Here is a 523,842-nt window from a genome sequence, read left to right on the forward strand (position 1 = left end):
CGAGCTTAGGATCTCCACATCACCGCAACAGTCACCGCAGCAGAATCAAACTAATCAGACCAATCACAATAACAATAATGAGACCCCCACATCGCCAGCCGGTGGAAAGACCACTCTTAAGCGCGCCTTTGATGTGGCCTTCCTCATGATGCCCGATGAGCGGATCAAGCAGAAGCAGGCCGAGAAGCAGGCTCGCCTCCAGGAGGCACTGCACCATCATCACCACCAACAGCAGCAGCAGCAGCAGCAGCACCAACAGCAGCAGCAGATGAGCCACTATCCCACAGATTTGTCTCCTCGAGGAGCCACCTCGCAACCACCATCGCCGGCGGCATTGGAGTACATCAGTCTGTTGGAGGCACGCCAGCGGTATCCACAGATCAGCATCCGTTCGCCGAGGGTTTATGATGATCCCAGTGTGGTTATACCCCTGGTGGATTCCCCAGAGGCACCGTCAACTTCTTCACCACCACCGCCCATGCGCAGCGCTTTTACCAAGGTGAACTCCTCGTCGCTGTCCACTTCATCCTCCTCACCATCGACCACTTCACGTTTGGAGTCACCCGTGGATGTGGGTGCACCGCCCTTGAGTCCCGATCAGCTCAGCTGTCACTCCATTAGTCCGCCATTGGTGACACCTCCACCAAGAACCAATAGCGGTGGCCAGAACCCAAATCCCCTGCCAGCAAATCCCATTGTGTACCACAACTTCCGACCGGAGTATCAGTTCAACGGAGCCTTCCAGGCGGTGAATCCGATGCAGGCTCTGCAAGCACAGCAGCGTCTCAAGCAGCAGTTGTTGTACACCCGTCCACCAGGACCGGCCAATCCCAATGGCGGAGGAGCTTCTATGCAGGGAAACTCAGCGCCAGGACCACCGTCGGAGTTTCTGCATGCTTATCCCGGATTTGCTCCGCCACCACATCCATTTGCGGTGTCCCAACCTCTCCAGAATCCCGCTGCAGCAGCCATTCTCTCCACGCTGATTCCACCCACTTTGGCATCCACTTTTACACTGACCGCTCAGAATGTGTGCGCCAAGTGCAACATCAGTTTCCGGATGACCAGTGATCTGGTGTATCACATGCGATCCCATCACAAAAGCGAGGTCGCCTGCGATCCAAATCGACGGAAGCGGGAGGAGAAACTCCGATGTCCCGTCTGCCAGGAGACATTCAGGGAGCGACACCATCTAACGCGACACATGACCGCCCACCAGGACAAGGCCAGTGATCACCAGCCGCAGCTGGAGGACTCGTCCTCCTCTGCCGGTGACAACGAGATCATCAACGTGGTCGGTGGCACACCGCCAAGTCGTCGAATGGGTGGCATGCCCAAATGATCGAAGCATTTCTTCGGATATTTTTAAGTCATCAGCTCCCCAAAAAACAAAGCCCGTTGGTTTAGCCCATAATGCCCATTTTCGATTGTGATATTAACTTTAGTTTCCCTCACGCTCCGATTTAATTTCCCCTTAGCTTTAAATGTAGTGCAATTTGTATCTCAAACGTGTAACTGGATCTCCCTGTATCTCAATTAATTATCATTCTTATCGCAGGACCCGAAAGGATCCTGAGTTTCATCATTGTAAGATATTATGGTTAGGTTGCAAATCTGCTTATATTAGCATTCAATGTGTGGCTGAATGTTTCAATAAAAATCTAATTGTTATGCCAATCCAATAATCATGACGTATTATTTATCAAATGTTGAATGAGAATGTTTTAATAGGTTTATTTTGGAAAGAAAAACATAAATAATAAAATTCAAGAAGTTATTTATACTCTCTTGAATCCTCTTTCTTTCTTTCGTTACACAGTTGCCATTTAATTCCAACCTACGTTTAAATTCACAAAATGTCCTGCTTAAGCAAAGACTGCCGGAAATAAAAGTGTATATGTTAAAAACCCAAAATTCTAGACAGCGGAGATATCATGATTTGGCAGCATATGGAGTTATATAGTATCCTGGCCAGACAACCAATTATTTCGATTGTGAGGTAGAGGGAAAACATAGGGTCCCAGGCCTAGAAAAACCACCAGAAATCCGCGGGCACCAGAGTAACATACGCCATGTTAGTGGAGCGAAGAATATGTTCAACTTGTTAGCGCAGTGAGGCAGTGAATCCTGTAGTTGCGATTCAGCCGGATTCATTTTGGCCGCATGCAGCAATTAGATGCGGCCACAAAAACTGCGACGCCGACGCTAATGAGCTGGGAACCGAAATGGTAACAAGATGAAAGGATACTTCGGGGTTGTCCTGGGCCCAAAGAGGCAGTCATTCGCCCAGACGGCGCGACGAATACAACGAGCTTCCAGGATAACCCATCACCATGGAGTGCTAGTGCAGTTTTTGGCAAAAATGTAATTCGAATTTCAATATTTCCACACTTGCCAACCCTCGGCGGAAATTCAGTTCCCATGAGCCTCGAATTTGTAGCATGCCAAATTCCTACAAAGCGCAACGAATTCCTCGGGTGGTGGTGGCTGCTCCCCCTGCGATTTTCTTGGCTCGTTGCTGCACTCAAATGAGCCACATCGAATTGCGCTGATTTAGCGTGGCCAAATCCTGTTAGCCCCGTGCCACAGAAGCCAAGCAGCCAAGCAGCCATCCAGGATTCTCACAGGACGTCTTGCTGCCTTATCGACTGATGTATCAATTGATGGCATCGCTAAACGGCAAACGCTCTGCTCCGATCCGCTCTGCTCATTGTTCCCATGATGGGATTAGCATTTTATGGCTTTGTGTTCGCTGCTTGCCACTTGATAAAGACGTTTCCCTAGCTTCTTTCACATGGCTGTGGGTTGGAGTGTGGGGTGAAAAACAATTGCTGGGAAAGTTAATGTAGGCAAATTGGTGTGGAGCATAAAGGTGAAGAGATAAGAAGAATTGGGGTACAAGGTGGAAAGCCCAGACAGCATTATAGAAAACACCAGGATGTCGCGTGTATTACTTTGAATTTTACAATAATCTATAGAACGCGAGGCTAGCAAAGTTATTGTTTCGAAGCGCTGGCAGTAGAAAAAAGTTTAAGACAAGTCAAGTTTTATTTTACTGCCCATTCCTAGACATTCCGTTTATAGTCGCTCGTCCTGATTTATTTCGTGCATTTCCCCAATGAGCAATTCAAGCTTCCTTTAAAAAACAATTACAACTTCCGACGCCCTCGAAAACAAACAAGCGGCGCCCATATGAACTTCCATTGCCGTAAAGCGAACACATCGTCAAAATCACATTTCCTCATTTCATTTACAAGAGGCCACCACCTCCAGGATGGCAACCAGGCAAGAAGGCAAGACAGACAGTCCCATGGCAGCCACTCACTCAAAACGACGCCCAGGGCGACCGCAGATTCACCAAGGCGAAGGCAACTCCATAATAAGCCTCATCATCATCCTGACTGGGTGCTACATAATAGCAGCCATAATCACATTTCATGTTTATCACATTTTTACGCCCACAATGGAGCAGCAGTCCGCAATCGGGGGGATCCCATTGCGCAGCGACCTGCGCCGCTTTGTTTGCCTTGCCTAACCTCGCAATTTGACCGTAAATAAATTGCCTGCTCATTTCGGTCTACCCCACCTAAGCCATCAGTGGTTTCAGCCCCATTCGCTTGCCAGTCCCCTCGACTGAAAATCGTGTTCAAATACGTTTAAACACAATGCAAATACCGTCGTAATAGCAGGAGCAAGAAAATCCGACAGCTGGATTGAGCCTGAGCCGTGGGCCGTGGGCCTTGAGCCTTGGCTCCGCCCCATCGTCAACCCCCCTTAATGGCCCACTGTGCGTATGAGTGATTTCTGCTCATCTGCGCTTAAAAGTATGCAAATGCCGTGCTGCCGTGGAGCAGCCAGGATTGGGAACATTGCCGGCGGGGCGCAGGAGTGGGCGTGTCGGGAGATGACTTTTATTACAGTGCTGGTACTGCGACTGGTGGCTGGGCAAAGTGTTTTTTAACTGCAGGCAATTTAATTTCCACTTGCTGCCGGTCGTTTTTAATTTCCACAGCACCCACTGCAATCGATGGGGTTTGAGTGTTTGCCTTCTGATTAGCCCTGTGGTTTGGGCCACTTAATTCCCTGCCACACGCAGAAAAATAATCAGCCCTTTGCATGTACACGTACTTCTACTGGAAAACAACTTCAAGCTTGAGAGTTGTGATGGAACAAAATTGCAAGTTGTAATCGTTTGAAGCACCAACATGCCTTAATTAATGTACGTACTTAACAAATGTATGGGCTTAACATAATTTGTCAAACATTGATAGAAAACTTAAATTTAAGCGAAGGAATCATAGAATGCATTTGGATATGTTCGCTGTGCACTGAACGCGGCACTATAAGAACCCCTGAAAAACTGACAGCCAAGCCGCTTAAACTTTGAACTTTGTCATTTCAATTTTCGCCAAACGGATGCGCTTTGTTTCAGGCCACAGCCACAGCCACAACCACAGCCAGGGAACAGAGACTGAGACTCAGACGCAGTGGATGCTGGAATGGCAGAAGAGCTGGAGAATCGAGAACAAGAATGAGGACGAGGATGAGGCTGAAGCTCGGTGCGAGGACATCCATGAGCCGGCCGGAAACATTGAGCCTGACAATGCGACTTTCATTTGCCGAAACTGCGGAGGAGCTCAGCCATTGTTTTGGCCACGGTCAGGACAGGCTGAAGGGCCTTTGGCCAAGCCACTCCCGTTGCAGGAAGTTTTTCATGCGCCATGACACTTTTTGTGCGCTCTGCGGTGGCCATTTTGTGCCGTGGCAGGATACCTTTGTGCCAGGAGGATCCAGCTGCAGCTCATGCTCCACCTCCGGGTCCATTGAAATTTTCGAATATTTTTGGATGCATGGAAGCTGTTTGCCATGGCCAAAAGACAGGCGGCGGCTTACCGCACGTACATATATATCCAGGAGCTGGAGCTGGAGCAGGCACATCCTTGCAATCCATGGCCGTGTCCTGGCCGTAATTTATGATGTGCGCTTCCCTTTGCTCGCTGGCAGTTGGCAGTTTTTAGTTTCGCTACTCGAGTTCTGCGGCTGTTTTCTGCTGTCATAACTTTGGGCCGCATAATTAATAGTTGTAAGCCGCAGCGCCTGACTTTTTAGTTGGACCGATGCACAACTTTTATGGCAGCGGATCCTGCGAGTCCTGCGAGCGTTGTTTGCTCAATTAACTTAGCAGGTAGTTAATTTTCCGAAAAGCCGCAGGGCAACAGGAGATCCCCACTTGGGTTCGCTGGTTGGTGGTTTTTGGCTGCTTGTTGTGGGTGCTAATTGATTTACGAGTGAATGTTTCTGCGGTCGCCATTTAAGCTGACTTTAAGTGTTGTTCTCCATCACTTGGCGTTGCTCCTCATTCGCATTCATTTTTGTGTAATTTTTTCATTGGTTTACTGAAGCATGAAAGGCACTCGAGATGCAGGGAACTTTTAGTGACTGGAAATACGCCAAAGGTTTGCTACGCATTTGTTATTTCGACACTTGTTAGTTTCAGTGAAATACACATTTGTTGCTCAGGGATGAAAGTGATACGAATACCAACCCTAGGAATAGATAACCCAAGCTCAGGGCTTTGAAAAAGATTGGTATAATAAAACATTATCTCAATGAACACTTACTAAATTTATCTTAAATAGCAATATAAACATTTTCTTAGGAACATTTTCTTGTAAGTCTGCTGAATACGTAGTATAAAAATGTGTTTTTAAGGAGTGGTATAAATATATAAAGCTATCTTCAAAGCGCTTCCCATAACTTTCTGCGACACATTGAAATTCTGGCACCATAAATATTCAGCGAACGCCAAAAACCATTTAATTAAGTTAACTTTTATGGCTCGTAAATCAGAGAAACAACGTGGAAAAACACATATTCAACATTCGCGAGCTCTCCACTCGCCTGCTCCATATTCATGCGAGTTGGAGTCCCGAAAAGCAGCAGGGGAACCCCTAAACCACTTATTTTCGTGGCAAGGTGGCGTTGGACTAGCAAAAACAAGAATTCTCGCCAAATAAAATAAATGGCATGGCCAACGCACGACGCTGACCATGTTGTTTGGTCCTCTGCTCTTAATGCACGATTTTAATTTGGAATATTTCCCGGGAATGGGAATGGGAATGGGCGGGGCTGCATATGGGTGTACACATTATGAAATTATGAGCATTAACATGAAGAATGGCCACTTATCTAAATTACACCATGTGTGGAATGGGCGATGGCTCCGTGGGGTTGCTTGTCATCGAGTCAAGTGACACACTGCCCGGGGATAAACGTTCTCGGCGATCTATGGCCGGGTTAAGCACTCTGGCAGCCATATATCATGGCAAATATGCTGAGTATATGGAAATCCTGCCGCCAAGTGATAAATGAAGCACAAAACGGCAAAAATGACTGCGATACAGGCGACCGAGGCACACATATGCCAGGTAAACACCCGGCCATGAGCGCAAAAACCGGTGGGAGAAGCCAAGTAAGACACTTACATTCTTGGCCAAATCGCGGTCTTCCTTCCCCCGAAAAAACCTGTGGCAACCAGTAAATATGTCATTTGACATGCTAAATATTTTGCCTGCGACTTTACCGACACAGGGTATGTTGCAAAAAACCCAACAGCAAAACAAGCTCATGCAAATCGAGTTTACGCCACGTAAGCCAAAAGTTCGTTACCTAATAGAGTGAAAGTTATGAAGAATGGAACATTTAATTTTTAATTTTGGCCAATATTTGCAGAATTTAACAAAGGAAATATGGCACGGTTTTTGTTTTCAAGCTAAGCATGCTGCTTAATAGAAATATCTCTTAAGAAAATAGATTTTCCTAATGACATCCTAAGGACCGTCCTCCATTTCATCCTATAGACGAAGTTTTCGCTATAAATAGTAAAAATAAAAGTGGCAATTTTAAACAGCTCATAGTTGGCGGAGATAAGAAACAGGTTCGCAAATAAGTATTGACACCATTTTGTGTTTATAGAACTGGAATCGCAAGCGCTGTAGACGGAGGTGGAGTTGGCCAGATAACGTTGGCTATAATGTCCTTCCCCAGACAAAACACAAATTGAAACTGAAAAGTTGTGTTTTTCTTTCTTGTCATAGGAGGCCGAAGGGGGAGAGCGGCAGTAAAAGAGTGTGGCATGCGTATCGTAAAAAATAAAATTATGCAAATTTTTATTATTTGATTATGCAAATGTTCGCGCTTGACGACCCTTGGCATAAGGACGACAATATAGCCCCGTCTCCAGTTTTTAGCCCTTCACCACATCGCGGGCTTGCAACTTCCGCTGAAAGCATGGAAAAGCGAAAAAAGCGCGACAGTTAGTTGGCCACTCCTGGCCCTTCTGACCCACAACTTGGAGTAAATTTGAATTTTTTGCCGGCGATGCCACGAGAGGAGCCCGAAATGAATGGGAATGGGAATGGGGGGCATGGACATATAGGAGCACGGAGGGGCGATGCTCTGTGGAGCATTGTCATATGTGGTTGGAAATTTTGAATCTGTTTGCGAGCTCTTCGAGCGTATCCGTTTCCTTCTGTCGCGTGCGTTTCCCATCCCAGCACGCTTTTCCATTTCCCCCCTTTTCCTTTTACTGGGCGCACTTGTCGTATGCGTATTTATATTTTCCCTTGTTATGCTTTATACGCAGTGCTGTCTCTTTCCCGCTTCGCGCGCGATTTGAATCTTTTAAGTGAAATATTGTTGAAATCATTTATGCTTGACTGGGCCACTTCTTTTTTGGGGTACGGCTGCTTGGGGTGCAGTCTTGGTTCTGGGTTTTGTACGGAGTGGAAGTACGTGGTCCCACCTCGAACTCCCTAATTGATACCGACGACTTTCGCGCGGAGAAGTCACGGAAAATGAGTTTAAATCTCGGCACAGATAAAAAACGCACGGGAAAGCCAACGAGTAGATAAGACTCGTGCATAAAGTTTTACGAGCTCTGCCTTGTAATCAGTTTGAATAATTACCAAAACGTGCTCATTGTTCCAAGAAAAATTAAAGGAACAATCCAAGAAATCGGTTAGCAGAAAGCAAGCATTTTAATATATGCATACCATTTTTTAGAAACCAAGTTCTGAAACTTGCAGCTAATATTTAATTGTTTCCCTCAAATACATACATTTTTTTAGGTATCATATTATTTTTACAATCGCTTTAGTTTAAGAAAACTCCGTCTTCTCCCAAACTCACTTTTTGAAACCTATTCCAGAAAATATATCCATACTAGTGTTAAATTTGTAAGCTGTCAAGCAAACAAATTTCACAAGTAAATCTCACTTTTGGACAGAAAAAGTGAGAGCCAAGCTAAGAGGAAACGCATCAATCATCTGGACAACACAACATAAATCAAGCCGAGGGCCAAAGGAAGAGGTTTAGTTGGCCCGCCAGCCAACTATTGATAGGCAGGTCCATCAGCTTGATGGGCCATTCACCGATATGAGGCTTAAACGGCACTTCCGGCATGGGCCATAACCGAAATCCACAAACCAGGCCACAAAACCAGCAAGCTCAATAATAATAAAACAAAATGCTTAGAGCGAAGGAAGAAGGACCAAGGAAGTCGCTTTTGTGGTGGCAGCCTGTTTATTTACGCCGCATTGTACTCGTATGTAGAAACTTACATATGGGTGTGCCTGGAGGGCAGCGAGGAGTCCGTGGCGCTGGAGGAGCGTGAGGATCCGCAGAGAAAGGGGCTTCCATACGGCGGGGCACACATCACACATGTTGTTGCGAGTACACACGTATGTTGCCTGCAAGCGATAGCGTCGGGACGTCGCCATTTTTTTTGTTTTTTTTTCTCCCCCTTTTATTTGGCAGCCGCTCCCTTTTCCACTCGCAATCTTAGCCAGCAATCGCAGCCGGCACATATGTGCAATCATGTGCAGGGCGCCCGTTCTCCATTCTCCGTTCTCTTCTGCCCCCCAATCAATTTCCTGTCTCGCTTCAACAACTCTGTGGCGACTCCATTTTGCCACTTGCCATTGGCGCTTCGCCGAAACCCGCCCCCTGGCTACCCAGGCGCATGCTCCGCTTTTCCCAGGCAACTCTTTGCAGAGCTCGAATTTCGAAAGAGAGCATCAGAGTCCAGAGTTCGGAGTCCGGAGTAGAGTCTGGAGCCCGGAGTGGCCACATGGAGCATTCTCGACCGCATCTGCTTAGTGTCAAATGGGAGCGCCAGCGGATGGCGGATGCTTTTCCCATCAACAAAACAAAAAGGCCAGATAAGATAGAGCTGGCAGTGCAAGCTGCACTTGTCAAACTCACATGTCCAGGAAATCCCAGCAAGAAATCATGAGAGCGTTAAATTGAAACTTGGGATTTTACGCAGCTTAAGTTTTTTAGCAATTACAATAGAGATCCGCACGGCGGCACGACGGCATTCGGGGGTAAAATAATAAACAAAACAGGCGTTAACACTTGTCATTCGGCCGACAGGAATATGTCACCTGCGCCAGTCGCAACCCAGGCCAAAAATCCCATCCAAAATTCAATCAGCGCACTGGACACACACTCGTATACCACCCTCATCTATAAATCTCGGCGGTCCATTCCAAAATGAAAAAAACAATCTCGCATAAATTCCTATTTATGGCCCGACCATTTGAACCTTTTTGTGCGAGCCTCCTCATCCTTCCGGCAAAGCACACAATCAAAAGTCGATTAGCATTCAGGGCAGGACGGACGCCGCTTTCCCACTCCGCTTTTGGTGGAGCGAACAACAAGCTGCAAATAGGCAAGCGCAGGTAATCGCATTGCGAGTTCCAGCTACCCACTTTTCCAACCCCCTTCTCGTGGCGGAAAATCTGCTGAAACACAATGAAAATATTTTGCCATGTTCACCAGGGGGAGGGAGCGAGGGAATTTGGTTACTGTGTGTGACAAGTACAAGCCACTTGTGCGTTGATGATAATATTCGAACCATTTTCGGGGCACTGGGAAGTGGGTAGTGGGTAGTGGGAACTGGAGCCGGGCAGAGATATCCCTGAAATCGGCTTATGTCGCCTGTGCCATTGTGCTGACACGGCTGCAGAATTGGGGCTTTTGTCTTACTGTCCAATGGCCACTGAGTCCTGTCGAGAGCCGAGAGCCGAGAGTCCTGCCCACTCAGGTGATTTATGCTGAGTTTTAATTAAAACGCAATCAATTTGAAATATGTAACTGAAAACTGTCCAAGAAAACCCAAAAAAATAGGGTTTAGATAGTGATGTTAAAATTGAAAGCTTAAGTTTTAATATTAAAGAACATAAATTCTATAGAAGATGTAGAAAAAAATCACAAGCAAACAAGAGAAAATTACCAAATAAGGTTCGATAGAAAATAGGAACAATAAGAGTCCAAAAAAAAAAACCGCGAAGTAATTCCAGAGGAAAATTCGAAATAAAAACCCTGACAGAATATATGAACATTTTAATAAACAATTTGATGAGTTGTGTAATAAAACGCTTTGCGTACTTTTTTACGAGCGTAATGTTTTTCACTGATTAATATAATAAGTACGGAGTTTAGGAACTTGCAATGACCAATTTTTAATGATCCTGCCAGGTGAGTGGCATTAGTTTGAGGAAAACATTATTAGAATCATTAGCAGGAGAGCTTAAGAAGCCAAATTCAATTATGTCAAACATCACGGCGTTATCTAGATGCATTATGCTTGGCTAATGAGCCGCGCTTAGCCGCGGATCCTTATCCAAGTGGCCAAGTGGCCCGGACAAAAGCCGCAGAGAAGCAAATGAAATCAATTAAAATTTATCACATGCCAGTTGCTTCATTAAGACACAAAGGGAGCAACCAGCAGCGGTGTCCCCAAGGTGCAATTCGTTATCCATTCCAAGGACAATGGCGGTCAGGATGCGGCTGCCTTGTAATTTGTCCTGCCATCAAATGCCACCGGCAAACAGGCAAACCAGCAGACAGTTGTTGTTATCGGCTTAAGGAAGACAATAAAACGGCGTCGCCGTTTGTCGCTTTAAATAATAAAAGCATTTGATTTGCCAACTCTGGCACGTGGCAGGACCTCCGAAGTCAGTGGAGTTATCCCCGGACTGGCTGAGAATGCGCAAGCAAATCGCAGATAAAGCCAACGCGTAAATTAATGGTCGCCACGTGTCACTTGCTGCCCCGCTACCGAATGGACATGGATCGGATCGCTTGGGATTGGTGCGGATTGAATTGAACGACCGGACACGCTGGGTGGTCTTCTACCAAGGTCTACTACTACACCATGTGTGGGAGCAGCTTATGGCCAGCAAATTATCGCCTCTATGCGGTGGCAAGTGGTGACCCCCAGTGCTTGTGCTTGCTCTGCGGCTGATAATTGAGGCGTAAATGTCGGCACACGTCCGGACTCTAGACCGCCGACCGCCGACAGTCCGGGGCTTAAGCTGATACATTGTTGTCATACTCACAGTGGAGTTTATGGAGCGGATTTATTCGCAATTCGAGCTCCGTTTACTCATTCTACCCAAGTGCACTTCGCCCAGTATTTTAGGACTGCACACAATGTTGATGATAACCCTATCAAGTTTTGAATGCCGACAGCAGCTATAAGGATGCAGCTCATTGTTGAGTTCGTAAAAAGTTAATAAACCCTCCAAGTATCAGTGGTCGCATAACAATAGAATGGCTCCATAAACAAAGGCGAGCTTTTGATTTTCCAGTTGACGTTGTGGTTTCAAAGCGCCGAGCAAAACCTTTGACCATATGCGCTAAAAATATTGCCATATTCATGCCCTCGAAGGGTTTTTAAAATGGTATTATAAATATATGCATGTAACGTACGAAATAATAAATCGAAATGCTCTATAATATTAAGCTATAGGTTCCCCCCGATTTTCTAGCTTTGTAACTAACATCAAATACTAGTTGGGCCCTTTGAATTCCTGCTATCAATATAAACATAGTTTTATAGCTACAGAAATTGTAAATCCCCTTAATTTTGAGTAGTATTAGTTTACTGATATTTTATTAATTTAACTAACTAGAAGTTTTGTTGTAAGTACGACTGGTTGTAGTAGTACTCCATTGGGAAAATTGCATATATATTTCCATACTCAATCGAAAGGGTATCCGCGAGAACGATTAAAGCCACCCCAGTTATGGATATTTATCCAAATCGAAATCACACCACCAAGTCGAGGATTACGGGATGGATTTTCAGGGGACGCTTGGCATATGGCCACTTGGCAACACCAAGGAATCAGTCGAACAAAGCCAAGAGATGGGTTAACAATTGTCAAATAACCACAGGACATGCACATGAGCGCATTGCCGTTTGATTGCCAAGCATGTGTGTGCGAAAGGATAAAGGATAACCTGAGGTGGGATATGATGGGCAGTTGCTTTGATCCTTGATTGGACTCGGCCCACTTGGGGACGCAGCTGGTCGCGTGATTGATGGCCAAGACACAGATTCCAGAATTCCGCATCAGTGATTGCTTTAATCGAGTCCCAAAAGTCTGAAGGAAGATATCAGACTGAGCTCCAAATTAAATGGTGTCAACTTTGCGGGGAGAACACCATAAAAACCGATGACCATAACAGATAAAATGTTTTTTCTTTTATGTTATTGCGGCCAAGTTGCAGAGCAACCGCAAAACAATATTTAAATTTCAAAAGTTTCCAATGTACCAGTTAAATGAAGCAGAAGCAAGATTGTTGTCGCACAGAAAACATTTTGAATCTGCCTGGAGAGACACCATGAATACAGAGCAATATAAATGCTTAACACTCGAAAGGGATGGCCCAGATGAAATATATAGTTAGCAGCCAAGGCTGACCACGCCCACCAAATCGAATTGACACCCATGGTGGACACATTTTGGAAATTGATCCCAGGGACGTGCGGCATACAACTAGCCAAGTTGCACTCATAAATCATAAATCAATAGGAGAGCAAAACGCTTCGAGCCGTTCGAAAAAAAAAACCTACCCACTTCCACATCTGACCCGGCTAATGATGTCTTAAAAAACGATTCGGCAACTGGTCATGTGACAGCAAATGGGGGCCATCGATGTCCTCAGGTCAAACGCATTATCAAAATTGCCGTTTCAGCTGCCGAGGAGTTGCGCGCCAGCCTGGGAAATTGAATTTCCACGACCCAAAGTGGCCGGCATCGGACAGAGTAACAATATTTTTCCAAATCGGCTTTAAGTCATGAAAAGTAATAGACAACCCCCGGTCGCCGTAAAAAGCAGATTGCGAGGCGCGTCAGCCGCACAGCCAGGAGACGATTGCGGAACACATGCTGTGCGCATATGATGACTGACGACGGTGATGATGAGGCTGGGCCGCTTATCACGAGGGAACAGCCACACGCACTGGGTGCCGAAAAATTGGCGAGCTGGCGCGCCAAGCAACATGTGAAGTCGGAGGAAGCTACCGAAACAAGCTTACATTCAAATCGTTAAATGGCTGGGATTTTTCCCAAATATTCGGTAGGCTTGAAATCGTATAAAGTTTTGTTCGTAATATGAATGGTATTGCCCAAGTTGCCCGACATCAAAAGAGTAATCAAGATATCCAATTAAATAATTATTCAAACTTACGTTAAGGTTAACTATATCATATCTACTCCAAATCGTCCGGTATCTCCGAGTCCTCAATCGTTCGCGTCGCTGGTATATACACTTTGAAGGCGAACTTGGACTTGACAAAGGAGCCGGTATTGAGAACAGTGCACCCATGTTGACTGCTGCTAAAGCTCTGACACGAATCACCCATGACAATAAGATCCGGCAGTGGATACAACCACAGAGCAGGATCGTAGTCCCAGTGCACTGGCATGGCAATCGGATGTATGGGCACCAAATGACCCTGGCACACAATCGTTCTGGCAAAATGCTGCTCGATCTGTGACGTGTCTTCGGGAAAATGCAAGGTGTTTCGGCAAAACTTGGCCATTAAATCCAGACGGCAGACAACGATCTGCTGAGTGCAGTACTGCAGACGACAGGGATTCGTGGCCAGCTGGGTGCGTGGCCAGGCCTTCAGCAGACCGGCTGCCAGGCATTCGGGAATGGGAGCACGGGGCAGAATATTTGGCGCCGTGGGATCTTCCGAAGAGGGAACGAGAATCAGATCCGTTTGTTTCCTCAGTTGCTCGCAGCCAGCTGCCAAGCCACCCAAAGCATCCAGGTGATGCCTTAGCTCATGATGATTCCTTGTGCTGGTCGTGAAGGGACCCATGAGCACTATAGCCTGCGGCGGGCAGGAATCGTAGCCCACGAACAACTGACGCAGCTTGTCCATGACAACTGGCAGATCCAGCCGAACATCGGAAAGGAAAACAATGGTTGTTTCTGTATTGGTACGCTCCAGTTCCTGTAGTCCGGCTGAGTACTTCAGCAGCTTAGCAGACTCACCGCCCCAGGTGTTGGCGGTGCCGAAAAACGCTCGACTGCTGTTTGCCGGTTCCGCGGGTGGGAAGCCCAGGCCGTCGACTGCGTAAAACATAAAACATTCGTGAGATGTAGGTATTAACTACTTTAGGGTACTTACCCTTGAGCACACCGTTGTTATAGTTGCCCTCCGCTAGAACAAAGCAGCCCTCGCAGAAGAAGCCGGCATGGAAACGGGCTCCAGTAAGATCTAACTGGACGCATCCCGTGGGATCCTCGACATAGAATTTGCCCTCCTTCAGTTGGGTTAGCAGTCCCAAAACAACGGCCTCCTTCATCGCCGAGGTGGCCAGCAGATTCTCGGCGAACTGCAGCTTAAATTTCTTAGCCTGGGCCTCGGCTCCAACGCCATCCTGGATGACGGCGGGTGCAAAGAGGTCGTGTCGCAGAGTTTTCTGTAGTAACATGGCATATCGTTGCTGCATGTAGTCCGATTTCATGCGAGGAGCGGTCAGCAACTGGCGCGGCTGTGTGTCCAGTTCGAATTTCTTGACCCGCTGGTTATACCGGAAACGGGGCACCGTAAAGGCATCGATCAGGGCAAAGACCGTCTCCCCTTCATCCAATCCCACACGGTTTAGTTCATTGATGGCCTTCTCCAGGGCGGCCCGCTCCACATGAGGCGTCAAAAGCTTTTGGCTCTGGAGATTCTCGGTGATCACCGTCAGCCACTTGTCCCGTTCCGCCGCGTCGAAGGGCAGCAGCTGCTCCGCCAGGTAGGAACTGTTCTCCGAGCGGATCAGGAATCCACATAGCTTGAACGTGTTTGTTATTCGCTTTCTCAGAGGCAGTAAATCCACATCCATTGTTATTAAAAGTGTTTCGCGCGCAAACTAGAGATGTAACTAGTCAATTATCGATATCGGCGCATATTTGTGGGACCAGCATGCATGACAGATTAAATACCGAACTGAAACGAAGCCTGGAAAGTAATCGATAGCTGGCGGGAAAGGCGTGGATTTCAAAAAGGATCCTGGAGCTTAGAATGGTTTCTTCAAAATAAAACATATACAAGATCTTAAGGCTACAAGTAGGACATTCAAAGAAGTTGGCTTTTGTTTTGTACACAATTATTAAGTTAAATGTGGAAATGCCCCCCAGAGATTGTGAAAAGTATGATAACTTCCTGCTGCTCATTGGAGACTTCGGACCCTTTCAGAAGGGACTGCTATTTTGGATGATGCCCGCCGCCTTTCTGTTCGCTTTCACCTACTTTGGTCAGATATTCATGATACTGCTGCCAAGGAATCACTGGTGCAGAGTAAGAGAACTGGACGGATTGCCGGAAAATGAGCAAAAGAATCGGGGCATCCCCAAAAAGCATGATGGCAGTTTCGAGAATTGTTTCATGTACAATATGCCCTACAACTCTAATAAGACCAGCGATGCGAACCAGACAAGGAGCAAGGTACCCTGCAGCAATGGCTGGATCTATGATCGCAAGGAGGTGCCCTACGAGTCCATCGCCACTGAGTACAATTGGGTGTGCGATAAAAGGGATTTCGGGACATACAGTGTCGTCGTCTTCTTTGTCGGCTGCATTGTGGGTTGTCTCCTCTTTGGATACATCACCGATCACTCCGGTCGCCTGGTGGCCCTCTTCCTGGCCAACTCCTGCTCCCTGATCGGCGGCTGCGTCAGTGCGGTCTGCAAGGACTTTCCCTGCTTTGCTGCCAGTCGATTTGTGGCTGGACTGGCAATGAACTACTGCTTCCTTCCCATTTATATTCTTAGTGAGTGCGGCATAGTGCATAGATCATCAGATCATTATATCATCATATCATCACTTCCTTTTTAATAGCTTTGGAGAACGTTGGCATGAAGTATCGCACCCTGGTGGGGAACTTATCCCTCGCAGTCTCCTTCACCTTGGGCGCCTGCCTGCTTCCCTGGCTGGCCTATGCCTTCAGTAATTGGAGGCACTATGCCATGGTCGTTGCCCTGCCAGTGGTATTAATGATATTGACGAGCTTGCTGGCTCCAGAGTCACCAAGGTAAGCTATGACTCGTTTTTCTGAAGCTATCCGCACTTCATTTCACATTGCAGTTGGCTCTTGTCGGTGGGTAAGGTGGACAGGGGTATAAAAGTCCTAAGAGATGCGGCCAAGGCCAATGGAAAAACCGTTTCCGAAGAGGTTTGGTCGGAGATGCAGGAATGCTTTGAACTCAAATTTGCCAACGAGCAGGCGGGAAAGCAGTACACCAGTCTGGATCTTTTTAAGACATTTCGCAGGTTCGTCGTCCTAACGATTTTGATCGTTAGTTGGATGATTGTGGCCTTGGCGTACGATGCCCATGTGCGGGTCGTCCAAATCCTGGACACCGATGTTTTCATAACCTTTTCCCTTTGCTCGCTCGTTGAAATTCCTGCCGGAATTGTCCCAATGTTTCTGCTAGATCGAATTGGTCGCAAGCCCATGATGTCCGTCGTTATGCTGCTGTGCGCAACATCCAGTCTTTGCGTTGGCCTACTAAGAGGACAATGGGCTGTAACAACAGCAGCCATTTTAGCCAGATTTTTCGCCACCATGGCCTACAACGTGGGTCAACAGTGGGCCTCTGAGATACTGCCGACCGTGCTGCGCGGCCAGGGACTGGCTATCATAAACATTATGGGCCAGATGGGTGCCCTGATATCGCCACTTGTGCTCAGCACCCACCGCTATTATCGTCCCTTACCCATGTTCATAGTCACACTGGTTTCGTGCATAGGCGCCTCAATAATCTTAGTTCTGCCAGAGACCAAGGGAGCTACGATGCCACAAACATTGGATGAGGCGGAGAAGCGCTGGACGTTACGTTGCAAGGATCGTAAAATAAATGCGGAACTATAAAAAAGGTTTTTATTATACGAACAGAAATATTAAATAGTATTTGAATTAGCGCCGATAGACCGATAAGTGTATAGCCAAGTTTTCCGCCATGGTTCGAGTCTTCGCCGCTAGTTTCGTATTTGGTATTTAATTGATATTTTTAGGCATTTTCGATAATGTGGGGTATGGTCACAGTGGCCAGCACGTGGAATTGAATTTTGCTGTTTATACGCTCGTTCCCACAAAATGGATGTTGTTAAGGAAGTTTTGGCCAAACACCAAAAAGAATTGGACAAATACAAGCCGATCACAGTAGAAAAGCATTTAGAATGTCGACTCGACGTTGGCAGCCTGCTGATCACAGATCCCAACGATTTCGATGACCGGGAATTGAGGTAAGCGGCTGATTTTAGCGAGAACCATTTCCCTTTTATATATATGAATATGTTTATAGAGCCAACAAAGAGGAGTACCTGACCGCACTGACGCGGGAGAACACGCAACTTCTTGTGAATGCCATTTGGGAGCTGCCCACCGAGCGGGTGGACGAGAGCATTGTGGCCAAGCTGCCGGAACCCACGACGGTACTGCCCCGCCTCCGGAAACCGCCCGGTCCTCGTCCGCTCACCAAATGGGAGAAGTTCGCCAAGGAGAAGGGCATCACCAAGAAGAAGAAGGACAAGAAGACCTACGATGAGACCATGGATGCAAGTTTTAGCTCTTTAATACTCACAAGTCACAATCTAAACGCATAAATCTCTCTAGAAATGGGTGCCCACATACGGTTTCAAGCGTGCCGAGGCCGAGAAGGCCAAGGATTGGGTGCTGGAGGTGCCACAGAACGCCGATCCCAATACGGACATGTTCCAGAAGAAGATCGACCTGCGTAACGAGAAGGTGGCCAAAAATGAGATCCAGCGGATGAAGAATATTGTGCGGGCCAAGAAGATCGATATGCCGCGCAGTGGTTACTTGGGACCCGAGGCTGCCTCCTCCAGCCAGCTGTTAACAGCCGTCACTGTGGCCAAATCCTCCACAGCCTCAGTCGGCAAATTCCAAAACAAACTGCCCAAGGAGAAGGAGGCACGTGGTCTGGGCATCAAAGAGCTGATTCCTGGCGGCAAGCGCAAGCAGTCGCATATCACACAAACGCCCGAGAAGGAGGCCAACCTGGATCTCATCAAGAGCGTGCTGAACAAGAAGCCCAAACTGGACGTGAGCAAGGCGGTATCGATGGAGAAGCGCGACAATCGTTTGGCGTAAGTTCAGACCCAGCCGTTTGCTGAACAGTATAAAACTTAAACCTTTATTTTCCCCAACAGACGTGAAGCTGAGGCGGAAAATGAACCAGGCAAGAAGGGCGGCAAGAAGCCCAAGGGCAAGGGCAGTCGCAAGGCGGTGGGCAAGAAGTCAAAGGGCAATCGTGGTCAAAGGGCTCCTGGCAAGAAGACGCAAGCCGGACGCAAACGTCGCTAGGAGGAATTACACATGCCTTAGGACACTTTAATTAACGGAAAACACTTTACACTTATGCTTAATAAATCTTAGCCATAAGACAAAACATAAACTATGTTCGGTAAAAACGCAAATCCACTGGTGACGTGTGCCGCTTAAGGTATTGATAGACGAAATTACGGAAAACACGGTTGAAATTGCGTATGGAAGGCCAGTGCAGATTGGCGGCATTGTCCCGCGGTGTGTGCCAGACGTCTGGGAAAGGAGTGGCCACCAAATGTAGCACAGGAACATCTGGAAGTATAACGACTTTATTAATGGCTTCTTTCTAAGGATATCCAACTTACTCTCATTTAAGAACGGTCGGTGATCATCATCCACTAGACCACCGCTGACACGACTTAAAAACATATTGTTATTGCCCTCCAGCTGGCCGGCAGTGCGCAGAGATTTCTCAATCTGCACAAGACTGGAGTGCAGTCCGTCGGTGTTCTCGTAAAAACTGGAGAACGTGGGATTTCGCGCCCCAATGAGGTCCAGCAGCACCAGCACTTCCTGTTATTGATTTCGCAATTTTAGCAAGCTGATAATTCACGCAAAGGTCATTAACTTACAATGCGATCTATATTGCGTGGAGCTAGTTGAGCTGGACTGCTAGTCTGAGAACCACTGCGTTTGCTGGCCAACCTCGCAGCCAGATGCTTTGCGCCATACACGGAGTCCGCATCGGTCCACTCCTTAAAAGCCTCCTCGCCATCGAAGAATATGAGCTGGCGGACGAGAAGGTTTGAATTTTAATAACTAAATGAGACATCTTAGCCTTGGCGTGATATTGGTAGAACGGTGTAACGCCTTTTTCAATGTAGTACTAATGCATGGCTAGTTTCAGATGGAGATTTGAATAGCAAATATACAACCTGTTTTCGCTCAGTTTTTTTTTATAGCTGGAGTTGGTGGAAAATTTGTTTAGCCATCAAGGTCTGTGATAATGGCCGCTAAGTAACTTACCATAAGTCCCACATCGCTGCGATTGCGAAACTCTTTCTGCAGATACGTGCTCAAGGTCTTGGCGGTGTTCAGCAGAATGGCACAGGGCACGGCGGAGTCAGTGGCGCCCACGAATCCCGGATCGTTGGGGAAGTACTTGCTGTCGTAGTGGCAGGCCAGAGCGAGGAAGTTCTGAGCATGGGGATTAATCGTGCCCACAACGTTGGCGAACGTGAGCTCTCCGAAAACTGGAACTCTCTGCTTGAACTCATCCACTTCCGTTTGGAAGCCAAGGCCGCTCAGCGATTGTACCAGGTACTCGCGCACCTGTGCGCAATGTTGATTTTAAAACGCCAATAAATACACTTTCAGCTTTATCACCCACCTGTTGATGTCCCCGACTGCCAACGACGCGTGGCACCAAGATGGAGTCCAGGGTGCGGTTGAAATGGACCTCATCGTCGCGCCACTGGGCTGCAATCTGGAAGTCGGTCAGACAAATAGATGACTCTTTCTGGATATCTGAACTGTCGCCGAATTCCCAAGTGTGTCACAATGCTGCTGAGTGTTTTGGTGATTGGGGACTTACGTTTCCCGTTGCCGCTTGTTGCTGCGAGGGCGGGAGGAGGAGCAGCAGCAGGCCAGCGGCGGCAAAAACTACGGTACCGATCGCCATCTACACGCTTTGGAGCTCGGCGAAGCACTAAGCGCGATCGGCGCCAGAAAAATCGATCTTTACCGTAGATTGTGTTTGGGTTTCGATGCTGATGGCTTTTGTTTTCGTTTTCCGCTGCCTCTTTGGCGTGCAAACTCATTCGAAAGCTTTGAACCTGCGTTGAAGAGAGTTTCCTAAGAGTCGATCATGTTGATGTTGCGCTTCAGAAAGCTTTAAAGCCGCGGTCGTTGGGGAAAAGTGTGCCGACTAATTGATGCTCACGCATTTAATGTGTCATACCAAACCAAAATTCGTATTTGAAAGTTATTTTATATGCTTAAACATTTAGATGTTCTTGTTCTATTATATGTATTTTATGAAACAGCGAAACGTATTTAATTTAGTCATCGTAAAAATCATAATCGATTTCAGAAATCTCTCTCAACTTTATGAAGGAATGCCACATTTGAAAGAAATTATGCACAAAACTGCGTATAATTTTGATCATATTGCGAATGGTAGGATACTGTAAATTTTCGACATTGTCCGCAGCCGTATAAAGAACATGTGGAAATTCCTTTGGACCCACATGGAGGACTGGCACATCTGTGGACGTACAAATACTCTTTATAAAGTTGTGCAAAATAAGTTATGATGTTACCGAGTTCGTCGAACAAAATATGATCGTCAAGCAGATCGTTGTCGTAGTGCTTTTTCTTTTCGAATAGCACATGACAGTCGTCGAGTTGTCCGGATTTCCGGAGATTCAGTTCGATGTCAGCGATCATGTTGTGCAAATCGTTGGTAACTTCATAGTAGCTCAGAAAGCTTTGATTTGGCGCTCCAATATAGCTAAGAGTTACTGCAAGAGCCTAGTAAAAGATTAATGTATACCACACGTATAGTTTATAGCACTTTATATGCCTACCATGCTTTCCAAGGGTATAAATTCATCATCTATAAAGTGTCTTGCGCCCATTAGCTGATTTTCGTCATAGGGATCTGCGCTTAGGGGATTGTGCCCGTCGAAGAAGATAAACTTCAAAAACCTATTCTATAATTACAAAGTTTCAACGAGCTTATGACTACTCACAGCCAGTCCAAAGGAATTTTTTTCAGACCACTTGTCGATTAAAAATTGCTTTAATGTTTTTGCCACGTTTAGAATAATGGCACAGGAAACAGCGTTTTCTGTGGCCGAAAGGAACTCGTCGGTGGTACCATTCTCTGGCCTTTTGCTGTCGTAGTGACAGGTTAGCATCAGAAAAAATCGTGCACCCATATTCCAAAAGCCCACCAAATTGGTCAAATTGACTCCCTCTTGGAAGTCATTCTGTAAAGTGGTGAATTCCAAACGCTTCAGCTCCTTCTCGATGAAATCGCGAACCTCGGCATGTCCTTGGCTGCCCACATATCGAGGCTTTAGTAGTTTCGCCAACGTTGCATTGAAGTGCTGCTCATCGTCATCGAATTTAAACGGTTGCCTTTCAGCGGCCCAGCGCAAAAACATTGCATTAAACGCCACATATGTTATAGTAAGGAACAACACAATCCTTCCGAGCATTTCGAGAAAATCTTCCGGTTGCGACTGGCAATAGCGAATGAGTTAGATTCTGGCATAAGAAAACGTCACAGAATTTCCCCATAACTAAAGCATTCGTCATGAAAGTTAGCAAGCGGTTAACTAATTAGCAGAGTTTGGCAAAACAACCGTTCCCAGAACGAGGAAAAGTTTTGTTTTCCCAGAATGGGGAAAATCTGTTAAATTATTTAAGCAAGAAGTGTATACATTATTGAAACTTTGGCAATGAACTTTATTGCTGGTGCTGGGTTGATTGGATTCTTGATTTCATTTAATCTTAAAATTATTAAAATGAAAAGTATAATTACAAAAAATTAACTTAGAGATAACCTCAGCTCTTAGCTTCTGGCCACTTAGACTCGTTTCCATATCTATAGGTACGGATTTCCCTTTCATCGGTGCTCCTGTAATCACTAGATGATGGACTCGGGTTGGAGTCTTGGTGATATTTCGTCTTGCGATACATTTTCGTGGAGCGGAACTCGTCCTTCGATAAGGTCCTTAGGCTGGAGCCCTGGTGCCAGTTGTGCCTCGGATGGGATTTCCTTGATCCTGGGCCACAGCAGGGCATATGCCATATCCTTTGATTCTTACCGAATGCAGCGCCATCACTGAGAGTTTCCGGGAGTTCGTGGTTCAGGGTTTCTGGTAGAAACAGGGCCAGCAGTCCACCAAAGATACCCAGGACTCCCAATATGATCAGCGTGCTGGACAGGGACTTTTTGGAAAGATAGACCACTGGTGGCGACATCAACATCGCCACGAAGCCCATCGTGTGGATAAAAGCCACTCCTTGGGCCCTCACCACAGTGGGCAGTATCTCAGCGGCCCACTGCAGTCCTATATTATAGCAGGTGTTGGCAAAGAATCTCCCAGTTAGCGCTGATATCCTCATATATTCCCTCTTCTGAAGACTGGCCCCTACCAGGCTAAAAACACCACTTAACGATGTGTAGAAAAAGGAGCACCATCGACGTCCGCAGCGATCCAGAGTAAGGATCACCAGGATATTACCCGGCAACTCCGTGGCACAAGCGATGGTAAAGAACACAAAGATATTATCACTATCCAGGACACTGGCCGCACGCACATGTCCATCGTATATTAGGGAAATGGACATCCAGATGAGAATCATCAGGATCATATAACGGGCCATTCGCTTTCCCTTAAATATGGAAAACACTGTAAAATCGCGACCATCGAGCTCCTCCTTGTAGAACAACGTGCAGCTCGCCTCGAAAAGATCGAGTACTTCCTTGGAAACATTCTTCTTGTTCACCTCAATCACTTTTTTCAATATCTCCATGGCCTTGTCGATCGCACCCACCGATACCAGCCAGCTGTGATCGAGAAAATGCCTGGATAGATGGAGATCTCGGCTTATAGTTGTCACAATTTGGATACCCACCGCGCAGATTCGGGCAGCAGACAAAAGGAAAACATGGCAATCACAATGGGTAGCGATGTAAATGAGGAAAATCTCCTCCAATTTCCGGCCGATAGCGCTATCCACGGCATCATCATCGTGAAGGGGGAGTAGAACAGGGCCAACGATAGATTGGCCACCAGGGTGCGGTACTTGGGGCCCACATACTCGAGCACTTAAAACGACAGAGTTATTATAAGATTGATTATAAGTATGTGCCTTTTTTTACCCAAAATGTATACCATCGTGAAGCAGGTATCGTAGGAGGCACCAACTAAAAATCTCGAAACTGCAAAGCTGAAGAAGTTCGAGGACATCGAGGTGGCCAGGCTGCCAACCAGAGCGAGGAAGCAGCTACTGACCAACGCCGCCACCCGTCCACAGTGATCCGCAAAGTGGCCATAACCAAGTCCACCCAAAATCGAGCCCAAGAAGAAGATGACCTGGGTGTAGGTGGCGTATATGTCGTCTTCGCACACCCAGCCAAACTCCATGGTGGCCGATTCGAAGGATCTGCCATCCTGCTCGAAAACATATCCTTTTCGACAGGGAATCGTGGACAGCGAAGTGTTGATATAAGCACTCTGATTCTCGGCAAAGTGGATTTTCGTGTAATTGGTGTCGTACATCCGGCAGCGACTGTAGGATCCATCCTTCTCCTTTGGGATGGACAACTGCTTGCGCAGCTCCGTCGGCGTTTGTGAAAGTTCCGGCACAAAACAGTAGTACTTCTGTGGGGTCAGGCACATGAATATCTGGCCCAGATACACAAAGGCGGTGATGAAGCAGAAGGGTATCATGAACAGGAACAGCATAACCTGGAATCGACCAAACTGGCCAATCAAGGGCAGCAGATCATCGAAATCAATATAGTCATCCGTCTCCCACGATCGTCGTGGTAATGACGTTTCCGATCTCTTCTTTCCGCAAAAGAAACCATGGGAAGACTCCTCGTCATCTGGCTCTATGTATGTCACCTTGACCTTCTCCACCGAATCCGCCTGAACTCCAATGTCCACTTTATCCGGCTCAATGTTATACGTTCTGCTTAGATTATACACTAATTTAGCTTATACCTAGTTATAGAATCGCTACCTACATCTTCTTGAGCTCTGACTGTTGCCCCTGATCCCTTCGTTCCCTCTTTTTGGGCATGTCATCATCTTCAATCGATGCATTTTTATTTTCATCATTTGCCATATTGAAGCACAGGGAAAATGGAAAAATGACTTATAAATCTGGGCTTCATGTTTAAAATAAATTGCTCATTAAAATAAATATTTAAAACAACACAAAATGTTATAGTCGAGTTCCCCGACTATCAGATACCCGAAATCCTAACATTTTCTGGAATATCGGTAGAAAACGGGGTAGAAGTACTTAAATGAAAAAAACTTAAAAATGATTTAAAAGTGTGGGAGTGAGAACATTTAGAGGTATGCCACTTAAAATTCCGATTAAGATAAGTTGAGTTATGGACTTTAGAACTTCAGCTTTGGGACATTTTTAATTTTTTTGAGTTTCTACTACATCAAAACATCAAAAAATGACAAAAAAGTTAAAAAAAATGAATTTCTAAATTTTAATGCAGGTTTTTAGAGAATTGCTCCACAAACATTTAGAGGTATGCCACTTCAAATTCCGATTAAGAAAAGTTGAGTTATGGACTTTAGAACTTCAGCTTTGGGACATTTTTAATTTTTTGGAGTTTCTACATCATAACATCAAAAAAATCACAAAAAATATAAAAAAAATTTAATTTCTAAATTTGAATGCAGATCTTTAGAGAATTGCTCCAGAAACATTTAGAGGTATGCCACTTCAAAATCCGATTAAGATAAGTTGAGTTATGGACTTTAGAACTTCAGTCTTTGGACATTTTTGAATTTGTACAACATCATAACATCAGAAAAATGACAAAAAATATAAAAAAAATTTAATATCTAAATTTAAATGCAGATCTTTAGAGAATTGCTCCAGAAACATTTAGAGGTATGCCACTTCAAAATCCGATTAAGATAAGTTGAGTTATGGACTTTAGAACTTCAGTCTTTGGACATTTTTGAATTTCTACAACATCATAACATCAGAAAAATGACAAAAAATATAAAAAAAATTTAATTTCTAAATTTGAATGCAGATCTTTAGAGAATTGCTCCAGAAACATTTAGAGGTATGCCACTTCAAATTCCGATTAAGAAAAGTTGAGTTATGGACTTTAGAACTTCAGCTTTGGGACATTTTTAATTTTTTGGAGTTTCTACATCATAACATCAAAAAAATCACAAAAAAGTTTAAAAAAATGAATTTCTAAATTTTAATGCAGGTTTTTAGAGAATTGCTCCACAAACATTTAGAGGTATGCCACTTCAAATTCCGATTAAGATTAGTTGAGTTATGGAATGTAGAACTTCAACCTTGGGACATTTCTTCATTTTTTTGAATTTCTATAACATCAAAACATACAAAAAATTACAAAAAAATGAATTTCTAAATTTAAATGCAGAATTCCAGAAACATTTAGAGGTATTCCACTTCACAATGTCATCCACGGATGACTTATAAATCTGGGCTTCATGTTTAAAATAATTCGCTCATAAAAATAAATATTTTAAAAAAATATATTTATATATACAAATTGAGTGCATTGTATATATGGCTAAATCACAGCATTTTCTGTATCATCGCGGGAACATTAATTCCTGCTAAAACTACATAATCAGCTGTGACTTCTTGAATTCTTGCCATTCTTTTCCACGGATGACTTGATGCTTTTCCATTTCAGTGCCTAAGCTACTTTTCCTTTCATTTCCGTTTTGGTGGCAGCAACTGGAGCACGAAATGGGCATAGTCATTGAACTCAACCGGACTCCTCGACGCCATCACTTCCTCTCAGTCAGTTTGCTCATCAAAAAGACCGCCAGCAGAGCGTTTTCCACGTTAATTAAAGGCTCCGCAAATCCAATAGAGAACTAATCCAAGGCATTTATTTGCGGTATTGGCTAAGCCAGCACAGTTTGTGGTTAATTGCATGAAAATTTGGTCGGCAGCCAGGACCAGAGTGCAAGGATTGCTAATACCACCTGTTGCTGTTGCTTGCCTACAGATGGCGCATGCGTTGCACGTACAATCCCATGCCCCACGCCCACTTTCGAACTTTCATTCATAAAACGCGTGTGCGAAGTGGGTTCGAAATTGAAAGCAATGTGGTTCCATCGCATAAGGACTACCAAGCCAGTCCCGATGCGACATTCAATGGCGGCGGTTCCACTCGGATGTTCGCGTCCTTTCATCCTGGCATCCCACACTGCGGTCCGCTTAACTATGTTATGTTCGGTCATGCCACATAAATCAGTGTCATAAATCTGCGCGTCTTGTGTATGAAATTATGTGCCAGTGCCGCTGTCCCGCAAGCAGCCACAAGAAGTTCTAGATATTTATCTGCCGAGTGCCAAATAAAAACTTGTCTAAAGACAAACAACTGAAGCAAGCAAATTAGCCGTTTGGCGGGAAACGAAATAAAGTGGCATCCCAATCCCAGCGGGTGAAAGTGAAGAAAGTCAAGTGAAAGTGGCGGCTGCCGTTCCTTAAAAGAAAAAAAACAAAAAATCTTTCTTGTGCCAGCGTGCTTGGAATGCTCATCCGCGAGGCGTGAGCTACTGAAAGATGGCCATCCTGGAGTCTTGTTGCTTTTGGAAGGATGTGCGGAGTGGCAGCTTTGCCTGCGCCATCTACACATTGGTGAGTTGCTCCTCATATATGAATAATTTCTGGAGATAAGATGTTGTGGCCTGGAGCATGAATAAATATATGAAAAATTCCCTTGAACTTTTGCAGCCAAGTTGTGCTCCAAGAGTGCTCCAAACATTTTAAGCAAAAGCAACCAAAACTTACCTTTAATATCTAGTTGTCCACATAGGTGGACAGTATATGTGGTATTGAAAGGAACTTTTACAAGTGATTCCAACAAGTGGCAATAACCCCTGCACTTGGGCGCCCCAAGCTATATCCAATGTACCGCAGAAGAATATTTATTTCTGTAAGGACAATAGTTAAGTGTAAAAAGCCCAGCAACAAGTTGAGTTTTTCATAGGCATTAAACTTCAGTACATGCCACCCATAAATTTCATTTCTCATTACAAACATATCTGTGCTCGTTAGATTACTTTTCCTAATTGATTTCCGTGCTCGTTAGATTACTTTTTCTATATTGATTGCTGTCAAATTAGAATGATTAACAGCTTAACTGTGTGAAATACATATCCAAGCATATATGTATATTATCGCGTTGAGCTGCGCGTACTTCTTCAGCAATTACTGGCTTCACTTTGTACTTGGAGGAATTTTCTTGGGGACCGGAGAAGGAGACACTTTTGGGTCTTTTTCCGTGTAAACAAGAAGCGTGTGCCGCAATTTACTTTTACGCCCGGATGTTCCTAGTATTTTTCACATTTTTTCCGTACAGGTTTACTTTGGCTTCTCGACGCTGATGTTTTTGTTCTACCTAATCGAGGAGCAGGACTTTCTGCTGGGAAACCGTGCTCAGCCGCTGGGTGAAAGTTTGCTGGAGAAGGGTGATGTGACTGTAGGTGAGCATACCGAGCATACCGAAGGATACCCTTGCACGGAAGGATACTCCATCCGACACAGCCACTTGTTCCATGCGAGCGACTCAATTACGTGTGATTTATCCCTCTTGCAGTGACTGTGATATTCAACGTTTTGTTGCTCTTCTGCTCCATACTGATGGTGCTATCGTCGGTTGTGCTCATATGGGGCCTCCAGCAGGTGAGTGTGCTACTTTTCATCCACTTCAAGACTTCAATTGCCGGCACAACCTCAATTCCGGATGAAATTACAGAACAAGAGACATTTGCTGATACCCTGGATTAGTTTCATGCTGGGCGATCTGCTCATCGAGGTCTGCCACCTGGTCCACTTGGCCCTCTCCCGCCGCGTCAAGTTCGATCCGATTGTGGGTTTCATCTTCACCATGGACTTCTTCCTACTGTGCCTCAATGTGAGTTCAAAGCGCAAGTGTAACCACATGATGGCTTACCAGCCCGTAATATCCCTTTCCCACCGCCAGCTCTACTGTCTGCTGTGCGTCATCTCGCAGTACCAGACGTTCCGCTCCCAGCGGGCGGAGATGCGACTGGCGGACTCGGCGGCTTCGGTAGGTATTCGGTGAATGTGTTGTGCCACTCCCAAGTATGCTTACTTGCCCTCCCTCCTCTCCCCTCCCACCTGAACACCGTATCCGCCTCATTCGTCAAACCCAAGCCTATTGTGGTCTTCACAGCAGCGGAGAAGCTAACCAAAGCGCAGCAGCAACTGCAGCAAGCGCAGCAGCAACAGCAACAGCAGCATGATAATGCGATGCAGCAGCTGGAGACCGGAAGAGGCAATGGGAAGCGGCGCCGTGTGCTCGGAGCTGCCAGTCCGTTAATAACTTCGCAGCGACTAACCAATTTCTCCACCATCACCGAGGAGGAGGAGCAGCAGTCCCGAACAGGTACGAACATGGGCATCCTGGCCATGTAGTTTTTAATTAACACGACGTGGCTCATATCCATCTAGACCACCTTGCGGAGCAGCCAACTGAAGAGGAACTCGGCCGCATACCCATTTTTACTCTGGCTTCCAGCCCAGCTCATTGCAGTGATGCAGCTCATCACTAAGCCAATGCTACGCGTTTGTTCTCGAATACACATTCCTGCAGAGATATAAGATGTTTTTACATATTAATTGATCCGAAAGGGGTGAATAAAGGAAAATGAGATTTTCAACTGGCATATTGCAGAATTTGACAAGAAGGAATGCTTTCGTAGACACGCCTGCTCCATGGAAACGAAGCTACTGCATCTAATTGGTGGGTTGCAAACAGGATTCAAGGATGTAGCAAATGGCCTTCACGATTTGGTGAATCTCACGCCCTTTCCTTCCTTTCGTTTTTGAACTTAAATAAGTTGAAGTATGGTCGATATTCGGAATACTCTCTAGCACAAAGGCTTGCTGATTATATCTACAAATGGGTATTTCCTCTATTACGCGTAAAATGCCAATAAGTAGGCAACTTTTTCTGCAAACAGATTGCATGATGCTCAAAGCTTATTTCTATTTTTATATTTTTTATATTTTTCCCAGAATAGTATAAGTTAGTTAGGCTTGTCTGTACCCCTTGAGTAAATTCAATTCGCCTGACAATGGCAACAGGATGTTTGCTCCGTTCGAGCTCAAGTGCTTTGCCAAGTCAAACTGCTCAGCCACTGGAGGAAGTGACCCAGACGCCTTAAAATAATTATTCAAATGCTTCAGCTTCGCCCGGTCAGACAGCCGCAGGTCAAAATGGCCCTAAAACAACAAGGGCACAAGGGTAAAATGGACTTTTAAAACGTAATTAGCTTTTCAAAAATGCTGACCCACCCATGGAGGTTACGAGATTGCGGGCGGGTTAACTGCTTTTAATTGCCGCCTGATGCGAGTATTATTTAAATTAAGCTGTTAGGCTCTTATTAAACTCACTTGACTGGCAAATAAAAGACTGTTTCCACTGCACTCCATTACAATGGCTAGCACGAGTCCAATGAAGGACTACCGACGTCATCAGAGCACAGCAGAAGCGTCATTAAATGGCACTAAATCACCGGGCTAAATTGGCCCTGTTAATTAAACCCCCAGGTGGAGATGCATGGCCACATGACCCCGGTGTGCTGCCTTGAAGCGGATGAATGGTTTAGGGTCTGAGCTGGGCTTGCCCTCCACCAGCTGCCGATGACAAAGAGTCCCTGTTGGAGCAGCCACGCAATCCGCAAACTGTTGTCCAACTTCCGGGATGTAATGTGCCAGTGCCACCATAGCACTGACAGAAACTGAGGCACTTCAATTCGTAACAATTCGTAGTCCTTAAAAGCACACCTTACTAAATGGCGAACATTTTGTATGATTTCAAAGATTTTTAAGACAGACTGTATGTTTTTTTTTCAGTTTCTTTTGAGTATCATCCAGCGCTTTTATTCTGTATACACATTGTCCTGGACGCTGTGGAATCTCCCACTCTGAGAGTCAGCCCAACTGTTATTAGTTTTGTGAAAAGTCGCCCAATATTGACAATGCCACGGGCAGCGGGATTCCACACATTTCGTGGCATGCTTCCTGAAAACCCACAAGTCGAAAATGTCCATTGGACACTGGTCAAAAGCTACAGAGTCGGGAAAAACAAGAGCCTAATGGATTCCTAAGTGCCGGAATGCAGTGCAAAGTCTGTTAGATAAATATCGAATTTCCGAGGAAATTCCTCTGCAAACATAATTGATTAAGAGTTTAAATGCTTTTCCATTGCTTTCCATTTAGTGTTGTAGTTGCGTTAAGTTCTTAGACAAATACAAAGCAGAAAGATAGGTAAATCCGGCAGCCATAAAGCAAATATTTGTAATTGCAATTCTTCAGCTTGACAGCCTCTTTTCGCCTTGGATGAAATGAATTCCGAAACCATGGAGCGCAGTTGTAATTACTCTTTTTTGGGGTTTTCTACGTGGCATGAAATATTCGAAGGATGAAGGGATGTGAATGTGGGCACGTTCATTTTTATGCACACAAAGTGAAATAAGTCATGTGGATTATTCCGTTCTTAAAATCACTGGCATTTTTAATGGGATACAAATGCAGCACTCGCGTTGCAGATCCCCGGAATTACTCTCAACATAATCAGCAATGCGCAGTTGGTCCTTTAAAGTTGCCATTGTGTGGCACTCAAGGGATAAATACTTGTACTATACACACCACAATGCCAGATCTCGGGATTATGGCTAGAAGCACACACACAATTGCCAATAAGCTTGCTTCCACCAGGCTGAAACGCACCCGCTTTCTATCTAATTGCTAAGATGACTGCTTTCCCTGACTCGCGATGCCAGGATAATGAGTTTTCCATTAGCGCTTGAGTGCGGCGGGCAGTGGCTATATTTGCCAAGAGTCCTGACTGCTTAAGTGAAAATTCAATAAAAGCATCAGCATCAGTAAAATCAAATGAATTTCCTGTCTCGCCCAGCGCCCACAACTTGGGACACTTGGAGTGACTGGCGTGCACTGGTGGAACTTGGCCATTGAACTTGTTGGGAAATTCGCGTATGCGAATTACATGCATGTTTGATGCGACTGGAAACGCTGAGAACTTGCGCAGGAAACAGGAAGTGCAACAATGGGTGTCCAACTTTTCTGAGCACGCAGCGACCCAACTTGCCCCACACAATGCCCCGCTGAAACTTGTGTGTGTCGAACTCAGGAGATTGAGCTTCTTGGATTAAATTAAATGTTAAATTTTAAGACAGTTAAGTCTTAAGCTCCCCCTCACTTTCAGAATATTGACAGATTTCAGGCAACTTGAGACCGAGGGACTTTGCTGCCTTCCGCAGACTTTCTGGACTTCACTTGATTTATAGCATATGACAACTGGGTAAGGCTCCTATATATGTATGTGCTGTTGAATTTTAAAAGGCAGAAAGTAAACAAGAATTTTTGGGGCAACTTGACGCTTGACGAGAATGGCAGACAGTTTGTCACTCGCTTTATTGCGTATACGCAGCGTGGCCGGGGAAAGGGTCGATATGAACGTCAGTTGCCAGGAAATTTATGTAGATTTATGTACGTGTGCGCTCTTTAAGCTTTTCATATCCAGTCATGGATACACGGCTACATGTATTCAATTAGAAAATTAGCATTCCAATGAAGTTAGTTCACGCTCCAAGGAGATGACATAAAAGATGTAAGCATCTTAATGAATATTAAATGATGAAAACATTTCAAAACGAATTTCCTTACGCCTACTCTACAGGAACTTTCATTGAAACATACAACTTATTGTGCCCAGGAAGTCATATTTGTCCTCGAACCTAATTCCCTCGAGAAAAGCCATAAGTACAAGCGCTTAGTGGTCATTTGGGGCCCACAAATGAGATCTAATTAGGAGTGTGAGGAAATTCCGCCAAGTGTAAACTATACACAGCTTTCGGAACGTCGACTACTGAAAGCCTCTTGGCAGTTGTCGCAAACAGTCGTCTTCGCCTTTGAGGGGATTTCAACATATTGAAGCCAAAATAATTAGGCTATAAGCCGGCAAGGCGATTCGCATTAGCGGGAAGCCGTTTGTCACCAATAAATCGTGCCAGTAAATTATGTGGAACAAGAGCCACACATCAATCTCGTGACTCCAAGAAAAATATGTGGGCTTATAGTAGGTGACACCTCCGTGTTAAAGTACATGCTGGATATTCGGTGGAAATTAGGCAGCTGTAGCATATGTACAAGGAAAAGCTCCGCTTGCCAAGCGCATTAGGCCATTTTTAATTGCGCTCCTTATTTTGGTGTACTTCGAAGCAAAACCGAGTACTTCAAAGCACAAAACAAAACCTGACCTTTTCGGAAGGCACAATATTAGCACACAAAAGACTTGAGGACTTATTCAGAAGAACACAAAAAGAATGCTTTTGTAAACGATTCGCTTTTCCTGAACGCAGCACTTAAACTTAAGTTGTGCTCTTTAAGAACGTACAAAATTCAATTTATTTACCGGTCCTTTAACCACTTCGTTATCCTGTTACATTTTACGAGAATTTTTAATTGAAAATACATGCGCGTTCTGCACAATATAAACAAAGGCCGTAAAAAAGCGTTCAACAGCTTGGATACCCTTTCCACACTTCTTGGAGTGTGTAACTATATAATTTAAGACAATACATTTGTAAATTTCAATTTTATTTTGTAAATTGCAATTTCTTAACCTAAAGTACCAATGTGCCCAGCATTTGTAGGTGAGATAGACCGCAGCCAAATAGTTTCCATGACAACGATTCGCGGGTAAATAAATCCCCAAAGGGAAGTCGGGTATAAAGAGATTAATATTTCAGCAATAAATGTGAAAATCTACGCAAAATGGCAACACTTTCGCGATAGTAAAACGCGAGCTTTAGAATTCAGCTCAATTATCAAGGCATTCTCCGCATTTAATTCAATTAGTACTAATAGAGTAAGAACCAAAAAATCCGAATAACGCAGCATTTCGAGAAAAGCCCACAAAAACAATTATGCTAATGGATGGGCTCTTAAAGTTTTTGCAACCGAGCAGAAGGCTATTAATATTAAACTATTTCCAAATAAGCTAATTGCACAGTTAATAATATTAATATCTTGCTTGCCAAAAGTAAACTTTAACTGGGCCAACCACTGCGGCTTGTTGTTCTTTCATTAGAATAGCGTCAATACTGAATTTCAGCTATTCCGCATGTTTACTTTGTCGACTCTGGTATTTGCCCATGAATTTGGCTGTCAAAACTTTTGACTGACAACGCGAGTGCCACTTGACATTCTTGGCCCACTGAAGTTGACCCCCTCTAAAGTGGAAAACGGAGAAATGTCTTTGCTTGAAGGAATGGAATATTTCTATAAATGATAAATCGACACAAAGTGCTTGAGCTTAAGCAGGGTTGACAATTGATATGCACTCAAATGGAATTTCCACGGCGCGTGAGCATCGGAAATAAGCTTATTTAGTTTAGGCTTTGCAATACGCTTTAAGGTCTTTAAACTGGTTATGAACCCTTATGCATATTATCTGCTTCCCAGCGAATTTGAGCTATTTCTCCTATTTGAATGGCTTTTACGTGTCCTTTGGGTGGCGTTTGCCGATATCATTCGGCATCGGCCTCCATTAGTTTCAATCAAATTTCATAGGCAAACAAGCAGGACCAATAAACGGCTCTATATATATACATATATCGGCATTAGCATGCATGATAAATAATAAACAAATTATAAATAGCTTTTTCCTCTGCAAGCAACTTGGCCATCAATCAATGGTGTCCAACGAATGGGCCTCTTCCGCATCGTATTACTCAGCACATCCCACTCAGATGGTTCAGAATGGCATTGGCAAACAAGATTTATTCGCCTCCTCTTGGGGTTATCCATACATTGGCTGACATTAGGTTGGGCAACCTAAATTGAAGGCCACGCACTTTTTGCCAAAATGAAGGTTCGCGGTCGGCAGGCCGTCAAAATGCCTTTTATGCCTAATTAAAGCCCGTGCGGTATTCGATTAGCATATTAATTGGCAATTCCCGACAACTTTCTATCAGTCGCTGCCACAAGCTTTAAATTAATTAATTAACTTTCAATGTAAACATTTGTTCAATCAGTGTCCCTCCTGAAAGAAGCGCTGTTTCCGGACCTCGGAGTTACACTGAAGAATGGATGGTGAAATATTGTTCACTTTCTACCAACTGTGTTTTTTAATCCACAGTCAAATAACGTATACGCCGCGTGGAACCGCTTGAGTGGCACATTGCCGCAGGTGTTGTTCTAAGGATTCCGATAAGTCAACACGCGTCGACAATCAAAGAATTCTATTTCAGTTCATCATTAGAAATATATTTTCTGCAACGAGCCAGTTACACGTGCGTCTAATTGGCAGCAACCCTTCAATCATAAGCAACACTTAAATTGGTATTTTGCAATCGATACATTCAGATAAGTTTTCATTTGAACTGGCTTAATAATTACGCACGTGCCGCACAACCAGCTAAGCCCTCTCCATTTCTCTATCCTTGGCCATTTGCATATTCCGATGGCATTGCTTTTCAGCCATTGCCACTCCAATCTCTGGCGGAATGTTTATACATTTATCAGCCCCCAAGCGCAGATGTTTTAGCTTGACAAACATTAACGAACACCGATGCACAAGGCAATTGCACAGGCTAAACATGGCGTATACGCAATAAGTAAGCCAGAGTTAGCCAAACAAAACAATTGCAATCAGGGACTTCAACAACATGGGCAAATGCAAGGCCACGCCGAAAATGTCAACACAATAACACGCATACGCACTGTGGACTATCCGTATGATTGAACATCGCCATTGTTGTGCGCAAAGCGTGTGCTGGCCATCAGTTGTCGGGAGTTGCCTAAGTTGGCCTGGCCCACTTGTCCCGACCCCCTGTCAAATCAAAGAAAATCTGCTTTGACAGCAGTAAAGGAACCGAACCAAAAAATAAGCAACAAAGTAGCAGTTGGGCTGGGATAAAAGGTGTCACCACAACGTCGATATGTGTAAGTAAACACTGATGTTTCTCGCTCAAGTGAAAAGTGGAAAGTGGAAAGGCTTTAAGTGAAAGCAAAAGCCTCAACCTTTTTTATTATTTCCCAAAACGTAAGCGCTTTTTGGAATTTCATCCGCCTAAGAGCTGCAGCCACAAGGTACAAGTTGAATACATCAACAACATTATCAATGGGTTTATCTCGAATGGCAAATGAAATTTCGCTAAATATGGGCTCACGCCCACACGAAGGCCCTTAAGCATTTTCGGGCTAATAAAAACACTCCCGAAAAAGGGTATCCTTATCGCAGGACTTCAAAAACAAGCACTCTCCCATAAGAGATTCCCATCAATGTGACAGTCCAGGAAGAAAATGCCTATCTGCGAGTCATAAACGGTGCCTAATGGCCGATGCCTTGGCACCGGAGTTGCCCGGCAACAGAACCACATCAAAATTTTGCCCCAAAGGGATACAAGTTTCAAAAATGCTTAAATGGTTGGCAGTGCAATTTAAATTGAACTTCGCGTTGCCCACATAAGCAACTGGGATGTTCAACATAATCCGCTTTCATATGGAACACAACACAGCTGCTGAAGTAAAAATAAGGCTTTGTACAGTTGCTTGACAGCTATTTGCCTTCACTTGTCAACCAAATTTTGCGGAAACGAAAGTTAACATTTGTTAAAATATTAAATCAATTAAATACTTAAACCACTGCCAGGAATATTTACAAGGGAAAAAGTTCCAAGAACTACCAAAACTTTCTGACTTCAAGAAACACAGAAAGTTGCCGAAACTATTTGTTCAACTTTCTTTTGGCAAAACTTGGTAAGTTTTCGTTTGCTTATTAAATTGAGCCCATATTGAATTAAAGAATCATTTATTATTCCCATTTATTTCAGACAGGCAGCAAAAAAGTGGTTTATGACGGCAGATGAACGCATGAATTTCTTTTCGAAAAAGCTTTGCTCTTAAGCAATTATTTTTGATGTTAGCCACAACTATGAATTGTCAACATGAATGACCTTTGATAAGAACGTAATCAGCAGGACGCAAATACCCATCAAAGTTTTATTCCATAATTACAGAGAAAGGAAGCGGAGAAACATAAAGAAAATCAATCAATCAATCAATCAATCAATACACAGCAGCTGTGAACGAAACCTTTTCAACTCCCCACGGAATTTCACGGTGAAATACATTAAATTTGTGTGTCAACAGCAGCCACCACTGAATTTTCCTGTAAATGTATTATGCAAAATACAGAATTTCTTTTAATCATATAAAATTTCCTGGAAAACAAGTAGGCCCAAAAGAAGTAAAAATAAAACGACAGTTTCTCTCTCATCGGTGGTCATCCATTTTTCCTGCTCGAAATACATCAGCAAAACCTAACACAGTGCCTCGCATGCATTGTAATGTCAGCAATAATTCCGCATGACAGCATTTTCGTAAATTTGCTATGACTACCACAACAATCCATCGACATCACATAACATAACATGTATTTTTAGGCACCCGAAAGGGCGCACCCAAAAAGAAGCAAAGTTTACCCAACGTTTATTGTTCAACTGTCACGAAAATTGAACTACTGCTCGTCATCAATCGCCATCGACACACCAACCAAATGTGGTATACAAATGACCACTAGAAATTCTGTTGCTCCAACTTTCATGCTCACAGATGTGAAAACCAATGGAATTGAAACCAGGACCATTTATTCAGTGTCCGCAAATGCAGCTGAAGTGCTTTATTGGCATAAACTTAAAATTTGTGCACACAGAGAGAGAGCTGTTGATTGGGTAACCCAACTACGAGCAGAGGTCCTCGATGGACTCCCCTTGAAGGAGCAGTCGCTGCTCCTGTTTGTTCTTCTTGGTTGCGGATTTGCCGCCTGCGGCTTTTCCACGCCTTCGGTTCAACACGCCATCGGTTTCGTCCATCATGCGCAAAATCGTGGTCTGAAATCGAAGAGAAGGATATCGTGAAGGTTAAGTTCAGTGCTACACTCAGCATAGTGTGCTGTTTACATTTCAATTGCATTTGGTATGATTTGATAGCCTTAGTAAGCTTTGAGCTAAGCGCTTTGCCTTATTGTCCAATCAAAAGCCCATTGAAATAAGCCCAAAAGGTATAAGATCCTATGTTGCGTGGCAACAAGACTCACCTGGTCGGAGCAATCCATTGGAGCCACCGATATATCCCGCACAGCCCTAAACTTGCCCACGTTGTTCAGATGCTCGTTCTCCAACCGAAAGTAATTCCAAATGAAGCGACGGAAAACCTCCAGGGGACTGAGAATGGTCATCATGACATCGCCCTCAATGTAGCCAGCCTCAATTAGACTCATGGAGAGGGTCCAGCTGAAGCGCAGTATTAAATCCTCAATTATGCCAAAGTAATAGAACCACTGGCCACCGAAAAGAACACAGATAATGAACGCTTTGAAAGATTGTTTTACGTGCCGTTTGCCCAAATATTTATCGTGGCCATTACTTGTGGGGTCTGCCCCTGCTCCGACCCCAAGTAGGAGCAAAAATAAAAAGAAGCCAAAGAAATCCAGCCGTCCGGACTCACCGTCGATGAATAAACGATTTCCTCACGCAAGAATCTATTGTCGCCCGCCTTCGAGTCGAACAGTCCCCAGTCCATCTTAATGTCCCATGTGTAGGCGTAGCAGGAGGAGAAGATGGCCGCCGTAATCCAGCAGTAGAACCAGGGATTCTCCTTGGACAGCGGATAGGTGTCTGGGGATGAGAGGGCAATGGGGTGAGTGGTGGTGGGATGCACGTGCCCCACCGTCAAAATACAATCTACATGAATTTTCGGCACTAATTGGGCACTGGACCCTAAATAGCACGTATAATGTATACACGTATACTCGTACTCATATATTTGCAATTGCGTTGACGTAGGTGTGCCCTAATGAACTCACGCACCGTATAATGAATCCACTTACCCGTGGTCGTGTGATATTTGTGGGCAAATATAACCACAAAGAAGGCCGTGGCATACTTCGCGGCGTTGACCAGATGCGGAGATGACTCCTTTGTGTCCCGGTATCTGCGGATGCACTGGGCGAACCGGAAGTAGGCGGGCAGAATGGCAACAATGGGATGCAGCAGAGACACGTACTCCACGCAGTGGCTGCCAGCTGTTGCATGAGCAAAACAATGATGGCCAATTAATCGGCATGTAGTCAATAATTAAGCGATTCAGCATGCAATTTGCAATGTTTGAAACCGAAAAGTTGTTAAGTACAATTGGGAAAGGAACTTTTATTGAATGCACATGGAATGGAAGGAAACCCAGTTCTCGTACTTACCCTTGCCAGCCTTGTGCCAGGTGGGACTTCGACCAAAGAAGCAAATCAGAAAGGGTATATCCAGAAAAGCTGGCACCATGCTGTTCAGCTGATCGGCCAGCCAGAAGTCCGCAAAGTTGACAAAGCAAAACGGAGCCATGATGACCCGAATGAGGATCCTCAAGGCCCAAAACCGGGCCTCATGATGGAACGTCTTCGTGGGATTCAGCAAGAAGGCAGCCATCAATGTGTAAAGGCAGAGTGGAGCGGCATACTGTGGGATGCCCAGTGGATCGCAAAAGATATAGCTCAGCACGCAGCAGGCCCAGATAACTCCAAACACGGATGCCACCTCCATGATGTTCTGCTCGGACAGGTGGTTTCGTGGATCCAACTCGAAGATGAGCACGTGGTTCACGCCGGACGACCGCCAGCCGTAGACGTTGACGCCCCAAAGAAAGAGGCATTCGATGATGAGGAACGGAGCACGGAACATCCTCATGCCGGCCCGCCAGTTCTCTCCGAATCCGTAGAACATGGCAGCGATCACAACCGTAATGAAGAGCACCACAAAGGCGCCGGAAAAGAGACCCACCTTGAAGGTGGTCCAAGGACTCTGCTGCTCGCCCAGTGGTGGTACCCTCAACCGTTTCATTGCCCGCTGACGATCTCCTCCCTCGATGTCCTGGGTAACAGCCTGCTCCGTCTCCTGGATCAGACGATCAATGTCCTTGTTGGTGTAGAAGTGGGCTGCCTCCACGTGATCCGTGCGCCAACGTGCACCGTAGTCCACGCTCAGCAGCTTGTCGTGCTTCTTAAGTATCTTACGGAATCCCGTGAAGTTCAGGTTCTGATAGTTCTGGAGCAGTATTAGCCCCAAATAAAATTCACTAAATGCCAACTTGAGATCCTGTATCTTGCGCGCCGGCACATTCTTCTTGCCCAGCGGCGTGCGCCTCTTCCAGGCGGGCAGCTTCTTTGGGTGACCCATCTCCAGGGCCTCGGTCAACTCGCTGCGCAGACTGCCATATTTGCGGGTCGCCTCGGCCATCTTCTCCGAGTAGAATGTGTTGATCTTGGCCAGCTCCTTGTCGCAGTAGTGGAAGAACTCCTCATCGAATTTGGCAAAGTATCGGGTCACCATCTCGCGCTCCACGAGTTCCGCGGAGGGCGATTGTTCGATGGCTGCATACAGCATGGCTTTCATCTCCTAAAAAGTATGACACATAAATGTATGACCAATAGGATTATCAATAATATTGCATTGAAATGTTATTTCAGATGCGTTTTTTTTAATTTTACATATAGTTCGAATATATATATAACCTCTAAGCAAAGGACCTATACGTTTGGCCCCCACTGTATCTATGTATCTATGCATCTCCTGCTCCTCCAACCTGCCAGCCCTTCGTATTTGTTTACGTCCGAGGAGAGCAAAACACAGAATGCCGATAAACAGGGCGCATGCGCGTTGAAAGCTCCAACGTTTGACAGTTGGATGCCACAGCTGATGGGGCACGTGACGTCACAGCTGGCAGAGTGACAGCGGGAAAAGCACATTCGTCCGTGTATCTCACGGATACATATTTTTCCGCACCTTCGAACGGCGATTTTAGGCACTCACCTCATAGTTAATGTACTGCTTTCGCCACTCGGGCGTTATGTGGGCCGTCAGGTGCTCGGCGAACTTCATCTCGGGAATTGGGGGGATCTCACAACTGGCTGCACTGCATCCGCATCCGGATAAATCGCGAGGATGTGGTCGCACTCCAAACGCACGTTTTCACGTAAACATCACAACTGGGCCAGCAGAGAACAGGCAGCGAAAGTTCTTGGATGTCGATTTTGGTTGGGATGGCGGTCCAAATGGCGGGGGCTTCGGATACGAGGAATCGAGCTTTCGATATGTAAATGGCTTCGGTTTTGTTATTGTTAGCTCTTGCCTCTCATCCGTTTTCAATGTCAACAACAACAAAGGCGCAACACATATTCAGATTCAGAATGATTAGATTTTATTAAATAGTCAATTCATAATTTATGAGAATTTATTAAACAGCATTGATTGATTTTTAGCGCACACTGTATATAATATATCATTTTTAAAATCCGTTTTATGTATAATTGGTAACGCCCATTAAGAAAAAGTCAGTAAATAAGCCACTGTTGTGGGCATTCAGTAAAATATACAAATTGTATAATATATTTTGTATATTTATATTTGACTAAAACAAATGCTTATTTTTACTTAGGCTTGCTAACTTTAATTACGTTATATCTGAAAAAAATATATAAATGTTTAATGGGCTAATGTTAATTATGGGCTGTAATAACCGGCATCGTTGACGGGATTGGTTTTCTGATGTGTAAATATCGATAAGAATGTATTTCGAACAATGGCTGTTATTAATTATAAAAAAATCAGTGTCTCAATACCAGTGGTTTGAATACCTAAAACTAGTTATTTTTGCCATATCTTTTCTTAAAATATGCAAATGCAAAAATGATTCAGACAGCAAAATATCAACGCGTAACGATGAGAAAACAATGCAAGTTTTGCGATCTTCGAATAGCACACCTTTAATCCCTCTATCTGGGTAATGAAATACAGGTAGATAAGATTAAAATGTGGTTTAATTTAGCTTAGAAATACATATGTGCCATTATAAATCGATCTAATTAAAAAAAGAAATTACTGTTATTAAGCCATGACCGTTGCTATTTGATATCAATTACAGCCACCGCAATCAGCGGCTGACAATTGAACTGAAATAATCGAGCCCAGTAGACTTCGCTTGCTACATCGAATCCAGGCAAGCCACAAGGAATTTCCACAGCTAAATGCGATAGATACATGGCTATAGGAAGCCAGTGGATACGTCATATATCGCAAAGAAAACCACAGCTAGAGTCATAAAAACCAAGTTCCTGAAGAGTCGACTGCACGAACCCCATAAACATTGCCAGTTCCCCGATTCTGCCGCTTATCGCAATTGACGGGGGCCCCTACTTTTTGCCCCCCCGCACTTTCTGCGGGCTCCAATATTGATTAAAGAACGGGAGGCATGCGGTTACCCCTCCCAGTGCCCCCACCCGCATTGAGGCATTTAAAGTGATCGTCTGAAAAGCAGAGCACAGTTGGAGAACAAATGGAAACGCTCTCGGCGAGCGGAACGACGAGCGTTTTGGGGCAGAGTTTGCTGTCAGTCGATGATTAGACTGCTCGCAGGCCAGTCATCCCGCTCCCAGATTAGGAAATCTTTCCCCAGAACTCGGAAATTTGGAATAAGCTGAAATAGTCAAAAGGGGAGATAAGAAATTGATATAAATTTGAAGCTCACTGCGGGGGATATTTCAATTGGTTCCCGCAAGCCCAGCCAGCAACATGCCTTCCGATCAGGATCCGACTCCAGAGCAGATCAGTCAAGTCAAGACTAGCATTCTGCAGAAAGTGGAGAAAGAGCCACCAGCAGGTAAGCTAACTCAGGCAAAGAATCACTTCTAATCTAGTATATACTTATGTATATACAATCCCAAAATAGAACCATTCCATCCCAACGATCTGAAGAGAATTACGGACAGTGACCTTTGGATCACCAAGCTTCTGCAGGTCTATGACTGTGATGTGGAGAAGTGCATCACGAGGTTGTGGGACAATCTCGCCTGGCGGAAAAGTTTCGGAGTCTATGACATCACCGAGCAGAACCTTAACCAGGAGTTTTTGAACGACGGCTCCATCTTTGTGCACAACAAGGACAAGGACGGAAAGCCCCTGCTGATCCTCACCATCAACAAACACTCGAAGAGCCGAAATCAGGAGGACCTACTGCGAATCCTTGTCTTCTGGATTGAGCGATTGCAGCGGGACAGTAGCCTGGATAAGATTACCATTTTCATGGATATGACTGGCACCGGTCTGAGCAACTTGGACCTGGACTTCATCAAGAGTATTATCGGAGTGTTCGAGACCAAATATCCCTATGTGCCTAACTATATTCTGGTGCATGATTTGCCTTTTCTGCTGAATGGTATGTAAGCAATTGTTATACCTTAAGGATCAGTATGTTGATAGGGTGGTTTTCTGTGTTTCTGTTAGCTGCCTTTAAAATTGTGAAGACCTTCCTGCCCGCCGAAGCTCTGAAGATCCTGAAGGTGACCACCAAAAAGGACATCGATCAGTATGTGGACAAGGATAACTGCCTGAAAATCTGGGGCGGTAATGACGACTACGTTTACAAATTCGCCTGAACAATGGAATTGTCCAACAACTTTGTTAAATAGTGTAAATAATAATACGATATTTATTGACCATATTTCGCGGCTGTTTTTACTACACCAGCGAAAAGCTTTGCAAAGCTTTCCGCACTACAAACACTCGAGCGTTTGGGCCTAATTGTAATGCAACTGGCATGCCCCCACACGATCACGTTCCATTGCGGCAGTTCGCTGGTGGGAGGTGGGTGGGCTGCCCTTTTGGGAGGCCCATTATAGTGCCGCGCAGAACCTGGTGCTCCACATTCGAGCTACACGCCGGATGACTGCCAACGATCGAAGCGATATACGTATCTATATCTACCGATCGTGGATAGCCGCTGGCGACTCCGTTAGTCGTCTGTTCAGTTAGCCGCACACGCTCGTGGAACGCACTTGGATCGCTCAGTGGCTCCCGTTGAAGTACCTCCACCTGTTGTACCTTCACCTGTGCTCCCCGTTTAGCCAATCTAATCGCAGTGAAAGTGGATTTCCGATTAGGCGCCAAGCGATAGGAGCACCGCATTGCCCCTTGCGATTGGAATTGGAATTCAACTTGATTGCTCAGTCTTGCCACAAGTTTGGTTGAGAACGAGTGCGTTAACTAGCTGGCAGCATGGGCATCAAGGTGAAGGACGTATCCCCCCAGCAAATCGAGGAGCTGCGCGAAAGGTTCAATAGCAAATATGCCTCATCACCCCCAGCAGGTGAGATAATCCCAAGCACTTGACGGATACAAAGTGCAAGGTTCGTTAACTAGCTTGTCTAATATATTGTGTGCGCTTTGGTTTATGACAGATGGCAGGTTTTATTCCGTAATTACCAGATATATAGCAGTGTTGGGTTAATAGTTTGCTCTTATGATTCATTTACCCTGTCTTATTTGTACTGCAAATTCTCCAATTAGTAGCTGAATAATTCACACAGCCCTGCCTTTTCCAAGTGCACTCAAACGAAAGCTTTGAACTTGGGACCACAGCTATAGCTTCCTAAATTACCATATATAGAATTGGGTATGGATTTCCGAACTGCTGACAGTCAGCGGCACAAGGCTAAGTACCTGGTCAAAGGTTAAACAAAACCGAATTGAAATGGAATAGAAGTGGGAACAGATTATATGTTTCAATTGTTTGTTTCATCTACAACCACTACTTCCACTTAATCCTAGTAATCATATTCCTATCGTGTCCAATTTACCTTTTATGTATTCAACGATTAAAACCGATTTGCACAGGCTAAACATTGCAAGTGCAGAGATAAGAGCATTGTTACAAACGGTAAAAACTTCATTATCTACATTAACTATAAATAAGCGCAGATAAGATTCCAATTCCACTTCCAGTAATCTATTTATTATTTTACATGATTCGCTGCCAGCACCTTTCCACCCAACCGATATTGATCGCATTCGCAACGATCATCTGTGGCTCCAAAGGTTTCTGGAAATGCATGATCTCGACATGGAGGCCTCCTTTACCAAGCTGTGGGAAACCTGTGCCTGGCGTCAATCATATGGGGCCAACGATCTGGATGAGAGCCAGTTGAACCAGGAGTATCTAAAGGAGGGATCGGTGTTCGTGCACAACTATGATGTGGATGCCATGCCGCTATTGATATTCCGCGTTAAGCTGCACAGTAAGTCCAAGAACTTGGACGAGCTCATCCGCATCGTGGTGTACTGGGTGGAGAGAACCCAGAGGGAGCGGCATCTGACCCAGTTGACCATATTCTTCGACATGGCCGGCACTGGCTTGGCCACCATGGATCTGGACTTTGTTAAACGCATTGTGGAGACATTTAAGCAGTACTATCCCAATACCTTGAACTACATTTTGGTATTCGAACTGGCCTGGGTGCTAAATGGTGAGTAGTATTTAGCCTCTTTTTCCATTGAACATTGACCATGAGCATGACCTTTTGCGGCTTATTTTCTAGCTGCTTTTAAGGTCATCAAGGCACTGCTGCCACCCAAAGCAGTTGAGATTTTAAAAATGATATCGAAAAAGGACATCAGCCAGTACATTACCAAGAGCAACTGCTTGGCCAGCTGGGGTGGAGAGGATAACTACGAGTTTAGCTTTGTGCCGGAGGCTAAAAAGGTTATTTCCAAACCGGTGGCTGCCAATGCCGGCGATGATGAGCAATTCGCGGACAAAAAGGTAAGTTAGTGGGTGAGTGGCTACCACTGCCACCCACAAGAGACCAAATCTCGAGCGCAATTCGCCTGTGGGGAGTGTCCTTGTGACACGGCTGCACCCGGAAGCAGTCGGTCCCTCGGTCGCCTAATTGCTTTTTCCAAAGCGGCACGCGAACCGCCTTACAGCGCTTTCCACCATAATTGATTCACATTCTTGGGACGTATTGATTTAGGGTGCGCTGTTTGCGTGTCCTGCGTGAGTTGCCTGTCCCCAACTGACCACTGGACTTGCCCCAGCGAAGGTTTGTCCTGGTGCACTGGGGGAAATATTTAAGCTAGGCAAAAATAGTTTATCGTTCACCATTTCACTTTGCTTCAAGTTTCAGAGTTTCAAATATAATATATTGTCCAATCTTCAGTATAAATCGTGCAAAAGTACAGCACGCTTTTAGGCGCAGCTGCAGAAATCTTTAAAATATCATGATAGGTACAATGATTTAAATAAATGTGGGACATATATTAAGCTAGTTTTATATACAGTTTGCGTAACTTTGAAAAACATTTTTAGACTTTTTCCCCTGAACTAATTTTTTCGCAGTGCACCCACGCTTTTATGGGCAGAACATTGTACTAGCTATTTATAGTCTTTTATTTGACATATTGCTAAACTTTCGGTTTCTGGCTGGGGTCACTGGCTAATGGTCAGTTCTCGAGGCCCCGAAGCGTTGACCCGAAAAAAGTAGAACACACATTGCCAAAGGGATTATGGGAGGTTCTATGTGTGTGTCTTGTCTATGTGTCTTGTGTCGTATGTGTACCGTATAGTGTATGTGTAAATGACTCCCAGAGCGAATATTATCCGGCATTTCTTTCACACCCACACGACGTCATCGATTCTAATGCACTCTCATCTCATTCTCGCTCTCCCCCTCTCATTTCACTTTCATTTTGACACTTTCATTTCATTTATAGTTGCAGTTCATTTTACGCCAGACGGAAGCGGCAGCAACAGCAGCTGGAAGAAGCTGATCGAGTGTGAGCGAGACAGCAGGGACGGAGCGAGCTTTTTGATGTGCTTTCAATTCAGTTGTATTTTCACTTTTGCGCGAACTAGTCACAAGAAATCCGGAAAGCAGCCGCATTTTACATTCGTTTCTGTCTCATACTTGTGCTAATCGTCATGGACATTTGCAATCTGTAATTGTTATTAACAAAGGAGCAAGCATAAGTGGAAACTGCATTGTTATCGTACCAATTGATATTCACTACTCAAAGTGTGAGCAATAACAGCGAAATGCCAAGGGTATGTGTGTTTGTATGTGTGTATGAAGAATGTGTTTTGTGTTTCATGCTCATTAAATTGCGCTTAAGAAATCCGTGTCATTTATAAGAATCAATAAATCATATATAAACCATTGAAAAGCCCACAGTATTTGACTTAATCCGGCGAATCATAATGATCATGTGTGCGCTACGTGGAGTTCCAAGCAAAAGCACAACAAATCTGAGTCGGATCCCATTTCACTTGCCATCCAAGACGATGAAGTCATCATGCATAATTTCTTTTGTTTGGTGCTGAAAATGACAACTGTTGTTTGTTCAGTTGAAGTTAAGCAGAATGAATTGTTTAAAGTGCCAATTGGAGTTTGTATCTGTACCGCGATGCGATCGAAATGAACTAGTTGTTCATTTTACTAGTTCATTTCGATCAAATGTAAAGTCCGGCTTAAAGGGCAAATTAAAATTCGGAAATTCGTAGTGTTAGCTATACAAATTTTACTAGTGGCAATACAGTTGTCCGCGGAGTTGATTACTTTTACGCATGTGTTTAAGTCTTCCTTTTAAAAAATATAATTAATAGCTCAAATATCTCATCGAAAAATAACATTCAAAACAGCGTTAGACACAGTTGAATATAAACAAATTTACTAACGCGTTTTCAAGTATCCCTAATGCCACGCCAGGAAATCCACAGTTTCAGGGTTGCCAGCTGTATAAAAGTGTTCATGTTTTGGTGGATGCAAATTAGTTGCAGACCTAATCTCCGAGGACCCAAAAGAACTGCTTTGCCTTTATGTTTTAGATCTTGAATCAGATTACGGATATAAACTGTGTGTGGAAACTGGCAAATGTGACCAATGTCTGAGGCAGGGCGTTTCAATTACGTGAGTTTCCGATTGCATCCGGAGGGCAGATAAAGCATCCAGATAAAACCCATGTTCCCAAATGCATATGTGATGTGTCAGTCTCGCACAGAATAGCCCACATCCGGCTGCAGAGCCAATGAAACCAATTCACCCAGCGCCCTCCAGTTCGAGTGGAACCTTCGCCAATAATGCCAGCTCAAGGGTGCCCAGAATACTGGGGAGGCCCTTCTGAAAATGACACAGAAAAGCACGTTCGAGGCGGCTGATGAGAAGGGCGCCACCAAACCATCCTATCTGCCATCCAAAAGACGGTCATTTGAACGAGTTCTCTTTTATCGGCAGGTCACCTTTGTCGATTCCGCTCCCGTGGTGATCAAGGAAACTAACATCAACGAGATGCACACTCCATCCGAAGGTAAGAAATCACCCCTCACCCCCCAACGCCTCTAAAAAGTGTGGAAGACATAAAGGGGTCTATAAACAATCGACTTTCCATTAATCTGCACTGCTCATTATGTCACAAATGTACACACACACATCGTAGCACCAAGTCGCCTCATTTTAGTTCGTAATCCCCATATAAACAAAATTTTTTGGTTCCACCCAAAATTGAAATTTGAAAAAAAAATCTGCGAATTAATACCAAGAGGGCTTTCCTTGATCAGGCATGTTGCATATTAATTCCAAGGAATTCGTCAACTTTAATTCCAAGAATGCGGAGGCCACTATGACCATCAAGGCAATTGCCACATCGGCAGTGACGTACAAAGTGGGTAAAATCAACACACACAATCTGGTATATAGATTAATCCATCGTTCGGAACCCTTGCAGATCCAAACAACATCGCCGGAGAAGTTCCGTGTGCGACCACGTTGCGGCATTATCCAGCCCAACCAGGAGACCTTCATCAACATTTGGCTGAAGTCGGAGCACACGCTGAGTGAAGGCAAGGACAAGTTCCTGGTGATGGCCATGATCGCGCCAGGCGGTGAATGCGGTGGCGCCGATGTGACCGAGCTGTGGCGGAGCAAATCCCCCACATCTGAAGATGTGGAGCAGCATCGGTTGGTCTGTCGCTTCGAGGAGAGCAAGTCCAAAGCGCCGCTAGATTGCGCAAACAAGTCCAGTAAGGGCAGCATGGACTGTAGCAAGAAGTCTGGTGCTGTAAGTATCCAAACCCCGTAAATCGAGAATACATTTATATACTAATAATTTTGCATAACAGAACGTTGATCCAGCTACGGCAATGGAGCGCCAGTTGGCATTCACCCAGAACCTGCAATATGTTACGCTGGCGCTGTTGTTCCTGTTGTTTGCCGGCTTCGGGTTTCTAATGTACCAGCAAATGGGCCAGCACGCCTCTACCTGTCCCAAGGCAACTGCGTATTCGTGCGCCAAGCGCAAATAATATTTACTTTCACCGTGTAATCTGACCAGGCAGGAGCTACACATTGCCGCTCGCGATACCCACAACAATAACGAACACGACTGCGACTGTCCAGAGCTGGAGAACTGTGCCTGTGCTGTTGATTTAATGAATCTGGGCCTGGACTGTGCCGATGACATGGACCAATTCGATGGCGAGTGCCTGGAGGCCCTGATCCAAGCGCATCTGCAGCTGTGTCTCAACTGTCAGGGCACTGGTGATCGACAGCTGGGCGGCGTTGCTGCCGGCGGCCATCTGCTAGGACTCATCGCATTCGCAAGGAAACTGGTGCGCGTCGTTCTTTCGCTATCGCTGCTGTGCGGCATCTTGTTCGTAAGCTTCTACCTGGGCAGCAACTACGGCGGAAACTCCACCACCACCACTACCATAGCCACCTCCCTAGCCACAGTCGACTCAGGCAGAGGGAATCGTCAGCCGTGTTACTACTCGTAGTGAAGCCAAAACCCACAGCAATGCGAGCCAGGGTGGTTCGATTTGTCAAGCAGAAAATGCAGTTTGTACAATTCTGTACTTTAATAATCCATTTTGACCCTTGCCAGGTATGAACGACAAATATTAAAGCCTTACATACTTCAATGGACTTCAATGCATAAAATTAGCCTGGTCTTCCTTTGCTAAGAGAGAAGTTCCATATATTATTCCTGGATTCTCCGAATATTTGTACACCTTTGCTTTCAAAGGTAGTTTTAAGACGTTTCCCTTCCATGCAAATCGAACCACCCAGCAAATACATATTTTTGTATAAGAATAACAATTTCGTGTTTCCTGGTATTACTCGAGTAAATGGTGTCCCGTGCTTACTCCCTATGTTTTGTCGCTTTTTGCCGGTAATCCCCGTTCCTCCACCTGAGCCAAGAATTTATAATACACTGTGAGTAGGATGTATGTCTTTGTAAATCCTGATGCATTGTGTCGTATTCAAGTTAATTAGTTTGTAAATAAATCTCATTTAGTTTCATTTTGCGTTCAAATACAAATTTACTAAGGTTTCGTATTCCGAACGAATATTTATAATAAACATTTAGTTGAGTTGATAAAGAAGTTTTCGTCGTTAGGCAGACATGTAAGATATAAGCGGGCATCTATTGATCAAAATAATAAGAACTTAACATCATTCAGTTCGTGTATCTCAACGTACAATAAGCAAAACTTCCGATCTATCTTACGAATCTGGGCCATGAGTAAACATTCCTTAAGCGTAGGGTAAGCGTACGGGTTTGTAACTTAGTGTCACCAAAAACAAATTGGAAAAGTCAGCGTATTTATACTCAATCTTATTTTTTTTTACCGCCTCGCTTGGCAGCCGGCTTCTTGGCCTTCTTGGGAGTCGGTTCCTGAGCAGACTCCTCTTTGACCTCTTCGGCGGCATCATCCTGGGGCGGCGTTTTGTTCTTTTTGCTGCTGCTGCTGGTGGACGCCTTCGCCGGCAAATTTTCCTTCTGCTCCTGCTTATCTGCATTATCGGCTTCCTTGTCGGCACTATCCTGCGGCGGGGTCTTGTCCTTTTTACTGGTGCTGCTACCAGACACTGGACTCTTCACGGGAACATTCTCCTTCTGGTCCTGTTTATCGGCCTTGATCAAAAAGATTGCGTGCTGACCACCGCCAGATGCGAGCAGCATGTGCTTGCCCTGCGTGTTCTTGCTGACAACCACGATCGGTTCGAGCTCATCATCGCCATCGCCAACGCCCAGTTGGTTGTTGACGCCTGAGCCCCAGGAATACAGTTTGCCATCCTCTGTAACGGCATAGGAACAGACTTCGCCACAGCCCACGGACACAATCTTTTCGGTCAGCTTCTTCACAAGCGTTGGCTTTTCCACAACATCCTTGACATCGCCCAGTCCCAGGCGACCGTACTCCGGGCGACCCACCACGGAACATTTAAGGTCTGTTGTCAGAATGACAGTATGGTGCTGACCGCCGGCAATATGTCGGATATCTTTGAGTTCCGTCCTGATGGGCGTCAGTGCGAACTCCTTGCCTTTAGTCTCGTGGGCCAGCTGCTTGAAGTTGTTCAGCCCTGTGGCCCAGATGACCTCTGTCTGTGACTCGCGCATGAATGTGCAGTAGTTGGTGGCCCAGATGGCCTCGAAGGGTTTGGCACGCGTGATGATGAGCTGGGTGGGGCGCAGCAAGTCGCGTTTGCCTCGGCGACCTGTGGGTTGCATTTTTTGTTTAAATACAGATTTTTTAAGCTATGTGAATGGCGAGACTTACCCTCTCCGGAGATGGAACGCTCCGACAGCCGGCCGAGTTGTCCCTGCTCAGCGCAGCCCACGGTGAAGACTTTTCCGGCAGTGGTCAAAATGACCAGATGATCGGAGCCCGAGGCGATGCTGCAGCAGACAGTGCCCTCCATCAAATCGATGGGCGTACGCTTGTTGCCATCGATGGTGAGGCCCATGTTGCCATGAGAGTCCCGGAACGAACCCCAAGCAAAGACGCGGCCATCCTCCAGCAGACAAGCGGAATGCGAGTCTCCCGCCGAAATGCACAAGGCCTTGCCGGGCAAATCGATCAGTTCCGGCTTGGCCTCGCTGCCTTCCTCGCTGGTGTCGCGACCCAGAGCGCCCTCATCATTGCAACCGAATGAGTAAATGTCCCCTGACTTGGTCAGCACCAGGTTGTGCATGCCTCCGGCGGATATGTCCACGGCATCCGGGATTCCCGCCACCGGGCTGAGACGCTTGCGCTCCAGGATGTCCTCGCCGAGACCCAGTTGGCCCACATCCCCGTTGCCGCAGACCAGCACGTTGCCCAGTACTGTCTTCCGCTTGGGCAGCTCCAGATGAAAAGCGATCCTGGCGCGCTTCGCCTTTGGAGGCTGTTGCTCCGACTCGCCGGCATTGTTGTTATTAGTCAGGGCCTTTCTGCGCGGCATTTTAGCTTGTATTTACACAATTTTTGGTCTCCGAAACTGGAAATGGTGTGTGTGTGTGTTTATAATATATAAGGTTAGGGACGCCGGGGATGCAGCTAATGCTTGCCCACACTCACAATGGAAATAATACCGGTCTCTGGTTCAGCGGGAGTTCCACGTTGTCTGGAGGTGTTGCTACGGAGGTTTGCAGGCGAGTGAAAACACCAAATGCAAGCGTATCGCAATGCGACCTACCTGGATTGAAGGAAATGCGCGGGAAGCGGCTGCAGCTGGCCTTCAGTTTGGTGCTGTGGGACTTGGCGATTTCCACGCCGAATCTAGCTATTAGCGAGTACACTTTTGGGTTTCTTCTGCGGCTATCGATCGATTAGAATGCTGTTCAGCCTTCAATTAGGTGTGTTGCCTGTTTTCATTTTTTGATGTGGCGCTTGGAAATTTTAAAACATAATTTCCCGGCTGCTTTAAGCCGAAATTTGTTTATTTCGGTATATCGATAACATTGCCAACGTAGCGAACGTAGCGCGAGCTCAAACTAAGAACGTCGGTTCAAAGTTCTTTAGCGAGTGTGCGAACCGATTGGCGGCAGGGCTTATCGGATAGCTATCGATAAAATGCGGGAAATTTAAACTTACTTAAGCAAACTTGCTCGGGTCAAAAGCAAAAAATCTCTCTTAAAATATGTACTAGATTTTTCCCTTCCTTACATAAAGTGTTTATTTATTATGCTATTTGTCTACGAAAAAAAATCTTTTTAGAAAGGTTTTCCATTCACTTTATTACAAAATACATATAGTTACAGTGTAATTGGTTATTTATTTAGTTCCTGTATAAGTCTATCTAGCTAGTACACCGCAATGTGAGTGCATCAAATACAAAAAGAGTCCACTTTACCCATTCCGCAACAGCACTCCAAATCCCGGCAGCCGACCCTCGATTTCCCTGCCCAAACATTAACATTTAATCCGACTGCCCCATTCAGATATGTCTGTCTGATGCATCTGCCACTCAGCACAAGCCATACAAAACGAACAGAATTGATAAAAACGCGAAAAATAATAATCACTTGATGTCTGTTTGCGTATACATATTGCATGTTTTTGCCATTTTTTAATCAGTTTCGCAAAAATGATTTGAGCGCATTCCCTATATTTGTGTATGCACACGCCCCTGCGAAACCACAGCCATCGCCGCCGCCCACGTAGCTGATTTTATTATCAATTTTAATAAAAAAAAATTTGTGGCCTTTTTGCAGCACCTGTCGGCCAGGTGGGCCTTTGCCGGCCAGAGTACACATGGACATGGAACCTATTTATTGGTAGCCACGTCAACCGTCGTCAGCACAGCCAATTACGCAAATTAAACAGATTGTTATCCTGTCGCGACACAGGACACAGGACACAGGACAATGTGACAAGCCGGGCGGGCAGCTTAATTCAATCAACGTGACATAATTACTTAATTAATTAAGAGCGCCCAGCGGTCACACATTCAAATCGGACATCATTTTGCGGAAGTCGTTCAGCGAGCCGTACATCTCGAAGTCCGCTCCCCCGTTTCCGGTTCCGCCGCCATAGGCGCCCTGCGAGCGCTGCGATCGGCTGCTGGGTGGGCGTGGCAGGGTCAGCGGTACGGGCAGCAGTTCCGGCATCACCGAGTGGTGCGTGATCAGCGCCTTCAGCGAGCTGAACTCCTTGGTGAAACCCTGGAATGGTATGTATTAGGATATATACATCAATCCTGACTATTTCTTAGACAGGTCTCACCTTAATCTTGTAGCCCCTTTGCGTCCGCAGGATCAGATAGTGGGCCACTCGCGGCGAAGGAGGTGGTACTCGCAGCGAGAGGGCGAAACAGCCGGGCTTTGTGCTGCTCTGGCGCACTAGAAACGCACCTGGACTCTGTCGGGACAGGACCTCCAGTGAGATTTCCCGGGGAATGCCCGCCTGAAACCAGGCGGCTCCCTTAAGCTCCTGCTGCTCTGACAGGCTGAGGTTATCCAGGCGCAGCGAGCCATGGGTGGGAAACAATTTCGGACTGGAGTTGGCTGATAAGTACACGGAGGTATGGTTAACTTAAGAAATGTATCTGCATTATGTGACCATAATGTGTGTCCACCTACCGCTGCACGTCTCCCTCAGATACTTCTTGTTGCTGGCGGGCAGCTCCACCTGCAACCGCTGGGTGGCACTCTCCAGAGCGGAAAGTGACTGGCGGCAGGAGTCGCCGAACTTGCTGGCCACGTACTTGTCCGGCTCGCAGATGGCCTCGTTCACATAGCCGTCGGAGATGGTCTGGGTGGAGCCACAGCCGGATCCGGAGGTCAGGGAGGAGCCGCAGGTGCTGTGCATCAGGGGGCGGCTATCCTCGGTGCCCCGCAGCAGTCCAATGCCCATGGTCAGGCGTTTCACCTGCGAGGAGATGGCAATGCACAGAGAGGAAAATCTCTAATTAATCATAAATACTACAAGCGGTATATAAGTGATTAGATCTGGTACAGTGACTAGTGAGTAACTCAAGTAAAGTAGCACAAAACACTGCTGCTTGTTTCCAGTGCATCAGAGCTTTGCATGTTGCATGTTGTCTGCCAATTTGGCAAAGTTTTTGCACTGCTACAATGGCGAATTCGGGACTACTCTTGCCTGACCGTCAGAATCGGTGCAGGTGTGTATACATTCAGGGATTTGTGGCGCCACCGCCCACAGCTTACCCACTGCTCCAACCCCCACCGCCCGGCAAATCCAACAAACATCAAACACACTTTAGCTCTCACAGCCAGAACCACAACAACGACCTACCCCACCGCTTTTAACCCACCCCCCAGGAAGGAACCGAGATTGATGTGTAAAATTGTTGGTTACCAATAAAATGTTAAACAGCGCTTGCCACGCCCCCCCGGCCGCAGTACGCCCACTATGGCAACCACTGGCTTTTGCGGCAAATTACTTTGAAATGAGTTGGAGCCCGAATGGAAAGTTTGTGATACTGCCTTTGGGTTTTCATTTGGCTGCTTTTAAATTGTTTCCCATCGCGTTGCGTAATTAGCAGCCTAAACGTAAATTGGACTTGCTTATTTCCTCTTAATTTGCGATAATTATGTTGATTTTATGGAGATGAAAGGCGATTTACTTGGCCAGAATGCGAGTCAAATTGAGGATACGCGCTCGATTCAGGCTCGTTTCTTCAATTGCAGCTAATTAAATTGGCGCATCGACGGCACTTGGCTGTCGTTAAGTATGCAATCAGAGCATCGTGCCAACCTAATGCCCCCATTATGCTAATGGCAATCGGAATGAAAGCCCTGGCGCATTATGCAATGCAAAACGCGAAGGACTAGAACTCCAGAGCTGCCAGACAAATCCCGACCGTAAGGAATGCGGATTGGGAGGAAGGGGGTGGGCTGGACTTTTCCAAGGTATTTTCACAGACAAAGGCACAATAGACGTGTCTAAGCAGCATTCACAGCAGCGTTGCTCCATCTGGCATTTGATTTTCTTGCATTTTCCTCGCCTTGTTATCTGTGCGAAACTTTTCCACGTTGCCTACTTTCAGGCGGCGCCCGAGAAAAGTTCCTCCATTGTCCTTTTGGCAAGGACTCCTATGCCGTGCCATTCCCTAGGCCTAAAAACACGTGACAACGGCAACTGGCTGTCGGATGCATTTGGCGCTGTTGCTGCGATTTATGTGTCATAAAGTCAGTAAGTTAACGCCATTTGCCTGCCATTTGCCATGGCATCCTGCATTGTTACCCAGAACTCCTGTACTCCAACTTCAAACTGCACTACGGCGAAATGGGAAGCATTTAACGCCTTGCCATGAAATGGTTTAGGTGGAAAGTTATGAATGGTAACGAGGGGTATTTAATCTAAGTTGTTGCCGACAAAAGAAAGCAGTTAGTTTGCTAACTATGCTCGCTTTAGGATTATGGACGGCAATGAGTTATTGCTCATTTAATTAGCATTTAAGAGTGGAAAGTACGTCTGTGGCTCAACTAAGATAAACTTGAACTGCTAGTTTAATTGCAGGTGATTTAAACTTGAATTAAACACATCTAGGAGTGTTTTCTTTATAAATTAGCAATGAATCAATGCATCAAATTTGTAGTGACACTTTTTTGTGCAATTCAATATCTGAAAATGCAATTTATCTGCAGTAAAATAATAAATCGCACAACACAGTTGATTGAATCTATGAAAATGCAAGAAATTTTTCACATTCAAATATTCCAGCTGTTTTATTCGTAATTTCTCTCAGTGTCCTCCCATTTGCTCTGCATTTTAGTTGTGTGCAGTTGGTGCACCTTAGTTAGTGGCGCGTGCCAAAGTGGCGTTACTCGAAAATTTGCATTTGTGCAAATTAATTTAATGAACTCTTTTTCGGCAGCCGGTTTAGTGGCAAAAACACTTTCCACCTGGAGTACGCACTCCTGTGCCAATTGCTTTTGAGTTCGATTCAAGCAGCGCAATTTAAACCAAGTAAGGCTTACGTAATTAAACCTAATAGATACAGAATTTAAGGTGGAAGACCCACCTTAAGTTGGGCAACTTGAATTGAACGTAGTGCCCAGTCAACGAGTTTTCACTCATTTTCCCTCAATTCCCCCGCTTCGATTTGAAGTTTTCCTTTTGCGCCGCTACTTGGCATTTCTTTCACTAAGTGCATCCCAAGCCGATGCTCCTCCAATAGGTAATTCCTTTCATATTCCCCCACCAGCTCTTGTTTCCTGGCAAATCATCAGCGTAAGCAGATTTATGTTCTGTGCCAAGTAATTTGCAAGCAATGAGAAATGGGCAACAAAGGAACCTGGCAACAAAGCAAAAAATGATTGCTCCCTCGACTGGCTTCGCAAAATCCGCCTCTGTTTTTAATACCCTGGCTAATGGTTAATATCAAGTAGCGGAAAGCTGAAAGCTGAATATCGCAAGAAATCGGTGGATTAGAGGAAAATAGGCTGAATATTGGAGAAAGTCTGTGGGCGTACCTTATGATAATGCATACTTAGATAATTACTAAGAATTATGGGTTTCTTTTGCATAAAATGTGTAGAAAATTGTTGCCCTATAACTAAGGGGTTTTCTTTTATTGTTCTGACATCTTGTCGAAATATAGGCAGAAATGACTTAGCAATTTCTTACAGTGAGCCCTCGCAGAACTTACCAGCGGCGGCTTATCCACCAAACGACGGCAATTATTCATTTCAGTGGGCGAATTGTCCTCCTCGGAGCTGGGCGAGCGCAGATGGTGCGGATGCGGATGCGAGCCGGGTTGCGGATGCGGATGTGGATGTGAATGCTCCTGTCCGGACAGCTCCTGGACATCGTGGTGGCTGTGCAGCAGCTGCAGCTGCTCCACCGGGCGACGCTGGAGTTGCGGATGCGGATGCGAGTGGCTATGCGGATGTGGCTGCTGGCGGGGCTGCGGATGCGGATGCGGATGCGCCGGCGGATGATGATGATGGAAATAGTGCTGCGGCGATGTCGTTGTCACAGCTCCAGCAGCTGCTTCACTGCGGTTAACAAATGAGCGGGAGGATTAAGGAGGAGGTGCACTTTGCGACGAAGATTAGGGGCGTTCCCTCACCTGGCTGGCGACTTCTCAGCTGGCTCAATCAGCGTGGTCTCAGCTGTTTGGGATGAGGACGACGAGGCCGAGGAGGAGGATATAAACGTGGCTGTACTGTGCTGTGGTTCCAGGCGTAGGCGTATATCCTGCATGATCATTGGTACTTCAGCTATGTTTTCTTTGCCTCAAACATTCAGTGCATCTAAAATAGTGTAAATAGTAATAGTAAGTGCATATTACAGTCAAACTTCGCTTCAAGACACCCAATTATTTAGTTATTTTCAAAGTATGTACGAGTATGATATGTACTCCTTTTTTCCTGCAAGTAGGAAGAAGATGTAAGCAGCTTGTTAAAACTCTTAGCGACCCCTTTCGAAAACCCCACAAAACTTTTTGCCACTCCACCAAGGGCCAGAAGTTCGGTCACTTCTGGACCCCATGCTAATGGCATCGTTGATGATTTCTTGACTTATTCTTGCAGTGCAAAATGCTTCGCCTTGAGCCCGAAGTTTTGCCGCTTTAAGTTGCTGCCACTTTGAAAAAGGCTTTAAGCCTTTCTGACTGCAAACTTTGTGCCCACAACTGGCTGCTTATTGAATCTCTTGGCATATAAAACTACATATATATGCGTGTTTGAGTGCCTCTGGCCTGTGCCGATAGTTCTTGGGGGAAACTTTTAATGCGATTTTAAGCCTTTTGCTATTAGTTTGCAAATTGTTTCAAGATTTTCAGCATATTAATTTTTAAAGCCTTTTCGGCAGTGGTTTTTCTGGTTTCCACTGGAGTGTTGGATAATTGAAACCGAATGTGGGTTAAGGTTGAAATGGAGCAAATGAATAAGAATAGACCAAAGGAGGCCTTAACTTTGCCCCAAAGGTCTCGTCCTGCATCAGTTTATGTTATCCACCAGCCTGTGCTGCACCACTTTACCCACTTTTAAACAATGAACAATGGAGGCTTGTGCCACAAAAGAACTTGCAACATTGAAGGGTATGCGAAAAGGGTTGGAATATCGCAGGGATGGTGTAAGAAAAGCTGCAGCTGCAGGCGAAAATGTCGACAGTTGTTGAGATGTTCTTGGATGCTCTGTGATGCTGCTCTGCATTTAACAAGTATACGCCATGCTGGCCGGGCATTAATTTGGCCAAGGATGAGGAGTCACAAATGTGCTGACATTTGTCGTCACCCCGAGCTGAGTTTTGCATAGTGTCGAATGACAACAGGGACTGCAACTCTGATTCCATTTGCGAGAAAAGTGAGCGGGGTGTGGATTGTGTTGCATACAGCAACGCATCCACATGTTGTAGCTACAAGGATAATAAGCTGCACATATCTGCAAGCTGCGGAGTGACTACATTTTGCATGCAACCGGCAAGTTACTTACTCCGTGAAGAAAAGACAAGAATAGAGACTTAGTTCTGTGTTTGCTTCTTTGTCTCGAATCAAGTTAAAGTTTTGCCCAATAAATTTCACAAAAAGTTGGAATTTTATTGCCGCTTGTTGGTGGTAAGCAAAGGACTTTTTATCTATTCAAGGAAACTGGAACTGCATGGAACAGTTGTGCATCAAAACAACTGCAGGGGAAGTTTATTCTGGTCCATTTTTTAGTAGAAAAAGCTACAAAAGTTAGAGTCTAATTCTTTGTTAGTTGTATGTACAAATAGATACGGGAATTGTATGTGTGTATTCTTTAAAACATTTAAAAGAAATGGCTACGTTCTAATGAACAGATTGCCATTTTAGTAGAATGAATATTAGATTAGTTTCCTTTTCCAAATGAATTTAAATATATTTGTATCTACTTGGCAGTCGTTTGGCATATGTTTTCATATTCGCAATCTTTTCAATACGCTTGGCAGACTGAAGTCTGTTATTCTTTCGCTCGCTGGGATGGGAAATTTACTTTTATGGCACCTGTCCGTGTGTCCTCTGCCATATGACAACCTTCATATCCACATCCTCTGTGCGCTCCATAAGTTCCTATATACCACGGACTGTGTTAGTCCGCTTCCGCTCACATCTCGCACATTTGCTTGTTAGTTTATTGAAATTGATATTATGGTTATATGCTACTTCCCACCATTATCTCTTCCTCCCGGCGTCTGACTGCGTTTATATCTATTTTCATGGAGATTTTGTTGCAGAATTCATTGTTAAATCGTTCGGAATAGTTTTTTTTCCCCTTGTTGGCTTCCTGCAGACAAAGTTTGATTGTCATATGAAGTGCTGGTGTCTCATGTCTGCCGCTTGGGCTTGTTCTCTGTCCTCAGTTTCCCATTTGGCTTGTTCATATTTTTCGGTGCAGAACCCAATCCCTTTGGCAAATTGCACTCCAGAGTGAACGGCGAAGTAGGTTCTTTATGGACCCCGTTTGACAAAGTCTTTAAAGCGCTTACGTCAATCAATGGCCTGCAACATGCAACTAAAACGGATGTGGTTGCCGCAACAATCGCAATAACAATAACCCACGAATGTCAACAGTCTTTGAACCCGGCGAAAACACAGTCGCAGATACAGATACAGATACAGTCGCGGAAACAATAACCTGGGTGGTCCTTTGGGCCGACATGTGAATTGTGGTAATGGAATACTCTGTTACCAACTCCAAAGAGCGAGAAATAACGGGACTGCCGCTTATACAACCTCCAATGTTGTAGGTGCGCCCAGTGCACAGGAGGCTAACATATTTAAAAGACCTAACAATGGCTAAGAGCGAAAAGTAAGGGAAAATTGGCCACAAGATTGGAAGTTTTAAATACTCTTTTCAGTATTTTCCGTTCTGAGATCAAAAGGCTTATTAGATTGTTTGGACTTAAGTTCATTTTATCAGTTATCTAGAGTCTATAACACCATCTCCTGTTATCTGAAAACTTCCGCTTGCGAATGCATAATAATGCCTCCTTCTGATAGTGTATTAAATCGGCAGTTTAAAGATCTTCAAGCCAAGGTAGATTGCATACCAGGCACGACCGACTCTAGCCACGGCCCCACGTTGGGCGCCACAACCTATCACAAAATTTATGTAGCCATCAAAGCCAAGCGGAGTTCGGCCTCCAAAGACACTAAGGAAGCGGCTGAGGATGTGAGCTCGTGTGGCAGCCACGAATGCAGTTCAATTATGAATTATGCCAACAATTTCGCCGGACATGTTTGCCATCCTCGTCGGGTTTCGTCGTCGTTGTCCCAGTGGCTGAGCCACTAATTAAATGCAGCTCTGTGGGGTCGATTTGTTGTGCTAATGCGACTCGCGTAATTACACAAGCCGCTGTGATGGCGACAACGGCGGCAACATTCCAAGACGAGCGTTGCGTGTGTCAATAGAACAGTGAGAAATGCTTTGTAGCCGCTCAAGGGAAAGGATGGCCATGCAGATGCACTGAAACCCACATCGCATGACTCACATTTTTGCATGCTTGGCGTCGTGTCTGTGTCCGCATTTGGCATGTGCAACACCAGCAACAAAAGTAGCAGCAACAAAAAGCACAACAACAACAATGGGCTCTTTGTTGTGCCAGCTCCTTGTTGCCAATGCCATTGTTGTTGTTGCTGCAATTGTACATTGACACCTCCTGACTGCCGTTCTTTTTTTTGACTTGGTGATGCAGCCTTTGGCTCTCCTTTGAATACCCTTACAAAAGTCATGCACACTTCTTTAACACGTTTTTAATTGATATTTTAGAGTTATATTACTTATTGTATTATTACTTATTAAATAGTAAATCATCCAAGATACTTATAGTCCATTTGTGGAAAGGGTATCTGTGCGTTCGCACCTCCAAAAGCGATCGCCTTTTGTCGTATTTTTTGCTCGCTCTGTCATGGCGACGTACATGAAATTTATGTCGCCTAAAGTGCAACTCTGACAATGTGAGCTTGTAATTTGTTGTTTTTGTTTTCGCCGTACTTGTGGTTGTCAGCACTTGGCCATGGCTACTTAATGATTGTGTCGTGCAAATACCAAAAAGCCACGGGAGAAAACCATCCGCCGCTCAAAGTCCGACTTCGATGCCCATTTCGACTCCAGAGACCCAAAGGAAACTGAATCCCAGCAAAGCCAGAGTCAGCTGTTCAACAAGTGGAGAGGTGGAGGGCGGGCTAAAGGCGAAGGGGAAAGGGGAAAGGGGGCGTGGCAGCGTCATGCAAATGTCATATGCAATCAGAAATGCATATCGAGAAGTGCTTTGAACGCCGCCGTGGGCAACTGTAATAATTTATACAAATGTCTGCGGCATTTGACTCGGCACTTGTCACCTTTGGGCTTGCCGACCTTTGACATCCCTACACCTCCTGCACCATATATGCATGTATATATATTTGGGGAGAGACCAAAAGATAGTTGTAACTCCGCCCCAGGCGACAGTTCAATAAAAGTTATGCTTGTCTGATGACACAGTTTGCCACAGACGAGGTAACCCGAGGTGGGCGGAGGAAAGGTGATGCATTTTCCTGGGAGATTGAAAAACTTTTGCCTCGTTGACTGTGAAAATGAAATATGTTTGGCTGCATTTCATGAATCTTTATTCTCTCCACAGACTGGCTGTGAAAAAACAATAAGAACTGATCTCTAGTCGGCCAAGGGGATATGCATCCACAGATGACTTTTTAAATTGTTTTGGGTATTTGCCGAATAATTCTAGAGCTTCACCTGAAGGCTTTAAAAAGGGGAATGTTGAAATTGTGGGTCCAGAAGGAAAGTATCAAAATATAAGCCACGAATACCTTAATAATATCACATACTTTGTATGAAATGAATTAGCAGTATAAGTAGTTTAATGCTGTATCAGCATATCCTGTTTTTCTTAATCACCAATAATTCCATTTCCGTTGGCCTTAAGCCACTTTAACATATTCTTCAGGCATATAGCAGGGAATTATGTTATCTGAAGCGCAAACATGACTTGCAGCCACGAAAAAGTGTGGCAATAATTTCCAGGCAAGTCGAGTAACCAAAATGCCAGGGGCAGGCTCCAGGCACGCCTGCATTCCATTAATTAACAATTAGTGCCGTCAAGAGGGGCCTTCCCTGGATTCCGACCCCTTTCCGTAATTTTTCAGAATTTTTTGTGGATTGCCGCGTCGCTTTCCGGTGAGTTGAATTGGGTCCCGCGACATACAGGATACGGTAGCCGGTGCTCAGTGCTCACAATCGGTTGATAATGATGCGGCAACGCCTTCTGCAATTTGGACCGTTAAGACGGGTAGAGAAGGGAGTTAAGAGCTGGTAGCTAAGAGGGATATGGCCAGAACTCAGATCCCCGATCCCAGATCTCAGACTCCAGATCCCGGCTAATGTCAAAGATGACAGCCCAGATGATGATGGGTGCCGGGATGGGATCGGTTGGCAAGGAAAATGACGACTACGACTGATGACTTGTGTAATAAGTGGAAAGAATCTTGTCAAGAAACAATAACTCGTTGCTGGCTGGCTGTGAACTTGAACTTCAGTGTTGGCTGCTAGCTGGTTGCTGCTTGCTAGTTGCATGTTGCATGTTGCCGCAAACACAGCTTAATGATGGTTTTCATTCCGGTCTACCATATTTTTTTCTACTTTCAGCTTGGCTAGATCGCTCGACCGACCGACTGCTCTGTGACTCTGTGCGCCTGTTAACTTGGCCATGAAACATTCGCAGCCCGGCCAGAAATTTCGCAACCGGCATTGGGAAATTGCCGGCAGACGAAACAAGGGGGTAAGAAGTGAGTTCACCTCGCCGCTCTACGTGTTTTTCTTGTTTTCTTTTATTTTCTTCATTTTTTCTTCATTTCTTTGTTGTTTTTGGTTGCATCTACGCGATCTCCTTGGCTGGATTCTCAAAGCGCCCCTCTGAAACACCTCCTCATTCTGCAAAGAAAACTCGTTTTCCACGCCATACTCGTATTCGTGCGTTGCGGCGTCTTAACCGCAAATCCTTTTAGATATGAATTGAATTCATATATTATTTATGATCTGTTTATTTTTATTGTGCATGCCAGATGAACATCATCATGATGATTGGCTGCCAGGATTGCCGGGGGCTTAAAGGGAAAATGGGGGAGCTGCGTATTCCATGCCTGTCGCTCCGCCTGTCAGAAATGAGAAAACTTCTAATTGGAATTGCTAATCAAGTCGGGCAATTTTCGGTCCATTGCCTCTGTACCAGACTATGTACTTATATGCTATATCTTTTCATTCTGCCCTTGCGGATTGATCGCATTAAGTGGGTTAAGTGGAAGCAAATTGTAAGATCACTGATTCGTTAGCGAAAGGAAATTAGCATAAGATTGAAGGATACTCAAGGCAAGGGAGCTCAGGATTAAGATGTTGATGATCTCATTTCGAAAATATGTAATATTATATTACGTACTATTCAGTAACTACCATTTTACATGGATTGTTTTCCATACTGCATCACGACTAGCTGAAAAGGTATTTAGTAGAAGGAGTTTTTGTTTGTATTTTATTATTTAAACAATTAGCATTTTTTATAATTTTTTGCACCATAAAATTAAACGTACACTTTAATGTTCCTGCAGTCTGGCAACCAAGCTCGAATTTTATGACCCTGCAGTTCGTACATATAACACCCCCATACGTTCCTCCCACTTTTGGGCTCCATTCTTGGCGGACAATATCCAGTTTAAAGCGAGACGATTCCACGGCCAACGGCGCCCCACACGACGATTCGCAAAGTAAATCGTTTGCAGCAAAGTTTTGTGCCTTGATTGCCTCACCTGCCTCGCCTGCCCCGCCTGCCTCACCTGCCCCACATGCCCCACGAGGCAAAACTGGCGAACCCTCTGCTAACTTGGCCTGTCAGCCTGTTGCCAACAGAACATGGCCTTAATAGTCGGCCATGTATATATGGCTCATACTCGTCGCCGAGTTGGTTATTACAATTATTATTGTTGTTGACATGCCGCTCGACGCTGACAGCGGGCAATTTAGCGGCGCTTTGAAGGGGTGGGGCAGCCAGTGGATGGAGAAGAATTGGTGGAAAATGGGAAATGCTATTCCCCAAAGTGGCGTCCGAAAATTGTTCAAAGCAATTCGACCGCCAAGTGATGCGCAAATGGTTCCCCAAGTGTTCCATCGATTGCATCTCTTCGAAGCGGCGGCAAGTGCTTCAGATGCACTAGAAAGTTAAGGGCTTTTCCGGCTCAATTTTCCACGCTGCGTGAAATGCTACTTTTCAGTGACAGCGTGCGGTGTTTAACCCACTCGGAAAAAAGTGGGTTCGCATTCAGAGCGAGAGGAAAAATAAAGCAACGCGTGGAATGCAATTAAAATGCAACTTATGAAGCGGATTATGGCAAGCAAACATACATATATGCACATATATGCAGATCCTGCTGAGTACTTAGCCCAGAAAAGGGATAAAAAGCAAAAGCGGAAGCTACGAAAAAAAATCGGTTAAAAAGGGGAAAACGTTAAACAGTTTAGCAGAGCTTTCCTGTGCTCCGCTTTAATGATAATGAAGATTATGCCACACGAGATGCGAAAGGGGGAATGTTATGGATGCAGATGATGTGTTGCGACTGGAGTTGCACGATGATAATGTTGCTGCTGGCGCTATAATGAAATCGCAGCTGAAGCGTCGGTTTGGAAAACTGCAAAGCTTCCGCAGCAGAGGAGCTCAAGTGAAAAAGCAGAAGCTTCTGCTCCACAGTGTAAAAGGTGTGTGTGTATGAGTGTGCTGACTTGTGTTCGCTAGTGTGTGTTAGCCGCTCTCCAAGTGCCTCTTAACGGAAACACTTTGCATGCCAAGCTGGGGATTATGTGAATACCCTTAAATAGAGTCGCGAGATATGTGCTTAATATTCCTCTAAAAATTAATAAATAAATCCCTATGATTTATTTCATACATTTTTATGAGTTGAACACCAACATAAGTAAATCCAGGGGATGTTTCTGCACCATTACATTAATTTATAATGACTCAAGAAAATAGAGTATCCAACGCCGTGCAGTGGGACACATGTGATTTTCTTGATTTCTGAGCAGTCTTCTTTCTGCCCACTCGCGCAAGGAACTGCTGAAATGATGTAAGCAAATTTCAAGGGAAACAATTTGGATAATTGCATTATTTCGACGAGGAGTTACAGTTATTACAGCGGTGGCCAAGAGGCTCCCAATTGAGGATCCCAACTTGGGAGCATGCCGCTGATGAGCTGCCGAGATCCGCTGTGTGGTCTTGTGACTCTGGCGATGGGATAATTGCAGGATTGCTCGATTGCTCGTTTGCCGGATGGCCGGATTGCCGGATTGCATGGCTTGCAAATGAGCCCGGATACTTAACCCTGATTCGACGGGGCCAATCATAAAACACATTTGCTTCAATTATATACGACAACGGATCACGTCGACTGCGGTGTGCAGCTGAAAGCCGAATTGCATTTTGGGTCGGCTTACATTTATAGCCAGGCCATAACCGCAGGCTGTTGCCAGCAACAAAGTGGCATTTTCATTACGGACACCGAAACCGAGGCGCTTCCATTTGGCCGACTTACACCTGCTCAGATTGCCCATCCTGGCCTCGATTCAATTGCAGCCTCAATTTATTCAATTATTATTATAAGACATAGCCATGGTCATGGCCACGCCCACCACTGCTACGACGGAAAACGCCTACGGACAGAGGCCAGGCAATTGAAATTGATTTGCCGAAAATGCTGGGTGAAAATTGCCGGTCTGAGGCCCAAAACAATTTCCCAGCATTTACATAATTCTCCTTTGTTGCAACAGCCAGGGAGCGGTGAAAAACTGAAATTTTCACTGGCATCTGCGGTTTTCCTCCCGGGCTCGTTACGCTTGTGATTTTTCCAATGAATATCGTTAGCATTTCATTAGGAGGCGGCAATATTGCGGCTGCCCCGCTGCCAGTCGCTCCTAATCGTAAATATTTTGTGTAAATACTTATACATTTGTCGGACTTCTCGTTCGGGGGCAAACGGACCGCATAAACATGTCGATAAAGAATGCTGGAGCAGGTTCTGACTTCCCCTCAAAGTTCGTATTTTCCCCCAGCCTGCGGAGCTGGGAATCTGGGAATCTGGAAATCTGGGATCACGATGCTTGCAGTTGGTATCTTGCCGGTTTGGTTGCTGCTCCTGATTTTGATGAACTCTTGGCATCCGCTGGATATTCGTTTCCATTTCGCCTTTGTTCAGAGCGATCCAGATACACAGCTACACAGCTACCCAGCTGCGGCCCGACTTTGATTGTCTTTTAATTAAACGACAGGCGAACAATAAAAAATGCTCGAAACTGGTTTCATTAATTTTCATAGGCCCCTCACGCCAGCGATTGCAGTGTAATTTAAGTTCAAACTGGGCTATATCTTCTACCTGGCCGTCGGTCGGCTGTTATTTGCTTTATGGCTGTCAAATTTGTGGCTTATCGGGCGCTTTATCTACATCTCTCTACCTGTCGCAGTTGCTCTGTCAATAGCCGGGTGTTTATGGGTAGTGAAGTTGCATTTCCAGCGCTTATCTTATTGGAGCAAACGAAAATGCAATCCACTAAATACTCGGAAAAACCTTTAATTGGATGCAGGCCGCCCGATAAAGTTACTTTCGAGTGGGCAAGCAGCGGCCGATAAACTTGGAGTTTACTTAGTTCGGAGTTTCCCTAGTTAAAGTTTCCACTTTTCGAGGGCTGCAGTCAGTTCACTCGAATTTTTAAATGCACTATTTCGGGGGAATTTAGACATTATCTAGACTGCTTCATAGGATATTGCATACCCAGTCTTAAAACTCACTTTTACTGCTGTTTATATATTTTATCTCCCCTTTACCTAACTGCCTATGCCAAATTGTTCTTATGTTTGAGTTACTTGATTGCCTGCTGCTGGCCTGGCATTCCAGCCCACCTCTGTTTAATTTGTTAAAAATTAAAGTCACGCCGTTGATATAATTCCACTCCATTATGCGACAAGACAACCTGGTGAGGCGAGTTCCCTTCTTGCAACTCCTTCGTTGCACTGGCGAGATTTGTTGTAGCTGCAGTCGTTTACCTTAATTCGCCTGTCCAAATTGCTATTTATATGCATCGCCCTCGCTTTTAATTTGCAGCGCAAATCACGAGCACTATATAGGTATATATATCTATGTATATGTGGATGTGTATGTATGCAGAGGAGGGTTCACCTACTCCTCCGGCAATCGAAAAACAAAATCAACAGGTGGCGCGCATATTTCAACATGCGGCTGCCAAGCGAACCGAGCGAAATATCAATAAAAATGCCATTTGTTGCGATTGTGCACGGAACTTTGGAGTCTCGAAGACTGGGGACCTGGATCTGGGCACCCAAGAGTCTTCGGACTGAGAATCCCTGGCAGCCGCACATAGATAATTTCGCCAGCAACCTGGGCTTTGATGATATTTCTGTTCGGCGTGTCTCTTTTTTCGGCTTCGCTTAATTTATTGGCCACACTTTGCTGCTGCTGCTGTTGCTGCATTTAAACGACAAGTGTTGCAAATAAAAACGAAAAATTAAAGCGGCGCAAATTAGTGGCGAGAAGGAGAAAGGGGGGTAAACGATGGGGCACCAAAGGCGACGTCAACACCAGAGGGTCCAAGCAAAAACGTGTTTGCAGCGAAAAACTATTAAAAAAGCCCCCAGATTGCAGTTGTTTTTGCTGGTGGTGCGGTGGTGCGGTGCAAGTGACTTGGTCGCGGTGGCTTAATAAAGGCAGCCAGGTTTAGGGTTAACATCCCAGCGCCAAAGGCCAAAAGTGCTGGCCAATGCAAACAAACAAACAAAAAGCGTTGCCGTTGCTGTTGCCGTTGCCGTTGCTGCTGCTGCTGCTGCTGCTGCTCGAGCACGCCAGCAACATGTGTACTTGCTACAAAAAGTCCAAAATGAAGACATGAGCCAGAGCCAGAGCCAAAGAGCCGGAACCCACCAGCAGAACAGCAGTGTCGACCTTCTTTTGTGAGGCCCAGCTGCATAATTGCTATGGCAACAGCCAGCTAACGAGTTGGGGTTGCAAGTTGCTAGTTGCAAGCTGCTAGTTGCTAGTTGCCGGGGGACAAGTGGAAACCTCTCTCAGCTGACAGTTGAGAAATTAGAACGGTTTTTGTCTTCCAAATCACATGCACGTGTTGCTCCAGTCAGGCCGAGAGTTGCTGTCGTCGCTGCATCCGCATCCTCATCCCCATCCCCATCCCCATGCCATCCGCATCCTCGAATGATTGGCGGTTGTTGCAGGTTGCAGGTGCGTGCTGCAGTTGCTGCTGCAATGTTGCTGTTGTGCTAGGTCAGGCTTCAGCCAAAGCCCATTTGGGGCGAACTTAATCAACGTTGTAATTTTGGCTTATTTTGTACCCTAACTCCGGGCAAAGATCTTTCAAAAGAGTGGCAGGGGAAAATAGATTCAAACCAGATTTGTAGGCTTAATAATCGGAGTGTCTTAGAGATTAATAGTGTTCCTATATCTCCGTTTCTCATCTCCTAACTTCCCTTTTATAGTGGTACGCTTATTCGCAGCCATAGTTACCTTGAGAGCAAACATCCTGCTTTGCTGACTAAATGATTTCAATGTCTGTCTGTTTGCGCAAATATTGGTTGGTGTTGCCTGTGCTGTTGCTGTTGCCGTTGTCATGTTTTGTCTTAAAGTTTAAGTTTCCCCCATGAGTTGCATATTCGATTACCGACCGACACAATTCCGACACGGGCCTCCTCATTGAGGGTTTGTTCAAGCAATCTGCGTGGGTGGACACTGGCGCATGTTGTTGGTGTTGCAAGTGTTGCCAGTGTTGCCAGTGTTGCTGTTGCTGTTGCGACGCTGCTCGTGGGTTCGTTTGTTTGTTGCCGTACGTGATTGCGGGTTGTTGCCGTTGATTATTGCCTCGCGCGGCACGCATATAAATCTCGGTGTTTAAATCTCGAGTTAAACTTGTAAATTAAAACCCTAATGAGTCTGTGGAGTGGGTCTGTGCCTGGCCAGGATGCAGCCTCAAAGGAGCAGGCGTGTGATTTATGCCTGTTTCTATGGCTCTCCAGATACGACTACATGTACCATTTGAATGCCACTCCCCCACAACCTCGAGCAATAGCGTGCTTGATTCCTTTGCGATCGCCACCAATTAGCTGGCCACAATCACAGGCAAGACACACTCGCTGAGAAGTCCCACAGCCGATGGCCTCGTGTTGATTTCTCCAGCTAATTAATGCCCAGTGAATATTCTCACGCTTGGCCAAAGGCAGAAACAATCGCCACGGGAAAAATGAAGTCAACCGCAGAACATGTTCTCCTGCTCGTCTGACCAACACAGTGTGGCCATCTCCGGCTTCCTCAATTTAATTTGCATTTTTATGCCTGCCCACGACGAGTTGATTAAGTTGATGCATTTGGCTTAGACGGAGAGGATTGCATAATTATTTAATTACCTTATATAAGCGGCGTATCCAGCTCCTTTTGTACGGGAGCAACAGGTGTGCTGTGCAAAGGTCACAGGCATAAATCAATTTACGTGTTTTTCGGCGCACAAATGTCGTTGGTTGGTTTGATATTTGTTTACCACTTTGGTGGGCACTTGTTTCGCAATGGCTTAAACTATGCACACACACTTTTTAGCTGTTACGAAATGGGCTGCCACATTAAACCGCCAGGCAACCTGTCTCTTTGCACTCACAGTTTTCAACCGAAACGGGCGGCACACACGACGAATGTTGCTGCTGCTGCGATGTTGCTGCGATGTGCTGCGATGTTGCTGCGGTGTTGCTGCTGCCACTGCGACGACGACGTTCGCTTCCGCTGACTCAACGCAAACGACTAAAAAGGCCACATAAATTGTGATGCACATTCAATAGGCAGGCCAGGCATTCAGCTGGCAGCAGCAGCAGCGGCAACATACACACTGGCAACACCGCAACACCAGCAACACAGGAACACAGCAACACAGCAACACAGCAACACAGCAACGCCAGCGAGTGAAGCAACAGCGACGCCGGCAGCAGCAACCAGTTTCCTTCCATTCACACGGACATTGTTTGTGGATGGCAAGTGGGCACACTGCACTACGTTCCACTTTCCAGCATCCACAGTACGAGTAGTGGGCCCGTTAACGACTCGCCAGCGTTTTGTTATCTTTTATGATAAGAGCGGGAACTAAGAACCGTTTTTTACGGCCCCGAGCTTCATAATTTTTAATGCCCACTTCTGGGAGTCGCCTGAAATTGATAATTTTCACTATTCCCGCAAATACACAAGTATACCTCTAATACCGCCTAATTAATTGATGGCTCAATTAGGGTTAGTGCTGCTTGACCATTTTGAAGCAGTTTCAGATGGTCTCTTGATTTTTACGATTCCTGGCCAACTACTCATGACCACGCCATTTAGTGTTCGCCGTAAAGTTGGGCTTGAGAAGCGGGCTAAGATGAGTCTCAATCGCAGATGGCTAATAAATGGGTAATCAACTGAAGAGGTAGCAGAGATATCCTCGATTCCTAGGAGATTTTAATGAAGTCAGTTATAATTAGCATTAAGTACCTCTTCTTTGACAGTGCCTTCGAACATGGCAAAAAATATAAAAAGTTCATTTAGTTTGCTGCCTTTTAAAGGCTCTTAAAGGGAATCACTGTTCCGCCTTTTAACTGGGCACTAAAGTGGCAACTTCGTCTTTCGCCAGCAACCACGCCCCCCATCCGCCCACTTAGCCCATTGACGCGGCAAAAAATTAATTAAAAATGCATTAAAAAATGTTTGCCTCCCGCATTTCCGACTCGGATACTCCCCATTTTCAGCCGTATCTGAAACGCAGTCGTTGAAATGCCAATCGCAGCTAGCAAAAGATACAGCAAATACCCGCGAAGAACGTCGGCGCGAGCAACGACGGTGAACAGTGAATACCGCGAATACAAACCGAGAAGGCAGCAAATCTTTTCTCCACTTTTGCACAACTCCAAAGTATTTACAGGCTTCAGTTGGCATCCGCATCTAAAAATGTTTGGCATTTGCCAACACGCACCAATGAATAAGTGAGTTGAAGGCAGTTTTCCGGGCAGGGGCAGCGGAAAGTGCGGGAAAAGCGGCGGGAAAAGCGGTGAGGTGAGTGAAAATGTTTGGATTTCAAACGAGCTCATTTCCAGCGTGCGTTGCATTTCGAAAATTATTTGCAAGGCGGTGGGTGGAGAAAGGCGGCTTCTAGGGATGCGAACTTGGCCACAGGGATGGGCAGGAAGTGCTGGGCGGCTTTGGAACGGCTCCTCCCGCCGCTAGATGAACTCCAGAAGACCAGGCGAGCGGAACGATCCGATCCGGAGACCGCGACAGACGGCGTGACTTGGATGAGTTATCGTCGCGGCCACGCGTGAGTCTTCCGTATGGGCACTAAATATTCCAGCACTGAGAGAAAGTTAGGCTAGATGGTTTTACTGCATTGTTTTCTTTTTATAGTTCCTATGCAGAGCAGCTTTCAATTACACTTAAATTCACTACAGTCGAATTTGGTTCTCACAAGAATGTGATGCCTGAGAAGCAATCAAAAAATATATTTAAATTGCAAAACAGTGTAATCGTTGCACTTCCTGGTATGGCAATAAAATTTGCCGTTACGAAAATGAACTATTCATTTTCAGTGTGCACATGTGTGAGTGCGAATGAGTGCAACTGCGAGTGTGTGCGTGTGGGTGTTTGCCAGTGCTGCCTGCTGTGCAAACAAAAGGCGGCCATAAAACTGCAACAGTTCTCATAATTTATGACAAGCGGAAAAAGTGAGTTGACTGATAAGCAGCTGGACATGTTGGCACTTTAACGAGTGCGAACGGCCTTTTCATTTCTATTCCAAAAGGGGACTGCGAATTGGGGCTCCCAAGTCTCTGTGGCAGCAACATCTTCAGAGGCTCCTCCGAGGCACGAGCAGCAGCCGAACTCGGACACGAAGCTAGGTTCTAGGTGCTGATGTTGCTGCTATTGTTGCTGCTGCTGCTGCTGCTTTTGCTGCCACGCGGTTTAGTGCGCCACAAGTCGCCCAGTTGCTGCTGTGCTGCTGCTGCTGTGCGCCGCATCACTTGGCAGCGTGTTTTTTGTCGCCGCGTCGACGTCAGCAGCAACTGCTGCTGCTGGGCGACACTGGCAACATGTGGCTGGTCTAGCTGCACATCCAGGTGGAGTTCTAGGTGTGTGTTGCCAAGATGTGGTTTCCGGTGGTGAGCAGGAGGGAGCAGCCAGGTGCGGGGGAGGCGAACCAGTTGTTGGGGGAGCTGGTTGAAGGTGGCATGGAAACAAAGGAGGCCTCTTGGTGTTCAGAACTAGTTCAGTCGCAGGAAGAGCCGATGTAGCTTGAAGTTATAAATAGGAAATTCGAGCACTTCAGAGTTTAATAGCAATATATTGCAGTAACAATATTTTTTGTAATAATTTAAATAAAATATTAAGCAGTTTCATTCTTTTACATGAAACTAATTGTTTCCAAACCCAAGCCCCTTCATAACCAATTAGTTTCAGACCCGTTTGTTGCCATCACAACTGATTTAGAATGCTGGCTTCAAGCTCAGCTGCTAATTATACAAAAATGTTAATGATAGGTTTTTTATTTTGGTTTTCCATCTTCATTCTTTCGCTAATGAAGTACCCCCGCTGTTACCATTTCCCCCCAACACGAGTGCAACTTGACGTGTGCTTAGACAAACCGAAATGTGGGAATGACAACTGATTTATGGTGTTCACTTCGCGGCAAGACTCCAGTTTTGAGTTTTCAGCTTTCAGTTTTGAGGCTTGTGGCCGGCAATTTGCATGTGTAATTGCCTCACTTCGCTTACATCTTGCGCAGCTTCAATCCCACAATGCCCCAATCCAATCCCATGGCTCGTTTCCCGTTGGCCGTCCAAAGAGCCATTTCAATTCCTATTCCCCTTGCCATTCCCAGTCCAATTCCAGCTCCAATCGCGCTGTCATTAGTTGGCGTAGTTTTTGACAGCAGAGAGTGGTCCTGGTGGTGCAGTTGGTTCATTTATGACATTCGCTGGCTAATTGCCGGCACTGAATAACTGCAACGTTTCTCATCCGCCCCGTGGGCGCGGCTCGTGCACTTTAAAAACGCATTAAATGGCGACAACAAATGTGGCAAGTAAAGGGTAACGTACTACGCGCTGCAGCGGGAAATGCGAACAGCCCAAAAGTGGCACTTGCAACATGTTTGGGGCGTGGCCAAATTACGCATCTGAAGTGGTCTGGAGAACGGAAAACGATAAATGAACACGGCAAAGATCTTGAAAAATGCGAAATTTCAATTAAGCAACAGCAAGCGGGGAAAGAAGGGAATGGAAGGAAACTTTTTTAAAATATTAAATTGAAAACTAATGAAGATAATTTTTAATAATTTAGTAAATGTTGTTGCCTCTAGACTTTTTCTTAGTGCACTTATCTGCAGTATAACACTTTTACCTGCGCTCGTTGGCCAAGATAAGATCAAAGATCACTGAGCAAGTTCACCTCTTGGAAGGTTTCGTGTTGGCATTGTGTTGTTGCTGCTGCTGCGACTGTTGCTGCTGCTGTTTGTGGCACGCGCGTTGCTGCTGTGCAGCAGGTCAAAAGCGTGCAGAGCTGAAAACGGTAGCCATGATAAATGCGGCCCATAGAATCAGCGATTTCTTGTGCCTCACATTGTTGCAGCGGTGTCAGAAGTAGTTGCTGTGTCAAGTGTTGCTGCTGCAGTTGTTGCTTCGCGGCAGTTGTTGCATCTGCGGTTGCTGCTTGCCACTGCTAATGTTGACAATTTAGCACAAAATTTGTATGCCATGTTATTATGAATTCGCAACGCTTTCATGCAACATTTGCCGGGGCAATTAGTTGTGTTTATAATTGGGGACGTGATCGCTGCGGTGTCTTCAGTCTTCCGTGTATTCCCCCTTCGGTGGTTGCAACTTTTTTCTTTTTGGGCGAAACGTGTTTGAACGCTATAAATCAATTTGGCGCAGGGTCGTCGAAGGATGCATGCATAAATTCCAGTGAAATTGTGTCCCAACGAATGGAAAATGCTCTGAGTTCCTCATGAGTTATGGCTCGGGCAAAAACATTTTGAAAGCACCCGAATTTATGGCAAAATTATTAACACTACTTACGTTTTAATGAAATAAGAAGTGCCTATCTTAGTGTCTTAATGGTCACTTCATTTCTGGTACATTCGGTTACTCATTTTGGTATAGCCATGTTTTTACAACCCAAATTTTTGTCTGCTCTGCTTCACTAAAGCTCAAATTGAAATCGCATAAAGGGAGCGAACAAAAAAATGTAAGCCAAAGCGAATTAAAATTTTATCGACAACAAAGTTGCGGTCCGACCAGCAATAAAAATTGTTACGCTGATGAACGACATGACACCAGCAGCAGCAGCAGCAGCAGCAGCTACACCAAAAACATGCTGCAACAGCAACTGATCGACCGCAGGAACAAGCAGCAGCAGCAGCAGCAGCAACATCAAGAGCAACAGCAACAACATCAGCAGTCAGTGGACCGCATCGCGAAATTCTTTCTTTTTTCCCGATTTTTTTCATTGGAGTACTTTAGTTTTTGTTGCTCTTTGGCAGAGCAGCCTGCTAAACTCAAAATGAGAAATTGCTGCCGCCGGTGCAATTTTCATGGTTGACCTCATTTTGTGTTGCCGCTGTTGACTTTGCGGAATATTTTGTGGCAGGGCGCATCATGTCTGGCTGTTTGTCTGTCTCACAAACTTGCCTGGCTGACTGGCTGACTGACTGCCTGCCTTTTGGCCAAAAAGTGAGTTTCCAACTGGGTCCGAACGCTTGTCAGCGCCTGTGACAATTTGTCGCTAAACAATTTTTGGGTCCCGGGCAAAAGTTGATGTTGTTTATGTGTGGCTGCTGCAGTTTTCGGGGCGAAAATTCAATAAATAACAATGTAATTATATGTTGAGTCGGGCGAGTTGCTAACTCGATTTTGTTGGCCAGGATACCGGGCAGGAAATACTTTAATGCCCCGGCTGGGCAACAAAAGGAGCAGAATCTACATATCTGGCCAGAGGCAAATTGGCGTTAATGTGCCGAGTCAATATTTACCAACACCACTCCGACATCAAAGCAAAACGGGCAGAGGCTACAGAGGCTACAGATACAGGATGTGCATGTGTACAGCGTGTGTGTGTGTGGATATCCTTCCATTTGCCACCTGGCCTGGGTCAACAACATCCTTGCCAAGTGCGTGCCTCAAAGCGTCCCCATTTTAACACCTTTTTGTAACATCTCGCTCTGCTTTTAGCCCCACATTCCGTATCCTAGCCACTCCTGGTTCGTCATAAAAATCAGGTGCGGCATATTAGGGACAGCTCTGTGGACATGAGCACAAAGTAGCCCTGGCCCACGTCAATGGGAAATTGGGAATGGCAACATGCAGGCAGGGGAAAAGGAGTGGAGACAATGGGAAATGCTGTCAGCAGTGTCCTGTAAACGCTTTGTTTACAACGATAGCCATGATTTCTCTCTACACGGCAAGGATTTCCACCAGCTAAATCATTTATATTGTAGGGCTTAGTAATGATCTTAGCAAAATAATAATTGTTTTTTGGCTAACCAGATATTTCTGAAGGTTTTTCAAGTATAACAGAGAATTGCTAGGGAGTCTTATATATTGTATATAAATATATAAAGGGACTAATAGATACTGGTAGTTACATCTCAAAATTTGTTTGAAATCGATCCAGTTTTTTGAGTGCACTGGGAAAGCCCCGTCATTCATCCACGACTGTCCCTGGCTGGCCCCTGAATCGGTAAGATAGATTTGACGACGTGTTTTCCTCTGTTCGGCAGGGAACATTTCGCAGCATGCTTACTGATGCGATCTTTGTTTGTGCCTCGTGCTTTGCTTTCCATACACCAGCAATTGGAATAGCAACAGCAGAGCCATAGAAAAAGCAAAGGCAAAAGCAAAAGCAAAGCAAAAGCGGCAGCAACAGCAACGCGTCGATGACAACGGCGGCAACATGACCATTTTCCTCCATTGCCATCATCTCATCTCAATTTTCCTGCTCTGTCTCCTCTCTTCCTCGCTCGCTGGCAAAATGCTTGGAAAATGTGCACAATTTTCACATCCGGTGTCACATTCGATTCAATTGAGATTTACCTGAACGTGACTAAAATACGCAAATTAAAAACGCTTCATGTTCCTCTATCCTCTCAGTAAGTGTGTGTGTATCTATGTTTTTGTATCCTGTTCCCGAGAGTGTGTGCGTGTGCTGGATATCCCAGTTACCATGTTAACAGCATTTACCGAGCTTTATGGTCGAGATTTTTTCCGGCCGCCCCCCTTTTTTGGGGTTAGTGGAAATCTTGTGTGAAATTTTTTTTGTCGGCTGGCTGGTTGGGTTATCGTAGTTATCATTTGAATAAATTACCGCTAGACGAAGCAGATGATTGGATAATTTGGATTCGTTTAGGCATTGTATTAATCAACTACTGGCTTAATTCATATCCCAGTGGATGTAAGCTCCCTGTTTTCCTCGCCCTCCTGTATTGTGCAACTTAATTAAGTAACTAATTTAAATTTTTGGCATGCCAAATGCAATTAACTATGGCAATAATTGGCTGGCCACCGAAAATACACGCTAAATAATGCGAATAATTGAAACAATTTCAACAAGGCTCAATGAACCGTGTGTGTGTTTGTGTGTGTGAGGAGGAAATGCGAAAAGTCAGCGCCAGAGGGCGCCATAAATCGATTAATGCCAAAGTGTTATGTAAATAAAAGAACCAAATAGATACATTCGCCCCTCCCCTCACCTCCCACCCGCCCACTCAATTATTTATTATTTCGCCATATTTGCAGCCGCTTTAAAGTCAGAATTTAAGTTCAGTTTGGTTTTTGGCGAATCACGCGTGAGTGGCTTTCAGGTTTGGTTTCGTTGGGGAATTAGTGACGCGTCGCCAGTTGAACAAATCGCATTTACAAAAAAAAAGAAAGAAAAACAGAACAAAAATCACGAAATAAACGTCATAATATTTCAGCTGTAAAATTGCGGTTTTCAATTGCAGCCGAACCCTTTAAGCGCCGATCTTTAATGGCGCCAACTTCAAAGTGACAATAATTTGGCCATTAAGCCGCGAACTGAGACCAGACCATCGTCTTGGCCGGGAATCTCCCCCGTCTGCTCATTAAATTGGCTTGTCATTTAATTGTTCTTCTGGCCTCATGGCCACGCATCAAAGGAGTTGGCTCTGGCTCTCTGCCCTTTTTTTGGTGCATTGCCAATTGTCATAATGGCCGAGACGGCGCTGGCCAAGCTGGCAATTATGAGTTAAGAGCCAAGAGGAATTACTCCGCCAGTCCAGACCAGGCTGGGCCCATTAAATGAAAGAAATGAGCAGCCCGGAGACGCACACAAAGTTTCTGCCGAGAATGGGGGCCATAAAATTAGTCGTGGCCAGGAAAGTGCATTTGCTTGTGGCCAAATAGAGTGGGAATGGCCCAAGAGGGTAGCAGAAGCACTGCAGCACGACCGTGGGTTGAAGTCCAAAAAATCTGAGATCTAAATCGAAATCTCTGTAAGCATGCAATTATAAGCGAACACTTAACTATACAAGCGCTCAAGAAACTGCAACAAATATTTGTAAGTTAAGTGTGGTTTTTTTTTTTGAGTGGACCCCAGGACTGAATCGAAACCACTGTGTGTCTGGCATCAAACCCGAGATATTGCAGCACATCGTCCACTTCTCGTAAACGTTCTGATGGCATGGAATGGACAATTTAAATGCGGCATTGGGCTATTGACACGCCCCCTCAATGGGCTGCCAACGGAGACCACTCAAGGGGTAGAATCGCCCCAGAGTTGTGAAAAGTGCGTGATTTGAAATGGTTTTTAAGAGCGGGTCTTAAAAGGCTTCACCGGAGATATATGCGCTAAATGATGACGGTCATATGTCAAGCGGTTAACTGGACCGAAAAGTGATTGCAGGAGTGCAGAAGTGCAGGAGTTTTAAGGGTGAGCCAAAACATAACGCACAGCAGAGAGGGAAACTAAACCCAGTCGGGAAAATACTGAAAATCCAGCGTGTGTTTAAAATTATGCATGGTTTCACCTCAGCAGGGTGGCAATAATGTTCCCAGCACATACAACTTTAGCAATCTGTCAGATCCTAAGCTAAAACTTCAATCAACCCAGGCAAGTTAATTGAATTTTGCCGCAGCCAAAAGCTCAAAAACTTTACACGCACTTACAGAGAAAATTAAGTTTTAAAAAAATTAAAAAAAATATTTCTAGAATATTATAATGAAGAAAAGATAAAATAAGTCATAGTAGATTATAAAGCATATTTGATGAAGGCCACTTATTATGAACCTAGACTTAGAAAAATGTTTTTTATTTTTATTTTGCCATTCAATTAGGTGTCACCAATTTCTCCAAGTGCCTTCACAATTCCCCGCCGACCTCACAAGCCATTTACCACAAACTGCTCATGTTCATTTTATTTAGAATTTGTTTTCAAGTGTTTTCGAAAAATGTTTCACACGGAGTTGGAATGAGGATTTGACTTGACTTGAGCGCTTTGCATATCCCTGATATTTTGCATATTGGTCGAAAGCCAGAAACTTTTTGACTTTCTGCTCTGGAAGCAGCCACAGCAGCACTATTTTTTGAGGGCAGGAGAGATTCAGTGACAGTTTTCGGACAGTTTTGCATGTCGAGCATATGAATAAAATTTGGACATGGAACTGGGAACTGAGGGAAGTGAGGCGAGGACGTGTCATGAATTCATTTTGCATACATTGCCAGCCAGAGATCAAATTTGCTTTGGCATCACTGGCATTTTGATGGCCCAAACCACTTGCAGATTGGCTGGCAGGACACAAAATTGCAAATCATATTTCAATTAAAGCCCGAAAACAGCATCCAAGCACCCGTAATAAACGAAATGATTACATGGCAATCCATTCCCTCTGTGGATCTGTTTTCGGTGGCTAATGTGAGCAAATTCGGCTGGCAAACAAACAATTTGCAAATGATTGGCATGCAAAATGCTTCGGCCCATATTGGCCACAATCTGCAGGCCCCGCTTTAAAGACACCCAAAAATAGTTGGTTCTGTCGCATTCAACATCACATTTCCAATCTATTAACTGCTGAGCCGAACCGCACTGACAGACTGACGGGTGGAAAAGGAAAAACCTGGCGCAGCTTGATTAAAAACACCTCCCACTCCCGAAACGTCGAATAATGTGTGAAAAATCGGCAGCGGGTGTCCTGTCACAGGTTAATTTCGCATGCAAATAATGTCACGTGTTGTGTTGTGTCGTCATTCGCTGAATGAACTTGATTAAAATTCAATGCGACGTTAATTAAATTTCCCCGATGCAATTTGCAGTCGCTTCCTTTCGATGGCTTCGCGCGCGATATTTTAAAGCTGCAATAAGGTAGTTCTCGTGTCTGATAGCAAACTTAAAAATAGACAAATTTAAATGATAGCCAGAAGTTGGGTAAATATTATGCCACCCATTTCATTTATGCACTCCAGAGTAACATTTTTTGAGGACCAAGTTAGTTGAAACTTTAAAGCCAGCACTCACATTCACCTTTGCCGTTGCACGTGGCGTATGAGCAATAGGCACATAAATTACCCGGCTAACATTGCAAGGACTCCCTGAGACCGGAATTCCGGTGCATTGTGTGGCTTCCACCGACGCCGCCAAGTCTAGACAAAGCAATCATAAATAATTTCAGCATAAAGACGTAATAATTTGACTCAACTCTTTGCTACCTCAGCATTCTAGCGCCTCTCTTGTTCGCGCTGTCCAAATATTTTGTTATTAAATGAAATTGCAATGCTTGCTGCTGACCACATTGGCGGTGGTTGCTCCTGTGGCATGATGGGGCCTTTGGTCCTGGCGGTTGGGGGATTCGAATTGCTGCTCATTATGATTGCAATCCGGGACACCGGGGCTAACCCTGCCCCAAAGTCCCGCCATCGCCATGTTGTTGTTCTCCTGCTTGTCTGGGAATTTCATTTCTGGGTTCGGTCAGTTGTTGGCCATGGGGCGAATTTCACTTTTGCGTTTTGTTAAACGTTTCTATGAATTGTTTTGTCCGTCTGCTGGTCCTCTTGTTGTTTTAGCTATTGTTATGATGCGGTTTGGGGCGAAAACTAGCTGTGGGGCAAAGGTCAAGTGTGATGGGGCTCGCACTGCGTAGTTCGGTGGATATGCCCTACCTTATAGACTATTAGTTGTATTCAACTTTACTTTGGCCTAAATATAAAACACTTTACCATAGCCCACATTGAAATAATGTATTTATGACAGCAAATATTTTTATTCATATTTTTGAATAATTATACATGTAAGAGAAAGGGTATTTCCAGTTCCTATATGCCTGCAACACCTTTCTGCCCTTCGTTTGCTGGCCACCCTGTGGGACCAAGTTGGCCATGTTTGTATGGAGCCGGACAACGCAGCCATTTAATGAAATTTTAAACATTTTTGTGTTCTAATAATGAAATGCTTATGGTTGGCTTGCTTGTGGCCAAGGACGTGGCCGTGGTCAGAGTCCCTTTCCCCCACTCCATCCCCACCTGCTCGGTCTTAAAGTCACTGAGTGGCAAGAAGAGCCAGCCAAGCAACTTTTGTAGCACATCCAGTGTACGGGAAAGTGGGCAAATTGCAGGTGAGTTATGGAAAAGTATCCGAACCGAACTGAAGAGAAGAGAACTCGTTAAAAGTTATACTCCGTGCCATCAGCGATGCTGGAATAAAAGTGTTTTGGTGGAAAGTTGGCCATAAATAATGCGCTGCTCGATATTAACAAGCCACGACGGAGGTGATGGCGACTAAAAAGTTTATCGCACTTCAATAAACAAAGTGCCAGTCAGCTCTCGTCGCATTTCACCCCCTTAAGACAGTTCTTACGCGGTTATTTTCAAGTTGTCAACAGTTTATTGATGTTGGCTTTTTAGCCAGGCAGCGACAGCCACAAAGCGCGACATAAATAATCAAAGGCGAAAAGCTCCTCCAGCAGGCAAATGGAAAATGGTAAAATAATTTCAACTAAAAGGTCGTGATGTTGTTATAGAGCACTCCGCCCCGCAATTTTCCGCGATTGTCGCCCGCGGGCATTCGTCTTTCATATCCGGATTCCCGCTTCCGTTTCTGGCGAAACGGGAAATTGATTTTGGCCATTCTCGCAGTGGGGGTATCGTTCAAAATGTTAATTAAGTGTCTAGTTTAGAGCCGGGCCCAAAGTCAACCATGAAATATTAAGCAGGCTGTGTGCGGTCCTTACAAATTTCTCCCTCGGCTCAAGGACAGGCTCTAGTAACCTGAATACCAAGCGTACTCGTATGTATTCGTGTACCATATAGCCATATAGCCATCTAGCCATCTAGCCACATATGTGCGCGGGCTCTTAATTAACTGGTGTGCTAACTAGGCTCACAAACACTCGCACTCACACTCACACACAGATACAACCACCCCGATAACGGTTCAAAAATGTGACTTAATGAAGTGCGAAATATGCGAAGATTTCTATGGCATAATGAGGCGGCATATAGAATATCTGATGACTGGGCATGTGGTCTGTGTGGATATGCTTGATGGCATACTCGTAATATCCTTGTATCGCATTTCTATGGGGAATATCTTGTGGCTGCTTTAAGGACACTCGAGTGCTTTAAGTGGGTTCTAGTGGTGCTCAAACTGTCAAATTCTTCAGACTAGAGATGCCCACTGCTACTTACTTGTTATAAAGTCAATTAGATCTTATGAGTTAAAAACAAATGCAAACTGTAATAATTATGCACTTTTAAAGCGTAAGTTTGATGCTGAACATATGTGTTAAGCGTCATCATATGGGTTTCAAATTTGAATGCTGTGGCAAACATAATAAATTGAAACCAAGTATCACTTCACTATTTGTTTGCTAGAGGGTATCCCTGACTTCCACATCGCTGTGCCACCACATTTGTCCTTTTGGGTTGTCATGTCTCTGTTGTTGTTTTTCCTGTTGGCGCTGCTGCCACTGCTCCACTCGCTCCAAATCGAAGCTATAAAAGTAATTAAGATAACGACTTTTGTGCTGCTCACATTTTTGGGCTCCCCAGTCCACCCACCGCTCACTGGATGATATGTATCGTGTATTTGCTTTATGCCCAGAGTTTTACAATATTTCCTTTTGGCTCAATGCCCTCGAAGTCCTCGATCTAGCTCCACCCCCGCACTTTTGCCGGCTTCCTGTTGTTTGTGCAATTTTCTTGAAATTTCATTTCTTAACTTTGCCGCTGGGCTTTGAGACTGTAAATCATGTGAGCAACCCATAGGTTGGCATTGGGGGCAGGGAGTGGGCGAGGAGTAATCAGGAGTCGTTGGCATGTGTTATTGTTGCTGCAAGGGACACAGACTGTTGCCAGCTGTATGTTCCTTTTCCTCTAATTGTTTGCCTGGCCACGGGGGGCAAAGGCTGTGAGCTGGAAGGGGCAACGTATCGATTAATTAACCGAATTAAAAGATAAAAGTTTAGAGGGAAGCAGCCATATGGGGAATTTTTGATTTATTCCTCTTGCTTTCAGCGGCAAACAGGCCTAAAAGCCTCATTATCGGGATAAGATAACAATTTTATCAGCTTACAGGGCTTGGCATAATTAATTAATTCAGAGAAACCCTTCCATTCTAATATAACTAAATGCTCAAAAAAGAATACATTGAAATCGTAGCATAATTAGTAAGAGATATACTATTTCATAATAGCTTAAATAAATAAGTTTGCGAATGATTTGAAAATTGTAATTGCTCGTTTAAGGGCAGATTATAGCTATAGGGCAAATAAAACAAAGGCATTTATTCCACTGTACACGATTTAATTAAGTCAGCTTATATTGACATCCCCAGCACATGCATACCATTTGGAAAAGTCTAAAACATTAATCTAAAGTAGTTGATTACGTGCCTAACCGAAAGTAAGTTATAGCTTAAAGCTAAAAGGGCTGTAACAAAAGCAATCTTAAACAATTTGGGTCAATTAACTCTTCAATTTATTTTGTTTGCTTTGTAAAATGGGAATGGAGAGGGCAATTATTGCGACAGATAAACACATCAACTGTTAGGTCAATATTTACTTAGCATAAAGAGTGCAATTACATGGCATGCAATTTAACTTCACTTCACTTTTCTTTAAAATCGTACTTTACTGCACTCTTTAAAATGATTTTCCCAGCCTCCGAGTGCTGACCGCATATTTAAATATGCACTTGGCCGAGTGCCAACTGATTTTCTGTTTTATACAGATTGTGCGCCGCAAAGAAGCTTGCCACTCCCCTCTAAAAAAGCCCTTCTTACCACCGAGGGGCAGCTACACAATTGAGTGCACTTTGCACTGCTTGTTGCATACTTTCTGGCGCTGCTGTCGTCGCAGGATCACGTAGCTAAGGATAAGGGATAAGTCGGGCAGTCAGTCAGCCACCGGAGCGGTTTCGTTATCCTTGTGCGTGCCCCTGCTGACACATTTTTTCCACATCTTTCTCAGACTTACATCATACTCGGGTCACGGCTCGTTGGACACTCGAGTGGCACATAATTTCCGCCGTACTGCTGCTAGCTACTAGGCTGTGCACTTAGAGAAAAGCCCATGTACCCGAAGCTTCAGCACAACATATTGTAATGCATATATACAACCAAAGCCTATTGCTTGCGCTTACCTACAAATTAACTTGAACTAAGCGAATATATGTTGTGTTTTTTGTTACAAGTGATAGCCACAAACCCTTTTCCAGTGCACTCCTGTTTTCTTCGTTGGCGACTTGCCTTCTGCAGATTGCATTACACAACGGGCAGTGCGAAGCGGTGGCTGATTGAATTTTCTTCTCAGCTGGCCAGTATTTTCCATCATTATCAGCGAGCCAGGCTGAATCGGCTTTAAGCGCATTAAAAGGAAAGCATTGGAGGCCGGTGCAGAAATGTCGAATGTGAAATGCGTGCTAATTAAAAGGCAAAACATTTATGCAATGCCAGACTGGCAGCATCCGCAGCAACAAAAGGCGCACAAAGGCAACGGCGGCCGTCATGGCAACACATGCTCCAGCTCCTGGTCCAGGTCCTGGTCCTGCATCCTTCCTCCCCTCTCTTCTCCCGCTGGCAAATAAATCCCATATAAACAGAAGATAATCCTGGCAACATCATGGCAAATGCCATTCATCGCTGGGGGTTCTGCTCCCACTGATTTTCCTGTTGCTCCTGTTTCAACTCCTTTGGTAATGCGGATGAACGATTGAATGGGTGGCCAGAATCTCTGCTGAATGATTGACCATTCATGGGTGCATTCGTCGTCAGTTATTGATTTTCCCAGGATACGGGCTCCTGGGGCTGGGGCTGAGGTATTCAAATAGAAGAGCTGTTTTTGTAATTACCTGCGGTGGGGCCAGTTTATATAAAGGTAAGGGGCAAGCAGATGGATAGTGAAAATGAATGGCGGCTTAATGAGAACCCCACGAGCTTTAATTTAATTTGCTGGATCAAAGAAATAATTATTGAGCTCAACACGTCTAATTGGTACTAAGACAAATATTTGTTCTTTGGAATTAAAATCCAAAATGAGCGTATTGAAAATAAACTTAGGGCTGAATAACTTTTAATACTAATTATTTGATGTACGTTTCAATAAATAAACATACACTTAGTTGCTCAATTATATATTCTATTCACGTAATCCGTCTAATTAATTAAATATGCATTAAATTATATAATAAATATGCATATTTATTTTGGTGCGTCAGAAAACATTAACGTTATGTAAACACTATTTTTAAGGAAACTATTTTGTATGCAAACACTTCTCATTTTAAATTCATAAATCGACCACTTTCTAATTTCCATTTAATTTATTTACCAGTCGCATGAGCCCTTGTTTGTGTGTACTTTTTCCCAAGGGAGCATTTTGGATGTTTTCTCTGGAATTATTGCAACCGTTTCGTAATTAGTGAGGCATATACAAATGAAAATGAAATTTACAGGCGACACTCTCCATTTTGTTGCCTTTTCAGCTGTCAGCATTGAAAAGCTAAACAAACTCGTGCAAAAATTATGCAAACAGTTGCAGTGAAAGGGGCAAAAAGTCAGCATACATTGCAGATGAAAGCACTTCATTAGCGAGAAGGCTGAATGTTTATTTCCCCATATGCCTGGACACACACTTCCGGTTTGAAATTCCCTTTTGAAATTCAATTTGAATTCCATTACGTCCAAGTGCGCAGAACCAAAAGGAAAAGCTGGCCAAAAAGGCTGAGGATGCTAGAAATTTTGGATAGATTCCTCTGCAAAGCTTACATTAAATGCCATCGTGTGCCGTTTCTCAGAAAGTATAATCTGATGGGAACTCGGATTGTTTTGTTTATACACTAAAGTGTATAATGTGTATCTGCCTGCCTGCCAAGTAATTGTGATGTCAATGGCATTTCCATTTCAGTTTGCTCTGGTATTTTTGAAGACAATTTTATTGAAATTTTCCCATGTTGTGGTCGGTGAGATTGGCAGGCAATTAATGATTGGGTGGCTTCGATTTAAATCGGAAATCAGTGGCGCCAGTTAAATAAATAAATAACTAAAAGAAACCAAGCGCCACGTTCACTTAATTTATTGTCATAATTATTACATTTTCCGCTTTCAGTTATTGTATTCATTTCGATTCGCTTATTAATGATGTAACGTTATTAATGCTGTCAGCGTTTCCATTTATTTGTAATTTGTTTGCCAATGTTTTTCGCAGCGCTCGTTATTGTTAATGGCCCTTTGTTTTTACGGCCTCTGGGGTTAAAGTCCGTCCGGCTTTTGTCGTTCAGCTGCTGTCAATGCGAATATTTGTAGTTTATATTTTAATATTTTATGCACTTGCCTGCCAATAGTGTGCATCGTTTGAATTATAGCCTTTATTTGACCAAAGCAAATAATATCCAATATCAATCATGGGCCATAAAAATGTTGTTTTTCACACTGGTTAAACAGAATATGATTTAGCGAAGTGCCGACATTGGGAATTGATGTCAATGTTGTCAAATAGTTTTATCGAATTTCTTTATTTATTTCTCTGCTATTTTATCCTTTTTCCGTTGAGCTGTCTGCTTTTCGGATTAATCATAATTTGGAGATGTAATGAAACTATAGCATACTTTTATGAGCATACAGTTTATTAGAGGGCGCGCAAGTGTAGTACGTGTGTAGATATTCCATCTACATCATATGTCAAAAGAATGTAAAATATTTGAAATATGTATCAATTAACAGAAAAAGTGCCAATAAGTAATTGTCTGAATTTGGAATGCCATACCTCGTTGAATTCGTATTTAAATTTCCAATCGAACTGTGTCCAAAAATGGAAATTAAATTTTTTTGCCATTTTTTGCAAATTTTGATGATGTTACCCCTTACAAAAAACGCTAAAAACCACAAAAATAATGATTTTCCCAAATCCGTCAAAAAGTGATAGGGATGGTTAGCATTGGTAATTAGCTGCACAGAACTGATATTCGTTCATCTTTTTGAACATTTTTATGAAAGTTATGATGAAAATTCCCATCGAAAATATCGAATAATTGCGAAAGTCGTTTTTCCGATTTTCCGACATAAAATAATCCGTTTTTTAGCCACTACTTTCAAAATAATTGTCTGAATATGAAATGCCATACCTCGTTGAACTCGTATTTAAATTTCCAATCGAACTGTGTCCAAAAATGGGAATTCCATTTTTTTGCCATTTTTTGCAAATTTTGATGATGTTACCCCTTACAAAAAACGCAAAAAACCACAAAAATAATGATTTTCCCAAATCCGTCAAAAAGTGATAGGGATGGTTAGCATTGGTAATTAGCTGCACAGAACTGATATTCGTTCATCTTTTTGAACATTTTTATGAAAGTTATGATGAAAATTCCCATCGAAAATATCGAATAATTGCGAAAGTCGTTTTTCCGATTTTCCGACATAAAATAATCCGTTTTTTAGCCACTACTTTCAAAATAATTGTCTGAATATGGAATGCCATACCTCGTTGAACTCGTATTTAAATTTCCAATCGAACTGCGTCCAAAAATGGGAATTCAATTTTTTTGCCATTTTTTGCAAATTTTGGTGATGTTACCCCTTACAAAAAACGCAAAAAACCACAAAAATAATGATTTTCCCAAATCCGTCAAAAAGTGATAGGGATGGTTAGCATTGGTAATTAGCTGCACAGAACTGATATTCGTTCATCTTTTTGAACATTTTTATGAAAGTTATGACGAAAATTCCCATCGAAAATATCGAATAATTGCGAAAGTCGTTTTTTCCGATTTTCCGACATAAAAAAATCCGTTTTTTAGCCACTACTTTAAAAATAATTGTCTGAATATGAAATGCCATACCTCGTTGAATTCGTATTTAAATTTCCAATCGAACTGTGTCCAAAAATGGGAATTCAATTTTTTTGCCATTTTTTGCAAATTTTGATGATGTTACCCCTTACAAAAAACGCAAAAAACCACAAAAATAATGATCTTCCCAAATCCGTCAAAAAGTGATAGGGATGGTTAGCATTGGTAATTAGCTGCACAGAACTGATATTCGTTCATCTTTTTGATAATTTTTATGAAAGTTATGATGAAAATTCCCATCGAAAATATCGAATATTTGCCAAAGTCGTTTTTCGGATTTTCCGACATAAAATAATCCGTTTTTTAGCCACTTCTTTAAAAATAATTGTCTGAATATGGAATGCCATACCTCGTTGAACTCGTATTTAAATTTCCAATCGAACTGTGTCCAAAAATGGGAATTCCATTTTTTTGCCATTTTTTGCAAATTTTGATGATGTTACCCCTTACAAAAAACGCTAAAAACCACAAAAATAATGATTTTCCCAAATCCGTCAAAAAGTGATAGGGATGGTTAGCATTGGTAATTAGCTGCACAGAACTGATATTCGTTCATCTTTTTGAACATTTTTATGAAAGTTATGATGAAAATTCCCATCGAAAATATCGAATAATTGCGAAAGTCGTTTTTCCGATTTTCCGACATAAAATAATCCGTTTTTTAGCCACTACTTTCAAAATAATTGTCTGAATATGAAATGCCATACCTCGTTGAACTCGTATTTAAATTTCCAATCGAACTGTGTCCAAAAATGGGAATTCCATTTTTTTGCCATTTTTTGCAAATTTTGATGATGTTACCCCTTACAAAAAACGCAAAAAACCACAAAAATAATGATTTTCCCAAATCCGTCAAAAAGTGATAGGGATGGTTAGCATTGGTAATTAGCTGCACAGAACTGATATTCGTTCATCTTTTTGAACATTTTTATGAAAGTTATGATGAAAATTCCCATCGAAAATATCGAATAATTGCGAAAGTCGTTTTTCCGATTTTCCGACATAAAATAATCCGTTTTTTAGCCACTACTTTCAAAATAATTGTCTGAATATGGAATGCCATACCTCGTTGAACTCGTATTTAAATTTCCAATCGAACTGCGTCCAAAAATGGGAATTCAATTTTTTTGCCATTTTTTGCAAATTTTGGTGATGTTACCCCTTACAAAAAACGCAAAAAACCACAAAAATAATGATTTTCCCAAATCCGTCAAAAAGTGATAGGGATGGTTAGCATTGGTAATTAGCTGCACAGAACTGATATTCGTTCATCTTTTTGAACATTTTTATGAAAGTTATGACGAAAATTCCCATCGAAAATATCGAATAATTGCGAAAGTCGTTTTTCCGATTTTCCGACATAAAAAAATCCGTTTTTTAGCCACTACTTTAAAAATAATTGTCTGAATATGAAATGCCATACCTCGTTGAATTCGTATTTAAATTTCCAATCGAACTGTGTCCAAAAATGGGAATTCAATTTTTTTGCCATTTTTTGCAAATTTTGATGATGTTACCCCTTACAAAAAACGCAAAAAACCACAAAAATAATGATCTTCCCAAATCCGTCAAAAAGTGATAGGGATGGTTAGCATTGGTAATTAGCTGCACAGAACTGATATTCGTTCATCTTTTTGATAATTTTTATGAAAGTTATGATGAAAATTCCCATCGAAAATATCGAATATTTGCCAAAGTCGTTTTTCGGATTTTCCGACATAAAATAATCCGTTTTTTAGCCACTTCTTTAAAAATAATTGTCTGAATATGGAATGCCATACCTCGTTGAACTCGTATTTAAATTTCCAATCGAACTGTGTCCAAAAATGGGAATTCCATTTTTTTGCCATTTTTTGCAAATTTTGATGATGTTACCCCTTACAAAAAACGCAAAAAACCACAAAAATAATGATTTTCCCAAATCCGTCAAAAAGTGATAGGGATGGTTAGCATTGGTAATTAGCTGCACAGAACTGATATTCGTTCATCTTTTTGAACATTTTTATGAAAGTTATGATGAAAATTCCCATCGAAAATGTCGAATAATTGCGAAAGTCGTTTTTAAGAGTGTGAAGAAATATTATTCAATCCATTGCAACAATCAAACATTTTTTCGTGCTGATGGTTAGTGTCAGGTAAAAATCAGGATAATGCCCCTGAAAGTGCACATAAGTTATTCAGTTGCGTGCGACGTCGACACCTTGCAGTGCACAAGGGAATCCCCATGAATGTTGTAGCTAATATAGTGGCTCTAATTATTCATGCCACCAAAATGTTGCCAGCAACATGTTGCCGGTTGAATTGCGTCGAGAGCTCCATGAGCCGCACTTGAAAAATTAATGAGAGCCACTCGAATCGCTAATCACATGTAAGTGAAGCGTTCTCTGGCCAACCCTCATCCATGGAGGAGGGTTCCTGGTGGACGGGGAAGAACAGGAAGCCCATCGATTGCCGGGGCGTGGATACATTAAACTCGAGGGTTGCGTTTTTGCTGAATGCCATTGTTTGATTTTTATTCATATTACACTTTCACAATAGAAAACTTATCCCTATGTCGGATACAAAATATTTCAATTAGTTGGTAGTCCTAACTAAGTTCGAGGGTTGCTCAGCCCGCAATTCCGTAAACTATATCACATGTACTTATGCAAAGAACAAAACAAATTCCTAATTACTTTCACCTATCGTTCCCTTTGCAGTTCGATATTATTTGGCCCGCCCCATGAAACCCCGTTTAATAATTATTTTCTATATCTCGATGCTCTTGGCCTGCAGACTCCTCAGGATGCCCAGTAGCTGCAGGGACTCCAGCGGCTCGAAGTCATCTGCATAGCGCACTGATGAGGGCTTCACCACATGACGCTCCCTGGGCATATCCAGCACTAATGGCAGTTGTTCGGCCATCACGGAATGGTGCGTGATCAGGGCTTTCAGGCTGGTGAACTGCTTCTTGGCTCCCTTCAGGCGGTACATCTGGTTCCGGGTGGACTGCACGGGATAGGTCTTCACCTTGTTGCTCCTCTCGAGACGCAGGACCAGTTCGAAATGCCGCGGAGTACTGCGTCGCAGGAGAAAGCTGCCAGGTGTGGCCTGCTGCAGGTGCTCCAAAGCTGCCTTTGCCGTGATCCTGGGCTGGTACCAGGGACACGCCAGCAGCTCCGGCTCCTCGTCCTCATCATCGTCGGAGTTCTGGTTGGCGCTGATGTATTTGGTGAAGAGTGGAGCGGCTCGGCGGCGTTTGCTCATGGTGTTGGGCGAATTCTCAGCTAAAAGTTGACAGCAATCGGAGATGCCTGCGTCGGAGTCCTCTTCTGCGTCCTCCTCCTCTTCGGGATTGGAGTCACTGCTCGGCTGACTGCTCTGCCAGCAGTTGAGGGACAGCAGGGACTTTTGGGGCGAGCGTTTGGGCGTGGTGGGGCTGCTGCTGGTGGTGCTACTGCCGGTGGAGCTGCAGCTGCAGTCAGCATCGCGTTCCTCCTCCTCTTCTTCCGCGTCGGCGTGGTACGAGGAGTCGAGAAGGTCCTGCTAAGAAAGAGGAGAAAAAACCAATTAAATTACCATTCAAAAGAAAGGGTTCCTAAAGTCATGCTATCACTTATGCAAACCTTTTTGGGTTAACCACAATATTAGCCCAAAATGGTTCCACATGTCAAAATGCTAATTTACATAGGTCCCACATCAAAAAAGGGATTCCTACTTTCTTAATTGCAGACTAGTTCTTAATAGATCATAAGTTTATACTATACACACCTCATCATAGTCGCTCGTGGGTTCTTCGTTCAAGATCTGCTCCTTTTGCGAGGGTTGCGCGAAGAGTTTTCGCTGCAGAAAACTCTTCATGCTGTCGTAGACCTTGTGCGTGCGACTCTGGATCGGTTCTTGTTTATCCATTTCTCCGGCGGCTGGAAATTGCAGCTTGTTGCTCCATTCTTCGCACTTCTGGAAGGACGAGTTCTTATTGTACTGACCATAGATGTCCGAATAGCCAGGACATTTGATGGCATTGCGTAGCTGTCGGGCGAGAACAAACAAGACGGATTTTTTTGTTAGTTTTGGTCAGGAAATTTGTAGAAAAAGCGTTTGGACTGTCGCTATAAATCTTATCTACATCGGGGTTTCCTATTTCACTCGAAGTACGCTCTTGTGCAACAACCACGCAGATAACACACACTGCCATCCCATTATCCTGGCTTTGTTCTGCTTTTGCCTTTGTTGGGCCAATCCCATTCTCAGTCCTATTTTCGTTCCCATTCCCTTCTCAAAACCCCATGACTGCTTTGCTAATGCTTTTGGGTCACTGCTGCTGTGATATCCTTGTAATGCGCTTGCTCTACTTGTTCATTGTTGTACAATTTGCCAGTCCGTTGTTTTCCCTGCTCGTATTTGCCTTTCATTCCGTTTATAAAATATTCATATGCAGCTCTTGCGGAGGGTTGCTAGTGGGTCCTTTTTTTCGACACCTACTTTCGCTTTAAAAATGTTAAAATAATTCTCACCTTTACGTGGGACCATTCAACACTTCAGTCGGTGTTTGTTTGTGGCAAATGGGAAACGCTTTGATTTCTAAGCAGTTAAGAGGTGGGTATTTAGACCAAATATGTATATCTCAACTCCTGGTAAATAAGCTTAATGAAAATCTGAGTTTGAAGATGGCTTAGAATGTCGATTGAATCGGAACAATGATTATGGATTTGGATGCCACCACCTCGTCTTTACTTTTCCCGTAATTCTAAGTGCAATAGCACTCTACTCCCTTCAGATTCACCCCTCGTTTTGTGCATTGTGAACCGAAAATTCATTGCACCCTTCAGCACGCACACACACTCGAAGGAAAAATGGCAAAATAATGAGCAATCGATTGAAAAGGAGAGCAGGACACAATGGAAATCCGACGACCAGGTAGAGTTCGAAGTGGGATTACGAAATTGAATTCGATTGGGAGTAGCTGGGGGCTTTATAATTCAACACATTCAATAAATTAGTGGTTTGGGAACGCAAACAAAGGAAGTGCAGACATAGAACTTCCGTTGCAGGCCATCCCCATTGATTTGCATTTCCAATATCTTGTTTGTATGTGAACAAACATGAAGAGGCCCCCCAAAAACTGTTGCTACGTCTTGGCCAGTTGACCATTAATTCCTGGCCAACGAGCCATGGCCAAAAGAGTTTTCTTTGATGTGGCCACGCAGCGCATAAATCTGTTGAAAGTTGTTTTTTTCGACTGTGGGGTAAAAGCGGCGTGAAATGCCTCAAAAGTGTACCTTTTATCGGCTTAAATCAAACACAATGGGCCAACAAGCGTTTAATGGCTACGATTCTTGCCAGCTACATGAGTTTTAATTTATGCAAGGCCAGTCCGAGTCAAGCCAAAGAAAAGGGAACAGTGCGGTAATTTCAATGATAATAGAGCCCAAAGAAAATTGGGATCGAAATAAAATCCAGCACACAGTAGTGGCTCAAAGGTGTTGGCGTGCTGGCCCTGTTCATCTTTGATGGTGTTCGTGCTAATGCAATAATCATAGGTCTATCCCCCCGACCCAATTGGTTTTATATTCCGATCCTGCCCTGCGGAAAGGTTGAGCTCTAATTGATGATGAAACAGCGCCCCGGGCCGGCTTTCCATTCCATTCTTGGCCAAAGAGCTCTTTTGTTTGGCCAGCGAGGTGTTAGCATATTTTCGTAATCAAAATGTGTTACAATAAAACTCAGGTAACCGAATCGAGGCACCTTCGACAGCTGACGGACAAGAAGGTAGGTAGAGGACCCTTGGTCTTCTCCCTTAAGGTCTTATAAAAACAGTTGTTAAATTTTCATTTATTGTGCATTTAGATAGAGGGGGTACAGAAATTAGTTGAAGTGCCCGGAGTGAGTCGATGAATTTATTGAAATGTTTCCTTTGTGCGCCACTTGAGGTCCCACCGACATATGCCTGAATTTTTGAGCTCGCTCTGGAAAATCAAGCAGCTGCTGAAGGGTCTTGAAAAACAAAAACCACCCTACCACTCGAGCAGCCCACAATTTTCCACCTTCGGAAGTGGTTTCCACTGGCAAACTGGTGGCTTTTAAATTGCAACCGCAATAACCGACTAACCGGCTACTTATCCGCTCACAAATTGGGCAATTGCCAAAGCAGCTGTGCCGCCAAAACAAAACTCCTCCCATTCAGTTGCCACCCCCTAAATACACCACCCACTCAAAAAATGTGGCACCAACTGTATCAATGAATTTTTTTAAAATTCCTTAAGACATTTTGCTATCGAAATTAGTAATATTTCATTTGACTGCGGGCCATTAGTCGTGCGTTTCGGAATATTTTGTAGTCATCTCGCTCTTAGTTCCAGCTAATTTGACAGTTTTATGCCACACCAAAAGAAACTCAAAGTGATCCCAGCACGGACACACGTGTCGGGGCTTTCAAAATGTCAGAGATACATGGACTTACGAGTAGTTTATGACATTTTTTAAAACACGTCCCGCACACATTTCTCCCCCAACTGCCACTATGAACGAAAAAATTCGGTTTTTGAGTGAGTTGGCTTTTCTTTTAGTTGGTTAAACGAGTTCGTTTTTGGGGCTCGTAAAATGATTTTCTCACTAATTTAGTTTTATATGCCAGGAAAAATGTTTATAGTTTCAGCTTTTTGGTATGTTTTGTAAATTTTTTATTACAATTAGCTTGCCTTTGGCTGGAAAATCCTTTGTTTAGACACATGTGGCGTGTGGCATTGGCTTTTTTATGGGCCTCCCTTTGTTTCATTTTCCTGTGGCATTTTTAGAGGTGTAAAAAATTGGGTCACATAAAAATTTATTGAAATGTGAATCGAATTAAGTTGTTTCTTTTCAACCGTTTGTTTTATGCGTGTTTAAAAACCGTTTTGATGGGTTTATTAAATGCAAATGAAAATTGTTGAAATTTTAATTGCGTTTTATGGGCACATCGCTTTGGGGTTTCTTCTCTGGTGCGTGGGTTGTTCAAGAGATGAATCTCAAGTTTTTTACATTTTTTGAGGAGCAGGCAATGAACCCTTGGACTTTATCACTTTGAGAGATGGTGAACAATTTAATTAGAGACTCTGACAACTTTTTCTACCACTCCAATACGTCGGCTCTTGTGTGTGGAAAGTCTAGTAACTGGGCTTGCAAATAGTTTTCCCGAGTCTAGTCGTCTAATGCACACAAATCCTTGGTGGGAAGCCATATGAAACTCAAATACGGACAACGGGCTGGTGATAACGATGATGTTGGCTAGCTTCTCGGTGCTCGGTACTCAGTACTCAGTACTGAGTACTCCGTTCTCTGTTGCGGGCTGATGGCCAGACTAAGCCAAAACCAAAAACTATTTGTAGCCAGAGGAGTTTGGGCGGGGGAACAGGGCTAGGAGCTGAAAAAGAAGAGATATTGAGGGTTGGGCAGCTCGGATACCGTTGAAAGCTTTTTTGCATATTTGCATTACATTTTCATGGCGTGGCATGTGGCGAACAAAACGAAGAGGGGCGAAAATTTATATTGAGTCGAGCGTAAAAATAACAATGCAGACAGTTGATGGTCGAGGCGGCAGACGGCATGAAAATAAGTGAAATTGTTGTTTACTCAAAGCGACGGGGCCATTCGGTAGTTGGGCAAAATATGGAGCATAAATTACATTGCATGCAAGTCGAATGCAGTCGCCGGCTATTTAATTATGCTCATCAATTTGTGCAGCCTGCAGATTGCAGTTTCCCCCAATAAATCTTGGGGCATTGTGAACAAGGCGTCTGCTTGGAAATTCCTAATTAAATGCACTTAAAAGCGGTGCAATTAATTTTCTATCCTTAGCGTACTCTCTCCAGGGTCCCCCGAAAAATCAAAGAGTCTCCATGTAAATACATGTGTAGAACACGAGCATCCCAATAAACATTAATCACTGCCCTTGAAAGGGCGGCCAGAGCCGAGTTGTTCGGGAAAAGTGCATTAAAATGCCTTAGAATTTGAATGCCTCAGCTCATTGCTGCTAATCGTCGCCAGCAGTTGATTTAATTTTAGCTGCATCTCATCGAGAATTATGAGGCCCATCACGGCATCTCTACACTCGAGGAAATCCACTTAGGCAGGGCGTTGAAGGCACCAGAGCATGGCATCATAAGCCACACGAGGAGGAAAATGCTTTCGGCCTGGTTTCCCCAGCACGAATCGCTTGAATCCATTGTCTGTTCAGGAAGGTTTATGCGGAAACTGATTTTTGAATTTTCCAAACACAAACTGTGGTATTTGCATGCCCGTATTAGTTAGGAAAGTATAACTAATGATGAATATTTTACAACAAATTATTAAACATCATTAGGCTAAAATTATAATTTGAATTTATCAAATGTCTTTCCGTATATTATTAATTGTGTGATAGATGGTGCTTTTCTGCTATTTAAATATTTTTCACATTCCCTGAGCTTTTTTAATCATATCAGATGCAGATGGGTCATGTTACTGCTCTGATAAATGTTTGTTACGCTTGAAGCAGAATATGAAATGAGTTTGAAAAAGTTTCCCTTTCATTAATTAATTAAAAAGTGCCTGCCTAATGAAATGTAATCAAATACTTATCCGTGGAATAATCTCCTCTTCATAAACCCTTGGGCAGAGTAAGCCCCTCGAGCGCAGTTCACTTTAATAAAACTGCTACAAAGTCGATTTTATCATCTCCGACTTAATTGTCTCCGATTTTAATCTAGCAATATGGTTGTAGTTCCCTCCAACCAGACAGCATATGGTCAATGGATTCCGACAGAACCGACAGTTGTGTGACAATTTTATTAGTTCTGGTCCCTCGCGATATATGAATTTGTCGGTTCTGCAGCTCGTGACCATTCCGTTTTGTATCTTTGACCCGCGATAGGCGAGATGTCTTTTATCTGTTGCGAACCGGCTAATTGAAATCGTTTGTCAGCACAGCCAGTTGGCTCTGTAAACAGAGTGTGTCTGGTAATAGATTTTGATAACGGATGCGGTGGGGCTTTCGGGGAGGTGTCGAGCGATTTATACTCGGAGATCTAAGGGATGTAAGAGGACGCATTCTTGCACTTTCAGCTTGAAGTAGTCTTTTGTGGGCCTCGAGTCTTCTTGGTAAAACAACTCCCGTTGCGGCCACACCCAGACTTCCCGTTTCAAAAGACAATCCTTTTGGGAGCCAAAACAACCAACACCTACACCTAAAATTGAATGCGAGACCGAAGAAGATGGATTTTCATAGATCAAAACAAAGAGAATCCAAAGAGACGAGATACAGAAGGCGATGGGTGTCAATTCCAGTGAAAAATGACTGGATGAAAAATGCAAAGGTCGGCATAAAAGCAGGCAGAGGCGGAGGCAAAACGCAAACTGTCATTCAGTTTAAAATTACAAACTTTTCTCTCGGCTCGCTCGTCGTGGTTCTTTTAAACAAATATTTTGATAAATGCTGCTCAGATGTCGGAGCATTGTTATAAATGCCATTGTATCTGTGTATCTGTTTATCTGTGAGTGTGTGCAGCATCTACGGATGCCAAGTCAAATAAGGAGATTAGTGAAGCAAAGTAGCTGCGGTCTGGAAGAAAAGTTGACTTTGCATTCAGGTAGCTGGAAAGGCAGTTTGTCTTAATTAAGCTATCGCTATAAGGCCTATCGCCTTTGGGACATCGCGGCTAGACGGTAAAGCCTAGTTAGCGCTTATCTCGAATCAAAAACAAATAACATATGCGCTATGTTTGCATATAGAAATGCATTTTGTCAAATCGAATCAATCACTATCTTTATGGGGCCAACATATGTTTTGATTTCAATTCCCGAATCGGGCTTCGTTGTTGTTTGCTCTACTTATCGCCAGAAATCAGGCTGCATTTACAATTTGATTTATTTGAATTCAGATTTACGCTCGGCTTAGGTCGCTTACTATCGCCGCCCCCTTCGAACGCCCTCTGTTTGCATATATACTTTGATTTAGTTTTTATGCAAATCATATTTATTTGGCCCTATGTGATTTAGTGTTCCACTGATTTACGTCGACAGTCGAGTTTATTATGCTGCGCTTTCATTGTTCTTGTTGTATTTGGTTTGGTGTGGCCGTGTTGTTGTTCGTGGTATCTGTGGCACTAAATCATTTTAATTGTTGTCGTTCGTGTTTTGAATACGGCCATGCCCCGTTTTCGCCCCTCCACTGGTCGACGTGTTGGGGAGTTCACTGTAGATAGTGCTAAGTGTGCGTGGGTTGCCCAAAGTGGTAATTTCGATGGTGTGTGGGGTGTGTGAAATGTGCATAGATTCTTATATTCTACAGAGACCAGATCAGCTTGAGTCATCAAGGGCATGGATATTTATGGAGATGTATTGGGGATACGGAAGAACTTTCTCATGAAACTTGAAGGATTTAAAAATATTTTTAATGTGGCTGCTTGTCTATGCTAAAAAGTCTATGACTCAGTTATAATTGGATGGTTTATGTAAACTGACTTAGCGTAGTTGTGTATTGGTCTGCCTTAAGCACCCAAAAAGTCTTAAAAGGAAAATGAATTCGAATTAAGCGAGTCTTTGGAACCGATGAATTAAACATCTTCAAACTAATAAAATAAAAGAATGATTTCAAAAATCCAAACTAAAACGCATAACAGTTATTCAAAGTGAGGGATCCTAAGTCTCTTACCATCTTGTTCTTCTGCTGAGTATCCTTTTTGCTAATGTTTTTGTTGATGCCATCCGTGGCGCCGAAGCGATTGTATTGGAACAGGCGACCCATTTTCCTCAGATGTTATGATTATTCCACGGTTCGTTTACACTTCGCTCTTTAAACACAAGCACAATATGCTAAAGTCGTAATTTCAAGAACTTTATGCGCCCTTCAAGAGAATTCAATAACTTAGCGCGTAAATGCAATTTGAATCGCAGTCGAAGTCCGGCGAGTGTTGAGTTTCGGTTATAGGTTCGTTTCGAAGTCGAATTCGTATTCGGAGTTCGAGTCCCGGGAGCGATACGAGCGATCGGTTCGAAGTGCGCAGAGGGAATGAAATCCACGGGGCGACTGCATCGAAAAAGTACAACGGAAAATGAGCACGAGACGCAGAGCAGAGCGTGGAAGCAGAAGAAGAAGAGGAAGAAGCGGTGTGTTGCGGTGGTCGGGCGGGGGTGAGTGTAACAGGGAGAGAGAGTGAAAGGAGAAAGAGCGGCAGAATGGGAGGGAACGAGGGCAGCAACAGCCGCTGAGATACAAATACAAATTTCATGACAGGCAAGCCGGCGTTGTTCATGCATTTACCGCTAGTTCACTCTATGCCTCTCTCATTCGGTGTGCTTGTGTGAGTTGGTTTTCTTCATTTGCCGTCCTCAAAGCACTCACACACACACACACACGAGAGCAGTGGAACACTCAAAACAGCAACAGCGCAAATAGACGTAGAAACCGGAAAGTGAGACAAGTCGACTTTGAGATACCTGGTAAAATGTAGCCTACATTGAGGCGCTTAAACAATACATCTCTTTTGCTTTTTATTGTTAATATATAAGCACATGAAGTGGCATACCAAAATGTATAGCTTGCCTTTTCGAATCCTGAAAAGTCATCTTAAAGTTTTTCAAAATAAGTTCATATTATAATTTGATATAGTTGGAAAACCTTTAGGCTCGAAAATGTCTTTCCTCTTATGCGTAATTCTTCGTATGCAGCATACCCGTCTGCGCTATCAATACTGGGTATGAAAACCACTCCAACAAAAAGCGAAATGAGAAAAATTTACTACAACCAACGGAAACTACACTGAAACAAAAAGAAGCAGCGAAAGGAAAGACGAGACAAGGCTGTTTTGGGCAGCGGGCAAAGTGAATGAAATGGAAATGGAATGAAATGCGAGTTTGAGTGACTGACGGACTGACGATGAACCTTGAGGGTAGGAAAGTCAGTCAGTCAGTCAGTCTTCCATTCATTCGGTGTGCGAGTGAGTGATTTGGTGAGCGGACGAGCGGGCCAGTGAGTGGGTCTGTCACTCCTCAACAAGTTGAGTCCCCAGTGGGTGGTTTGGGTGGTTGTTCGGTTGCTGGGGGTGGCGCCACTGCTCCATGGGGCGGAAAGTGAAGACGGAGCGGGGAACTTGGCCCGCTGGCGAGTCATTCATTTTGGCCACCAAAGAAGCAGCTGCAGAATCAGGAGCAGATTCGGATTCTGAATCAGCATCAGCATCAGGAGCGGCTGTGGCAGCAAAAAGCGACAGGAGCCCAGCAGACGTTTGACTCTTCATTTCTTTATTGACAGGAGGAGTTCTTATAGCTGTGGTCAACTTTATATCACCCGTAAGAAAAATCGTAAAATATGATATGCTGTCCTGGCATTGAAAAAGCAGATCACTTATTCAAAATGTTCATAAATCACTCCAATTGATTTCGTTTGTTTCCTATCGCATTTAAGGGATAGGATGTGGCGAGCACTACTATAATTTTGATCCCAGGCGTGTGTCCTGAATGAGTCCTTGTCTGTGGAGGTGTGCAACTGTGTGTGTCAATGAAGCGCGCTCCACATTTGGCTTCTACATTTGCCTCTGTGTCCTCTGTGCTGTTTTTACACATTGCCCTTTGCTTATTTGTTTAACGTCCTCGTAATCGTATGTAGCTGCTCTATAGCCGTATAGCCACCCATTTGGGATGCATTTTCCGCCAGCCTGGTATGGATTTTTTTACCTCTATCAGCCGCACTACATTGAAACTTTCATCGTCCTTTTCTGGTTCTTTTTGTGCACGAGCATAAAATAAACACAAAAAGTTGGCAGTCTCATTCAGCAGTCGGAACCAAAGTTCCGCCAGCCCCGCCCCCGGTTTTCCCAGCCCCTCGCCATGACTGGCCGTAATTATCATTATCCTTTTGGCTCTCTCTCGTTTTGCGCTTTTCATTTTTCCGTGTGCTGTTTATACAGGCAACTATGGCACTTTAATTGAAGTCAATTTTTTATACTTTGTGGCTGCCCTGGCAACTTTTATGCCCGCCCTCCCATTTTCCCGCAGCCATTTTCATTGAAAATAATTTTGCAACTTATTAGCACCTCCGGAAATTATGAGTTCAAGTTTTTTTGTGGCTTGTTTACTAGCTGCGCTTGGCTTGCTCCCATTTTCGCATTTTATTATTAATTGAGCTGCTCCGGTTTGGCTTCAGAGGTTTTCCCCTTTTGTTTACTTAATTAGCGCTTCGGAAGGATGAAGGATGAAACTTGCATCGGTGGCTGGAGAAGTCCTGTCGTCAAGAGTTTTGTGGCTCCTACCCAAATCAGGATGGGCTTCCAATTAATTGGAACAGTTTTCTTTTTTTTGAAGTTTGCAGAGTTTTCGGACAGCTGCATTTAATACCTGTGAGGCTACCTTAATAAATCATGCAAGTGGTAAAACTAAAATCCCTTTTTTGTGACTCGCATGGCAGCTTACTATTAATCCTATATTTGGATATTTTTACCCCTGATCACGGGAAATATTACCCGCATTGTCGACCCTCCTGAACAAATAATTTTTTATGGATATCAAAGCCGGGGCCAAAGGGAATCACAATTAGATTATAACATTAATAAGTCGCTTTAACAAATGTTCAAATTTTCCGCTCTGCACAAATCACCACCCCCTCAGCCCGGCGACCTTCCACTTAGCTAAGCTGATATTTTGGCAACAGTTGCGAAAATTGAATTCGGTTGCAGCATTTAATGAAATATCCCATTGTATGGTATCGATGAGAAAGCACTTTCGGGACTCCCAAGGAAAGAGTACGTACATAAATCAAGTGCAACCCCCTGACATTGGCAGCTGGGAAAACCGCCTTCTAACTCCTGTGTGAATTGCAGTTTCATTAGATAGAAAGCTTTTCCATCTCTGAGGTTGATTTGTCATCACAATAACATCAATTTCAAGTCGGGAATTCACACAAGAACATTTGATTTTTCCAAGTGAATGTTGTGTAAATTTTGCCAGCTGTTGCCTTTCCACAACTCGACTTTCCACCGCCACTTCACTCGGCACTTAATGTTTGTCAATTATTTGCAGTAATTTGCAATATTTCTAAATGCTTTTGCCGAGAATGGTGATCCGCCCCTTAAATTGTTTTTAATGGCCATTTGCACTTAAGCATTGACTACAATAACACCCCCTCAACGGAATGTAATGGCTTCATTATTGAGAGCAATAAATGGCCTACAAGAAAACTCTCGGTTCCCTGTTTGTTATTGTTGTTCAGGTCGTTGCGTTTTCCTGATTTAATTTATAGTCGCAGCGCGTAAAGAAAATAAAAGGAAATAAAATGATATTTATTGACAAAAGACAAGCCCAAGCTGGTTTCCCACTGAGCTGCTGGAGGTCGATGGCAAGTGTTAAAAACGTAGTTATAGATATGCGGCGAAAAACAATTTGTTTGGTGGAAAAGCCACTCAAATCGTTATTTTCAAAAAAAAAAGTATTCCGTGGGGCTTTCCCATTGAAAAAAGAACATTTGGCCTGCGGCGCCTTTGTTTCCTTTAAGATTTTCCACATTTATCTTTTATCTTTAACCCGATTCTCAAGTGACTCCAGCAATTATGTTTATAAATGATTTGTTAGGGGTGGTCTGGAATTCTGGAACTCCAAATGCGAGTGAAGTGTTTCTGGGTTCTCTGGTAATCCTTTATTTTATACAAGCCCCAGAATTATGTGTGAAAACCATTAAATCGTAGTTTAATTGTTTTCTGCTCTTGTCAAAGCCTCTGGGGCACTGGATTTTTGGATCTTGCGTTTTCCCATTTTCAGTATTCTTCAGTTTTGGTTTACGATTGCCGGCAAGTTCAACGGATTTTTAATTGCTGCGCTTTGCGTTTTGGTTGATTTTCAATGTTCTCGTTTTATTTGTTTCGGTTTTCGTTTCGTTTTTCCCCCTTTTTTCGCCCGCCCCCTTGTCATAAATCATTTTGGGTTTTCATTTTTGGGGGGTTGGGGCGAGACAGCATAGCATTTTGAATAATTTTTGTTGTTAATTTCTGTTTTGATTTAGCCTCCAAGAGGCGGTAAGCTTGCGTTATTCATTTTTTAGAGGACATTAACTTGTCTCGCCGATAATTTTGTTTGACATGGTTTTAGTGTCTGCCCCCGGGAAAACCGAGATTCCCTTAGTTAGCGCTTCCCGATCAATCAGTCATTTATCAAAGTTTCTTTCACTTTACTTTTCCCACCGGCACCGCCCAATCATATTTCTTGCGATAAAAAAGCCCGCTGGATTTTGGGAATTTCTCACACGTTTCGTTACATATCAAATATGTGGAGTTTTCCCCCAATCCACAGTGTTTGTTTTCTTTTTCCTTCTACGTAATGATTCCGATAACGCCCACATTAACGAGAACTTTTCGTTTTTCCCCGCACACGAACAATGAAAACGATTTTCCAGCAGCACAAACAATTATAGCGATGCATAAATTAAGCACAACACAATGTGAATAACTAATTTCCTGCACGGCAATTACTAAAAAGAGAATTCCACTTCAATTCCGATTCGATTCCAAGAGCAAGTCCACTACGAAGACCACGACCAAGTGCGCATTAAATGAGCATATTTGGATGCATGATACACTTAATCGCTGGAAAAATGCTGGAGGAAACCGAAACGCACCATAAAAAACGTGACAAAATGCCAGTTTGTGATAGCGAAGTGTGACCCGGTTTTTCCGAGCCGCAACGAACAAATTTATGCACAGAAATCAACCACAACCACAACGAAAGTGCTCGATAAGGTGGAACGCGACCACAGATCGTTGCGTTTTTAATGCACAGCATTTTTGATAGAGGTAGGATCGGGGTTAGGCCCTTTATTTACCTCCATACTTCAGAGCGGACAAATAAATCGTAATTGGCGTACGAGGGTTCCTTGTTTTCTATGTTTTTTATTATGTGTATGCTTGATAGGAAAGGACCGCATCGTATGGTATGGTATATGGTATCGTATCGTATCGAGTGGTTCGGCTTTTTCATGCCCATTAAAATGGTGAGCTGGAAAACTCGCAGCGTAGCGTGAAAAACTGAAAAGCAGCCCAGAGAAAATTCCGATATGGCGTTCTGCGGTTACAGACCTTTTTTCACAGCCCCTTTCCCATATTCCACTCTCCCATCTCCCGGAAGTAGTGAAGTGTTATCGCGATCAGAAAATCTCTGATAGATGCAGTGCTGCTGAAGGTGCCGTTTTCCTTTGTTTTGGGTCGTCAAGAGATATGGTAGGAGATAGGATCCCAAGAGTGCGAACAGCTGCCGAAGTTTGCTTAGGGGTTTGCCGAATTTTTGCGATTATTCCGGAACGATAGCGAAGCAAACCCGATTCGAAATGGGATGATAACGCTCAGAGGTTACAAATCATTATTCGGATGTCAAAGTAACAGAGGCGGGATGCATAGGTTTCGTATAATTAATGAAGCTTCAAACGCAGTGCACTTTGATGTGAAGATCTTGAGAACATGCCGAAGTGCCCATACGTGACTTTATATTATGCTTTATATGTAGTTATGTAGTTCTGAGGGTTTCATCATTACCTAAAATTAGTTCCAGTCCCCTAAGGGAAGCAAACTTCTCATATGTAAGCGCTTAATGACCTGCAATACCAACTAACGACTGCCTTAGTGACCCAATTTTGCTGCCCGATATGCTACCAGCTTGGAAATGTGTGGAGTGTAGTGGAGAAAACCCGCCCAAGATTAATGAACTACAAAAGATGGGAGCACAAATCATATGAAATTGGAGAGAGCCCAGTAAACCCAGAGTTATATTTCTCGAAAGGAACAAATGTGTGACAATTTCTCAAAAGGAAAAGGATGCGACTGCTCCACGCAGTAGGTGTCATGGCCAAGTGAGAATGTCACACTTGCAGCTTAGTCGTACAAAAAATATGCCCCGAGACCCGGACAACGATTTTGAATCAGACTACGGACACCTTCCCCGCCTCCTGACGGAGGCGACATTCCGGCGCGACCCTTAAAGGTGCATTTACCAGAGGAGCAATAGAGAGGTTCGGAGGTTGAGAGGTGGAGAGGTGCGCTGGTACGTGTGCGTTTGCCGCCAGGATGTGGCATAATCAAGATGAAGACATGTGCAGTCGTTAGGCTTGTTATCCTTTACTTAGCCGTCGCCTTTCCTGTGGAAATTAATGGCCCAGCCCTCGCAGCAGCTGCCAGGCCCAGACTTTTCCTTCTTCGAACATTTGAATATGAACAAGGACGTGTAATTTGATATTTTTCCCAGACCGAAAATCCCGTTCCGTTCGCAGGAAGTGCGACTTGTAATTTTCGATATGGGCGCCTCCTGTTTGTTTGGAATTAATGAAATTTAGACATAAAAATGTATTTCCACCCAGACAGGCAAACAAACTGAAGATGGTGGAAGAGATAGCACTCACTCGTTTGAAGTGACTCATGAGGGTAATCAGTGGAAATTGAGTTATCCTCGAGGACATATGGATCAAGTGGACGAGCGGACCTTTCAGGGAAATTGAATAAACTTTGACTCAGTTTTGCTAAACGATTCGGATTTGTTTGTCCAGCAGAAGGAAAAGTTTGCCCTGATTTGCAAAAGGTTCTTCGTATTCAGCACCACTAAGGGAAGAAAGTTCTTTGGTGCCTTTGTTGCAGATTTCAGTAGCGCATCCCACACACGCCTCTTGTTATCTCATCAGACTCACCTATGACCTAATCCCCGGCCAAATGTCACTTATATCCCATATCCTCTAAGCCTCCTTTGCCGAAAAAAGGGAAAATCTGATGAGTGGAAGATGCAGCCAGACAAAAGCGCGAAACGGAATCCGCTTAATGCGATTTTCAAGTGGAAAGCAATGAGAATGTCCTTGCAGCCGCCGACTACTTTTTCTCCAATTTTTCAAGGCTGCACAGCGAGTGAACAAAATCAGAGACAATGCCAAAAACTGGAACAAAGCGTTTGCAAAAAATAAAGGACCAAACAAAAAGAAGTGCCTGACTGTCTGGACTGCTTGTGAGCGCCGCTGTCAGGATGATGGGTGAGTCCTGGCCCATTGTCGTTGCGTTTTCAAGGACCAAGGACCAAGGACCTAGGCATAGACCTAGACATAGACCTAAATGAAATTTTTGGCACCGCTCTAGGGGAATTTATAGCATCGAATCAGCAGGAGCAAGGAACAAGGAAAAACGAACACCGAATACCGAACACCGAGCAGTTAATGACGTTGCAATGGAAAACAAAACGAGAAATAATGAGTTTTCCCTTTGTGCCTGTGTCGCCGTCTATCAACCGCAACATGCAACACACACAATCAGAGTCAGCAAAGTCAATTCCCGCACTACTCGGGGGCAGCTGCTCGATTGTTCTCGGTCCCGAACTACCTGTACTTCGATTACTATACGTATGTATCTACCATGTCCTTTGGCACAATGGCCAATTTAAATGCGGCTGTCAGCAGGCAGTCCTTTTTTGGCCAAAAACGACGAGTCAACAATGGGGCAAGTAAATTAAAAGAAAATACGAAAATTCGTGTTTAATTAACTGCGCTCCAATCATAATTTCCAGGCCCAGCAGTCGAGAACACCAGAGTGTCAGATACACGGGAAAACTTTTAGACAGCTGTCATAAGCAGAGTGAGACCTTCGACGAGGGACTTGTCAGTCAGTCACTCGGTTCGCATCTATATCTTCTGGATGTGCGATCCGGCAAGCGGTCCAATTAACCCCTTTAGTCGAACGCCTCGCCCCTCAGCGGGCTCAAAAGTATTTTCGTATTTTTGTATTTTTGTACTTTCGTATATCGTGTTTACTTTGGTAATTCAAATGCATCGTTTTAACCCTTTCGTGTTGATGTCTTTTAAATGCGAGCTGGTCCGGACTTCGGGCTGTGTAAATATTGTGTTTACCTCGCTGTCATTCAGTCAGCCAACGGCACCGCAGCCAAAATGAGCTAGAGATGGCAAAGTGGGGAGTCCATATCCAATACAATAGCTAAAAAATGATGTAGAATGTGTAGTGGGATTTATTACCCACTAAATAAAAACTAAATAGGGAATAGGGATCAGAATATATTCTAAGTTCTGTACATTGGCTTGCTATATAATTGAGCTAAATATCAATAGTAGTGAACATTAAGAAAACGAAGGTCCTTTCATTATTATGCAACAAATATCACGATGCCATCTCCAGAGCGATCCCCTACTTAAAATAGAGCGGGTAACAGTGTCTGGTCGACTCCTGCCCTATATCATTTGCATAAATGCAGAGCCAGAGCCGCAGCCCGCATCCATTTGCAACCCCTTGCGGCCACTCCGGCTTCTCCGGCGTCTCCTGGTTTGTTTGTTTATCCTTGCTGCCCTCCGCCTCCGCGGCGCCAGTCTCAATTACTTTATTGACCCGGTCGGAGCATCCGCATGCACATCCGCGTGCATCGGCAGAGTTTCAATTGCGAAAACTATTTCAATTGCACTGGGCCCTGATTTATGCACTCATTGTTTCTGGGCCAAGTCGAGAATAGTTGGGATTGATTGGCTTGCCATTCAACTGTCAACGGAGCGTAATCAAATTGGCTTATGTAAACAATGCAGCTGGAGGAGATACTCTCAATTGAAACCGAGATGTTGAGATGTCAAGAGAAATATGATTTACGACCCCTGTCACACACATTTTATGGATGCCAAACGGGAAAAGAATCAAGAAAAATGCATTCTAAGCTGGCAATGCAACTGCAATTGAAAAAATGTCATCGAATCAATCACTCAATACCCAGTACTCTGCTCAAGGGTTCAAATCAAAGTCCATCAATTGAGGAAGTTTTCTATAGATTCGGACCGCATTAAAATCGCATCAGATGAACAGCAAGCTGGCGTACGCATAAATCAAGTCGCACAAATACAAGGCGTAAGCAAAAATCGATATAAATTATGATTAGGTCTCTGGACTGTTCCCTCCATTATCGAGTCCGTATACCAGCAAATCATATGAAAAATTGTCATTAGGCCGACAGAGCCAGAAAAAGTTGGGAAAGCGAAAAAAAGCCGGCAGTAAGCCAAGTTAGCTGCGGCTTTTCTGTGGTTTTTCCTAACAAAAAATTACCCAGCAGCAAACTACACATACTCGTACATATGTGGGTGCCTAGAAATGGAGGGCATAAATCATATCCTGTTGCCTGCCGGCTACGCACTCGGCACAAGGACAAATGTTGATGATGACAAAGCGCCATTAAGGACACATTTACACAGCCACACGAGTCCTGGCACCTACTCTCAAAAAGCGCCAAACAAATCACATAAATCAAGCGCGACACTTCGCTATTATTTGCTGATTTTCCTCTTTATTTCCAGTTTTTCGGTTTTCGATAAAAGTTTTCCTTTTTTTATTGGGGTTCTGGGGCAAGCGTGGGATTTTATCAAGATTTAGGTGTTTAAAAAATTGACAGCTGCAATTTGAGTGGGTAGGCAAATATATATTGGCTGGCGACTTATCTAGGAAATTTGAATGGGGTTCAATGAATATTTGATTCGATAAGTTTTATTTTGATTTATAGAAAATTTAAATTGGCTACATATACAATAAAAACCTCTTTAGAAGTTTGACAAAAATACTTACGCCCTAAATCTAATATACTTTTGATTACGGTGACCATTTATCGGGAACTCTGATCGTGTGTGTCCCGCATGAAGGATCATCAAAAGGGAACCGCATTGCTGTACTGGGAAAAGCGACTGCCTGCCCACCAATTAGAAATGCTATTAGCAGCCAACGCCTTCATAAAGATATCCTGTTTGCCGATCAGGTAAATCGATACAAAGTAGAGGATGAAAAGGACTGAAGGAGTCTTTTATTCACCCACATAGAAGAAGCATATTTTTCCCGCTTCAATTAGGATTTTCATAATTTCCCAGCCTTGTGAAATTTATTGGTTTCAATTTCCGCTCCATTGCTTCAACTGCTGGCTGACCACACCCCCAGCCAGGATAATGGAGTCCTGCCGCCTCTGATGTCCTGCGGCTTAGTCTGTGGTCTGCTGTCAGCGCCGTTAATTGAAAAAGTCTTTAGCTTAAATTATTAAATTGATTTTATTCATTTTTAATGGTGGGTGTGTATACGACAGCAATGCCTTAATGGCAGCTTATGTGGCATTAGAGTTTCAACTTTTTTTAAGTTTAAAGCTTACTGCCCCAGGGGACCTGGCTGGCTTTTAGCAGCTGCTCTCGGGCTTAACTTGGCTCTAAACACTGACAGGACATATGCCACCCGGCTGAGTCATCAATCAGGTCTATTAGAAACCCACAAGCTTGACAGCACCCTGTCTGGTTCAACCCTATATGGTGGCTTTAGTTGGCAATTTCATGGCCGACAGACGACTAAGCCAAACTGACACCAGAAGCCACAGTCCCAGGATCGTAGTTATTGTTGCACTTGGAGCACTTGGAAAATCTCAAACAAGTTCTTAAAGTTGAATTGAACTTGGCAATGCGCAGTTTGTCGAATTTGCAGCCGAACTAGCTACAAAATTCTTTGCGTTCATTGAATTTTGGAATTTTTTCAAAGTGCATTCCGAGTTGTGTAATATTTTTTGCATGACAGGGTCACATTTAGGCTTCACCCTCGTCTCAGCTGAAAACTGCAAATTAAACTAAACATAAACACAATTTCCCAGCACTTAGAGGCGGAATGAAATTATGATTATGAAAGCGCCGCTGGCGAGTTTCACACCGTGGCAACTTTTCCAACCCTCTGGCCAGGCAAATGTATGAATAAAAGGAACTTTTTGCTTTCGGGTGAGACGCGTGCCGAAATGAAAACGTCATGTTTTCGAATGAAGTTTTTGAATTATGATGTTGACGCGACATGGTCTTTGGGCCATCATCTGGCAGCAGGCACAGGGCATTAAATTAATTCAAAACGTTCTCGGGACACGCGCTTTGTCTGATTGGTAAAAACGTAAAAAAAATATGAAAAAAAACATACCGTAAATTGATGAAAGCCCGATAAAAGGTGAGCTATTTGGGGGTAGGGGGATGCGCAGGATTGAATGTCCCGTGGATGGGGAGTGCCACTGAACAGTAACCAAAGTCCTTGGGGATGCCCGCGGCTTAGAGGCCACCCTTGAAGGGTTTCACTCACAGAAAAGTCGTGTTCCTACCTAATACTCAACATTAGTTTGAATAAATTGCAATATACAATAAGGCTTTATAGCCATCTGGAAAATTAGTACATAACATTTAGAGCTGAGAGATAGATATTCAATTCAAGGGATACTTCCTCCTCAATTTGTTCGCAGTGAGCCTCAAGGCGAGGGTTACTTATTCCCCCGTCCATTTGTCTCCTTCGAAAGTTCGCTGTTTGCACTTTCAATTCGAGTTTATTATTATTGGCGTTATTTTGAATGCATTTGTGTGTTTGCATGCCACATTAGTGGCCTTCCCGCGACTTCCCCTCGCCGCCGCCCGTCTGCATTTGTCGGTTACAAATTGGTTTTCGTGTTCGGCTCACATCCATTTTGCCCGGCTGCATAATCAGGGGTTTGGTTCGCGAGGGGGTACGTGATCTCTCCGCCGGGGCAGCTCTATTTTTACAAGTCCTATGTCCGCTGCTTGTTATATTCCCAGATGATAAGGCACGTGGCCCATTTATCAGCGGCGGCAACTGCAACAAGCGAGACATGCAACTAGCTTCTATATGGACTCCGATTTCTATTCCTAGTTCGAGTACGAATCCTTTCTGGGGGTTGTTCGTTACACTCTCAAATAAGTTTTTCCTATGATGAGAGAGATTTCGGAAAGTGAGTTGCAAGTATAATGATTTCAGCCACTGAATTGCAGAATAAGCTGGTTGGGTTTCTTCCAGTGTATTGCGGTCGCACCGCCACTTCCTGTTGCTCCAGTGTGATGGGGTGTTGTCCTGCACTTGAGCTATAAATTCGATTGTTGGAAACACGTAAGTTTTCCCTCAGCAGAGTGCCCCCCTTTTCTTTCAGTTCGAGGACCCCGTTGGTCTGTTGGCTTGCTGGTAATTACTGTTATTATAATTTCTGTTGACTGCTTGCTGGATGGGAGTGGGAATGGGATGGGATAGTTAGAGTGCGTTTCTCCCCCAATTGGCGTGTGTCCTGTCCACGTGTGCCCTGCTTGTTTTTCACTTGGCTGACTTTGCAACCCTCGAATTAAGTATATTTCCCCGGCGCCTCCGCGGTTGTCATGACTACAAATCTCCTGTTGGACCCTGTAATGATACCTTTGCGATGTCTATCTCACGGCCACTGTATCGCGATGAGATTATGTCATCGCGGATGTCAAAGGTAACCATGTGCAGCTCTCGAAAATGTGCCAAGCTTATTCCGCTCCAGTTAACGGGCTTTGCAACTCGATATGATGGCTCCTATGAGTTGCTATGATATGAACGACTTCGTAGGGTGACCTCTGCGTTGGCCTCTTTTTATGGAACGCAATTAATCTTCATCTAGTCGCCTGAATCAAACGCCTACGCGACAGTTTCCAAGCAACATCCCCAAGAAGTAATGCCCCCTCCCCAGGCTGCTAATAAAACATTTTCCATAACAAAACGAATTTGTGCTAAGCGCACTTCAAGTAGATGCTCCTCAAACGGATTCACAATTTGTCTCAAGTGAGTTTTTGTCGAATTTTCATGCCACATACAGACAACAATTGAGCAGCAACCAGAGTCGGACAGAAATGAAATGCAGCATTTATCAACAATAAGATAAGTCAGCAATGATTGAGGCGGGGGTGGTGGGGGACATGAGGAGATACAGATGGGGTGCACAGAAAAAAAACTCTCACAATTGGTATCAAGGATAATACAACAGATCAAAGCCTGCTCCTGCTACCGAATACCCATTTGATGTCTGTGGAGTTCCCGTTCGAAAGCTGCTCGTTGTACACATTGCAGTTTCTTTCAGTGTAGCTACTGGGCTCTCGTTACTTCCTCGCTTAATGCAACTTCAAGTGTGGTCGCAATTGTCGTCGCTGCGAGAATTCTGGAGTCAGAGGCTGGAACTCGGTGGTGGGAGGTCGTTTGGTCAGCACGCATGATTTATTCCGCAGGCCACTTGAACCACATTGCGCCCCCAACCCAGATGGTCTCCCTCCCAGGGGCGGGATTGGGCTCCTCATTCCGCCACTCCCACTGGAATGACCCCCACATTATGCACTTTTCGTCATTCTCAACAAGGGGCGCTGATTGACAAGCGCAATGCAGTCGCGGGAGTTCGAAATGGAGACAGTGAATGACGAACCTTCCAGCTACAGTCGGAAAAATATAAAACAAATCGTAAATCACTGGACATAAATCACTAAAAATATAACCTTTTGTTCTACGTTCTCATCTCTCCGTAGGACATTAGTACAAACAGGATCATTTATCACGCTGCAGTCAAAATGCCTAGTTCATTATTTCATTATCATTATTCAGAAAACACTGCTGATGATAGATAAATTTATATCTTTAGCACAAGAATTACACTTGAACTATTTGGAATTGCTGAATATAGCTGAATTGTTTTTAAGGTAGGTTTGTAGGTATTCTGGTATAATAAAGTAAGCATTGGGGGAAGAGAATGCCTTTTTTTCATGCAGGTGACATATCATTCAACGTCTGGAGCTATCCATCACACACTTTATAAGCCCCGTCGACCCACTGAACCGCGTCATATGGTAATTTCTCGGAGTGTACACATTAGAGCATTGCGCATTTTGCATAACTCCGCACCCTCAGTCCACTAAAAGCATTCGCACGGAGGGTTAAAACGGTTCCGAATGGGTAACCCGCTAATCCTCTGCGCCTGTCATAAACATTGACATTGATGTGGATGATGGTGATGCGTTGGCGATGACGATGATGATGACGATGTTGCCGGCATCTCAGTTCCACTTCCCTGTTCCCGGGTCCGTTTGTGCCACTGACAACTGACAACTGACAAGTGGGCGTGGTGGGGTCGAGGAACTGCCCAACTATGCGAAGAGCCCGGGAAACCGAGTACCCGACTAACTCCCCGCCGCGATTCGTTCCGCTCCACAAACTGTGGAATCGCCGGACTCATTCCGGCGTATGCCCTTTAACGAGTGTATTCGTCATTTGGGCGGACGGACAGACAGTTGACATTCATTTGAAACGTTTGTAAGGGTGGGAGGATACGAAAAACGAGGAAGGAAAAAAGGATACCCCGAACGGGGTGCTCACTGTACAGTGGCAACCACAGCGGCAGCAACGGCGCATGTCAATCATTAAACTGTCATTTTCAGTCGATTTAACTAGCATTAAAAATCGCACACAATTGCCAGGATTTATGCATTGTGCGTAAGCTGTCATAAATTTCTCTGAGTGCCAGCTTTTGCTCACCCCCTCTGTTTTCCTCTTGGGGATTTTTCCCTTAAGCTGGCCTAATTTTTTATGGTCTGCAAACTAATTTTTATTCATTTGCTCAGCCACCAAAACTAAGCGCGCAAATTTATTTTAATACCCTCACGAACCAAAACCACTAACCCAAATAAAAAAAAAAAGAAATGCTGATGAAAATGCGCCACATTTAAAAGAGAAAATCTTTAATTTTCATCTGGCACAATCTCGGCTGCCATTAAGCAAAAAAAAAGCGATGGTAGCGGCCCAAATTGCTGACAGACAGGACATTCGTCCGTTGCAGGCGCGGAAAATGCTGTATCCCGAAATTATGGAAATTTATTAATCACATAAATTTAAAGCATAATGTGCGTGAGTGGGCCGACAGTCGCTCCTCGTTAATGGCACCCAAAGCGACAAAAACGACGGACGGGGCATAAAAATTGCGTTAGGGGCCAAAACTTCCATGAGATGTCGTTGCCTTATTTGCTTTGCGGTCCTTGGCCAGGTTTTTACAGGCTTAAAACAAACTTTGTGGTGGCCGAAGTAAAATTGCGTGGTGTCCTTCGGCAGGAAGGAAGAGAAAGCACTTCCTGTTGATGTGTAAGCAAATATTTTTGGCCAAAGTGCTGGAGAGTGATTTTTTCAGAGGGGATTCAATCAACAAAGGTGCGGGTAGGTAAAACTGGGGCACTTTATGGAAATGGTGTAAAACAATTGGATGTTAGACCAGCCAAGCTTTATTTAATTTTGAAAATTTAACACAACTGCCATCAGTCAAAACACACAAGATGCTTGTTTCTTACTTCATCTATCTACAAAAAGCTGATGAAAATCGTAAATTACATCATAAATAAAATAACAAATGTCAACTGGCTAAAACTTTACTTCGCTCACAATTTCATTACCTTCAAATCGGAAGTGCTGCAGGTAATTTATGCACTGCCTTTGTCGGCGACACTTCCCGTACAAAATTATGGCAATGGCTTAAACAAGCTCTAAAGCAAGTCCCAAAACAAAGTGCCAACATGTGTTGCACTTAACACAGAGGCACCCTATCTGTTCACCCTTTCGATTCCACAAATGCAGCACACGCGCCTCGTAAGCCCTTTTGACACACCAGTAGTAGGGATAGGACCTCCCCTGCTCCCTCCAGCGGGGACGGGAAATTCGCCAAAACAGCACGTGTTGGTTGGTAAATGGACTCAGATGAACACTGGGGGAGTTGCCACAGCTACTGGTTTGCCATCGAGTGCCGACATTTAAAGTAGCTGCCAGCGCTGAAGTGACAAAACTAAAGATAAGACTCAATCACGTGTAGCTGACACTGACAATCGCTGCATAGGGAAAAAGGCAGGCGGACCGAAAGGAAAACTCGCCAGCAACAAAATAGAAAATCAATTTCCACGTTTTAAGCAAATGTGTGGGAGGGAGCAAAGTATCGAGGGGGACATGCAAGCAGTTGCTTTGAATTCCATATGGAAGACGGCATTAGGAAAGGCGAGTGGAGAAAGTGGAAGGAGGTGGAGTTGGGCGAATGAAGAGTGACATGCGGACAAAACACGGGGGGACAAAGAAGGTGTCACTGGCAGGGACAGGATAAATGTGCACAGCACCGACAGACAGGAAAAAGAGCTGTCAGGCGAAGGACAAGGAACGGGCAGGATTTTCATATAGAGAGAAAAACTACACATTAGACTATAGATCTATACAAGCTCGTGATAACTACCAGTGTAATCATGTATATGTATCATCTTTAAAGAAAATCGAGATAATGCGAAGTAAAGATGAAAATTACGGCCCAAGAAAATGAATAGTTTAATTTCCTTTTTCCCTGTGCAGCAGTGGTAGTTGTACTAGTGCCGAGGACACTTTTGGCATGTTCAGCTTGTTTATCATGTCAGTTGTATGCTGGTCCCGGAATTGGCAGCATTAACTGAAAAAGCGCCAGGAGAACGAGCAGGGAACATCACATGGCCATGACCATCGAGATAATGCAAGTTGCTACTTGGTTGCCATGCCGCTGGTATCTCGCCCCCCTGATCTTGCCCAGCTTCCGCCTAACGACTTTATTTGCCCAACTTGGGCAAATGTAAACGGCGAGCAAAAGCAACGGTGCTGTCTGCGTCTGAGATGCTCCAGCTAACAAATAAACAAACCCAGGCACACGAAACCAAACAGAAACTGAAACTAAACCAAACCAGACGCAAGAAAACCACAAATAGATCTTACGGATACCTGATAAGCTTCAGATACGAGTTGTGCACAGTGGTCAAAGTGCTGAAAGATACTTTAGGTTGCAGATGTATTCATTTTCAGATGTATATTCTGGGAAATATGCCTTGTTTTGATGGCTTACCCGTGTGTTTGTGCTCGCCCTAAACTAATCTATTTAACTAACTACTTTTCGGCTGAGTCCTGCTGCGGATTAAGCCAAATCCCCTTGGGCTTGGCCACTTCCAAGCCACTGTGGCAGCTACTTCCTGAAGAGCTAAGCAGTTTGGAGCAGCAGCAGCTCGCTTTTGTTGCAGTTGCAGGCGCGCAAACATCACGTGTGCCTCTTAGCATCCTTGTGGCCTGTCTGTGTGTTGGTGGTGCACACACATTTGCCTGTGTGTGCAGGTGCAACCGGCTGCTGTGCGTGTGCATGCGTGTGTCTCACTGTTGTCACTGCAAAAACAATGCACTCGACGGCGACGAGGACAGCGTCAACATGCATAAAATACATTTTCATTCGCATTTTATTTGTTTTAAGCTGCGACTTTACACAAAGCCAACAAAGTGGCAGCCGACCGCCATCTGTGTTTGCGTCGGTGTGAGTGGTTATAGCCCGACCGGATATGGCCTCGGATATTGAAAAGTTGTTCCTGGTCTCTTGCCAAACGAAGAAGTCATAAAACCGAATATTGTTTTTTAAAGTGACAGCAGCTGGGAATTAAGTTCTTGACTTTTATGTTCGCCGCAAGTTCGGAATTATTGATATGGACTTTGCTAACTGAGTTTATCCCCAAGGTAAAAGCACAAAGGTGGCATTTAAATGCATTTTACAATGTGAGAACTGAAAGTGGCAGTCGTTTATGGCATTGCATTTGGAAATCGAAATGGAAATGGAAGCGGACACACTCTCTGATTGTTTCTGTGCCTGAAACAATGTAATTCCATCATCGCTGGCTGCCACATGGGGGAAAACTAATTGGCTTTTGGTGGCGCTGGCTTTGTAATCCCATCAGCATTCGTCGCAAGTTTTGACTCGTAATCACATTAAAAGTATGTCACACTTCGCCTACTGTCAGCGACTGTATTTTCCTATTAATTTAAACCATTTCTTGCGGGCCGCATGATACGAGATGCGTTCTTTCCTTCCACAAAGACGGACAGCTGACAAACACATGCGAACGTGGGCAAGTGTCGCCGCCACACGTTTTGCATTAGGAATGAGTCGCAGTTCTCCTCGGCTTGACTTCGATTTTAATGGGTATGGGGTAGCCGTGGCGAATTGGAATAAGTCAGCATGTGGTTTGCGTCACTGTGTCTGCCTTGACGTTTTCGCTTTATGTTTCTGCCACGACCTCAAACTGTGCGCCTGCGCCCTGAGCACTCATTTGTAAACGTCTTCAGGTTGTGTGGCACATATGTGGGGCCTAGGGATGGGAAAGTGAGGGGATGTGGTTACTACGCAGAAAAACAGAAAGAGCATCGGCATTTTTAAAAGTTTATACAGTGCATTCAATTTCCAAATGATGAGTTTCATATGAATATGCAATTTTCCTATTATATGGAATATATTATTAATTTCATTTCAAATATATGGCTTAATCTCAATGCTTGTCGCTAAGAGCTTCCTGATATTTTTCCCTTTTCTTGCAGGGCTCTTTACCGAATTTTGTTTTAAGTGCAAAACTATCGCCGCCAGTAGTCCACCGCTAGTCACGCATACAGATAAAGACCGTTAGTCGGCGGGCGGTACCTGGTAGCAGCGGGCGGTAAAAAGAAGTGTCGCTGCAAACGCCCCTTGACACTTTATACTTTTTTCGCTTTCTGGGACTGTGGGTCGCGTGAATTCTGGGTAATTACAATTTATGGTGACGCAGTTCCTCAAACGATTCCAGGCGGAGCAATGCCAAGCCATACCATTTTCAATTCCATTCCTATTCCATTTCGACCGGGTGAAGTGGCACCCGCAGTGCGTGTTTGTATTGCTTTTGAATCGAAACTCGATTGCGAAACAAAGGTCGAAATGTGGAGTGGCACTTGAGAGGGTTTCTATGCCGTTCTAGTTGCATTCCACGAACCAATAAGTAATAGTTGTGTCTTTTTGTTCTTTGCCAACAAAGGAGCTCCAGAGAGCACCTTGCCATTAGCCAGGCCAAGGGTTTCCTTTTATGTCTGCAGAAAGGAGCGCTCTTAGACACTCCGTCTGCTTTGGAGATCATTAAGTATGGATGTGCACCCTCCTTCTATATGGTTACATCATCATGCGGGCAGTTGTCTTCAATTCCCATGCACAAACAATTAAAAGAAGGCAGGCAGCGCAATATTCGGAAAAAAATTCGCCATGCATTTTCTGGCGGCGTAACGCTTCAGTGGATTAAATTAAATTCCAAGAGGGGTTCACCCCAAATCCATGGGAATGAGATCCCCACACATACAACAACTCAATTAAGCTCGGTGGCAAGGGAAAAACTTAATTTTATACTTAATTGCAGTATGAAGGGGGCGTGAGGCGGTGAGGAGTGAGGGGTCATCGGAAAATGGGGGCGGCTAGGGAAATCAATTTTAGCCTCCGTTTGATCCTTGAAGCATATGCCCCCCGTCAATTGATAAGCAATTTTCCAATTCGCCTACAATTTCCATTTTAATAGAAAAATCCCACGCAACACGATGAACAAAAATTTCGCACTGCCAAACTGCCAAATATGATGAAAGGCCGGGTGGTGGGCGTTAAATGAAAAATGGGCGTGTTCAGCTATGTATAAAGCCAAATTCAATATAAAAATTCAAATCATTCAATTATCTGTGGCTCAACGCGAAGCTCCATGGCTTTTCGCAGCGAGGGGAAAAAGTTGAATCAATTTGGCAATTGAATTTCATGGAAAGTTGGGGACGAGCGAGTGGGAGGACTTAAACAAGTAAAATAAATGGCATTTATCAGAAACAAATCAAATTTCCGCTCGTAATGTAAGCAAAACGAGGAAAAGATACAAGAAAGATAAACAGAAATTGGCAACCAGAAGTTGGGTTTCCTTTAAGCGGTTGGGCAAAAGGATAAAAGGCAATAGATAAATTTGTAGGGAAGTTTTCGTAACCAGCTGTTTCCCCTTTTTCTTCGTGAAATATGGAAGAAAATAGCCTTTTCTAGGCTCTCAAAATACATAATGAAATCCATAAAGGATAGAAAATCGATGACGTAAGCCGGCCTACCGCTGTGAAATGCAAGTTTCAATCCGCAAAGTTTGATTCTTTTAAATTTCTTTTCTGACAACTTTTTCAATAAATATATTTCTGCCAAATCAACTCAGCTCACCTGTCCCAACATTTTTCCGTTTTTCGCGTATTCCATTTCAATTTACATCCATTAAATCAGCGCTGACTGGGGAATACACGATCTATATATATATGCTGCTAAACAATGCTGTAAATAAACAATAAAATGGATGGCACATAAAAAGAAGATTGCACGCCGGCGCTTGCAGACGGAAAATCACGAAAAATCCGCGCGAGTTTCCATTTTTCTTAGTTGATTTTCCTCCTTTTATTAGTCCTTTTTATACGTGTGCACGTATTGCCGCGTATCTATGAGAAATGCGAGATTCCAATTTGGTACGCGGCATTGGATTACATGACAACGGCTTTCCACTCACTGCCGTTAATGAGTTCAACTTCGCATCGCTGACTTTTCGATATACTCGTACACATAGGTTCTTGATCTGAGAGTTTGGAGTGTGCAGTTTCAACTGTTGCAGCTGTTTGGACTGCTTTAAGATGCCGCCACGCCCTGCAACATGCGGTTTTGTGTGGGCTTCTTGGCCAGGTCAATCTACAATCTACTGCTCACGAAACCGCAACATGTCGCTGCAGCCTGTGGGTGTGAGCAGAGCTACTGTATCTAAATCCGTATCTGTACCTCTGTGCCTCCGTATCCGTATCTGCCCATCTGCATCTCCATGCCGAGTAGTCAGTGTATCCTTAGCTGAGCCTCAGCTTAATGCGCTTGCATAAACAATGGGTGACCCCCGGTATCTTCATCTCATCGCCGCATCAGTAAGCGGATTTGCCCTAATGTCATTCGCCGGTCCTTTCTCCTTTTCAGATGTTTACCGGCCCGGCCCTCTTTAAATCCCTGAAAAGTATGCACTGCTAAACGGTCGCATAATTAGATCAGCCTCGGATTTCAGACTAGTGGATGTTCGGGCGCATCAAAGGTTGCCACCGGCAAAAATCGTAATAAAATGTTATCAAATTCATGGCTGTAGGAAATGAGAAATGAGAAACCTTTAGCTGCTGAGAAAATCAAGTTGTCACGACAACCATGCACATATGGCAGTCCTTTGAGGATTCGATTGGCAAGCCAACCACCAGTTGAATGCAGACTGGAAAGGTCCTGTCCCACTCCACACTTCCACTTTCCGAGGAAGTCCAGCGCATGCGCTTCTGTGGATGCCAAGTTTCGTGGCAGTATGCCAAGTTTCGGGCCAAGCACAAAAATGCCAGCACATGGGGCCAGGATAAACAGTTCCTTGCGCGCTTTCAACTGCAAAGGTTGGCCCAAAAAGGCACCTAACCGCATACATCTGGCAGATACCCAAAACTCCAACATTGTCCGAAATTCGTCGAGAGCCATAAAAACTTAACAAATCCCCCAGTTTAGCACAAAGGGTCGTTTAACTTTTAACGACGCGACGGGGTAATTTTATTGCCGGAGTCGTGGCCCGATAACAGTGATAACAAAGTAGCCGCGTTAACCAAAAAAGTTTCACACTTTCCGTGCTCGAAATCAAAAGGCGTAATCGTAAAACGCGGCCAAGTGTTGCGATTTATGAGTTCACAATCGTAATTGAATTTTATGCGAAAACTTTGGCCAGTTTTCTTTCGGATTATTGTGGCAATAAAACCAGAACACAAACAAAGGTCGAGAACAACGAAAATTGCCGCCAAAAATTGATACCAAGGTGAGTGGGACACACGACAAATTGCATTGTAGGCTCCACATCCTGAATATCCTTATGGATACACGGGTCAAACACGGGCTTGTTGGTCAATTTGGGTTTATTTTATTCCTTTGTTGGGATCAAAGTCCGCCCTTTGAGTCCTTGACAAACAGTGTTAAAAAGGTCTGTAGCCTTGACTTGAAAGGATTGCATAGGCTCTTGTTTCGCTTCGCTGCCTCCGGGCCTTTCATCTTCTCTATATAATTATTCAGACAGAGTTTCCCCTGCATTTCGCCACCTTTCGGTACTTTGGCTGCACATCAAAATGCATTGAAAACTTTTGCCACGAAAGCTGTTACACTTTTTGGCCTCGTTCGGCTTAAAGTTATCAGCGGGAAATGGCTGTGTAAGGCGCCCCAAGGATGGGAATCAACTTTTTTCGGGGTGTCGTCGTACTTCTTGAGGCAGACTTCCTGTTAAGCTGTCAACATGTTTGCAGTGAAGTGTTCCAGCTTTTCCGAAAAACTTTAAATTCTTTGGGGCGTTGAAATGCACGCGAGCACGCCTGCGAAAACGCTTCGTTGTGAATAAAGTAATATTAAACTTTAGCATTTGAATGTGGGTTTCGTTGTTCCTAAAAACTGCATTTATTAAGAATCCAAGCTATGCATTTTCACTCTGAATTCAGCATTCTTTTTAATAGAAACAGGTTCTTTATATTTGAGTGCTTTTAATTTTTATTTTCATTATTCTATATCCCGAAACTGAAATCCATCTAGCAGTAAAAAGAAAGATTCCAATCAGAACGCGTCCATTGAAAACTGCAGCCGATTTTGGGGCATAAACCTAAAGAAGTGCCCTTTAGTACAAATGGTATTACTTGCCACAGCATACTTTTGGGGTTACTACGAAGTTGAGCTGCATTAAAAAGCACTGAAATTAACGAAGAAAAACCCCTGGACAAACTTTGGCAATCCGGTGGCTTACACTTAAATCTGTGGCATAAAAATGCACTTAAATGCAGTCACAAAATAAGATACACAAGGCCACCGCAGCGTCCTTCCACCGCCCAACGCCCACCATGTTTTCCGATCCCCTCGCCAAACCAGCAACATTTTCCTTGAAAAGCGTCGCCAAGGAAATGTCAAGCGGCGGCTTGTTGGCCGCAGTCGCAGTCGCATTCGTATTCGCAGTCGACACTTCCGCAGCGGCGACAGGTGCTGCCTGTCAGCTGCATGCGAACCGCGAATTTTCCGCCTCACCACCCACCGCTTTTCCGCGACACTTTTCCCTCGCCGCTCTGCGCCGTGTCAAGTTAATCAGCAAGCCATGGTTTCTGCTCTCCTTTTTTTCGGTGGCTTTTCAGCATTCCATCTTGTTTTTTTTGCTTGCGGGCACAAAAAAATTTCACGCCCGCCACGAAAACTTTTCATTTTCAACAAGCGAGTGAGCGAGCGTTAATAAGGTATAAAAAAGTAAGGGGAAAAAAGCCGGAATAGCGGCCTCAGACAAAAGAGCCTCATAAAAATGGAGCTTGTTTGTTTGAGCTAGAAGCGACTGCTGCTCCTACTTCAAATTTTTCCCCATTTTTCCCCCTTTTCCTGAAAACACGTTTATTTGTTAAAGTTTGCTGGTGTTGCTCTTGGCAGTGACTTTGGCTCCTGGCTCTTGTCAAGTAGCTAAAGACAACAAAACAGAGTCTAAATGAAAATCTGCTTTTATTCCACTCACTGGCACATACGTACACGTATGAAAATCTACAGATTTAATAAACTTTAAGGAAAAGCCTTGATTTTTGCTTCAGAAAATGCTGGCATTTCATTTTTGCAATTCATTAAATAAACTTGTTTATAAAATTGAGGTTTTCTTTTATAAGTTATTATTCTTGCTTAAAACTCACTTTAAAAATGCATTTTAAAGACCAGAATAGAAACTTACCGACTGTTTACACTGCCTTTGTAACTTATGAAAGCACCCTCGTTTTTTTCGGTGCATAAGCTCCTTGTACATGTGCCATAATTCACACTGCTGCTCAGCAAGCGGTACAACGAAAGGCTTTTAGGAGTTGTCTCATTTTTCCGCACTCTTTCACTCCTTGAACGCCTACGCCACGCCCACCTGCTGTCGCCCGGCATCGTTGACATTTTCATTCATCGTCTTGGCAACCGTAATTAAAATCGTTTTAATTTACTTTTGCCGCACACACACCCACACACATACAAATACAAGCAAACACATGCACGCCCACGCCTTCCGTTTCCTGTGGAAAGTGTAGCACACTTATCAGCGCTTGTCTGCGTTGCCTGGTTTATGTTTATCGACTTTTGTTTAGCGGCTGATGCTGTTGCTTTTCTGCTGCTGTTATTATTTCAGTCTCTGCCCGCCGGCGGTATCCTTACCGCCTCCCCCCAATCCCCTCCCCCTCCACCCCATCGCCATGCTCATTATGTGGGCGTGCAAATTGCTGCATATTCATTTACCGTTATCTCTTTCTTGTCAAGTAAAACACACATTTTACTACAACAACAGCTGCTGCTCCTGCTGCCTCCTTCACAGCCTAACCACGCCCCCACTCCCCATCCGCCACGGATAGTAGCCATCGCCATCATTCTCCGCCCACGCCTCCATGCTCTTAATAACATAAACTTCTTTTCTCTCAGCGCCCGAGTTGAGTTAATGAAGAATTTCCATGACGATGTCGTTGCCCGTGAGCCCGTTATTACACTGCCCGAATATTCCCAGAAACTCAGAACTTTATATCTTATATTGACTTTGGCAACAAAATATTTCGTAGACATTTAGGAATTGCTTGTAACACAACGCTGTCAGGCGTATAATTTAGTTGTTATAAAATATTTATATTTTCATATAAGCAAATATGTGTGCTCCCTTTTTCCGAGTGCCAAAGTATCTTTTTGTATCAATCTTTTGATACCACTCCTGCCACCTGCTCTGGCTCATTATATTGTTGCCTTTCCACGAGAATGGGGACGTTCAAGTTGCCTGGGCAACAACAAAACGTCTACAAATTTGCCAGTCGCTCCAGCCGCTTCAGTTGGCTTGAAGCGTATTAATTTTGCTCATAAAATGATTCCCGATAAGATTTGATCTGTGTTTGCCTCGAGACTCATCGCCTGCCCATGGAATTTGCCAGCCTTTTGAAGTTGACTGCGCACTTGAGGAGAATGGCGAACGTTCTGGGCGGATGATTCGCAGTATGAGGTATTCACCTTTGGCTTAGTAATGAAAATTCTGCGACGGCATCATCGTCGTCGTAAGCCGCTTAAAATTGCCGAGATGATGTGTGCATATGAGTGAAATCTCTGGGGCTTAGTTGGCCCGCTATCAAAACACTCGGCAGCACTTCAAGCGGCTCGGGAACATTTTGGCCCCAAAATTGCCATTTGCATGTTGCCAGCAACATGCTCACACATACACATGCATACACAGCTTCGCTTCTGTGGGCTTGTGTCTGTGTGCGATACACCCACACACGGAGAATATTTCGGAACAGGCGCTCAGCCACGAGTGTTGGCGTACACGCACTTCGCACAGATACTCACCCACACACGCGCGCAGATTGCAGACTCACTCACACACTCGCAGCCCCACGTACACGTACGCACTAAGCAGGCACACAAAATCGTCGTGGAAGTTGCCAAAGCAGCGAAAAAAGCGAGAAAGCCGGGCAAAGTAAGACACTCTTTTTCGAGGGGGTTGGTGGAAAAGAGGGTAGAGGCTGGTTGAACGGGGCCAAACAAAAGCGAGATAAATAAGGAGCACACCGTACCCACACACACACACACACGCACACGCACACAAAGGTAGAAACTGTTCGCCGCTGAGTGTATGTGTGTGCGAGTCGTAAAACGGTCGCGGCCTGCAGTTGAGTCCTGTCTTAAGGGCCAAAAGAGAGACTGCTTTATGGCCATTCCCCACCGATTCAGCCACGCTGTTGTTGGTAATTTTGCCACTTTTGGCGCTGGCATAATAAAGTTGATAAAGCAGCCGCAGTGCTGGCTTTGAAGATTTCGTGGCCAACTAGCAGCGAAAAGTTGGCAATTATATTTTGCATAAAAATACACACCACAATAAGTGCTGTTTGAATAGGTAATGGGGTTTCAAACAAAACAAAAATCACATAAAAATAACTTGCCACATTTTAAGAGTATTTATAGCGGGTAAAATATGATATCGTTGGTTGCAAGTGGGAAGTCGAGCCACGGATGCCTGACTGTTCTAGTCTATACAATAAATCCCCCTGTTCTCCTGCATCCCAGTAATGAATGGCAGTTGAGGAGCAACTGCCAGTCTTCGTTTCTATTAGGACTGAAAAAAGCGTGTCAAGTAACTGGGACAACCGGAGTGCGAAAGGGAGAGTAGTAGGGAAGGGAATCTACTACAAAGTAGTAGATAGGCACATATGCTGCCTGCCTAAGCGTCAGCCATAAAACAAATGAGCCTTCAACATGAGTTCGTCATTTGTTTGCCACCGTTGGGTGGCATCCCTTTGGCGGGAGCTTAAAGTAGCAATTTATGAAAAGCCCTTGCAGCTGGAGACAAATATTTCTGCGGGGAGGCATATAAACTATGCACTCGAAATTTGCCGCCTGATTACAGAGCCGAAACAATGGAATGTCATAAAGGGAACGAGCAGGGGGAATATACGAGTATATGTAGATAACTACGCTCAAGGACCTCCAACTCTGTCTGGCAGTAAAATGCAGAAAGTAACACAAAGTAAAACGGAGTCGGCATCTCTCGGGGTTTTAGTTCGTGTCTGCTGGCATTGTAGGGCGCAGGTTTCCCACTGCCGGCTTTTACGATCCTTGTAATTAATGCATACCTTGAGGATATATTACGAGCCATGGTCTGGTCGCAGTCTGGCTAAAGGAAATGGTCGATGATGAACTGAAGTTGCAACAAAGAAAATCAAAGCAGTGTACGTAGCAGGTACGCAAAGCAGTGTGACTGACGTTTTAATAACTTGCAACAGTTTATGAAATATATTTTTCTATGCCAGCAAACCAAGACTGGCTTGCTTGGCTATTCATTTTCAAGTGCGAGCATGAAAATGAAAGAGGCAACTCGAGTGCTGCCAAAAAGTCAACGAACAATAAGTCTAGAAGTCATGCCAGGACTACGAATTGCCCCGGCATCGCATTTGGCCCCTGGCAACTGACTGACTTATGCACTATGCATGCACTCGAGTTGCCAACTCTTGCCGCCTTTCTCACTGTGTCAGTACCTCTGTTTTATTTTCCAGGCTGGCACAAAACAAATGTGGCTTCGAAATTTAACTAACATTTTTGTACTCCGCCATGCACAGTGGCTTCCTTTTCACAGCAAACAAACCCCTTGCAGTCAAGATGGCAGGACATTCCAGCCACCTTCTCGCAGAAACTACATCCGGCGGAGAAAACAGTTTTTCCATCGAATTATGCAACGCTTTCAAGGCCTCCAGCTAGCCTAAGAGTATTTGTAGTTCGTTAGTTCTTCCTTTTTGTGCTCAGTCCTGTTGGAAAACAAGAGTATCCTTTAGATCCTGCATGCTGATAGTACTAGGATAAACACAGATATTAATACAGCAAAGATCTTCACTTGAATAAATGCAAATAAATATGTACAGTATTTTAATATTGAAAATTCTTCCTAAGATTTTAAGTCTTTGAGAGCAGGATATGTTTAAGTCCTATCAAAATCCTTGTAGCCTGTTTTACTCTGCGTATTGTAGCCTTTTGTCCTTCACACTTCGCTGCATCTGAGCCTGTGTAACTTGTGTTACTCTCGACACTGCAGCACAGTGTTCATTTTTATTTTCATTTTTATTTGGAAACACTCCGACTGCGTCTGGCACTGCAACTGAGCTGCCCCAATACGCTTTAATGCAATGACATTAATTTATGAGCCAGGGTCGAAGCTAAGCTCCGTTTCAGCCACTTCCTTCACTCCCTAACTCATTTATTCAGTCGGGACGGGACTGGTGACTGGTGACTTTGGACTGGTGACTTTGGACTGCTGAATGGAGACTGAGCACTCGATTCGGCAGCATTCACACGCCTCGTCGCGCTGGCACTTAAGTAATTTCAACTTGCAAACAAACACCCCGGAAAAGTCCCGCTCCCGCTGCCGCTGCCGCTCCCGCAGCCATGGCAAATGTCAAAGTAGTTGTTAACATTTCCGCTTTTTCGCACGGCTTTTCTCTGTCTCGGTTTTTCTCCATATTTAGATGCGGGGGTGAGACGGCGAAAAGTTTTCCAGCCAAATTGCAAGCCACAAGGAATGCAGTCGAGTGAAGCTGCAAGCGAAAAAAGTTTCCCTTGCCCGACACTCTTAAATTACTGACTTAATTATAAAACATGAACGCTGGGAGTTAAGGGGTCCTTGGCTTGGCCAGCATCCTTTGGATGCAGTTGGCATTGCAGTTGCCAGTAATTTACATAAATAACTTGGCTTGCAGTATTAACATGAAGGTTACAAATCGCTATGCTCTCCCCCGCGCCATAAAATGTTAAACGGCATTTAAACTGTTGACTTTCAGATAAAAACGGGGTCAAATGTGGCTTGACCTGGAAAAGTAGTGGAGCCATGGGGAATAGGTATGCCACGACTTGGGGGATAAGCTGCATATGGAGGAGCCCCAATTGTTACGCCAGGACCTGGCTCTATCCGCCTCCTGGTCCCACTGCGACTTACTGTCGCTTCATGTTGACAAGCTTAACAACCGTCAGCTGCAAGTAGCAGCAATTCCTCATCACTGGCTCCTCGGATGGGCACCCCAGCCCTCACAGGTCCTTTCCGCACCCTCCACTTCAGTGGCTTGACTGCTGAGGTTCTTGAGGCTTGAGGTCCCTGCCAGTCTCATGTGCAACTGACATTTTTCAACATGCTGTGGGATTTCGCCCACAACCAGCACATCACATCTACAAACATTGACTTTGACTTGGTTTCTGTTAATTTTGGGGGGAAGGGAGGCAGGACGTTTTAGTTGCACACTGTGGCAAAATGTCTCCTTAAATACTATTCAATTTTCAAATTGAAAAATGTCTCTCAACTAATTGTACATTAATACCTCAAAATTAGGTTGCAACTGTTTAATTTAATTGCCTTTGACTGGTTCCAAGATATGTTTTTAATTTTCTAACGGTGTGCATAATTTCGTTATCAACCTTGTCCCTGTGCTCCCAACTGATAACTCATCAAGTTTCCATATCCTGGCCAGCACATGCCAGTGAAGCGTTTTTAATGTGTTTATAAATATGCCGGCCAGACAGAGTCCCTGTCCACCTCCCCGTCCCATTGGGATTTCCTTGGACTAAGCTGGCAGAACTCTAGTTTATAAAACTGTTGTCCCTTTTTGATACGCTCCAAATTGACCCCTTGGATGCTGGGTTGTCGCTCAGCTTTGCGCCCATGTGTCCACCCGGCTTACCTTCCATCCAGGACATCCTGTGTGCTGCAGGAGGAGGCCGGGGGATTTGTTATGAGTCCAGAGTTGGCAGACTAAGCGGAAGCTCTGATGTGCCTGTTTATCAGCAAGGACACGCCTCCTGCGGCCTGTGGGCTAAATGTGAGAATTAATGCAAGCTCCTGGAGGCGGTGGATGATATTGAAATTAGTTGGCCAGACCGCAGGGGCATTTGGGTGATAAGGCGTGGTCGGTTCTGGCATTTAATGAAATCGTTAACCCGGACAAATTTGCATAATCGGTTCGGGGTTTGGGCATCCGACTCGGTGTCACCATCAGCACCGGTTTCCGATGGTGAAATACTGGCAAATATTTGAACTATGGGTGGGTATAATAGCCATTCGATTGCCAAGAGTGAAAGTTGAAGGTATTTTGATGGGTACAGAGAAATGAAATGCTTGATAAATCGGCAGGCTGGCAGAGAGAGTATTGCTTAAACTCGCTTGTGGGCAATGCGATTGTGCTTCCAATGTCACCTCATCATCATCATCGGTCGCTGCGCCATCCAATCAGCCAAACATATTCCTCCCTTCCTATTTTCCCCTCACTTTTCCCATTGTTACATTTTCAATTTCATGCCTAAGTCTGCTTGGTTGGGGGTAAAGATGAAACCATATTAGTTTCGGCCCTGTCGTTTTATTGAAGCAACAAAAATGATAATTTCGTCAATAGAAGGCTGTGGGGGCCCCAAGCCCGACAATCCAACAAGATATTCCATCTTGTAAGCCCCGTGGCCTTAACAAAAGCATGGGAAGAACCCCCGAATGCGCATGAATTTCAATTTCTTTTTTGTTCTGTTTGGGCCAGGATTTGCACTCTTACCCCGGATTTCTGTTGGTTAATAATCAAACGCATTCGTTTGGCTAGTTGGGGTTGATGATGTAAATGGGCCTGCGGCTTTGGCCTTATCCGCACTCTTTTTCCCGGCCATTGATACTTTGCGATTGCCCTCGGTTATTTAACTTTCCTGTAGACATGTGATATGCGACATGTTTGGGGACTCGTCCATTAGCGCCCGGCCGAGAGTCCTTCCCCCCTTGTTTGCCAGTGTTGAGTAATTGGATTAGATTACATTTTTTGCAACGTCCTACCTGCCACCGGAGTCCTGTGGATACATTTTTGCGGCTGCCACAGCTGGTGTCAGGCCTGATTGATTGATTGATGGATGGAATGGCTTGATCTTGCGGCAATGTCAATATGCTTTTTACGGCCCTCGTCATTTTGCGCTAAGTTTATATTAAATTTCATTTTAATGGCCGCCGAAAAACACAAAACTCAGGCAGCTGATATGGGAAATGTATCAGTATCAGTATATATAGCTTATTTTCCCCTCCTTTATCGGTTTCCCACAGCATTGCCTCGGGAATGGGAGGACTTGGCCGTGCTGGGTGTAATAACTTTCTGCATCATATCTGCAAGGCTATTAAATACACATAAAATTTCGTGCGGTATGCGAGCACTTTTCCCACGCCGCCCACACAACTCAGAACGCTTTTCCCGCCCACACTTTCCACACTCTTGCCTCGAGCTGCAACCAATGGGAAAATCATAAAAATTTATGATTGCAATAATCTGGCTTTTGCACGAAACTTGTTTTTCATGCGGAAGTGCAATTGATGCGGTTCCAACACAAAAAATAATACAAAAAACGATTCTTTTGCGACCGATGTTTAAGCATTTTTATTCAAGGCCATGGCCGTGCTAAAAAACATATGTTGTACAATACAATTTATATTCACCCAAAACTTGAACTCAATATAAAACAACTAGATATAGCAGATGTTTTGGAATTTGGCTGCAAAAGTACAAAGGTATATGAATAATGAAGATTCGAGAACATTATGTTGAACACATTTGAATTTAGTTGCGATGTGCGGCTGTGTTACCGGAAAAGTAGTCACTAATCATCTTTCGTGCCACTTGGGAAATTTCCTCGTTTTCGTTGCTTTGGAGCATCTTGATATTGTTCAGAGCCCCACTCCACTCGATGATGCCGGTCACCTCTGCCGTAAAAGATGGGTCCACATCCAGCATGGTGCTCAGGACATGAAGCAAATTACATATGACTTCGTTGTCCTCGTAGAAGAGTAAATTGCAGAACTCCGGAATCACACCCTGTCTCATAAGATAGCACAGGAGATTCTTGTCCTTATCGATAGCCAGCATGGTGATTGTCAAGGCAGCTGCACATTTCAATGGTATCGCTTCAGCCTTCAAGTTCTCCAGTATCTTAGGCAAGAGACCTGCGTTCATAATGGCCTGTCTATGGAAGTGATTTCCATCAGCGATGTTCTGCAGCAGCCAGAGAACTTGACTGCGAATATCCGCATCAGTGTGGGACATCAGTGCAGATATATGGGGCAAAAGATTGTTCTTGAGCAACTCTTGAATCTGCTCTTCGGATCCAGAGGCTATATTTCTTAGGGCCTGCACAGCGGCCTTCTGAACCATGACATCATTATGCTCCAGTAGGTATATGATCCTGGGTACAACTTCAGTGCCAAGGAGTATTTGAATCATATCACTTCCATGGGCCAAATTACGCACTGCCATAAGTGAGTCTTCTAGTATTTTGGCCTCCGGGTTGTACAATAGAATGTTCAAGGCCTGAAGGATGCCAGCTAAATCATCAGGTGGCGACGGTTGAGGGCTTATGCACAGTTTCCTTAGAACCCAGGTTAAATGACTCAAAATGACGGTGGAAGTGCTTTTATCCTGAATTAAAGATATCAGCTTTTGCACAAATCCGTGACTTATGATAAAGTCACGGAGGTTTGGGGCAAAGTGTAGCAGATTTCCCAAGCTCAAAATCCCCTTTTCGCAGACTTCCGGATCGGATGATTGCAAGAGGCGAATCAATCGTGGTACGGCGCCGGCCTTCGCAATCTGCAAGGGAATATTTATACTAGGAATAAGGGGAAGAAGCTATAAAGTCACATAGACCCACTAAGTTCGAGTGTTCAGATGAGCCACTGGCTATATGAGCTAAAGCATCTGCGGACTCGGCTCGAATTTTCTTCTTATTATCGCGGCCAAGCGAATCCACCAGGTTTCCAATCGTATTGTTCTGGAGTAACTCATTGATGTCAGGAATAACTTCCGCGGAGGCTAATTTGCATCTGGTTATGGCATTGGAGATAGTCAGCTCTTTCTGCTGCTCGGCCTTTTTTGCTTTTTCCAATCGGATTGTTCGCAACATCATCAAGTTTTCTCCCTTTCTTAGGAAGCGGCGTTTACGCTTCTGCATTGTTCTGTGTAATATTGTGTGGAAATGTGCACGTGTTCTATGTGTTTGCTAGCCAATGAAGTTGTGTTGATTTAACAAATAGGTCAGAACCTTCTTAACTCGGCTCCAAAAATCGTTTTCAGAAATTTGCTTTCTCGAAAACTCAAATTTGTTGCGTAGCAACGGTTTGTAAATTGAATATTAAGCCCACATTAACATTACTTGAATATTACGCATATTCTTTTCGAATTGCAAACAGAATTTCCAAATTTTTTCAAAGTGCAGAGCTGAAGGCCTCTCAGTTTCGACAGTGGGCATAAGCTGGCACAGAGCCAGCCAGGATAAAGGACTCGTCCGATCTGCGTTGAGCTATCAACGATATGCTTAATTTAGTTACCCCAGCAAGCCCCTCTGCTCCCCAGCCCAATCGAGGTCCCTCGGCAAGTGTAATAATTTGTTGTTATTATCTCTCCGGCGGAGGCGACCCAAAAGACAATGCCTTTCACATTGGCCCAGTTCCAAGGGCGAAACGCGGCAGGCATCCCTTGCATGTGGCATCCATCTCCATGTAGATACATATATGTATGTATGTTCGTGTAGGTACGGCGCATAATGAGCGCATTACATGCCATGTGGCACTTGTGCCTATCTGCGATGTTCTCAACACTTGGCGCTTCGCCTGCGTCGAACGCATAAATTTCAAGGACGCAAAAGGAGGCGCGGGAGCATCGGAAAAACATGGCCCAAGAACATGCGAAGCGCGAAAAATAAATTGACAGCCCAAAGGTATGCAACGCTTTTGCTTTTGCTCAGCCACTTTTGACCTACATGTGCGTAAATGTGAGTGGGTATGGGTATGGGCAAAATGTAAAGAACTCCCTTCCAACTAATGATCTAAAAGTTGTACAAAGAATTATCTATCTTAAATTCCCTAAATTCATAACCTAATCAGCAGGGAAGTTGTGCCTGTGCTCAGCTGTGTAAATGAACTTTTAAAGTGATTTGTCTAAAAATCACAATCTTCCAAATGTATCCACACGTTTACTGAAATGAAATTCCAGTTTTCGCGACAATTTCATGGCGCTCATTATGATTAAAAATTAAGTAGAGCACGCAGTACTTTAATGTCCGGCCTTTTGAAGAGAGCCCCTCATGCTGCTTAATAATGATAATGACTATAATTTATTGAATAAAAATACCTCGTGCTGGCCAAGAGCCCCGGTAATGTCATTAATTGCACACGCATGAATTTTTGATGCATTCGGTTGCGAGAATCAATTAAACGTGAATTTTTGCGACACAGAAAAGTACAAGGGTTAAACACGCTGGGCACTGAAGTATTTAAAACAAATATTTAATTAATAACGAGAATAATTTTGAAAGCGTTGAATAAATCAGTCGCAAAAAAACGAAACTGAGCCAGATGTGTCACCATTTCACTTGCATTTGTGCCAGATTTATATATTTATTTTATGCAATGCAGCAAGAAACACAGAAAGTTCATTTTCACCTTAAAAATGGGAATAGGCATTCGATATTTCCCTACTTTCGAGCAAAGGATCAGGAAAATGGCCAGCGGTTGTATGAAAAGTGCCGCCCTGTGACGTGTGCGCAATTTCCGCCAGCCGAGGTTTTCCTAGGCTTAGGGAGGTGCGATGCGGAGTGGATTGGCCCGGCGGAATAGTGGCACCAACTATGCCGGGGTCATTCATCCTGCAAAGTGGCGACAAACCAAGCCGTAGTCTCTGGCCAAACTCGCCCGGCACCGAAATGACTAATGGGCCAAAGGGGCAGAGAGAATGCCAACGAAGAAAGGCAATATGCAAAATTCGTAATTTGCCTTGGCAGACAGGATCCAGGAACCCCTGCTCCTGGGGGCACTTCGCAAAACTCTGCTGCCTCCCCTTGGGGCAGTTGTCGCATTCACTTTGACCCAGCAACGTTCGACTATTTTTATGACCAAATGGCGTTTTATTGCCGTCGACTTCTGTCGATTTGTGGACCAGAAATACATATATAGTGTAGCTGTAGTATAGACTACTATCCAATTCCGGCACTGCTCTCAAATGTGGGACAGGATCTGGTTTCCTTGGGCCTGCTGACTGCTGCCTGCTGCCTGCCCGCCCGTCTGACTGACTAGTTCAAAACAAGTTGACATTCCTGGGCATCCCTTATCGATTTTCTGCTGTTCGGAGGCTAACCAAATCGCCGCCTTAAGCTGTCCAGGAATCCATTCCCAGCTCCTTCGATTTATATCGGGGGTGGATTCACACTGGGTGTGAGGCTTTGGCAAAACGTTTCAATTGATTTGAACATTTATTGCTTTCGAAGGGGGAAGGACGTCATGGGACATTGCCCAGACATCGGGCGAAAGGTAGACGAATTATTCCGTTGTTCGAATGCATACAGAAAATAGTTTTTCCTTGTCCTTTTAAAGCAACGTAGAGGAATCCTTGTGGACGGGCTGTTTCTGCTCCTTATGGCCATCTTGGCCTCTTGGTTTGTTTTTCTTCGGCATTTTCAAGAGGAAAATTTCTATGCTGCTTGGCAATTCGATGCGAATTTCTCAAATCGATTCGCTGCGCCATGCATATTTAGTTGCTGTTTCTATTTTGGAAAAACCATTTAGCATTTAACCAACCATTGTGCACCAGGCATACCAATCATTTTTGTATGGAGCATTTTGAATGCCGAATATGCGAGAATAATAATTGTTTTGTTTATTGCAATGGCTGGCATTTGGCTTTAATTGCACCGAAAAACATTCCAAAAACTAATTAAAATTCTTTTCATTCGCTTCGTTCGGCGCGCTTTGCATATTCAAATCATTAAAGAAAAATGCACACAAACAACAGCAGCAATTTTTTGTAATTTAGCTCAACTCAACACCTTTTTGAGGGGTTGCTCAGCCAAGCCAACGTGTTGGCATTTCTTTTTCAGTCTTTTTATACTTTTTGTGTTTTTGGTGCCCCGCAGCAAAAAACACAATGAAACAACAGTGAGGAGGCAAAAAGAAAGAAAAAAACAATTTCAAAATTCACATAATGAACAGGAGACCTAAAACGGGGGGTTGGCAAGTGGGTGGCAATGGGCGGGCTGAAAAGGACCGAAAGCTATCCTTAAAGCCCTTGCCAAATAGCATGCCAGTTGGTAGTAAGCGGGAAATAATTATTTGCCGTGCTAAGCGAACATTATTCACTCGAATTCGGCCAGGAAAAGGCGTAACAGCCAGAGCAAAACAGAAATATGTTAAACAACTCGGCCTGATACCACGAAAAAATGGGCAGGGAATTAAGGCTCTAAGTAAAAGTGTTTTCGCAAATTTATCACTGAGGGAAAAGTATGGTGAGAGCTTCATAGCAACGGAAAAGGCCAGCTGAGATGATTTAGCGTGTATATTTGATTTTCTTTCAGTGCCCATTTAGGAGTACGTTACCCCACCTGGCTGCTTTTAATGTTGTCATTTTGGGGGCCGCCTTGTGATTTACCTTTTGCCAGCGCGTTGCTCCCATTTTGCTGGGAAATTTGTTGTCTAATTTATGTAAACCAGCCGCTCATCCACACCGCCCCTTAGTCCCGCCAACCATCCACAACTGGGTGTAATTTATGAAATTGCCATCAGTTCATGCTCTCACGTCTTTCACTCACTTTTCACTCGTTCTCTGCGTTCGCCGCCATTGACATTATGAATGTTTTTCAATTTTATTTATGACGTAAATTGTTAATAAATGCAGCCGACCTCGGAACGTGACTTACTCGATGTCTTATCGCATTCGCCGGAATGATTAATGTCTGGCATAAACGAATTGCATTTTAAATAAATTATTACGCATACGCAGCGTGGATCGGGGCGACTCTAATGAAGCTGCCGGCTATTTGGCGGTGCGAAAAAAGGGAAATTGCCTTTAAAAGCAGCCGCAGCAAAGGAGTGCGGCATGTGTGCTCGCCAAACTTGGTTCGCAAACTCTTTTGCGCTTGCAGCTTGATTAAAATTTCATTAACAAAGAGCGGCAAAACTTGCGGCATACTTTAAGGCTGCGGCTGGCACGTGTGTGGGTGTGTTGCTATGTGTGGGTTGGTGAGAGAAATCTGCGGTGCCACACACTCACACACACACACACATACAGAGAGCCACACTAGCACACCGATGTGGGCATATAAAACGCTTTGCTTGTTTCGAGGCTGCCCGACTTTTTCCAACTCCGCTGGCTTTTTTCGCCTGAACGCTTCGTTTGTTTGCCAACTGGCGACGGATCCTTAAGGATGTGTGCGTTCTGGGGGCTGTGAGGGTGTGTGTGAGTGCCTGTTAAATTGCTTGTTTATGTTGGCCCGCTTCCTGGCAGTGAGCAAAAAATGCGAACAAGAACTCGCGCGGCAATCACTTGAAAATTCTCATACGATTTTGATTTCTTTTAATTTGCGAACAGCTCCGCGCTCTTATCCTGTCTGCTGTTTGCCTTTTTCCGCGGTCTCTCCTGCTTTTTTACAGGCAGACAAATATTTTTGCTTAGGCTTGTTGATTTTATTACGGCTTTGTTGCCTTACGATGCTCACTTAAGCAAATTGAGAACTTGTAAATATTTAATGTCAAGGCGGAGGAGGGATAAACAGGGGCAACAGGATGCAATTCACGCTTTAATAAACTGTTGATTATAGTCAGTCGAGAACCAAATTGGGTAAATCAGATAATAATATTCTTGAAGCAAACAGGCATTTAATATTAAATACCTTTAAATTGGTTTTCCTTTAATTTTTATTTAATAAGCAATCCACTCTCCCTTAAACTTGAAATGACGCCTGTAGCTCGGCAATCGTCTAAGCTACTTGCCATAATTATAAAGCCAGCTTCAGCGTTAATTTACCTCCCGGCCTGCACTGCGAGAAATGAGTGGCGTGCAGTTCTGAAGTACTCCGTCATTAATTTTTCACTTTTGCACTCGGTTATGTTCAGGACTTTCCCGCCGTCGAGACATCCTCTTAGTGGCGCTAATCCTCGGGCCGCCAAGCCCCACACCCAACGGCATGTCAAGCATTTAATTACTGGCCATCAGCGGGGCTTAAAAGTGACCCTCATTCCAGTGATCATGGTCCGCGGGAATCCGCTTCGTTAAAATAATATTAAGCCAGTGAGAGGATAAAAGATTCATCACTCAGCTCGCCTGTCCTTTGTGCTAACTGCTTCTTTTTTTATTTGTATTATTTTTTGCTCTGCTTTCCGTATTGCCACGCAAAATATTTTCATTAAAATGTCAAAAAATATCTGAAAATATTGTGCGCAGACACGCAAAATACAGTTGGCCAGTTGGCAGAAAGTGGTGGTGATAAAAATTAATGGCAAACGCAAATGCAAGAGGCGGCAAAAAGGATTCAAGATTTGTTTAACCAGGATTCGTTTGCCGTCTGTCCCCAGCTCCAGTGAATTGTCGGGAGAGTCGTTAAATTGTTTTCATTATCCTTGTAAGCCCTGCCAGCGAACCGAGCGGACTGGGGTTCAGAGGTAATAGCCCGGTATCCCCACTCCCTTCGCCTGCGCTCCTCTGCCAATTAAAACCACAATGCAAATGAGCTGTGCTTAATGCGTGTGCCAATGTGTGCGTGCGGTCACTATGTGTGTGCGTGTACACTGGACTAAATAATAGGCGAATACAGCAGGGACTTGATTAATTTCAGGCTGAAATTGTTAGAAGCATTAAACAGTCTACATGTTTGTGTATCTATATAAATATTTATCTATTTCTGTATGTGATTGTATATAATATATGTACAAACATATATGAAGCAGACACTAAATCTTAAAAAATCCAAATCAAATTGAAATTTCTCTGTGTAGCCTAACATCGAATAGTTTGCGGTCCTGGGGCATAGAAAAATTTAATTGCTCTGCTGGGAGGAGGGCTGGTCCCTTAATTTTTCCGCTGTTGTTTTGGAAAACGCTTAGGCCTCTCCCAGTTTGGTCATATGCTAAAAGAAAGAAAACCCGAACTGGGCTGGGTCGCACTTGTTGTTGTTCATGGTGTTTTCTGGTTGTTCCTGTTTTACGGGTTTGCGCCATCCCAGTTGGCAAACACAATCGACACACGATGCATTCTGAAGGGAAATAGCCGGGATGGCCGTCGCCTTCGTTTTGCTCGTGTTTCCGTTTCATTTGTAATTAATTAAATTACTTCCGCTTAAACTGCGCTGCAGACGCAGGAACACGAGAGCAGAATCCCATCCCATCCGATCCCATTCCCATTCGGAGTCCCAACCCGGCGACTTCTCAATTACGCCTCACTCAACCACCCACCCATCCAGTCGGCAGATCCTTTATCCCGGCCAACAACTCCAGCACGGCTTGTTTATCCTTCGCAGTCCCAGGCCCTGGACTCCACGAAGTAATTAAGAAGACATTTCACCCGGGCATCCTTTAATCTGTGCGTTTTATTTGCGGCATCGTCTCCGTGTTTACTTCATTGCCCAACCAGCGCCGAGTGCACAGAGAACAAATCTATGTAATTAAGCAAATATGTAGTCAAATCAGATAGTAACCAAATAGCAATATCAGTAAAACATTGTAACGTCATATTGAACATTTCAGCAATATAATTGCAGTTCTTTTCTGGAGGGAAAAATCTTTCTTAATTTTCAGCATTCTTTTCCGTGCAGTAGTTAAGTTTGGAGCTTGTCCTGGGCTCTTGGGGCTAAAACGCTCTCATCTCCAGCTGGAATTTGGCTCCACCGCCCAGTGCAATCTTGATGATTTGCTTTGGTTTTGCTTAGTGTCTGTGGCTTGGCGCCTTGTTCCCTGTTCCGTGTTTCGTGTTCGTCCTCCGGACTCTCCTTCAGCTGATCCTGGGGCCGCTGGGCTCCTTTAATCTGTTGCCAGTGGACTGAACTGGTTGTTATTTCGTGCCCAGCGCACGCTTGATTAGTCGCCTAATGAGGTGTTGACTATGAACGTCTAATGATTGCCATAGAACAGCCTCGCACACACACAGAGCAACGCATGTGTGTACACTCGGGCGCCGCTTTAAGTTGATTTTAATTAAATCAAAATCTTGCTTCTGCCTTACTTGCAGCTCATGAACGGACTCAACTTGCATCTGTGAACGTGGCCGACTGGAGGAAAGCCCAATGAAAAGTTTGGTTGCCCCCCAACCAATGTGAGTAAATCAATACGAGAAGTAGAGCAAAAACCGGATAGGAAAAAATGTGAAAAACTAGCCACGGATTTGCATTGAAAACTCGCTTTCGGACTGCACCAAAAAAATGGGAGCGGAAGCTGCAATATCGATTCGGCAATATTGCTTTCGCTTTTGCCCAGCAGAGCTTTCAATGCAAATTTGAAAATCGCACAACAAAAAACTTTCTACAAAATTGGCATATTCTTTCTCCATTTTTATTTACATGAAATTTGGCCTTTAAACATGATAACCAAACGAATCGAAATTGGCATCGAACTTATGCGCAAAATTGGCAACTAATTGGCGAAAAACAAAAAATACCCTTGCAACTGCAAAATGTGAAATGTGGAAAATCGTTGTGTAATCGAAAATCGCATGAAATGGAAAACGTAAAACCAAAACAAAAATATAAATATAAAAACAACAACCACAACAATATGGGAATCATGTATTCCCTTACAATCACAACAACCACCGAACAAAAACATTTCAACAACACCATCACCATCACCATCATCATCGTCATCATGACCATGTTCATGAACATCCTGCGAATCCTGCGAATCCTGCTATTTATGCGCTTTATGGTGTGACGTCATGGCTGCGACCCTTGACTGATAAATCCCCCTTGTAACACTCGCCACCCCGCCACTCCGCCACCCCGCCGCTCCTAAACCAACACACTCCCCATTTTCCTATCCCTATTTATGTGCATTTTTGTGGCTTTCCCCCTCAATATTTCTCTGTGCTATGCGTTTTCATTTGCGTTTTCACTTGCCGTTTTTGTTTATGCTTCACGCTTTCGATTTTTGTTTTGGTTTTTGTGCGACTCCCCCTCCGGAAAACGCGCCCCATCCTGCATTGCCAATTTCCGCTTGAATTAATTCTGTGTTTAAATCTGCGAATCGTCGTCGTTCATGGTCCTTCGTCCTGCAGTCATTCCGAGTGGAGCAACAGCAACGGCAACGGCAACGGCAAGAGCAAGTGAACCCCTGCGGCTGGCCACCCACCCACTCGCCACCCACTCCAGTCAAATTTAATAAAAGCCCGCACAGAGCATCCACAGAGCTGGTGGTGACTGGAGCTCGCCGCCGATGTCCTGAATTGTCCTGGCAGGCTCACGCAGTGCGACAAAAGCCGCCCGCAGCGCTCTTTATATGCGCACATAATTCAGAGCGTCGGCCAGTAACACCCGCTGCCAAAAGTTAATGCCCAAAAGCGAGGCCGCCACAATGATAACCAACAATAATTTGGATTATGACCAGGCCAGCGCCAGCAGCACCATAATAGCAGGAGCAGCAACGACCACCGCGGGCACGGCGGCTACATCGGTGGCCATGAGCAATAGAAATGGCAGCACCAGCAGCAGCAGCAACTCCTCGCCCACGGCGGACAATTCCAATTCCAATTCTAATTCCAATACCCATTCGAATGCCAGCTCGAATTCAAACGCAAATATAAACCGGAATTTGAATCAGAACAGCAACTCGAATTCAAATTCGTACTTCAACCGATTCGACAACCGCATAGCTGCCAACTTGGCTGCCGTTTTGACTGGCGCAGGAGCCCGTTTTCGATCCTCATCCTGCAACAATCGTCAGCCAGCTGGTGTGGCAAATCCGCCCGTTTTGAGATCACCATTGGCCACAATAAGCCGCAGGACCAGTCTGGCCACGCCCCCCTCGCCAGCGAGTCTAGGACGACGCCGCCCACTGCAGCTCTTCACGCACGCGAATCTCAAGTGAGTAGTTTTCAAGGCGATTCGTAGCAGATCCCTCCAATCAATGCTTTAATCACATCCATCAAAGAGCACACGACACCCAGAACACTTCAATAACTACAGAACTATATGCATAAGTGATGGGGTGATTATAATAACTATTTAAGTCAAGTCACTCTGCAAGTTAAAGCTTGAATTAAGCAAAGACTTGCTGCTTAAATGTGTCTATTTTAATCAGAGCCCATTCTAGCCTGCTTCTATTACACATAACTTATAAGTATTGTCAAAATTACCCATTTAGTTGCAATGACAACGAGAAGGTGGCCCAAACACCGAGCTCCGATGAGGACAATTCGCCCACCGAACTGAACAGCTGCAAGAGATTGGCAGACAAGCCTCCTTTGGTGAGTCAAAGTATAAATCGATGCAGCCCATAGAATAGCACTAAGCATAAGGATGACATACCAGAGGAACAAAAGGGAACATCTTTAATATAAACAAAATTGTATGAGTGATAAAGGGGCATTCGTAGAGCGGGAATTTCTCCGTAGTGTTGGGATTATTCAAGAGATTTTCGTGCCACAGGATGGCAAATATTTTGCCCTGCATTAGAAGGTCAAACATGTTTGATGGGTTTGACTTTGATAAGGGTGCGCCAAACTTGGACCACGTTTATTGGTTTTCCATTTTCCCCATGCAGAACGAGTGGTCCAAATGTCTTCCGAATTTTCAACGCTTTGTTATGAATTATTGGCATACAGTATTCCCGCACGCGGTAGCTAAGCTTCCTTTTAAGGCGAAAAAGTTTAGACAAGTTGCGACCCACTAGGCTTGAGTCCTTACGGACCATTTGCAGGATTGCCTGCTGGATTTTTTCGGCTTTGCGTTTCAACTTTTTTGTCTCTGTCATAACACGTAGAAGGAGTCGAAGGGCTGCCCACATGCGAAATGTTTATCAAATGTTTCGCCCGTGTTCTTTGTCACGTGATGGGCGAGATCGAGGCAGAAGTTTTGCAATGCAAAACTTTAGCCTTTCCCTCGACTAGCGGCACGTTGTTTTCATAAATTCAACGCCTTAAATATTCATGCCTGTGTGTGAGTTCCCTCCCTCCACATATACATATGCATATATATCTATATATACACATATATAGATATGGAGTCGAGGCAGCTGTGCTCAGTCGAGCATAGTCTATGCGATAAGTACGTGCGAGTTTATTCATACGAGAGAGACTCACTGGCACTCGACCACGCTGCGTATACGTTATGTGTTTGTCTTATTTATGGCAGCAATGCGACTCGATTGCGCATTATGGTGATTACGCCTGTAAACTAATGGCCTCCGACTCGAGGGCGAGAGTTCACCCCAGCTGGATGCAACTAAAAATCAATCGAGTCAAGGCCAAGTCACACACCAAAACTGAAACGTCGATGGGAATCCAAACACGGCGCACGATCCAAACACTCTGAGAAATTGAAATCGTATCGAAAGCGAAAAGCAATCAGTTGGCCCTAATGGTAAGCCATAAATATTGTCAATACAAGGACCGTAGCTATATATATAGCCATACTATAAGGCCCCACCGACATTGCGCATATGTTCGAGGTCGGAAAACAAAGAAACGCAAAAAAGAAAAGGGTTTATGCTTTCGCTTTTGGTATTTTTCATATTCCTGCGCAGCGCGCGCTCCCTTGTTTTGTCAATAAATCAATTTCGGCTATAAACATTTTTCGCCGGCAACAGCAAATAACACGCATACGCCGCATGGTACGGCAGGCATATCCTTTTGTTTTGCATAGTTCTTTATTTTTGGAGCCCCCTTTTTTGTGGTTCGGCATGCTGCTGCCTGTCAATAACATCATTCTGTTGCAGGGTGCGGCCCGATAAGCAAATTAATTTTTGCTTCCCCCATGGGCGGGGCAGAATTGCGGCGGGTGGATGGGGGCGTTTGCAGAGGGGCGTGATGCTTCCCTAATTGTGCCCAACAGGCAACTTGCCATCGCCATCGTCGTCGTCGTCGCCGTCGTCTGCTTGGCTGGCTGATTCAATTTCAGATAAGCAAAATAAAGCAGCAGGCAACTGCTGCACATGCGACCCCGACATGGGTGTGGGCGAAAAGGGGGCGGTCTGCGGGCAGGAGTCAAAGACAAATGCGTTGCCACATTATGCAGTTTGCTGTCGGTTGTCTGAATCGGAGTCGCAGTCTGAGTGCCACATCACCCGCATGTCCTTGTCCCTGGCATCCCTCGTCCTGCTGCCCCACACATCCTGCCCCTGCCCCTGCCTCTGCCCCTCTTCCTACACCACTGACATCCGACTTAGACGGAAATGACGCACTGTCTGTCAGGACGCTCTGCTCTCCGCTGGCGTTGATGCATCGATGCTGTTGACTCGGCGCCGCTAAATGTTTGTTTAGCAACTGCAACTGCAACGGCGAACGAGACCTGACTAGCTCGTTCCCCTTGGTTGCACTGCGCGAAAAAATGGCATTCGAAATGCATTCCAACCATCTGAGTTATTATTAAAGGGCTAACTGCTCTGACACTCTAGCCTTCAGATCGTCTCCAGCTCATTTCTGTTCCCGAAAGAAATTGATGATATGTCTTGTAGGGTGTATTTCGTTGAAGTGCAACACTCACCCACTCCGAGCGACAGCTATCAGCTGCCACATGTGGCTGGTCCCTGGGTTTGACTTGGTTTGACTCGGTTCTTCGATCCGGCTGCGTCACGCCTACCCATGTATCATGTGTGCACGGAATATATTTTCAGCTCGAATGTCATAAATAATATTTTGGGGCCACGCCCACTCGCCCACTCGCCCACAGCCACATCAGCCCACAGGAAAAACAAACATACACACACGCCCACCGCCAGTTGGTGTATTTGATTTAAACTCGCTCGACTTTCGCTTCGTCCTTTTATTTAGCCCCGTTTTTGGCTCCTTTTCCTTTGGCAAGGCAGTTTATTAAATTTGCATAAATGTTGAGCATTTTGCGGCAAGTGTTCGTTGTTGCTTTTTTATTTTTGGGTGGGGCAGGTCGAGCACGTGCCGCCTCTTTCGGCCTTGCAACAGCTGCCACTAATGTCCAGCTAGCTGGCAGTTCATTAAACGAGCAGGGCAATTAGTGTAGTCGGGGAACAAAAAGCCAAGATATTTATTTTGAAATTGAGGAAAGAAATGAGCAAAGCTGAAAAGTAAATATGCAAGAAAATGGGGCAAGGGAGCACGCTGCCACGCAATGCAAACACCTGAAACAGGCCCCCTTCTTTTTTGTTATACAGATAACTGAACTCCAGCAATATAAGTACTATACATACCCACGAAACCATGGCCGCAAATCAGTGTGCAATGCGCCGTGAAATATGCAAACAATGGGGCCTTCATCTCTCTTCTCGGCGTGAGGAGCACTCGTTTTTTGCGAAATTATGCAGCAACGGGCAAACAATTGCCGTCGGAGCAGGAAAAGCAGGTGGCAAGGATAACCCTCCGCCAGCCGCCGCGGTGCACCGTCTCATTGTCAATGTCGCCTTAAATTATGCCACAAAAATGGGGCTGGTTGGCGGAAAATAAGCGAGGCTACCAACTAGACTGTAGTCTAGTTTCGGGCAGACAACTATTCTGCAAGCGCCGGCAGACTTTTTCAAAGCCACTGACCCCGAAAACAGGACGAAATTGCGGCGAGGGGCAAGGCGATCTCAGCATGGGCGCACAAGTGCATCTGAATTATCGCCGGCCGCTAGTTTTATCATTAGTTCACCCACTGAAAAGAGAGCGTATAGAGGAGGTATGTAGTTCTAAAATGGCATAACAATCTATAAGATTGTTTGGTTTCATTACGCGGGCTAATAAGGTATCTGAACAGTACACAGAAATACTAGGGATTTGCTTAAAGCAGTCAGTTTACCCCTGAAGTTTTGCATTTACAAGGGCATTACCCAGTCGATTGGTATTTTCGCAACCACAACTCAACACTTGCTCTACATACAGCAGTTCGCTATGCTTTTTTCCGCCGCTGCCATGGCTACTGGTCCTTAGTCCTCAGTCCTTAGTCCCGAGTCCTGCGGCACATTTCCGCCTAGAATGCCAGGGCCGCCATTTGCTATGCAACATTTTAGACGGTGGCAATGTACCATAAAAGGACTCGGAGTGGGGCAAGAGCAGCCGACACGAGAGTCTGCCACGAATTTATGCGCCTTTCTCTGTTCCTTGTGCACTTTGCACTCTTTCTTCGCTTTTTTTCGACCACCCCGCCTCTCGCATTTCACCCACCGGTAATGCCTAGTCCAAGCATCCGTTTCCTGTTTAAGTGCACACCCGAAAAAAAGTTTCGCCTGCAGTTCGCAGGACGCCTTTTGTGGCGCGGCGCAGTTTGCCAGCATTTTGTCTCGCTGCGGTTCTCGGTAATAAATTCCTTCTCCTTTTCTCTCTGCTCCGCCTTCGTCTGTGGCTGCGGGCCACGCCCTCTCCAGCCAGCCCCCCTCACACGGTCGCCGCCCACGCCACGCCCACGCCCATGGCAGCCAGCCGCTGCCCTTGACTGCAGCATCCTTTGCTGATCCTTGTCGGCTTACACGGTGTTTAAATTGTAGTTAATTTTGTTGCCACTTGAACGCTTTGCCATCGGCTTTGATCCCTTTTTTCGCCGGATTTCGTTCAACTTTAAGACGATTTGGGTGTACATTTGAAAAATATATGACTATTTAAAGGGGAGCTTAGATTTAGTGACGAACATATTTAAACTGAAAGCAGCCAATGCTGGTATGCTGAAATAATGACCAATATTCGATTGTACCTAAAGAAATACATGATTTCTTTATCTGCAGGTCAAACGCTTGACAATGGGCTTGCTGCGCCAAAACGAGGAGTCACGCCCACTGGTGGGCGACATGACCCCTTTGAGCGCGCCCCTGGACATCCAGCCGGTGTACTCGAATGGCTACATCAACGAGGACTCCTACATCGACAGCAAGTTCGGCGACTCGTGCCGCCAATCCTTGACAGCCATCCCCATGCTGGACAACGTTAACCTGAACGACAACAACGAGTTCAACCTAAAGAAGCGCTATTTGAGGGAAACGAGCAGCGGTAAGTGCTTTATGCCAACTTCTACCGCCCTAGATTTATGGATTAACGTAATGTAATTGTAAAAACCCTTTACGAAATATCGTTATATTTTTCAGCCAATTCCAGTCCGAAAATCTTTGCGAACCGCCTGCGGATGAACCAGGGTGCCAGTGGCCAGCGGTGCAGCAGTTTGGCCAACGCTTTCGGCAATGTGGGATCCGAGGAGGAGGACCTCGAGCTGAAGGATGCCTGCTGGTACCAGGCGGGCATTTCGCGGGACATAGCCGTCGAGGTGCTGCAAAGCAAGAGCCCAGGTGCGTTTCTCGTGCGGAAGAGCAGCTCCAAGCCAGGATGCTATGCACTGACACTGCGCGTGCCCTCGCCACCTGGGCCAAAGATAGCAAACTACATAATACTTAAGTCCCCAAGGGGCTACAAAATCAAGGTGAGCAATAAGCAATTTGCTCATTAAGTTAATAATATAAATAAATAATATAAACGCGGAAATCTTTATCTTGAATGCATTTTCAGGGCTTTCGCAAGGAGTTCTCCAGCCTGAAGGCCCTGATCACCCACCACTCGGTGATGCCGGAACTGCTGCCCGTCCCACTGGCCATGCCCCGTCCCACCAACATGTCATCCTCGCGACGGAATCTCGACGACTTCGATACCTATGACTCGCTGCAGATGCTGTTGAAGTATCTGCGAGCCAAGAACATGGAGACGGAGCAGCAGCAGTAGCTAATGGAGGAAATCGATCAACTGGTAGCACAAAATTACATTTAAGTTCTGGTGCGGCAAAATAGTTTTGCTTGAATCGAACCGATACCGAGAAAATGTGATACTCTATGAAAAAGAAAAACACAGACACTGCAAATGAAACGCCTAGCTGATAAATGGTGAAAGTATCTCTAGTTTAGTTTAGTTCGGGTTTTGGTTGTTCCCGCTTTTTGGTTTGGTGCATTGCCGAGATGTATCCTACACAAAAAGGATAGAAAAGTGCGCAGGGTATTAGCAAAGTCGGGGACTTTTGCAAATTCAATGGTTAAAACATTATAAACTGTCATTTTCAAATTTGAATAATTGTTATAAAAAAAATTAACTTATTCAATTGGCCAGTCAGGAATGTTTACTTTTTCACTTCCTTTGAGCACTTTCAACTGCAAGCCTATAAAAATATTTATAATATTATATAATATTCCGAGTACGGAAAAGCTCTATGTTAAATGTTGTTGCTGCTTCCCACTGTTAAGCATAAATAAATATATACCAAATTGAAATGCATATTTAAATGTAAGCAAAACAGACACGAACCGAAAATCGAACCAAAAATGTAAATAATTCACTACCGTAACATAATTGAGTAAATAAAGTTGTTTAATTTATAATAAAAAAAAAAATAAAAAACGCAGAGAAACAATAAAAAGGAAAACACAGAACACGAGTAATAACAATCAATTTCTCCTCGCTCACTCATTATGCAAATTTTTGTTCACTGGCAGCTGGCATCTGAAATGAATTTTCACACGTTAATTATTTGTTGGCGACACAATTTCGCATTCAATGCTCTTTAAACTCGCCTTTAACGCGATTCGCGATTGGGCCACATTGTCGTGCAGCAGTTTGTTTGTTGTTGGCCTAATCACCGTCATTATACAATTTTAATTTGCTAAACTTTTAATCGAAAAGCGAAGAGAAAATCAAGGCCGGAAGGAAGGAAGCCAGCAGGCGGGCGGTACGGTATAAAAGTGCAAATCGAAAGTCTGGCCAGGATCGTAATCCCTTTTTTAATTGCAGCTATCCCGAACACGTTTTTTAGCTTTTCTTGCTTCAGTTGTGGCAAATCTTTTCAATGGAAAACTTTCTGGCCAGCGGCGATTTTCCCCATTTTACCCACTTTACCCACTTTACCCTATCCACAGCCACATTCTCGTGTTCGTTGTCAAAGTGTTGTCTACTTTTCTGGTGGAAACTTTTCCTTTGTTGCAATTATCGGCATCGCTACACACGAAGGCGCGCGCAAATGAAATAAAAGTAAAGGCCAAATAAAAAAGAAATGGCTGTCATTTAAATAATTCGAAAATTGCCAAAGAAGTTGTCACCATCCCGCCACGCCCGCCAAATCGTCGACGGCCTGAAGTATTCATGAGGCAAGACTTGGAGAACTTTTCCCTGCTTTTTCACTTTATTTGTCAATTATTGTGGCACAAACAAACTGGCAGGAGAATTCGGAAGGGGTGGGGGAGGAGGAAGAAATCTGCGGGGATGGCCTGTCATTCAGTTGGATGTTTTTGACAATTTGCCTCTTAAATATTTAATAAGCCAAAGTGGTCGAGTGGAACAACAAACAGAAGACGTCGAAAATCAATTATATATGGCCAGGTCTGCCGTTTTGGGACGGGGAGCTTATAATTTGTAAGTGGCTTAGGTATTCGTCTGCCGCCATTGCATGGAAAAAGTTTTTTAATTGAACATTCTCGATGGCAAATATGGCGGGCAGCAAGCGGAAAATTCTTTTCAGTACACAGTAGCAATCCCTATATTTACCCTGGATTTTTGCTCTCTTGTTACAACTGCTTTTCATTAGTCGTCGTTCTTTGTCTACAGCTCGGGAAAACCTTTTTCCTTTTGCATCTTCAGCTGCACAATGCTGAGAGTTATAGCTTTGCTTATTTGCGCTGCGTTTTCTTCATTTGTCAGCGGATTGTCTTTTGTAATGGAACCACCGAACCCACAGCAGATATTATAATAGCAGTATAAAAGAGGATTTTCTTTTCGTCTCAACTTTTTCATTAGGCTAATTAAAAATGTTTGTGACACCGCCGAGAGTGAGAGTGTTTGCGAATGCCTTGAAAGTTTTTTCGTTCACTGGAAAGCGTAACACATGGCGTATGAGCTATAAGTGCTTTATGACTCCGAGGTAAACGAACTTTTCAGGATTTCAGCATTCTCAAATGGGTTTCAGTGCCTGGAGGCAGCTTGGAAATGAAAACCATTATCCCAATCCTGTCCAAAAACTTGTTGGGCTTGCATTTTAAGTATCTTTGGCAGTCGGACCCAGAGATTCGCATAAAAATGTAAACTTAAAAAGTCGGCTGGCAACAGAGAGGGCTAAGAGTTTCCTACATCCTGTGTCTACGTTGTCGCCTTGGCTGACATTAAGGCGACAATTGCCCGTCCTGCTCGTCATTAAAACTCCAACAATGCCAGCCAGCGAAAAATTACAGAAAACAATAAAAAGGAAGCGGCAGCGACAGAAAGTTTTCCCTCTCTCAGCCTTCTTTTATTTTATTCTTCTTTTTTTTTGGCAGGAATATGTTCAAGTGTCAGTAACAGTTTTCATGCAAATATTGTCTGGGGACTGTCGGGAATGAAAAGCGACTACAAGAATGAAAAGCGACTAAACATTATGTCGGGATTATAGTGCCTGCCTGCAGTTTCATGGCGGCTTTATTTTAAAGTCCTCAAAAAAGTGCTCAAGAGAGGAGGGAAGTGAAACTGTTTAAAGCTACTGCTAAATTAAAAAAAAAAACTGCATTCCCAGTTCAGTGAAGGCAATTAGCTTTAATTAAGGTATGTTTGCCTACAAACATTTTCGTTGCACATTTTAAAGCACTGGCCAATTAAAGTCCTTGAGCTATGTGCACAAATTTCAACGCTTTTGGGGAAAATCCTGCTCCTCCCCCAAGTGACAGGCTCAATTACAAAACTGCAGTCGAGAGCCTAGAGTCCTAGTTCGATTATGCATGGAGTTGATGGCCGAATAGGACACCTCATTAATTTGCCGGGCTGCGGCAATAACAATAACAGCCATTTTGGCTATTTGGCTCATTGACTGCCTGATTTTATGGCCAAAACTCCGGTTGCTGGTGCTGCTGATGCTGCTGGTGCTGCAGCTGGCTCTCATGTCCAAAATCAACATCAACATTGACCCAGGAGCAGTTTGTCCTGCTGCTGACGTTGCTGCGTTGCCAAATATGTTTTTGTGGCATTTTTGGCCAATTGGCAGACAGAGTTCGCCCAGTGCCGTTGGCCAATTGAATGCAGCAGACGCGAACGTGGCCCTCTCGTAGTAACGCTGCCTGTGGATGAGTTCCCTGCTGATTATGCCATAATGTTTGGCCAAACCCCTACCCCCCGTACCCCTTGTGTTTGCTGTTGGCCTGTTTGCCTAACCCAAATTGCATGCTGTTGACCAGCATTCCACATTTTTCGAGTGGCGCGGGAGGCGAAGCTGCAGTTGCCAGAGTTGTGACGGCTGCCCTGCCACTTGAAACTTTTCCAAATCACACACTTTGCCGGCACAGTTCGATCAACTGTAAGTGCTGCTGCAAAATGCAAGAAAATAAAACAAAGGACATAGAGTGGTAGCAATGGAAATGGTGGCCGAGAAAATGCAGTACCCTGTATTTTCCGAAATGCATATTAGATAGGTTTCAATATGCAAAAATGGTTCCTAAATCTATTACGCATGTACCTTGAAGTCAAAGTTTTCTCCATTCCCTGTCCAAATTCCAATACCCCGATAGACTATCCATTTGGCCAGCTATCGAAGTCGGATCCAATCCGGTTCAGCACGCTCGACATTTATTTGCGAGTCGGAAGCCAAGTGAAGCCAACCCATCTGGAGTCATACACACATGCTCAGCGTGCAACATTAATGCACTATGGTGGCTAATGCAGCGGCGACAAAGGAGCGGGGCGAGTGGTGCCAAAAGAGGCGTTGGAGGGCGAGAAAGCGGGTGCGGGGGCGTGGCAGGTCGGAGGTGGTGGGGCAAACAAAAGCCAGTAAAAGCAACAGTGGAGGACTTGCAGAGCCTGCTCCGCATTCCCTTGGATTCGCACTCGCATTCATTTTTGCTGTTCGCCATTGTTGCAGCTGCTGCCTTTCTGCTTATTGTTGTGGCACACATATACACCCACAAACGGTGGCGTGCACCTTAAAAAAGGCAGGCAAGCACTACAATCTCACCATCAAAAAAGTGACACAAACTTAGAAGGGTAACAACATATCTCAAGTTTTCAAAATTCAATTATAATAAGAAGCCACTGTATTGACATCACTTCATGCAGTCTAGGTATTTTTGAGATACTTTTCCATTTGACAATTTATAAGTTCGCAGAAATTTCTTCAAGTGCCCAGAGAAACACATACTTATGTGAATGCTGCCGCTGGCCTGGCTTTTTTGTTTAATTCGTTTTTCTATTGTTCACAGCCAAGAACTTTAGTCCGACGGGCTTTGGCAGCATTGTAAAATGCATGAATGTGTTTAGCCAACTTACTATCTGGGCCCGCTTTTCACTCCTCTGGCTGCAGATTTTTGCATTTTGCAAGCATAAAAGTTGAAAGCGACATTATTGAATATGCGGTGTCGTTGTCGCTATCCCATTGTTTGGCGCACACACACACACACACGGTTACCCATACAGTGACAAGATGAGCCCCCAAAGGGTGGGCGTGGCACATGGCTGGAAAGCCAAGAGCTTAGCGGATTCGTACGCCCCATTGAAATTTATATGCCACTTTCACACACATTAAAGCCGAAATGGCCATGAGCAAATCGAATGTTTAAGGTCAGACGGATGGATACAGCCGCAACTGCAGATACACGACTGCGAACCCAAACCCGTGCTTATTTATGCTTTGTTTGTCGCTTTGGCTAATAAATTAGCAGCTTTACCTTTGGCCCAACTGCAAACCAATAGCAATTTATCGCAGCCGCAAAGAAAGGCACGTAGCGAAAGCGGGACGCTCCCGGATCCAGGACTCAGGATCGAAGGGGTTCGGTTCGGTTCGTCCTTCCAAATGTGCTCACCTTATCGCCGGCTTAGGCGACACGCACAGGTGGGCTAACTCAGGTGCAAATTCGAGGGGCATGAGGGAGGGGGTATGGGGAACCCACCAACGAGACAGGCAATAGTTGTTACCGACTTTAGCCTTTGACTAACGACGGGCGACAATAAAAATGGTCCTGGCAATTGGCACATTGCGGTTGCAAGTTAAAAGGATTTTCGATTTCAAATGACCGAAAACGATGGGTCCCAGAATGGTGGACATAGAGAGGGGTTTTAGCTAAGGTTGCAGACTCTGAATTCATGGAATTTTAAAGTAAGTTCAGGCTGTGTAACAAATGCTTGCTCTTGAAAATAAATTACAAATAACCAGTTGTGCTCTCTTTGTATATAAGTACATATGTAAGTACTTCCCAAAAGCACTTTTCTTCACTTCATTTTCAAGCTTAAATGAAATGCCAGGCCCGACTCATACTTCAGCCATGGGACATTTCTTAATTTTTTTGAACTTCTACTTCATAACATCAAAAAAGTTACAAAAAAATTCAAAAAAAAATTAATTTCTAACTTTGAGTGCAGATTTTTAGAGAATTGCGCCAGAAACATTTAGAGTTATGCCACTTAAAAATCCGATTAAGATTAGTTGAGTTATGGAGTTTAGAACTTCAGCCTTGGGACACATATTAATACTTTTGAATTTCGACATCATAACATCAAAAAAATTACAAAAAATTTAAAAAAAAATTAATTTCTAAATTTGAATGCAGATTTTTAGAGAATTGCGCCAGAAACATTTAGAGGTATGCCACTTCAAAATCCGATTAAGATTAGTTGAGTTATGGAGTTTAGAACTTCAGCCTTGGGACACATATTAATACTTTTGAATTTCGACAACATCATAACATCAAAAAAATTGCAAAAAATTAAAAAAAAAATTAATTTCTAAATTTGAATGCAGATTTTTAGAGAATTGCTCCAGAAACATTTAGAGGTATGCCACTTAAAAATCCGATTAAGATTAGTTGAGTTATGGAGTTTAGAACTTCAGCCTTGGGACACATATTAATACTTTTGAATTTCGACAACATCATAACATCAAAAAAATTGCAAAAAATTAAAAAAAAAATTAATTTCTAAATTTGAATGCAGATTTTTAGAGAATTGCTCCAGAAACATTTAGAGGTATGCCACTTCAAAATCCGATTAAGATTAGTTGAGTTATGGAGTTTACAACTTCAGCCTTGGGACACATATTAATACTTTTGAATTTCGACATCATAACATCAAAGAAATTACAAAAAATTCAAAAAAAAATTAATTTCTAAATTTGAATGCAGATTTTTAGAGAATTGCGCCAGAAACATTTAGAGGTATGCCACTTAAAAATCCGATTACGATTAGTTGAGTTATGGAGTTTAGAACTTCAGCCTTGGGACACATATTAATACTTTTGAATTTCGACATCATAACATCAAAAAAATTACAAAAAATTAAAAAAAAATAAGTTTCTAAATTTGAATGCTGATTTTTAGAGAATTGCTCCAGAAACATTTAGAGGTATGCCACTTCAAAATCCGATTAAGATTAGTTGAGTTATGGAGTTTAGAACTTCAGCCTTTGGACACATATTAATACTTTTGAGTTTCGACATCATAACATCAAAAAAATTACAAAAAATTAAAAAAAAAATTAATTTCTAAATTTGAATGCAGATTTTTAGAGAATTGCGCCAGAAACATTTAGAGGTATGCCACTTCAAAATCCGATTAAGATTGGTTGAGTTATGGAGTTTAGAACTTCAGCCTTGGGACACATATTAATACTTTTGAATTTCGACATCATAACATCAAAAAAATTACAAAAAATTCAAAAAAAAAATAATTTATAAATTTGAATGCAGATTTTTAGAGAATTGCGCCAGAAACATTTAGAGGTATGCCACTTCAAAATCCGATTAAGATTAGTTGAGTTATGGAGTTTAGAACTTCAGCCTTGGGACACATATTAATACTTTTGAATTTCGACAACATCATAACATCAAAAAAACTACAAAAAATTCAAAATAAAATTAATTTCTAAATTTGAATGCAGATTTTTAGAGAATTGCGCCAGAAACATTTAGAGGTATGCCACTTCAAAATCCGATTAAGATTAGTTGAGTTATGGAGTTTAGAACTTCAGCCTTGGGACACATATTAATACTTTTGAATTTCGACATCATAACATCAAAAAAATTACAAAAAATTAAAAAAAAATAAGTTTCTAAATTTGAATGCTGATTTTTAGAGAATTGCTCCAGAAACATTTAGAGGTATGCCACTTCAAAATCCGATTAAGATTAGTTGAGTTATGGAGTTTAGAACTTCAGCCTTTGGACACATATTAATACTTTTGAGTTTCGACATCATAACATCAAAAAAATTACAAAAAATTAAAAAAAAAATTAATTTCTAAATTTGAATGCAGATTTTTAGAGAATTGCGCCAGAAACATTTAGAGGTATGCCACTTCAAAATCCGATTAAGATTGGTTGAGTTATGGAGTTTAGAACTTCAGCCTTGGGACACATATTAATACTTTTGAATTTCGACATCATAACATCAAAAAAATTACAAAAAATTCAAAAAAAAAATAATTTATAAATTTGAATGCAGATTTTTAGAGAATTGCGCCAGAAACATTTAGAGGTATGCCACTTCAAAATCCGATTAAGATTAGTTGAGTTATGGAGTTTAGAACTTCAGCCTTGGGACACATATTAATACTTTTGAATTTCGACAACATCATAACATCAAAAAAACTACAAAAAATTCAAAATAAAATTAATTTCTAAATTTGAATGCAGATTTTTAGAGAATTGCGCCAGAAACATTTAGAGGTATGCCACTTCAAAATCCGATTAAGATTAGTTGAGTTATGGAGTTTAGAACTTCAGCCTTGGGACACATATTAATACTTTTGAATTTCGACAACATCATAACATCAAAAAAATTACAAAAAATTCAAAAAAAAATTAATTTCTAAATTTGAATGCAGATTTTTAGAGAATTGCTCCAGAAACATTTAGAGGTATGCCACTTCAAAATCCGATTAAGATTAGTTGAGTTATGGAGTTTAGAACTTCAGCCTTGGGACACATATTAATACTTTTGAATTTCGACATCATAACATCAAAAAAATTAAAAAAAAAATAAGTTTCTAAATTTGAATGCTGATTTTTAGAGAATTGCTCCAGAAACATTTAGAGGTATGCCACTTCAAAATCCGATTAAGATTAGTTGAGTTATGGAGTTTAGAACTTCAGCCTTGGGACACATATTAATACTTTTTAATTTCGACATCATAACATCAAAAAAATTACAAAAAATTCAAAAAAAAATTAATTTCTAAATTTGAATGCAGATTTTTAGAGAATTGCTCCAGAAACATTTAGAGGTATGCCACTTCAAAATCCGATTAAGATTAGTTGAGTTATGGAGTTTAGAACTTCAGCCTTGGGACACATATTAATACTTTTGAATTTCGACATCATAACATCAAAAAAATTACAAAAAATTTAAAAAAAAATTAATTTCTAAATTTGAATGCAGATTTTTAGAGAATTGCGCCAGAAACATTTAGAGGTATGCCACTTCAAAATCCGATTAAGATTAGTTGAGTTATGGAGTTTAGAACTTCAGCCTTGGGACACATATTAATACTTTTTAATTTCGACATCATAACATCAAAAAAATTACAAAAAATTCAAAAAAAAATTAATTTCTAAATTTGAATGCAGATTTTTAGAGAATTGCTCCAGAAACATTTAGAGGTATGCCACTTCAAAATCCGATTAAGATTAGTTGAGTTATGGAGTTTAGAACTTCAGCCTTGGGACACATATTAATACTTTTGAATTTCGACATCATAACATCAAAAAAATTACAAAAAATTTAAAAAAAAATTAATTTCTAAATTTGAATGCAGATTTTTAGAGAATTGCGCCAGAAACATTTAGAGGTATGCCACTTCAAAATCCGATTAAGATTAGTTGAGTTATGGAGTTTAGAACTTCAGCCTTGGGACACATATTAATACTTTTGAATTTCGACATCATAACATCAAAAAAATTACAAAAAATTCAAAAAAAAATAAGTTTCTCAATTTGAATGCAGATTTTTAGAGAATTGCTCCAGAAACATTTAGAGGTATGCCACCTCAAAATCCGATTAAGATTAGTTGAGTTATGGAGTTTAGAACTTCAGCCTTGGGACACATATTAATACTTTTGAATTTCGACAACATCATAACATAAAAAAAATTAAAAAAAATTAAAAAAAAAATTAATTTCTAAATTTGAATGCAGATTTTTAGAGAATTGCGCCAGAAAAATTTAGAGGTATGCCACTTAAAAATCTGATTAAGATTAGTTGAGTTATGGAGTTTAGAACTTCAGCCTTGGGACACATATTAATACTTTTGAATTTCGACATCATAACATCAAAAAAATTACAAAAAATTCAAAAAAAAATTAATTTCTAAATTTGAATGCAGATTTTTAGAGAATTGCGCCAGAAACATTTAGAGGTATGCCACTTCAAAATCCGATTAAGATTAGTTTAGTTATGGAGTTTAGAACTTCAGCCTTGGGACACATATTAATACTTTTGAATTTCGACATCATAACATCAAAAAAATTACAAAAAATTCAAAAAAAAAATAATTTCTAAATTTGAATGCAGATTTTTAGAGAATTGCTCCAGAAACATTTAGAGGTATGCCACTTCAAAATCCGATTAAGATTAGTTGAGTTATGGAGTTTAGAACTTCAGCCTTGGGACACACATTAATACTTTTGAATTTCGACATCATAACATCAAAGAAATTACAAAAAATTTAAAAAAAAATTAATTTCTAAATTTGAATGCAGATTTTTAGAGAATTGCTCCAGAAACATTTAGAGGTATGCCACTTAAAAATCCGATTAAGATTAGTTGAGTTATGGAGTTTAGAACTTCAGCCTTGGGACACATATTAATACTTTTGAATTTCGACATCATAACATCAAAGAAATTACAAAAAATTAAAAAAAAAATTAATTTCTAAATTTGAATGCAGATTTTTAGAGAATTGCGCCAGAAACATTTAGAGGTATGCCACTTAAAAATCCGATTAAGATTAGTTGAGTTATGGAGTTTAGAACTTCAGCCTTGGGACACATATTAATACTTTTGAATTTCGACATCATAACATCAAAAAAATTACAAAAAATTCAAAAAAAAATTAATTTCTAAATTTGAATGCAGATTTTTAGAGAATTGCGCCAGAAACATTTAGAGGTATGCCACTTAAAAATCCGATTAAGATTAGTTGAGTTATGGAGTTTAGAACTTCAGCCTTGGGACACATATTAATACTTTTGAATTTCGACATCATAACATCAAAAAAATTACAAAAAATTAAAAAAAAAATTAATTTCTAAATTTGAATGCAGATTTTTAGAGAATTGCGCCAGAAACATTTAGAGGTATGCCACTTCAAAATCCGATTAAGATTAGTTGAGTTATGGAGTTTAGGACTTCAGCCATTAGCCATTTCTTAATTTTTTTGAAGTTCTACATCATAACATAAAAAAAGTTACAAAAAAAATTATCCTGATGAAGAATATATATTATATGGTCGGAAACGCTTTCTTCTGCCTGTTACAAACTTTTCAAAGAATCTAGTATACCCTTGTACTCTACGAGTAAGGGGTATAATAAAACTTATAAGCTCGGCGAGTGCAACAAGCAGTGCACGTGAAGGGGGACAGTCTCTAAAATATATATATTTCGATTGCGTGCCGCGTGAGGAAAGTCCTAAGGATTCGGAAACGCTTGCCAGGATTTATCGTGCGTCCATTACAAGCGGAAATTAAGCGCGGCAGGTCGCCAGCTGGACAAGGGGGCGGCGGGGCGTGGGTGGGCGTGCGTGAAAGCGTTTTGCCGGCTGGCCATAAAGTAACGAGCGGGCCAAGCACATTCCGGCGGACCAAAGCAGAGCTATTGTTTTCGGGTCCTGCCGCCAGGAGTCCTTTTGGCCGCTTTGTATGCCAGTCACGTAGCACGCAACGACAACTCGGGATTTGTTAAGTGGCGCGTCGTTTTTGATGTGCGGAATGTTTAGCAGAGGTCCTCAGGCATTCTTACTTTTTTTTTTGTAAGGTGAAAAGTCCATCACGTGTCCCGGACATTTTGCACATAACTTGTTTCAGCGTTTTTATTGCCAACTTCCTCTTCCGGTTTTGAATGCACTGCGAATGTCTTTTGTTTTTGCTCACCTTGCGGTTAATGGTTCTTCGACTGGCAAAAAAAAAAAAAAAAACAAAAACCAGTGCGGCAAGCACTTCAGAAACTCCATCAGCCATGGCTGATTCGATTTTCCGATGTGTACCTTTGCTTTTAGTGATTGAAATCGCACATTTTAAGTGAAAAAGCGCACACAGAAGTGCACTCAATCATTCGTCACGTGATTCAGTCGACGCGGAGCGAAGACCTCCTCTTCCGCTTTTCCGGACTTTTCCGGCATTTCCCGCCATTCGGCGGGCTCCTTGTGCAAATGTTTTTCTTAGTTGGACACCGAGTGGAAAGTGTTGGAGCGCCAGGGCTGTGTTTATATAAAAGATTACGCTACCAGATGAGAAATGGAGACACAATTGTTCATGTTGTTTATTGTTGCGGGGTAGTGAGAAAATGAAAAGCCAGCGATAATGCCACGTAAATGTTTTGAATGCGAAATCAATAGGGGAAAACAGCTTTAAGGCGAGCGCAAATTCAATAGGGGAAATTCGCTGGGCAAACTTGAAGCGAAAAACTTTTCTAATTTGCGCATTATGAAAATTGGGTTGATGCATAAAAATTCACCAGCCCCACCAACGCGAATTAAGTGAAAAGCAATTTTTGAGCCTAGTCCAAGGGGAGAAAATGAATGAAAGGAGCTGAGAAAAACTTTTCCATTAAGAAAATTAACTGAGATTAAGTGGGGCCCTATGCTTTTGTACCCACCGAAAACTTTGCCCAATTGGGACGGATCAAAATTGCAACAATTTCAAGGCATTTAAACAGTTGTCACATACACACACCCACTCCCACACACACACACACATAAGGAAGGGGACCGGAAGTGAGCCCGAAAACGGAAGCAGCCCACAACACATGAAATTGGCTTAAGGACGGAAGCGGGTGGAGGGGGAGGGACTTTATTTGTTGCCTGCCACACTTCGGTTGCTTGTTTGTCGGCGTCGTCCTCGTCCTCGTCGATACTAATCTAATTTTATTGATATTGACACAATTTCTGCAGATTTCCGCATAAACATAAAAACAGAGCTCGAACCTCGATGGTTCGGCTCAAGTAGCAAAACAGTCAAGGCACGCAAAGAAATGGTATCTAATAAAAATTGAACAAAAAGCAAACAAAAGTTCGATGATGCGCCTGCCATTGGATGGAAGTCAAACAATACTGAAGTACTCGGCAGCCATTTCCGTTTGCAAATGGAGAAGACAAGAAATATCAGTTTAGGCAATATAGTAATACACATGGAAGTTGGAATATAGAAGTTTGTAAAACAATTGAATGAATAGTGTGACTTGTACAATAAAATCGTATGGCCGCAAACAGATTTTCATATAAGGTCATAACATAATATTAATCGCACTTATCTAAAACAATAGCACCTGTAAATAAGTTGACGCGCAAAATCAAGCAAATCTAAATCAAACTGGAAATACCCAAAAGAAATATTTTTCCCAAGATAAGGAATCATTGTTTAGGTTTTTACCCAGTTGAAGAAGTCATAATTTAAATTTAAGTTTCACAATCCAATTGATAACCAATACAGATTTTGAATCATACGGATTTAAGCCGTCAACATGATTAGGCAACCAGTTCCGGAAACTTTATCAATAGTCAATGGGTAATTCCCCAATAAACATAGTTAATAGATTTGTTGTAGTAAGAAAAAATTACTTTAGCTTGCAAATCAAATTCAACAATTTATTGTTGTTTTTACAATTTTTCACAACAATTAGGGCTTTTCACAACTCTTCTAGCCGACGATGCCAGAGTTGGCCTTGATCCAATCCAAGTAGCTGGTCACCCTGGTGAAAGCAGCTGGAAGACCAATCTCACAGCCGTCCTCAGCTCCAAAGGAGGTAATACCAATGAGAGTACCATCCAGAGCCAAAGGACCACCAGAATCGCCCTGGCAGGTGGAGATGGCGTTGGTTGTTGCGACGCAGATAACCTTGCTGGTGACCACCAAATATCCATAGGTCTTCTGGCACACGGAGTTGGCGATAACGGTCAGATCAGCGTACTGCAGGTTCTTGGTAGCTCCGGGCTTCGTATCGGCGGTCATTCCCCAACCGGAGGCAACTGCGGTCTCCCCCACGTAGTTGGAGTAGCTACTGGCGATGGCGGGCAGCTTGATCTTCTTCACGGCAGCCGAGAAGGACACGGATGGAGTCTTGATTAGGGTAATGTCGTTGTTGATGGTCTTTGCATTGTAGTTGGCATGCTGGATCCAGCTGGACTTGGAGACAGTCTGGGTGAACTGGGGGCTAAATCGGTCGATTGCTCCATAGTAGACGGTAACATATGAGGCGCTGGTGGGAAAAGGGTATTCCAAATGAGTTTGTTGTTCTCTCCCTCGGAAAGAAACTAATCTTACCCGTCGGTACAGTGAGCAGCGGTGACCACCCAGGAGTTGTCGATGATGGAGCCGCCGCACCACCAGCTTCCTTTCAACGAGACGAAGCTGAGTCCCACTTGGTAGGGGAACTGGTTCGCAACTGCATTCTTTCCATTGGTTATGCGTCCATTGATGGTTGGTTTCGTGATCCTGTCTCGAGGATGCACTGGCTCGATCTGGGGCAGGACCCCAGCGGAGGCAGCGGCGATGGCCAGAACAAAAACTACTAGGACCTTCATGTTGAATGCTGTACGTTTAGTGAGTGTCTTACTGTTTATAATTGAGTCTTTTATACACCTTCCCCTAGAGATTATCACTTTAACGTATTGGGCGAATCCCAAGCTATCTAGTTCGACTTTGAATTATGGTATTAACCCACTTCTTTGGGGAAAATCACTTGCCTAACTTTGCTGCACAAAGAATAGAAGACGCAGTCGGTGCTATAAAAAGCATCGAGCAATTATAGCACTCATATACCTGCAATTTAACACACGAATTGATTTAGGTGATAGGGATTTTCCCTAACCAGTGGCTAACGAAGATAAGACGTTGGGTTCTTTCCCATAGCCACTTAATTTCAATGGTTATTTATTGCCACGCCTTAAGCTCCCTTGGCCGCACTTATGAGAAATTTTTAATTTTTTTTATTTTTTTTATTTTGTATGGGAGTATACATCGAATTGCCAGAAAATGTTGAAATTTCTTGTTCGCAATCCCACTAGCTGAGTAACGGGTATCTGATAGTCGAGGGACCAGACTGAATCGTTCTCTATTGTTCTTGTTCTGAATTAAGGCTAATAAAAAACGCCGGACTTGCTCTTGATCCAATCCAGATAGCTGGTGACGCGAGTGAAACCAGCAGGGGCATTTTTCTCACATCCCTTCGAGGACACAAACGAAGTCACTCCAATTAGCCTATTGTTCAAAGCCAAAGGACCGCCAGAGTCGCCTTGACAGGTCGACTTTTTGTTGCTGGAGGCCACGCAGATCACTCCACTGGTGACCACTGATGAGCCAAAGGTCTGCTGACACACAGCGTTGGTAATGACCTGAAGTTCAGCATATTGAAGGTTCGTGACAGCGGCAATGGTGGAATCGGAGGTACTGCCCCATCCGGAGGCCACTGCCGTCTGTCCGGCGTATGTGGAGTAGCTGCTGGCGATGGCGGGCAGGGCAATCTTATTGATGGAAGCCGTGAAAGTCACGGATGGAGTCTTGATCAGGGAGATGTCGTTGCGCAAAGAGGCCTCATTGTAACTGGCATGCTGCACAAACTTGGAGCTGGAGACCTTTTTCTTCAGTTTGGCACTGGTGCGAACCGTGGATCCATAGTAGATGGTCACAGAAGAGGCTCTTGCAGGGAAAAGTGTGAAATGCTAAATCCAGAATAGGTTTTGAGAAAAGTGGCTCACCCTTTGGTACAATGGGCAGCAGTTAGAACCCATTTATTTGCTATGATCGAACCACCGCACCACCAACTGCCGGCGGAGCTTTTGAAACTAAGTCCCACCTGGTAGGGAAACTGGTTAGCAGCTGCCTTCTTTCCATTGGTAATGCGACCATCTAAGGACGAAATAGCTGGGCTATCACGGGGATGTTCTGGAGTGTCCTTGGGCAGGACTTCAGCAGAAACGGCGGCAATTGCCAAGACAAAAACGACAAAAACCTTCATGTGAATCGAATACACTTTCAAGAGTAAGCATATTCCGGTATTGGATCATTTTATACTGTCGTTCAACCAGCAAGGAAACAACAGCGTTGTAAATCTTAAATAGCTAACTAGTCTTTAGAAGGACAAGCTAATGTGCATTACATCATTAAGGTAACATCGTTTCCAGTTTACCAAGAATACGACAATTAATTTGCCAAAGCAACTGTTTGCTCTTAGATTTTTCTATAAGTTTCTATAATATTTATGGCTTACTTCATAAGTTACGGCGTAAATGGGCAGTTGAGATAAAGAAATATTGATAAGTAAGAAAAAAATAGTGTTTAACCAAACTAAAACTGGTTTACGACGGATCGGAAGCAACCGATTATTGAGCAGTAATGCTTTCATTCACACAATTTAAAGTCTCTAATTTGTGATAAACAAATAATTGCAAGTCGCTGCATTAAAATCTTATCGGTCAGAAAAGTTTTACAAAAGTTTTGCTATATAACAAAAAAAATTAATTTCTGCGTCACTTAATCAGAACATTTAAGTGGACCTGGCCAGCCATCGATACAGATAAGATACCTCGGTCTGGGTATAAAAGAGGCCTCATTGGCAAGGGAAAATCACTCATAGTTTGAGCACTCATCAGCATGAAGGTTTTCGTAGTTTTGGTTCTGGCTCTGGCCTCCGCCTCCGCTGGGCTCCTGCCCAATGTCGCTCCGGTGCATCCCCGCGACAGGGTATCGAGCGCATCCATCGCCGGTCGCATCACCAACGGCAAGGACGCCGTGGCCGACCAGTTCCCCTACCAGGTGGGACTCAGTTTCTCCAGCTCTGCAGGCAGCTGGTGGTGCGGTGGCTCCATCATCGCCAACGACTGGGTGTTGACTGCTGCTCACTGTACCGACGGGTAAGTGGATTTGCTTCCCCACGAGGACTCCTGGCTAACGAGAGTTTTTCCAATGCAGTGCCGCCTCCGTGACCATCTCCTACGGCGCCACTGTCCGCACTAGCCCCAAGTTCACCCAGACCGTGTCCAGCTCGAACTTCATCCAGCACGAAAGCTACCTGGCTCTGACCATCCGCAACGACATCTCCCTGATCAAGACCTCCAGCGTCGCCTTCTCGTCCTCCGTGAACAAGATCGCCCTGCCCGCCATCTCCAACAGCTACTCCACCTACGAGGGCAAGACCGCTGTCGCCTCCGGCTGGGGACTCACCTCCGATTCCGCCACCGCCGTGGCCCGTAACCTGCAGTACGTCGACCTCACCGTTATCCCCAACTCCGTGTGCCAGCAGACCTTCGGAAGCCTGATCGTGACCAGCAGGGTCCTCTGCGTTGCTACCCCCAACAAGTCCTCCACCTGCCAGGGCGATTCCGGCGGCCCATTGGCTCTCGATGGCGTCCTCATCGGTGCCACCTCCTTCGGATCCGCTGACGGTTGCGAGTCCGGCGCTCCAGCTGCCTTCACTCGTATCACTTACTTCCGCGATTGGATCAAGAACAAGGCCGGTATCTAAGTGTTTATGGAGACTTGCAAACATTAAAATGATGAAATAAAACGAAAAATGAGTAATTTTACAAATATTGCCGCCTTTTGCCTTTTAATTAATGTATTTTCAGTACTGTGGCCAAACGAGCACAGTTTGTAATTTTGTTAAATACAAGTTCAACAATATTACCACTAGATATACAAGTTGTCGTTTTATTTAATGACCAATTACACCAGCCTTATCACTAACAATTTTACTAAACGTTATTTTAATAAGACTGTGTTTAGTTATAAGAAGTAGTTAGCTCCTATAGCCTAACTAAATGCACTTGTGGCTTATGATATCGCCAAGGTGATTACCAATGGGGAGCCTTGGTGGGTAAAACTTCATGGCCGATCGGCTCCCGGAAAATTATCAATGGCCTTTCCAAGTGTCGGAATGCAGGCGACGGCGTGCAGTAAATTAAAGAAATAATAAACTAAGCGTTGATAACCAAGCGACGGTCAATAAATACAGAGACCCCGACCCAGACATTCTGGCCAGAGTTGGGGGCTAGGAATGAAATCGTGCAGTTGAAGGCCCGGGAAAATGAATGGTTCGAAAGCAATTAAGGGAACTGCAGTACGTCAAAGGGAGACGAAGGCCTAGCCTGAGCAACATAATCGCCAAAACGTGCGGCAATTACACGGTAGCTTGAGGAACTGAATGCCAAGCATCTGCTGCTCCTCCCGTCTCCGTTGGTATAATTTGCACTCGGCCCAAGCAAATTCAATTAACAAACGATGCGGACACGTGCCGAATCCAAGACGATGACGCAATGTCGATGCCACAATCGCTGACTATAAAAACACCAGCTAAAACAACAAAAACCCCATACTTCACATGAAGAGCCCACTCAGACCTGAACTGGGACTAACTCATTACAAGGAACATCAGATATCTGGGTGTATATTGGCAAATAGGAAGGCGATCCATTCATAAATTTCATTCAACATAGCGAAAAGGGTACGAAAGGGGTTCACGTGTTTAATGGGTATGCCATGAACTTGTACAGAGTATTGCATTCAAAAGATATATATACGCAGAATGTAATAACGGGGTATTCCCCGTATTATTTATTTAATTCTGCAGTGATAAGATGAAGCAATACCAGGCCATAAGTGCACTCGTCTGCCCACTTCTATTATCCACACTGGTGAAATCAAGTGAGCCTTGGATGCATCATTTTGAGGACCCCAGGGAAGAGTCACCGGATGATGATGAGGCCATCACGGAAAGACGTTGGCAGCTGGGATATGAGAACTTTCGACTTCGCTGCGAGAAATTCGAGATGGAGGCAAATCACAGCTCTTCCGTGAGAACTCGAATAGCTGGCGGAGAACTGGCCACGCGCGGCATGTTTCCCCATCAAGTGGGTCTAGTGATTCAGCTGAGTGGCGCAGATCTGGTCAAGTGCGGCGGTTCCCTTATCACGCTCCAGTTTGTGTTGACTGCAGCCCACTGCCTGACCGACGCCATAGCAGCCAAGATCTACACGGGTGGCACCATATTTGCGGATTTGGATGACTCCGTGGAGGAGTTAGAAGTCACGCATAGAGATTTCCTGATTTATCCCGATTTCTTAGGTTTCGGGGGATATAATGACTTGGCCTTGATACAGCTGCCCAGAAAAGTCAGAATCTCAGAGCGAGTGCAACCCATTGAGTTGGCTGGGGAGTTCATGCATCAAAACTTTCTGGTGGGCAAAGTGGTGACCCTATCTGGCTGGGGTTACTTGGGAGATTCAACCGACCAACGCACTCGAGATCTGCAGTACTTGGATGCGGAGGTGATGGACCAGGAACGCTGTATCTGCTATTTCCTGCCAGGCTTGGTTAGCCAGCGGCGTCACCTGTGCACTGATGGAAGCAATGGACGAGGTGCCTGCAATGGCGACTCTGGTGGCCCCGTGGTGTACCACTGGCGCAATGTCAGCTACCTGATTGGGGTCACCTCGTTCGGCAGTGCCGAAGGATGCCAGGTGGGGGGGCCCACTGTCTACGCCAGGATAACCGCATATTTGCCATGGATCCGGCAGCAAACGGCAATGACCAACTAAATGCAATTAACGCCTAATTGCAGCCCATTAATTGCTAAACAATATAGTCGGTCCAGACAATAAAACCCATTTGAGCAGTGAAACCGAAACAGGTTCGTCTGTCGAGCAGGGAAGGTGAAAATGGTCCATTTTATGGGTGGATGTTCTCCCTTGAATGGAAATTGTGGCCGATAAATAACAATAAACATTTCGGCATTACAGCAGACCAAGTCAATTTGGGCAGCTCCATAAAGGCACAAAAGAAAAATAACAATCCCGTGGAAATTGCTGATGAATTCGCCACTGAAATTGAAATCATTGAGTTGAGTGTCCGTTTTTGGGTGAGGGCATATTGGGTACAGACCCCCTCGCCTCCTCCCGCTAATCGCCTTCAATTGGCTATTAACCGCAGTGATGTGGTCGGTTGAACGCGTCATAAAATCACGCGGCAGTCGCTGATAAAGAAAGTCTGCGGTGGCGAAAACAACTCAAATTTGCGTGTCTGGATTCGTGGAATCGACGGCGACGGGAATGCAGATACGCAATTGTTTGGCCGGTTTTCCGGTTTTTCCATGAAGTTGCAGCAGTCTTGACCAACTCACGTCCTACTCCTTGACCTTTATCGAAGCTAAAAATCCCAACTAAGCTGTTGGCTTACCGCTTCTCAACTCACGGACAGGCGATAAGATAGCACTCGTCTACTATGGGAATTATAAGATACGCTGAAGAGCAAAACAAACGTTTGCCAATTTTTTATAGTAATATATATTTATGTATATACCTTGTATGTGTAGGACTAATCAAATTAATTAGCAACCTCATGCTAGGCTTCTGGTATCACATCGGCAAGATCTCGGAAATTCGCTCGTGGCCCAGAGCCCAGATTAGATCCGTATCGGGATTAATACCTTTCGGTTGGGAAAGTAATTTTGGCGACCGTGTGGCTAAAGCTCATTCATTCATATCTTCCGCACAAAATCTCAACAGATAAGGTAACATACGAGTAGTTCGAACCGCCTTTAGTGGTCCTATCTTATCGGGAGCGCTTTGTTTCTGAATTGCAACCCAATCCCAGACGCGACCTGGCCAGTATAAAAAAGCCCAGCTGGGCCTTGGTCAACCAGTTGAGTTCCACTAACTGAACAAGCAACAATTCCCAAGATGAAGTTCCTGATCATCCTTGCCTTGGCCGTGGCCGCCTCCGCCTTCCCCGAGCCGGAGCTGCAGCTCCGCAACCGTGAGATGCCCGTGGTCGGCGACATCGGAGGTCGCATCACCGGAGGAAGCAACGCCGCCGTCGGCCAGTTCCCCTACCAGGTGGGACTTTCCCTGAAGCTGAGTGCTCTGTCCAGCGCCTGGTGCGGTGGCTCCCTGATCAGCAACTCCTTCGTCCTGACCGCTGCTCACTGTACCGACGGGTAAGTGTCTCTTACCAATCCTATTACCAGTCCTAACCAACTGTTTGATTGATCTATCGCAGAGTTCAGTCCGTGACTGTCTACCTGGGCGCCACCGTGCGTACCTCCGCCGAGGTTACCCAAACCGTGTCCAGCTCCAACATCATCATCCACTCCGGCTGGAACAGCGCTAAGCTGCTGAACGACATCTCCCTGATCAAGATCCCCGCCGTCTCCTACAGCAGCAAGATCGCCCCTGTCGCGCTGCCCAGCATCGCCAACTCCTACTCGACCTACACCGGTGAGGTGGCTGTCGCCTCCGGATGGGGACGCACCAGCGACAACAGCGGCGTGGCCACCAACCTCCAGTTCGTCGATCTGACTGTGATCGCCAACTCCGTCTGCGCCAACACCTACGGCTCCTCGATCGTGACCTCCTCCAACATCTGCGTCGCCACCCCCAACGGCCAGTCCACCTGCAACGGTGACTCCGGCGGTCCTCTGGTCCTCAAGCAATCCAAGGTCCAGATCGGTCTGACCTCGTTCGGTGCCGCTGCCGGTTGCCAGAAGGGCTACCCCGCTGCCTTCACCCGTTTGACCAGCTACTTGAACTGGATCCAGGACAACACTAGCGCCTAAGAAGGAGACAGGAACTAAATATCTTGCAAAAATAAAAATCATTTCGAAAAACTTCCAAGTGTTTGTAATTCTATGGCGGGACACACATGTTTATTTCGTACAATAACAAGTATTAATTTAGTTTGCTTCATTTTGATCAAAAGAGGACTTGTGTTCTACAGGCTCTGTCTCTTTTTTGAATCAATTTAAAATATAGTTAGTATGTGCCAATATTATTTTTGACTGATATATTAGTTCTTGACAAATAAAATGGAATGCAGGACCAAGCAGTTTCTCATTAAAATTCATTAAATTGCCTAACGACACAATAAAAGCTAAAAAGTTGAGTAAAAGTTTCAAGTGAAAGTTGAAAGAAAAAAGGCAGACAATATGTCAACAGTTGAATTATTACGAAGCATTTAAAGAAATGACGAAAGTTGCTGCCATGCATGTGTCACCTTTTATTCGCAGCCCATTAAATTCGAGAACTTTTTCATAGCATTTTCTAACAGTGCAGAATCCTCACATGTAAGAGCATGGCAGGTGATGCCCAAAATCCAGTCCGCACCAGATGGTCCTGCGGTTCCGCATAAAAAGCATTTACTCAACACGAGCCAGCCGGCAAAGGACAAAACATGGAGACGGGGACAGAAACTGGAACCGAAAACCAGATCCAGATCCAGAGACATAACAAAGTCAGTCAGGGAAAATAGCAGCAGCTGAGCTTGAAAGTGGAAGCCGGCTGGAAGGGCAGACCCCCACGCCCAGTGGAGGGTTAAGGGGTCCAGTCGTGCTGATAAATGTTTGCATTGCGGAAATTTATGACAGCACAAAAAGTTTCCTGCACTCGTATGCTGTGGTTTAGATATGACAAAATATCATACATAGCCAGTCGAAATAAAAAACGCAGAAGTTACTACGGCTTTCAGTGTGGGTATGTGTATGTGTGCATATGCGGACAAAGTTAGTTAAAATGTCAACCCGGAAAGCGGACAACGAGTGTTTATGGCCAAAGTTTTTTATTTAAAATCCACTTTTCGCAGTCGCAATGCTCTGATTGAACTTCGCCTCCTTCTTGCCACAAACTTCACTTCCCTGCTGATTGAAGTCAACTTCGTTTGGGCCATTTCTGTTGCTCGCCAATGGCAGTCAGTTGGTCAAGTGGATTTCTTCGACTTGCTCTGTTGGTTATCAATTTTGCCAGCCGGCGGACATACACAGATGAAATATTTCTTTAACTCTTGAGGGTGTGTAAAGTTTAGTTTTTGCTTTTGTTAATCTGACGTGTATTAACTTAAAGTTGCAATTTATTTATTGGTCCAATGATAGTGATTCACTATCTTCACCATTCCGGTGAGCGGGGCAATCAAAGCCAAGTTGGTTCATCGACATCAGTGCGACTTCCTTTTGACCTCTGACCCAGTTCGCACCAATTAAATATTTATGTCCGTTCCATGTGGCAGCTAATAAAATCAATTCTCGCACCGTATAGGAAGCTCTAAGCGCAGAGCAAAATCAATTAACGTACTGTCAGCTCATCAATTATGGCCGAATAAAACGGGTGGGGCGAAAGGACTTTTCGACCGGGGAGTCAACAACGCAATCCTGGCTAATAAATGCCAGCCAATTCAAAGCAATCAACTTAATTAACGATTTTTGGCGGGGCCATGAGTCGGCTACATAATTAATTAAATGGAGTCAAAATTAGCCAACCGAAAAAATCAAAAAACCAGAGCAGACGTTTACACATCTGCAAGCTCAGCATTTCGAGGTCAGCACATAGCGAAAATGACCATGGCTTCAAATAGTTTTACCAAATAGGACCACATATCAGTGGGATAAGTTAATTAGCACAGAAAGAGGGACTTCAAGCCCTTCTAACTTACTTACAAAACAGAAATAAAGCAAAGTGATTCTTTAGCATTTAACCACTTTTAACACTTCTGTGCATTAACTCTAAGACTAACTGACCAAATTATTGAAATAATTGGGTTTCATTATACATGCGGTTGCTTTTGATGCAAAAGTGACATTAAAACATATTAAATAACTTTAGTTACGGCCTTCCTAACCGCATTACTTTGAACTTCTGGGTAACCACTTCAGGAAGTCTAGGATGACTAGGATGAAATTTCTGCCTTAATGATTTTAATGTTATAGTCAGGGAAATAATTTAACTCAGGGGCAAGTTTGACTGGTTGACTGGCACTTTCTTAACCCCTTCGAATGATGTTCGGCTAATTAAGCGCCAAACAATTACTATTGCTTCAGCACTTAACAACCCCAAGTCACTTGCGATGACAGGACAACACCGAAAGTGTTTCTAGCGAAAAAGCCCCATGCCAAAACCAAGAGACACAAACAAACACACACACAGCCCGAGTATCACACACTTAATTCATTTAACTCAAACATTTTCATTTATTTATCGCATTACTGGCTGCTTGCAACCCCAGTTGGAACCGCCATCACCAGAGTTTTTTCGGCTAATGACTTCCTGCTTTTCCTAACGCGCTCAGCATCCGGCTTGCCCACATGTGTGTGTGTGCGAATCTGGCAGGGATTGGGCTGGGCTAACTGGGGATAACTGACTGAGTGACTGGCAGTCCACCCACCGAGTGGCAGCCGGGGTAAGTGGAAGGCGCATCGGGCTCATTGAATGCTTTTGGCATGTTGCCCGGCTCGACACCATTATTTCTGGTAACAAGATAATTGTATAATGAAATCCAAACAGCACTTGGGTCCTGGTGCGGCGCTGCTGGTGGCTCCACTTGAACCACCAACGCTCGAAAACAAGTTCACCCAGCATCCACCACAATGACTTGACGGCAAAGTTCGCTGGTTTTTTGTTCGGAACCGGAGACAAAGAGTTTTGCCTTGACTTCTGATGGAGTGGCGATACTTGTTCTGCTCCAAGTGGGTTCCTTTGATGAACTGCAGATTTCCAATTCAGTTTCAAGCCGTTCAGCTGTTTAATTTCCTCATTTTGGGGCAAAGGAAATGGCTAATATTTTGATTCCATAGTGCGAATAACCATAAATATTTTTGTATTTATTCTCAATGGAAATGTCGACTTGCGATAAGTTATGATATGATAGCTTCTGCTTTTATGCAATTCATTCAAATGTCTCTAGTGACTTTCCTCTGATAAGAACACATTAAAACGTATTATATTACGATAAAAATTGATTTCTTATCAGTAGTGTTCAGATATTCCGGAAGCCTATCGAAATTAAGAGAGGGTATCTTCACCTCACCAAATACCTGAGGTGCTTAGAATCTTAGATGGCGATGGAGTCTCAGATAAAAAATGCCACTTATCAGCTTTGGTTGTAACTTTCAGAATGATAAAAATGACTACGGGTTTATTAGTATCGAAACATTATTTGTTTCTTGAGAAATAAAACCAAACAAATCGCTTGTTAGAGCAATCCTTAGTCAACCTTTTCATCTGTCGAAAACATACTTCGCCTTTTCTCTTGATTTCATTTCATTCACATGAAAGTAAAATGTCTTGTCATGGTCTCGTGCCTTTTGTTTTCGTGTTGCTTTTTTCCTGCCTCTTGTTTTCCCTTTGGGAGTGACAATTGATTGACGGGAAAAGTTAATGGCTTACTTTCTGGCTATAGACGGAACTCGAGGAATACTTAAGGAAGTGCGTTTGCTTTTGGGCTAACAACGGTAACAATAATTGAAACATCTCCGGGTCTCGAAAATTTCCCCAAAAGCTCCGCACATATCAAGTAGATAGTCCACACACTCACGGCCATATGCAAAGCCGCTCAGAGAGCACTCACCGAAATCCCCATGCCTCCATCCTAGCATCCTGGTATCTGGTATCTGGTATCCTGGCATTACCTAGAGCCATCACTCAGTAAAAAAGGAGAGCCAGAGCAGCAGGAGGAGCAGAAGGAGCAGGGCAAAAAATAATAATACTTTGCTCCTCCGGCAGGGCACAAAATAAAGACATAAAACAAACAAATGCCGGCATCGAGGAGGAAATATGGGAGGAACCCGTCCAGAGGAAGGTGGATTGAATGGTTGACTGGCAGTGGAGTGGCTTTTAGTGCGTTCAAGCAGAAAAATATATAGAAAACAATAAACCGAAATTACAACAAGAGCAAGTGCGGCACGAGCCAGAGCAGAAACCAAAAAATATATTGGCAAACAAAATGTTTATAAGCGCCATAAAGCATTTGCCAGACCCAGCTGCATATGCATATAAATAATCGCATGCTAAAATTTGATGAGTAGTTATATGTTTTCCGACACAAACAAGAGCCAAGCATTACATCAAGCGGAATGCGGAGATATTTCATAAATTCGAGGCATTAATGAAGTCGCAACAAAGGAGATTCCCGACTGAATGAGCAGTCTGCACAGGATATTAACTATGCTCGACCAAAATAACAGGCTGCATTCAAATTCTGGCAGACAAGACACTGCAGGGACACAAAGGAAAGTTGCAATGTTCGGTGCCAAGAATGCCCGGAACAATAGGATGAATTCGCAGTGAGTATTCACAAGTCATTGATGCGGGCCGAGCGAAATCATTTTGTATTTTTTCTTCTTTTTTCGATACCCCAATGTGCCAATGCCAATAAGCTGGCAAGTACCACCTCCGATGGGGACACGTACTTGTTTCGCCTCGAAACATCCAAGCAACTTCGTCTTTCACTCCGTGAAAATCCAATTGTCATAGTAGACAAAAATCCCTGGCGTTGGCACACAATAATAAAAAGCGACGGTGGCGAAAAAATAAAGGAACCAAGCCAAAAGCAATCTATCGAAAAGGATTTGTTTGCATGGCAGGAATTTATATTTATATATTTCGAGCTGGAAAAAGGCTGAGCCTTCTCATATGCAAAAGTCGACGGGATGCCGTCAGCTTATTGATAGAAAATCACAGAGAAGGCAAAAATTGTCCACGCTGTGCGTTTCCCTCAAATATTTGCCCAGCCAAGTCGATATTCATACATGTACATATACTTTTATGTATCCCCATATAATAACTTAGTTTGATCCCAGCGCATAAAATGTAATGTTGGCCACTTGTGTTTGTCGTCTGTTCGCCGGATTTGTGTCAGAATATTGACAGTTGGTCGATGCCACAGCATCGGTACAACAGGGCGTATGTGCAATGCTCACCACCTCAACCGCCGCCATCCATTCGCCGCTAAGCTCCCTTTTTATCAAGTTTTCTGGTGCGAAATTGCACTCAGGTTGGGTTCGGCACCTGGAAGGAGCTCCTCAGTCTGCCAGCTGCTCCCTAATCAAACTTTTTCAATACATCGCGCATTAAAAACGAGTTGACAAACTGCAACACAAAACTTTGACCAATTCCCGGGACCTGCTAAGTCCCGGGTTAACTTGGGTCGCAGAATTGAGGGTAGGGTGTTCCCTTCAAACGTGAGTCACTCTAACATCTCTACTTACCAAGCAAAGTGCAGCGGCAAATTGCATTTTGAAAAAAAAAATATATATATATGGCAAACTTTTGCAATGCATTTTAGAGGGAGGTTTGAGTAACATCTTGAAAATGGGATGATATAAAATGAGGCGATAAGTTGCTGGCAAGTTTCGGAACCTGCCGAAAAGGTGGCTGCGAAGGACATTACTCATACGCAATGTGAGACTATGACTATTCCGGGAGGCATGATTAATGAGGCGGCTGCTGTTGACATCCCGAAAAGCAATTTGAATTATAGCAGAAAATAGACATAGTTCCCGGTGATAAGTCATCTGCGACAGCACCAAGATGAGAGCAGTTTGGGCGGGTCAGCTGGGCCAGACAGTTGTCATTAATTCTGGTCAACAAGGAGTCGGAGACGGATTTCTTGGGCTGACCGCAGGCACAGGGACATTTTCATCACAATTTAATACAAAAAACTTAGCTCAACGATATTTGCTGCACTGCTCAAAAGCGCGGAAAGAAATTAAAATCATAATGATCCAAGCAATATCCTTCAGATTGACATACTTCGCTAGCTATTAAGCCAGCAATTTTATCAAGTATTTTACTTTTATTTTTTATAAAGGATTCAGCTATTATTTTCGATAGGGACCCTGAAAGCGTTTTAAGTACACGTTAACAGTGCTTTTCTGTATATTTCTCCAAGTGCCCGTTTCAACATTATTGGATTGGGGGAATAGCGACAGCCAAAACACACAATCCGAGTGCCAGTGGAAGCGTAATCGATGCGGCTCACATTAGATGGTCGTCCCGGAGTGGGCCAAGCCCGGTTGAAGTGAGCCGGACGGAGTCCTTGGCCAGCCACCAGCATTTCAAGTGCTCCCCAACAGAACCAACTGACTGACCTCTCCGGGAGCTGCTCCCTTCGCTGCCGCCGCTGCTTTTTATCCCAAGCTGCTGCTTCGTTTATCATTTGTTGTTCACTTGTCGAAATTTTATTGCTGCAATCTTGTTTGTCGTCGTCGTCGTCTCGTCCTTTTTCTTTTCCTCGTCAAAGGAGCGCGCACACTGGGGGACATTTGAAATGCCATCCTAAGGACCCGAACACACATGTATGGGTATATTTTTGTATATTTTCATATGCGATCTAAGTATAATTAGTTCACGAATATAAGAACTACAACTTCATTTAAAACTTGTATTAATATAAAAATTTGTTTGTGGAAATATTCAAATATTTAATATGAAAACTTGTATCGAAAGGTTAGTAAATTGGCATATCTATTTCTCTGCCTTTTGCTTGCTATTATTTTTGCCCCAACTGTGTTCATATCCACTTGAGCCAGGGGCGCAGCCATATCCTGATGAATATTCGTATCCTTTTCCTGCTCGCCCCCTTCTACGCAACTGCTTGGCAAGCCGAGTGCTCCTTTTATCCGAAAGGACTGGACATTGTTGTTCAGGCTGTCGTTGTCGCAGCCGGAAATGCGTCTAATAAGCGTGTGTGTCGGGTGAGCGCATTACGTATACGTAATATACATTTATATGGGAGTACTAGTATAAGTGTATTACATACGTCTCTGCCAGCAATTTAAAGTGCGGCCCTTTTTTACTTGTGGATTGCTTTAAAAATGCTGCTCCCAAAACAACGAGAGCAAATATTTCGGGAAAATTAGTTTCCTTTGTTCCTCCAGTGGGGGAGAGAGTCTGAGACAAAAGAAGCGAAATTTCCCACAATCAGCGAAAGAAGCAAGCATAAAAGCGCCCAACAGTGCAGGGCAAACAAAACGAGCGGCAGAGTAAAATCAATAAAATGCAGTTAATATAGGGATTAAATAAATGAAAAATTCTGCAGGCCAAAGTGTTCGCCTCTCCTTGAAGATGAAATCTACTTTATGCTTGGCATTTATGGCCCAGACACGCACTGTAGCCCACAAAAGTCACTGCCCGACAGCAACTACACACTACATGTGTCAGCACGAAAGGCAATGAATTGTTTTTATGTGCTAATGTCCGGCAGGATCCTGCTCCGCAGAGTGGCCCCAAAATCCGGTGTGCTTTTGCATGCCGGACACGTAAGACGATTTGATTTCAATTTCCCAGATTCAACTTGCCACTGTCATCTTTGCCCGCCCACCCGAATGAGTTGGCAAGTTTGGCACACCGCTGCGTATGCTTAATACGATTTGGGTCCGACCATCAGATAATCACTGGGAATTTCACCCACTCGACTGCGGTGAGTGTCGCCGTAAACAATTTCTGATCGATGGCTCCCGAAAGTAATCAAATAATTCGATTAAACCGATTTCGCTTAGCCGGTTTTTCCAGCTATAAATATTCACCCAAAACCAGTGCAAAAGTCAGCCAAAGTCGTCCGTTTGGCTAAATATCACTGCCGTTGTTTAGCGAAATCTATGCTTATCACTTAACACTTCACACTTATCACTTACCACTTATCAGACGAGTGGGCGACGTTTGCCGCCAGTTCGCCTGTGAAGTGCGTTTAATTGAAAGCCTGCGGTGTGCAATCTGACCACCGTCTCCTACCAGTGCGATAAGAGCAGATACTTTTTTGGCTCCGGTCAATCAAAGACAATAAGTAGGTCTACATCCTTTTTGGCCGACATCCACAACTGATAAGCCATTTCACGCGAATAAACAGAAATGACTTGGTCAGAACACAAGAGGCCGGCCAACGATAAGCGTTCCAGTTGAATTGTATAAAAGTGAAGCCGTGGCCGGTGTAGAATCATTCGTTCTCCGACCATCATGAAAGTGCTCGTAGTCTTCGCCCTTGCTCTGGCCACCGCCTCCGCCGGTCTGCTGCCCCAGCAGCTGCCGATCCATCCCCGTGACCTGCCCGCCGTGGCCACGATCGAGGGTCGCATCACCAACGGCAAGACCGCCGTTGCCGGCCAGTTCCCCTACCAGGTGGGACTAAGCTTCGGCAGCTCCAGCGGCAGCTGGTGGTGCGGTGGTTCCATCATCGACAACGCCTGGGTTCTGACTGCTGCTCACTGCACCTCTGGGTGAGTACTCTCCCTTTGAAGGAAACAGCTCGCTGAATTAAAATACCTATATGATTATATGAGTTGTTAACTATAACGCGTGCTACCTGTTTCAGTGCCTCCTCTGTGACCATCTACTACGGAGCCACCGTGCGCACCAACGCCAAGCTGACCCAGACCGTCTCCAGCTCCAGCTTCATCCAGCATGCCAGCTACAACTCGGCTGTGCTGAGGAACGACATCTCCCTGATCAAGACCCCATCGGTTTCCTTCACCAGCGACATCAACAAGGTTGAGCTGCCCGCACTCGCCGGCACCTACTCCACCTACGCCGGCCAGCAGGCCATTGCCTCCGGATGGGGCAAGACTTCCGATTCTGCCTCCGGCGTCGCTAACACCCTGCAGTACGATGTCTTCAATGTTGTGTCCGTCGAAGCCTGCCAGGGCACCTATGGCTCTCTGATCGCCACCTCCAAGGTGATTTGCGTTGCTACCCCCAACAAGATCTCCACCTGCAACGGCGACTCCGGCGGCCCACTGGTCCTCAGCAGCAACAAGAAGCTCATCGGTGTCACCTCCTTCGTGTCCAGCGCTGGTTGCGAGTCCGGTGCCCCTGCTGGCTTCACCCGTGTGACCAGCTACTTGGACTGGATCAAGAGCAACTCCGGCGTTTCCTACTAAGCACATCATGAATAAAGCGATTATTGACTAAAGCAACGACTCTTCACTTCTGGGGAAACTTCTGCAGAACTAATTTGAAAAAATTTGTATCCAGCGCAGGATGTCCAAAGAATTACCCAGTTGGTTCCTTTGGTCAATTGCAGAAAAATAAATTTGTTTTGTTTATAACATAATTCAAATTTATTTTGTAGCATACTTTTTAGCTAACAACAAGGCGCTATAGTCGAATTTCACGACTATCAGATACCCGTTACTCAGCTAGTGGAAGGACGTTATTGTAAGACTTTTCTGGCATATCGATAGAATTTGGAAAAACCACAACTAAAATTTTAGAAAATTTTATTTTTCGGAACTGTGAGCGTTAAAAGGGACGTGACATCGTATTGACAAACAAACTACGGTCGGAAAAGCATTCTTATAACTGTTGCATACTTTTCAGCGAGCCCTTTTATTCTTCAAGTACCTCTTTTATTGAACATCTTTGCCCAAAGTATATATATACAAAGTATCTTGCATGACATTCGAAATAATCGAATAAGAAAGGAAATCGTAAATCTTCGACCAGACTGATTACGAAAATGTAGAACCAATAGACCCACTCATTCTGGAGACTATATAAACAAGTACAGGCAGGGGATTGGCTTCCAGTGGAAAACTTATAAGGCGATGAAGGTGCTTGGTGTTCTGATAATTTCGGCTTTTGCCTTGGCGGCGGCTCTAGAAACGCCTGTCCCCGTAAAGGACATGCCCGCGGAGAAGAAGATCAACGGACGTATCACCAATGGATATCCGGCTTACGAGGGAAAGGTGCCCTACATCGTTTCCCTGCTCTTCGATAACGGAAGCGGTGGTGGCTGGTTCTGCGGCGGCTCGATCATTGGCCACGAATGGATACTCACGGCGGCCCACTGCACCCACGGAGCCAGCTACGTGAACATCGCCTATGGAGCTGTGTGGCGCAACCAGCCGCAGTTCAGCCACGTTTCATGGGATCTGATTACCCATCCGCAGTACGATACCGGTAACTTGCACAACGACATCGGCCTGATCCGCACACCGCACGTGGACTTCTGGTCGCTGGTCAACAAGGTGGAGCTGCCCAGGTACGATGATCGCTACAACAACTTCTACGGCTGGTGGGCCCTGCTCTCCGGATGGGGCGCCAGCTCTGATAACAGCGGAATGACCGACTACCTCAACTGCGTGGACATCCAGATATCGGACAATAACGTCTGCGTGGAGCACTTCGGCAGCACGTTCATCACCCCCAACCACCTGTGCTATGCCACGCCAGACAACAAGGGCTCCTGCGGCGGAGACTCTGGCGGCCCACTCGTCCTCCACGACAGCAATCGCCAGGTGGGCATCGTGTCCTTCGGATCCGCCTTGGGATGCCTGTCCAACAGTCCCAAGGGATTGACCCGAGTGACCAGCTACTTGGACTGGATCCGTGACCATACTGGCATTTCTTACTAATAAGTTTCGCCATTTCAAGAAAATAAACGAAATACAATTGTGCATCCAAATCCTTTGTTGTCCTTTGTTATCCTTTTGACATTACAAAAATACTACGATCTATGATCTATTCTAAATAGCTTATATGTCGTTTTATATGATGTTGCAAAACTTCAGGATTTTATATTGAATAGTTTAATTCCTTCAGGAATATAAGTCCTTATGTAATATTTAGCTTAGTTCCTTCAGGTATATTAGCCCTTATGTAATATTTACTTCAGTTCCTTCAGGTATATAAGCCCTAATGGAATATTTAGTTTAGTTCCTTGAGGTATATAAGCCCTTATGCAATATTTAGCTTAGTTCCTTGAGGTATATAAGCCCTTATGCAATATTTAGTTTAGTTCCTTCAAATATATTAGCCCTTATGCAACTTGATCGCCAGTAAAGGAAATCAATGAAGTCCTTTCATTTTCGTTTAGTGCAAATTTATTGAATGATCATTTTAGTAAGAGATGCCGGTGTGGTCGCGGATCCAGTCCAGGTAGCTGGTGACGCGCACCATTCCCTTGGGACCGTTGGAGAGGCAGCCGGCGGAGGAGCCGAAGGACACGATGCCCACCTGGCGGTTGCCGTCGTGGAGAACCAATGGGCCACCGGAGTCGCCGCTGCAGGTGCCCTTGTTCTCGGGCGTGGGGATGCAGATCAGGTCGCCGGAGAAGCTGCCATAGTAGTTCTCGCACACGGAGTTCTCGCCGATCTGGACATCCACGCAGTTCAGGTACTCAGAGACGCCGACATCGTCGGAGGTCTTGCCCCATCCGGAGACCAGAGCCCACCAGCCTTGGTAGTTGTTGTAGCGATCGTCGTACCTGGGGAGCTCCACCTTGTTGACCAGCGACCAGAAGTCCACGTGGGGGGTGCGAATCAGGGAGATGTCACCAGATCCGTGCTCGATGAAGTCGCCACGTCCCACCCAGTGGGTGTACTGTGCCTGCAGGCGCCAGAGAGCTCCGTAGTAGATGGTCACCGACTCCATGCCATCGGTGCAGTGCTTGGCGGTCATCACCCAGGTGTTGCCGATGATGGAGCCTCCGCACCAGGTGCCTCCACCGTTCTTGCTGAAGCCCAGGCCGACAATGTAGGGCACCTTGCCCTCGTAGGCAGGATATCCCATGGTGATCCTACCCTCGATCGAGGCCTTGCCCACGGGCACATCCTTCCAGAAAACAGGCTTCTCGAAAGCCGTGGCGGAGGCAATCACCCCCAGAAGCAGAACTGCTAGCACCTTCATCTTACTTAAGTTTAGCACACCTAATAATCGAAAACAAACAAAGGCTCCACTTTTATAGGCCTTTTTCCAACTGAATACGAATTAATCCGCTGGAAACATTATTTACAACACCCAGATAGCCACGGGCCATGTTTCGTGTGCGGAGTTAAGCCAACCGGACGAAATCTTTCGAATGGAAATTGGCACTCTCGATAAGATTTAAATGTGCCTGTTATCAAAGAAGGCTTGTCACAATTGTATTTATTATGACAATAAAATATATTGGTTTATTGTTATTATCCTAAAGGACTTTACCCGAAAAGCGATTGTATTTTACACAAATATAAACAGCTATTTGTGTATAAAGTGCAGCGTGCACTTTTGAACTTTTTGATAAAATACACAGTAGCTTAGAACGAATTTTTTTCGGATAGGAACACACTTAAACTATTCAAATGCAACGGCTGCTTTCAAGCAGTGCTGCCACTCTTTTAGTAAGCGACTGCACCACCCATTTGGCCTTGCCACATTTTTACTCTGCTCAGTTGAACAGCAGAGCATAATATACGACATTTTCATTAGGAAGCTATGATATTTGATTCACCTTAAATATGCTTTCAAGCTATTGAATTCTATTGATAAAATGTTTTTGAAAGTACCGCAAGCTTTGACTTCACAGTAAAAAATCGATAGCTACTCATTTATCCGGAACTATCGCTGTTGGCCGAACCCGAATACTCGACTTATCGATAGTATTGTGAGTGGTTGAACCAGCTCTAATCCAAGCTGTTTATTTTACAAAAAGAACACAAAAGTTGTAATTTTGCCATTTAATTGTATGCAAAATAGGACTTTGCGGCATCTTTGCATATAGCTGAAGCCAGATTTCAGGAAAAACCCAATTGGGCAGCGATACATTTTGCTTAAAATAACAATTTGCCGATAAATTACCCCCCGGAGTGACAAAGATCTGCATTTTCAGACAGACGCCTGCAGAAAAAAAGGTTTAACAACAAGGAAATGCGCTATTTTAGAAAGGTTAGTAAACTATAGGTAATCTTTGACTTCCTAGAACCCTGTTTCAAGTTACTTAGCAGAGCTGATATCATCAACTGATATCTTTGAGCTAATACACAGGAAATCAAACTTTCCACAGAAATAGAAAACTATACATACATATGTACATATGCATTCAGTTTTCATGCTTTCAGGAATGAGTATTTCTAGAGTTCAACGGCACATATAATGGATAACATTGTCTACGACTTTGCCAAAATCACGTTTCAACCAAAGGAGAACAGGTGAGCCTTAGAATACATCTACCGGGAACCACCCTGAAAACCCTCAATTCAGGTCATCCACCAGCTCGAATCTCTCGTGGCGACTGAAGGAGATGGCCATGTCGGACATGGAGGAGATGCAGGACACATCCGAGCCCATAGCTGCACCTGATTCCGATGACAATGTCAGCAGTCCATCGCAAGACTCCGACGATGTCGACTCCCAGTTGAGTCGCTGCGAGGACAATGATGACGACAGCGATTGCATCAGTGGATCATCCAGACGAAGTTCCACTTTTGGAGCTCGAGCGGGCGTGGCCCGTCGCAGGATGCCCGCCAGGGTGTCCAAGGACAACTTCAACCGGATCTGCAGCGCCATCATGAAACCCGTCAAAAAGAAGCAACGCAAAGAGCTGAACACAAATGCTCAAACGCTTAAGAGCATTGAAAAGATCTACACCAGCAAGCGCATGAAAAAGTTCACGCCCACCAATCTGGAGACAATCTTCGAGGAACCCAGCGACGAGAATGCCGCCGATGCTGAGGACGACAGCGAGGAGTGCTCCATCAGCAGCCAAGTGAAGGTAGTCAAGGTTTGGGGTCGCAAACTTCGCCGGGCCATATCCTTCAGCGATGGTCTGAACAAGAACAAAATCCTGTCGAAGAGGCGCCGCCAGAAGGTGAAGAAGACCTTTGGCAAGCGCTTCGCACTCAAGAAAATCTCCATGACCGAGTTCCACGATCGCCTCAATAAGAGCTTCGACAGTGCCATGCTGGAGGGGGATGATGGAGGAGCGGGAAGTTCAGTGGAGACCATCGAGATCCCCAAGACATCCATGACCATGGAAGACATACAGCTGCCGGCAATGAGCAGCCAACACCAGTTCCTCATGCAACCGGCGGGCTTTGAGTAGAGAGACTGAATGATCTATTAAATGCGCCCCCACTATTCTTCATCGCATTAGAACTAGCTAATAGTGCCCAAAAACAAATGTACTGATACCAATTATGAAGTTAGGTTTTACGTTCGTTTGGTTTACAACATACCTTACTCTTAAGCCCCATAAAAGTTATATGAGTGTAAATAGCATGTAAAAGAGAACAAAATAAGAGCTATACCTAGAACTAACTTATCTAGCCATAGAATACGATTCTGTGCCTAGCCATTAAGATAATAAATAAAAGATGAAAATACATATCCATCCACTGTCGTTCGGAAAATGTTGTAAGAGCAATGAAATACTGTGGGATTCATGCTTGAATTTCTTTTAGGTAATGAATATGCTTTATGTGTTAGGCTTTATAATTTATTGGACAAAAATAAAATCCTTTTTTAAGATGTCTTTATAATTTAACTCGGTTTGGTTTCGTATTAATTTGCGGTCTAGTTATCAGTTCCCCAAATTGTAGCTGAAACAGAGGTGCCAAATTCGTGATATAATAGGCTATAAAGACCGATTTGGGGCGGTTAACAGAGCGCTAACGAGGAACACTAAAATAAACTAATAAATCCAATTCGAATGCGAAACGGAAGCGAAACGCACCGAGGTGGCCGAAATCCTGGACGAATTGTGCGAGCCGGGTGGCGTTCAAGCTCAATTATTTAACGGCCGCCGCGTGATTAGCAAGTGCAATAAAATGCAGTAACAAAAACGCGCCCATTATTAATGAGTGCAACATGCAACGGGAGCGATTATGCAGCGAATATATATCTATAGATATAGACGCACCACCGCACGATATCGAACTGCACCGCCACCAACAAAGGGGAGGTGGGTGGTGGTGCTGTGGTGCTGTGGCGCTGTGGCGCTGTATTGTGGCGCATTTGCTGTTGCATTTGCATAACCGTGCTGTTGTGCCTCACTGTTGTTGCAGCCTCATTACATTCGGCTTCATTTCGATCCAATCGCGATCTGATTTACCTCAATTCGATTCGATTTGAACATATCACATCATCGGCGAGCGCGAGACGATTTGATTTATTTGCTTGGCTAGGCACACAGACCGCAGTAATTTCCTAAATCGACAACAATGGCCAGCCAGGTAACAGAAATACTTTCAACACCAAATAAAGCTGATTATCTCAGCCAGCGGCAGGCGGTGCACGAATTAATTTAATTAACAACACATGCATATTTTATGCTGCACTTCATTTCCTGCTAAGAATTCTACACATGCCATTGCAGTGCTGCATGCAACCGAATGGAAAACTGTTAACTTGTCTATGAGCCACAGACAGGTGTCCGCCCACCCAATCCAAACAACCCAAACCGAAACCCAGGCACAGGCCCCTTCCCTTGAACCTCCCACATCTGCCCTGGCAATAACCTTGAGGCCTGCAGTCCCAGTAGTCGGCTTAATTTGAATCAAAGTCGTACCATCAAGTTGGAGCCACTATGCTTGGCGAAGCCAAATCGCACAGTCAAGCTTCGCGAACTTGAATACTTTTCAAGCAACGGGCTTAAAGACTTGAAAACAAAGCTAGACCTGTAGACACTATAATTTTGAAGAATTTGCACTTAGATGATTTTACATAGTGCTACCCAATGTTCAAAACTCTCGACTAAATGCTATCTGGAATAGAAATCAAATTGAACTTAAAGAGGCTTGACTGTGTGACCAAATAATATCCCAACTTAGGCTGAAGATGGAACAGAGGCGGCTTGCAAATCGTATAACTATAACAGCTTGAGTTGTCGTTTCACTTACAGCAAACCACTGGAGCTTTTTTCTCAATGGAAGACTAAAAACAAAAAGAGAAAAAAATATATAAAACACGATCGCAAATGCATAATGAAGATGGAGTTAAAGCGAGAAGTGAGTGAAGTGGGGAGTGATGTAATAGCGCCAAAGCGGGCGGATAACTAGAGTTACAGCTTCGTATTCATTTAAATGGCAAAACCACAAACACAGGCCGAGATCCACGGTGAAATGTAACCTATGCGGCACATATTTCCATTTTCCGACTAAAATGCGGACCAACGTTTGAGGCAAAGGGCGGATTCCGACTGCGAAAAGTGACAGTTCCTCAACGAAAAGAAGCGCCAAGAGTCAGATGCAAATAATAAAGAGAGAGATCGTCGATTGACAGGAGCACCATTCAGTGGCAAATGAATCCAAATTGATGCAACTGCAATTGTGGCCAGCTGAAATGCAGTCAAATAGATGAAATAATTAAGGCGGCGCGCAATTTCAGCGCTGCTGGCAAAAGAGTTTATAAAAATGCTGGCAACCTGCGCGCCGGCGCAGTGGCTAAATAGACGCGAAGAAAGCAGTACTGGCGGCGACTGGAGGTTACGACGCGCGTTGCGATTTCAACTGGGGTTTTCAAAGCGGTTAAGTGTCCAGTAACCAGCGTAACGGCTTTGCCAAACGGGAAAACAAAAGTGACCAGTGGGTGAACGAGTGGCAGGAGGCAAGCGGCGCGGAAGTGGGTTACAAGAGGAAGCGAAGGAAGTCAGGAAGTCCAGCTATCGAAAGGAAAGCAGTTTCCACTGTCAAGGAAGCAGTGGTCAGAACGGAACAAGCAGCACAAGACTTTTAGCAAGCAGGATAGGAAGCAGGTCAAGGAATTACAGATTCACCTAAGATCGTCCCTAGAGAAAACCTAAAGGAGTAAAAAAAGAAGTAAATCAAAATAAAAAAATATAACAAATTAAATATATACTTGCATACACACATAGGGAAGTAAGAACATAAAGCTGTTAAGACAAACTGACCAGACACGCAAGAAATTCTTGGGAATTGGAATTCCAATAACATTTTTTGAAAATTTTAAGCCGCGCCAGGCCAGGATAGAAAATTAATATTAAATAAAATAAAAATTAGCTAACAATTAATTATAAACGAACTGGAGAAACTGAAGTAGTTCTTAAGAAAAGTTGATCAGAATAGTCGCTAAAACTAGTAAGAAGCAAGGCTCCAGCAAGTTGTTCCCCCAAGAAACCTAGATTAGAATACGTACAGATCCGGAAGTAAGCAGTTTTAGAATCCCCGCATTCAGCTAAGCAGGAAACCATGCAAAGGAAACACAGTTAGCAGTGAAAGCAGTCGAATCAACATAAGTGCCAGCAATTGCACTCGCAATTAAAAATTAAATGCGTGCGCGAACAAAGCGACCAAGCCAATGTCCAAACAATCTGCAAGTGCCACGCTGCTGCTGCTCATTTGGCTGACATGGCTAACGATGCACTGCATCGCGCTGGACTGGCAGCAGGTTAAGCCGATGTACCTGGTGTCCATGTACCCCGGCCCCGCGGGTCTTTCCACTTCCTCGACCTCCCCATTTTCCTCCTCCGCATCCTCGTCCGGTTCCCTGGAGCACGATGCGGAAATGAGTGCCAGCAACGTGGACACTCGGCATATGAAGGGGATGGGAATGGGCAGGGAGGTGGTCGCTTTCAGCGAAGAGGATGATCGGGAGCCACTGGTTCTCAATCTGGAAACCACGCCGCTGATGGAGAAGATGCTGCCCGAGGGCGCGATGGCGATGGATCGCATCTTCGGCGGTGATGTTGGCAATCCCCACTGTTTTCCCTACCAGGTGGGAATGCTGCTTCAGAGACCCAAGGGTCTGTACTGGTGTGGTGGCTCACTGATCTCTGATAAGCATGTCATCACCGCCGCCCACTGTGTTGACATGTAAGTGACCATTAGAGATACTAACGAACCAATCATCCTAACGCTCTACAAATGGCAGGGCAAAGAGGGCCCTGGTTTTCCTGGGCGCCAATGAAATCAAGAACGCCAAGGAGAAGGGCCAGGTTCGACTGATGGTGCCTAGCGAAAACTTTCAAATCTACCCCACCTGGAATCCAAAGAGATTGAAGGATGACATTGCTCTGGTAAGACTGCCTCATGCCGTCAGCTTTAATGGTGAGTTCTGGTGAAAGGTGCTCAAAAGCACTGGAACTAGCTAAATCTTTTAAATATACATCATTTTAGAGCGCATCCATCCCATTCAATTGCCGAAGAGGCACTACGAGTACCGTAGTTTCAAGAACAAGCTGGCCATCGCATCCGGTTGGGGTCGGTATGCCACCGGAGTCCATGCGATTAGCAATGTGCTGCGCTATGTCCAACTGCAGATAATCGATGGACGAACCTGCAAGTCCAACTTTCCACTCTCCTATCGAGGTACAAATATATGCACCAGTGGAAGGAATGCCCGTTCAACTTGCAACGGGGATTCGGGAGGACCTTTGGTTCTCCAAAGGCGGCACTCGAAGAAGAGAGTCCTGGTGGGAATTACATCGTTTGGCAGCATATACGGCTGCGATCGCGGCTATCCGGCGGCCTTCACCAAAGTTGCCTCCTATTTGGATTGGATTAGCGATGAAACTGGTGTAAGTGCCCACCAGGATACCACGGAAGCAATATTCTTCGATCAATATGTACGGGAATATGGAAAACCACGACAAAGTCGACGCTTGGAAACGGTGGATCAGTTGGAAGACGATGTGCCCGACGAACTCGATGTGCATCCGGTACCCGTTTCCAATGAGGACATCTCCGATGATGTGAGACCACGAACACGGTCACGTCCACACTCCGAACACGAATTTTATTTCTTGTAATCCAAAAATAAACGTTTATTTTAAGATCAAAGGTAATGCTTAGTTGCCGTAGTTGGCCACACCAGTCTTCTCTTCGATCCAGTCCAGGTAGTAAGTGATGCGGGTGAAGACACCGGGCCATCCCAACTCGCAGCCGAAGACAATGCCAAAGGAGGTGGCTCCAATCAGCGTGTTGCTGCCGTCATCCAGGACCAGAGGACCGCCGGAGTCTCCGTTGCAGGTGGAGATTCCGCCACTGGTCTTGATGCAGATGTTGCTGGCGGAAACCATGCCCAAGTACCAGGGGGAGCAGCCGCTGTTCGTCATGATGGGAACCTTGGCGTACTGCAGAATGTCGGTGGCTCCGAGTTCAGCTGGGTGGAAAGTAATTAAATATAGCTTGGAACAGTTCTAGGTGATTATACGAAGATTTATAGTTCATAGTTATATTCACTTGGCCAAAGGTAATCGGAAATTAAATCGATGAAATAAGAATGCATTTGATACGCTTGCAACACATTTCTTGATAATTTTAGTCAATCGTGAAATAAGTTTGATATATTTATAGAAAATCGATTGTAAATGTTGCATATTCGGTGACCACACAAAATGAAGAGTCACAACATGTTCTTGTGACTTCTTGTTTGCTATAAAATTGTAGTCGCTCACTTACCGTCGCTGGTCCTGCCCCATCCGGAGGCAATGGCATTCTCTCCGCTGTAGGTGTTGTAGCTGTTGGACTTCACGGGCAGGTTGGCGGGCTGGATGTACTCTGCAAAGTATTTGAACTAATTAAGAACTTCTGTAATAACACGAGTATCGAAACACTCACTGTTGAACTCAATGGGCACTGGCAACTTGATCAGCGAAATGTCGTCGCTGATGGCGTCAGCGTCCCATTTCTCGTGCACGATCACATTCTTCTTCTCCACGAAGATGATTTGCTGTCCAACCTCCTTGGGGTTTTTGCGATCGTGGGCGCCCAGGTAGACATCCACGCCGGTGGTCAAGCTGTCCGTGCAATGGGCGGCGGTGATGATCCAGCGGTCGCTGATGATGGTGCCTCCGCACCAGGCAGCTCCTCCGTCGACGTACAGCAATAGTCCCACCTGGTAGGGGAACTGGTTGGGCTCCGCGATCTGTCCTCCGGTAATCCTTCCGTTGGGCAGCGTCGCGCCGCGTAGCTTGGCCATCGGGGCCTCGATGTTCAGGTTCTTGACCGATTCCCAGTCCACAGACTGGGCCCCAAGGATGGTGGCCAAAAGCACAACCGTAGCGCAGGCGAATTTCATTTTGATCGCAACTAAACTGTTAGCCAAGAACTCAGTCACTTTTATACGGATTTCAAAGGGAGCGTGGGTATCATAATTCATCGATTATCGTTAGTGAATTAACCAGGCTGGAGTAACCCGAGGTGATTTATAATCGTCTATTGGCCACTACTGATAGAGCCGATGCTACCGATATTCCTAGCGATAAGGAGGGCAAGCAAACCAAAAAGTGTGAATAGGTTTAGCCCAGTATTAGCAATAAAGAGATTAATCAGTTCGTAGTAGGCTTTTCTTGTCAGTGATGACAAGCCAACGGCAATTAACCATTTAAAAGTGGTAGCTTGTAGGTTTACTGAAACTAGTATTACGTCAACTCTTCTTATACTAATAATTACTAATAATAATTTCAGGAATAGCATAGAGGAAAGCAAATCTACTTTTAGAATTTTATAGTCTTCCGATAATGTAATTGTATTTTTGCTTTAGCTTATCTGTAACACTTGTATGGGCGGCGATAGCGAACCGCTGAAATCGATTAGCAAAGGGGTTTTGTGATTTAAGTGCATAGCTTCTAGGTCCACATTCATAATTCTGGTAGTTTAAACTGCGATGTGCCTATGATATGAGTAAACAGTCCGGTCGTACGTGTGAGCTTCCTGCCGACTCATTATGATGTCATGACAGCCGATGCACTTCCCTCAATTCAATTAAAAGGTTCGGTATTTTCAAAACAACTTCCAAACTCAATTAAAGCTCAATACTTATGGAATCAAATGGATATAAAATAAGTAAAAACCAGCTGAAACAAAGGCGGAGAACTAAGCGAGACATGAATCAAAACGGAAATGGATTTAATGCAACAATTTTTGTTTGCTCAATTGAAGGTCGTCTTAAAGTTGAGCGGGCCCAAACAAAAGCCGTCATAACAATCCCGTCGAGACGAAGTCCAACCAGCTACAAGTTCACAGAGAAGAGTCACAGAGAACTCCCGTACAGTTTCCCATAGAAGGACAGATTTACCCATTTAATTAGCACAGCTTTCTAAAAAGTATACAATTCAAATGACACCTGCCAAGTGCCCAGGTAGGCACACATAAAACCGAATTACCCATATGACACTATCTCGTTATAAATCTGAAACATTGCCGTCCTCAACAATCGTTGATAGATACATTTAGCAAATTGGCAATAATAAATGGCAAAAGTCCTTGAAGCAGGTCCACAGCACAGCTAATTAAAACATTAAATGCGTAGCAAACTTTTAAACTGTAGCAAAACCAAGCACATAGCCTAATGAATCCAAATCAAACTGGGTGTGAAGCTCGTTGCTGAGGATCGAACACTTAAATACTCTATGAGGTTTTTATAAACCTTATAAAGCATTTTATAAAAGAAATATAGTATAATCTGAAACTATCTTCGCTACCTAAAATAATGGCTTTTTATAAAGCATTCAGCTTTGTAACCGAGTATCGATCCAATTTCATTGATGGTCCACTTGTCCCCACATGATAAATATATCTTAATTGAAATACATGGCAAATGGCTAATCTTGTTTATGTTACATACACTTAGCAAGAGTAAAATAATATTATAATTTATAAGGCGAGACTGAACTGGTTTAAAGCAGCAGCGGTCAAGGGAACAATATTTTCGTGTGCAGTTGTAATGAGAAGCGAAATTACTTGATATGGGTGCGACTTCATAATTAATATAAATGCATGCATGCGCCACCGCCCCCGGGATATAACATCTTAAATATCTTAAATTGAAAACACGAACATTTGTAAATAAATAAGATTAAAAGGCATAAACACATCAAAATATGAATTTAACAGTTAAGCTCTGAATGAAATATATGTATCCTTCTAATTGCTTACACGTATTCTTACACAGAAACAAAATAATCATATGCATTGAATTCAAATCGAACGAGTTCAAAATTAAGTTGATGTGTAACTCTTTCAAAAGTGTGTCTCGAAAAGGAATTATGATGATTGGCAGTTTTGGAAGGAAGTCCTTATAAGACGAAGATGACAATAAATAAGATAAGAAACAATTGTAAATATGAAAATACTTGTACTGGAAAATGAGTTTTAAACAATTTTCGCACTTTTGTAACGTTCTATTAAATTAGGTTTGGCTGTTTAGCAAATAAGCACAAATAAGACTGAAATGGGCATAATGTTGATCTTAACATTTCAAATACATATGTTAATTATTAAAATTGAAAAAGTATTAGTTGAAAAATAAATTTCCATTGTTAATTGTTTTCGTATTAGAATTGAATTCTTTTATGCAATACGCCTTTTTTGACCAGCTCTGCATATGAATTATTATATAGATGTTAATCAATACAAAAATCTTTCGATCCCAAAAATTATATAAATTTTCCAAATACGAATAGCAATTCGCAATGGAAATATACTATCCTAATATCAGCAAATGGCGAAATTCGTATTACAAAGATGTTAAGTAAAAAACAAACTAGATAGTTTGTTTTTAGAAAAGAAAAGCTCTTGTAAATTTTTGTTGTTCCAGCTATTCGCAAATTAATCTCATGTAAATATGTTAATAAGTAGGATAAACTATTAAAAGACGTCGCATAATAACAACTATTTATTTATATGAGTGTTAGATAACAACTTTCTTTCTTTGAGCAATATTATCTTTATTATACACATTGAAATACATTAAAACTTTAATGAAAACATAAAATAATGAAGATTCACGTGATACCAATTTCAATTGCTACAATGAACTGTTAAGCTTAAATAAATTGCTGTCATGTCTTTGAAGGCTAATTCCCCCCATCTCCCTCGATCTTCGGACTCTAACTCGTTTCGTTAGATGGCTTACTCCGTTGTCGAGTTTAGTACCCTCTCTGCTCAGTTTATGAATGGGCCGTGACGTATTTATGAATATAACAAATAACAAATACTTTTTGCTAAGTTCCTCAATCTCACCAAGTGACTTGAGCATGAATCACGGACATTCTACCACTTTTGGGTGTTATTAATAAAAATTGAGATCCACCTGGGACCAGAATATGTGCACGGGCACCTCACGAGCTTCTGGGAGTCATGGTTCGGCAGTTCGGGCGGCCTAAAAATAAGCAATCAAGAGCTCTTAACACAAAATGCCGCCATAAGATCAGGCATCCGATATGATCGTTCTGGGGCTCGCCTGCGTTCTGTAATCCCCCAGCCGAATCAGAGCCGATTCAGAATACCGATCCTATACGAAAGGAACCGGTTTGCCAGCTGTGTGAACCAAACAAACAGCTGCTCAGCTGCTAAACTTTCGCTGCCGTCGGCTTCTTGTTCTTGGCAGCAAGTGCAGCGTCTCAAGCCCCAAGCCCCAAACCCCAAAGCCGAGCTTCTTGGCCGGGCTCATATAAAAACGGCTTTTGGCGCGCGTGCTCAGTCAGTTGCAGATTTGAAACGGAAACGCGCGTGTGCGCCGCAATCGAATTCGATCGAGTATTTGGATTTCAAATTGGATTTTTACGCCGTTTCGGTCAAGTTCTGAATCACTTGTAGTGACACACATAAGGCAAGGTCGCGGGAACACCACATTGCCCCAAAGTCAATAGTTATGGAAGGCCAGGCCAAGCAAGCGTACTTCGTTAATGAAGCATTTACTCACGAGGAGCCCCCACAAGGTGGCGGTGGAGCAGACACGCTGCATCGCCGGAAAAGCGGTGGCAACAAAGAGCTCCAGCTGGACATGGGTGGCTTCAAGAAGGGTCAGGATGCGGCCGGTGGAAATGGCAGTGATTCGCTGCCACCCAGCATGGACTTTGATGACATACTCCCCCTCATCGGGGAGTTTGGCCGATATCAAAAGCTGCTGTTCATCTGCATGATCCCCTTCTCGTTCTTCGTGGCCTTTGTGTACTTTTCTCAAATATTCCTCACCTTGGTGCCCGAACAGCATTGGTGTCATGTGCCCGAGTTGGACGGCTTGGATGTGGAGGCCAGGTAAGTTGAGTTGTTGTTGAAGAAAATCTCGCATTACTCAGGGTTTTCCCCTCGAAAACTTAAGAAGCCAAGGAAAAATACAAGAAAGAGTTTTTCGGCTCCATGGTTCGGTTATGGCATCCGCAGTTAGGCGCGTAATTCACGTTATGTGTGCCATAAATATTCAAATGTGCTGTGAATAATACCCGTAATTGAGCGGTGGCCAACACACTATACTATATGCAAAACTGCAAAACTTTGAATATAAAACTGCAATACTATATGCAAAACTGCTATATTATATGCAAAGCTGCAGTTTTCTTAGACGTCACCTCAAATGCAAAATTGTAATGAAGACTGTGAAGACTGCGGCTATTCATATGACAACGTGTTTTTAAACTTTATGATTGCCTTCAGCTGTGGGTGCTAAATAATAATAATTAATAAATTAAAGTCTGTTACGGTATGTGGTAATGGGCATATCAATTCCGCGATATAATTGCTTTGAAAGTAGATGTTATCAAGTTGTTATAAATAATGCTATGCATATAACGGATCGCTTTAAGGAATCATAAACAAAAAAGTGCCACATTTTATCATAGTTAGATCAATCAACCAATTCAATTTGTTCAATAAAAGTTACACTTGCAGCTCTTAAAATCAATCAACTATTGTAATTGAATTCACGGTATTACTCATAATAATCAATCATATTTTGAACTTTTGATTTCTTAAAATAAACTCAGATTCAAATACCTCAAAGTTCAAGGTCTTAAACGAGATCGAGTAGCTCAAAGAATTCAGCAAGAATAACAACAAATTATTGCGTATGTTTAACCACAATTATCTACCTCATTTTCCTGAACCCCGTTTGCACAATCGACTCAAACAATCCCCATCCGGAAGTACTATCTTTGTGCGTAAATGGCAATCTTAAATATGCGGTTCCGTTTTAACTTTCACAAAAAATAAGCAATTGATCGATCACAATAACTAACAACCAATAGTACCAATCACCTTGGAATCGAAAGGCTAAGGCTAATACCGGTTAAGCCTGCAAAAATATACATATGTACATAGTGTGGGTTTTAGCCTAACCAAACTGGATAAAGCCTTATTAAAAGAACTGGCCACGCGAAAAGATTTGGCGCTCTAACCGCCATTCCCAAAATTCTCGATTCTACATACTAGTCAAATTGTACGAGTATACAAAGTATTTGCAAAGTCTTGAAGCATGCAGCGCGATTTGAATTGAAAACGAATGAAACGTAACGAAAACGAGTGTTCTGACCAGAGTCATTAGAGCCAAGTTGGCATAGAACGGCCAGTCGGGACGACCTTGGGCCATGATTGGGTTTTCCACTCAGAGCGGCGGCTTAATAAGGCAAAGAACCTTACTGCGAAAAACGTTCATCTGTATAATTGCCGGGGCGAACGAACAGCCCACCGATCGGTTCAGTGGCAAGGAGACCGATTTCCTCCGCCACGGAGTGGGTGGTAGGGTGGCGGGGTGGTGTGGTGGCGGGATGGCGGGATGGCGTGCCACCGGGGGAAGGGGGCTGTTAGATAAGCCAGCTTGGCCGGCCAAATTGTTTAATTAGCAGCAGCGCAGCGTGAACATTGCGACAACGCAGCAGGTAGCAGCAGCAGCCAAACTCCGGTAGCAACAACAATCATCAAGACTAATGTTGTGTGGCGGCGATGATGTGAGACCGCCGACTGAACGATGGACTGTAGTCGGCCGGACCGAATTTAAGACACTCTTCTGGCTTGGAAATTAGGCTTGAAACTGAGCACTTGAAAATTTTGTTTTTCACAATATTACATGGTTCAAATTCGAACTCATTAATTTAAAGTTAAAAGTGTTTGATTAAAAAGATTTCCCTGTTATGAAATGCAATTCTTTCACTTAGTGAATAATTCCGATATAAATTTGTCCAGCAGATAATGTTAATTTAATCGATTAATGTCAAAGTGTGTTCTCGGTTTAATATGATAATAGATTTTTCATGAGGAATAAAGCTTGTTATTTGAATAAATCCATAACTTGAAACGGCTGTTGACATTATGGAAGCGAAAAAGGAGTTTCAACTATTAAATCACTCATATATTTTATCAATAATAATCAACCAAATGATATTCAACGTGAGAAAAAGAATATAGAATGCTAAGGTCGAGTTCCGCGACTATCAGATACCCGTTACTCAGCTAGTGAAAGTGCAAACGAGAAATTTCGACATTTTCTGGAATATCGGTAGAAATTGTGTACAAAAATTCAACAAATTCAACCCGGTAGAGCGGGTGTAGTAGCACGATTTTTGGCAATTCGATGGAAATTTACAAGACTAATGAAAAAGTGAAAACAAAACACATTTTTCAAAAATGGCACTTCAAAATCCAATTAAGATAAGTTGAGTTATGGACTTTAGAACTACAGCCTTGGGACATTTTTGCATTTCTACAACATCATAATATCAGAAAAATTACAAAAAAGTTGAAAAAAAATAAAATTCTAAATTTGAATGCAGATTTTTAGAGAATTGCTCCAGAAACATTTAGAGGTATGCCTCTTCAAAATCCGATTAAGATTAGTTGAGTTATGGAGTTTAGAACTACAGCCTTGGGACATTTTTGCATTTCTACAACATCATAATATCAGAAAAATTACAAAAAAGTTGAAAAAAAATAAAATTCTAAATTTGAATGCAGATTTTTAGAGAATTGCTCCAGAAACATTTAGAGGTATGCCACTTCAAATTCCGATTAAGATTAGTTGAGTTATGGAGTTTAGAACTACAGCCTTGGGACATTTTTGCATTTCTACAACATCATAATATCAGAAAAATTACAAAAAAGTTGAAAAAAAATAAAATTCTAAATTTGAATGCAGATTTTTAGAGAATTGCTCCAGAAACATTTAGAGGTATGCCACTTCAAATTCCGATTAAGATTAGTTGAGTTATGGAGTTTAGAACTACAGCCTTGGGACATTTTTGCATTTCTACAACATCATAATATCAGAAAAATTACAAAAAAGTTGAAAAAAAATAAAATTCTAAATTTGAATGCAGATTTTTAGAGAATTGCTCCAGAAACATTTAGAGGTATGCCTCGTCAAAATCCGATTAAGATTAGTTGAGTTATGGACTTTAGATTTTTAGCCCCTGGACATTTTTGAATTGATACATCATAACATCAGAAAAACAAGATAGAATGAAATGAAAGTGAAAGTGCAAGTGTTTGTGCTTGTGGGCGTTAGAGTGGGCGTGGTAACATTTGGAGATAAACTTATAAACTTAAATCTCAGCATTCCAGCTTTTGTAGTTTCTGAGATCGGGGCGTTCATACGGACAGATGGACGGACAGACGGACATGACCAGTTCGACTCGGCTATTGATCCTGATCAAGAATATATATATACTACATACAACCGTAACGGGTATAAAAAGTATCTAATAAGGTAATCTTAAATACCTTAAATATTACATGATTTTGTTAGTTCCCCGCTTTACCGCATTTATCATGACTGCACAGCAATCAATCTTGTTAATACCCCAAATGCAAACACTTTAGACCGGCCAAAATGGAGCAGACATGGGCATTTAGAGTGTATCCGAAAACGTTTAAGTCGCAACCGCATTTTCGAGTACCGCTCAAGATCATGATAATTAAGTTGTCTCGCATACTTAACCATGTTAAGATATATGTACTTCTGTTTGCTGTTTGTGTGCTCAATGCAGAAGTGTTGGCCATGGCTTAGAGCGTCTGAGAACTGGAGACAATTACACAATTCCACATGCCTGACCCTGGATGAGTTAATTGCACTGACCGAAAAGTAACCCCCTTTCCGCGCCTCCTTTTCGCAGATTGGCGCTTTCCATACCCATGACTAACGGCGAGTACAACAATTGTTACATGTATGACGTCAACTACACGGAGATACTTGGCCAGGGCAAGGTGATGGCCGATCCCAAGTGGCCGCGGGTCAAGTGCCGCAACGGCTGGTCATATAACTTCACGGAGATACCCTACTCGACGGTGGCCACCGAGCAGAACTGGGTGTGCGATGACGCCGCCCTGCCCACCTACGCCCAGTCCATATTCTTTCTGGGCGCCATCGTGGGAGGACTGCTCTTTGGCTGGGTGGCGGATCGGTTTGGTCGTATTCCCGCCCTGATCGGCACCAATATGATGGGACTCCTGGCCGGCGTGGGCACTGCCTTTGTTAGCAACTTCTGGGAGTTTGCCATCATGCGGTTCTTTGTGGGATTCGCATTCGACAACTGCTTCACAATGATGTACATTTTGGGTGAGTTCGTGATCCTATTACTATTGTTCATTTGAGATATCATTTAAATCAAATTAAAAACTTGGAATGTGAATGTGCTAATCAATCATTAATAATCAACCATTCTTGTGAAAGTTTCAAGAACTTAAAAAGTGACCACGTGATTTCGAAATGTAAAAGTAGAAGCATAAGCCTTATTGTGAAGTGATAAATAGCTGTCTGCCATAATGTAGAACCATTAGAACTCATAAAACAATGATAGATACAGAAGTCTATTTTCAGTCGATAAACTGGCTTTAATTTTTGTGTTTCATTTTTTCCTAGTTCTCGAGTACGTTGGTCCCAAGTACCGCACCTTTGTGGCGAACATGTCGATCGCTATCTTCTTCACTGGCGCCGCATGCCTTCTTCCCTGGATTGCATACTTCCTGGCAGATTGGAAACACCTGGCCATCGTGACCTCTGCCCCGCTACTCCTGGCTATATTTACGCCTTTCGTGGTGCCAGAATCAGCTCGCTGGTTGGTCTCACAGGGAAAGGTGGACAAGGCCGTGGGAATCCTTAAGAAACTTGAGAAGGGCAACGGGCGTCAGGTGCCCGCTCAGACATATCAAATCTTTACGGACAGCTGTAAGAGGATGCAGGAGCAGGAGGCCCAGAATGGCAAATACTCTGTACTGGATCTCTTTAAGTCACCACGATTGCGCCGCACTACTCTGCTGCTTATTGTTATCTGGATGGCCATATCCCTGGTCTTCGATGGACATGTGAGGAATGTGGGATCATTGGGATTGGACATCTTCTTCACCTTCACCCTGGCCTGTTTCACCGAGCTGCCGGCTGATACTCTGCTCACGGTAATCCTGGATCGGTTTGGACGCCGTTGGCTGGCCTGCAGCTCCATGGTTCTCAGCGGAGTGTTCAGCTTATTGGCCACTGTGGTGCCCGTGGGTATATACTCCGCTGCCCTGGCCATCATGGGTCGGTTCTTTGTGAACATCAGCTATAATATTGGTTTGCAATGGGCGGCTGAGGTTCTGCCCACTGTGGTTAGGGCTCAGGCAGTGGCCTTCATCCACATCATGGGTTATGTGGCCAGCATCATAGCACCATTTGTTGTTTATCTGGCCAACATTTCCCAAGCTCTCCCACTGATCATTCTCGGAATATTAGGAATTGTTGGTGGCTTGTTGGCGCTGCTACTTCCGGAGACCCTTAATCATGTTCTGCCGCAAACCCTAAGCGACGGAGAGGAGTTTGGACGTGGTCAAAGCATTTGGGACTTCCCCTGTTTGGCCAAGCAGGTGGACGACGATGAGGATGAAAAGAGAAACGCCGACGTGGAGGAGGTCCGATCGCAGGCTTTTGTGCGGGGAACCCAGACGGGTGCGTCCCTCAATGCCTCAACAGGTGGCGAACTGAGATCCAGCATCCTGCGCAGATCGATCAAGTCACACAACTCCACAAAGCTCTAAGATCTACGACTAGGTAACTAATAGTTAAAACAGCCAAAATACTATAGCTCTACCTTGCATTTTTAGCATCAACTAGCCTCTAAGTGTCGTTATAGACTTTTGTGATACTAGAAATAAGAAATTCTATGCGCCTCTTTAAACAGTAAATAAAGAAAAAATCCAAGAACTATACGTTTTTTAACTTAATAATATTTTCTAATTGATTTAATAAATTTAGTAAAAAACGAAGGAAAATGGTAAGTAAAATGAATGTATTGTACGAAAGGTGTCAGAAAACCAGGGTTCCAAACCGGAAATCTAGTTCAGCTTCGAACCTCAGACAGCATACTAACATTTTACATTTGCACACCTGTTAAGACTAAGCCCAAGAATACATTTTGAAACATTTTATAACATTAAGAAAACTAAAATAAATTTTGAAAAAATCAAAATAATATTAAGACGATAAAAATATCAAACAAAACGTACACTAAATAAGTACTTGTCAAAAATAATTCGTTTTTCTGTAACACATATTTCTAATATAGATCACAGACTTCACAAGTTTGTTTTAACATGAAGTCACTGATTAAATGGATATATATAAATGATGCAATATGTACACGGCCAGCCATTTATAATCATTGTTTTTCAGCTTCTCCGCAAGTGCAAAATGCAATTAAACGTTGTATGCATTTATTGGCACAAGGGTCAACAACCAAATCCGCAAGTAAATATCCGATTGAACTACAAATAAGTACCGATTCTCCACTTACCTATATAAGCATCGCCCTTCGAGTGCATCCAACCAGTACAGCCGAAAATGGCAAATTCATCCGCTTGGCTTCTTCTCGTGGGTGTTGGCCTTACTGGCGCCCTGGGTTTGAATTTCCAAAATAGCAGCAGCAAACTGTTGACCGTTCTTAACACATCTGCTCCGGTTCAAGAGGTGCTATACCACATCGATGTCTGGAAAAATGAGGCAGCTACGGTGGCCCAGGATTATCCAGTTTCTTCCAATCTGGAGTCAGTGATTCGCTCTGAAGTCGGAGGAGATTGGGAGCGGGGTAGGCTCGTCCTTCAAATAGCGAATCAAGCCAGAACTTTGGAACTCAAGCAGGCCATTTACACAGCTTTGTGGAAGGAGCTTCAGCAGACCAAGCAGATTTACGATCCTCTAAAGATTTTAGAATTTTATGACCAGCTGGCTGTGCACACTGATGTGCCAATCCAACTGATGGAGCACATCTATCGGGCTTTCATCAATCGAAGCGCCCAGTTATTGGAGGCTCCATTTCACACAGCCAGTCGAGTGGCCACTTTTCCGTTGGTAAACTCGCTGGTCATTCGTCTAACATTCAGCACTTTGGATTATCTCAGAGACATTCTGGAAGTTCTCTACGATGCTGTGTTGGCCCTGGAAACACCTCTAAGTGTCGTGCAGCGCCTGGGAAATTTGACGGCTAGTTTGACCCAGTTGGCTCAAGCGAATCTTCAATTAATCAGCAGGGAGGAGCTCAAACGTGGAGATCCCGAAGTGCAACAGGCTTTGCAGAGCAACATCAGGAATTTACTTTCGCAGCCTGGTTTTGAAAAAGAAGTTGCACAATCCCTGCAATCGGAAATCTATGCACACCTTTCCAAAGATGAGCAACTGCTGTACACAGCTCGAAAAGTATGCATCCGCAATGTGACTCAAGAAAATTCGTACATCTACGAATGCCCGCAGACGTATCTCATTTGCAGTAACGCTCGGGATCCAAAAAAGGCTGCCTATTTCATCCAACGTGGTCACAGCAATGACAGCCGGCCGCAGTTTGCTTTTTATAGTGCCTTCTGGCGTAGCCGCTACATCCTCATGGAACCAGCCACTGCAACCTCGAACAATGCAACTCACTCGATCACCAAAAACGTTTACAGCCGGCCCACCATAAACTGGTGGAGAGTGCTATATGAAAATGGAGGAATTTCCTTTTACGATGCTGCCACTGAGAACTCCGTTCTGTGCGGTGGCGATCCTGTGCACTGGGATGGCGAGGAGCATCACGTCTACACGCGTCATGTATCGGAGTTTTCAGCTCATCGGGCAGAATGCACCTGGAGCCTCGAAGACTGCAGCGATGCAGCTTAACTGGAAATGAGAGGGGATTTTGCAACCTTAATATCTAAAAATTATTACTATGTTTATTTTCACTAATAAGGCACATGAGAAAATCGAACTACCTCTGCTGAAAATCCCAGGGTATGCACACAACGCCGTCGGTCAGTACCGAGAAGTAGTGGGTTATGTGGAGCTTGCATCCCTGCAGTTCCTTCAACTGCAGCTGGGATAAGTCTCTAAGGGATGTTATCATTTTGTCTGGGGTGATGGCGTCATCTTTGGTCAGCGACTGTAGCTGTAGCTGCTTAATGCACGAGTCCATCAGCTCCTGCTCGATGTGCTTGTCCTGAGCGTACTTCTTCATACGCTCCCTGGCCTGCTCCATGTTGACGCTGATGAAGTCGACGAGTATGGAGCCCGGACAGGTGGCTGGTGTGATAAACTGACCAGTGGGGCTTACCATCAGAGGACCAGCCTCTGATTCCACCACTATGGTGAACTCTTTCAGCGTTTTCGGCCATTCCGGCGGATATTTTTGTTTGCCTAGGTAATCGCTGAGCGAAGTGGTCACCTTCATGAGGTAGCTTGCATAGCCACTTGCCTGTTGTTTTGGCATAAACTTGCGACGGCCTATCTGGATGTTCAGCAGAACCTGAGACAGTGTCCGTTCATACACGGGCACCACCTTTAAATAGGCATCATGGTGCGGAATGTTCTTGATGAAGTCAATCCAGGTGCTGAGTACGTCGCCGGTAAATAGCATTACATGGCCTTCTAAACTGATGCCCGTAAAGGGCGCAAAAACCACTATACGACCTTTCAGGGGAGCCATTTCCAACAAATGGGTGTTGGACAGTCGCTCTAGGGTCTTCAAGCAGCCGCGGTAATGCTCAATGTTCCAGCCGCATTCGTAGCGGGCATCCTGCAACTCCAGTTTCTCTACCAGCACTTTTTTAAGCTTGTCGATTTCGGCCTGCAGATCCGCAGTTTCCTTAGAGCGTTGCTTGGCTGTGGCTGCATTCTCCTCCAGCCAGGTGGTCAGCACTGGACGCTTGCTGGCACGCTCCTGGGTTAAGGAAATAAGTATTTAAATGGTTTTTGATATGTACAATTTTCTACCAACATTCTTTAACTGAGACTCAAACTCGGCGAACTCCATGTCATAGTGATAGTCGTGGCTTGGTTTAAAATCCAAGCCAGAGGTCTTTGGCGGCTCAGGCTGGGCCTTAATGTTCTTTACATACTCCGTGGACAAGTTGCAGGACTCAAGAAGGCCTTGAATAAAGGTTTTGGGATCTCGTGTACTCTGCCAGTCCGTGCGTATCTGGATGAGCTTGAAGGAGTCCCGCTTGTCAGCATCCGAACTGGTGCGCACATAGAACTTGAGCACTTGGGTGTCTCCACTCCGCTGCCTGCGTTCATACAAAGCCTCCAAGTGCTCACTTAGCAATTTCAGCGAGTTCTCGTTGGTGTTCCTCTGCTCCGGATGCTGGGCAAAGAAGTCCGGATGCACCGCAAAGTAGAAGGGTCGCAGCGCAGTTGTCAGATCTGCAAAAGCGCTCAATCACATGATTGTCTCAAATGTTGTGGTGTATTCAAAACAACTGACCTTGGTTCAGCGATCGGCGCAAAAGCAGGAAGTGCCTTCTGCTGGTGACCAGTTTCCGGATCTTGGCGCCCAACGACATGGACATTATGTAAGCAGTGGGCGGCGGCACAACCCTGCCCCTCGTCACAGATGGCCAGCATACGGTAGCGACTGCTAAGAGATTAAATGTTTAGATATATAACTCCTGATCTTGAAATTATGAGGTAAAATGGGTAAGACCGTAGCGCAGAATGCCAAAAATCCATTGCTAGCTGTTTTGATGTCGATATTGGCGGGTAATTTATCCTTTTAATTTCTGCCATAATTTATTTTATCTCTTAGATAAGAACTCTCTTTCTCTTTAGAACTTTTTGTGAAAGTTTTATGGGGCATCTATTAAGCCAAAAAAGTTTTAACTAAAATGAAATTGTATTAAATATTTAATGTTTAGCTATATTCACGCTAACTCAGTGAAGAAGATTTTTCAGCACTCATCGCTGACATTTTTGATGTGGCCAGTTTTTGCACAGAATTCCGCATTGTTTACCTCGCTGCTAAAAAGTTTTTAGCGGAATTCCAATTATTCTTATAAATAATAGTAAACAAATCATACGTAGCTATGACTGCCGTTCCACCCCCTTCCAACATCTCTACCCTGATGCCACTGGGTACGTAAAACTGGTTAAAGTAAACAAATCGAGTGTTTCTCACTTTTGCCGGCTTCACTGCGATTCGCTTCAGAACTGGTGGACAAATGCATCGGTTCCCGCATCCACATTATCATGAAGAACGACAAGGAGATGGTGGGCACTCTTCTGGGATTCGATGACTTTGTCAATATGCTCTTGGACGACGTGACGGAGTATGAGAACACGCCGGATGGACGCCGCATCACCAAACTGGATCAGATTCTGCTCAATGGCAACAACATCACAATGGTGGGCGCTCTTCTGCTTAGTTGTGTTTATTAAATTTGATTTCTAATTTATCAATTTCAGTTGGTGCCTGGTGGCGAGTTGGCGGAGTAGCATGGTTCCATTTGTAAACATAAATACATTTGTAAAATAACAAAACAGGCGTTTTAATGTGGATAATGTACAAGGTATGTTACGAGTTAACAGCGGTTAAGCGATTGACAGGTTAACAGACTTTTTGGCTTAACAGAAACCATATTCAAACCGATTTTTTTAAAGTTCTTAGTTGCAAATATTTTTGCCTTATAATCTCAAAATTAAACAAAAAAATAATAGTATATTATGTACAAAATGGAGTTAAATAATAAATGAACAAATCGGAATAGGATTAAGTTAATCCACTTAGTCCAACGCAGAAGTTAGCTTAACATTGAGTGCCAAATAAGGGCTACCGCTAATAATTCCATAAAGGGACTTCCCAGTTTCGAAAATTTTAAAGTCACATTACATATTTGGGGCCTGTCAGTTAACATTTAACCGCTATTTGCGCTCTGGCGGCCATGCAAAGTAGGCGCATGCGCTCCACCCCCAAAACGTTGGGTTCCAGCGATACAGCAGTCAACATGTGCCATAAATATTAACCGCTTTTCCCTGCTGGCCGTGCGTGTGGGTGCATTTGGCTCTCCGCAGTACCGCTCTGCGTTCGTTCTCCCGCTTCCGTTCGGCACCTACAGCGCTCAGTACGGCACCAGGCTTCGACGGAAGTGGAACAAACCAAGCGGAAACAGACTCACGCGACAACAAAACCGAACCGAACTCGAATATGGAAAACTTTTACCCTGAACCGATATAGCACTGATAAACGCAACTCGCAGTGAACTTTATGAATGGCCATGACTAATTGCAGTCATCCAGCAGCAGCCGCAGTCGATGTGTGAACTTCAGTGGTCGAGGCTGCACGGTTTTGCAGCGAAAGATTCCCGTGTTTCGGTATCTGTATCTGTCGGTGTCTCATTTGAGCGGCTCGAATGATCCGCCTGTAATTATGACTGCGTGAAGAAATCAATAAGAGGAGGATGGCCAGCAAGCCCATGAGCACCAGCTGCCAGAGCATTGCAACGGCGGCCAGCAGTGCGGCCACCACGGCGGCAGCGGTGTCCATCTCGGCCTCCAATGCCACCTCCGTGGGCTCACTCATCGCCGCCGCCTGCCAGCAGGAGCAGCAGCATCCCCACCAGCACTATGCCCAAACCCAGCAGCAGCACCTCTATCATCAGAGCCATCAGCAAGCGTCGCACTATGTCAATGGCACCGGCAGCTTGGGCAGGCTTAAGTTTCACAAGAGTCTCGATGCCAGCGACGAGGAAATCGAATATGCGCAGGTATGTCCAAGTGGCCAAGTATCCAACTGCTAGTCGCAATCGTCTCCAACTGAATTCAATTGTCCCCCACACTGACTCATAATAATGCGACAAGGTCCTGCAGTGCTGGCTCAATTGAATTTGTCTTGTGGGTGGTGGCGGTGGTGGTGGTAGTGGTGGGTGGTGGTAGGTGATGGATGGTGGTTGCTGGCTGCCTTGTTGAGTGGGTGCACTTGGGGGTGGTTTGTGCCACCCAGCTCCCCTCCCGGTGCATTTGCTGCCCCCAGCGGTTTAACCCACCAGCCAGCCGGGTCGTTATGCATAGTTTACGCTTCGCCAGGCAACCTCAACAGCCGCCAACAAGCGCCGTCGTCGATCAAGTGTTAATAATTCAATGCCCCGGAAATAGTCATATATTGAAATGTATCGTACACCCAGGGAGCAGCTTAGTCCCTGAAAGGCCTTGACTTTGGCCCGGGCAATTTGAAAAATTAACCAGTTGGATTAATTTATGGGTCACTGAATGAAAGGGCATGTTTGCGAGCATGCCATATTCTCCACAACTCCATAAATGGGGAGCTCGGGCACTAAAGTCACGATATGAGCCACAATATTAAATGAATGTAGTTATTACGGCTGTAGTTTAGTTTATTTTTAATCGAAATAATGGTTAGACTTGCACACTCAAATGAATCAATGCTTTTATAAGGCGGAAGTCATTCTTCGTGCACCACTTGCATTTTATTTTTCCTAGTTTTCTAGCTCATTCTCTTCATGATTTCTTTTGGAAATGAAGGAAAATCTTTACAATTTCATTTAAACGGGCACTGTATATCTGCACATAATGCCACACAATTTGCTCTTCCTTGCCGATGGCATTATAGTCGGCGGGAGGTCTATTCTAAAGCCTTTCAAGCCAGTTATTACGCCCGCGCAAAAAAGCGTTAATGAACGTACTGTGCTGTGTCTCTATACTTGGCGTGTTGAATCTAAAAATAGGTGTCGCCTACATATCACATATATTTAAAAATATTCTCTGTAATTTAAAATTATTTTAATTTAAAGCACGAACTTTTCCAATACTTTATGCGTGGCAATGTTATAAAGTTTGTTCTTGTTTTTGTTTTATTCTATTACCAGCTTGTTAATCTATGGGTAGGGCTTGCATAGTATTATTTTGCCCGCACCTGTATTCCGGGTTGGTTTGCCTGTCAGGGGGGCAGTGAAAGTGTTGCCTGCTGGGGGCTTCATCCTGTATTCATAGAAATGCTTTCAATAAAGGCAGCAAGAACAGTAGGGACGAAGGAATGGGCTTGGCAAACATCATTTTGATGGTTTGCACCACCACACCTGGCGGCTATTCGGTGTGCCACATTGCATAGACGTGCAAATACCCGGAAGTGCCAACGATAGTTTAGCATACGAGCTTTTCACTTTCACCGCAAATCAACACATTCCTTTCACAGATAGAGAGCAGAGCTAGATAATGGCCAATGTGGTCTGAATTGCTATAGAAAATCCCGCTCTTGCAGGGGGGAATTCTATATTACAACTTTAAGATATACACCTGTAATATTTAATTACATTCCAGCTATCACGTTCTACCCATATTCTGGGGCGCCATAAATCGGAGCGATTTCTGGCCTCCAATCCGGATGAGGACCGAAGACGTCGCACCATCATCGTTGAGAAGAAGAACAACTCATATGGGTTCACGCTGCAGAGCTACGGAATCCACTACAAACGGGATGAGGAGCTGGAAATGATCACATACGTGGACTACGTGGAGTACGGTGGTCCGGCCTATCGAGCTGGCATGCGTGAGGGCGACGTAATCCTCTCCATCAACGGAAAAGATATGGAAAAGGCGGACCACAAGACCATCGTCGAGTTCATCAAGCAATGTGACACCAGGATGCGTATGGTAGTCCTTTTCGAGGACTGTGTAAGGAAGGTACAGTATTTAGAGTATAGGAAACTACGATTTATTTATGACACACCTCTGCTTTCCCAGGTGGATCTCCACATGCGCTACATCCAGCTGCAAAGCATGTTGCAGCAAAAGATGAACGAGCTGGAGAGGGTACACCTCAGGGAGCGTGAGTTATTAGAGGGCAAGTGGAAGACGCACAGTTTGCCAGCGCGTAAGAAGGCCAATGCGAATACTTCGCCCAGTGATGGGGAAGGAGTATCACCTACAGAGGGCGGTGGTGAAACAGGCTTCTACCGACCCGCTCTGTCCACCGAGGATGTGCCTAACGTTGCCGCCCGCCAGCATGGGGTGGGTGGTCCAGGAATCATTCCTCCTCCCGCTCAATTTATGCTCACCTACCACTACTTGGACCCCACATACCGCTACGTCCTAAGACCGACGCACGGCAGCTCAGAGGAATTTGTAGATGGATTGGGTCTTCAAAGGAGCAGTAGTGATCACCAGCCACCGGTACAGCGCTATATCCTCCAGCGCACCGAGTCCGTGGATGCAAATTCGATGACTCAACCCACAACAACGGCTCCTACCCAATATCACAGCACCAGCGGTGGATCGGCGAAGCCACCCGCACCACCGCCTCGCACCTGTGAAAAGCACAAGCCACCAGCTAAACCACCAAAGCCAGAGAAAGAGAAGTCCTCGGGGAAGCATTGTCATGTGGGACACTCGTGCAATCCCTGCTTGGGCCACTTTCGTTGGAAGTCGACGGAGAAGTCAGCAGTGCCGGCGCCGGATAACGTGAGCTTGGATGCCTATGACCTGGCCAGTCCCTGCTGCGATACGCATTGTGTGCCAACAAGAAGACGCCATCGCCAGCACAAGGAGCACACGCATAAGCACAAGCACCGGGACAGGGAACGGGTGGAGAGCAAGGAGCAGAGAGTCAGACCCAAGTCCACATCCCATGCCTCACCCAATGCCAACGGGGGTGCAGGATCTGGACACCACCACCATCATCATCATCACCATCACAGTCATGAGCAGCAGCAGCAGCAACAGCAGCAGCAGCAACAGCAGCAACAGCAGCAGCAGCATCAGAAACAACAACAGCAGCAACAGCCCATGCAGACTGTTCCGCACCACCATCACTATCCCCACCAGATGCACAATCCCTGCCAGGTGCAATCCCAAACTGGCAGCACCCGATCACGCTACTTCGACTTGGCCTCCGGTTTAGCCAGCCACTGTAGTTTACACTCCTGCACCTCGAGCGAGTTTGCTACAGGAGATACTGCTTCATATACCACTTCCATAAGCACGGATACTTTGTTTTGGGATCCCAAGAGCGAGACGGGTCAGTCCCGACAGCCCTCCACAAAATCCAGGCAGTCGTACGAACAGCAGCCACAACAGCAGCAGCCAATTCACCAGGGACACCACCATCATCATCATCACCAGGGGGATTATCACCAACGATATCATGTGACCACTAGTCAAATGCAACCACAGCAGATCTACCCCAATACTATAGCCTATGTTCAGAAACCGAAATCCTGGGACAATCTCGCCAACAAGGCGGGCTTTAATGTGGGTTACGGTTACCTTGACACTGTGGCAGTGAAACCAGCCATTAAATTGCAGATTGCCCAGCAGCGCCACTCGATGCCGCGTAGGAACCCGTACGGCAGGTACTCCACTTACGGAGATGTGGAGAACTATGCCCCACCGCCCACCGAGTTTGTGGGCGAGCTGACCACCACCACAACCACTACAATTACGGCCAAGTCCACGGAGGAGCTGTTGGCCGCCTGCGATTGCTTGACGCCCCAGCAACAGGCTGCGATTAAGGCGGCCCAGTACCAACTCAGTCAAAATCAGAAGCTGTCCCACCAGAACTCCTGCCAGTTGGGATACTACTCGCATCTGCCGCGACCCACCACTGATGTGGGCACCTCCACCACCAGTCAGCAGGTGCACGGGGCAGGAGATGTCCAGACCACTTCGGAGGCCACCAGATTGTAGATCACACTTGTCTAGGCCGCAAGAAGATCCGTCTCAAGAATAATACGAGTGCACTATGGGTAGGGTGATGATCAAATATCTTCAGTGTTTGTTAGGTGTTAACTTAATACAGGTTTAAAACTAAATATTATGATTTTAAATGAGATAGAATTGAATGAGTATAGAACAAAATATTTAATAGAATAAAAGTCGAATCGACATCGATCATTTTTAGTAGCCTGTTAATGCAATTATTATTTAGAAATAAAAATAGATAATTTTCCATCTATGCTGATATATATATTTACAGATATTCGAAATTGTGTAATTTTTTTGAACAAAAATATCTAAGAACATAGATAAGTTATGTAAAAAATGTAGGAAATTATTTGTTTGGCATCCAAATGTAGTCTATTGTGAAAATAAATTCTTTAAAATAAGGATAAGAATTAAGAATTCAAATCAATCTGATCTCATTTATATCAACTCAAACGCCTAACCGATTTACTTTGTTCAACCACTCATAAGTGCACTCACATTCTGATCCATTCGCGTCTTCAAAAACCGAACATCGAAATCATTTGAAATGGTAACTAGAGCCAAATTTTAAACATATAACTCAAACAGACAAAAATCAACATGTAGCTTAACTATTCAGCAATATGTTAAGTGAGTTTTATAAATGTAAGATACATATTTAGCATCCAAAACCGCAGGACAATACACAGAGATAAGCCCAAAAGAGATACTTCTAAGAGTAGATGATTCAGAAATTAGAACTCCTTAAGACCTATAAAAACTAAACTTGTAGCTATCTTACGTATATGAAACTCACTTTATATAGAGGCGATACAACTAGGACGCTTTGACGTTTAGATTTTTGGATTTATTGAAAGACTGAAAAGCCACGCGCATATTCCAAATGAGAGAAAAATCTGGCGTCTTGTAATGATAGATAGAGGATTATATATGTATCTGTATTTGCCATATAATATGGTTAACCTATCATGCGATTAGATACTGTTTTACATGTAGCGTATACACACACATAAGCATATATATTTATTGTATACTGTATCCGAACAATGTAATTTATTTCATTGTGATAGTGAAAGAGCACTAAAAACCGCAACAATTTTAGTCCCATTTTTATCAAGCAAACAACCGAATATAATTTAAAACGCTTTTATGTAATGCGAAATGTAAATGTTATTGAACTTATGTATTGCAATAAAACTCAAGAAATGTGTTCATGTAGTGTGACCCTAGATAAAAATATAAACAACAAGATATGAGATTTCAAAATTTTAATATTGGTTTTGAGGAGGAGGAATACAGTTGTACCCAAAACGTAAATTTGTTGAATTGGAAAGTGTATACAAAATTGAATTTATACATTTTTGTGCCAGATTTTTCCCACGAAAAAACCTATAATATTTCGAAATTTCTACAAAATCGGCTTTATGGGTTAATGAGGACTTGTGGAACAACTTAGGCAGGCGCGTCAGCTGATTGGCTCGAAAGTGGCGCCGCCTACCGTTAAAGTTGGTCATTTTACAACCCCTGTAGAGTCTAACACTTGGAAGTCTCCACTTGTAACGGCTTTTCGCCGGTCAGCTGTTCATCCCCCGCGAATTTCGCAACTGTCAGCGACGCCCTCTGTCGGCCACCGCTGGCACCAGGCAGCTGTCAAAGTGGCAAAAAAATCAATACCAACCCCCAACCCTCCTCGTTAAAAATGTAAATGCGAAAAAATTCAATACTGTGCAGCCAAACGCGACGGTCGCAGCTTTCTCCACTTACAATCGCTCTCCCCGCTTTATCCCCCCAGCACGTAATGCTCCAGTTCCGGGATATTGCCCAAATATCAGCTAAAGATTGAGAACGGTTTTCGCATCGCCCCCAAGTCCTCTGTGAAATTCCCAACAAGGGCAACTTGCAAGCCGGCAAAAAAATAAAATAATAAAATAAAAAGAAAAGTGCCCCGCGTGTGTGCAGTGAGTGAAAAGTGGCAAAGTGTTCGAGCGCTAAGCTATAGAATACGATCTTGAACAGATCCGGCAAAACATATGTCAAGTGCAGGGCGACGCGACTGCTAGCAGAGGTTGCGACTGCGACTTCCGCATCCGCATACGCTCCTGTTTCTGTTGTTGTTGGTGGCAGCAGCAGATACAACAATGAAAAGGTGAGTGCGCGCTGGGTTTCCCCTGGGAAATGAAAACTAAAGCACAACAAATAAGAACTATGATTGTTTCCACTTGGCACATAGTACAAATATTGATGCCTTTTACTATGTAAATCTGAGGGGGAGTGGGAGAAACAGCACAGATTTATTATTTTATACCTGGAAGGATAGGAGAAATGGGAAATCCTGTTTTGAAAAAGTTAAATTTATTTGACGTTTTTAAAAATATATTTGTAAATAAATAAGATATTATATTGCCCGCTAGCTTCACATTTTTCTTCGATTACTTTTGTGCTGCCGATTCATTACCTTTTCCAATTTTAAGCTTTTCAAATAGAAACCTTTAAAAATGGCCCATCGAACTTATTCCATACTGTGCGCCTGATATATTTACTTTTCCGACTTCAGTACACAGTTGGCAGCTAAAATACAAACATCCTTCGTCCACTTCGGTGCGAGATCAATTTCGATAAATAGAAATTGCCAATTAAATGTGAAATGTAAATTGCCCCCGGGCGACAGTCGAACAGTTCACAAAAAGTGTCCTGGGGGCCAAGGGAAAAGTTCTCCGCTGGTCACTCGCATCCGGTTTTTGGTCCTGCTCCTGACAAACTTTTTCTGCAGCGAGATGCTAGATATGAGAATTGTAACTTTCGGACCGACTGCCTGTCCGTCTGTCTGTATCATTAGGGCAAAGTTGGCCCACTCAAGTAGTTGGTTTTTATATGTACGTATGCACGCCTCGTTCTGGAATTATTTTTTTTCCCAGCTACGCTGCCATTAATTATGAAGTCTGAACTATGCCAAAGTTTTGCAGACACCTACCCCGCCATCGCACTTTGAGCCGCTCAATTGTTAAACCGAAATTCATAAGTCCTAATGACTGAACGGCTGAGCGGCTGAACAGGGGCTGTGGCTGGGGGAGGTCCTTTTTCGGGGGGCAACAGGACAACAGAACAGAGGGAGCAGACAACTTGAAGTTTGCTGCGGATGCGGACGTTGCATGTACGACAACATCATTATCAGCGGCGGCAGCGTCAAAATGCCATTAAATGTGTAGCCTACAATGCCTTTGAAGGATTACACACACCGCCCACACCCACCCACCGGCGCCTCCCTGTTTACCCACACACACACACCCACACCCACACACACACTCGCACTTTGCGAAAGAAAAGGAGCGAAACGGAAAAAATGTGCAGCTTTGCCAAACAGCAAGGAGCAGCGCGGTGCAGCGAATAGTTTCGCTCCACGCGGAAAAAATCGCATCAATTTCGAAACTACCTGGGTTTTCAAAAAAAAGTGATTCAAAAAACGTTAAGTACAACTTTTTTCAAACAATGCATGTTCCATTGATCAGTTTGGGCTTTCGCACTGTAAAAAATAATATCTTATTGGAAAAAAACCAAAATGTTTAAAATTAATACTACACGCCAACAAAATTTGTTGAGTTCTGAAAAAATCAACAATTTTTTAAATGGCGCAAAGTAAAGTGTCCAAGTTATCAACATATTTTGCTATTTTCAGATGTTAGCTTAGCAATGTTTTTATTGCTTTTATATATTGTTTTTTTCTATTTTTATTTTAATAAAATTATTTGATCTTAGGGGCGCTTTCAATATTTTTCGCCGTGTACTGTGGCGTTGTTGCTGTTGCTGAAGTGCTGGCGGGCATTGAAAAACACACTCACCCACACATGCACGCACTGGCAGTCAGTCAAAAGCGCGACTGGACCGCCCACTCCACCCACTCCGCCCACCGAACCCCCTGCACCCCTTTCGGCACCCCCCTCCCCGCCGCGCTGCCGATGGGCGCCAAAGTGCGTTGCATACTCCGCCTCCGCTTGCTTTTTTTGCACGCTTTGTTTGACTGGGATTGGGATTTTCCCCAGCAGTTGTACTCACTCCCGTAGTGGTTGTTGTTGTTGCTGCTGTAGTACACATTGTCACACAGGCAACAACGGCAACAACAACAAAAAAACAACAACAACAACACGCAACAGCGCACAAAAGTGGAAAAACTTTGCCACGTTAACTACTGACTGACTCCAGCCAGGCGACAAAAATGTCGCGGATTGAAACAAAAAGTCCTTTCAAAAACTGAAGGAATAAGTTTATATATAAATTAGTGCATAAAATGTCACCAGATAGTATTCTATTTGATTAAATTATTCTAATTCAGATTATTCTTATTCAGATTATTCTATAAGATTAAAGTATTTTTAAGATACAAATTTCATAACACTTTGCATTTTAATTATTTTGAAGAAAGAAATCGTCTTCGCATTTATGTTTCGATAAAAACGTAAATATGATTTAAGCTTAAATGACTCCTTCAGTAGTTTCCAATTGCGACGCACTTGTTGGTGGCAGGACGACATCCTGACGCAGTCCTGCACCAACTGCGAGTGTGTGCCTCCGCTGGGGGGTGGGAAAACGAGGACGATGTCCCGGCGGGGTGGGGGGAGCCGGGACAGGAGTCCTTCGGCGAGGGGAAGGGTGTTAATGAGCAACATGGCAGTGGCAACGACTCTGCTTAGTATTTGTGTTTCTTCATTTCCGGCTTCCACATGTTGACATGCTGATGATGTTGGTTAACTTCTGCCGAGGATGATAGCCAGGCCATGATGAAGTCAGCAACAGGAGGAGGAGCATCCAGCCAGTCTGTCATTCAGTCTGTCACTGAGTGGGCGAGCTGGTTAGTTGGCTTTGTTTTTGTTTTGATACTCCACTCGCTGCTTGTTTGCTAACGCTGCGTATGCGTAATTTTCATATTATGTAATTTTAACGCGCTAAATGGAAGCTTAATTTGATTAGGGCGCCATAAATGTGTCCTGCCTCGCTGTGTGTGCCCCACATCGACTTGTTGGTTGGTTGGTTGGACCCTCGCAGAGGTGACGCATATTTGACGCAGTTTTCCAGTTGCCACTACACATACTCCATCTCCCAGCCACCGACTCCCATCTTCAGTTACCAGTTCTAGATGCACAGGAAGAAAATTTTGAAAAGTCAGTTGAAAGTTCTTCTAAAGTGATAATCTATTAACTTAAAAATATACTAATTTTTTAAGGGATGAAAGGGTTTCAAAAACGTGATTTAGGTACTGAACTAAACATATTCATACCGATTTCTCTCTCTGCACTGGGCTGCTGGCTGATGAGCTCATATTGAAAGTTTTTGTGCTCTGTGGAACGACCTAGTTTGGCCAAAGCCAAATCAATGTGGCCGCTGCGGCGCCATTTGCACTGCCGACCCTTTTGTGCATTTACTCTGTTTTCCGCTCTGCCCTGCTCGACATTTTCCGGGTTTTTCCTCCGCTCCTGTATGTGTGTACGTGTGTTTGTGTGTTTTATTTTTTTTTCTCTGTGCAAACAATTTCGCCTGGTCGCCTGGTCGGGCGTTATTAATTGAGCTTTTGATGCATAGCCAGTATAACGATTGTCCCATCCCATTTCATCTCCCATCCGGGTCATCTCATCCATCTGTTCGTGTGCACTTAAAAGGCTACATAATTGTTTTTACCAAATTGAAATTTTAATTGAATTCGTATTGGAATCGGCATCCAGATCGGGAATCCTTTCAGTTATGACTTTAAGTTCGCTGCCTCGGCTTAGAAAACCGAGCCGAACAAAGCAAATGAATGCTGAATTCGACGTTGGTTTGGAGAACATAAAAATTAAAAATTTAATACGCGTAGTATTTGTGGGGCAAAAAAGCCGCATTGGCATTTCATTTTATTGTAAGCAAAGTCCCGGCATCAGCAGCAGGCCCATTGACATCATCCTCGTCATTATGCACATTATCCACATCAACAATGGCTCAACGAGCGGCTGAATGAATCTCAAGTGGGCAGTCAGCCTGCCACCTCCCATTTGGTATAGATACGTGCACCAATAGATAGATAGATAGATAGATAGATGTTAATGGGGATGGATGGATGGGTAGATACATAGATACATATCGAAAAAATTGCATGATTCAGTTTGTTTATCGGTGGCGGCACAGCTCATAGACTCAATGACCAGAGCTCTGTGGAATTACGAAAAGCACTTGAGTTTCATCAAATGAATGACTTCCATTGCAGCAGAACCAATTCACAGACATAACACATTGCGGTGGAGGTTGAGAAGAACGGCATGGTGAAAATGGAATCGACGGAAGAACAGGATCGCAAGCTAGTTTTGGAGTTCTGCCACCTGCTAGAGAAGTCCAAGCAGCTCTTCAACGGGCTCAGGTGAGTGGTACATACACAAAGTATCTTTTATGATGGTATCTAATGCTATATATCTGCAGGGATCTGCCTCAGTATGGCCATCGGCAGTGGCAAGCCTACTTCGGCCGCACCTTCGATGTCTACACCAAGTTGTGGAAGTTCCAGCAGCAACATCGCATGGTACTGGACTCCAAGTATGGCCTGAAGCGCTGGCAGATCGGCGAAATAGCAAGCAAGATTGGCCAGCTCTATTATCACTATTAGTAAGTGTGATGGCATACAAACTGTGAAGGAGTTCTAACATATGAATCCATCTTCTGTAGCTTAAGAACCAGCGAAACCAACTACCTGAACGAGGCGTATCAGTTCTATGCGGCAATTAGGGGTCGGGCCTACTACTCGCGGGCGGCCAAGGAGGATCGACCAGATCTGATGGTGAAAAAGCTGCGCTACTATGCCCGATTCATTGTGGTGTGCCTGCTGCTCAAGAAGATGAAGCTGGTGCGGGAGCTGGTCACCGAGCTGGAAAAACAAATACAGGAGTACACCAACACGTAATTACTTGGTGGCCCATTTTTGATTCCGTATTAATCCCCAGATTTCCCCGCAGCTACGAGCCGGAGGATCATCTGGAGTGGTCGCTGGTGCTCGAGGAGATCAAGGGCTTCATCAAGGCGGAGGCGGCGGTGGCCGTCCTGCACGCCGACTCCAATCCCATCATCCTGTCGCACAGGTGAGTCGTTGGCACAGCCTCTGTCCGTACCACGCGTATCTGCCCGTGCTTTCGTCGACGGAGGAGGAGTTTGGACAGCTTGTGGGTGGCCAAGTGTATAGCCTCTATCTGTCCGCATATGCCTATATGTACATATGCCCTGTTCTGTTTGCGTAGGTATACGAGTTTTGCTTGAGTTCCGTTGCCGTTGATTATGTTCATTTGTTGTGCTTATCACAGAAGACTTGAAACACCAAAGAACACTCACCGTTGTCATTTTGTCACGCACTTTAACCATGATCTCTGTCCCAAAAACACCCGTCGAACCAATCACAATTTCCAGGTGTGGCAACGAAACTGTTCGATAGTAAAGGGAGTGTCTATTTATTATTAAACCAAAATGCATAAGTATCTAGATACTTTCCCTAAGTTTCCCCGCAGTTTCATTGCCGAACCGCACACACACTCCACAAGATGTTATCATTTCATTATCATTTGGTCCACGATCCCGCCGAGAAAACGAAACACTCCCGCTCCCGTACCCTTGTCACCTCATTAGTGCGCCGCATTCTCAATTCTTCTGTGAAAGCACGGGCCCCGCCATCCGCCTGAGGACGAGTGCGACTACCCTGACTGATGTGTCCAGTGGTTCCGGTTCTAGGTTGTCGCCGCTGACGACGCCGCCCTGCGAGCGTTCGCCGCACATGACGCTCAGCCTGCAGGAGATCCTGATCGTGGGCTCCGCCTGCGAGCAGGCCAAGTTCTCGGAACTGACCATGGACATGTTCCGGATGCTGCAGACGCTGGAGCGCGAGCCCACGGAGTCCACCACGAATCCACTGAGCATGGCCCACGGACTCCACGGGCACGACGCGAGTCCGGCGGCCAGCCGTATACCGCCGTACGGAGTGCCGGGCTCCAAGGGCTACATGGAGAACGGGCGGGCCTTTCGAGACAATCCCCACAAGTATCTGCTGTACAAACCTTCGATAAGCCAGCTGCTGGTGTTCCTCGCCAGCGGCTCCAAGGAGCTGCCGCTGGGCGGTGCCCTGCTCCTCTACATGTCCGCCGATGGCTGCTTCTCCACCACCAAACATCCCGAGGATTGTGAGTACTTACCACCATTCCATGGATGCTGTTAGCTATAGTAATCATTTCACTGCTTCCAGTTGGCTACGAGCTGGGCGGCCTGGCCACCAGCGTGAAGCGGGACAGTGTGGATGGCGGTGGGCTGTCCTGCCGTGGAAAATCGTACAAGGAGAACCACTGCCTATATCCGGGTGATCTGTATCCGTTCACACGCCGGCCAATGTTCGTTGTGATCGACTCGGACAACTCGTTTGTCTTTCAGCACATACCGCGCTACTTTGGCCAGCCGCTGGTGGTGCTCATGTCCCCGCAGGATGTGCCGCCCGCATTCCAGGGTAGGATCTCTACCCTTAACCACCCGCTGGCCAAACACTTATATTCCTTTGGCTTCGTTTCAGCTGATGTCCAGCATCACGGCTCGCTGTTTACGTTGTTCCTGCACTCCCCGCTCACCGCCCTCTGCTACATCTGCAACGTTGGAGACGTGCCCATCCACCACTGGGAACGCTGCCAGACCTACGTGGATCGCTTCATCACGGAGGCCTCGCGCCTTGTCACCCGGTGTCGCATCGATGAGATCGAGCAGGGCATTGGATTCATAGGTGCGTTATCTGTCGGGTTATCAACTGTTGAGATACTTATCCTTCTTTTCAAGATAGAGATAGATATACGAACTAGATATGCTTATTGTGTATCTCACACTAATCCATACCGCTTTGCAGATTCCTCCTACGTGCAGTTCTTCGGCGACGACTTCCTGCGCACCCTGATCCTCCGCTTCGTCTTCTGTGATGTGGTGCTGCGCCTGCACCGAGGATTCCGGGGGCGGCACATGAGACCACGTTGTGAGCCGCAGCTGCCGGCGAACGAACTGCTGGAGCACCCCTCGCTGTCGCACATCATCTTTCAGCTGGCCTCGGCCCTGGATGTGCGTGGTCACTTCTCGGAGGGACCGGAATGCGACTGATGACTCTTTGCGGCCGTAGTCGTGGTGGTGGCCGTGGGGATCTGCCTGCGACAGCAGCTGTTCCAGGTGATCGAGAGGCACTTGACCGGATGGATGCTTTCGCTGTACAATACTTTTCCGCTGGCCTGGAACTGGGCCTGAGATTTGGGGCGTCGCTGGCCATGGGTTTCCGTTTCCTTTCGCTGGCAGGGATCCGGCTGCCGGCGTAATTCATTTCAATAACGTAACGCAACGTACTGCATTATAATACGAATATAAATATATAAATACGAGTATAATATACATATAATATATATGCATATATGGATAAAGGTAAATTAATCAAGTAGCTAGTTTTCTTATATAGTGCGTCGCGCAATGGAAATGGTCCAATGTTAGTTGCTTAGCATATATATAATTAATGATAACGATAACGAAGATATACATACGAGAAATCAATGATATTCAGCCGATATCGCAGCAGCAACAAGAACAGCAACCACAAACATGTCAAAAGAACCTAACAAACGATAACTGCCAAAAGATGATGAAATGGAAAAAATGATAAGCCATAAAGCATTTTCACAAATTTATGAAAATCGAAACCGATTATCTAATCAAATTTTGTTTGAGCGGGGTAGCGGGAAATTTTTATGAAAATTGTGAGAGCGCACTTTTTGGATCGCCCGATCGAATCGGGAAAATACATAGGTAACTTTGTCATACGCAGCGGAAACATTTTAGCTTTTATACAACCGATATTGAGAGAAACCTAATCGAATGTGAATTACGACACGACACACTATATAAGAAAGGAGGTGCGTTTTTTATGCATTGTACGCGGCGCTCATAACAAATTGAAATTACGAAACCAGAATATTATTGTACGTATGTAATATTGCATATATGTATCTATTATGATTACAAGATGACTGAAAGTTACTGTTTCAACAAAGGAAAAAACAAGCAAACGAAAAAACGAAAAAACTTAAAAATAAAGGTAAAAGTAAAACAACCAAAAAGAAGGCAAAGTTTAGCAAAAGTAATAATTAATATTAACGTATACATAATGCCCTAGTTAAGTGAAACATGGAAAATATACAAAATATATTTTGCGTATGTTAAAGTAAAATACAAAAAGCCCAACCAACATTTTATACGAAGGAAATGCATACAAAATTTACACTTCAACTAACGAATGAAAATCTGTTCTCGAATCATTTTCCAAAATGCCGCAAAACTCCATTTCGGTTTTCGGTTTTCGATATAAACTGTGAATTGGAACAGGTCACCGTAATAATAAATATTTATGATAACGTATAGTTACAAGTCACACTAACTCTATGGATTTATAGGCAAATGATAAACGCAATATTGAAAGTTACAAAATTATATATATAAAAGGCATATATATTTCAATACGAAAATAAAACTAGTTGAACGCATAGTAAATTACTTGATCATTTTTACAAGACAAGCCGCAAACGAAAATAAGGAAAAATCTTACCAAAAAATTACAAAAAAAAAACCAAAAACAATTTAACAATTACTTTAAATTTATTATTTTCTACGAATAATATGTGCATTTTTATATATTTAAACGAAAGATAACAAATTTTACGCTAGTTACAAACAAATTTTTCTGAAGTCTTCAAGCAGCCGTATTAAAAAAGAAAACTACAAACAAAACGAAAAGAAACGAAAACTAATTTATTCAGCCGAGTTCTTATCAACTTATTCGCTTTGTTAACTAACAAATTGTATAGCTTTTCCACAATTTCGTTTACACTTTTTGTACATATAGGGAAAATACTAAAGGAATCGTTGAAAGAACCAAATTATATCACTCACACTCATTGTACTCTATCATTTTCACTCTTTTTTTTTTTGTACATTTTGAGAACTGCATTTACGAAATAGCGAGAACAAATAAGGTAAATTAAAGCAAGGGGAAGAATTGCAAATAATCAGCAACATTAACCACACTCACACGTAAACAAAGCCCACAAAACGAGAACATCTAAACATTATCATAAACAAATTGTTTAAACGACATGCAAAGTCACAAATGACATACAAATCGAAACCAACATTAAGAAAAGATAACAAATTTAGCAAAGCCACAAGAGAATATTATGAAAATGGAACGGAGAACGAGAAAGTGTATGGGAGTTTGTATGAAGTAATAAGAATAAAGCACACGTTTGAAAAGAGATTCGACTTTTAATCATCTTTTAATCCACATCAACTATTTCAGTCCTCCAGTATTGTAGTTGATCCACTTGAGGAAGGAAGAAACGCGCGTGGAAATGTCGGGCAGCTTCAGCTTACACTCGCCATCAAATCCGTGGGATACGATTCCCACCAGTGTTCTGGTGCTATCGTCCAGAACCATCGGACCTCCGGAGTCGCCGCGACATGGCAGACCCTCCTTGGAATCGATGCAGATTAAAGAGCTGTGCACGGACTTCTTGCCTTTGCCTTTCAGCTGCTTGTTCCACTGCCTCTCGCACTCCTTGTTCGAGATGATGGGCGCCCGGATGTACTGGAGCACCTGGCTGGGCAGTTGCTTGGTGGTCAGACCCCATCCCGAAATGATGGCTTTGCTACCTGTGTATGTCTTCCTAGCACTGGGCAACTTAGCGGGTTGGATATGCTTGTTGAATGTTAGCTTCTTGGGCAATCTAATCAGGGCTATATCGTCCAACGCGGTCCTTCGATCGAATTTCTTGTGGACGATGGTGTGGCTCCGGTTGACCACGATTTCCTTATCATCGAAGTAATTCACCTTACCAACGTGGACCAGCACTTTTGACCTAAGTAGGTGAGAATAATGATTATATAAATCACAGCTGTATGATTACTTACAGATTAGACTTCGGATCCTGCAGACAATGGGCTGCGGTTACAATCCAACGATCGCTGAGGATAGTGCCTCCGCACAGATTGGGCTCATCCATGGATCCTTCGAAGTGGCAGAGTAGTCCAACCTGGTAAGGCAACTGCTTCGCCTTCGCTGCAGTGCCATTCATAATTCGCAGGGAGCCGATATCCTGGCCAAGTCCCAGAGCGAACTGCACGATAAGCACCAACTGGAGCATCATTTCAATTGATTTACAACTCCAAGCCCTTTAACAGCCTTATATATAGCCCTACTCGTGGGTTTCATTGATTGCCACGGTTTTACGATCGCAGCGTGTTCGAACCTCTTTGCATAATCTGTGTTCTTTTGGTTTATTGGTTATAATATTTACGAGTTGCTTGATTAGTCGCATACATGGTACATATTGTATATATGGGCTAGATGGGACTCTCACTCAGTGAGAAACCCCGAACTTGTAGATTACTTCATGCCGGTAGCTATCGCCAGGTCGCAAAATAGTCGAGGGAAAGTTGCTGTGGTTCACGGAGTCGGGAAACTTCTGTGTCTCCAGGCAGAAGGCACCATGCTTGGCATAGGCAGCTCCATCCTTGCCGGGAATGGGCGTCTCACCACGTTCCACATCCGGCATAAAGTTGGAGGTGTAGAACTGCACTCCAGGCTGATTGCTGACCACCTCCAACCAGCGTCCGCTGGGCGGATGTGTGGCTCTGGCCACCTTGACCATTGGTTGTGGTGGAGTGAAGGTCACACAGAAGTTGTCATCGTAGCCGCGAGCTGGTTGTAGCGCCTTGAGGCGTTCTCCCAAATTGCTGGACACACGAAGATCAAATCCTGTGCCCTCCACGGGTGTGATCCCACCGGTAGGAATGGAAGACTGGTCCGTCTCAGTGATCCCATATGCGTTTATCTCGATGTTATGCTCATAGAGACCGTTGGCTCCAGATTTGTGGCCAGCTAGGTTGAAGTAGGAGTGATTGGTGAGATTTACGGGAGTGGTTTTATCTGTCACTGCACTCATCTGGACATGGAGGCAGTTATCCTCGCTGAGTGTAAAGCTTGCTGTGGCTGTCACATTGCCGGGATAGCCCTCATGTCCATCGGGATTGGTGTGGGATAGGGTAACACCATCTCGACACACTTCCACAACTTCCCAGTGAGCCTTATCGAAGCCCACAAAGCCGCCATGGAGCTGGAACTTGTTGTCCCGATTCTTGGACACCTCCACTAGCTTTCCATCCAGATAAAAACTGCCATTGGCAATCCGGTTGCACACCCGTCCAATGGTTGCTCCAAAATACGGATTCCTGTCGCTCTGATAGCCCGCCAAATCATCAAATCCGAGGGTCACGTCATCTATTTGACCGCTGGCATCGGGCGTCTTTATGCTGGTAATGGTGGCTCCCCGGGTGATCAACTGCACGGACATTCCTGCTCCGTTTGACAGGGTGAACCGCTTGATTGTGTCCTTCGACTTGGTGAACGGATTCACCGCTCCATTGGCGAAGACCTCCTCCGTGACGTTTACCATTTTGGCTTCAGCTGCAGTTGTGGAATGATTGCGAGTGCCAATTGCACTGCGTTTTTATCTGACCCTCTCCAAACCGTAAAGGTTAATCAGCACTCCAAGTGCGTATGTGTTTGCATTAATTATCGCAAAAAAAGCCGCAAACAAGGTGTACATATGTACATACGTATGTAAACAGATGTTATCACAGAGTGTTGGGAAAGTCTGCGATAAGGGGTATATACAGCTTGGGGAGTTTTAAGATTTGTGCATTGTCCGTATTCCACAATATTACGTAAATGTAGTGATAAATCAGATTAGTAGTTCTTTAATGTCTTTTTGAATCTCCGTAGATGCGATTCAAATTTTATAGTTGCCATACCTATTTTAGTTCAGCTGTTCTTACATGTGCGTAGTAAATAAACATTTGGAGGGGTTCATTTCCGTAGTTCAAAAACAAAATTTTCAGTTTGTTGTTCTTAGCTTAACAAGCGCTTAAAATAGAAGAACATGTTCAACACACTGGCAACACATTATAAGTATATATTTCGGAAAGGTCCCCCTATTTATATAAAGTGCTGCAGCCTGCACAGATCTGGCAACTCTGCTCTAGAAAATACCACATACCAAATAGTCCACCTCTAAGCAACAGGTCGGTTGTTTATTGAATTCGTTTACTTAAGTTTATGGAAATTTGGCAAATAGAAAGCTAGCTAACCGGTGCAGTTTCCCCTTTCGTTGACAGAGAGCTCAGAGGAAACTGCGGATTGGATCCCCCTGCGTTCATCCCCACCCAGGCACCACTAATCCGACGAGTATAAATCCCAAAATGCGATTGACGTGGCAGAGAAATCAGCTAAATCTTATACTTCCGATTGCTCTGATTTGTTGTTGTCTCCTAATCGACGCAACCAACGCTCAGGAGGCCCAACAACCATGGTACGAGAATCTACCAGCGGTGGCCATGGACTACAAGGTGGGTTCTTTCTGTGGGATTCCCCCAGGGCATCAAATTTCACCGGGAACGTGGTTTCTCTTTCAGGTCCACATAGATGCTGGTAAGGAGGACTGCTACCATCAATATGTCAAGGCGGGAGCCACCTTCTACGTGTCCTTCAGTGTAAGTAGATGGTTGTACTTGGAATGCTTCGGTTCCCGTCGAATCAGTTGCTCATTAATTCAGTTAATAAAGTAGAAAAGTGGGATGAGTTTGGTATAGTTGCATAGAATGTTTTTAATTCTATCATGGAATACGAATTAATCATATGATTTTCTCCAGGTGGTGCGTGGAGGCGATGGAATGGCTGGTTTTGCCGTCCGCAATCCTGCTGGTGAGGTGGTAAAGCCGTACCAGTGGCAGGCAACTGCGGATTACACGGATCAGGTGTCGCCGGGTGGTTACTACTCCGTCTGCATTGACAACCAGTTCTCCCGATTCGCTGGCAAGCTGGTCAACATCTATATCACAGTGGTGAAGTACGATGCCTGGGACAAGTACGCCAAGGAGATCGAACAGCTGCAGCTGAACATGCAAAACTTCACCGTAAGCTAAACTGGTTTTGAGACACACCCGAAAATCCAACAACAAACATTCATATTGATCTATTTCGTTAGGCCACCATTGGCACTGTGGAGCGCAACATCAACGATATGATGGGCTACCAAGCGCACAGCCGGCATCGCGAATCGCGCGATTATGCGTTGCTCCTGGACAACAATAGCTACATTCAAACCTTCTCGATTAGCCAAATTGTGGTCATATTGATCACGTGCTCTATACAGGCGAGTATATTCACGATTTTTGCTTTTCCTTTATCAATAAACTACTATTTTCAGGTCTTCTTCGTGCGCAAACTTTTTGAAGTCAAATCGAGCTCTAAAAGTCGCATCTAAGGCGGAAAGAGACTTTTAACTGACTTCGCAAATTGGTTTAAAAATTCCATACGCATTTCCAAGACATTCATACTTACTGATGAACCCCTTTCGCATTCTTGTAACTTATTTTATCACTGGCTAACTGATCAAGCGCAACTGAGCAGACTCTTTTATAATTGGGACTACTTATGTCTTACGAGTTATAGACAGCAAAACTTATTGTGATAAGTGTACATTTGTGTGTTTTGTTCAATTAAAATATTGAAGATTTTTGTACTTGATTGGTTTTATTTGGGAAATAACTTCATGTACGCCATACGATTTTTTCGAAAGCATTTGGGTTTGTTCGTTTACTAAAAGCTCTACAAGCTTTAAAGTTAAGTTTACTTAACCGTTACATTTCGTGGTCCTGATGGTGATATTATATTAAAAGGATATATATTAAGGACTTGTTTTAAAAAAGCAGAAACAAAATGTTTTAATATAAATAATAAGTAATTTTCTAAATGCAAGACAACTTTTTGTTGCTGAAAAGCAATTTTGAATAATTAATCCACAGCTCATTAGATTAATCTGAGGGCAAAGGACATTTTGAAGACATTCCACGACTTGAGCTGGCAAATTAATCACCCCCATGCCGCTTATCGCAAATTATCCTGCCCCATCCATCGCAGGACCTTAAATCATGTCACCATGCTCGCCGCTTATCTAGACGTCATTTAGCACATGTGTGTGTGTGCTCTGCAGCAGCTGGCTTGTTAATTATATCCTTTTTGGCAGGCAGCAGGCGCATCTGGGTATCTTGGGGCGTCTTTTGTGGCCACTGCTGCTCGAAATTAAAATGTTATTATGCGAGGCTTATCTGCGGGCCTTAAAGCCACCGCAAAACTAAGGTCCTAATGGCCTCGCACACCAGCACACGCTCTTTAACTGTTTTAAACGCCATTGTTAAAATATTGCTCATACGCACTTCCGCCCAAAATGGGGTCTTCTCTCTTCGGCAGCACTAATGATGCCCCAAGAACGCGGCGCAAAGGACCCGGCCAAAGCCAGTAGCATCCACATCCACATCCACATCCCCGATGGCACAGAGTTGGCTCCGCCCACCAGCAGCCGATGACAGCGGCAGATAACAGGGCAGCGGCCAAGTGGGCGGTGGATGGGGATTGCGGTGCGGAGAGCGCGCCTGCGCATCAGCCACCGCAGGAACGCAGGACGATGGGGTGACACATCCCCGCTGATAGCACCCGGTCCCCTGCCATCACAGAGCCACCGCTTGTGGGAGGAGTGTGTCGCCATCTTTGAGCGTGGACTGGTGACTGGACGGGATGATCTGGCCGCCACATTAACTTGGAGTGCGCGCTACCAAGTGCAACACGTCGCGGACGACATAATAGCGGTACTTTGCGGTTTAGATTCGTCGGTCACACGTCGTCAATATTCCCGGGGCAAGGACCAACTAGCGAACCTTTCTTGGTCAGCACAAGCGGCATACAGAGGCACAAAAACCACAAAAAAAACACAGCACACACGGCACACACAACACACACTTACACACTGGGCAAGCAGTGGGGAAAACTTGGACACATACGCCCAGCTTGTTGCTGCCTGTGGGCGTGGCAGCGCACCAAAAAAGAAACCGACAAGGACACACACATGTGTCCTGCCAGTGTGTCGCGGAAATTTTTGTGCGGAAATTATAGAAATTTCGCTTTTTGATTTCATTTTCGTTCCGCTTTCGTTGCGAACCTCTCACTTCCCACCACCCATCGCCCATCGCCCATCGTCCACCGCCCACCGCCCACCTACTGAGCACCTGCACCTGTGCGAAAAGGCATCGAGAAATGCCCAAGGAGCCCGCTGCCGTCGGTGTCCAGTTGGCTTGGTCGTCGTCGTTGTCATCGTCCTTGCAGTGACAAATTTCCTTGCATATCCGCTCCAGGACTACGAAACTTTGGCTGCAAACAAAACCGTCATTTGCGTGGCGCGTCGCTGTCGCGTTCACTTGTCGCATATCCGTCGCCATTTTGACAATAATTTCATTTCCGGTCGCCAATTTGTACGCACTTGAGTGAGTGATTAACTGCACCAATAACTGCCCAACGATTGTGAAGTGTTTACGATTACCAAAGTTGTTACTTAAGTTGCCCCGACGGAAGTCTAAGATAGCCAAAGAGGAGTCTTATTTTTGGATAAACTTAATTGCACATACAGGCACAATCCTGAGGTGAGTTATGGTTCGAATATGAAACGATCAACTTGAATCAAGAGGCCGACGGGGTCGTGAATACCTAAGGCTTTTGGAATGCTCTGGTAAATAAATATCACACCTCAGGGGTTCAATTTTATTTTTAAATTGAAAAACATTTAAGTTAAGTCAACTCTTAATTAACAAAAAATAGGAAAAAATCTTCAGCTGAAGTATGTAAAACTCAGATTAGCAGACAGATTGTTTTTGATGCTGATATTGTTAAAGTCTTTTTAAAATCTAAGCAAAACGTATTAGCCTAGAACACTAGAAGTATAACCTAATGTCTAAAACCAAAGATTTTGATCAAATTTATTCCGAATTTCTCAGATACAAACATTCTGTTCTGATCAACTAAATAAGCATTAGAATAGAGAATCAGCTTCTAGATACAGCAAGCAGTGAAATAAGATGGATGTTTTTAATTTCTGCTTAACGACAGTTATCCAACCGCCTAAAACGCTAATCCCACCCTCAGATAATTGTGAGGCATATGTTTTCTGCTAATCGAATTAGCAGACCTAAAACGGAAGTATTCATAAGCCAGCAAAAAGAGCAGATCAGCAGCATCATTGGGCATAAGCTCGACAATTAAGCAGCACGGCAGTTCCATCAGCCAGTCGGCTGTGCAAGCATTCAAAAATTCTAATTTCCGAAAATCGCATAAAAATCTTACAAGCCATTAAAGAGCAGCCAAACGTGTGGCCTCTTAATTAAAGGATCTCTCTCTCGTCCAACAAGGGGATTACACCATTAACAGCTGTCGAAGAGCACAAACTCGGCAATCATTGCGATACCAAGTGGTATTCAAAGGAATCAGCACGCGCTGAAGAACGGGACGAGAATTCAGCCCATCTGCAGACCGACATCCTGGCATCCCGCTCGTATTTCCGGTGTGCGCGCGTTCGCTCGGCGATTGTGATAACTTGGGGAGTACAAGGATACAAGAATAAAAAAAAAAAAATAAAATGTCTGCCTGCTAATGTTCGCTGGTGAAAATTTGCCTACATGCAAACGCAAGTCCTCGGCCCGAGCACAAATAATAAATAATAAATGAGGCGTGTGCAGGCCGTTTATAATGTCTGACAAGGCGCAAAGTTGATGATGTTCTGTAGATGCGAACGTCTCGATAACAGAAATCTATTTACTCCTCCCGACACACTTAAAGCTGCTGGGTGTTTCAGTTTTCATTTGGGGCATGCTCGATGTACTTTAAGCCAGAGACAGGACAAGTCGCACTTTGTATGGCATAAATTTGGTTGGCATAAATCAAAATCCAGCAACTTCCGACGAGGGCAGAGTGCAAAAATTTGCATGCCCTGTGTGCTGTGCTGCTAACTGCAGACTGGCCGAAAAGGGCCAGTAAACAATGGTTTGCCTTCCCCAGCTTCGACCAGCTGGACATTAGAGAGCCACGCTCAAATGGCCGCCACCCACGCACAGTTCAACGCTCATACGCAACGTTGGCCCAGTGCAAAAAGCGGGACTGTACACACAATAAATAACGAGCCAGATAATTATGCACGTCGTGCTTATATCTAAGGGAACACCAGCTCCGCAGCTCCAAAGTGGCCACTATTAATTATGCCAGAACATCTGGGGGATTCGGGGGCAGCTCGCTAAACGTGTTGGGGCCATGGCAATTAGAGCGATTGTTTGGCCCGAGGAGCATTCTAGAAGTGCGGAATTTAATTGTGGGCCGGGTGTTATGATTTATTAATATCTCTCTCTGCAATTTGCCATGCGGTGAGTGATGGAATTTACTTGGACTTCAAAGCAATTAAAAGTTCCAGCTAAGTGGAAGTATGTTTTGATCCATTGACTAACAATGGAGCACAAAGGTGTACGAATACCTTACCTTAAGTTTCAGTAATGTCAGTTATTTATTTATATTCACGTTCGTTGGGAATTTATTTAGATCTTTGTGTATCACCTTCTCCGGCAGAGTCAAGTGGAACCCCTTGTTTAGCCAACAGCCACCCATCGAGGCTCCACAGGCGTGCGCCATGTACGAGAACTCCTGTTCGTATCAGACGGCGCTGGACCTGAAGAGAGTGTCGCCGCCAACTCTCGCCCAGGTGAAGACGGAGGAGTGTCTGACTCTTGGACAGTGCTCGCCGGACTGGACCTCGTACCGCTTCCATCAGTCCACCTTCGAGCAGCTGAAGCAGAGCGTGGAAAAGGCCAAGGCGGCGCTGCAGGATCGCAGCAGTTTTTTCGGGGCCAGCAGTGCCTTCAGGTGAGCAAGACCTTAATATCCTCCTTTTTTAATAAATAAAGTTTTACATTTACATTTAACTCATATATTCGGCTTTATATATTTATCTTGATCATACATTTACATTAAACTCAGATATTCCGCTTTACATATTAACCTTGCTTAAGCATAAGACTTGCTTTAGAATTATGTACATTTAACGTTTACATTTATCTCAGATATTCTACTCTATATATTTATCTTGAGCATACAACTTGCTTAAGAATTACTACATTTAACTCATACAACTTGCCTAAGAATTTAATATATAATAATATAATTTAGAATATAATTTACATTTAACATTTACATTTAACTTAGATATTCTGCTTTATATATTAATCTTGAGCATACAACTTGCCTGCGAATTATTTACATTTAACATTTAACTCAGATATTCCACTTTATATATTAATCTTGAGCATAAGACTTGCTTAAGAATTACTACATTTAACTCATACAACTTGCCTAAGAATAATTTACATTTAACATTTACATTTAACTTAGATATTCTGCTTTATGTATTAATCTTGAGCATAAGACTTGCTTAAGAATTATTATTATTATATTCAGGATTGGATTAATTAAATAATTATATATTTTTCGACCACAGCGACATCTACTCCAGCCAGCGCTTGACGGACTCCCTCGACACCCTGCCCGTTCAGTCCGGGAACGGAGCCGGCAATTGCCTCGGCCTCCCACACAATCCCAATGTCGGAGTGGGCGTGGCCGGAGTGCTCAACTACAATGCGGTGAGCAGCAGTACGGCCGGAGTGCTGAGCAGCAGTGGGAACAGTGTGCAGAGACACCGGTTGGACACACTGCAGCCGCCATCCGGGTGCTCTCCAGCCGTCACCCAGCACGGCGTCATCACGTCCAGCGCCGGACAGGTCACGTCCGGAACCCTGGATGCGGTGAGTGCGGCTCCAGCACTTCCCTCGCTAACTGCGTCCAGCTCCTCGCATGTGGAGCACAAAGTCAGGGCAGGTAAGTGAAGTTAATGTGGCGCAAGTTATCGCTTTTACATCGAAAAAAACAACTATGTTGAATATAACTATTCGAGGATATTAGACATTTTCTAAAAGGGAGCAATCTTTACTTTATTAAATAATTTTAAGCTTTTTTTTATTGAAAAAAAGTAATAATTAAATTTTGAAGTAGGTATTATGTCTGGCTTTTCTAGAAATAATAATTGTAATGTTATTTTTATTATTATGTTATGTTATTATTATTTAGGTCCTTAACAAATACGTTCATTATATAAATGATTTATGCAGTAAAGCGAACGCGCAATATTTTTTAGTGCCCAACCCACTGACCTTCTCGCAATTGTCTAGCACAAAACTGTCAACGAAATGGCGGAAAAACAAATCCTGCGCTTCCGGCCAAGGCAAAACGGACCGAAGCCGAGAAAAAAAGCTGCCGAAAATGTTGTGCCACAAAAGTGGCAAATTTCGCGTATTTATTTAAACACATCCATGCAGCATATGTTGGCCAATGGCCACCCCCGCCGATCCACTTCCCAGTTGACCAACCACCAAATATGTCCAGGCCCGTAACATTTAATGGCCAAAACAACGGCTAAAAACCGCGACCAGCCATGTACATAATTCTGCTCGTTGTTTTAACAACAATAAGAAGCCGAAAAATTGGGCAAAAAATTTAAATTGAATTATCCATAAAAACGTTGAGGTCTCCCTGGGTCGGTTTCTGATATTTTCATGGCTGGTTTTATATTTTTTTTTGGCTTTTGCTTTTGTTAGCTTGGCTAGGTTACATATTTATCAATTTAAGCCGGGCCAACGGATGTGGCTTATAATGCGGCTCAAAGCCGATTGCTGTTGACTGTTTGCGGTCCTTGCCAGGTTTTGATAGAAACATCAAAAACCGAACAATTTCATCGCGTGCCTGGCAAGAGTTTGTTATGCCGCCTCCGACCGTCAAGTTGTCCATGTCCATTTATTTCTATAAGAAAACTACTTTCCTACTTGCTATCTTTTTTTTGGCAAATTTATGTCCTGTTTCTGCTTCGTTTTCAATTAGAAAAGGCTGACAAGGCCTGTGGTGTCTGTTTTTATTTTTTTTTTTGGTCTGAAGGACGAGTACTTCATGGAAAAACTTGGCTCGTCCGAATTTGCCTACTTAATTCTACTTTAATCGCAAATTTAAGGATTTCTTCCTTTATAAAAGGCAACTTCTGAATCTTTCCTTCGCAATGGTAGACACAAAATGGCCGCTCAGCTCATCTTTTTCCCATCTCAACTCGACGCGCTCAAGCAAATATGAAACGAATCCTTTTTGGCCAGCCTCCTGCTCCCCAGCTCCCCCGTCTCTTTCATCTTTTCACTGCCTGTCTCTTTCTGTGGTCGATGTCAAGTTGTATCTGAGTTTTTGCCGCTTCGGCTTCGCCATGAAAAGATTTTGTCATGCGTAACTCATTATTTTTTGCTCAAAAGACGTTTGGCTCACAGAGGCGCATAAAAAATAATTACACTTTGCAGCCAACTCAAGGATAATACAGAGGATACCATCATATATTGCAATACAGAAATATGTGTGTATTTTAGACTTAAACCATTTTAGTTTGGAAATTTGCAAGAGATCACATGCCACTTATTTTTGATAAAAGTTATTTATTTTATAACATGTAGATGTAGAGCCTTGACTTTTATTTATTCAAAGAAACGAGTACGAATTATGATACCATGATGGGAACCGATTCCCATCATCTTCATGGCTATCATTATCATGGACTCGTATCACATCCGGCTTGACATTTCAATTGAAAGCGTAGCAAATTCATCTCGCAATTCTTCTTGCTGACGACTGGCTTATTGTTGTTTACATCAAACAAAGATTTACGGCAATTAAACATCTACATTGCTGGTCTGTGAAGTGACAACCCCCGCGATTATGTCCTTTGCGGTTCACAGGATCTGTCAGCATTTCGGAATGGGGTGAAGGCGAGCGACGTTGCGTGACGTTTTTGCAGGGTGGAGTGGTGGAATAAAAACCATAATTCGAGCCATAAATAAACCAGTCGCTAGTTGTGATGACAATTATCTATGCCGAGATTTATGAGCCCCGGCGCTCCGTTTATTTTCACTTTTTTTTCGGTTCCTTTCCGTGGCTAAAGGCAAAGCGTGCCGTGCTGAGTGTGCAAATTTTCGCTGCCTGGCAATTAAAACATCCTTTTGTTTGGTCCTTCGTCTTGCAGATAAAACCACGTTGGACTGCGCCACCACATCCTCGCATGCAGCGGCGCCCTCGTCCTCGTCCTCCGCCAGCGACCATCAGCAGGGCAGGATCAGCGGCAGCAAGAGCACCAGCGCCAGTGGCACTGGAGGAGGGGCATCCGCATCAGGAGGCGGCTCCGCACTGTGTAAGTTCAATTCTGTGATTATGTCAAAAATGTCATTTGAGCTTTTGACAGCTTTCAGTCAGGACAGCAACCTGATGATGGCATAGAAAGTGTCGTCGTTCGCATAAAAGGTGGCGCTCGTGTGCCCCACGGGTGAAATGTCCTTGGGAGGGGTGTTTCCTGCACGGGGGGTGGTTCCTGGCATTTAAAGGGATATCAACATTTATCAACTTGCTTAATAATATTCCATTGAAATTGATGAACTGTTATGAACTCAGGAACGTCAAAAGTGTTTGAATGCTGAAATGTTCACAAAGGTGTCTATAAAAAATGTTTAAAATATTCCCTAATGATGCATTCTCCCTGTTTCTTAAAATTGGTATTTTATTGTAATTTTATGGATATTGATAGAATTCTAAATGTTATTTTTTTTAACAATAAATGATATTAGATGCTTTTGTAATGATACAATAGTATGGGAACAGTGTCTGTTCCGTCTATATCTGTTCTGATCAGTATAACAAAATTTCCATTTATATAATTGATATAATTATAACATTTCCCACGAACTTTTGAGTCCCTTTGGAAGTAGTTTGATCGCTCAATTGCTCACTTGACTTAATGCCTTAAGCTTGACTAATGCGCGTAATCTGGACTTGTGAGCCTTTTGTGGAAGGTCCCTCTGGGAACAGCAATTGAGTTCATTTGCAGTGGGAAAGTTGGCAAACAATTGCGAAGGGCCTTATGTTTCTGTCCCTTTGTTCCTGCCTACTGTAAACATACAAAACGCAACAGTCACAACATTCGCTTCAGACTCGAGTCGCCAGTGAGCCAGTGAGCCAGTGAATCAGTGACTGCCCGTTGATAATTTGACTCTTAAGTGCTCTTCAGCGCTAATCCTATTAGAGCGTGTTAGTCACACGCTCCTTCGAGCACACTCCACTCGGCAGGACAACCCCCGAGCGCATCCAGACATCCTGTCTACCAGTCCTTCCTACCAGCTCGAGGGATGGCCTCTCCAGCGAGGACAATGAGGCTAATCGACAGATCATAAAATGATCAAAATGTTATGTGAAGCGCATTAGAGCGCACGCTCCTTTGACAGCGTGGTAGATACCATATAGTAGTGCTCAATGGAGTATCTATATCTACAGATTGTTCGGGAGGGGTTCCGTGTGTGGTATTCTTTCGGCACAGACAATTGAGCGGTTAGGTGTGAATAATGGAAAAGGGTGCACGACATCGTTAAACTCATCGAGTGGCAATAGGCTTTATTTATTGTTTTATTGGCCTGATTTCAGATATGTTTGTTTATCGACTGTTGAGCCTTATGAATTGGGTTGTAAATATAACAATAAATAGTATTTATTATTATTTACGATGTTTTTGTTTTGATCGGATTTTTCAAAAATGCTGTCTTAAAGTGTTTAATTTTCCCTGATTTTTTGTTGGTTTATGAATTCCATTGACTTTTGTTAACCAATATTGTTATGAAACTCAAAATCTTCGAATTATTTGAAATATATTTTCTGTTTATTTGTTATTTAATTCTTATAAGCTACATTTTAGAAGAAATTTTCATATTGTAATTTGCACACTTTAATAACAACGACTTTACTGATAAGTGCAAATTGTAGACAATCACATATCGCTCACCCCCTACACCCTTTACCATCAAATTTTTATTGCATTTTGAATTTCTTAAAATCCCCGATGTCTATCGTCATCTGTCGCAGGACTATTTGTTTGCAGCTGGCTAACCCGAAGTGCTGGACTCTAATCATAATCTCATAATCTGCCAGCAGGCAGGCCCCGCCCCCACACCGCCCCTCATCAGCGCGCCCAGCGGGTGGCTGCCACCCCCTTGGCGTTTGCCGCCCACAAGTGGGCGCCACATTGCGTCCTTTCGTCCTGTTTCCATACCCGTCTCTTTCGTTCTGCGCCGTATGTTTTGCTCACTTGAAATTTAATTTCTGATTTCATTTGCGCACAGTTTATTCTTTAATTTTTTTTCTGGCCGTAATTGTTTCAGGCTGTGAAAATAAATTGAAAACGCTGCTGTGCCAACTGGCGCCAAAAAAAAAGGACGATGAAGTCCTTTTTGACAGCTTCGCGGACTGACGCTTGCGCTCAAATTTATTCACTAGCATTTGTGAATGTTGTTGCGAAAAAACGAAATGGCGGGGCAAAAAAAATTGAAGAAAAATGCGCATATATTTGTTGAGAAGGAAAACGGCGAACTTGGCCTGGAAAAGTTTTTGGTTCCCATGCTCTATTGTCCGCTCATGTGTGCGCCTATTGATGTCCAAATATTTTTATTCATGACCCTTTTCGCGGTTCACTTAACTGCCGATTCAAGTCATTACCCACCCCAGGGAGGGAATTTGGCACGAGTCGTTCATAAATCAAGTCATTGTTGCCACAACCACCCACCGCGGCCCACGGCAAAGATGACGGCAACAAGCTGGAAAATGTTTGGCTAATTTAGTTTTTGTACTCCCCTATTGATCAGCGATAGCAGATAGGCAAACAAATTTGCCTATTGCCCGAGCGAAAAACTTTACAAAAATAATTAAAAAAACCCGCGACTCTGTTGTGAAATAGAAAAGTGTCAATGGACTCAACAGGTTGGCTTCCGCCTCCAAAGTCCGCTGCTCTTTGTGATTTATGCCGCTGGAAATGACCCGCTTCCGACATGGAATATCAGCAAAGGAAAATATATATATACATAAATATGTATGTTTGGAGCAAAAGGAAGAGCGCAAAACCAATGGGCGGCCGAAAGGAAAATGGAAAAGCGTTGGCGCACTTGAAAGTTTTAGAAGCGGGCACCTCCAGGCGGAGGAGGCTACAGCCCAGCACTCAGCTCTCAGCTCCCAGCTCCCAGCTCCCAGCTGTACGGCGGAAACGCAGTGCACCCGGAGCCGGAGGTGGCTGTGTCGAAGCGTCTCCGGTCTCGGCAGCCAGCGCTCCGCAATTTAGTTGTCAATTGAATTTATGAGCCCGCTGAATTTATGGCCGCCACCTCGGCACTGGCCGTGCTTTTTATCTCAAGTGACACAACTCACGTGAGACCGTGAGACCCGGAGCACCGAAAACCCTTGACCCGCCAAAAAGTCAATCCGCGTTATCAATTGACAGCGAGGGTCGCTGGGAGTCAAACCTCGGTAATTTATAGTTCGCCGGGCACGTGAACCGTCCGCTCCTCCAACCCCTTTTACATTCTGAATGTTAATTGTTTGTTTGCTGTTTGTTGTCATTGGCTCTTAAGTGGCGCGGGGTGAGGGGCACAGGGAACTGGTAACTGGTAACTGGCAACTGGCAACTGGGGTTAAAGTGCTCGTCAGGGGTGTGCCGTGTGAATATGCTAGCTTTCAGTTCAGAAGAAATCAAAAAAGATACCAAAAAAAAATCGGTACTTTGCGTTTAAGTGTATCGAATAAGATATACCAATTAACTTATTAGGCTTTAACGAATTTTACCAGCATTGTCGGTTAATTTTGCTGAAACCTTTCGAGTGTGTTGGATGTTGTTGTAGAAGTTCAAAAATGTCCCAAGGCTGAAGTTCTAAAATCCATAACTCAACTTATCTTAATCGGATTTTGAAGTGGCATACCTCTAAATGTTTCTGGCGCAATTCTCTAAAAATCTGCATTCAAATTTAGAAATTAATTTTTTTTTGAATTTTTTGTAATTTTTTTGATGTTATGATGTTGTCGAAATTCAAAAGTATTAATATGTGTCCCAAGGCTGAAGTTCTAAACTCCATAACTCAACTAATCTTAATCGGATTTTTAAGTGGCATACCTCTAAATGTTTCTGGCGCAATTCTCTAAAAAGTTGCATTCAAATTTAGAAATTTTTTTTTTTTTTAATTTTTTTGTAAATTTTATGATGTATAATGAGTAATTCAAAAAAATCAAAAAATGTCCCATGGCTGATGTTCTAAACTCCATAACTCAACTTATCTTAATCGGATTTTTAGGTGGCATACCTCTAAATGTTTCTGGAGACATTCTCTAAAAATCTGCATTCAAATTTAGAAATTTATTTTTTTTCAATTGTTTTGTCATTTTTCTGGTGTATAATGGGTAGAAATTCCAAAAAATTAAAAATATCCCAAGGCCGAAGTTCAAAAGTCCTTAACTCAACTTATTTTAATCGGATTTTGAAGTGGCATACCTCTAAATGTTTCTGGAGCAATTCTCTAATAATCTGCATTCAAATTTAAATTTATTTTTTTTTTTAATTTTTTTTGTAATTTTTCTGATGTGATGATATTGTAGAAATTCAAAAATGTCCCAAGGCTGAAGCTCTAAAGTCCATAACTCATTTTATCTTAATCGGATTTTTAAGTGTCATTTAAAAAATGTTTTGCCAAATGTTGCCAAAAATTGTTTTACTACGCCCACTCTACCGCCCAAAACAGTCACGACCACGCGTTTGAAATTTTTTTTTAATTTTTACACAATTTCTACCGATATTCCAGAAAATGTTGAAATTTCTGGTTTGCACTTTCACTAGCTGAGTAGCGGGTATCTGATATTCGGGGAACTCGACAATAGCATTGTATCTACTACTATAGTAGCTACTGCCTATAGTGACTATTTATATTTAAATGTGTACCTACAAAATATACGTTACGCAACTCTTCAAGCTTCAAATAATTTAAAATACAGGGTTTTATAGTCGAATGTGAAACCTCGAAAAACAGCATACCCTTTTTACTTCAAGGGGTATTTAGCATAAAAAAAGATCGTGGATAAGCGAACGCTTGCAATTATCTGAGAAAGTCAAACGTTGGTAATCGGAGTCGAGCCCATGACCCCCGCACCCTTCATCCATGCCACACTGCACCCTGCCACCTCTCACCTTCCCCCTTTTTTTTTCCACCGCACACCACCCCCTGCTCCCTATCAATCGCGCAATTATTGGCGGCATTGTTTAGATAGACAGCCACGAGGAGACGGGGACACCTTCAATATGTCGCTGTGAGAACTTCCCGTGACCCTCGCGTTTGTTGTTCGTGTCTGTAATTTGTTTTTATTACAATTTTCACTTTTATTTGTGGCTGTGGTTTTGGTGTTTGGGGTTTGTTTGATTTGGCGTGTTCGCTATGTTAGGCGACATTCTTTCATTTTTTGTGGGAACAACTTTCGGCGAGTCATTAAGATCTGGTGCAGCTGATAAGCGGGGTGTAATAGGTGTGAACAAAGGCCTGGTGGAGTGGTCAACCTCAGCAATTAGGGATAAAGACAATGCCTAGCAGCTTAATCTATTATCGAAGGAAGTCACATGGCAAAGCTTTAGGTAGTAAAATATCAAGTTCACTTTCAATAGTCTAAGAGTGTATTGTGCATTAAATCTTGAAGACAGCCTACCAAAACATATAAACCTTTTTATAATTCTTTTTATAATATTCCTGGTAATATGTATGTATATGTATATTCGGCCAGCTAAACTTTGAACTCATTCCATTGCCACTTAACCCTCTCAGCGCACATTCAAAATAAAAATCATAAGAGCTGCCAATGCGAAACTGATTTATGCGCCGCCGTTGCCGCCCATTTGATTAACAAATATTGAACGAAATCAAAATGGGTGTATTGTATTTGTATTATTTTATGCCGATTACAACAATACGCATTTTGCCAATAACTAAATGCACAGCGCCAGTAAAAATTCGCCGCGGGCAAAGTGAGCAATCCGTGGCAAGGGAGGCGGTTCGCGGCAGGACATTAAAGACCAGCTCCGAAGCAGGATCGGGGGCAGGGGCATCTTTGGGCCTGTCATGCCTCGCAGGCCGCTGGCCACGTGCCGCGTCAAAGTCTCCATCGCGTGTTACATCATTCATACGTCATTAATGGCCACGTGCCTGACTTCCAGTTGTTATTGTAGGCAGGGCCATTTCAGTGTTTTCAGCCTTGCAAGGCGCATAAATATTAGCAGGACTCTATCTCTATCTCTGTCTCTGCCTCTATCCCCGTCTCAGTCCTTCGCCCCATCTCTCTGCAAGCTTGAGAAAACAAATCGCGGCGCTGATTGCGTTTCTTATTAACTGCTGTGGGTGGTTGACTGAGACAATATGCTCCCTGTCCTCAATGCACTTCAAGAAAAATATAGTAAAGCATTTCCATTCAACAGATTTCAGTTGCCTAAACATATTTTTTTATTTATGTGTGGTGGAAGATTAAGTCAAGAAATATAAATACCTGTAATTTAAGACTGACATTTATATGAACCACTTAGTTCAGACTTTTAAGTATAGATTGGACGAAATGGGATCGAACATCTCAATAATCGAGAATTTTATGAGGATTTTTGCATTTCTAAAGAACCTATTTCAGCTTTTGCTGGCTTTTTCTGAAAGTGTAGGTGGTGTCGTCATGTTTGTCTTGACGCTCCGTTGAATATTTTGGCTGCACACACAAAACAAATGGACAGGCGCCTGATGCAATGATTGTGCTGATGGGGCAGTGGAATTTGTGGGTGGCGGGTGGCGAAATCAAGCTGAAGACACACAAATGGTCCAGGCCAATGTGTTGTGGCTTAAAGTTAACTTAGAGCACTTGACTTGTGGGCGGTACTGGTGGGCGGACTGAGGGAGCCGCAATTTGGGCGGGGCGGAAATGTTACGGCGGCGCAAAATGGCGGAAATCGCAAAACAAAAGAAATTAATTTAAAGTTTTTCGCCCAAAAGCGTGAAAATGAAATTACATAATGAATGCAATTAAAATGTTAAGCCAAGCTGAGAAGTACACACACACACATAGGAGCTAACGGTATACAAAAAGAGCTCTTCCTTTTCCCTCGCTTTGGCAGAGCAAACATTTTGAGCCAAGTGAAACTTGCTTTTCCTCTGGCGGAGAACAGCAAATTGCTATTTAGCCATTTTAGATGCCATTAGCACTCACACACACGCGCGCACACACAACCTGAGTCCTTTTAGTGGGCGGGAATAGGGGGCTTTCCCTCCAGCAACGTTTATTAAATAACTGCGTGTCAAAGCAACGCACACACAAACACCAACACACATGCAGAGTCACAAACTAGCACACCCACACATCAGTAGTTGCCTTGACTTGCCAAAGTTTTCCTTTGAGTGCTTGCACATGTGTGGGTGTGGGTGTGTGCGTGGTTGAAAAGCGAAATTTGTTTTTAACTAAAATGAAATAGTGGTGCAGGGATTTGGTCAAGCAGCGAATATGGTTTACTCATAATATTTATTTTGATGTATTTTAGTCCTGTGAGTTATGTTTCTTAAATTTTATTGAGAAAGTTTATATCATGAAGACACAAATACCAGCTCCTTTGTCAATTATTCACAACAAGCTGCAAAAAAACGCATAGAGATAAGTAACTAAGATGTTCTATAGCTTATACTTAATTTGTTTATCCACTTTCTTATTTTGAATTATTATTATTATTACGTTAGCAAGCTGGAACTTATTTCGTAGGGTATTAAGGTAGCATAAAAGAGGAAGGCATAGAACATAATAAAAAAGGAAGTTAGCTAAGCTTTTTGCTGTTTGTGTGTGTGAGGAACTACAATTTGTTCGTTGACGCCTATGAATTAGCCCGGCCGCCCACGAGGATACACAAGGATACACAAGGATACGCAAGGAAGGGGCTCGCATGGCCAGCGGCAAAGCTGGGCGAAAACAATTTCAATGGGAATTCAAAAATTAATTAAGCCAGCCCAAAAGGCAGCTGTGTAGATGAGTTTGTCAGTTGGTGTGTTGGTGTGTGTGCCTGTGTGTGTGTGAGTGAGTTTTGGTGTGTGTCTGTCATTTTCTGTTGCCTGCTTCGTGGGGCAACAAGAAAGCGAAGGAGTTTTTTGGAAAAGGAGGCGGAGGCGAGTGCCACAATTGCACTTGAGCAGCTGCAGCAAAGTTGACGTCGACGCCAACGCATGTGCACCACCCTGAACCGCCCAACCACCCAGTCAACCGCCCCCTAACCCCCCTAAGCCGCCTGACCCCTACCGCCAAGCAGTCAAAGGCTTTCACAATCAACTATTGTTGATTTCTCCTACGTAAGCCAGGCAGCTCCAACTTCTCGCGCATTGTTTTTCGCCTGCCGCCCAAAACCACCCAAAACCACCCAAAAACCACCCAACCACCCAATGCCACCTCCCACTTTCTGGGTGGTAAGTACTGTGTGGGTGGAGGGCGGGGTGGTGCCGTTGTAGGCGAACGACGAAACGGTAATATCCTTGTGTTTGGTGGAAGGAAAAAGGAAGTGGATAATACATCCGTCCTTGTTGCTTCGTGTCACCCACTAAAAAGGCGATGCCACTTCTGGAAGCTCTGCCGCAGGAGCAGCACGAGCGGCGGCAGCAGCGGCTGCATTGAGTGGCTCGCAAGCGAGACAGCACTAGTGCGCGCCAAAAAGAGACGGAGTCAGGGGTCCTGCGGCGTGTCCTCAGTCAAGTGGAAATGGTAACCTCCTACTGCAAGAGAGCGACGCATAGCGAGAGTAACAATCAACTTGAAAAGCTCCGGACTTTACATTTGAAACTCAAAACCCACAGAGATCATTAGAAATTGTATTTGAACTACGAAACTCTGGCAGTTCTCACGGAGCCTCTGCCATTTGCAAAAAGCTTGACGGAGCAAAGCTTTCGCTAGGCCACACCTCCACTCACTGCTGATTGGCGGACGCCAGCCGAGGGGGTGGCTGCGGATTAAAACCCTAAGTGTATCCTGCAACGCAGGAGCAGCACTGGCAGCAGCGGCAGCGACAGAGGCAGCCACACGTATCGCAGGCAGGCCAACCCAGACAGATAGATACACAAGCGGGCAGCAGGCAGCAGGCAGCGCACCACCCACCACCGCCCACAAGGCGACCAACCACCAGCCACCCCCCAAATGGCCACAAAAACGTCGCTAAGGGTTGGAGGCAGGACGATGGCAGGACGCAAGGCAGGATATGCGCGATTTGACGACGGAATGAAATCAATTGTTACGCTGCCGTGCCACAGATCGGACGCAATCCGGTGTCAGTGCTCAAGCTCGATAGTCCTTGCCAGGAGCATCCTTTCTTAGTCCTTCTCAGTGATTTACGCGTTTTACGCTGGGCCTACCCACACACATACAGAGACATATACATATACAAATACAAAATCAACGAGCACAAGCAGAAACAGTACAAGTGCTGGAAAAAAATATCACGTATACGTGCGGGGACATTGACACATATAAATCAGTTGGACACGCGAACGGCAGGCAGGTCGAAAAGTGCATTGGAAAGTTCGGGCGGAAGTCGAGGTGTCCGGTAAACGGTAACCGGTTCCGATCGTCACTTTTCCCGTTCCCGTTCCTTTTCCTGTTCCGCTGCGCGTCGCTGCTCCACCGCTGCTCCACCGCTGCCCATTTGCCCGTTTGCCTTTTTTAAACAAATTCAATTGCGGACACCACTTGGCGACGTCTCCGTCTCCGTGTTATTAGTTTCCGGTCTCCGGCGACCAATTTACCGCTTGCCAAAAAAAAATCAACGGGAAAACACTGAGAGTGCGACAAGGACACAGACCAACAGCAATTTGAATTTGAATTTGAGTTCCAGTTTGAAATCCCAACCAATTGGTGTGTGTGTGAGTGTGTGTGCGCGTCGGAGGTGTGGAACGGAACAAGCTACCGAAAACCCAACCGACGGCGGCCACAATGCTGGACATCAAGTCCTCCGCCGATTACTTGTCACGCTCCACGGGCAGCTTCAGCAACTTCTCGATGCTCTTCGCAGGTGAGTGGGCGGTGTGTGAGCCAGCCCGACCGTCGGCCACCTGGAATCCAAGTAATTACACCAAGCTAGCCCCCTAAGATACTGATACTGCCGTCGGTTGACTGATGGATCGCACTTTCATGACTCGAACCCATAGCTCCTTACAGCTTAGTAAACAATTCGTTTTCCTCTTTTGCAGATTCCTCGTACAAATCGTCGTGGGGCTCCCACAGTTCGACGCAATCGCAAGGTGAGTAACAATCCAGTGATTATTTAAAAACTATAATTATGGCCAAGTGATATGAGCAAGGCAGGGTACAATCTACAGAAAAATATATCAAAGGGAAAATAATCAAATGGAAATATGACCAATATTAATTCGAATATATGAGTTAAAAAGTTGATTGGCATTTTCTTCAAAAATTTACTTACTTTGAAAGGATATATAGCTATTTTAATTTACGTCTTTCCTTATGCATTTTATCACAAACGAATAGATTCATATTTACAATAAATACAAATTATTCTGCTAAATTTTCATTACGGACTTTTATGCTAGTCCTTCAAAACACTTTTCCCCTGACATATGTATCCTTAGATTCGCTATTTTCATTGCTTTGGACAAAACTTCGTCTTAACGACAATTTATGGCAATAAATCCTGAAAGAAACATGAGCAATTTGCAAAGTTTCAATGCTCGCAATTTGCAATAAAATATACTCAGAAAGTTACGCGACAAGCCCGAAATTACAGCAAATTATCTACCACAAGGCGGGCACTCAAGGAACCCAAAATAAACATTAAATATGCAAAACACACACATGACATCGAGTTTGAAACCAAAAGTGATGGAAATTCACACGAACCGCACCAAACCAAACCAAACCGAAACCAGTGAGCCATGCAAAATGTGCGCCTGATAGACGACGTATTCAAGCAAATCAACAAGCCATCAATGGAATATTGACAGGCATTTCGGTTAGGGGCATGTAGATAAAAAACCGAAAGAAAAGGTGTGGACTACACGTGTTTGTGGGGTTGCGACTCGTTGAATGGGTATTGAAGCGAGCAGGGGGTTAAGCGCTATTAGGCTAGTTATGGCTCACACTAATTGAAATTATATTGTTCTCTGACACCCACTCCAAAATGGCAAAAGGGACCGACGCCGGGAGCGGTTTTCAATCTCAGAATTCCGAAATATTTTTCACACTCCGAGTGCGACAGAATTTCAGCTTGGCTGAGCGCATTTAGCTGCTGGCCATTGATGACATCGAAATTGTGCAGAGCCAGAGTTTGTGCTCAACCTCGATTTGAGGCTGCTGGGACCTGCACCACCCACCACCCACCGATCCATCTAGCCACCGCACCACCCAACCCCACCGCAAAATCCACCCAGCCACCGCCCGCTGCTGCAATCGCCGCCTTTGTCCTCTTCGCAGTTGAGTGGCCACGCAAAGCGCAAAACCAAAAATGTCATATGAAAAGTTGTCGTTGTTGCTGCCTTTTTTAAGCACAATAAGTGACAACGAAAACAACAGCGGGCGGTGCAAGAACCACCCAGAAAATCTAGTGTCCTCTACAGAGCGAGAAATTACTGAGAGAGTTTAGTTTTTGGATCCTTACAAATATTTCTTGGAAAATTGTAAGGTTTTCAATATGTTTATTATAAATACGCCTGAAGTTGTATTATTTTGTAGATATGTAAATGCTTCTGGGACCTACACCCACATCCCATACGGATCGGCTCATTTTTGCCAGTGTATTTCCCATAGTCCTTGGTGTTCTACTGCGCCTGCGGCCTTAATTTTATTCGAGTACGAAGCGTGAAGTTTGCCACACAACTTGAACGCGCCGAGATTGCAAATTGAACTGCCAGCGGCATTGTTTTCACTCTTTGCAATCATATTCCATTACGAGCGGGCCAGAGGAGATCCTGCGATGCTCATGTCACAGTTGTCCTGCCCGCGGGCATCCACCATCCTCATTCACTTGGTCCTTTGATGGAGGCGCAGAGATAATGTTTGTGTTGCGGTTGAGTTGACGATTGCCTTTGATTGTTCCACTGAGAATGTAAACTGACAGGGACGGCAGGTTTTTAATTTAACAATTTTCATTCAAATTCAAACGCGTTTTTCCAATGCTTCGCTTGCAGGTTACAGCTCGAACGCCCTGGGCATCAAACATGATCCGCACTCACAACTACGGCAACCTGGTGAGTATTCCGAATATCTAGTCTAAGATATAGATAGGCATTTTCCCAATAAAAATATATAAAAAGAATGAGCCAAACATTTTATTAAGGGACTTCAATCTATTACTATCAAGTAAATATGTTTTCCCCGTTGAATATCGAGCATTTTGAATAGTTATGAAGTGCAAATGCTTCAGACCACGTGCCGCATTGTTAAGACTTAGGACCAACATAAACAGCCAGCAGGGCAGATCTCGAAAAACGCGTGTGTGGCTCAAAAATCGAAACGAATACTGTTGGCCAACACCAATAAAGCTTGGGCATTGTGATTCGCATGCGTGTTGCAAGTGCCACTTGAGTCCTTTTTGCCATCCTGCGACCCTCCAGCTTTAAAATTCATTTCGAATGCTTCGAGAGCGAAACCGTAACCGAAACCGAAACAGAAATAGAAACAGAAATCGAGCAAATACTGTCGCCGAATCAAAACCTTAAATACGCCACTTGAGCAATGGAAATGGTAATGGAAACAAAAGTGCCGAGCGGTGGAATTGAAGCGTAATGGAAACAATTGAAACTGCCATAAAGGATTCTCAATTAGAGGGTGATGAGGGGCTGGGGCAGCACGAAGGACGAAGGACGAAGGACATGGGTAGGGGAGGCGATCCGCAGACCCAGACGCACTTGGCTTGGCTTTTGTTGCTGTCAAATTTGACGGCCGTGGTTGAGTAAGACGCGTGCCAGTCGGGGGCAGTTTTTTCGCTTTTTCGGGACATTAAAGCTGTTGAGCTGTTGAGAGAACAAAGCTGGAACCGAAGAAACTGTTGGCAAAACAATGGCCAGGACACAGGACTCAAACAGCGAAAAAAACGAGAAAACACAAAAATACTTATATAAAACAAGCCAAGGAGCGGCGGAGGACTCCGGCTAGATGATGCGAATTACGGACAATTGTGCTATATGTCTGGTGTCAGTCTCGCTGCAATCAGCGTAACCTTTCTTACGTTTTACCCACTGCAACACGCAGAAAAATTGAGGGAAATGCATATTAATGAAATAGAAATCACAAGAACCATAGGAAAGCATACTGACTTCTGTGGCATCCTCAATAGAAATACATTAAAATTGTAGTCAGACAACTTTGTTAGATATTTTATGTTTACAATCCTTTCTTCGAGTGTCGCCACGCATACACTTACACAGCCAGGCTTTGCGGCGAGCAGGAAACTCGCGCCGGATAATAAGTGAAATGGATATTTCGAGTGTGAGTGTGTGTGCAAGTGCACTCGACAAATGCGCGCAAATGAAGCATCTGCATGCACACATAAGCAAAATATAGAAATATAAGTATATACCTGTATGTTTGTTGCAAACCTATGTGGCAAAGGGTTTGCACAGTTTTCTGGTAATGCATTTCATTTCGTCAACGGAAACTAAAACTTGCCTTTGTATTTGCCATATGAATGGTCGGGCACCCTTCATTAAGATATTTGCATAAAGAACCGGTACTAATGCCACGCTTTCCATTTCCATTTGCTTTCCACCCTCTCTCCGCAGATCCATATCAAATGTTCGGACCCACCAGCAGCAGACTGGCCAGCTCAGGTGAGTGGAAATCACAAAAGCATAAAGATGCAGGTGCCGCGATTAGTTTCCCCCGATTTTCTGCGATTTGCCGCGACTGCCACGCGACGGCCCGTGGGCTCCAACCCCCAGAATGAAACACTTGGGCCACTTCATTATCATATCAATTTCTGGCCGAGATTCGACTTAGTCATTGCCCAGACGACTGGCGACCCTAACAAATTAACCCATTGCATGCGAGTTTAACCCTTTCTGGCGGCTCCCTCCGCCCTTTTCGGGGTGCAGTTTTCTAATTTATGCGAAAGGTGTTTTCCGAAATTTATTGCATCGCTCGATGCGAGTGTGTGGGGGGCGTGTCCTGGCAATTGTTTTTTGCAGCTCTGACTTTTCGTTTCATTCACTGCTTGGGAATTGTCTGTTTTCTGGGCACGCGCCCTGCCCGAAATCCGGCAAAAATCCATTAAAAAGAGTTGCGAGTTGCTGAGAAAGGCGCCGTCAAAGGGTTTCGACGGTGGGCGTTCCCTTATGGATTTGATAAATTGGTCAATGGATGTGTACTTTTTTCTCACAAATCCTTTTGGCATAAATGGCCATGAGAAAAAGTGATTCGACTCATTAAAACTATAGTTAACTAGTTTCGTATTTCTAAGCCCGTTTTCCCAGGCCTCCTGAACGTAATGCAATCCTATTTATCTAAAACAATCAAAGTCACCATTGTATTGACTATAAAAAAACATCTCCAAATAACACAATATTTTTTATGAATATTTTATATTGATCTGTGAACACTTTAGCTTCAACTTCAATGCCACTTCCTTGAAGTTTTCCACGCATTTTCACTGCATTTTCCCAGAAACGAAAGTCACTTTCAAAATGGTCGGATTCAATGCCTCTGACCAGTTGCCAGGCAAAATCAATAACTCCTATTGATCCTGCGCTGGGGCAAGCTTTTGACGCCGCCATTATGGTGGCTCCACCCACCGTTGCCATTGTCCCAAGTGTGCTGGCACCACCACCATCTCCACCCACTTTTGCGCCATCGAAACATGGCGCTCGAACGGAATTAGCATAAAAACCCAGACGCCCAACATTTTCCGGCGCGACATTTACACGAATCCCGCTCAGGCCTCGTGCTCTCTCTGTCTACCTTATTGTTCCTCTCTCTCTCTCTCTCTCTTTCGATTGTTTGTTGTGCGGTTTTGGTTTAGGCCGTTGCCAAGAGTTGGCTATAAACTTTAACTTGAAGTTGAGCGCCAAAGCTCACTGAGAAAAACCCACACATACTCGTACTAGCAAAACGTGAATGGTACACGGTGCGCTTTCGCTTTTTGGGTGGCAAAAATGCTGTTTTTGATTAATTATGGCTTCCTCTCGACACGGAACCGCTTTGTTAGCCAGGTCCGGCCAGCTGGCCAACACTTGACATGCCACACTCATTTGCATATGTGCATGTGCAAGTGCATATGCATATGTATGCATATGTATGCAGGACCCCAAGAGTGATACAAAAAAGGGAAACACGAGATTGCCTTAGTTAGTTGCTGCATAATTTAATAAGCCAGCAAGGAACTGGAGTTTTCCTAATTATGAAAACAACGCGAAAATGTGGCGAGATCAAAGAACTGGTGGGACTAATTGCTTCCGGCTTTACATACTTTTTCTCCTTATTAAATTTACATTTTTTTGGGATCAAGAACTTTAACGCCTCGCTGGCACTCCTTAGCGGGCAATTAAAACACTTTGGCTCCCAAGCCCAATTAGTTTTTTCGTTAGCTTTTGTTGGCTGCTAATAGCGTGTCAATTGGCCAAGGAGCCACGCCCAGTTTTCCATTGACTCGGTGTCTTCTGCCCGGCCAACGATTATCATTCATCATCGTCAGTTGGCGGAGAATCGTCGTGTTGGCACTTAACACATTCACTTGGCCATGATTTGCAATTAACGCAATATTCATGACGTTCTCACACATGAGCAGCGCTGAGCCACCACCCAAAAGGTCCTTTTCCCTTTTTCCTTTTTTCTCAGCTCAAGTTCGCCCAGCCACCCTGTGTCCTTTTTGTTTTTTTTTTTTGTATTCCGCCTGACAGCGAACAGAGAGAGAAAGGAGCGATTGTTGTCCCTTAGTCGTCCTTTCGCTTCCACGGCCTAATTGCCAAATGATTAAGCGATTTATGATGTCTGCGTCGAATGCGTAGCAAATTCAGCGCAACAATATACAATCAGAATTCTATAAATGTTTTAGCACGCACAATAAGAAATGCTGAAAGTTGAGGGAGTGGAGTTCCGACAGAAAATCAAAGTTCAAATGGGGAACTACAGTGCCACGATATGGGTGAATACATATGTCAGTAACAAAAGAAGGTTTAGTTTTAAGCACTGTGTGCTAATACATGAAGTACATTTTTTTAGGGAATTTTATAGGATTCTAAGTTACCACTTCTTTGAACGCAGTCTCAAAACCCTTTCGAGAAGAACTTCTTTTTCTTCTTTTGAACCAGCATGGCTCATTCCAGCGAAAGTGCTAGCCATAATATCTGCTTGGCGTCCCGGAGGAGCAGCTCCATGCCACTGCCATTACACTTACATGCAATGCCATTTCCGCTGCGCTACACTTCTCTTACAATAATTTGAGGCAAGCGTCATAGATTGCCCCCGTGGTCTCAGTTATTTATGGGGAGCGGGGAGACCCACTTTGGGGCTTCTTGGATTGCGTTTCAGTTTCCTAGTTTCCTAGCCGGAGAGAAGGGGGCAGGAAATGCTTTATGGGTCCTTTGCATGCCACAAAATGCTTACATTTTGGCCACATCCCCGCAGCTATAGTTAATTTAGGCCCCAAACGCCAAAAAGGATATGCTCTTTTGATGGACATTTAGGCAGGCCCAAAAATACCCACACTAAATGTCTCAATACCCACGAATCACTGGGCTCATTTCTCAAACCCATTTCTCCCCATTCCCATTCCAGGCTCTGGCCAGATCCAGCTGTGGCAGTTCCTGCTCGAGCTGCTCTCCGACTCCAACAACGCCAGCTGCATCACCTGGGAGGGCACCAACGGCGAGTTCAAGCTCACCGATCCCGACGAGGTTGCCCGCCGCTGGGGCGAAAGAAAGTCCAAGCCCAACATGAACTACGACAAGCTCAGTCGCGCCTTGAGGTGAGTTCCAAATAACTATGTAACATTTTATTAATTTTTAGGAAAAAATAAGAAGTTTATAGTTTTAACACATATTTTGTGTGGGAATGTTCATGTTATTTTAATTTATTCTATTAGTTACCTTTTTCTTTAATAGGGGTAAAAACCGAGAAATCCACAAACGTTTTCATTTTGCGCATAATTCCACATAGAAAAAAGTTCGATTACGGATTACTTGCAACCCAGCCATGGGGATGTTTCTCCTTGTGCACTGAAGTATTCCCCAATTAGCCAGTATCTGTGCCGTCGTCGAAATGCGAGCATGTGTGCAATTTGCTATTTGGCTCATCAGCAAATGATTTGTCCCTGTACTGATTAGCCACTTTGATGGCTAAAGAGCCAGAAAATCACCCAAAAAACGAGCTAATCCACTTGCTGACCAAGACTCTGGCTCACTTGATTGTGTGGGCGTGGCAAAGTCGACAGAGAAACTCAATCATAAATTGTTCGCAGGGCCCGAGCCTAGAACGTAATCAAAAATCCAATAAATTCGCAATCTAATTGCAGAGAAACGTAATTCGATTTCGAAAACTGGAGCTTCAATATTTGACAGTACACAAACCATATGCACAAACTATTTGTGCAACGGTCAATTGGCTAAATAAACAAGGCCAGGACATAGAAAGTTAGCCGAATCCTGAGCGACGAACCCTTTTAGCCGGCTCCTTGAAACTGTCACTCGCAATCAGGCGAGTGCCAATGATGCGAATTCAAGTGGAAAAGTCCTGACAGCCAATTTGCAACATGCTCCGCACACACATGTAAATAAAATGTAAAAAGTGTAGAAAAATCACGCAACAACAATGGCAGGACGACGGGTGGGGGCGGTGTAGGAATCCTTTTTGATGTGCAGGAAGCCTCAACATGTCTGTTCTTTTTTGCGCATTTCAACTCAATTGAACACAAGAGACATCATCGCCGCTGGCTTTCATGTTTGCTCAGAAGTGCGAGAGTGTGTGGGTGTGTAAATTAACACTCAGCTCGGGTATCCTTCACACACACACACACAGAGACACACACACAAGACACCCAATGCACCCACACAAGCGCTTAGCAAGGACAAGTGCTTTAATGCTTCATTTGACATGTTTATTCACAGCCAGCTGGCCTTTTGTTGGCCTGGCCAATCCTCGAAATGGGTTTACTTTAATCCTTTTCTCTCCATGCAGTTATCCTTGCTCCCTGATTGTGCTCCTTTGTCCTTAGCTCATCAGTCATTGATTGGCTTTGATTGTCTGTGCAAGGAGCAGCGGCATTCAGGACTTTCTTTTTTTCAGCTTTTACTCTTTTGAATTTTGCCGTCAGGCTTTTGTTTTTGCTGCTTTTAATTTATGGCCGTAATTGGCATAATTTATGGACGGTGCAAAATGAAAAAATAAGGGAGAAAGAACTCAACTGCACGCATTATGCCAATTTACATTGATGCATTGAAATGTTTGCTTTGCCTGCAACCTTTTGTAATTTATTTGCAACAATTTCTTTTTTTTTGTCCTCTTGTCAGGCGGAAGTTGTGGACATTTTAAAGCGTAACAATAAACGCACAATATCCAGGAGGAAAGGAATATTTAAATGGCAGTTCGAATGTCCCTTAAAGAGAGCACTGTCCTGCTGCCTGGGCAAATATCCAAAGTTAATGAAAAGAAATCGCTGGCTAACCCTCGAGTGTAAACAAATATCGCTCGGATTTCTTGGCCGCCTGCCCGCCCACATAATTTCACCCCTCGCTAAAATTTCTATTTGCGTTTGTGCACAAGGCGTTGCCATTTAATTGCAGAATCAGAAAAAGGGAGCTGCGTCTGGGGAGCGGCACTAAAATCGCTTAATGTCAGCAAATTAACTTAAAACGCATAAAGCGAGCATTATTCTGTAATTATTTATTGTCCATCCGCGGGGAGACGCAGTTCATCTCAGCTTTTGTTTGACTTTCCCACATTGAGAGCATTGAAACGAGCAGCAGAAGGGGCAGTTCCACTGGGACTTTGTGGGTTGATTCTTCACGCTGAAGGCCAATTTTATGACTACATGTGTAAGAGTGTTAAATAGTAGTTAAGCGCCAATGTATAGGCCACGTACATTTGTATTTTTAGGAGTATAGAAAACTTATTTACTTGAATCTCCTTTTTTCCGACATTCCCATTTAGGTACTACTACGACAAAAACATAATGACCAAGGTGCACGGCAAGCGGTATGCGTACAAATTCGATTTCCAAGGCCTGGCAGCTGCCACTCAGCCGGCGGCCAGCGATCCCACCTACAAGTACCAGAGCGACTTGTTCATGACACCATATCACCACAGCGCCAAGCTCAGCTCGTTCATGAGTCCGCACCATGGCATGACCTCATCCTCGGGTAAGCATTCGTTTCGCCAATCCATTTATGGATTCTCGGGTGTCTTTCAATCAAAAGTACAGCTTCAATACGTGTGACTAAAATGTGGATTCATTTTATAAGTGCTAATTAAATCATATATACTTAGAAAACTGAGTCGTCAACTAAAAAGATATATGCACCTAATAACGAAAAACTGGTACAGAAGTAGTTTATTGAAAATATTGAGCTAGGATTTATGTGTTATTATTGATTTATTTAAATAATTTTCGATTTCTTACAGCCTCGATCTTTCCGTCGGCCGCCTCGTGGGGCAACTGGGGCAGTCCGGCCACGAATCTCTACCAGCCGCACTCGATGAGCCACGTTACCCCCTCCCACGTAGCGCCCCACCTGAGCAGCTATCCCCACTACGCATGACCATCATCGTCCGGTGGCGCCTTCTAATATGAGAGCAACGCCATCGCCAGTGCCTCCGGCATTGGCGGCGGCACGGCCTCGACGGGCGTGGGCATCGGTGGAGTTGGCGGTGCAGGTGGTGGAGTTGGCTCCGGTGTGTCCACCGGCGTGGGCTCCACCTCCAGCAGCACCACCAGCAGTGGAGCGGGTGGCGGAGGCGGTGGTGGTGGCGGAGGCGGAGGTGGGACAGTCATGAGTGGTTTCGGCAGCAATGGCAACCTGAACGGTTCCCATGTGTCCAGCAGCGGTGGGTCGTCCAGTGTGAGCAACAACCTCAATATTGCCACGGCCACCTTGACGGCGACACCGGCTCATGCCAGTGCCGGATTTGGGACAATTGGCGGACTGAGTGTGGCCGGAATGGGCGTGGGCGTAGGGGTCGGAGTGGGCGTGGGCGTGGGCGCTGGTAATTCAACGCTCAATTCACTGGTAGTGGGCAACCGGCTGATGAACAGCAGCCTGCCGACGCTGCTCAAATGATGCCACTTGGAGAAGTTCGGGCTGACGATGGGAGCAGGTCCTTCGCCACCGGCTGCAACGCCCGCTGGCGAGAATATGCCACCGTACCACCACCACGGTCATCCCGCCCACTCCGGACTTCCAGGACACGCTGGCAACTATGGGGCCAACGAGCGGGCTCTGTACGATTATCTGGACATGAAGAGCGGCGAACAGGCCACGTTTTTACTGTAAATGCAATGGCAAAACTTGTAACCAGAACCACCAGAAAAGATCCAAACACAAAAATCGAAACGAAAAGCAGGCAGCAAGCGTATTTGCAGCGGATTTTATTCATAGGTACTTAGCGAAATAAACCCGTACACCCTAACCAGAATGAATAGAAACAACCCCCAGCTAAATATTTTACGTGTGCGCGAGTGAATGAGTGAATAAGTGAATGAATCTTTGTTGCTCTAGGGTTAAGGAACTAACTTTCCACTAATATACAATTAAGAAACGGAACCGATATAGTTGGCATTTGAAGCTAAACCGAACTCTAAATGTTTTTAGTGTATCAAGGACAAACTCTTTTCTTAAATTCAAAGCAAACACTTTCCAGGCTAAGACTTGAAAATAGTTCTAGAATTCTTCAATTGTTGTTAGCATTTTGTGTGTGGAAGCATTTGTAAATAGCAAATTAACAATATCATCCTCCAAATAACGTTAAGCACAACAGTGAATGTCTAGTTATAAAAGTTTGCCACATTCTCACTTCAATTTACGATTTGTAAATAAATATTTGCCTAAGTGTAAAAATGTTTAGAAAGTAATGTAGTTTACTTGGGCTTACGTGATTTACATATTGAATTACATTATGGGTTTGAACACTTTCTTTTTTAACTTATCGTTTTGAGATGGTTGACTGTGATAGTTGATTGTACAGTTAAAACTCTTACATATTTTTTAAATACCAAATTACAAACGAATAAATATTGAAATTAATTACGAGTACATATTAATCCCAAGTCTAGACATACTATATATTTGTGTGTAAAAAAGAAAACATTTAAAATGTAAGTCCAAGTTTAACTATAATAATACGAGGAAAATATATATAAAAATTTAAATGTGTGTAACTATGTGTATTTACCAAATCGAAAAACGACAAAAAGCAAACTAATCGTTAACGATCTAAGTGTATACAATTTTAAATTCTGAATGTAAACTTTACGAAGCGAAAACAAATATAAAATGAACATCAGCGATGCCCACACACCGAAACCCTCTAAGAATTTAGTTAATTTAAGGCAAAAACTTTCAACAAAATAAAACCCAATTAAAAAAAAGCATTTGTTAACGTTGTATTTATTTGAAATTAACCAAAAATTGTAATGTAGAGCATGGGGAAAAGAGGAGCCTACCCTAGTATTGGTCTAATCCACCGAAAAATGACCGTTTCACTTCTATACCTGTTTAAACCATTTAAACTCGTAATGCTTTAGCGAATTCTCCTCGGGAAGCGCCTCTTTGGCGTCCAATTTCCGCCAGCTGACGTGGGGCTGGAAGCCAAACTCGTTCGCAATGTACTCAATGGTCCGCTGCACTGCATCCTCGCCGATGGCGAAGTAGCTACCCTGCTTGTCACCATTGCGACCGCCGGTCTCCTCGTGTCCATTGTAGTCCAGGATGTATTTGAATTTGTACAGATCACCCGTTGCACTTGATGCACTTCCACGGTCAGACACGATTCCTCTGCCAATTCCGGCGGCTTTGCCTGCTCCAGCGACTCTTCCAAGTCCGCTACCAGAATTAATTTCTCCTCCCAATCCTGAGACTTTTCTTCCTCCTGGAACTCCTGCACCGGAAACACCTCCAGATTCACCAGCTTGTGGATTACCCACGGCGATGCGTCCACCGTTGGCTAAAGTTGTTAATAATTTGTTATTAGTATTGTTCCGGCTTATAAGGATAATTTCCGCTCCATAGGACTTACAGGGTGCACTTCCGGTTGGTGTATTCGCTGTCAATCCAGAAATTCCGGTGGCGGTTGCTGAACCTAATGAAAATTCCAAGGGTAATTTAGTAGTGACACAGACCAGTATCTTAAATAGTTTAGGAATCGTGTAAGCAGTGTGCAATCTTAGTGCAATATGATTCCGCTAGGTGGCTTAAAGATGTAGTAAGCAGTGAGATTTGTAATTCAAATTGAAATCTATTAAACAATCAAACAATAAATTGAAATCTATTGAAATCTAGTAACACCTTAAGCTTTAACTATAACGGTCATTTATAATTAATATAAAATGTTAAAATTTGTACCCCTATTTGTCTTACTCAAAAGAGGTGTTTGGTGTGGGTTTAGTTGGTGTGTGGGTCTCGTCTTCAAATTGGCCAATGTTTTCGCAGAGGAAACTCCCGATCTATTAACTTGCTTAAGGCCCGTGTTCGGATGTTGTGCTACGGATTGTATGTTACTGGCAAGTGGAACCTTTGGTATCCTTTCGGCATATGTAATAGCTTGTCTTATCACGTCCTCGTCTAACCGGATGTTCAATGGCGGATAAACCGGCGTTGCAATCTTCTCGACCACGCCCACATTGTATTCGATCTTTGAGCTGGCACTCGGAGATTGCGAATTGGAGGTCTGCGTCCTCACATGTCCGGTTACGGCATTCTTTGTTGTGTAGTATGTGTTCATTGCTAGGTTGAGACCAAGTTCGATTTTTTTAGTATTTGGTGTATTGGTGTTTGTGTTGGAGTTTTGCAGTGTATCTCGGAGAAAACCAAGACGACTTGCCACAGTCTGTGCAATGGATTCCCGGAAGGGCAACTGCACATTCAGGCCGATATCGGAAGAGCCCTCGGGCTTACCTGGTTGAACTGGAGTCAATGGCTGTGAAAGTGTGCGAATTTCAGTCTTGGGAGGAGACTTTTTCAGGAAACAACCCGAGCAGGCCTCCGTGTTGAAGTTGTACTTGGGCAGTGCCACCGGAGCTGGGGGAAGCAGGGCCTTCGGAGTCGTAGTCACAGGAACATTTTCTTGAATGTTAATAATACAAAAATTAATTTCAAAATTTATATTTTATTTCCTTTTTAAAAGCCTGTGTAAGAAGTGACAGTATAAATGTCTACAAAAAGTGTATTAAATTAAAAAAAGAGAATTTATTTTTAAGTTCGAACTAAGCCAAAAGGTATTTTACACGTTAGGATTATTCGTATCAAACCAAAAACGGTTGGTTATATTTAGACCACTACGTAGCTTTAAAACCAGTATGGCTTTAAAGGAAATAATCTGAATGGAAGTCTGATTTCAATCGGGTTTATGATTAGAATTAATAAATAATATTATCAGATAAAAAGCATATATTTTAGAGCTGTCATAGGAAAAAATGCAGTTCGATTTAAACATTCAGAATTGCGTAACAATGCAGTCCATACTCACTTGGACCAACTGGACCCGCGTAAGGATAGCTCTTCATGGAGATTATCCGGAATTTGCCCTCCTCGTCGGTGGCGTAAACCGTCACGTGATAAATTCCATCGGCGGTGATGAACCCAAACTCGCCCATGACAATGCCGCGTTCATCTGTGGGTCGGGAAACAAGATGAGATTTGGCCAAAAAGATAATATGTTCATTTTGAATATGAATGCGAATTTTACGCCGATATGTGATTTTTAATTTCTTTGATAATCCGCACCAAGCAAGCCCATAAAGATTAAGATCTAATAAACTGTATCGATAATGGCGATCATAACTTGTGAGCTGGTTTCTTAAAAAAAAAACCCGGCAACCGCACCATACCCCCGTCGCTTTTAATTGATACGTTAGGCATCTTCCTACGCTAGAAAAATTCCTACGATCTGTGGTTCGTCTTTAAGAAGTGCGACTCTCATCACAGTATCCTGTCCAGCTTAACACCCACCAAAATATTCTCATTTGAAATTCTGGCTTGTGGCCTTTGTGTCTGTAAACAGGTTTCCACAAAATGTGGTCAACAAGTTTTAACGGTTTGCAACAATTGGCTTTCGCTTGTTTGTTTTATATTTAATTCAAATTTGGCTTCGTGTCACTTTCCCATTTGTCTCGATCGATTTTGACGGGGCTTGCAAATAATTCTTTATTGTTATTTATTCTTTTGTTGTGAACAATTTGAATTTAATTTGTTCAATGAAAACTATTAAGCTCGTATCAATATAAATTAGGAATGTTTTGGTTAAAAAATTAACGAAAAATCTTACGAAAAACGAACAATAAAATTAAGTGGGTAATAAATATAGAAACTGATTCTTTCCGTTTTAATAATTAATTAATTTATAATTTTGAAAATTATTACTATTTCTAAAGTTTAATTTCCATTGAATTATTTCCAGTTTCACGCTTGAAATCCTACTTCGCAATAACGTTTCGTAAAGAAGGCAAATAATAATTCAAATTGTATTTGGTTGTAAAAAATTAAAAATGCTTTAACCTATAGTAAAATACAAGTGGCAATAAATGTATTTATTGTATATGTTAAATTAAAAGTAACTTATGATAGCTCTGATGTAATGCCCCGTAAGCTAGACTTCAAAAATGTGATCTATATCAATAGATCTATTGAATATTTGAACCATTTGAATAATAATGTTTCAAAGATGCCGAAATCGTTTTTAATAATTTCTTAGGATACTTTTCATTCTCCCTTAAATACAAATATAATTTTGCATGCACAACGAGTTCCTGAATTTGTTTGTTAATATGAACGTAATCCAAAATTTTTGGCTCAACTCTGGCATTTGATATGCCAGAATTATACCTATAAATATTGAAATGTGGAGGTTCTTTTTGAAATTAGCATTAGCCAAAGAAAGAAAAACCATAAATAAGGCAAACATTTGTGTATTCGAAAGAGTCTACATGTTATGCTAATCGGCCACGTTTTGTATTCGATTTTCTGAAAACTTTATCACCGATTCAGCATGGAAATAAAAATCATAACGACCATGCATGCCATTTGGACAAAATACAATGGACTTCAGTGATGAACCCCCGGCCATATGGGTTTGTAAAGATTCCGCTAATTGCCATTGGAGGCTGGTATTTCAATTGCTGGTGACCTGTCGCTCAGGTGCACCATGCACCCATCAAACGTGTATTGTGTGGCATTGCACAAGCCGCACTGCCAGTCGCACTCCGGCTCAAAAGTCAAAAGTTATGGCTTTTTTTGGCTAATGCTGGCTGCTGGATGCATTTGCCGCTGCATCTGTGCATCTGCTCCTAACGACTCTCGAGATGACGCATCATCTATTTACATATTTCGGTTTCGGTGTCAATAAATCGACGCACAGTAGTCAAGATATGCTAATGGTTTAATTAGCATCATTAGCCACCTTGGCCAGCTCACCTCTCTTCTCCGCCCGATGCTGCTGCTCGTCGATGGTGAAGCCGAACTTGTAGGGACGCACTGTGGTTGCGGCCGACAGGACATGGGTCAAGGTGCAGAGGAGCAGCAGCTTAAAAGGAACTCAATGAATGCCGGGATCAAACTTGGAACCATATGCTACTTAAGCACTTACAGCACAAACAAACGCCATCAATTTAAGGCTCATTTTGGGAATGGAATATTAATTTAAATCGGTCACAAATTTATTTTATTTTCACGCCCTATTATAAACTGTCCGCGATCACACAGAAACGTATAAATAAACGGTCGTTTATATTTTAATACAAATACACGATTATAAATATTTAGATTTCAAGCGGACGAAAAGACGCGTTTCTCACGGCTAGATAATCGGCTCGGAGCAAGCGCCTAAGAATGAAACACACCCCACGATGTTCGGCAGCGAATTGACAATGTTAATAATATTAGGTAAACATTATAAAACATTAGAGGCGGACGCGAACCTGCCGCTGCTCGTTGGCCAAGTGTGCGTGCGAATCTCTGCGTTCTCAACGTTGTGTATTGGCCCATGCGGATCGCATAGCTGGTAGCGTTGGCCAGATCGCATCACACCTCTTGAGCGTCAGCCAAGCCTGCGTTTATAATTTAAAATTTAATGCAGTTTCAAAAGTTATTTATTTGATTATTTTAACTGGTTGTCAGCTAGTTCTAATATAATAAGTAATTTGCATCCTCCATATTTGTATACAAAAGCTAAATTAGTTGTTAGTTGTCTGTTAAATAGCATTTTTGGCATTTATTTCTAGTCTTCCTGAGTATTTCTGATCCGGATTTCTATCTTTGTAGGTTGATTTCGACTAAAGAGCATACAAAATTCGTTATTTAATCTTTCTTATATTTATATAAATAAAGAACTAAACAAATTCAATTGTGAGATACATTTTACAAGCGTAAGTTTACAATGTTCTAATTTATAAGTTACTCGTAGAGTAAAATGGTCTACTATATTCGTTGAAAAGTATGTAAAATGAAGTATATATATATATATATATTCTTGATCAGGATCACTAGCCGAGTCGATCTAGACATGTTCGCATGAACATGAAATTTGATGACATGGCTTACAATTGGTCTTCAAAATCGGCGATTAGAGCATGCTAGGTTCTATTTGTTAATAATTAATCGACTTCGATGTATTTGCAGTCCAACTTGTTTGAGTAATAATCAGGCATTTGACCTGCTTGATGAGCAAATTCGAATACAATGAGGAAGATGTTCGCACTTCTCAATTTTCATCGATCAGCAATCAGCATTCTGCCGGATACTGCAAGCCAATTATAATTGAAATATTGCTGTCAATCGGCAATGACTGATGTTGTATGCTAAGATTAGCATATTAATTGCAAAAGCAGTTGTTTTCAATACGAGCATAAATGATATGAGTCTGAAGAGACGCGTCACGAAGTTACTGGCAATTAGCATTTAGCCTCTAAAAGTATGCAACGGATTAAATAATGTTTGTTGCCTAAGTCATTTGATTTCACTGCAAGCAGTATAGCTATAGCCTGAAAGTAAGCTAAAAGTGTTTAAACATTCAACAATGTCATTTTATTCCACAAAGTCGACAATGCATTAAGAAAAACTAGAAGAAGTTGTTATATTAGTTTAATTTGATTAAAAAACCCCAATATATCCTTCCTAACAGTTCTTCAAAACTAATGCTAATAAAAGAGCTGAAAAAAAAGATTTAATATTAAGCAAAAACATTAAACATTAAATAGATCATATCAGATTTCCGTTACTAAGCTAATGGAAGTGCGATCGAGATATATCCTCATTTGTCTGGCATTTCGATAGAAATTGGGAAAAACAATAATGAAATGAAGAGTGCGACAGTTTTTGGCGTTAGAGTAGTGTAGTAGTCTTATAAAACCGTATTAGTTATTTCTAAAATATTTTTATAACTAAACATTTTTTAATAAGATCAAAAATTCTTTCTAAGTAGTGTTTTTACTGAGACAACTTTTCCCTTTTAAGCATTGTTGTTTAAAAGAACTACCTATAACCTCTGAATAGGTCGGTTGCTCGTCCTAAGAAAGTAGTTCTATTTATCCAAACCCCTTTAAAGTTGTTTCATAATAATCATATTTTTGACACATTGGTTTCAATCCGACCTTTTGAGAAAAAACACTTGCAATAAAACGAATTCATATAAAATCTACGTTTTTTTATATTCAACAAAGTGGGTTCTGCAACTTAGGAATTTTTCCCTTTTAAAGCGGGAAACCGGATGTAAGTACATGTTGGGTATAACAAAGAGTTTTGTAGGACTGGCCGGCTTTAAAGATGCTTACGCAGAAACGAACTTCGCTTAGGCCTAGGGGGCAACGGGCAGATGAGCACCCTGGGGCTGGAATCCGTTCTCATCGGCGATGTAGTTGACGGTGTAGGTCACGCCATCATCAGCAGTGAAGCTGTAGGATCCACGGACGGCAATAGCCTCGTTTTCAGTTCCAATGTTATTCAGATGACCCTCGGCATTGGCTGACTGTCCATCGGAAGTCTCCCAGCTAGAAGGGAACTCAAAGTCAGCACAACATCCTTTTTGGTCATATCTCATAGTCAACTTACGCAAATTTGAAACTATCGGGATTAACTTCAGAATCGGACCGCAGGATTACGGCGTCAGGATTTGGAGCAGCCAGTGCCACGGCGAAGAGGGCGACGAAGACAATCAGGAATTTCATGGCGATTGTTGTTTGGTGTTTTGATCTGCGGTTACCGAAGAGTTCGCGATGAATGGTAACTTAGGACGGCAGCGTAAACCCTTTTATAGATGGCAAACTCTTGGTTATTATACAAAGCGGGGCCGAACTAGTCAAACGTGTACAAGACATAATCAGCAAAATCAATGTTAATGTGAAATGTCTGGCTTGGATTTCATTTTCGTTTGAAGGAGGAGCATTAAAAGGCCCAATATAAAATTTAAATTAACCTATAGGCTAAAAAGAATCGCGTTCATAAATATTTAATTATTCAAATTTTTAACAATTCATTGAGCTTGTATTATATTTCTAAAAATCCAGCCCATCTTAGTGACGTCAATTAAAATCGGGAGCTTCCTCAGATATATAAAATATTTTATATATAGCCTACGATTCTTTCCATCGGATAATTGAAGTCAACTTAATTATTCGGATCCGGATCAATTTACATCCAGGTATCTCCTAGGCTACCAGCCTGAACTTGGGATGGTAGCCGGTCTCGTCGGCCGTGAAGCTAATCTCGTATTTTTTGCCATCTGGAGCTGACCAACTGGTGGACCCTTGGACAGACAAGGAGCCATCCTCTTCACCGGCTCCAGGTTTTACCTCACCGGTCTCCGTGCGTGAGATTCCGTTGCTCGTCTCATAGCTGGAATTATCGATTCCAATAAGTTAACATTCGTCAATCGTCAAATTTCTATGTAGGACGTATTTGAATATATTATATATTACAATGTTGCACTATTGAAGCATTTTGAAAGGCGTTATGTAAATATTCAAATTGTATTTAAATATCCTAATCTTATTTGAGCTGTATTCAAGGCAACTCTAGCAAACTCCCTTTTTTAATTATACACTTGCAGAGCTTATATTGATTTCCCTATAAAGTACATAGATTCTTGATCGGTATCAAAAGCCGAGTCCAACCAGCCAATTGCCTATTTGAAAATAGTTTTTCCAAAATGTTTTTTCTATTTATAAAAATTTGCATTGCTATAAGACAACAATTTCTTTAAAATATAATAGTAAAGAAATTAGCTGCCCATTATGGTTAGCAAATTGTAAAATGAATGGCAATGGTCCCTTATTTCCGCATTATTCCTGGGCAATACCTACGCAAAGGAATATTTGTCGCCAGTGTTCTCGCTCTCCAGTTTGATGGTCTCCGCCTGGGCATCCTCACCAGCGGGCATGGCCAGACAGATCCCGATTGCCATCAAGGCTACCAGCCACATGAAGTTCGATTGCATCGCGATATCAAGTAGTTTTCACAGTCTCCGTCACACCTAGCTGCACTTCACTGAGCTGCGATGCGATCGTGTGATGCCCTTTTATACGAAACCTCTGTATTATGTCCTCATCGGTGAAAAATGCAAAAAACAAAAATAAAAGAAATTAAAAATAAATAAATCAGCTATAATGCAAACCATTCAATAAAACACATTTTAATTACAGATTAACACTCTAAGTACCCTGCACTAATCGTGCATGCAGGTATGTCCAGTGGGAGGTAATGCATGCAATTAGCTTGTCGACAGCCATTTGATAGACAGCATGACGTCTTACCTTGCCATCACCTTTGAATTCTCAAATCTTATCGGTCAATTAAGCTAATCGTGAACATTTTTGTTTGAAATAAACAGATAGAATAGTGAATATTTGTATGAGAAACGGTAGATGATCACATATCAACATATAACTACATATAAAACAAAATTGAACTCAAGTTTAAACGATGTCATCTAGTCGAGTTGCATTAAATTCTGTATTCAAACTTTGTATTATTGTGCATTGTGATTTTGCCAATGTCATTTCTCATATTATCATCAAATGTTTGAATAAGTAAAAGCCCTAGCAAATGCTTGTTCGTGAACATTTCTGTTGGTATGTAGTATGTACATTAATTATTAATAGAAAATATCAATCAGTAAACGTTTAATCGTAATGTCAAAAATCAATGGTTCATGAGTGGTCAAGTCTACACGTAGTGACCAGTTTTCCTTTTTCGAATATCCATAATCAGTCGGTTTTTTTTCGGCTACAACCTTCCCCATATGTTTATCATAAGCTAATTATATTCAAAGCAAAATAATATATGGAAACAACACACAAAAATTCAGGTAATTATTTTTCTTTTTTATTTAACAAGTGGAATTGGTTGACTTAGTTCCCATCCCTTGAAAACAGGGTTGGGATTGGTTTGGTAAAGTTTGGGGCTATTAACAAAGAGTAGGGAAGGATTGTATGGCTCTAAAACTGCTTAAGCAATCTCACTTAGGCCTGGGGGGCAACGGGCAGATGAGCGCCCTGGGGCTGGAATCCGTTCTCATCGGCGATGTAGGTGACGGTGTAGGTCTGGCCATCATCAGCAACGAAGCTGTAGGATCCACGGACGGCGATAGCCTCGTTTTCAGTTCCAATGTTATTCAGATGACCCTCGGCATTGGCTGACTGTCCATCGGAAGTCTCCCAGCTAGAAGGGAACTCAAAGTCAGCACAACATCCTTTTTGGTCATATCTCATAGTCAACTTACGCATAGTTGAAGCTCTCGGGTCCAACATCAGATTCGGACCGCAGGATTACGGCCTCAGGACCTTGAGAAGCAGCCAGTGCCACGGCGAAGAGGGCGACGAAGACAATCAGGAATTTCATGGCGATTGTTGTTTGGTGTTTTGATCTGCGGTTCTCGAACAGTTCACGACGAATGATGATCTCTGATGGTTGTTACTCCCTTTATATAGATGGATGGCCAAACTTTGACGACCGAGCCCAACGCGGCCAAACTAGTCAAACGTGTAGTGTATAAAGCATAATGTGATAAATGTGTGAAAATGGATTCGGCCTAAAGCTGAATCGTTAAAAGCCCAATACGATATGTAAATCGACCATCTTTATACGAGTATATATAGTTTGCATAGTTTCTCGTAGTTTCTATTAAACTAGACCTAAAAGTCATAAGAAAATTGTTTGAAAAGCTTTTAGCCTTAAAAGTACCAAGTTACAAAAAGTTCTTGGAACTGACCAATACAAAAAAAGTCGTTGCACATTTTTCCGAGAAACTTTTAAATGGCTTGATATGCTAGTATTGATTATTTTTTATTGTTTGTGAATAATTAAAAATATATTATAAACGAATATATTTTCATTATAAAAATATAAACAACTTAATGAAATGTTATAGTTTTTTGTATCGGCATAAATAATTTGCTAACCCTTTCATATCTGGAGCTGAGGAGTATTGAAACAATCAATAATATATACGTGTATATCCTCCTTTGGCGTAAATAACTTTTTAAAGTCGGTCCTTCACTGTTCACTGAATCCACAAAAATGTGAAAGATCTCTGGAGTTATCTCTTTCAAAAGGAAAGCGATCTCAGAAATCGTCTGCTCTCGAGTTTTGTGTAACGAAACTGTTCTTTTGCGTTTTAAAAGAGTCCTGATGTTCTCAATAATATTTAAATCTTTACTTTGAGGTGGACAGTTCAAGACGGTAACGCCAACATCGTTTAGAAACTTGGTAATCATTCGGGCTTTGTGGCATGGAACATTATCTTGCTGCAGGATAAATGATTCCCCGATCAGCCTATCTCCAGAAGGTAGTGCATTTTCGGTTAGGGTCGTCATAATATATATTAGCCTTGGTTTTTTATTTGATATTACCCAGTCTGACGCGAGACATCAAAGTCAATCGCAATGTTTTTACTTTAACGTTTTAGCTTTAACTGTGCTGCCATAATACTTAGTGTACTTTTGTTCTTAGAATGTATATCCATAAGTTAAGGCCAGGAAATATATATAAGGTTTTCAATTCTTACGAATTGTTTACAAGAAAACACTGACACAGCCTAATACAAAATTAAATCGTTTTTGTTGCTACTTAGCAGTCAATTATAAAAAATTTAAATAAATTTGATGTGAAATCCCACACAAAGTTAGTGTTTTAAAACGCAACAGACTTTGATTGTCTAAATTATCAGCCACATTTAAATCCCTTTAAAAACAAATTATTTTATGTAATATTTTTTTCTTTAATAACACTTTAGGCTCGTTGACTTAGATTCTGTTCTCCTTAATAAAAAAGCTACACAAGGGGTTTCTTTTCCTGTTAATCGACATCAAAAGGGAACTAGTTAACTATTTTGGACGACTTAGGCCTGGGGGGCAACGGGCAGATGAGCACCCTGGGGCTGGAATCCGTTCTCGTCGGCGATGTAGGTGACGGTGTAGGTCTGGCCATCATCACCAATGTAGCTGAAGGATCCGCGGGCGGAGATAGCCTCGTAGTCGGTTCCAGCGTTCTGCAGCTTTCCCTGCTCCTGAGCATTGATTCCATTGCTGGTCTCAAAGCTAATATGGAGCAAAGGGTAAGTATACATATTCCAGTCATAAAGTTCACAATACTTACGAATAGGCATAGTTTTCAGGTCCGACTTCGGAGGACTGGCTCAAAGTCTGTGGTTCTTGGAGAGGCCCGGCAGCGGCCAGGGCGAAGAGGGCGAACAGGGCGACGAAGGCAATCAGGAACTTCATGTTGATATTTAGCTAGTGTGGTTATCTCAAAGAGCTGGAGACGAATGATATTGATTGGGTTCACTATGAACGCTTTTATACATAAATGGTGAACAAATCCAAGGTGCTGTGACGCTAATCTAATTCGCATAGTGAATAAAATGCATGATAATGATTTCAATAGTGAATATATTTGTGCTTTGCCATTTGTCTTAGACTAGTTTCCAATTTTTGTTATAGCCATAGAGCTAGAGACCAATTGTGGGCGAATATTTATCAAATATTAATTGAACAGTTTATAACTATAGATACATTTATTTAATTTCTCTTATAAGTGAAATTCATCCTCTTTTCATATTAAAAATAAATTTCTGTTGTTTAGTCATCCATGAATTCAAAAGAGGTTGGAAAAGAGTAGTCCGGGTTTAATATAGCAATAACCTGTTGATACCCAAACAACTCAGATCTATTCATTAAATACAATTTAAAACTTCGGGTTTCGAAATCACTTTTTTTGTAAAAATTTTAAATAAATGATCCTTACTACATTGCATTAAAACTAAATAGTAACTTTAGTTATGGGTTCAATCATCGATAATCATTGACTTGGAATGTGGACCCAAATAGAAAATTGAAAAACAGATATCGATTTTATATATTCATAATTTTTTTTTTTTATTGTGTAGTTCTAATCTTTTTGACTTAGTTCTTTCTAAATTTGAATGCCTTAAGTGGCGCATTTTTGAAATCGCAAAACAATAATGGGATGCTTCATCTGGTTTTTCGATTTAATCTACCTGCACATTATGCATCTTATCAAACTTGAATGACTTGAACTAAAAAGTCGTTAGGCAAGATAGTTCTACTAATTGGCTAGTTGTCTGCACCACTAACAATGGCTATAAAATGAAAGAACGCGTAGATACATTAAAAAATGTAACCCTTTTTATAGTTGTATGATTCACAAAACTTGGCTATATTAATTTTAACATCCCTTCAACATACTCAGACTTAAACATGAATTAAATATAACAACCGGAAAATAGCAGAGTCCAGTATGCCTTGCATAAGTATATTTAGAACTGCTTTGAGCACACCAGCACGAAGTTCCGTCCTTAATAATAAGTATGTAAATCCAGAAAGCATTAGCCCATGTGTGTTCTACACAAAATTGGGCATGGCAACTACGTCAGCTGCTGAGTTGGCTTAAAGATCGGTCAATGCGGCCAATCGTTTCATTCCAAAACTAGTTTGATCATTGTCGCTTTTTATTTCATGCATATTAATTTGGCTGCTTGGCTCTCTGTGTGCTGTATGTTAGTTTTTGGAAGGCATCTTCCAAATTTCATTAGCATCGCATGAAATTTAAATCAACGCCTGAAATTAACCTTCAAAACTTCGTTTTCATTTGTGGCCAGATCCCTCGCACATTTTTCAATATGCGCCACTTTAATTATGTATTAATTACAAAGACAACAAAAACCCAAACATGTTTGGCTGTGCCAAAAATTTGCAAGTTTCTGCCAACCGAAGGCCGTCCAGGCAAAGTCGCCAGACGAGACACACCGCATTTCGACGTTCAACGGTGCGTATGGAAAATGTGAGGAGAACCTGTGAGGCACCCTGTTCTACCGCCTCTTGCGTCATACTTTTCTTTTCATTCAAGTAGAACTTATATAAATATTATATTTAGCATAGTGATCGTCTCTATGATCGCAAAGAAACCATAACAGACTATAGCTGAAGACTGTCATTTGATTCTGATAATCTAGTAATCAAACAATACGATTGATGTATACGTGTATTGGTATCCACTATATTTAAAATGAAATATGATCATTGGAGCAAACATTAAAATACTTTAGAACCCTGGTTTTTTTTTAACAACATGAAGAAATACTGATTATGATACTGACTACACCAACAGCTATGTAATACTTAGTTGTGGGGCAGATGGTCGCCCTGGGGCTGGAAACCATTCTCATCGGCAATGTAGTGCAGGGTGTAGGTCTGGCCATCGGGAGCCACCCAGCTGACGGAACCGCGAACACTGAGTGCCTCCTGGTCGGTGCCGGCGTTCTTCAGCTCAGCCTGCTCCTGGCGGGTGACACCGTCACTGGTCTCGTACCTGAAATCCAATAAAAATCATTCATTTCATTTGTTTCGTCCTGCTTTCTGTTAGTGGAAAACGTTGCATGGTCGAGGGTGATTAAACGGTAAATCCGTGGGGATAATCCCATGCATTGTCCTTGCAGCTCACCCAAAGTTGTAGCCATCGGTGCCAATGTTGTCATTGTCGTATCTCAGGATGGTGGCATGCTGGGAGTCGTCCAGAGGAGCAGCTGTAATGGAGGAGACCAGAACGAAGGCGCAAATGGCCAGGACACAGATGCTGGAGGACTGCATGTTTAGTTGGATTGATCTGGTAGAGATTTTTCAAAAGATCCTGGCTGAGTTTTGGATTTCAGTAGGCACTGCTCGCTCCGGTAGTTATCGCAATTAGGCACTAACGAGTAATGTGGCTCCCTGTAATGAGCGTTGAGCTATTTATAACTGGCCGGGCCAAAAACTCCAAGTGCTACTAGCCCAACACACACTCACTTACACACACTTATGTGATCCGTGAAGTTTTGGTGGCCCATAACAAACACCTTAAATGCTAACACAATTATCTACTCATACGCATATAATTGAAGGCAACTGTGTGCCAGCGTGAGTATCTTAAGCTTTTAATTGAACAAGTAAAAAAAAATGTAAAGACCATTAAGCGTTTGATGTGCTCTCGAATCTCATCTCAATTGCCTCGCCACGGGAGCTGAAAGTAAAATCAAAGCTGAAGATGATGGGGCAAGTGATAATGAAATGTTTGGGCCGCTAAAAAAAAACAAATAATTGGTCAATGCGCGTGTTTGTCTACAAGTACAGAGACATATATACATTTGAATCTATGGCAATAGGTCAATGGCTATGTTTGCACTTATCTACAAATTGTGATGAAAAAGATTATCGAAGGCAAGACAAAGCGAAATGGGTTGGAAGTTTAATCCCCAAGAGAAGTGAGCAGTGAGGAAGTGAATAAAACTTAGCCACTTAAAATGTGTTCAGGAAATTAAGCAGAGAACGGGAAGAAGAAGTCAATTCATAGAATCTCGGAATTCCCATGAGCTTGAGATTTAATTACCCACCATATAAACACTTATTCTTTGCTCTTTCCGCTTGTATTTCCTCAAATTTGTAATTCTTGAATTATTCAATTGCAGAGTTGCAAATTTCTCGCGTGAAGCATTTCGAAGCATTTCCGCCCTCCATTTCTTAACTGCTGACACAATTTCCGATTAAGGCTGGGCGCTAACCTCCAAAAATGTTGAATCAAAGCGAATCGAAACGCAAACCTCCACCGCCATTGCTTGTCAGCTGCATTTTCTGATCAAGTGAAGATGCGGCACGAGAGATTCAAGATTACGCGGCTCATCATCATCATCTCCATCTCCATCTCCATCGTCAGCAGCCCGAGTGTTGGTTGATGACCTTAGTCAATAAAATAAAAACGATTTTTTACCAGCTAACCAGACAACAAAAGCCAATACCAAGCTCAGTCGACTATGGCTGAGCTATGCATGCCCTACAATACCACAATACAACTGGGCGTATGCGTAATGTCACTGCTGGTCATTTTCGGGCATTATAAATCATTCAGTAATCTGTGACTGGTACACAGCAAGAATTAGAGTAATCTTAAAATCGCATTCTGAATAACTGTTAAATTTCGTTGATATTCTTTTTTATTCCTTGGCCCTTTAAAATATAAATGAAATTTTAAATATTTTTAGTCATTAGAAAATAAAAGTGATACTTGTTAGTAGTTATACTGCGAATACCAAATTAATAAGTTTAAGATGATTAATACGGAGTTTATAAATATAAATATATTTTTTATTTAACGGTGTAAAATGATATGTCTAGGCTGGGAGAGGACCAATTATTTTGCATTTTACAATTGATAAATGAGAGGAGCTTAGGTTAATTGCCTTAAAATGCCCTTTTTTAACCGGAATTCTCACTTTCGTTGGCAGCATTGTGGCTTCTTTAATTGTTGTTTGCTTTTTGGCAACCTTTTTTGGGGGCTTTTTGGCGTTTATAGAACCGGTTTGGTCAGATCCCGCAGATTGGAGAACGGAGATCGGGGAATCGGAGATTGCAGCTAGTCGATTACGGCACACAATTCAGGCGCGAAGAGCAAACGGGTTTTGGAAGATACAAATGTATATGCTAATTCCCTGCCTAGAATACAATTCAATTTCGATGGGTGAAAATTTATGCCCAGCCATATAGATATATACACCTAGGTGTCTATATTTTATTATTGTGTATTTCATTTCTATTGTCTACCCGCCTACTTTAGCTATTCGATGGTTTTTGCTTTTGTTTATTCTTTTATCTATTCAACAAAGTCCAAAGCTATCACGTGATCAGTGCTCAACCTGCGGAAGATGTTCGCCCTGAGCCTGAAAGCCGTTCTCATCGGCCAGATAGTTCAGCTTATAGTGGACCCCATCGGGTCCCACCCAATTGACGCTGCCCTGGACGGCGATTGCCTCCTCGGGAGTACCAGGATTCTTCAGGGTGGCTCTCTCCTCACGCGAGATACCATCGCTGGTCTCGAATCTACGGGAAGATGTGTATAAGCAACTAATTTTCAACTTGATATAAACCCTGAACCACCTACTTACGAGAAGGCATAGCCATCGCTGTCCAAGTTTTCATTGTCGTATCTCAGTATCTGGGCAGTATCGGCGGCATTTGATGAGCGCGCACAGAAGCTGGCCAGGATTAGGACGAACAGCAGTGTTAATCCGGCCATTTGTCACCTGTCCTTTGGCGATCCGCGCTTGCGACTAACTCGGATTGCGCAAAGGCCGTTCAATATATCCCCCTGCAAACTTCGGCTAATTAACGGAGTGTGTAATAAAATGCGAATATCCAAATGAGTCGAGTGGCAGGCAAAAAGCTGGCAAATCAAGTTGAAATGAAATTGAAAGCGAACGATTTGCGGCGAAGACGCTCCAAAAAGTTCAAATGGTGTTGCCTTAACCCTCTAAATTCGCTTCAGTCGGTATTTGTACATATGTTTCTGAAACCTTTGCCCACGCATGAAGCTTCGAAAATTAATAACAAAGGGCTATTAAAAATACAAAATTTAATTTTTATAAAATTTTCTTATTTTAAGAATTTTATTTAGGAACTTTCTATCATTGCTTCTTGCACCTAAAACAGATGTATTACTTAAGTCTTAAGGAAGAATTTCGGTGATTTTTCTAGCCTAGCACTTTTCGTTGAAAACGTAGAGAAATAAAAAAAATGCAAACAGCTTTTTAAAACTCTTGAAAAACTTTAACCGAATGACATTGAAATTGGAAATGGCCAAAACTTTTTATTAGGCCCGCTCTTTCGCCTGCACTTGAGCCAAATTCGATGTGACCCAATTTCTCAGTTTATTGACTATTTCTAAGACCAACTAAGGCAACTCATGGCCTGGGCAGGGCGCACTTTGTAGTTAATTTGTTGAAGACAAATGAAATCTGTGTATCTTGTCGCTGGGCAATCAATCAATCGCAATACAGCCAAAGCCGAGCCGAGGCATCCAGCAACTGGTTAGGTAACCAGTGTGGGTCAAAGGAAACAAAACGACAAACTGGTTTCTCCCACTCCCACTTTTTTTTTACTTTTTTTGAAACTCGGTTTCTTTTGCTCCGGTAATGGCCACTTACACGCATTGCATTACATGGCCCAAGGAGTATAAATTCGCCACTCGACGAGGGAATTGCAAGCATTGTCTGCAAACTCCTCGAGCCCATCACTTGAGCCACTTATCCCCATCAACCATATCCAGCAGCAAGATGAAGTTCACCATTGCCATCGCCATCACCTGTCTCCTTGCCTGCGCCCTTGCCGCTCCTCCAACCATCCAGCAGGATGCTCAGGTTCTGCGATTCGACAGCGATGTCCTGCCCGAGGGCTACAAGTTCGCGTAAGTGTTTGTCGATCAAAAGATAGCCAGGTTCCCTGGTTTTCAACTGTGTCAAGGTCGTTTGCTAACCGGTTTGTGATTTTCTTTAGCGTGGAGACGAGCGATGGAAAGTCGCACCAGGAGGAAGGCCAGCTAAAGGACGTGGGCACCGACCACGAAGCCATTGTGGTCCGTGGATCATATGCCTATGTGGGTGACGATGGTCAGACCTACACCATTCAGTACGTGGCCGATGAGAACGGTTTCCAGCCAGAGGGTGCCCATCTGCCCAGGCCCGTTCAGTAATCCCAAGGAATCCGATTGAAAGTCATTGGCCAATCAAGTTCCCATTCAGCGCAAATGTGTTAACTATGTTTAAGTTTCGTCTGAAGAACATCGTAATATTAAAGTAACATCATTCATCTCAATTCTTACTGTGTACTCTATTTTTTTTTGGGACTCAAGGAATTTTATCGGACAGCTCATTGTTCTATAAAAGTTTTGACGTAAGAGATTTAAAAAAAACCGGAATTTTAGCAAATTTAAATTAAATTTGGGATAAATACCATTTATTTATGCTTAGGTTTTATTTTTGGATCGTTTGCAATAAAATGAAAGCGTGATATCAAAATTGTTTATTTCTGATACGTTTTTTTCGCTTATATTATACATTTCATACAATTTTATAAGCAAAATGTTATCAAATCTTTTATGCCTTCCGTCTAAATAATAAAACAAGATAGAATGCTATAGTCGAGTTCCGCAACTATCAGATACCCGTTACTCAGCTAGTGAAAGTGCAAACCAGAAATTTCATAATTTTCTGGAATATCGGTAGAAATTGTGTAAAAAATTCAACAACATTTTTAAACGCGTGGTCGTGACAGTTTGGGCTGATTGTGGGAGGTTAAAATCGATAGAAATTTACAAAACAAATAAAACAATTAAAAAATATCACTTTTTTCAAAAATGCCACTTCAAAATCCAATTAATATGGGTTGAGTTATGGACTTTAGAACTTTAGCCTTGGGAAATTTTTAAATTTTTTTGAATTTCTACAATATTATCAGAAATATTACAAAAAAATTAGAATAAAATACAATTCTAAATTTGAAGGCAGATTTTTAGAGAAATGCTCCAGAGGTATACCACTTCAAATTCCGATTAAGATAAGTTTAGTTATTTACTTTAACATTTCAGCTCTGGGACATTTTTTAATTTTTTTGAATTTCTACAAGTGTATCACATCAGAAATATTACAAAAAAATAAAAAATTGTGCTTTTAGCACAATTATTTTTACCACCAATACTTTCTACATTTTAAAATTGTTGTTGTTTCTATTCTATTTTTATTTAGGGAAGTGAAAAAGTGCATAATTTGACATTTTTTACTACAACAATGAATATGAAACCTGAAAACGAATTTCAATTCGATTCACCTGCCATTTCTAGGCATGTTGCTTCTTTTGCTGGAGGGCAAACTAGCCGCCCCACTCTGCCACACAATATATGAATACCCATGGATTATTAAAAATGTTCGGCTTGTTGTCTTCGACTTGGAAGCGATTGGATTGATTGATTCACGAAAAATGCAAATGATGATGAAGTATTTCCTAAAAAACGGCGTCGTTTTGTTTGCCTTAGAAGTTTTTGTGTTACGTTATAATTTGCCTCTTGGTATGGTTGTTGTGATTTTTTCATGATGTTTTTGTACGTTTCAAGCCAATTTGTTGGCTTTGGTGCTCGGCGTGTAATTAGTCATTTTTATTTTCGACTAACTTTTCTTCTATTGTCGGCCTCCGATCCGACTATATAAACCCCCGGAGAGGGCCATAAACATCACAAATCAAGTAACGTTGACTAGCCGTGCGATCGCAAGTTCCCATCGAATCCTTAGCCAAACAAAAATCACCATGAAGTGCACAGTTGCCATCGTCTTCGCCGCCCTCTTCGCCGTCGTCCTGGCCGCCCCCGCTCCCGATGCGGAAGCCCAGATCCTCCGCCTGGAGTCCGACGTCCAGCCCGAGGGCTATAACTTTGCGTAAGTCTAACAAATTGCAGCCGGGGCAGTACCAGGATTATCCAAGGTTAAATACCCAATCCCCCACAGCTTGGAGACCAGTGATGGCAAGAAGCACGAGGAGCAGGGTCAGCTGAAGAACGTTGGCACAGAGCAGGAGGCCATCGTGGTGCGCGGCTCCTACTCCTTTGTGGCCGATGATGGCCAGACCTACACCGTCAACTACATCGCCGACGAGAACGGATTCCAGCCCGAGGGTGCCCATCTGCCCAATGTGCCCATTGGCAACTAAACGGATACGGATACGCTAACCGAGAGCTGTTCTATGTATAATGGTTTCTAGTTGATTATTAAAAAACGCGGCAAAAAATCGAACTCAAAACCTTCTATTCATTTGAAGTGAAAGTCTATTTACAAATTAGATTGATTTGCTTGAAGGTTAATTATTACCCATTTGATTATTTCTTCAGAGAATATGGACACAAAATGTTCATTTATGTTATATTGGCCCAATATCAGGAGTTCCCAATTGGTAACACTAGTTCATTACAAATACATGAGCTATAAGCGATTGCATAGCTAGCTGGGATGAAGCCAAACAGTAAACAAATCCGCAGTTTGCTAATATTACCTACAACCGTTTTCATTATCAGCAATAAGCAAACTCTCCGGGGGAATTTGAATAATATAAAAAGGATTGAAAAAAACTCTGGATTGCTCATAGAACAGCGACCGGTGGATCCACTCTTTTCATTTCCCTCCAACCAAAGGCATCGGATGCAGCTGGTTGAGCGACAATAGTTTGAAGCAATCAGGTCCAGTTTGACCGGAAACATTGCTGAAATAACGATGCGCTCACTTTCACAACCGATCTACATAAATATCAGCAGAACTCATTTGCGATCCGCCTAATTCGTTGCCACCTTTGACTTTTGCATTTCGCGAATTCTGGCGTATATAAGCCCCCACCCAGCTCCAGTGGAGCATCAGACAGTCATCAACTTTCTATCCAGCTCCAACATGAAGTTCCTCATCGTTTTCGTCGCCCTCTTCGCCATCGCCCTGGCCCGCCCCAACGATGTGGTGATCGTCAGGAGTGAGTCCGATGTTGGACCACAACAGTGGAGCTCCGACGTGGAGACCAGCGATGGCACCAGCATCAACCAGAAAGGTTCTCTTAAGAATGAAGGCACTGAACACGAAGCCGCTGTCGTTCACGGATCCTACTCCTGGGTGGACGAGAAGACCGGCGAGAAGTTCACCGTCACCTACGTGGCCGATGAGAACGGATTCCAGCCCCAGGGCGCCCATTTGCCCGTGGCACCAGTTGCTTAAATTATTTAAATGACTGAAATAAACTGATTTTTAGCTGCAAAATCCCTAAATGTGTTCTAATTAATACCTGGGATGCCAGTGATCAAAACTTTTCTTCGGATATACTATATCACCTTGCGCCATGATAAGTATACATGATAAATGTTGATTTAATTTATTTGCTTGAGTTTGAAACAGCAACAAGAACATTTATATGTAAACAAATTAATATGTATTCAGAAATATTTTTGTTATTATAAATATGCGCACATTTTTATTTAAATATACATATATACAATGTACTTGTTATATTTTTTTGCATATATTTTATACTGAACATTTTGAATGGTGGGTAAATTTTAATAGCCTTAGTATTTTTCTTAGAAACCAATTGAAACAATTTTATGTATAATATTCACAGTGACCTACTCCAATTCGAAACCAATTGTGATTAAATTAAAGTGTGCAAACGCTTTCAATATGACTTAATGGAAATCAGCGACATGATCTTGGCCTTAGGTAATAAGTTAACAATTTTTTTGTATGCGGATGCACCGGCCCAGCTGGTTAGGCGACAATAGTTTGAATTCAGATTGGCTTTCTGCTTCACCATCAAATCCGGCTAGTGTCGCTGCTTTAGTTTCTAGTTTGACCGGAACAAATGCAAATCAATCGCCATAAGCAAATTGTCCAACCAAATTGGGCAAATTCTCTCACTGCCACATTTTACCTTTGCCTTTTGCAATACACAATTCGTTTAAGCCCGCCCCAACAATACCGAGGCAAGTGGAGACCAGGCTTACAGCTTTTCTTATTCAAATAAAACCATATAAATTTATGAAAAATCTAAAAACCTTGAAATATAGTGAACATTATGATTTATTTACAACTCTTCGATTGATTTGGGGAAACATCTTAAGCAAGCGGGGCCACTGGCAGATGGGCACCCTGGGGCTGGAATCCGTTCTCGTCGGCGATGTAGTTGACGGTGTAGGTCTGGCCATCATCGGCCACAAAGGAGAAGGAGCCGCGCACCACGATGGCCTCCTGCTCGGTGCCCGCGTTCTTCAGCGCACCCTGCTCCTCGTGCTTCTTGCCATCACTGGTCTCCAAGCTGTGGGGGATTGGGTATTTAACCTTGGATAATCCTGGTACTGCCCCGGCTGCAATTTGTTAGACTTACGCAAAGTTATAGCCCTCGGGCTGGACGTCGGACTCCAGGCGGAGGACCTGGGCTTGAGCATCGGGAGCGGGGGCGGCCAGGGCGACGGCGAAGAGGGCGGCGAAGACGATGGCGAATTTCATATTGAAGACGTTGTAGATCGTTGAAGACTCAAAGATTACTATGATGTTATGGCCACTATGCTCAGTTCATTTATAGTCGGGCTCTTTTGGCAACTAGCTTAACAACACAAAACTAGTTTCGGCTAAGTTAAGCGTAAATCTTGAAATATATCGTTTCAGCTAATATATATGCAGATGGAAATTTAAGCGAAAACTATAGAAATAGTCAAGACAACACAGCTTGGCTTACATGCAAAATTATTTAAAAATTATAGTTGCCTAAAGAGCGTATGGAAAAATATTTCGATTTTAATTGTATCAGCGCTGTTCCGCATACTAAAAGATCTGGAAATATTTTATAAGTATTGGCTTTTAAGAATAAATACACATGTTCAATTAACACATGCTCTTCTCAGAGCGAGTCAACAATATAATGTTAGACACTGTGTTTTAAGTGCTAATTGCATTAGCTATCGTCTTGGCTACCGATGCTGCAATCGTATAAAAGACTCCTGCAGCCCGCATTTCGAATATCGAGTAAATTCCGACAACTACTAAAGAACCACCAGTGAAGATGAAGTGCATCCTTGTGTTCGCCTGCCTTTCAATTGCCCTGTGCCTAGCTGCTCCCCCTCCGGAGGCAGAGATTATTAGACAGGAGTCCGATGTCAATGTCGATAGCTTTAGCTACAACTTTGAGACCAGCGATGGCACCAGGCAGGAGCAGCACGGATCACTGAAGAACCTTGGTCCCGAGGAGGTTGCCTTGCAGGTGGCCGGATCCTATAGCTTTGTTGATCAGGACGGACAGACGCATGCCATCAACTACGTGGCGGATGAGAACGGATTCCAACCCCAAGGAGAGGATATTCCCCAAATTTAAATCCGTGTGTAGAGTCTATGTAAAAAAAAACTAGAATTCAAGTGAAAAACAAGCCGTTAAATTGTAATAAGTTCAGAAACCAAAATAATGAATACTCTTTTAATAATTATTAATGTTATTAATAATTATAACTCAATTTAAATAAAGCTAGTACTTTTAAAACAAATTCGTTACTTCGAATTACTTCGTTAGAAAATCTCTAATTGATTTCATTTTTGAATCAATAGAAAGAGAAGTGTCAATTCCGTTTTCATAGCTGGGGCTGTTACAAATGACATAAAGTCAAAAAAATATCTCAGGAACTTTGATATTATTTTGGAAATACGTTATGTTTTAAAGTAACAGATGCTAGCTGACCACCTAAAGACGCAATGATTTAAAAAATCTCCAGATGAGACTGTTCCCAGATGTACCTTTGAATTACTTTTATGGTCCAACAAGAAAAACATTTTGTTCTTTTTCGAGAATCGAAAGTTCGGTTTTAATGCGAGTAACAAGGAAAACAGAAAACAATGCACGACACTAACTTGACTGACTGATCGACTTACTAACTGACTGACCGATTGGCTGCCACGGGACAAGGGACAGCTCCTCCGGGCAGGACCTTAGCACCTCACTGTATGGCTGGTTGGTTGGAGTTTTTTAGGTTGTGGGTTCTTTAGGGATGGTGGTATTTACAGGATCTGCTCAGTAGCTTAGATCTACTTTGGCAGATGGGCGCCCTCCGGCTGAAAACCGTTCTCGTCGGCCACAAAGTTAATGGTGTAGGTTTGGCCATCGGGAGCCACCCAGGTGACAGATCCCCGGATGGATATAGATTCGTTGTCGGTGCCCGCGTTGTTGACCACGCCCTCCTCGGTGCGACTGGTGCCATCGCTTAATTTGTAGCTGAACTTGTAGCCACCGAGGCCAGTGTTCTCCGATTCGTACTCCAGAACTTCCACATCATTTTGGGGCCGGGCACTGGCCAGCGCCAGGAGCAGGGCTATCGAGCTAACGACTAGCATCTGCAAGGCGAAAAATTAGGTATCCTTTTGCGTATCCTGGTTGGGCATGGTTGTGCCTCGCTTATCCAAGTTCACCTACCAATTTCATCATGTTGAGCGGTTCTCGGAATGGCGGATTCCCCTATGTGGCTGGACAAACTGGCAGTTGTCTAATGGTGGTACTGCATCGGCGTCCACTGCATTTTATACTGCACTCGCGGCTGCATTTGCAAACGTCATAAATTTGCACAATTGTGGAAGAAGACTAGCAGCTCGCTAGTTCAGCAGCTCTGGCGGTCGCCGGCTAAATGTTTTCCACTATTTCCATTTTATTTTTTTGTGCTGTTTTTCAATTGCCAGCATTGCACCAAAGTCGCCAAAGTCGCTGCGACAAGTAACATTTAAAGCGGCTTTGTGCAGCGATGTACTCATCCGAAAGGTATTATTGCTCTTCACCCACACTCGAAAAATCATTCAAAGTTTCAGGCCGACTCTGTAAGAATATTAATCCACAACAAATTTTTCTTCACTTTTTTTTACGAGAAACAGAACATACCAATAAGGATATCAAAAGGGTTCCAGTTAAAAAAAACATATTTATTCAAACCCATAACACTTATTCAACCGATGGCTTTGCTGCTATTATTGGTACTATTGCTCTTCGTCCAAACTCAAAATCATTCCTAGTTTTAGTGCAACTCTGTAAGTATATTAATCCACAAAAAAATTCAACTAGAATATAATATCGCATTTAAGCAAACAGATTGTGATTTCTGAAACCAAATAAGTAGTACGACGACACCTTTTTTCTTTCAGTGCTAACTGGTAGCTTTAGAAAACTCGAAAAAGTTCATGAATCAAGCAGATGCATTGGGGAAAAGGTTGCAGGCTGATTGGGCAGCTACGGGGAAATACCGGGCCCAGAACTATGGGAAACAATAACCAGAACAGCTTGGCACCCAGATCGAACCGAAATCGACGACGTCTTGGTAGCCAGAAGTAACTAAGTTCAAGTGCTGTCGCCGCCAATTGGCAGGGCAGCAAGTTCAAGCTGCGGACACGAAGAACACGAGCTGAGCCATGTGTGATGGCCAAAGTGCACGATGGATGAGACTTTGGATGGAGATGGAACCGCAGGTTGACTTTTGGCATATGCAACGGCCTTTACAGCGCTCGATTGATGTGCCTGCCCGGTAACAAGAGCCAAAAGCAGTTGGAAATATATACAAAATACATCGAATAACCTACAACTACGGCTCGCATGCAATTTAAATCTCTGACTTTAGCTTTTTTGTTTTGCTTTAAGTTTTTTTTTTCCTTTTTGTTTTTAAGTCGCCGTTGGTGCTTACCAATTTATGCCACCTTCGTTGACCGCTACCAGGCCGATGAAGAAGCCCCAGCAGCGGATCTTTTAAGCCGGTCAGTCGGGTTTCAACTTTGGTCATCGGTCGGCCTCTGGTCAACCACGGTTCTGCCGCAGTCTCCTTCTCCACTTGCATTGAATTGTGCCAACAACTTAATGTCTGACCCATCGACAGGGTGTTTTACACTGATACTGGCATTTCCTCAAATGTCGTTGAAGATCACATCATATTGGTTGATTTTTTGGCAGCTGCAATTTGGCATTTTAGATTCTTGACTTGCTCGTTAAAAATCATTGAATTAGTGATTTCAATCAAATAATAGTATCCATATAACATGTATAAAACGCATTAAATTAGCAAAGCACACTTACAATCAAAGACAAAACCAGATTCAAAAAATGTCTGTTGTCATTGTTTATTCAGCAAAATTGCATAATATTACTACAGTGTGAAAATTACTTCTTGATTAAAACCGTCAAACTATAATTGTGTAGTTAGACTTTAAATGGGAAAGATGTAAATATGTATATTTAACGAGCATATAAGAGAAAAAAGACGAGTTTCTGCTTATTTTTAGTCTCTACAAGCAAAATGTCACAAGAAACAATTTACTTAACGCAGCTTAATTTAATACCAAGTAAGTTCATTAAAGGTCAATTTAATTAATTTAGCCTGTCCGCCTACAAATGGATCTTGAGGGCATTCGGGGCCCTTGAAAATGGATATGAATCGCAGCTGCTTAATATTTATTATTTGGGTCTTTTCCGCAGCTTTTCGAGGGCATATGAAGCGAGCTGCATTTATCATGCTGGATTTGCATAATTAATCTGGCTGTGATCAATGGCTCCGAGTGCTAATCGGATTGAGTGCTTCTGTGCGCGGGGGCGTTGTCCATCGGTGATGGAAATTCGACAAGTTTGGGGCAGAATTCTTCCCTACAGACCATGATTTACATATCTGTTCTAATCAAATAGCAAACGACAGGTTTTTCAGCTTTGATATACCTTCTTGTTCGGACTGTCGCTTTCAATACACAAATACGAGATGCCCGATGCCAGACAAAAAGAGCCGGAGATACAATAGATATTTATGTAGATGCGTCTTCACATTTACGTCTTCAAGGTCAGCGCCAGATGCTGCTGCTGCTGCTGCCGAAGTCCGTCCGTCCATCCGTCTGACCATCTGTCCGCCTCCCAATCAGCTGCCGTTTTGGCCCGGCTTTTGTTCGTTGCCAACTCGCACGCACCTCACTCAAAAGTTGGTCAGACCGGCTTGAACCCGGTCTTTGGAACTCGGCTATGTAGGAATCGAACTCGGTTTCGGTTTCGGTTTCGGTTTATTTGTTGTTTTTTGGCTGTCGCATCAACTGGGTCTGCAAAATTAGCACTTGAGCGTTAATGGCAATGTTTTAATAGCGGAGCTCTCCTTCCGAAACTTCCCTGCTGGCCATCTGTTTTTTAATATGTAAATGTCACATTGCCGTTTTTTTTCTATTTCATTTAATCACTTTAATAGCTTTTTTCGTAATATTTGCATTTAGCTGAAAACTCACAAGACAGAAACTGTTTTAAAAATACTTCTGCTGACACCTGACATTCAGCATCGTGCGTACAATTTTTTTTATCGCCGACTTCGACTTTTTTTTTTTGTTTGTTTTTGTTTTATGGCCCAAATGCAACGCATCTTGAAACACCGAAAAAAGATGCTGATGCAAAGATTTATTGCCTAGAATAACCATTAAAGATACTTTTTGTTGCCTCAGCTAAAAATATTTTGAAAGACCAGAATAATTGCTATTAAATAAAAAATAAATTTATTTACGATCAGCGGAAAACAATAAAAATTCGTAAAAAGATTTGACTCCTATATACAAATTTTAAAAGTCTTCAATGTTGTAGTACTAAATTACTCTAGATTTTGAGGCAACAAATCAAATGACTTAGGCAACAAACCTGCTTTTTGAAATAGTTTAAAATCATCACATACTCTTAGGCAACATTTTATTAAATAAATATAAACATCTCAAATAAAGAACAAGTTTTGTTAAAAATGATTTGCTGAAATATAAAAACAAAAGTTTTTTGCACATTTTTTAAGCAGCAACCGAAATATAAAATTAAATCTTAAATATGGCTTTAAATGCAAAAAGTGTACAAACTTTTCGGCATCAAACAAACTAAAGTGAAAATTTGTTTAACGCTCACATACTTTTGGGAAAAATGTTTCTACATGGATCATTAATTGTAAAACATTTTAACAAATTTTGACTTAGCTGAACGGTTCAAGCCCTTTAACCTTGCCAGCCAACAGGAAAAACAAGAAACGCAGGAAGTCCTTGAGCAAGCGCTGCAAATGGATGCACCGATTCTCCCGTTCGACCAATGTGAGATATCAGCGATCATAAACCGCCAATCCTCTAAAAGAGCACCAGGCCACGACATCATCTGCAACGCTACTCTGAAGGCGCTGCCTACTCACGCGATCTCTTACATAACGTTGATCTTCAACGCTATGTTGAGGTTGCATTACTTCCCTGCCCAGTGGAAATTTGGCTTAGTGAGTATGATCCACAAGCCCGGAAAGCCAGAGAGTGACCCAGCATCCTACCGGCCAATCAGTCTCCTCCCATCAATCTCGAAGATCTTTGAAAGACTTATCTCTGCCCGAATTGCTGGGATAATGTCATCCAGAAGAGCCATCCCTGATCACCAATTTGGATTTCGTGCAGGTCACAGCTCAATAGAACAACTGCACCGCATCGTTGACCAAATATTGCAAGCCTACGATGAGAAAGAATACTGCAATGCGCTCTTTTTGGACATTAAGGAAGCATTCGACCGAGTCTGGCATATTGGCCTATTGGCCAAAATAAAAATGACACTACCAGCACCGTATTACTTGCTAATGCGGTCCTACTTGGCGAATAGGCAGTTCGCAGTACGTTTCCACTCCGCAACCTCAGGGATACATGAGGTCAGTGCAGGAGTGCCTCAAGGAAGTGTACTGGGTCCATTATTGTACTGTCTGTATACCAACGATATGCCGCAGCCAAATGCTAGTATGGACGCCAACCCTGACAGGATGACTCTAGCCACTTTCGCCGATGACGTCTGTGTTACTTACAGATCATCCTGCGAATATGAAGCAGCAGACGGCCTACAAGAGTACGCTGACAGGTACGAGCAATGGGCAAGAAGATGGAATATTGGCATAAATGGTCAAAAGTCAGCTAACGTGTGCTTCTCACTAAGGAGGAAAACACCACCTGCTGTTCAACTAGGTGAGGAGATGGTACAGCAGTGTAGTACGGCCAAATATCTTGGCATAACATTAGACCGCCGGCTCACATTTGCTCCCCACATAGCAGCCATCAAAACAAGGGTGAGAGCAGCTGTGACAAAGCACTGGTGGCTCCTAAGAAGCAACAGTAAACTCTCCACCCGAAATAAGCTCACCCTATACAAGCAGGTCATTGCTCCCATCTGGCAATATGGTTGCCAAATCTGGGGGATAGCAAGAGATAGCCAAATCAAAAATATTCAGGTGGCCCAGAACAAAATAGCGAGACTAATTACAGGCTGTGAGTGGTACATTCGAAATAGCGTGCTACATAGGGACCTAAAACTAGTTACGGTACTACAACAAATCAACTTCCACTCCAGTCGGTACAACTCAAGACTGATGAACCACAGGAATCGTCTCGCTAATGATCTCACCATTACTCGACCGAGGCAGAGGATCAAAAGACGTCAACCAAGAGACTTAGTGCTAAGATAACAATAGCTTAATAGCTAAATATTAATTATAAAACAACATGAGAGTATTAGACCAAAATAGAAAAAGCTATATTAAATATTCCCTATAGCCGGAGCGCCAATTGGCAGAAACAATAGAAAATAAGGTAATAAAAGGGTTCATAGCTATCCTGTATATCTTAATAAACTACAATATAAAAAAAAAACAAATTTTGTATGAATTAAAATCTTAATATACTTACCAGCACAATATTACAGAAAATATAAATGAAATATGTGCACTTTGATATCGCTAAAACCCAACCTTGCATCTTAATTTGTTGACACATGTTTATGCCAAAATAAAAAGTGATATAAATAACATTGAAATAACATTGCAAAAATCATATGTATATTGACTAAGTGTTCTCAACCCAATTTTACTAGAGTTGTTAATTTTGCGCAGGGTTATTCAAGATATAAAGCATCTCCATAATTTACTAATTCCCCATGACTTTATGCAACTTGCTCGTCAACGCAAATTTCCTTGCACAACAAACAAGTTTTCAGAGGGTCGGCTATTTTTGATCGATGGTTTTTATTGCTCGGAAATGTAAAATCTCTTTTTAAAAGCTAGCCTAAAACGGTTAGCAAACTTTTTTTTTTATCAATGCATGCTGGATTCTAAATAGGAATGTTTGCTGAGGTGTCTATCCGGCCAGAGATGAAAGAGATTTTCCGGACAACTTGCGAATCTTTAGGCCCTGTTCACGCGAGGGACGGTGGTTCTTGGCCAAGTTGTTGGCATTTTCCAGATCCTGAGCTGCCGAAGTTCCGCTAAGGACCTTGCCAATCTCATCACGAAAAGTTCCATCAGGAAGAGTGTAGCTGAACGTGGAAGAGGGTACGTGAAAGTTCGCAGTGTGTATAACAAAAGTAAGTTATTAACAAAACATTCAAAGTAAATACCTATCTGCGAAAACTTTTTTAGGAAAGTTCCATTTTTTATTTGCAATTCAAATAAACTATAAAACAATATTTGATATAATGTTGGCCAAAACTTACTTGAACTCGTATCCATCGCGGGTTGGCGTATAGGCAAACTGCTCGAGGGCGACTTCACCCAACTTGATATCGAGAACAGTGCCCGGTGGAAAGACGGCGTAGTTCAGCTTGGCTCCAAAGAGGACACAGGCCACCAGAAGGATCAGGGCCTGAACTAGTTTATTGTTGATGCTCAGCCTATTGCGAACTTCCTTCTTGCCGGGCTGAATGGTGCTTGCCACCGTAGAAAGACCCATTGTGGATAGATAGTTGCTGGCTTGTGGAGAAATTCGAGTCTGGAAAACACAACTTGCAACCAAGGCGGCTGGCGGCTTTATGAAGCGTTTTCATAGAGGCCCCTGTCCTAAAAGACCTATATGACTTTTTGGTCCAAAACTGCTGAGTAAGCTTTTTGATGTAGAGGCGGGTTGCCCAATGCCTTCGGACTGAACTGAGATTTGCATAACGAAAGCAAAAGAGTTCCATGGGTCGAACCACAATTTGGTGGCTACTCTCAAATATGTGCATTACATTCAAAGCGGCACCAAATTGGAAAACTAATTGTCTTAACTCACGAAAGAAAGTCTGAATGGGCTCAGTTGAGACTAATGTATACCCTATCCTAGAAATTTTTGTTGACTGAAGAGGAGGCTAAGCTAATCAAACTACCTTTATGGCTAAAATATAATTGTTAATAAATTAACAATGCAGTTATTTTTCAATAGTTTGTTCCTAGGACAATTACAAAGCAATACGGCTCTTACACAATTGATATAAAAACTTGTAATTCATATAGTCAAAGCAACCCATGCCAGTTGTAGAGAAATGATAATCCATTAGTATGCTGATGTTGCAATCAGTCGATCTCGAAATGATTCAAGATTAACGAGCTGGCCCGAAGACATCTAAGCTTTTTCTAGCCAAGTCTGCCACCACTGAAGAGAAAGCTTTTCAGCCACGCTTAATACACTGATAAATTATGCGGAATTTTAATTTTCTATCACAATGCCAATAAACAAATTTGCTTAACTCTTATCCGGTTTAATTTTGTGGGCTGTCACATAGGGCTGAAAACCGTTTTTGTTGGCCTTATAGAGGACCTGGTACTCGTAACCATCGGCCGAGATGAAACTGTATCCGCCTTTATATTCCACAGGTTTTTGGGTAGTCGCCTCCTTGGGATCCTGGACCGTTTCAGGTTTTACTGTGTACGTTATGGCCTCATTTCGCTGATGGCCATTTTCAGTGTGAAACCTTTTTTGAAAAATCATTTACATTAAGAGTGCTGGATGAACTTCGGTGAACTTACCCGAAATGAACCTCCTCCTCTCGTTCACCTTTCTCCAAAGGCGCCGATGAAACCAAAGCGACTAACGCAGTTGTCAAAAAGATTTGACAAAACTGTATAAATATTAGAAAAATTGATTGCCAAAGCTTGTGCATTTTTAAATACACTTACCAATTTCATTGCTGCAACAGGATTTTATTACAATTTAGTTTGATCAGAACTCTACGTTCTTGCCTGTGCCGTTGGCCGAATTCAACTGAAGATATTTTGCGAGATGAGCCAACCAGCCAAAATAAGTCAAAGAGATCGGAATAATGAAAACAAATATCTGCGCAGCCAGCAATGCCCGAATGGGGTTACGTCATTGTTTATGGCCCAACTTTTGTTCTTAACAACCACAAAATCGCAAAAAGAATGGATTTTTATATAGATACAACTGTTAAATACTCTTAAGGAGAAATTTCAATTTTATTGTATTTAATATTTAATTGGTTTTCAAATTGCTTGATTTTTTATTATATTTTTATATATTTCACAAAAGTACTATTAGATATGTATATCGTTACAGAACTCCCAATAAGGCGATGAGACTCGAACCTGTTCAATTCAAGTTTAATTAAAGTCTTATCCAATGGTTTCAAAACAAATAAATTGCTGAAGAGATGGTTGTTTGTATGATGATGACCACTTTGAAATAAATTTGCTTTAACTTCCGATTAATTAAGAAATTCAATTTGTTGGCGATTCATTTTGAAACCATTGAATGAATCAGCTCAAACTAATCAGTTGCCAACCACATTTGTTTAATATTCGCCATATAACTCATTTAATGGCGACGACAGTTGCATCGATTCCCGCCCCTCACTTCAAATGAAGGCTGTCATCGGGGGCCAGTGGCCAATTTATCAATGGACCTCATCTGAAAATGTTTATTTAAGCGATACGAGGAACTTAATCGGCCAACCCTCGCAAAAACAACGCAAAATCGCAATCAGATCGTTCCGCTCAGTCAAAATTCGCTTTATAAACGCGAATGCGGGCGTGGAATATGTGCCATCGGTGCGTGGCTAACTGGAAACCAAAAGCCGAGCACCAAGGACCAACGACCATGGACCGGGGACCGGGGACCGACAATTGTTGGTTTATGCAGCCGGTGCAGCAGCCGGCTATTCCTGGTCCTCCCCGGTGGTTGCTTGGTTCCGAGCACAATCCCACAATCCCACAGCCCGCAGCTGGAACGGCCGGAACAGGTTCACAAAATCCGCACTCCACGCGCCGACGAGAAGTCCTGAATGCGGAGTCCTGAGTCCTGGGAGCGCGTCAGCTGTGCGCCAGCACATTACAAGTAGGACAAGCTGCAAACGACATTGCCATTAGCTCGGCCTTTTCGTCGGTCCATCGAAGGGAAGGTTCGATTCTATATTAGCGGCATCCACGACAGGCACAAGCTGAGCTACCAAATGATAAACACACACATCAGCAGCCGCAACAAGGAGCACAGTGGGCCTATGAAGACAAAAATAAAAACAAAACTGAAATTAATTTGAATTAAAGTTATTAATATTAAATTATTGTTATCATTGTATCATATGTATTATCAAGACTTATATAAGATTGCAACTCTGCTTCAAAAATATAAAATATATTGAGACAAATGAAACAAAAGCTCGTCCCCGTTATGTAATATTATAAATCCAACAATTAAGTTCATTTTCATTTCCCGACTACAATAATTATCCCCATTTTATCTGGACCTAGCACCACTGTGCGCTAGCTTTCAAAAAGTTAATAGACGATTGACTAAAGCCGACTTCCCTGCCGTTCCAGTGGGGTGCTGTGCTCGAAGGTCCTGAATCCAGGACTTAGCACCCCTTGGCAACAGGCAAAGTGCATTAGACAAGGGATCTTGCGGGGTTGGGTTGGTTCGGTTCCCATTTTTGAGCTGGAATGGGTTGGGCATGCAGGTGTTGCCCGATCCTGTTGAAAATTGCTTTTGAATTAAAAGTTTTTGCTTGTGGTCGGGCGGGTTTTGTTGTTTTTAGCGATTAGCTGAAGGGGCGAAGGGGATGAAGGCTGCGGGATTTGGAAATCGAGATTGCACACTCAATTTATTAGCGCTTTGTCAGTCTCCCAACTAATCGGATGGCTCTGGGGAGTTCTGCATTTGCACTTGCCATGGCCCAGTTCTTTGGCTCGTTTCGTTTTCATTGTGCTTTCAGTTTCCATCGGAAGCCGTGGCACGTGACTGCTCCACTGGGGTCAAGGGGTCGAGGAACCACCTGTGGCTGGTCATATAAAACCACAGAGTGCCGTTGACCAGCAGTCTACGTTTGCAATCGAGATGAGGCTGACCACATTGTTTCCTTTGATTTGCATCGCCATTGGCTACGTTCGCGCCCAACCGGCGGGCTATCCAAATGCCCGTCCTCCTCCGGCCACTTATCTGCCAGCCAAGCCACCAGCTCCACCGCCTCGTCCTCCGCCGCCGCCGGCCAACAGCTACGGTCCTCCCAAGAAGGGAAATGGAAAGCCACCACCTGCTCCACCAAAGCCCAGCTATGGGCCACCACCCAAAAGCGGCAATGGAAAATCCCCGCCCAGTAATGCCTACTTGCCACCAGACAATGGCAATGGAGGAGCAGGAGGCGGTGGCGGTGGTGAGGATATACCCATCATCAAGTTGGAGTCCAAGGTCAACACTGATGGTTCGTATAAGGTAAGTGAGCTATCAATTAATTATTTTATTACAATCTAAATAAACCACATTTTAGTACGAGTACGAGACCGGAAACGGAATAAAGGCCGAAGAGATGGGCTACCTGAAGAACGCCGGAGTGAAAGGAGCGGAGGCACAGACGGCGGAGGGTTCCTTTTCCTACACCAGTCCCGATGGCCAGGAAATCTCACTGACCTACATTGCGGACGAATACGGATTCCAGCCGCAGGGCGATCACCTGCCCACTCCGCCGCCCATTCCCATCGAGATTCAGGAAGCGTTGGACATGCTGGCCGCCGGAGGTGGATGCCATGGATGCGATGACAACGAAACGGGAGGCAATGATGATGGCGGTGGAGGTGGCTATGTCTACCGACGAAAGTGAAATATTTTAAATTTATAACATTTTTCTAAGGCACTTGATCTCAATAATTATAATTTTTGATCGACGGTGATGGATCACATTTTTACACTAATATATTAACTGATAAATAATAAAACTATTTTATCTCAATTCTTACTGCAATCCAGTTGAAAAGTGAACAGTTCCCTTGTAAAACCCTTGTAATTGCCAATTAAAATGCTTTAAATGAAAACCCCTTGGCCGCCTACTTACGGAGGACTAGCAAACACCAAGCCGGAATTGGTCCTGGCCTGGTACACCTTGCATCTAACTGGGATGGCGTGTCCTTTTTGACCACCAATACCCATCCAACCCTCGAGCAGGAGCGGCGGCTGTGTGACTGGCAACACATGTTTTTCTCCCCGTCTTGCGAATTGCTCGCCCAACTTTATCCTGTTGATCGCTCGACGAGGGGAATTATGTCGCAATAATGAAAACATTAGCCTCGTAGCATATTTGTCAGCCGACAGGAGCGGAGCTGAACTAACTGAGGGTTACGCAACTACGAAAATGGGGCGCTAAAAAAATCTACAGAAGAACACCTTTAATAATTCAAAAAATATATAGTATATATTAATATTAATATATTGGAGTCTAAAAATAATGTAAATCTTTAGATGTGTATAATACCTTATTTAATAGTAAATTAAATGTTATGAAATAATAAATTAAAGGTTGGCTCACAACATGTATATATTTTCTTTCATACAAAACTTATTCCAATCATTCTTTAATTGACTTTTATTTACATTTATTTTAAAACTTTTTAATTTATTTCAAAAATTACTGAATATTTCCCATTTTTATATATTTATTGCTTCGTACTATCAATTAACACCACTGGCTCCCCTACACTCGCGAAATCCGCACCACCGGCCGAAGAAGCAGCCGTCCTGCCCAGAAATCACGACCCACCCCAAACCGCAAATAGTGAAACGATACACGCCAATATATTATGGCATTAGCATTATAGTGGAAGGATGCGGGGTGGGGTGGTCGTCGTCCTGGAGGAGGGAGGGACCATGGGCAGATTGACATTGACGATGGCGAATGCGATTTGTATATGGTGGCATTACAGCAACAACAACAACAACAACAACGGGGGAAGTAACAACAAACGATCGTTTAATTTCAATTAAAAACATTTTCCTTGTGCGTAGCCCAAAAGCCAAAAAAAGAAAGGACTCGTCGGCGGCGGTGACGAGGAGGTGGGAGGGGGATTTTCGGGCACAGGAATACGCACACTTGCTACAGGCCGCTTAGCTTGGCTTAGTGCTCTGGTGATTGCGAGGACATGATGTTGCACTTGCCGAGCAACCACCAGGACGCACCAGGACCTCGAAAAGGGATGCCAAATGAGCCAGGGGGTTGAGCCGGCAAAGTGCGTAGCTATGTCGAGGCTATAGCCGGTGCCGGACTGGGATTCTGGGCTGGGAATTCTTGCACTTGCCGCCAGCCGTGCCATTGTGACACTGCAAGGCCGTGGCAAATCCAAATCCGAAAAATAAGGGAGCAGGATGCGGATTCGGATGCGGATGCGGCGTGGTATAAAAACGCCAGTTGCCTTCCAATTGGAACGCAGAATCGAATTCGAACGCGAGCGATGCACACGACAGCTCAATTGGATAGTCTGGAGCAGAAGCGCTCGGCCAGCCTGATCTTCCGGATTGAGCAACTCCTGCCCAGCACAAGCATCACACCGAGCACCATGACCACCTCATCGACGGAGACCACACTGACGGCCACCACGAGCACCGCAAGTCCTGCGAAGCGGATGAGGAGCAATCCTCGACCAGGTGTTTACACTTCGCAATACACGCCCAAGGATACCTGCTCCATTGCCATTCCCACGTCTGCTCTTCTGGGATCTACGGTGATGCCCACGGACGGCGGACGCTCCCACTGCCAGCTGTCCAATGGCGAACTGATCGTATCCGCCTCACTGTTGCGACAGATCAAACTCTCCGAGGATGTGTATAGCTTCAATGCCATCTTCGAGCTGCATGGTGGCCAGGTGCGCGTCCGCTTGGTCAGGGATGTTGCCCGAGAGGATGAGATCGTGGCCTGGTTCGGCGAGGAGCTGGTCCTCCTCATGGGCATTCCCTTCCTGACGCCCCTAAATATCCAAGGTAATTATCACTATAATTTATTTTGATGCTATACTAAATAATTCAAATATATATTTATGATCATAATTAATCACATTATTTATATCTGCTAATTGCAGGAAACAGTCGCTACATGTGTCACCTATGCCACTTGACCTTTGAGACTCCCCACCCCCTTAAGATCCATTTGGCTCTGGGTTGTGGCCGCAGTGCCATGGACATCCTGTGGATGCGACTGCACTACGCGCTGAAGGCAGCGACAAGGAGTCGCACAGAAGCCCAGCATTCACCCATACCGGGGACCTCGTCTACGTCATCGGCCTCGCCCACCCATTCGCCACCGCCGCAGATGCCACCTCGGTTCTCCGCCTTCCGTCCCATTGCAGCACTTAGCCAGAGTTTGCCCATGGCACAAGTAACCACAGCAGCTACACCTCTATCCTACCTGCCCTCCATTTCGATGGCGACGGCACCATTGTCGACGAATCCAATGAATGCAGCTGCCCAGATCGAGGCCATAGTCAGCAATATGGGTGCCTCCAAGCAGGGTCATCTGTGCATCTACTGCGGCAAGGTGTACTCCCGGAAATATGGCCTCAAGATTCACATACGCACCCACACCGGATTTAAGCCGCTCAAGTGCAAATTCTGCCTGCGACCATTTGGCGATCCGAGCAATCTCAACAAGCATGTCAGGCTGCATCTCCAGTCGCATCCGAGTAGTACCGCGGGAGGAGCCGATGGCGCAGCAGGTGGTGCCGGCAGCGATGTGGACATCGAAGGGGAAACGGAGGCGGATTACCAGTGCCACGTGTGCCGTAAATCCTTTCCACGGCGCAGGGATCTGCAGCGACACATGGAGACTCGCCATGGTGGACATCACTCCCATTCCGAGTCCCGATCCAGTTCCACCAGCACCTCCAGTACAACCACAATGACCGCAACGGTGACCACATCTACTTCAAAATCCAGCTAGCTACTGGGCGAAATTATCGTAGCACGCTTTTTGGGGAACAGCTGTGATATAGAAATAAAATTTTAGGATTTAAAATGAAATAAAAACAAGAATTTCAATAAACTAATGTACAAATGGAATAAAGTGTAGACACTCTTAGAAAAACCGAACCAGTTTTGTAAAGGCTTTTGCATTAGGCTGGAAAAACGATAGCTTATATTTTAAACGGCAATATTTAAAAATAAGTTTTCAAAGTTTTCAAAATAATAAACAAATTATATTTTAACTTATGCTTATATATTGACAATATTTATTACCATGATCCAAGGAAAAATATAAATTAGACGAGCGCAGTAAGAATCAAATAGTATCGCTTTATTGATAAATTTCAATACGAATTCAAAGTGAATTTCTATCGTATAATGCACAAATCTTATTGTTAGACAATTAATGCTATTACTCGTACAGTTTACGTTTCCGTTTCCGCTTTCTGCGGCTTAATCCATATTCGTGTAAACTCGCTTAACTTTAGGGTACATGCAAAACAATCACAAATTGTCTTCAACTTGGGCAAAGCGGGTGTACAAGTGTTTCATGAGTATTTCATGTCTCTATTTTTTCCTCTCAGTGTATGTGTATGTGTGTGTGCGTTGAGCAAAACGTTGACGGGCCAAAAACACTCACAATTACATGATTTGAATTCACAATTAATTATACAATTACTTCAATATGCCTGCGTAGAAATGCGACGGTATAGTAATATAGATCGGAGCATAGAGTTAACTATTCTGTTTGCTTGACTTCTGGAACTACATTTAGTTGGTTGCCGGGGGGCTAACGCTTAGTTGAGTTTTAAACAAAGGTCTATCTCTCCTTCTCCCTTAAACAAATGTACCGAAAACAATCGATTTACTTTCGATCTGATTGCGTAGTCCTCAAAACCCTCCTACTCTCCATTACAATCTCTCTGTCAGTTTAAGGCACTTACTCAAGAAATCGCGATTCCCGAGCGTCCCTTTGGGGTTAGTGATTCGCTTTAAAGTATTACCTCGGAGTTTCGACCAAAACAATGTGGCAAGCTAAACGGCGAGTATGTGTGTGGGTGTCTTTCTGTACGTGTATTCATTTGTGGGTGTGCAGTAGGGTGGACCCGTTGGTGCAAAACGAACCATCAATGCATATTGCCATAAAAGCTTTATTATTAGCAATGTATTTGGACAAAACTAAGTTTTACAAGTACAAAAAGTCACCATTTCGTTATTTTAAAGCTCACTTCAATGGTTTTTCTTTAAATAAATGTAAATGTGTAGTAAGTAGTAGTCAATATCATAGAAAATGTGTAAATATATAATCGTATGTCACAAAAAATCATTATTATTCAGATTTATATTTGGCTAATGGTGTTCAAATTAGAAAGGTTGGAACTTTACTAATACAAATTTATCTATTTTTAAGGGTATGAAAATTAGGTGAGCTTTCGCCAAAATTACTCATACCCCATTAAAGTGCGCGGTTGTAACACGGCGTATGAGTGATGCACATTGAAACCATATCATACTGAGAGTGCAAGCCTTAAATTATAAATAGATCTACGGTCCACCCTAGTGTGCAGCTATCACCTTGAGCACTTAACGTATTTTATATATATGCTCTATAGCAAGTATGACAAATATGTCTGTTTCGGATATTTCACGATACGTTTCGCAGTTCTCAAAAGTCTGTACTCGGCTTACATGTATAAGGTAATATATAGTATAGTTCGTTAATCATTATGTGTATATGCATAGACACCAATAGTTGTTAATCGTTAAGAGTAATATGCAAATTCTGTATGTGGCTTCTCTTTCGCTTGATTTAGTTAGGAATATGTATACGCGTATTGTTGTAAATATCTAACATAAATTCATACATGAAGCACACTTGGGTTCGGTTTTCATTAACTATTTGCTAATGTGGTTAGTAATTCGTTCAAAGATTCGCATTTAACAAAATATCCATTATGTTAACAATTTGATTTTTTTTTTTTTTTGTAGTTTTAATGTTTTTCTATTTTCAAATATATATGTATTTACTGTACGAAGTTGAAGTTGGTATTTTCTTATTTTTTGTTGTATTACAGTTGCTTCTTCCTCGTTGTTGTTCCCGCTGGTTCTTTATTAAAGAGTTAGAGAATTAGACCTTCGATTGATTATATGGAATTATTCCTTTCTATATCCGTTTGTTGTGGTTTGCAGTTGGAAACCATTGTAGCATTATTTGGGGTTATTCATTGAATTGGCTTAATTGAAATACTGAATTGCTGAACACACACCGACAAAATTATGTACGTTACGATCCTTAAAAATAGCATTTTCATCTCCACCATTGATTACGCATTAGTTTTAGTTTTGTTTCAATTAATTGCGCCACGATCAGCAAATTACAACCTCACTTAACACCTAATGCACTTCACAAAATATTCAAGAACTCCATTTCATCGAGATGCGGATCATTAATCAATCAATTAAATCATCAATGAATCAATTAATTAAATGTATCTCTGTATATAGGCATGCATGCACTTATGTGTGTATAATTCTGTTTCTGTATCGCATCGAGGCGATCAAAACATTTCTGAAGACTTTCTTGTTCACAATTGTTCTTAGTTCTTGTTTGCAAAAAACTTTGGACGTTTGGTATTCTTATTCAAGTTTTAATAATTAGACAAACAAAATTATTAAAGCTGCCCACAAGACTTTGTCTACATCATTTTTTAGGTATTATAATTATGTTTCTCGTTTTATTTTTATTCGTATTTTTATATATTATATATATTAAGCTTGCTGCAGCTGCTTAACATTTAAAAGACACACAGTATGTAGGTGAAACTAACGCTACGATTACGGATACTACCACTCTCTAAACGGTTTTCAAGGGTCGTGATTTTTATCGCTTTTTTTTTTTTTGCTTTGTTTTCAGTGTTGTTTTTTTATATAGTTTTCAATAAGGCATATGCACAAGGGAAGGACTCGATCATCGTCGCTTATCGTTGGATTTTCCGGATATTAAGTTGGTAGAAACGAAAACGCATTACTAGGGGGAAGACAATACTGGGGACAATTGTATGTACAGTACAAGGTTTACAATTGGCTGCTTGATATGAGTATTTAAGTTAAGTTTAACTTTAGTTTAGTGCTTAGTTTGTGAGAAGCCGGAGAACTAAGAGCTGCGATCCTTGACCATCCCCACTAGCTCGAACTTATAGATACTTTCGCACTGTTACAGACTACACGTTAAAACTCCTTCAATTAGATTTCATTGCAGTAGTTATTGCTGTTTGGTTGTCGAGGTGTCCTGCTGATTGTGATGCTAAAGAATCGTATAATTAACTTGTTCAGGGTGTCTCGTGTTGGCTGTGTTTTGTATTTTCCAAATGGTGGTGGCCATTAGTTGATGTTTCATAATTTGTTTAAATTAAGTTTGCTTTATCAAATACCCTGCAACTTCATTTAATTATCACAGTTTTTCATCAGAGATAGTTTAAATGTTTCAATATTTTTTTAATTCTTATTTCTGTTGTTTCATTTTCTTGGTTGTTTGTTCACATTTTGTGTTGCTACAGTATGCAAGTAAAAAGCAAGCGAGTTGAAATTTGTGCAAACTTGTGTTCTATAACTAAGCATTTTATATTAATCAGCAAACAAGGATTATTTTCCATTTGCCTAGGATGTGTGGGGGGTGTTTTAGTTATTAAATATTTTCCACACATCTATGCCTGATATGCTGCCCCGCTCTTTTCTCTATAATCTTATAGTATACATACTCTAAGTGTCTAACTTTTTGTTTGTTTATTTTTTTGGTGAGCAAGTCTCGTGTAAAACAAACATCGATTTTACTTTTAAAGTAGTTTCTGTTTTATTTTTTATCATAATTAAAACGTAATTATTTGGAAGCAAATAATGGCATATCTGTTAAACTTCTCCTTAATATTTTTTCAGCGTTTTGTTCGTGGTTCTCGGCACGTTTAAAACACAAAACATTTTTCAGCGATAACTTGAACAGAGCAATTAACACAATACACAAAAAATATAAATTTAAATTTAAAATGTCTTCTTGGAAAGTCTTCTTTTGAATTTCTCATTTCGTTTGGTTTGTTTGGTCTGGTATTTGTATTTAGTCATAGGTAGGGTGTATAGATCGTAGGTGTAAGTCATTCATGTGGTGACAAATGCCGAGTGTTGTCCTTTCGTTATGTTTATTATCCTTCTTCTTTTGTGTTTTTTTTTCATTGTTTTGTACTTTTGACAAAGAATATTTTTTTGGTTAAACCGATTTGTATACAAACAAGGTAATAATGGCAAAAGACAGAAGTATATAATATTATACCTCTCTAATACATAATGCGAATATTTGTGCTTGCAGCATGTGGGTATGTGGTGTTGAACGTGTTGGTATTTTGGCATTGCTTTTGCTTTTGATTTCAAAATACATACAATAAATACAAGTCTCCAATTTAACAATACAAGTATAAGTGCGGAGTAGTCCATATATTACGTCACCACTAATTGGAGGGGATTCCCCACAAAAGGAGGATGATAATAACGTAATTTACGGACAGCCTCCAAAAGTGTGTATATATATATGTATGTACGTATATACATCACGTGAATAGATAGATAATCCTCATCTGATCGAGCTAAAACGAATACAATACAAATATAAACTAAGCATTCTAGACGTTGCGTGAATTTTGGTACTTTAAGTAATGCTCATAGGTTGCCTAACACATTGAGAGTATTGAAAGTAAAAGCATACTAAAACGACAGACTAATACATAATACAAACAAAATACAGTTCTCTTAATTAGGAAACATGAGGGAAGTGTAATAATTAAAATAATTGGCAATACGAGCGAGGAGCAGAAGGAATCAACAATACACTTTTTACTGTGAATATTTTTTTAGCTTTTTTTTTTTTTTTTGTTAATTTGCATTTTGGTTTTGGGCGGGCTTGGACCTTTTGCTAATACACAAATCTTTTGTTGTACTATGCAGCCTGCTATATATGTACGTATAGTAGTAGTATGTGGTATATATTTATATAAATATGTATGCATGATAATGACCAAAGAGCAAATCAAAGGCATTTTTACAATTTCACGTCGACACAAAAGCGGTTGAATGATGTGTGGTGTGAGGAAGTGCATTTATGTGGTCGTAGTTGCAATTTCTACATTGTTCGTTTTGGCGGCAGCGGCCAATTTCTGCTGCTCCGCTGTGATGTTGGCTTCGTGGCCATCCACGTTGTTGCTGCTGTTATCGTTAGCATGATTGCTGAAAGGTAAGGCAATGGTTTTAATTACAAGTGCACGGCAAGTCTAAACGGTACAAAAAAAAAACACTGAAAAAGTAGTTCAAGAGTTCCATAGAGCTACAAACCAATACACTATATATGTGCAACCTTGTTTTGATTTGATAAATTGATCAAACGTATAAACAAAGTGTTACAATTTCATTTCGTATTTCGTATAAACTTACAATTCATTAATTTTGCTGACTGGTCCATTTGAAATGGGAGTTATTTGCTCGGTCTCCGCAGGACGATCCGCACCCAGTGGCTTGGTCCACATTCCCTCATCGTCCTCATAGTCATCCTCGCCGTCCAGCAGTACGGATTGCAGTCGAGTTACAATTGCTGCAGTCTCTACCACGCTCGACTCTGCCAGCTTATCGCTGATGGCCTTCTCCACGTTGGCATTATTGTCGTACTCAGCCTGCTGATCGTCCGTACGCGCTAAATTATCCTGGGCGCCCTTAACCACAGCGAGTCCAATAGATTCAGCGGGTTGGCGTTCCTCCCCTTGGATCACCTCTGTAGCAGATACCGGCGCTGGGGAAGAGTCCTCCTCCTCTTCTTCACCTGGCGGTGCAGTTATGGGCATACCCAGATCACTGCCGAAGGTGCTAAAGTGTGCATTGAAGTCGGCAAAGTTATCCGCATTGAAATCCGTGATCCAGTTGGCAGTGCCCGTGTTGACCTGCGCAGAAACGCTGGGAATGTCGGAAAACACGTCCCAGGGATCAGTTAAGTTGCTAAGCGTCATCGAATTTTTGGTGAACATGCCGTGCCCATGGCCATCACCACCGCCCGAATGGTCACCATGCTCATCATCGTCATCATCTTCATCATCAATGTTTTGACCAAACTGGAACAGATTCTGATCATTGCCCATGGTAAATACGACGTCTTGCAACGTGTTATCTAGATCACTATATCCCACGTTGCTGTACGAAACTGTTCCAATATCCCAAGCATTTGTCTCGCTCATATAGTCCTTGGAGCCTACATTATACTCATTATCCTCGTGCGGATTGCAGTCGGCCAGGAGCTTGGTCTGCTGTTTAACCGCCAGCGAAAACTCGCCAATTTCCGCATCGATCAACGATTGCCACAGCTTAAGCTCGGCTTCGTCACTTAAGCTGGTGGTGATCAGATCACCGATATGTTCAGATTCTGATATACAATTCGTAATGTGACGCAGAATTTTAATGAGGTGGCCCATATAGCCCAGACGTCGACCTTTCTCAGCAGATCTAAATGGGATTACATATGGTATATGACAGATTGATAAATAATCAATTTAAGTACTTACTGCGCCTGCGCATTGTGCTGCCACAAGTCGACCAGTTTGGATACCAGATGACAGTTTACAATTAACTGCAAATCAATCCGAATTAAGTTTAGTTCGGGGCAAGAGTCAACTAAGACTTACATGTGTTTGCATTTCAGAGGGCGGGGCACTGGGAACGGTCTTGGTCTTGTCGAGATCATTGAGCGTTGGCTCCGAATCCTGCTGATCAGCTGGAGATTCACCATCCACTTCACAATTACCCTGAACTTTGGGTTCTGCTTCCTCAGAAGCTGTTGCTTCATCTGCGGTTTCCACTTGACCCTTGTGTACTTCATGTTCTTGGTTTTCTTCTGCAGTTGACAGTCGATCATCGTGGGTCTGGGCAGCCACTTCCTGCGCTGCTGCCACTTCGATTTCGATGTCGCCGCCTTCCTCATCCCTGACACCTTCCGCTCGCTTAGCATCGTTTAGAGCGTTCTTCATCTCGACTTCGGACTCCTCCGTGCCCACCTTCAAAAAGGCATTAATTAGGCAGTCGGCAGTGAAGAAGTCCGTAACCTCCGTGGATGCGGTGTTGTTGTTGGACAGCTCGTTGTAAAAGACCACATGCAAGGCCTTTTCCATCTCTGTGTGCAGGAAATTGTTCCAGCAGTACTGCTTGAAGAAGTCCAGCAACAAGCTGAAGTACTCAGTCGCGCAGATTCTAGAGTATTCAAAGATATAATTATTAAAAGCTTCCCTCCATATTAATAAGTGACTTACGCCTGTTGAATTGTCTCATGCTTGGTCTCCAGCAGGGCGGTGAACACTCGGCACACTTGCAGTCGAGTGTTGCCAAATGGGGGCGACAACACGGCGGCCGTGGTTTCTAGCGTGGGTTTCTACAAGTAAAAAGATAAACAGCTGGTTCTTTGTGGCAAAAAGTTTCATGCTAACCGCAGGCGGGTTTTTCAGTATGTGGACAAATTCCTGGAGGCGTGGCGCCATCACAGTGATCACAGTCTCCTGGACTTCCTGGTGGAATTCGCGTTCGCGCTTTTGCAACAATCGCTGGCGATCCGAGTTTGGCTCATCTCTACAGGAAATAAATATAACCCAATTAGGATGAGGTGACAAAATCACTGGTGGTATAATTTACGTGAAGGTAATTGGCTTGATTAGCGTAAGTACAACCGATATTCCTGATAAGATGGCGCTCTCCTGAGCGTTTGGTTCCAAAATCACATTTAACAAGGCTTCAATTGTGTCCGCAGATTCGATCGTCTTCAGTATGGGGTTGGATCCATCGAAGGCCGGCTCAAAAGAATCGTTCTCCTGCTCGGTCTGGCGCATTAGGCGCCCTTGGTTAATAAGATCACAGAAAAAGTCGGCAACATTTGCATGTTTGTCGGTTTCTTGAGGATTACGCAATATTGCAATCAGTCTCTCAACAATTTTATCTTCAGTTAGCCACTGTTCAAGTAAATATTCGATAAGATTTGTATGCCTTGGAATGGATTTTCAAGGGACTTACTTCGAAAAGGTTCCGCTTGAGTCGCCCACCATCGATGTCCTTCATCATCTGCATTATTAGATCAGGTATAACCGGTGTGTCAAAGTGTTTACAAATGAAATCCAAAAAGGTCTTCTGCGATTTAATATACTCCAGGAGTTGTAGGCACATGTGTTGATACAAAAACCAATCTTGTTCAGGCTTTTTGGTAAAGAGCATGCTAAACGTTTTGCTAAAAAACGACGATAGCAATGGATTTAACGGTGGTTCCTTTTCCAGATATGAATACAGCAGGTGCAGCGTCTCCGCGTCGTTCAGTAGCTTCTCATCCAGGGACGGCAGGCCGCTGAAAGGCATGGGCTATAGAATTCTGGATGGCAACGGGCATTCAAATCTTACAGTGTGAGTATCTCACAGGACATGTTTGCATAGCGGAATCGCTGCGACATGGGCACATCTTCAGAGGGCTCGGTCGTGATCAGCTCCACCAGACGCCGGATGACCTCGGGACGTGTAAAGTAGTTGACCAGGTTCTTCTTTTGCGTCTTGCACTCCTGCAGTATGTCCTCCTCATCCAGAAATTCCTCCAGCGTGGAGGTCTGCGAATGGGCACGACGCGGAACTAAGACATTTCCAGTTGATCACCACGGGTTAGAGTTAACCTACCTCCTTCTCGAGCAGCGCCTCTATATTCGCGGAGGGCGCATAACCCTTGTCCCAAAACATTTTTCGCACGTACGTCTTGGCGGTGACACTTTCAGGCTGGGTGAAACAAGATCAATCTTCGCTGGACTCGCGGAACGCTGATGACTTGGCATGCACGGCACTGCGGGACGGGATTGGAGATTTGGATAAGCGGAATCGCGTAATTAATATACTGAAAACAATCTAGACTCAGCTCGACACTCGGCTCTCACAAAGTAATGCGTAAATTTTTGTAATTATGCCAAGCAGGCCTCACATATACACTACGAATGCGGGCCGAAAATTGGGTGTACGCCGGTCGTTTGGCCTTGCAACGGTTGAGAGGTGGTTGGGCCCACACTTACGAGTTGGTTGGACTTTGTTTTGCTCACTGTTTGTTGCACTTTTAATTGTTTTTCAATCGAAAAAACCACGCTATAATTTTCTTCACTGCTTCGTAGAGGTGGACAATATTCGATTAAAGGGTACATTAACTCAGTGTGATATCTGTGTCCGATCGACCGTGTCCTCAAACAATCGGTTATCGATGGTTATTCCTTAACTTGTTCACACGATAACTACAGCGTATACTTATAGCTAAAATAACATATAAATTAGTTTCCATGAAAAATAATATTTCTATATATTATTTGGTGATAATATATAATACAATTCATATGTGAAATTGAGATCTTTGTTTTTGTGCCATTTTTGCCGGAATTGCTTTGATTTGATAACTACCAAATATGTTCTGTTTTTTCGGAACAGCAAGACACGCCAGTTGCAATCGCTAAAAGTGAGCAGTGAAGACGTGGCATTAAGTGTCCATTATCGTTTTTTCTGACATCGCATAGTGAATTGGCGGTCATCGCACATTTGTTTGACCGTATTCTTTTTTCGCGAAATACAATGGATGGAATTGTTTTGTGCGAAATTGCGGATGAAGTGCCGCCAGAATGTCCCGAAGATCCAGCGGAGTTTTACTATAGAAAAAGGCGATGGGTGTTCAAGGATTTTCTAGTTGAGCATAAGGAGGAGATTTTGATTTGTATTAAAAAGTGTGCGTAGGCTTACGCGTCGGAATTGTTTATTATAATTATTACTAAAAATATTTTTCAGGCCAGAATGCTCGGACCAGAAAGCTGAAATTCAAGACCATCCGGCAGGACTCGGCCACCTGCATGCTGGTGATCTGCCATGAACAGACACATGTTCGAGCCCGTGCCATCGAAATGGAAGTGGGAGAAAAACTTCTGCCCCTTTTCTTTAAGGACTTTAGAAGCAGTCTGGAGTTCGAGGTGGCCCAGCAGGAGAAGGAGCACAAGCGTCCTTTAAAGACATACGTGACCACCAAGCTGTATGACGCCCTCTACGAAAAACACCGCCAAAACATTAATGTTGAACAGGAATCTTCGCTAAGCCTGCCTAAAAGATTTCAATCTCAGTTACGCAAGTACCAGCAGCGCACTGTATCCTGGATGCTTGGGCGGGAGCAGCAGATCACTCAACTACCGGCCAACTACATAGTGCTCCATGCTATTGATGGCAGAAGTCGCGTCTTTAAGCATAAATACTGCTTACAATTTTACCCATTCGAGGAGGAGATTCCTAAAATCTCGCTGCCGCCGGGTGGCATCCTGGCGGACGAGATGGGCCTGGGTAAAACCGTAGAGTTCCTGGCCATGCTGCTTATGAATCCGCGCCCGCAGGACTCCTATCGGAACGATTACTGGCACCAACGCCTGGAGGAGATTTCCGATGATGTGCCACTAAAGCGGGCACGCATGACCAAACAACAAGAGGTTTTCTGCATCTGCACCAAGAAACTTGGTAAACGGGTGCAGTGCACCAAATGCCGTCGGTGGCAGCACGAAACATGTATGACTATTTCAGATACATCAGCCGTACCACACATGTGTCCCAGCTGTTGGTCCGATTTGGTAAAGTCCAGCGAAAAGCTTGTAGAAAGCGGTGCCACAATCATTGTTTCTCCGAATGCTATCAAGATGCAATGGTTCGCAGAGATACACAAGCATATATCACCATCCCTTAAGGTGCTACCTTATTACGGCCTACACTCAACCTTATGGGTTAGTCCTCTCAATCTGGCCGAGTACGATGTGGTGCTTACCGACTATACGATACTGCGTAACGAAATATACCATACAACGGACTACAAGTCAGACCGCCAGATGCGCCACCAACAAATGTACATGCGACCTAACTCCCCACTTCTAATGGTAAACTGGTGGCGCGTTTGCCTGGATGAGGCACAGGTAACGCGAATTTTTTACTTTTGCATCCACGGCTTACTGAATATTTTCTAAACTATTTAAAACCCACCCAGATGGTGGAGAGCAACACTTCAGCAGCTGCCGAGATGGTTAGAATGCTGCCGGCCATTAATCGATGGGCCGTTACTGGCACAATTGACGAATTGCCGCCACTGTTGGAGTTCGTGGGCCGGCATGAAGTCTGTAGGCCACCGGATGCTTGGCAAACTGTCGACAAGGCCTTTCAACTTAACTACAAATGCGAGCCGCTGCTGGAACTCCTCGAGCACAGCCTGTGGCGTACCTGCAAGTCCAAAGTGGAGCACGAACTGGGAATTCCACCGCAAACGGAAGTTGTTCACCGCTTGGAGCTCAGCAACGTGGAGTCCCTGTACTACCGCGAAGAGCATTTAAAGTGTCACGAACAATTCCTTTCTGCTGTGGCTAAACACACCCGGCACAACGCAGACAATAGCTCCTGCCTAAACTCCATCTCTCCACAACTGCTGCGCATCATCTTGAAGCCCTTTCTCCGCATCCGTCAGACCTGCTCAGTACCAGTAGTGCTCAACAGCAATGTATCCAGCACCGACTACCTACACCCGCAGGATCTGTTGGCGCGTCTGAAGTCCAACAACGAGTACGAGTGTAAGGCAGAGCTGCGCAGCTGGGCATCCTCCTACAACGGCCTGGCCGCCATACACTTCATAAAAGAAGATTTCTCACAAGCCATTAAGTATTATAATCTCCTGTTAAAGCTGGCTGATGAATATAACGAGCAAAATATATCGTATGTTTCATTTTTTATTACTGATATACAAATATATATTTAATATGGTCATTTTATCTTTTCAGTGTTGACAGTGTGCTTCAAATTCATGCTATATACAACCTTCTACAGGCATATGAACTAGCTCCCACTGCAGACAAATTATCAGAACTGGAGCAGAAAAAGTATCAGGCTCAAATGAAGCGACTGGAGTGGAAGTATTTAGAGGATAATACATACGTTCTTGAAAGCGCACTCAGCTGCTACAACGAATGTCTCGAAAAAGTTCGCAAACTGGAGGAACGATTCGAGGGCAGTACTGTGGACCTGCTGGCAACGGTGGTGAACCACAAAACCTCCCTTCACGATGCTATTTGGAACAAAGTCCGGGATGACTTCTTCCGCCAAAACATTTCTGTAGAAAGGCTCGAAAATGTTAACTCCATGGCCGGAATGCTATACTTTATGGATCTATGGCATAATAAGCTACAAAAGTTAAGAAGCAGTTTGTTTACTGAGTTTGAATATCTGAAAGAAGTTATGCAGCAAGCTTGTGAGGCTATCAAAACAGGAGTGGCGCTCTCCCAGGAGATAAACAACTTTATAGGAAGCGTAACCGATTGTCACTTGGCAGATATTTTGGTAAGTTTGGATACACATTATAAATACACACATATCTAATAAACACAAATTTAATAGGACGAAAAAAAGGATAAGGGTAAGCCAGAGAAACCCAAGAAGCATCGTCATTGTCGTCTGTGCAAGATTCGCGATTCATTGAATCAATTTGAGTGTCTTCTGTTTGCCAAAAAGCTAGACGAACAGGCTACAGTTACTGAGGGTTTGGAAAATCCAAGCATGGAAATAAGTTTCATTAAATGTAACCAAAGATAAAAGCACATTTTAAGTTTCGCAGAATAACATATTTTCATATCCAAACAGCCATCTTCGCCTTCCTGCGGTCTAAGCATGATTTTATTGAGTGGAAAGAGGAATGCCAGAGCAAACTGGATTTGCTGTCCTGCCTACAGGACTTGGTCAAGTTTCAAATCAAGTACTGGATCGAGGTGGAGTACATGGTCAAGGCATTTGACGAACTGCAAATGTGCAAGATGCGCATTCTTCTCACCGACGATCCTAGGGAGCAATCAAACTACAGAATGCTGGCTTGCCAGTTGGACGGGCAGCTAGAGTTCAATCAGTATAATCTGCAGCAGTCGCAGTTGAACTTCACAAGACTGTGCGGTCGTTTAAAGTACCTGAAGCATCTGAAAGAGGATTCCGCCGACAAGCCTTGTCCCATCTGCCGTACGCAAGATGACGTCAGGGTAATTAGCCAAATTTCTACAAATTTTGCTGTGCTAAGGCTTCTTGTTTCGTTTCAGTATGTGATGATGGTATGTGGACATTTTGTGTGCCAGCACTGCCTGGATACCATGAGGAGAAAGAGCGGCCGAGCTAGCGTCACAACGTGTCCACTTTGTCGACAGGACTCGCCACAGTAATGTTTTGGGATTGCTCCTCCACATGCCGCTTGTAACCATATATTTCTTATAGATTATATTACTCGGTTCGTCCGGGAGCCCACAAGTCAATTATCGGAGACTTTTCTACAAAAATTTCCAGTATTGTGGAATTAGTGCTGAAAATTAAAGGCGACAATGAAATGGAAAAGATTATTATATTCTCCCAATGGCAGGCGATTCTCATTGAAATTGCCAGAGCCCTCAGTCTCAACGGCATTCGCTTTCGCAACAAGTGCACCAATAAGGATTTTGAAGATTTCAAGGTTTTTATCTTGCTTTGGAATTTCATATAACACTGCTAACCATTTTACCTCTTTTAGAATCCAGTTAGCAATGTCACCTGTCTACTAATGCCCCTATCCAAAGGTTCAAAGGGCTTAAATCTGATCGAGGCCACACATGTTTTCCTCGTCGAACCTATTCTTAATCCAAGCGACGAGCACCAGGCCATAGGTCGTATTCACCGATTTGGACAAAAGAAGTGAGTGCGCTATTGAAATATAGGTGCTGTCAGTCATTCGATTTTTGCAGACCCACGAAGGTGCATCGTTTTATTGTAAATGGAACGGTTGAGGAGAATATTCTCTCGCTAATTACTTCTGCCGATGACACGACCACACTTTCAACTCACTGGGATCTGGAGAACATGACACTAGACAGCCTTAAGAAGCTATTCATACTCAACGAGGAGTAGAGCAATTGAATTTAAAGTAACCCATTCCGAATTGAGTTAATACGGCAAGATTGCATACACATTTGCTTGATCTGCCAATGTAAATTCATTCTTTATATATAAATATATAACTGCCACAAACTGTTCATTTATTGAAAAGCTAATCCAGGAAACAAATTTTTGTTATGTAATATAATATAATTAATAATGTATTCCGTCCCCCAGAAAAATGCAGAAAAACATTTCATTTTGGAGTTGTATAATTTCTTAGACTGGCAACCTCTCAATATAGTCCAGAATCATTTAACTTAACTCGAATCCACATAGGTAATGTGTCTTTTCCTGATTAATGTACAGTATTATTTGTACTAGCATTAGTGACATTAAACTTAATTGTATTAAAACATGTTTTCTGCTTATGACTTATTTCCATCTTACACACACTGTTTCCATAAGGATAATAAGGTATTGCTTTTCATAAAAAACCCATGATTGATTTTCCATCTGCGACAGCGTTAAACGCCGGCCAAATCTCAGACGTGATCGATTTTTAAGGCATCGAAGCTGGTGCCATCGGCATGCGCCTTCTGAGCGTAGTAGCCATCGTAGGAGCTTTGCGCCTTGTCAATCTCCTGCTGATGCTGCAACCGCTGCAGTTGCTCGTAGGCAGCCTCCTGAATCTTGCGGCGTTCCTCCTCCGCCAGTCGCTTTACCTCGTTCTCTTCGAACTGCTGCGCCTGGAGTTCGGCGGATGCCGCTGCCCGCTCCGCCGCTGCCTCCTGGTACTCGTCGTAGGAGTGCAGACTGCGGTCACTGCTCTCAAGCTTGTGTAGCGAGGAAAGCTGCTCCTTGGCCGCCTCAGCGATTTCGCGTCGCTTCGCATCCGCCTGGCGCTTTGCCTCTCTCTTGCTGCGTTCCTGCTCTTCCAGCTCCTCGCGAGCGGCATAGAACTTGGGCGAAATAACGGGTGGACGGTTCTCGTGGGTTCGCTGGTGGCGCTTTAACGCCGTCTCCTGGCGGAAACGGGTGCCGCAGGTCTTGCATTCAAAGGGTTTCTCGCCCGTATGAATCCACTCGTGGTGCCTCAGCGTTTGAGCCTTTGCGAATCTTTTTGGGCAAAAGCGGCAGGCAAAGTCTTTGACCTTCTCGTGGATGATCTTATAGTGCCGCTTCATGTTTCCGATGTTGTTGAATCCCTGACCACACCCGGGGCAGATATGTTTGCCCTCCTTCTTGGTGAAGTTCACCTGTGGCGACCATGACGGCACTGAAACTGAGGGTATGGGATTCACAGCAGTGCCAGCCAACTGCGCCAGATCCACTCGTTGTACACGGCGTGGATCTTTAGGTATGGTAGCCACGGATTCGGCGCACACCTTGAGCAATTCGTCAGCAGCGTTTTGCGACATGATCGGTTCAATGGATACGCCCTCAACTGGTGGCGCAGGGGGATTTTCGAACTGCTCACCAGGTGTCTCGCCCATTTCCACCTGCCGCTGGCGGTAGGTTTCAATAGCACGAAGCACACGCTTTTCATGAGTCTTTAAGTGCTTGGTCAGGCTCTTAGGGTAGAGAAACTTCTTCCCACAGACCTACAAATGAAACGTTGGAATGAGGTTGCTGGCTTAAAGTATCATTCTACTCTTACCTTGCACTCGCATCGCTTTTCTCCCGTGTGCGTCATCTCGTGGATCTTGCAAGCGTGTGACTTCCCGAAAGTCTTTCCACAGTATTGACACGCATAGTTTTTGATCTTCTCGTGCACGATCTTAATGTGATTGGCCAGACTCTGCTTGTTGTGTGAGGCGTGCTCGCAGATGTGGCACTTGAACTTCTTCTCCTGGGTATGCGTCAGTATGTGCGTGTTCCATTCCTGCCTGGTGGTTTTTCCCACCCCACAGTAAGGACACACGTAGTTCTTGATGCCCGCGTGCCGCATCAGATGATCCTTTAAAGCACTATTGATCACAAACCTTTTGCCGCAAATGTTACAGGGGAATGGCAGCTCCTTGCCGTCGTGCTTGTACATATGCTTCTTGAGCGCCATGGGACAGCGGAATACCTTCTCGCACTCGGTGCAAGGGTAATCCCTTGGAGGCGCCGCTGCCTTGGTAATACCGTGCATCTTTTTCATGTGAAAGGTGAGCAGGCGTATACGTGGAAAGGTCTTGCCGCAGCCATCGACATTGCAGGAGTGGACCTCGGATAGCTCCGTGTGGGCGTGGTCGATGTGAAGCCTTAATCCTCCAGCGGTGGTGAAACCTATAAGTGCATGAGATTAAAACGAGAACGCAATGTGTACCCATTATTACACACCTTTCCTGCAGGTTTCCACCTTGCATTGGAAGGGCAGGAGATCGTTGTGGTGCTTCATGTGCTCTTCGTAGCGGATGGCCTTCTTGAACTTTTGGTGGCAAATGTGACAGTCGATGATGCGGTGCAGGTGGCGTTCGCCAGTCGGAATCCTCTTGCGCCGGCTCTTTGACTTCTCTCCGTCCTCGTCATCCTCCTCGGAGCCTGAAATTACCTCCTCCTCCTCCTCTTCCTTAATTACGGGTGCCTTCGCTTTTGGTTTCGACCGGGAATTATCCCTTAATCGCTGTGCCAAAGGCACATCATCGTCACCATCGCTGCTGTTAGGCTCAAAGTCCACATCTTGGTCAAAGTCTTCGTCGCTCTCCTCCGAGGAATCCGCGGCAAAAATGGTCATCAGATCGGCGGCATCCATTTCATCTTGCTTCACTTCCTTCTCAACCTGCTCGGCCTCCTTGTCCACGTGCTCCAACATCTTAAACACATCCTCCTCGTTCTCGATCATCTCCATTTTGTGGTCCAATAGCGGATCGAAGTTGATGCGATCCTCCTCATCCTGGCCCACCAGTTCGGGCTCGTTTCCAGCTACGTTGAGCAAATCGAAGTTATTTATCTGCCCACTCGCTGGCGGACAAAAGACGTTCCTGGTCACCATGTCCTGGAACTTTTGCACCGAGTCCACGCACAGCTTTTGGAACTGATGCAGGTCGTCCAGTCGGCTGAAGCACGGCGCGCACAGACACTTGGGAAAGCCATCCGACTGTTCCACGGCCAGCGAAGTGCAGACACACAACTTCTTGGCCAATCCGGGGATCAGGAACAGGTCAAAGGATCCTGCTCCGCCGCCATTCTCTGGCAGGCGATTCAGGCAGATGCGGCACACCGCGTGTACCGAGTACTGGGCTACATCGGCCTCCTCCTCCATGATGCCTGTTCCAGGGGGAATCTAGTGGCCAAATCCACGGAATATTAAGTCGTGAAAAACTTTACGCGTCAGACTAACCAAAACAAATACTAAAAAATACTCCCCAGTGATGCCCAGTATGGACAGCCATAAGAAGATAGAAAGATTATTAAAACGGCTAGAAACGTGTATGGCATTATTAAACAAAATAAAATGTGTTTTAAACATTTTTGTTATATTATGTATGTACGTCTATCAATTTATTTATTTATTTAAACTAAATAAATGTGTTTCAAATAAGTTGTAAGCAAGTTGAATGTAGCTGGAAAAAAGTTGAGTTGGCTGCACTACAGCTCATCTCTGCCTTGTTTACCAAAATTATAAACGTTTACCAACACTGAAGAGAATTTTAAATTCTAATTATCAATGCTTATTACTGTTTATTATATTAAAATCATTTTTAAATGAATACATTTAGTAAAGTACAAACTTAAGCAGTTAAAGGGGGGGTTTAAATACAAATAAAGTCAAAACATGTTTGCAAAGTGACGGAAACTAGTTGGTAAACCTTAGAGACCTATAACTCATATGTCCTTCATAGAAACACATAATGAAAGGGTCGGAAACGGATGCGTAAACTGTTTGGTTTTGTTCGCAAATGTTCCCGGTTGATTCAGCCGCTCAAACATGATCCAACTTCAGTGCGTCCACCGAGGTGCCCTCCGCCTCCGCCTTCTGAGCGTAGAAGCCATCGTACGTGTTTGTCTGCTTCTGCAGCTTGTTTAGCTGCTCGAAGGCAGCCTCCTGGATTTTCCGAAGCTCCGCCTCTGCCTTGCGCTTGGCCTCGTTCTCCTCGATTTGGTAGGCCAGCAGCTCGGCGGTGGCCGCTGCCCTTTCCGCCGCCGGATCCTGGTACTGCTCGAAATTCTTCGGCTGCTGGCGCTTCACCGCGGTGCTGGACTCCGCCTTCGGTCCGGCCGGCTCCTTGGGCTTGCCCGGCGGACGAGGCGGCTTGTCGTGAACCTTCATATGCGTCTTGAGCACCTGCTCCTGCCGGAAATGCTTGCCGCACACCTTGCACTCGTAAGGCTTTTCGCCAGTGTGAATGTACTCGTGGTGCCGCAGATACTGCTTCTTGGCGAATCTCTTCGGGCAGAAGCGGCAGCAGAAGTCTTTGACCTTTTGGTGTACCACCTTGTAGTGCAGCTTCATGTTGCTCACGTGATTGAAGCCCTTGCCGCAATCCGGGCAAATGTGCTGGCCCTCCTTCTTGGTGAAGTTCACTTGCGGCGACCACGAGGGCAGGTTGACCGATGGAATCGGATTGGCCACCGTTCCCGCCAGCTGGGCAATGTCCACCCGCTCGACGCGACCACGCAGGTGCGGACTGGGCTTAGCTATTGTCGAGGATCCACTGGCACCGTCACCCATCACCGAGTTGCCGCCCTGCGTCTTGGGCAGATCACGTTTCTCGTGCGTCTTCAAATGCTTGGTGAGACCCTTCTCGAAGAGGAACACCTTGCCGCAGATCTTGCACTCGCAGCACTTTTCGCCGGTATGACTCCGCTCGTGAATCTTACAGGCGTGCGACTTGCCAAAGGTTTTTCCGCAGTACTGGCAGGCGAAGTCCTTGCGCTTCTCGTGCACCACCTTCACGTGGTTGGCCAGCGCCTGTTTGTTGTGGGAGGCGTGGTCGCACTGCCGGCACTCGTACTTCTTCTCCTTCGTGTGGGTCAAGATGTGCTTGTTCCACTCCTGGCGCGTCGTCTTGCCCACTCCGCAGTACGGGCACACGTGGTTCTTGATACCCGCATGTCGGAGCAGATGGTCGCGCAGCACACTATTGATGGGGAAGCGCTTGCCGCAAATTTCACAGGCGAAGGGCAGCTCCTCGCCGGTGTGCTTGTACATGTGCTTCTTGAGGGCAGTTGGGCAGCGGAAGACCTTCTCGCACTCCGTGCAGGGGAAGTCCCTCTGCGGAGTGTCCACCTTGTGCACACGTTTCATGTGGAAGCTGAGCAGCACGGGACGGGCAAAGGACTTATTGCAGCCCTCGTAGGTGCACGGATGCATGGCCGATGTCTCCGTGTGGGCGTGTTCCACATGGACACGCAGTCCATTGGCGGTGGTAAAGCCTGGAATTAAAAAAAATTATATAAATCTTGTTCTCTATGATCTGCAGGCGGGGATTACCTTTCCGACAACTTTCGACGGTGCACTGGAAGGGTAGCAAGTCGTTGTGATGTTTCATGTGCTCCTCGTAGCGAATTGCCTTCTTGAACTTCTGGTGGCAGATGTGGCAGTCAATCAGGCGGTGGCGGTCCCGCTCCGTAGCTGGAATCCTTTTGCGCTTGGGTTTGTCCTTGGGATTGCCATCGGAGTCGTCTGAGGAGCTGGTCTCCTCGGACTCCTCCTCCTCCTCCTGCCGCTTGGCAGCCGACTTCGGCTTGCCCTTCGCCCTAGAACCTCGGGGCGCTCCTCGTCGGCTGCGCTGGGCCAGTGGAATGTCGTCGTCACTACTAAGCTGGAAGTCTGCGTCGAGGTCGTTATCGTTGCCGCTCTCAAATGAGTCATCCTGCGATTCTTGACCAAACGGCTGTTCCATCTCCATCTCCACCTCTTCGACTTCCTTTTCGACGGACTCCAGCATCTTGAAGACGTCCTCCTCGTTCTCAATGATTTCGATCTTGGAGTTGAGAAGCGGATCAAAGTGGACGTTGTCCTCCTCCTCGCCCGGCAGATCCGCCACCGCGGCACTCGTGTCCAGGACATCGAAGTTTGTTTGGCAGGCGAAGGCGTTGCTGGCCACCAGATCCTGGAACTTCTGCACCGAATCGACGCACTGCTTCTGAAAGTCGTGCAGGTCGTTCAGCTTGGAGAAGCAGACAGTGCACAGGTTCTTGGGGAAGCCATCCGCCTGCTCTACGGACAAGGAGGTGCAAACGCACAGCTTTTTGGCCAGACCGGGCACTCTGAACAGATCGTAGGCCGCCGAGTCGTCCACGGTGGACAGGCAGGTGCGGCACACCGTGTGGATGGAGTACTGGCTCCCCTCATTCATTTTGGACACTCAATACGATGCTGGACGATGCCGAAATCCAGAAATCGCGAAAACGACAGCAATCCGAAATGTTCTATCACCGAGAAAAAAATCCAATACAACACACATTTATGTGTACTCGCGTGCGTGTGTGTGCGCTCGTCAGCAATTCGGGTTATCGATTACCCACAAGCGACGAGTACGCTCGCTGAAAAACTGCGCAGCTCTAGCACTCGCCACCCACACTCAGGCGTTTTGTTTTGTTTTTCCCATGCACATGCATGTGCGCAGCGGAGAGGGTACGATGGGCGTATTAGACCCAGGCCCAGCGAGTGTGTGTATTCGTAGTTAAGTCACACAGTCGCGTTCACGTAAATATGCCTGCCTGACAGCTACGAGCACGAAAATAGTCCTAGATCAATACGAAGAGAAAAAATATGAAATATCGTTATTTTGCTTCTTTTTGATATTTGTTTAATTAACATGTAATATTTTAATATTTACGTATACATATTACGTTCGAGATGAAAACTATTTAAAGGGTTCTTAAAGTTGATGGACTGGTAAATTTTATTTTAAATACATTAGGGTGTATGTGTGTTCCTATGGATCGTTTCTATAGCAGCTATTTATTTACTTGTCGTGCCGAGAAATAGTACGTTGTGAAAAATATGGATCAGCCAGACAAGGACTCCATAGAAGCCCTCGAAGCTGAGGCCAAAATATTGGGCACGGAACTGGCATTGCAAAATGCCGGGAATGAGAACAATAGGCTCAAGCTGGAGATCACAAAGTTGGCAGAGGTCCTGGAGAAGCAGAGGATGGTTTTGGAGAAAGCCGACGACAACAGAAAGGAAGCAAAGTTAATTTTCTCAACTCTGATGGAGTTAAATAAGAATGGCGGCAGTGACTGGACAGTTAAGTCTCCTCCTTAACTTTAAAAAATTATTACACAAGAATACCTAATTTGTTCCAGGAGTCACCTAATCCACTGAACAGCGGAGCACCCACTGAGGATACCGACGTAGTTGAAGAAAGTAAACTTTCCCAGTAGAATCATCCTTTCACCTCATTTTGTTACCCAAAATGTTTCTTAGTCCTCGAGTTAAAATCAATTGTTATCTTTATTTGTCTAAAGTTAAAGAACGAACTATATAAAACAAAATTTAGTATAACCATCCAGATGGATTTCAGCTAAAATAATGAACTATTTTATATAAAGGTTTGATTAATGTTCTTGTGGGCTAAAAAAATGTTTATCGTTATTAATATATAATTGTAAAAATCACTGGTATTGCAAAGTGGTCTCTTAATGTCCCTCCCACCAGATGGAAACTCCAATGGCGTTATGAATATTATTTTTAATCCATTACTCTAAGTAAGCACGGGAGACATTACACGGAAAACAAAATACATATATTGCATGTATGTATAAACGTACGTAAAAAGTAAGAAGTGTTCATATTGTAATATGCACTCGGATAATCTGGAGTGCCTATAAACCTACAATCTGATCCAGCTAGAGAGCAATTCGAGGCATGCCTAAAACTTTCCGGACAGTGACAGCTGCAGTGGAAGTGGATACATATGGATGTCGCTAGTTTATGCGTATATGCTAGTAAAGTAAAGCCAATCCTTCTGCCTAAACATGGTCGATCTTCAGGGCATCCAGGCTGGTGCCCTCGGATTGCGCTTTCTGCGCATAATAGCCATCGTAGGAGGTGGTCGCCTTGATGATCTCCTGCTGCTGCTGCAGCTTCGTCAGCTGCTCGCAGGCCGCCGCCGCGATCTTCTGCCGCTCGATTTCCGCCTTCCGCTTGGCCTCGTTCTCCTCCAGCTGGTGCGCCAGTAGCTCGGCGGTGGCCGCTGCCCGCTCCACCGCCGGATCCTGGTACTGGTCAAAGTTACGCGGCTCGGCGTCCGGTTCCAGCTTGCGGAACGTGATCTGAGTGGGCGCACTGCGCTCGGGCACGTGTCGCCTGTTGGGCTTCTCGTGCGTCTTGATGTGTTTCTTGAGTGCCGTCTCCTGGCGGAAGTGCTTGCCACAAATCTTGCACTCGAAGGGCTTCTCGCCCGTGTGGATCCATTCGTGGTGCCGCAGAATCTGTGCCTTGGAGAATCTCTTGGGGCAAAAGCGGCAGGCAAAGTCCTTGACCTTCTCGTGGATGATTTTGTAATGAAGTTTCATGTTTCCAATGTTATTAAAGCCACGTCCACAGCCTGGACATATGTGCTGGCCCTCCTTCTTGGTGAAGTTCACCTGCGGCGACCACGAGGGCACGGAGACGGAAGGTATTGGATTCACCGCAGTGCCCGCCAGCTGAGAAATGTCCACCCGCTGGACGCGTCGCGAGTTCTTCGGTTTGGGAGGCACTGCAGCGGTCCCGCCGCCGCATGCCTTGAGCATGTCCTCACTGGGCATCTGGTTGGGATCCATTTGTACCAAACCGTCGGTCTGCATCTGCATCGGCATCTGGCCCGGCATCTGCCCCGGCATCGGTACGGACATTTGGCCGGGCATGGGAATGTTAAGCTGCTGGCGAAGGGGCTCTGCCGGCGGCAGATCCCGTTTCTCGTGCGTCTTCAAATGCTTGGTGAGGCTCTTCTCGCAGAGGAATATCTTGCCGCAGATCTTGCACTCGCAGCACTTCTCCCCAGTGTGACTCCTCTCGTGCACCTTGCAGGCGTGGCTCTTGCCGAAGGTCTTTCCGCAGTACTGGCACGCAAAGTCCTTGCGCTTCTCGTGCACCACCTTCACATGATTGGACAAAGCCTGTTTGTTGTGCGAGGCATGGTCGCACTGTCGGCACTTGAACTTTTTCTCCTTGGTGTGCGTGAGAATGTGGGCGTTCCATTCCTGGCGCGTCGTCTTGCCCACTCCGCAGTACGGGCACACATGGTTCTTGATGCCCGCGTGTCGCATAAGGTGATCCCTTAAAGCACTGTTGATTACAAAACGCTTGCCGCAGATATTGCAAGGATACGGAAGCTCCTCGCCCGTGTGCTTATACATGTGCTTCTTAAGCGCTGTGGGGCAGCGGAATACGGTGTCGCATTCTGTGCAGGGGAAGTCCCGAAGCGGAGCCGCCGCCTTGGTAATGCCGTGCACCTTCTTCATGTGGAAGGTGAGCAGGCGGACGCGCGGGAAGGTCTTGCCGCAGCCCTCGGCGATGCAGGCGTGAACCTCGGACAGCTCTGTATGCGCGTGGTCAATGTGTATGCGCAGCCCATTGGCGGTGGTGAAACCTAAAAGGCAGGAGATCATAAAGATCGGAAAGATTGTGTGCTTTTTTAGCCAGCGACATACCTTTCTTGCAGGTCTCCACCTTGCACTGGAAGGGCAGTAGGTCGTTGTGGTACTTCATGTGCTCCTCGTATCGGATGGCCTTCTTGAACTTCTGGTGGCAAATGTGGCAGTCGATGATGCGGTGAAGGTGGCGTTCCTCGATGGGAATGCGCTTCCTCTTGGGCTTATCTCCCCGCGATGCATCGTCTTCGGAGTCATCTGATTCGGAGGATGAGCCGCTCAACTCCTCCTCCTCTGGCGGAGGCGGTTTTATCTTTTTGGGCCGTCCCCTGGGCCTCGGCTTGGGTTTGTCGAGGTTGCTGAAACGGTCCTGGTGTGATCCGGACCCGGTAGCTGGTCCCCGCATTCGCTGGGCCAGCGGAATGTCATCATCACTGCTGTTTGGTTCGAAGTCCAGGTCGTGGTCGTTGTCGTTGCCGCTCTCGATGGAGGAATCGTCGTCAAACATCTTGACGGAAACGTTGCCCCCGTCATCCTCCTCCACCTTGGCCTCCTTCTCCACCTCCTCGGCCTCCTTGTCAACGTGTTCCAGCATTTTGAAGACATCCTCCTCGTTCTCGATCAGCTCCATCTTATGGTTCAGTAGCGGATCATAGTTGACGTGGTCCTCCTCCTCAGCCTGGTAGTCCTGCACAGCAACATTGGAATCGAAAACGTCGAAGCTGCTCTGGCAGGCAAAGACGTTGCTGGCCACCAGATCCTGGAACTTTTGCACCGAATCGACGCACTGCTTCTGAAAGTCGTGCAGCTCGTTCAGCTTGGTATAGCACAGGGTGCACAGGTTCTTTGGGAAGCCATCGTTCTGTTCCACGGACAGGGATGTGCAGAAACACAGCTTCTTAGAAAGTCCTGGCACCATATACAAATCGTAGGCGGCGTCGTTCTGCAGGTGGTTCAGACAGATCCTGCACAGACTGTGGATCGAGTACTGCCTGCCCTCGTTCATCTTGCTTTCAATCGCAATCGGCACTGCGAATCGGGGCGGTTTTCTATAGCTTTTTGCGTCTCTCTCCGGTCAGTAAGCAATAAAATAATATTGACACAGAAAAAATTGTATACTCGTCGACTGGCAATCGAGCGAGTGGGCAATAAGCAAGTACAACTGCCAGCGAGTTACTCGTCAGAGTGCCTGGTTGTTATGTTTCCCAGGGCTGGGCAATCAATGTTTTTTCTTATTACTTATTTGTAATTCTAATTGGGTTGCAGTTACTATAGTACACACAAAACTCTAACAAAAAATGTACTTATAGTCAATTAACATTTTTTGCATACTCCAAACAGTATTTCAGTGCTTTTATTAAAAATATTTCACAAATATTTTCAAACGAAATATTTTGAGATATCTAGATACGAAAATCAAGAAAATTTACACATATGTATATTGAAATGAAGTCAAAAAAAACTTAGTGTAACTATGCAAAAGTAACGACATTTCGATGAATTTTAATTCAGTGCTCTTGAAAATATAGATACGAAATAATAGATACGAAAATTAACATAAAAATATATTAATATTACAATTAATATTTAAATTTCAAAATAAGTCAACAAAATTTTATTTTAACTAGGAATCAGTATGGTCTCTCATAAGCATATCCATTTAAATAGCTTTTTATTCAATAAATAATAAATAAATAAAAACATTCTGTTTATTTTTTACCCCAGTACACCAAAATGGGTTAATAAGAAAGCGAAACGGTCACACTGCCTGTCACACTGCAACAAATTTGTTTTGAAGCTCGGCTTGTGATCTCCCCGAGATTCGGGAGAAATGGGCACCAGGGAGCTCCAGTACTCCGTCCTTTCGCTTTGTCGCACCTGTCTCATCCACCTGGAGCATGGCGTTGGACACGACCTCTTTGTGGTTCCAGATCTGTCCAAGAAACTAATGGCTTGCACTTCGTTTGAAGCGGAACAAAACGACGGATTCCCGAAGAACCTGTGCACCCAATGTTTCACTAAGTTGAACGAGCTGAACGATTTCCGGGAACTGTGCGAAAGATCCATTAAACGTCTTAAAGAAATAGTTACCAGCCAGAGGAATATACCCATGGGTATTTTCGAACCCATAGCTGAGGATTCTGAAGCACCTGGAAGGCCGGAGGAGTCGGCTAGTTTCGATCCTCTGCTAAATCACAAACTGGAGATGATTGACAACGAGGAGGATGTGTTTAAGATGCTGGAAAAGGTGGACAGGGAACCAGAGGAGCATTCAAGTGACCAAAGCCAAGATGATTCCTCCAGTTCAGAGGACAACGAAGTGGAGGAGGAGAAGAAGCCTTCCGATGGGTTTACCAGCGATGATGAACAACCCTTGGCGCAGCGACGAAGGATTGCGAACGACAAGCTTAAGCTGCATCGTCTTATTAGTTGTCCCATCTGCCAGCAAAAGTTCAAAAAGCAGTCAAAGTACGAGGAGCACATGAAACACCACAATGATCTGCTGCCGTTTCAGTGCCAGGAGGAAAGTTGCCGTAAGGGCTTCACCACAGCCGGTGCACTGCGTCTCCACGTGGACTATGCGCACACCAAGCAGGCGAATGAGATTCCCTGCACCGTGGAGGGCTGTCGATTGGTTTTTCCCCGTCTCCGCCTGCTGACCATCCACTTGAAGAAGGTCCACAACCAGGCGAGAGTTAGTGCTCCGCGGGTTGAACAGCCTTGCAGGGAATGCGGCATGGTTTTTCGTTGTCCGGTGGCTTTAAAGAAACACATGTACAAGCACACGGGCGAAGAGCTCCCCTATCCCTGCAACATTTGCGGCAAGGGCTTCCATATCAACAGTGCCCTAAAGAACCATCTTCTCCGGCATGCAGGCATCAAGAACTACGTGTGCCCGTACTGCGGAGTAGGGAAGACCACCCGCCAGGAATGGAGCAAGCACATACTGACGCACACACAGGAGAAACAGTTTAAGTGTCACATCTGCGACCATGCCACCCATACGAAGCGGGCTCTGGATAGCCACGTTAAGATCGTGCACGAGAAAATCCGGAATTTTGCTTGTCAGTACTGTGGAAAGACTTTCGGGAAATCCCACGCGTGTAAAATACACGAGATGACACACACCGGTGAAAAGCGATGCGAATGCAAGGTAAGGAAGTTACATTTATATCCTTGTTACCATAGTCTGATATGCTTTCACCTTGCAGGTTTGTGGCAAAAAGTTTCTGTACACGGAGAGTCTCACAAAGCACCTGAAGATTCATGAGAAGAGCGTGGAAAGGGCTCTGGAAACGTATAGACAGCGGCAAGGAAATGACGACGCCAGAGGCACTCATGTGGACGCGGATCAGCTGCTGAAGGTGTGTGCCGAATCCGTAGCCACCATTCCTAAGGATCCCCGCCGCGTAGAGCGAGTTGATTTGGCCCAACTGGCTGGGACCGTAGTGAATCCCATTCCCACAGTTCATATACCAGCCAGCGAAGTGCCAGCCCGAGCGAAGTTTGTGCAGAAGGAGGGCATGCACTTGTGTCCCGGCTGCAGTCAGGGATTCAATAACCTGGGCAACATGAAGCGCCACTACAAGAGCGTCCACGAAAAAGTCAAGGACTTTGAGTGCCGTTACTGCTCCCGTCGCTTCGCCAACTCCCAATCCCTGAAGCAACACGAGTGGATACACACTGGTGAAAAGCCCTACGAGTGTAAGAGATGTGGCACTCACTTTCGCCAGGAAGCGGCGCTCATCCGTCACCAAAAAGTCCATGACGAAAAGCCGCCGAAACCCCCAAGGCCACCGAAGGAAATCAGCGAAAGAGCACGTCAGAAGGCCTTGCAGCAAAGTGAGCGTAGACGAAAGGTTGAGGCTCTACGGCAGGAAATTGCGAAGGTGGCTAAGGAAGAGCTGAAGGACTTAGAGAATCAACGGGCATTAGAGAAGCAGCAAAACACCTACGAACAGTATCAGGCAGCGGCAGCTAGCCAAACTTGTCCAGAATCTAAGGCGGAACCTTAAACAGACACTAGTTCAAGGTTGACATAGGTCAACAGACTTTCCAAAAGAGTGGAATTTTATATTGTTGGTTAATATTTAACTATAACTTGTTATAATATTTCTAAGCTATTAAATAGTCTTTATCAAAATGGCAAGCTTTAGAATAACTAATGGTTTTGGGTGTAAAACTTCTTTTCAAATAAAGTCCGATAAAATATCTTTATAAATAACAAGGAAATGATTATAGTTTTTCAATTTTTTTTTTATTTTTACTTTCACTTGCTTGTTATTTTGATGAGAGAGTGTCTTAATGTCGTCAAATGATTGCAAACAGCCGGAACCGGGCGCAAATGGCTGCGTACCGCGATGTCCAGCCGTTTATATGATAGATGGAGTGATGGATGGATGATAATGATTAGATTCAAATGATACAAAACGCGATCAAAAAAATCTACAAGTAGATAGCAAAAATTTGGTATACACATAAGTAGAGCAAGAAGTTCCCTAAACAATGGAAAATGGTCGATGGAATTGGGGCGTTATCTGGTGGGGCCCAATGTCTGTCTCTGCTCCATCCCCGCCTGACGCACCAAGTGTTGGTTCTAAGGAGCCTCCGGTGTCTTCAGATTGTACTTGGCCTTAATATTGTTCAGCTCCTCCTGCTTCTTGTCCATGTCCACGCGCTTGAAGGCCTTGTTGGACTGGTAGTAGAGCACCACCAGATAGCGATTGCAAACATTGAAACCGGATAAATGGTCACAGGCGTTCTTGGCATCGAAAATGTCCTCGTAGACGACAAAGGCGGTGCCACGCGTTTCCGGCGTATTGCCTCTGTAAAGCATACGCAAATTTCTTTAAAGGATTCATGGCGAAAAAAACCCAGACGTGTATCTTACACGCGTATCTGTCGAATGGCTCCAAATTTTCCAAATATGTCGTACATCTCGTCTGAGGTGATTTTGTACGGCAAATTCCGCACGTACAATAGCCGATTCACCTCTGGGGGCAGGCGGATCTGCAAAAGAAATTGGTCTTTTCACTCAATCCATTTACTTTGTCTGTGGAGTCTCAGGTTTTCTTCTCACATGGTTGCGCTTGTTCATGTCCGGTCGCTTCGGATGTTAGGCTGCGACAAGGCGAGAAACTTTCACTCGGCCGCGGGGAAAGCGAGTAGCGGCTTTGTCTGACCCGGGATGAATGTCCTGAAGCGTGGTCCTTTGTTTAAAATTAATGACTCCTCTGTCTGGCCTCAAACCCAAACAAAATTGACCAGGGTGGTGAGTGCGGGCACTCTAGATAGCGAGAGTGTGGCCGTATTTCGGGAAATCTTGCGCATCTGGAGCAGTGATGCCAATTTAGCCTTTTTCCTGACAGATCTGTCCTGTTTTTTACTGTTTCAAACAGCCCCAACCCGGAAATCTGTTCTTTTTTACGTTTTTAGATTTTTCAAAATTTAATTGGTATAATTCCAAATTTTTTTGTTTGCAAATTATGTGGCATCTCTTTTAAGCAAAATGGTATCGATATTGCGTGTAATCGTATGAATATCGAACTCACCTTGTCAAAATGCCTATAGAAGAATACAACGTAAAGAATGGCAACGTATGAATCAAACGTTGAGGACGAATGCGTCGTGGACGAAACATTTAAAATATTAAATTAAAAGATAACTAAATGAATAATAATCATAAGAAAAACTGTCCTGCTTTTCATCCTTTTTTGAAATTTTAGGCCTATTTTTTCCGTTTTTTCAACAATCTACAATTTGCCATAAATATTTACACTTTGTGGGCAAAATTGAAAGATTTTTCGGTTTGAATTACCAGGCGAACAGGAATTCCAAAAGGTGACAAACGATCCTTTGGTTTTCGGTAGCAACCTGCTGCTGATTATGATCGCCTGGCAATTCAATCCGAAAAAATCTATAATTTACCATAAATATTTACATTTTGTGCGCAAAATTGTAAGATTTTTCGATTTAAATTATTAGGCGATCATAATTTCAAACACTTGTATAAATAACACTTACCTGGTTATTTGTTCAAGAGGGATGCCAATGTGATCTTGCAAGTAATCACACTTAGGAACACATACATTACTACACATACACATTACTCACTGCTCGACCGGTAAGAAAGATGACTTGGAATATTTTGTGACTCTAAATTAGAAGACATGCCTTACAGCCCTCACGAGAACCAGTTGGGAATTATAGGGCTATGGACACGAAAAATCTACAATTTGCAAAAAAAAATATTTACACTTTGTGGGCAAAATTGAAAGATTTTTCGGTTTGAATTACCAGGCGAACAGGAATTCCAGAAGGTGACCAACGATCGTTTGGTTTTCGGTAGCAACCTGCTGCTGATTATGATCGCCTGGTAATTCAATTCGAAAAATCTACAATTTGCCATAAATATTTACATTTTCTAGGCAAAATTGTGAGATTTTTCGATCTTTCAATTTTGCCCACAAAGTGTAAATATTTTTTTTTGCAAATTGTAGATTTTTCGTGTCCATAGCCCTATAATTCCCAACTGGTTCTCGTGAGGGCTGTAAGGCATGTCTTCTAATTTAGAGTCACAAAATATTCCAAGTCATCTTTCTTACCGGTCGAGCAGTGAATGTAGTGTATGTGTAGTAGTGTATGCGTTCTTGATTACTTGCAAGATCACATTGGCATCCCTCTTAAACAAATAACCAGGTAAGTGTTATTTATACAAGTGTTTGAAATTATGATCGCCTAATAATTTAAACCGAAAAATCTTACAATTTTGCGCACAAAATGTAAATATTTATGGTAAATTATAGATTTTTCGGATTGAATTGCCAGGCGATCATAATCAGCAGCAGGTTGCTACCGAAAACCAAAGGATCGTTTGTCACCTTTTGGAATTCCTGTTCGCCTGGTAATTCAAACCGAAAAATCTCACAATTTTGCCCACAAAGTGTAAATATTTATGTCAAATTGTAGATTTTTCGTGTCCTATAGCCCTATAATTCCCAACTGGTTCTAGTGAGGACTGTAAGGCATGTCTTCTAATTTAGAGTCACAAAATATTCCAAGTAATCTTTCTTACCGGTCGAGCAGTGAGTAAAGTGTATGTGTAGTAATGTATGTGTTCCTAAGTGTGATTACTTGCAAGATCACATTGGCTTCCCTCTTGAACAAATAACCACGTAAGTGTTATTTATACAAGTGTTTGAAATTATGATCGCCTAATAATTTAAACCGAAAAATCTCACAATTTTGCCTGCAAAATGTCAATTTTTTTTGGCAAATTGTAGATTTTTTGGATTGAATTACCGAGATCATAATCAGCAGCAGGTTGCTACCGAAAACCAAGCGATCGTTGGTCACCTTCTGGAATTCCTGTACGCCTGGTAATTCAAACCGAAAAATCTTTAAATTTTTCCCACAACGTGTAAATATTTATGGCAAATTGTAGATTTTTCTTGTCCTATAGCCCTTCAATTCCCAACTAGTTCTCGTGAAGGCTGTTCCTAAGTGTGATTACTTGCAAGATCACATTGGCATCCGTCCATACATACAAGTGTTTGAAATGTTATATTTATTATAAAATATTTATTCATAAAAAATATAAAATTCTTGTTAAGAAATTGATTACCCTACACTGAAAGGGATATATATTTTTATGTTTTTTCGAATACAAAGTGCTACTAAATTAATCTCGAGCTGTAAATAATTAAATAATAATCTTTTATTTTGTGTCCAAGCCTGAGCCATAGGCATTTTTGTTTTCCTGTTGTGTGATATGGTGTGGGATGTGTAAATAAATTAAATGTAACAAAATAACTGTGTAAAAGCGGTGACGGCACGTTGCCATCTCTAATAAAGGAATGGCATACTCCCTCGTTCACGGACGGTCACACTGTATGCATCTAGCTAATTGTGCAAAAGAAAGGTGAAAAAAGAGAAAATTTACGGGAAATCTTAAGAAAATTCCAACTAAAATAGTTTTAAAGCACAGCCAACACCCAAAGGTGAGTAAGGTGTATGTGGACAAAGCAGTCCTTTTATCGGAAAAGCGTTTTCAGCCTCCCGACCGATCTCACGAAATATGGCGGAGGAAGGCGACTTCTCTTCGTGTTTTTTTTTTGTCTGTGGTTGTGTGCAGAAAATCGCACGTTACTCGCTGGGAAGGGCTTTCATCTCGCGCCTTCCGCCGTAAAACCATAATGTGCCAAGGGAACATCGGACGGAAAACGTTAATTTCACAACAGCAGATGTCTGTTTGCGGGTGTGGGTGCCAAATGCCCTGGTGTGCGTGATTGGCCTCGAGCAGAGTGTCTCTCTTGCTCTCTCTTTCTCCCCCATTTGCTACCCCTTGCGAGGCCATTAACCCTAATTTCTAATTCCTAATTCCGAATTCACTACTCAAACCTTAAACCCATGCAATCTTCACTTGCAGCAGAAAAATGACGTGGGAACCACAGGGAGAAGGTCTGCAGCAGATCATAGCGATCCTCAAGGAGTCGCAGTCACCGGACACAGCCACTCAGATGGCCGTACAGATGGTAAGTAATAAGTTCTACCCCGAACTGCATTTACATTTACATTTTTACCATATTCAACAGAAACTGGAGGAATTCAATCGTTACCCAGACTTCAACAACTATCTGATCTATGTGCTGACTAAACTGAAGACAGAGGACGAGCCCACGAGATCCCTCAGCGGTTTAATCCTCAAAAACAACATCCGCATGCACGGCACCACTCTGCAACCGGAGATCGTTGAGTACATCAAGCACGAGTGCCTGCAGGCAGTGGGCGACTCTTCGCCCCTGATCCGTGCCACAGTGGGCATCCTGATCACCACCATAGCCAGCAATGGCGGTCTGCACAACTGGCCGCAGCTGCTTCCATCTCTCTGCGAAATGCTCGACAACCAGGACTACAATGTGTGCGAGGGAGCCTTCAGTGCCCTGCAGAAAATTTGCGAGGATTCTGCTGAGATTTTGGACTCCGCAGCGCTCAACAGGCCATTAAACATAATGATTCCAAAGTTCCTGGAGTACTTCAAGCACAGCAGTCCAAAGATCCGCTCCCACGCCATTGCCTGCATAAACCACTTTATTATAAACAGATCACAGGCCTTGATGCTAAACATAGACAGCTTCATTGAGAACCTCTTTCACCTGTCTTCAGATGAGGATCATGAGGTGCGCAAGAACGTGTGCCACGGATTGGTCATGCTGCTGGAGGTGCGAATGGACCGTCTGATGCCGCACATGTCGCAGATTATTGAGGTATATCTTTAAAATTTATGTTTGCATCATCTAAGGAATTTTTTTTTAATTTCCTATGTATTCCATATTAGTATATGCTGTTGCGAACCCAGGACACCGATGAGGGCGTGGCCCTGGAGGCATCCGAGTTCTGGCTATCCCTGGCCGAGCAGAGCATCTGCAAGGACGTGCTTGCCCCCTACCTATCTCAATTAGCTCCAGTTCTTGTACAAGGCATGCGGTACTCAGAGGTCGATATAATTCTTCTCAAGGGAAACGTTGAGGAGGATGACATGGTGCCCGATCGAGAAGAGGATATCCGCCCGCGTTTCCACAAGTCTCGTGCACACACAATCAGGAGTACACAAGAGGGTGGAGCTGGAGCGGCAGGCGATGATGACGACGACGAATTTGAAGACGGAATGGACGACGATAGCTCGCTATCAGAATGGAACTTGCGCAAGTGCAGTGCAGCTGCTCTCGATGTATTGGCAAATGTATTCCGTGAGGATTGTCTACCCGTCGTGCTGCCCATCCTCAAGGAGACGCTTTTCCACCAGGAGTGGGTGATCAAAGAGAGTGGTGTCCTGGCCTTGGGAGCTATCGCGGAGGGCTGCATGCAGGGCATGATCCAACACTTGCCAGAGCTGATTCCCTACCTAATAAGCTGTCTGTCCGACAAGAAGGCACTGGTGCGCTCCATTACATGCTGGACGCTCTCGCGATACGCCAATTGGGTGGTCAATCAGCCGCACGACCAGTACTTGAAGCCGCTCATGGAAGAGCTGCTGAAGCGCATCCTGGACTCGAATAAGCGCGTTCAGGAAGCTGCGTGCTCTGCCTTTGCCACTCTGGAGGAGGAGGCCTGCACGGAACTGGTGCCATACCTGGAGTATATTCTAAAGACGCTCGTCTTTGCCTTCTCCAAGTACCAGCACAAGAATCTACTGATACTGTACGATGCAGTGGGTACTTTGGCAGACTCCGTCGGGCATCATCTGAATAAACCGCAATACATTGACATCTTAATGCCTCCACTAATTGATAAGTGGAACCTGCTGAAGGACGACGACAAGGATTTGTTCCCTTTGTTGGAGTGCCTGTCGAGCATCGCCACTGCCTTGCAGTCCGGCTTTCTGCCCTACTGCGACCCGGTGTATCGCAGGTGCATCTCCCTTATTGAGCAGACTATCAATCAGGAAATGGTAAGCAAACTGTTTTTTTTATTGTTAATATTATTTATAATCAATCTAAATCTCCTAAAGCTGTGTAAACAAAACCAAACGTACGACCATCCCGACAAGGAGCGCATGATTGTCGCCCTAGATCTGCTGTCTGGCCTAGCCGAGGGCTTGGACCGCCACATCGAGACACTGGTGGCCAACAGCAACATTATGCATCTACTCTACCAGTGCATGCAGGACGTTCTGCCTGAGGTATGTCTCCTTCAAAGCCAACTTTTCTGAATGAACCTTTGAATTTCTAAAAAAAAATGAATTCCAGGTACGCCAATCTTCGTTTGCCCTGCTGGGTGATTTGACTAAAGCCTGTTTCCCCCACGTGCATCCCTTCATGGCCGAGTTCTTTCCCATCCTGGGACAAAACCTTAACCCCGACTTTATTTCGGTCTGCAATAATGCCACTTGGGCTATTGGCGAAATCTGCATGAAATTGGGTAAGTGGGAGGAGCTTATGAGGAGTAATGTGGACATTTCATTTAATAAATGTGTTTTGGCTTAAAGGTGAGGAGACTAAGCAGTACATACGCCTTGTACTGAGCGACCTTTTCATTATTATCAACCGTCCGAACACGCCCAAGACACTGCTGGAGAACACAGGTAATTCGTTTGGGCTGATAGAAATCTTTTGAATTTCCCGAGCTATCTAAGAACTTATATGCGATCTGTTTGTATATATATTACTCTGAATGTATGCGTGTATGTGGATGTCTGGAAATTTGTTTCTCTTTTAATTTGTGTTACTTGTTGCATGAGCAGCAACGAAACGAAATCGAACCTCATTCCCATACAACATGCATAGATATAGATAGATATAGACGAGAATCGCAATTGATATTCAATTCGAGTTTAGCAATCAATCGCAGCGAACTACGTATGATATTGATTTATTCAGTTGATTTATTTATACTTATTTCTTCTGTTCTTTTAGCAATAACAATCGGTCGTCTAGGTTATGTGTGCCCAGTTGAAGTGGCTCCTTATTTGCCCGAATTTGTACGACAGTGGTGTGTAACACGTTTTATATTTAAATAGCTTATTCTTTCCTTCTATTCTCTTATCTATCCTTCCCGTGCCATTACTCAAATTAAGCTTAAACACTGAAACCTATAAGCACATCGATAAATTCCTTTGTTCTACAACTCTCTAACAACATTAATTGAACACGTTAATCAACATCAATTAACTGGAAATTCAATTTGCTTTTAAACTTTCGTGTTTGCCAAAGCCTCCTAATTTAGTTTACTGTACATGAAAAAGCCATCTAAACGCTCTATTTGAAAAATGCAGGTGCACATCATTGCGGCACATACGAGACAATGATGAGAAGGACTCAGCCTTCCGTGGAATGTGTCATATGATCACGGTGAATCCAGCTGGCGTGGTCGCAGACTTCATATTCTTCTGCGATGCCATCGCCTCCTGGGTTAACCCACCGCAGGATCTGCATCAGATGATACAGAAGGTTAGTCTACTACAACCGGTACATATTTTCCTTATTTCACTTATATTTCCTTTAAGATTCTGCACGGTTTTAAGACCCAAGTGGGCGAGGAAAACTGGCGTCGATTTGTGGAGCAATTCCCGCCAACCCTGGCCGAGCGCCTGGCCACAATGTATAACATCTAAGGCTGGCCATGCCATAAACAGGTGGGTGTTCACCCACTAGCGAGCCAAGCAGCCACTTCTTAACTAGACAATTATGTACAAGTATGCGTAATAAGCGTGTCGTCTTTATCTTTAGCCTCCTTAAGTTATCTGATTCGATGCAGTTCGAAGTTTAAGTTAACATTGAAAATTTAAGCTTATAGAAACCGAAAGAAAACAGCAAATCCACATAAAAGCAAACTAGATTTAAAACCACAAACATATATCGAAAAATCTAATACAGAAGAATCACATATATTCCAATTCAAGCTAGAGGATCTTTGATCTGTAGAACCTCTTTAGGCACTTGTCTGTCCGCTTACAGCATATTAAATGCCTTTCCTATGCAGAACACTCACTAGGAACTACTAGAAAATTATGTGTTCCGGCTGTACTTAACCGGAGTCAGTGCTATAGCAGACATGCCCCAACCTCCACTACACTCAAACCCAAAACCCAAACCGAAAATAGAGTTGAATATGTTAAACACACGGGTGTTTCTCATAGGTAATATAAAAGCTAAAAAAAAAAAACAAAAAATCGTCGGGTTCTCGTCGCGGTAATTAATAGCAAACTAACTAAACGAAATCTATGAAGGATGAAAGTGTTGGGTCTCCTGTGAAATCCGAAGATAAGAAAATGGAAAAAATGGATTCAATGGCAGGTGCACACGAAAAGCTTCAGCTGAATAAATTGTTACAAATCAAACAAAGACTGATGTTCAACTCCGTTCAAAAACCATAGAAAGCATTCATCAACAGCAGATACGAATTTTTCAGAAGAATCCAGCACTTTCATCATCTATATAATAAAAAATGGAATCGAAAAAAAAATCGTCGCGTTTCGGGTTCTAACGGTTTCGCGTTCGCGTATTTTCGTCGCTCGTTCGTAATCGTAATCGTCGTTCGTGGTATCTCGTCGGGTAAAAAAAAAATGAAAAAAAAGGATATAATACAAGGATAACGATAATATTGCAACTGTTACTGATACAAATTTACTGATACACGTAATGATATTCATATGCTATACAAAATTAGGTGTTTTTTACGCATTGTGAAGCAAATAGGGAAAAATTATTAAATTGAGATTAGGATTTCGTTGAGTATCTTATTTATTTTCCATTAACTGAATACAAAAGCAACCATTGACTGATCACTTTTTAAAGTATTATTATATAATTTTTGTTTGTATAGGGACAAGTGTAATTAATGAACTATTATTATTTTCTTCGAACTTTTTTATCATTTGTATAGGCTCGTGTTTTGCGTAAACTCTTTAATTTACGATCTTTGTACAGAACAAATTTTTTACAATTATATGATTAGGTGTAAAGTGTACTACTAAATGAAAACAAAAGTCTTTGAAATTGTCGCGGAACAACTAAAACATACGAAAAATAAAACTAGGGAAAACCAAACTCAGTCAAATACAAATAAAATGATGATTATGAAGCGGAAGAAAACTAAGTAAATCTAAGTAATAGTATTATGTAATTATGCAAACCGTGTTTACGTTTGTGTTTTTTTTCGTTTCGAAAATGGGGGAACGTGTGATAATAAAGTAACTTCGGGTCGTTCGTTCGCGTCGCGTTAAACTCAATCAATCTAAAAACTAACAATAAGGGACTTTCGCCCCCGAGTCCCAAATAATAATCGCAATACTTGATAACTATAACTACGGTCTAACTAAAGCGGAAGCAAAGCAATTGCTAAAACTGAAACTAAACTAAAATGGAAAATCGTGATTTCGTTGTACCTTAATCCGGATTCATCGCGGAATCCGGTCGCGTTCGCGTGCGTTTGTATCTCTCTCGGGTGATCTTAGTGATTAGCGTTTAAGCAGGAAAAAATGAAACAAAAAACTGAATCAACACTACAACTACACACACACAACATTGAACATATACACACCACACATATATACAACAATATAAAATATATTTATAGATATTATGCAGAATAGGTTTTTGTTCAAAATATTATTTTTCATTACGATAGGGCAAACCAAAAAAATGTAGGGAACAGCAAATAAACTAAATGTTAGGTCAAGCTAGGGCAAGAAACAAATTATAACAGGAAATCAAAAATAGTTTGTGCACCATTAGAGAATTTGTATTTCATATTTATTTCAATATTATTGTGTGTATGCTATTAATGAGGAGAACATACCAACTGTTTTTAGTCCTTTACAAATTATGATATTTCACTTCTGTTGTTTTTTTAAGTAAATCAGGACCAAGCCTCGAAAATATTGTTTTACAATTTATATCTTCATACACAGCTCGTACCACTATTTGTTCATCGAACATTCAACTCCGATAGGTTTATATCCCGTAATCCTTTAAGTTTAACACCACTGTATAGGCTAAATCAAATGTTCTGCAAATGTCTAACGAAATTGAATATAAGCGCCTATATTCATAAATAACATACGCATATATATGAAATACATGCATGTATGTATAATCCCTACATCATACTATATGGATTAGAGATTATTCTTCTGGAGTTTATATATTTGTTTCACTAAAACTCCATTTCAAAATTCAACTATCGAGATTTCTGTAAATTGAAAAGTATATATATGAATAAATATGTATGTATAACATTACTATCAACATAATGATTTCAATGCGGCAGTAAGAAATGTTCTGTGAGCTATATGAGTAGGCCAAGAACAGAGTGTCATCGTGTATTCGTTATCAGAATACCATTGGCAGACCACCACATATATCACACCAAACCCAGATAACTGTCGCATCAGCAGCAAAATGGCATGGACACCACGGAATGAGGGTCTGCAGCAGCTGCTCCCGATACTCAAGGAAGCACAGTCTCCAGACACAGGCACGCAGCTAGTTGTGCGAATGGTAAGTAACGAAGACCCAACTGATTTAGCAATCCTCATCGGTTTCCGTAGAAGCTGAAGGAATTCCACTGCTTCCCGGACTTCAACAACTATCTGATCTATGTGCTGACTAAACTGAAGACAGAGGACGAGCACACGAGATCCCTCTGCGGTTTAATCCTCAAAAACAACATCCGCATGCACGGCACCACTCTGCAACCGGAGATCGTTGAATATGCTGGCTCCCATTTTATCTCAGTTGCTCCCAGTCCTAGTGCACCGAATGCACTACACGGAGGTCAACATTATTCTTCTGAAGGGCAATGTGGATACAGATGACGAGGAGCCTGATAGACCGCAGGATATCAGTCCACGTTTCCACAAGTCCCGCGCACACGTAATAAATACGGAATTGGAAGAAGACCCCGACGACAAGTCGTTTTTGGAATGGAACTTGCGTAAGTGCAGCGCTTCTTCCCTCGACATGGTGGCTAATATTTTCCACGAGGATTGCTTACCCGTCATGCTGCCCATCCTCAAGGAGACGCTATTCCACCAGGAGTGGGTGATCAAAGAGAGTGGTGTCCTGGCCTTGGGAGCTATCGCGGAGGGCTGCATGCAGGGCATGATCCAACACTTGCCAGAGCTGATTCCCTACCTAATAAGCTGTCTGTCCGACAAGAAGGCACTGGTGCGCTCCATTACATGCTGGACGCTCTCGCGATACGCCAATTGGGTGGTCAATCAGCCGCACGACCAGTACTTGAAGCCGCTCATGGAAGAGCTGCTGAAGCGCATCCTGGACTCGAATAAGCGCGTTCAGGAAGCTGCGTGCTCTGCCTTTGCCACTCTGGAGGAGGAGGCCTGCACGGAACTGGTGCCCTACCTGGAGTATATTCTAAAGACGCTCGTCTTTGCCTTCTCCAAGTACCAGCACAAGAATCTACTGATACTGTACGATGCAGTGGGTACTTTGGCAGACTCCGTCGGGCATCATCTAAATAAACCGCAATACATTGACATCTTAATGCCTCCACTAATTGATAAGTGGAACCTGCTGAAGGACAACGACAAGGATCTGTTCCCTTTGCTGGAGTGCCTGTCGAGAATCGCCATTGCCTTGCAGTCCGGCTTTCTGCCCTACTGCGACCCGGTGTTTCGCAGGTGCATCTCCCTCATTGAGCAGACTATGAATCAGGAAAAGGTAAGCAATTGGGTTTGCTTCAATGTGCTTCTGTCAATAAGCTCAACTCCAATCTAGCTGTGGGAAGAAAACCCAACATTAGACTACCCCGACAAGGAGGTCATGGTAGCTGCCATAGATCTGCTCTCTGGCTTAGCCGAAGGATTGGGCGGCCTCATCGAGCCACTGGTGGCCAGCAGCAACATAGTGCATCTCCTCGACAAATGCTTGCATGACGTTATGCCTGCAGTATGTCTCATTTCCTTTTGATCTATAATATTTGGCTTGAAATATGTAATATTAGGTTCTCCAATCTTCGCTTGCCCTGCTGGGTGATTTGAGCAAGGCCTGTTTTTCCCAGGTACACCCCTTCACCGTCGAATTCTTTTCGAGCATAGTGATAAACCTAAACTGTAGCTACATCGAGGTGTGCAACAATGCAATTTGGGCCTTAGGGGAAATGTGCTTGAAATTGGGTAAGTGCTCGTACCTTTTAAGTTGTAACTCAATACATATTTTATATTTCGACCCCAAGGTGAGGCAGCCAAGCAGTACATATGGGTAGTGATTAGCAACCTTCTGCAAATACTCAACCGGCAGAATATTCCAAAAACTCTTCTGGAGAATACGGGTAAGTAGTTTGGCCAGATCCAGATCTTTTAAGTTCCCGATGGAGTCAAGTAATATATTCAATTCATATATTTTTTACTCTTCGGTTGAAGCAATAACAATTGGTCGCCTAGGATATGCGTGTCCAGGTATTGTGGCTCCCCATTTGCCCGAATTTGCACGGGTGTGGTATGTACACATTCAGCTTCTTCTCCAATAGCTTCTTTTTTTCTGAAATTATTGTTTTTGTCCAGGTGCACGTTACTACGTCATATACAGGACAACAGCGAGAAGTATTCGTCCTTTATGGGAATGTGCCATATGATCAGGGTGAATCCAGAAGGCATTATGACCGACTTCATATTCTTTTGCGATGCAGTTGCCTCGTGGGAGAATCCCCCACAGGATCTGCGACAGATGATTCAAAATGTGAGTTATTTCCTCAAATTACAAGTTTCTGTCTTTCAAAACTACGCTATTGTAGATTATACAAGGCTTTCAGGACCAAATGGGTGGGGAGAACTGGCTAAGTTTTAGAGATCAGTTTCCACCACTTCTGACCTACCGGTTGAACAACCTGTACAACATCTGATACCTATCAGAACTTGACCAGCTAGCTTGAACCATCATTCTAAGTTAACGTTGATTTTGAAAGCTATACTAAAGGCAAACTAAGTAGCAACAAAATATGGAAATATTCATAAATAACATACGCATATATATGAAATACATGCATGTATGTATAATCCCTACATCATACTATATGGATTAGAGATTATTCTTCTGGAGTTTATATATTTGTTTCACTAAAACTCCATTTCAAAATTCAACTATCGAGATTTCTGTAAATTGAAAAGTATATATATGAATAAATATGTATGTATAACATTACTATCAACATAATGATTTCAATGCGGCAGTAAGAAATGTTCTGTGAGCTATATGAGTAGGCCAAGAACAGAGTGTCATCGTGTATTCGTTATCAGAATACCATTGGCAGACCACCACATATATCACACCAAACCCAGATAACTGTCGCATCAGCAGCAAAATGGCATGGACACCACGGAATGAGGGTCTGCAGCAGCTGCTCCCGATACTCAAGGAAGCACAGTCTCCAGACACAGGCACGCAGCTAGTTGTGCGAATGGTAAGTAACGAAGACCCAACTGATTTAGCAATCCTCATCGGTTTCCGTAGAAGCTGAAGGAATTCCACTGCTTCCCGGACTTCAACAACTATCTGATCTATGTGCTGACTAAACTGAAGACAGAGGACGAGCACACGAGATCCCTCTGCGGTTTAATCCTCAAAAACAACATCCGCATGCACGGCACCACTCTGCAACCGGAGATCGTTGAGTACATCAAGCACGAGTGCCTGCAGGCAGTGGGCGACTCTTCGCCCCTGATCCGTGCCACAGTGGGCATCCTGATCACCACCATAGCCAGCAATGGCGGTCTGCACAACTGGCCGCAGCTGCTTCCATCTCTCTGCGAAATGCTCGACAACCAGGACTACAATGTGTGCGAGGGAGCCTTCAGTGCCCTGCAGAAAATTTGCGAGGATTCTGCTGAGATTTTGGACTCCGCAGCGCTCAACAGGCCATTAAACATAATGATTCCAAAGTTCCTGGAGTACTTCAAGCACAGCAGTCCAAAGATCCGCTCCCACGCCATTGCCTGCATAAACCATTTTATTATAAACAGATCACAGGCCCTGATGCTAAACATAGACAGCTTCATTCAGAACCTCCTACACCTGTCTTCGGATGATGACCCCGTGGTTTGCAAGAACGTTTGCAACGCACTGGTGTCTCTGGTGCAGGTGTGCATGGACCTCATGATACCGCACATGTCGCAGATTGTTGGGGTATGAAGATTTGACAGAATCTTGAGGCTTGGTGTTATTTTAAAGTAATGAAAAATCTCTATAGTACATTTTGTTGCGCACCCAGGACGCCGACGAGGACGTGGCTCTGCAGGCCTCCGAATTCTGGCTGTCATTAGGAAGGCATAAATGCTGCAGGAATATGCTGGCTCCCATTTTATCTCAGTTGCTCCCAGTCCTAGTGCACCGAATGCACTACACGGAGGTCAACATTATTCTTCTGAAGGGCAATGTGGATACAGATGACGAGGAGCCTGATAGACCGCAGGATATCAGTCCACGTTTCCACAAGTCCCGCGCACACGTAATAAATACGGAATTGGAAGAAGACCCCGACGACAAGTCGTTTTTGGAATGGAACTTGCGTAAGTGCAGCGCTTCTTCCCTCGACATGGTGGCTAATATTTTCCACGAGGATTGCTTACCCGTCATGCTGCCCATCCTCAAGGAGACGCTTTTCCACCAGGAGTGGGTGATCAAAGAGAGTGGTGTCCTGGCCTTGGGAGCTATCGCGGAGGGCTGCATGCAGGGCATGATCCAACACTTGCCAGAGCTGATTCCCTACCTAATAAGCTGTCTGTCCGACAAGAAGGCACTGGTGCGCTCCATTACATGCTGGACGCTCTCGCGATACGCCAATTGGGTGGTCAATCAGCCGCACGACCAGTACTTGAAGCCGCTCATGGAAGAGCTGCTGAAGCGCATCCTGGACTCGAATAAGCGCGTTCAGGAAGCTGCGTGCTCTGCCTTTGCCACTCTGGAGGAGGAGGCCTGCACGGAACTGGTGCCCTACCTGGAGTATATTCTAAAGACGCTCGTCTTTGCCTTCTCCAAGTACCAGCACAAGAATCTACTGATACTGTACGATGCAGTGGGTACTTTGGCAGACTCCGTCGGGCATCATCTAAATAAACCGCAATACATTGACATCTTAATGCCTCCACTAATTGATAAGTGGAACCTGCTGAAGGACAACGACAAGGATCTGTTCCCTTTGCTGGAGTGCCTGTCGAGAATCGCCATTGCCTTGCAGTCCGGCTTTCTGCCCTACTGCGACCCGGTGTTTCGCAGGTGCATCTCCCTCATTGAGCAGACTATGAATCAGGAAAAGGTAAGCAATTGGGTTTGCTTCAATGTGTTTCTGTCAATAAGCTCAACTCCAATCTAGCTGTGGGAAGAAAACCCAACATTAGACTACCCCGACAAGGAGGTCATGGTAGCTGCCATAGATCTGCTCTCTGGCTTAGCCGAAGGATTGGGCGGCCTCATCGAGCCACTGGTGGCCAGCAGCAACATAGTGCATCTCCTCGACAAATGCTTGCATGACGTTATGCCTGCAGTATGTCTCATTTCCTTTTGATCTATAATATTTGGCTTGAAATATGTAATATTAGGTTCTCCAATCTTCGCTTGCCCTGCTGGGTGATTTGAGCAAGGCCTGTTTTTCCCAGGTACACCCCTTCACCGTCGAATTCTTTTCGAGCATAGTGATAAACCTAAACTGTAGCTACATCGAGGTGTGCAACAATGCAATTTGGGCCTTAGGGGAAATGTGCTTGAAATTGGGTAAGTGCTCGTACCTTTTAAGTTGTAACTCAATACATATTTTATATTTCGACCCCAAGGTGAGGCAGCCAAGCAGTACATATGGGTAGTGATTAGCAACCTTCTGCAAATACTCAACCGGCAGAATATTCCAAAAACTCTTCTGGAGAATACGGGTAAGTAGTTTGGCCAGATCCAGATCTTTTAAGTTCCCGATGGAGTCAAGTAATATATTCAATTCATATATTTTTTACTCTTCGGTTGAAGCAATAACAATTGGTCGCCTAGGATATGCGTGTCCAGGTATTGTGGCTCCCCATTTGCCCGAATTTGCACGGGTGTGGTATGTACACATTCAGCTTCTTCTCCAATAGCTTCTTTTTTTTCTGAAATTATTGTTTTTGTCCAGGTGCACGTTACTACGTCATATACAGGACAACAGCGAGAAGTATTCGTCCTTTATGGGAATGTGCCATATGATCAGGGTGAATCCAGAAGGCATTATGACCGACTTCATATTCTTTTGCGATGCAGTTGCCTCGTGGGAGAATCCCCCACAGGATCTGCGACAGATGATTCAAAATGTGAGTTATTTCCTCAAATTACAAGTTTCTGTCTTTCAAAACTACGCTATTGTAGATTATACAAGGCTTTCAGGACCAAATGGGTGGGGAAAACTGGCTAAGTTTTAGAGATCAGTTTCCACCACTTCTGACCTACCGGTTGAACAACCTGTACAACATCTGATACCTATCAGAACTTGACCAGCTAGCTTGAACCATCATTCTAAGTTAACGTTGATTTTGAAAGCTATACTAAAGGCAAACTAAGTAGCAACAAAATATGGAAACGTTACCAAAAAAGGTGGTCAGCAATTGAAAAATATTTATTACGATTTTTCGATATTTTAGTATATGAAATACTTTAAATCGGTCGCTTTATGTAAATAAAATAAAAATGAATGTAAAATAATGTTTTATTTTCCCATAAAACTAGAAATACGCATACTTACCAATATTTTTAATTTCATTAAAATGATTATGTTTATTGGTTTATTGAAATTACAAAAGGTAAGGAGTTTTAAAGAGGTTATATAAATGTAAATGGCTTCTATAGAATTGGCACGTAGTTTGGCTTACAGCTATACAAATATTTACGACTGTCATCTGTGCTGAAGATCTATTATTTGAAGACCTCATAACTTTTTCCATGACCCGTCGATTTTGTTCGTTTGAAATTTGTTCGTTCGTTGTCCTTTGAATAGCAGTTGTCGGCAAAAGTCGATTTCTCCTGGCAGTTTTTCGTAGTCATGGTCAATATAAATCATGGGTCCTTAAGTCGTTCCGAAGATCTTCATTAGTTGAGGGGACAATAGCCCTGCCAAATATCGCCAACAACCATGTTCGGCGTGATGTTGATCATCCTTTGGTTAACCTCCACCCTGCTGATGCAGCCCTTGAAGGACTTCTTGGTCTTGATGCCCGGGGCCCTTTGGAAGGCGACATGTCCGCCAAAGAAGAGCGGACGATTAGTCCTTGTGATCACTGAGCCTTCGTTGCCCACGCCGGGATTGGAGCTAATAAAGTCCACGGCTATGTTGATCACAAACTTGGATTTGATGGCCTGGACATTGCGCGTCTTGCCATCGCAGAAGCTTTCGTTGTTGGGCAGCTTATAGTTGGTGGACACAATGTTCTTCAGATCGGTCTTCACGGTGAAGTACAGAGTGTTGTCCACCAGCTCGAGAATGGCATAGGAGTTCTTGCCGTGCACAGAGAAGAGCAATCCGTTGGGGTCCCTCGGCCGGAAATCAAAGCTGATTTTCATTTCAGTGCCAACATCGAAGTGATCAAAGATCTTAACAAACGCCTTCTGGTTGTTGAAGAACAGCCCGCGTTCCACCTGCTCGGAGCACGGAACCACTCCAAACTGCTCCGGTGGCGTTTCCAGATCCATAGCGTCAAACTTGATGTTCTTAAGGCAGCCGTTAAAGAACGGCACTTCGGTTTTGAAATCGGTGAGGTTCTTAACCTCCGCCTCCAGGAACTTGTTAACACCACCCAAATAGATGGGCAACTCGACAGCCAGTACCGGTGCAGACCTTTCCGCATTCAGATCCACGGATCCCGGCTGCTCCAACTTGTCGATGAGCAGGGTAACCTTGCGCTGGGTCCGCAGCACCTCCACGGTGTGCCAATTGCCATCGTTCAGATCCGCCTCGCTGGTGATCTTGGCCTGCAGCTGTGCACCCACCCGTATCTCGTATGTCACCCGACCGTCCAGAAGATACACGGCTATGAAGTCATCGCGTTGCTTGCTTCCGGCATAGATGAGCAAGCCGTTGGGTCGCTCAGTACGGAAGGAGATGCCAATGTCATGGTGACGGCGTACCTTAACCGGCAGTGAGTTAATCTGTAAACGCTGCTCCCGTAGTCCATAGAATCGGTATCCTGCCTCTGCAAAATCAACATCGAAATTGGGCTGCTCCGGCAACTTGCAGCGCTCGTCGCTGGGAAGATGCAGCTTGGCTGGTGCCCGGGTTGTTAGGGTCCTTTGCGGTGCTTTCGCCTCATTCTCCTTGTCTTCATCAAAGGCAATCGGGGATGTGGTCGTTCGAATTGTCGTTGTTGAAGGAGTGGTCGTAGTAGTCGAGGTAGTCGTGGTAGTCGTGGTGGTTGTCGTGGTGGTCGTAGTAGGCGTCGTGGTTGGTAATGTGGTTGGCAATGTGGTTGGTAATGTGGTTTCTATATCTGGCTTAAGTGGGGGCAGCGTGTCAGCGTTTGACCACGGAGACTCCACCTCGTTGTCTCCACTTGGATAATAGCTGGGCACCAAACTGGGTTCGTAGGCTGTATGCAGATAGAGAAGTTTAAAAATCGGTACTCAAGCGATAGCTAAATCCCGACAGCTCACCTAGTACGTGGGGTGGACAACCGTTGATGTTGCCATTCTTCTTCTCAGCACTATTGGCGAAGTTAATGATCTCCTCGTTCACGTTTACATCACTGATGCAACCGACAAAGTAGGCCAAGGAGGCCAATGCGTTCCTGGGTGTTCGATAGTTGTCCGGCAAGCCAGCAAAGAAGATGTCACCACCCTCCAGAATAAGTGGTTGTGGAGAACCGAGTCTATAGGAGGGAAAATAAGTAGATTAGAAACTAAATGAGGTCAACAACCTGGTAAAGCCCACCTTTTGTTATACACATCATCGACCGAGAGACGCAGTTCCCCTTGAGTGTGCTGCACTGTAACCCCATGATCCTCGCCGTCGTTCAGAATATGATCGTCGATTACCAACTGACTGCCCATGCTGTTGAGCTTAAGCAAACCATCTTGCAGGCTGAGGCCAATGGTGGAGCTCTGGTCATGATTGGCGGCATAGAAGAGTACTCCATTCGGTTGGTTGGTCTTAAAGTGCAAAACGACATGCAGATTGTTATTCGTGGAAACGTTGCCCATCCTCAGGAATCCGTACTCATGCGGCGCATATGACACCACCGTAGAGAACTTCGCGGAGCAACCTTCCTCAACTCCTCCGCCTGTTACGTATTCGGTAAGGTCCACAATTCCTTGATTGATCACTACATTATCGATGCAGCCATCAAAGTTGGGTTGAAAACTTATCGTGGTATTCAGACGTCTTGGATGACCACCGAAGTATAATTTCCTCAGCTTGGGCAACTCCAAGTCCGCTTGCAATGGAGCATTAGTCCTGGATATCACTATATCGTCGACCTTAAGAAGGCCGTTTCGATTTTCCCGTTCCGCCTGGACCTTGTGCCATTTATTGTCATTGTAGCGATCCTGGCTGCCGGATTGAACGCCTCCACCTTCACCCAAACTAATGTTGAAGAATATAGCTCCGTCAATCATCTCAATGCTCATGTAGTGCTTATCCTTTCCATAGAAGAACAGCAGTCCATTCGAGGTGTCCTTGTCCGCCTTGAAGCTGAACTGGATGCTGGAGCGGCTCTTGAAGTTTGATGTGGCGTTCAATTGGACGTATCCATTACCCTTGAACCGTAGTCCAGTTACCCGCTTCTTCTTCTCGAGCAGCACATCCCGCTCCAGGGCTCCTTGATCGTTATCATCGCCATAAACAAAGTTCCACAATCCTACGCTTTCGTCGCCAATCTTTAGATCCTCAATGTCGCCGGAGAAAGAGTTAGTGGTCAAGTCTGCCGGAGCATTGAAGTCCGAAATACCCGGATAGCCGCCAACAAATAGGCGACTGTTCTTATCCACGTGGAGGATATTCTGAGATCCTTCAAGATAGCCAGAATTGCTGTGCTCATCCACATCACCGTTTTTTAACTCTTCCCTAATTGTGAGCTTGACATTCGGACCCATACGATCGACAACCGCCTGATACCACTGGCCATCTGCCACGTACTTATCACTGGTGATGCGTTCGGGACCATTACCCAAATCTATAGTGAGAATTGGATAGCCATTCACGATCTCAACGGCCACGAAGTCGTTGTTCTTCTGGGCGGTCTTGTTGTCATTGCCCAGATATAAGAGGAATCCGGATGGCTCGGTGGTGCGGAAGTAGGTCGATAGATTGGTGCGAGTGGCCAGCAGCTTGGTCTTTTCGGGTGTCTTCAGTTCCAGGATTGTGCTTGGCTTGAAATTGACGCCCACCTTGATGCTGTTGGCCAACTGGCGAGCAGCCTCCACTTTTGTCTTCAAGTTCTCAATTTCCTGGCCCAACTGTAGGGTCTGAGTGCCCACTCGGTGCTGCTGTTCCTCGATATCCTCTGCCAGTTCGTTTAGTTTCGAAACTGATCCTTCAACGTCATCTAACTGTTTGTTAGCTTGAGAAACGTCCTTATTGGTTAGATCCAAATCTCTATTGATGCCATGCGCTTTTTCCAGTTCCTTTGGCGTTTGGACGCTCACTGGTTCCAGGATCTCTAGGACGTTCTTTAGGATCTCCAGGGCATCACTGGCATTGGCATTTGAGTTCTTCCACATATCTCTCTGAGACTCAGCTGGCAGTTGATCAATCAGCATTTTAATATCCTTCAACTGGTGCTCGGTGGCATTGTTCACGTCTGAGATTTTCTGCACCTTGCCAGCCGATGCGTTTAGACGGGGCTGTAGATCATCTTGTACTTTCTGCAGGGACTGGCGGGCTTTTTGGAGAAGATTAGTAGAGTCAGTGTCAGCAATATGAGCTCTATCGTCAATGCCATTTGTCATAGCAGTGGCATTTCCGGCTGCAGCAATTGCATCCTGGCTGAGTTTCTGGGCAGCTTCAACGGCCTCAACTATTCCCGAGTAGGCAGTTGCAGCCTTAATGGCCGGTTCCGCACTGGCGGTCATATCCGTGTATTGTGCAGCCAGATCCTGTGCCTTGATGGCCAATTCGGCCGCCTTCTGTTCGGCCTGATCGGTCAGGGCATCCGCCTCCTTGTGCTGGTCCTCCCTCGCGGGTAGCTCTTCGTCCACATTTTTGTTGACCGTATTGAGTTCAGTGAGAGCATCTCTCAAGTTGTCCAACTTCTGGTTGATTTGACTGAGGGTCAGATCGCCATTGATGAGGAAATTGCCAGCATCATTGATGTTCTTCTCTGCCTGTTGCTTTTGCTCCGAAACGGTGTCGAACTTGGAGTTGTCAAAGGCCTTCTGGTTGGCCACATTCCTGCGCTCCACGTCGGCGGACTTGGCTTGGGAATCCGTGCTCCAGTTGAACAGATCCTCCAGATGGTCGCTGAATTCTCCGATATCATTCTTGAGGGCATTAAGGCTCTTGTTTTGCTCCTTGATGGGCAGGACCAGAGTGTTCACATCCTCATAGAGTATCCTTGCCTTCTCCAGTACTTTTTCATTGGGTGTAAGTTCAATACTGGTTCCGCTGATTTGTCCCAAAATGTGTTGGGCTTCCTCCAGAGCGGCATCAATCTTTGTGCTTGCTGCCGCCTGGAGATTCTTGGATAGAGCTTTTACCGAAGCGATGGCCTCCTTGGCCTGGATGGCACTTTTGACCGCCTCATCATAAGCCACTGTTATGTTACCCAACGTGGTGCTCGATCGCTCACGGATATCCAAGGCCAATGCCTGGGTCTGGTTGACCTGTTTGGCAAAGGATTTGGCATCTGATTCCAATTCGCTGTTGGCCTTTTGTGATGGATTCAGGTCCACGCTGTTGCGATCCAGATGCTTAACATTGGGCTCCAGTTCATCGGCCAGCTGATCGTAATAGTTCAATTTCTGACTGGTGAAGAAGGCCAGGGTTACACTGTTGAAATCCTCTAGGACACCATCAATCTGATAGCGCATTCGATCAGTGACATCCAGCAGGGCGTGGTGGCAGTTGTTGCACTCCTGGCAGCCGTCATCCTTCAGTAGTACCCATCGATTCGGACAAGCGTCGCATCTGGAATAGTAGCAGAAAGTAGTTTGAGTAAGTTCAACATTTAGAAACCAAAGCATACAAGTGAACGAGTATAGTTACCTATCTCCAATTACTCCAGGCAGACACTGGCACTTGCCGGTGTTGGGATTGCAACCGAATCCTCGTGAGTATCCCTGATTACAATTGCACGGAGTGCAGCCGTCCTTTTCGTATTTCCAATGGTCCACGGCGCATCGGTCGCATTGTCGTCCTGTCACTCCCGACTTGCAGGCACAGTGACCTGTGTGCGGGTCGCACTGCGTCGAATTGGAGGCAGCACCGCAGTCGCAGGCTCGGCAGCCAACACCCGACTCGAATCCATAGTGATCCGGCTTGCAGCGATCGCAACGCTCGCCAATGACGTTCTCGTGGCAAGTGCAGACGCCCACAAAGGGATCGCACTCCAGGGTACCAAGATCATCGCAGTCACAGCTCTGGCAGTTCTTTAGCTTGATGGCATCGCCGTAGAAGCCAGGTGCACACAGATTACAGGCAGCTCCAGAGGTGTTGTTCAAGCAGCGTAGACATTCACCGGTCCTGGTATCGCAAGATCCCTGATCCTCCGGATTGATGTTGCCGGAACACTCGCACGGCTTGCACACCTCTCCCATGTTCTCGGGTTGTCCGTAGAAGCCATTGGCACAAGACTCGCAACGGGGCCCAGTATATCCTGGCTTGCACTCACAATGGATTTGGTCGCCGCTCTCGGAGATTTCGCAACTGGTGGCAAAGTTGTTCGAGTCAAATGGCAGTGGGCAAGCGCAGATCATACAATCTCCGGGTGTTCCATTCGTGGCGTTTCCATAGTAGCCGGACACACACTGCTCACAGTGCTCACCTTGAGTTCCATGCTGGCAATTCGAGCAGATTCCAGTTGCGCAATCGCAGGTCTCCGAATGGCCATTGCACTCGCAGGGAATGCAGTAACCACCGTAGGGTCCACTGGGATCTCGGTAGTAGCCCGGTGCGCAGTCCTCGCACGAGTGTCCGGAGTACCCAGGTGGGCAGGAGCAACGCTCCACGGCGAGGAGTTCGTATTTGCCAGTGCCATCTTCGTCCTCATCGGCTAGGGTTAGATACACATCGGACAAGTGGGTCACCAAGGTCTGTTCCCAGTAGTTGGCTCTGATAAAGATCATTTTCAGATCCCGCAAAACCATCATGAAATCAGCTCGGGAAACTGGTTTTCCGGAAACTGTCTGGAAATTCGATTCCACTATACTGACGCGGTTGGTGAATGGTTCATTTCGATTGGGCTGCTCATAGCTTGTATGCTCCAGGACATTGTGTTCGCTGAACAAAATGACATCCGGAGCCACAATGTATTTGCCATCAAATCCAGAAGAGAAGTGCAAAGTATATGCCAAGTCTCCGCCATAAGCAGTGATGTGATTATTCTGGTTGAGCAGATAATCCAGAACTCCAAAGTACGCAGGACGTTCATCGCTGACCTCTCGTGAAGTGAAGTCTGCCTTTAGCGTGGTCTCATTTAGAAGAATTTCCTCCACCGGCACGGGCCACATCTCAAACTTGATGCTCTCGTCGCGGAATTCAGGAGTTGTGATGGAGACATGCTTGAGCAGACTCACATTGTAAACTCTGAGATACGCACTGTCGCAGCGGGAGGACTTGCCAAAGCAGAAGCAGGTGGTGCAACCCTCTGGATTCGACTCCTGCAGATTGTACGTTCCATCGTCACACTGGTCGCAGTCCCTTCCAACCACATTCTTCTTGCAAAAGCATTCGCCATCGACCTTGTCACACACCTCCAGTTCGGTGCCTGGCTTGTGGCAACTGCACTGCTCGCAGTGCGGGAAGTTAAAGTATCCATTGGAGCATACATCACAGGCCCTGCCCTCGATGTTTTCCCGGCAAGTGCAGGTTCCATTGAATAGATCGCACTGGGAGTTTCCATTGGCAATGCCCATGGGGTTGCATGCACACTCTTCGCAGCCAATGACCTGGTGGAATCCGTAAGTGTTGGGGGCACACTTCTCGCACAAATCTCCAATGACATTGGGTGGGCACATGCACTCTCCCGTGGAGGGCTCGCACATAGCGCTATTGGGGCACTTGCATGGCTTGCAGTCGGGGAATCCGTAGTATCTGCTGCGGCAGGCTCCGCACGTTCTCTCAATCACATTCGGCTTGCACTGACACTGGCCTCCGAACGGATGACACTCGAAGCTCGTGGATCCGGCGTAGTCGCAGTTGCAGGGCAATGCTCCACTATTGTAATCGGCGGTTAGAGAGAAAACGGATTTCTTGCAGAAATCACTGGCATTGTGTGTAATGTGGAAGTGGTCGTGGCCGCAGTTCTGAATGAACTCCTTCGTCTGGTCAAATGTCTCCTCCACCAGGAGGTCATCATTGTACTGCTTCAAGGGCACCACCACCAGGTAGTCGAGCCAAACGCTCTGGGATCGATCGGTCTACAACAAATTTGCGGTTTTATAATAGTTTAGTTTGGGTTTCCCAATGCTCTTACTGTAATCGTGAACTTAAACTCGTCGTCGATCTCAAATGAACCCTCTCCGGCGGGGCGAATCACACCGCGGCATCCGGAACTCGAAGGGCAGTGCTGTATGTCGAACTTGCCATCATACTGATTCTTGCCCGCCGTCAAAGTGTAGTACACCTGGTATTTGGGATGGCTCGGTTGGTAGTACTTCACGAGGATCACAAATAGATTCGGTTTCGTTGCATCAACCTTTGACCTGGAAGTAGTTGTTAGGGTGATGTTCTTTATAATTGAATATATAGAAACGGCAAACTCACTCGATCACGATGGTTGCTTCGTTTAGACTGTCTAAGTGGACCAGCTTAACTCGTTCATCGAGTGCGGCATATGGAGGTTTGTTGGTGGCAATGCGGTCCTCATGATCAGTTTCGAATTCGATCTTCTTGGAATCGGGAACAGAACGGAATTTCGGAGTGGCGCATTGCTGATCATGGATCACACACACGGGACTGGGGTTGATGTAGTCGATTGACCATTGCTCGACGGGAATGGCGGTCACCGAGATAATCGGGAAACGGGAACCATCATCGATGTCAGCCTGAAAAATATAGGAAAACGATTATTATGCTTCGAATAGCTTGATTTATATTTACAACTCACAGAGATAATGACTGGCTGCAAATCCTCCTTGTTAATGTAAAAGGACTTCTCCATACCATCCTCGTTGACCGATGTTCGACAAATAGTGGAGTATAGGCATGGATACAACAGCACGGATGTCTCAGAATCTGGATTATCTTTCAGTTTTAAGTTAATATAGTAACTGTCGGGGAAGTTCCTATCGCTGATATAGTCAATCACAAAGATATAACGGCCACTTCGTGGCACATCCACGATGTAGTGCAGCTCATTTTGGGATTTGCTCAGTACGGGAATATCGCCCACATGGCTTACAATCTGAAGGTGCTCTGGATCAATGTACACCTCCACGGGATTAGTCGGCTTGGAGTTTTCTCCGATGACGAATGGAGTTACTGCTGGTGAGAACACCTCCACAGAGGCGTACTTGTAGTGGCGGCACAGCTCCATGTTGCCCAGTTCACAGGGATTCGAGATGTGGCGTGTTAGAATTCCGGCTTCGTAGTAAGCGGCGGGTAGGAGAACAAAGTAATCGAGCATCACATTCTTGTTGGCCTTGGTGGTAAAGACATAACGACCCGGATCCAAAACAATGGCTGAGGGTTTCACTCCCAAAGGTCCCGCAACAGTTACAAACTGAGGTTCCGATGTGGGTTGCAGTAGTACCTTTACGCTGTGAAATCGGAATACTTAAGATCATCCGCTGGCAAAGCTTTACAAATACTTACTGCTGATCCACCTCCAAAGGATTGTCCGACGTGACCGAAATAGTGGCAGTGATATTCTCGGCATTAGGATTCACGTAGCGAAGAACAATCCGATACAGAGACGACTTGAAGACATTGACTTCGTTGCGTACATCGTTCTGAATGGCATTGAACACCACATAGCCCTTGCTGCTAAATCCGGGGAATGCCGCCTCATCGTAATCATAGCGCACCTGAGTGCCCGACGGGAGTGAGCCATCCTCGTACTCATACTGGAACTGATGCAGCGTTGGGAAGAAGTGGGTGGTCAGTGGTTGGGTACATGCCAGGCCCGTAATCCTGGGATGGCACTTGCACTGGCCGCTGATCTTGTCGCAAACACTTTGCCACGAGCCGCCCACATCGCAACTGCAATCCTTGCAGCCAAACAGCGAGGCACTGTCCAGATCGAAGGTTCCATCCCGACACTCCTGGCACCGCCTGCCCTGAGTATGCGGCTTGCAGGGACACTGTCCGGACTTGGAGGTGCAGGTGTCCAGTGCGGAAATAGTACCATCTGTCCAACAATCGCAAATCTCACATCCCTCGGTATTGCTGATGTTCAGGTTCCAGTACAAAGGCTTGCACTCATTGCAGATCCTGCCCGTCACTCGCTCCTTGCACTTGCACAGCTCACCCACCGGCACCGATCCGCATCCGGCGAACTTATCGATCACTCCTGCAGGATCACAGTTGCAGTCCTCGCAGCTGGGGAAGTTGTAAAAGCCCTCCTTACAGGAGTCACACTGACGTCCGTCGAAGTTCGGCTGACACAGACACTGTCCATCCGCATTACAGGACACTCCCTGAGACCCGTAAGTGTCACAGTGACAAGCTGCAAGTCGAGGGAATTCGGAAGTTCTTATGACTGAAATGTATCTGATGACTTTGGGTACATACGTAGGCAATCTGGATAGCTGTAGTATCCGGCAGTACAGAGCGTGCACTGTTTTCCCGCAAAGTTGTTGAGGCAGTTACATTTGCCGGTGTTGTCGCAGGTAATCGCCGAACTACCAGTGCTGGAGCAGTTGCAGGGCTTGCAATCCGGATAGTTGTAGAATCCTGGCAAGCACTGATCGCATCTGGGCCCTCCAAAACCCTCACGGCAGATGCACTGGCCAGACTGCTTGTTGCAGATTTCGGACTCCGTGCCCTGGTTGTCGCAGTCGCAGTCTGCCATGGAGAATTCGAATCCGCGTCAGTAAGTTCCTCATTTTGAAAAAACTATAAATGCCTTACATGAGCAAGTGGGGTAGTTGAAGTATCCGTGCTTGCAGCGCTCGCAGTTGTCGCCTCCGAAATTGGTCAAGCACTTGCACTCTCCAGTGGTCACGTTGCAGTCGTTGGTAATCGAGCCGATCTTGTTGCACTCGCAGGCCTTGCACTCGGGGAATCCGTAGTATCCTTCGGCGCACTGCTTACAGTAGGCGCCCGCAAAGTTGATCTTGCACGGGCACTGCTGTCCGCTTTCCGCCTCGCAGTGGTAGCCGTTGGTTCCATTCAGGTTACACTCGCACTCTCGGCAATTGGGGTAACCATAGTATCCGTAGGCGCAGGAGTCGCAGCTTGGCGGCTGGAAGGCAGCGCGGCACTCACAGTTTCCGGTCTCCTCCTCGCAGTGTCCGGTGGAGAAGAAGTAGTCGCATTGGCAGGCTAAATGGATGGAATATTGTATGGATCATATGGATCATATTATGGATTCATTTAAATTATAGGTGGTTCTTACGGCTGCAGACATCGGTCTCGTTCCAGTGCTTGCCCTTGGGTCTATAGTATTTTGGTTTGCATTTGTTGCAGTTAGTTCCCACGGTGTTGTGCTGACAATTCTGGCAAACACCACCACCATCGTAGTGTCCGTGAATGTCCAGGGACAGTCCTTTGCGATTCACTTCCTCATCGTACTTGCACTCGGTGCTGTGACCATGACAGTTGCAGGCTGCAAATAAAATTAGGAAATTTAAATAGGCTGTCGAAGTTTTTCTTTGTCCGTCCAAGGGAGATGTCCGTTTGAGGGAGAACAGAATACTTACGTTCGCAGTTAAATGGCCGGGCATTGGTGTTTTGGCGCCACTTTTTCTGCTCGAATCCTGGACAGCATTCGTTACACTGGATGCCGCATGTGTGATGCTGGCAACGGCATGCGAGGATGCGGATTGGACTCTTCGGATCCTTGACGTCGCAGGTGTCCGCGTGTCCGTTGCACATGCACCTTCCTCCGATCGAGATGTCCTTGATCGAGTAGAAGTAGCGACGCGTCACCGTGGGATCTTGTCGAGCCACAGACATCAGATGTCCCAGAAGATTCTTGGTGCGCAGCAGACGAATCCTTACGTTGGTGGCACGAGTCCATTCCTGCAGCACCGTTGAGTTGAAGTAGTTGGTGGAGCTGGGTCGCTCATTGAGCAGCATCACGGGAATCTCGCCGTTCTCCAGCGGCACAATCTTTGAGTATTCAGTGGTGCAGATGACGTCGTCGTCGCGGGTAATTGGCTTGTAGGTGTCCTTGCCAAAGTACGTCTCACAATCGGCGGGGGTATCGGAAAAGTGCTGCCAAGGCGTCCAGGTCTTGCCATAATCAGTGGACTTCTCCAGCGTCCAGAGACCTGGACGAGGGGAGTTGCCCATGCGAATGAACAAATAGGCCACATGGAATTCCTAAGAAAGCGAACCATTTATAAGTCGGAAAAGCAACAAGTATGCCAACAACAAAATAATACAATACAATTGTTAAATGTTTTAGATATGATATCTAATAATAATCTAATCAGTAATGTCAATACATGACCCCAAATATGTTAAGGATAAGCTTTTGGATTGGCTTAAAACTTTTTATACCCACTTACTTTTTTTCAAGTCTCTTTCAAGACACAAAATTCATTTTGCACAAGCAAATTCATTGAAATTTATTAGCCAAGTGTACACATTGCGTGTATATGTATGTATGTACTACATCTCAGCACGGACAAATATGAGACAATAACATGAGATCACTGTGGGGAAATTAACTCCAAATGTTCTGCAGTAGACCCGGCCACTTCATCGTCGTTTATTTATATTTTCTTGGGTTGTGTGTTTGCTTTTTAATTTGTCTTCAATTGAAAGCGAACTGAGAGATACGGAGATCCACATATATACAAAGATACAGCCATGCGTTAATATCTTTGTGCACATGTTAAATACTGTTTGGTTTTCGAGATTTGTTTACTTTTCTGTGTTTTCATTAGATTTACCCATGTGGAAGTTCATGATTTTGAAGCATAAGCAAAAACCTCGATGTACATAACTCGGCAAAAATGTACCTCACAAATTTTGCATGTGTATTGCTAGAATTCGTGGTGTTGAGTAGTCTATATATAAACCAGAGTCTCATATTCAGTTGCATTCTGTGAATTAAGAAAAGTGCAACTAAGGAATTAAAACGAATGAGATCATGCTGAGCTGTTGAAATCTTAGCGCAATTATTCTCAAAACTAAGTCGGGAACCTCGTGGATTATTCGTTTCCGTTGCAAGTGAGATAAGAACGTAGGCGAGTCCGAGGCCCAACTTTTTATAGAACCTACTGAAACACAAAGTGATGATAAGGCTGTAGTTTCTTCCAACTTGAGCTCATTATCAGGCTGCTCCCAATTCATATTTGTCGCATGCTGGTGCCTTAAGAAACATAAAGCATTTATCGCTAAAAAACTGTTCAAAAACAATCAGAATGAACCCCTCGAAAAAGTCAATGCTCCGAGTCGGTTTCTAAGAAGCTTGTAAGCCTAAACCTCCCATTCAAGAGTGTGTGCATGTACGAGTTTGTTTGTACATACATATCACTGTATATGTGTATGGTATGGTATGATAACCCGCAACTCCAAAGTCTTCCCCTTTGCCAACAACAAATATTCGAGCTCAGCAACATTTTTTTCGTTCAGTTTTTGCTGTGTCGACCGACGTCGACGAAATGAAAACCCATTAAAATTGTTTTCAAATTTTACGATCCCATCGCTCGAACCCGAAAACGAGTTGCATCCATCCACCGTCTCCCTCCTATGCGTTTCTTAGGCGGATACCTTTGGTATCTTTCATGTTCTCTGCTGCTTACCTGTTCGAAGTTGATGGTCAAATTGACTTCATTGAATTTCATGCCCCTGGACAACGGAGGACTCTGCCACCAGGCCTCGGTGCCATCGATCGCGTTCTCTGGCGGATGATTCCTCTCCGGCACCGAGGGATCGCAGTAATCGCAAACCTTCAAAAAGGCAAAGAACACATGTTAGAAAAAGTAAATGGAATCCGGATCGAGTCCAGAGTATTTTTAGAGTCCAATTCGAATGTTCAACACATGTGGGGGACGTCTAAATGCAGTGCACACTTCAAAATATAAAGTATGCATTTTTTAGCTAAATAATACTTTTAAGACATTTTGTATTAAGTTGAATAACGAATATATCATCGGATTATACTATTTCATTCATGATAATACAACTTTAATTTGATTTTCGACACTGACAATTTTTTCCAGTGTAAAATGAAAGATTATCTCATGATGTGTGTATACTGAAAAGATTTTTGGGCGTTGCTGAAAGTCGATTATAGTTACCTGTCCCTGGATAACTGAGTAGTCGATATGATCGTGTTCCGTATTGGCGCCCACTAGTTTACAATAGAGCTCTGGTCCATCCGTATCCTGGCCACACGTAGCTGTGGCATAAATCTTCCTGCCCGTGGCCAGATTGAAATATGGCGGAGTTAGTTCCGCCTGGCTATATGAGGTGCCCAGGATCACCAGCAGAGCCCCAATGGAGGCCACTCCGTGCCCCATTGTGCCGACAGTTCAAGCACCCGCGCTGCGATAACGACAGTCCTTTCACGGACCACTTCCGGTTCTATCTCTTTCTTTCCCGATTCACTCTTATGTATTTCACTTTCTTATCTGCTGTATTTCACTTTCTTCACTGTTCTTTTCGTATTCCTTTGGGGGAGCTCATCCAACCGCACTGGATGGCCCTTCTCGAGCAACTGATGGAACCGCAGCGAGAAGTTTTCCTCGAGACCCCGAAAAATTTCATTTTGATAGTCGTCCGATCGGCTCGTTTCGTATGCCTTCGGCTGTCCTCGTCTCTGGCATTCTATGCAGCTGAGAGAACTCTAGTCTTTCCGACTTAGTTTTGCTCTCCACGGTATATTTACATCCCCTTATCCGGCTTTTATTCAAAGTGTTTTCTTCTCCGGCTTGGTCGCAAATCAAGAGCCGGAATAAAATGAACGGAATATCGCCTTTTGACTTATCATGTTGTGTTATATAACCATTAAAAATATATGTAAGTGTATTTCGTTTGTTCATTGTATAGGAACTATTTGGGCTCATGACCTAGGATGATACGAAGCTAGCTGTAGATTGTGTGCTTACTTGTACCACCCCTATACTTTCAAATAAGTAAAGTTACTTAAGAGCAAGATTATATACTCATTTCAATGTAATTTAGTGCTTTTTCTATTATGCCGCTGTCTAAACTATAATATTATTCTGGATATATATTATTTTATTAACCTTGATCACCGGAACGTTATAATTAATGGGATTTCGTTGATTTGTAAATGACGAAATTTAATAATACCATATAATAAATTCGATAATTCCGATTGCATGATGGCCTTTCATATAATTTGGGAGCCCATCTAACCCGGACTGCGTGTTGTGAGCAACTGATTGAACTGCAGCGAGAAGTTTTCCCGAGGCCGCAAAAACTTTGATGTTCGTAGCCGCTCGATCGGGTTCTCTCGTCTTTGGGACTTTATGTAGCAGAGAGAACGGCCGTCTATCCGATTTTGTTTTGCTCTGAACGTATGTATAAACAAACTCTTTTTCAGCTGTTTGTTGTTTTTCTCATTCGCCGGCCGGTTTGGGGCCGCGGAATCGGAACAAAACAAAACGTAAAACTGGTTCGTTGTAATCGGGGAACGTTGTGGAATGGATCAACGCCTTCCGTAAATAAAGATTGCCTTATACTCTAACATTAAATAATTGTACTACACCTTAAGCGTTTATGCTTAAGAATTTCTGGACAAACTTTATGGAAACGGATGGTCGAAAAATCTTTACAAATTGAAAATGATGTCCTGACTATAGCTCACCCACAGCTGTATAAAATCATAGCATACTTTCTGGCGTTAAACTAGCCTAAATTTCTGTTCTTAAATTGATAATATGTTTTAGCTTGTGAAAAAGGCGTTCTTCTTTAGAAAAATGTGTTTTTAAAGAATCAAAATAATGTAGCAGTTTCTTTTGACGGACTATTACGGAATATTACTTCACGATGCATAAGTTATTTTAAAAGTGCTGCTATTAGTCACCAAATATTTTTATTAAGTTTTTTTTGCAACCTGTAATGTAATTAAATTTATATATGCTCAGCCATTCGTGTAGCATTTAAAATCCAACTTATTTAAATGATTTTCCATTAAGCCATTGCCACCTTTCGTTTAACCAGAAGTGTTACAGCTTACTAAAATGGTTGTTGTTAAAGGGAAATAACTGCTACAATATTCACTCAGGCCTGACCGAAGAATCGAATAAAGCGCAGAAATGCCATAAATTGCAGCTCGCCGCTCAGTTTCAGCCCACAATCGACGAAAACTTGAAGTTTATTGCTATACCGATTAAATGAGCCAAATGCAGAGACTAGCTTGTAGCAGCAACTATTGAAAATCACGATCACAGCTAAATATTGTGCAAAATTCATGACCAAAGCGTTGGGGCTATGTGGATTTGGCGTTTTTTATTTTCATTTTTTCGGTAACTGTATTGGTTGTAGCGAAACTCGTTTTCCGCCGTTTGCAATGACATAAGTAATTGCATTGATAAAGACTACGCCGAGTGTCAGAACGGCCAGTTCTTTTTATTTTTGGCCTCAATTGCTGCGCCTGCGCTGCAGCTTCTCAGCGACTCATTGCTGCATGTAAACGAGTTCTGATGACGTAATTCGCATCGCGCAGTTCTGCGCCTTTGCCTTATGCAATGCACGCAAATGAATATTGCCGAAAAAATTAATGGATATATGTTATGTGCTTGTAAAAAATGAGGAAAAAATTCGCCGATTGCAACATCAACAAGAAGTTCTCGATTTAGCTTAGCCCACACAGCAGCTGCACAGTGGATCGTAAAGTAGCAGACGCAGATATCTTTCCTAGTTATACAGTCAAAGCTATAGGTTTCCTTGCTTTTTTTTACAAAATTAACAATTAAATCATTTTTTTTTGTATAAAATTAACAATGAAATCAATTTTAAATCATGACAAAATACATTTGAATAGATTTTTCAGATGTTAACACCATAATTATTAACTTGAAAATCAGGTAAGAGTGGCAAATATTTGTAGAAAAAATTCATCGAAATTCACCGACTGCAGTGTGAACAAAAAATGCTTGCACAGTACAAAACAAATGAAGAAAGATAATTAACAATAACGTTGCATGGCTAATTGACACCCACTTGCTAAAAATATAATGTGTGTAAATAAGTACTCAAAAAAGAATAAATATTTATTGTTAACCCAGCAACAAACTTTTTCTGCACAGTAGAGAGGAAATGTGATTAAATGTATTTGCACTTGGCCAAATACGAAGTGAAACCAGTGATGTGCACAGTGGAGCAAGTTAATTTCAAGCTTTTTTACTATATGCACATTTAGCGATTACGCGGCAAATTCATATTTCAATTTGACTTTATGTGCTAATTAGCTCATAAAAACCCCAACGCCTCTAAGTGGCACGACCTTTTGTCCATCCAATTTGCTCCACTGTGCCGTCTCTGCCGACGGCGACGTCAACGCAGCTGCCGCTCACCAAATGATTTCACTTATTCGCGATTGCATGCGCAGACTCGCGTTCAATTTGGTTCTAAGTCTTGTCGCGTGTGCATGAAGGCAGTTCTTTGAGTTCTCGACTTTATCGCCATGGTGCTGCTGCGAGTGATCAAGTATCTAGTGGGTTAGTGAGAGTGTTCTGGCCAGGTGTTAAATACGTTATTTCATCACTATCTTCCTTTGAAGGCTGCGTGGTCCGGGTCTGCAACGAGTTGTCCCAGAACATGAGTTCATTGAATAAAATGTTCAAGTACCATTTGCTGGAGGTTAGCTAGAGATACTGGGAAGCGGAGCCAAACACCCTTACAGAATAGATACAGTTTTTCATCCTGTCAAACAAGTTCGTTGCTCAAGTCTTTTGTTATGTGATCAAATAAAACGTATTACACCCACACAAGCACTGCAATTGTAACGGGCTCTGTTGTAACCTTCAGGCAATTTGCGCAACCCTACACAGAAAGAAAATGAACATGAACATGTACAATGTTTCAAAATTGAATAATTTTAGAACTAGCTACTCAACCATTACTGCAACCATTTCTCCCTGTGTAGCCAAAAGAAATCCACGGGCAAGCAGCATTCAATTTCAAGTTGATTTCGGGGGCTACTCACTCGATCGGAACCAAGTCGCTGTTCTATAGAATTACACGCTAGAGCTAAATGGTGCTGAGCCTTGGATTTTCCCCTCGAAAAGAAATCCCGGCCAGCGCGTTGAAAGTATCACCGACAAGGTCTTGTCATGACTGTCCAAATAAGTCAATATTTACAATTAAAGCCGGCTAAGCAATTCGCGAACAAGTTTGCATAGAAAAAGAAAATAAATGTGTAAATAAAACAAAGCGAACAAAATTCATATTATTAGCATTTGTCCACTCGCACCATTCGTGTCGTCACACATAAGCGCCTTAAGAAATAAATTTCTCGAATTCAGTAGCGAAAAAAACCCCCGACATCATTAGAGGGCTTGATCGATAGAGACGTCATTCCTTTACGCTCAACACCTCGGCTCCATTCATTAATATGATTAATTTGAGTTCTGCCCGCAAAATGCTCACAACTTGTTATCCGTTTTGTTTTTATATATTTATTATAAAGATGGGTCAAGTCCAATGGCGGAAGCGGTTTGGTAACAGATGCGTGATTTTATGACGTTTTTTTGGCGGTAACATTTTCCTATAAATACCCCTCTTAACTTTATATCCATATTCACACCTTTTTCATTCGCTAAGAGTCGTGTGTGGCAAAAGAGTGAAAAAAGCAATAGAGGTAAACAGAAAGTATGAATTTATAACTTAATCGCTCGAACGTTAATCTTGTATGAATTTGAGAAACGGAGACCTCTTTTTGTTCTTGTTAAAAAGTTTCCAAAATATATCGTGTCCTAGTTTTATCTGTGTAAGAGAGAGTTTGTAAATGAGTTGTAAACTTGTGAGTATCGGTGAAAAATGTATTATTGTGATTAGTTTTGAAATGAGTTTCAAATTATTATGTCTCGAATTTGAAAATACCGCGTGGAAATCTTACAACGGTGTTAAATAAAACTGTTAAGTGTATTAAACGACAAATTGTGCACCACTATTAAGTTAAATTGCCACATTTAAAATCGAAATATGGTAATTGCTTTACTTACTTACTCTTATTAAATATGAAGATTCATAGAATAATTTTAAGAAAAACATATATTGCACTCTAGGAAAAGTGATTTTTTAAAGATTACATTAAGTATAAGATAATGTTTAGAAAAGACAATTTCGGTTTGTTCCTGCGAATTGTTGCGAATCTAAATGCAAAAAATGCATCGGTGAGTTCTATCAAGTAAATTTGCTCTGGTTTTCTGAGCAAGTGCCCAATTTACACTTTTTTGGTTGATTATAAGAAAAAGATTTAGAGAAGATTTCTGTTACATCCACTTATAAAGACAAAACCTCCGAAAACACATCCAACTTATATCAGTTTTAAACCAAATCTTTTATTTTGGAACTTCAACAATACTTAAACCTACAACATTTGGCAACAAGTAATACAAATTTGGCAATAAACATAAAAGTTAATTGAATCGGACTAGGATATTTTCTATTGATCCCTTATGAAGCTTCTGCCAAAGTTGATGACACTGCTCACGAATCCGAGCATCGAGGTGATCATGGAATGGGCGTGCTTGGAGCTCTCGGTGGTTTCGCCCTTATCGCTTCTGCTGGGCCTGCTCACTTCTTTCCGACTTCCCGACGGCGAATTTTCGGTGTCAAAGAGGCGATCGAACCTGAGGATGGGTTTCTTGAACCATTCACCGCTGATATCGTTGATCCGCTCATCATCCTCCCGGCTGAATCTATCGAATGACAGGGTGTTGACTAGAAAGAAAAGGCGGTAAGGTGTAAAAATAATATAATACAAATGATCCAGTGACTCACTTGTCTGCATGACGAGACATCCGATAAGGAAGAGCAAAACCATCTTGCTTTCTGAGGTCATTGTAATTGTACTTTTCGCACTAGCCCGAGATTGATAACTGACTGAATCGAATGCCAGAGAGCTGAGATTTTATAGACGCCAGCCGACGGCGGATGTCGCCCCACATTCTACGTGATAGAATGGAAAGTAACGATGCGCACGTTTCACCCAAGTAATTGCTTTATTTTAAGCTTGTACATTTTGCCTAAGCTTAGAACTACATAGCCATAACCCTGAATACGACATAAAAAGAGGCACTCCAAATAGGGTGCGTAGGGTGGCTCTGGCCATTCAGATTCGGACTTCAAGGTCTTTTGGTATTCCGATCGAAGGCATTATCCAATTCTGCATCTGCATTTCGCTCATCGGGCACCGGCGGCTTTTCTCGATACCGATCCTCGAGTTCCTTCCGTGAAAGTTGCGCACTGGGTGCTCCAGCACTCCAACCGATCACTGCAAAATTCGTACATGGGTAATTGCATTTGACGTGTAACTATTTTAGTAATAACACTAACCGCAGACAACTAGCAGACATATCAGATAGAACTTTAGCGACGCGCTACCCATGGCTGTGGTGGGATTGATTCGATTGATTCGATTGATGGGCATTAACTGACAAACAAAATTCGGATGGCTCCACTTTTTATATATGCATGTGAACCAGTCTGGAGCTCTTCGCTGATTGGCGTTCAAGGAGGAGGCCAATGGGCAGTGGCGCCGCGGCGGGAGATTATGCAAAGCACCCGTCGAAGACCCAAAAATAACGAAAAAAAAATCAAAGATAAAAAAAGATCAGAAAAAATCCGAATAAAGTCGTATAAAAGGCTCGAGGCGTCGTTCTGTCTCACTGAGTGGGAAAATACGCTGCTGGGCATCGGTTATCTCCTACCGGTCTTTGACGTAGTCAACGACGACGAACACGTGAATGGCCCGTTGTGCGTTGATTGATTGTTTATTGAAATGCTACCTAATGAACTTACAAATGTGACGTTGGGGATCAGCCAAGTTGTCACTCACTATTCCTCGTCGCCAACCAAAAGTTTCACAAGCTGGTAGGCCTGGCACTGTATATAGTACATTATGCCGACAATGTCTCTTATTTATATGTTTTGACGTTGACCTTTCAAAGTTGTTGAAGTTAAACCAAAACATTTCGATCAAGTGAGTCTAATTTCATATTACATGATAATGCACTTGGAACAACAAAATAATTTAATATTGGAAATAGTTTTACACTAGTATTTCACGATCTAATCATATAAGCGTAGTAATGCAGCGCTTTTCACACTTTAATTATAGTGTGGAAATAGAAAATAGAATTATAACTAATTCTCATGCCCAAAGAAAATGGTCCAGCGTTCGTATGTGGGCGAAATTTCACAGAGATACGATTCCATTGAGCAATATTCCTCACTAAAGTCGGTGAAATCTTAAATGAAATACATTAATAATAAGCGAACTTAAAGTGAAATAATTGGACATACTTTTTCCCTCAATACAAAATGCCATATCCAAAAAACACTTTGATGGAAACTTTCGAATACAACCCCTTTCATCATCTAATCCGCAAATGGCACTTGTCTCATCCACCTTATCGCACTTTCTTTCCATCAGGCACGGATTTATAGGAATATTCGCTCCAAAGCAACACGCTGTTTTGAGGAAGGACATCTTTATAAAGTTACTACTATTTTTTTTCATAAAATCTCACCCAGAAATATTAAGAAAATGACAACTGCGTTCATTCTGGAAAACCCAAACCTTTCGCAATGAAATGACAAATCGCAATGCGGCAACTAAATAAGACCGGCGTTAACAAAATAATAAGCGGATAGGGTTACTATCATATCTTATCACAAATTTAAACAAAAGTGAACGAATTTTGCCATATTAAGAGATAAGATAAAACTCGAGCACCTAAAATTGAATTATGGTATACATGTCACAATAATTGTTGATATTGATTGATCCCACTTCAAACATTTTTTATGTCATGCCAGAGGTTTAAAAAAAGCGATTTAGTTTTTTTTCAATGTATCATTTATTTAACAACTATTTCGAATGTTTCATGCCTATGGCCAAATTAGATTGGTTGTCGTCCCAACTAACAGCTAGGAAAATTTGATAGCCTACTTTCGTGCATCGAAGTATTTCTAGAAAAATGTTTTCCAACTTCATTTTAATGATATTTTCTGGTCCTTATGCAGTCTCTTCAAGAGGCTTTCGTCTGACAGCGATAGAGCTTGGAATAAATGCCATTCTTGGCCAGCAGTTGCGAGTGAGTGCCCTGCTCCACTATCTTTCCGGCTTGAATTACACAAATCACATTGGCATTTTGGATGGTGGACAGGCGATGAGCTATTACAATACATGTTCGGCCTGAACATGCCGAGTCCAAGGCTTGTTGCACCACCTGGAATGGAAATAATAACATTTGAGTTAATTAGATTACATTATCTGAATAAATGGAAAACTCACCCTTTCACTTTGGAAATCCAGCGCAGAGGTGGCTTCGTCCAGCAGAAGGATCTTGGGATTCCTTACCATCGCTCGAGCAATAGCAATTCTTTGCTTTTGCCCACCGGAAAGTTGGGTGCCCTTGGCGCCCAAAACCGTGTCATACTGAGCGGGCAGAGACATAATGAATTCATGGGCATTGGCCATTTTGGCCGCCTCAATTATTTGCTGCATGGGCACCTGTCGCGAAGTATCTCCATAGCCAATATTATCCGCGATGGACTTCTCGAAAAGTGAAGGTTCCTGGGACACAATGCCCAGGCGCCGACGTAGAGTTTTTAGGTCCATGTCGTGGTGGATGCTCTCTTGGTCTATGAGCTGAAAAGAGAGAGCAAAGTAAATATCTAATATAGTAGCTAATTTAATTTCTTTGCCCTTTAAAGCTACTCACAATCTTGCCCTCATCGGGATCGTAGTACCGCATCAATAGCTGTACGCACGTGGATTTTCCCGATCCCGAAGCACCCACCAAGGCAACCGTCTGACCCTGATTGATATCCAGATTGAAGTTCTGCAGGACTTTGATATGGGGTCTTGAGGGATAGGAGAAGTTGAGGCCACGATAGCTGACTCCTTGCTGTACGGCATTTGTCTTGTAAGCCGTTACATTGCCATTCTTTTGGATCTCGAAAGAGTCGGGTGATTGGATCTGTGGCTTGCGATCAATGATCTCATACATTCGATTTGCGGAAAGGAGAGCTGCATTGAAGGCTGGTGTGAAGGCAAGAGATTGGGCCAGAATAAATAGACCATACAGCATTGTGTTGGATATTCTGAAAATGAAATATTTAGTAGTTGATCTACGCTGCGTTTTTCGCAATAACCCACTTCATAATCGTCTCGAATTTGATTTTGCCATCAGCACACATGTGCCCACCATATGTCAAGGTCACTGCGTAGCCGAAGAACATGAGGGATTTGCCCAAGGAATTGACCAGACCTCGCCATTTCAGGCGACTAAGGATCTGCATCCGATATCGCTCCACCTCATTGTCATATATCCTTATCAGATCCTCCTCTCGCCGTAGGCCAGCAACTGTCCGAATTTGAGTAATTGTTTCGGTGGCTATGCGACTGGTTTCCTCCAGTACCTCCTTCTCTTTCAAGGCCGATTTCTCGCCAAATCGAGCCTCGAACACAATGGATGCAATCATGAAGGGCGAGGTGCTCAGGCAAATTAGGGCCAGTTCCCAGGAGTAGGGAAAGGCAATCGCAATACTGCAGATGAAGTTGGTAAACGCCTGGATGATGTTGCTCAGCGGAAAACCAATGGCTCCTTGAACACTGGCCGCATCGCCGGATAGTCGGGCAGAAAGGGCACCAATACTGTTCTCCTTGCGATCGAACCATCCCATCTCCTGGTTCATGATGCATCTAAAGGTCTTGGAGCTGTGCAACAAGAGATTTCAAATAAAAACGTAGAGGAGGAAGGCACTTTTATGAACTCACCGCATTCGCGTTGTTAGCCAGACTCCAGCCAGATTAAAGAAAAATGTCTGGATGTAGCAGACTACGCCAGCTGCGATTCCAATCACCAGGGAGACGATGGCCATGGACGCACTTTGGTCAAGTACTTCCTCGTCCGTTGGCTTGGCCAACGATCCATATAGCTCAGCCAGAACTACGGAAAACACCGGCATGGTGACTCCATAAAGTCCCGCACAAATGGCGCCAATAATGAGAAAGCTCCACTCTGGTCGAGCCCAACCCAGGATGCGAAAGAACGTGCTAATATAATTTCCGGATGGCACTCCCGGATCCTCAAATTCCTGATTCAAAGTTATATTGGCCAGGCCATTTAAGTTCTTCATCTGAAACTCGGCATTCTTTTCCAGCGACACAATGGAGTTTCGGGTGCCCAGTTGGTAAGGTTCAACTTCATAGGACATTTTTCTCTCCTTGATCTCGGCCACTTCTTCCAGTTCATTTAGTAGCTCCTCGGCCGAGTCATCGTAGGCATGCACGGTGACCATTTTATGATAGAATCCCTCCAGTTTCATCAACTCCTCATGAGTGCCTTGCTCAACGGCTTTGCCGTTTTCAATATATACAATTCGATGGGCGTGTCTGATGGCCGAAAGGCGATGGGACACCACCAAGGTGGTTCTACCCTTGCAGGCCTTGTCCAGCGCAGCCTGCACCAGCTTCTCGGAATGGTAATCCAAGGCGGAGGTGGCCTCATCCAAAAGCAGGATTTTTGGCTGCTGAATCAGAGCCCTAGCGATTGCAATGCGCTGCCGCTGACCTCCAGAAAGTTGAACGCCCTTCTCGCTGATGTCCGTATCGTAACCCTTAAAGTTGACTGCATTTTATAGTAGACTCTTAAAAACAGAGTACTCAAGACTTACCTTATGTAGGGCTACGATAAAATCGTGAGCATTGGCGGCTTTAGCTGCGTCCTCGACTTCCTTTTGTGTGGCTTCTGGCTTTCCATGCCGGATATTTTCACCAATTGTTCCTTGAAAGAGAACGGGTTCCTGACCCACCACGGCAATGTTCGAACGCAGCCACTTGATGTTATACTTCCGGACATCCTCACCGTCCAATAGAACTTGTCCAAAGACGGGATCATAGAAGCGCTGCAACAGCTGTATGCAAGTGGACTTGCCACATCCCGAAGGACCCACCAGGGCCACAGTTTGACCTTCCTTGACGACCACATTCAGACCACGCAGAACAATAACATCTTCTCTGGCAGGATACCGGAAGAACACATCGCGGAACTCTACGGCTCCTTTCAGGCCATAGTTCAGGATTTTCCCAGCCTTGGAGAGTGGATCAATCAAGGATGTTCGATCTATAACATCCAATATGGCTGATGCCGATCCTCGAGCCATGGCGAATGTCTCCAAAAACGGTGAGGTTCGGGATATTTGATTGGCACTTACGATTATACCCGATATCACAATCATCACAACCGCTGGCGTGTACTCCCTCTCGTCAATGGGAATGCTAGGATCCCGGTAGAAGAGGATCAAATTAGCTCCGTACCAGAAAGATCCCGCTCCTGTGATAAACAACATGGCTTTCATCACCGTGTCACTCAGTCCGGAGAAGGCTCCTTTCCACTTCCCAGCCTTGAGAGCGGGTTTCAGCAGAGTATCATAGCGCAGGGACTCTGTTCGTTCTCCTCCAAATGCCACCACAGTCCGGATGGCTCCAATGACTTCCTCCACCACAGAGCTGGCTCGGACATAGGAACTTTGCTCCTGGCCCGTCAGCTTACCTTGGTACTACAAACAAATTGAAAGGTATGTAGATGAACATAAACAATCATTGCCACATTTTATTTGTTTCCTCACTCATTCGTGTGTAAAATTCGCGAGAAATATATGCTTTCATTCCGAGTAGAGCGATTTGATCTATTTTCGGAAATGCCAACATATTGGCCAAGTTCATTGAAAGCTCTTGAGAACAAACACTCGGTTGTAGGAAAAGTTCTCTTTTGAATATTTTTAAAATCTAATTTTAGTGGCTTTAATTAACTTACATGGGCCACTGCCGAGTTGACTACCAGGGTGAGGGGTATATAGAACACTATTGCCAGAGCTAATTTCCATCCGTAGATGAAGGAGAGAACTACACTGATTGAGACATCGCACATGATCTCCACATAGTGACCCAGGTTTTCAGCTATGCCACTGCGTATTTTCTCCATGTTGCTAAACATAAATCGGGTTAACAAATATCTTCAAATAGCTGCTCAACTTTACTCACTCAGTTATGCGAACGGCAAAGTTGTGATCCTTGGCCATGTCGTGCCATCCGATCTCCTGTCTTAAAGTGGCCTTGAAGAATTCCCTTCGCATGCGGACTGTGAGTTTCAGAGCCAATCTGTTGAAGGCATCCACGTAGTAAACTCCGGAGAAGAGCATCAGCAGAGTATTCAGGGTCATAAGTATTCCGAAGGACACGCTATCCTTGCGCAGCTCCTGCATATTCTCCTCGTATGAGGCATTCGTGCTAAGGATACACCATATAAATAATTATCCTTCTAGCTTCGATTTAACTAAGATGAAACAAAATTTTTTCGCCTATTTGACGCACAGTCCGTTTGGATAGCTCCGCAAATAATTTTACCTATGCTACAGAAACCCCTACTTCATCATTACTTTTCAAAGAAGTTTGTTTGCGGCAACGTTCTTGAGTTTTCGGCATTTTTCCAGACTTTTTGCTTTACATAAAAGGTGTTTAATTAAAAGACTGCAAAACCTTTTGCAAAACAATAAAGTCCGCGGACCGCTAATCGTAGAACACGTCTGTTTGCTTTGAAAGAGAACAAAGAATTGATTCATCCTCACCCAATACAAATTCTTTGAAAATCTAAATATAAATGCATGCTTCAAAGTAAACAGTCAAGATCCTAGCATGCATATTCTTTAATTATTGTATATATTCAATTTAAGTAACCTCTAACTTGTTGATACATTTTTAGCCAAATACGTTAAGTGAGCATATACGAGTACTCATATTCATATACTTACAGTATCTTTCCGCCACCGAAGAGGGACAATCCGATGGTGACCGAACTGGTTCCCTGACCCAGAGTTCTTTCGATGAACATGGCCACCAGTTCGCTGTAGACCACAATGGCAATGGGAAAGACGAGGGATTGCAGGAATGCCGCCACAATTGCCGACAGGAGCAGCAGATAATCCCATCCGGCGATGTAACGAAAGAGCTGTGTGTAGCTGACCATGGGCTGAGCCTTCTCCTTGGCCTTTTCCTTCTTCTGTGCCTCCGGCGCGGCCTCATCCGCATCCGCAGCAGGAACATCTTCGCGGGTCTCCGTCATTGTCATCACTGCGAACTATCGCCTATACACCAAACTCATTGACCGGCGGGGTCAATTAATAGTTAAGAAAGCGCGCGCGCAGGGCGAAACCAAAAATCGAAACGCCCGCAGTTCCACTGCACCAGTGGCCCTTCGCCCCGATGGATGGATGAATGGATATATACGGAGATGGTCGCGAATGGGTTCTTGGCTCTGGGTAATTAACTCCGTCTCTGACGGAGATTGTGGTGCTATGCCAGATGCACTGCCGATGAGGCAGATCTGCCTGGGATCGTGTTTAGCTTTAATTGTTTTGCATTCCGCGGTCCCACAAAATCGTTGGCTACTACTGCCAGCTTTTTTCTTTCTTTCGATGCTATTGCTATCCGGAGCAGAATGTTCCACGTCTGTGTCGTTGGGACTGTAGAATGCGACTGCCGGTTCTGGCGGCTATGGCGTCAGTTTTCTACAAATTCGGTTTCTATTAGAGAAGCGAACCCCTTCTGGTCATTTCATTAATATCAATTGAATTGATTTCTCTCAAGGTTCAGGATGACTGGTGGAAAATCATGGACCATCCTACCTTTTGGCAAGGTACCTACCTTTTGCACCCATCTAACGCGGAAATGGGTCAGCCAGGTTCTGGAATTTGGTGTAATTTGCATTCCAGACAGTTAAACTTATGATCTTCCCTGTTTAATTGGGAACTGTTATCACCTCACAACGCCAAATCAAGTTTGCATGTCATTGACCATGCAAATAAACATCAGTCGTGTGGGTGGCTTGTGTCATAGACATGCCACAAAGATTGCACTCTTATCAGTTAGATAAGTTTGATGGTGGATCTGACAACTTACACCCCTAATAATTGTACACTTTGCAAACAGAGTTACCTAAAAATCATCTCCGCCCATTATTGGATAACTTATTTCGCCACAGTAATCATAAACAAGCATTTAATGGATAAAAAGTTGTGTAAAAGTTTATTTAGTTTTTGGTGGCAAGTGTATTTTGGCTTTGGGTGAGATTTATAAAAATGTATAGATAATATTCAATGGTCCTTTTGGGTCTTGTGCAGCTTCGCGTAAATGCCACCCTGTGCAATCAACTGCATGTGGTTACCCTGCTCCACCACCTGACCATTTTGGATCACACAGATCACATCGGCATTCTGGACTGTTGACAGTCGATGGGCAATGACAATACAGGTTCGTCCGGAGCAGGCGGTATCCAAGGCCTGTTGGACCAACTGCTCGCTTTGCAAATCCAGTGCTGAGGTGGCTTCATCGAGCAGCAGGATCTTGGGATTCCGCACCAGTGCCCTGGCAATGGCGATTCGCTGCTTCTGTCCACCAGATAACTGAGTACCTCTGGCGCCCATCCGAGTATCATAGCCATTGGGCAGGGAAATGATAAAACTATGAGCATTGGCACTCTTGGCTGCAGCAATAATCTCCACCATGGAAACGGATCGCCGATTGTCGCCATAGGCTATATTCTCCGCTATCGAGCGCTCGAAAAGCGTGGGCTCCTGAGAGACTATACCCAACTTGGTCCTTACTCCATCGAGGGTCAGATCGTGTTGGATATCATCGTGATCTATGTGCTGGATGAAGTGTGAAAACAGTTGGATATATAAATCGGCTATATTAGTTAAAGGACTTACAATGCTGCCCTCATCGGGATCATAGTAGCGCTGCAGTAGCTGTACGCAGGTGGATTTTCCACACCCGGAGTGACCCACCAAAGCCACCGTTTGACCTTTGAGAACCTCAAGATCCAAACCGTTGAGAACCTTTGCATCAGGTCGTGTTGGGTATCGGAATTCAATACCGCGATAACGCACACCCTCGAAAAGATTTAGCTGCTTGGCGAGGGTATTTTTAATGGTGCCCATGGGCGACTGAATCTTTGGTTTGCGATCGAGTATCTGGAATAGGCGATGACCCGCGATCAGAGCAGCGGAGAAGGCAGGTGTAAAGGCCAGAGATTGAGCGAGCATCATGGAACCATACAGCAATGTTTCTGATACCCTGCAAATAATGTTTGAAGTGGTTATTTGGTGCTAGATTGGCTTCTACATTGCTTTCCATACTTGATAATATCTTGGAATGGCAGCTGACCCTCGGACACCAAAACACCTCCATAGCAAAGAGCCACTGCATACGCGAAGAAGGCTGATGCCTGCATGGTGGAGTTGAGCACTCCGCGCCATCGAAGCTTTTGGCGGATGAGCACCTCCACCCGCTGGATCTCCTCCGTGTACTCCCGGATAACATCCGCCTCCCTTCGCAAGCCGGCAACAGTGCGTATGTTGGTTATGGATTCGGTGGCAATGCGACAAGCTTCCTCAATCACCTGCTTTTCCCTCACAACAGCATTAGACATCATCCTGAAATAATCAAAGGTGTAACAAAATGGAGTAGGAACTGTAATATCATAACTCACTTGGCTTCCAGGATTACAGATCCCACTATAATGGGACAATTCGCCAAACATAAGAGGGCCAACTTCCAGTTGTAGTACATGGCTACGCTGACACTTGATACGAAGTTGGACAACGCCTGGATCATTCCACTTAGGGGGTATCCTATGGCTCCTTGGATACCAACTGCCTCGCCGGATAAGCGAGCGGATAGAGCTCCCACCGAGTTCTTCTCGTCGTCGAACCATCCAACTTCCTGACTCACCATCGCATTGAAGGTCATGGCTCGCATCCTGGTGGTCAGCCAAATACCCGCGTAGTTAAACAAATAGGTCTGAAGGAAGCAAACCAATCCTGTCAAAAAGGCCAGGCCCAAGCAGGCCCAGGAAAGAACAGCCGTACGACGCAGTGCGTCCTTCGGATCCTTTTCAGCCAAAGCAGCATAGAATTCTCCAAAGATCACCGCGAATGCTGGATACAAACAGCCCACTGCCACAGCGCTTATTGTTCCCAGAATCAGGTAGCACCACTCTGGTTTGGCAAGCTGCAGGATCCGGGAAAAAGTGCGGAAGAAGTTCGGTTTCTCGGGCGGCGCCTCAGCTATCTGGGCATTGGTATCCTTGATGAGTGCCTTACTAATAGGTTCCTCAAACTGGACACTGTTCTTTTGGCCTTTCTCGAAGTTTAAGGGACTCGTCTCAAAGGATTTCTCAAACAGAGCCAGGCTCTTTCCTAGAAAGTATTTAAAATGTAATTCGTCTTTGTTACTTGTTCAAGAGTAATTACTTTTGGTGTCCTCAATGCTTTCCTCTTTTTCCACCTCATCGGGCATGTTGATATCGCCAGCACGAACCATGTTGTAGTAGGCACCTTCCAGCGTCATTAAATCATCATGGGAACCCTCCTCCAAAACCTTACCATCATGAATAAAGACTATCTTATCTGCACCCCGAATAGCTGACAATCGGTGAGAGACCACGATGGTTGTACGACCTTTGCTGGCCAAGTCCAAGGCCTGTTGAACCTGTTTCTCAGATTGGTAATCCAGAGCAGAAGTGGCTTCATCCAGCAGCAGGATCTTGGGATTCTGAATGAGGGCTCGAGCGATGGCTATGCGTTGTTTCTGACCTCCAGAGAGCTGGGAGCCTCGCTCTCCAATCATACTGCGATAGCTCTATAGATTTAAGACGGAAATTTTCTTATTTTGGTTATAGATCTTTCAAATGTTGTATCTAACCTCTGGAAGGTTGGTAATGAATTCATGGGCTCCCGCCTGAGTGGCAGCTGATTCGATCTCTTTTTGGGTGGCTCCTGGCTTACCATAGCTAATGTTTTGTGCTGTCAAAAAGGAATAATATTATAAGGTTTATATTTTTTACGGGTATAAAAATAGTTTTGCCACGCCTACAAAGCGCCTAAGCTGTATATCTTAACTTATCTTAATCGGATTTTGAAGTGGCATCCATCTAAATGTTTCTGGCGCAATTCTCTAAAAATCTGCATTCAAATTTAGAAATTCATTTTTTTTCTAATTTTTTTTAAATTTTTCTGATGTATGATGTGCTGACATTCAAAGAAATTAAGAAATGTCCTAAGGCAGAATTTCTAAATTCCATAACTCAACTTACTTTAATCGGATTTTGAAGTGGCATACCTCTAAATGTTTCTGGAGCAATTCTCTACAAATCTGCATTCAAATTTAGAAATTTTTTTTTTTTTCAATTTTTTTGTAATTTTTCTGATGTATGATGTGCTGACATTAAAAAAAATTAAGAAATGTCCTAAGGCTGAAGTTCTTAGCTCCATAACTCAACTTATCTTAATCGGATTTTGAAGTGGCATACCCCTAAATGTTTCTGGTGCAATTCTCTACAAATCTGAATTTGAATTTAGAAAAATTTACTTTATTTTAATTTTTTTGTAAGACTCAGGAATGTTTTTGTAGTATTTTATTTTGTTTTTGTTTTGTATGTACGTACCTATTGTGCCCAAAAATAGCACTGGTTCCTGACCCACAACAGCAATATTCGATCTTAACCATTGGATATTGTACCTTCTAATGTCCAAATCATCCAATAGCACTGATCCAAAGACAGGATCGTAGAACCTCTGAAGCAATTGGACACAAGTGGACTTTCCACAGCCAGAAGAACCAACCAAGGCCACTGTTTGACCAGCTCTAATCCTAATGTTTAGTCCCCTATGCACAATCACCTCCGGACGAGACGGATATCGGAAGAAGACATCCTGGAACTCCACATCACCGCGAAGGCCGTAGTTCAAGAGTTTGCCGTCTGTAGAAAGAGGATCGATTTTTGATGGCAGATCGATGACTTTGAAAAGGTTGGTGGCACAGCCGCGGGCAGTGGCAAACGATTCCAGGAAAGGAGCTGTTCTGGCTATGTTGTCCGCACCCACAATGATACCAAAGAAGGCCTGGAAATATTGGCATTTAGGAACCATAATATATGTGCACTTATAAGGCTTACAATCATCAGAATAGCTGGTGTATACTCCTTGTTTTCCACATTCCGATCATCGATGATGAGATTGACACCATACCAAAAGGCTCCGGCGCAGGACAGATACAACATGGATTTCAAAACAGCATCACTGACCCCCGAGAAGGCTCCCTTCCATTGACTTGCCTTTCGAGCTGGGACCAAGAAATTCTCATAGCGCTGCACCTCCGATTTTTCTCCACCAAACGAGACCACAGTGCGTATGGAACTCAGAATTTCCTCTGCCAAGTTGCCAGCTCCCGCATAGGATTCCTGTTCTCGGGCAGTCAGCTTGCCTTGGAACTGAAATATAAGGTAACTCTATTTATACACTAAGAAAATACTGCCAACCACCATAATGGCTTTAGGATAAGCTGTAAGCTGAACATGATTAATACGGCCTATAAGGACTCATTTCCGTTTTTTACCTTGGCTACGTAGTAATTTACTAAGATCACCAGAGGTATGTAAGAGCTCACAGCTAAGGTGAGTTTCCAGCCGTAGCTAAATGAAATGGCCACAGTTATGATAAATCCGACCACAAGGTAAACAAAGTGACCAACTTTCTCTGAGATGCCATCGCGAATCTTTTCCACATCGCTGAAAAGAAAATTCAGATAGTAACTTCTTCATAACCCTTTTAGATACATACTCCACCATACTCTGGGTGAAGTTTTGCTTGCTGGCCAGATCATGCCAACCGATGTCCTGGCGAATCACAGATGAAAACAGCTTTATCCGCATCCTAGTGACCTGACGCAGAGCCACCATATTAAAGACATCCACGGAGAAAATGCCTGAGATGAACATCACCACGGAAGCGATGGACAAGAGAATGCCATACGATATGGAATCATCGTATAAGGCCGCGTCGTTTTCCTCCCGAGAGGCATTCGTACTGGAAGTTTATTGAATAAGCGAATAATGATGATTATAAATAACATAATTTAATAACCCCATCTTTATTAAATTATATATACATATATGCTTTGGCGATTGGTCGATTGGTCGATAAACTTAAAACCCACCCTGCGTATGAGTGATAAATAATAAATATATGAACCGATCTTCCTGTATTTTCGCGAATTTAAGTTTTTTTTAAATGTCCTACATTTTTGCCTGATGACTTTCTGTAGCTTAAGTACCATATTTACCATGTTGAGCACTTACAGTGTTTTACCACCTCCGAAGAGTGGAAGCGCATGGACATTTGAGCTGGTGCCAAACTGCATGGCACGGTCCACCAACATGGACGTGAACTCACTGTAGATGATGACCACGGCAGGAAGGGTCAGCGCCTTGATGCAGCACATTATGAACCCAAAGAACAGCCAGCCGATCTCGCCGTAGGTGGAGAATCGGAACAGTTTCAGGAAAGCAATGGGCTCAGTGGGCTCCAAGCCCTGCGCCGTGGGCACCTCCTCCTGGGATTTTCCCTCGCTGGTCGAGGAGGACGCCTCTTCTCGCTCCATGGTGATGGTAAGTCGGCACTGACGAAATAACAATTAAATGGGCTTTACTACACAATACGACATCGATCCGTGGTCAAGATTTGCTCACTTAAAGCGGACACAAGTTCGAACCAGACCAGGCAAAAGGTTAATTCAATTAAGTAACACTTTGCGTCCGCATGCAACTTTGTTTCTTTGGCCACATAGTTGTGATTGACCCGCGAGGTTAACGAGTAATAGAATATATATATTGTACACATTCCTTTGCAAATTGAAGCGCAACTATTTGGGTTCTCCTCTGCACTTTGAAATCAGTTCCATTCACTGGGTATTCTCATCGGAATATTCACCTTTTAATTGCCACTTTTCGACAGATCCTTCAATTATTCGCACTTCTTCCAGATCGAAGATGAATCTTGTCCGCAGATTCCAACCGCTTGAGCGTCCAAGCGCGACTGACTTTCCATCTTTCATGAGCATCCATTTAAATTTGCTGCGTACATATATCGCACCGTTGGGGTTCAAATTCTAATTGATCTTTCTCTTGGGGTAGGTTCGAAGAGTCTTGATTGATCGAGGGAAGAGTGTCAGTGGTGGGAAATGTCGTGAAGCACTCCCTAGTGTCTCTTATATAAACAAAAAGATAGTTAAAAGTGTGCTTTGTTAAGTGATGGATTTTATTTCAAAATATAACTACAAGAAGTTGTTTCTTCATCTGTACAAAGGACACATTTGCATACATTTTCTACATTCACATACAGCGGATTATAATTACAGAATATTAGCTTAGGCACATAGTTATCTGTACTTGTAAAGATACAAAATCTAGCTGGATAACAATCGCATATCACATACCAAAGGCATTAGAATAGCAAGATGCGTAACGCCTTATGATTTTTTCTCTCGAATTTTTGTTCAAAAGCCAGAGAGACCCTAATTTTGCATAAACATTATAATTATTTGAATACATCATAGAAATAGTAAAAGATGAATAAATGAACATAATAATACATAATCAATTTCAATTTCGTGCCTCAAGGAATATTTTTTTAAATAAACAGGCTGCATATTTGTATGTATTTTATAAATATTCATTTTTAAATATGAATTATTTCTAAAAAATTTATTTTATTTTTTTGAAAAATGTGTATATTAAATTATGTATGTATTTGTTGCTTTATGCATAAAATTGATATTTTAAACAAACTTAAAGTAGTTTTACCTCTTAAGCATTGCATCTTAACTGTGGTAGCTGATAGACAAAAAAGCAAGGTAAACTCGGTTTTCCATCTCATAAATGAATAAGTTGATATATAAAAAAATAAAAAAATATCTGCATACATTTTTAAATAATATTATAACGAAATTGACAAAACCATTAATCAAATTCGTTTCCTAGATCAAAAATGACTTCGGCCCGAAAATACACATTTTCACAAGCAAGTGAATTTCATTTTTAAATTTTTGCCCCACCAAAAAAGTGGCGGCAAAAGTGTAAAACCAATGTATGGCCATTACGCATCTTGTTATTCTAAGTCTTACCACATACTGTGTTGGTTTACAAGTATTTACATTGCCGACACGAGATAGAGATTCATTAAAAAGTTATGGAAAGATTCAAACGCTTAGCTAATATGGCAAGTGCCAAAACAGTAAGTCAATTTCCTATAAAATAATATATTATATACAATGCTCTTTACAGTTCCACCCTGTTGGTAATATTCGCTCACTATTTACTAGAATTTTGTTGAGCTGGTCTTAAAAGTAAAAGGTATACGTTTAAGATATGGGAATGGTAAAATTTTTCATTTTAGCAACTCCAAACATGGCATAAGACTATATAAACTGCTGCTTGATTTGCTAAAGGAAAAGTGATTACTGGACTTCGAGGACAAAATCCTTGCAATAATCTTACCTTTTCACGCTACTAATAATATCATTTTTAGTGGTTCTGGGTGGCACAATGCCAATTGCTTCTTAAACAAAATTACGTGGCTCGAATTCCGATCAAGTCTAAACTAATTTAATCCGACTGATAATAAGGTCAGACGTACACCTCGCCGGTCTTTTGTTCCGGCTTGTGTTTGGCCAGAGTTGAGGGTGCCGAGGATCCACCGGCTGCGCCCGTTTCCAGGCCACCACTCCTATGAGGCATTGGCATCGTGCCTGAGGTGTCCACTGTGTCCGTGGGACCCGCTGATCTCATCGAGGATCGTTGCTGCGGATCCTGCAGATTGAGGCTCAGGTTGAAACTGTTGTTTCGCGAAATGTTCTGGTTCCCATTGAGGGGCTTGACGGACAGCAGGGCCGTGGTTGTGATACCACCATTGCCATTGCTTGACCCACTATTGCTGTATCCATCCTGGACATCTGCACCGGTCAGCTCCACAATGGAAAGCGCCGATGGGGATCGCTGGATGGACAGGGACACCGGTATCGTGGTGATCACATCGTTAGGATCGTATCCACTTGCCGTCGTCGTGATCGTGGGCAGCTGGGCGTTGGCCGAAATGGGCAGGATGCTCAGTGTCCCAGTGGGCATCGTTTCCCCACCTGTGCTGGTCACGCTGAAGGGGAACGACAGTGTGGTGATGTTCGTGGCAGCGGGCATAGCTGCAAGTTGTCGAAGGGCACAGGAATTAAGAAGTGGAAATACATATTTAATCCATCAAGCTTTTAATAACCTCTCAAGGGCTTGTAGGAGTAAGTCAACTTAATAGTTGCGAAAGCAAATCAAAATTGATTACATTAACATTTCAGAGGTATTTGAAGCTATTTAGATCTGGACACTTTCACTTACTGCTCGGCGTGTAGCCCTCCTTCATGCTGGCTGCCAGAGCTGCGGTGGCCGGATGCCCTGGAATCAGAGTGTTATTGGACGATGAGCTATCCATCTCTTTGATGGGCGAGAGCAGCAGCGTGCCCAGCACCTGGCCGCTCTCCTGGTGCAGAAGGGTTTCGGGTGCGTAGGAGGAGGGGTACATGCCCGGTGGTGCGCTGGTGGTGCTCAGCTGCTGTGGTGCCATTAGGACCGAGCTGGTGGCTACACGGGAGCGGTGCGAGTTGTTCAAAAAGTTGCAGGTTTTGTGCGGGACTTGTGGCTTGTCACTCACCTGGATTCGTGTTGCCATCCTTGGCCACCTCGGGTGTGGGAATCCGCGGCCTGGTCTTGGCCACATTCACATTCAAGCCATTCAGTTTGGAGTCTAGAAAATAAGAATAGTTAAAAACGTAAGGCATACTTTTGGGGGCTTCAAGAAATTGTCCTACATTAACTTATATTTATTTACTCACTCTGCTTGATAAGTTGGCGTTGTGCTCTGAGCGATTTGCGATGCACAAACTTGCCATAGAGACTCGATTTACTTGGCTGCGATCCGGCCTGCTGATGCTGATGCGCCTGCTGCAGTTGCTGCTGCTGCAGGATGGTCAGTGGCAAGCCGGACTCGGGACTAGAGTAAACGGAGTTGAGGCGGTTCCGGTTGAAGGGCATTCCGCCGGAGGAGTAGGCCGTTGACTGGCTTCTCATGGAGCCCATTCGAGAGAGCTGACGAACCAGCCAGTTGTTCTTCCTCCTTTCCACCATGGGGGTGTCCACGCTTTCCTGTTTGCGTCAAGAGATTGTATCAATGTGTGATTCTGGGCATGAAAAAGTCACCTTAACAAATATATGGCTGCATAAATATGACAAAACCCTACGCCTGAGAAATATTATATTGACTTTTAAGTTGAAGTTAATAACCATAAAAAGTTATGCTTACTGGAAATATAACTCACAAAACGCAACTAGTGTCAACGTTACAGCATTCAAATGACAATTAATATAGCTATGTGATAACTTATTTACTTTATTCACTTTATTCACTTTATTCATTTTCCGTGACCAGATACTCACATAGTCCGCGTAGACATCGTCGCTGAGCATCCTCTTGCCACCGCCTGGCATTATGTTGGCGTACATGGCGTCCTCCTTCTTGACCTTGTACTTCTCGGCGGAGCCCTTGGGCTCGTCCTTCCGGTAGTGCTCGGATGCCACCGTGTAGGGCAGATCCTTGGGCACCACGCACTCCCAGTACTGATCCCGCAGCAACTCGGGGTGCTCCTCGTGCATCTCGTCCACGATCATGTAGGCAGCCTGAAAGCGAGTTTATCAAAAGTGGATCAGTCGAGGGCTGTTCAAAATCGAAACGTGTTCGCCATTTGCGATTTTTGGCCCATTTCGAGGAGGCACTAAACCCAGTTACGTCACAATAATTCAACCGTGGCTGCTGTCCCACATCGAAACAAAAGAAAAAGTGAAATTGTTTACAAGTTTTTAATTATTCCATAGCAAAAAACAGCGCACAGCGCACAGCCCACTACAGAAAATGGCAAATGGCAAAAGGAAAAGAAATAATAATAAAAGTATGAAAAATACCCATTTGCTTAATCATTTTGCCGCGCTCTGTTTTCAATTTGCCATTTATGAGCGACTGAGCCAAGAGTCACGTCTGGTCGTGTGGAGTGCAGTTGAAATGGACCACAAAACCTGGCTGAGGTGTTGGCATTAGCCCCTGCTGATAACCGGGCTAAAAGCGACCGCTTGAGATGCATTTCCGAAATTGAGCAAGCCCAGCGCTGGGGTGACCATAAAAACACACACATCACAACATTCAATGATAAAGCTGTACAAAAGAGGTTTCAATGTTTTTCAGCTCGTATGTTTTTTTTTTCTCGATTTTCTCATTTTTTGAACAAAAACCTGTTTTCAATTTACTTTTGCTGCTGCTGCTGTTAACTTTTGTAAATAATTGCAAGCAACGGCAGGCCCCAAACACAGATACAAACACACACACGCACAGCACACATGCAAAAATCGCTTCTAACACACACTAAGATCGAGTTCCCAAAGCCCAAGTCCAAAACTTCAATCAGCATCAGTAACGGAAGGAAAGTCGAATAGGGATACCCTCATCTACATCGAAATCGGAAGCTGACTTTGGCGGGCAACTCTGAATTTCACTATAAATACTTGAAATTTTTTGTAAACTGACGCTTTGCTAAGTCGCATTTATATAATATTTTAATAAAAACTATAGGCACAGCTTCAAGAAAAATGTATCTAATTATACAAAATGCAAGTTCATAAATAAAGATTTATTGAGTGCGACTTGCAGTCACATGTAAATTTGTAAGCCATACTTATAGAAAGCTAACTTATAACACTCCGACTTTTCATAGCGAGCACCTATTGTTTTTAGATTATAATTTTTAGGTATATAATTGTGTATTTGTCATATTACATGATTTCCAAGGGTGCTCTGCAGTTCGTTATGTTCAAAATTGCATATGGCTCCTGAGTCTTTTGTTGGCTATGTGGAGAATGCCTGTTATTTTTAGCACGTGGCAGACAGAAATGTTCTTTTTATGTTTTTTCAGTGGCAATCCAAGAAGTGGCTGACTCGAGCGATTATCGCCTCAAGAGTGCAAAATCTTTACTTGGCTAGCACGCTAACCCAATTAGCGAATTCAGATTTTAGCAGTCATAATACTTGGAAACCTACGAAATTGTGATTATGAGCAGATACGTATAAGTATCTTGCGGATGTGAGTATCCCAAGGTTTGACTTAAAAGCAGAAAAATGAACTTTGGAAGTGGGTATTTCGATGCAAAACCCATCTGTTCCGATTTTTGTTACTAATTTAATTTAAAAACTCGTGAATATATCTACGCTTTGCTAAATGAACTTAATTGGAAGTCATACAGGTTATTTGTGTGAAATTCAAAGGGGGATCTTTTTCGCGTCTCTAACGAAAAATGATTGTTTTATGGTTGCATCGACCACAGGAATTATGGCCACCGCTTATTAAAAATGTTTAACGCATGGCTGACGTATGGACAATGTGCTAAACCAAATTAGACAGTGCGAATTATCTGCACAGGTGACTCACCTTGATGTGTCGGTCAATTAGCCAGTTGAGCTCGATATCATCGTCATCTTCGCCAAAGGGATTGATTAGCACCTCGGCCACTTTCAGCCAGCCCACGTAGAAAACGAACTGCAAAGATTAATTGAAAGCGATTGGATCTTCGTTAATTACATCATGAAAGCCAAGTTGTACACTTTCAGCAGAACTTGGGAATAATTTTGGGGATACGCCAGGGAAAGCTTGGCAATTCCATTCACTTTTTGCGGCTTCAAATATACAGCATGCACATTAACAGTTAATAATGATAGCTAAACACTTGTCACAGATTTATATCGCGGGTAAACACAAACACAAGCCAGACCAGAGCTCGGCAAAATGCCAATTTATTACGGGGAACGTGACCGCGAATCGTTTACATAAGGCACTTGAAATCTGTACCCAGCGCAGAACCGCAGAAACCAAAACGGAAAACAGCAAACAGTTGTAACTGGCCATATCATGATATAGCCCAATATATAGAGCATCCGAGCGGCGTATCGCTAACAAGGTATAGCCATTACATTCGGCCACTCAGTTTGGCAAAAAAAAACAAAAACAATTGCGAATAACAAAAAACCGCAACAAGTTTTTAAACTTTTACAAAACGACGAGACGTGCAAAATTGACTTTGATTTATAGTAAATAAGGCGGAACGTGCAAATTAATATAACTTCTAAGCCGTCTTAAATCAAGCGAGTCAAAATAATGATTTCATTAAATACGGTGCAATTGGAATCACCTGCAATACGGTGAACAGTGGGAAGAACAGATCGGGATCTTCGCGTCCATTTCTGTCCAAGACGTTGGGCAACATTTGACGGCCCAAGAGGGCAGCTATGAAATAGGTGTACAGCACCAGGGTGACCACCTGGAAATGGAAATGGAAATTCGATGATTTAAATTGTAGTACATTTGAGCCTAATATCTTTTACAGAGGGTTGGAATATGTTAGTAATATTTAGAACAACTCACCTGAGTGTAGACCAAAGGAACACAGACCGTGTCGTAGCCAATAAGACCACCTAAACGTCTACGAATATCCGAGAGCTCCACCAAAATGGTTTGTACAATGTGATCCGAGGCGATTAGGCCATCCTTTCTGGCCCGATTTATGATGTTGGTGGCCCAGACCAGCGGCATCCAGTACTTGGACATGGGACTCTTCTGGTTCAGCGCCTCGAAGATTTTCATCTCGGACTCGTGCATCAGACCCGCATCCACGAGATGTTGGGTGGTGGGAAAGCGGCGTTTCACGCGCAGGGAAATTCGCTGAAGGGTGATCACATAGGCCAAAACCATGTAGCGCATGATATTACGACGCATCAGGCGGCCCGTTTCATTCTGTATATTTGGGTATTGAACATGGTTACAACGGACTTATCTTGGCTTAAACGTTTAAGAGCGTATTCTTACATTCACACCGCCATTTGAGTTGGGAATGGCCGCGCTTATGAACAGGGCCAACGTATCTGGCCAGGGCAACAGCCTATATTGCTCCCACCATCGCTTCACCACCAGATTTACATAGAAGCCCAGCACAAAGGACATGGGTATACTCTCACTCTGCTGCCCAAAATAGAGGCGAATTTTCTTAAAAATGCTGCAAAAGAATTCAAAATATAATTAATGCAGCCCGATTGGATTACTTTAATACTTACGCTTGCTGACTTTCGGTCAGACCAAATCTGTAGATAACATTTATGGTATAGTATAAACACAGATACGCAACTAACTCGCGCCAGATCAATTTGTAAACGCTGCCTCGCCATCTATTAAAAGGGGAAGGGATTTGAATTAAGTAACTTGCAGGTAGTCGAGGAATTTATGGCTTTGAACTGTAACTAACTGGTTATTGTTTTGATACAAATGATTTCCTCATTCAGACTTTAAAACCCCCTACATCTCCCCCTACTTGGATATGTTTGATCATCGCATTTCTGATTGAGTTTTCGCTTCCAATGGATAGCCAGTTCTACAAAAGTATTTTATGGGGATAATCCAATCTTGCATGTCAGTTCCAATGAATTCAAATGTCTCATAGTGTGATATGATACATTATAAAAAATACATATGTATATTGATTGGCATAACCGCTACGAAACTGGTACTATTCAGGTGGGGTCTTTGTTCTGTTTGTTTTGATCAAGGTTTCGTTTACCTGCTTCTCTTCAAAATTTAGTTTTGGGGCATGGCGCTTACCTCTTGTTCAATATTATAAGCTGAAAGTAACTTTAACGCGAGGCTCCCAGCAATAAGTTTAAAGCAATTTATACATTTTTCCTGTCATAGAAGTATTTTTTCAATTAGTAAATTCATTACTGAACGTGTGATAAGCCATTGAGCTTGCAGAGCTTCGGTGTTTGGGCTACCAATTTTACTTCTTTCTGGTTTGAATGGCAAAAACTGGAACTGTGCAACAGTAACTGGAACTGGTATTGCTATTCTAACTGCCCAGTTACGAGTGACTGCACTTGGGAAGCGATTAAAGCGAACTGGGGTTAAAAATAAACACACTCTAAAAACAAAATAACCTGAAACCAGATGTTGCCGGCGGGGAGATCTCAGTGTACGAGTATGGTGGCTGAATAGAGGAGTTCAGGGTATTGGTTGTTAATTGCGTTGGTAAACACTCGAACAGGTGAGTGAGTAATGCGCAAAAATCCCCGGAATCGGTACCTTTCCGGTGGTGACCCAGATTGGCTAGACTGTGTAGGAAACATTAGTTTACGCTCCAATTTCCTAATTATTTGCATAAATATTTGAGTATCTTACAAGTGTTTTTGATTCGGGCTAGATTTACGCAGTTCAGAGATGCAAAACATTATATTTTTTCCTCATCCCTTGGCTACTGTATTCTCTAGTTTTGGTTATATATATATTTGGCTAATACTCACTTCCACAGGATTTTCCAGAAACAGCCAAAACTGCTCCCATTTGGCACTTCTCCCGCATATGAAACAGTCATTGTTCCTCCGCTTGACTTAGTTTTTTTAGTTGATCTTGTTTTGTTTACTTAATCACAAACAATTGGCTTTTGCTGTTATTGTTATTTTTGCCGGCGCTAGGCCGCTGCCAATACGGAGAAGGCCGAATTGTAGTTGTTGTTTGTTGATTTGTTGCGCGAATTTTGTTGATTGTTTTTGTTGTCGCGTCATTGAAAATATCGTCGCCGTCGGCAGCTTTCCCTCTCTCTCACACCCGCGCCGCTGCGACACTCGCTCTTTCCCGCTCTTCACGAGCCTTGTTTTTTAAGCTTCTCCTAAAATATAAAAACTCAAAAATGTAGACTTACTACTTATAAGTTATAAGCCCATCAGCTTAAGTGCAGTTACTTGAATAATATGTGGATAGTTTAGCATTGCTTATGGATAATTCAATAAGCTGTATAAAAAATGCACTTTATTAGGGCTTTACTGTATCGCAAACAATAGGGGGACAGGTGAGCGCTCCCATGCGCCCAGTAAAACCGTAAAGGTAAAACACATGCAATCCATGCAAATAAAATTGGAGGGCTGAAAAGCTCAACTTAAATTCCGGCACGTATCGAACATTTTTTCTGTGGTGTTTCTGTTGTTGCTGCTGTTTTCCAATTTGTTGTTTTGAATTTATTGTAAATTTAATTGGCTGTGCACTTTCAGTTCGGGTGAAATGCGTTGTCTAAAGTTGAGAACAGAGTTATGGTCATATTCGAATTGTTCATATACATTTACAGACATTTTTTGCATCACTTCACTTTACTACAATCACCTTGTAAACACAATTATTATGGATTCCCTTTTGGACCTTTTAATTTTTTGGCTAACCACTTGAAGATCATTGTGCGGCCAGGATTTCCCCAAAACTGTGGACCCTCCTCAATGGCAAGGTACATATATGTGCAAAACTTGAAGTCGGGATTTTTGCCTCTAGATTTTTTGTGTTGTTTTCATGAGAAAACCTTGGGTTGGGCACAAATTCGGCATTTTCTGTGAACCTTTTTTGCGGGTGCTTAAATTGCGCCGTCAGCGCCACGAGTCTTTATCGTTTCCCGTTTTCTGTTGATTCGAGACTTGATTAATTCCGCTTATGCTGCGTATCTCCAACGCGATTTTGATTAATCGAACGCTGGGCTATCACAGATTTTTGAAAGAGTGTTTTCGACTTGGGCCTGGACTCGCACAGTTTTAAAACCTGTTGTATTTGCTCCTTAGCGCTAGTCGAAGCTGCACATATTTGCACAAGCCACATCCAGAAGGGGCAACCAAACGGGTTCTATAGGGGCGATGGCCAGGGTCGGGGGATTCCGACAATTTTCACTTTAGCGCGCTAATTTCGTTTACAAACATAGCAGGTGATCTTCAGGAATGTGGGACCTAACCGGTTGTGCACAGGGGTCTAGGCCACGTTAAGTCACGATGGCTTTTGATTACACGGCTAGAGAAACCACCCACCACAGGCGCTGGGCTGGCCAAGAACTTTCTGATTGTTTAGTTGCTTCAAAACAATTAAAGATAGTCGTGAGTCGTAAATAAGTTACTTGTGCTGGCTGACGGCTGAAAGTTTCGCAATCTACATGTTCTTTGGGCACAAATAGTAGTCATTGACCCTGCCCGGAGATTTAATCTCATCTGTCCACTTCTGTGGTAATTTATTTTCAGAACAAACAGCCTGTCAGGCCGAACTGGATATCTTGTATCATCTGCAGCTTTTAGATAAAGCCCAATGCGTATACGCGATATTAAGTAGCCGACGTAATGGGCCGACATTGATTGGTGACGTATTCGGCTTGTATAAATTTCACTTTCTTTTGAATTATTTGGCCCACAATCTGTTTACCAAATGAGTCAAGGCAGTGGCTCTTCAATTCGACTGCCACTTGCACTTTTTCCGCCGGCACTTGTGCATTCCCAGAATTAACCACATGAAAGGTGGGAGTTTTCGGGCCTAATTAGCACACAATAAAGCAGATATATCTAGGCATTAAGCCGATATCTGTTAGCATTGTTAGCATTCTTCATAAACCAATTAGGTAATATTGAAGCGATTTAAACAGCACTTTTGAGAAAAAATTAACGTGTTTGTTAAGGTATTGAAAAGTTTATCACTATTGATCTTTATGGCCGAGGGCTTTGTATATATAAAGCTGTTCATTCATTTACATTGATTTATTGCTGGTACTCATATGATCGCTTCAAGCTTTTTATTTATTCGCTAATATATCAAATATTTCATTTATCGCTCCTGTGTGCGGATTATACAACTAAGCACCTCGTCAATTACTTCATTACTCCGCTATTTATAGTGTTTTCTGCTTATACACGTATACATCCCTCTAATAGCTCTTCACTCATTAAGCTTGTTCAATTGAAAAATTGCATCCGAATTTGGCTTGGTCGCCCATATATTCAATAGAATGCCGACTGAACACCCAAGCGGTTGGGGCGCAAAAAACATAAATAAAAGTAAACTTGACCAGTTGGGAGCTGGCAGCTTAGTTTACTGTGCCGCCTAGGCCATTTAAAACTGGAGACACGCGCTGGCGTGCGACGCGCTTACGATTTCAGATACACAGATACAGATACGGATGCTCGGGCCGTCGGAGCCGTGTGTCTAATGGAGCCAGCTGGTCACCCAGCTCATGTGAGTATGGGTATCCCTTCGATATTGCTACACTTTACACACTTGGATTGAAAACTTTTATCTGATGTTTACCAGTACACAAAAAACAGAAACTGAAACAGCAGCAGTAGCAGAAAAACTATATCCAACAGAGATCGTCGCTTTTTGTGTACAATTTTCAGTCCGTTTGTGTAATATTCGAGTGCTGGCTTCAATGGGGTTCCGCACGATCAACTGGCGAGTGTTCAGCTCAGCTCAGCCCAGCTCAGTTTAATTTTACTCCACGTACCGACAGCGCGACGACGGGTTTATCGCTGGACACTTGTGGTTCGAGCTGCAACTGCGATTGCGATGCCGACCGCCGAGCAACCTGACCGCTCGACAAACTCAACCAAACTGCGCTCCAGAGTTGGCCGCGAGCGGCTCTTAACTCGCTTTTCCCAGCCCGCACGAAAAAAGTTTAGTTGGCAACAGGTAGACGGGTCGACGTGAGCGGATCACTGAAAACAATGGGTGAGTGTAGTGGCACAGCCAGAGGTGTAGGTGGGGTCCTAACTTTTAGTTTTATTTCTTGCCAGTTAAGATGGATTTTAGCGCCAAATAAAAATTTATATACTTCCTTTCATCAATAAATATTTTTTAAAAGTTTGGTAGTAAGTTATTTGTTAGGCTAATCCTATAATAATGTTGTTTACCTTAAGTTCCCCCTTCTTATCTACGCTCCTGAATCTTCGAAAATCTGTAGCCTCTCTTTTTTGGTACTCTCTTTTCAGAGAGTCGGCTTTCAAGAGGGCAATCAGCTGTTTTCGATTTGGCTTAAAGCCAGAGATCAGCGCAGCCAAAGGGAGTTATTGAAGCAAACTGAGCGGGATGCTTTAAGAGAATTTCTGGCATAGCTGCGATGGGGAAGTATAGAATTTTTCAATATAACATGTTTCACTATATATTATAATGACCATTAAATTTGGCATTTGTTAATAATTAAATGGATCTAATCAATTCAACGCTTCAGTTCGGGGGAGTAGACTATATCGATCTGTCTGGTAACGCTTCTCTTTAATAAATCTAAGGCCGAGGCATACTTTTAGGCCTTTCTCAAAATGAAAGGCACTATTAGCTTACAAAAACATACTTTAATAAATTACCTACTGCACTAAAAAACATATACAATTCCAACAGCTAGGCCTAATACTTAATGTGGTTCCTTTCAGAGGGCTTCTCAGGACGTCTTGCTTTGTAGCGCAGTCCATGTTCCATATAGGTGAAGGGGGGATTCGGTTGGGTCATGCAGAAGTATAGACCCTTGGCAGTAGCTGGGTAAATGAGTCCAATGTTGAGCGTGTTCTGGAAATTACAGTCGCCGTGTCGGAACTTGGCCCAGCTCTCGCACTTGGTAGCTGGGATCATCACACCCTCGATGAGAGCCTATAAATTTACAGCGAAATTGAATTAAAATGCTTCAGTTAGCTGCAGAAGTCTCACCTCCATGAACAGAATAAATGGGTACATGTGACTGCAGATTTTGGACTCGCAGCCAGGTTGCAGCTTCCTTCTCGGGAAGTAGCCAATGCCATTGGGGTAGATATCGATGTGACCCAGCGGCACCCTCACGCCAAAAACATCCCCCTCGCCGTGCAGCACCACCACTCGTGAGGCCACACTTTGTTTTACCAAAATATCGGTGGTGCGGCACATGGTGGCTGGGTCGATGGCCAACAGTTGGCCCACCAGTTGCTTGTTTTCTTTGGCAAAAAGTTGGGCGCCCAGTGCGGCTATATTGGCACCCACCGAGTGGCCGGCCAAAGTGATGTCCTGCACGGCAATGCCCGCATCCTTGAGAGCTCTCACCAGCTTGTAAACGAAGTATCCGTTGACGGAGAGATGATGACGCACTGCATAGTACAATTGAGCCACATCCTGCGCGAAATCCACCACTATTACATTGAGATCCCTCCTGCTGTTCTGCAGCAGATTCAAGTGCTCCTGCACACTAAAATAGCTGTCGGCCGTGTGGAAGGCATTGACGTAGATGAGGGTCTTACGCTCCGGATTGATGTCGAAATCCTTGATTTCCGATATGGACTTGATGGGCAGCTCTACGCTTTGGTTGGTAATGGTCATCACATGGAGTCGGGCATCGCTGGGACTGATGCCCTGAAATAGGGACATCACACCCTCATCCACGGGTGCATCGCCTGGACGAGATTTCATTTTTATAAGTTCATCATGCTTACATGGTATTCTAAACTTACAGAACGCTCGCCAGCCTCGATTTAGCTGCTCGCTGAGTAGCTTGATATTATGCTTTTGGACACTGTTTATATTTAAAGGCTGAGTAGCCTTATCCTTAGACTTATCCGCCATTGCCCAAGATTGGCAGATCAGGCAGACCGCTATGATCATCTGGGCTGTGCTCTTCTGCATGGTGAATTGGGCTCTCATGTCTGAACCCGAAAAGCGGAGCTCTTTTATAGCCAGGTCTTATCGGGCCAAAAGACTCGTGCACTGAGACTCTCTTATCTGGTAGTTGGCTTTCGATTTCGGTTTATTGTATAAGCTTGGTGCAGCACGTTTCTCAAAGGTGCCACTGTCTGGTCGTTGTCTACGGTTCCGCGCCAAAATCTGCAGCCCCAAAGAGCTCCAGATAAGGCCGCGAATCTGGCTAGACTTTACTGATTGACTATCATCCCCAGGCCGATCGTGCCTCAATATGAAAATTCTTACCACAAGATCCCTTGCAGCACTTCATTCACTTCTTTTTTCCGTCAATTGATAAGGCTCATAATTTCTAGTTTTTGATGGGTGCTCGAAATCAACTAGGTGCTGAATCTTTATTCATTACATATATATTTTGACTAAATGGGCTTTGCTTAGTTTGCCTATTTTTCGAGTATAGTTAGTAGGGCTGTAAATTTGACTAGAAATCGTCTTGATGGACAAGCGATTCTCAATTCAAAATTTACGCTAATGAGGTAGCGGCGGTTGTTGTCTGACTCTGATTGCTTTCCCAACGGAAGTTCTCTAGAGTGGCCTTAAAATTAGGTTCCTTAGGTGGTAAAGTGTGTATGTGGAGCTTTGCTGATCCAGACCACATAATCATAAAGAAATAAGCATTGAATCCGGAGATGGAGCGAAACCAAATAAACCAAATAACAAGAGCATTGCTGGTTAAACTTAAATTTTAAACAGTTTATTCGTGTGGGCACGCAAGAACTAATTCATAAAAATAATAAATAAATTGAGAGGTGTACTAAAAATAAACATTGGTAGTCAGAAATACTTAATGCTACGATCCGTGGCATCTATTCACTGGATTCTGCTCCCCTGCCGCTTCAAATGGACTGAAATTAGCATTCCGCTCTGTGTGTGTATTTTTATTTTGTAGGTTTGGGGATGCATCTGTTAGTTGGATGATTTGATTTAGAACTTCAGACCAGCCTGGACATCGGACATGATATTGGCAGACTTCTGCAGCTGCTCAATTTCAGTGGGAGTCAAGATCTGCTTGACCACGGATGTCACACCGTTGGCATTCAGAATGCAGGGCAGCGAGAGGAACACATCCTTGTCAATGCCATGTTCGCCCTATAGCATGCATAAGATGAAATGTAATATATTAGAAAATGCTTGACCAGGTGGAATTTTGATGAGAAAACTTACCAAAACGGAGGTGGAAACGGCGGCCACGCTGCTAGTGTTGCGCAAGATGGCCGAGGCCAAGGAGGCGGTGCTCAGACCAATGGCCCACGAGGTGTATCCCTTTAGCTTGATCACCTCGTAGGCGGAGTCCACCACCTGCTTGTGCAGCTCGTTCCACTTCTCTGGATCCTCGCCGGTGCCCAGGATTGGGTTCAGCTCACGCAAGCGCACGCCGGCAATGTTCACTCCAGACCAAACGGGCACGGAGCTGTCGCCGTGCTCGCCGATGATCCAGCCGTGGCAGGAGGTGGGTGCCACGCCCAGGCGCTGCGACATCAGGAAGCGGAAGCGGGACGAGTCCAGGTTGGTGCCACTACCGATCACACGGTTCTTGGGCAGGCCGGACAGCTTCCAGGCCACGTAGGTCATGATGTCCACGGGATTGGACACCATCAGCAAGATGGTATCGGGACTGTACTGTAAGTGGAAATGGGAATGGAAATGGAAATGGGTTATTGATCTGAGTCTCTGTTTCAGTCTCTTGATTGTGTTGGAGAACCTACCTCCACCAGCTTGGGGATGATGTTCTTCAGAATGTCGGTGTTGCGCTGCACGAGGGACAGACGGGATTCGCCCTCCTTCTGGCGCACACCGGCGGTCACGATGCACAGACGGGAGTTGGCCGAGGCGGCGAAGTCGGTGCTGGCCGTGATTTGGGGGTTCTTCAGGAAGTTGGAGCCGTGCTGCAGATCCATCAGCTCGCCCTGCAGCTTGTCGGCGCAGACATCGATGAGGCACACCTCCTTGGAGACGTTCTGTGCCAGGATGCTGAAGGCGCTGGCCATGCCCACCTGGCCGATGCCCACAATGGTCACCTTGTGCCCGGAGCTGGGCAGGACCTCAGCAACCTGAGCCAACAGACTGTCCTTAATGGCGGCCATTGCTGTGGGGGAAAACCAAAGAACAGATATTTCTTTAATACTCCGCCAAGGAAATCAAAGCACACTTCCCCTGGGAGATTACCCATTTCGATTGCTATCACGTGCCTATGATTTGGTTAAAACATTCACAATTTTTGGGGAAAACTCTTTTCCCCAAACACAGACACACACATACTGCTTAGTTGGCGTTCTTTAACCTTCACGAAGGTCGTATTAATGAGAAAAAAGCGACATCGCCACAACACGCAACCGGACCGAACCGAAAACATAGCCGAAAAAATTAACTTGGGATTTTTTTTTGCTCTTTTATATAGCAATTCACAGAGCCACATGACACGGCCAGTCAATTAGGGTCTTCTTCATTCACATAGATAAAATGTAATTAGGCCCGAATGGACGTTTTATCAATGAAAAAGTGTGAAACCTTATAGAATTAATCCACTGCTTCAGTTCTAATCGTTTTATTTCTGATTTGGCAACAGTCATAGTGACTTCCGCGAAGGCTGGCAGCTTTTTATCTTATCACGAGTTTCAAGCAATTATTGCAATTTGATTAATCCAATTATGGCATAGTTATGATGATTAATAAATAAATTTAATAAACAACACAATGACGTGAACGAGGCTTATCGCACATAGGAAGAGTTTTGGTGGGCCAAAGTTGAGTTTGTTGCCACTGTTTGCATTTCTGTTTCAGATTAGATTGCTAACGATTATAAGTGCATATTGGAACTATTATATATAAACATCTGGCACGTTTTTAATTAGAATCTGCTTCAGGTTGAGTGTTTTCCTAGCTTGAATTATGACTGAGTTCTGAAGAATTTGGCTACAAAAAACCAAGAGTTCCGATGAGTTCCGCAAGTGTGAGCTACGAAAAGTCAGGGAAATGTCGCAGAAATATAAAAAACTAGATAATGATTTATGGCTGAGTGATCACGGTTTATTTTTATTGGGAACGAGTATTTAGTATTGGCAACCATTATTGTAGTGCCAGATAAAAAAGCGGCTAATTGCTTTTGCTCTTCTCTAAAAACGCGCATATTCGAATATTATTGACAGATACTCTTATAGTAACTAATAAACAAACTAGAACCGAAAATATTTTTAACAAAATCTTGTAGTTACAACGAAAGACGCAGAAGTATAGCTCTTCTACCAATAAACAAAATAATTCGAAATAAATGATGAAATATCATATTGGTGGACTTTCCGCAATTTGTTAATGTAAAAATTCATATTTTTCATCACACTTGTTGCAAGCTGAGAAAAAGTGACTCAAAATTGGGCCTACGGATGACCTTCTCTCAAAGTCAAATGCGGTTGTTCCACTTTACTTGGGCGGTGGGACGTCACCCCGTCGGAAAATGGGAAAACAGCTGTTCGCGACATGGCGCATGCTCCCGATGAAAGCGAAAGTGAAAGGCAATTGTACGCCCGATTGTCCCCCCTCCCGCTATTCGGGAAACCCCGGAAAACCCAGTTGCGGAAGGCCAAGGGCGAGGTTCCGTTTTCGGTTTTCGGAAACCAGCGACGCACTTGACCCTTGGAAGTTGAATGCACTCTGATGAGGCAGGAAGTTGACCCCCGGTTTGTACTACTAAATCTTTGGTATCCTGCACATTCACAATTATGGTTTAAAGTGCATGCTTGTATAAACGCTTACTTTTCGATTGGTTTGGTTTTGAATTCACTTTTTTCCACTGGATTATTTGGGCGCCTCTAAACTTTGAGGTCGTCGACGTTCCGTTCACTTTGCGCGTTCGTTGCGAACTGTTTGCACTTCAAGCGGACTGCTTTGGAATTTAGCTGCCGCCGCTGGATTTTGTGCCTCCGCAGCCGCTTTTCTCTCCACCTCTCTCGCTTTTTCCTTCGCAGCCCGAATACGCTGAAAAAAAGTGCAGTATAAAAAAGACTAGACTGTTGAAAAAAAAAAAAATTTTGTATTGTTATTGAATGGCTATATATTTTTTGAATTTTTATAAAAATCAATATGATTAAATTATGGAATATTTTTATATCCAACGAAAAACAGGTTTAAGCAAATAAAAAGTCACTTCACTTTTTGACTCTTGAAATATTTTTTTTTGTATAAATAGTAGTTTGTATAGAGTTCGTTAATGAGTACACGGTATTTTGTTCAGTGTGGGCAGCTGTTTCGAACCCCTCCGCCAGCTGCGCCAGGATGAAAATGAGAAATGAGAGCATTTCTCTCGCGCGCTCTTTCGCCGCCTGTGTTTGTTGGTGTTGCGCTCTCCAGAGTTTTTGGCTCCATTCGGCCAAGTTAGTCAAGGTGACCCTTGCTGGTTTTCCATACATATTTTCCTCTATTTATAGGCGGCACGTTTTCGGCTGATTTTCCGGGATATCGAGTGGTGGAGTTGTTGGATAATTCTCCATTTACAATTCCCCCGGGGCATAAATTACTTTTTGATCTGAAATGCTGAATTCGTTCCATTTTTCCGAGTAGGTGGTTGTTTATTTGAGCCTCGTGACAGCAGCTGGGTTTCCTTGGACTAACACGTGCCCAAGATCACATTCACAGAGGGACCAGTTTATTGGAATGGATGTGTGTGCGCCCCGTTTTGGCCAACTGCCCAGTGAGGCGGCTGCAACGGCGGCTGCTGCACTTAATTTGGCCAACAGATGGTCCCTGGGATTATGTTAGATTAGGAATACCCTGTACTAAGCAGCTGGTGTTGTGTGATTAGCACATATGCATATCCCTTTAATCCTAAAAAAGAGTAAATAATAAAATAATTTTATTAGGTTGATTCGTTTTAGAAAATGCTTCAAAAGAGTAATTCTGGTGTAAATATAAATATATCATTTAACATGTTTAGATCATGATTTTTTATTTTAGATTTTCACTTAAATCAACCATGGTTATTTAATATTAAAAGTGTTATTATTTATTTCAGCAATATCTTTAATATAAATTATTAATTTGCACTTTTACTGGTATTACAAATTATTAAAAGTGTACGTTTTAACTTGAAACTTTAGACGTCATACCCTGGAGAGAATTCCAGAGAGAGTCCTCAAGAGATCCGTGGAGAGGAAGAGAAGCCAAGGGGAGATCCCCAGAGAGAAGTTGCTCCACCAGTTTGCCGGCGTTCGTGACTGACAACACATCTCACAGACTGACACACTCAACATTTATTCACGAGTGATTCACTGCACTCTCTCGATTTTCGCAACTATTTCGACTTAATACGTCATCATTGCCGCCGGTTCAGCTTGGGTGAAATAAGCGGGCGAGGGGTGGTGATGGGCGGTTTATTGCGCTCTCAATGTCACTGCAATTTAACGCAATCGTTGTGAAAGTGCCGGCGAGGGTGACCCACTTTTTGAGTTGACCCAAGTCAATGTCAATGCACTTCCTCTCTTCACACTCTTTTCCCACAACTTTTTGGGGTCATGACGTCGTCTCGCCCTTCAATTGTGAAATGCGGTGAAATGAATACTCACATATGTATGCACTTATCGGAACTTGTTTTGTTTAGCTCTTGGTTTGTTGAACTTGTATTTATGTCTACGGTGTCGTGATTTCTTTTCTGGGAGTTTCTAGTGAGTGAAGAGGCTCACATTCAGTTTGGTAAGATAAAACCAAAATGTTGCTTATGGCAAGCAACAAAACATCATCAGTACAATCAGTACACAGTTAAAAACACAAACTTTGATATTTTTAAAAGTCTCTTTTTCATTAGTTACACTATTCCCGATATTCGCTTGCTCATTTAAATAAAATCTACAATTGTAAATGTTCGTAATTTTTAAAAGATAGTGGCGGCCTCTAGTGTCATAAGCGAAAATCAGTTGAGCTTATAAAAACTGCCGCTAGGAGCGCTAATAAGCAATGTGTAGAATATATTTGACGTGTAGAAGAGAGGAGGCTATGATGAATACAAAAATTACTGAAGTAAAATGACAAAAAAGTTTTATTTGAAATGAGCGTGGATTGTTAACAATTTTATCACGCAATGATAGTAAAGGAAGTCATCTTCATGTGTAAGGCGCAGCCCATTGTTACTATACACTGCGTAGTATAACTAATAACTGATCTATGATAGTTTTAGATAATTAATGATTTCCCACATGGTCAGAACTTATAAGCTCCATTGTTCCAATTCCAGAAATCCTCTTGGCTTCCCATATTACGCAACATATCGATGCATTCTCCAGATTAGCCAGAACAAACATTTCTCATGCTCCGCACTCCCAATCTCTGGAGCTCTGCGTGCCGGCTGAAAAGTGAGAGATGCCCCGGGAAACCGATAGTGCAACTCCGGGCCAAAAGGCGACCCAAGGCGTTGTTATCAACGCCGGCGAATCTGATTAGAGCCAAAGAGCTCGGCTGTGCCGAGTGTGTAAGCCAAGTGGCAGGAGCCGACTTCGTCGTCTGCGAATTCTCGGGAGCACGCAATCGAGGGAAGATGTCGCTGCCCCACTGCACATTAATATTCAAAAATTGCGTTTTTATGCTAATTCTCACACACAACGTCGGAGCCGGACTAAATGGCCAACCTGTCGATAGATTACTCAATGACAAGAAGGAGGCAGCGGCACTTGGAGCTGGGCAGGCTGCACACTCTGCAGCAGAGCCCACGGTGCACTGGGCTAAATACTTCAGGTAAATCAAGAATGCAGAAAAAAAAAGCAACAAGCAAAACCAACAGATGGCAAAATAACAATATTTTTATGTTAAATGCGCATGTTATAATGTTTTATAATGTATTAATATGTATCGAGTTAATTATTTCTTTCTGTGTGGTCCAATTGGCTCAAGTGGCCTCCAGTTGTGCTTTTTGTTGCTGTTCGGGCCGATGCTGATCATCTTTCGGGTATATCGCACCTTGCCATCTTTTTGGCAGCCAACAGCCTTATTATTACTTTTTTCTCCAGCCAACCACGACTTTTCCCAACCCATCCCGTCTTGTCCCGAGTCGAACATCCAATATTACTCATACGCACCGTTGTTTATTTATGGCTAGATGCTGATGCTGCTGTGGCCGGCGTAGTTTAGCAATAATTAAGTTGTTAAATTGTTGCACGTAAGTCAAGTTGGCCGGGACGGCTGTCCGTCGCTCGGTCGCTTAGTCAGAAGACCGCCTTCGACTGACCGCTCCGCTTGGTGGCTCCGCTTAATAATAATGTTCGGCTTGACTTACGATCCACGTCCTTGGGTTACTGATATATGCGATACTTAAGGTATTTATTACAAGCGATTGTAATCTCCTGCCTGAATTTCTCTATATACTCGTGCATACATATAAATACATTTTTATTCGCTTTTAGCCAGCAGCAGCCACATATTTGTAGTCCATGAGGCCGGCTTCATTTTCTACTGGTAATTAGTAGGGCCTAGGCAGCAATCGGATACCCTGTAATTTGCCAGCTGATCGCATTAAGATGCCCGCCAAGCAATTAATCATCTGCTCATTGCATCTCATTATCAAGTTCTCCTGGCATCGCCCCCCACTTACGAGGCATACCCCATCCAGGGTGCAGGGTATGCAGACTGCATACTTGCACTTGGAACCACGCCTCATTAGAGCCAAGGCTTTGCGCCTTTTGCCTGGTGGCATCTCTCAGCGCAGCGGCCAGCGAATTATATAATGCATAAACTATATCCGCACACGAACACCAAGACGCAAGTGCAAGTACAGTGAAGCTTCAACTGCTTATTGTGTATATTCTAATGCTTACAATTTATGAAATTACACTTAAATTACGTATTTGTTACTTGGCTAGTTAGTGTGGAGTTGTTGCAATTTCTGTAGTGGTTCGCCCTCAGTAAGTTTCACTGTGCCAGTTCCTTCATCTCATTCCTCGGAAGACCAGACCAGTTTCTCATGCTGAGCCGCTGCACTTGTTACGTTTTCAGTTTTGTTTTTCTTGCATGCCAAATATGCAAAAAGCTCTGGCGCATGTAATTTTCTTTTGGCCCATGCTCCAGTGAGTGTGTGTGTGTGTCGGTGTGTTTGCATATAATGATTATTGTAGGTACAAGTGCGAGAAATCGTGTTAGATCGCGGGTAATAAATTTAGACACCAACTATGCAAAAGGAGTCCTGTCCTGCCATCATGGCTAAAACCCCCCTCCCTCCATCACCCCTTCCCCCTCCAGCTGCCAGCCTCTAAGGCAATGCACTAAGCCAATGTACTTGCAGTTCTGCCCCCTCCTCCGCAAAAGCCCCTCAGCGGTTGTTGGTGCAAGTTTTAAGCACTTCCTTTTATTATATTTTATGGGCACTTGTTTTTTCCCCAACTGGCGACTTGAGAGGCTGCCGTCGTCGTTCGGCGTTTGTTGTCGATTTTTTATAGTCGCCTCGATGCGTTTAAGTTGGGGGCTTTTGGCTTTAATGTCCCATTAGAGGCCTTCAAACACACCTGAAAGACTTGCAATGTATTTAGGGATAATAAAATGAATGCGAGGTCATCGGTAGTTAAACCCTTATAATGAGCTGCAGACGGGCACCGCAATACAGCAAAGATCTCAATTCCGCTGTGAAAGGAAAATACATGTGTGGGAAATTTTAATTAACACAGCGTTCTTTGTTTATTGAATCAACATTCGTCAATTAAATTGGCACATTTCAAAATGCTGTTGTTTCTTCTTTTTCCCTGTTGATATCACTCGCGCTCCACTGAGCCAAGAAAATGTAATTCAATTATATTTGTTCTTTCGGTGAATCATTTAGCAAAATGTCGCTTAGTTCACCACACACATAACTCATAACCCACACACCGAGCAAAAAATGAATCGTTTGGCAAACCTTTTTCTGCCTGACATTTTTCCATGCCATTAACGACAACTTGAACCAAAACAAACCGTTTGTTTTTTTTTTTCGCTTTTTTCGCTTAGTTTTTGTTTGTTTGCCCGCTGCGGTTTTCTACTTTTCTGCCTTATGACTTTTCACCAATGCACTCGACTTGGCCCGAATGGCTGGGCCCGGTGACTTCGCAAGTGAATGGCTGGCCCTTACTGGCGAACCGAACTCGGAGCCACGGCGTTGTTATTAGTATATGTCATATTAGAGCCAGCAAGCAGCAAACCGCAGCAACAATAAAAAGCAGCCAGAGCCTCGACCAACTTCACTTTTAGCCACGACATTCAGTTTGAACGCGGCATGGGGCAGGCTGAAAGATAGGGGCACAAATGTATAGCTGATGGGTATTTACAAGTCTTTAGACTGCAGTGTACGCCTTGGCAGATATTCAAAAATATTGATATTAAAAACCAGCCTTTAACTGTTTTGTATTAAAAAGAATCAGTAATGACACGCAAAAAAGGATACTTTAACACTTTAAACTATGTCACTAAGCGTTTAGATACGAAGTAACGAGGCGTATACGTAATATTTATGGATAAGATGCGGTGGCTAGATGGTGAGTCCCATATACCCCTACCCTCCCTGAGTACTGGGTATAGTACAAACTAAAACAGTTTGCAGTTCCAATTTTGCAATGGCCAATTGAGCCGGAGTTGCTGAAAAAGTTTGTCTGTCGACTTCGATAACATTTCGACATTTGCTGGCTTTAATTGAATTGCCAGCAGAGCGGATACCTCGGCCTGCCGTCGAGCAGGTGAAATCGAAGTAGAAATCGAAATCGAAAGTTGCTGGCCTATCTCCACAGCCTCCAGTCCATCCATCCATTGGATTCTCGACGGGAGCGGCTCGATTGAAATCGTCGGATTGCATTTCGACCAGCTGGTTATACTAATTAGATCGGCTACTCAAGGTCGCTGACAAAACCGAATGCATAACAAATTTCATTTATAGCCGGCACGCAATCGACACACATCAAAAGTAAAAAAACGAGTAAATGAAAAACCAAAAGGAGAGCGGTGCTGGGTGAAGTTACTGTGGCAGGCTTTTAGCTCTGCCATAATTCAGGCCGATAAGCGATCTTAACTATCTACACGATCTGGACAGGCCGGACCGCTGTCGTGGCTCTCCGACTTGTTGCCAATTGCATTTGGGCTTCTTGTCGGGGTCGTGGCTGTGACAATATTTGCATGCCAACTCGCACACTCCGCTGGGAGCGGGATCCTCTGGAAAGGCGGTATCAGCGCCATCATCTCATCATCGATGTGCCATCAATGTGGAATGGTCGCAAATTATCTGGCCTTAAAGCGGCCTGGCTTAAGTCATTGCACTCCGAAAAATAATTGCTCGCTTGCTCTTTTTTTCATTTCTATTTTATTTTTTATTAAATTGACCATTATACTGATAGAGTACTAAGCTGTAAATTCATCTTTTGTTCTGCTGATCATTTTGAATTTCAGTATTTATTTATTTAGCTACTCTCCGCTTTATGTCATCCTTCGAATTACTACACATTTTGTAATTTTCATTGGTACTTTCTTCGCGCAGTGCAGCCTTGGGATCTTCTACAGCCGCAGTCAACTTTCCGCAGGCGGCACTCTGTGCGATCTCCGGTTCGGTTCGCTTAATGCCTTTGTGACATTTTAAGGTTCAATTTGGCTAATAATGGCGGTGCAGATAAAACGGGGCTCTCAAGTGCTCCCAAGTGCTGATTGGCTGCAACTTCTGCGGTGTCTAGATGGCGTTCTAATGAACGGGTACTTAATTGCAATGCCATGCCAATATCTGGTGGCGTAATTAACGAAATTACAATGTTTCGGCTTTCGCTCAATCAGTCATTTCGCTCAGTCCTTTTTGTTCCCATAACAATTTGTTTGCCGAATGTCCCAGAGGCAAAACAAATGTCTCCCCAATCCCAGTCATTTCCTTAACCGTTGCTGGCTTGCCTTTTAGCTGGCTTTTGATTTTGTTGGCCAACTGCTGGCCCAAATGTTATGCCAAATTGCAGCTACCGTTTTGCGGGTTTGCGGGTTTGCGGGTCTCTGGGGCCAGGTTTCTGGTATCCGGCTTTAATCTCCTACCAACTGCCGGCTACCAGTGTTGCCCAAAATCGCTTTGGCAACGCTTTCTGGCGGGGAAGGGGGCTGTTTTTGATCTCATCATCGTCATCGTTGGCGGAATCGAGGGTTTGCCCCTTCAGCTCTGCAACAACAACTCATTCTTCTTTCGAGCGAAGGACATCAAACAGAAGCGGCGATCGCTTCTAATTTGCATAAACATTCGTTTAACATTTATCCCCAAAAACGTTTTCGCTGTTATATTTCTTTTTTTTTTTTTGTTTTAGCTTACCGCTTTTCGCTCTCTCTGAAAGTCGTCATAATCTTCGAACGTTTTTGGCCGAGTCCAACAATTTTGGTTAGGGCTTTTTTTCCTGCGCTTTGCTCGCCAATTTCATTTCGCTTCTGCGATTCCCAAGCCATTTAAGACCAAAATAACCGCTTTTGACAACAAACAACAGCATCTGCAGGAGATTCGCCTGGCAATCACAAGCAACAACCACCACAGTAGCCAGAAATCGATGCTAATCTTGGCCGGGAATGAGGAAAAATGTGCCCACCGTTTCCAGTTTACTGTGCGATCGATACCCTATAATCCAAGCAGCTCCACTGGCATATGACTGTCTGAATTTCGTTGTATTAAATTTAAATAGATATCCAGGGTCGACCCAAAATGTCTTTATCTGCGAAACAAGTACTATTCATAAATTATTTAAAAAAAGACAAACATTTTTGAAGGGCACTCGCCAGCCGTCCAAATTGAAACCAAATAGTTGCCATTTGAGTTCATAAACCACAAGCTGAAACAAAAATTATAAATGGAGTTGTTTGCATTCGTCCTTTAGTCATGTTTTCTTTATCAGGAATTGATGGTCGATGGAATGCAAAATACAACTCAATCCGGAACGGGTTTACCCGCGTTCTTGGATCTTAAAGTGGAATAAGTGAATTAAGATAATATAAAGTTCCAGCTTCCTAAGGGCTTGAATATTACTGGTCAATGGATATCGTGCAACAATCAAATAAATTCAAAGCGCTGTCCTCTGTAACACTTTTCCGCTTTTCACGCCCAATCGAATCATAAGTGTTACGCCCACCCAGAGTCAACGCCCCTTTTTCCCAGCCCCGGCAAATCCCAGACGTGACAGGCAATGGACAAGGCTGCCAGCCCATGGCGACCTAAATCGTAAGTTCTTGGCAAAAAAATTAAACTTTGCATTCGAATTGCCATTTCTATTTGTTAGCCTGACAACGGAGTCATGTAGAACAGCAGAACTTGGCAACTCGAAAGGCGTTTTGCCAATTTCAGTTCGGACCTCGAAAAATCATAGCCAGTGCAGGCCAACTTTAATAGCTCAATTAGAAATGGCGGCAGTCGTTTAATTGGAGTTTGCATGGTGTCATAATATGATGGGGCATACGTTTATTGGATTCCAGATTGCAGATTTGCAGTGTAAGAAATGAACAGATGTCAAGCATCTGGTTAAATGTGCTTAAATTTCCATTGATGCCCCTGCTCAATGCCCCACAAACATTGCACTTGTCAACTGCGGAGTTTTCCCCCAGCTTTCCATTTCCCAGTCTCTCCACTGCCAACTGTCTTCAGTTGATTGGCGTTTGAGGTGCGCGTGCGCGTGTCTTTGGGGCGAAACAATTAATTTGAATAATTAGCAGCTAACGATGGGGACAGCAGCAGCAAAAGCAGCAGCATCAAGCACTGCAACTGCAACTGCAACTGCGCTGCCTGCTTTCAACTTGTCGATTGTGTCACGCCAACAGGAGTTAAGGCCAAGTCAAAGGCAAGGCGCTCTCGTCGGCAAATGGCGATATAAAAAATGCATTTGGCACTTGAGAATTTATGTGCCTGCTGCTGCTGCTGCTGCTGCTGATGGAGAATCAGGGCTCCTGGGGCTGGGGACGAGGATGTGGACTCCGGAGTACGTCACGCGAAATGATGAATTACTCGCCGGGGACGCGCGTCAGTCTTTGATGAGGAACGACAGCGTGAAATTAGACAAAAGGGTTATGGCAACATGGCCAAAACGGAGGGCATCGGAGTGGAGTGGCATGGTGTGGCATGGTGTGGAGTGAATGGTGGTGGTGTGTGCCATATGCCACATGTGCTGTCTGGTTGACTTTGCACTCGAGGACGACGCGCCTTGACTTAATGAAGATGACGAGAGCTGCAGGGACTGGGCGTGTTTTAATCCTTCCTAGGTACAAATGCCTAGGTGTTGCCGCCGATGTTGTTGCGTTTGTCACTGGCTGGCACAGGCGTTAATTTATTACAAATTATTATGATTCCTTCTTGCGCCTGCAGTGCCTAAAACGCTTCTTTTTTCTTCCGCAACAGCAGCAGCAGCAGCAGCAGCAGTAAGGAGTACATCAGCAACAGCAACAGCAACATCCACATCAACCCTCGTTGAAGACGTCTAGACAAATGCACTCCAAAGGTTAACATGATAAATGTCGTTTGTTGCATGTGACGCGACAACTTTCATGTTGCTGCCGCAGTTGCAATTGTTGCTGCATTGTTTTTTCCGCCATCGTGTGGCGATTATTAAGCCAAGCCAGTCAACAAATTAATCAATGACGTGAGCAATTAAAGTGGTAGAAAAAGTGGCGAAAGAAATATGGCCCACAGGATAACCGTTTTGGCATTAGAGATGCTAAAAATGCTTGGGAATATTGGCAGTTACTATGTAGTTTTTATTAGTGCTTACCTGAGCCATGAAAAATACTTATATCGACTGGATATAGGATAGTGACCTCCTTTTCTTTAAGTACAAACATTTCTTCAATAGTTAATACCACAAGTTTTATAGGCCGATTAAGTAGGTATGTACAAATTGCCGTTAAAGTTCTCCGCATCGCTGTTTTTCAGAGATATCGAAAATGGGAACCTGCTTTTGCATTCTAATTTTGTGTTCCTCTAATTGTGACTGTGGCAACTGCATTCGATATGCGGGAAACTAGTCCCACTTGCTGCGGCTAACAAAAACCGATAAAAAGTGTAGAAGAAACCGCGGTTGCTTCATCTTCATATTCATCTCGGTGCCTCAATTCGCATTCCGCACTCGGATCGGATCGGATGTGATATGATGTGGTGAGCGCGGACCGCAAACTGCGACACCAGCAACACCAGCAACACCAACAATGGGCAACCAGACCGCAGCAACACTAACAAGCGACTTTAGCCAAATTAAGTTGTCCAGTTTGCGGTGTACGCACAGCGGGTTGCAAATAACAATCTCCTGTTTACAGCAACCACAGGCAAAGGCAACTGCAACTGCAACTGCAACAGCAAGAACAACAATTGGCAACAACACCAAACTAACAACAGCAATCAAAACTGCAAATGCATCGAGTAGGGGGAATAGAAAAAGAGGCATAGAAAAATTATTGCAACGACCCAAAAAACGCATTTAACTCATATTTCTTGCCAGTCGCCAAAATCAGTTTTTGTTTGGGGTTTTCGTTGTTTCTTTTTGTGGCCAAGCACCTATGTCGATTTCATATAAATTGTCAATATTTGACACATTTACGTGGCGCAGCAATAGCCAAGGAAAAACAAAAAAAAGAAAAGGAAAACCGATCAGGAAAACAGAAAATATTTGTCGGCGAGTTCAGAAATTTATCAAGTGGCCAACACAAATGGGAATAAAAATGCTAAAAAGCTGATTAAAGAAGTAAAAATACTCTTTAGCATGTATTTAATCACATATCTTAATGATTATAATGATTATATAATAGCAACACAATAATCAAAAGTTGTAAGCTTGCCAATCTTACTTCATATAAATGTGTTTTAAAGTAGCCTCATTTATGGTAGAGTATGCTCACCCCTTCCTTTTCGCCGCCGGCCAATTAAAAACTTCGAAAATCGAAAAAAAGAATTATTAACTTAATTTTACTAGCCGCAAATATTTCCCGGCACATTACGAAAGCCGACACGACGTTGTTGCTGTTGCTTCTGCACATCGACTTGGCGCAACTCCGGCGGCACGGCCAAAATTATTAACTAAAAAAGCCAGAAATTGCAAAAAGATTGCCTGGAAATTGACATTTGCTCGTTAATGTGTGCCTGCTGTTGCTGGTTAGCTGCAACAGCCACTGCGGCAACTGCAACAACTGCGGCAACTGCAACAACTGCAGCAGCAGCTGACCAGGTCGTTTGTCGGCATCGCATGCGACTGCCAATAATTTAGAGCTTTTAATAAAAATGTTGCTGCTGCAACACGGACACCGGCGACTGTTCGAGATTTATATCATAATTTATTTATTAATTTCATTAAGTAAATTTTGTGTGATGAATGACGCTGTCGCTTGGTCGCCTTCCTGCGGCGATTGCCGAAATTTGTATTGTTGCTATCCCAGTGACTAAAGAGGCACCATAAATTACTGGCCAATGGAATCGGTGTGGTTGTACAATTTGAAACGAAATTAGATTATAATTTGCGCAACGCTTTTACAAGTTTGGTTAAGTTTTGCATTTATTTGAATTGCTAGTCAGGCATAAAAGTAAGGTTATCAAATATTTATTTCAGCGTGTTTTTCAATCGGTTGGTAATTTATTGCAAGTTGCACAACTGAGAGCCGAAATTCTACTTAATGTTTGGACTCTTGAATAATAGCACGCCATTTGGGCCAACATCAAAAAATGATTAAAAAACCATTTAAAATTATATTCAATAATAAAGCATCGAATAAATTTGGTCAAACGAAGCGAATTGTTTAACGTTTGCGCCACAGATGCGGCAAAAAAACAAAAAAATCGCAAACTACAATAAAGAAAAATCAAAAGCCCATAAAACTGACGACTAAAATCAATTGCGGCTCTAAACTTTAATGCCCCATCCTGAGGGGACTTGGCCAGAAGGTAGGTGGTATTGCTGGCTGTCTGCGAGCAGTGGAAAAGCTACCAAAATTGAAGGTTTCCAGTCTGTTTGGAGCTGGCCACACGAAATCGCAGCGGCCTCTTGCCAAATTCAATGGATTTTACTTTTCGTTTGGCCAAAAAAAAAACAAAAAATGCTAAAACAACAGCAAAGCAACAAAAACCACACAGAATCGCAGAAAGAGCTGAAAAATCGACGGCAAAAAAATCATAGCTCGCTGCTGTCGTGACCAATTAGTGATCCAGTCGAGCGGTCGCAGGGGCGGTGCGGCGGCGGGGGGCGTGGTCGCGCAGGCGCACGTCAGCTATAGCAAGGTATAGTATAGCATAGTATAGTACGGTATAGATATAGCTCGAATATCGCAGCAGGGACGGGAATAAAGACAGCAAGCCAAAGCTGCAATCGCGACCGAGTCTACATTCAAATATTTTGTGACACAAAACGCTTTTTCTTGCTGCACCAGCAACGGATTTGCTTTTGCTTTTGCTTTTGCTTATTGCTGGGGGCCTCTGTGGGTCCCAGAGCGTATTTGCTTTGGCTTTTGTGTCTGTGGCAAATCTTTAGCCATTTTTCTACTTGGGCGTGTTCGAGTGCCAGGCGTTTGGGGTCTGTACTCTGCCAAATATGCATGGCAGTCTACCTCTTTAAATAAAAATCAAGTTGGTTTCAGAAAAATATAAACATAATGAAGCTCAGCTCAGAATTTTCACAACGAGACGGCTGTGATTTTCAGCTCTCGTCTATTTCACTTAGTTGGCGGCTTAAATTACTTCCGATTGTAACTTTCCCATTGGCACCGAGAAATATCAATAGAAAATTCGTAGCAATGAACAGGACGTCTCTATCCGACTCCACCTTGACGGATTCATCTAGTGGATTCGCAGCTAGAACACTAGGACTGCCGTACCGCAATGCCCGAGGTGCGTTTATGGCCAGGAGAACTCAACCTGTGGTCGAAGAGATCCTGCAGTTGATGGATGCCAGAAATCGGAAGAATGAGCAAGTGGTCATGGATCGCATTTTGAACAACAAATTGGAGCGGGATAAGCTGCCGGAGAATACTCCGCTGCCCATATATCTGGCCCATCGGGAGCCCCGAAGTCCGAGTCCACCAAGCCGGTGGGATAAAAAGCGGTCTAAAACGTAGGTTGTTTTTAGTTTTTTTTTCGAAAAATATTGCTTATATTTAACAATTTATTTCAGCCCAAAAGGTAAGCAACTCTGGTCTCTTTTTTTTGTGAATTTCTGGATAGGAGTGTAATTAATTTAGTGTCCGCTTTTCAATTTCAGAGTATCGCAAATTAGCCAGGCTGCTAGAAGCATCAGCCGCATCAGCAGCAACAGCAGCAGCATCTGCAGCAGCAACACCAGAAACAGCAGCAACATAAAGCAACATAATGCAACACAAAGCGCAGCTCCCATGACTCATTTCGCTTGATGCGCGCGACATTAAGAGACAAGGCTGCAAATGGAAAAAGGAAAAACACAACGGCCACAAAGCCAAAACACTCACTTGACTTGAAAATCTGCAGAGGAATAACTGACAGTGTACACAAGCAGCACTAATTGCTGTAAAATTGCAAACAGTCCGCTGCGGAGCGGGAGTTGGAGCCAAATCGGGGACTTTGGGCAGACATAGAACAACAGGAGAACACAAAAATCGCAGCGGCAAAACAACTGGACGTGTGTTTAAAAAAAATCTTAACGGAATGAATGCAACAGACGAACGAATGTGCAACGAAACGAGCAACAGCAGCAGCAGCAGCAGCAGCAGCAGCAACATGAAGCCGCAACAGCAACACAAGCTGCAAACAACTCAATTAACACAAACAACCAGCCAGAGAATCGCGCAAAAGTTCCTGTTGCCGTTGGGCATTGCCCAGCCGACCACGCCCACCAGCCTCCAAGGCCGCCCCTTTTGCCTTGGCCAAAAACAAACCCTTTGAGCCCTATTTTCTGGGCACAACTTTCGGGTCCCTCGACAAATGCAAGTGACTCATAAATCCTGGGAACGCGAAATTTAAGTGACTGCGAGTTTTCACAAATTAATTTTTCCATAATAACATATTAAAGATCTACAGTAGATAAAATACTGTACGAAATGGTAAATTGCTTTGTTCAGTTTAGTTTACTACGATAATTAACGTGAGCATACAAACTAATGGAATATAGTATAAACTTCCTTCATTTCTCACTACTAAACATCGCATAATAAATGCATAAAAGAAGCCGTCAGTGTAAGAATCTAAATACCATTGGCATTTATGATTTATGAGCTGAAATGCTTTCATAGATTAGCAAACTGTCTAATTTGTTGCATCCACATCGACAGCTACATTGTGGCAATCAAAATCAAAGGAGAATGTTCCTTTTCTTCGGGCTCACTTTGTGGAATCGTCGATCGAAGTCGGCGGAAAATCCAAGGAGTCTCGCACTTGAGTGGCGATTCCTGCGGAGCGGAGCGGGCTGAGGGTTAACTTAAATTGCTAATACCTGACATTGGAATGTTTTTAGCACTTCAGTTGTGTTTGGACAACGGCAACAATGGCAACTGCAACAGCAACAAACAGCAACAAGCGGCAATGACTTGGCCAAAAGCCATTGGCAGTTGGTGCTAAGCCGCCACAGAAATGCAGATGCGGCTGGAGGCATCCTCATGCATTTATGCAGACGTAGCTGCCGCCAGCTTGTCGTCGATTTACCACACCCCCTCCCCCCCCACCAAGCATCCCCCCTGATTATCCCCTCTTAGCCAACTGCTTAGCAATGCGCATATATTTGCCAAGTGTTCGAATGGCTTTGATCGACGTGGCTGCCTCGACTCGAAGGTGTCGGCTAGCGGGGATTTCTCGGTCAGCCGAAAAAGAATAAGAAATGCCATCAGCCAGCAGGTGTTGGTTTCCGTCTCTTCTCGATTGCATACAAAAAATAAGTGTGGAGAAAAAAACCCAAATCCCAGCCCCAAAAGCCATTGCCAAATTGATTTGTCAATCGCAGAAACCGCAAGCCTGCGCACATTTCGTTGGCATTTGAAAGCCATTTGAATAACATTTCACCCGGGCCGACAACTTAAGTTAGCATTCGATATTTCTTTCTATTTTTTCCTATTTGCTTTTTGGGAAAGTATCACATTTGGGCAGATGGAAAAACTGCTGGTTGCACTAGCCTCTGCAAGAAATAATTACCGTAGTGTTTAAGCTGATTGCGTTGCCTGTTTATTTGGGCGAATTTGCTCTCTACTCAAAAAGTAAAAAGTATCTACTCAAAAAGTAACATAGCATTTAATTGCATTTAATTGGCAGCTAATCATGCTCGTCGGGAACTACTTAATTACTAAATAATTACAAAGCACAACCCTTAGCCAAAAATTGTTCAGAGATCTGGAGTTAAGAACTCGGGTCAACAGGAAAGTAAAACCCACTCAGAGATAAGCAATATCGATCTGTTAATAACCAGTTGAAAATGATCTCTCCTTTTCCCGGGCAGTGCTAATGCAGCTGCAAGATGTCCGCGTTGTCATCGTGGTTGTGGCAGTTGCTGGTGCCATTGGCTTGCCATTTCTGTTGCAAGTTGCAAGCTGCGAGCTGCCGTTGCCGTTGCAGCCGTGCTGGTTGCAAGTTGTCGCCGGTTGCCGGTCCCTTCGCCAATTTGTTGCTGACACGGCTGACGAAGAGAAAGAAGGCTTGGCCCAGAGCAACCAACAGCAGTTGGCAATGGAAGCGCATAAAAACTAATTGATTGGATGCCAAGATGTTAAGCGCATAACGGCAGCGGCGAAATAGCAGTTGCAGTTGCAATGTTGCCGTCTTTCCGCAACTTTTATTCAATTTAAATGCGCTTGCAGCGCCAGTTGCGATGCCAACTCAGCAGCCCCGCCCTGTGACGGCCAATTCGCTTAAATTAATTATTTTTTATTAACTTTTCGCTCATTGATGAAATTTTTCAAATACTTCCCCACATTCTGCGACCGCAACTTTTGCGTTCTCGCTGCAAATTTGTCGCATGCGAATTTAACACTGATCGTTTGGCATTTTCATCCGCGCACTCTGGTCGGCATAAAGTTTGATGGCAAGTTAATAAAACGATATGGCCGTCGGGAATATTTGAGATTTTCGGGGAAGCCATAAAGAACTGCGAACCTTCGATTTCACTTAAGTGGCCGTCTCTATCTCGGGGCCAACGGGAGTGGTTCTGGCCCAAAAGCAGTCTGGTTGGAATACGGCAACATATCTACCAGTTAATCGCGTCAACTCGTTATCGTGTGACGTTAAATCCACTACCCTCCCAAAAACGCAGGCGCGCATTTATCAAAAGTTATTGCAAATTAATTGCAATCTGGCCGCCTCAATCTGCGGCATCATCTCGAGGCGATCTGGCCAAGAGCCGTGAGGCTGCGTGAGCCGTCTTGGCCAAGTCTGGCGTTTTCGGGCCACGGCTGCTGCTGCTTACCAAAATTTATTGATGCCTTATTAACTGATAATCACAAGCATACACACACACATGCTTGCAAAACGGTAAAAAAGTTTGCAACTCGCCTGGCATATTAAAGTGCATTAAGATAATTGAAATGGCCAATAAAAAATATTTTCCCTTTTCCAGACTTTTGGCCGGCCGTTCGCTCCATTGGTGTCAAAAACTTGTCCAAAGTGTTGAGTATCGCGCTTTGGGCGTTTTCAGTTGGCTTTTTCCAGTTCTGGGGCTTGGTTAGCGTTTTCGGACTCCAGTTCTTTTTGGGGTCCTGGGGTTCACCTCTCAATGGAGCTGTTTTTTCTCGGAACCCACTCGCGTACTCGGTGCTGAAGCGTTTTTCAATTTCCACATTTCTCATGTCGGGTTGTTTTGATTTAGTGATTATGAGCGGCCTCAACTGGCCCCCGGCCCGATCTGGTTGCATTATGTATATGAGTTATTAATAAGCTTTCTTTTGATAAGCCAACCGGCGTTCTGCAGTTTATACAATGGGCGGCCATTTGGTGCCAAGTGTTTGCTTAAAATGATTTAAGGCGTTGCCCCGCCAAATCGCGATGAGTATGCGCCCATCCAGGACATCTGATAATTGTTTTTCGGCTGTTCCTTGTGTTTTCTGCAGAGCTTCCAAACAGCCAGACATATATTTTCGACGAATTTTCGACAAGCAAACAAGCAATTCACGAGGAATGCACATAATTCTTGATAGTTCGTAATTGCCTTTCAAAACGCAGGTAACTTAAATCAACAAATTCCTAGCAGCGTTCTCACGATATTTTTTAATTTACTGGTGAAGTAGATATTTTTTACTCTGACAGCTGTAATTTAAATACAAAATATTTAGTTAAGCTTCATATTATTTCAAGTCGAAATCTTATCCACTGACTAATTACGTTTACCTTTAACTCCCAGGTGTTGCACTTTAAAAGAAGCGCACAGAGTTTTAGGTTTCAGTTGAAAGCAGACATGCAGAGCAAAATAATCGTTAGTTTGACATTTCTTTCTTTTCTAATTCGTTTTGTCTTTCCTAACGAACTTAATCGAATTATCAATGGACACTATGCCGCTCCCAAACAATTTCCATACCAAACATTTCTCGGAGCACTTTTTCTTTCCAATCTTCAAAAAGATATCGCATGGATTCCTCTGTGCGGTGGAATTATTATCTCCAGGAATCGTGTCCTAACTGCAGCTCACTGCCTGGATAGTCCAGATCTGTAAGATCGAAAATAAAACAGATTTTTATTCTAACCAAACCAAAATTTGAATGTTTTCCCCTTTCAGATATGCTGTTAAAATATATTTTGGTGCTGTAAATGTTTCGGATGTAGGGGAAGCGGGCCAACAACGATTGGTAGTCAAAAGAGATCATTTCATAATACACAATGAATGGAATAGCAATTTATTTGCTAACGATATCGCAATGATAAAGCTTCCGATGTCCCTAATATTTGACGACTACATAAAAGCTGTCCAACTGCCAAAGCCAAGACTTCAATACGAATTCAGTGAAGCAACTATCTCAGGCTGGGGACACCTTAACGGTAAGGTGCCATTTCTGTAGTATTATTTGTTCACCTAATAGTCCCAACATACAGGAAACTGGGATCCCAGCTTGAAATACCACAATGCCCCGATTTTACCTGATCGTGACTGCGAACGTATCTTTAAGTCTATAATAACTTCAGCAGTTCCATCATCGCTTATTTGTATAGCTACAGACGAGCACAGTCCGTGCAAAGGAGATTCTGGTGGCCCATTAGTAATTTGGCATGAATCGAACTTTGTGCTACTGGGAATAGCATCCTTTATAACTAACCCTGTTTGCCAGCCAGGTTACCCAGTCTTTTTTAACAAAGTTTCTTCGTACCTTACCTGGATTCGCCATCACGCAAGAAGTCAAAATTAAATTTAAAACATCTCCATCCAGACTATCCTTTGACCTGCTAAAAATGTATATAAATATACTTACTGCAAGTATAAATAAATAAATAATATTTGTAATGTGCTTTACCAGACTTTCGGCATAGGAACTTTGAAAGTAGCTCTAGTTGTCATGATCATACAAAATGCACTGCAAAATACAAGTAGGCAAAGAAAAAAGTAATATGCAAAACTAATAAATGTATGGTGGAAATTTGTAATTGTTCATCACAGAAAATGTATATTCACTTACATAATATATATATATTTTTTTTTCTTTTTTTCTACTGCATTTTTGAATTTGGGCAGCAAGACCCAAATGTTTGCGCATTATTTATCATCTTTCAACCTTGACGAGCCCCATAAATTAGCGATCGCAGTGCCAGTGCCATTTCCATTTGCATTTATATTTTCATTTCCATCTCCATTACCATTGCCATTACCATTTTCAATTCCATTTGGAAGGCTGACTGCAATTACACCAGGAAGTAAGCGACCTACAAGCGTTTGTTTGGGGCTTTCCAGGAATTTGCGAGGCGTAGCAACTGTTTGTGACATGTTTTGATTTGTGTTGTCGACGTTTACGAGCTTGTAACTCTTCTTGGGACCCTGGACCTAGGCCAAAAACCAGGGGAGAGAGAGTCCAGGTCCATAGGTATCCACATAGGTATCCCAGGGATAGGTATCCCAGCCACTCACTCGACACAGAATCGAAATGTTATCGATGACATTAATAGCGATTGGGGGCTTTCATCAATTACATGCCTTTGTTGGCCAGACCAGTTGGCCAAGCAAGCGGGCTAACATCCAGATCGTTACAGCCAGCACAGCTTAGTACAGTTCGGCCTACGCAGCGAAATTGTAAATTATTACAATGCAAATGATTTCCATATTGTAAATATGATGTGAGTGCTGATAAAGCAGCGGGGCTGGCAAAAGGGAACCGCCTCTGCCTCTTGGCCAAGTTTATGCAAACAAAAGTTCAACGCATTCAAAGTCAAGGCAAGAGTCGTTTCAGAGCAGTTAAAGTAATTTTGTGAGTACCGTTTTGGGCCCGGATCTTGGCCCGACTTTGGGTTCGGGTTCGGGTTTGGGTTTGGGTTTGCGTTTGCGTTTGGGCTTAGCAATGGGTTTCGGTTTCCTTTGGCTGCCTTGACCACCACCAACGTCGCCGGCAATCAAGTCAACTCCGCGCCGAACTGTATTAACTCTTCTGTCTCCTCTGGACGGGTATACGGACAAAGCCGAAGCCAAAGCCAAGCCAACTGTTGCGCTTTTGGCCAAGTTGCGCCGTCTGCTGTCAGTTGGCATCTTCCTGTTTGCACAAAACGTCACGTTCGAGTCACGTTTCCAACTGCCATCAATGGGGTGCCCATTGCCAGTGCCCGGGCACTTAGTCTCGCCCATAGCCGCCGTTGATGTTTCCCACAAATTTTCAGCCGCGTTTTCAGCTCTCAGTTTGCAGTTCACCATTTGGCCATTTGGCCATTCGGGGATCTTTTGGACGGCTTCTCCTGGGCGCTGGCGTAACGCAACAATTTCGCAATCACCTGACAATGTGACAGGTAATAGTCGTGTCCAGCATGCTAGACATTTGCATACTCATAGGCACGGGCAAGAACTGTGAAGTAATTTCGATGCCAGGCGAGCATCGCTCGATGGTCACCTCATGTCTGGCGGTGGAGCATACTGTGATAAGTAATTGCATTGCGTTTTGTGCAGAGAAAAAAGCTATGTCCAAAACTGAAATAAATAGTACTAAAAGGGGTTGGAAAAGCACTATAAAGTGAACTAACACGTTTAATATAGAATACGAGCCAATAAAGCATACAGTTTATGAAGCTTTTTGCTATATATGTTTTTCAAAAAGAGATGGATACGTTTGTTCCTGACTGTTCTGAGATTTTCTTAGAATTTTTCGCAGTGCAGCTAAGAATTTGTTTCGCATAATTTGGGCCATTGCCAGCCAAGCCGAGGAAGCCCAGAAAACGTAGAAAAGCCGAAGAAACCTAGGCGAACCGAAGAGAATCCATTCATGAAACGGGCACCCGCCTTGAAGTTGCAGTTGAAACTGAACCGAACCGAACCGAACCGAACCGACTGAACCGAACCGACTTACAGCCATATAAATTGCTGAGATTTCTCTCCGCTTTGACTGGCTGCCTTCCTGCCGTGTTATTAAAAGTTCAACCCACATGAGAAGCAATTTGCAAACTGTTAGGAGAAATAAATAGTTTAGCAGGGAGGAGCGGGAGCAAGGATCTTAAGTGGCACTTGGCAGGAATTTGATAAGGCCCAGAGAGTCGGCCAAGATGCATTTGCACCTGAATTGGCAACACAACACCGAAAACAACGAAAGCGCAGATTGGCCTCGGCTCGGAAAAACACTTTGCCCTGCCATTGGCTTCCATTTCAGTCTTCAGCTCTCAGCTTTCAGTTTTCGGTCTTCGGTTTCCTTTATTTTTGGCTTCTCTCTGCTTTGGTGGTGGAAAACAGCCTCCTTTCGACCAGATTTCCTTTATTTTTCCACCGATGCCAAGCCTTCTTTGACTGCTGCTCTTCTGCCTTTGACTCTTGCCTTGTTTGCTCTTCTGCTGATTATTTCACCGATTAAGTTTATGGTTCATAAACCAGAAATTTCGATTCAAATGCACGAGGGGCAAGGGGGCGATGCTGGGGAACGCGAAAGATTTTAAATAAATTACAAGCACATTTTGTTGCCCCACGTTGTAGGCTAATTGTATGCAGAGGCAGCGGCAGCGGCAGCGGCAGCGGCGAAAAAGTATCTGAGAAGTAGAAAAAAACCCACCTGTGGGATGTGAGTGTGATTTGGGTTGGGTTCCTCATGGCCGGGCAGCAAACATACACGTACATACTCGTATGTAGGAGAAGTAGAAGTCCGGATTGGGTAAGCGACAGTTGCAATTTGCAATGCGCTTGTAAGATGCTTTCGCCAATCTTTTAATAAGAATCAAACACTAGACGGGAGAATTCAAAACCATTTCGTATATGAGCAGTCCCCAAACTTATCGCTGATCGCCCCGGTAGGTAGGTAGGTAGGCAGTTTGGCAGACAGTTCGGGCCGGGCCAGTAACCAGCCACCAGTAGATGGAGATTCCAGCTCGCAACTCGGCCTGGTGGGCAGCACAACAGCAACAGCACAACAGCACCAGCAGCCCAGCTCTCTGCTCATTACACTTGGCCTGGTCAGAACGGTCCGGTCTGCCAATCATGCGTTTGGGCCGCACTGCAATCCAGTCCACGCTCTAGTACTAGCACACTCACAAAAAACGATTACACTTGCTATTTGAATAGCAAGTCTAAAACATATGAATGTGTATTTTGGTACAGATATATTCCGATATTATTATTTAGCCCTGGAAAGAGCTAAATCAGCAAGGAGCTATTATTACATTTAAGAACTTAACAAGTTACCGAATCGTTTGAAGGATATGGCTAATGAAACCAAGAGGTCAGCGCTTGGAAACGTATTCAAATTTTTCCAAGTGAATCACTGTGAATCTCCATCGCCGGTTCCTGGCCAAAACAGAAGTTCTTGTCGCTTGTTCCTGTTACCTGGTTGTTCGGCGCGACCATTGAATATTTCAAATCGCAATCAGTTGGCAGGCATCTCACTCCCCGGCTACCGATTCCTGATTCTCTGGACGGGCTATCCATTCCGGGAGCTTTGGTGCCAGGCGGGTGTACTCAGCGCATTAGTTTCAATGCGCTTTAATTTATTAAAATATCAAATTTAAGTACGAGTACATGCTCTGCAGCAGCGCTACAGTGCTAGTAGCCAATATTTGTGGCAGCCGCAATCGAGATTTGTGTGTGATTAGTTGCGGCTGAAATTGGAGAACCTTTTGGACTCCGCAGAAGGAACCGGGTGATAGATGGCCCCACTGCGGGCAAAAAGAAATTGAAATTGAATTCAGGCCTGACTGGGCCATATTTATAGCTTAGCATCTGAGCAGGGGATCGCTAAGCTTTCATAAAGCCAACTTTTCGAGGCTAATCGCTTTGCACTTTAGCCCAACGCACAGCCACGCCCCTTAGCCCACAACGTCTGACCCATTTTCTGGTTGATTTCTTTTCTTAAACTTTCAAGTACGTGTATTAATTAAACCCCAAGGAATACCATGCACCAGGAAACAAAAACAAAAAAAATTGGCAACACAAAGGAAACATAAATTTTCCAGCAAGACACTTTCCTTGTGGACTTGTCCCACAGACTGTGATGCCAACGAAGGAACTTGGCCCAAACCAGAAACAGAACCGTTAGCGCTTTGCCTTTTGCTTTTGATCTTTGGCGAACAGACACATTAACATAAATATGAGTGCGAGATAAGTGAAGAACACACCCAGGAATGATGAGGAATGAAAATTCGCCGGAGGAGTTCCTTTTTTTTGTGGCTGAAAGGAGGAGCTATAGTTTTGGCTTAGGCCCCGGCTTTAGCTGCAACTTGCCTCATTGACATGCGTTAGACAATCGGCAACTGCAACACTGCAACACTGCAATGACGGCGGGCGTTTGGGCGTGATAGCGCTGAATGGGCGTGGCAGCTGCATCTGGCCGGAAAATCTCAATAGATGATCGTAAACACAATTTTTGTTTAGCGGTCAGACGAAGCCGAGGGATTAAAAACAAAAAGAAACAGAAAAATGTCGGGAGGTGTGGTCATTTGTAAAGGCTGGCAAAGCGCAGCCACATTTGACACATTGGCAACATGTGGCAACATGCAAATGTTGCAACCATGCCACATTACGTTTGCTAAATGACTACGAACATAGATATTTTTTATTTCTCTTTTAACGAGTGTAATAATAACTGCAGATTTCAATTGAATATGGCAATTTATTTCGAATGATCATAAACATTTGTCGAAATCTTTTAAAAACATATTAAATATTTGCCTGTGCCTAATTAAATGTTTATGTCTAATATCTAACTGATGCAATACAATAGGAGGTCTTTAAAATCAAACAACGTTTGTTATATTAAAAAATAAATAATTTAAAATTTATCTAAAAAGCATAAAAAGCTTGCAAAATGAAGCTTGCAACACTGTAGTGTTGCACCTAGCCCAGAGCCCAAAAAAGCCAGCGACTTGAAGGTGTGGAGATGGCGGCGACTGGAGTAAGATTTCCCTCTCGGTTTTGGGCAATCAAATGAAGCCTCCCTGATGGCCAACTGCCACAAGATGATGATGTTGCTGATGAGCCGTACGACAATGGCAATGGCAATGGCTCGTTGCTGTTGGCCGTGGCCGATGTTGATGGGCCAATGTTTCGGTCAGTTGCCGTGGCGAATCGCAAAGCAATGCGCAACACGTTAAGGGTTGCCCCTTCCTCCTGGCCACAAACAACGCGCAATTTATAAAATGTCTTAATTTCTGCGTTGCCATTCCCAAGCAGCAACACCAGCAACACCAGCAACAACAAGCCGCCAATATTCGGTTGGGCGTATGGCTAAAAGCGCCGCAGGAAAGCTGGCTTATGCCTCGCTCTAGAGATGAGTGCTGGCTGGATGTTTTCGGCTGGGCAAGATCACTTGCACTTGGTTGATGTTCTCATTGCCAAATTGTGGGGCTAAGTTGCCCGAATCGGGGCGTGACACGTGCTGGACTCCGCTCTAGCACGAACTTGGCTTTCAGTCGCTGGCCAGTTGACTAAAATGACTGACGCTGATGGCTGTCAGTCGGTTGGCCAACTTGATGTAGCTGGTGGTGGTGTTGGTGTTGCTGCTGCTGTCGTCGTCATCAATTTTTTCTTTTTTTTACTCACAGGACCGTGTTGCTGGCGATAAATTGCATTTTAAGCGTATTCCCTGGCATTATTATGACTTTATAAACTCTGCGGGCTTTATGCCCTCGCAGTGTGCACAATATGCACTTTGCATTTGTTGTAGAGCTATGGCCAAGTTGCTTTCTCACCGCCCCAATGCAACGCCTTGTAGGCCGCGTCTTGGCCAAGACGAGGTGTGAGCTATTTTTATATATTTTGATTGGCAATGATGAAAAGCACCCTGCACTCGATGTTGCCATGTAAGCATGGATCCAGGAATTCTGGCCAGCCTCCAAGTTCCCTTTTGTTGGTCAATCCGGCCACTTGATGCGGCTCAAGTCTTCCTCTTTTCAGCTCGTAACAAGATAATTGCTTAATTTGATTAGCAATTGTTGCCGTTGTTAGCCAAGTTGCTGCTGCTGCTGATGTTGCTGCTGCTGCTGCTGCTGGCGGGGCGTGCAAATTGCTAACAATTTTGATATTTAAATTATTGAGCCTGTTGCCGGCCTGCGCCGCCGCAACAGCACCAGCAACATGACAGCTCAATAAACATTCCATCAAGAATGGAGTGTAAAAATCCAATTTTCATAAGTGGCCCCGGCAACTTAAGGCATTTCAGGCTACTGTCCTTAGCCTCGTCCTTGCATAAATTAGCAGCTGCAGCTGCAATCGCGCATCGCTGCCAGCGAAGCCTAATTATGAAATGTATTTTTTTTGCAAGTGCACCTAATTTGTCAATTATGCCGACCACATAGCAGCCACTTTTTAAGGTCTTTTGGTCCTACATATCCCATGGCGTTATCTAACTTTCTAACAACGAAGCGTTCACCTACTTTTCCACGTCATTTCATAATCATAATCCCAGTTGGAGGAAGTGCAGCAGCAGCAGCAGCAACTGCGGTTGGCAATTAAAGACCTCAAAACGACGCTGAACTGGCTGAAAAGGATTGGTAGCGACACTCGACTCGAACGCTGGTTTTTGTGGTTGTTACCTCTTTTCTGGCCACTTTCAGTCTCGAAGATTGCTGGTTTTACCTTCGAGCCCTTCACTCCGCGGCTGTTTATTTTTTCCTACTGATTAATCACTTTGGCGCGTATAATAAATTAAAAATTTCAGCAATTTTGAAAGTCAATTAATCATCGGGGAAGGCACTCCGCTCGTTGTTGCTTCTGCCGCTGCCGTTTTCTGTTGTTGCTACCTTTTTATTTTTACTGCCGTTGGGCCATCCATAGACAATACGAACATCAGCAACATCCGCAACATCAGCAACATCAGCCACCAGGCGACTCAAAAATGTCAGCCCATGACTACGCGCTGCACATTTAAGATGATGATGATGAAGTAGCCGGCAGATCAGCTTGGAGTTTGGATCTTCTGGCCCAGGAGATCCGAAAGGGACCCTGAGTTTTCCTTAGAGGTGTGGCCCGCGTCCAGTGCTTTGCTCCCGGTGGAGGCGACATATTCCCCGGTATTTGATAAATGAATGTGAGGGTCAGTTGCGTTTGGGCCCAAGTCCAACTGGAGTTCCCTACAGTTTTTAGCTCCCGAGCAGCAGCAGCAACTTTCGAGATATACGAGCATTTGTCAGATAAAACTGCAACGCCTTTCCCATTGTCAGCTGGCCACGAAGACTTGGCCGCTGTTTGCTTTAGCTTTTGGCCATAAAATATATGGCCCCGTATCGCAAAAGCTGCGAGTGTTGAAATTTAAGTTTTAATTTAAGCGATATGAAAAAGGGCAAGACGGCGAGCGGCGTTCGTTGCAGTCGTTGAATCGTGCACGAAATGAAGCCATTTTCATATTTATGAATTTTTGCCCCTTATCGAAAAACGCTTCAATTGGCCATCGAGTTGGGGCCGGCAAATTAAATATGGGCAGTCATAAACGATACTGACAGGCCTGTGGGATCGGTAAAGGGGCACGATTCCGGGGAACTTGGAGCTCCAGAATCCAGAGTGGACCATCCTCGCCGACTTAGCTGAGTTATTAAGGCATCTTTATAGCCAATCTCAATGAGGTGTGAAGTGCAATCGTTGTTTGGCCTTTTTATTAATACGCGAATATATATTTTATTTGTTGTTATGTCTGCGATCGACGGCGATATTCAGCTGGGCAGCCTCCTTAAAGATTTGTGTATATTTTATGGACCCCACAAGGGGGGATTCTTCAAGAACTGAGTTTGATTAGCGAGTCTTGGCTTGGCTATTAAACGGGTTCACTGTGGCTGGTCATCGCTTCCAGTTCAATTTCGCAGCATTACGCTCCTCACTTTCCCCCGGCTTATCTCATCGATATATCTCCCTGGATTCCTGGCTGCATTTTGGCAATAATTCATATTTAAGGCGCTGATCCCAGCTGAGCTGAAACCGGGCGAACCTCAGAGCTCAGCCCTTATTTTCTGGCAGCCGAGGTCGGTCACTTGTCGTCTTAATTAAGTGCGTGCTGCAAGCAGATTGCAAGAGGTGGAAAATGGAGGTAAGGACATTTTGACTGCGGCGTCGTGGGCTGTCAGGAAAATCCCATAAGCCGACAGCCAAGTTGTTTTATGGCCAGGGGGAGACACTTAAATGCAGGTCACAGATGCAAATGCCGCCGTGCTGCCAATTATTTATTAACATATTTTCCTTTTGGCCAGCTTGAAGCTTGCAGTGTGCAGTTCGCAATTTGCATTTGCACTTTGCGCAATTAACTGAAAACTTTGTTGCCATTTAATGGCCAACGTTGTCATACAAACATGTGTACACCGCTAACGGCTTGGTGACTTTTCTTACTTTGCCTTGCCGAAGTTCAAGTGCCGTGACTTCCTGGCCATTTCACATCACAATCGTATCGGTTCGCTACGATTCGAAGCAGTGGTGCATTTAAATTTGAATTTGGGAATTTCAAATCGAATTTCGGCTGCGCCAAGTGCCGAAATCGGTGAAGAAACCTTTTAGAAATAAAATGGCTAAAAAGAAGGCAGGAGACGACCGCGAAATTCACGCCATAAGTAGAATGTGATTTTCTCGCGTTGCCGTTGTTGATGTTGATGTTGATGTTGCTGTTGTCGCGTGTTGCCTGGCTTGTTACGGTGCCCAAATATGAGCAACATCACGAGAATCGTGCGATTTGCCTTGCATATATTTTACAATCCGAATTCGAATCCCAGTTCCAGTCCCAGTCTCAGTCCCAATCCAAATCGCAATCCCGGTTGCCATCCCAGGCCAATCCCAAATCGCAAATACACAATTCCAGGCCGAAAGGCAGTAACATCTCCCAAGCTCCAACGTCATTACCAAAGGGGCAAAACCTTTCTTCCTCCATTTTCAGTTAAAGCCAACTCGCAGTCGAACTCGAAGCGGGAATCGTAATGAAGTTATTTGTCCTGCGGCCATGTGAAATCAACGCATATATCCTTTTTGGCAATTGCAATGCGCCTGTCGCATAAATCATTTGCCACTCGCATGAAATTGGGCATAAATTTGCTCCACTTTGGCTCGAACGAGTCTCTCTCTCTTTTTGTTGCGTCTCTTCTCCCTCACTCCGCTTCTTAGCCGAAAATAAGTCGTTGGCTTAACGAATTTCCAGCTGGCAGAGGAGCACATGGGTGTAGTCATCGCCAGAGGGGCAATTTTTGGGTTACTGGTGCGTGATCCACGTGAAATGCAAATCTGGCTGGGATTCCGGGGAAAATTGTTCTGCTTTGGGGTATAATTGCTGCCGAGCAAGACGGAAAAGTCGACACTTCGACAGCAATTGGTTTACAATCATGTTATCAATGGATACCAGGATGTTTTGTTAGCAATACTTTATCAAAAGATAGATATTAGCTGTTTTTGCTAGCGTAATATTTTTGCTTGTTACATGTTACATGTTTGGTGTTTCCAAGTTGGACTTGGCTTGTATTCTTGCTGAGTGATTCTGAGAAATCCCTACAATGTTTCCTTGAGTACCAGAAATATATGGCCACATATTGCTGTTCAGACTGGAATTTTGCCCACTCTTATCGCTGAATGGGGGTGCGGCACCCAGACGCCCCTGTTCCATTAAGCTTTCCTTGGAAAATTAGAGAGCAATTCGGTTATTAAAACAGCATGGCCGGGCAGACAATTGCCCCTGGTGTCGGGATGGGGTTTGGAGGCCAGGTGAGCAAGCGAGCAAGGAGGAGCCCGGCAGCTTGGCCAGGACCAAGATTGCCAAGATCCAAGCCCCAGATCCAAGCCAGACCCAGTTTCTCGTTCTGTTACTGTTTCCGTGGCGACCTGTGAGCGTTTCCTACCTGCTGTGATAAATCAACGTGAGACTAATGCGCTCTTAACACGCGAATTATGATTTTGCAAATGATGTGAAGTGGGTTGCCTTCAAGCAGAAAGGAAAGAGTGCTTTTCGGCCGGGTGAGCGGGAAGTCCAGTCGCTTGATTGCTTTATAATCGCCACGGTGTCTTGTGTCTTCGAGCCAGGGCACTTAATTGCAGTTTAAAGAGTCTCCCGATGGGAAAGCGACCCCTGAACTATTGGTAATTAGTTTCGAGCCTGGCACAAGACAAAATCAACAGCAAATCAACACATGGGCTCGGCTTTCGATCCCAAACTGCTTTTGCTGCTGCTGCTCAAGCTGCTCATGCTGCTCATGCTGCTGACACACAGACCCAGTAAAGTGAACGTCTGAGCATTTAACCCAGTTATTATGACTGCCATTTATAACCAGGAATGGCCAGCCAGCGTTTCATGGGCCAAAAGCGGCGGGGGGCACAAGAAGCTCCTTCAGTGCGGCTTCATTGGTTGTGTGGGTGTCCTTTTGACCCGCATGTCGTTTATGGCCAACTATGCTGCTGCTGCTGATGCTGCTGCTGCTTCTGCTGTTGCGGTGGCCATTTTGCGGTCCTGCCCTGTTTGTCATCCTCCCACCGCCCCATTGTTGTCCATTCGAGGTCGTCACACAGCCAGGACCTTTCCCACCAACCACCACCCACCATCGCAGATACTCAGCCACCCAGGAGCAGAAGCTGCGGAGGGCAAGGAGTCGATGGTCGATGGCAAATGCCACTGACAATGGCACAGTTTTGCATGCAATTGACTTTCACAGCTCGTTGCCTTTTACTGTCTGAATGTGTTGGCCCGAAAGGAGCAGGGTTGTGGCCATGTGGGTGGGACTCGCTTATCGCCAATGCCATTGGCTTGGTCGGAAGCGAAGGGTGTACGCTTTTTGATTACATTTTCGGGAACTTATCATATTCACTATTTATACCATGGCAGGGAATTGTTTCATAGAAGTTTATACTATTAAACCATTATGGTTAGCCGGTTAGCCAGAGGGAAGCACAATCCCTTTAATGGCGATTTTTTCTTATTTCATTTTAGTTTCACATTTTGTGCTTCAAAAGGGGAGTAAAGTAACATCAAATGATGTAAATATATATTTAATATCTTATTTTAATATAATTTTTAATATAACGTCGACTTGTTCTTATTTAATTTTAGTTGGACCTTTACAGTCATTTAACATCAAATGATGAAAATACATCTTTAATAACTTATTAATCTTGCTTTTAAAATGATGAACGGTTTTTAATTTCATATTTAATTGAGCACTTGAGACTTTAATTTTGCAGCGTACTTATTGTTTGTAAAAACAGCACATTCCTGATTGGAAAAGTTAAATTACGAAAACAGTGGTTAGTGCAGAAAGTTTACCAAAATGTTGCCCGCAAATTCCGCAAGTTTTTCCCATTGTTATCCCGAGTATCCACCTGTAAGACAACAATTGTCTGTTGTTTTACGCATGAATCATTTCGCAATCCCCTCCCGAAGGCCCACGAACTTTATAAGCCGTCATTGAACCTGAAAATACTGCCAACACAATTCGCCATCATAAATATTTTATGCACTGTGCGCTTTTTCAGGCATTGTTGTTGCCTTGGCTTTGCATACATTTTGTCAATTTTCGTTGAATCGGGGCACAGTTTACTCCTTTAATTTTTGTTTTGCGAAGAGGAACACTGGTGGACCCCAGATCGAGTGCCTATTAGGCTGCATATTAAACAATATATGCAGGCATGAGGCCAAATAAATAACAGACCAAACGTAATATAAAGAAAAAGCCAAGGGACCATGGACGCATGGTATGTTTTCCACCATCCAGCAAGCAAACAAACAGAGAACGCTAACCCTTTTTATGATTATGAATGCACGTCAGCATATTTATGTAAAAATTATGCAATTTGCTGCCGTTCTATGCGAATGCGTGGGGGTGGGGGCAGGGGCAGGGAAGGGGCTTGGGCCCACTGGAAGAGATGGTCGGAAATCGGCTGAACTTAGCCAGTCAATCAAAAAGCTGACGTGCTCGTCACAGTTGTCGCTGTCGTTTTTCTCCAAAAGGACAACAGCAGCAGCAGCAGCAGGAGCAGAAGGAGCGCGAATTGCGAATTGCATCTTGCGGAGCAATTTGCAAACCAAAATGTGTATTAAAATTTATGACGAGTGCAAGTCAGATGAAGAGGGGTTTGCAGTCCACGAAACGCAACTATGTTATTTATGTGGGCTTATGGCTGAGAAATGCGCGCCAGTTGAGATGGCGGGATGACTGGAAAAGTTTAGCAAGTCAAAGTGAGGAAGATGTCGGAAAAGCTCGTGGAAAACCATCGACGTAATGTTACCTAAAAGCCCTTAAATATTTTAAATCTCTGCCAGTTACTCCAAGGGACTCCAAAGTGTTCTCGCATATGTTTGGTAGGAAGTTATCAAAAGGAAATGAATTGCGAGTAAATGTAAAAGTTAAGCTGGCTGATTCCCAGTTAAACTGAAATGTAAAACTATTATTAAGAAACTGTATCATTTATTTGATTGCGCTTGTGCTTTGTAATAAACTCTTAACCAACTTTCTTTTTGGCCAAATTAAAGCCCGCAATCCGCCTGCATAAGTCTATCAAATCGCCTGATTTCCATCTGCTTTACATATATTCCATTACCGCAAGAATATCAAATCCGACTGCCAGACAGGCAATATTGGGGAAAACGCAGTACTGCGGATCGACTGAATTATTCTGCGCCTGCCATATAGGGCACTGATCATACCCTTTCGCAGAACGTCAAAAATTAGCATTGGCCGAGTGAACGAGACGAGATTCCGGGCGACTGAGGACAAGCAGCTGCCACAAGACCGGTGTGCACCATCACCGTCAGCATCATCATCATGATGTGAAATTTTTGAATGCCTTCGAACCCAGCGATCATCGACGGATTACAAAACATTCCCGAACACACCGGCGAATTTGTATTGAAATTCATGTCTCTGTTAGCGAAAAATGCTGCTGTCGCTGTCGACATTGTTGCGATGATTGGCTTAACTTTCACCGGCAAATGTCGCAGTTTGGCTCAGTTGTCGTGATGACTCGACAGCGATGCCCCCGTCGGATTCGCCAGCCCAATCCTGAAATCCCCACCATACGGTCTCCGATTCCAAAGCCATACCCATGCCCATATCCATACCCGTTGCCTGTCATTCGGCAGGGCCAAAAGCAAATTGTTAAGTTATTTGTAAATTTCATTGCTCGCTCCGCTGCCATCGCAGTGTATATTCAGTTGATTCAGTGGATTTGGGGTAGCAGAAGTCCGCATATGTGCGATATCCCGCGACTTTGCCACCATTTTATTCGGTATTTCATATGCGGCAACAGTGGATTTTCGCTGGAGCCAAATCCCTTTGGCAATTTTTATATGCATCATAAAAAACGCCAGCGCTTGGCATTCAATAAATTTCACATTTTTAAATACCCTGGTTTTGGGTAGATGCAGCTAAGCCGAGAAGCCGGTGTTAATCCAATTCAAACTGCATAAGCACAAATCAGGCAATTTGTACCATTTAGATTTAATTTTAAGATCTAGTTTGGTGTATAAAATGTTATTTCATTTGTGAATACTATTTTTGCAGGCAACTTTCGTGCAATTTTATAAGTGAAAATATATGTTTCTAGCTATTGTCATTTCAAATTGGCAAATCCGAGTTTAAAGCGGCCGCTTTTAGGCCTATTTTAAATACTCGTTAACCCCTGGCAAACACTTTCCACTTGTTTATGTTTTCATTTGTGCAAAATAAAACCCTTTTCATGTGCAGATTTTATGTTTGTGCCACTGCAGGTTTTTCTTTTATTCCCGCTTTTGTTGTCGTGTCTGGGTTCTTATGCCAGGATTCTTATATGCAAATTTATTGGCATTGTTCGGGTGGCGTGTTAAAGTGGGTCACATCACGGGCATTCGCAGTTTCCGGCGTCCTGGGCTTCCGCAACTCATTTGTGCACTCCGATTTGCATTGATGGGCCTGGGCAGGAGGAGGAGCAGGAGCAGGAGCAGGAGCAGGAATATGAGGGATTGGGTGGGAATTAAAGCGCACTAGGGACCCTTTGAACTCACGGTAACCACTTAAAGTAACCACTATCGCCGGCCTGCATGTGCCGGAGCACTTAAGGCAATTATCATGGCCATATTTGGCGCTGTAGCCAAAAATGAACTGAAGCTTAATTTCATTTATCTTATCCCCGGACCGCCCTAAGGGTCATGAGCAATATAATGCATATTGTGGCAGCTCCGAGCAGCTGCTCCTGATAAAGTTGCCTGCGATGTGGATGTGGATGAGGATGGGAAGCCACCATATGTGAGTGCCTCAATTTGCGTCTGGCGTCTTGAGGACGGGGCTTCTATCTGCTGCATGCAGTCAGCTACCAGAAAATGCTGCTCCGCTTTTCCCCATCTCCATTCCGAGTGGAATGAAATTTGCGTTGTATGTAAAAATGTTATCGCGTTTGCTCCGCAGCTTGTCGGAAAATATTCGACATATCCTACAGGCGGGAATCCAGTAACCACCATCCACTCACACACACACGGATACCCCGCGTAATTGGGCCACCGCTTGAATGGGGCAACTGTAATTGTTTTGCTGTTGAATTTTCACGCTCCCTGCCGTCCTCGTGGAACAATAATTTTCCACTCTTTTGTTTAACATGGTCGAATAACATTTGTGCCTCGCATGTTGATTTTCCAGCGCTTTTACAGCCGAACGGAGACGGGGCTTGCGGTGGAAAATCAACACGCGGTACCCGTATTTGACCTCCATTTCTCCAAGGCATTTGCACTGATTGCTGTTTGGCCACTGCCCACGGGGGTTCCCCTCTTCACTCCTTCCCGCTCCTCAAATGGATGTGCAGATATGTGCACAGATTCCGCATATCGGCAGAGCTTTCTGCACCTGTTTAATAACTCAATTTTATGGCTTTGCCTACAGGTTGGTTACCCCCTTTCTGTAGCTGCGGCTTCCTTTCGGCTGTTTGTGCATCTATCTAAGCCGTGTCCTTTTATGATTAATGCGAATTTCTATTCTCCGGAGCCGCATTCGGTGCCAAAATATTTCATAATTCATTGCTGTGGCATAAAAATGTCCATAAAAAGTTTTATTGCCATTGCCAAAATCCTGTTGCCGACGCGGAGCACCATTCCCATCCTTATTCACCGTCTGCCTGATTTGCTTATTAACGTGGCTCGAGTGTGTCATAAATTCTGGAGCTAGATTTATGCAGCACATCGCCCTCTCTATTTACTTTGTACTTGTCGGCTCGAACATTCAATTTCCTGCCTGCCTTGGACATGCTCACCTTTCCGGCTGGTGGAACAATGTTTCCAATGTGGCCTGGCGGAGATTACCAAGTGTGAGAAAGCCGGTGCATCCAGTGCGTATACGCAATTGCATGACCGGGCCAAAGTTGCACCGAAAAAGCCATACACAATTCCCGGGCGAGCAGTTGGCAAATGCAAAAAGTCAGGGCCAATGCAATGGATCGAATGCAAAGACATGGCCATAACTCATTCAAACGACATACGGCACTCAAGCGATCGATGACAACGGCGAGCAAACGGCCGCCAGAGGATTCACAAGATACAAGTGCAGAGAGAGAAAATTCCAAATTTTGTAATAGATACAAAGTTGCGATTGGGGCTTATAGTTCTTACAGCCTCATTTCCAAAGCTTTAACACAGCTTGGCTTTTGCTTAAGGTCTAATATTCAGTTCATAGACGATGCACCCCCCTCTTCGCGCTGTGTAAGTAAAACTGGCCTGGGGTCACAATCCGCAGCGATGGAGCCACGATCGCATCGATCGCCGTTGGCAAATGTGCGATCGGGGATCACTCACGGCACATTTCTGCTGTCCCAGCTCTCCTTGGCCATAAATTTGTTCTGCATTTGTAATTTCTATTTTACAACCGGCTTGGCTGAGCTGTTGGCTTCGCTTCTTTCCGTTGCACGCGGCGTATGAGTGATATATATTCGCGGAGCTGGGCGAGTTGAGTGAATCGATAATCCGATTGGACTCTCTCGCTTTGCTATCCATCAGATTGTGTAACATCGCTGGCCATCAAATACGGTTTGCAGCATATTTATGTACAACGCGTCGTATGAGCGATGCCTATTTAATGGCCCATTGCATTTGCATTTGCATCTGCAGGGGGCTCAGTACATTTGGGCGGCCGTTAGATTTTTACATTTTTCCGCCATATGTCTGCATATTTAATGCTCTGAACGCCGCTGCCGCTTTTGACTGATTCGCAGTGGGCGTGGCCGGTCGGGCCAGCTCAAATTTATGCATTTTTCAATGCCATTACTCAGCTGCGGATCCCGCGGCGTTTCGATTTCAAGACCCACAAACGACCCACCGGCCAGCGATAATTCTCCGGCTAAATGCTACCAAATTAGTTTGGTATTATCTGGCGAAAAATATCGCCGGCTGCTGCCGCTGATCTTTGCATTGAACTGCAGCTCTGACCGCCTTTTTATTGCCATTTATGAGCGCAAATTATTTATTATTTGCAGCTTAATTTGCTTCCGAGCTACGAGTGTTTTTCTACGACTTTGCCCCTGGCTATTTTTCCCAGCACGACCCAGAATTCGTTTGCATGCCATACTTTGGAGTACCAGGTGGTAATTGCCCCCAAATCGTGTCTAATTACAGTCCGAGATTTTTTCACGCAAACAGTGCTGCCGTAGTAATATTCCGTTTTCTGTTTTCCAGGGCAAATTAAAACATTTCTTTCATTTACTTGCCAAGCCCTGCCACACTATATTTCCGATTGATTCGCCAGCAAAATGCACTTGAAAGACGTCGGCCGCTGGGCAGGGAAATAAATATTCGGTGGCGTAGACTTTTGGCAAGGAGTGTGCTGCAGAATGAGATTTATTTACGAGCTGCCAGTGGTAGAGCTGTAGTTCCGTTTTGCAGATCGAAGGCAAGAATTCAATAAACTGAAACTTTTTGACTTGCTTCCGGGCTTTTCTGTTTCTTTTTTTTTTTCCACCCGTCGATTTCGATTCTCCTTTGTTGGCCAGCTTGTTGTGTGCTTTTTGCCACCAACTGTGGCTGGCATTTTTATTGTTGCTGCTGCTGCTGCATGATAGCCTTGTGATTTCAGTTTTTTGAGAGATTTGCGCCGCTTTGTCGGCCATGATAAATACACAAACCATTTTCAGGTTTCTCGACCGGTGGCCGCAGGACAAAAATGCCACAAACAGAATGAACGAAAGAGCCTTGGCCACATTGAGTCAACAATTTCAGTTGCGAGTTGCTGCTGCTGCTGCTGCTGCTGCCTCCGAATTCGCTGCAATGGACCCCGTTCATTGGCACTCAGTCAAAAGTCGCTTCCCTGGCAAATATTTTATGTTAGAGCCAAATGACTGTGACAGTAAACAGGCGAAAAGGGCCCGGTGAGCTGGCCAGGTTAAGACCACACCTCGACATCTCGGTCCGGCGACAATTCATCAAGCAGCAAGACAGCAAATGAGCAGCGGGGGTCGTCCGTCGTTGACACTGACATACAGGTTGCCGCGTCGTCATGGTCTTCCCATCGCCAGCTCACCAGCTCACCAGCTCACCAGCTCCAATCTTCATCTTCATCCCCATCCTCTCGACCAACTGCAGTTGCTCCAAACTCCAACTGAGTGATGACCGCGACAATGGCGAAAAACGAAAGCCCAGACGGTGCGATCAAAACTTCCTGGAAATTAATTAAAGATCTAACTGCTGGCTCACAGAAATGCGAGTTTGCTCTGCAGTGCACCGGGAAAAATTGTTATTTGGTTAAGCAAATGTTAATTCGTACAGAGTAATAGTAATAGTTAAAATGGTATTTTAAACAAAATCTGTCTTGAGTAGACAAGCGTATTGAGGTGTTGTTTTTTTCAACATTTTTTGGCGGATAAAGTTTCCAACAGCTCAACACTTAATAAATGGCTGATATTGATATATTACCACTACTATTATAATTATTATTAACATTTTTGAATAATGAATAACTTATTAGTGCTGATCTAAAATACACTCCACGTGGCTGTCGTTGCCTCTTAAATTACTAAAGAATAAACACCTTTCACAGCATTTGAATAAATGCTGGGCTAAGCAAACCTAATTTTCTCTGAGTGCACGACTCCTGACCATTGTCCAGGGGCTCTAACGAAGCTCCAAGTGGCCCCCGTGTGGCAAGCCTGGTCAATAATTATCGACGCTTATCAAAGACACCGTTACAGATGCTCGCACATGGACGGTGGCAATGGCCGCGGCAGAGCCAAGTTAGCAGCCCACCAAGTATGGTCAGTGGATATGTGCCTAGACTGGAATGCTGCGCTGCTCCTGGAGAGGCTGCCCAGATCCCAGTCCATGTGGATGTCCACGTCCACGTCCACGTCGGCTGATGCTCCCTAGCCTTTGTTCATTTCGGTGCGGTGCAATTAATATTCAACGCCGTTGGCTGATCATAATTTACGTGCTGAGTTTACGATGCGACTCCCCATTCTCCACTATCCCCATCCACTGTTAACTTAGCCAACCTCCTCCCCCTTTGGGCCAACTGCGCTGCACTGCGTCTTTTTGGCTGGGGGGCGTTACCGCCGCCTGCAAAAGGGGGCGTTCATACATGGAGCCGGTGGAGAACTAGCTCGGAACGACAAAAGGGCATTCTATTTACATTGCTCCATCTGCACGTGTGCGCAGTGGAAGTCCACGGTGAGTCCATGGCTGGGGGGCCCAGATCTTGGCTGCGGAATTAATTCCCCGACCTGCTGACCATATATCAAACGAGCCTTGGGGTCACACGAGTCAATAAAACGTCACTGGCCAAGTTTGGTCATTCCAAGAAATTGTGCTTCGATAATTGACAAACATTTCGGCTGACAATTCCATTCGATCGCTGCTAATTGAGAGATAGAGCGGGAAAGGCAACGTCTAACCATCGCAAAGGCCACCCATCTGAAAAAGATATCCATGCCATTCGTCAGTGGTTGGCCCATTTATGAGGCGGCGAATGAGGTTAAGAGTGACACCCTGGAGACCTACATACGTGGCTGGCGAATGGGAATCTGAATCTGAATTCGATTCCGAAACCGAATCCAAATCCGCATCTGATTTGCATTTCAGCCTAACGACTCGGATGCAGAGCGAATTCAGGACTCGGTCGCCGACTTGCCAGTTGCATTTCACATGGATTTATGCAAGCCATTCGCACCGCCTTGCCATTTCATTTTGGCCTCGACGGCGCGGCTATCACTCTGATCGCTTGGCTTTTTGGTTTTGGCCCGTTCTAGTGATGCCAAAACGGATTTTTACTTCACAGGCCCTTCAAGAATGTTGCCAATAAGAAAGAAAATTCCCAAATATATTTGGGATTTTTTTATATTCCTAAATTCGTGTTAAAAAGGATTGAGGTCTATATTCCATTCTAAATAATAATAAATAAATTATGCACTTTGCTTTAATACTACCTGCTGTTGTTAGGAACTAGATTTTTTCTTACTTTTTGTAACTCAACTCTGGTGCAGCCTGTCATTCGGATCTGGGTCTTTGGGGAGTCGAGAGTCATTAAAATATATGACACCCACAGATCCGCGATGCATCAGCGCTTGTGTTGCGCTCTCTTTCGCTCACCTGTCCGCTTGCCTAATTAGACAGCGTGGTGCCGTCTCTTTCTGGCCCCTTGAATATAGGGGCCCAGCCCGCTTCGTTTTGCCTCATCGTGTGTGGTCCAATTAATTTTTCGGATAGAGCAATCAACAAGTTTCTTTTTGGGGCTCTTGCGACCGCCGCTGCCTTTATGGCTGTTGTTCAACATGTTGCAGGTCAATTTGTTGGCCGCTTGTCGGCTGGTCGGTGCTCCGGAGAAGAAGATACACTCGGATACTTCTGTGGATCCCAGATCGCAAAGCGCTGTGTGTGGTCCGCTTAGAAGCCGGGAAAAGGGCTTTCGGCTCTGCTATTCAATTAGAAGCTCGCCTTGTCTGCGTCATAATCATTAATTAGCCAGTGTTTTTGGCTTCGCGTTGACACTTCGCCCCACAGATTTGCCTTTTTCGGCACTCGTCAGCTTTCCTTATTTGCAGCCTGGCACAGCAGCAGTTGCATAGAAATCCGCTGCGGCCTGGCTCCTTGGCACGTTCGACTCTTAATTAATTTGATGCCACATACGAGTGCATAAGCCTGGTCTCCGCGCCACGTTCCTTGGCCCAAATTTGACGCTCGCGGCCTGGCTAATTAGCAAAGTGTGCCTATGGCTTTTGGCCAGACTTCTCGCTTTACTTTTAGTTTCGGGTCGCGACACGGAGTGGCTCAAACTCAGTGCTGGGTTACAGCCACAGCTGCAAATGCAAATTGGCCAGGCCTTCTCGTGTGGGGAACTTCGTGCAATTAGCTCGAACAAGTCGCACTCCATGGTAGTGAAATATTATAGGAAAACATTCTTAAGCATAAACATAATTTAATAATAGACCATTTTCGAAGTGCGCAGTATAAACTCTTTAGGTCTAATATACTCCTCAGCCAACGATCCCCAATTGCATCCGACTGTCAACTGTTGTCTATCTCAAAATGGCAGTGGCGCGCCGGAAGTGAATGTATGTTAGGTTTTTCGATGCAAGTGCAATGAGAGCGCACTCCCCGCAGTCGTCCAAATGGAATGGTATGGAATCGAGTGTGGGCATAGAAAAGAGTTAGCCCCGAAGTAAGACCCTCGAACAGGAAGAATGGCCAGACATGACACACTCGTATATCTATGTAAATGCCGGCGAGGTGTGCGAAATGTATTTCAGGCCAGAACAGAACAGCCAGCCAGCCAGCGAAATAGTTTTGCAAATTTTATGCAGCGGCAGCAGCAGCTCTTTGGGGACCTTGCAACTCCCGCCCTGGGATCTGGAGGGAAATAAAATAGAATAAAACACTTTTACTCCCGCAACCAGGCGACTGCAACTTGCAACTTGCAACTGCGATGGTAGATGGTGAAAAAAATTCGAGAAATAATCGAGGCTTGCAGCAGTTGCTGCTCGGAATAAATTGCCATGTTGTTACAATTTCTTCGTGTTGCCGGCATAAATTTAGGAGCCAAACGAAACGGATGCAGCTACTCCTGGTCCTTCTGGTTCTCCTCGATCCCATACGCAGCCGAGCTCCTCGAGGTGCTGAACATGCAAATAATTAATAGCATTATAAGATGCACTCACGAAATCGCGCACAACATCGTCGGGCGGTGTAATAACTCAGCAGGCATGGCTGGGATCCAATCCAAATCCGAACCCAAATCGGTGGAGCGGAGTTCCAGATTGTGTCGCTTTAGGGACAAGGACAATAAGTGCTTGTGAGGGCCAAGGAGTCACGCTCCTTTGCTGCTGGCCTAGGAAATTACATAATCCGGTAAAGGTGTTAATGCAAATCCCCCAATATGCTAATGACTCGATGACACAAAGGATTTTCGGTTTTCGGCTTTCGGTTTTCGACTTTGGCCTACGGCCCAACATGCATCGTTGCCATGACATTTTATGTTGCCCTGTATATTGCATTATATTGTGTGGCAGGGGCACACGAGGTGAACCGGTGGCAAACATAATTGCCACAGCACGTAGCCGGCAGCTTTGAGGTCAGCAACCCGGCTACAAATTGAAGACAATCAATGCAGCGGCTCTGACATTGATTTATGAACTCATGGAAAATTAGGTAAGGCCATTTTTGGTCAATGTCTGCACTGCATTTTCAAAAGGCCAAAAAATAACGCAGAAGCCACAAGAAATTCACTTAGAGAATGCGACAAAAGTGATGGGCTTGGATTTTACTTTCCAAAAGTCGAATTGACTTGTAATCAAGCTGAAAAGCAGCATTGCTTGCAACAAATCTACCTAAGCCATATCATAATATTAACCCTTTTGAAGTTCAACAACCGCATTTGCCAAATATAGCAATGCTGTGCCCAATAACCGAATGGGGGAAAAAAATATATGTGTGGCATAAAATATATAAAAGAGGCAAGGGCGATTCATTACCATCATTACCAAAAACGAGTTAAAATTGTGGCGAAAAAATTGCATAATTTGGGTGACATTGACTGCGGCGACTGGCCGCCAATAAAATGCCATTTACCACCGAATAAATGCCGGAATGCATCCGTTGGGCAGCGCCGAGCTGACATCGCTGACATCGCTGACATCAATAAATATATATTCATTTTTATAAAAATGCACGAATTTTAATTAATTGATAAATTCGGTAAAGAGACCAAGATACACACACTAAAAGCTCCGGCCAGAAATGAAGGCGAGGAGGCCGAAGTGCGGCTGTCAATTACGAGGATGTCGACGGCTCCTTGGACTCTGCACGTCGTATTCCCCAGCCGATCCTTGACTGCCTCCTCTCTCAATACCCTTAAAAAGGTGTTTCCCAATTTTACGGAATTTCTGAACCTAAAAATGTATGTAAGCGCGTTTCCCCTGGCCGCTCTTCTTTTCAAAATGCCTAGATAGCTGGAGAACTGCCACAAAGATAACTCTTTACTGGAAGTACTGCCTACATGGGCAACCAGATTTTTGGAAAGAGTATTACCTGGTCGGGATGCCAGATTCATGCTCAGTTTCTGTTGTGTTTTTGCCCATCTTGTTTGCGGCCTCTGACGTTGCTGGGGCGTTAATATTCATGAATCGAAATAATTTGACAGTTCGGGGCAACATGCGAGTATGCAGTTGCAAGTATGGAGGGTCCGCCGATATTTATGCCCTGCATTTCGAGGCATTCAGCCGGTGGTTTTTGCCCGATTTGTGGTGCAGTCCCACCAGTTTCAGCTACGGCTTTTGATTCAGAGTCGGCTGCGGCTGTCAGTGGCCCTGCGTGAGGCGTTGGTGAAAAGTACTCGAAATAATTGACAGCTGTGGCTGCCTTTTTTGTTGCCATGGCTGCTCGTCTTTCGCTTTTAATTGTAGAATTTTTATAGCTCCCGTGGCTCATCAGTCAGTCAGTCAGTCGATGTGTCAGTGCCCCAACTTTGTTGATGACTGCGAGGCACGATTACTTGGTCTGGTCAGCCTGGTCATTAAGTCATCGGATCACTTGATCGCCGCCATCCACTGAGTGTGACCGACTGGGATAATCCCGCCGCGAATCTTTTACGGTCCCATAAACTAGCGGAGCTAACATTTATTGGCCCACCACTTGATGCGGATTTCGATTTGCGGTCTAATCAAACAATAAAAGTCTCGCTTATCTACGGTTCGACCCGGCAGATGCGCAATCATTAAAGCCTCTGGAATGCAATTGCATCATCGGATTGCGAATGTCGAGCGTAGTTTTACGATAATGGCAGGGATCCACAAAGCCACTTAGATGGGGACACGATCGAGGAAGAGATTTTCAAAGAGATAAGCCTTAAATCGGAGGACATTGCACTAAAATAATATTAATAGGTGGAGGGGGTGTGTCGTGTTGTCATTTCTATAATTAGGGAAAGACACTATGGCCTGAAAGTTAAAACGTGTTTGCAATAAAGTATTTCAATTTAAGCACCAATAATTAGGCATTATTTGGTGCAATTACTTTTGGTGAGCCCATGACATGTGATTCCATGTAATTCCATTTTCGTGACAAACTTGCATCCCGAAATGGGTTTAGTTAAACACGTAATTGAATGCAATTGGCGACTCCCCCTTCGGTTTCCCAACCAATCATATTTGCACTACATGGCTACCCAAACCCAACCCTTTTTCTTTCTCAGGAGACAGGGCTCGTTGTGTGGCTGAAATTAATTGAAGTTTAGTCGAAATGTTGACTGACTGGCAGCTCGGAAACTTCATCATTGGCCAGCTGTTGCTCCTTCTGCCGCTCGGCTAATTGTTTTAATGAATTCGTTGCGGTTTTGAGCAATTTGCATGCAACTTTTCCATTACACCGAAGGGGCAGCAGCAGAATGCACCACGTGTGTTTGTCATTGGCGGAGAAAGGAGATGGTTTTACCTGTCATGTTGACGGTTTTGCGACATGACCGAGCTGCCAAAACGAGCTGCACACGCAAATTGCTAATTGAATTTAAATTGCACTTTAATTTGATGAGCGGCCCGAGATGATAAATTGTGCAAACGCCCTGCCGAATCGCTGACCGCAACAATTGAGAGCGAATTAAGGATTCGATATGCCACTTTCACTCTGCCATGACGAGTTGCACCACCCAGCCAACCACCCATACACAATTGTGTACCGCTCTCATAAATTGCAACCTATTTAAAGTGGGCAACCGGTCGAGTGCCATAATTTTTAGCTCTAATTGCGCCACTGGAAAAGGGGACTTTGCGTCTGCAAGCGCGGCTGGTCGCAGTCAATTTAGCCATTTTTGCGTTTATTTTCGTTTAATGAAATTACAATAAACGCCCGTCGCATGCAAAGGAGTCCAGCCAGCCAACCAGGCATTCCCATGGCTGGAGTGAGGTGGGTGCACTGCATCCACTGGCGAAATCCCCAGCATGAGCGCATGGAGCACATGAGCAGTTGGCACTACAAAGCGCCCATTAGTGCGTTGGCGTTGGCGTCGTCGACTAGACTCGATTTTTATTTAGCTTTGACTTGCTCTTACTTTGCTTTACTCAGTTTACGCTGCACTGAACCAAAAATCCTGGAGTTGAGAAACACAAAGGCATTGCAGATATTCTTCTTGAACTTGCAGTTCAGTGCTCGGTGAATTTGTGCGTAAAACCATTTTCCGCGAGTGTATTTCCTACGAAGGCTTGGAAAACTTTAGCACGGTGTGAGTTACCTTTCGCTGGGCCTTCGAGCTCTGAGGTAATCCCCATTATTAGCGCAATTAGTGCAGCCGCCTTGGCAGTTGGAGGGGCCTAAAAAGCGGCATTGTTGGGTCCTCAGTTATGTACCCACACTCATTTAGCGAAATGCCAATGTGTTTAGCACTGATTGGGTGCCTCTGCCACTGCGGCAAAGTCAATTGAATGTGCGCTAGACGTCGAGATGCTAAAAGGAGGCAAATAAACAGGCGATTGGGCTTTGATTGAATACGAGTAACTAGCGTGGGATTTATGGTTGCCTCGACTTCTGCTGATTAATTGCGGCTTTTCCGCCGCGCTGTTTATGGCAAATTAGAGTAAATGTGGTTCCGCATTTAATTATCAATATTATTATCGTCAGCCTAATCGCCTTTCATACGGAACTAACGAGCCTTAATAGCTCATAATTCGCTCCGATGAGTCGGTGGTTAACAAACACCTGCTGCTGCTGCTGCTGCTGCTGCTCTATTCAGCAGCGGGATTTTTGCATTAACATTCCGTTGGCTCACATGCTGCAGCCTTTGGCCGGAGGGACGACTCGCTATAATCGCCATGTGCTGCTCTGGAATACCAAAAGGATGCAGCACCACCCACCCGCTCGCTGCCACCGCCTCAATTACCAGCTGCTCCTGACAGGCAGCGCTACGTGACACAACCCACAGGGAGACGAAACACCTGTTGCACTGGCTACCGGTAGGAGCAGCACCTAGCCACCACCGACCCACGCTGATGTCCGTTAATCGAACGCCGCACCGCATAACTTGTTGGCACTGACAACGACAACGGGATTTTGAACACTGATAAAAGGCGACGGCTGGGTGGTTGTGGGTGCTGGTGGGTGATGGTGGGGGTGGTGCGGTGTTGCGGTGTTGCGGTGGAGCTGGGAAATCAAGAAAAACCATATTTAATAAAATGACAGGGGCTGTCAGACGCCGTCAAAAGAAATACATTTTGCTGGCTGGCTGAGTTGGCCTGGCTGGTTGGCTGGTTGGCTGGCGGGTTAACTTGACTTGCGAGGCACGAGCTTTTGGCCAGCAGCAGCGGCTGAAACCGCAGACAGTTACAAAGCCACCCGCCACCAGCAGCAGTCATACAGCAAAACAAGACGGCCAAAACAATGCCAGTGACAATCGACGATTATTGAGCATTGTGTATTATTTGTTGTTGCATTTTGTCATTCTGTCTTGTCGCCTGTCCCTCCCCCTCCCCCTCCAGCCCCCTTTCTAGCCGCCTTTCCTTTGGCCCAGCAATATGGCCAATTAATATTAACGTGGGCGTGCGCCTGGTTTTCAATAACCCACCGAGTGAGCAGCTCTGATGAAGGAAATGTTATGCAAGGCAGGCACCGATGAGTCCTATGTCGTAGCTCCGACTTAAGTGCGCTGTTAGGAGGTGTTCTGCCATAAAAAGTGGAAGATATGGCCAACAGATGTTGCAAGATGGATGGGCAGGGGAAAAGGATTGGATTTGATTTGATTTGATGTGTGTGATATGCTAATTGAGACGCGGCATGACGGGCCAGTAATTTGTTTGTTTTCGAATGCCACTGGTGTCCGGTGATTTAATGTTAGATATGTTCGAAGTAAGTAATAACATAAATATGCGTAATGGATCTAGGATATTCCCTAGCTTCCTTATCAAAACAGCCTGGAAAAGGCCGCTTAATTTCTTCATAAAGTCAGCTAGTATTGAGCAAGTACTAACGATCACTTATTTGGTGGGCATTTGAAAAGGTGCCTGGAAACCAGGTTAGATGCCAGATAGTCGTCGCCAATCACCCATTGTTGCCATGCTGCAGCTAAAATTATCATAGCCAAAAATTATGGAAAGTTCTGCCAAAAGAGCGGGCACAAATTCACAGATACTGAGCTGAGGGTATGCGAGTGCAAATGTCTGAAATTTGCAACAAGCCAGAGCCAATTGGCTGGTAAAAACAACTACAATGGCTTTGTCAAAGTCGCGGCAAGGATGCAGCTATGAAAATTGCGTTAGAAATCTGCAATTTATATCGCATTGCTCCGCACACAACGGCACACAAAAGAGCCAGTCCCAGGCCAAAAACATAAATACGAGGCGGAAACACAGCCCAGTCAGACATCCCAGGTGCCGCAAACTGAGTTTGAGTAACAATTGAATGCTCTGCAGCAGATTGAAATAATTGAAACGACCCCAGATGAAAATGCTTTAAAAATAGTTTCTAATTATTTGAAGAGTTTGTATCTTTATAGCTCAGCCAGCATGTGATGCTCAACCTTGGGTTTTCAGTTCTCGGTTGCTACTCGTGGCAAGATACCCACCCGAAGAGGTAGCTGCAACAGTCGATAATCGCAATTGTTGCAGCTTGCGCGGCTTGCCCCAACGCATTCCGAGGTCTGCTGTCGTCGACGTGGCCAGGTTGTTCGGTCGGCACAGGAAACATTGGAAAATTGAGCATGGAAATGGAAATGGACGACGCCACCAAAACAAAAGCAAAAGCAAACGCAAAAGTCTGGCTATCGGGTGAGTATGTGAAGAAGAGGAATGGCCGGCAACTGGCAGCGGAAAACCTCTTCATTGAGCTCCCATGATCCCAGATCCTCGCCAGCTTTAGCTTCGGCTCCCATCCCATGCCATCCGGCTGCTGTCTCATTTCGTATGCGAAAGGCGTTTGGTCGTCTCGTCGAGGAGCTGAAATTCCATGTGGCCAAGTGACTGGAGAGAAGTTGGCCAACAGCTCTCCTACTGCCAATTTGTTGGCCCAAACTGGAGCAATTATTGCAGTTCCAGGGGAGTGGGTGCTGACTTTTAGAGCCTGTATGTGTGGCGCAGGGCATCACAGCGTGTCCAAGTCGATTCGGTACGCATCTTCCTGCCACTTGCAGCTTGCAACATGCAACCGACATGTTGCGGAAACAGCGAGCAAAATTGATTTGTTGCCGGCTGAGTGTTAATTGCCAGTCCACGACTGCAACTAACACAAAAAAAAAATAAGGAAAAAAATCTATAAAAAAGGAGGCGGTCATCGACATGAGCTAACTGTAACTCCGGCTGCCGGAAAATCTGGGCCACCAGACTACGAAGTAGGCGTGGCACACTCCACTCACACTGCCCCACAATGGGGCAGCAATTATGAGCGCCTGTACGTGTGCGAATGCGTTGAAAACTCGCAAATTTCTAATGATGATATATGGCCGGTTAGGAATCAACGGGGCTAGGCTATCAAATTAACAAGATCATCGCTTCCGGCCAGCAATTGCACGAATCTCGCCATTCAATTGACTTGCGCATTAATCTCGGCAGAGGCGAGCAGGCTGCTCCTTTGGCTTTTCTTTTGGTTTCCCACAAAATTTATGCCGAGGCGACGACTTTGATTTCACGTCAAAACTCATGGGTGTACGAATGCATCATTTTGATGGTCATCATCAGTCTCTGACTATCAAACAATCGACAAACCGCAAAATGACCGAGCAGCAGCACTTGAAAAAATACCTGATACGGGTAATTCAAATATTTACATATCCTTAAATGGTTTGTCATAGTTTTGCAAACTAACATGTTTGACTAAAGCATTTAAATGGTTTTTAACTATTGCAAGCTTGCTGCATAATAAAAGTACGTTTGTTTTAGATACTATATTTTTCTGAGTGCTGCGTGCTGGGACGTTGGCGCTGCACGTTGCCAACAATTACCCAGGCCAGCTCCGCTGACTGCTACAAATTTCAGGCGTCTCAGCCAGCGACAGCAATCTGCACTCGGCCATCTAACAGCAGCAGCAGATGCAGCAACTGCAGCAACTGCAGCAGCAGTCGGAATCAGAGCTGCAGTTGCAACTGCAGTTGCAGCGAGGAAGTAGCAACCTGTTTCTGCACTTGACCATGCAACATGTTGCTGGTTGCCGAATTGACAATTTCGCTAGGCTTGAGCAGGCAGCAACTGTTGCCGTTGTTGCTGCTGCTGGAGTTGCTGTTGCCGTTGTCAATTGTCAGCGTTCCTTTTTTGTTGTCTACTTTTTTAGCTCTTTTGCTGTTGCTGTTGCTGGTGGGTTCTACCAAAGCCTGGTTTATGCAAATTGCAATGCATTTCCACGGCCTAGCTTGAGTTCAAGTTCCAAGTGGGCGTTTGATTTCAATCGCTGGCATTTTCACATATCCACGACCATATGTTGCTGGTGTCGACAAACGGATCGCATCCCATACTCACATACTCCCATACTCCCATACTTTTGGCCCGCCACTCCGCCTGGCTTTTTGTATTAACGGTTTGCCATTTCGATTTTATGTTTAGTTATATTTCAGGCTGCTCGTTATTTTTCATTGGATTCTCCTTCATATTTGGCCTCTTGATCTTGCTGCCTGCAATCTCTGGCTGGCGATCATTAGGGAAAATCATTTTTCACCGCACGTCGCACATTACTCGTCCCCCCTCACCAGCTTTCAATTTGTCGATCGCCGTGTGTTGATATTTTTCAAGTCCCCAACTCCAAACCACCGACATCCCCATCGATCGCATTTCGGGGGCCATTGCCACCACATTCCTGGACACAACGTAACCCTCCGGTTCTGGGCGGTGGCCTATCTATCGGATGCATCGCCTACGCCTTGTCTCCTATCGCGTAATTCGATCTTAATGCTCATCGTGTTTGTTTGGGCTCGTACCCCCAGAAACAGGGAAAAATTAATCTTCCACACTTGAGGGGCCAGTAATATTCAATCGATTTATCGTCTGCTTGTTGCCTGTCAAGTGAATGGCATTAGAGCCATCAGCAGCCATGTCAGCGCTGTGACATTTCAAATTGGGCATACTGGATTGGGGGGGATTTTGGATATGGGTAAGTGTGCGTGAGCGGACTCCCGCAGGGACTGTGGGATTTCGTCGATGAAAAGATACACTATTTGTGGTCAAGTGTCGTGGGGGTAGAAATTGTCGCAGGGGGATTGCTCTTCAGGTCATTAATATATTTAATTGGCATTAGTTAGCTGGGCAGAGTCTATCAAAGTGCATTTCCCAAGTAGATTCCAGCTATCATCGTTCAACTAGCGCGATTAAGTCCTTCGAGATGTCTGATAGATACGTATCGAATTTCCAGGCAAGCACAAGCCCTTCCGTCAACAGATATACCCCTCCCTAGGCGTTATCGCTACAGGGGAATAATTATGCATTGCAGCTACATGTATTTCCAACTGCAGCCCAAGTCGGCATTCAAATGCAGCGCACGTCGCCGCGGTCGTTAAAAATCGAACACGCACTCGAACAATCGAGCCACATTGATCTATGTGCGTCGCATTGCATATGCCACACATATGATTTACGATTGAGCCATGAAGAATGTCACGATTTAATAGGCTTATCGGCATCGGGCCACAGTGGGCTTTCTCCAACTCCAGAGATTCCGAGCGTTGGCTGCACTGCGTGCGGTCTAATTATTTTATGACCAGCCCAACTTGTGGGCGGACCCCTTGGGGTAAAATATATTTCAATTCGGCTGGTGGTGCTTCGATTTGCTGGCTAATTAAAATTTTAAGCCAGCTCCGTTTACAATCGACACTAAAATCAGACATACATATATTACACTTTGATTTATGCCACAAATAGTAAATAAATAATATACAAGTTTCGGGCCAGCACTTCCTTTTGGAGTGACACCAGCTCCGCGGGGTAGCGTTCCACCTGACTAACACTTGCGTTTTTACGATGCCCCCAGACCCGGGAGACACACATAGATCAAGTGGCCCCAAAAGGGGCCAAGAGTTTACGGCCCTGCTCCGGGAATCGTTTAACTTTGATTTCGGATTTCTGATTTCTGATTTATTTGCCCAAGTCGCAAGCAAAGGCAAAATGCATCTACGAGGCTGCCAGCGCTCGGGCTCATAAATTTCCTCATTTCCATCGCCCAGCTGGGCAAGTGGGTTTTGTGTTCTGGATTCTGGATTCTGGCCTTTTTTCCGCCCGGCGCTCGGATTTTTTCTTTCATATCAACGGTAAAAAACTCACCATAATTTTTAATTGCACAAATTTATGGCCCGAATGAGGGGCGTCGCATTGGCCCAGATGATGGAGGGCCTCGAATCGAAGCCCGATGACGGCGTTAGCGGTTCCTTTGTCCCCCGGCTATAGAGCTATGGCTATCAGTTGACCATTTTACAGCCGATTTATTTGCGTCCGCGGCAGATAAATAGCCGCGGCTCCGAAACGACATACCCTTGGAATGAGGCTCAAGCGGCGCTGGCCATTAAAATCAAATAAAATCAATGCTTAAAATTCGGCTCTTTAATGAATAGTCGGGTGCCATAAATCAGTAATCCATACGTTGAGCAGTATTCTGCCCACATTCACATCTCATCTGCCCGGCCTGCCAATAAAACTCATTGTAATGATGCATTTATAAAAATGTTAAAATGTTTGCCTTCATTGTGTACTCCCGGCGAGATACAATATTAAAATTAATTTAACAGCACAACAGAAAACCAAAATCAATGCGTACACAACACAAAATGAGGCTCATTTGGGTGCGCATAAAATCCGGAGAGAAGGAATCCGATCCGGCAGAAAGTTCATCACTCTGGCTTGTATCCTTCGCTGATATCCTCTTTTTGGCTCTGTTTTAGATCAAAACAAGGTAGAATGCTATGTTCGAGTTCCCCGACTATCATTTATAATTTACAAAAAAATTAAAAAAAAATAAATTTCTAAATTTGAATGCAACTTTTTAGAGAATTGCGCCAGAAACATTTAGAGGTATTCCACTTCAAAATCCGATTAAGATAAGTTGAGTTATGGAGTTTAGAAGTTCAGCCTTGGGGCATTTTTGATTTTTTTGAATTTCTACATAATTTCTCATCATAAAAATTACAAAAAAATTAAAAAAAAATAAATTTCTAAATTTGAATGCAACTTTTTAGAGAATTGCGCCAGAAACATTTAGAGGTATTCCACTTCAAAATCCGATTAAGATAAGTTGAGTTATGGAGTTTAGAACTTCAGCCATGGGACATTTTTTGAATTTCTACATCATGTCATCAGAAAAATGACAAAAAAAATAAAAAAAATTTAATTTCTAAATTTGAATGCAGATTTTTAGAGAATTGCGCCAGAAACATTTAAAGGTATTCCACTTCAAAATCCGATTAAGATAAGTTGAGTTATGGAGCTTAGAAGTTCAGCCTTGGGACATTTTTTGATTTTCTTGAATTTTTACTACACAATACATCATAAAATTTACAAAAAAATTAAAAAAAAAAAAATTTCTAAATTTGGATGCAACTTTTTAGAGAATTGCGCCAGAAATATTTAGAGGTATTCCACTTCAAAATCCGATTAAGATAAGTTGAGTTATGGAGTTTAGAACTTCAGCCATGGGACATTTTTTGATTTTTTTAAATTTGACAACATTATACATCATAAAATTTACAAAAAAATTAAAAAAAAATAAATTTCTAAATTTGAATGCAACTTTTTAGAGAATTGCGCCAGAAGCATTTAGAGGTATTTCACTTCAAAATCCGATTAAGATAAGTTGAGTTATGGAGTTTAGAACTTCAGCCATGGGACATTTTTTGAATTTCTACATCATGTCATCAGAAAAATGACAAAAAAAATAAAAAAAATTTAATTTCTAAATTTGAATGCAGATTTTTAGAGAATTGCGCCAGAAACATTTAAAGGTATTCCACTTCAAAATCCGATTAAGATAAGTTGAGTTATGGAGTTTAGAAGTTCAGCCTTGGGGCATTTTTGATTTTTTGAATTTCTACATAATTTCTCATCATAAAAATTACAAAAAAATTAAAAAAAAATAAATTTCTAAATTTGGATGGAACTTTTTAGAGAATTGCGCCAGAAACATTTAGAGGTATTCCACTTCAAAATCCGATTAAGATAAGTTGAGTTATGGAGCTTAGAAGTTTAGCCTTGGGGCATTTTTTGAGTTTTTTGAATTTCTACATAATTTCTCATCATAAAATTACAAAAAAATTAAAAAAAAATAAATTTCTAAATTTGGATGCAACTTTTTAGAGAATTGCGCCAGAAACATTTAGAGGTATTCCACTTCAAAATCCGATTAAGATAAGTTGAGTTATGGACTTTAGAACTTCAGCCTTGGGACATTTTTTAAGTTCTACAATATCATCTCATCATAAAAATTACAAAAAAATTAAAACGCCCAAATCGACGCGGCTAATGGTCCTGATCAATAATATATATACTTTATATGGTCGGAAACGTTTCCTTCTGCCTGTCACATACTGTTCAACAAATCTAGTATACCCTTGTGCTCCACGAGTAACGGGTATAAATATGTGGCATAAACACCAAGAATTGCTACAGCAACGATGGTAACAACTGCAGTGGAGGATTGCCCCCCGAAATACTCGCCATACGAGTATAGCCTCCATATAGGATCCCAGCTCTGGGGGCTCATATTTCAATTTCGATTTTTGAAAACGATGTGCGAGCTAAGCGCAAACAAACAAACAAGCCAAAGCAAACAGATAAACAGCCAAATACATTGAATGAGTTTATACCGTACATGTGTACATATGCATAATATGTATAGCTGCACTTGAAAAAATATAACTATATGTAATGAGAAAGGGTACGATGATTTTGTAGAATTTATTTTACTATTGGAAGGAACTGGAAAGGAGACTTTCTCTACGACTGGGAAAGTCCAAGTAAATAAAGAAAATGCATTTTTCACATTTATTAGACATGTTCTTGCAGTGTTTCGTGGATGCTGCTCACATATCTATGCGTTGTGTCCGACATGGGATGCGACACGGATGCGACTCGGAATTGGAGCTGGGACTGGAATCGAAACGCGGCGGATGGCCTGGTGTTGGTGGGTCTCGGAGGGAGGAAGGCTGGAGGGGATCAGCTGCCGTTCGCACAAACGCATTGCAACTTTGGCCCTGGCAACGCCGATGTCGCCGACGTCGTTGCGAAATGTCCAAAAATGAGGCACAAACATGCGCATGAATTTTGCAACTTGCCACAACCGCAGGTTCAGGTTCAGCGTTCAGCGTTCACCATCAGGACTAACAAGTTGGCCCCTGCCAGAGTGGCTGTTTCGGCCAGGAAATGCAGCACAAATAAATGAGGCAGCAGTCGCTTGACCCTCGTCCGCCAATATTTTAGCCATTTGTAATTTTATATTTTGTGCCACCGGACGGACGAGCGGACGGGGCAAAGTTTGCATTTTAGATTTGCCTTATTGGAAATTCTATCTGGAGCAGGAACACATGTTCCCGTTCTCCATACATATGAATGTATTTTTAATTTAATTTTTTGTAGTTTTTTATTGTTTGTTTTTTTTTTTTTGGGCCAGCAGGAGACTGGCAGCTGTTATGGCCCGGGGTGCCAGTGTTTGGGCCAACACCTTAATGGCCCGAAATGAGCCAGGGAGCTGCCTAAACTTTGGCTAATTGCCAGGCGGGTCGTAGACAAGTGCGCCTTTCGCGCCCCGTGGGGCAGCAAAGCAGACGCCGCAGCACTCAGACAGTCGGGCATTTGCATAAACATGCAACGTGTCTAATACCCGGAGCGAGGAGATGGACCAGACCGGGTCCAGACTTCCGGCTCAAGGCCGCAACGAGCGCCAAGCCAACTTCCAAAAGGCCAACTTGAATACACTGTGTTGAGTGACTAATGCTAGTTTCTGCCATGGAATTTCGCTTACGGAGCCAAAACAACGGGCATTCAATTAACAGCCGAAACGGACACGAAAAGGGCGTGGCCTGGCAAATAAAACTAAGCAGGAACTGCCGAATGGGGATAAAGTTCCAAAGTTCCATCTACCAAAATCAGAAACTTTCCAATTGCCGCTGCTACCAGTTGGCCCTGGCTAAGCATTCGAACTTGAACTTGGCAGAAAAACTACCTACCGCATTTCGTGGCCAGCATCCGAAAATGGACAAAGTCAACGTTCGGCGGCATCTCGCAAGTGGCGTTTTGTCAAATATTTCCGAACAGTTTGTGTTGCAGGGGCAGGAGAACGAGGAGGACTGGTTTTTGGGAAAGCGGCACTGACTGGCGGAGGGTCTTCACGACTTTTATTTAATGAATTTCGCAAATTTCTGGCGGCAGCATCTCACGCATGCGAATGGCTCTGACAAAGCCAGCCAAAACAGAACTTGTCTCCGGCGTACACAATGTGCAAATAATTGTCTCAATTCCTCGGATTCCGACGATCTGCAAGTTGCACAGCCCGGCCAGAAACTGAATGAGTTCTGTTGCAGACGGCGATTATCGGTTATCTGAGTGTTTTAGGCGCCTCTGGGGAAGATACAAAGACCCGTCTTTGACAGTGAATATGGCAAATGGAAATTGCAATTGCTCAGGCCTCGTTTTAAGGTTCCTCATTCCCGCACCATCATTCCGAAAAGCCATCAAAAAATATTCCATTGATTTGCACACAGAACAAGCCTAGTTCGTTCCTCGAATTCCATTCCCATTACTTTATTTAGGCTCCACTCACTTTGCGTACCTATCTAAAGATACTTTACTTTATCTAAGGTTATATAGTAGGGCATATAATATTTTCAGTAATTTTTGAAATAAAAGCTCAACTTAAGACAAGGAAGTTGTTTTTCGGTGCACGAAAATTGCTAGAACAAGATGAATCGACTGAAGAGTCAGGGCTCGCTTCTTTCAGAATGAATTTCCAAACGCAGATGACAATGAGGCAGGCTGGCCAACATGGCCAAAAGGACGCAAGACGGCGGGAACAGTGCCTCAAAAAATGCTCGCACAAATCGAAGAGGAACGAAAACAGTATAGGAAATGAAAAACAATCGTCGTCAGTCAATTCGAATGGGATTCGGGGTATGCGCGACAGGTATGCCTATGAAAGCCGGGCTCAAACTCCCGGCGACTCCTGGCTAAGATGTGGCGACAATTTTTCAATTGTCTGCCTGCCGTGCCTTCGACTTTGGCAACCACGGAGGTCGTCGTCGTCGTTGTGTTTTTTGTTTTTTTGTTTTTTAGCCAATGCCGCATTGCTCACATAACCGGCAATGAAAAGCGCCGCAGCATTGCAAGTTGCATATAAAAATCTGTTTTCGACTGCGACTTGTTAATTGCGCACATCGCGAGGGGCATTTAATTGTTGTCCCAGCTACCGTTGGCTGCCTTGAACCTGGCCAACTGATTGTCTGGGTTTTAGCCAGTTCGGGCATCAGTTTTCCTGGCCCTGAGCTCCCTGACAATGGGCCCTGTGCGTGGGCAGCTCCAATTACGCGCCTTATATGTTTGCCAGAGCCAAGTTACCGAGTTCTTACAACGCCTCCCGCGGAGAGGCTCACGCTTGAGCTGGCTTTTGGTTTTTGGCTTAAAGGAGCGAGAAAGCGGGAGCAAAGCACTGGCAAACGAAAACAAAACTAATTAATAAATTAATTATGCCATTACAATAATACACACACAGCAACCACCAGAAGAGCGGCCCCGAGACTCACGCACTTTAATTATGAATATTTTCATGCTAAAATATGCATGCACTTGCGAAGAAAAGCAGGCGAGGTGGTTACATATAGGGTATCAAGGGAAACTTGGGGTGTGCACTGGTCGCTATCAAGTATGCGGGAAAATTGTGAAACATGTTCCCTAATTTCGGAATGTGATATTATAGCTTTTTCTGCCATACATTTTATTTCAATTAATGAACAGAGAGATACATTTTGACCTCCTACCTAAAATTCATAATTAATACAGTTTAAAATGTATGGTGAGTACGTTCCCAGTTGACCTAAAGGGTACCATCGCCTCGAACCCCCATCGACCGATGAGTTCTGGCTGTTTTGGTGGTGGCTGCCGCTGCTGTTTCTCCAGCGGGAGTTGACTTAATTACCTGCCCCCAGGTGAGGCTGCCCTTTGCTTTTGGGGGAGCGGGTTCAGGTGGGCACAGGTGAGGTCGCGCAGGGGACATCCGAGGCAGAGCGGCAGGTTGGCTTGGTTTTGACATGGCTGCGTTTTTTTTGGCAGCTAATTAGTGACGTTTGAATTAATTAAATATCAAAAAGGGCAATTTCATGGAAATTTTCCCAACGACTCTCAATTTGCATTTGTCTAGTGCGAAGCGCTCGGCCATGGCGAGCCATTTAGATGAAATCTATTGCATTTTATTCGAAATTTTATTCCCATGTTAACAGTTCTATTATCCTTGCGGCCATATCAACCACACTACCACCCCCATCCCCCGATTCCCCAGCCCAGCGAACTGCGAGCGCGACCGTATGATAAATCGCAGCATTTACGTGTGTGCGCCCAGGCAAATATATCAGGCGGGCAAGGTCATAAATATTAATTGTGTTTCGGCGGTGGGACTGGATGGAGCTGGGAGCACACTCCCACACTGGGGGAAAAAGTCTACCTCATACCAAAAAAAATTTTACATTTTTGAGACGAGTTTAAAACAGCTAATACGTTTCAGCCACAATTGGTGCATACTAGTTTAAAACTCAAATGAACTACTACTTTGGTTTTTATAACATAATTAATTCTATGCATATTGATAAGAGTGTTTAAATCGTGGGATTTATTATACGAGGCAATGGGGATTTTGGGGCCCAAGTTTGTAGGAATCGATTTGAAACGCATTATTCGGGCTGAAAAGTAAGTTAATCTGAAATATATAATCTAAATCGCATTGGCTAATATTCATGTACTGTGCTTTTCCCTGTGCATGGGCAGCGGGTTCGGGACCTATCCTTGGTTTGCATGTCTCGCCCGTTGTGTTGTTGCACTGTTGCAGTGTTGCAGTGTTGCAGCGTTGCACTGTTGCATTGTTGCAGTGGCATGAGCCCGTCGGCTAGGTGTTGTTGGCCGCTGTTGCCGGTCCGATGCCACTATCAATCGATCGAACGCGAGCTGCATTTGCTTAGCGGTTTGCACATGAACGGGCCCAATCGAAGCCAAATACTCTCGTACATCGCATATGGCTAATAAATATTCAGCGCTCGAGTGGATTATGTTGTGATGGCGCGCCGATGTCCTGGCCCCCAAAACACCAGTGACAAACGTAGTATCTGGCCAATATTTGCCGAGCACTGTGGCCACAGATGTGTCCGCATAACTTTCATTAGCCCGGCTCGAACTCTAAGCCGGCTTCAAGTCGCCTGCAGTCAGGAGTTATTCATAAGCGTCGAGTGCGCAAAATGCAGTGGAGTACTGCGCTAGTGGTCGAGTGCAGTCGAGTGCTGCTGTGATTAATATCCCAGGAATGCAGTTTATTGTAGCGCGACGACAACAGCGGCGAATGAAGCTGCTGCCGGGGGCTGGGGGCTGGGGGCGTGGCAGCGGGAGACACATGGCTGGAAGGTGGCACCTCCACATGTGCCGGGGTCATACTGTTCATACTGTAAAAATGATATTTGCTAGAATTTAGTTCATTGAATTACTGGTAATAAGCAGATTCAACAAGGAACGAACGCATTTCATACATGCTCAAACATTTTTAACAAAGTTAATTTTTTAGAATTATTTAAACCATTTAATACTGTCAATTGTGAAAGAACAATTCGGCTCATAAGAAATAGTGGTATTATAAGCTTGGTATTATAAGCTATTATATTTTTTGAGACCTACTAGCCAATCTTTCGCAGTGTAGGAACACTTTACGAAGAGGCTCGCAGTTTTTCTAAGGCCGCGGGGCGACGCAAATTTGTGTGCATTATATTTTTTTATTTTTTGTATATTTTGCTAGTTTTTCTCTGGTTCTTAATTTTTTGCTGCCTCTAAGGTTTTTCCTCGGCTATTTTAGCTCAGTTATAAATTACGCCGCGTGTGTTTGTGTGTGTGTTGCATAATCTGAGTGCTGAAATCTGTGGCATCCACTTGGGAGTAAATGCAAACAGCACCGGAGAGAGTGCGACGAGGGTCAGGAGGAGCAGGGCACCTCTGGAACCTATTGTTCTAGAGGCCCCCACAATGGAGCTGGAAATCAGGAGGAGCGAAAGGCGGGAGAAGTCGCCGGAGCTGCTGCAGAACTTGACCGCCACTCTCATAATAGAGTCATAAAATTTTAGTGCGCCGCTTGTCCAACTCGCCGCGCAACCCGCGATATCGGGAACCCCCGTGGCGCCACGCAGTTAAGGCCGTTTCGCTTTGTTGGCCATTGTCCAGGCCATTTACTCGGAGCATAGAAATATGTAATTGTGATTAATTATACGACATAAAAGTGCTTTAGATTCAGCATTTTGATGCATTTGTTAAACGAAAAATCACTTGAAACTCTGCGCCGAGCAATCTCTTTCCCCACTGGATCTATTATCAATCGTAATAAAAGTTGGCCTTTCAAATTTGATGCTGGCATTATTTGGGCGTTGCAGCTGCCGGCGAGTATTTATGGATTACACAAGATATGGGCGAAATCCAAATAGGTAGTTGTGAAATTTGATAACCGACTCGAGCCCATCAAGAGGCATCTTAAGGCTAATTTTATTTGGATTTCACAGCAGCATGGGTAATAGAAATTCGTTATAATAGTCAAGTCAAAGTTGTTATGTATACCTGAGACTGGTTATTTTAGAAAAAGCCTCAAAATTACCTGCTGGAATCATTCTGACCTGCCATTGTGGCGCAGATCGTACTTCAAAGAGCCAGTGCAGCCCACCTGGTCTCCCTAGGAGCAACCTTAATTGAGTTCATACGGCGCATTTTTGATTGTCAGCGTTGTCATGGCCAGTGGACGAATGGCCAGCGGACGGCATGGAGTACATCGCGGCACAGGACAGCAGCCCAGCGACAATGGAGCAGTCGAGGAGCTGGCTTCGTTATCACACAGAACATGGCAGCACATGGGAATTGCAGCCTCCTGGTGACGACCGCACTCTCTGGATGGCAGGGACAATGGATGGATAGGCAGCCTTTGGGGGGCAGGAGCTGCGCATTCGGACAAGACTGGCAGAAGAGCCAGAACCCGAGTCTCTGAATCAGAAACAGAAACAGAAACGGATTCCCTGACAAGAGCAATCCATCCACAAAGGCAAAGGCATTTCATGCTCATCAAATGCGTTGACATTGAACAATTGCGCGTAATGTTGTCGTACACTTGACAAGCGCGCAAATTGTAGTGCTACCTGTACTTGAGCCGCAGTTTTGCTCAAAGCGAAAGCTCCATCGCCGTCAGTGCCCAAAATCGATCTATGTTTGGTCTAGCCGAAAACCTACCGATACCTACTGCTTTTGATGGAAATTGGCAGAGTTGTCTGTCTGTCTGATTGTTGCGACGTTTGTCGTTTGCCGTTTGTCGTTTGCCGTTTGATGTTCGCTGTTTGTGGCCTTAATGAAGCGAACGACATTCGCCGGACAAGTTCCAGCGTATCTGCCACATCGAAGTCCAGTTTCCACATCTCAGCCACTAGCCAAATATGCGGCGGCAAGTCCTCGCTAAATGCTATCCGGAGTAATAAGTTTCAGCCGTGTGGGTGATGTGAGCCTCATGTGGAGCGAGATACGCTAGTAAAAGTCAAAAGTCGTCCAGGACAGACGTACCACACTCAAGCAAAAGTATCTTATGGCAAGGTTTTAGCAGAACTTAAGAAAAGTAAAGCTTATTTGACCCGTGATATTTTTTTAAGTGCATCAGCGCTCCACCTTCGATTTTGGGGCTGCCAAATTTGGCCAAGGCAATATTTTGTTCGTTTGGCAGGCCGTTAGAGATTTGCAAAAGGTAAAACTGTAAAATGCATTTCGGTTGCCTTAAATGGAGCGGGGAAAAGCCAGCAGAACGCACGATAACGAAAGAAAAGTGCAAACATTGTTGCAGAACCGCGCCGAGTGTGCAAATTTGCCTTTCGATGCCGACCAGGCTAGAAATCCTCAGACTGGTGGCAACATGCATTCGAAACCGGCATCCGAGCAACAATGGGCCAACAATGGCAGAGTGGCAACGAGAGGCTCTCGGATAATCGGCTGGCACTCGAAGACTGCTCCTTGGATTTTAAGTGGACGTCATAGCCGGGTATTCGCCCATAATTGCAGTTGCAAATATGAGTTTCCCCATTTTCCATATCCCATTTCCCATATCCCATTTCCCATTTCCCAGGCCGTGGCAGCTGCAAAGTTCTCGGCCATAATGAGCAATAAGCAATAAGTTGCTTCGTTATTTATTCAGTAATTCCACACCTCGTATGCGTATAAAACAGTTCGCCGTTTCAGGTCATCAGGCACACCTACTATTTGCATTGGATCGGATTGAAAGATGACCGAGCTGCGGAGTGAGCGCAAAAATGGTAATTGGGATCGATTGTGGGGACCGTTTTTCGAAAGTTGGGCTGTCTTCAAGGCTCCCCACTCGAATTCCCGACACATCATCGCCTACTGGACGCGGGACCAGCTGAAGTAAGATATTTAATGAATCCATAGGGTTTGCATATAAGAAAGGTTTTTTTACAGAGCCTTAGGTTTTTACACAAACTCTGAGGAGCGCCGTCTGCCGAGGGTTGTGGCCTGGCAATATTTTCTCTTGATCCAACTAGCTACATCCATGGCATCCCTGTTTTATGGAGTCCGTGAATCCGTCGGTGATATTGTCAATCTGGGACGAGATCTGGTCTTCATAATAACGGTTCGAGGAGAACGATTTCATTGACAACCTTATATCGGAATAATTTTATACCCTCAGACCTTATTTATTTGCTTCAGACTGGTGTTCCTAGCCCAATATGCTGATGAAGTGGATGCCATAATCGATGCCCTCGAGGACATTTACCATTGGAGTGTAAAAGGGCCTGGAAGCAGGGAAGTGCAGGAAACCAAGCGTTTGCACTTCCTATTGTTTATGGCCTTGGTCGTTACTTGGTTTACCATTCTAATACTTTTCATTCTGCTAAAAATATCAACACCTTTCTGGATAGAATCGCAGATATTGCCCTTTCACGTTGCCTGGCCCTTTCAACTTCACGATCCCACGAAGCACCCGGTTGCCCATTTCATTATCTATGTAGCTCAAAGCACCAATGTGCTGTACTTCATGATTTGGCTTGGTGTTGCGGAGAATATGGGTGTGTCCATATTCTTCGAGCTAACTTCTGCGCTCAGGGTTTTGTGCATCGAACTAAGAAATCTCCAGAAACTTTGCCTGGGCGACGAAGATATGCTATCCAGAGAGCTATGTCGAATGATCAACTTCCATCAGCAAATCATACTGTAGGTATCTGGCCTGAATCTATACGTTACTATATATATCTCTCTATTGACAGACTTACAGAGCGCTGCAACCACATTTTCAATGGAGCCTTTATCATGCAAATGCTGATCAACTTTCTGCTCGTCTCATTGTCACTTTTCGAAGTATTGGCTGCCAAAAAGGATCCCCAAGTGGCCGCCGAGTATATGGTTATAATGCTAATGACTCTGGGACACCTCTCGTTCTGGTCTAAATTCGGGGATATGTTTTCGGAGGAATCGAAGCAAGTGGCTTTGGCGGTGTACGAGGCTTATGACCCGAATGTTGGATCCAAGTCCATCCACCGACAATTTTGCTTTTTTATTCAGAGAGCTCAAAAGCCATTAGTCATGAGCGCAGCTCCATTTCCACCTTTTAATTTGGAGAACTACATGCTTGTAAGTAATACTCTGCGCTGTTCTCTGCACTTGATTAATCATTTTCCTTTGCAGATTCTAAAGCAGTGCTATTCAATTCTGACAGTTTTGGCCAACACGTTGGAGTAGATTTACTGTCTTTTATTCCCAATTTAATCTCTCTTAACATCCTCTGATCATTATCAACAGAAACATAGTTGGCACATTAATACACTTAAGGCTTTATTAAATCAGTCTCAAAAATCGACCGTTTCGGGGCCACTTAAAGAAAGTTCTGCAAGGAGCCTGCATTTTATGCATGCAACCCCAAAAGGTCGCCACTGCAACCGTTGCAACTTGCAAGACTGTTCCCAACCGTCCGTAGATTGGGCTCATAAATTGCAATTGTGTGGGGAGCGCTGGAAACTGGAAGCTGGTTTTCTTTCAGACCGCTGGATGTTGGCTGTTGGTCGCTGGCGTTTGACTGCTCCGTCATTAGCTTGATTGAATCTTATTGTTGGCAATTAACCTTCGCAGCGATGGGGCCAAGCATCTGGGGTCTGTGGGGCTACGATCCTGACATTCTGCAGCATGGACGAGGCGAATAACTTCATTTGCCACGACAACATGGCATAACATGTCATCTTCCTGGGCCGCACTAATTGCCAACGACAGGGAGCCCAAATTAATTAGCAAACGCCAACGGATTAGGCCAATAAGCAATACTCGCATTTGCATGTGCACGAGCAGAAACCTGTTAGTTTGGGCCACGAAAAGTGAAAAGCTCACCGACTTAGCCTGGATTTTGGGGGCACAGTAAGACAGTGGGCGACCACTATATGATCTTTCCTAGCTGAAATGTGCATTCTGTTCAAAATATTTAGGTTCCAATAAACTGCGCATAAGAGTGGTATATTTTTTTTGTTAGTTTAACGAAACAGACCCCACAGTTCGGCGACAAAGTGAACAGCCAGCGATTTGTCAGACTGCGGTTTCTATTTCTCGTTGTGGCTCATTTAAAACCCACTTCCTACGTACATTTGAATATTCGCTATTGCAATTGCATTTGGCTTGTGTTTATTTACTTAGACAACTGCTCCGGCTTCCCCTGCGCCCCTGAAGATCCCACTTCCTGGCCATTTTCCATCTAAATTGCATGCAGCGCCTTTGTCATGACATGACAGCAGCCTAATTCATCATTATGGCTGCACAGGACCGACTGCATCGATGGAGCTGAAAACAGGGGAAACAGGCACGGGGGATTGGGGGATCGGGAATGCGCCGGAGCTGGGGGATTGAGAGAGTTTCGTCGCGACTTTCGCTAGACGATTGGCATGGGATGCAGTTGCGAAGCAACTGTTGCCAGTTTTGCATCCGAACAGCGATCTTGGTGGACCTGGACTGCGACGTGATTCATTCATGCGCAGTAGTTGGATTTTCGCTTGCATGCAGCTGGCTACGTTGATGATAATGATGATGCATGCGGCGCGGCTTAGGAGCTGGTTAGATTTGCCGGGAACCGGCGGCCAGGGAAGTGGGGCACGCCACGAGGTGCACTTTAGAAGGCAAAAGTGCACCGTCGATAGGCTGATGATTCGCCTGTCGACATTCAACGAGCCGGGCCAAGACGACGACATTATCGTCGTCAGAAGTCAGGGATGTCAGTGGGAGCTTCGGGACCAGCTCAGTTATTTGTATGGTTTATTATCTCCCCACAATATCGCTCATTGTGGGGCTTGTCGAGGGGCCGCGGAAAAGTTTGTTATTGAGGGCCCAAGCGCCTCAAAGTGAAACTTCTGAGACGCACTTCAGCCACGCAGAAGTACGAATCTGAGTTACGACGCAGGATTTAAATGGGTTCAAAGGGAGTCAAGTACACTTGGGAAAAGCATGCTCAAGAGGTTCTCAAAACATAAGCTATGGGTGTAGTTGGCCTACATCCTTCAACAATGCATAATTGTAGGATTACCAAGGCGAAATCATCCTTTTTATGCCGAACTAGACAATATGATATTCCAGCCAGAACTACATCTTAATTACCCTGGCAAGCTTTATTTCCACTGCTGCCGAGCGAAACTAAGATCATAATCGAGTGGCCAAAATCGTGTGACATTGTAAATCGACGACAATAACCGACCCAGTTAACAGGCCCGCTTCTTAGGCCGCTTTTTGTACACCCAATTTGCTGACATGCGCCAATTCCCGCCAAGAAACAAAAAACAAAATAACAGCGAAAAGGTGTCAGAGAGTTGGTCCGGATTCGGTGGCCGGGCCACTTAATCATCGAAGTCGAACCGAGCAGGACAAATGCCATGCACGACTTCATTATTAGGCAGCCCCATATGCACATCATCATTGCCGCTGAATCGTTGCCATGGACTCGTGACATGGCCGCCAGATTGGAGCTAGTCTGGTCGAAGGAGCAGAGCTCCTCTGATTAGTTTTCCCCGATGCCACGGCTCATTTCCCTCTCATCAGGGCACGAAAATGTCCCTCAAATTTGTTTGTCAAGCCAGGCGGAGCGGGTCCATTAAATTCCTTGTGGCTTCTGGTGGCTGTCGCTAATGAAGTCATAAAACCGCATGACATTTTCGATGCCTCCGAGGAAAGCCCCGCGGATCTCACTTTTGTCAGACCATCTTGTTGGTCTCTTGTACACACACAATGCCTGCTGTCCGAGGGCAGTTCAATCCAGGCAGTTCCAATATGCAAATGCCCCATGCACCCGCCGCCACCCACGGATTGAGGACCGGGAACCGAATGCTCCGATCCATATGACCATATGTTCATATCGGACCCCAATCTTCGCTTTCGATTGCGCCGAGCTGCGCCCTCCGTCCAAAACACTCCACTCCACTGAACTCGCCTCGTCTAAGCCGGGCTTTATCTGCTCCGAGACGATTTTTGCATTTCATTTCGATTCGCCGGCTTCGTGCCGCAAATATGCAAAAATGCTGCAATCTGCGGACAGCACGTTCGGAGGGCCTTTCGTGTCATAAATGGCATAAATATTCCTTCTTGACCGGGCAACCTAAATATTTCCAGCTCCGCAGATGCTGCTTTCATCGCAGTGGCGAGTGGTGAAGGGGAAAAAATGATTTTATAACAATGCCAACTTTCACTTTTTCGCATTTGGCAGATCTCCGCCGAAATCGAAATGAAATCGCTTTTCATTTTTACATACTGCTCGATTATTGATGTTCAGTTGAAAGTTATCAGTTCAATTATCGGAAAACATGCAGCAACTATCCTTATGCTTAAATGTGAAAGCAGATGTTAGGTTCTCGCCCAGTAATTACCATAATCGGTGGTACATTTTAGCCAATTATCACAAAGGAATTAATAATTTGCGAAACAGTGTATTTAGGTGCAATATTGAGCCATGCCAGCACTTCAAAATCAGTGTTTGGAAATGGGCTTACGTGGCAGTATCCATCGTTTTCTCAAGTTCTTTAAGGTCGGCTGGCGGATTTACCGAGATCCGCTGGTGGAGTCTAGCCACTCCTCACTTTACTATTGGCGGGAGCAGATGAAGTGTGAAGGAAGAGTTAACCTTTTCAGCTGAACTGTATAAATGTCTCTTGCAGGGCAATGGCCTTATATACAACCACAGAAGAACGCCAGCTGCCCTACCGATCTACATGGCACATTTTAGTAAATATTCAAGCTGTGGTCTTTTTTGCTTCCATGTGCTCTGGCTTAAAGGAATCGATAGGGGATCATGTTGAAATGGGACGGGATTTGGCGTTCATGCTTGGGGTGAGCAAATGTTACAAGGTTCAATCATAAATAACCTATATTTCTACTTGCAGGCATTTTTCATCATGTTCAAGATTTGTTATTTTTACTGGTATGGCGACGACCTTGACCGGGTGGTCAGTGAACTGGACGCACTTCATCCTTGGGCGCAGACAGGTCCCAATGCCGTAGAATATCGGACTGGCAAACGTTGGTACTTCGTAATGGCTTTCTTTTTGGCCTCGTCGTGGTCGCTCTTCTTGTGTATTTTCCTATTCTTACTCCTAACGTCACCCATGTGGGTCCATGACCAGAACCTTCCCTTTCATGCGGCTTTTCCTTTCCAGTGGCACGAACGATCGCTTCACCCCATTGGCCACGTTATAATCTATCTGTTTCAGAGCTACTTTACAGCGTATGCTCTGACTTGGCTTTTGTGCATAGAGGGGCTATCTGTTTGTATTTATGCGGAAGTAACTTTTGCCATTGAAGTTTTGTGCCTGGAACTTCGCCAACTTCACAGATTTAAGGTTGGCCTTACAGAGCTCAGAATGGAGATGAATCGCTTGGTCAAGCTTCATCAGAAGATTATGCAGTAAGTACTTGAACTAGGACAAACAGTTGGGAGTCAATCTTTTTCCCCTTAACCTGAATAGAATTTTAGATCGCACCAACAACGTTTTTCATGGAACCCTCATAATGCAAATGGGGGTAAACTTTTCCTTGGTGTCCCTATCGGTTCTAGAGGCCATGGAGGCCCGCAAGGATCCCAAAGTGGTGGCTCAGTTCGCAATCCTCATGCTGCTCGCTTTGGGGCATCTGTCCATGTGGTCGTATTTTGGGGACATGTTATCGCAGAAGTCGTTGAAAATTTCGGAGGCGGCCTACGAGGCTTACGATCCCACCAGAGGATCCAGGGAAGTTTACAGAGACCTCTGCCTAATAATCAGGCGTGGCCAGGAGCCTCTGATCATGAGAGCCAGCCCCTTTCCTTCCTTTAATCTAATAAACTACAGCGCTGTAAGGTTTTTAAATCATATGATACACTGTAATTTCTTATATATGGGCTTTTCAGATACTTAACCAATGCTATGGAATTCTTACATTTTTGTTAAAGACATTAGACTAAAACCGAAAACGGATGAACTTTAATACTAATTCATGGAAAATATTTCAATTTGCTAAAGGTCTTGCATAAACTGTAATAAACTGTAATAATATCTGTTGCATTTGCTTCCGAAATTTGGTTTTCGTTTATACAGAATGGTCTATTTGATAGAGTCAGGCGATACGGATACTTTACTGGTTTCCTATCTTTTCAGACACTTTTTAACTTATGGACTCTTAAGCTTTCGTTAAAATATTTCTGTCATCGGTTTGACATATTTAGTGCAAGTCTAGTTACTGGAGAATGATATTCGAGACTTCATCAATTTTCTTTCCAATTATTACATTCATATTATTTGCGAGTTTCAGAAGCCATTTATCCTTGTGAGTACGGAACAAGAGTGAAATGGAAGCTCTAAAGGTATGAGAAGTATTAATATAAAAATTCCTTAGTAAATTCTTTATTCAAAGCAGATGTTAACTTCTCACTTGATAATTGCATTAAGTGGCCATAATTTTGCTTATTACCACACAGGAAAAATATATAAATTATGAGAATAAATAGTGTGTCTATATCTCGAATTTAACTCGAATAATTCGCTAAATATTTTAATGTCTTTAGCTAACAATTGTGACGATTTAAACTTAACCTTTATTTTCCAGTGTACTTATCTGGAAATACTTAATAAGCGCCTCATTGCGTTGTAGAGTCACTCACAAAACAGAGTTCGATTTGAAATGGACTTTCGTGGCAATTTGCATCGTTTTCTCAAATTCTATATCGACGGCTGGAAGTATTTCAGAGATCCCACAATGGAGTGCCGTCACTCTGCGGTTTACTATTGGAGGGAGCAGATGAAGTCAGTGTGAGATGCAATTAATCCTGGTTTACATCAATTCAAATAATATTTTGCAGAGCTATGTTCTTATATACGACCTCAAAAGAACGTCAACTGTGCTTCCGCTCGACTTGGCACTTTTTGGTCACCATTCAAGTGTCCATTTGTTTTTTAACCATGTGCTATGGCGTTACCGAATCGCTAGGGGACAAGGTTCAAGTAGGTCGGGATCTGGCCTTCCTTATAGGGGTTCGAAAAGTCTTATCCTAGGAAACGCCTCATATATTGAATCGAGGTTATTTTCAGGTATTTTTTATTGTTTTTAAACTATACTATTTTCATTGGTATGGCGATGAACTTGACGGGGTTGTGGAAACCGTGGAGGCATTTCATCCTTGGGCCCAAAAAGGTCCTGGTGCAGTGGATTATAGAACCAGTAAACGCTGGTACCTCGTGCTGGCATTTCTTCTAGCTTCATCGTGGATGGCGTTCCTGTGTATTTTTCTATTGCTACTTATAACAGCACCGATGTGGGTCCATCAGCAGATCCTTCCCCTCCATGCGGCCTTTCCTTTCCAGTGGCACGAAAGGTCTATTTACCCCACCAGCCATGCCATCATCTATTTATTCCAGAGCTGGTCTGCCACATATTTTCTGATTTGGCTTGTGTGCATTGAGGGCCTATCTGTGAGTATTTACCTGGAATTAACATTTGCCATCGAGGTTTTGTGCCTCGAACTGCGCCACCTTCATCGGAGGTGCCACGGATATGAGCAGTTGCGATTGGAGACGAATCGCTTGGTCAAGTTTCACCAGAAGATTGTTGAGTAAGCCTCGTCACGATAAAAGTAATTTTGAATAAATCTTCCCTCATTTTTTCAGAATTTTAGATCGCACTAACAACGTTTTTCATGGAACACTCATAATGCAAATGGGGGTTAACTTTTCCTTGGTGTCCCTATCGGTTTTGGAGGCCATGGAGGCCCGCAAGGATCCCAAAGTGGTGGCCCAGTTCGCCATCCTCATGCTGCTCGCACTGGGGCATCTGTCCATGTGGTCGTATTTTGGGGACATGTTATCGCAGAAGTCGTTGAAAATTTCGGAGGCGGCTTATGAGGCTTACGATCCCAGCAGAGGATCCAGAGAAGTTTACAGGGACCTCTGCCTAATAATCAGGCGTGGCCAGCAGCCTCTGATCATGAGAGCCAGCCCCTTTCCGTCCTTTAATCTAATAAACTACAGCGCTGTAAGGTTTTAAAATCATATGATACACTGTAATTTCTTATATATTGACTTTTCAGATACTTAACCAATGCTATGGAATCCTGACATTTTTGCTAAAGACCTTAGACTGAATCCTATATCGGCGGCTGGCAGACGCAGTTCTGGCATTTTGACCCTGTAGTCCTTTGGTATAAGCCCACAGTCCCTTCGATAGGCAGGAACTTTAGCGCTAATTAATATTAGTCAGTAGCTTATCAGTTGATGTCGAGGTTCATCGGATACTCTGCTGAAAATTAGGCGTGGTCGGCGGTATAGCGAAACAAATAGATTGAAACACAATACGATGTTGTTTAATTTGTTGGTTTTTATTTTCTTTTCGTATTTTGTGTGCCTAAATTATTTCTGCACAATTTAATGAATTTGTTATGAAAACTATGAAGTATTTGATTTGTTTACATTTCCATGTAATTAGTTGGCTAATCTAAACAATGGAACATTTTGAGTTGCTCGTAGTAATTTTTTGCGCATATTCCGCTCGTCTTTCGTTTTCATTATTTATTATTTACTTGATGTTTGAGTTTTTAATTATAAATGCTAATTACGATTATTGTTATTGTGTGGGATAGAAGGGGAGTGGACAAAAGTGCGTTTAATGAATAAATATTTAAAATACATTATTGCAGTTGTTCTTTCATCTCGTAAAACTAATAAATGCGAATCGAATGCATTCGAGCTTCGAATGCAGCATCCGTAAATCGAATTAATTAACTGGCTTAATCATATTTTATCTCTCGTTTAACTTGTTTGTACATATCGACCTTGTGACTTAAATGACTAGTCTTTGGTTGAGTGTTGTCGTAAATTATAATTGTTAAATGAAAACTTGAACTTTGCGTTTGCTTTGAAGAGGAATGTTTTGTTTGCTTTCGTACTCTTTCTCTATCGTATTGAATTGAAGTATGCAATATGATGTTGTTGAAGAAACTTTCTGTTGCACGCTCCTGCTGTTAATTGCTAATTGGAGCGGATCGCAAAAAATATTTACAATTAATATACAATGGCGCGAGTTTTTGTTTACGTTTGCATTTACATTTAAGTTGCTGCAATGTTTGATTGTTTTAAGTACTTGTGTTGGCTGTTGGCTTGTTGAGCTTACGTTTGATATGCTTGTCATGGGTTTGTTATTACCACGAGTGGCTATTAAAAATGCAAATGCTATTAGATGCTTGAGCTCATAATTTGATTAATGATTCTGCGGATGATATTGCGACTTCTTATTCCCACTTTCTCCTCAATTTTCGCCTCATCGTTATTTGTTTCTTGATTTTTTTCCAGTTCCAAAACCCATTTGCTCTCGTCACTGCGAAACAAGAGCGGAATGGAGTGAAAAGCCACAAAGTTTTGGACCAATGTCTGCCCGGGACAGGTCCCAGAATATGCTTCGCATACATTTGCCCACAAGGCTTAAGCGGAAAATGTCTATTTAAACAAAATCCAAGTGGTTTAAAAAGCAAATGCTGCTGGTATGCCAATCTCAACTGAGGCATACCCATTGAAATGGCTGATATATCCCTGGGGGCTCAGTTCGATATACCCGAAGCAATGTTGGGTGTTCCGATTTAAACTTGTGGCATCATCGGCAGTTGCCAGTTGCCAGTTGGCAGTTGCCAGTTGGGTGCAAACAGAAAGCACGCCCTTTATTTGCTTTAATCCGAGAAAATCCCTGTTCTAATGCCGAGCGGCAATAAAGGATGAAACGTGCATGGCATGTAAAGAGCATGTCCTGTGGCCGTGCCACACCGCAACCCTCTCGCCTGACTCGTCTGACTCGATAGTTTGCGAAACGGAAACGGAAGTGACACTAAATTCGTTTCGGTTTTCCCAATTGGCGACACACAGGCGGACCGAACGACAGACACATTTAGGGAGTAGTCCCTGGATGAACTGGCAAAAATAAACTTCACAAAATGGTTACGTGTAATCCCCTTTATGATCTGCACCCATCCATGTGCGCTGCATCTTAAGTGAAATGGGTCCGCAGACCCATCCACACTACTGCTGCCAAATCCAGGCGCAGTCCTGGCCCGTTTCTCAGCTGGCTATGACCATGGTGGCTGACGTGGCACCCGGTGGCCAGTGGGTGGCCCGGGAACTGCTTGACTCCTGCGGCAGTGATGAGGATCCCATCGAGGACAGCGAACTACTGCTGTTCACCGAGTGCAGCTGCTGTGGCTGGTGGTACTCCGGCTCCTCGTAGGCGGCGTCCTCGTCACAGTCGTGTGGATACAGCGGCACATGGTGGTGCGTGTGGTGGTGGTGCGTATGCGAGTGGTGCACGAGCTGTTGCTGCTGGTATGGGTGGAAGTACTGCTGCTGTTGCAACGGCTGATGCTGCTGCTGCTGCTGCTGCTGCTGGTGCTGTGTGGCTGGCGGTGTGGTCGACGATGACGCTGGTGAGGCACCACCAGAAGGTGGGTGGGGCAATGGCAGTGGCAACGGCATCACCACCGGCAGCGGCTGCAGACCTCGTATGCTGTCCGCCGGGTGGGCCGTGTAGATGTTGCTCCTCCTCAGGTGGTTGTTGTTTATGTTGCTGCTGCTGCCGTTGTGGTGGTGCACGTTGCCGCCGGCACCACCCGCCGCTCCACTTGCCCCGCCCGCACCACTCAAGCCGTTGCCGTGGGCGCGCTTGTTGCGAGACCACCATTGCACGTGCGTGTCTGCGTGTTGCAGAAACCGATGCAGATGCCACACAATAACAAACACGAGATGGGTGCCGAAAAATAGGGGAAGAGGGGGTTAGTTGCTGGGTCGCAGTTGCGAAAACAGTCGCCGAATGTTGTGAGAGTCAACACCGGTAAAGGCCTCATAATGGCCAACGGCGGGCACAGTGGTGGCATTCAGCATGAAAGGGTTGCAAAATACTAAAATCGTATACATTTTAAGGTTTCAAACATTTTATTTGGCTATATGTATGAAACGATTTTTTAAAGGATTTTTAAAATGTTTTATGTGCAGTGCTGAATTAGTAGCCACTGTGCCCACCGTGCTTGGCCTACGCCCACTGTTTCTTTTTCGGCCAACTTGGCCATGTGGCTATGTGGAGTATTAGCACTCACCGTTGCGATTGTTGGACGACTTTTTGCGCCGGCAGCGCACCACGGCAATCATGATGATGGCGCCTAGCAGCGCCGACAACACGGACACGATGATCAGAGTCAGTGGCCAGCCCAGTTCCGTGGCCTTTTCTGCAACAGAAAAAAGGGAGAGATGGCCGAAAGGGTAACGGTTAGTAACGGAAGTTATGTGGCCCTCAGCTTTCATTTTTGCACTAAGAAAAATGAGATATAGATATAGATACCCAAAGATAGATGCAAAACACAAGTATATGTATCTTTTCTTTCCAGTACGAAGCTATTATCATATACCCTCGATTTGCCCAGTGCATCCCGATATGCACTCACCTATCGTGCCCTCGAACATGAAGGTGCTCTTGGTGGGCATCGCCCAGGAGCACAGATCACACGTGGTCAGGCCGTCGCTCAGCACCGGCTCGTCGACGAAGAAGGGCGGGCGGGGCGGCGGCGGTACGAAGCGTCCGTTCCAGAGGCCCTGTTCGCTGGCATCGAAGGCCATGGGCGAGCCGAACAGGTCGTCATCGTCATCGAAGATGTCGAACGTCACGTCACCAAAGCTGCTCAAGTCCTCCGCGGAGCTGCTGGCCACCAGACTGGCGATTCGCGGTGGACTGAAGGTGGGAAATGCGGATGCGGATACGGAGGGCAGGGCGGATGCGGATGCGGATGCGGATATGGACACAGATACGGATGCAACTTGATTTACAACGTAACTGAGACGCGCATCGTTGCTGTAGTTGCTGTTGGCTACGGATGGCATTTTCCTTGCGTTTTCCGGGTGGGGGATTGAGGGAGTTTTCCGGCTGAAGGGGCAAAGCTGCAATCCTTTGACGCTCCTCCTCGCTTATTGCAGTTATCGCAGTTGTCCGTTAGTCCTCCGTTTGGGGCATGGTGAATGGATTGGGCTTCGCCTGTTTTCTGGCTCTTTTCTTGCAATTTTTGGCTGAAAGAAAAGTGCAAACGGAAGGAGCAAGTTAGTTTTGCCAATTAAAACCTTAATTGTGCTGTCAGTATTTGCGCATTTCTCCCCGAAGAGAGAGAGCTTTCACATTTTTCAGGCGTATCTTCTCGTATCGCCTAAGCCTTGAGCCCAGAGAGACTCATGTCAGCAATCGTTACTAAATGCCTTTTTTCTACCTATTTCCAATTTGTAGCCACCCCTGCCGTCTGCACCCGCTGGCTGGCATTTGTATCTTTTCAGCTGGAAATTGAATTTTTGAACAGCTCTGCCAGCGCTATCTGCCAGATACTTCGAGTAGCAGAGCCCCACATCGCCTGCTGTGGATGCGGATACACACAGGACTTCAACATCACACATGGCAGCCAATGCTAACGAGAATTGACAGCTTGACAGTTCGATATCAGGCTAGAAGTCAGCATTAGTTACAGTTCCGAGTGCTCAGTGCCTCGAATTTGCTTTATTAAAAACATCCTCCATTGTGTCAGGTTTCCTCCAACTCCATCCTCGTCCAATTATTTTTTCCCTCTCGGCAGTTGTCTGAGCGAACTTGATTTGCGAGGCAATAATCCTGATAAATTAACACTAATTTGCAAGCGCCACGAACGGGAGGGGAAAACTCGAGCTAATCGGCAGGTGAAAATAAGGCCGAGTGCTTCGTTAGTTGGCTCTGTAGATCTCGGCTTGGCTAAAGCCGAATAAATCTGTTTCACTCCACTTGGCAGTTGGCAACCCTTTCACAACGTTCTTGTTCCTTCGCTTTCAAACTACTCTCTTTTCGTTCCGTTACCAAACCATCAGAGGCCAACACGTTTCGGGCATTAGCCAAAATTTTCAACGCTTTTCGGCCAAAGAATTTGCAATGCATACCGGATACAAAGGGGGTACAAAGAACACACTCAAAAACTATTTTGTTTCATGAAATTGTTTAGCGTAGCTGCATACCAAAATATATATTTTTAAGTCTTGAGCAAGTCTTTTTCGCAGTGCACCATTTCCACTTGCCACGTGCTTAATTAAGGAAATATGTGCCCGGCCAAATGAATAAAACGGGTAAAAAATGGGCAGTTTTCCGCGGAAAGTTTAATTCCACTTGCGCAAATAATACTTCATATGCAGAAATGCAGCGAGCTGCTGGTGCAAGTTGGCCAAAAGGGGCGGCAGTTCGGTGTAAACGATATTTAGTCATTCTTGAAAATGAGAAAACGTGAGGCGCATAAATTGACGCGGACTCCAACGAACGGGGCAGAAAACTGAACTGAACTTCCTTCACGCAAGCGAAATTGCGAATCCAACTGCGAATCTCTCCGGGTTTTTTTGAATGAATGAACATGGCAGCGAATGGTTGTGAGGTTTTTGGGGGGCCTGATGCAGAGATACTGCGAAAAGCTGTGTGGGTGGCGGCAATACTTCTTCTTCCCCACTGACTGCGGCTATTAATAAATTTATTTTCGCTGCATGCTTGAAATAAATTGTGGAGTCACGTGAGCCGGGTCTGAGCGCACTTTGATTTGCCTTTGATGGCAGTAAGCTGGTTCCGAAGTTGAGTCTTCGTTGCGGCAACTCTGCAGCGACGACAGCTGTCATTTGGCAGTGGCGGTGCGTGGGCTCCACCCAACTGGATGGCCCGACTCCTACCAATTCCCAATTGAATGTCCAAAAACGCGTCTTCAGTTTCAATCGGTTTTGCGTGGAAACGTGCCTGCCGGCGGCTTCCTCTGTTTGCCAATCGAATGGAGGTGGCACCGACGCCCACCCACCAATCGGCAAACAAAAACAAACCAAACGAGAAACGCCCCGTGCGACAAAGCAGCAACAAAAGTCGGGAAATCGGGAAATCGGGAAATGAAAATGAAAAGTAACAACGGGCCGCCCCATCAATAACTGAGAGAATGCACAACAATCAATATTCACACATCGCCGAGAAGGGAAAAGCAATTACACATGTCCTATTCAATTCAATATTCGATTCAATATTTATATTTCCAGTCAGTGCCGCCCCGCGCTCAATGCCCCGGAAATCCTCGTTCTGCTTTTTAATTAGTGCGAAATGTTTGTACATTATTTTCATTTATGTTCCTCCAGGACTATTATTTGCTAGAAACTAATAATGCCCAAAAACAAGGGTGAACTGGGGGTAAAACTATGCGAAACTGTAGAGTTTGCCGAAATGTGCATCATGCGTTTCAAAATTAACACACTATTTGCCCCCCGCAACTAAATTAGCTAAATATGTGAGCGAACTAATTGCATGCACATTGGGAAATGCTCCAAATGCAGCTGAAATGGGAAAAATTGGAAAATAACCCAGTGCATTTAATTAAAGGTTATAATCTGGGGAATTATTCATTGAATGCAAGCGAAATTCTCTGATAGGAGCACTGCCAGAAAAATAAATAAAATTAAATCCCAATTAAAGGCGATTTGTAAGCCACAAAGGTCAGGGTAAATGAATTTATTTGCCTTAAAGCCATAGTGTCGGATGCTTTAAGCCCGAAATGTCAGAGTCTGTATCTTTCGGAACACAAGCGAAAATTGCCTCAGTTTGTCTATTTCGTCCTTAAGAGCGAAGAGCCAAGATGAGGACATGGATATTTCGAACGTGTCTGGCATTTTTTGTTGGCGAGGCGAGGACAAAGTGTTGCCACAAAAATACAAAAATAAAGAGGTATGGAGCTCTAGGAAATAATTGAGTCAGCCTGCTGGCATACGAGTATAATATAAATGGGACTCGGACAAACCGAACTGATATAGCTATGCATGAAAATTGAAATTTTATTCAAATGCCCAAACAAGTACACACAGGGCAGATAAGTGTGACGGCCTTCGTTGGATTTACATAAATTATGAGGACAGATCTACGAACTCTCATTTTGGAGTGCAGTCCATAGAAAGCGATGTTTTCGGATATTTCGGATGGGGAAAATTAGTTGATTTGTATGCGCGACCGAGGAAATGGAAACTAATAGAGTTGTATAACGAGTTGGGCCCTGGGGCAAGAAAAACTGGAAAACCGCAGACCTTTATCTGCTGTTTATGAGGCCCTTCGGCAGCTGATAAACTTGGCGTTTTATTGCCAATTCAAATTCAAATTGAAATCAACGAATGTGAACGTAGCGCTGGAATTTCTGTGGGATCTGCGTTCGGTTCGCTGCGATCGATCGATTTTGAAATTACCAAACACATATGCATAACACTAATGAAGCCGAGATTAGATTTGAGATTTCGTTTAGCAGCGGACTTGGCATAAAAAATCCATTGTTGAGCACCTGACTGTTAACCAGATAGGACCAAAATGAAAATAGACATTTGTATTTTTTGGAAAGCTAGTTAAGATTGGGAGACAATGGTTGCATCTTGGTCTAATTTTATAGCCCTGTTCAGGATTTAAGATAGGTTTTGTTTTAAGAAACGCAAAGTTCTCCCAGTTCTGGCTTGGGATAAGTGAGCTCGGCTGCTCATAAAATATCCCCTTTCAACAAAAAGCAATGTCTTGAGCCCCCAAAACCAGCTAGTTAATGCTGTCTTGGCTTACGTCAAAATTGATGAAATTTCTCCCCCTTTCCCCTTTTTCCTGCCCCACAAAAGCCAAGAGATTTGAGATGCCTGATTTTCCCTTTTTGGCATCTGGGCATATTAAAACTGACTCCGAGCCACACACAGCGTGTGGGAGCTCCCTGACGGTTCGGTTCCCTTCTCGGTTCCCAGATTCATAATTTTCGACAAACAAATCGCTTTATAATCCCTTTTCAAACACACTCACCCAACCGACAGGCACTTGGCTTCGTTCTAATCCTGAGCTGTCAATAAGACATTAATGCCTCGAGTAGTCTGCCTTATTTTCGGGATTGGATGGGGGATGGTAGTGTTCGGGGTTATCGAGTTACAGAAAACGCATTCTGTTGAAAGAAAAAGGATGCCCTGGTCGTAAAACCTACACATACGCATACCCTCGAGATAGGGCTCAACGTATTTCCCTCACACTTGTTGAGGAAAACATAAAAAATGCATGGAAGTGGGGTGAGATGCAGGGCACTTGGATCATTTAGGGTTGAGTTCGTTGCATGTTTATGTTGGATATTTTGCTTAAAATTTAATTTTCACTTGGACACAAGTTATGACTGCGAGGAGCAGCAGTACGTTCTCGTGCATTTCTGCTGCCAAGTGTCTAATGCAATTTGCTTGCGAACAAACTCAATAAAGGCTGCCTTGTGCTGAATGGACGGGAGTGCTTTGCGGATGAGCAGGAGGAGCTGGAGCAGCTGGAGGAGCAGGTTCAGCTGATAGATTCCCCAGGACAGCCGCGGGCCACACACGCGCAGAAAGGAATAGAAGGCAGCGTTGGAGCCTCACCTTTTGGCTGGGGCCACTGTGCTCTTCGCAATCATTTTTCTTGCCAGCAGCAATGGTGCAGTGGAGCCACGATACAGGTTACTTCTTAGCAGATGGACTCCCTGCTCGTTTCGCTCTCAGGTGACTGCACTGTACTGACAAAAGACCTGGCCTGCAGCCAGCAGTCCATCCATCCATCGACTCGTGGGTCCCGACTCCCAGGGAAATAATCAAAAGCAGAAAGCGAAAAAGTAAAATAAATACGAAAATCAATATGTAGGCGTAAGCAGCAGCTAGGTATCCATAAGATACAGATACACACACACACACAGGAAACATAAAATGAATTAATTCCTTGTTGTTGGCACAGGCGAACAGCGCAGTCTAATCGAAAAGCAAGTGAAAACAGCCACTACCTCCTTTACACTGCAATCAATAATATGATTAATATGATTAATTCCGACTTTAACATTCTGCAACTAGTTCTAGTTAGTGCGCTGTTTCAATTTTCAGATTGCAGATTGGGCGTTTTGGAAGTTTAATTTCGTCACTTCTTCATGAGGCATGTGTACACTTTCGGCTAAGATTTCCGCAGTGTACCTACTCCTTCCGCCAAGAACAATAACTTCTCCCAATCTGGTTGGTGGGCGTGGCTGGCAAAGACTGTGCAAACATGTTTAGGGCGGCTGAGAGCTGAAAAAGCCCGACAAAGAAAGCAAAAAAGCAAAAAATAACAAGGACAGAGACACAAATCTTGGCACATAAAACAATTAGCAGGCTGAAGCAGGGGGAAATGGGCATGAGAAGGACTATGCGGCTTAGTGGAGGGTGTGGCGAGAATAAATGACAACAGTTTTGGGCTGTGGAAATTAGTTTGAATCCCCCAGTACCCCCTATCACCAGCTACATTCATATTTTATTCTATTTATTTTTCTTCATGCTTTTCGGGGCTGCAGAAATTTATGAATATTAAATGAGCAGAGTCAAAGCCAGCAGAAATTTATGGCACATGCAAATGCCTCATATATCAAGTGGCTGTGTGAAGTCATAAAGCAAAAACAAATCAGGATGAGAGGCAAAACCAGGAGGAGCAGAAAGGACAAATGTCCAGTCTCTGGGACAATGTCAAGCCGAACGGACAGGACATGGCAGGACAAACAAATTTCCAATCGCCAGCAAAACATTTTCCCTGACATTAATAGCAAAATAGGAAAATACATATGAAGCCGGAGGACTTTCGTCCTCTTTTATATAGAGATAATGCAAAGGCGGGGTATGTCATCATGTCTGCCTGCTTGACTGGCAAAAACAATAGATTAACGTTCTCTGCTTTTGGCCTGGCCGAGAAGACGACAGAAAAAGGTCAAAGTTGGTAGAAAATCTGCACAATGCGGGGCTAGATGTTAAAATAATAAAGAAATTGGGATGTGAGCTGGGAGATAAATTGAAATACCCATAAATATATTATCGTGTCAGGAAAAGTTTAGCAGCAAACGGATAAGAAAAAACGTGTAGATAAAAATCTCTATGAACTGGGCGGTCTTGAAACTTTCATTGGGTTACCAGGTTAACTGCTCACGCCGCTCAGAACCCTCCATCAAATTAACAACTTTCAATGGCTCTCAATAAACTTGATTCCAACTCTCACTCGAATCGAATTATAAACAAATAAATACATAAAACAGCCGGCAAGGAGAAACTCTTTGCTGGGAAGCTCATAAACCAGGCTAAAAACCGAGCACATAAAAGCCAATGCCAAAGCAGTCAACAATATTGGCCAAGACGACGCAAAATGGCCATCAACTTTAATTGAGTTGAAGAGCAAAAGAAAAACACCAGCGCAACCGGCTGAAATAGAAGGAAGAAATATCTTCGACTTGGTTCAGAGGGGGAAAATCCACTGAGCTGAGCTGGCCGAGAGCGGAAGGAATTTTAGCAAATTAGATTGTTTTCCACTTGAGTTCGTTTTAACGCTTACAGACGCCCAGCAGTCAGAAACCGGCCAAACAAAAACCCCTGGCTCGAATGGTACTGACTCAGCTCAGTCTTGTAATCTCATTGCCATTCTCCGTCTTTTCGGGCGGCGGTACTGGTACTTGTTTTACTGTTTCGCAGTTACCTTTCCACCTGCCCCCGCGCCTAACGGTTTCCTACACTGCTAGAATATGGACAAGCCAACAGGAACAGAAAAAAATATTAGAAACAATTAGGTTCAATTCCTTCACATTGAATATTTTATTTGATATTAAAAAGTCACTGAACTATAATTTTATGTGAGCTTTATCGTTGATTTTCTTGGCAGAGTATCCCCAAATGCAATGGCAAGGCCAGTTGCCAATTATTTTTGTGCGCGTGTAGCTGGAGTCTTGGAGGCACTGCAGCCACCCACCGCGCGGCTGCGAGAAGCAGTAACAAGCCCCAGAAGAACAACGAGGGTAAGTGGAAATGTTGCCGAGTTTCCGCTCCCTGGAACAATCATCACTCACTCGGTCGGCACAAAATTGATGATAATAATCGCACGTACTGGCGGGGCCAGCAATTGCCGAGGAGTGGGTTCCAGTACCAGTCCCAATCCCAAACCCAATCCCAGTGCCAGTCGCTGCTCCCAACGGGCTGCTCCGCTCTCCGAGGGGCAGCAGTAATGCCAGGGCTTACCGCCCGAGCTGCGCTCCAGATGATGGCCAACAGCTGCTCCAGCAAAAACTCCAAAGGGACACCTTGCAGCGCTGTCATTAAAGCCAATAAAGTGGTCGCCAAATGACATTGTCAGCGCGTCGCTTCAAAGGCAGCTGTTAAGCCCCATTCTCTAACCCAAAATGCACAGGAGGAGGAAGCACCCAACTCCCCCACTGTATCCCCGATTTTGCTCCAGTTTTTTGTTGGGTTTCACTGTGCTTTGTTTTTTTGTGTTTTTTTGTTTTTATCAGCGACAGCAAAAAATGAAGCGAATTTATCTCTATTACAGCTAGCTGCTGCCGTGCCACGCCCCTTTGTTGACGCGCCCATCATTTGTATTGTTGACATGTTGTGCCGGGGGGCGGGGGCGGACTCGGGGGCGTGGCTGGCAAGTGATAGAGCTGATACAGATTTGAGCAGACAGCTGCGGATGAGACTGAGTCTCCATTCTAGGACTCTAAAAGCAAACTCGAGTTGAGCCCACTCTGGACATTTTCTGAAAAATGATTGATGGTCCTCCCAAAGCGATTTTCCACTTTAAAGCCAAAAAAATGCGAATCGAAATTACGCAGCTAGCGAAAATAATGGAAAATACTTAGCATACTCAAGATAATCTTTAAGAAAATCCAGGCTGCGGCTCGAGCGTTTATTTTGATTAAATCCTATGGCGTTATGGCTCATTATGATTGTTATTGATATATAATAGGGATTGTAATGTAATCGATAGCTGAAAGCTTTCAGCATAAGTCCTTACCAAAACAACTTTAAGTTAGTTTATAATTAATTAAAGCAGCTAGCTGAAATCCTCTTGAACTGGAGCTTACTAAGGAAATGCACAGTGAAAGGCAACCTGTTTTTCAATTGGAAAACTTTGTCACTCTATTAATCCGGAATTAATCTTCCCAATCCCCACATAACACACTGGGAATGTTCCCACAGTGAGGAAGACTCTCGCCACATTCTGCATGATAAATCAACATAAACAATTTTCCAAAATGTAAATATCATAAAAGATTGTTAACATTAACTGTCTAATTTGTTGTCATTCCGAGTGGCCGCCACCATCATCAGTCCCACATTTTAGATGTTTCAGAGCTTGTTGCCGCTGTCGTCGTCTTCGCCTCTCGAGAGCTTCTTCAGTAGAAAATCAGAAGTCGGGGAGTAGCAGCGACTTGATGGAGGGAAGGCGGCCAAATGGCCTGCAGCGATTCTGGCCCAAAGCAGGGGGAAAACAACAGCAGCAACGTGAAAAGCTACTCAACCACCAGCAGAAGTGGAAACGTGTTTGAGGAACCCGCACGCTAATAACTTCGCTTTTGACGGCGGCTAAATTAATGACAGACAAAATCATTTTGGCCAACTTAAATCACTGTAAAAGCGGCAGACACAAGATGAAGTAGCACTCAGATAGAGCCTCCTAAATTCTGTACAAACATTAATAAACCAAAGGCTTTTAGCGCTGCCCGAAAAGTAAAAACGATGAAGACAAAGAAAAGCGCAGCGCTGCAACTGCATGCATAATTTGCCGACCAACGGTTTTCACTAAAAGTTTTTCACTGGAACGCGACGAAGGTTTTTCTATCTTTCACTCTTTTTCTTTTTTTTGGGGTGTGGGGTAGGAAAACCGTTGTCTTGTCTGCGTCGGAATATCCGATTCCGAATCCGAATCCAAATCTGAGAGCGTCCAGGGCCTTGGCATGACCATGACCATAGATATAGCCATAGTGGCTTGGATTCCAAATGGAGACGACATGGAAAACCTTTTATCTAAAAGTGCTTTCTGCTTTCCCCGCGCTCAGCCCGCTCTACAAATATATTTTTTGGTTTTCTTTTCACCCCTGCCATCTTTAGCGAGATGTCTGTATTAGCCAGGCAAATGCAACTGGAAATTAGGCAACAGACAGCAGTCGACTGGGCAGAGCAAAGAGGAGCCAACACAACTAAAACACTGGGCCCAATAATTTGTGGCTGCAGTTGGCGGCTGAAAGCCGAAAAAATACTCCACAGGGAAAAACAGCACACAAAGAGGGCACAGAACGGAAAAAAATAACAGAGGCCGCTAATTTAGTTACTAACGCTTCCCAAAAAATAAGGGAAAACAAGAACACAGGCCAAAAGACCCAAAAGACCCAAAAAACCCTCATGTACCTGCGGTTAACTGGCCAGTGCAGTTTAGTGTTTGTTGTTTGATGGTGGAAATTGTGTAGCCGCCGCTGCTGATGATGGCTAATTAGTTGCCCCTCGCTCGCCACGAAGCTGAAATATCTATCATATCATGATGTCTTAGTTGGCCGGCTAGAACAACAATAGTATTGTATTTTTCAGGGGTTGGGGAGCCCCCTAATTGACTGCCTTTGTTGGGTGAAAATTGCTGCACATTAAATGGCAACACGGACAAAGGGGAGACATCGGAGTTTTCTATACTCGTAGCTTTTCAACTCTTCAGTGCCAACCGCAATTTAATTGGCCTAATAAAAGTTGGACACAGAAAGAGAGGAGCATCCATAGATGTACATATATTTTAATGCTAATGTGCACACATTTGTTGGGCAATCCACATTAATCAGCATTGGGGCAGACCAAATTTATTCAGGCTTTATATATACATATATATATATTGAATGTATTTTCTGTTTTACCCTTTGTCGGGAATTACGTAATATATGTTTTGTGGTTTCACGGTTGTCTCTGGGATTGGAATTGTGTTCTCCGGCTCTACAGCCAACTAAAGTTTTAATTATAAGAGCGGTTTCAATTAAGCGGAGCACTGGCATAATTAGTAGGAACAAACATTTGCAAGCACTCATTAAGAAGGCTCACTATGAAAATTTATCTATTTGACAAGGCTCACTTTACATAAAGTCTCATCTTATACACTTAGATTCAAGCTATGCTTGGATTGGATTGCCAGTCGAGTTCCTACAAATATCCAAATTGTTTCAGGCCTCCCCTCTATCCTGTTTCAGTTTCATTATCTTGCGACTGCCTATTGATATCCTACACATTGGAATGCCCCTTTCAACACGCTCGCTGGCAACCCTCAATTTCCCCGAATTTCCGAACCCTTTGGCCAACACATTCCGGGCATATTTCCCCACTAGCACTTCACTTTGGGCAACCACAACCGAAAACAGCTCCTTGGCTAAAAGGGCATGCAGAGCATATTACGTTTCCTTGGGCAACTCGAAATTCTTCCACCTGTCTGAAATGAAATGCCGACTCCAACACCTTTGCAACAACGCCACTTGCCTGTTTTCCGATATTTGTTTTAATTTTAAGCCAACCGCAGAGTCGGAAAGCTGCACCCACGCTTCAGGGGTCCGAAATACCTAAACCTAAAACCCAAGCAGGAGCCGAGTGAACCTTGGCCAAATGATGCGTGAAATTCAATACAGTAGCTGGCCCCACCCCTTCTATATACTCGTACTTTCAGGACCCTGGTTCTGGTCTGCTAGTGTAAACACAAGCCGCATAAAGCAGTCCTGAATCCCAAAAGGCAGTAAAAAGGATGAGCATTGTTGCTGGTGGGGGAGGGGCGGGGCGAAGGACGTAGGACGATGATGGGCTGACTAAGTGTTCCTCGAGTTTTATTTTTTTCGGTTCGGTTAAGGTCTGGGGTTCTGGTGGTGTTTGTTCTCCGCTTTGCCGAATGTGTGAAAAGGCATCAAATGGCGTTAAAAATGCTTAAGTACACCAAGGCAAGTTATCACTTCAAGAAATAATTCCGACAAACAATAGGATTTCTCTGTTTGACAAAGAAAGCAAACTATTGCTTAATTCTATGATATAGAGATAAATAAAAAGAGAAGAGTTTAGAAGTCAATGGTATTGCCTAGATTAATTAGTTTATTAATTACAAAAATATCTTGGAAAATATTATATTATCTTCTTTTTAAAACTAAGTTAATAAGGCTTTAAGCAATTTTAGAATATAGAAAAATTTGGTTAAATCCTTTGGGTACTTGCACTGAAAATACTAGGAGCAAGGACATTTCTGCAAGTGCACTTGTCAGTCAGTCCGCGCAGCCTTGGGAATGGTTCTCGCCTGGGCCTGGGTTGGATTCTGTCAGTGGGATTGGGATTCGGATTCGGCTTGGGCTTGGGTTTGGCACGGCACTGAACCTGCTGCGACCATAAATTCCATTGATTGTCGCGCCAGCGTTTTGTATGACAAGTTCGAAGTCTTGTATTGTCTGTCGCCTCGTTTTGTCTTGCGTTTGTATGACTTCTGGTACCAGCCAGCCACACCCTGTCCCCTGGCGTCCCCGGAAACCCCCGGAAACCCATGATGGCCCCTGAGATGCCCCCCTTAAGCCCCTGGAACTCCGCCTCTGCTGCCACTCACCTGCCAGCATTCGTTTGTTTACTGCCTGCTGCCGCTGCCGCTGCCGCTTCTTTAGTTTCTTGGGTTTCCCTGGCCCGCATGTCACATAAACCGCATCTGGGAGTCCAGAGTCCGGAGTACGGAGTCCCCGGCCCTGCGATCCGCCACTTGGGAAGTGTGAAGCGGAAACCAAACAAAAGCCGCCTAAAACAACTGCAGGTAAGACTCGGCCAGAAGATAAGACGTCTGTCTGACGTCCTGGGCATAAGCGAATTTTAATATTGTATACAGAGCTGTGCAAGAGACTCAATCTCTGCTCAATCTATTCAATCTCTGGGGCGCTTGCTTTTCTCACTTTTAGTTTTTGTTTACCTTAGAACGGGCCAACAAACGAGAAACTTCAAGAGAAATCTCCCAAAGAGCCAACGCTTTTTGATGGCCTTTTTACACCTCCCCGACTTGAGTGCAGCGAAACTATCTGGAATCCCATTCTGCTGGCCTTTTATTTGAGTTGTCGCTGCTTACTTAACAACTTGTCGCCACGATTTCCCTCCACCCCCCTGGAAAATCGTCCTTTTGCCCCTTCTTGGGTAACAAAATTGCCAGCATGTCCTTTGGCCAAAGGCATAAAAAGCTGACACGAGACTCCGTTTTTTCCCCTGCTCTTTGGCACCCTTATTCTTTTTTGACTGTTTTGTTTGCTGGCCTCTTTTACATAACTGGCTTCAAATTTTCCGTAGTACCCTCAGCGTCGCTAAAGTTGGCCAAGTTTCGTCTGAAGGGTTTTCCAAGTGATGGAAACGAAATTTTTGACACGCGCCCCGAAATTCGAAGGGGTAAATCTCTTCATGGATTTTTGCAGTAAAGTTTAGAAACAAAAAACAGAGTTAAAACTTTTTAGATTTGAAGCCACATACTCTTAAATTGCATTTGGGAAATAGTTTCAGATAACTACGACTTAAATGTGCATATTCCATTTCAATTTCGCCCATTTGCCATTTGAAAAGCATTTCAAATAATTTCCAACTTTTTCCTTTGTCACCTAAAAACTTTGTCCTCGAAGGCGGAGTAACTTCAGCCAACACATTCGGCCATCACTTATTGTTACTGTCGAAAATTCCTTTTCCACATTTCCATCGAACTTGGCCACACACACAAACTTGGACAAACTGCTAAATCCTTTGGCCAGCGAGAAAAAGAAGTGGGGAAGTGGGGGGTGGGTGCAGGAAAGCCAATCTCTTTTTAAGCTGTTCAACAAAAAAAACTTTCACTTTGTTGCCCAGGACGATCAACGCTGGAAGTTTGGTCCTTCGGGGGCGGGGGAAAAGTTCTAAAAAGTTCCGGTATTAAGTCCATTTAACCCGCCATTGAACTTTACGCCTCAACGACCAGCTAATGCAACAAAAACTGCAAAACCAAATCTACGTAAAACCAACAACCAGACTTAAAAACTAAAAAAAACTATGGAATCCAGAGGACCAGCAAGGACAACAAAGTAAATGAGCAGCCTGCCAAAGGGATGCCCCGTGCGCCGTGGCGAGGACAATTTTCGTGAAATTTGTACAGCCACGCCCCCTCAGGGGTCTGCCGCCCCTCAGAAGGTTCGTACCGCATTTGGCATTAAAGTTTAACAATGGAAGCCGGCGCGTGTGAAAGAAAGGAGCGAAGGAAGAGCGAACGGAAGTAAAAGAAACCGCAAAAGTATTTCAAGAAGCAAGAAGAATGGAGCAGGGAAGCGGAAGAAAGAGGTGGGCGGGGGCAAAGAGCCAGGCGGGGGCGTGGCACTGGCGGCCATTTGTACTTAAACTGATCTATTTTTGTTGTAGCTCAAGTTTCTGCCCCAGCATCTGTATCTGTGTGTCTGTGCGTCTGTGTATCTGTAACTGTATATGTATAAGTATCTGTATCTGTATCCATGTGTAAGCGTGCGTTTATCCTGCTTACAGTTACACAGATAAACATTTTCGTTAGGGATAAAAATGCACGAGCAAGAAAATAAGATGGGGGCCGTGGATTCTAGAGGAACATCCTTGGGACCCGCCCACCACCTGCAACCGCCCACATTTTGTGTGTGACTTGTTTGAATGCATACTTTGTCTGGCGCTAGCAAAATGTTAAATTCACAGCCAGCATATGCTGCACTGGATAAGGAAGACAGTCAGTGGCGCCCCCAAGGGGGTTCACTAACTGATATATTTTGCTAAGAAATATTAGAGTCCTTCATGTAGATGAGCTTTGACAATTATTGCCTTGGCATTATTTAAAATGTGAATCACAAAACCCCTTGAGACACCTCCTGGCACATCCATGAAAATTCCGCCAGGGCCTTGGCATCGCACAACTTGCTATTATCGCAAGATAAATGCCAGTTCCACATAACTAAGACTTACCCAGAGTCCTGGCTCTGCTGCTGCTTGCTCCAGCAGCTGGATGGATGCTGGTTGGATGCTCAGGCCGCTTGGATGAGTCGAACAAAGCTGCTAAGCCGCCGGCAAGGATAAGCAGTGGAAAAAGGAGCAAAAGAAGAGGGGTTCGAGGAGGCGAAATGCAGGACGAACCTGCATAACTGATGGCTGCGCCAGATGCAGGCCTTCCACAGTATGGATCTGGGCGTGGATCCTGGAACGATGGCATTTGCGGCATCCCTGCACCGAGATCCTGGCCAACTCGCTGTGCCGGCAAAGCTGCGCCCCGGAATTTTAATAGAGCAAATTTCAACAACAAGCCAGAAAAATAAGAGCGAATAGCAATGCGCAGGGAGGATGAATTTGTGCGGCGTTTTATTCTGCGCTGGTAATAAAACTTCAAAATGAAGTTTAGAAAACTTTTTAAATGCCTTTCGCCAAGACGATGGACAGGCTGTGAAGTATGGGGCCTTTCATCTCCTCTTCCTGCTCCAATTTCCCCCCAGTAATTCAACCACGCACAAGGCACACACCCACTGCGAGGAGCAGAAAAAAATAAATAAAACAGGGCCATTATAATGATGATGACGCCTACAACACAACGCCCACGAACACGCCTCTTTTGGCAACGGCCTCCTAGGATCCGCGCAAAATGCTAAGCGGGCCCCAAGGACCAACGCGGCCAGGACACACGGCTCGGCCAGCTTTTTGCAAATTTACGATTATGATTATTACAAGTCGACGTTTTCTGCCAAGGATTCAAGTATTCGTGTAGCCGGAGTGGGAGTGAGCCCGACATTTGGCCAGCTGCTGGCCGGGCGGCCTCTACTCCTGTTCCCCGAGATGAAGAACAAGTGCAAAAGAATGCGTCAAGGCATTTTAGCACTTTGCCCCCAGACAGAGTCCCATCTGAGCGCGAGTCCCCCATCCACAGTTGGGCCAAAGTTATTACAACTCTTAAAGATGCCACCGGGCTGGATGTATCCTTGGGATGGCTGCCTCGTCCTCGTGTGCTGGGTGAGTGGGTGGTGGCTGGTGGCTGGGCGGAGACATTGACCTCCAGCGGGTTGTTGGGCAGCGTCTGGAAATCGGCAAATTCCATGGGGCATAATAAACGTAAGATAAAAGTCAAAGAGGGACAAAAATTATATAATAAACTGTACAACGAGATGGAATTATTGCAACGAGGGTGGGCCACACTGGGCCGTTATCGGGGGGCTTCGCTGTACTTCGCTCGAAGCTGGTAAATAAAAGTTTGATGCGCAAGCATTTCGTGAAGTTGGCCAAGTTTATTTGCACGTTGGCTTTGCAGATACACTAAACGGAGCTGGGTTGTTTCTACTTAGGGCTTTCATTGACTTTAATTTAATTTGTTATGAAATCGGGGAACCATACCATGTTTATATTGGTACACTTTGAGAGGGTCACACACTTTGTCTAGATACCAATCTAGGTATCAGTGGTAATATTATTGTTTTCCTGGTTCAATTGTTGGCATAAATCGTATATAGAGTATTACAGCAACGACACACCTAAACAAATTTCGTTCGGGGCTTGTTATTAAAACTTTAAACATTTTGCAACTCTGGAGGGAGATCGAAAAAATCTGTTCTCGGGGTGCTGTTAAAAAATTCTGAACTTTGGGCTGGGTAATGTGGACAGACACACCTACACACTGGTACACACGTACACCGAGGGGCACAACAATAAGCCAGGAATGCAGGTGGGTGAGCAGGGTGAGGGGAAGAGGGCGCAGGAGGAGAGCACAGGGCGCTTTGGGCTTATCAAGTTGAGCGCATCAAATTCTCAAAAATAATATACCAAATCATAAAAGCATGACGACGAGCAATTTACCAAGCCAAATACTCAGAGACGAAACAAACACGGGATGAAAACAAAAAAATGGGACGGCATATGGACGGAAAAGATTCAAATCGAGAACGTGCCCCAAACGAAGAAGAAGTGGCCCAGTCAAGACGATTATGTACGTATAAATAGGTATACTTTCGGTTGCGCTGTAAAAACAACAAACTAAATGATTAATGATGAACCTTTTGTCTGCTAGCAAAGCATTTCATTTTCACTTTTCCGCCGAGACTGCTCTTGCTCACTGTAGCCCCACAATTGGAAATTGAAAATGTTATTTTTCAACTTGAACTTCGATTGCTGGCAGCTCTCTCATCGCTTTCCATTGCTGGCCGTAATCACTTTGTCATTGCCATCATTTTTCAGCATCAATTGTTTAGCGGCTCGACATAAATTCACTTCAGAACCAAACAGAGAACCCGCTCTGGGTCTAATGGAAATTGAGAGATACAAGAATCGAAGCCGAGCAGCTCCAAGTGGCCCGTCACAAATGTATCTGCAGTTCGGAAAACTGGATGGAGTGGAGCCTGATGGAGTGGACTTCCCTGGAATTGGCCTACAGCTGGGCTCGCTTTTAAGTCGCGCCGAGCCAGAGATCAAAAGAAAAATCGTTGACTTGCTCCAGACGAAGTCCGGCTCAAGCTTAAGAATGGGCTTAAGGTTGAGGAAATATTACCTCGATGTGTAAACTGTTCTAGTAGATATAGGAATATCCACTAATTTATAAACATTTATAAAGCATGTAGCATCCCTAGTACAGGTATAACCATTTAATTTTATTCGAAATGTGAAGCAAACCGATTTCAAGCTGAATGTCAAAGCATTACATTTTTGTTAGTCCAAACGATTGTTATGTATTATAAGCCCAGATTCTCCTCTTATATTAAACGAATCTCTAGAGACTATGGTTTGGATACGGGGTCTATTGCCAATCCTTTGCGCCAGCGTTTTAGCCAATGGGAAAGATAACAATGTTAATAGCATTAACCTTCCGAATGGATCTATAATGGTCAACACCTCCACATCGGACCTTACGGAAGCGGAGGGAAATACCTATGTGCCAGGACCTGGATTCTTTCAAGAGACCGTCATCGATAAACTTCCGGCTAAGACATTCCAACCATTGCCAGGTCTTGGAAATAATATCGTCATTGTAAGCGAAAGTAAGCAAATTAAAGACGGTGAAGAAAACGTGGTTATCTCCAAAGTGCTAACGGTAACAAAAGAGCCCAGACCATCTATAAATGATTTTATGCATGGTACAGAGGTATTTCAAGGACCTAGTCATCAGAACTTTGAAGGCGCTGACTGGGAGCATACTTTCGATTGAAACATCCTTCATTTATTCAGTTATTGGGGAAGGAAATAAAATTTTAATGAATTGAAAAATGAATCCACATACGTTCTTTTCTTTCTCTGACTTCGCATACATGCAAGTCAAGATACATAGATAAGCAATCCATAAGTAACATTTCTGCAACCATATTGCAGTTTTTTATTGTATGCAACCAACAGAAAGAGGCTCTAAAACGCTTTTTAGTTGTAACCCATCACAAATTGTAGAAATTACTCGTATAATATCGAAGCATTTGTTATAGGAAGAACTAATTTTGGATTTCACGGGCAAAATAGTTTTGGACACCCGTCTTTTTGGTTAGCCATAGGTCTTTAGATTTCTCTGGCCTGTCTGGCCAATGCATTCCTTCATAAATCATTCCAGCAATCGGAGGCAGCTAACGAGCTTAGTTGTAGAAGCCAATGGCTCAAAAGGCAGGCAGCTGGATGAAGGAAATGCAGAAACTCGCAGAATTCTTGAAACTCACCTCGTTCTGATTTGCAGCGATGTGCTTGTGTGTGTGTGTGCCAATTAGCCCGCTACGTTGCCAATTGGAATGTTCACTTGACTTTGCCGTGTGCTCAATGCGAATGCGCTTTTTATGGCCAATGTTGCAGATGCTGCGTTCCTGTTGTCCTTTTCACACGGCGACAACGCGGCGGAGACGTAATCCACAACTTGAGCGCCGCTTAGTGTGGCGCGCTGTTGTTGCTTCAGTTGCTGCTGTGTTGCAAGGATAACGGTAATTAACCCGTCGGGGTCGCCTGGCCGCAATTGCATGCCACTCGCTGGGTTATTGGCCGCCACCGAGCCGCTCGCTTGACACTTTTCAAACTTTTTCTCTCTGAGTTGGGCAGCTAGCCTTCTTATTCGCACACTCGGCGGTTAGAACACACACTCATGTACAATGGACGCCACACACACTGGGACACACTTCACTATGCGCTAATTTTTTTATTCCTCGGCTGCATTTGCTTGCCTTTACACTTTTTGCCTGGTCCGCGTTGCAAATCTTAGCGCGTTGTTTTTAAAGAAAATTCCAAAGACGACGACAACGGCGGCCGTGTTGTTCTGTATGTGTTTTTCCCTACTTTTTTTAGATTTGTTTTTGTATTTTTTATTTCTCTTTTTTTGTTTGCCGGGTCTGGCGCTCCGGCGGCAGCTCTTCCGCAGAAACAAGCTTGCGAGCAGGTTGACCAAGACCAAACCGAGTCCAAGATGCAGCAAGGAGTTCGAGGTGGAGGTGAAGGTGGTTGCCTGGTAGCCTGCTGCACAAGTTGCAGCCAAAGAAGTTGCAAGTCGCAGGGGCGCGGCTGCGGGCTACAATCTGCAATCTGTTTGTGGCATTAAATCAGTGAACCAAGACGCTCCTCCGCTCGGCGGCCAGATTTGTTTATGCCTCCTCACTGGTTATGCAAATTTGTACTACAGCTGTACGTACAGCTCAATTAACGCGGCATTCTTGGGGATTTTGCCGAACTGCCAACTGCCGAACACTGATCACCGCACAAAATCACTTAACAATCGCCGTTTCTGTATCATATCCCATCATATAATGGTACCCTGAGTTGCAGCTCCAAGACGAAACTAATGTTGCTAGTGGGGGTTGCTGTGTTGCCAATGTTGCGAGCTGTTTTTGGTTTTGGTTCTGGTTGGTTTCTGTTTTTTTTGTTTTGTGGGCAATATCGTCGTCCGCGGCCCGCTGACTTTCCAACTGGCAACGTTTCGAACCGGTCTCAAGTACAAACTGAACGGCACGCACTGGGAACAGGTCCGCCGAGGTCCGTGGAACATGGGCGGAACGCCATGGAATCGGCACACTCAATGCCCCCGGAAACTCACTCGACTCTTGAGCTGCCCGCTCGAGTGGAACTCCGACGTAGTCGGAGTCTTTTCGGGAGCAAGTCGGTCAGGTGTTTAGGCCGCCGCCGCCGCCGCCGCCGCCGCCGCCGCCGCTGCCGCAGTTGCGTCCGCATCTAATTGTGAATGATTTATGTGGGTCGTCGTCCCCCACCGGGCGGCACCACCAGCAGCTAGGAGCACCACCATCCGCTCTGTTGGCCCAAAGAAAGTGCCATAAGCCGTTGCCGCTGGAATGGTGCAGGCTCCTCCTCGCCGCCGATGCAGTTCGCACAATTGAAATGAATATTCAGATGGCCAAAAGAGCGGAATCGGAAGAGATTGGTGTGGGCTGAAGATGGGCAGGAGTGTGCCATCCTACACGCAGAAAAAATTGTGCGGCTGTTAGTGCTACAATGCTTTCCTTCATCACGCTTTTGCGTTAGAATACTTTTCGTTACAACCTAAAGTCACAAAATTACATGAAACATGCATTCGAGATTGGTAAGCAAAGCCAGCTCGAAATTGCATTCTGTAAGTGCGAAATCCTCAATTTATTTTCTCTGTGATTTGCGCAAAAAACAGTTGCCATTCAGTTGGCTTAATCCCGGCCAGGGCCAGGTCGTTGGCTTTAAATTATCAACGGGACAAAGGACACTGCCCAGCTGGTCAAGTCTCAACTCCCAACTGGCGGTGGCCACTGGCCATAACTAAAATCGCCAGCACATTAACAGTTCGTGCAGATGGCGATGGCGATGGCGATGGTGATGGTGACTCAGGCGGCGAGGTCAGACTGGTCTGGGCTGCTCTGATCCTTTTGGGGGAGGAAAAGCACCTGCTTTATTATGCGAAAGTTTGCCGGCTCCGTCAGGTGAGTGTCCGTGGAAAATTCCGAGGAGGAAACGAGGGGCGATGCGTGTGCAGCCAAAGTTAAAGGCGGGTGGAGGCTCGGACTCTACTTAAAACTTAGCCAGCACAAAAAACGTGCTTCAAAGGCCGGTGAAAGGAGCACTTAGTTGTTGCTTTTATCAGTAATTAAACATTATATCATTAGGTGTTTTATCAAAAGAAATTATGGCGGGTGAAAACTGCAAATGGACATTTAAATGGGAATGCAGGTTCTCTTTTTGCAATTTATGATTCACTTTGAATGCAGAGTTTGAAGTCAAAGGACATAAACTTTTCCCTATTTGAAACCGGTTTATATAACTAACTTCGCTAGTCCCTAACAAATATAACTCTTGCCCAATATTGCCCCAACTTATTGTTTAGTAGGAGAGTAACACTTAAATTAACAATCTCCATAGAAATTCCTGATTTAAATCGTAAATAAATTCAATCTGGCCTTCAGCAATGCCTTGAGAAGTAAACGCTTGGAAAATATGCATTAAGAGTCAAACTTAATATAGTTGGCCATCTTCAGCCATACGCTCCACCTAATGTCTTGCGACTGCTCAACTAATTCAAGATGGACAGGGTCGACACTCAGATGGGCTAGACAAGTTCGATGCCTTGGATGGGCATCCGAGTGGGCCAGGCCCTCCTGCTCCTCCTTCACATCGACTGTCGACCACGACTCCTCTGACAGGCAGAAGACGTCGTCGACGAGTCAGGGATTCGATTCTGGGTTGACGATGCCGCAATACATTGCCCGCCAGAGAGCCTTTCGAATGATTTATGGGAAATGCGCGTTCCTCCGTCTTCGTCTTCGTCTCCGTCTCCGAAGACGGAGCGCCAAGCCAGGACAAACAATTGACAGTTGATGGATGCGTAACTTGTGCATTCAAATGCAGCTAGCCAAGTTGAAAGGGGGGCCACGTTAAATTTGACAGGCTGGCGGAGAGGCGTCGGCTAATTGTTATTGATAATCGCCTTGGCTGTAATGTCTTAGTTTTTGTTTGCAGCCGACACAGCCAATGTCGATTAATTAGTCAATTAATGAACATGACTTTGTGGAGCAGCCAAGTGGGGGACAGCCGCATCGAAAGCCACAGCCAATTGCAGTTGCGGTCTCCTCCTGGGCCGATCCGCTAATCAGATCCCTTGGCCAGCTTCCAAACGCAGACCTTTTGCTCCCGGGTGAATTATGCCCGGACAAACTCATTGTCTGCTGGCTGAAAATCTCGGCTCCATCCTGCGCCTGCCTAACTGCAAACAAACTTCTCTATTATTGATTTATACCTTTCAACGATTCTCTGTATTTATCATGAGTGCAAGCCACATTTATCATTAATAATGCCGCGCCAGCTCCGCGAGCAGGAGCAGGAGCAGCGGAATCGGAATCGGAATCCGCGGCAGCGTTTCCAGACGCAAAGTGGTAGCCAAACGAGCGGCAGGAGCGGGATCGGAATCAGAATCGGGATCGGTGGCAGCGGCAGGAGGAGATGCCCCAAGCATCCGCATCTAGGCAGCTGCCAGACCCTGGGCAGCAACAGTGGGCGTGGTTGCTCGGAATGGCGCAGCATACTTAATCAGTACTTAAGTACTTAAAGTGTAAAATAAAATTATTAAATATTTTTAATCAAATTGGTTGGTTTATGAAACAGGATTGGGATTAATTATTTATTGTTCGAAAACTAGACAAAATTGTATTAAAAATGAAATATATTCTGAAATATTATTATATTATATATTGTGAAATATTTATAAAAATAGTATTTGCAAAATAAATGGCGCACTAATAGAATTGAACCCGTCAGATTTCCAGTGGCAGTTCCATTTTACTCGTAACTAATTGCCCATTGAGGCAGCGATTTGAACTAAGGGCCTATCCATTATGCATTGCGATGGTACCACTGTGCCAATTTTCCTAGGCCACAGCAACGCCATCGCCCAGCCACTCAGCCACTCAGCCAGTCAGCCAGTCAAGCAGGCACCCCCGTTGAGATGCTGGCTGGGATGTCTGGGATGGCCATGCTCGATTTGGCCAAGAACCGAGGAGCTGGGAGCTGGGCGCTGGGAGCTGGAGAGCTGTTGCTGAAGCTGCTGCAGCTCCGATCGTTTTCCGTACATCATTTCTATGGTGTATTTATTGCCCGGTCGCAGTGATCATCGCGTTCGCTGGGCCTCCATTTCCGTTTCTGCGACTGCGCAAAAGTTCAGACCATCGAGGGAAGAACGATGGGAGGACAAACGACGGCGGCGAAATCCATTTTGGGAAGGTGATCTGTGGGATTGTGCTAATGTCAAATCAAGCTGTGCCCCCTTGTTATTTAGCGAGGGCCCAAAAGGAGGAAGCCAGTCAGCCAGCCAGCAACTAAACTCCATGTTGATTTTATTGTAAATTGCATTAAAAGATTGCATATAAAGAATTTTATTTATCACCTCGGGCTGTTAGGGAAAACGCTGTTGGAGACAAACAAAAAAAAAGAAGGAAAAAAAGAGTTGCATTGTTGCATTCGCTTGTTTGCTGTTGTTTGTCTTGCATTATTTTTAGAGCCAAAAGCTCGGGGTGCTCAAGGTCTTTCGATCCCAACTCCCAGCCCCCATCCTCACCAGAAGTGGATGGAGGTGGAGAGGAAGGTGTCGCGCCAGTTTAGAGCGCATTCGATTTTGTGTTTAGCACTCTGTGGATGCTCCTCGGGCTCCGTTGGCCGCTGATCTTTGCCAAATTTGTAAATGTTCTTTTAATGGAATTTGAACACTTGCCCGGGGCCTTCGGTTTTCCAAGGGATTTGTGTGCTCCTCGCGCGACATTTGGCAGGCAAAGTGGAGCTGAGATTTACAAGGCTTCTGGCCTGCACAGTAAGAAATCACTTCTTAAGTGGCGAGTCCCTGAAATCCGAGCTGTATTTTCTAATAAATATCAAAGAAAAATAATAACAATTATTTGAAAAGTAGACAAATTTTCCTCTCTCTGCATCGGAAAAATGGCGGAGCCTGTCAATGGGAGAGGAAAAGTCACCTGAGTTCTAGTTACAAGGCTAGGCTAAAGACTCCTTGGACATGTTCTGCAAGTATTTGGCAGCTAATGGGCTTGGATTTCAACCAAGTGCTGGAGATCGCCGCTTCGATGGAAATCTCCAGCACTCTCACCCTATCGGAATAATCAGAACCCACTGCAGAACCGGAATACTGTTTGATGAATGCGCCAGCCTAGTCATATTCAAAGAACCCCGCTCGGAAGTGGCCATAAGTAGTTGGGTCGGCTGCGGGCTGCTTCGCGGCCAAAAATGCCTTTTGAGAAAGCGAATTTGCAGACAAATAAATCAAGCCACCTATTTTCGAAAAAGAGTGTCCATTGTGTCCCGGGGTCGCCGGTCGCCGGTCTCTTGGTATCTGGTCGCTGGTTTTCAGTTTTGGGTTTTTGGTTTTTGGTCTGGGGTGCCGTCGTTGATACCTAAAAATGGCAAAGACCAGAGGAGCCTCTCGGTCGAGATTGAGAGGATTGCCGGATTGCCGCGGATCGGATCGTTGCCTGGGATCGCCGATGTTTCGGTGCTGCTGTTGTACAATGCAATTGTTAACAAGCAAAGTTATGCGAGGCGAGCCAAAAGCGAACACGAGGAGGAGCAACATCAAAGGGCAGGCCAGGCCCTATGGAGGATATTGAGGATGTGCCGGGAAAAGACGCTTAACCTGCGGCGATATCTGCAGGACCGAAGCGCCGAATACCCTTGTAAACGTCTTTATCAAAAATATACCAAAAATATGCCAAACATAACATCCTGCTTGGTTTCGGCACTTGTTCAATTTTTATTGAAGTCCAGATTGGTGTTTCATCCGAAGAATTTAGATCCAAGGACTTCGATCCCATTACCCATTAATTTCCATGAAACGACAACACCTTCAGCTAGAGCATAAGAGCCATTGGAGGTCGGGGGAAGTGGCTGCCCAGGGGCAGTGGAATGGGATGAAGTGGGGCCCCAAATCTGTAGCCTTGCCCAAAACATGACAAAGGATGTGTGTCCCTGTCCGTGTGCGAGTGCATGAGTGTGAGTGTGTGTGAGTGAAACGGAGGCGATTTGGCAATGGCCAACGTGTAGCGGAAGGTGTTTAACAAACAGCCCAAAACAAACAATTGTAAAACAGGCAGAGCGACAACGGCAACAGCAACAACTGCAGCAACAGCAACAACATCGAAAAGTGTGGGCGTGGCTGGCGATGTACGCCCTCCTCGAAGGGTCGCATTTTATCAGCGATAAAAGATCTGCACAGCTCGCAGCTCGACAAGGCACAAATAACCCACTAAAATAAATACGAAGCGCATTTTTATGCGGAAACACAAATTGAAATTCAATGCGAGGCAGCCCGACTCTTTGTGGCCTTTAAATTGCCTTTTGCAAATAAATAAAAAATTGCCAAGCTTGTCTGTGTCAGGGGCAGGGGCAGGGGAAGGGGGCAGTGTTGCGGGTCAGAGGCGCTTTCAAAACTGCATAACAGCCCAAGCCACGCCCCTTTTGCGCCAGGACCAAAAACAACATTTTATTCGCATGCGTTTATTTGTATTTTCGCCAGAATTTTTTGTTTTCGGCACTGCGGTGATAATTCGCTGGTCAGTCAGGCCACGGAGCCCCAGCTTGGGGCGTGTTTGTGATTGCAGCTTGTTAACAAGTGTTGGCAGTTTAATTGACTCCAAGGACCGAAGGGCAAGGATGTGGCAAGGGGACTCGCACACATCCTGCTGCAGCAAATGGCCATCAACTGTCGACAACTGACCCAAAGTGTTCTACTTAGGCGCACGCATCTCCTTTAGGTTTTTCTGCGACTTCCTGTTATTTCTGCTATTAGCCTTTAAGGCTCATTAATTTTCATTCGTGGAAACTGTGAATTGGTGACGCAACACCCTGTGGGATCTGAGCACTGGAACCTAGCCGCGAAATGAATGACTTGCGCCGAGCTGCCGATTAATTGCTGCTGAAGCATTTTCATTGCACCAGCAGCCATCGCACAGAGGAGGCGAGCATGGAAATTGGGAAGGGGTTGGATTACAGGGGATTCGCTATAATCTTATGCTCTTACCCAAGTATTTCCTATAAATCTTCAGTTAAATCTGAGATGATAGCATTCGCTTTTAGTATATATTTTATGTTTGGTAGTTCTTAAGAATATTTCCCCACCCTGTGATGTTAAGATACAATACAATCTACAGATTCTTCACCTAAAAAATATATATATATATATAAAAGTATATATTTTATACAAACAAGTTCTTGCTCAAGATTTAATACTCATTCTATTGAGTACATTCTATACTACCCCCCTTTGCTCCAACCCAACCACATCCCTGATTTTATCGAGAGCTGTTTGCAGGAAATTGCCTACGCAGACCACGGACAGAGGAACTGGCCAGAGAGTGGAACTGGCCGGTCCAGAACCTGAACTAACTGTGTTATAAATGATCTTATTAGCTTTTTTGAAACAAGACATTCTAGAGATCATTATTCAGCCGGCCACAGATTCGGGGAGCACACGCAAGGCAGTCTGGAATCGAGCGGTTCGCGTGAGCCGGCAGCAATTAATCATCGCACGCCTAACGCGGCAAGGCAAGTGGCACAATCCGCAGCAGCAGCAAGAGGCGCAACAGCAACAGCCACAGCAGCAGCAGCAACAGCAGCAGCAGGAGATGCATATTTGAAAATCTGCAAATCATAAAGCGGACGGATGGACGAGCCGATCGATCTTGGCAAGGGGCAATGTGGCATGGAATGGGGCATGGGCATTGGATTGGGCAGCCTCGTTTGACTCGCCTGCTTAGTCACACAGCGTGGCCGAAAACGCCCCCAGCCAGAGAAGCTCTTCAGCTGGAATTGAAGCTGCAGCTGCACACTGAGAGAAATCGGGATATTAAGTAAACAGCCTTCAATCGACCCATACACATTGAAAGCCATCTATAAATGGGCTAAAAAACTATTCCAACTTCTCTGTTACATAAATGCTTTGGGAATTGAATAAGCTAATGTACTATAACCGCCTATGAATGGCTATAATTACTTTTTGCAGTGTAGCCTCAGCTGAACGTAAGCCGAGCTTGTTCGATTTCCCTCCGATCGCTGATTGCATTCCTCGATAGCAACTGCGCTCTGGGAACATTGCGTCCGTACGTGACACTCATTGGCTGCTCCTGCGCCTGGAGCTGCAGTCCTGGCGGCTCAGCTCCTCCTCCTCCTGCTGCTCCTGCAATCCTCCCAAGCTCCAGCTGCTCCTGCGTTGCCTTAATAATTAATTAATGTAATTGGCCTGTCGTTGTTGCGGCCGATAATGATCTCATCGAGATGTGTGTTTGCAGATTTCGAATTCAATTTTGAATTGCACTCGCTGGCAGACGAAAAAAACCAAAAAAAACCAAGGAGCCTTAATGAAATGCCGATGCTTATTTTCGCTCATTTCGGCAGTCCTTTGTCTGCCAGATTTCTGGAGCTGATTTGTTTGTTGCCCCCGCGAGTGCAGGTAATTTGAATTCCCTGCTCAGGAAAGATCGATGGGATGCAAATCCCTTCACGAACTCTTTTTTCCCGTCGGGAACACCTGACCGCTCCACGCTTCTAATAAATATCACAAATCTGGGCTGCGATCTGCGATCGGCCCTGCCCCACATCAATGTGTTGCCAATCGAAATCGGGTGAATGGTCGTCGCATTCCTGGCCATAATTCGTGGTTAGGCCATCAGATGTCAGGCGGCGAGGTCATAATGCCGACCCGGTCATAACTATAAATTTCACGCATTGAACAGAGACAATGGCGGACAATTTCCCAGCAGCTCGCGCAAATAATTGAATTGAATTTGATGGAGGAGAGCGCGACCGAAGCCACCCAAACCCAAACGCAAACCCAAACCCAAAAGGCAAATCTCGGCGGCAATAGGAATGTTTTGGGGGCAGGAGCTGGGGCCACAAATGGTGAACGGTGCGTGGTCGCAAACCAAGCCAAATATAGAAACAGGCTGCGTGGCCCCAGAACAGACAATAGACAATACGTATACGCACCGTTCTCAAGACCGCGTCGAGCCAAAACGGGTCAATAAATGGGAGAGGCAACACAGTTGTGGAAAAGGTGGAAAAGTGGCCAAGTCTTTGCTACACTGCACACTGCAACCATCCGAAATTTCAATAATTTTGTTTATATAATGTCGGACAATATATATATAAATAAATGGTAAGTAAATTTGGTTGATATAAATATTTTTTAAAATGTAATGACATTAACCTGAATCATCATTCGGTTGGGGGTTTTTAAAGGAGGCATGCAAAGAGCATTAAATAAGTGTTGGTTCCCCAATTTCCGCCTGTTTCCACTTGGTCTCTTGGAGTTGCTGGAGGAGGCCATGTGGATAGGTGGCAAGGGGCACCGCCAAGACAAACTTTGACTTGCCCCGGGGCGAACAAAATGGGCCATGCAACTGTCTGGGCCACATGCTTACGGTTAAAAGCCTTTTGTGGTGATGATGCCAGGCGGACGGAGGAGGAGGTAGTTGGTCCTCGGGGTCCAGTGGAGCAGCGGCGACCAGGAATTGTGCAGATAGTCGGAGATATGGTCGAAACCGCTCCGGTTTGGTCGGGGGCATTAGATATTGAGCAATACCGGGAAGCGTATCAACGCTCATGAATATATTATAAATGCTATTTAATGCCGTGTATTTAAAGACAATTCATAGTTAACAACAAGCGGCATTCCAGGGCCAATAGCAATCAGCAATTGCATCGATATCGAACTGCAGCTAGCCGGGGTTCAATGTTTTTTCTATCCATAATAATTCTTCCATCGCAAGTCCATTGCAGACCCGGCATTTCCTTTGTGCCGAGACTGCACATTTATGCATTTTCAATGAACAATTTTTATGCAAAAAGTGAACAAGTTGCACAATTTACCATGTAAACTGCAACTGCAACTGCAACTGCCCAGGATTGGGAATTGAGGATGGTGCATGGTGGATGGTGGATGGTGGATGGCGGAGCAATTGTTGCTCTATAAAAGTGGCCTCCGCCCGGCCGCCTTGTGCTGGTTGTCAGTGGGGATTAATCTGGCCACAAGACCTTGCCTCGTTTCAGGCCTCAGGTGCAGCGCAAAAACAAAGCCCAGACTCTGCGATGCCGATTCCTGGCCAGTTCCAGTGCCTTTGAGCCAAGAATAAAGAGGCCCAGACCCCCTCCCCGTCCCCGTCCCCGTCCCCGGCTCAAACTCAGACTCGGTTTCATCCTCGGAGCGGAGCAAAAGTCGAGGGCCGAGCAACGAACGCACTTCATTTGAATTTCATAATTTCTTTGTTAGCTCCAATTTATGGTCACGGTTTGCTGGGCAATTTATGGTCATAAGCATCGAGAGCGTTTACAAAAACCGAAAGCAAGCGGAGTGGCCCTGCTCCTCCCACCAGCGAATCGAATTGAACTAAAATAAGGAAAAAACAGTTGGCGACAAAAAACAAAAGGTTTTACCAAATTGACGATAACGATTGAAAAATGCATATACGAGCCTGCATCCTATGCCCACATTCATGCTCTTCACTTGGCTAATCTTGCATGGATTTCCCCACTCTCCTCTGAAATTATAATAAATATCAAATGAAAGCGCCCAATCCCAGAAGAAGTCGCTCTCTAAGCGACCTCTCCCCACTTAATTTGTTTGGTGAGTTATGGCAGCTTTTCGGGCCTTAACATTCATGGCCTGATTGAGACGTTTTGTAGGAAGTCGCTAATGGAGTTATCACGTTTCAAGAAACTGGGTTAAGCGAACTATAGACAAGGGCCACATAATTGATGTAAAACTAGGGAATTAGTTATAGGCGGCTAGTTCTTCGACTACTTAAAATTCGAATAATTTACATATAAAATTCTCAGAAAACCCTTTCCGAGAATATAGCAATAAATCAGTTGCACTGGGAAATATTAAAAAACTCTAGCTTCTGTATATAGTAAAAACATAGGCATTTTTATTTTGTTAATTTGAAGATACACATATTTTTACTGCTGTATTTAATAATAATTGCTAATGCATTTTTTATGAATATCAAACGATTTAACTTCCCAGGAACCTAATCTCGATGATACATCTTGCATATTTAAAAGACCGTTTTAAGCAACGTGCTGAACGATCTCCATAAATAACACCTTTGGTGGTGCTGGAGCATGGAAATGTATAAAAAAATAAAAAAAAAACCAAATTCATTTGGCGCCTTTGGTGTGCTCATCGGCGAGACCATTTGAATGTCCGTTGCCATCTAAGTGGAACAACCATTTAACTGTCGGCGGGATACTGGCCAAGAACAAGGCCCGCGACACGCCTCTGATTAGAAAAAAGCGCACCTGTCGCAGCTTTTGATCGCGGCACCAAGCCGAATCGAACCCGCTGCCTGAGCCAAATAACAGCGAGGTGTATATTTTCACAACTCCTGACATGAGTGGGGATGTGGCTAGAAGCCCAGGTCCTGTCCAGGACAGGGCCAAGGTCCAAACTGGTCAGCCCGTTGGCCATTATCAACGCCGCCGTTGATTTGCGTTTAGTGGACTGGCGCTGCTGCTGTGGAGTCCCGCGCTTAATCAAACATGGATATGGAGCCGCCATGGCAAAGAAATCCCTTCTGGGCTTCAGCACAGACCATGCCCCGACTACACTTGGCATATTTTCTAAACAACCCGATGCATAAATCATCGCTCTGCACTCGAGAACCACCTCCAGCCGACAGTTACCAGCTGGCCATCCTCCATACTCCATACTCCATGCTGCATCCTCGATGCAGCACATCCTACCCCTTCCAGATATTTTGCGTGCCGAGTGCAGTCGCAACTAATGAATTTATGATGAGATTTTGCCCGGTAGCTCCGGCTGCAGCTCCAGATGCAATTGAAATGGAAGTCACCAAAAATTCTCCGACTGAGCCTACTCCTGCCTTGATTTAGTGGATACACCCAAGCAGAGCAAATGGTCCCAGGCCCTGGGCTTTGGGAATGTGGCTGGACTCTGAGTTCTGGGCCTCAACTGGAACTGGACCCGAAACGGGCGTTGACCGTTATCATGGTGGCATCTTTATGGGGCCCAGACATGCTGGCATCAAAAATTCTATTACGTGGCTGCATTTTGAATAAAATACGGGAACGTCGAAACGTTGAAACACAACACTTTCGGCTGCGGTTTGGCCAGGAAGGAAGAGCGGAGCCACAAACAGACCGGCACAGTGGTCTAAGTCTGTCAATAACAAAGAAATTCTATAAATACAACAAATATAGTTATATAGCAAGATAGAATGCTGTAGTCGAGTTCCCCGACTATCAGATACCCGTTACTCAACTAGTGAAAGTGCAAACGGGAAATTTCAACATTTTCTGGAATATAGGTAGGAATTGTGGGGTAGAGTGGGCGTAGTAAAACGATTTTGAACAAATCGATAGAAATTTACAAGACTAATAAAAAATTGAAAAAATATCACATTTTTCAAAAACGCTACATTCAGTCTTTGGACATTTTTGAATTTCACAGAAAAATTACAAAAAAATTGAAAAAAAAATGAAATTCTAAATTTGAATGCAGATTTTTAGAGAATTGCTCCAGAAACATTTAGAGGTATGCCACTTCAAAATCCGATTAAGATAAGTTGAGTTATGGGCTTTAGAAATTCAGTCTTTGGACATTTTTGAATTTCTTCATCACACAGAAAAATTACAAAAAAATTTAAAAAAAAATTAAAATTCTAAATTTGAAAGCAGATTTTTAGAGAATTGCTCCAGAAACATTTAGAGGTATGCCACTTCAAAATCCGATCAAGATAGGTTGAGTTATGGACTTTAGAACTTCAGTCTTTGGACATTTTTTGATTTTTTTGAACTTCTACTACTTTATACATCATAAAATTTACAAAAAAATCAAAAAAAAATAAATTTCTAAATTTGGATGCAACTTTTTAGAGAATTGCGCCAGAAACATTTAGAGGTATTCCACTTCAAAATCCGATTAAGATAAGTTGAGTTATGGGCTTTAGAAATTCAGTCTTTGGACATTTTTGAATTTCTTCATCACACAGAAAAATGACAAAAAAATTAAAAAAAAAAAAAATTCCAAGTTTGAATGCAGATTTTTAGAGAATTGCTCCAGAAACATTTAGAGGTATTCCACTTCAAATTCCGATAAAGATAAGTTGAGTTATGGATCTTAGAAGTTCAGACTTGGGACATTTTTTGATTTTTTTGAACTTCTACTACTTTATACATCATAAAATTTACAAAAAAATCAAAAAAAAATAAATTTCTAAATTTGGATGCAACTTTTTAGAGAATTGCGCCAGAAACATTTAGAGGTATTCCACTTCAAATTCCGATAAAGATAAGTTGAGTTATGGATCTTAGAAGTTCAGACTTGGGACATTTTTTGATTTTTTTGAACTTCTACTACTTTATACATCATAAAATTTACAAAAAAATCAAAAAAAAATAAATTTCTAAATTTGGATGCAACTTTTTAGAGAATTGCGCCAGAAACATTTAGAGGTATTCCACTTCAAAATCCGATTAAGATAAGTTGAGTTATGGAGCTTAGAAGTTCAGCCTTGGCACATTTTTTGATTTTTTTGAATTTCTACTACATTATACATCATAAAATTTACAAAAAAATCAAAAAAAAATAAATTTCTAAATTTGGATGCAACTTTTTAGAGAATTGCGCCAGAAACATTTAGAGGTATTCCACTTCAAATTCCGATAAAGATAAGTTGAGTTATGGACTTTAGAACTTCAGCCTTGGGACATTTTTTAATTTTTTCAACGAATCTAGTATTCCCGTTTACTCTACGAGTATTGGGTATAATAATAATTCTTGTCAAATTAATTATGATTCTGTAATTTTATTTAAAGCTTTGACCCTACCTGTCGCATAAGTTTCGGGTGTTTTGACACCACTGTGCAGTGCAGGAGTAGAGAAACCGCAGGCGGAAGGGGCTTTTGCTCTGAGGCTGCAACTGGGACTCTGGACGGCTGGAACTGTGACTCTCCGCTGCCTCGACTCGGTTCCTGTCGCCATAATTCAAAAAACAGCAACATTCGCACGTAAATGTAAGCGAAACCATTCGAGTGCAGAAAGAGAGGGCTCTGAAATGAGCGAGGCAGCACTACGGGCGGACGCAGTGAAGCGGCGGGCTAAGGCATTGGGAGCGGGAGTAGGAGCGGGAGCGGGAGCGGGAGCGGGCTGTGGGCAAACAAACGACCTGGAGTCTGAACCTGGACAAAGGGCAGCAGAAGCAGAGGCGGCAGGAGCAGAAGGGTTAAACGAACATCGCACGCATAACAAGGAAATCCTTTGGGACCTTGGAACCAGCCAGACGTTTGGACAATGCAGGAGCAGGGCCTTCACTACCCACTGGCCATGCACAGAGGAAAATATATTATTGACCGCTTCTACTAAACCTAAACTAAACTATATTGACCGCTAAACTAAAACCCTAAATAAAATATAAAAACGCCACCTTTGTAAAATATAAGAAGAATGGTATTTATAATAGATCTTTGCGAAATTACCTTTCGCCAAAAGTATAGCTTTTTTTTTCCGGTGTACTCCTGGTCCTAGCCTTCCGTTCTTGTCCTGCTCGAATGTTTGCATTTTGTTTTGTTTTTCGGCATTTTTTCCGAGCCGCTGCGGAGGAGGAGTGCAAATAATTGAAAGGAACTGAACGGAATAGGGCACTGCGAACTTGGGACCAGTGCCAGTTGGTCATTCAAGTGCCGCACTGCCGATTACATTTCAAGTAGTTTGACCCTCCCCAAGTCGTTCATATGCGGGGTTAAATTGCATAGACAAAATCCGTAAGCTCGGCGGGTTTGTTTACATTTCATTTGCGAATCTGATTGGAAGCCACGAGGAGTGAGTCGTGTGTGGGTATGTGTGTGTGTCAAAAGGATGCCAAAGGATGCAGCACTTTAATGTTAATCTTACCTGCAGCTTAAGCCAGGGCTCAGACGAACTTTTGGCCTGCAGTGTAAGCACAAAGCTGGCCATTTCAATCCCAAACACTTGAGTCAACATCTTAGTGCAACTTCTCTGCAGTTTAGCCAAAGCTAAAGATTACCACATATGAACTGAAACCTTTAACCTTAAAGTATTCCAATTAATTTCAGAGCTCATGTGTCATCATCCTGGTCATTTGTTGGCTCATTCACCAAGGGGGTGACCCAGATTAACGGACAAACTGCCGCCGAAATGTGTCGCATTTAAATCGCAGCCTCTCATGACAGCTTTAATGAAGTTTTTAGCCGGGCTTTAAGCGGCTCACTGCCAGCGGAATGGGGAACCGCATAACCGAAAATTATAAAAAATGTTTTTAAAACATCCAAAAAAGTGCCGCCGTGCTGTTGCCTCATGCGGTGCATTTCGGCTTAATTTGTTCGCAGAAAAAGCAACCGCGAAGCGTCCGTCGAAAAATATACAACAAATTTGGGGCAGAGAAAAAAATGAATATGAAATATGAAATATTCGTTAATGAAGTCATTTCGCGGCTTAGCCGATATGCCTGCATCGCCTGCACTTCACCCACGAAAATATTTAAGCCGAAATATGAAGATATATCAATTCTGCCCTGATGATTTACGAACATCGGCTCCAATCGGCACCTACGCAATTTTCAAATTTGTTATAATGTGAAAATGGATTAAAATTACCTCGCGCAGCGCTCGGCCCACATCAAATGGCTTAGATTCTTAAACGCCTTAAATACGTTAAAAACAATGAGTTCAGTGCGTTATCGTCTGGATGGTTTCCTGAAGCTTACGCCCACGCACTTGGAATGCGATACGGTGGAACCCGCTTAGGAATCGAGTTCGGCTTGGGCCAATAAATTACGAGTTTAAACAATTAATTTCCGTCGAACTTGGAGTCTGCGGGGAACCGGAAGCCGGGACGACAAAACTTGAGCCCACGCCTTGCCGGTGGAAACTTTCTCCAGGTAACTGGTAACAGGTAACTGGGGTGCCACTAATTAAGTGTAAATAACTTGTAAATAGCTGGCTAATTAATAAATCTTGTTTAATCGGTTTGCTGCTCGGCTCTGTTACAGCAGAGTTACAGCAAACTTGACCTTTGACCTTTGGTATAGTGTCTTCCACGTCGATAAGCATCGCTTTTTGGTCCTCTGCTGTTTTGGTCTCTTGACCATTTTTGGCCTGCGTATTGGCCAAGCACACTCTCCTTGTTTCTAATCAAATGCAGTTGCTCCCGAAAAATTCAATCAACATATTTCAGCAGCACTAACGAATTTACAAAATAGGCAAGCCAAAGGATGCGCCGCCGCCTCGGCGAACATGGCCCAAAGTTGATGATGAGATGGCCAAGAGAGCTGGGGGCATCGAGACCCCTTAGGCCCCCCTACCATCTACCATCTTCTGCATACGCTGATTTTGTTCATTTTTGGAGCATCTGCAGCAGAGCGAAGAGCCGCCAGGCAAATCCGACCGACCACTGACCAGTTGACCACCAACCAATGATGGCCAAAAGCCAAGGCAGCCAACATCCAGAGCCACACATCCACATACCCACACTGTTCGCTGTTCGCTGTTCGTCTGCCAGTCTCGTGCAATTTGTAAACATTTCCATATTTGGCGTTTACGCTTTTGCCGGTAAATTTCCTACCTTTCCTTTTTCCCCCATTTATTTCTCCTGCTGGCCGGCAGAAGCTGCTTCCTGGTGGAAAAGTTTACTGATTAGAAGCAGAAGTTTTCCCCAAGTCTGACCCGAGCACTGGGGACTCATGGGAAAGTGACGGATATGAGGCTGACAGAAGCTTCTCTGCAACTCAGGCGCACTAACTAAAATATGCATACAGCTGCGGTCAAAGTGAAAAATGCGTGCAAACAGCTTGATAGAAAATTGGTTCTAAGCAAGGAGTGTTAATGGTCTGACAGACAAAATTGGAAATACTTTTGTGTAACACAACACTTTTACTTTGAGGAAGCTATGCTATTGTGATAAATAAATGAATGTTCTAAACTTATTAGACATAGATTTACAATATGGGTTTAATAATACCAATATATATGTTCTATTAGTTTATAAGACCACTATTATTGTGTGCGGAACTGTCCCATTGCCAGGCGACGATTGCCTGGCTTTCCTTCCATTATCTTTCATTCGGACGACATTAGCGAACCGGAGCGGGCTCGTTAGCAGTCCATGGGCCATTTAACTATCCGGGCACGCTCACCATGGCCACAAAGAGCCAGAGACCATGGGCTGGGATCCAGAATCCGAGGGCGAAATAAAATACACGCATTTTACATGCTCGTAAACGTGTGTTACATATGCATAGGACGACGCACTCGCCAGGAGGGCTGCAGATACTCCGGGCTGGCGGGGATTGGGTGCTGCGGGGTCCGGGGCAAATATATAACATCAACTACTTTATGCATAAATTCAGCAAGATTGCGAAGCTACCCCATGGCGAGCTAATGTTGTAAATTATAAATATGACACCTACTCCTAGTCCAAAGGGAGAGAGTGAGTTCCAAAAGCCGTGGGCAGGCCTTGGTCCAAGTTTCGCCTTGAGTTTCGCACACAGCTGCCATGGAAATTTATATGCCCTCCTCACACAGATACTCAGGCACGCACACCATCACCGCACATCATCGAGGCATATCCTGGACCCCAACTCCTTGCGTCTCCTTGCGTCTCCTTGTGGGCTTTAAAATGGGTTTGCGAGCCGACTTAATTGGTTGCCAAGCAGCGGGAAATCGCCGCCGGAACGCGATTAATTAGCCAAAGTGCATTTCCAGCTTAGAATCGAAATCACAGTTGCGGAATTGCAATTCGGCTTTCCACTTTCGGTTTTGGCCAATTTGGGCCTTCCACTAGGCCAGAAATTTTGTGGGAGTACAAAAGTCAGCGTTGAGAATCGACTGCTGTGAGCAAAAGGTGCATTTCAAAATATTATTCTTGAATGTTAAGAAGATCTATAGCAGAGGCTAAGACGCATTGGCCGCTTTGGTAGCTAAAGGCCACGGTCACAACCATATGGCCAACTAGGTACGCATGAGCCTGGGCCAAAGTTGGCCCAAAGCATTGTTTGTTAGCGGAAGAAGAATGTAACGGGGCTTTATGGTAAGTTGGTCGATCGCAACTCCTTTGGCCAATATGCGTGTGTGCGGATCGAGCCTCGTTTGAGTTTCAGTTGGTTGTTTTCGGTAGCGCGAAACAAAGGCCAATTTTCAGGCAGATTTAATCACGCGCTAGCTGCCAGCCGGCAACAATGGGTTAACCCGATTGTGTGTATTGGTAAGTGGCAAACGCATTAGAAAGAAGCGCGGCGGGTTAAAACACAAAAAAAAAAAAAAAAAATGGTATAAAAAAGATGGAAAAAATAAATAAACAGCAAACTGCATTCTCTGTGGCATTTCATTTTTCCGCTTCGGTCTTTTCCAATGAAAAATAATAATAATTGACAGGCGGCCAGCGCAGGGGCAATGTGGGAATTTGGATTATTAACGAATTGTTTGCTGCCGGCCAACATCGAAGCTGGACACTGGACATCGAACATCGATGTTGGCCAACAAAGTATTTGCAAGCAGACGCATAAAATTTATGCCCTAGCCTAGGAAAATCGCGAGAGGTCCTTGGCTCGAACTGAACTCCGAATGCTTCGATCACGTACGCGGCGCAATTAAATGACAATTCTTTAGCTACTTGTCAATTGGCATGCGCTGCCCCAAGATCCTCGCAGATCCCAGAGATCCCGGCGAGATCCGAGTGCAGAATCCGCGGGCATGGGGCAAGGCAAGGCCTTTAAGAATGATGCCAACTATTTAGCGCATCCAGCAGATACAGTAGCTGCCTCCGTCGCGCGGCTCAGGCAATTAAATCTTTGCAGTTGTTTCAGTTTTGCCTCCGAGATTCCGCGACTGCCTCTGATTAAGGGCTTGTTTGCCATAGATTGGGAGCCGAGAACCCAGGCCAGGTCGGCATTTCTATGGCTTTCGGATTGCTGTTGTCGCCAAGTGGAGGAGGAGGCTGCTGAGATACACAAACACACAAGGAAATTGTCAACTACAGCGAGTAGAACAACAGCTTTTGGCATATTTGAGCTGCCTGTGTGGAGCTGAGACTGCGTGATCACAATGGAAATGGTGAATGGAGAATGGAGGGTCGGTGGTCGGGTGTCCGATCCCAAACCCAGCTGGGAATTATAGCCAAATAGGGCGGCGATCGCTGTGAAGGCAACTTTCCAACTTTTAGCGGATAACAAATCAAACTGATTCATATCTGCCGGCCTGCAACATTGTCAATTAAAAAAGGCAAACCCCGAAAAAAGAGCAGGAAACATTCAACACAATTTGTAATTGAAACTTATCTCTGCTGGGAATGCGTTAAGTGCAACGGAATGTGGAGAGAGATCCCAGCAGCCCAAAAGCGAAGTTCATTTAAAACCAAGTTCGAGGCGAGTCATTTGCCCAATCCCAATCTCGACGACCTCTTCCAGCGGCGTTTGCTTAACGGTTTTAAGTGGCAATCACTGGCACCAAGTCGCGCATTGATAACGTTAAGAGAGCCCCCAAAAAAGGCCGCAAGAAGGAGGCAAAACCAGAAGGCGGCCGTGCCATTGCCACAGAGCCAAAAAATCAGCGGAAGATCAGCAAACAAACCGCAAGGCCCCAATGGCAAGTCCAAGTCCAAGTCCAAGTCCAACACAAACGCGAACTCCAACTCCAAGAAAGACTCGAGAGCCGGCAATTACCAAATTCCGAAAAATGAAGAAATTTTCAAATAAACGAAGCCAACTGGGCAATACACAAAGTGAGAACTTAACTGGCAAAATTCGCAACTTTTCTCAGGTCAGCACTCCGCGAAAACAACAATAATTATAAATTATTAACTAAATTAAATCCGTAATATTGGTTTAATTTTCTATATTTATAAATGTAAATTAAACAACTGCTTAACGAGCTTTTTTTATGGCTCTAATTTAAATTACTCTGTAGCCCCCATTTTGCTGAGTGTGCTCCGCTCTGTTATTTTGTGTGGGACCCGCGACCCAGACTCTCACACTGACAGAGCCCAGACCAAACCAGGTCCAAACTGAGGCCAGCAATTACAGTCAAGTGAATAAACGAAACCAAACCGAGCCCAAAACTGCCAAAGCCACCTCCAACCGCTCCTCCCTCAGTTCCTTGCCTTTTACTTAGCCTTTTTTCGCTGGAATTCATCATCATGCGAATTATCCAGCCCCGGCAAAAGGGTTTTTCGGCAATAGGTTTGGCCAGGCAGGGTCTGGAACTCGGACCTCGGACCTCGTACCTCGTACCTCGGATCTGGGACCTCGGACCCCGAGCCTGGTATACCGGATCCCAAGTCCCAAGTCCCAAGTCTGGTCAAATACGGCCATGCCAATTTAGTTGTCATAGCAGTGGAAGAATTATCGCTTGTGGCGGGCGGTCCACCAAAAATTTTGTTGTCAACTGGCCAATTGGCTGGAGCGTATGCAAGAATGGCCAGAAACGAGGGGCACAATCGCTCCCAGACACGAAGGCAAGGTCGGTCGATGTGAGTTTATTATAAAGCGCTGCAGGAAGGAAGCGTATTCGCTGGCATGGCAGCCTAGGTGTGCGCAGTTGGCACTTTACATAGACGTGATATATTACTCATAGCCATCCAGAAATAACTTAATTAGAATGAGCCCGTAGAAGAGCTCGGTATTCCAGGGATTATGAATCAACTGCGCACCTCATATTTAGTGCCATCTATTAAATATGATCCATTATGTACGGTTGATTGATGGATATAACTAAGTAACTAAGTTTTTGTATTTTTAAGGAGTGCATTTGAAGTTCGTTTCCGTCTCATTCAACACCTGATTTTGGCAACCCTTATACTCTGCCGTGTGTTGGAGTAATTTGCCACAGGGAAAGGCAGGGAATCCGTAGGTGTTGTTCTTGGTCCTGCCAGCTTTCACAAATGATTATGTTTGATGTGCAGTTAATTTGTGGTTTTTGCATTGCGAATCGAATTCGAATTGGGGCGACAGAAGTGCGAATCCAACGACGCATTAGAGGCGAAAGGAGCACGATTCCGATGCGATCCCAACCGATGCGATCCCAAAACCCTCGATGAGTGGCCCTAAATAGCCGTTATACTGGCTTATTGCGCCATATTTCATTAAGCAAGTTCTGGCCAGAACGGACACTCGCTCGTCCACTCCTCCAGTGCTCGGGCTTGGAGTCTGCGGCCTGTCCGGGCTGGATGGCATAATCTCTATAGGCCACATTTATTTCCATGGGTCACTGATAGTGCGGCTATCAAAACACGGGAACACTTTTAAAATCGCAATGAAAAGCGGCAAATGGGATGCACGCGCTAATAAAATGCCGATATTTTATGGCCAGCCGAGGGACGAGCGGCTGGCGGGGTGGCAAGTGTGAATCTGCATACGGGAATGCAGATTCCCAACGAAGGTGGAGCGGTTTCTGAATAATAGCTACAGAGTGAGAAAATATCACTGACTTTCTGCAGCGTCAAAAAATGAAAACAGCGCGTAGCATCGCTTTAATACTTTAAAGTTACTATAGAATTTTTAATTAGTGACAAAAACCATTAGAGTTATTTGCAGGAGTATTTCTCCCAGTGCAGCGCTCCGCACTCCCCTGCTTTTCGGCGCCAGTCTGCAGACTTCGGCTTGTGCCCACACATCCGCAGTCCAGATGAGGGAGAAATCCGACGAGGACGGACCTCCGAAAATGAATTGCAAGTCATTGGGAGTCGGGCCATATCCAGAACACACGTCACTCTGTCTAGGATAAAGCCCGGATGGTACAGGATGCACTGCGCTCGCTTAAGTGCACATTACTCGCATCATTTGTAATGCTAATCAAAGCCAGTCGGAGTCCGAAGCCCATGGAATGGATGGAATGGATGCAGTGCCATCGCACTCGCGTATCTTGAGTTGTGCGCGGAGTTAACCTACATATAATGCAGATGCAGATGCGACCGCGGATGGGGCTGGAGGTGGGGACGACCCGCCCAGCTTGACAAATCTTCTACGCCCACGCTGATTAACAATCGCAGCCGCAACAAACAACTGATAATGAGCGATTGACTCTACAAATGTGACTGGCGGGGAGGAGGAGCACTGGATCCGGCTAGTGCTCCACAAGGTGGGTGCTTTCAATTAGGGCTGGACACTCAGGAGGGCAGTGCTTTAAAGTGCGGTCACTGATTGGAGTGGTTCCTAGTCGCCATGTGGATGCAGCAGAAGTTGCAACTTGTACTATTACGTGGAATTCCGGCATGTAAAGATTTTGAGCACTTTAAGTATCAGCAAAACGATTGAAAAGACTTCCTATCTATAGGGTATCGTTGCAAAATAATAGGTACGTTTATATTTTAATTAAACCATTCTTTTTTCAGAACATAAACACATTCAAGAACTAATTTATTGCAGCATTGCCTTATAGGTGAGCTCCCAAAATCGTTATTTTTAACACACCCACATGAAACTCTCCCTTTCAAGTCCCATGAACAGCGATTGAATCAATTTAGTAAATCAAACAGCGCCCCATCGCCGAACCGAACTACCAACCTACCTATATGTGAAGTCATAACAGCAAATGTACCGTAAAGCAAACATGTTTCAGCCAACTGCCATATAAGCCAAACACTTTGTAGAAATTCCGACAGAGAGGCAACAACAATGGCAACGAACAATCGCGTCATAATCGTTTGTAGCGACTAATTTATGATCTTAATGGCGGCTAATTAACACCATTTTCCACAATTGAAAGATTTTCCATTAAATAAAACACTTTATGGAATGGCCCAGCAGCACGCAGTTCCCGTCCAGCGTTTTTCCCGTCCAAGGAAAGCAGCCAACTCATCCACATCCACATCCACATCCACTTTTGCTCGCTTCACTAACCTTAACCCCTCACAGCCCCTGGCCATCGGCACTTTCTGTGGCGGAAGTTGGAAGGCAGTTCGATGCGTTTGCAGCACAAATGGAGCAAAACACACAGAACTCCAGGAGGAGAAGTGCAAACAAAGCAGACCCCAAATGAAGGGCTACTAGCTGAAAGGCACGGTTGGCTAAGAGGGGATGGGACTTCAGGGGCGTCCTATGAGAGGGGTCGGGCTGGAAGGGTGAGACAGCAAATTGACGGCGCTGCAAATCTACAAAAAGTCACTGGCGATTCTCAACGCATGAATGCCAGCATCGGCCCATAGAAGTTACGAAATAGAAACCATGAAGTAGTACTTACGATGCGGAAGATTCAATGCTCTATCGACTTGTTTCAGGAACTACAATATGAAAACATCTGCTTAAAGCAGTAGAGCAGCCCATAAATATCGACAACAGGTGTAAATAAACCTTATATCCATCAATGCATTTATAATACTGCCACTATATCTTGAATTTTAGAGGGTTGTTTCTCAAAGGGCCAGGCAAACAAATATACTTTCTTGCAGAAGCGCCCAAACCCTTCAATCCGCATCAAGGAATGCATGCCACTTGTTCGGGCTAACATATTGAATGAAAGGCCTTTCAGAGTCAGAGTTGAGTTATGGCCCGTGCAGAGTATTCCACGAAAAGGAAAAAGTGTTGGACAGGGCATTTGGAGTGGACTCGCGATGGGTTCGATTCGGCGAGCTTGGTCGGACTGTCGCCGCCCGTTTGGCTGGCCTGGCCAGGCCAGAACTGGCTATCCGATGGGGGATTGGGTTAGGGAATGGGAATGGGAATGGCAGTGGAACTGGAACTGGGAACGGGTGTCCGATCGCCTGTGACGAACGATGCGATCTCCGAGGCGGCGGCAAAGTCACAGGCCAGGCTCAAACCCGGAGTCACAGTCACAGCTGACAACTCACTGAGCGCGCAATGATTAATCGCACAATTGTGCGCTAGAGGTTCGGCTGGATCGGATCTGTTCTGTTCTGTTCTGTTCTTTTCGAATCCGACCGATACAGATACATGGCGGCGATAGAGACCAAGACCCGTCGGCGATCGCCTGTGTGCCCTTTTTCTGCTAGTTTTCGTTTTAATTGCGATCAAAAGTGTTGCCGGAAGCCATTTACAAAAGGCTGTCACCAGACTGCGGCCACTTTTATCGGAATCAATCAAGGGTGCCCCAGGCCCAGCAGCAGCAGCAAATAAAAAATAGAAAACACTTTACGCTCTGATTGAACAGCGTAGACCAGACCCAGACACATTAACCCACGCAACTGTGGCGACCGCGGGACCCCAAGCTTAACCCTCAACTCGAGCGTGGCATGTAATTGAATTAAAGACCGACGGAGGCCTGATTAAAATTCCAGCACATCTGCTTGGCTGGCGCAGCAACTATGTTGGGGAATTTGTGGCATGTCCAAAATGTGGCCACGATCGGCTGTGTGGCACCTGCAGCCAAGCCACGATCTCTTGGCTAAGCCAATCTGCCAGCTTATCAGCCGCATTGCAATCTATGTAATGCGCTCCCAATTGCCGGGGCCAGGCTGAAAAAAAGAAAAGCCAAGTCGGAACTGGGGCCAGCTGATCTACGATCAGCAATCGATGGATCGATCGATCGGACCCATCGATCTAACCTTAAACGAAGCCAGTCAGCCAAAGAAAGTGATGGGACAAAAAACGAAGAAAAAAAAGACTGCAAAATGTTGCTCGACAAGGACGCAACATGCCAGGCAACATTCTAGTCTCGCGATCCTCTCCAGCTCCGCCACTGCAACGACGATCGCCGGCGGTGACATCTTGTCAACTCAAAAATCATGATCAACAAAATGTTCGCAGAGTTCGCAGACGTCCCTCGACCACGAACATTTCTATTGGCAGGCGACAGGAGGATGGCATGGGCTGGCATGGGATGGCTTGGGATGGCTTGGGTTGGATGGAATGGAACCGAGCGAGCCGGACGAGATCATCTTTATCGATCGATACAAACAGGCAGCGGCAGATATTGACAGCCGCCCGGTAGGTTCACACATAAGTGAGGCATCATTCGGGACGTCATTGGAAGCGATTAAAAGGCGCACACACTTTTTAAGGAGCTGCTGTCACCTGGTGGTCGCCGGTCACCCAAGATAGCCGCCGCTCGCCGGCGGGCACCCAAACGAAATGGTTCACCTGTCAGCGGCGATAATCGGGCAAGCATCTCGCATTGGGGTAGGTCGTCACTTGGATCTCGCAGCTGAGGATCAAGGAGGAAGTGATATATGCCAGGTAGTTTCGGAAAACATACCAATTTCAATGTCCACAGGGGAGTAAGTACTAGGCGGCCATGAGTTGTACTTAATGCATAAATATTTATATATTTGGGTTGCTAATCGTGGGTTGCTAATAACTTTAGATGAAGGCATTTGTCTGCTTCTCAGGAAGTTTGGCTGTATATTTATTTATTATTTTATTTATTCCATAGTGGACTACGACATGCAGACTTGGCTGACAAGCTGAAGTCCAGTCTGTGTAACAGAAGCCGTTTGGTCTAAGTAAACAACATGGAATAATGAATTACGGCCATAAGGCATTTCCGCAATTCCTTAAGCCAACAATAAAAATTGTAAAGTGGTTAGCATTTAATTTTAAAAGCGTACCACATAAAACCCCACCAGCCGGATCCCGATTCGGATCGTTTCCAATCCCAGCCGATGCCATGCCAACTGGATCCGGACAGATTCCCCCGTGCTGTGCTCTTCAACGGTTATAAACCAGCTGGCAGGCTAGTTACCGATTTATTGATTTTAATTGCAACCCGAGACGTTTATTTGCAATAAGAATGTGCAAAAGGCCCCGAAACTGTGCGACTGGGGGGAGCGCAGGATCGCTGGCCATGACAGTGGCCATAGTTTTGGACAAGTTGAAAACAAATACAAATGGCCATTGGCTCCGATCCTGTCCAGAATCGCTGGGGTCCCCACGGAGCGTGGGGCATATCATGACATTTTATTGTGTTGTCAGACGGAAAAGTGCTTATTACGCATGCGCAACGGCGTCCAGCGAGCTGGCTTTAATTGTGGGGTGCCACTGGCACATCCACATCCACATCCACATCCATACAACGTGGAGGATTGCAGAGCCATGGCCAAGCTTACCAGTTTGGTTGTCGTTGTTGTTTACGCCGGCGATTGTTTTACAAATTAATATTATTTTATGATATCGCGTTTGTTTTGCTAATTGTTGCATGTGTGGCGTAGATTGCATTTACAGCCCGCCGCCAGCTCAGTTAGGATCCCATGCCATTGGTACCGGTGCGGCTAGTACCTCCAACTCCAGCTCCAGCTGCATCCCCAACTCCGAGTCCGACTCCGAGTCCAACGTTCGGTAGCCGCGGCCGGTGCATTTTGACAGTTTTACGAGCTCGGCCAGCGTTGAAATGAATACCTGCTAGGAGCTGGCAGTTGCGACTGGGAAGCTTGGAGCTGGCTGACTTGGGTGACTTGGAAGAGCCGGGAGATGGCACCGTGTGAGTTGTGGCCATGTCCGCGGCTAGGAATGCGGCGAGCCACCCAAACATAGGAAGCTCCTAATGAATGCCTAGGCAGGGCATCATAAATTCCAGCGGAAGGAATATCTGAGTTGGGGTCTTGCATAACAATTTGAAATAGGTTAACTATTAATGGAAATTATACTCTACATAGGTATTCTTTATATAATTACTGAAAATCGTGTTCTCGTACCCACATCTATGTATCTTTCTGTTTTCATAAATACGGAGAGTCCAAGTCGCGTGGAAAGGCTGATAACCCTTAGCCAGAACTCCCTCACTCCAGTCGCGCCGCAATCATTTGGCGACTCGTCCCTCCCATTTCACTGGCACCTCTGCGGCGATAAGGTGCCACACTTTGTGTTGCTTTAATTGTCAAATGCTGGTCGTTTATCTTTATGGCAACAGCGGCAACAGCGGCAACAACGTTGCCTTGCCAGACAGCTTGGCTCGGATCTAGAGCCGGAGTGCCACCAGTCGCAGTCCCAGTCCCAGTCGCATAGCAACCCATGTCCAATATCCCACATCCCAGGCCAAGTGCCCTGGTCGTCCCTCGCCGAACTGTCAACTGTCAGTCAGTTGAGTTCGGATGGGCTGGCCGCTCCGTGCTGTAGGACATCAATATGTGACCAGTGACCAGGGTTCCAGTCCCTTCTGCCCTTGACTGAGCTGTGTGCTTGCAGCATGTTGCGCCGCCTGCTGATAACTGATATTTGACAACTTTTGATCCACTGACAGTGACGGCGGCCCAATGTCTGGCAGTGGACATTTAAGAAATTCGACAGCTGCTTGCGAGTGGAAAAGCGAAGAAATCGAAGCAAAAACATTCGCATGTCCCTTGTCTATGCAAAAGAGTTTACATTTTTTCGTGTCGCGACTGACAGGAAACGTTTAGCTGATAATACGAATGGGTAGACATCGCCACATCCTTCCTTCGACTGTAGTGATATTCTCACATCTTTGAGCGATTTCCCTTATGCGGTCCTCACGCTCGCTAAGTGCAACAATTGTGCGGGAATTTGCCGTGAAACATTTCAATAAACCCAGTTCGCTGCATGATCATTTCAATAACAAGCTCTCACCGAAGGAAGCCACAAAAAATATAAACATGAAAACGAGCCGAGGAGGAGTCGCCTTCCGGTAATGGTTATGACCAGGAAGCCACCGTAATGTGAGTGGAAAAAACACTTTATTGAAATGAGCCTCGATCGAATTGTGGTCGAAATGAACTCGTTTTCAATGAGCGCGAGGAGCCAGGGATCCAAAAAACCAAAGAGGTAACATGTAATTTTAGCGGGTTTGATGCTTTGAAAGCCACCGACCGTCCATCAATTTATGAGGTGGTCAAGATTGTGCCAAAAATGAAAATGAAGGTTAAAGAAAAATCTCCGATTGGGTAATTACAAGCAAGTAGCTAACTTGGCTGCCATTTAGGTTGATGAATATGAATTTCTGTGCCACGAAAATATGCAATTACGCAGCTGGCTTTTATTTGTGCACATGAAATAATCACCACTGAAAGCATTCATCAGTAAATTGCTTCATTTTTAGGGTAACATTGAGCTACTAGAAAGGGCTGCGTAAGTATTATAAATCTAAAATATTTAATTTCTTAAATATTGTTTCTTTCTGTGCACAAAACCCTTTTAGTAGTTGGAAAGTTTTCTAATTACCAGCGACACTCTGCAGCGGGCGCATGTTAATTGCCCCGAAGAGTCAACCTAATTATTAATAAGCGCCGACGTGGATGTCTTTGTCAGAGGGCCTGAGCCTCAAAAGGCTGTCATCATTTTAATGCCAACTCGTTATTTTATTTATCATCAACATCGTTTCCAGCCCCGTCGCTGACAAGCTGCCAGTAGCCCAGAATCAGCATCAGAATCAGAATCGGTATCCGAAGCTGCAGCTTCAGGAGGCCGCAGAGCAAACTGCGCTGAGGAGCTACCTACACATCTGCTGATGGTGATGGTGAAGTTGATGTTGATGAAAAGCGGAAGAGGGGCTTTTCCGGCTCCGAAAGGGTAGGGAATTGGAATAGGGAGCAGCGCCGTACATCGGCCACGGCGCAGATAAAAGCCTTTCCATGTCGCTTCAAATTTAAGTTTTCAATTAAAAAAGACATAAAATGTACAAGTATGAGTGGCTGTCTAGAGTATCTGTGTGCAGCAGTATCTGCGAGTGACGTAGCTGCTGCCGCGCGGCGACTTCATCAGGCGAGTAACAAATATTGTAAAGTAGTTTGACTTTGACAGAGCCGTCATAACTGTTCAAGTATCCGACAGGGGTTAAGTGGGAGCTCAAAGGGGGTGGAGATGGCTCGTAAGCAGGGAAAATCTTCTTTTAATTATGAGAATTCTGTCATCACTTAGGGGGACCAATAAAGTGTATGAATTTCCACACAATTTGTATGTAGGAAAGCGCATAATTAAATGGCATTAAACCTAAAATGAGAGTATGCTTTCGAGAATTCTTTGAGCTTGCAACATTTTTTCCAATGGTACAAGCCACCACTTGCACTGATATAAATCCATGGTTATTATTTTCAGTGCATTTCCAATTCCAAACATTTATTATTCAACTTTATTTCTCACCAAATTAACACTCGACGAAAGCCATTCTAACCACAGCCAACAAATTAAACTTGTAAACTTGGTTTTTATGATTATTTTCCCTCGAAAACTAATGCGTTCTATTTAAATTCCAGAAAAAGTCTGGCGCTTACAAAAGTTCACCGAAATGTGGAGCATTTATCAATCTTTATTGCTCTATTTGCTTGGCGCGTTGAAGTTCCCTTTTGTCTGAGCCACCATTCGCTTGATATGCAAATAACTGAATTTGGTGTTTTCCAACGCACATATACGAGTATATATATATTTTTGAAAACTTTATTGCCTCACGCTTTTCACACAAAATTAATGCAAACTGGACACCATTGAAATGGTCGTTAGTGGTCCCCGTGCCCCGCCCCGCGGCCATTGTGGCCAAAATTGTTAACTTGTGCCCATTGTGCGGGTCAGGCTTTAGCTTTGGCATTGGGAAAGTGTGGCACTCAACTTGGCAGTTCTATGGCTTTCGTTGTTGGCTTTCCGCTGTTAAACGGAATGGAACGGATTCAACCGGGCCCCGGGCCGTCTTTTGAGCTAAAAAGATAAAGACAATTATTATCGCCATTATCGCCAGCATCTGTTCTTATTGTGGCCCGAACGGGCCACTTCCTACGTTTGAAAATGATATGCTGGCAGTTTCAGTGGCAGTGGGAATGGGAATGGGAATGGGAATGGCACCGACTGCGACCGCATACAAATTGGCAATAACCATCAATTGGCGGCCGAAAAGCAGCTCTTGGCCAAAAGGTGTTTGCAAGCAGTGTTGTTTGCATTAGAATGAGCTATGCCTGGCCAACAGGAATGCCGATTACAGTCGTTGCTCTCCTTGATTCGCTTTCTTTCTATTTTATTTTTATTGCGGCATTGTCTCCGCTTTTGGCCATACTCTAAATCGATGATGTTTTCTCGGCCGGGGTAAGCGGGTTCCACGTGCCACTTAGCAAGTGTATGCATACTTGAAATAAACAAATAATTTGAAGAGCGTACACAGGAATTTATCCCACGGTCCGTTGATTATTATATGGATAAATATTTAGCTAAACATTTACAAAAATGATGAGACATTAGAAATAGATCCATTATGCCACAGTGAAAAGATTTTAAGCTGCAAGGAGCAAGTGCCTTCTAACAATTTAAATGCCACATTTCATAAGGTAAGGCTTTGCAATTTTATTGTTAACTTGAATACCTTGCTGGGATATAAATTCTCTTTACCTAGATTTGTTAATAGTACGAAAATAGTTCAATGGAAAGATTGCATTGCAGTTTCTCTAGAGATCGTGTAGCGATCAGCGGCGATAATTGTATTTTCAGCATTCGATTCCGAGCAACAAATGCGAATACGAATACGAACTCGACTGCACTGTTTGGACAAATGGCCAGAATCCGATTCCGAATCCACATCTCGGCATCAGCTGGAGCCTGTAGATGGTATTTGTTAGCTGTAAGCCGAAGCTGCGGTCCATTGTTCTGGCCAAATTCACATTTGCGCCGGCTGCCGCCAGCTGCTAGCGGCTTCTGTTGCCGCTTTTATTGAATGTGTAGCATTCCAGCTAGCGCATAATTGTAGCCGCTGGTATGATAATTTTCGTGGCATCGCATCGGATTCGATTGCATCGGACCGCATTGATGTTGCAGAATTTTAAGAGAAATGTTAAGTATCCGCCAACGGGGCGCGGTGTATCCGCACTATATGTGTGTATATGTATCTGAAGTGGGCAAACGTAGCTGCACAGGTCACATGAATGCATGCAAAACTGGAAGTGAGAGGATGGGCCATTAATTAGAGGCCGCAGTTCGGTTTGGCGCCCGTTGCCTCGGGATATTTACCCAAAATAGACAATTCATCAATTCGGCGCCCTGTTGCCAACCCCCTGGAACCATTCAAACTGTCATCTGCAGTTGAGATGGGGACCCTACCAAGTGTCTCCCAGTCCCCTGGAGCACCTCGCGCCATTCGATTCTCGGTTCTCCGGGCTAGGTCCTCGATAATTGCACTGTCACTTGGCTGAAGACATGGCAATTTGTGGCCATAAAAGCGCGCAAATTTGTTATGAGTTTGCCCTCTCGCTCTGTCATAGTGCACGACGAAAAACATATATAATTTATGGAATTTGTTGAATAAATTACAAGGGTAAGGAAAGTAAACAGCTTATAGAATTAGGTTTAAAAACATTTGCATTACAAAAACATCATTATTTTGTCAATTTAAGTATAGTAAGTCTTCATATAACATTTTTGACTGCTACCCACATATTTTCGGCCTAATTACTGCAGCTTTTCGCACAATTTTCGCTAACTGTATCCATCTCAGCCTTTATGGGACCGTTGATGAAATGGAAATGCAAAATACTCGGGACCCAGACCTAGAGCCAGTCGCAGTCCGCATTGAAATCCATTTAATCGAGCCATCATTCTCTGGTTGCCGTCGTCGGCCGCTGTTGATTTATGAAATATTTTGCGCCGCACTCTCGCAAATGAAAATCCATTGCCCATCGTCCGATTTCATGGAGACGGGCACGCGTTCTGTATCTGAGTATCTGGGAGATACTTTGGCTTATGGATGAGTTGGCCAGTCGGCTAAGAGCCAAGATCTCCTCAATGCTCGTTCATTGCTAAGCAGCTAAGAGGCGTTGCACATAATTTGCTTTGATCTGTTTCGCATTTGGCCAGCTGTCAACTGGAAGATCTTTTTGGGAGGAAAAGGGCCAAGGGTATAGCTCTGATCAGAACTTGATGGCTGACAATGGGAGCAGCAACTTGAGGGGATTGGATTATGGAGGGCCTGCTGTTTAGGCGTAGGTTTTTAATACCAATTGGACAGATTTTTGCAATCAACTTGCATGTCCGCATTAATTTGTTGCAATAACAAATTGAAAGTGCTTGGCGTATTTTACGAGAACCCCACATATGAATGAAAATTACGACCTAAATTTAGAATTTCCTGTACAAATTGTATTACCATAAAACCTTCGGAAAAAACCATTAAACCTTCAAGACTGAAACGAAATATATGGTAATTCAAAGTGACTCTTCAAAATTGCTTCTAATAATGCTGCCTCTCTTCGAACTTAAGATCAATGATAAAGCCTAAAACAAACACTCCACATAAAATACGAAAGCACGTCACGTTTTTTCCCCCAAAAAATGAGTTTTAAGTGCTCCGTGGAAGTGTAACAGTCTCGCTGGAAATATGTTAAGAAAATAAAAACGCATCTTGAGACTCGAATGTGTAACAAATTGAGGTTTGGGGCAAGACCAAGCCCACATTATCACTGTGATAAGGCCATCGATCGAGGCCTACCAGTTCTGGGTCCCCCATCTCGATACCAATCCCATCTGGATTCCAAATCGCACAGCTGTCAGTGGTGGGGATACTCCGAATGCACTTGAGACATTTCTCTTGAACTTCAACGCCTGCCAGCCCGCTGTCAAAATATTTCAATGGGTACCCGATTACGATTCCGATTCCGAATCCGACTCCGACTCCAATTCTGATCCCGTTCCCCGATCTCATCTGGATTTCGTTTTTATGGGCAGGAGTCGCAAGCGCGCTGTGCGGTCTTTTGATGAGATCTCAATATGACGGCTGTCCAGGGTGATTCTCTGGGTTTGTTAGACAAATTAAATCTGCTGCTTTCAGTTTTCAATATAAACACCCAGAGGCCGAGAGCGAAGCCAGATGGGATTGGGCTGGGATCGCTTCGCAGCTGCCACCGCCGACTTCTAAGTAAGTGAAACTTGTTCTAAGAGACCTTCCCAATTTGCCACAGAGCCGCATTCCCATGTCGCGTTTTGTAACCGCAGATGATCGGAACGGGGAGATCGGATGATCGCTGGATAGTTGGATAGTTGGATGGTTGGATACCCTGGATCGCCGAAGCGTCTCTTGCCGGCGATCGCCACCACCACTGCCGCAACACCACTCGCATTTTCTTGTATTTATAAGGTTTCTGTCATTTCTGTTAAGGATTGAGTTATTTGCTTGCCGATGGTGCTCGGTGCTCAGGCTCACGTGTTTTTTAGTACCGAGAGTGCCTTTGGGGATCTCAGCTCTTGTGTTCGCATGCAGAAAATGCGGTTGTTTGTTATTGTAAGGCGATACTTTTTGCCATCGATCGCACCGATAAAGATTTTCGCACTTCATTCCGTCTACATAAAATGCTGAAATATTTGAATAAATCATAGATGGCATCGCCTTTTCATATCTCATCCCCAAGTTTGGCCAGCGAACAAGGCGTAGGTACCTTAATCAAAAACGCAGAATTCCATCTGAACATGTAGTACTTTTAAAAACCTTTTCTGACGATTAATACAATTATTTTCTGACCTGTAGCAATATTCTTTATTAGTTTTAGTGCTATTTGAGCCGTCATTTACACTACATTTAAATGTACTCACACAGGTGCTCCGTCTACCGAAAATATAGTTTACTATCCACCTGTGTACGTGACGAAGATGTAATTTTCCCAGGGGCACTGCCTGTGCTCTCTAATTATTTTGCATTCAAAACAAACAGCTAAAGTGCCTGAAAATTGCAGTTTCCTTGCCGACTCCTAATGGCATTAATTTGCAATATACGACAAAAGGTCTGTTGTTTGCATGCGATTTCAGTTTGTATGGCATTAACTTTGGTCATCCTCAGAATTCCCACAGCAATCAAAACTAATTTAATTCTGATAAATGACAGCTGCAGTCAACAGTATTATTACTACTAAACTTTGCAAAAGCTGGCAGAGCACAAACAATAAAATTGCAATTAAAGGCGAAGCCATTATTATTTACCAATAACAAGGACAACTAACTAGTACATACACACATAAGCCCAGATAAATTCACAATGCACACACACGCACAATTATTTGCCTGCAAATTGATAAAATAGCAATAAAGTTAATTTTACATGGAGCGGCAGGAGCAGCCTCCCATCAATATCGATATCTAAATCTGAATTTGCCTTTATTGACAGTGTCTTATCATAACTAAAATCATTTGCATGCAAACGAGGGGGTGGGGGACGGCCTAAAGAAGAAGAGGAGCATGTCGCCTAGAATGAGGCAAACATGAAAATTCAATAAGCATAAGACTTTCGAATTTACGACGAAATTAACAATAATACTGCAGTTGCTGAGGGCGCAACACGAAAACTGCCATCTGATGGGGGACACTTCTATCCGTCTCACCGCCAGTTGCCCCCCACCGAGAGTTGCTGCATCCGCATCCATGGGCGTCCTGCGAGGGGGCCAATAAATATGAAACGCGCACTTCCAAGTGGGAAGTTACTATGTGGCTACTCTGGGAATAGGTGCACTGATGTTCAGGTGAGCGAGTAGTTGGAAAGGTAGTTACTATTAATAATTATTATATTATAATGTGGAGCATGTCCTCGAATAAATCTAAAAATCAATCTTGAGATAATCAATTTTACATTAAACAGTTGGGAATCAGCTTTTTTTGAGACTCAATAGTTCAGATTCAATACAATGTCTTTGTCGTTGCTGTTATAAGAACCAAACAATATTGCGATCTTAAAATCCTGTCGCAAGAGCATTGACTTTTCGCAATTCTGGAACTCATCGCCGCTAGCTTCTTTTTTTACAGTTTAATGCATTTATTTAATAAATCCATATGGAATTCCGGCACAACGCCGGCGGGGCTCAGGCGACTTGGCCAGGGAGGTAGATGGGGATGAGGATGTGGCTTTCCCATCACGCACACTAAAACTGGCACTTGAATGGCTTGGCCAGCCATTGAGGACCCCACCTCCGGAGTATCCAGACCATCGACCATCGACCATCGAGCATCGGCCATCGACTGTAAACAATTTTACGAGCTCGCTTGCAATAATCTACGCAATTTTATTGACACACGGCTCTTTCTGTGAAGCGAGTAATTCATGCGTTTGTCTGTGTGCTTATCTCGCCGCGGGACATCTCAAGTTATTCGCTGTAGAAAGGGGAAATTTTGTGCTTGATTGGGCGTGGGGTGGTGCAGGGCCCTTAGACAAAGCACCAACTTTCTCCGGCGATAAGGCGACCCACTTGACGCGGGGAATGCGCTTACAGGTTGTCCCATTTCGGGAAAGGTCTCTCAAGATCTATCTGATTGCCACCTAGCGGCTGACTAATGAACTGCTAGATGGGATTGGGATTGGGACTGAGATTCGGATTCGGATTCGGATTCCAATTCGGACTTGGAGTGGATGGCAGCCCGTCTCCGGTAGCTGTCTCCATTGGCCTTATCTGTATTTGGTAGCCAACTATCTGGCGATGCCATCTCTCACTGTGCTACTTAAATGAGCCACTAAAATTCCCCGTATGCCTTTCGACCATATAGCATTCTCTGCCTGCTTCCCGCGGCTCGTTTATAAAATTTAATCGCTTGTCATATACTGCAATCGTATTCATTTCCCGCTCCGCCTGACATGTAATTAAATGTATATAAATATTTATTTAAATGCATACTTATTTATGGTTTTTATGCTTGCCAGTTCGCTTTCAGTTTTATTTATTCGTTTTAAGGCCTGGCTGTTTTTTAATGGTGTTCACAGTATCACAGAATCTGGCGATGGGAACTCCCCCCTTAAATGCACCTTTCCTTTTTAATTCTTTAGCTTTCCAATCAGCATTTTTTTGTAAACAAGCCATCTAAGACTCAATTAACCAACAGAACATTCACCAAAAAGAAGTCCGAAAATTTGTTAGATTTTTATACCCGTTACTCGTAGAGTAGAAGGGTATACTAGATTCGTTGATAAGTATGTAACAGGCAGAAGGAAATCAAAAATCAAAAATGTCCCAAGTCTGAACTTCTAAGCTCCATAACTCAACTTATCTTAATCGGATTTTGAAGTGGAATACCTCTAAATGTTTCTGGCGCAATTCTCTAAAAAGTTGCATCCAAATTTAGAAATTTATTTTTTTTTGATTTTTTTTGTAAATTTTATGATGAGATGATATTGTAGAAATTAAACAATTAAAAAATGTCCCAAAGCTGAAGTTCTAAAGCCCATAACTCAACTTATCTTAATCGGATTTTGAAGTGGAATACCTCTAAATGTTTCTGGCGCAATTCTCTAAAAAGTTGCATTCAAATTTAGAAATTTATTTTTTTTTAATTTTTTTGTAAATTTTATGTTGATTAATTTAAAAAAATCAAAAAATGTCCCATGGCTGAACTTCGAAGCTCCATAACTCAACTTATCTTAATCGGATTTTGAAGTGGAATACCTCTAAATGTTTCTGGCGCAAATCTCTAAAAAGTTGCATCCAAATTTAGAAATTTATTTTTTTTTTGATTTTTTTGTAAATTTTATGTTGATTAATTTAAAAAAATCAAAAAATGTCCCATGGCTGAACTTCGAAGCTCCATAACTCAACTTATCTTAATCGGATTTTGAAGTGGAATACCTCTAAATGTTTCTGGCGCAAATCTCTAAAAAGTTGCATCCAAATTTAGAAATTTATTTTTTTTTTGATTTTTTTGTAAATTTTATGATGTATAATGTAGTAGAAATTCAAAAAATCAAAAAATGTCCCAAGGCTGAACTTCTAAGCTCCATAACTCAACTTATTTTAATCGGATTTTGAAGTGGAATACCTCTAAATGTTTCTGGCGCAATTCTCTAAAAAGTTGCATCCAAATTTAGAAATTTATTTTTTTTTGATTTTTTTGTAAATTTTATGATGAGAAATTATGTAGAAATTCAAGAAAATCAAAAAATGTCCCAAGGCTGAACTTCTAAGCTCCATAACTCAACTTATCTTAATCGGATTTTGAAGTGGAATACCTCTAAATGTTTCTGGCGCAAGTCTCTAAAAAGTTGCATCCAAATTTAGAAATTTATTTTTTTTTTATTTTTTTGTTAATTTTATGATGTATAATGTTGAACAAATTTAAAAAAATCAAAAAATGTCCCAAGGCTGAAGTTCTAAACTCCATAACTCAACTTAACTTAATCGGATTATTATTATCTACTAAATATCTACTGAATATCGAAATGTTAAAAAATTCCCGTTTGCACTTGTATAAGCTGAGTAACGGGTATCTGATAGTCGGGGAACTTGATTATAGCATTCTATCTTGTTTTTTATCGATTTTTTCCGTACATACAGATACAGACTTTCTGGTGTTTTCAAATTAAACAGCATAATTATTAACCTTTAACATTTTCACGCATGAGCGTTGTGGGAAACGGAGAAAAAACACAGCTCCCAAATGAGATAAAAAATGTTCTCGAAATGAGCTGAGCATAGGGAATAGTAGCCAACGTTTTTTCTATATGTTTCTGGATATTATTTATGGGGGTCTATTTGTCAGCTGCGGATGCGGATGCGCAGGCAGCCGTGACTAATCAGCTCGCGCTGCTCGTTCGCATTCCGGGCTACGGTTACGGAAACTTTTGCCGGCTGCTAATTGCCGTGAAGGCGCCGCCACCGAAGGGGGCAAGGGGCCAGAAGGGAGTCCCCCAACCCCCAGCTCAGGAGGCATGCAAATTGCGGCAACAAGTGCAAGATATCCCGGCATTGTCCTACCACTCTCTCCATTTTCTTGGCCAGGCGTTCCAGCTTAATTATCATAGCGCTATCGGACACTCGCCACTACACGGTGAGAAATGCTTTACTACCATTAATTAAGAGGGTACGAACTTTGATATTTGTATTTAACTTTCAATTGTTATAGACAACACAAACACAGGCTATTTCTAATCAAAAGATTAGGTCTAAAACATATGGCAAAAGCAGGAAATATAACATATTCATTGAATTTAAAAATTGTAACAGCCCAGAGTTGCAATATTGGGATTCTACTTATTGTGCTAGTTATATGATAGTCCACAAGTGGTTAAAAGTGTTACACAAACAAAGGAGGTCGTTTTATTGATAGTATATATATAAATAATAATTTATACGTAAGGATAAATTGTATATTACTCATAAGAAATGATGGTTATTTATACCAGAATCATTTAAGGGAAGCTGAAATGCTTTGATTTTTGCAAGTGTGGGATGTTGGATTAGCAGCTCCCCGATTTTAGTGTGTACAACCAATCAGCAGCTGCAAGTCGCCAAATGAGCCACCCGAGTCAGAGTCAGCCTCATGTGTCACCCGGAGGCTGGCTGCAACGTGTTGCGCTAATTTTATATGCAAATTATGGCAAAAGCGCGACTTGTATGCTAATTTAACTCCTCTTGTTCGGCAAACCCCCGCCGCCCGTCCCTGGCTTAGCACTCCTTTATTTTAATGATCTTCGCTTCGCAGGCTGGCAAATATTTGGGGAATGCACCATCCTTCTGCTACCTTCGCCTCGAATGTTTGCGTTTTTATCTGGCGCAAAAGTGTGAAATTTTGACACGACGTCAAAGCAATTTCCCGCTTCACTTTGCCACGATATGTGGATCAGACTTAAGCTGGGAATCGAGGGAGCTGCGAGCTGGGAACTGGGAACTGGGGAGCACTCCTTTCACCGCATCAGGGCCGTTAATGATTTTTGAATACATCACGCTGGGCCTCATTTTAACACACTCGTGCATACTTCATTTCGATGCTCTTGTTTGACTGGCGGAGTTTTTGCACTTTTCCCTTGGCAGCTTGTCAGATATGTGTGTTAACCTTTTTTGGGCGATGCTTGTAAGCCTTCTGAACTGAACTGTATCTTAATTAGAAGTGCCATCGGACTTATTTTTGTGGGGCTTGATTTATCGGCATTTCCCTTCGGTTTTCTGTTTGCTGTTAGCCCGAAGAACGAACCACATTGGCAGTGGTAAAATCCCAATTAAACCACCAACTAGATCAGTCTGCGTTATTCACCCTTCGGGCAAAACTTTGTGCAATCAGGCGATCTAAGCCATATTTTTTGGCCAACATATGGCGCGGGTACACAACGAAAGAGAAACAATTTATGAAAAATTTATAGAAACGCCGAACGCAAATCAAGTGTTACTAAATTGTGAATAATGACTCCAGCGCGGCCAAAACGACCCGAGCTGGCTGCCCAAAATTTCTGAGCGCTACAAAAGACCAATACAAAGTCTAACGAATCTAATCAAAAGATAAACTCACGCGCATCGACGAGGAAAGCCTCCTAACGAGTATTTTAAAGTTTCAATCAAAAATTCGTTACACTTTGCATGGGGATTTTGGTTTAGACTTGAGGATGGGGATGGGGATGGGGATGGCAGCTCGTGCAGCTAATAAGCTGCGGCTTACAGAAATGCGGCAATAATCATCATTTATTTTTTGTGCTCTCCCTCTGCTTCTCCACAGTTTTTTCGATATAAGTTTATATATTTCTTTGTGTTTTTGTCTTTATTTTTGTTTCGCAGGCCGCAAACATGAAATTATGATTTTTATTGAAGAATTCGCGCAACGGGCGGTGTAATTAATCAGCGGTCGATGGAACAAGAGGCGGCAGCGTGAAACGGGCGATGTCGAGTGTCAGCAGAGGCGGCAACAAGCAAGATGCCCCATCGCCCCGCCCCCCTCAAAAAGTTGGCCCCCCTCGAAGACGGTGGCTGGGCTGCAGCTTTGGGGTCAGCCACGTTGCGTATGAGTAATTTTTGTCGGCAATGGTCGTCCCGCTGCGAAAGTGAGTTTAACGGTAGTTTCGACCGCCTAACAATTCCATCACGTTTGATTTCAGTCGTTGCCATTGTGGGCCACACACAACACTTATTAGTTTTAATTTGGATATACCCTTTCTATCGGAGGGATTTGGTTTCAGATAAGTCAATTCAGAAGTTGCTAAGGATAAGGATAACATCATTTCTGTTGCATACTTGGGGGCGCCTACTGGGTACAAGCTATTCCAGATCTTTGCTGAACTGGTCTTCAACAATGTTACCACTGGCCGGCGACTTTTTCGCTGGCTTGTTAGTCCGAGCCACTTAAGCCAAACCTAAATTACGCCAAAATCGATTGCAATTGCGTTGATTATCGCTGTCCAAGCCGCCCGTTGCCGAATTTATCGCCCGCAAATGCATTTTACGCGATATTTATGTAGTTTGCTCTGGCCCTGGGTGCCCCCCAAAAATACTGATACATATATACAGGGAGACAGAGCCGCGTGTATATAGAGAATTGGAAGCTGGACCGAGTGGTGGCTATTTGGCCACCGGTTTTAGCGACGGTGGCAGCCGCAGCCGGCGCTCTTTTCGGACTTGCAGCTTATCGTGGCAATTACAACGAGAGATTTATATGGGCCGAGGGGCTTGGCCACAGGGGCGGTGGCAAAGAAGGGGGCTCCAATGGGGGGTTTGATGGCGACTCCACTGGCAAACACCCGCACGGAGTTCAAACGAACGCAGCCGGCAGCCAAAAACGATTCAACTAATCGCCAAGTGTTTCGCCCGATGTTGTTTTTCCCCTTTATTTTCATTTTCGGGCCACAAAATGTCGAATTAAATGGATTTTTATTGAAATCAAGTTGCTGGCTGCTGGACGAAGGGCAGGGGAATGGAAAGCCAGTGGCTGAGGCGGCAAACGGCCGCTGATTGGATCTTAAAGGATCTAATTGGTCTCCGCAAAGTCGAGACAAGGCTAAATCACTGTGCCACGGTGGTCGTGAGGGGTCAATTGAACTGGCCTGATCTACGACAATTGCAACGAGGTCTTGCAACCGAGAATTTGCGGTTAGAACGGCCAAGATATGATCGCAAAGGCTTCATAAAGTTCCAGCAGTCAATGCCTGATAGATTGCGAGATAATCATTTAAAGTGTATTGAGTAATTGAACCGAAAGCTGCAAATGAAGTGCAATAAATATATAATAAATACATAAAAGTAGTGATATTTTTGGGGATAAGTAAAGAACCATTTTAAATATCTAATACTTTTAAGTACTATATCTCGCAGTTACGCAAACGGAAAACCTAAGCTGATTTCTCTACCTTCTTGCTCTTCTGCAAATGGATTCCAGGAATCAAAAGCCCAAGGGCAACTGAGATTGGCGAATAGAGTCATAAGCATATTAGAGCACATCGTTGCCATATAGAGTTATTCACGGCCAAGTGCATTACTAATTGGCAGCAGATTTTTATCTAATCCAGCGCCATGAATTACAATTTCAACTAATTACAGTGGTACCTGTGAGCAGTCGAACTTAGCAGCTGAAGGATGCATCGCAGCCGTGTGGGCAGAGCCTTAGAAGCGGCTCCAGTCTGCGGCTGCATCCAGAATGCAGAACGCGATCTCCTCGAGTGCCGGCGTCCAATGATTTATTGGTTTGTAATTTCCATTCGAGCCCACGAGCTGAACACCAATGAGCCGGCTCCATAGCTCTCGAGATCCTCATGTACTGCTCCGACTGCTCCGGCTGCTCCCGCTGCCTAGACATGAACATGCGACAGGAAAGGCAAACACGGACACTGAGTTCCAGTCCAAGTCCAAGTGCAAGTCCAAAAGACCCGCCAGCGGTTTCCAAACTGGGCCTAAAAACGATGATGGCCACAAAGTCTCTACTAGCCCTGGTCGCCGGTTGACATCGGAGCAGCGTCAACTAATGAAGATGCGCGATGCATCATGCACTTCCTCCACGTCTCGAGTGCTGCACCACTGTGGTGCAGCCTGGCACCGTGGATGTGTGGTGCCGAGTCAAAGCCCAGAAGCAATTTTCGTAATCAGAGAAATTCATAAAAATTAAAAGAGTCATTTGCATGTTTGCGGCCAGGAAGGCTGGGAAGCTGTGACCACTAAACACAGTGAAGCATTATCATTTTATTTGTTTATTGGCTAGAATGTTATAATAAATAATTCAATTGAAATTGCATGAAAGGAACTAAAAATGAAGGCGCATAAATTATTTTGAAATAGCCTCTTTGAGTCTTGGAAAACGTATATGTAAATGGTATTCAGCTTGTACTTCCCGGCTTCATTAAGCGAGGCCTCACCGTACAGAGTAAAGTAATGCAAGAAGGATTTGCCAAGCAGCGGCCATAGTCTTGGCCTCTCCTCGACTGGTTTGCGCCAAGAGCTCTCGGCATTTGGGTGTAAAATAAAGGAATGACTAATTTTTCAACGTTTCGACGAATGATAAATGTGGCATGTGGCGAGCCCGAGAGCAATCATGTTGCACTGTCACTTGGGGCACACACACCACACACCACACACCACACACCATACACCACAGCGCACAAACTTACCCAGACACTTGCAATCACAATCGCAATCCCAGAACACGTCTCCTAAGCTCTGGATGCCACGCTGGAATTGTTGCAACGTCATAATTATCCACCCAGAGCCACAACCTCCTCCCCATTCCCAATTCCATAGCCATTCCCATGCCCATGCCAACTCCAGCCGCAGCCACATACTCGACCGTCGTCCTCGGCCCTGAAAATGAGTAACGACTGTGGCAGTAAATGGACAACGACGACACAGACCTCTCCAGTCCACACAGAGAGGAAAAGTCCTTTTAAATATTATGATTAAAATACTTAAATGTATGAGGATAACTCACATCCGTTGATATTAAAACTAGAGAAAGACAGAACTCAAAATAAAATGCTTACGAATATGTTTGCAACTGGAAACTATCCTAAAAATCCCAACTTAAATATTTCATATTTTATATGTATGCTTTATACATTTTCTTTATGCATTTCATGCATCCTAGACCTCAAATTGATTCCATATATCTCGACACTCGCCTGAAAAATTTACATTTTACGGGACAGACGATCATCCCGAGCCGCCAATTGGAGTCCTTAAGCCAGTGGCCAGTGGGATCGGGTAAATGTTGTCAAGGAGATTTAGGACATCGCCGCGCTGAGTTATGTGACGAAGGATTCGACATGGACTCCATAGGGAGCGACATGCGTTCGAGGTGGTCTCCAAGCGAACACCAGGCCACTGCAAGTGCCAAGTAACTGAAGAATGCCCTGAAGGAATCATTTTATAGTCATCATCGGAAGTTGTCCAAGGCCCAAGCCCCAAGCCCAAGGAGACAGGCAGCCGAACAAGTCGCTGTAAACTAGTTTCGAGCATTTAATGAAGTCATTAAAGGCCGCGCGTGTGGCGCGATCTCAAATTACTTGGCATAACCGAAAATTACACACAAATGAGGGGGCGCGGGGTCCTGGGACCAAGGAGCTGGATGCACTGGGTGCACTGGAGGGCCAGGAGCCTAGCCCTTGAATAGGACGCGCCCAGAAGATCTTAAAATAAACCCAGGAAGGGGTCGCAGGCGCAGGAGCATATTGCGACTTACAAGGGGCACATAATGGGGCTGGAAACTGGACGCGGTCTCTGGGACAGGGTCTTCAACTGGGCACTAAGAACTGGGCACTGGGAACTCAGAACGGGACTGGAACTGCGTCTGAGCGACTGTCAAACCGGTAGACAAGAAGAACAACAAGAGGAACAACCTTCAGTGCCGACTGCATCCGCGAACTAATGGACTGTGCAAAAATGAGTGACGCAGCAGCAAACGACCAGCGCACTGAAAAAAAGGGATGCTACATGTAATTTATAGTTTTATGATCCATAGTGTATCAACTCAAATGGAAGATAACGGATAAATAATAAACGATAAACACTATTTTTTTATCAAAATCCATTATATTACTCAGCCGAATGCATATTTTCTCCCAGTGAAACCCCGGCGAGTCCGGACTGGGGATGATGAATCCTGTGGCGAACAGCTGCCCGAATGGATGGCGCGTCTTCATATGCAATGGCCATATTTAGATAAGGCAACGACAAAATTTTTACAATAAAATGCTAAGTCTGCGCCGCGTTCCTTTAATAAGAATGATGTAAAACGCATTGGGAATGAAGTGCAGTGAAGTGGGGTGAAATGAAATGAAGTGAGGAGCGAGCACGATGAGAGTTAAATTCGTGTTGAAATAAATTAATTGCGCTAACTTGCAACTCATGCGGCACCCGGCTTCAGGTGGCTCCAAGCACCCCTGCCCCTGCCCATCCTCCTTCGACTTGGGATCCCTGTGCATCTGGGTACTAGGCCAAGGCATTCCCAACTTGAATTTGTCGTCGGAACTGGGGGAGATTGGCGGTGCATCTTGGTGGCTCTCGGTGGCTTTTGGTGGCTTTTGGTGGAAGCTCGCCTGCAGCATCATGAGTGCCATCGATCAAAGTCTGCGTGCAGTTTGAGTTTTGAGAGGGACTTGGGGTCTTCGTAAGACCCAATGAAGATGGGGCCGTATATGAGGTTGGTTTTTTTTGCCGTTGTATTTTGTGTCTCGCCTCGAGTCAAATGTCCACAAATTAATTTTCTTTATTAAATTTCAGCATGAAAAATGACGCGAAAAACGCTTCCGCATGCGCACCGAAAAATCTGCAGCTCAAACTCAGGTGTCGGCTACTGCCCGAAGACCAGGTTCTCTGACCAGTTGAGATGGCCATTTTAATTTGGCTAAGACAATGTGCCGTTCTGAGAGAACCAATGAACGTTTGCCTGCGCGTTTAATTGATGAGAAAAGGCTTAGAAACAAGTGCCAGTCCACTGAATTCCTCATTTCGTGTTGATTAATTCCGTGGCCATCAGAAGCATCCAGCATCCAGTATCCAGCTTCCAGCTTCCAGCTTCCTTAACGGGTTATGAAACGCCTCATGGACTATTGATGAGCTGCACTGGATGCTAGATGCTTAATAAATAGAGGGGCCGAACCCCATTGATCTCGTACTAAAGCTGCTCGATTGCGAGATCGTTTAACCGATCTAAGAGATCAGCTAGAATTGCCACCGATTCGGGCAGTTTAGTTAATTAACCGAACCAATTACCAAGCTGCGCTTAAGAACAGCACAAAGGGAACAAGTTCAACAAAGACCAGACCACGAATTGAAACCAAATTAAGCCTGAGTAAATACTTATAATGAAGAGATTAGAGGAAAAGGTCCGAGTCATTTCCACATACACACACTGCAGCACAACTTCAATTAGGCCGAGTTGAATGCTTAATGCTGAATGCAAAGGGGCCAGGGACTTGGAATTGGAAAAGGAATTGGAAATAATAAGGCGTAACTAAATGGGCGCTTTAGTCTATAATCATGACACAATTTCCGCCGGAGTCTCGGGCTCACTCCAACTGCCAACTGGCATACGAGTATACGAGTATACGAGTATTTCCCGCCCGCGTTTGTCAGGAAGTTCTCAGACACATGACTTCATGGCAGCTACTGCTCCGATGAGTCGGCACAAAAGCGGACTACTTACATGTGGAGCATCGAATTCCGCGTCACAGTTGAGAGTTCAACTTGAAGGGAAGCGACTCCACTGCGGTGCCCGTAAGTAGCAGCCTACATGGAGGCGATGATGATTTGTAATAAATTGAATATTAACCAGCATTTGTTCGTCTCTGGCAAATTGCCAGCCATATAAGGCGCTGAAGTCGCTGGGGGAGCACAGAAAGAAAAACCTTCAAACGGAAAATACAGTGTGTTATAAACTAATAGATATCGCCTTAACTCGGAAAACTCTGAATAAAATGTAACAATATAGTCATATCTATATATACCCATAGCTTTAGCTTGCAACAAACAGTATTGGGAAAATACTTCAGAGTTAGAAGACTCCTATTAACTTTTGTGTGTGCCTACTTCCACACATCCTTCTTTGCTGCGTAAGATAATTGATTTATTTTTCCTGTGCAAAAAAGGCAAAAATTATGCCAATTCCTATTGCCTGTGAGGAGGAAGCTAGACGAGTGTCACTCATTTGCGCTCGTTTTCTGGACCGCGAACAGGCCAGATATGACAGGTGCATCAGGTAAAGCCCCTCACCTCCCTCTGGTGTTTCACTCCCAGGTCTATAATTAAGATACCAAAGTGGTGTAATGCGCACATTGTTTCGGCGGTGCCAGCCAGGGCAAGAAAAAATATATGAAAAGGGTATAAGGAAGTTGCCCGTTCGCCTGTATAATTTGTGAACAATTACGCTTTGTAATAGCATTTAATGACTTCATTTTCCGAAATAGCGGCGTCTGGCATTCCATTGCGATCTTATCGCACTTCGTATCGTAGCTGCTTTGGTTATATGGAAAGCTCTCAAGTTATGTGGGAAAAGAGAAAAGAAATTTCCCCGTCGCACAACTCAATTCTGAATGGTAAGTTATGCCAGCAGCCTGGTGTTAAGTGCAAAATAACTTTGTTCAAATCGAGCTGGTTGCAAAACAAATTTGTAGTGCAAATTGCAAAAAGCTTTTAGTATTATCAGTCTGGTAATCTGATCCGATTATCATAGGCAGTGCACATTATGTGGAGACCCCGCCTAGACCAACTTGTCGGATCAACTTCAGCCAATCCAGGCCCTAATCCCGGCCAGTGTCATTAAGCGTATTTAGAGGCAATCCCAAAACTGGAACTGGAACTGAAACTGAAAAGGAAAAGCAAACTGGTATGGGACTGGGACAACGATCCGATCCGATCCTACGCCCATAATCGTAAACATCACTTTGCATAATAAGAATGCTCCATCAATTTGTGCGCTATCTAAAGTGATATTAATTAAAAGATCATTTATATCGCTGTGCATAAAATAGCAAAATGTGCATACTGCTGACGGACTGGGCCTCATCACTGCCAAATGGAATCAGGCTCTTCGAGAAGAAGTTGTCGCATGACGCGTTGATATTTATTGATACTGACAATGGAGCGACCTCCTTTGCTGGCGTCGCCTCTCGGGTCCTCGCATCCTCGTCGGTCGGGGATGACAAGTTATGCAAATCGCGGAGACACCAAGATCAAAATAAACTTTACGCATGCAGATCCTCGGAGCTCAGGTGAGTGGGCAGAACGCACGACGACCACTGGCGACCACTGGCTGGAGGACAAGGTCATCTTCGGGCCGGGCACTTGCCATTCCTCAAGCTAAGTGACTCAGGCAGATGACCAAGAGCAGCGATTGCATCCGAAACGAGTGCAAAAGTGAAAGATTGATGGCGAAATTGCTTTAAATGTTTGCGAAATGCCGGGAAGGTGGAGCGATCAGGAGCGGTCTCACTGCTGCAAGGGGGCCAAAAACAAGGGCCTATCCAAAAAAGTTGACTAAAGTGCAGCATTTCTAAAAGTTAATTGTTTTGCCTTGCGATATATTATTTAAATAATTATGAGTTCCTCCCTGGAACAGTGGAGACTCTTCCATGACAGTGCAAACCCTAAAACGTAAACAAGGCAGGCAAGTCTTAGACAAACGTCCTGGTCTGTTGATCAATCTGCGCGACGCCTACCCAAAAACGTAGAATCCTCTTCGACCGGCTAAGTCCCGCCAGGCTGGGCTCCTACTTTGGCCAACTCCAGATCCGTTCCCAACTCCGCGGCGTTGTTGGTGTCTCGCTTGGCGACAGGCGACAAACCTGTCTGGTTTACGAAGAGTTCTTTGGGAGTCGATGCTTGGCCACTTGCCAACATTGTAGGCCGACTTGGGCCGCGGCTCTGACTTTGGCTCTGGCTTTGGCTTTGGCTTTGGCCATCAACTTGTCGCTAGACGCGGCTGAGCGATGGCAAAGGACTGCACATGAATATCACTGCCCATTCTGCACAATGGATAAGAAATAAAATATACTCTAGAGCTAAACATCCTAATAAACCTATTAAATTAGTTAATTTGAATATAATTTTGTCACACCAATTAATTATCTTTAATCTTTCTCATAAATTCTGTTCCTAAGTACAATCAGACTTGGCTTTTCCAGAACCCTGAAAATATTTCTCTGTGTAAAACTGGATGCTTTGGGTTCGGATGGAAAGGATGGGATAGGATGGGCTCTGCCTGGCTGGCTGCCTTCAATCAGTCGAACGCAATTCAAGTTGACAACATGTCGCAAATGCATAAGTCTTGTGAGCAGTGCGGGGGGAGCGATGTTACACGAGGTACACTCTTATGATTATATAGATTATATTGCCCGCCATCCACGGCAGCCGCTCCTCTGTGCCAGCCACCTGAATCATCCAGCCAGCCATCCAAGCATCCAGCCATCCAGCCATCCAGCCATCCATCCTTTGGTCCAGTCAGCCGCATGTAATCCGCATAGCTTCCCCTCAGCCCCCCGCAACTAGCTGGCGTGATTGAAAGATTGAGTGCCAGGCACAATTAAAGTGCTGCATGATGATGTATGTATAGCAATTGTCGCAATTCCTAATTCGGCGTTGCCTTGGTTAAGCCCAATGCAACGGAACAGGTGCGAACAGGTGGTACATCAAATTGGACAGCTGGTGGAAGCTAATTTGAATGCATTAAGTAATAGTAAGGAACATCGTATTCTTAATATTATTTCAGATACAACGCTTTAAGTAAGGCCAAGCAGGTTAAAGCTTGAAGAGAGTTATGTAGTTGTTGCACCGCAAACAAATTGTTTACCAAGTTCGATCTGCCGTTTTCCTCGTGTAACAGGAAAACTATTGCCAACTCATCCAGCGTGTTTATGGCCAGCAGAAACCTTCATTATTTATGTGCTTATCTCGGTGATAAACTCGCTTCAACGGCATTTGCCTGCGGTGGCTGGGCACTTCCCCTCTATTTTTTTTTTGTACGTTATTTCTTGCCAGCGACTCAAAGAAATCATTAAATACATCGCTTTGCCATCAGGTGGAGAAAGGGGTGGCTCAATCAAACGCCCATTCCATGGACCATTTGTGCACCTGTCGTCGCAGCCAAAGGCGCCTAGAAATTGCGGAAATGCGCTTCTGCCTTGGCCAGAAGCGTTGGTTATTGGTAGCGGGCATAAAGGCAGATTATTGACACAACAATAAAACTGCACAACAATCAAAATACAATACAAGATTTACAAGAAACCAACGACGGCCAGTGAAATGAGATGGAGATTCCGATGGGAATGGAAATGCGAATGGGAATGGGAATGGGTGTGAGTCTGGCACAAAAAGTGCAATGAAAGTGCACAATAAAATAAATAAGCGCATAAAAGGTGAGCGGCGAAAATTTGCAGTAATTTGAGATTACGTTGGCATTATGAGCCCGGTTTCGGTTTCGGGCCCGAAGAGAGCGCTAAGAATCGCCACGAGACCTGGCCAACGAAGCCAACGAAGCCAACGAAGCCAACATTGCCAACTTTTACTGCGGCGACAGCAGAAACTCAAAAGAAACACAGGTCCACAAAAGCCGCAGCTGTTAATGAATGGCAATGGCTTTGTTGGTAATGAAGTGTTGGCCATAATGCCGCCATGACGATGACGGTGACGACCAAGACAAGACCCACTCCTGCAGCCAACTATGACGACATTGGCACAGGGAGCGATAAGCCAGATTAGGAGGGTCCTCGCTTAGTCAGTGGTTAAGCTTGGTTTTAGTTCGGCTTTAGTTTCGGATTGCGCTTGTCTAGTTTTCTGGGTTGGCAATTAGCCTTGGCCGAGCTGAGAACTAATAGAAATTTTGGCAGTAGAAAAGCATAGAATATTTGTTGGATATTGAGCCATTGCGCGTACTGAGCATGTTTGAAATAGAAACACATAGACGAAAAGCATAAATAATTATTTGCCATTTTTTATGTCTACCTATGAAATGCATTTCAATTGATGCCCAAAGCACTGCCATAAAAAAAGAATTCCCGCTCACCACAGGGCTGCAAAATACATAATGTATCTTTTGTAATTCGGTTACTCATCCGGGTAGTGCGCATAAATTATAAACATTTAGCCTAATGGAAAACTTTGATATGGGCATAAAAATATGACATAAAATGTTTAACTACCCAGCATAACCGTAAAGCTCCTCATCGTAGACAGAAGAAGGAAAAATGAGTATGAAAAAATAGAGAGGTATGCATAGCAGCGAAGAAAAGCTTGCACAAATCTGACTTTTCCTTCCACTTTTTTGAGTAGTAAAAACGCAGGAAAATAGAAAATGGTGGAGATGCCGAGTGAGCCACTGCTGACCGTTTGCTGTTAAATATTTGTCTTTGATTTAAGCCGGAGTTTGGGTCTCAAAGCGACACTTGTCCATCTGGAGGCCCCCATCTCCCGATCTCCCGATCCCCATCTGCATCCCCATCCCCATCGACGTTTCCCGACCATTTGCATTGTGTTGGCCTGTTGTCTTTTTACCAATAGCACGGAGATGTTGGAGGCTTGGCCATGCCAAACTGACATGCAAGACACAAATCATGATTTGCTGGCTGGAAATGTTGCTGGTGGCATCCAACCCGTTTACAGCTGCGCCTGCCGAGACGTCAACAATGAAATTGTCAAGTGTTGACAAATAAATTTGAGGATTTCGAGGAGATTTACTTATGCTAATGAAAGACACTTGTCACAGATACTTGTACTCATGCCCATACCCTCCTTATAACTCGGCGGCATCGCTTGAAGTGCGAGGCCACGTTGGTTCGCATAAATATGTTTGCGCTCTGCGTTTTTGTAGCCTGGAAGCTTGAGGAGTTGGCCAGCTTGGCTTAGGAGCCGGAAAAAGTACCGTAACAAATTTGCAAAGTGAAAGAATTTGAGTAGAAACACTAAATTAGCCAAGGGAGTGGGTTGAGGAGAGTTGGGGATGAGGACTTCCTGGAATGGTAGGACTTCAGTTCGTCACATAAATATTTATGGATGTTAATGCTGTGACGTGAATTGCACGCTCAAAACTGCACTTTTTGAGGAGACAGCGATGGGAACTATGCTCTTAAGTGTACACTTGTCAAAAAAACACTACTTGCGTCAGATAATTAATGGCATGTATATACACTTGATTTGCCAATATGTGAATCATACTTGTATAATTGT

General features: G+C 44.0%; 80 protein-coding genes, 2 long non-coding RNA genes and 1 pseudogene across 100 annotated transcripts in view; 41 read left to right on the plus strand and 42 right to left on the minus strand.

The window, feature by feature from the left end:
• LOC6544405 (atrophin-1) overlaps positions 1–1,435 on the plus strand; it is a 1,628-nt gene extending 193 nt beyond the window's left edge. The window contains exon 1 of the mRNA XM_001971999.3: positions 1–1,435. This exon is cut by the window's left edge and continues 193 nt beyond it. Coding sequence (XP_001972035.1) covers positions 1–1,342 — 1,342 coding nt within the window. The 3' untranslated portion in view covers positions 1,343–1,435.
• Positions 1,436–13,518: 12,083 nt separating this feature from the next.
• On the minus strand, positions 13,519–15,255 carry LOC6544406 (DNA polymerase epsilon subunit 2). Its single transcript, XM_026976975.1, has 2 exons — positions 14,498–15,255; positions 13,519–14,439 (listed from the first exon to the last, which is right to left on the minus strand). Exons 1-2 carry the CDS (start codon positions 15,201–15,203, stop codon positions 13,568–13,570), a joined length of 1,578 nt encoding a protein of 525 aa, XP_026832776.1. The 5' UTR covers positions 15,204–15,255; the 3' UTR covers positions 13,519–13,567.
• Positions 15,256–15,483: 228 nt separating this feature from the next.
• On the plus strand, positions 15,484–17,231 carry LOC6544407 (solute carrier family 22 member 7). Its single transcript, XM_001972001.3, has 3 exons — positions 15,484–16,130; positions 16,199–16,391; positions 16,445–17,231. The coding sequence occupies exons 1-3, from the start codon at positions 15,488–15,490 to the stop codon at positions 17,229–17,231; spliced, it is 1,623 nt and encodes a 540-aa protein (XP_001972037.1). The 5' UTR covers positions 15,484–15,487.
• A 147-nt stretch (positions 17,232–17,378) lies between these two features.
• LOC6544408 (ribosome biogenesis regulatory protein homolog) lies at positions 17,379–18,796 on the plus strand. The gene is made up of 4 exons (XM_001972002.3): positions 17,379–17,605; positions 17,665–17,917; positions 17,976–18,469; positions 18,533–18,796. Exons 1-4 carry the CDS (start codon positions 17,457–17,459, stop codon positions 18,684–18,686), a joined length of 1,050 nt encoding a protein of 349 aa, XP_001972038.1. The 5' UTR covers positions 17,379–17,456; the 3' UTR covers positions 18,687–18,796.
• LOC6545193 (glutaminyl-peptide cyclotransferase) lies at positions 18,680–20,390 on the minus strand. The gene is made up of 6 exons (XM_001972003.3): positions 20,242–20,390; positions 20,038–20,133; positions 19,674–19,979; positions 19,280–19,435; positions 19,013–19,220; positions 18,680–18,959 (listed from the first exon to the last, which is right to left on the minus strand). The coding sequence occupies exons 1-6, from the start codon at positions 20,326–20,328 to the stop codon at positions 18,778–18,780; spliced, it is 1,035 nt and encodes a 344-aa protein (XP_001972039.1). The 5' UTR covers positions 20,329–20,390; the 3' UTR covers positions 18,680–18,777.
• A 275-nt stretch (positions 20,391–20,665) lies between these two features.
• On the minus strand, positions 20,666–21,888 carry LOC6545194 (glutaminyl-peptide cyclotransferase). The gene is made up of 4 exons (XM_001972004.3): positions 21,401–21,888; positions 21,236–21,346; positions 20,969–21,179; positions 20,666–20,913 (listed from the first exon to the last, which is right to left on the minus strand). Exons 1-4 carry the CDS (start codon positions 21,869–21,871, stop codon positions 20,708–20,710), a joined length of 999 nt encoding a protein of 332 aa, XP_001972040.3. The 5' UTR covers positions 21,872–21,888; the 3' UTR covers positions 20,666–20,707.
• Positions 21,889–22,103: 215 nt separating this feature from the next.
• Positions 22,104–24,515, minus strand: LOC6545195 (carcinine transporter). Its single transcript, XM_026977493.1, has 4 exons — positions 24,415–24,515; positions 23,545–24,359; positions 23,298–23,490; positions 22,104–23,229 (listed from the first exon to the last, which is right to left on the minus strand). The coding sequence occupies exons 1-4, from the start codon at positions 24,513–24,515 to the stop codon at positions 22,221–22,223; spliced, it is 2,118 nt and encodes a 705-aa protein (XP_026833294.1). The 3' UTR covers positions 22,104–22,220.
• Positions 24,516–26,557: 2,042 nt separating this feature from the next.
• Positions 26,558–29,103, plus strand: LOC6545196. Of its 2 annotated transcripts, XM_001972006.2 has the most exons (7): positions 26,558–27,056; positions 27,781–27,904; positions 28,018–28,103; positions 28,177–28,335; positions 28,405–28,491; positions 28,599–28,830; positions 28,896–29,103. In XM_001972006.2, the coding sequence occupies exons 1-7, from the start codon at positions 26,982–26,984 to the stop codon at positions 28,994–28,996; spliced, it is 864 nt and encodes a 287-aa protein (XP_001972042.1). In that variant the 5' UTR covers positions 26,558–26,981; the 3' UTR covers positions 28,997–29,103. The 2 variants fall into 2 exon arrangements, with proteins under 2 accessions (XP_001972042.1, XP_026832923.1); XM_026977122.1 differs by lacking the exons at positions 26,558–27,056; positions 28,896–29,103 and having other exon boundaries at positions 27,747–27,904; positions 28,618–28,659.
• A 6,266-nt stretch (positions 29,104–35,369) lies between these two features.
• LOC113563922 lies at positions 35,370–36,359 on the plus strand. Its single transcript, XR_003407695.1, has 3 exons — positions 35,370–35,417; positions 36,127–36,233; positions 36,308–36,359. It is a non-coding gene; the product is annotated as an uncharacterized LOC113563922 (long non-coding RNA).
• Positions 36,360–37,110: 751 nt separating this feature from the next.
• LOC6545197 (xenotropic and polytropic retrovirus receptor 1) lies at positions 37,111–40,567 on the minus strand. Its single transcript, XM_001972007.3, has 6 exons — positions 40,334–40,567; positions 38,731–39,919; positions 38,365–38,559; positions 37,983–38,152; positions 37,573–37,815; positions 37,111–37,366 (listed from the first exon to the last, which is right to left on the minus strand). The coding sequence occupies exons 1-6, from the start codon at positions 40,400–40,402 to the stop codon at positions 37,217–37,219; spliced, it is 2,016 nt and encodes a 671-aa protein (XP_001972043.1). The 5' UTR covers positions 40,403–40,567; the 3' UTR covers positions 37,111–37,216.
• A 933-nt stretch (positions 40,568–41,500) lies between these two features.
• LOC6545198 (motile sperm domain-containing protein 2) lies at positions 41,501–43,019 on the plus strand. The gene is made up of 3 exons (XM_001972008.3): positions 41,501–42,179; positions 42,249–42,734; positions 42,803–43,019. Exons 1-3 carry the CDS (start codon positions 42,092–42,094, stop codon positions 42,952–42,954), a joined length of 726 nt encoding a protein of 241 aa, XP_001972044.1. The 5' UTR covers positions 41,501–42,091; the 3' UTR covers positions 42,955–43,019.
• A 152-nt stretch (positions 43,020–43,171) lies between these two features.
• Positions 43,172–49,647, plus strand: LOC6545199 (motile sperm domain-containing protein 2). 4 transcript variants are annotated; one of them, XM_001972009.3, is made up of 7 exons: positions 43,246–43,664; positions 44,335–44,820; positions 44,893–45,116; positions 47,584–47,656; positions 47,907–48,010; positions 48,074–48,406; positions 48,468–49,647. In XM_001972009.3, exons 1-7 carry the CDS (start codon positions 43,574–43,576, stop codon positions 48,648–48,650), a joined length of 1,494 nt encoding a protein of 497 aa, XP_001972045.3. In that variant the 5' UTR covers positions 43,246–43,573; the 3' UTR covers positions 48,651–49,647. The 4 variants fall into 4 exon arrangements, with proteins under 4 accessions (XP_026833965.1, XP_001972045.3, XP_026833967.1 ...); XM_026978166.1 differs by lacking the exons at positions 43,246–43,664; positions 44,335–44,820; positions 44,893–45,116 and adding an exon at positions 46,036–46,397; XM_026978165.1 differs by lacking the exons at positions 43,246–43,664; positions 44,335–44,820; positions 44,893–45,116 and adding an exon at positions 47,007–47,259.
• Positions 49,648–49,753: 106 nt separating this feature from the next.
• On the minus strand, positions 49,754–52,125 carry LOC6545096 (regulator of chromosome condensation). Its single transcript, XM_015157773.2, has 4 exons — positions 51,808–52,125; positions 51,690–51,747; positions 50,910–51,609; positions 49,754–50,847 (listed from the first exon to the last, which is right to left on the minus strand). Exons 3-4 carry the CDS (start codon positions 51,571–51,573, stop codon positions 49,964–49,966), a joined length of 1,548 nt encoding a protein of 515 aa, XP_015013259.1. The 5' UTR covers positions 51,574–51,609; positions 51,690–51,747; positions 51,808–52,125; the 3' UTR covers positions 49,754–49,963.
• Positions 52,126–52,329: 204 nt separating this feature from the next.
• LOC6545097 lies at positions 52,330–69,934 on the minus strand. The gene is made up of 6 exons (XM_001972012.3): positions 69,501–69,934; positions 57,151–57,334; positions 56,728–57,076; positions 53,693–53,981; positions 53,337–53,617; positions 52,330–53,275 (listed from the first exon to the last, which is right to left on the minus strand). Exons 2-6 carry the CDS (start codon positions 57,288–57,290, stop codon positions 53,054–53,056), a joined length of 1,281 nt encoding a protein of 426 aa, XP_001972048.1. The 5' UTR covers positions 57,291–57,334; positions 69,501–69,934; the 3' UTR covers positions 52,330–53,053.
• Positions 69,935–89,930: 19,996 nt separating this feature from the next.
• On the minus strand, positions 89,931–102,994 carry LOC6545098. 3 transcript variants are annotated; one of them, XM_026977095.1, is made up of 3 exons: positions 102,903–102,994; positions 91,201–91,461; positions 89,931–90,975 (listed from the first exon to the last, which is right to left on the minus strand). In XM_026977095.1, the coding sequence occupies exons 2-3, from the start codon at positions 91,339–91,341 to the stop codon at positions 90,199–90,201; spliced, it is 918 nt and encodes a 305-aa protein (XP_026832896.1). In that variant the 5' UTR covers positions 91,342–91,461; positions 102,903–102,994; the 3' UTR covers positions 89,931–90,198. The 3 variants fall into 3 exon arrangements, with proteins under 3 accessions (XP_026832896.1, XP_001972049.1, XP_015013257.1); XM_001972013.3 differs by lacking the exon at positions 102,903–102,994 and adding an exon at positions 98,099–98,591 and having other exon boundaries at positions 89,931–90,972; XM_015157771.2 differs by lacking the exon at positions 102,903–102,994 and adding an exon at positions 98,099–98,590.
• Positions 102,995–119,476: 16,482 nt separating this feature from the next.
• On the plus strand, positions 119,477–145,995 carry LOC6545100 (serine/threonine-protein kinase phg2). 2 transcript variants are annotated; one of them, XM_015158373.2, is made up of 6 exons: positions 119,477–119,923; positions 137,655–137,738; positions 139,781–139,883; positions 144,305–144,566; positions 144,662–144,990; positions 145,077–145,993. In XM_015158373.2, the coding sequence occupies exons 2-6, from the start codon at positions 137,710–137,712 to the stop codon at positions 145,284–145,286; spliced, it is 933 nt and encodes a 310-aa protein (XP_015013859.1). In that variant the 5' UTR covers positions 119,477–119,923; positions 137,655–137,709; the 3' UTR covers positions 145,287–145,993. The 2 variants fall into 2 exon arrangements, with proteins under 2 accessions (XP_015013859.1, XP_026833468.1); XM_026977667.1 differs by lacking the exon at positions 119,477–119,923 and adding an exon at positions 138,696–139,500 and having other exon boundaries at positions 137,659–137,738; positions 145,077–145,995.
• LOC6545099 (importin subunit alpha-4) lies at positions 129,089–130,696 on the minus strand. The gene is given in 3 exon segments (XM_026977666.1): positions 129,089–129,253; positions 129,255–130,256; positions 130,318–130,696. Coding segments are annotated over 3 exon segments (1,419 nt in total). The 5' UTR covers positions 130,618–130,696; the 3' UTR covers positions 129,089–129,136.
• A 12,405-nt stretch (positions 145,996–158,400) lies between the features above and the next one.
• On the minus strand, positions 158,401–159,284 carry LOC6545101 (serine protease 1). The gene is made up of 2 exons (XM_001972016.1): positions 159,025–159,284; positions 158,401–158,959 (listed from the first exon to the last, which is right to left on the minus strand). The coding sequence occupies exons 1-2, from the start codon at positions 159,282–159,284 to the stop codon at positions 158,401–158,403; spliced, it is 819 nt and encodes a 272-aa protein (XP_001972052.1).
• Positions 159,285–159,781: 497 nt separating this feature from the next.
• Positions 159,782–160,722, minus strand: LOC6545102 (serine protease 1). Its single transcript, XM_001972017.3, has 2 exons — positions 160,458–160,722; positions 159,782–160,398 (listed from the first exon to the last, which is right to left on the minus strand). Exons 1-2 carry the CDS (start codon positions 160,715–160,717, stop codon positions 159,840–159,842), a joined length of 819 nt encoding a protein of 272 aa, XP_001972053.1. The 5' UTR covers positions 160,718–160,722; the 3' UTR covers positions 159,782–159,839.
• Positions 160,723–161,343: 621 nt separating this feature from the next.
• On the plus strand, positions 161,344–162,290 carry LOC6545296 (serine protease 1). The gene is made up of 2 exons (XM_001972018.3): positions 161,344–161,612; positions 161,671–162,290. Exons 1-2 carry the CDS (start codon positions 161,353–161,355, stop codon positions 162,221–162,223), a joined length of 813 nt encoding a protein of 270 aa, XP_001972054.1. The 5' UTR covers positions 161,344–161,352; the 3' UTR covers positions 162,224–162,290.
• A 910-nt stretch (positions 162,291–163,200) lies between these two features.
• On the plus strand, positions 163,201–164,405 carry LOC6545297 (brachyurin). Its single transcript, XM_001972019.3, has 2 exons — positions 163,201–163,229; positions 163,328–164,405. The coding sequence occupies exon 2, from the start codon at positions 163,335–163,337 to the stop codon at positions 164,292–164,294; it is 960 nt and encodes a 319-aa protein (XP_001972055.1). The 5' UTR covers positions 163,201–163,229; positions 163,328–163,334; the 3' UTR covers positions 164,295–164,405.
• Positions 164,406–165,362: 957 nt separating this feature from the next.
• On the plus strand, positions 165,363–166,360 carry LOC6545298 (serine protease 1). The gene is made up of 2 exons (XM_001972020.3): positions 165,363–165,691; positions 165,754–166,360. Exons 1-2 carry the CDS (start codon positions 165,435–165,437, stop codon positions 166,307–166,309), a joined length of 813 nt encoding a protein of 270 aa, XP_001972056.1. The 5' UTR covers positions 165,363–165,434; the 3' UTR covers positions 166,310–166,360.
• Positions 166,361–174,423: 8,063 nt separating this feature from the next.
• Positions 174,424–175,422, plus strand: LOC6545299 (serine protease 1). The gene is made up of 2 exons (XM_001972021.3): positions 174,424–174,730; positions 174,826–175,422. The coding sequence occupies exons 1-2, from the start codon at positions 174,471–174,473 to the stop codon at positions 175,388–175,390; spliced, it is 825 nt and encodes a 274-aa protein (XP_001972057.1). The 5' UTR covers positions 174,424–174,470; the 3' UTR covers positions 175,391–175,422.
• Positions 175,423–176,027: 605 nt separating this feature from the next.
• Positions 176,028–176,952, plus strand: LOC6545300 (serine protease 1). The gene has a single exon (XM_001972022.3). The coding sequence runs from the start codon at positions 176,057–176,059 to the stop codon at positions 176,864–176,866; it is 810 nt and encodes a 269-aa protein (XP_001972058.2). The 5' UTR covers positions 176,028–176,056; the 3' UTR covers positions 176,867–176,952.
• Positions 176,953–177,311: 359 nt separating this feature from the next.
• On the minus strand, positions 177,312–178,162 carry LOC6545301 (serine protease 1). The gene has a single exon (XM_001972023.3). The coding sequence runs from the start codon at positions 178,137–178,139 to the stop codon at positions 177,351–177,353; it is 789 nt and encodes a 262-aa protein (XP_001972059.1). The 5' UTR covers positions 178,140–178,162; the 3' UTR covers positions 177,312–177,350.
• Positions 178,163–178,830: 668 nt separating this feature from the next.
• On the plus strand, positions 178,831–180,594 carry LOC6545302 (protein tantalus). Of its 2 annotated transcripts, none has more exons than XM_026977621.1 (3): positions 178,831–179,156; positions 179,315–179,419; positions 179,472–180,594. In XM_026977621.1, exons 2-3 carry the CDS (start codon positions 179,364–179,366, stop codon positions 180,310–180,312), a joined length of 897 nt encoding a protein of 298 aa, XP_026833422.1. In that variant the 5' UTR covers positions 178,831–179,156; positions 179,315–179,363; the 3' UTR covers positions 180,313–180,594. The 2 variants fall into 2 exon arrangements, with proteins under 2 accessions (XP_026833422.1, XP_001972060.1); XM_001972024.3 differs by having other exon boundaries at positions 179,330–179,419.
• Positions 180,595–183,231: 2,637 nt separating this feature from the next.
• Positions 183,232–184,985, plus strand: LOC6545303 (chymotrypsin BI). The gene is made up of 3 exons (XM_001972025.3): positions 183,232–184,039; positions 184,098–184,273; positions 184,343–184,985. The coding sequence occupies exons 1-3, from the start codon at positions 183,525–183,527 to the stop codon at positions 184,972–184,974; spliced, it is 1,323 nt and encodes a 440-aa protein (XP_001972061.2). The 5' UTR covers positions 183,232–183,524; the 3' UTR covers positions 184,975–184,985.
• Positions 184,941–186,357, minus strand: LOC6545304 (brachyurin). Its single transcript, XM_001972026.3, has 3 exons — positions 185,786–186,357; positions 185,627–185,725; positions 184,941–185,327 (listed from the first exon to the last, which is right to left on the minus strand). Exons 1-3 carry the CDS (start codon positions 186,324–186,326, stop codon positions 185,014–185,016), a joined length of 954 nt encoding a protein of 317 aa, XP_001972062.2. The 5' UTR covers positions 186,327–186,357; the 3' UTR covers positions 184,941–185,013.
• Positions 186,358–189,621: 3,264 nt separating this feature from the next.
• Positions 189,622–196,116, plus strand: LOC6545275 (organic cation transporter protein). Its single transcript, XM_001972028.3, has 3 exons — positions 189,622–190,207; positions 194,053–194,495; positions 194,799–196,116. Exons 1-3 carry the CDS (start codon positions 189,822–189,824, stop codon positions 195,947–195,949), a joined length of 1,980 nt encoding a protein of 659 aa, XP_001972064.2. The 5' UTR covers positions 189,622–189,821; the 3' UTR covers positions 195,950–196,116.
• Positions 196,117–196,607: 491 nt separating this feature from the next.
• LOC6545276 lies at positions 196,608–198,147 on the plus strand. Its single transcript, XM_001972029.3, has one exon. The coding sequence runs from the start codon at positions 196,752–196,754 to the stop codon at positions 198,057–198,059; it is 1,308 nt and encodes a 435-aa protein (XP_001972065.1). The 5' UTR covers positions 196,608–196,751; the 3' UTR covers positions 198,060–198,147.
• LOC6545277 (T-cell activation inhibitor, mitochondrial) lies at positions 198,095–199,881 on the minus strand. Its single transcript, XM_001972030.3, has 3 exons — positions 199,639–199,881; positions 199,153–199,577; positions 198,095–199,095 (listed from the first exon to the last, which is right to left on the minus strand). The coding sequence occupies exons 1-3, from the start codon at positions 199,721–199,723 to the stop codon at positions 198,148–198,150; spliced, it is 1,458 nt and encodes a 485-aa protein (XP_001972066.1). The 5' UTR covers positions 199,724–199,881; the 3' UTR covers positions 198,095–198,147.
• Positions 199,882–200,100: 219 nt separating this feature from the next.
• Positions 200,101–200,690, plus strand: LOC6545278 (U6 snRNA-associated Sm-like protein LSm5). Its single transcript, XM_001972031.3, has 3 exons — positions 200,101–200,285; positions 200,359–200,555; positions 200,616–200,690. Exons 1-3 carry the CDS (start codon positions 200,237–200,239, stop codon positions 200,643–200,645), a joined length of 276 nt encoding a protein of 91 aa, XP_001972067.1. The 5' UTR covers positions 200,101–200,236; the 3' UTR covers positions 200,646–200,690.
• A 445-nt stretch (positions 200,691–201,135) lies between these two features.
• On the plus strand, positions 201,136–207,053 carry LOC6545279. Its single transcript, XM_001972032.3, has 3 exons — positions 201,136–201,913; positions 203,484–203,846; positions 203,907–207,053. Exons 1-3 carry the CDS (start codon positions 201,608–201,610, stop codon positions 205,845–205,847), a joined length of 2,610 nt encoding a protein of 869 aa, XP_001972068.1. The 5' UTR covers positions 201,136–201,607; the 3' UTR covers positions 205,848–207,053.
• A 424-nt stretch (positions 207,054–207,477) lies between these two features.
• Positions 207,478–217,183, plus strand: LOC6545280 (protein SCAI). Of its 3 annotated transcripts, none has more exons than XM_026977613.1 (9): positions 207,478–208,011; positions 212,095–212,244; positions 212,304–212,486; positions 212,547–212,777; positions 212,834–212,956; positions 213,597–214,042; positions 214,105–214,359; positions 214,423–214,626; positions 214,747–217,183. In XM_026977613.1, the coding sequence occupies exons 2-9, from the start codon at positions 212,147–212,149 to the stop codon at positions 214,989–214,991; spliced, it is 1,785 nt and encodes a 594-aa protein (XP_026833414.1). In that variant the 5' UTR covers positions 207,478–208,011; positions 212,095–212,146; the 3' UTR covers positions 214,992–217,183. The 3 variants fall into 3 exon arrangements, with proteins under 3 accessions (XP_026833414.1, XP_026833412.1, XP_026833413.1); XM_026977611.1 differs by having other exon boundaries at positions 213,582–214,042; positions 214,747–216,482; XM_026977612.1 differs by having other exon boundaries at positions 212,098–212,244; positions 213,582–214,042; positions 214,747–216,482.
• LOC6545281 (chymotrypsin-1) lies at positions 217,174–218,299 on the minus strand. The gene is made up of 2 exons (XM_001972034.3): positions 217,839–218,299; positions 217,174–217,786 (listed from the first exon to the last, which is right to left on the minus strand). The coding sequence occupies exons 1-2, from the start codon at positions 218,072–218,074 to the stop codon at positions 217,219–217,221; spliced, it is 804 nt and encodes a 267-aa protein (XP_001972070.1). The 5' UTR covers positions 218,075–218,299; the 3' UTR covers positions 217,174–217,218.
• Positions 218,189–219,872, minus strand: LOC6545282 (aldose 1-epimerase). Its single transcript, XM_001972035.3, has one exon. The coding sequence runs from the start codon at positions 219,380–219,382 to the stop codon at positions 218,288–218,290; it is 1,095 nt and encodes a 364-aa protein (XP_001972071.1). The 5' UTR covers positions 219,383–219,872; the 3' UTR covers positions 218,189–218,287.
• A 62-nt stretch (positions 219,873–219,934) lies between these two features.
• Positions 219,935–221,508, plus strand: LOC6545283 (transmembrane emp24 domain-containing protein B). Its single transcript, XM_001972036.3, has 6 exons — positions 219,935–220,010; positions 220,104–220,334; positions 220,401–220,478; positions 220,638–220,901; positions 220,973–221,140; positions 221,195–221,508. The coding sequence occupies exons 2-6, from the start codon at positions 220,188–220,190 to the stop codon at positions 221,249–221,251; spliced, it is 714 nt and encodes a 237-aa protein (XP_001972072.2). The 5' UTR covers positions 219,935–220,010; positions 220,104–220,187; the 3' UTR covers positions 221,252–221,508.
• Positions 221,509–222,510: 1,002 nt separating this feature from the next.
• Positions 222,511–250,363, plus strand: LOC6545186 (DNA-binding protein D-ETS-3). 2 transcript variants are annotated; one of them, XM_015158376.2, is made up of 10 exons: positions 222,511–223,460; positions 225,427–225,720; positions 226,352–226,728; positions 228,959–229,123; positions 239,022–239,072; positions 240,975–241,034; positions 242,568–242,615; positions 245,557–245,746; positions 247,927–248,135; positions 248,398–250,363. In XM_015158376.2, exons 2-10 carry the CDS (start codon positions 225,488–225,490, stop codon positions 248,532–248,534), a joined length of 1,470 nt encoding a protein of 489 aa, XP_015013862.1. In that variant the 5' UTR covers positions 222,511–223,460; positions 225,427–225,487; the 3' UTR covers positions 248,535–250,363. The 2 variants fall into 2 exon arrangements, with proteins under 2 accessions (XP_015013862.1, XP_001972074.2); XM_001972038.3 differs by lacking the exons at positions 222,511–223,460; positions 225,427–225,720; positions 226,352–226,728; positions 228,959–229,123 and adding an exon at positions 238,024–238,843 and having other exon boundaries at positions 248,398–248,662.
• A 114-nt stretch (positions 250,364–250,477) lies between these two features.
• LOC6545188 (protein lethal(3)malignant blood neoplasm 1) lies at positions 250,478–254,850 on the minus strand. Its single transcript, XM_001972040.3, has 7 exons — positions 254,572–254,850; positions 254,400–254,508; positions 252,457–252,600; positions 251,886–252,053; positions 251,349–251,714; positions 251,008–251,070; positions 250,478–250,935 (listed from the first exon to the last, which is right to left on the minus strand). Exons 1-7 carry the CDS (start codon positions 254,602–254,604, stop codon positions 250,478–250,480), a joined length of 1,341 nt encoding a protein of 446 aa, XP_001972076.2. The 5' UTR covers positions 254,605–254,850.
• Positions 254,851–256,611: 1,761 nt separating this feature from the next.
• LOC6545189 (larval cuticle protein 65Ag1) lies at positions 256,612–257,231 on the minus strand. Its single transcript, XM_001972041.3, has 2 exons — positions 257,031–257,231; positions 256,612–256,969 (listed from the first exon to the last, which is right to left on the minus strand). The coding sequence occupies exons 1-2, from the start codon at positions 257,144–257,146 to the stop codon at positions 256,777–256,779; spliced, it is 309 nt and encodes a 102-aa protein (XP_001972077.1). The 5' UTR covers positions 257,147–257,231; the 3' UTR covers positions 256,612–256,776.
• A 147-nt stretch (positions 257,232–257,378) lies between these two features.
• Positions 257,379–258,488, minus strand: LOC6545190 (endocuticle structural glycoprotein ABD-5). The gene is made up of 2 exons (XM_001972042.3): positions 258,281–258,488; positions 257,379–257,813 (listed from the first exon to the last, which is right to left on the minus strand). Exons 1-2 carry the CDS (start codon positions 258,412–258,414, stop codon positions 257,627–257,629), a joined length of 321 nt encoding a protein of 106 aa, XP_001972078.1. The 5' UTR covers positions 258,415–258,488; the 3' UTR covers positions 257,379–257,626.
• A 791-nt stretch (positions 258,489–259,279) lies between these two features.
• On the minus strand, positions 259,280–259,909 carry LOC6545191 (larval cuticle protein 65Ag1). Its single transcript, XM_001972043.3, has 2 exons — positions 259,699–259,909; positions 259,280–259,637 (listed from the first exon to the last, which is right to left on the minus strand). Exons 1-2 carry the CDS (start codon positions 259,815–259,817, stop codon positions 259,439–259,441), a joined length of 318 nt encoding a protein of 105 aa, XP_001972079.1. The 5' UTR covers positions 259,818–259,909; the 3' UTR covers positions 259,280–259,438.
• A 1,277-nt stretch (positions 259,910–261,186) lies between these two features.
• On the minus strand, positions 261,187–261,780 carry LOC6545192 (larval cuticle protein 65Ag1). Its single transcript, XM_001972044.3, has 2 exons — positions 261,573–261,780; positions 261,187–261,514 (listed from the first exon to the last, which is right to left on the minus strand). The coding sequence occupies exons 1-2, from the start codon at positions 261,695–261,697 to the stop codon at positions 261,316–261,318; spliced, it is 324 nt and encodes a 107-aa protein (XP_001972080.1). The 5' UTR covers positions 261,698–261,780; the 3' UTR covers positions 261,187–261,315.
• A 1,684-nt stretch (positions 261,781–263,464) lies between these two features.
• LOC6545112 (endocuticle structural protein SgAbd-6) lies at positions 263,465–264,231 on the minus strand. Its single transcript, XM_001972045.3, has 2 exons — positions 263,937–264,231; positions 263,465–263,804 (listed from the first exon to the last, which is right to left on the minus strand). The coding sequence occupies exons 1-2, from the start codon at positions 264,080–264,082 to the stop codon at positions 263,615–263,617; spliced, it is 336 nt and encodes a 111-aa protein (XP_001972081.1). The 5' UTR covers positions 264,083–264,231; the 3' UTR covers positions 263,465–263,614.
• Positions 264,232–266,042: 1,811 nt separating this feature from the next.
• LOC6545113 (endocuticle structural protein SgAbd-6) lies at positions 266,043–267,296 on the minus strand. Its single transcript, XM_001972046.3, has 3 exons — positions 267,224–267,296; positions 266,407–266,609; positions 266,043–266,341 (listed from the first exon to the last, which is right to left on the minus strand). Exons 2-3 carry the CDS (start codon positions 266,535–266,537, stop codon positions 266,146–266,148), a joined length of 327 nt encoding a protein of 108 aa, XP_001972082.3. The 5' UTR covers positions 266,538–266,609; positions 267,224–267,296; the 3' UTR covers positions 266,043–266,145.
• A 192-nt stretch (positions 267,297–267,488) lies between these two features.
• On the plus strand, positions 267,489–268,111 carry LOC6545114 (larval cuticle protein 65Ag1). Its single transcript, XM_001972047.3, has 2 exons — positions 267,489–267,704; positions 267,794–268,111. Exons 1-2 carry the CDS (start codon positions 267,574–267,576, stop codon positions 267,987–267,989), a joined length of 327 nt encoding a protein of 108 aa, XP_001972083.1. The 5' UTR covers positions 267,489–267,573; the 3' UTR covers positions 267,990–268,111.
• A 1,372-nt stretch (positions 268,112–269,483) lies between these two features.
• LOC6545115 (larval cuticle protein 65Ag1) lies at positions 269,484–270,078 on the plus strand. Its single transcript, XM_001972048.3, has 2 exons — positions 269,484–269,724; positions 269,794–270,078. The coding sequence occupies exons 1-2, from the start codon at positions 269,597–269,599 to the stop codon at positions 269,993–269,995; spliced, it is 330 nt and encodes a 109-aa protein (XP_001972084.1). The 5' UTR covers positions 269,484–269,596; the 3' UTR covers positions 269,996–270,078.
• Positions 270,079–270,514: 436 nt separating this feature from the next.
• On the plus strand, positions 270,515–271,080 carry LOC6545116 (larval cuticle protein 65Ab1). The gene has a single exon (XM_001972049.3). The coding sequence runs from the start codon at positions 270,724–270,726 to the stop codon at positions 271,036–271,038; it is 315 nt and encodes a 104-aa protein (XP_001972085.1). The 5' UTR covers positions 270,515–270,723; the 3' UTR covers positions 271,039–271,080.
• Positions 271,081–271,878: 798 nt separating this feature from the next.
• LOC6545117 (larval cuticle protein 65Ag1) lies at positions 271,879–272,400 on the minus strand. The gene is made up of 2 exons (XM_001972050.3): positions 272,201–272,400; positions 271,879–272,131 (listed from the first exon to the last, which is right to left on the minus strand). Exons 1-2 carry the CDS (start codon positions 272,320–272,322, stop codon positions 271,933–271,935), a joined length of 321 nt encoding a protein of 106 aa, XP_001972086.1. The 5' UTR covers positions 272,323–272,400; the 3' UTR covers positions 271,879–271,932.
• A 405-nt stretch (positions 272,401–272,805) lies between these two features.
• On the plus strand, positions 272,806–273,240 carry LOC6545118 (larval cuticle protein 65Ag1). Its single transcript, XM_001972051.2, has one exon. It carries the CDS (start codon positions 272,876–272,878, stop codon positions 273,182–273,184), a length of 309 nt encoding a protein of 102 aa, XP_001972087.1. The 5' UTR covers positions 272,806–272,875; the 3' UTR covers positions 273,185–273,240.
• Positions 273,241–273,650: 410 nt separating this feature from the next.
• LOC6545119 (endocuticle structural protein SgAbd-6) lies at positions 273,651–274,381 on the minus strand. The gene is made up of 2 exons (XM_001972052.3): positions 274,271–274,381; positions 273,651–274,191 (listed from the first exon to the last, which is right to left on the minus strand). Exons 1-2 carry the CDS (start codon positions 274,280–274,282, stop codon positions 273,886–273,888), a joined length of 318 nt encoding a protein of 105 aa, XP_001972088.1. The 5' UTR covers positions 274,283–274,381; the 3' UTR covers positions 273,651–273,885.
• Positions 274,382–276,201: 1,820 nt separating this feature from the next.
• Positions 276,202–276,839, minus strand: LOC113563890. Its single transcript, XR_003407669.1, has 2 exons — positions 276,539–276,839; positions 276,202–276,469 (listed from the first exon to the last, which is right to left on the minus strand). It is a non-coding gene; the product is annotated as an uncharacterized LOC113563890 (long non-coding RNA).
• Positions 276,840–279,847: 3,008 nt separating this feature from the next.
• Positions 279,848–280,700, minus strand: LOC6545120. The gene is made up of 2 exons (XM_001972053.2): positions 280,334–280,700; positions 279,848–280,156 (listed from the first exon to the last, which is right to left on the minus strand). Exons 1-2 carry the CDS (start codon positions 280,567–280,569, stop codon positions 279,979–279,981), a joined length of 414 nt encoding a protein of 137 aa, XP_001972089.1. The 5' UTR covers positions 280,570–280,700; the 3' UTR covers positions 279,848–279,978.
• Positions 280,701–281,287: 587 nt separating this feature from the next.
• On the minus strand, positions 281,288–281,858 carry LOC6545121. Of its 2 annotated transcripts, XM_001972054.3 has the most exons (3): positions 281,772–281,858; positions 281,622–281,713; positions 281,288–281,566 (listed from the first exon to the last, which is right to left on the minus strand). In XM_001972054.3, exons 1-3 carry the CDS (start codon positions 281,778–281,780, stop codon positions 281,338–281,340), a joined length of 330 nt encoding a protein of 109 aa, XP_001972090.1. In that variant the 5' UTR covers positions 281,781–281,858; the 3' UTR covers positions 281,288–281,337. The 2 variants fall into 2 exon arrangements, with proteins under 2 accessions (XP_001972090.1, XP_026833259.1); XM_026977458.1 differs by lacking the exon at positions 281,772–281,858 and having other exon boundaries at positions 281,622–281,766.
• Positions 281,859–283,941: 2,083 nt separating this feature from the next.
• LOC6544914 (pupal cuticle protein 20) lies at positions 283,942–284,701 on the plus strand. Its single transcript, XM_001972055.1, has 2 exons — positions 283,942–284,316; positions 284,372–284,701. The coding sequence occupies exons 1-2, from the start codon at positions 283,942–283,944 to the stop codon at positions 284,699–284,701; spliced, it is 705 nt and encodes a 234-aa protein (XP_001972091.1).
• Positions 284,702–286,290: 1,589 nt separating this feature from the next.
• On the plus strand, positions 286,291–287,803 carry LOC6544915 (sal-like protein 4). Its single transcript, XM_001972056.2, has 2 exons — positions 286,291–286,848; positions 286,947–287,803. The coding sequence occupies exons 1-2, from the start codon at positions 286,323–286,325 to the stop codon at positions 287,801–287,803; spliced, it is 1,383 nt and encodes a 460-aa protein (XP_001972092.1). The 5' UTR covers positions 286,291–286,322.
• Positions 287,804–292,744: 4,941 nt separating this feature from the next.
• Positions 292,745–297,092, minus strand: LOC6544916 (serine/threonine-protein phosphatase 6 regulatory subunit 3). The gene is made up of 11 exons (XM_001972057.3): positions 296,934–297,092; positions 296,551–296,710; positions 296,284–296,483; positions 295,906–296,230; positions 295,531–295,844; positions 295,329–295,467; positions 295,155–295,273; positions 294,534–295,095; positions 294,414–294,478; positions 293,299–294,354; positions 292,745–293,094 (listed from the first exon to the last, which is right to left on the minus strand). The coding sequence occupies exons 2-11, from the start codon at positions 296,608–296,610 to the stop codon at positions 292,968–292,970; spliced, it is 2,967 nt and encodes a 988-aa protein (XP_001972093.1). The 5' UTR covers positions 296,611–296,710; positions 296,934–297,092; the 3' UTR covers positions 292,745–292,967.
• A 270-nt stretch (positions 297,093–297,362) lies between these two features.
• LOC6544917 (E3 ubiquitin-protein ligase SHPRH) lies at positions 297,363–302,217 on the plus strand. The gene is made up of 10 exons (XM_001972058.3): positions 297,363–297,628; positions 297,688–298,844; positions 298,916–299,631; positions 299,697–300,252; positions 300,310–300,490; positions 300,553–300,938; positions 300,996–301,111; positions 301,168–301,399; positions 301,457–301,617; positions 301,668–302,217. The coding sequence occupies exons 1-10, from the start codon at positions 297,478–297,480 to the stop codon at positions 301,828–301,830; spliced, it is 3,819 nt and encodes a 1,272-aa protein (XP_001972094.1). The 5' UTR covers positions 297,363–297,477; the 3' UTR covers positions 301,831–302,217.
• A 125-nt stretch (positions 302,218–302,342) lies between these two features.
• Positions 302,343–312,497, minus strand: LOC6544918 (zinc finger protein 91). Its single transcript, XM_026978129.1, has 6 exons — positions 311,374–312,497; positions 310,924–311,312; positions 305,714–306,781; positions 304,126–305,068; positions 303,458–304,071; positions 302,343–303,401 (listed from the first exon to the last, which is right to left on the minus strand). The coding sequence occupies exons 1-6, from the start codon at positions 312,317–312,319 to the stop codon at positions 302,343–302,345; spliced, it is 5,019 nt and encodes a 1,672-aa protein (XP_026833930.1). The 5' UTR covers positions 312,320–312,497.
• LOC6544920 lies at positions 308,545–309,335 on the plus strand. Of its 3 annotated transcripts, XM_001972061.2 has the most exons (3): positions 308,548–308,629; positions 308,689–308,983; positions 309,043–309,335. In XM_001972061.2, the coding sequence occupies exons 2-3, from the start codon at positions 308,738–308,740 to the stop codon at positions 309,118–309,120; spliced, it is 324 nt and encodes a 107-aa protein (XP_001972097.2). In that variant the 5' UTR covers positions 308,548–308,629; positions 308,689–308,737; the 3' UTR covers positions 309,121–309,335. The 3 variants fall into 3 exon arrangements, with proteins under 3 accessions (XP_026833521.1, XP_001972097.2, XP_026833520.1); XM_026977720.1 differs by having other exon boundaries at positions 308,545–308,988; positions 309,043–309,099; XM_026977719.1 differs by having other exon boundaries at positions 308,548–308,983.
• Positions 312,498–313,065: 568 nt separating the features above from the next.
• LOC6545208 (zinc finger protein 708) lies at positions 313,066–315,572 on the plus strand. The gene is made up of 2 exons (XM_001972063.3): positions 313,066–314,467; positions 314,526–315,572. The coding sequence occupies exons 1-2, from the start codon at positions 313,145–313,147 to the stop codon at positions 315,327–315,329; spliced, it is 2,127 nt and encodes a 708-aa protein (XP_001972099.1). The 5' UTR covers positions 313,066–313,144; the 3' UTR covers positions 315,330–315,572.
• A 137-nt stretch (positions 315,573–315,709) lies between these two features.
• LOC6545209 (splicing factor 3B subunit 6) lies at positions 315,710–316,640 on the minus strand. Its single transcript, XM_001972064.3, has 3 exons — positions 316,394–316,640; positions 316,205–316,323; positions 315,710–316,139 (listed from the first exon to the last, which is right to left on the minus strand). The coding sequence occupies exons 1-3, from the start codon at positions 316,409–316,411 to the stop codon at positions 315,911–315,913; spliced, it is 366 nt and encodes a 121-aa protein (XP_001972100.1). The 5' UTR covers positions 316,412–316,640; the 3' UTR covers positions 315,710–315,910.
• Positions 316,641–319,139: 2,499 nt separating this feature from the next.
• LOC6545210 (transportin-1) lies at positions 319,140–325,914 on the plus strand. Of its 2 annotated transcripts, none has more exons than XM_015158377.2 (10): positions 319,140–319,313; positions 319,742–319,847; positions 319,908–320,579; positions 320,651–321,763; positions 321,824–321,994; positions 322,062–322,233; positions 322,301–322,396; positions 322,728–322,803; positions 323,087–323,261; positions 323,318–325,914. In XM_015158377.2, the coding sequence occupies exons 2-10, from the start codon at positions 319,749–319,751 to the stop codon at positions 323,423–323,425; spliced, it is 2,682 nt and encodes an 893-aa protein (XP_015013863.1). In that variant the 5' UTR covers positions 319,140–319,313; positions 319,742–319,748; the 3' UTR covers positions 323,426–325,914. The 2 variants fall into 2 exon arrangements, with proteins under 2 accessions (XP_015013863.1, XP_001972101.1); XM_001972065.3 differs by having other exon boundaries at positions 319,745–319,847.
• A 190-nt stretch (positions 325,915–326,104) lies between these two features.
• On the plus strand, positions 326,105–332,476 carry LOC6545211 (transportin-2). Of its 2 annotated transcripts, XM_026976498.1 has the most exons (10): positions 326,105–326,312; positions 326,363–326,515; positions 329,436–329,954; positions 330,019–331,083; positions 331,141–331,311; positions 331,367–331,538; positions 331,598–331,693; positions 331,785–331,860; positions 331,927–332,101; positions 332,157–332,476. In XM_026976498.1, the coding sequence occupies exons 1-10, from the start codon at positions 326,214–326,216 to the stop codon at positions 332,262–332,264; spliced, it is 2,634 nt and encodes an 877-aa protein (XP_026832299.1). In that variant the 5' UTR covers positions 326,105–326,213; the 3' UTR covers positions 332,265–332,476. The 2 variants fall into 2 exon arrangements, with proteins under 2 accessions (XP_026832299.1, XP_001972102.1); XM_001972066.2 differs by lacking the exons at positions 326,105–326,312; positions 326,363–326,515 and adding an exon at positions 328,801–329,232 and having other exon boundaries at positions 329,283–329,954; positions 332,157–332,474.
• On the plus strand, positions 326,524–328,792 carry LOC6556363 (transportin-2). Its single transcript, XM_026976500.1, has 7 exons — positions 326,524–327,494; positions 327,552–327,722; positions 327,778–327,949; positions 328,009–328,104; positions 328,196–328,271; positions 328,337–328,511; positions 328,567–328,792. The coding sequence occupies exons 1-7, from the start codon at positions 326,526–326,528 to the stop codon at positions 328,672–328,674; spliced, it is 1,767 nt and encodes a 588-aa protein (XP_026832301.1). The 5' UTR covers positions 326,524–326,525; the 3' UTR covers positions 328,675–328,792.
• Positions 332,477–332,555: 79 nt separating the features above from the next.
• On the minus strand, positions 332,556–347,170 carry LOC6545212 (laminin subunit alpha). The gene is made up of 14 exons (XM_001972067.3): positions 346,347–347,170; positions 345,849–345,995; positions 343,794–344,418; positions 343,490–343,699; positions 343,003–343,416; positions 342,664–342,936; positions 341,746–342,598; positions 341,039–341,690; positions 340,696–340,976; positions 340,406–340,634; positions 337,978–340,349; positions 334,708–337,899; positions 334,431–334,645; positions 332,556–334,366 (listed from the first exon to the last, which is right to left on the minus strand). The coding sequence occupies exons 1-14, from the start codon at positions 346,566–346,568 to the stop codon at positions 332,874–332,876; spliced, it is 11,178 nt and encodes a 3,725-aa protein (XP_001972103.1). The 5' UTR covers positions 346,569–347,170; the 3' UTR covers positions 332,556–332,873.
• Positions 347,171–349,636: 2,466 nt separating this feature from the next.
• On the plus strand, positions 349,637–350,004 carry LOC113563934. Its single transcript, XM_026977603.1, has 2 exons — positions 349,637–349,736; positions 349,799–350,004. Exons 1-2 carry the CDS (start codon positions 349,703–349,705, stop codon positions 349,885–349,887), a joined length of 123 nt encoding a protein of 40 aa, XP_026833404.1. The 5' UTR covers positions 349,637–349,702; the 3' UTR covers positions 349,888–350,004.
• Positions 350,005–351,675: 1,671 nt separating this feature from the next.
• Positions 351,676–352,153, minus strand: LOC6545213. The gene is made up of 2 exons (XM_001972068.3): positions 352,024–352,153; positions 351,676–351,963 (listed from the first exon to the last, which is right to left on the minus strand). The coding sequence occupies exons 1-2, from the start codon at positions 352,082–352,084 to the stop codon at positions 351,686–351,688; spliced, it is 339 nt and encodes a 112-aa protein (XP_001972104.1). The 5' UTR covers positions 352,085–352,153; the 3' UTR covers positions 351,676–351,685.
• A 68-nt stretch (positions 352,154–352,221) lies between these two features.
• LOC6545071 lies at positions 352,222–353,145 on the minus strand. Its single transcript, XM_001972069.3, has 3 exons — positions 353,044–353,145; positions 352,579–352,741; positions 352,222–352,516 (listed from the first exon to the last, which is right to left on the minus strand). The coding sequence occupies exons 2-3, from the start codon at positions 352,670–352,672 to the stop codon at positions 352,368–352,370; spliced, it is 243 nt and encodes an 80-aa protein (XP_001972105.2). The 5' UTR covers positions 352,673–352,741; positions 353,044–353,145; the 3' UTR covers positions 352,222–352,367.
• A 112-nt stretch (positions 353,146–353,257) lies between these two features.
• LOC26526466 lies at positions 353,258–353,991 on the minus strand. Its single transcript, XM_015158799.2, has 3 exons — positions 353,775–353,991; positions 353,548–353,715; positions 353,258–353,492 (listed from the first exon to the last, which is right to left on the minus strand). Exons 1-3 carry the CDS (start codon positions 353,806–353,808, stop codon positions 353,389–353,391), a joined length of 306 nt encoding a protein of 101 aa, XP_015014285.1. The 5' UTR covers positions 353,809–353,991; the 3' UTR covers positions 353,258–353,388.
• Positions 353,992–354,091: 100 nt separating this feature from the next.
• LOC6545072 (multidrug resistance protein homolog 65) lies at positions 354,092–359,849 on the minus strand. Its single transcript, XM_001972070.3, has 9 exons — positions 359,065–359,849; positions 358,298–358,543; positions 358,071–358,242; positions 356,929–357,813; positions 356,030–356,871; positions 355,409–355,969; positions 354,972–355,353; positions 354,542–354,898; positions 354,092–354,476 (listed from the first exon to the last, which is right to left on the minus strand). Exons 1-9 carry the CDS (start codon positions 359,379–359,381, stop codon positions 354,276–354,278), a joined length of 3,963 nt encoding a protein of 1,320 aa, XP_001972106.2. The 5' UTR covers positions 359,382–359,849; the 3' UTR covers positions 354,092–354,275.
• Positions 359,850–360,312: 463 nt separating this feature from the next.
• LOC6545073 (multidrug resistance protein homolog 65) lies at positions 360,313–366,217 on the minus strand. The gene is made up of 12 exons (XM_001972071.3): positions 366,082–366,217; positions 365,451–365,770; positions 364,933–365,178; positions 364,709–364,880; positions 364,269–364,583; positions 363,759–364,215; positions 363,017–363,117; positions 362,566–362,953; positions 361,803–362,511; positions 361,450–361,746; positions 361,021–361,387; positions 360,313–360,960 (listed from the first exon to the last, which is right to left on the minus strand). Exons 2-12 carry the CDS (start codon positions 365,750–365,752, stop codon positions 360,406–360,408), a joined length of 3,909 nt encoding a protein of 1,302 aa, XP_001972107.1. The 5' UTR covers positions 365,753–365,770; positions 366,082–366,217; the 3' UTR covers positions 360,313–360,405.
• A 1,024-nt stretch (positions 366,218–367,241) lies between these two features.
• LOC6545074 (bestrophin-2) lies at positions 367,242–377,705 on the minus strand. Of its 3 annotated transcripts, none has more exons than XM_015157769.2 (12): positions 377,568–377,705; positions 374,575–374,939; positions 373,339–373,449; positions 373,094–373,280; positions 372,653–373,021; positions 372,420–372,548; positions 371,663–371,770; positions 369,627–369,866; positions 369,026–369,335; positions 368,845–368,937; positions 368,532–368,588; positions 367,242–368,344 (listed from the first exon to the last, which is right to left on the minus strand). In XM_015157769.2, exons 2-12 carry the CDS (start codon positions 374,643–374,645, stop codon positions 367,776–367,778), a joined length of 2,244 nt encoding a protein of 747 aa, XP_015013255.1. In that variant the 5' UTR covers positions 374,646–374,939; positions 377,568–377,705; the 3' UTR covers positions 367,242–367,775. The 3 variants fall into 3 exon arrangements, with proteins under 3 accessions (XP_015013255.1, XP_001972108.1, XP_026833112.1); XM_001972072.3 differs by having other exon boundaries at positions 368,532–368,774; XM_026977311.1 differs by lacking the exon at positions 377,568–377,705 and adding an exon at positions 377,372–377,557 and having other exon boundaries at positions 368,532–368,774.
• Positions 377,706–378,390: 685 nt separating this feature from the next.
• On the minus strand, positions 378,391–379,720 carry LOC6545075 (lipase member H). Its single transcript, XM_001972073.3, has 3 exons — positions 379,531–379,720; positions 378,761–379,473; positions 378,391–378,703 (listed from the first exon to the last, which is right to left on the minus strand). The coding sequence occupies exons 1-3, from the start codon at positions 379,718–379,720 to the stop codon at positions 378,464–378,466; spliced, it is 1,143 nt and encodes a 380-aa protein (XP_001972109.1). The 3' UTR covers positions 378,391–378,463.
• Positions 379,721–380,446: 726 nt separating this feature from the next.
• Positions 380,447–383,690, minus strand: LOC6545076 (L-lactate dehydrogenase). The gene is made up of 4 exons (XM_001972074.3): positions 383,525–383,690; positions 381,481–381,860; positions 380,939–381,394; positions 380,447–380,863 (listed from the first exon to the last, which is right to left on the minus strand). The coding sequence occupies exons 2-4, from the start codon at positions 381,856–381,858 to the stop codon at positions 380,699–380,701; spliced, it is 999 nt and encodes a 332-aa protein (XP_001972110.1). The 5' UTR covers positions 381,859–381,860; positions 383,525–383,690; the 3' UTR covers positions 380,447–380,698.
• Positions 383,691–396,472: 12,782 nt separating this feature from the next.
• LOC6543586 lies at positions 396,473–398,264 on the plus strand. Its single transcript, XM_026978130.1, has 4 exons — positions 396,473–396,789; positions 396,850–396,857; positions 396,937–396,996; positions 398,161–398,264. Exons 1-4 carry the CDS (start codon positions 396,473–396,475, stop codon positions 398,262–398,264), a joined length of 489 nt encoding a protein of 162 aa, XP_026833931.1.
• A 2,235-nt stretch (positions 398,265–400,499) lies between these two features.
• LOC113563975 (chymotrypsin BI-like) lies at positions 400,500–402,063 on the plus strand. Its single transcript, XM_026978131.1, has 4 exons — positions 400,500–400,543; positions 401,398–401,657; positions 401,712–401,948; positions 402,044–402,063. The coding sequence occupies exons 1-4, from the start codon at positions 400,500–400,502 to the stop codon at positions 402,061–402,063; spliced, it is 561 nt and encodes a 186-aa protein (XP_026833932.1).
• Positions 402,064–443,065: 41,002 nt separating this feature from the next.
• On the plus strand, positions 443,066–445,292 carry LOC6543588 (odorant receptor 65a). Its single transcript, XM_001972077.2, has 5 exons — positions 443,066–443,229; positions 443,284–443,455; positions 443,513–444,036; positions 444,090–444,453; positions 444,508–445,292. Exons 1-5 carry the CDS (start codon positions 443,090–443,092, stop codon positions 444,559–444,561), a joined length of 1,254 nt encoding a protein of 417 aa, XP_001972113.1. The 5' UTR covers positions 443,066–443,089; the 3' UTR covers positions 444,562–445,292.
• Positions 445,293–447,823: 2,531 nt separating this feature from the next.
• On the plus strand, positions 447,824–449,639 carry LOC6543589 (putative odorant receptor 65b). Its single transcript, XM_001972078.2, has 5 exons — positions 447,824–447,945; positions 447,999–448,170; positions 448,224–448,744; positions 448,806–449,169; positions 449,225–449,639. The coding sequence occupies exons 1-5, from the start codon at positions 447,824–447,826 to the stop codon at positions 449,276–449,278; spliced, it is 1,233 nt and encodes a 410-aa protein (XP_001972114.1). The 3' UTR covers positions 449,279–449,639.
• Positions 449,640–449,883: 244 nt separating this feature from the next.
• LOC6543590 (putative odorant receptor 65c) lies at positions 449,884–451,588 on the plus strand. Its single transcript, XM_001972079.2, has 5 exons — positions 449,884–450,116; positions 450,173–450,344; positions 450,402–450,922; positions 450,978–451,341; positions 451,397–451,588. Exons 1-5 carry the CDS (start codon positions 449,995–449,997, stop codon positions 451,448–451,450), a joined length of 1,233 nt encoding a protein of 410 aa, XP_001972115.1. The 5' UTR covers positions 449,884–449,994; the 3' UTR covers positions 451,451–451,588.
• A 77-nt stretch (positions 451,589–451,665) lies between these two features.
• LOC6543591 lies at positions 451,666–474,108 on the minus strand. Its single transcript, XM_026976813.1, has 4 exons — positions 472,841–474,108; positions 454,784–455,399; positions 454,439–454,567; positions 451,666–454,039 (listed from the first exon to the last, which is right to left on the minus strand). Exons 2-4 carry the CDS (start codon positions 455,214–455,216, stop codon positions 453,411–453,413), a joined length of 1,191 nt encoding a protein of 396 aa, XP_026832614.1. The 5' UTR covers positions 455,217–455,399; positions 472,841–474,108; the 3' UTR covers positions 451,666–453,410.
• Positions 466,268–467,019, minus strand: LOC6543593 (annotated as a pseudogene).
• On the plus strand, positions 471,877–472,402 carry LOC26526753. Its single transcript, XM_015158852.2, has one exon. It carries the CDS (start codon positions 471,922–471,924, stop codon positions 472,345–472,347), a length of 426 nt encoding a protein of 141 aa, XP_015014338.1. The 5' UTR covers positions 471,877–471,921; the 3' UTR covers positions 472,348–472,402.
• Positions 474,109–523,842: the final 49,734 nt, after the last annotated feature.

Source organism: Drosophila erecta, unplaced genomic scaffold, assembly GCF_003286155.1.
Source record: "Drosophila erecta strain 14021-0224.00,06,07 unplaced genomic scaffold, DereRS2 tig00000021-arrow-pilon, whole genome shotgun sequence".
NCBI classification, from domain to species: domain Eukaryota; kingdom Metazoa; phylum Arthropoda; class Insecta; order Diptera; family Drosophilidae; genus Drosophila; species Drosophila erecta.

Excerpts from the sequence above, each read along its gene's own strand:
- LOC6545193 (XM_001972003.3), bottom strand. The coding sequence starts at position 20,328 with ATGGCGATCGGTACCGTAGTTTTTGCCGCCGCTGGCCTGCTGCTGCTC. Across the intron at positions 20,134-20,241 it reads AACAAGCGGCAACGGGAAAC|ATTGCAGCCCAGTGGCGCGA; the intron begins GTAAGTCCCCAA and ends ACCGACTTCCAG. Across the intron at positions 19,221-19,279 it reads CACGCAATATAGATCGCATT|GAAGTGCTGGTGCTGCTGGA; the intron begins GTAAGTTAATGA and ends AATCAATAACAG.
- LOC6545097 (XM_001972012.3), bottom strand. The coding sequence starts at position 57,290 with ATGATCATGCAGGATATACGCCTACGCCTGGAACCACAGCACAGTACA. Across the intron at positions 57,077-57,150 it reads GCTGAGAAGTCGCCAGCCAG|TGAAGCAGCTGCTGGAGCTG; the intron begins GTGAGGGAACGC and ends TGTTAACCGCAG. Across the intron at positions 53,982-56,727 it reads TGGTGGATAAGCCGCCGCTG|GTGAAACGCCTGACCATGGG; the intron begins GTAAGTTCTGCG and ends ATCTCCTCGCAG.
- LOC6545100 (XM_026977667.1), top strand. The coding sequence starts at position 138,968 with ATGCCCAAAAGCGAGGCCGCCACAATGATAACCAACAATAATTTGGAT. Across the intron at positions 139,501-139,780 it reads TTCACGCACGCGAATCTCAA|TTGCAATGACAACGAGAAGG; the intron begins GTGAGTAGTTTT and ends TTACCCATTTAG. Across the intron at positions 144,567-144,661 it reads TTTGAGGGAAACGAGCAGCG|CCAATTCCAGTCCGAAAATC; the intron begins GTAAGTGCTTTA and ends TATATTTTTCAG.
- LOC6545211 (XM_026976498.1), top strand. The coding sequence starts at position 326,214 with ATGGCATGGACACCACGGAATGAGGGTCTGCAGCAGCTGCTCCCGATA. Across the intron at positions 326,313-326,362 it reads CGCAGCTAGTTGTGCGAATG|AAGCTGAAGGAATTCCACTG; the intron begins GTAAGTAACGAA and ends CGGTTTCCGTAG. Across the intron at positions 331,861-331,926 it reads CCCGAATTTGCACGGGTGTG|GTGCACGTTACTACGTCATA; the intron begins GTATGTACACAT and ends GTTTTTGTCCAG.
- LOC6545121 (XM_026977458.1), bottom strand. The coding sequence starts at position 281,755 with ATGCACAAGCTTTGGCAATCAATTTTTCTAATATTTATACAGTTTTGT. Across the intron at positions 281,567-281,621 it reads GAGGAGGAGGTTCATTTCGG|GTTTCACACTGAAAATGGCC; the intron begins GTAAGTTCACCG and ends TTTTCAAAAAAG.
- LOC6545188 (XM_001972040.3), bottom strand. The coding sequence starts at position 254,604 with ATGAGCCTTAAATTGATGGCGTTTGTTTGTGCT. Across the intron at positions 254,509-254,571 it reads TGATGGCGTTTGTTTGTGCT|CTGCTGCTCCTCTGCACCTT; the intron begins GTAAGTGCTTAA and ends GTTCCTTTTAAG. Across the intron at positions 251,715-251,885 it reads ATTGACTCCAGTTCAACCAG|CAATGAACACATACTACACA; the intron begins GTAAGCCCGAGG and ends GTCTCAACCTAG.
- LOC6545302 (XM_026977621.1), top strand. The coding sequence starts at position 179,364 with ATGGATAACATTGTCTACGACTTTGCCAAAATCACGTTTCAACCAAAG. Across the intron at positions 179,420-179,471 it reads TTTCAACCAAAGGAGAACAG|GTCATCCACCAGCTCGAATC; the intron begins GTGAGCCTTAGA and ends CCCTCAATTCAG.
- LOC6545198 (XM_001972008.3), top strand. The coding sequence starts at position 42,092 with ATGCCTTCCGATCAGGATCCGACTCCAGAGCAGATCAGTCAAGTCAAG. Across the intron at positions 42,180-42,248 it reads GGAGAAAGAGCCACCAGCAG|AACCATTCCATCCCAACGAT; the intron begins GTAAGCTAACTC and ends ATCCCAAAATAG. Across the intron at positions 42,735-42,802 it reads TTTGCCTTTTCTGCTGAATG|CTGCCTTTAAAATTGTGAAG; the intron begins GTATGTAAGCAA and ends TGTTTCTGTTAG.
- LOC6545114 (XM_001972047.3), top strand. The coding sequence starts at position 267,574 with ATGAAGTTCACCATTGCCATCGCCATCACCTGTCTCCTTGCCTGCGCC. Across the intron at positions 267,705-267,793 it reads CCCGAGGGCTACAAGTTCGC|CGTGGAGACGAGCGATGGAA; the intron begins GTAAGTGTTTGT and ends GATTTTCTTTAG.
- LOC6545118 (XM_001972051.2), top strand. The coding sequence starts at position 272,876 with ATGAAGTGCATCCTTGTGTTCGCCTGCCTTTCAATTGCCCTGTGCCTA.
- LOC6545192 (XM_001972044.3), bottom strand. The coding sequence starts at position 261,697 with ATGAAGTTCCTGATTGCCTTCGTCGCCCTGTTCGCCCTCTTCGCCCTG. Across the intron at positions 261,515-261,572 it reads CCTGAAAACTATGCCTATTC|CTTTGAGACCAGCAATGGAA; the intron begins GTAAGTATTGTG and ends GCTCCATATTAG.
- LOC6545301 (XM_001972023.3), bottom strand. The coding sequence starts at position 178,139 with ATGAAGGTGCTAGCAGTTCTGCTTCTGGGGGTGATTGCCTCCGCCACG.
- LOC6544914 (XM_001972055.1), top strand. The coding sequence starts at position 283,942 with ATGAGGCTGACCACATTGTTTCCTTTGATTTGCATCGCCATTGGCTAC. Across the intron at positions 284,317-284,371 it reads ACACTGATGGTTCGTATAAG|TACGAGTACGAGACCGGAAA; the intron begins GTAAGTGAGCTA and ends ACCACATTTTAG.
- LOC6543590 (XM_001972079.2), top strand. The coding sequence starts at position 449,995 with ATGGACTTTCGTGGCAATTTGCATCGTTTTCTCAAATTCTATATCGAC. Across the intron at positions 450,923-450,977 it reads TTTCACCAGAAGATTGTTGA|AATTTTAGATCGCACTAACA; the intron begins GTAAGCCTCGTC and ends TCATTTTTTCAG. Across the intron at positions 451,342-451,396 it reads ATCTAATAAACTACAGCGCT|ATACTTAACCAATGCTATGG; the intron begins GTAAGGTTTTAA and ends TTGACTTTTCAG.
- LOC6545120 (XM_001972053.2), bottom strand. The coding sequence starts at position 280,569 with ATGGGTCTTTCTACGGTGGCAAGCACCATTCAGCCCGGCAAGAAGGAA. Across the intron at positions 280,157-280,333 it reads CGCGATGGATACGAGTTCAA|CTACACTCTTCCTGATGGAA; the intron begins GTAAGTTTTGGC and ends TTCCACGTTCAG.
- LOC6545190 (XM_001972042.3), bottom strand. The coding sequence starts at position 258,414 with ATGCAATCGAACTTCATGTGGCTGGTAGCCTTGATGGCAATCGGGATC. Across the intron at positions 257,814-258,280 it reads GGCGACAAATATTCCTTTGC|CTATGAGACGAGCAACGGAA; the intron begins GTAGGTATTGCC and ends CGATAATTCCAG.
- LOC6545117 (XM_001972050.3), bottom strand. The coding sequence starts at position 272,322 with ATGAAATTCGCCATCGTCTTCGCCGCCCTCTTCGCCGTCGCCCTGGCC. Across the intron at positions 272,132-272,200 it reads CCCGAGGGCTATAACTTTGC|CTTGGAGACCAGTGATGGCA; the intron begins GTAAGTCTAACA and ends AATCCCCCACAG.
- LOC6544916 (XM_001972057.3), bottom strand. The coding sequence starts at position 296,610 with ATGTTTTGGGACAAGGGTTATGCGCCCTCCGCGAATATAGAGGCGCTG. Across the intron at positions 296,484-296,550 it reads AGGCGCTGCTCGAGAAGGAG|ACCTCCACGCTGGAGGAATT; the intron begins GTAGGTTAACTC and ends GCCCATTCGCAG. Across the intron at positions 296,231-296,283 it reads TCCTGTGAGATACTCACACT|CGGCCTGCCGTCCCTGGATG; the intron begins GTAAGATTTGAA and ends CATGCCTTTCAG.
- LOC6545191 (XM_001972043.3), bottom strand. The coding sequence starts at position 259,817 with ATGAAATTCCTGATTGTCTTCGTCGCCCTCTTCGCCGTGGCACTGGCT. Across the intron at positions 259,638-259,698 it reads CCCGAGAGCTTCAACTATGC|CTGGGAGACTTCCGATGGAC; the intron begins GTAAGTTGACTA and ends GTTCCCTTCTAG.
- LOC6545275 (XM_001972028.3), top strand. The coding sequence starts at position 189,822 with ATGGAAGGCCAGGCCAAGCAAGCGTACTTCGTTAATGAAGCATTTACT. Across the intron at positions 190,208-194,052 it reads GGCTTGGATGTGGAGGCCAG|ATTGGCGCTTTCCATACCCA; the intron begins GTAAGTTGAGTT and ends TCCTTTTCGCAG. Across the intron at positions 194,496-194,798 it reads CACAATGATGTACATTTTGG|TTCTCGAGTACGTTGGTCCC; the intron begins GTGAGTTCGTGA and ends ATTTTTTCCTAG.
- LOC6545194 (XM_001972004.3), bottom strand. The coding sequence starts at position 21,871 with ATGCTCGGAAGGATTGTGTTGTTCCTTACTATAACATATGTGGCGTTT. Across the intron at positions 21,347-21,400 it reads AAAATTCCTTTGGACTGGCT|TTTATCTTCTTCGACGGGCA; the intron begins GTGAGTAGTCAT and ends AGGTTTTTGAAG. Across the intron at positions 21,180-21,235 it reads TTATACCCTTGGAAAGCATG|GCTCTTGCAGTAACTCTTAG; the intron begins GTAGGCATATAA and ends ATCTTTTACTAG.
- LOC6544915 (XM_001972056.2), top strand. The coding sequence starts at position 286,323 with ATGCACACGACAGCTCAATTGGATAGTCTGGAGCAGAAGCGCTCGGCC. Across the intron at positions 286,849-286,946 it reads GACGCCCCTAAATATCCAAG|GAAACAGTCGCTACATGTGT; the intron begins GTAATTATCACT and ends TGCTAATTGCAG.
- LOC6545278 (XM_001972031.3), top strand. The coding sequence starts at position 200,237 with ATGACTGCCGTTCCACCCCCTTCCAACATCTCTACCCTGATGCCACTG. Across the intron at positions 200,286-200,358 it reads CTCTACCCTGATGCCACTGG|AACTGGTGGACAAATGCATC; the intron begins GTACGTAAAACT and ends GATTCGCTTCAG. Across the intron at positions 200,556-200,615 it reads ATGGCAACAACATCACAATG|TTGGTGCCTGGTGGCGAGTT; the intron begins GTGGGCGCTCTT and ends TATCAATTTCAG.
- LOC6545209 (XM_001972064.3), bottom strand. Across the intron at positions 316,140-316,204 it reads GCCATTCGACAGATACGCGT|AGGCAATACGCCGGAAACGC; the intron begins GTAAGATACACG and ends TATGCTTTACAG.
- LOC26526466 (XM_015158799.2), bottom strand. The coding sequence starts at position 353,808 with ATGAACGCAGTTGTCATTTTCTTAATATTTCTGG. Across the intron at positions 353,716-353,774 it reads CATTTTCTTAATATTTCTGG|CGTGTTGCTTTGGAGCGAAT; the intron begins GTGAGATTTTAT and ends TCCTCAAAACAG. Across the intron at positions 353,493-353,547 it reads ATTTTGTATTGAGGGAAAAA|ATTTCACCGACTTTAGTGAG; the intron begins GTATGTCCAATT and ends ATTTCATTTAAG.
- LOC113563934 (XM_026977603.1), top strand. The coding sequence starts at position 349,703 with ATGGTGCTGCTGCGAGTGATCAAGTATCTAGTGG. Across the intron at positions 349,737-349,798 it reads AGTGATCAAGTATCTAGTGG|GCTGCGTGGTCCGGGTCTGC; the intron begins GTTAGTGAGAGT and ends CTTCCTTTGAAG.
- LOC6545072 (XM_001972070.3), bottom strand. The coding sequence starts at position 359,381 with ATGACAATGACGGAGACCCGCGAAGATGTTCCTGCTGCGGATGCGGAT. Across the intron at positions 355,970-356,029 it reads TGGCTAACAACGCGAATGCG|CTCCAAGACCTTTAGATGCA; the intron begins GTGAGTTCATAA and ends CTTGTTGCACAG. Across the intron at positions 354,477-354,541 it reads TGGATTTCCAAAGTGAAAGG|GTGGTGCAACAAGCCTTGGA; the intron begins GTGAGTTTTCCA and ends TTTCCATTCCAG.
- LOC6545210 (XM_015158377.2), top strand. The coding sequence starts at position 319,749 with ATGACGTGGGAACCACAGGGAGAAGGTCTGCAGCAGATCATAGCGATC. Across the intron at positions 319,848-319,907 it reads CTCAGATGGCCGTACAGATG|AAACTGGAGGAATTCAATCG; the intron begins GTAAGTAATAAG and ends CATATTCAACAG. Across the intron at positions 321,764-321,823 it reads AGACTATCAATCAGGAAATG|CTGTGTAAACAAAACCAAAC; the intron begins GTAAGCAAACTG and ends AATCTCCTAAAG.
- LOC6545304 (XM_001972026.3), bottom strand. The coding sequence starts at position 186,326 with ATGAATTATGATACCCACGCTCCCTTTGAAATCCGTATAAAAGTGACT. Across the intron at positions 185,726-185,785 it reads AGTGCCCATTGAGTTCAACA|AGTACATCCAGCCCGCCAAC; the intron begins GTGAGTGTTTCG and ends AATACTTTGCAG. Across the intron at positions 185,328-185,626 it reads ATGGGGCAGGACCAGCGACG|CTGAACTCGGAGCCACCGAC; the intron begins GTAAGTGAGCGA and ends CTTTCCACCCAG.
- LOC6544920 (XM_026977719.1), top strand. The coding sequence starts at position 308,738 with ATGGATCAGCCAGACAAGGACTCCATAGAAGCCCTCGAAGCTGAGGCC. Across the intron at positions 308,984-309,042 it reads ATGGCGGCAGTGACTGGACA|GAGTCACCTAATCCACTGAA; the intron begins GTTAAGTCTCCT and ends AATTTGTTCCAG.
- LOC6545189 (XM_001972041.3), bottom strand. The coding sequence starts at position 257,146 with ATGAAATTCCTGATTGTCTTCGTCGCCCTCTTCGCCGTGGCACTGGCT. Across the intron at positions 256,970-257,030 it reads CCCGATAGTTTCAAATTTGC|CTGGGAGACTTCCGATGGAC; the intron begins GTAAGTTGACTA and ends GTTCCCTTCTAG.
- LOC6545300 (XM_001972022.3), top strand. The coding sequence starts at position 176,057 with ATGAAGGTGCTTGGTGTTCTGATAATTTCGGCTTTTGCCTTGGCGGCG.
- LOC6545199 (XM_001972009.3), top strand. The coding sequence starts at position 43,574 with ATGGGCATCAAGGTGAAGGACGTATCCCCCCAGCAAATCGAGGAGCTG. Across the intron at positions 44,821-44,892 it reads ACTGGCCTGGGTGCTAAATG|CTGCTTTTAAGGTCATCAAG; the intron begins GTGAGTAGTATT and ends CTTATTTTCTAG. Across the intron at positions 48,011-48,073 it reads CATCGGCAGTGACGTACAAA|ATCCAAACAACATCGCCGGA; the intron begins GTGGGTAAAATC and ends GAACCCTTGCAG.
- LOC6545276 (XM_001972029.3), top strand. The coding sequence starts at position 196,752 with ATGGCAAATTCATCCGCTTGGCTTCTTCTCGTGGGTGTTGGCCTTACT.
- LOC6545075 (XM_001972073.3), bottom strand. The coding sequence starts at position 379,720 with ATGAGAGCCCAATTCACCATGCAGAAGAGCACAGCCCAGATGATCATA. Across the intron at positions 379,474-379,530 it reads TCGAGGCTGGCGAGCGTTCT|GCGATGCACCCGTGGATGAG; the intron begins GTAAGTTTAGAA and ends AATCTCGTCCAG. Across the intron at positions 378,704-378,760 it reads CATTTATTCTGTTCATGGAG|GCTCTCATCGAGGGTGTGAT; the intron begins GTGAGACTTCTG and ends GTAAATTTATAG.
- LOC6545101 (XM_001972016.1), bottom strand. The coding sequence starts at position 159,284 with ATGAAGGTCCTAGTAGTTTTTGTTCTGGCCATCGCCGCTGCCTCCGCT. Across the intron at positions 158,960-159,024 it reads GCTGCTCACTGTACCGACGG|CGCCTCATATGTTACCGTCT; the intron begins GTAAGATTAGTT and ends TTTTCCCACCAG.
- LOC6544917 (XM_001972058.3), top strand. The coding sequence starts at position 297,478 with ATGGATGGAATTGTTTTGTGCGAAATTGCGGATGAAGTGCCGCCAGAA. Across the intron at positions 300,939-300,995 it reads GTACGCAAGATGACGTCAGG|TATGTGATGATGGTATGTGG; the intron begins GTAATTAGCCAA and ends GTTTCGTTTCAG. Across the intron at positions 301,112-301,167 it reads TGTCGACAGGACTCGCCACA|ATTATATTACTCGGTTCGTC; the intron begins GTAATGTTTTGG and ends TATTTCTTATAG.
- LOC26526753 (XM_015158852.2), top strand. The coding sequence starts at position 471,922 with ATGGTTTGGATACGGGGTCTATTGCCAATCCTTTGCGCCAGCGTTTTA.
- LOC113563975 (XM_026978131.1), top strand. The coding sequence starts at position 400,500 with ATGAGCGGCCTCAACTGGCCCCCGGCCCGATCTGGTTGCATTAT. Across the intron at positions 401,658-401,711 it reads AGGCTGGGGACACCTTAACG|GAAACTGGGATCCCAGCTTG; the intron begins GTAAGGTGCCAT and ends CCCAACATACAG. Across the intron at positions 401,949-402,043 it reads TAACCCTGTTTGCCAGCCAG|ACTATCCTTTGACCTGCTAA; the intron begins GTTACCCAGTCT and ends ATCTCCATCCAG.
- LOC6544406 (XM_026976975.1), bottom strand. The coding sequence starts at position 15,203 with ATGGATGTGGATTTACTGCCTCTGAGAAAGCGAATAACAAACACGTTC. Across the intron at positions 14,440-14,497 it reads TAACAACGGTGTGCTCAAGG|TCGACGGCCTGGGCTTCCCA; the intron begins GTAAGTACCCTA and ends TGTTTTACGCAG.
- LOC6545076 (XM_001972074.3), bottom strand. The coding sequence starts at position 381,858 with ATGGCCGCCATTAAGGACAGTCTGTTGGCTCAGGTTGCTGAGGTCCTG. Across the intron at positions 381,395-381,480 it reads TCATCCCCAAGCTGGTGGAG|TACAGTCCCGATACCATCTT; the intron begins GTAGGTTCTCCA and ends TTCCACTTACAG. Across the intron at positions 380,864-380,938 it reads CCGTTTCCACCTCCGTTTTG|GGCGAACATGGCATTGACAA; the intron begins GTAAGTTTTCTC and ends TGCATGCTATAG.
- LOC6545196 (XM_001972006.2), top strand. The coding sequence starts at position 26,982 with ATGGCCATCCTGGAGTCTTGTTGCTTTTGGAAGGATGTGCGGAGTGGC. Across the intron at positions 28,336-28,404 it reads TCTTCCTACTGTGCCTCAAT|CTCTACTGTCTGCTGTGCGT; the intron begins GTGAGTTCAAAG and ends TCCCACCGCCAG. Across the intron at positions 28,831-28,895 it reads GGAGCAGCAGTCCCGAACAG|ACCACCTTGCGGAGCAGCCA; the intron begins GTACGAACATGG and ends ATATCCATCTAG.
- LOC6544408 (XM_001972002.3), top strand. The coding sequence starts at position 17,457 with ATGGATGTTGTTAAGGAAGTTTTGGCCAAACACCAAAAAGAATTGGAC. Across the intron at positions 17,918-17,975 it reads CCTACGATGAGACCATGGAT|AAATGGGTGCCCACATACGG; the intron begins GCAAGTTTTAGC and ends AAATCTCTCTAG. Across the intron at positions 18,470-18,532 it reads AAGCGCGACAATCGTTTGGC|ACGTGAAGCTGAGGCGGAAA; the intron begins GTAAGTTCAGAC and ends TTTCCCCAACAG.
- LOC6543591 (XM_026976813.1), bottom strand. The coding sequence starts at position 455,216 with ATGCCATCCGTAGCCAACAGCAACTACAGCAACGATGCGCGTCTCAGT. Across the intron at positions 454,568-454,783 it reads CATGTTCGAGGGCACGATAG|AAAAGGCCACGGAACTGGGC; the intron begins GTGAGTGCATAT and ends TTTCTGTTGCAG. Across the intron at positions 454,040-454,438 it reads GTCGTCCAACAATCGCAACG|ACACGCACGTGCAATGGTGG; the intron begins GTGAGTGCTAAT and ends TGCAACACGCAG.
- LOC6545074 (XM_001972072.3), bottom strand. The coding sequence starts at position 374,645 with ATGACTGTTTCATATGCGGGAGAAGTGCCAAATGGGAGCAGTTTTGGC. Across the intron at positions 373,450-374,574 it reads TTCTGGAAAATCCTGTGGAA|ATGGCGAGGCAGCGTTTACA; the intron begins GTGAGTATTAGC and ends CCCTTTTAATAG. Across the intron at positions 373,022-373,093 it reads ACTCAAATGGCGGTGTGAAT|AATGAAACGGGCCGCCTGAT; the intron begins GTAAGAATACGC and ends CCAAATATACAG.
- LOC6545281 (XM_001972034.3), bottom strand. The coding sequence starts at position 218,074 with ATGATGCTCCAGTTGGTGCTTATCGTGCAGTTCGCTCTGGGACTTGGC. Across the intron at positions 217,787-217,838 it reads CAGGATCCGAAGTCTAATCT|GTCAAAAGTGCTGGTCCACG; the intron begins GTAAGTAATCAT and ends TCACCTACTTAG.
- LOC6545277 (XM_001972030.3), bottom strand. The coding sequence starts at position 199,723 with ATGTCCATGTCGTTGGGCGCCAAGATCCGGAAACTGGTCACCAGCAGA. Across the intron at positions 199,578-199,638 it reads GCGCCGATCGCTGAACCAAG|ATCTGACAACTGCGCTGCGA; the intron begins GTCAGTTGTTTT and ends GCGCTTTTGCAG. Across the intron at positions 199,096-199,152 it reads TTGAGTCTCAGTTAAAGAAT|GAGCGTGCCAGCAAGCGTCC; the intron begins GTTGGTAGAAAA and ends TCCTTAACCCAG.
- LOC6545116 (XM_001972049.3), top strand. The coding sequence starts at position 270,724 with ATGAAGTTCCTCATCGTTTTCGTCGCCCTCTTCGCCATCGCCCTGGCC.
- LOC6545298 (XM_001972020.3), top strand. The coding sequence starts at position 165,435 with ATGAAGTTCCTGATCATCCTTGCCTTGGCCGTGGCCGCCTCCGCCTTC. Across the intron at positions 165,692-165,753 it reads GCTGCTCACTGTACCGACGG|AGTTCAGTCCGTGACTGTCT; the intron begins GTAAGTGTCTCT and ends GATCTATCGCAG.
- LOC6545303 (XM_001972025.3), top strand. The coding sequence starts at position 183,525 with ATGTCCAAACAATCTGCAAGTGCCACGCTGCTGCTGCTCATTTGGCTG. Across the intron at positions 184,040-184,097 it reads GCCGCCCACTGTGTTGACAT|GGCAAAGAGGGCCCTGGTTT; the intron begins GTAAGTGACCAT and ends TACAAATGGCAG. Across the intron at positions 184,274-184,342 it reads TCATGCCGTCAGCTTTAATG|AGCGCATCCATCCCATTCAA; the intron begins GTGAGTTCTGGT and ends ACATCATTTTAG.
- LOC6545283 (XM_001972036.3), top strand. The coding sequence starts at position 220,188 with ATGCGATTGACGTGGCAGAGAAATCAGCTAAATCTTATACTTCCGATT. Across the intron at positions 220,335-220,400 it reads CGGTGGCCATGGACTACAAG|GTCCACATAGATGCTGGTAA; the intron begins GTGGGTTCTTTC and ends TTTCTCTTTCAG. Across the intron at positions 221,141-221,194 it reads TGATCACGTGCTCTATACAG|GTCTTCTTCGTGCGCAAACT; the intron begins GCGAGTATATTC and ends TACTATTTTCAG.
- LOC6545071 (XM_001972069.3), bottom strand. The coding sequence starts at position 352,672 with ATGCCCATCAATCGAATCAATCGAATCAATCCCACCACAGCCATGGGT. Across the intron at positions 352,517-352,578 it reads ATGTCTGCTAGTTGTCTGCG|TGATCGGTTGGAGTGCTGGA; the intron begins GTTAGTGTTATT and ends CGAATTTTGCAG.
- LOC6545102 (XM_001972017.3), bottom strand. The coding sequence starts at position 160,717 with ATGAAGGTTTTTGTCGTTTTTGTCTTGGCAATTGCCGCCGTTTCTGCT. Across the intron at positions 160,399-160,457 it reads GCTGCCCATTGTACCAAAGG|AGCCTCTTCTGTGACCATCT; the intron begins GTGAGCCACTTT and ends TTTCCCTGCAAG.
- LOC6545299 (XM_001972021.3), top strand. The coding sequence starts at position 174,471 with ATGAAAGTGCTCGTAGTCTTCGCCCTTGCTCTGGCCACCGCCTCCGCC. Across the intron at positions 174,731-174,825 it reads GCTGCTCACTGCACCTCTGG|TGCCTCCTCTGTGACCATCT; the intron begins GTGAGTACTCTC and ends TACCTGTTTCAG.
- LOC6545197 (XM_001972007.3), bottom strand. The coding sequence starts at position 40,402 with ATGAAGTTCGCCGAGCACCTGACGGCCCACATAACGCCCGAGTGGCGA. Across the intron at positions 39,920-40,333 it reads AGCAGTACATTAACTATGAG|GAGATGAAAGCCATGCTGTA; the intron begins GTGAGTGCCTAA and ends CATACTTTTTAG. Across the intron at positions 37,367-37,572 it reads CAATGGATTGCTCCGACCAG|ACCACGATTTTGCGCATGAT; the intron begins GTGAGTCTTGTT and ends CTTCGATTTCAG.
- LOC6545112 (XM_001972045.3), bottom strand. The coding sequence starts at position 264,082 with ATGCAGTCCTCCAGCATCTGTGTCCTGGCCATTTGCGCCTTCGTTCTG. Across the intron at positions 263,805-263,936 it reads ACCGATGGCTACAACTTTGG|GTACGAGACCAGTGACGGTG; the intron begins GTGAGCTGCAAG and ends ATTGGATTTCAG.
- LOC6545282 (XM_001972035.3), bottom strand. The coding sequence starts at position 219,382 with ATGGTAAACGTCACGGAGGAGGTCTTCGCCAATGGAGCGGTGAATCCG.
- LOC6545115 (XM_001972048.3), top strand. The coding sequence starts at position 269,597 with ATGAAGTGCACAGTTGCCATCGTCTTCGCCGCCCTCTTCGCCGTCGTC. Across the intron at positions 269,725-269,793 it reads CCCGAGGGCTATAACTTTGC|CTTGGAGACCAGTGATGGCA; the intron begins GTAAGTCTAACA and ends AATCCCCCACAG.
- LOC6545096 (XM_015157773.2), bottom strand. The coding sequence starts at position 51,573 with ATGCCGCGCAGAAAGGCCCTGACTAATAACAACAATGCCGGCGAGTCG. Across the intron at positions 50,848-50,909 it reads GCGTTCCATCTCCGGAGAGG|GTCGCCGAGGCAAACGCGAC; the intron begins GTAAGTCTCGCC and ends TGCAACCCACAG.
- LOC6545208 (XM_001972063.3), top strand. The coding sequence starts at position 313,145 with ATGGGCACCAGGGAGCTCCAGTACTCCGTCCTTTCGCTTTGTCGCACC. Across the intron at positions 314,468-314,525 it reads AAAAGCGATGCGAATGCAAG|GTTTGTGGCAAAAAGTTTCT; the intron begins GTAAGGAAGTTA and ends TTCACCTTGCAG.
- LOC6545296 (XM_001972018.3), top strand. The coding sequence starts at position 161,353 with ATGAAGGTTTTCGTAGTTTTGGTTCTGGCTCTGGCCTCCGCCTCCGCT. Across the intron at positions 161,613-161,670 it reads GCTGCTCACTGTACCGACGG|TGCCGCCTCCGTGACCATCT; the intron begins GTAAGTGGATTT and ends TTTCCAATGCAG.
- LOC6545212 (XM_001972067.3), bottom strand. The coding sequence starts at position 346,568 with ATGGGGCACGGAGTGGCCTCCATTGGGGCTCTGCTGGTGATCCTGGGC. Across the intron at positions 343,417-343,489 it reads CGAGACCGATGTCTGCAGCC|CCTGCCAATGCGACTACTTC; the intron begins GTAAGAACCACC and ends CCATCCATTTAG. Across the intron at positions 340,635-340,695 it reads GAAGCAACCATCGTGATCGA|GTCAAAGGTTGATGCAACGA; the intron begins GTGAGTTTGCCG and ends AACTACTTCCAG.
- LOC6545073 (XM_001972071.3), bottom strand. The coding sequence starts at position 365,752 with ATGGAGCGAGAAGAGGCGTCCTCCTCGACCAGCGAGGGAAAATCCCAG. Across the intron at positions 364,216-364,268 it reads CACCAGCTATTCTGATGATT|GCCTTCTTTGGTATCATTGT; the intron begins GTAAGCCTTATA and ends CAATATTTCCAG. Across the intron at positions 361,747-361,802 it reads TCTGTAATCCTGGAAGCCAA|GATGATGTCTAATGCTGTTG; the intron begins GTGAGTTATGAT and ends TGATTATTTCAG.
- LOC6543588 (XM_001972077.2), top strand. The coding sequence starts at position 443,090 with ATGACCGAGCTGCGGAGTGAGCGCAAAAATGGTAATTGGGATCGATTG. Across the intron at positions 443,230-443,283 it reads TGGACGCGGGACCAGCTGAA|AGCCTTAGGTTTTTACACAA; the intron begins GTAAGATATTTA and ends GTTTTTTTACAG. Across the intron at positions 444,454-444,507 it reads ATTTGGAGAACTACATGCTT|ATTCTAAAGCAGTGCTATTC; the intron begins GTAAGTAATACT and ends TTTCCTTTGCAG.
- LOC6543586 (XM_026978130.1), top strand. The coding sequence starts at position 396,473 with ATGAACAGGACGTCTCTATCCGACTCCACCTTGACGGATTCATCTAGT. Across the intron at positions 396,997-398,160 it reads ATCAGCAGCAACAGCAGCAG|CACTTCAGTTGTGTTTGGAC; the intron begins CATCTGCAGCAG and ends GAATGTTTTTAG.
- LOC6545279 (XM_001972032.3), top strand. The coding sequence starts at position 201,608 with ATGGCCAGCAAGCCCATGAGCACCAGCTGCCAGAGCATTGCAACGGCG. Across the intron at positions 201,914-203,483 it reads AGGAAATCGAATATGCGCAG|CTATCACGTTCTACCCATAT; the intron begins GTATGTCCAAGT and ends ATTACATTCCAG. Across the intron at positions 203,847-203,906 it reads TCGAGGACTGTGTAAGGAAG|GTGGATCTCCACATGCGCTA; the intron begins GTACAGTATTTA and ends CTGCTTTCCCAG.
- LOC6545213 (XM_001972068.3), bottom strand. The coding sequence starts at position 352,084 with ATGACCTCAGAAAGCAAGATGGTTTTGCTCTTCCTTATCGGATGTCTC. Across the intron at positions 351,964-352,023 it reads ATGTCTCGTCATGCAGACAA|TCAACACCCTGTCATTCGAT; the intron begins GTGAGTCACTGG and ends TTTTCTTTCTAG.
- LOC6545113 (XM_001972046.3), bottom strand. The coding sequence starts at position 266,537 with ATGGCCGGATTAACACTGCTGTTCGTCCTAATCCTGGCCAGCTTCTGT. Across the intron at positions 266,342-266,406 it reads AGCGATGGCTATGCCTTCTC|ATTCGAGACCAGCGATGGTA; the intron begins GTAAGTAGGTGG and ends ATCTTCCCGTAG.
- LOC6545297 (XM_001972019.3), top strand. The coding sequence starts at position 163,335 with ATGAAGCAATACCAGGCCATAAGTGCACTCGTCTGCCCACTTCTATTA.
- LOC6545195 (XM_026977493.1), bottom strand. The coding sequence starts at position 24,515 with ATGGCAAATGATGAAAATAAAAATGCATCGATTGAAGATGATGACATG. Across the intron at positions 23,491-23,544 it reads CACGATGGTATACATTTTGG|TGCTCGAGTATGTGGGCCCC; the intron begins GTAAAAAAAGGC and ends TGTCGTTTTAAG. Across the intron at positions 23,230-23,297 it reads CTGCTGCCCGAATCTGCGCG|CTGGCTGGTATCGGTGGGTG; the intron begins GTGGGTATCCAA and ends TCTCGATCACAG.
- LOC6556363 (XM_026976500.1), top strand. The coding sequence starts at position 326,526 with ATGCTGGCTCCCATTTTATCTCAGTTGCTCCCAGTCCTAGTGCACCGA. Across the intron at positions 328,105-328,195 it reads AACTCTTCTGGAGAATACGG|CAATAACAATTGGTCGCCTA; the intron begins GTAAGTAGTTTG and ends CTTCGGTTGAAG. Across the intron at positions 328,272-328,336 it reads CCCGAATTTGCACGGGTGTG|GTGCACGTTACTACGTCATA; the intron begins GTATGTACACAT and ends GTTTTTGTCCAG.
- LOC6544918 (XM_026978129.1), bottom strand. The coding sequence starts at position 312,319 with ATGAACGAGGGCAGGCAGTACTCGATCCACAGTCTGTGCAGGATCTGT. Across the intron at positions 306,782-310,923 it reads TGGGCAAGACGACGCGCCAG|GAGTGGAACAAGCACATCTT; the intron begins GAATGGAACGCC and ends ACGACGCGCCAG. Across the intron at positions 305,069-305,713 it reads ACGCACTGAAGTTGGATCAT|ATTCCCCCTGGAACAGGCAT; the intron begins GTTTGAGCGGCT and ends TTTGGCCACTAG.
- LOC6543589 (XM_001972078.2), top strand. The coding sequence starts at position 447,824 with ATGGGCTTACGTGGCAGTATCCATCGTTTTCTCAAGTTCTTTAAGGTC. Across the intron at positions 447,946-447,998 it reads TATTGGCGGGAGCAGATGAA|GGCAATGGCCTTATATACAA; the intron begins GTGTGAAGGAAG and ends TGTCTCTTGCAG. Across the intron at positions 449,170-449,224 it reads ATCTAATAAACTACAGCGCT|ATACTTAACCAATGCTATGG; the intron begins GTAAGGTTTTTA and ends TGGGCTTTTCAG.
- LOC6544407 (XM_001972001.3), top strand. The coding sequence starts at position 15,488 with ATGCCCCCCAGAGATTGTGAAAAGTATGATAACTTCCTGCTGCTCATT. Across the intron at positions 16,131-16,198 it reads CCTTCCCATTTATATTCTTA|CTTTGGAGAACGTTGGCATG; the intron begins GTGAGTGCGGCA and ends CCTTTTTAATAG. Across the intron at positions 16,392-16,444 it reads CTGGCTCCAGAGTCACCAAG|TTGGCTCTTGTCGGTGGGTA; the intron begins GTAAGCTATGAC and ends TTCACATTGCAG.
- LOC6545280 (XM_026977611.1), top strand. The coding sequence starts at position 212,147 with ATGGTGAAAATGGAATCGACGGAAGAACAGGATCGCAAGCTAGTTTTG. Across the intron at positions 214,043-214,104 it reads CACCAAACATCCCGAGGATT|TTGGCTACGAGCTGGGCGGC; the intron begins GTGAGTACTTAC and ends CACTGCTTCCAG. Across the intron at positions 214,627-214,746 it reads GCAGGGCATTGGATTCATAG|ATTCCTCCTACGTGCAGTTC; the intron begins GTGCGTTATCTG and ends ACCGCTTTGCAG.
- LOC6545186 (XM_015158376.2), top strand. The coding sequence starts at position 225,488 with ATGTACGAGAACTCCTGTTCGTATCAGACGGCGCTGGACCTGAAGAGA. Across the intron at positions 242,616-245,556 it reads CAGCAGACTGGCCAGCTCAG|GCTCTGGCCAGATCCAGCTG; the intron begins GTGAGTGGAAAT and ends TTCCCATTCCAG. Across the intron at positions 248,136-248,397 it reads TGGCATGACCTCATCCTCGG|CCTCGATCTTTCCGTCGGCC; the intron begins GTAAGCATTCGT and ends GATTTCTTACAG.
- LOC6545098 (XM_015157771.2), bottom strand. The coding sequence starts at position 98,191 with ATGGGTCGCCTGTTCCAATACAATCGCTTCGGCGCCACGGATGGCATC. Across the intron at positions 91,462-98,098 it reads CTCAGCAGAAGAACAAGATG|CTACGCAATGCCATCAAATG; the intron begins GTAAGAGACTTA and ends CTCGCCCGACAG. Across the intron at positions 90,976-91,200 it reads CCACGAGCGACTATGATGAG|CAGGACCTTCTCGACTCCTC; the intron begins GTGTGTATAGTA and ends CCTCTTTCTTAG.